This window comes from Nomascus leucogenys, chromosome 7b (genome assembly GCF_006542625.1).
Source record: "Nomascus leucogenys isolate Asia chromosome 7b, Asia_NLE_v1, whole genome shotgun sequence".
In the NCBI taxonomy this organism is placed as follows: Eukaryota; Metazoa; Chordata; class Mammalia; order Primates; family Hylobatidae; genus Nomascus; species Nomascus leucogenys.
Genome location: NC_044387.1, coordinates 52,782,198 through 53,358,913, shown reverse-complemented (window position 1 = coordinate 53,358,913; position 576,716 = coordinate 52,782,198). Strand labels below are relative to the sequence as shown.

Here is a 576,716-nt window from a genome sequence, read left to right as displayed (position 1 = left end):
ATTTACTTTTGTGGAGACAGGGTCTTACTATGTTCCTCAAGCTGATCTCAAACTCCTGAGCTCAAGCCATCTTCCTGCCTCGGCTTCCCAAAGCGCTGGGATTACAAGCTTGAGCCACTGCACCCAGTGAGGAAGTTCCTTTCTACACCTGGATTGATGACTTTTTTAAAAAAAATCAGGAATAAATGTTGAATTTTTTCAACATCTAATGAATACTTTCTCTGCATCTATTGAGATTATTTTGTTTCCCTTTTTAAAGAAAGTCTCTTATATGACAAATTCCATTTATTGATTTTCAAGTTGTAAACCAACTCTGCATTTCTGTACTTGATCATAAGATTTTTTTTTGTTTTTCGTATTTTTGGATTTGATTTGCTAAAACTTTGTTAAAGGTTTATTTGTCTATGTTTATGAGGAATATTGATCTAAAATTTTCTTGTAATGCCTTTGTCTGATTTTGGTATCAGGCTAGTGCTGGCTTCATAGAATAAATTGGGAAGTTCCCTCTTCTCCTATGCTTTGAAAATATTTGTGTTTGATTGTATTATGTCTTCCTTAAATGCTTTGTAGAATTTACCAGTGAACTCACCTGGATCTGAAATTTTCTTTTTTGGAATGTTTTTACCTACAAATTCAAGCTTTTAAAGATACTGGGCTATTTGGGCAACCTATTTCTTCTTGAGTGAGCTTTTGTAGTTTGCATTCTCCAAGGAATTTGTCCATTTTATCTAAGTTGTTGAATTTATTTGCATAATGTTACTAATAACATTCACTAATTAACCTTTTAATATCTATAGCATCAGTAGCGATGTTATCACTTTCCTTCCTGGTATTAGCAATTTATATCTTCTTCCTTTACTGATAATTATGGCTAGAGGTTTGTCATTTTTATTAATTTTTCACAAATAACTAGCTTTGCTTTCATTGATTCTATTACTTTTTTCTATTTTATTGATTTATGCTCTGATCTTTATTATTTCCCTTATTTTGCTTACTTTTGGGTTTGACATTCTTCTTTTTTTTTTTTTGGTTTGTTAAGATAGAAACTGAAGTGATTGATTTGAGACGTTTCTATTTTTCTAACATACCCATTTAATGCTATAATTTTCCTTTCAGTACTGTTTCAGTTGCATGCAACAAATTTTGATATGTTGTACTTTGAAATCTATTTCAAATAGGTTTTAATTTTTTTATTTCTTCTTTGCCCCATTGGTTATTTAGAAGTTTGCTTTTGGTTTCTAAATATTAGAAATTTTCAAGATATGTTATTGATTTATAATTTAACTCTATTGTGGTTAGAGAATATGCTTTGTATAATTTGAATCATTTTATATTTATTGAGGCATACTTTATGGTTCATAATATAATCTGTATTAGTAAAATATTCCATATTTTAAGGTAAGACCCATAATATGAGCTCATATTACGAGCACTTTAAGAATATGTATTCTGCTATTGTTAGGTAGAGTGTTCCATAAATGTCAATTAGGTCTAGTTGGTTGACCATGTTTTTCAGGTCTCTAAACCCTTATTAATTTTATGTCTACCATTCTATTAATTATTTAGATGGGATGCTGAAATCTCTGATTATAATTGTGTATTTGCTTACTTCTGCATCTAGTTCTGTCAGTTTGGGGTTCATATATTTTGAAGTTTTGTAATAGGTGAATACATATTTATCATTGTTACAGCCTGCTAATGAATTGACCCCTTTATCATTATTGAATGACCCTCCTTATCCTTAGGTAGTGTTCTTTATTCTGAAATAGACTTTGTTAAGATACCAGCCATTTCTCAAAACCACAGTGGTGAAGTTACTGAAGGGATTCATATTAGTAAAGACCTAGATTCATTATGGAGTGACAATAATGACAATGAAGAAGAAAATACCTGACATGTGTTAACTGTTTACTATCTTCCAGGAACTGTACCAAGTGATTTATGTGCTAATTTCACTTTCATAGTCTCACTACATGGTGGCTTTTGCTATTATTTTTCATTTTATGAAAAAGAATCATTTCAGCTCAAAATGTAAAAACTTTTAGTGGTCATCTCATCCAGCTCCCCTCTTTTGCCCAAGGGGGAAACTAAGGCCCAAAAGGAAAGGGCACAGAGTAGGAATGCAGAGAGTCAACCCTCAGGAGAGGTTGTTTTGCCTCTCATTATCCACCTTCCCCCAAATAGGCAACAAATGAAGTCTAAGGGTTCAAGTTCTCTCTATTAACATATACTTCTTACCATCTATGGCTTTGTACTATAGCCATTTATCAGTCTGTCCACCCATCAACCCACCTAGCCACCCATCCATCCATTCATTCTTTCATCCATCCACCTACTAACCATCCGTCCATCCATCCATCCGCTCACCCATCCCTCCATCCATCCACCTATGCATCCATCCATCCATTCATTCACCATCTATCCATCCATCCTCTCACCCATCCCTCCATCCATCCACCTATGCATCCATCCATCCATTCATTCACCATCTATCCATCCATCTAAACCATTATCTAGACATGTATATACCCAACATTATTATTCTGGGGAAAAAACAACCAGACAAAATCCCCACCTTCAAGGAGCTCACAGTCTGGCAGAGCAAACATCTGCACAGATGCAAGACAGCTTCATATATGCATTAAAATAGAGAGCTGTGCTTGAGAAACCTCAAGACAGTTCTACTCCCTCTGCGTAGGGAGTCACTTCAGGCTTCCAGGATGAGAAGATATTTGAGGAGGGTCTTGTAACAAGAGTAAGAGTTTAAAACAAATGTTAGACAAAGACTCCTGAGACAATTAAGACACAGCACCTGTCTTCAAAAACTCTGAATATAGACCAGTGGTTCTCAAAGTGTAGTCTGCAGACCAACAGCATGAACTTACCAGGGAACTAATTAGTAATGTAGATTCTTAGGCTCTACCTACTAATTTAGAAACTCTGGGTGTGGGACCCTGTAATCTGTAAATAATAGTCCCACTGTGTGATTGTGATGCATAGCAATACTCAAGAACCACTGCTCTAGAGGAGAAGGCTACAAAACAATAATTCAATGTGAAAAACCCTGAGGATGCAGAAGCGGGAGCTAATAACTCTTCACCTGTACCCGTCTTGCCTTTTTGGTTAGGCTTTGAGCTCCCTGAGGATAAGAACTGCGTCCTGCTGTTCATTCCATCTCTCCTGGGTCTTACCTATAATAGACATTCAGTAGGGGAAGATTGGTTTAGGCAGAGTCCAGCAGGAGGCTACAAGCTTCAGGGGCTCCAAAACGGAGAGTAGTCTTTTAGGTAACTAGAGAAGGTAGCCATAATGGGTAGTGAAGGACAGGGCAGTTTTCAGAAGGCTTGAACAAAAGTTGGGCTTCTCTTGGGCAGAAGATTTGAAGCTATAGTGACTACCATTCCTCATAGCTCACCCCTTAAAGACTGTGCAAAAGGGCATTCCCAACCTTAATCTCATTTGCTTTTTTTTTTTTTTAATCATGCCTAGGAGGAAAGCAGGTTTATGGCCCCCACATTACAGATGAAGAAACTCAAGCCCAGAGAGGGATAGTGACTCACCCAAAGCCACACAGCCAGTTTTCAGAAAAGAACAATCCAAAGTAAGTCTTTTGAGGTTCATCCATCGCCCTTTTCAGGAATTACACAAATTCTTGTCCACTTCTCTGAGCCTGGGTTGGTCATTTGGTATGGGCGTGGGGTCCATATAAGATTCTTTTCCCTACAGTTTCCTTTTCTCGCAGTTCTGGAGGTAGTAATTCAATGATCCACCCCCACATCTAAAATTCTAAGGATACCAAACAGTTATTTTGACCAGAGATGTGAAAAAATTCCATCTGTTAAAGACAGGAGTTGATAGCATCTCCATTGCTCCCTTCTGATAATCCCCTAGGTTTGTCTTTTGTCAGCTTGCCCACAGGAAAAGTAAGGGAGATTCTCCTCTAACAGCCAGAGAATAAAGACCTGTACCCAAGGGCTTAGAAAAGCCAAAACCTCATCATTTCTCTTTGCTCCCCCAGTATGGGGCAAGAATAGTGTCTTATTCCATGGGGGCTGCTGTAATGAAATATCATAGACTGGGTGGCTTCAACAATACACATTTGTTTCTTGCAGTTTTGGAGGCTGGAAAGTCCAAGATCAAGGTGTCAGCCAATTCGATTCCTGATGAGGCCCATTTTCTTGGCTTGCCGATGGTTATCTTCTTGCCGTGTCCTCACATGGCAGAGCAAAGGAGGGGGGAGGAGGGAGAGAGAGAGCACACGCACTTCGTGCCTCTTATTGTAAGGGTATTAATCTCATCATGAGGGCTTCACCCTCTTGGACTGATTACTCTCCTAATACCATCACATTGGGGGTTGGGGCTTCAAGGTATAAACTGGGAGGGCCACAAGCTTTTGGTTCATAACAGGGAAGGAGCAGAGCAACCACTCAGAATGACAACACCCATATCTGGCTCTGCCACACCGGACAGCTCAATCCAGGACCAGACAAGCCAAAGCATTGTCTTCCTCCTTTAGGCAATGGGATTTTAGACAAGAATCTTCTCTCAATACACCAAAGTGGTGAAAAATCAAAGTTGGGGATTTCTTGGAAACAAACCCATATAAATACATTACTTAGGTAATACTAAGTATCCTGAACACAGCCATATAAACCATAGAAAAAGTTTAGACCAACCTCTTTATTAACTTGTGAAGTCAAAGAAGTTTGGACTCTGAGCCTCTAACCTCCATCATGAAGGCTTTTAAATGTATCTAGTGCTTCTAGAATCTGTTCTTCTCCATTCTCTGAAAATTGTATAAAGACACGGAGTACCTCCTGTATGCCATTCATTTACTTAATATTCAAGCTTGGCTCCCTGGTATGTCTTGGAAGAACAATTAGCTACTGTTAAATAAATAAATCCTTACTGTAACTCACCCTGGAGGTGCCTCTAAGAGTTACCTGTGTGAGATGCAACCGGATCACAAATTAGCATCTGCAACTCAGTTTATGGCCTTTAATTTGGGGTTCCTATTTCAGGCCATTGTCCATTTCCTCCACTGCATCATCTTAGAACATACAATGTCCTTCCTGATTGCAGTGACTCATGATGCTCCCAGAAAACCCTTCATTTATACCACCTATATTTTAAGCCAGGCCATTCCACAAACCTTTCAAAAGTGGTGAAAAAACAAACAAAAAAATCCCCAACTGTATTAGCTATCTATTGCTGCATAACAAACTATCCCTCAAAGCTTAAGGGCTTAAAACAACAAGCATTTATTCTTTCTCATGAATCTATAAGTCAGTTTGATGGTTCTGTTGATTTGGGACAAGGTCAGATGACTTTGGACCTGCTGTTGCACCTGTGATCAGCTGGCAAGTCAGCTGAGGGCTGGCTATTCTAGGATGACCACATCCACATATACAGCAGCAGACTGGTTACAAGCTGGATCAGGTGGTTTTCATGCTTCAGTGAACTAGCTTACATTGCATTAGTTGTGGCAAACTTGGACTTGTTCTTAGTTGTGGCAAGATTCCAAGAAAAAAAAGAGTAAATATTCAAGGTCTCTTGAGGCTTAGACTCAGAACTGGCACACCATCACCTACGCAGGATTCTTTTTACTGTTTTTTTTCTTGAGATAGAGTCTCGCTCTGCTGCCCAGGCTGGAGTGCAATGGCGCGATCTCGGCTCACTGCAACCTCTGCCTCCCAGGTTCAAGTGATTCTCCCGCCTTAGCCTCCTGAGTAGCTGGGATTACAGGCACCCGCCATCATGCTTAGCTAATTTTTGTATTTTTGTAGAGACAGAGTTTTACCACGTTGGCCAGGCTTGTCTGGAACTCCTGACCTCAGGCTATCCACCCACCTCAGCCTCCCAAACTGCTAGGATTACAGGCGTGAGCCACCACGCCCAGCCTCCTCCACTGCATACTATTGGTCAAAGCAACTCATGTGCTGAGCCCTGACTCCCCATTTCTTGATGGTAGGACCTGCAAAGTCACATTGCCAAGGGTATGGTTAAGGGAAAGGGCAGGGAATTAGAGCCATTTTTAGCAACAATCTATCACACCTGTCTACCACTGTGGTCACAAACAGAAACTTAATTGTATTTTTGTAGATTGAAACCTCAAAACCCCCATAAGCAAATTATTTGGTTGAACTATAAAAATTGCCTGTATTTGACTTTTTTTTTTTTTTTTTTTTTTTGAGATGGAGTCTCGCTCTGTTGCCCAGCCTGGAGTGCAGTGGTGGGGTCTTGTCTCACTGCAAGCTCTGCCTCCCGGGATCACACCATTCTCCTGCCTCAGCCTCCCAAGTAGCTGGGACTACAGGCGCCCGCCACCACGCCCGGCTAATTTTTTGTATTTTTAGTAGAGACGGGGTTTCACTGTGTTAGCCAGGATGGTCTCAATCTCCTGACCTCGTGATCCGCCCGCCTCGGCCTCCCAAAGTGCTGGGATTACAGGCATGAGCCACTGCACCCGGCCTGTATTTGACTTTTTAAAACAGCTTTCTTGAAGTATAATTTACATATCATAAATTCATCCATTTTAAGTGTGCAATCCAATGATTTTTAGTACATTTAGAAACTTGGGCAAACATCACTATCATCCAGTTTTAGCACATTCTTATCACTCCCGGAAGATCTCTTTTGCCTGTTTGCAGTCAGTCCTCTCTTCCCACCCCCAGCTGTAGGCAACCACTGATATGCTTTCTGATTCTACAGATTTGCCTTTTCTAGAGATTTCATATAAATGGAATCCCACAATATATATGGTCTTTGTGTCTAACTTCTTTCACGTAGCATGTTTTTGAGGTTCATTCAAGCCGGTGCATGTATCAAATACTTCATTCCTTTTCATTGCTGAATAGTATTCCATTACATGGATGTATCATATTTTGTTTATCCATTCACCAGTCTATGGGCATTTGGATTAGTTCCATTTTTTTGGCAATTCTGAATACTGTTGCTGTACACATTTGTGTACAAGTCTTCATGTGTACATATCCCTTCACTTTTCTTGGATGGATTCCTTGGAGTAGAATTGTTGGGTCATATGACAAGTTTATGTTTAACTTTGAGAGAATCTGCCAAACTGTTTTCCAAAGTAGCTACACCATTTTGCACCCTCACCAGCAATGGATGAGAGTTCTAGCTTCTTTACATACTCACCAACACTTGCTATTGTCAGTGCCTTTGATTATCAACAGCTTTTGACCTACAAAAATGGCATTTCATGTAGTTCAACTGAATATTACCATCCGCATTTTATGGATAGGAGACTGAGACCCTCGGGTGGGAGAGAAAATTAGATTCAAATTTGCATTGATCTGTCATGTAAACCTAAGCCTTGTGAGCTGTGTGTGTCTGCCTCCCTTTGTCATTGGAACCTTGCCCCTGGCTTGCTGTTCCAGTCACCAGAGAGGCATGCTCCAATCTCAGATCCCCTTCCACCCATCTCTCAGTCCCTCTGGAGGCTGGCTGGGCCTGCAGGTTTGCAGCCTAGACTCAACTGCAAAAAAACAACTCGTTCACGCCTGCTGCTCCACACAACTGATGCCAAGGGAAATCAGTGCTTGCTTGGGTGTGTCTGAGCCCCATGTGCTCATTCCCAGATGAGTATTTATAAAAGGAGTTCTTTGGCTTCTACTTAACGCATCCTCTATGCTATGATTTGATTGTGTCCCCTGGAGTTCGTGTATTAGAAAGAATCCCCAATGCAACAGTGTTGAGACATGGGACATTTAAGAGGTCATTAGGTTGTGAAGCTCTCCTCTCATGAATGGATTAATGTCATTAACCCCAGAAGTGAGTTAGTTACCTTGGGAATGGGGTTCTTATCAAAATTGGCCCCCTTCCCTCTCTCTCTTGCTCATGTGATGCCTTCTGCCATGGGAAGAACTTCACCAGATATAGTCTGTCGATCTTGGACTTCCCAGACTCCAGAATCATGAGCCAAATACATTTCTGTTCATTACAAATTCCCTAGCCTCTGGTATTCTGTTTTACCGAACAAAATGGACTAAGACCCTCTGTAAATTGCAAGATAAGCTCATCAGAGTCTGTTACTACTTTATTGTTATAAAAAATCCTCTTTTAGGTTTGCTGAATTTGTGCTGTTACCTGGGGAAGAAAATATATATTTGTGTGTGTGTGTGTATATATATATATGTGTGTGTGTATATATATATATGTGTGTGTGTGTGTATGTGTATATATGTATATATATGTGTGTATGTATGTGTATATATGTATATATACATATATATTTATGAGTGTATGTATATATATATATATAATTTTTTTTCCTCCAGCTACTTATCAGCTGATACTTTTCTGGAAACACATTATTTTAGAAATGTGTTCTGGCACCCCAAACCTCTATGCACCCTCCTGCAGAGCCTTGGCAGGGGAGTAAGGCAGTGCTTTAAAAATGCTGGCCTGAAAACCTGGGATGACCTCTGATGAGGTTTCCACTGGTCTTTGTGGAAATGAAGAGAATAATGTTGAGAGAGTGTTCAGAAAGCTACACTTATTTAATTTAAAGGGCTTTCCTGTATCCTGTGCTTCTTGCCCCCCACCGTTACGTGTTAAAATGCACTTGACTTCTGAAATAATGGAAGTAAAAGATGGTAGTAATTTTTAAAAAATGTCTGCTTTGGTAAAATAGAAAATGGAATATGCTACATCTATCTATCTATCTATCATCTATCCATCTATCTATCATCTATCTATATCTATATATCTATCTATCTATCATCTATCTATATCTATATATCTATCTATCTCTCTATCTCTCTATCATCTATGTATCTATCTACCTGTCATTTGATTTTTTTCAACTGCTAAGTGATGTCCAAATATCTGGGAGCCACTGTCTTGGTAGCAAAAACATGGGGATAGGAGATAAATTATTAAATCTACTTTTTAAAAAGAGACAGGGTCTTGCTCTGTTGCCCAGGCTACAGTGTAGTGGCACAATCATAGCTCACTGCAGGCTTGAACTCTTGGGTTCAAGCAATCCTCCTGCCTGGGCCTCCCAAAGTGGCCAGGACTGTAGGCGTGAAGCATCTTAAACCTACTTTTGAATTCTACAATCCTGGTTTTAAACGTAACCCTGTCTCTTTGTTGCAGCTTGGTCTTGGGTAGTAATAATCATGGCAACAATAATGGCAGAAATAAATACCTGCAGTACTCTTTCTATGAACCAAGCACCATTCTAAGTACTTTATATTCACAAACTCATTTGGTCTTTATGACAGCTCAGTGAGGTGAGTGCTGTGATCATCCTCAGTTTACAGAGGAGGGCATAAGATCAGAGAGGGGAAGTCATTTGCCTCTGGGGCAGATGGATGCCGAGGTAAGGACTCTAAATTCAGAGACACAATAATGCCACACTGGATCTGCCGCTTCAAGCATCTGAACCTTAGTTTCTTCATCCGTAAAATACAATGAAAATGACCAGGGTTGTAGTAGATAAATTCATGTGAAACGGGCCAAATATCTTGATCAACCCATGGTATGTGCCTAATTACTATTAATGTTTCTTTCCATCCTTTCCTCAGGGAAAACTCTCCAGGTTTCTCACAGAAGGCAGGTTAGCTGGTTAACTGCTTGGGTTTGGGAAGCTCATAGACCTCGATTTAGGTCCTAGCTCCTCTGTTTCTTGGCTGTGAAACCCTGGGCACATTGCTCACCCTCTCTGTGCCTCGGTGTCCTCAACTATTGCAGGTTGAGAGCAGTTGGGGTCATTTTTCACTTTGTATGACATTTGTCCTCTGATGGGGGAAAAGACCAGACATGAAGGATGGGGATGCTGAGTCTTGATCTGCCTCTCTCTTTCTCTCCTCTGGCCTGGGTCCACTGCCAACGGCAGTGATGTGTAACTTAGATCTCCCATTCTCAGCCTGGCAGAGCCAGCTTCCCCGTAACCCCATGCACCCAGCCAAGCTCAGCTGCGAGGCCAGCTCTAACCCCAGAGGAGGCAGGTCTGGCCAGCCGCAGCCAGGCATTAACAAAAGCCTGAGTCAAACTTCATTTCCTCTTGCCGAGGGAGCCTCACCAGCCATGGGCCAGGTGCCAGGCCAGAGTGTTATTGGCAAAGAAACTGATGCTGTGTGAAAGCTCTGCTCACAGTGCCAGTGAAAGCAGGCACTCACACATCCATCCTCTCCCCTGCCATCATGGAGCCCATGGGGACACCTGTCCTTGGGCCCATTGTCCAAATGACAAACTGAGGCTTGGATAGACAGGGTCTCTTGCAAAGCATCCCAGAGCAAAAAGTAACAACTGGGGTTTGATTCCAGGTCTCTTCCAATGCCAATTGTCCCTTCTTTTATGCCATTTGTTTTCCTTGTTTGCTGTTAGGTACAAATAACTCATTAACAAAGCTCGAAATGTGACGTTCTCCTCTGAGAGCTGCATGCAAAGAAAGATGTCTTAACAGCAGCTGGTAAAGCGAAGGATTTTAGTGGCAAAGGAATTGTAGAGTCTAGAATGGTACCAAGTACCATTTCCTGGGCATCTAAGATGTGCCAGGGTTGGGCTTTTCATATCTAATTGAATCCTTACAATAACCCAACTAGGTCAGTACTAACAGTCTCCATTTTCCAGATGTGGAAACTGAGGCTCAGAGAAGAAAAGTAGCTGGACCAAGGTCACACAGGCAGAAAACGCAGGGGCCAGAATTTGAACTCAAGATGGGGGCTTCAGAGCAAATTCTCTGTTGCCTGTGAATGTCAGCCCACGTGGCGGTGACCCGTCCCTCTTGTGTGTAGCCCAGGTGGCATGCTACACCCACATTCACATGGGATGAATCTCTGGTGCCCTCTCTCCTGTACACACATGATGTGGTGCTAGCCACAAAAAAAGTTATAGGTGCTGCAACACAGAACTCTGTGGCTCCAGCAAAACATTCCCAGCTGGGGAGCAGAGACACTTGGTTTGTTCTTTTTTTAAGTTTTAAAAATTAAATTTTTTTTTTTTTTTTTTGGAAACAGAGTCTTGCTTTGTCACCCAGGCTGGAGTGCAATGGCACAATCATAGCTCACTGCAACCTCAAACTCCTGGGCTCAATCAATCCTCCTGCTTCAGTTTCCCAAGAAGCTGGGACTACAGCTGTGTTCCACCACACCTGGCTAAGTTTTAGTTTGTAGAGATAGCATCTCACTTTGTTGTCTAGGCTGGACTCAAACTCCTGGGCTCAAGTGGTCCTCCCACCTCAGCCTCTCAGAGTGCTGGGATTATAGGCATGAGCCAATAAGCCCAGCCCTGGTTCTGTTCTTGGCACTGCCATTCATTGTCTGGCCTTTTCCTCCTTAAGCTTAAATTCAGATTCCATCAAGGAGGGCAATTAATTCCAACTTACATACCAATTCTGATCAATTGGAAGTTGCTGTCTAGAGTGCTATATTGAAAAGAACTGTGAGGCTCAACGATCAATTAGTGATGTCTATCACTAATGGGTAGAGGTGGTTCAAGGCAGACATGTGATAGGCATTTGCAAATCCCAAATCAGTGGATTTCTAAGGCCCTATAAAGAACCTCAACACTGTCTCAGAGATCAGATGGCTTCTACTTAAGCACTGGGAGAGGGGGGCCAAGAGCTTAGGGTCATCAGATAAAGTATAAGCATCCTGTATTTTTATTTGCTAAATCTGTCTACTCCAAAAGAGCTACAAACCCAAGAGACTCTGAGAGTATCTCTAAGGCAGCTAGATTTATTCTCAACTTTGGCCACAGCTGATATACACAGTAGTCTTCCTTTATCCTTGCAGGGGTATGTTCCAAGACCTCCAGTGGATGCCTGAAGCCATGGATGGTACCAAACCCTGTACACTGTTTTTTTTCCTATACATACACACCTGTGATAAAGTTGAATTGATAAATTAGGTACAATAAAAGATTAACAATGATAACTAATGATAAAATAAAACAATTATAACAATATACTGCAATAAAATTTATGTGAATGTGCATTCTCTCTCTCTCTCTCTCTCTCTCTCTGTCTCAATACCTTAATATTTTTGGACGGCAGTTGACCACTGGTAACTGAAGCTGCAGAAAGAGAAACCACAGGTAATGGGGAGCTATGGGGGTCACAATGGCCACAGACTTCTGAAAACTTTATTCTTCTTTATAATAAACTCAGTTTATCCTCCATGAGCCTTTTTTTCTACCTGCAAATGGAGATATTCATCTTGTGGAATCAAAGCAACTGAGTCATCTTGGGCAATTACCTGGTTAATTCTGCATTCTCTTTCCTTGCCCTTTTTCCTTATTCTTAGGTGACATATGAGTTCAAGGAAGGCTTCAGGTTGAGCGTGGTTGCTCATCCTGTAATCCCAGCACTTTGGGAGGCCGAAGCCAGAGGATTGCTTGAGGTCAGAGTTTGAGACCAGCCTAGGTAACATAGTGAGACCCCATCACTACAAAAAATTTTAAAAGTTACCCCTGTGTAGTGGTGCATGCCTGTAGTTCCCAGCCACTCAGTAGGCTGAGGTGGGAGGATTGCTTGAGTCCAGGAGGTCGAGGCTGCAATGAGCTGTGGTCATGCCACTGCACTCCAGCCTGGGCAACAGAGAAAGACCCCAAATCTAAAAATAAAAATTTAAATTTTTTTAAAAAGGAAGGCTTCTGTCCTCGCTGGCTCTGCTAACCTCCTGCCAGGGCCCAGGACACAGCCGTCACCCTGCTAAGGTATAAAGCACACCCACATCTGCAGTTGGGCTCACAGGCCATTCTTCTTGTTCCAGCTGAAAGCCTCATCAGGGGATAGCTTTACTGCAGCCCAGGGAGCTCTGAGTGGCTTCATGAGGTGTGGACAACTCCTTTGGCCATGGGCTTCTAACCCAGGAGTTATGGTGAATGTCAGCCTTATCAATGAAGCCTGTGGTTTGGAAAGCCAGGGGCCTAGGATGTACCTCAACTTATGTTGGTTCCAAGGGCCACTGTCTCTTATTCAACCTGAAAGTCAGGGCCCTGGGATCCTTCTGAGGGACTCTTGCTAATTCTCTCTTTCAGCTCTGCAGCATGGAAAAATGGATATTATGCCTTCATACATTCTTCTAATTTCTGGTTTATGCTCTAGGTTCTTGATATCTGAAGCCAGCTTCTAGACTTTTAAAAAAAGGTGGGGAGATATTTTTTCTGTGCAAACATTCGATACTTCAACAACAAAGGCATTAGCATTAGCATTATCCTTGTTAGGATTCGAGTTGAAATACATGGGCTTCCATACCACAGCTTCTGTTGTAGATTCATAAAATCTATCCAAGGATGCAAAGCTGATACTTTGATTCTTGATTCTTTTTTTTGTTCTTTTGACTCCCTTTCCTGATGGCATTCTGATGGCATCCCTCACTGCCACTAGAAAGATAGGCAAAAAGAGGGAGTACCGGGACTTGAATATAAATACAGTTTTTAATATCAATATATTATGCTGCTATGGATAAATTTGGAATATGTTATAAAATCCACAAACCAAAATGATTCCATTCCTGATACAAAAAAGAACCATGTAAACACAAGCTGTGCATCTCGTCTGACTTATTTCCAGGAGTGCTTATATATCTTTGGCGATGATCCTACTTTCCCAAGGGTATTTCTGCCCATCCATCATCACACTTCCATCTCAACCACACTGAGAGAAGGCTGTACCAGACTTATTTCTAGAGTCCTGGTGCCAATTTTTCATTCCTCCTCTCTGTTATTGATTCATCTATTCACCCATAGTATTTCTTACCCCTGCACTCTGAGTTAGGGATCCAGTGATAAATCAACCAGAGACAGCCTCTGCCCTCATGAAGCTCACGGTCCAGTATATAGCAGTCTCAGGAAATGCCTGGTGAGTGAATGAGAAAATTTTGGTTGAATAGCCTTTGGTTAATGTATGACTATGCTTGGGCTGCCATGATGAAGTACCATGGACTAGGTGGCTTAAACAACAGAAATTTATTGTTCCAAGGTTCTGGAGGCTGGAAGTCTGAGATCAAGGAGTCAGCGGGATTGGTTTCCCTCTCGGGACTGTGAAGGAGAGTCCATTCCAGGCCTCTCTCCTAGCTTCTCATGGTTTGCTGGCAGTCTTTGGTGTCCTGTGGTTTGTAGAAGCATCTACTGATCTCTGCCTTCATCTTCAGATGGCATTCTCCCTGTGTATGTGTCTGTGCCCAAATAGCCCTTTTATAAGGACACTAGACATATTGGATAATGACTTCATGTTGGCTAAACTAATTACCCTTGTAATGACCCTATTTCCAAATAAGATCCCATTCCAAGATACTGGCAGTTAATACTTCAGCATGTAAATTTTGGAGGGACACAATTCTATCCATAACAGTTACATATGTGGCCACGTAGTTCTCATGTCCAACTGCAAACTCCTTGAGGACAGGCTGCACCTTACACTTGAGGATCCCCAGGAACTCGCAAAGGACATGGCCTGTAGGGGGAGCTCCATAAATGTTTCTCGACCTGGAAATTAGCCACCAATTTATGGAAGAAAAAATGGACACGGTGAGATTAATGACTGGCCCAAGGTCACAGGTGCAGCTAGCTAATGCACAGTGTGCAGCACAGAGTAGGAATTCAAGAAGAGTTTCTGGAATGAAGGAAGGAAGGCAGTACCAGAAACTAGACTGCCTGACCCTTTCTAATGCATTATTTGCCAGCCATGCAGCAGGTGAGGATGTCAGTAACAGGTAGTTAGTTATGTGTGTATGTGTGAATGTCTGTGTATGTGTGAATGTCTGTGTGTGTGTGTTTGAGTGGCAGGTGAGTGTGTGAATACATGTTTGAATGTTATTGTGAGAGTGTGCCTCTGCATGTGCACATATGAATATGTGTGGGAGTGAGTATGTGCAGGTGTGTATAAGTCTGAATGAATATGTGTGAATGTGCATTAGCGTGAATATGCTATGAGTTATGAGCGTGCAAATGTATGAGTTGATGAGTGTGAGAGTGTGTATGACAGTATATATTATTTGATTGTGATAGTAGGTGTGAGTCTGTGAGCAAATGTGGTGTTGTGTGTGAGAGTATATAATTATGCAAATGTGCATAAGTGTGAGAGTGGCTGTGAGTCTGTGAGCAAGTGTGAGTGTGTAAAGATATAGGTGCATGTGGGAAAGTGAGTGTGTGAAGGACAATAAATGTGAGCACGGAAATATATATGAATGTGGGAGTGAAAATGAGTATCTGTGTGTGTGTCTGAGTGTAATGTGAGAGAGTGTGCCTCTGTGTGTGCATGAGTGTGCACATCTGAGTCTGTGCCTGTTTGTGGTAGAGTGTGTGTTAATCTACACGGGTCTGTATGAGTGAGACTGCCAGTGTGTGCTAGTGTTTCTGTGTAAGTGTGAGGCCGTGAGTGAGTGAGTGTGCAAGTGTGAATGTATGAGACTATATGCATGTGTGAGAATGGATGTGCCTGTATGAGGTGTGTGTTGGAGTAAGTGAGAATCTATAAGTGAGTGTGAGATTGTGTTGTAAGGATTGAGGGTGTATGAGTGAGCTGATGAGTGTGCATGTGAATAAGTGTGAATGTGGTATGTGCAAATTTGTGGGTGCATGTGTGTATGACAGTCTGTGAGCAAGCGTGAGGGTGTGGGTGCATGTGAGTGGATGAATGTGAGCATGGAAGCCTATACAAGTGTGTGCATGAGAGGGTCTGTGAGCAAGCTTGAGGGTGTGGGGGTGTGGGTGCATGTGAGTGAATGAATGTGAGCATGGGAGTGTGCATGAGTGTGGGAGCCCACATAAGTGCATGTACGTGAGTGTGGAGAGGGGAGCAAGGACTTCCTCAGAGTCTTCTGGATGGGTGAATGCCTGAGCTAGCTCTGCGGCCAGTGATGGCAAGAATCAAGGATGTGCAGGGAGAAGGTGGGGGCAATCCCTAACCCCACGGCTTCTTCCTTTCCCTGGCGTAACATGCTGTTGTTTTATTTATTTTTTTCTTATTTTTTTATTATACTTTAGGTTTTAGGGTACATGTGCACAATGTGCAGGTTTGTTACATATGTATCCATGTGCCATGTTGATTTCCTGCACCCATTAACTCGTCATTTAGCATTAGGTATATCTCCTAATGCTGTCCCTCCCCCCTCCCCCCACCCCCACAACAGGCCCCGGTGTGTGATGTTCCCCTTCCTGTGTCCATGTGTTCTCATTGTTCAATTCCCACCTATGAGTGAGATCACATCTTAGCAAGAAGCGCATATCACCTGAGAACAAGGATAATGCTAATGCCTGTGTCGTTGAATTTTCGTTACCAGGACCATGACATGAGCATGAGAAAGATGGTACAGGGGAGAGATTCAGAACTACTAATTGACTTTGCTGAGGTGGAGGTGATTGACCTCAAAGGCACTTGGGCTAGTGGTACAGCAAAAACATGGTAAAGTTTCACAAGAACAGAAAACCAAACACCGCATGTTCTCACTCATAAGTCGGAGTTGAACAATGAGAACACATGGACACAGGGAGGGGAACATCACACACTGGGGCCTGTCAGGTGTGGGGGGCTAGGGGCGGGATAGCGTTACGAGAAATACCTAATGTAGATGACAGGTTGATGGGTGCAGCAAACCACCATGGCACATGTACACCTATGTAACAGACCTGCACGTTCTGCACATGTATCCCAGAACTTAAAGTATAATTTAAAAAAAAACATGGTTAAGTTTTCGAAAGTCTCTTAACTTCAGAACTTAGCATTAATAATTAATTATTTTACAGGCTTTTGATACCCAAATTAGGAAGTTAAAAAGATACTGAACACACACTTCTATGGTGAAGGCTCCACTTCTGGCTGGTAACTTGCACACACTGCTGTACCCTTAATATAATCAATTCATTGCTGAACATTTATTGAGCACCTATTCTTTGCCAGGCCCTGGAGCAGGTACTAAAGATACAGTAGTATTAACAAATATGAAAGAGACTCATTCATTCATCCATTCACTTACTCAGTCATCACCTTTCTGACTACTTCTCTGTGGTTCTATATTAGAAACCAAGGCTTCCATGAGGAATTACACAGGGATACATTCATTCATCCAACAAATGTTCATTCGGTACTTACCAGGTATCCAACAGTTATTCATTCATTCATCAAATCTCTGACTCTTACCCATGGTTCTATGGTAGACATCGAGGTTACCATAAATTACACAGGGATATGTCAATTCATTTGACAAATGCTCATTGAGAATCTACTATGTGTAAGACAGTCAGTCCATCCATCCATCCATCCATCCATCCATCCATTTATTATATATTTATTGGGAGCCTATTTCATGCCAAGCTAGTCCTAGATGCTAGGGATACTGTGGTGAACAAGACAGATATGGTCTCGGCCCTTGGAGCATCTGGCAGAGTCACCCCTTTGTTAGTGGCTTTAGGGAATCAAAAAGTCTAAAGGAGAGAGACCATTTCAGGTGATGGGACAAACAGGCTTGCTCCAGGCACCCACCTGAGGAGCTGGAGGTGAGGGTAAGGATGGGGCTGCAAACTCCAGATACCCAGAGCATGTCTTTCGCTGCATTCCTTACAGGCAGGCTCTGCTGCCACATGTGAGCATTCTCAGAAATCTCTGCTCACCAAGGACAGGACTGCATGATGCCATTCCCTGTGGTGTAGACTCTCTTGACCCAGGTGCAGCACTTTTCTCCCTCTGAGTGGTTCTGCCTTCAGCCTAATGCGTGGATATTTCCATTTCAAAAGCACTGTCATGATGCATATCCACCTCATCCCTCTACTCTCAGCATCACAGAGCTGATGTCTGGCTGGGGGGCACTGCACGTCTCCTAATAATGCTTGTTATTACAGTCAAGACTCACCCCAGCCTCCATTCTGAGCACACAAATTAAACATCACACTGGCTTCCCCTCCGACAGCTTCCCGGCCCTGCCTCCTCTGCAAGAACTCTGGCTTCAGGCAACTTCTCAGGGATTCCATGGCTTATTTTTGCCTGACCAAGCTGATTTTTTTTCCCCTCTCTTATTCTCTCAAGGTTTTGTTCTTGGCACAGTTGCTGGAGATGCTCCAGCTTTGCAGTGAACCGAAATGTTATTCGTTACAGGAAAAAAAAAAAAAAACCAGCAAACACTGCAGCTTCCCATAAAATAGTTTTTTAACCATTAGGGAAAAGCTGTGGTGAGGAGTGGAAGTAAAAATGTAACTCTCGTGGCAACATTCCTGCTACTAATATTTGCTTAAAGTAGACTACTTGGATTCTAATCATTAGGAGCCTTATTAGGAACAGAAGCCAAGAAAGGTATTGGACAGGGCGGCAGCCCAGCCAGAAGAGTCTCCAAACAACCATTATTTCATTCATTCACTGATTAATTCATTCAATAATGAATTTTTGAAAAATATTTATTGAGCACCTTTATGTGCCAGGCACTGTGCGAAGTGTTTGCAACACGTTTATGAGCAGAACAGACAGGATCCCCGCCCTCGTGAATCTTAAAGTCATGGGTAGAGAGATAGACTATAAAAAATCATCCAGTAACCTATGATATGGGAGAAAATATTTGAAAGTTGAATATTTGATAAGGAGTTAATATACGGAATATATAAAGAACTCCTACACTCGGCAACAACATAAAAAAAAATCAAGTTATTTGCTTTGTTGAAGCAAATAACTTCAACAGACATTTTGCACATGAAGGTATGCAAATGGCCAACGAGCACATGAACAGGTGCTCAACACCACTAGTCATTAGGGAAATGCCAATCAAAATCATAAGGAGATACCACCTCTCATCCATCAGGACAGTTACTATCCAAACCACAAAAAATAACAAGTGTTGGCGAGGATGTGGAGGGATTGGAACTCCTGTGTACTGTTGGTGGGGATGTAACAAAAGTGAAATAAGCCAGTCACAAAGGACATGCAGTGCCAGATTCTGCTCAGGTGACGTAGCTATGAGGTCAAATTTAGACACAGAAAGTAGAATGGTGGTTGCCAGGGCTAGCGGGAGTGGGGGAATGTGAAGTTATTTGTTTGTTTGTTTGTTTGTTTTGTTTTTTGAGACAGAATCTCGCTTTGTCGCCAGGCTGGAGTGCAGAGGTGTGATCTCGGCTCACTGCAACCTCCGCCTCCTGAATTCAAGCGATCCTCCTGCCTCAGCCTCCCGAGTAGCAGGGATTACAGGAGCATGCCACCACGCTCAACTAATTTATTGTATTTTTAGTAGCGACTGGGTTTCACCATGTTGGCCAGGATGGTCTCGATCTCTTGACCTCATAATCTGCCTGCCGCAGCCTCCCAAAGTGCTGGGATTGCAAGTGTAAGCCACCGCACCTGGCCGAAGTTATTGTTTAATGGCTGTAGAGTTTTAATTTTGCCAAGTGAAATGGGTTATGGTGACAGATGGCAGTTATGGTTGCACAACAATGTAAATGTACTTAACACCACAGAACTATCCATTCTAAAATGGCTAAGATGGTAATTTTTATGTTATGTGTATTTTACCACAATTTAAACAAATTCCCAAATGCATGCTTTTAAACTTTAACAAATGCTATCTGGGAAAAGCACAGAGTTGGGACCAAGGTGCAGTGAGGGAGATGATGCCCAGATCCTATTTGAGGAATGCCAAGAAAAGCTTCCCTGAGGGGGTGACACTTAAGCCAAGACCGGGAGGAGGAGTTGGAGGAGCCAAGAAGACAAAGAAGGAAGGAGGGAAGGACATTCCAAGCAGAGAGAATGGTGTGAGAAAGGACTAAGGTGGGAGGCAGGATGTCTATGGATAGGGCAGGCTGAAAAATAAAATGGCGATATTGTAGTGGGAGGTGAGTTTGAAGAGGCAGAGGAGACCAGAGTATCTGTCTGTATCTCAAGTTCAATGGGAAATCGTTGGAAGGTTATACCCAGATTCCTCCTGATCAGATTCATATTTTAAAGAGCTGATTCCAGCTTCATTGAAAAGATCACTCTCGGCCAGGCGCGGTGGCTCACGCTTGTAATACCAGCACTTTGGGAGGCCGAGGTGGGTGGATCATGAGGTCAGGAGATCGAGACGATCCCGGCTAACACAGTGGAACCCGGCCTCTACTAAAAATACAAAAAAAAAAAAATTAGCCAGGCGTGGTGGCAGGCACCTGTAGTTCCAGCTACTCAGGAGGCTGAGGCAGGAGAATGGCGTGAACCCAGGAGGCGGAGTTTGCAGTGAGCCAAGATAGCGCCACTGCACTACAGCCTGGGTGACAGAGCGAGACTCCGTCTCAAAAAAAAAAAAAAAGAAAAGAAGTCACTCTCTTGCAGAATAGACTGTAGAGAGCAAAAGCAAAAGGGAAAAGACTAAGAAGGAGGTTATTGCCTTAGTCCTGGTGAGACATCATGGTGGATTGGCACCGAGGGGTGGCAGTAGGGGCAGGAGTTAGTGCAGCAGCTGACAGTGAGTAAGGAGACCTCACTAGTGAGGAATCAGAAGCCAGGTCTTCAATGGGGCAACTGTGCCAGGTTTTGATCTGAGATGGGTAAGGTTGTAAACTGGGACGTAGTCATGAGGTCAAAATTGGAAGCAAGAAAAGAGACAAGGGTTGGGGCAAGGGGCTCAGGAATGAGCCCCCAGTGCTGGAGGTCAGCTAGCATGGACTTCACAATATGCACACAGACCTGATGCCCAGGAGGGCTGGAATGGCTCTGTATGTTACACAGGTGATTTTGCAAGCTAGTGCAACCTTCTAATGGGACCAACCGACAGGAGGCTCTTGTTGAAAAATTCTAAAGCCTGTTTCTGTTAAGGTGGGTGCCCTAAGTGTCCTATTCTTGTATCACAATGCTGAGCTCATGAGAATCAATGATCACTTTCAGTTTTCTGTGCTGCTATAGTAACCTTCCTTCATGATGAAAGTAAGACCCCCATAAGAATGGAACAGACTAAATTGTCAGTATCTCAAAGAAAGATGGATTGCATGATCTTGGGGAAGAAATGTCTATTCAGGTTTATTAAGAACTTGCACTGCTGTTCTGTCATGAACGTGCTTTATTTGTGTAAAAAAATAAAATAAGGGGGGAAATACACTGGTTTCATTCATTGCCAGAGGCCTCGTGTATGAATACAAACACTCACAGAAAGTGGTGAGGGCAGTGAGATACTAAGATTCGTAAATTGTTTATGACTTTTGTTGCAATAACAGTACTTTTGAGATCCTTTCTTCATGAAATAATCCTAAATGTGAAATAAAAACTTTATGGATAGAATCGTGTTAGCTGCTGTTACTTGTAACAGGTGAAAAATTGAAAACAACCTAACTGTGCAAAACTACAGCCAATAAATTCTGCACCATTCCACTCAACAGAATATTATATAACCATTAAAAAATGATGATTACGAAATACATATGTCAAACTGGGCAATGCTTATAATAAAGTTGAGTGAATGTGTATTTAATATCAACTACAGAAAGACAAATCCGCAACAGCAAATATCATTCAGAACAAAACTGGAAGGAAATGTATCAAAATATTAACCACTGTTGTGTTGCAGTCATGGAACTGTTAATAATTTTCTTCATTCAACTTTATGCAACAATATTTTTATAATGTGTATGCACTTGATAATTGAAGGAAGTTATTTTAATAAGATAAACCATCGCCAGTTAGCTTCATACTGGAGAAATGGTCTGAGCCCTGCGAGAAGCCAGGTTTTCAAATGTTGATACAGGGATCAAGGGAAGGAGGAGATGAAGGCAGTGTAGGGAGGCATGTTGCATGGTGCTTATGAACTTGGCCTTGGGCTTGGTATTAGACAGATTTCGAGTCTTGGTTAGGCAATTTACTGACTGTGACCTTGTATAAAGGACTCAACCTCTCCGTAAGTGGTTCCTCTTCCTCATCTGCAACATGGAGATAATAATAGTGTCCCTACACAGGGCTTGTGAGGGTTATTCAAAATGATGTGGGTAATCACTTAACAATGTACCTGGCGTGTAGCCTGTCCTCTCTAAACATTAGCTATTCTTAATATTATTGCCAAGAGATCGCCTTAAAGAGACATTTGTAGAAATTGATGACAGCCGAAAAATCCAGATTTCTTTAGTCCAAAGGAAGCAGGCTGCATGGGCTCTTTGCCCTGAAAGGAGGGTGATGTTATCATTGTCTACTGAGCTTTGTGAATGGAGTTAGTGGTGCATGGCTGAGACAGAAATTCAGGTTACTTGTGACTCACCTTCTCCCAGGAGCTGCCAAGAGCATCTGTGAAAGGTTTTGCATCAAATAGGCTCATGCAGTCACTGTCACACCAACTGAGGCCACTATAACTGTTCCCCAGCTGAAAAAGCAGCAGCTATCAAAGAGACATTGCCCCTCCACCCCCGAATTATCAAAGCACCAACTCAAGCTTTTTGGCATAACCTCCTCAAAGTATGGACTGGGTTATCTTAGTTGCTGGATCACAACCCTATTTAACTTTCCCCAATTACTGGGAGAAAGTAGGCTTCCAAAATTCAGTTCAGGGTCCAGCTGCATCTTTTCATCCAGTTGGGGTGTATGATTTTGCATTTCTACAGCTCTGCACGGTCTATTTCCTTCCATTTGAATGTTTCTTCTGCCACTCCCACCTACCTATGAACTCCTACTCAGCCTTCAAAACTTAGCTCAAATGTCACTTCCTCCAGGAAGTCTTTCCTCAACACCTCTTGCTCCAGAATTAAGGCCTCTCATAGAAATGTTTTCCTACCTTGTACACTGTTAAAGGTGCCTTCATTATAAACCATGCTTTTCTTCTCCTTTGCAGCTCCTGTCACCACCATATCAAAACCAATGAAAGCAGGGATTGTGTCTCTCTTGTCATGGCTGTCATTTTGAGCAGCTAGCGGGACTTGGCACACAGCAGTTCTTCAATCAATATTGAATAGATCAATGAATGAATGTTTTTTCACCTTCCCAGTTACTCCATGTTGCTCCACAGAACACCTGTTTTTTCAGACAGAGGAAAGCTCTTTCGGGGGGATGGGATGGTGCTTTTCGTGTTCATCATCCTCCCTCCTGTGATGGACATGGGGATGCACAGCCCAGATCCCTCTTCAAGCACTATTGGCAGATGGCCCTCTGCTGTCAGGGAAGGCTCAGCTGCAGAGAGCTGCCTCGCCCCAGGGCATGGCCTTCCTGGGTGATGTGGGGTAGAAAGCTTGATCTCGTCGGCCAAATTTAGGACAATGCTGAAGGGCCATCCTAGGCCCCGGCCTCCCATGGAGATGGCCGAGACTGGCCCTGATCTGTATCACGGTTCCTCATGTCTCTCTGCCCAGTTCTGCATTCTTCCCCGTTCTTTCCACAGGTCTTCCTCCTAAAGGTTCTCTGCATTGCTCCTTAACTGTCTCTGGGTCTGCTTCCCTGAGAACCTGACCTGCAACATCTTCAGTCCCTGCAGAGTTTAGGGGTACTGAGGAGCTACTCACTAAACATTTTACGAATGAATAAATGGTGGAGTGAATCCCTTTCTGAATGCATGGTAGCTCTGCCTGCCTCTCACTCTAGGCTGTGAACTCTCCACAGGGAGCTACTGTGTCTTTTTCACCTGTTACCTCAGTACCTAGCACCATTCCAGTTACACAACAGGTGATCAATAGGTGCAGGAGGAATGATGGGCAAGTGCATTCCATAGGAGGATAGATTTAGACAAGAGAATGTGGATGAATCAGCATACTCCCATTTCCACTCCCAGACCTTAAATTTAAACAATGCTTTCAGCAGCTGCTTTGCCAGGGGTGGGCCAGAGCACCTCCCTTTCCATTTTCATTTCCTTTTCATTTTTAGAATGATCAGGTGGAATGGGTGAGTTTTCTCCTCTGCGTCCCTTCTCAAAGACCTTTTCGATACTGCTTGTTTGAAGAGTAGGCATGGGCTTGGAACACAGCTGAAGATGATAACAATAAATGTCTCTTTACAAATGACTTCCATTACCTGCGGTCAATTTGAGGCTTGCAGGCCGTAGAAACAGGTCTCAGCAGGCTTGGTGTTGTGGGGGATTAGCGCAAATTGATTCTGGCAATTAACTCGGCAGTTCTCTAAGGCCCAGGCCCATGAGAGGCTGCTCCTCCTGCTGCAGCCTGAGTTCTGAATGCAGATGCACTCAGGGCTGCAGAAGGCATCCGGCCTTCACCGACAACCTAGGGGCCATTTTCTAGCTGAGTAATCTCAGGCACAGAGCCTCAGTGACCTCCCTTGTAAAATGGGGACACACCAGAACAGAGCCTCTACCAGAACAGAGACGAGCAGCAGCCATTGCAGGCTTATGATGAAGGAATGTAGACAATTTCCTTCCAGCGAGACTTTAGCTGCAGCCTAGACTCTCCACCCCATGGAAGCCAGCTTAAAGGCTTAGTCAAACCAGGATTCAAGCTAAATCTTGAATCAGCTGGATAGGGTTGCAACCATGCCCCCTTGCTAGCTGTGTGACCTCGAGCAAGATTATTACCCTCTCTGAACCTCAGCCATTTACCTGTAAAATGGGAGTAATAATGCCTATTCTTTGAGGTCAATGAGGGAATTAAAATAGTGCATGGAGCACATTTAGTGCACTGCTATGAACCAGGGTTTGCTACTTTAATAATTCAGACTATGAATGCAGTTCTATGTCCAAGGCAATTATTTCAAAACCTTTGTAGAGTTTACAAAGTGGCTAACAGAGACTGGACCATGTATCCATCATTGGCTGGCCCAGTTATTTTTTACCAACCTAAGTCAATTGTTTTAAATATTAAACTTTAATTTTTTATGATTACATAAGTAACACATGTTCATTGTAGTATATTTGGAAACCACAGAAAAGCACAAAGAAGCAAATAAATATCATCCAGAGAAAAACAGTGCTAATGCTTTGGCTTTCTTTCTTGTTGTCTATATTCTATGCTGTATTCACATATGCAAACGTGCATAAATATTGGTGCTTCTTCCCTTAATTTGGGGCACGTGCTATTATATGGTATAAATCAGACAGTAACCTGACCTTTTTACTTAATATATTGTGGGCATTTTTCTATGTAATAAAACACTCTTTCATAACATGATTTTAATTTTTTGTTTTATGGTATTCTCTTTTATAGATGTATTCTTTCTTATCCGTTTTCCCTATTGAGATTTCCTCTCCCCCCAAATTGCATTATTATAAACAACACAGTGATGAACATCTTTGTGCCTAAATATTTGTAGGCCTTTTAGATTATTTCCTTAGGACAAATTCTTCAAGGGGAATTTCTCCTAGGTGGGAAGATACACATATTTTTGAGGCAGGATTCATGCATCCAGAGGTCCTGTGGTATAATATGATCTATTTACACATTAAATATCAACATAATTTCTAAGTATTCTGTTGCCAAAATGCCTCTCTCCCCAGAAAGGCTTACTAATTTCCACACTTTCCAGTTAGTGTACAAGTGTGATATTTCCTCATACCACCCCAACATTTGTGTCTTGGTCCATTTTGTGTTGTCATAATAGTATACCTAAGATTGGGCAATTTATAAAGAAAAGAGGTTTATTTGGCTCATGATTCTGTAGACCAAGAAGTTCAATAGCATGGTCCCGGCTTCCGGTGAGGGCTTTCACGCGCATCACAACATGGCAAAGAAGGTAAAAAGGGAAGCAGACATGTGTGAAAGGGAAAAACAGAGGAACATCCCAGCTGACATGGTTTGGGTGTTTGTCCTCTCCAAATCTCATGTTGAAATGTAATCCCCAGTGTTGGAGGTGGGGCCTGATGGGAGGCGTTTGGATCACAGGGGCAGATTCCTCATGAATGGCTTATTGCCGTCTCCTTGGTGATGAGTGAGTTCTTTCTCTGAGTTCATGAGAGATCTGGTTGTTCAAAAGTGTGTAGCACCTCCCTGCTCCTGTCTCACTATGTGACTTGCTTACCCCTCTTTGACTTCTGCCATGATTGTAAGCTTCCTGAGGCCTCACCAGAAGCAGATACTGGCACCATGTTTCATGTACAGCCGGTGTAAATGTGAGCCAATTAAACCTCTTTTCTTTATAAATTACCCAGCCTCAGATACTTCTTTACAGTAATGCAAGAATGGACTAACACACTGGCTGTATAACAATCCACTCTCTTCCACTCTCTTGGGAACTAATCCATTCCCAAGAGAACTAATCTAATCTCACTGGAGCGAGAATTCACTCATTACTGCAAGAATGGCAGCAAGCAATTTATGAGGGATCTTCCTCCATGACCCAAACAGCTCCCAATAGGCTCCACCTCCCGACACCTCCCCACTGAGGATCCAATTTCAACATGAGTTTTGGTGAGGACACAAACCATATCTAAACCATGGCAACTGCCTACCAAAAAAAATTTTTTAAGCTTTGTCTAATGTGTATTTTTAAAATATAGAATGAATGTGAAACTATGTTCCTTCATTCATACTGGTTTCCACCACAAGCTTGCTGCATAACCTTGGGTAAGTCACTTCCCCACTCTGGACTTCAGAATTTTTATCTATCAAATAAGGGGGTCAACTCTAACAGGATTCTTTTGGTTGCAAGTGACAGATGCAAAACTCAACTGGCTTTTGGAAAGAATGAATAATTTATTGGTTCATGCAACTGTAAAATTCAGTGAGTAGAAATTCAGGCACAGTTGCATCCAGTACTCAAATAATATCAAGAATTGGTTTCTTCTGTCTTTCAAAGGTTTTGATTTGGTTTGCTTCTTGGGCAGTCTCTCTCTCTCTCTCTTTCTTTTTTTCTTTCTTTTTTTCGAGACAGAGTCTCGCTTTGTTGCCCAGGCTGGAGTGCAGTGGCCGATTTCGGCTCACTGCAACCTCTGCCTCCCAGGTTCAAGTGATTCTCCTGCCTCAGCCTCCCAAGTAGCTGGGACTACAGGTGCATGCCACCACTCCCATCTAATTTTTTGTATTTTTAGTAGAGACAGGGTTTCACTGTGTTAGCCAGGATGGTCTTGATCTCCTGACCTCATGATCCGCCCACCTCAGCCTCCCATAGTGCTGGCAGACTCTTTTAGTCAGCTCTGGCACCTCTAAGCTGACATTCTCCAGCTTAGCTGCACCTCTCTTGTGATGGAATCCCAAGATCCATTCCAAGTGCACCGCCATGAGGCGTGTGCCCATTATAAACCAATCACTGTGGAGAAGGAGGGAGGTCTATGCTGATTGACCACATCTATATCTTGGAATCTCCTGGCAGTTGGGGAGAGATGGCTCCAGACAAACCCTGAGGATCTTCTAACCCCGACATCCCAGTGGTCCAGGACACTCTGGTTTCCCCAGCATATTTCCTACAGAGGTTTTGCATATGTAGTTCCTCCATGGCCAAAGTCTCCCACCCATTAAATCTCATGGACACCTCATTTCAGTTATCTTTGCTTTCCGGGGGGTACTGGAATGGATGGGGAGGATAATTATCATATAAATTTATAGACCTCTGTTTGACAAACAGGGGACTTTCCTTGCAAAGGCACAAAGCCAGTTTCATAAATATTAATCAGAAGGAAACGGCAATCAACTCAAGTGGGAGAGGAAATGGCAAATTGCTTTTTCCTGCCTAGGACAGAAGAGCAACATTCATTTCTTGTATGACCGGAGGGTGTCTGGCAGGCTGCCTGTTTTTGCCAGTTTTCAATAATAATAATAATTAACAATAATATTCGTAGCTACTACTGATGATGTACCTACTGTGTACTACACATAAATGTGATACTTCACATGCACTCATTTTAACTCCTATTTTATAGATGAGGAAACCAAGGTTCTGGAAGATAATGTCACTTGCCCAGGAAGACACAGATAATATGAAGTTGAATCAGGATTCAAGCCCTGTCTACCTGCCCTCAATATCTGAGCCATATCTGCTTATCAGGCTGCCCAGGGTTTCTCCATGTGAGAGGTACTTAATTGTCCCTTGTCATTTGAGTTTTGGGGGTACAATAAATCACATTTCTATTTTATGTCTTTTGGGCAACAGGGAAGGTAGCCAGGGGGTCCCGGCTGCTTTTGTTAAAAGTGTCGACGTGCAGACCTCACAGGCTGAGGGCTTCGGAAAGATCTGCTCCAACCCTGGCTTTGGGCAGGAGCTAGGAGCTGGGTGCCAGGTTTATACACTTGTGCTCACCTTGTGTCCAGGATAACTTTGCCACTTAACTAGTCTCGGGCCCATTTTACAGAAAAGGACATTGAGGGCAGAGGGATGATTGAGATTAGATCACAACTTTCACTCATTTATTTAATGCATATTTAAGTAAACACTTCACTAAATCTTAGCCAATTTCCCCTTAACAAACTTGCCATGTTTACAGACTGTCAGCTAAAAATCATGAGGACTGATGCCCACTGATGGCTAGCAGACACCACTCTCATTTCCCCAGCACTTGGCATCTCTTAGCCAAGGTGCACACTCTAAGTCATTTGTGTTTGTTTCCCAACCTGTTTATGCTGGTTGTACATGTTATTATAATTACACCATTTAATTAAGTAAATCTATTAAAGAACTGCTATCAAATTAGGTGTGGGAGGTGACTGTTTAGGATCAGAGTTAGTGCATATCACATAGATATCACTTGGCAAGAAAAACTATATGAAACACCAATAGCAAAAAACATTCTCAGCAAAAAAAGCCTCACCTGTTGTCTTAAGATTAGTGAATGAATGTACACGTCTTTAAGTTTAATAAAATGTGTTAAGGAATTTATCATTTTCATTCTCAGTTTTAACCATTTTCCTTTTGATTTACTGACCAATTAATGATCCTATGTGTATTTGGTAAAAAAGGGCTCCTCTGTACATACAAGATAACCAGGTGCAGAAGGACTTGGGGTAGGCAGGGAGATAGAGGAATTTGACACACTGAAAATGAACTCACACTTTTTTCTCCTGTTGCAAACATTCTCCTTCCTCATGAAGAACAAACGGCACCAGCGTCTGCCATCATGACCAAGCCCAAACCAGGTGTCATCATGCATTCCTTCTTTCCCCCCAGCCAAAGTCCTGTTGAGCTGCTTCTTTGACATCTCCCACCCCATCCCAACTTCTCTCCTCTCCCCTTCTTCTCCCTCCCTCCTTTAATCATTCCCTTCCTCCCTTCTACACTTTTCTCCTCCCTCCCTCTCTTCATCCCTTCATCCTCTCTTCCCTTCTATCCTCCCTTCCTCTTCTCCTACCTGCAAGTGTTTATTCAGCCTCTTTTATGTGCCGGCTACTCAGCTGACTCTGGGGAAGCATTAGTGAGCCCGGTTGACAAGATCCGTGTCCTCAAGGAACTTAACAGTCTAGTAGAGAGGACAAAAATTAAGTCAGTAAACCAGAAAACACAGTAATTACAGATGGACATTGAGAGAACTTTAGAGGGGGCTTATCTGGAAGAAATCAAGGAGGGCCTCCATGAGGAGGTGATGTTTAGGCTGAAACCCAAATGACGAGAAGGAACAGCTGGGAGAAAAGCCAGGAGAAGATATTTTGTGGAGCGAGAACGTCACAGAAGAAGGCTGGAAATCAAGTTAGAAAGGAACTGAAAACAGCCCAGGGTGACTGGGGTCTGGAAAATGGGGCAGCATGGGACAGTCTGGGAGGTCAACAGGGCCTGAAAGTCAAGATGAGCATTTGTATTTTATTACAAAGGCAATAGGAAGCTTTGAAAGGTTTGGAGCAGGGAGCCAATACTCTCTTTTTTTAAAAATTGAACTTTTTATTTTGAGATAGTTGTAGACTCACATGCAATTGTAAGAAATAACACAGAGATCCAATGTACCTTTTACCTAATTGTCCCCAGTGGTAACATCTTGTGAAACTAGTCCAATTTCACAATGTAGATATTGACCTTGATACAGTCAAGACACAGAGCACTCCCATCACCGTGAGGATTCATTCTGTTGCCCTTTTACAGGCACAGCCACTTTCTTCTCACCCCACCCCTTCCTTAAGCCCTGACAACTACTCATCCCGTCTTCATTTCTGTGATTTTGTCATTTCACAAATGTTACATAGATGAAATCATATAGTCTGTGACTTTTGAAATTGTCTTTCCTTCACTAAGCTCAATTTCCTATAGATTCATCCAAGTTGTTGCAGATATGAAAATTTCATTTCTTTCTATTAGTGTGTAGTGTTTCATGGTATGGATGTACCACAATGTGTTCACCAAGTACAATCAGCATAAACAGATTTGGAAACAAACACAGCCAATTTGGAGTAAGTGTACGTTCACTCATTAAAAGATCCCTGGAATGTTTCCAGTTTTGAGCTATTACAAATAAAGCTACTATGAACATTCGTGTACAGATTTTTGTGTGAACATGAATATCTGTTTCTCTAGGACAAATGCCTAAGAGTGTAATTGCTGGGTCTTGTGGTATTTGCATATTTAGTTTCATAAGGAATTGCAAAACTGTTTTTCTGCATGGCTATTCCATTTTACATTCCCACCAGCAGTGTATGAGTAATTTAATTTCTCCACATCTTTGCCAGCATTTGGTGTTTTCATTATTGTTTATTTCAGTCATTCTGATAGGTGCATCGTGATATTGCATTGTGATGTCTCATTTGCATGTTTCTGATGGCTGATGATGTTGAGCATCTTTTCATGTGTTTATTTGCCATCCGTGTGTCCTCTTTGATGCACCAACAAATACTCTTACAAATTTATTACTCTGCCTTTATGGACAAGCCCCTTTCCCCAGTTAGACTGTGAATTCCTCAAGAACAAGATACGACCATGGATGGTGCTGGACAAATGCGACTCAAATGAACAAATTCAGAACTAGGAACATTGTCGAAGCTTGGACGTGGTTTGCCCTGGGTCAGTGTCTCCTTCTCATATCCCAGACTCTGCCACCAGCGGTACAAACCTCACCCCTGCTCACTGGGACACAACTGATGGTGTCAGTAAATTTCATCTAGAAAGAATTTGATACCCAGAGACTTGCCTTAGCTGTATAATTAGGTCTAGCAAAGCTTATGAATGTAGTCCCAGATCATAATCACTTTTTAATTATATTTACCTTTGTCGGCAAAGAGGTGAGGTATATTATTGGCTCTGGGAGGTAGCAATTCAAATCTTCATCCAAAGAGGCAAGTGCTCTGAGGAGGATGTACAGGCAGAAAAAAATTGCTTGTGAAAGAACCAAATAAATTGAAACAGATCCAAATATAGAGCTTTGGCCTCCTGACTCAGTCTTGGATTCTGAGGCCAGGAAGTTGAGGGTCCTATGGTTGCTATTCTCAGTGCACCATAAGGGCAATTTTTTTTTAACAGTAATATTTACTTATGGAATAATATCAGTGATGAAATAAATGAGCCACATTTCCATGAATAAATAAAGATAAAGTTAGCAAACAATGTTGAGTGAAAACCCCAATTTCAAAAGATAATATGCAGAGTAATATAATTTGTGTAAAATTTAAAACATATATATATATATATTTTAGATGGAGTCTCACTCTGTCGCCAGGCTGGAGTGCAGTGGTGTGATCTCGGCTTACTGCAACCTCCGCCTCCTGGGTTCAAGCGGTTCTCCTGCCTCAGTTTCCCAAGCAGCTGGGACTACAGGCGTGTGCCACCACACCCAGGTAATTTTTGTATTTTTAGTAGAGATGGGGTTTCACCATGTTGGCCAGGATGGTCTCGAATTCTTGACCTCATGATCTGCCCACCTCGACCTCCCATAGTGACAATTATATAACTTTTAATGGACATATTTTGTGTCAGACATTGCTATTCGCCTACTCAGTATTTATTTTCTCTTTCTTGATTACTAAAGTATTGCATTATGATCAGAGTGGTGGTGTGTTCACTTAAAAATGCTTACACCGGAGACTTCTTGCAGCTAGGGATGCCCATAGGGCCAACCCTTGTCAACAAGAAGTCAAAGCAGCCTATCAGGGGAGCTTCTGGTCTAGATGATTCTTATTTATATTTTTTATTTTTTCATAATTTCAACTTCGATTTTAGATTCAGGGGTACATATGCAGATATGTTACATGGCTATATTGTGTGATGCTGAGGTTTGAGATATAAATTATCTCATTACCCAGGTAGTGAGCATAGTACTCAACAGCTGGTTTTTAAAGCCTTGCCCCTCTCCCGTCTCCCACCTCTATTAGTTCCAAGTGTCTGTCATTATCATCTTTATGTCCATAAGTGCCCAATGTTTAGCTCTAGCTTATAAGTGAGAATATGTGGTATCTGGCTTTCTGTTTTTGTGTTAATCCATGTAGGATAATGGTCTCCAGCTGAGTCCATGTTGATGCAAAGGACATGATTTCATTCTTTTTATGGCTGCACAGTATTCCATAGTGTATATGTACCACATTTTCTTCATCCAATCCACCACTGGTGGGCACTTAGGTGGATTCCACGTCTTTGCTATTGTGAATCGTGCTATAATTAACATTGTTTAGTAAAACAATTTATTTTCTTTTGGACGCGTATCCAGTAATGGGATTGCTGGGTCGAATAGTAGTTCTGTTTTACGTTCTTTGAGAAAACTCCAAATCATTTTCCACAGTGGCTGCACTAATTTACATTCCCACCAACAGTGCATAAGTGTTCCCTTTCCTCCATAGCCTCACCAGCATCTGGCTGTTTTTTTTTTTATTTTTAATAATCGTCATTTTGGCTGGTGTGAGATGGTGTCTCATTGTGGTTTTGATTTGTACTTCTCTGATGATTAGTGATGTTGAGCACTTTTTCATGTTTGTTGGCTGCTGTTATGTCTTCTTTTGAGAAAGGTCTATTCATGTCTTTTGCCCATTTTAACAGTGTTGTTTGTTTCTTGCTTATTGAACTAAGTTCCTTATAGATTCTAGATATTAGACCTTTGTCAGATGTATGGTTTGCAAATATTTTCTCTCTTTTTTTAGGGTGTCTGTTTACTGAGTTGATCGTTTCCTTTTCTCTGCATAAGCTCTTTAGTTTAATGAGGTCTCACTTGTCAATTTTTGGATTTGTTGCAATTGCTTTTGAGGACATAGTCATAATTCTTTCCCAAGGCCGATGTCCAGAATGGTGTTTCCTAGGTTTTCTTCTAGGATTCTTACAGTTTGAGGTCTTACCTTTAAATCTTTAATCCATCTTGAATTAATTTTTGTGTGTAGTGAAAGGCAGGGGTCCAGTTTCTTTCTTCTGCATGTGGCTAGCCAGCTATCCAAGCACCATTTATTGAACAGATAGTCCTTTCCCTATTGCTTATTTTTGATGACCTTGTCAAAGATGAGATGGCTGTAGGTATTTGGCTTTATTTCTGGGTTATCTATTCTGTTCCATTGGTCTATGTGTCTGTTTTTGTATCAGTACCATGCTGTTTTGACTACCGTAGCCCTATAGTACAGTTTGAAATCACATAATGTGATGCCTCTGGCTTTGTTCTTTTTGCTTAGGATACCTTTGTCTATTTGGGCTCTTTTTTGTTCCATATGAATTTTAGAATAGTTTCTTGTAGTCCTGTGAAAAATGACATTGGTAGTTTGTTAGGAGTAGCACTGAATTTGTAGATTGCTTTGGGCACTATGGCCATTTTAATGTTATTGATTCTTCCAATTCATGAGCATGGAATGTTTTTCCATTTGCTTGGGTCATCTTTCAGGAATGTTCTATAATTCTGCTGGTAGAGATCTTTCATCTCCTTGGTTAGATGTATTCCTAGGTTTTTGTTTTGTTTTGTTTTGTTTTTTTGCGGGGGCAGGTGGCTATTGTAAATTGGATTGTGTTCTTGATTTGGCTCTCAGCTTGAATGTTATTGGTGTATAGAAATGCTAGTGATTTTTGTACACTGATTTTGTATCCTGAAACTTTACTTAAGTCATTTATAAGTTCCAGGAGCCTTTTGGCAGAGTCTTGAGGGTTTTCTAGGTGTGGAACGTTGTTGTCAGTGAAGAGACAATATTCTTCTTCTCTTTCTCTTTGTCTGCCTCTTACTCTTTTCTCTTGGCTGATTGTTCTGGTTAGCACTTCCAGTGCTGTGTTGAATAGGACTGGTGAGAGGAAGCATCTTTCTCTTGTTTCAGTTCTCAAGAGGAATGCTTCTGGCTTTTGCCCATTCAGTATGATGTTGGCTGTTGGTTTGTCATAGATGGCTCTTATTTTGAGGTTTGTTCCTTCAACGCCTATTTGGTTGAGAGTTTTTATCCTGAATGCGTGTTGAATCTTATTGAAGTCTAGTGAGATGATCATATGTTTTTTGTTTTTAACTGTTTATGTGGTGAATCACATTTATTGATTTGCATATGTTGAGCCAGCCTTCCATCCCAGGAGAGAGGCCTCCTTGATTATAGCAAATTAACTTTTTGGTTTGCTGCTGGATTCAGTTTGCTAGTATTTTGTTGAGAAATTTTACATTTATGTTCATTAGGGATATTGGCCTGTAGTTTTTTTCTTTTTATGTTGTGTCTTTGCCAGGTTTTGGTATCAGCAAGATGCTGGCTTTGTAGAATGAATTAGGGAGGAGTCCCTCCTCCTCAATTTTTTGGAATAGTTTCAGTAGAATTGGTACCAGCTCTTCTTTGTATGTCTAGTATAATTTTGCTGTGAGTCCATCTGGTCCACAGCTTTTTTTGGTTGGTAGGTTTTTTAGTACTGATTCAATTTCTCTACACATATTGGTCTGTTCAGGGTTTCGGTTTCTTCCTGATTCAATCTTTAAAGGTTGTGTATTTCCAGGAATTTATTCATTTCCTCTAGATTTTCCAATTTGTGTACATAGAGGTGTTCATAATAGTCTCTGAGGGTATTTTGTATTTCTACGGGATCGGTTGTAATGTCACCTCTGTCATTTCGATTGTGCTTATTTGGATCTTCCTTTTCTTTTTCTTTGTTAATGTAGCTAGTGGTCTATTAATCTTACTTAACCTTTTAAAATACCAACTTTTAGTTCGTTGATTCTTTGTATGAATTTTTGGGTCTCAATTTCATTCAGTCCTACTCTGATTTTAGGTATCTCATTTCTTCTGCTAGCTTTGTGGTTAATTTGTTTTTGTTTTCCTAGTCCCTGTAGATATGATATTAGGTCATTAATTTGAGATCTTTGCAACTTTTTGGGGTAGGTATTTAGTACTATAAACTTTTCTCTTAACACTGCTTTCACTAAATCCAAGAGAATTTGATACGTTGTTTCTTTTTTTATTCATCTCAATTTTTTTTTAAATTTCTGCCTTAGTTTCATCATTTACCCAAAAGTCATTCAGGAACAAGCTGTTTAATTTCCATATAATCGTGTGGTTTGGGGAGATTGTCTTTGCATTGACTTCTATCTTCATTCCACTGGTGGTCTGAGAGTATGGTTGGTATAACTGCATTTTTTTTGAATTTATTGAGACTTGCTTTACAGCTGAAAATGTGGCCAATCTTGCAGTATGTTCCATGTGCTGATGAGAATAATGTATATTTTGTGGTTGATGGATGGAGTATTCCGTAGATGTCTACTAGGTCCAATTGATCAAGTGTCAAATTTTAGTCTGGAATTTCTTTGTTAGTTTTCTGCCTTGATGATGTGTCTAATGCTGTCAGTGAGGTGTTGTAGTTTTTCACTTTTATGATGTGGCTGCCTAAGTCTTTTCTTAGGTCTAGAAGTCTAGAAGTAGTTATTTTATGAGTCCGTGTATGCCAATCTTGGAGATACACACACACACACACACACACACATATGTATATATATATATATGAGATAGTTAAGTCTTCTTGTTGAACTGAAGAGGGCAATTCTTAAGTGCTGAATATGTGCCTACTATTATGCTAAGCAATTTCTGAAATTATCTCATTTAATCTGCAACATAAACTTAGTAACATAGGTGTAAAGGAGTATTGGTTAACCAGAGAGGATACACAAATGGAAAAGAAGCAGATGAAAAGTTGCTCAACATCATTAGCCATCAGGGAAATGTAAATTAAAATCCCAATGACATATCACTACACAACTATCAGAAGAGTTGAAATAAAAAGTATCTGAAAAGTAGATACTATTATTATCACCATAATTTTACAGAGAATACTGAAGCACAGAGAGGGTAAGTAGCTTACGCAGGATCACACAGCCAGGAAGAGGCAGGGCCAGGATTCAAATTCAGCTATGCCAGGTATCAGAGTCTTTTAGGAAACCTCAATGCTATAGAAGACTAATACGGTTTGGATTTGTGTCCTCCCCAAAATCTCATGTTGAATTGTAGTCCCCAGTGTTGGAGGAGGGACCTGGTGGGAGGTGATTAGATCATGGAAATAGACTTTCCCCCTGCTGTTCTCAGGATAGTGAGTTCTCATGAGATCTGGTTGTTTAAAAGTGTGTAGCACCTCCCCCTTCTCTTTCTTCCTCCCGCTCCAGCCATGTAGGGTATGTCTGTTTCCCGTTAACCTTCTGTCACGATTGTAAGTATCCTGGGACCTCCCCAGCCATGCTTTTTGTACAGCCCGCAGAACCATGAGCCAATTAAACTTCTTTTCTTTATATGTTACCCAGTTTCTGATAGTTCTTTACAGCAATGTGAGAAGAGACTAATACGGAAAATTGGTACCAAAAAGAGGGGCATTCCTATAAAGATACCCGAAAATGTGTAAGCGACTTTGGAACTGGGTAATGGGGAGAGGTTGGAAAAGAAGGGAAGGGCTCAGAAGAAGACAGGAAGATGAGGGAAAGCTTGGAACTTCCTAGAGACTGGTTAAATTGTTGTGACCAAAATGCTGATAGTAATAAGGTCTTTGTAGTCTAGGTTAAGGAGGTCTCAGATGGAGATGAGGAACTTATTGGAAACTGAAGCAAAGTTCACTGTTGTTATGCATCAGCAAAGAGGTTGGAGGTATTGTGTCCCTGCTCTAGGGATCTATGGAACTTTGAACTTGAGAGAGATGATTTAGGGTATCCTTCCATTAGTTCTGTTTCTCCAGAGAACTCTGACTAATAAACTCTACAACCAGAACTATTTTGGAGAAATCATAAGTAGTTCTCATATTCATAGATTTTTCAGTTTACTTGAGAAAACAAAAAAACAACCAAAAATTACAATACATGTGTTAAGAGTTGTGCTACAAGACATACAGGGTCCTACATGAACCTAGAAAAGTTCACTTAGATATATTAATAGTAGACCCCCAAAATATTCACTGGATGAATTAATTGACCAATTAACTAATAATTTAATTTATCCCTTAGGCCAGATATAGGAGAGTCCAAAAAATGACACTTGAAATAAGTAGGAATTCTTTGATTGAAATCTACTGAGAAGGGCATTCCAGGCCAAAGGGAGCGGCATAGAAGCTTGCAATAGTATGCCATAGTCAGAAAAACTATGGTATTTTGGTGCATTTATTGTAGAGGATGTTTGTTGCAAGGAGAGATGAGAGAAAAATTTCTGGACAAGTTGGTAGTGGGATTGTGTTGCCCATGTCAAATATTTTAGATTTTATTTCAAGGTCAATGGGAGCAATTTAAGAGATTAAGGTAGGAGGGTGTCATGATAAGAATTACATTTCAGAAGATTACTTTCTGCTGTGTAGAGAATAAACTGCTAAGTATATCAGTTTTCTATCACTATTTAACACATTATTTTAAAACACAGCATATTAAAACAACACACATATATTACCTCACAGTTTCTGTGGGTTGAGAATTCAGGAGCAGCTTAACCAGGTGATTCAGGATCAGGGTCTCTCATGTGGTTGCAGTCAACTAGGGCTGCAATCATCTGAATGCTTGACTGGGGCTGAAAACTTCTCTTCTAAGATGGCATACTCATACAGTTGTTGGTAGAAGGCCTCAGTTTCTTGCTGGTTTTTGGCAGAATGTGTCTATCCCTTGTCATATGAACCTCACCAAAGGGCTGCCTGAATGTCTTCAGAATGTGTCAACTGGCTTTTCACAGTGCAAATAATTGAGGTTGGTGGGGGAAGGGAGAGAGAAAAAAAGAAGGAGAAGAAGGAGGAGGGAAAGGACAAGAGGAGGAGAGAAGAAAACAGAAGAGACAAAGAGGAGAGGAAGAAGCAGAGGACAAAGGAAGAGGGGATGAAGGAGGAGAGAAGAGGATAGAGGAAAGGAGAAGGGAGAAGAGGAGGAAAAATAATGCCTTTTTTTTTTTTTTTTTTTTTGAGACAGAGTCTTGCTCTGTCACCCAGGCTGGAGTGCTGCAAGCTCTGCCTCCCGGGTTCACGCCATTCTCCTGCCTCAGCCTCTCCGAGTAGTTGAGACTACAGGCGCCCGCCACCACGCCCGGCTAATTTTTTTTTTTTGTATTTTTAGTAGAGACGGGGTTTCACCGTGGTCTTGATCTCCTGACCTCGTGATCCGCCCGCCTCGGCCTCCCAAAGTGCTGGGATTACAAGCGTGAGCCACCGTGCCCGGCCAGTAATGCCTTTAATGACTCAATCCTAGAAGTCACTCACTATCACCCCCACTACATTCTACTTGTTAGAAATGAGTCTTGTCCACACTCAAGAGGAGAGAAATTAGTCTCCACCTTTTGCCAGGAGGGTTGCTAAATAATTTATGAACACATTTGAAAACCACCACAATGGGAGACAAAAAGGAGGCAATTGAGGGAAGCAGTTAAAAATCTTCAGGGAGAATATATTTATGAAAAAGAGGGAGCAGATACAGAATCTGAGTGTTAATTACCTATGCATGTCTGGGATAAGGAGTAAAGAGAGTCCAGAGTAACTGTCCAGTTTCTGATTTGGGCAGGGGATTGCATGATGGCACCAATTCCCAAATCAGAGATTGTAGAGGAGAAGCAAATTGGATGTGACACATGCGTATGGAGTCTATGTGTCTCCCACATGTACATGTACAGAAGGTGGTTAGATATTTGGATTTATAGCTCAGCTAAGAAGCCCCAGCTAGATCTATGGACTTGGGAACTCTCAGCCTATCACTGAAGGATGAAGCCACTGGCTTGGGTGGGATCCTCCAGGGAATATTTTGGGTAGTGGGAAGAGGAGAGGACTGAACTTAGAAAATCCCTGGGCCGGGCGTGGTGGCACACGCTTGTAATCCCAGCACTTTGGGAGGCCGAGGTAGGCGGATCACGAGGTCAGGAGATCAAGACCAGGGTGAAACCCCGTCTCTACTAAAAATACAAAAAAATTAGCCGGGCGTGGTGGCGGGCGCCTGTAGTCCCAGCTACTCAGAGAGGCTGAGGCAGGAGAATGGCGTGAACCCGGGAGGCGGAGCTTGCAGTGAGCCGAGATCGTACCACTGCACTCCAGCCTGGGCGACAGAGCGAGACTCCGTCTCAAAAAAAAAAACAAAAAAAGAAAATCCCTGGGGCACATTGATATTTTATGCTGAAACAGCAGAGAAGAGCCTGAGTAGAAAAAGAAACAGTAGGAAAAGACCGGAAAGGTAGGAATGAAACCAAGAAAACGAAGTGCTTCAGAGCCTAACAGAAGAGGAGTTTCATGGAAAGGTGTTATCAACAGTGTAAAGTGGTAAAAAGAGGTCAAATCAAAGCAGACATCTTGAAATCTCAATTCAGCTGCCCTGCCTTGGTCAGGTCCTTTCTCTTCTGTGTGCTTTGGTTTCACCATCCAGAAATGTAAAAATACTATCTCAGGGCTACCATGAAGATTCAGACAATATGGATGGTCTAGTAGTGTTTGAGGTACAGCGGGTGCTTAAATAAGTTATAGTTTTTCTTCCATCATGCCCCCATGATAGACACATCAATAAATGATTCCAACGAAAAGAGAACCAAAGCATCCTCTATTAAGTGTACATTTCATTTTTTACTCTCACATGTAAAAAGAGTATGTGCTGTGGGAGAGATAATTGGTGGGTTGGGTGATCCTTCTTCAAATGGTCTGTGCTGTCAAGGACTGACTCCTCCAGTTCAAACTGCATGACGACTGTCATTTGACACCACTAAAAGCCAGCTCAGAGTGAACTCCCATAGTAAAGAGATTACCACCCGTACCCTGGGCATGCACCCCATCTGCAGCTGACAAGAGAGCTGAAGCGTCAGAGCTGTCAACCCAGCCTCTTACTCAAGCAGTGAATTTCCAGCAAATGGGGTGTGTATATAATTATCAGAGATGTCGATCCTGACATTAAAACAAACAGTCTCAAACCCCCATCACCTCTAACGAATGGCAGTTTAGGAGGGAGCTGTGGGCAGAGCCAACGTGTCAGCAATGATTAGAAGAGGCATATAACTCAGCACGCTGGGGAACACGTACAGCAGAAAAATGGAGGAGGAATTTAATAGCGCGGATTATGTTTTTAATTACTTTAGCAAACGAACTGTTCTTGTGCTTGAGTGGAGTTGTTGGGGAAGCCACCCCCAGTGTTCCCAAGCTGCCTGAGTCACACGATGATGGGGGCTGGTTATGGGGAGCTAGAGAGCTTCCAGGATGGCACAACTGGGCTTGTAAGCTATGTTTTCTTTCCAGAGACTCCTTTGCCCCATCCATCTATGGGGAAGATTGTTATCAGCATATTCAAGAACACAGATGCTGCAGACAGCCTAACTGAATCTGAAGCCTGTCCCCGCCATTTATTAGCTGTGTGATCTTGAACAAGATAATTGCTATGGATTGAGTTGTGTGCTCCCCAAATTTGCATGTTGAAGTCCTAATCCCAAGTTTCTCAGAATGTGTTCTTATTTAGATATAGGATTGTTGCAGATGTAATTAGTTAAGATAAAGTCATACTTGAGTAAGGTGGGCCCCTAATCCAACATGAGTTGTGTCCTTATAAAAATAGAGAATCTGAACACAGACGCACACACAGAGGAAGAATGTCATGTGAAGATGAAGGCAAAGATTAGCGTGATGCTACTACAGAGCAAGGGACACCAAAGATTGCCAACAAACCACCAGAAACTAAGTGGGGCCTGGAACAGGCTCTCCCTTAGCACTTTCAGAGGAATCACAGTCTTGCTGACACCTTGATTTCAGACTTCTGGCCTCCAGAACTGGGAAAGAATACATTTCTGTTGTTCTAAGCCACCATTTGTGGTACTTTCTTATGAAAACCGTAGCATACTAATACAAGGGACAGATCTGGCTTCTGGACTCAGCACCATCACTTCCTGGCTGTCTCACCATGGACAAGTCACTCCTCCTTGCCTTGAACCCTAATTTTATCATCTGTGAAATGGGAACAATAACACCTACCTGGAAGGAGTACGGTGAAGACAACATTTAACAATGTCAGTGACTGATGAATATTCAATAAATCTTTATTAATTATTATCATTCTCACCAGGAGAGACTATCACATTACCTCTATTGTATGCCAGGAGCTTAACAAACCTGGATGTGGGTGGGTCTCTGCTTGATCATTTCATGGGCAGTCTCTCTGGACCTCAGTTTCATCACCTATAAAATGAGGTTATTAATCATCATGATTGTTTTAGGTGGTCACTTTTGATATTCCCACTTAGTTGATGAGTTATGACTTCAAGGCCGTTGCTTATACAGAGATAGGAGGTTAATGGCCCCTCTGATTAATTTCTATGCATTCACAATTTCTTTGAGTCTCTATTTTTGTATTCCAGTCTTGTTTCCGTTGCTTCAGCTGTATAACAGATTGCCCCAGCACTCAGTGGTATAAAACAACCATTTAGACGCTCACAGATTCTGAGGGCCAGGAATTCAGACAGGGCACAGCAGGAATGGTTTGTCTCAGCTCCACAATTCCTGGAATCTCTGCTGGAAGACTTGAAGGCTGGAGCTGGAATCATCTCGAGTCCCATTTATTCTTATGTCTAGAGGTTGATGTTGACTATCGGTTGCAAGCTCAGTTCTTCTCTGTGTGGCCCCTGTCTGTGTAGTCTTTCAGCATGGGCTAGTTTGGGCTTCCTCATAGCATGACGGATGTATTCCAGAAGTAATTGGAAAGAGACAAGGGGGTGAGAGAGAAGGAGAAGGAGAAGGAGAAGGAGAGAGAGATGCGGAGGGGAGCTGCAGGAGAAAACTTTCTCCTGTTTATGACCTCACCTTGGAAGTCCCATGGCATCACTTCTACCATTCTCATATATATATATATATATATATATACACACACACATTTTTGAAAACTACAACCTGCCAAGTTCTTTCATAGATCTTAGGTAAAAATATGTCATCAAAGGCTACTAGAAAAGGCAATGTTTGAATAACAATGAGTAGAAACCATGCATGTTTCCACAACAAAACACTGTCCACCTAAGACCAAACCTATCATGATTTGTGACCACAAAGGCCCAAAAGGAGTTTATAAGAGACAAATCCATTGTAGGACACCCTCCTGAGGCCCTGATATGGTTTGTTTCTGTCTCCACTCAAATCTCATCTTAAATTGTAGTTCCCATAATCCCCACGTGTCATGGAAGGAACTTCCTTGAAGGTGACTAGATTATGGCAGTGGTTCCCCCATGTGGTTCTCATGATAATGAGTGAGTTCTTATGAGATCTTATGGTTTCATAAGGGGCTTTTCACCCCTTTGCTCTGCACTCATTCTCTCTCCTGCCGCCCTGTGAAGAGGTTCCTTCCATCATAACTGTGAGTTTCCTGAGGTCTCCTCAGCCATGAGGAACTGTGAGTCAATTAAACCCCTTTTCTTTATAAATTATCCAGTCTCAGGTATTTCTTCATAGCAGAGTGACCATGGGAATGGACTAATACAGGCCCCTAGCAAATAGAATACTTTGGATCTCATTTCCCTAGTTCCTGTCAGCCCAGGGGAGTGCAGGACCCAGCAGCCCATATCTTGTTAGGAGGAAAATACTTCCCCACCTGCAAAGAGGGAAGGACAATAGCTAATGGTATCCACTGCACTCTTTGCTTAGTCCCTGCCTAAACCCATGGAGTTTTCACTCTGGACAAAGAAGAGCATTATTGGCTTCTCAGCCACATCCTCTGTCATTTTAGGGCTGGCTTACACGTCATGAGGCAGACAACTCTGAGCTGGACAGCAGCCTGGTGTGGTTGCCCCTGGGGCAGGAGGCAAATTGGGGAAGCAGCCTGGAAAATTATCTAGTATCACACAAATCATGTTTCACTTGGGGAGAATTGCATTCCTTTCATTATTCATTATGAAAAATTGATCGAGGAGCTACTATGTACCAGGTTCCAGAAATATTATGGTGAGCAAGTATAGTTTATGGAATCACTGTCAGACAGTTAGAACTCAGTTTATTGAGTGCTCTAACGCGGGAAGCTGAGGCAGCTTGAGAGTCCAGAGGAGACTGGATTCAGTCTGAGGATCAGAGAAGGCTTCCAGGCAGAGGGGATATCTAGAAGGAATCTTAAAACTAGAGAAGCTAGACAAGCAAAGATAAGGTAAAGTGGAAATGAGAGTTTTAGACAGAGGACACCCCATGTTCAAAACCCAGGGATCCAGGTGTGGGGAGAGCAGCAGGGCCATAGCCTCTAGCCCCCAGCAGTGGACAGAGTGAAGATTTTGGTCTCACCACCACCGAAAACATCGTGCCTATTGGACATGATGATGCTGGCAGCTGGCAGCTTCTCTCCACCTTGCTGGAGGCAGCAACATTTTCCCTCTATTTAGAAGATTGAGGGTCTCTAAAAGTCCCTGGTGCTGGGCTGGAGATGGCGGGGGACTTGGAAATAGGATGGGAAGAAAAATGCCAGAGAGGAATGTGGCAGTGGGTTTGGAAAGGGTGCAGATTTTTATAAGGCAATGGGCAAGAATTGTAACAAGGAAGGGAAAGAAGAGAGTATGGAGGAGATGCAGCTGTAAGGAAGATGGGAAGGGACTGGCTGAGCTGAGGCTGCTCAAGACAGAGAAGGGGCAAGCACCATGAGAGAAGTGGAAGGCTGTGTGTGCATGCAAATGCGTGTGTGGGCATGTGTACATGAATGCATGTGTGTGCATGCATGTGTGTGTGCATGTGAGTGTGTATGTGTGTGAGTGTATGAATCCCACTAGATGGGATTCAGGTGCTAATGCAGGCATATATACACACACACCCCTACACACAAGTTCCACTTTCGTCATTTCAAATGCCCAGGGGGCCCTTTGCCTTGGCAAACATTTTTTTTTTTCTTGGTAGCTAGGGAGACGACCCCAGTTCTTCACCCAAAGAAACCATAGGGGAGATACACCTCAAGCAGAAAATGAAAAACAGCAATGCACTGTTCTTGTGGCTAAAAACAGGTAACATTTATAAAGAACTTTGCCCCAGGCACTGTGTAAGTGATTTTCACAGATTATCCTACTGAGCCCTCTGCAGACTCCCAGGTGGGCCATGGGTTGGCTGGAAAACACCTTGCCTCATCCCAACCCCAAAACATGCTCCATGAGATTAGACCTATATCCTAAAGCTAAGGGGCCTGGCAGAACTGAGAGAAGCTCGTTTCTTGCAGCCCTATAACTCCATTTATTGGAGCTATCCTTTTAGATAGAACCTACATGATCTATGCCCTTTTTAGGCCATTCTGACAGACACCTGGGTCTCTCTTGATTTCCAGGCACTGGGAGAGCATCCTGGTGAAAGCATTCTGCAGCAGCATCCTTAATTCTAAGGCCACACCTGGGTTAGTGTCCAGTGAGCCTAGACAATCTGGCTATTCTCTTCTCCAGTAATCTAGACAGTTCGCCTTCCTGCATCATCAGAATAGCCTTGGGAGAGTAGATAACCTTGTTGTCAAATCCATTTTACAGATGGGGACACTAGGGCTCATAAAATCACCTGAGCATAGGCAATTAGTAACATACAATCAGTAAGTGGTAGAGGCTGGGTGTGGGCCAGGGATTCTGAATCCACGGCCCATGCTCTTCTCCAATGCCCTACACAACACAACATAATAAAGGTAAATTCAAGTGGGAATGGAGTACTCTGATAGTACCCTGAAGAAACAGAAAGTCATCCATTTTTTTTCCAGGTGGACTATGGGGCTAGGTCTTCAAGGCTATGTGGGAATTTGACTGGTGAGGAAGGTACGGCGGTGAGGGGAGGAAATGGCGCATGCAGAGATGAAGTATTGTGATAAGTTAAGGTGAATGAAGGATTTTGGTGTGGCTTGAGAGTGGGGTGCATGGTGATAGATGAGGCAGGAAGGAGACTCCAGGAGATAAGTCAGGAATCAGCTTTTGAAGGACTTGGGTGCCATATTGAATAATGCCATCACCATTATAGGATCACCCCCATCATCATCATTATCATCATTGTGACTTTTTCTTATGACCATTAAGGACCTGAGAGTCCACAGAGGGCAACACAGTGGATTAAGTCAGTTTGCTGATGGGAGGTAGGGTTGCTTTACGGTTAAAAACAAGCTAGAGAGTCAGACAGCTGCATTCAAGCCCCAGATCTCTGTCTCCTTGTTGTGTGTCCTTGGATAAATCATGTGACTTCTCTAAGTTTCATTTTCCTTATCTGTAAAATGGGGACGTGGTAATAAAAATATGTAACTCATAATTATGGAGAGGAGCAGATAATATAATCCACACCTACTATTGAGCAGTGTACCTGGCACTTGGTAAGTGCTTAATTAATATTAACTGCCATTAGTATTATTATTGAAGGAAACCTCTGGAGGAAGCATTCAGGGGCCACGGGGCAGTGGATAGACAGAGGTTAGCAGTTTGGAGGCTGTCACAAAAATCCAGAGCAGCAGTGACGAATCCTGGTTCAAGGCCAAAGCTGTTAGAACAAAAAGTGGAGGGTAGATTTGCTAGGGAACTGGTGAGCATCATTTAAATACAGGATTAAATAAGCTAGCATATATGGAGGCATTCTGTAAACTGTACACATTTGAGTATGATTACAATTAGGGCTATTTTCATCAGCTTTATTTCTTGGGGGCCTGTCAGCCTCAGTCCTCTAGAAAGAAAATGCCATTTAATTCTCCCAGATCAAATATTTAACAAACATAACACTGCACAAACCAAGCTTTGCCTATTTAGCATGCACTCTGTATTTTTAGTTGCTGACTGAAACTCCAGAGATTTACCACCTTGGCCGACAATTCTCTGCCTGAGACTGCTATCTGTAACAGGGACTATACACACGTTCCGACAGCCAAGAACACAGTACCTGGAACTCAACTGTCTGGGTTTGAATCCCAGCTCTGCTGCTTAGCGTGTACCCTTGGGCAAACTATGCAACTTTTGTGTGTCCCTGTTGGTAAAATGAATAGAATAGCAGATTTACTCCATGGAACTGTTTTAAAGATTCAGTGTAATGGTAGGACAGAATCTGGTATGTGAGCATGTCTATTTATCATTATCACCATTATACCATGACCGTCACCATCAACATCATCACTGTCATCATCAGCATCATAACCATCACCATCATCATCATCACTATCATCATCACCATCACCTCTATTATTATTAACACCACCACCATCATTGCCATGATTATCATTATGATCATCACCATCATCATCATCAAGTTATCACTGTCTTCATCACCAACATGGCCATCATCACCATCATCACTATCATTGCCATCATCATTAAATTATCACTATCACCATCATCATCACCACCACCATTATCATCATTATCATCACCAAATTACACAGACCCCTACATCAGTTATCCTGAATCTAGACTGATTAAGAAACAGATCCATGTTTTTAGCCACTATAGATGAGACTGAGGCTCAGAGAGGCAATGTCTCTTGTCTCTGGTTGGGACACAGACAACCAGAGACAAGGGACATTACCTCTCTGAGCCTCAGTCTCCTCATCTATAGTGGATGAAGCACTGAGAATAAATACCACAGTTTATCTACCTCCATATCTCCAGTTCTTAAAGTACCCGAAATGCACGCTGAATTACCATTTGCTGAGTAAATGACTGATTAGATGAATGAATAAATAATGTTGACCCTAAAATTCAGTGGTTCTCAAAGTGTGGTCCAAGGACTCCTGGGAGTGCCTAAGAATGTTTCAGAGGGTCCTGGATATCCTCCTTTCTCTAAATACATGTCTGTGTGAGAATTTCTTCATAGACTTCCACCCAAACCAACACATCACAACAGATTGCATGCAGAAGGAGCTAGAAGAATCTAGGCATTCTATTCAGTTAGACATTAAAGAGAACTGCAAAAAAGTGAAACAACGCCACTCTTCTCTGTATTTTTTTCTTTAGTTATGCAAAAATCTAGTTATTTCCCCATAGAATGAATATGTTACTTATGTTACTTTACTTATTGGGTTTATTATTGTTTCTTTTCCTTTTTCTTTTGAGACAGTCTTGCTCTGTGGCCTAGGATGGAGTGCAGTGGTGTAATCTCAGCTCACTGCAACCTTTTCCTCCCAGGTTTAAGCGATTCTTGTGCCTCAGCCTCCCAAGTAGCTGGGATTACAAGCACGCACCACCACACTTGGCTAATTTTTGTATTTTTAGTAGAGATGGGGTTTCACCATTTTGGCCAGTCTGGTCTCGAACTCCTGGTCTCAAGTGATCCACCTGCCTCAGCTCCCCAAACTGCTGGGATTACAGGCATGAGCCACCACACCAGCCTATTATTTTTATTTATAAATTAATAACTGCATGTTTTTAAAAACATTTCTATCTTAATTTCTAATACTAGAAATTTTGTTGATACAACCCACATGAACAAAAGTTTTTTGGGGTCTTTGATCATTTGAGAGTGTAAACAGACCAGCAAGTTTGAGAACAAGACAAACTGTTCAGTTATAACACAGCAGGTATGTAAGCACTCGGAATTCCTCACGGGTAGCTGGGATCAGTCCCAGAACTAAGACTCTAGTGGGGTTTCTGGACCCTATGCCATGGTGGGGACTGCTAATCCTGGCCAGACAGGGCTTCAGTGACCACAGGTGACTGGCCCATACGGGAGCAAAGGGAGGTCTGACATCTCTTCAATCTGCAACTCCAAAACCACTGCAGATTGACTGCCCTCCAGAAGCCACAGGCTGAACCTAACAGTTGTTGCACCACTTTACAGACCATTAATCTCCGCCATGTCAGGACGAAATGCTTGGCTCAGGTTCACACACTTGTCTGCTCTGGGAGTTGCTTTATTGTCTCTTTACTTTGGCCCCAAAGAGCATCATTCTACTAATTAAAGAGGCCTTTATTCCAGAGCCCTCTAGAGAGAAGGCACACAGAGACTTACTACGCCAGGCTCTGAGACTGAGCTCTTGTCCTAATGGTGTCCTTTTTGGGAGAACAGCAGGAAGAAAAATTTTCTAAGTATATACTAGATAGGGAAGATCATAGCATCTGGGCATTTTCATGTGTGGTTAAGAAGACAGGCTTCAAAAAATCAGCTCCTGCATGCTGCATACTAGCTGTGTGACCCTGGGTAAGTCTCTGAGCCTCTCTGATCCTCAGTGTCTGCACCTGTGCAACGTGTATAGTCATCACATCAGCCCTTGTAGGACTGTACTGAGGATGGATTGAGAATCCTGTTCAAGGGTGCTTAGGATCCACTGGCTGCTACAGTCAGCAGCACTAACAGTGCCTGATACTATCCCTGAGAACAGGCTATCACTACTATTTTAATAAACCCATGAGTAACAGAAGAGGAACCAAAAGCTCAGAGGATTAAAATTAGTATTCAAGGTTACACAGCCATTAAGTGGCAAAGCTGGGATATGAGCCCAGTTCTGATCGAGTCAGAAGCAGAAAGTCCCATGGATGGTCCTCACTGGGGTTGGGGGAACAGAACCCAGGAGCTGAAAGAACATGCTGCTTGGTGACTCCTGCTGTTTCTATCTGAGATCTCATTTTCCCTCTTTTCACCTTGAGGCGAGTTGCTAATATTTGATAGGGAGCCTGAAGAACAAAGATCTGAAACACAGGATTTGTGTAATCATTTTATCTCCACTCCTTACTTTATTTCTCTGTCCCTGAATGGCAAGAAGGTGATTTGTAGGCAGTCTTTTTGGCTAGAGCAGCAGTCCTGTAGCAAACGCAGCTTTAAAATGATCCAAAGATATTTTAAATCATTACTGTTTTCTCCTGAAATATATCAATTGTAAGGATATTATGCAAACCAGGTGTGGAATGAATGAAGAGGGGGAGGGGAGAGAAGTATGGCAAATGAGGCCTAGGGGGAGACCATGGAAAGAGCATTTCCAAAATTGAGCGGTTGAATTAAGGAATCAAGAAAATGCCCCAATTATAGTATCAAATGGAGGGAACAAAGAGACATGAAACTTACCTTTAAAATGAGCAAGATAGTGGAAAATTTAACACCTTGCAGATCAATGGCTTCTACCGATTTGGAGAGAAAGAGCTGCCTTTATGTTCTTGATATCACTTGTGGAAGAAGAGGAAAACTGTCAGATAAGAGACGGGTGTGTGTGTGTGTGTGTGTGTATGTGTAGGGCTGTGTGGAGAAAGAAGCAGAGACAGAAATACAGAGAAAGTGGAAGAGACACAGGTGATAGAAATAGAATCAGTGAACACCCCAGGTTCAATCCCAACAGAGATGCCAGTGGATTTCTGACCTCATCTGTCCCAAAGCCCTCTGTCCCTGTCCATCCAGGTCCTCCAGGTAAGAGAGCTCAGGTGCTTTCACCAGTATGAAGGTTCATAAGACCCATCTCCTGGAGTGTCCTGACTGGGACAATCCATCTGAGTGTCCAGTCTGTATCTATGGGCTGAAGTCCAGCCTGGGAAATAAACAGACTCCTTGCCACTTGTAGGAGATGATGGTGGGGACAAGGGTCAGAAGGTCTATCCAGATCCAGCTCTGCTGGAACTTGCTGTGTGCCCTTGGGCAAACCCACCCAAACACTCTGGGCCTCAATTTTTCCATCTGTAAAATGGGAAAGAGCGTGCCTGTCGTTCCTAACCTTCCAGGGCTGATATTAGGCTTACATGAGGTCATGGTTCTCAGGCAGGCTTTGAAAAGTTCAAAAAAGGCTGGGCACAATGCTGTAATTCCAGCACTTTGAGGGAGTGAAGTAGCAGGATTGCTTGAGGCCAGGAGTTCAAGACTAGCCTGGGAAACACAGTGAGATCCCATCTTTTAAAAAAAATCAAAAAATTATCCAGGCATGGTGATGTGCACCTGTAGTCCCAGCTAGAGGCTGAGGTGGGAGGATCGTTTGAACCTGGGAGGTTGAGGCTGCAGGGAGCTGTGATCCTGCTACTGCACTCTAGCCTGAAAGACAAAGCAAGACCCTGTATCAAGTAAATACATAAATAAATAGGAAAAGTTCAAAAAAGTGAAAACAAATGTGTATAGAAGTAACAAATTTCCAGTATGATTTGTGGATGTCAAGGCCCACTTTGTTGCATTTCCTGGATAACTCTCCAGTCCTCCTCTTAACCAGGAGGAGTCAGTCTGCTCAGTAAAAAGATCACTGTATTTTCAGGCTGAGGGAGGAAACTGTTCAGAGAATTTATGTCTTGTTCTATTCCAGAGAAAAACCCCTTACAACAGGCCATGAAACTCAGTGGGGAGAAGAATGGTAATGATAATATAATAATAATGATAATAAAAAAGGGAAAAACAAAGCCACTCAGATCAACTAGGATAATGTATGGCCAAGGGAGGTGCCTTGTGATTTTTTTTTTTTTTTTTTTTTTTTGAGTAAGAGTCTTGCTGTGTTACCCAGGCTGGAGTGCAGTGGTGAGATCACAGCTCGCTGCAGCCTCGACCTCCTGAGCTCAAGTAATCCTCCCACTTCAGCCTCTCAAGTAGCTGGGACCACAGGTGTATGCCACCACACCTGGCTTTTTTTGTGTGTGTATTTTTTCATAGAGATGGGGTCTATGTTGCCCAGGCTGGTCTCAAACTCCTAGGCTCAAGCCATCCGCCTACCTTGACCTCCCAAAGTCTTAGGATTATAGGTGTGAGCCACTGCAAACGTCCCCTGTGACTTTTTTCTTCCTCTCAGACTTACTGGCTTAATCTTCATCACCTTTTTATTTTTATTTTTTGAATGGGCCAATGGCTGCATGGTAATTCCTTTTGGGAACAGTTTGTGGAAGTGATCTTCAGTTTCCAACACACCCCGGGTCCCTTCTTCCTTAGAGGCCTCCTCTTTGTCTTGAGATGGATTCTGAAGGGAAATGGCTCATCAGGGCTCTCATCTTGCTTTCAGCATTCATCTTGCTCTGTTCAGAAACAAGCCCAGGGAATTTACCAACTGGAAGAAAACAACAACACCGACAGTAATTCCGGCCTAGAGCCTGGCATCCTCTTCTCAGGCCTGTGGGCAGCCTGAGGATAGCAGATTGATAACTGCTTACTAAATCAAGGGAGCTGGCAAGAAATAGATTCCTCTGGGCATCGCCTCCCTCACTGCCTAGAATTCACCAGAAACAGGAAATGGAATTCTTCATGGGCAAGAACATTCTAGATGAAATAACTAAGTTGGAACCAGCTGGGATCCAGGAGGGCCTGCAGCCCTGCAAGTGTGCCTAGTATTGTGCTCTCCTTTGGCAGCTGTAGGCAAGCAATCTTCACCTGCTCTGGGAGGTGACTTTCGTCAATATCATGGCAACATGGAAGGTGTGTGGGCTCTGAAGGTTAAAGAGATGAGGCTTGGAATCTTGCCATGGCTCATTGTGTGACTCTCTGCAATCTATTCATCCATTGAGCCTCAGTGTTCTCATCTATAAAGTGGTGAAAACAATTTCCACACTGTTTCATGGAGTAGAGACAGTGTATGTAGAAATATCCTACATTCAGGAAAATGCAAATCAAAGCCACAATGAGGTATCATCTCACCCCAGTCAGGATGGCTATTATCAAATAGACAAAAAATAACAAATGCTGGAGAGGATGTGCAGAAAAGGAAACCCTTATACACTGTTGGTAGGAATGTAAACTAGTACAGCTACTATGGAGAGCAGTATGGAGGTTCCTCAAAAACCCACAAATAGAGCTACCATATGATCCAGCAATTCCACTACTGGGAATTTATCCAAAGGAAAGGAAATCTGTACTTTGAAGAGACATCTGCACTTCTATGTTTATTGCAGTACTATTCACAATAGCCAAGATATGGAATCAGCCTAGACATCAAACCACAGACGAATGGTTAAAAATGGTTAAAGAAAACGTGGCATATATACACAATGGAATACCATTCAGCCATAAAAAATAATAAAATCCCATCATTCACAACAACATGGATAGAATTGAAGGACATTATGTTAAGTGAAATAGGCCAGGAACAGAAAGTCAAATACTGCATGTTCTCATTCATCTGTGGAAGCAAACAAAAGTTAATCTCATAGAGATAAAATGTAGAAGAGAGGATGCTAGAGACTGGTAAAGATAGAGGGAAGAGAGAGAGGGAAAGATTTATTAAAGGATATAAAATTACCCTGATCTGATCACTATACATTATATGTATTGAATTATCACTACGTACCCCATGAATATTGTACAACTATTACTTGTCAAAAAAGTTTAAGAAAAGATCTTGCATTATATAGGAAGTAACAAAAGGAAAAGAGAAAGAAATGACTACCATTAGCTCATTGGTTAAGGGCCTCTGAGAGGTCTAGTCACTTGCCCATGGAAATATTCCTTGTGGGTTTGGGGTTGGGTTTGAGCCTTTGTGCTGAGACTAGACCCCAGGATCCTTTCATTATGTACATATCTTGCATAAAGCAAAGACACTACAATGCAGGATAAATGGCACTCCGCCTATCTCCTTGGTACCTGGTGGTTTCCTACCACAGTCCTCCCTTCCACAGAAAACACTTTGTTTGTGAAGACAGATGTTATAATTTCCCTTTCATTGAGACTTACCTGACCAGAGTCCCACCCTTTTACGGTTCCACTTTCAGCTTTTTATCATTGCATCAGAATCCAGAACTGATGTTTACAATCCCGGATTAAAACCAGAGGTCATTCAGTTGTCATGAATGTGAGAAGCAGCCACATATGAGACATCAGGGTTTGCTGGGTTCTGGGACAAACCCAATCTAAAATTGTCTCAGTCAAAAAATTTGAAAAATATATCAAAGGTGAAATAGATCTCTGGGATGCAAGTGGCTCATGGACCACTTGTAACCTTTGATCTATTTTTCATCTTCTGTGTTCTGCAGAGGGAAAAGTGATTTGCTGACAGCCACAGCCTTAATAAACTCTCTCTACAGCCACAGTGGTTTAAAAGCCACATTTCTCTATTCCCAGCCCAGGGCTTTTTATGCTTTCAAGTCTAACTCATCATACTATTGTGTTAATGATTGACTAAGCACTTATGCTACTCTTAGGAGGGTAACAGTAATGGCAGGAATCTGGCCAGGCATGGTGGCTCAGGCCTGTAATCCCAGCACTTTGGGAGGCTGAGACGGGTGGAGCACTTGAGGCCAGGAGTTGGAGACCAGCCTGGCTAACAGCAAAACCCTGTCTCTACTAAAAATAGAAAAAAATAGCTGGGCATGATGGTGTGCACCTGTAGTCCCAGCTACTTGGGAGGCTGGGGCACGAGAATTACTTGAACCTGGGAGGCTGCAGTGAGCTGAGATTGCACCACTGCACTCCAGCTTGGGCAACAGAGTGAGATCCTGTCTCAAAAAATAAAAAAGAAATCGATGGACAGAGACAGTATGTTGGGAGACATTTGTGGGTAGAGGCCTCGCTTGCCCCTTGCCATGTAAATGTTCATCTCTGCTGCATATACTTATTTTCCAATCCTCTCCATTGTTCACAGGAAATGGTGATGCCCATTATTTCCTGCTTGTTTTCCAGTATGGGAGGCTTTCTGCACCCACACGGCTCCATTCTAGGGGAACAGCCCATTAGTTTCTGGATGCTCCCCTCCTCTCCAGGTCTTGGGCTTTCCCACAGCACAGAAACTGACCTGGCAATGAATTCAAAGTGAATGCCGTCTCGCTATATTCCTTTACACGCTTTCTGCAAGAGGGAAGGAAGCATCACGCTCTTTATTTGAATTCCATGACCTTTGCAAACACATGTCTGCTTCTTATTTTATTCTGTTGCAGAGGAAAATGCGAAAGCCCGTGTGATAGGAGAGGAAAATGTGAGACCCCAGAAGTTTCCCTTGGCTGTGTCTCAGTGATGTATGTGTTAGGAGACCACACAGTGTTTGCAGACAGAGTGCTTGACTGGCAGTGCTGGCTTGTGCAACACGCAGGTTTTGAGGATCTTCTATTTTTCCATTTCTAAAATGGGGAGAATGATGCAAGAATGTAAAGATTATATAAGAACTGATGTAAGAATAAAACCAGAAAATGCAGCCCAAGTGCCCAGCACAGTGACCAGCACCTATACATGCTCAGTAACGAAGGATATTCTTATGAGTCAGCCTCAGGAGAAGTGGCATGTAGTGCAGGGTGGCACACTGGTCCGTGGGCCAAATTAAGTAAAGTTTTACTGGAACATAATCATGCCCATGTATCTATGTATTATCTGTGGCTGCTTTTGTGTTGCAATGACAGCATTGAGAAGTTGCTACAGAGAGGGTATGGATCCTAAAGCTGAAAAAATTCATTATCTGGCTAAAGTGTAGTGACTTCTGACCTAGTGGAATCAGAGTTGAGTTCATGTCCTGATGGTTATGGGGCAGGTTGCTTTGCTTCTCTGAGCCTCAGTTTTCCCATCTCTAAATTGGGAATAATAACTGACCCTTCTTATAGCCTTCTTACAGAGATATTGAGAGGTGAAGCCAGCTGGACTTCCCGGGTCGAGTGGGGACTTGGAGAACTTTTCTGTCTAGCTAAAGGATTGTAAATGCACCAGTCAGCACGCTGTAAAAATGCACTAATCAGTGCTCTGTGTCTAGCTAAAGGATTGTAAACGCACCAATTAGCACTCTGTAAAATGGACCAATCAGCACTCTGTAAAATGGACCAATCAGCACTCTGTAAAATGGACCAATCAGCGCTCTATAAAATGGACCAATCAGCAGGATGTGGGCGGGGACAAATAAGGGAACAATAGCTGGCCACCCCAGCCAGCAGCCTCAACCTGCTGGAGTCCACTTCCACTCTGTGGAAGCTTTGTTCTTTTGCTCTTCACAATAAATCTTGCTGCTGCTCACTCTTTGGGTCTGTGCCGCCTTTAAGAGCTGTAACACTCACCGTGAAGGTCTGCAGCTTCATTCTTGAAATCAGAGAGACCAAGAACCCACCAGAAGGAAGCAACTCCGGACACAATATCATGAAGAGTAAACATTACAGTCTGATACATGGTAGAGACTTAAGTGTTAGTTCCCGTTCCCTCACTTGTTTGCAGCCACTTGGTCTCAGACTGAAGCCCTCTGAGAGCTTGGTCTCTCTCCAGAGACTGAGATCTGGTTTCTGGTAGCAGATGGGCCAAGAACATCTAGGTGACGGTACAAGAGCTGCCATTTGTGGAGACCAGAAGCCAGCCCCCTGCTAAATTCTTGACCTGCATGAGTACAGTTACCTCTTACTATCATTCCGTGCATAGGTATGTTAGCATTCATATTCTACAGATAAAGAAAATGAGCTTTGGAAAGTTTAAGTTAGATAGTGGCAGAGCTGGGATTTGAATCCAGGCCTCTCTGACTCCAGAGGCCAGGCTCTATGAAAGGCTGTTCTGCTATCCAGGCAGGACTAGGGAGGAGGCTGCTGAAGCCTCTGAAGCCAGAATGAGAAATTCAGTCTAGGATGTCAGAGTGGGAAGAGAACTTACAGATTACAAATGGGTCCAGTGCACCCACTGACAGATGTGTAGACTGAGGTCTTAAAGGGTAGAGACTTGTCCAAAAGGATTTAGAGGCAGAACAGGAATTGCCACTGGGTCCCTAGCTCCCACGTCAGTGCTCTGCCTGTAGGCTGTGGCCCCTGAGGCCTGCTCAACTCAAGACCTTGCCTCTCCCCAGCCCTCTGCTCCAGGCGGACTGGTTCCTCTTGGTTCTTTGCGAGTGCCCTGTCACCCCGCCATCTCCATGCCTTTGACAGGTGGATCCCTCTGTGCTGGCTTCCTCTCGCATCAACTGGCTGATTGCCCTTCACCCTCTAAAATCCCTCCTTAAATATATCACTACCTGGGGAAGCCTTCCTGAGCCTCCCAGCCTGGATCAGGTACCTCTTCCAGGCTGCTAAAGCCTCTGATTCTTCACTCATTTTGCTTTATGGTGATCAATCTCACCCATCAGGACAGGAACTCAACCAATATTTGTTGAATGAATAAATGATTGAGTGAGTGAGGCCAGGCACGGTGGCTCACGCGTGTAATCCCAGCACTTTGGAAGGCTGAGGCGGGCAGATTGCTTGAGGTCAGGAGTTCAAGGCCAGCCTGGCCAACATGGTGAAACCCCGTCTCTACTAAAAATACAAATATTACCTGGGCAGGGTGGCACATGACTGAATTCCAGCTACTCCGGAGGCTGAGGCAGGAGAATGGCTTGAATCTGGGAGTCAGAGGCCTCAGTGAGCCGAGATCACACCACTGCACTCCAGCCTGGGTGACAGAGCGAGACTCTGTTTCAAAAAAATAAATAAAAGTAAAAATAAATGATTGAGTGAATTAAAAAACAATGCTCGGAGAGATCTCACACGGAAAGGAAGGGGATATGGTGAGCAAACAAGAATTCATGAAATGAGGAACGGTTCCCTCATTGCCTTCCATTCCTTCTTCCACATGCCTCCTCCCTCCCTCCACGGAAGAAGCATTGGAGAGACAGTCAGGATGATTTCAGCTGTTAGCCCTGCCACTGACTCTTGAGAAACCTTGCATTGTGCCCTCCTTCTGTTGGGGTCAGGATTTCTTCACTGATGGACCAGAGTGAGGGTTGGCCTTGGAGCCGCTGAGGTCTCATTAGCAGCGGGATACAAGCACACTTTGTCCTCAAATGCCCCGAGGTATGTTTCCTGAAGGATGACCAAGGGGTTTTGAACCCCGCTCCCTTGTTCTCTAATCAGGGCCTGTCTCAGGAATTAGAGACATTTTTTGCAGAGGTATTTTCCTATTTTCACCAAGTTAATATGTGAGAGGTAGACAAACCACTTCATGGCTTAAGATCGGTACCAAGCTAACATGCTCAGTAAACGTGCTGACACTGAGGCCGGGTTAATGACAATTTAGCCAATTCATCAGCTCTAATTAAATCAAACTGAAGGCTGAGACCTATGGCCAGGACTGGGCAAATCAGGAAGAAGGTTACATAGGGTATCTTCACCAGTTAATAATTGTATGACCTTGGGCAATTTGTTTATCTTCTCTGCGACCCAGTTTCCTTCTCTGCTGAATAGAAATGATATTGAGAGTATTGTCATGAGGACTGAATGAGTTACTATTTGTAAAATTCTCAGAACACTCCCTAGAATACAGTAAGTTCCCTACAAGTATTTTTTTTTTTTTTGAGACGGAGTCTCGCTCTGTCTGGAGTGCAGTGGCGCAATCTCGGCTCACTGCAAGCTCCGCCTCCCGGGTTCACGCCATTCTCCTGCCTCAGCCTCTCCGAGTAGCTGGGACTACAGGCGCCCGCCACCACGCCCAGCTAATTTTTTGTATTTTTAGTAGAGACGGGGTTTCACCGTGGTCTCGATCTCCTGACCTCGTGATCCGCCCGCCTCGGCCTCCCAAAGTGCTGGGATTACAAGCGTGAGCCACCACGCCCGGCCTCCCTACAAGTATTTTTAAATGAATAAGCTTTCTAATGAGGGTGATAATAGTTTGCTTATATGTAAGACTTAGAATGTAAGGGCCAATAGAGTAAAAGTTTTGTCTGTTTTGTTCACTGCTGGTTACCCTCTGCTTAGGGTAGTTCTTAGTTCTTGCCCTTAGTAAGCCTGTGAATATGTGTTAGGTTGAATGAATGCACATAACCATGATGCTGATAAAGAACTATATATAAACTCTATTCTAAAATATAAAGAAGCTTTTCATGCAAACATGTTGAGCATGCAATGTAAGTGAGTCTTAAAAGAGGATGTATTAGAAAAATAATGACATTTATGAGTAATAAAAGTAGCAAGGACATCTATAGTCCTTACTAGGTTCTAAGCACTTTACACAAATTGACCCATTTAAGCCACACAACAATCTATGATTACCTCCATTTTACAGATGAGGCAACTGAATCACAGAGGTCACTTTACATGCCCAAGATCACGCAGCAGAAGAGTTAGTGGAACCAGGATTTAGACTCCTGCAATCTGACTTCAGAGGCCATGCTTTTAACTGCTATACTATACTGTCTCTTTCAAGGCAGAGCTGAGGAAATTGTGGCTACAAACAAACAAAACAAAGAACAAGCAAGTAAACAAACACCATCATACAGACACATACACAAAAATCTAAGGGAAAATGTTGAAAAAATACAAAATCCCTCTTGTCTCAGAGAAATGTAATCTCAGAAGACTGGGAGAGGCCCCTCCCCTGTCTGATTCTTAGTTTCTAGTTCTGGAATATGGCGAGGACATATCCACTGCTGTCCTTTCTGACTGAGGTCGTGGGTTTCTCTGCAGACACTCAGTTGCCAACTTCAGAACCAGGAGCCTGCAGCTACCATGAAATTCAGGTCCCATGGGCTGAAATATGCTGCTCATTTTCCAGCAAAATCTGCCTCCCCATAGGCTTTCAATGTGCAGAGCAAAACGGAAACCAGAAAGACTGAACACTTTTATCAAAGGAACAACTCTGGGAGAAGCTGGGAGGCTGCGAAGACTTGGGAAGGCAAATCAAAGGCAAACTTTGTGGAAACACTTTGTGAAGCAACAGAAAATTCCATCATGCTTGCAAGAGTGTGATCGCCTCGGAGGGTAATTTGCTTGGAACAGAGCAAGGCTGAGTCTGCTGGAGCACACTGAAGCAGCAGACCCAGAAGGGAAGTCGGACAAACATCCAGACAAGCTGTTTGTCAGATAATTGGCATAAAAATTTTGTTTTTCCCTCACCTCTTGAATTATTTGGGTGCTTCACGAAAGATCTTACATCTTCAAATTTTATGTGGAAACACAACCATGAAGAGAAATTTGTTCTTTATTATTTCCTTTCATTCTTATCTGAGGATATGTTAGATATATTAGGTTCTATCCATCTATCTTCCAGCTATATGAATATATAATATATATATTAGGTTCTATCCATTTATCTATCCTCTGAGTAAATATTAGATATATATTAGGTTCTATCCATCTATCTTCTATATATCTGAGTACATATTAGATATAAATTAGGTTCTATCCATCTATCTCTATCTATCTGAGTATATATTAGATATATATTAGGTTCTATCTATCTATCCTTTATCTATCTATCTGAGTACATATTAGATTCCATCCATCTATCTGTTCTCTATCAATCTACATGAGTACTTATTAGATATATATTATATTCTATCTATCTGAGTATATATTATATATTAGGTTCCACCCATGTATCTATCTTCTAAGTATATATTAGATATACATTAGGTTCTAACCATCTAGGTATATATACTATCTATCTGGACAATCTAATAGCTATATATTAAGTAATATAAATGAATCTAAAATGTGTCAGAGACACAGAGAAAATATCATATGTATCAGGCACTATACTCCTGAGAGTATACACATATATTAGATTAGCCTACGTGCTAGGTTATGAGGATTTAGTAATGTACAAGACAGACATAATAAGACAGGTGCAATCTGACCTCATGGTAATTATCACCTAGTGGACTACAATCCATCTGTTAAATGCTGGCCTGGAGGAAATACAGAGGAGTGGGGAGCTATGGGGTCAACAGGAGGCCCAAAGTCAGCCTAAAGGGTGAGAAGAATGATCGTCTATAGGGAAGAATCACTGGAAAAAGACATTATCAGCAGAGAATGGTAGTCATCAGGAAAGAATCACTGGAAAAAGACACTATCAACAAAGAGCCGTGGACTAAAATTCAGCATCAATGTCTATAGTGTTTGTTGCTCTCTCTTTATGTGATAATGAGCACGTCACTTCCCCTAGGGACCCACGTCCACATGCATTAAATCAGCTCAGCATTTCTCAAAGTATGGTCCACAAAACCTCTGTCCTTCACTCTGTGAAAAATGAGTTCCCCAGCTAACCAGGCATGAGAAACCCATAGTAAATCTTTCTCTGTTGAGAATGCATACTGCATTTTAAGGCATAATAAAGGCTCCAACAAATATTGCAGTAAAAATAATAATAATAATTGAGTTGAACTCTATTTCCAAAATGTCTTTGATAATCCATGCTTTTAAAGTAGAATCTCACTGTTCTGTGATTCCACACAATGCTTTCTGAAAACTGCGGAAATGTAATTATGACATTAAAAACACCTTGGCTGGGTACGGTGGGTCATGCCTGTAAAACCAGCACTTTGGGAGGCCAAGGGAGGTGGATCACTTGAGCCCAGGAGTTTGAGACTAGCCTGGGCAACGTGGCAAAACCCTGTCTCTACAAAAAATACAAAAAGTAGCTGGGCATGATGGTGGGTGCCTGTAGTCCCAGCTACTTAACAGGCTGAGGTGGGAGGATCACTTGAGCCAGGGAGCTTGAGGCTGCAGTGAGTCATGACTGTGCCGCTGCACTCCCACCTGGGCAACAGAGTGAGATCCTGTCTCAAAAAAATAAAAATAAAGAATAAAAACACCTTACATGTGAATATTACTTTAAAGTTTGCAAGCATGTTCATAATGGCCTATTCGATTCTCACAGAAAGTCTGAGAGGATGATACAACTCCTTCCTCCATCCCTCTTTTTCTTTCTTTCTTCCTTCCCTGAACAAATTTTTTCTGAATGCCTACCTCTACCAGAATTCAACATTTATAAAACATGAGGAAATTGGGGTCTAGAGAGAAGAAGCAATTCACCTAAGGATAAGAGCTGGAGTTAGAGCCCAGGCTGTGTAGCCCAGGGCAAAATCTGAGAAACAGCAAGTCGGGGCCCGTGGTTCCACAGCAGCGACGTGCTCTGTGGGAACCTCTCTGAAGCTATTCTTGGCTCTCGCCCACATAGAAGTAACCACTGACTCCTTTGTGTTTTCATCTTACGCTCTTATCAAAGGTTGTGAGCTAAAACCCTCCAGAGGCCAGGGAGGCAGCATAGATAAGCCCAGTAGACCCGGTGCAGCAATAGAGAGTGGTGGTGACTGAAGCCAAATGAAGAATTGAGCTCCTCTAGCGGGGAGTTGCCACTATTCAACTCCAGGTAATGGTGGCCCTGTGGGAATACAGTCCCGGGATTTCCAGATCTTCTGATTTTGTGTGTGTGTGTGGACCTCTAATATAGATTCTTATAGATGCTTCCTGATGATTCTTGGCCACAAGTTTGATATTTATGATGACTTCAAAATATGCTAAAGGGCTGAATTTGACACAGAGGGCACCAGTTAGAAATGCCCCCAATGAATATACTTCAATCACAGCATTTGACATCCTTTATTATACTTAATTTACATATCTATTCCCTCCCCCCACAACCAGATTGCAATGCCCTTGAGGGGAGGGATTGTGGTGCACTCATCTTGACCTGTCCCAGCGTCCACTAAAGGTGTGGCACATCAAAGGGGCATAACAAATGTTTATAGAACGAAGGCTTACATTCCCTCCCTCTAAAGCAGCTGAAAAATAAATATATGATAGCTTTTAATTAAAAAGTAACGGGATGAAATATGCATGAGAATCCTATTCTTTGACAGGAGGCAGCATGTTGAAGAGAAAGATTTTCAAATTATGTTTGCCAGCGATGCTCCCAAAAGACTAAAAAAGTTTTCTGGGCATGCGGTCTCGGCTGGCGAAATCCCCTTCTCTGTTCTGCATTGCAACTAACGCTCATTATGTTTGGATAGTTCTCAAAGAAGAACACTGCTTGTGAAAATAGGTTAGCGCCCTTGGCGGCTGTAGAGATCTACGGCTGAGGAATCCAAACACATCTCAGCTGACCTCACTGCCATTACTTAGACTGTTAATGTCTGGGAATGCCTCTTCTCCTGATAATGAAATAATACTAATTGTGTACTGCCTTCAGTAAGAGATGTGATTCAGCAGCCTGAAGGTTTAATTATGGGCTTCCAAATCAAGAGAGATCTGAATTGGACTCCCTGGTTTGGCACAACTACCAAGGTGACCTTAGCCAGGGATTGAACCGCTCTGAATCTCAGTTTCCTTTTCTGAAAAATTATGTGAATAATAATGTTTTACCTTGTTTTGTTACAGCAGGTTGTAAACAGCATATGTGAAAGGCTCGGCATATAATAGATGATGAATAAGTGACAACTACCATCATCTAAGGAGATGTTTTCCAAACTTTTTGTAGCAGCAGGATCCCTTTCCAAATTAAATCATACCTGGAATTCTGATAAAGAAAATAGAGCAAATGAGAGATGCCCAGGTTTGAGTGGAGAAGGGGATACAAATCTTCCTCCATCCCGGGGAAACTCTTCAGACTCCTGGAACTCTAATGAACAGAGTGTAGAAACCATGGGTCTATTCCAACTGTCTCTTTCCAAGATGTAAAGACTGAGTTGCATGTGGAGGTGCGACTTGCCTCAAGATACACAGTAGGTCTTCAAAGGAACGGGGGCTCAGACCCAGAAAACTGGGCTCTTAGGCTGGTACTGCTATGAGAGCAACAGAGTAGAGATTTAAACAATGGCTTTGGAATCTCTCCATCCTGGTTTATATCCAGGATCCATTTTTGCTGTCTGTGTGTCAATGCATGTGTCACCTACCCTCTGTGAAACTCACTTTCCCCTTTATAAAATGGAGACCATGATTAGTACCTAACTTGCAGAGCTATTATGAGAAACACATAAGTTAATATACATAAAAGCGCCAAACAGAATACTTGGCACATAGTTGACATTTTATCAGCAATTAATAATAGAAATAATTATAACCGAATTCACAATACCTTAAGCCCATATCAAAATTCACATGACACCAAGGGCTTTAATAGTTGTTCTGTTCTCACAACAACCAATGACATAGTGATTGTTCCCTCTATTGTACAGATGTAAAAAAAAAAAGAAAGAAAGAAAAGAAGAAGCTCCAAGGCATTTGGTTAAAGTCACTGTATAATACATGGGCGAAGTAGGATTTGGATTTGTCTTTTGGCAGGGGTCTACTGAAACTCTACCCTATTGCCTTAGAGCCACACTGCCATCTAGCTGGACTGATATGCTTTCCACAAAAACATCCTTGGTTCACAAATGGCAGATACACGGCATATGTACTGCCACTCTCCACTTCTATGCTCATGGCAGACATTGCTAATCAATTTCTACAGTAGATTTCTATGGGTTACAAATGGCTGTTACTTGGCATGTGTACCACTGCTCTCCCGCTCTGTTCTTATGGCAGACATTATTAAACAATCCATACAGGTTTTCCAACTGACCCTCAAAATCTCTCCTTGTGCAAGGGTCTGTTCAGCCATTTACAACAGATAGGAGTTGGGCTCCAGAGCAGCAACTCTCTCCCCACACCCAACCCTTCACCCCCACGCCCAGTCCCTTGCTTTGGGCAGTTGTGCTCTGCCTTGCTGAACACACAGAGTTTCGAGTCAGATGGGTCACTGGGACATCTTTCTTGTCCTCTGGCTCTCTGCCTGAGAAAAGGAACAGCTATTACAGAAAAAACTATTTGTGCTTAAAAATAATCCTTTATCTAAGAGCTGAATCACAAAATTAAGAGACTTTCCCAATAAGATTTAACACTCCCACTAGTATCAATGGCCATTGTCCATCTCCCAGTTGAATTTAGCTTCCTGCCCTCTGCCTGCAGTCCAGCAATTTTCGTGTACCTGAATTAAACACTGATGAGAATTGGCTTGTCCCAAATTGGCCCCACTGAGATTTACGCCGCTGAAGGGTAAGGGGAGGAACTCAAGGGCATTTGGATGAGAGGAAGAAAGAATCATTCATGATCCCTTGAGAACCTGGTACTTTGTTTTAAAGACATATGGAGCTGGGGGAATGAAGAGAAGCATCTCAGCCACACACTTCTAGTTTAGTAGTTGTTGCTCCTGACTTCCTCCTTCTCAGACAATCACAGTTTTTCTTTGTTTTTGTTCTTTGGCTTGATGGGAAAAAAATATGATACACTGATGCAGAACAAATGCAACAGTCACGTTCAGATCAAAATGTATGCAGCTCACTTCACAATTATGGAGCTGTCACATAGCTGATAGCTCTGTCATATTTCTAAAAGTTACAAATACCTCTCTCCGTGTCCCCTCTAGGGGTGTGTGTGTGTGTGTGTGTGTGTGTGTGTGTGTGTGTAGAGAGTGAGCTGTCGAGACAAAGAAAGGTGAGGAAAGGCAGGTAGATGTCCATTATCGTATTCACTTCTTTGCTTTCAATCTTAATATTCTTGTTCTTCTTCCTCCTTTACACTCACCTGGCAAAACTTCAACCCAGATTGAATCCAAGTGCTGATCTTTTCCACACCTGTGTCTCTACAGACACAAATGGCTGGAAGACAAAAAACACCCAGGTCAGCTGGTATCACTTTAGATGTATGCTCAGTACCTATTGCAAGTCCATGATCCCAGCTGCAAGACAACTTTCACGACCCTTCCTTTAACTCTCCAACTCTTCCTCCTCAGTCTTGGTTAATGTCCCTGCTTCCTTTCCCCTAAGAAAACAGGAAGGGGTTATTTGCCCTATGCCACACTTCTGCTGCACTCACCCTGCCAACCTTCCCCAGATGAGCTCGTGTACCTGTCCCCTTCCTGTCCCATGAATGCCTGTTGATGCTGACAGCTCCTCCATGGGAGTTCTGGGTTCCTCTGCCCACACCCAATCAAGCCACATCACTCCAGTGATCAATCCCTTTCTCTCCCAAATGATAAGTGTTTCTCTTTTTACTGGATTATTCCCATCGGCAAATAAACTTGCCATGACAGTTCCCTTCTTAAAGCAAAACAAGTAAAAACAACAAAGAACTTAGACCCACATCCCACTCCAGCCACCATCTGTTCCCTTCAGAAAAAAAGTTACTCAAAAGAGTCATCCAGATTTCTCCAATTCTTCCTTTTCCATTCTCCCTTGCGTTCACTGCAGTCAAGGTGCCCTGAGACCTGTGCTGTCAGGATCACTGATGATCTTCATTTTTCCACAACCAGTGGGCCATTCTTAGGCTCATCTTACCTAAATCAACAGTGTTTGTTACAACTGATTGTTTGCTTCATCTAGAAATGTTTTCTTCACTTGGCTTCAAGTGAAGCCACTTAGCATAAGCATGCTACTGGCTTCCCCCCTCCCTATGTGGCTGTTCCTTTCCCATCTCCTTCCCTGGCTCCCCCTCATTGGCTGAATTCTACACACTCTACACACAATCTCAGGACTCTGGACTCTTCCCTGTGTACACTCATTCATGCAGACTGGGTCTCACCCAGTCTCCTAGCACTAACTACAAGCTCTACCCCAAAAACTCCCATATAAAATATGTATATCTCCAGCCTCAGTCTCTCCCTCGAGCTCCAACCTATATAGTCCTGCTCATCATCTTCCGCCTGGAGATGTCTACTAGGCATCTAGCCTAAGGTGTCCAACCCCCTGAACACCTGCACCTCCCATGTCTCATAAATGACAACCCTATCCTTCCAGCTACTTGGAGTTCATTTCACTGCGTCCTTTTTCTCACTCTCTACATATACTCCATCAGGAAATCCAGACTTCTCAAATCAGCCAGACTCTGATGACTTGCTAAAACCTCCATTGTTATTATTCTGGTCTAAACTGCCATCATGTCAAATCTGGATTATTGTAGTGGCTTCCCCTTGGTTCTTCCTGCCTCCATCCCTGTCCCTAGCATTCGTTCTCCACAGAGCAGCCAAAAGGATCATTCGAAAATGAAACATTTTATGTCACTTCTCCACTCAAATTTCTCCAATGATTTCCCATCTGACTTGGAGACAGGGCTGTAATTCTTATCATGAGCTGCAAAGACCCTGCATGATCTATCCTCCACTATCTCTCTCTTCCTTGCTCGTTTCAACCAGCACCTGGTCTCTTTACAATTCTTTGAACATACCAGCCACAGTCCTGCCCCGGGGCCTTTGTGCTTGCACTTCCCACCTCCTAGAATGTGCTTCCCTTGAATATTTGCACAGCTTACTCTCACTTTCTGTTATCTCTTCTTAAATCTCACCTTATCAGAGAGATTTTTTCTGAACACATCATGTAAAATATATCCATGCCCCTACACACATATATACCCTGCCAGGAGAGGCAAGAGCTCGTGGAAATTATTCCACCTCCCATGCTCAGTTGGTGGGAAAATATAAAGTACGTTTTTTGAAGTCTCTGCAAGGGTCTCCAGCAGAATTGAATTTCAGCTGCCCACAGTAAAACCCACTCAATATCATGTCCTTTATTGGCTTTCTTCTCTTTCTTGTCTCAATTTCCCACTCCAGAATGATGCTTTCTTAGATAACCTCCTAAATAAATGACCTCCTTCCACTCAGGATCTTCTTTTAGGGGAAACTACGCTAAGTCCCACTTTTGTGTCAATTATACTTACATGACATGATGTATATTTATCAATCTATTATCTTTGTCATCTGTCTCTTCCCACTGGAATACAAGCCCCCAAAAATGCACCATGCTGTCGTCTTGGGATGGCTGGTGGGTACTTAGCACATATTTGCTCAATAGAAGGGTTAATTTATTCATCTGACAATTAGTTCTTCAATGCCTATCTTGTGCTGGGCTCTCTTCCAGTTACTAGGGATATAGTGGCAACCACAATGAGTAAGGTTTCTGTTCATAAGGAGCTCACATTCTGAGTGGATGGATGAATAAATGAATGGATGGATGGATGGATGGGTGGATGGATGGATGGGAAGATGGGCATGGAGGGCAATGGGACCCACTACAGCCTTACAGTACCCAGCATTTGGATGCTAAGGAATCATATCTACTCAAGGACATTTTGCAAATAGCCCCTCATGACCTTGCTTGCTTCTTCTACTCTATTACCTCTATCTCTTAGCCATGTCCCTGCCAAATGATTTTTTTTCCCAGAAATTCTTGTGTATTTTCTCACTTCTGGACAAGCATCCTGTGCCTGCTCACGGCCTTTGCAGACCCCACTTCACATCCTCTAATGTCTTCCCTGCCCACTCTGGTGCTGATGCCATTCTTCTTCTGGTCTGGGACTTTCAAGGCAATTCTGCCCAAACTCTACATGCAAGGTAGTGATCTTTCCTCATGCACCGTTTTCAGTTTAGCGTGATTTGAGTGTGTGTTCATAGGAAATTCTTCTTTCGTGCTAATGGAAAAGGCAAGGTAAGGAGTGTTCCAGCCTTTCAGATGGGACCCACATGTAGTTCTAGCACCTCCTAGCTGTGTCCCCTTAGCCAGTGACTTCATCTCATGGGGACTCAGTTTACTAACTTGTTAAATATGGATGGGAATAGTTCCCCTCCTCCAGAATGCTGGATGATTCAAATGAAATTATGAGTGTAAAGAAGAATTTTTATTCAAATCCTGGCTCTGTCTCCCACTCATTGTGTGACCTTGGGTAAATATCTTCACCTGTCTGTCCTTTTGTTTGTATAGCAATAAAATGGAGACAACTGTGAATGCTTTATAAGGCTGTTTGAGAATTACAGAAAACCATGCATAACAAATGCTTGGCCCAGAATCTGGTACATAGAAAATGCTTAATAAATTCTTACCATTATTATTTTTCTAAAGCCTTTGAGCTCAAAAGCCATAGTGAAATAACAGCCACTAAGCATGCTGGGCAAATCTCTAGAACATCAAGCTGCTCCAGTAAAATGCGATGTCATCGGTGATAAAATCTAGCCTAGAGATGCTGCAGTTCTGGAGTTCAGAATCTTCTGTTCTTCCCTGGGCATTTTGCTTCTCAACAAGCACTTGAGAAGCAAGCCAAGCTTCTTCAATTCTGGGGAAGGCAACTGCTGGAAAGCCTAGGGTAAAATATGAAAGCCTTCCTCTTCATGCTTATCCTGCTAGCAATCTTAAAGAGGGCAACACACCACCCTTTTATCTTCATCTGCAGATGAATGTAAAACACACTGCTTTGGGGATGATGAATGGGGGAGCCTGCTGAACAGATCAGTTCCCCTCCAGAAGGTTGAGGCTCTTTTTGTGAAGGCAAATACATCATCCAAAGGCATGCAGAAAAGGGGAGATTCTAACCAGGAGAGGGGAAAGAATGATGTTGGTCCTTTTCAATAATTAATTCCATTTAATCTTTAGAAAATTTTATTGGGAAATATATCATACCTAAAAAAGTAGTGAAAATCTATATATGCAGTTAAGGAATAATAGTAACATAAATATCTGTGCACCCACTATTTGGCTCATGATACAGAACATTATTAATAATTTAGAAGCTTCTAAAACATATCACTACCCTGAATTTTGTTTTAATCATTCCCTTGTTTTTTCATACAGTTTAACCATCTTGTATGTGTTCCTAAATCATGATAGTAATGACAACAGTAATAACAACAATAGTCAAAAATAATAATAAGGGCTGACATTTACATAGTGTTTGTTCTGCGCCATGTACTCTTTTAAGTATTTTACATATATTAATTCATTTAATCCTCATGACAACTCTTTGAGGTAGGAACCATTGCTATCTTCAACATTCCATAAATGAAGAAACTGAGGTACAGAGAGATTAGGCAACTTATTTGGGTCACTGAGCTAGAAAAAGGGAATACTCAGTCATGAACCCACTTTTGGCCCCAGAGTCCATAATGGCTATGCTATTCTGTCTCTCAATATAGCATTAGTTTTGATTGTTCTTGAACTTTATTTACATGGACTTATATATTTCGGATTTTTATGGGATTTATCTCTTTGGATGAATATTAAGTTTCTGAGATTCATCCCCATTAATGTGTGTAGCTGTAATTTATTCACTTTTTACAGCTGCATAATGTTCCATTATATCCATTCTCCTCTAATGTGTGTAGCTGTAGTTTATTCATTTTTTACAGCTGCATAATATTCCATTATACCCATTCTTCTATTATCAGAAACATGAGTTGATTCCAGTTTCCCATTTGCTCTCTGCAGAGACCCCACCAAGTAGAATATGACCGTCTTGGTTTTACAGACCAGGAAACTGAGGCTCAGAGATGGGAAGAGGCTTTCCCAGGTCACAGCTGGCATATGCAGAGAAAGACGTTCAACTTGAAACTACCAGCTTTCAAGCTCTAGATCTTTCTGTTGTTCTGTGCTGAGATATCAACTGCTAAGCATAGCCTTTTAAATCTGAAACTATGGTGCTATTTTTAGTCTTTTTCATAAACAAAAGTCTCTAAAGCCTCCCTTCTTTTCCTTCTGGGAAGGGCCACATTCATCCTTTCATGCAAACAAATGTACATATGTTTGTAAACATACATACATGTAAATGACAATCCCTGAGTTAAGTTTTCTGAATAGAGAGATAAATAAGGTATGCCTGGCCTTAGAATTTCTCTGAGTGTAGGGAACAAGGACAGACATTCCTAACACTAGATAAGAGTTAGGATCTAGAAGCACAAGGGAGGTAGTGAAAAATCAAAGAAGACTTCCTGAGGCTGAATAGGAGATATACTGTTAGGCAAGGGAGGGCATTCCTGATGAGGAAACAACATCAGGACTGTGCAGTAGGAAAGTCATGGCATGTTCAGAGAGTGGGGAGAAATTTGGGGTCTTGAGTGTCAACTGAGGGAGAGAAGGAAGCATCTAAAGAGAAAAGTCCTATGTTGAGTAGTCCTGGATGCCAGGCTAAGGTGTTTGAACATGGTCTTATGAGGATGATTGTCATTGAGGGTTTCAAGTTGTGAAGGTGACAGGATACAGCAACTGTTTCAGAACAATCTCATGTCTGACATGGAGATTAGTCTTGGGAAATAGTCATGGAGCTGGCTCCCCTTTGGAGAAAGTGAAAGTCTGGGCAGTGCTGAGGCTCCAGAAGGGAATTCAAAATCTATGTTTATGATCTTTTATTTTGTTCACGATAATAACTATACATAATGTGTTTGGGATGTACTCCATTAACTGGGTGAGTCCGGGAAAATGATTTAATCTCTCTGTGTTGTGGGTACCTTATCTATATAATGAGCATAATAATATCTCCTAATAATATAAAGAAATTTTATGACAACTAAGTGAATTCACACTTGTGAAGCCATTAGAACTTTGGCAGGCACACAACCCTCAATATTATTGAACGTTTTATGCTGTCATCATCGTCGTCATAATAATAATAATAATCATCATCATCATCACATTTTTAGGGCACAAAACCAGGCTTTGAAATATATTTAATGATATTGCATCTTTTGACTATCCCTGTGGAGTGGGTAGCACATTTTCCTTCATAGACAGAACAGAGTTCTGAGAGGTTGAGAGAGTTGCCCAATGTCACCGGAATCAATAATAGGCTTGCAATCTCAACTCATACCTTCTTCTGTGTTTTCAGCCATGAACCCTTATACCCACTCTCAGGCCAGGACATTGTTCTATGCCCTACCTGGAATGTGAAAGGCCTTGGAAATTGTCAACAATTTGAACTCTCCAATATCTCTGTCAGTACCTTGCACAGTGATGGGCATTCTTAAAGAGTTAAGCACTTAAGTCACAGAGCAACATTCCCCTAATGTTCATTCTAGCATAACCACGATCAGCCTTACCACAAATTAAATAGCATCTTCGGGGGGAGTTTGAATGCCTCTTTACTCACTTTATAATTCCGCAAGACATCCCCCTAGCCTACACTCTTCTTGTTTATCTTCAAGGCTAATTCTTTGCTCTGATCGCAGTGGGAAATATGTGCCCAGTTACTGAGCAGTTAATAAAGGTCAAAACTCATTTTCTCAAGAAATAGCAGTAAGATTAAAGCTGCAGAGTATAAGGTATCCTTCATTATTCAGGAAACAGGCATATGCTTGAGGGAGGATGGGGCTGGGCGGAAGATATGAAGGAAAGGGTGAAAATTACAAAACATGTTGGCAAACTCATGGGTTAGACCATTAAGATTACAAATCCAAAAATTCCATCTGTTGGATTTCAGGGCCAAAACATGAAGGCCAAGAAGAGTGAATCCCTTAAAATAAGCCCAAACAAGCCCTTGTTCTAAATCTCTTAGACTAAGATCAAAGGACCCCGACAAGGTCTTCCAATGACTTAACTCAACCTCTACTGAATCCAGAATTTTCTTCTTTGATGTCCTTCTCAGTGGAACTAAGGAGTCACAGATGAAAAATATAAATGGACCAGTCTCTCTCTGTAGCAGCTCTTATTAACGTTCAGCATTTGGACTGGTTCTGGCCACCAGGAGGCTATTTGGGTGTTCCTGGTGGTTTGGTGGAGAAAGAACCCAAGCTGGAAGCTGGAGACTTGGGCATGACACCAATTTTTTCTGTTACCTGAGCCAGTCCTCTACCTTTTCTGGGCTTCAGCATCTGTATCTGTCAAATGCAGATAATACCTACCTTGGTTTCTTTGGTGGAGTGTGTGTGTGTGTGTGTGTCCACATGTAATCATAGATTGAATGATATAAGCACTTTGAAAAAGTAAACCCAAAGGTGTATAGTTCCCTTGTCTAGCTCTGATGGCAGATAATTTAGTAATTATCTCTTTATATGTATTTCTTTCCCAAATGACAGTGTGCTTCTTGAAGATGGGGTCTGTATCTCATTCATCCTTGACTTTTTAGCACCCAAAACAGCATCTTGTACAGAGTGGTCCTTGCTAAATATTTATGGAACAAGGGGCAGGACAACCAAAGAGTGTAGAGCATAAGCTCTGCATTAGAAAAACAGGGTTATGTCTTGACTCTGTCATATCTCAGCAATGTGACCTTGGGCAAATCTTGAAACCTCTGCCATCCCCAGTTTCCCCATCTGTAAAAGGGTGATGGCATCTCAGTGGGCCATTGGGAGTAGTAAACGTGGACATGAATATAAAACATTTAGGAGAGCTCTTGGTATCTAGTCAGTCAGTGGTCAAGAAACCTTAGCTAACATATTTATCTTCTGTATTCTAATTTTTGTGTTCTGAGCCATGAAGGGTGTCATGAAGGAACTTAACCACTAAGTCAGTGCTCTGTCATTTCTTGTGTGATTATGCCAAATCTATTGCAATCTAACTGCTTTGTCTACCAGTGGATATACATAAATAGCCAGGAGAGTCTCCAGGTGCTGTGGAAAGGTGGGCAGACTACAGTTGGCTCTGCTGTTGTTCTGCTTAGCAATCCATACCAATTGCTTTCCATCTCCCAGCCGTGGTTTCCCTAGGTAAAGAAGTAGTAGCAATAACCGATTTCTAAGCTCATCCTGCTGTTTTTAAGCACCATGAATAATCTCTATGCTAAAAAAGAGGTCATCCTTTCAGAAACCCCTGCAGCCGCTCCCAGGGAGGAGTGGGACATAATGGAACAAGGGATGCTTGCTTTCAACAGAGCCAAGATGATCCCATGGGCATCGATGTTGGTGACCCAGTCCAAACCCAGGATGCCTGAAAGACACAGTTCAAAGCTGAAACCAGATACATGCACTCCGCATTTCATTTGAGGACATCTAAGTGGGAGGGCTCTCCTGAATCACACCCTCATCACCCCAGGGAGTCATTTTACCTGGGTAACACATTTCCCTGAACTGAGTACTCACTCTTTAAAGGAAGTAATCAGTGGCTGTGATTCAACAAGAAGACCATTGCTGCTATACTGAAAAGGAACTAGAATCCATTTTTTTTCAAGAAATGGGATGCCTGCTTAGGGAATCGAGAAAAAAAGCAAAGTAGGCTCTTCTTTACCTCTTTCACAAATTAGACAGAGCATGCAAATCTCGAGGCATCAGCAGTACTGGAAACTGGGGTCTCTTTGGATAGCCTCAGCAGGAACTGAGGATATACCAAACAACACTTGAGAGGTTTGGCTCAGTTGTGGCTTTGCCATGAACCAGCTATGTGACTTTGCGCACATCCTTTCCTTTTCCTGAGGCTGGGACTCAGTTGTCTGCTCTGACACCGGCTTTTTCTGTCCTAACGCAAAAGTAAGTAATAAGAATTGCCCAGGATGGGTCAAATGCCCCTACCGTGAGTCCAGTACTAGTCCGGCAATGTAGTTCCTACGTGCCTAGAGCTGATGAGTGAAGAAGCAGAGATATAGAAAAGTAAGTGAGAATAATATAGGCACCAGGGTTGGAGAAAGTACAGATGCCTTGGGGGAGATGTGGGGAGGGCCGTGTGTATGTGTGTGCATGTGTGAATGCATGTATGTGTAAGTGTATGTGTGTATGCATATGTGTTCATGTATGTGCTTGCATGCGCATGTATGTATATTTTAAGAGGAGTCAGAGAAGCTTTCCCAGAGGCTGGGTATCTAAACTAAACCATAAAGAAATAGAATTAAAATTATCATTTTTTGTGAGCACTTACTATATGATGGGTAAAGAATTATCTCACTTAACTCTTTAAAACATTTTTTGAGGCAGGTAGTATTATCATTATCCTCATCTTAGAGATGAGGAAACTGAGGCCCACACAGGTTAAGTCATTTGCCCGAGGCTGCACAGCTAAGAAGTGGTGAAGTTGGAGTTTGAACAGACTCTTAGGCTTCAGAGCCCATGGACTAATCAGCCACCACATTGCCTCTTAGTACGGAGGCTGATCAGACAAATAGAATGGGGAGAGGGAGCGCTAGATGGAGAGAACAGTTCATGCAAAGGTCTGCACATGATCTACAGGGTGGTGAGTGTGAGGAGCTGGATGCTGTGTATATTGCCTGGAAGGTAGTGTGTAGGGTGGGTGGAGAAGGTCAAGGAAGCAGTTGGTGGCACCAGATGAGGCCAAAGAGAACGGTAAAATTTATGCTCATGCCTGCAATCCTAGCACTTTGGGAAGCCAAAGTGGATGGACTGTTTGAACCCAGGAGTTTGAGACCAGTCTGGGCAATATGGTGCAATGCTGTCTCTACAAAGAATACAAAAAATTAGCTGGGCATGGTGGTGCATGCCTGTAGTTCCTGTTACTCAGGAAGCTGAGGTGGGAGGATCACTTGAACCTGGGGAGGTCGAGGCTGCAGCGAGCCGAGATTGTGCCACTGCGCTCCAGCCTGGGCAACAGAGTGAGACCCCATCTCAAAGAAAAATCAGAAGTAAAATTTATACTAGGAAATAATAAACCAGAACTTTGTCCTAGGGCAACAAGGAGTTGCTAAAGAGTTTTCAGCATTGGAGAGCTATCATCAGACTTCTTGTTTCAAACAATCATTCTGGCTGCCCTGTTGAGAGTGGAATTTCCCTGCCCAGTGCTGATGGCATGGGACTTTTTCAGGAGGCGAAGTGAATTGTAACCCCAGAGGACAGCAGTACTCAACTACCTTCATCCCTCCCACACTCAGTGTCATCTTCTCTCCATATATGACCCAACAAGCTTCTGTGTCATCATGGTGACAACATCTCACAATGGGTCACACCTGTCACACAGGGGCCCATGAGGGTTTAGTAGGAAAAGAGCCATTGGCTACTTCCTGTTCATTCCTAGTCAAGGTTTGGAGGAGGCACCCATTGAGAAAGAATTGATGATAGTTTGGAGAAAGAACCAAAGGCAATGAGTGGCTACTCAATGAAAGCAAGTTTGACATTTGGTTCTGTGTGCAAATTGTGCTCCCTGCCAGATTGATTGGTGATAACTACTATGGAGCTTTAGTTTTCTCATCTGTAAAATGAACTGGTTAAAGAAGGGCAGTACTTTCCAAAGCATATTCCAACTTACTGATTTACAAGATGCTCGGGGGGAAATAATTTTATGACAAAATACATTTAGGAAAGGCTGCTTACTATGGCCCCCTTTAGGTGCTTCGTATGATGCTTTGGCACATTAAAGGCTCTGACAAGTTCTGTAGAGAAGACATTCGCTTAATCTACAGGCTTTACACTTGACAATGGACTCTGATGTGACATCTCTGAGCATCACATCAAACCAGTGACCTACAGTATCCACACTGGGGAAATTTGAAATAGAAGATGCATAACTGCTTTCCTTGTTCTAGGAGTTTCTAGTTTGAGATAAAGAGCTTCTGGATGGCAGGAATAATACCTCACACAATGGTGCTGATAAAATATTGCATGAAAGGAAGAAGTTCATGATTGCTTCATGCCTGTGGATAATCTAAAAAGAATCCCTAATCTTTCTGTTTTACCAGGTGCTGTATGATGTACCTGGTAATTCCTATAACCATTTATCGATCACATACTATATGCCAGATTTTGAGGGTGCAGATATAAACAAAATAATTCTCTGTCCACCAGCAGTTCCCAGCCTCTAGGGGACCTGGCACTAAACAGCAAGTGCCATAATAGAGACCTATGCAGAGAATGGTGGATATTGGGCTTCTTTTGTTTGCCTTTTTACCCTTTTCCACCCTGCTCTGGCCTCCAGACCCTGATCCATATGGACCATGTCAGCAGACTTCCTTGTATTTTTGCTGCCTGTTGTTTTCAGCCAATGAAAGGCAGCAACAAGATACTGGAGAGTCAGAGAGAAGTGAGATTGAGATTTTATTCTCTTGGCTCCCTCCTTGAGAGGTCACTATGGTGTGGGTGTGTCCCTTTTTCAAGGCTCCTGCCAGGGAATCTTGTCTATACTTCTAGCCTCTGTGAATGTTATAATTGCTCTTCCTCCCTTTGCAGCTTCAGGACTAGAGGTAGTAACAGCTCTCCAGTGTTGCTGGTCCCAGGTGCTGTACTATGCTTTGTCAGTTTCCTTTAACCCTGCCCATTGTAATGCACACTCCATTGTAAACAGCCTCTTAAAGTCTCCTTATGGTGTCTAGTTTGAGTGTGGCATTTATTCTCAACTGGGACCCTGACTAATGCATGATATGAACATAGAGAGTGGTGTGGTTGATACACAGAGGTTGGGCAGGAAGCTAAACCTCAGGAGAGGAGGGTGATGATTAGTAAAAGCTTCACAGAGGAATAAACATGTGAGCTGCATTTTGAAGGCCAACTAGGAGGTTTCCCAGAAGATTTTATATTGATGAGAGATGCACCTGAACAAAGATATAGGGGTAATCAAAGGTAAAATCCATGCCAGGAAATAATAAGTCAGAACTTTGTCCTGGGGCAAGGAGGAGTTGCTAAAGAGGTAAGCTTTACAGGGGTAAACTTTAAGAATAGCTTAAAGTTAAACGATGCTGGCTCTTCCAGAAAATCATTCTCCCATGTCTCTGAAACTGGCCATCTTGGAGGATGTGAAGGTAACCTCTGGTCACAAATTCTTCAGGATTCAATGACAAAGATGCTGCAAGTAAGCCCTGGTAGCTCTGAGATTGCAAATAGCCTATAGGCAAGATTGGAAATGCAAAGAGTTATATTGGACCCACAAAGATCTTTTTTTTTGTTTTTTTTTGAGACGGAGTCTCACTCTGTCGCCCAGGCTGGAGTGCAGTGGCGCAATCTCGGCTCACTGCAAGCTCTGCCTCCCGGGTTCACGCCATTCTCCTGCCTCAGCCTCTCCGAGTAGCTGGGACTACAGGCGCCCGCCACCACGCCTGGCTAATTTTTTGTATTTTTAGTAGAGACGGGGTTTCACCGTGGTCTCGATCTCCTGACCTCGTGATCCGCCCGTCTCGGCCTCCCAAAGTGCTGGGATTACAAGCGTGAGCCACCGCGCCCGGCCCACAAAGATCTTTGAGAAGAAAACTCAAGGCAACACTTACAAATTGAGATAATGTACTTCAAAACTCTGGCTTCTTAAAAATGAAGAGAGAAAGAGATGGTCTGGCAACATCATGCTTGCATTCCCACTGGGCAGCAATCAGTTGGAGCTAGGATGCTCTCTCCAAGGCTAGCATAGGTCCTGTAGTTTTCCACAGTCCCCACCACTCCCTATTGACCTGGTCTTTGTACTGTTGTCCGCAAAGCTCTATAAAAATTATCCACTGAACTCTATAATGATTTAGATTGATAACCCTGGATATAGAAGATACAGCCCCATCTACAAATTCTCTACTGTTCCTTTTCCCTCTGCCCGTGCCTTAGTTAAACAAAGAACTTTTCAACACTCTGACATGTCTTTATCTGGATCAGTGTCTGGGAAAGGCTGGAGCATGTTTTTGCCTCACCACCTTTGTGCAACTTACACACAGCCTTTTTCTTAAGTGGGCAGAAGGTGGGTTTGATCTGCCTCTCATGATCAGAGCTGGCAGGATTTTAAAAGACTTCACCAGAAAAACGCTTATTCTTTGATATACGATGCCAGCCCCAGAATGACTCTGGGAGCGTCAAAATCATCCCCCTCATTTTACAGATGGGGAAACAGATGGAGGTAATGGTAGGACTCACACAGGCCCACACAGTGAATAAGGGGTGGAGTGGGAAAGAGAAGGGAACCAACATTTGGTGGCTCACTACTAGGTGCTTCATAGGGAAGGGTTGTGTCCTTTTCATAATCAATTAGATAGTTCTTAATTCCTTTTTACAAATGAAGTGATGAATGCTTGGAGAAAATGAGTAAGATATCAGAGGTCACGTGGCCAAAATATTGTAATGGTTTTGAACTTAGGGGTCCCAGAGTCAAATAATGGGCATAGGTGCCAACATCAGCTCTGCTACTGACAAAAAAGAAGTCACTGACTCATTCCACTGACTCTTTCTAAAAGAACACTCCAGATTTCTAAGCTCACAGAGTGGAGTTGTCTTGGACAGTAAAGGGTTATCATGACAGGGACAGTCTCTCCTCTCTATAATGGAAGCTACCACAGTGTGACATTGAAACGGGACAGCCTAGGTTCATAACCCATCCTTCCATTTACCAGCTTTGCATCCTTGACTAAACCACTTCATCTCTCTGAGCCTTAGTGTTCTAATCTCTAAAATGAGAACAGGATGTCTCTCAATGGAGTGGCGGGGGTGGTTAAGAAGACCAATGCAATAATATTGTAAAGTGCCTTGGAAATCGTAGACTGTGCTTTAAAGACTTGGTCCTGCTTAGGTTGTGGGGGTAGTGGTTCTCAAGACCATCCACTGATTTACTAGAAGCACTCACAGGACTTAGCATGCCGTTGTACTCATGGCTAAGGCAGCACCATAAGGATTCACAATCAACCCAGTAAAGGAAAAGACACAGATAAGGGTCTGGAAGCCATGTGCAGGCTTCCTATGTTCTCTCCCTCCCATGGAAGATCACACAGAACACTCCCTCCAGTAGCAAAAATGCAGCGATTCATTTGTAATATTTATAATGCCCAGTGTAGCCTGTTTGAGATTCAGAGTTTAGAGTGGTTTTCGGGGGCTGTTCATATCGATTTTTCCATCTAGTGACAACCAAAATTCCAGACTCTCAGAAAGAAAGCAGGTGTTCACCATAAATTACATTGTTTCTATAAACAGTCAAGGCACAAGGAATCAACCTTATCAGTTAGGGAATGGAGAAGACATTTTAAAAGCCAAGTTCCCAGATGCCAGCTAAGGAGCAACTTGCAAACAGGCCTTTATAAAGATTACATCCTCAGGCTTGCTGTTTTAATTCTTTTCTGCAAAGACTCCCTTTCAGAACACTTTTGCTCATTCTACAAATCTTTTTGAAGCTTCTATTCAGTTTCTGGGACCACAAGGTTATATGTAGAGAACAGAAAGTTCTGAACTCAAGGAATGGGCAATCTTTGGAACAACAAAGAAAAAAAACAAAAGCAGTGACAATATAAGCCTGTGCAGGACAGGAAACCTGTTGGTTTTTTCTACCTGTGCCCTTTCCCTGTTTCTGGGATAACAGTATCCCCTCCTCTTTGGAGAACTGCACCACCATCCACCCAAGAAATTCTCCGCTAAGACTGCCAATTGCAGATGGCCATGGACACTTTGCATATAAGCCAAGCCTGGCCAATGACATTCTGTTGGCCACCAAAGGACAGAAAGTAGTTGAGACTGTGTCATCCATGGCAATGTCATAGAGAGACCATTCGCCAACTCCTGCTTTTATGGTCCCTAAAGCTTGACTGGCCCATGCCCCTTCAGAAGCCTGGTGGTTCCTTCCAATAACTCCTTGTTCTGACTCAAATGAGCTAAGGTTGTTTTTTGACATTTAGACCCTAGCTGGAACCTGCAGGAGAAACGTCTTTGCTGGAGAAGAAGAGTAATGTGGGATATGTATCAGGGACAACTATATCCTAACAAAATGTAAAATGGGAAGGGATGGTACTAAAATTGCAATCACTAAGAAGGGCAGGGAGCATATTCTATGGGCAGAGAGTATCATACCCAAAGGCCCAGGAGTGTGAGGGTGCAGAGTGAGTTTGAGCAACTGAGAAATTCAGCATCTGAAGTGCTGCCTGGAAGCAGTTGGGGTAGACGGTTTTGGAGATGAGATGGGGTAAGCCAAACCACTGAAACTTGCATGCCACTTGAGGGAGTTTGGATTTTATTTTGCAAGCAAGCATGGAAAGATGCATATTTTGGATAGATTATGCTGACGACAGAGTGGAAGCCTCATGAATGGACATCTGGAGAAAGCCATTATCAAGATCACTTTCTTTAACAGAGAACTTTTATGCTCATATCTGCATTCCGTCTTCATCACATTCCAGAATGAGGGAGGGCAAAATCTATCTCCATTTTTACAGATGGGAAAGTAAAGAACCACCTAGAGGGGGACTAGAGCTACAACATGATGAAATGGGGTCTCCACACAATGACTCTTGATCTGGAGGGTTTGCCATTGCCGTGAGTAAACCAGGGTCTCTCCCTGTGTACCCCGAGGCAAGCCAATAGGTCTAAAACTCAAATGATTCATAGGCCTAGCAAGTAACAATAAATGAGCATTTATTTTTATGCATCTCCTTATTTACTGGCCATGTGGGCCAGTAGGGGTGGAGATGGGAATGAACCGCTAGCAAAAAGGGGGAAGTGTGACTAATTATCAAGGGAAGGTGGAAGTCTGAATTTTATGTGAAATGTTCTTATTTTTGAAGCGCTGTGCTGATCAAACTAAAACATTCCCACCTGCAGGCCACAGGTCTTCAGCCCCTACGTTAACTTTCCACCAAGCCCCAGGTAGGGTTGCCAGATTGAGCAAATAAAAATAAGATGTCCAGGTAAATTTGAATTTCAGACAAGCAATGAATAATATTTTAGTGTAAGTGTCTTAGTCTGTTTGTGTTGCCATAAAGCAATACCTAAGGCTGGGTAATTTATAAAGGAAAGAGGTTTATTTGGCTCCTGGCTCTGCAGGCTGTACAAAAAGCATGGCACTGGTATCTGCCTCTGGTAAGGGCCTCAAGCTGCTTCCACTCATGGCAGAAGATAAAGGGGATCCCGCTTGAACAGCAATCCCATGGCCAGAGAGGAGGAAAAAGAAAGAGAGGGGGGATGTGTTAGGCTCTTTTAAACAACCAGCTCTTGCAGGAGATAATGAGTGAAAGCTCATGCTTATATATCCCACTCCCCCAGAGGTTGTTAATCTGTTCATGAGAGATCAGCCCCTGTGACCTAAACACCTCCAACCTCGGGGATCAGATTTCAATATGAGGTTTGGAGGGGTCAAATATCCAAACCATAGCATTAAGTATGTCCCAAATATGGCATGGAGCATACTTGTGCTAAAAATTATTTTTTTGGCTTTTTAAATCTAAAATTCAAATTTAACTGGGGTTAGGATTAAGGTTAAGGTTAGCAACCCTATCCCCACAAACCTGCTTTTGCCTTACCCAACACAGAAGAAAGAAGCTGGCTTCATCTTCACCTCCAGGCTCATCTGGGGCCTGTGCTAATTCTGCACCTTCATCAATAACTCTTGCTGCTCAGCCCACAATTCCCCTCGAGATCTATCCTGTCACCTTCTCCTACTGCCGTTGATGGATGGGGATCACAGAGGCTTATTAGAGGTATCTGGAAGAGCCCCATGCAACTGGGGCTTGCAATATCCACAGCACAATGCCTATTCCATCCAAAATTGACAGCAATGCAATATTGGGCTGAATATTGAATATCTTCTGTCTTTTGATCTTATAAGAGGGGAGAAAATCCTCCCAACCCTCACAAAGCCAGGAGCTCTGGTTATCTGGTGCTGATTAGAGACTCTGGAACAGCTCGTTGGGATCCGGCTCCCTCAGTTCACAGATAAGACAATAATATGTTGTGCTTACCCGGATGCGTTACTTGGGAGTATCCAAACAGCCAAATGCAAAGTTTTCTTCCTCTGCCCACCAGGTATACAAGCCCCTGGTTGCAAAGAATCTTTGTAAATGGCTGGGTAATTGGAGGTGTCCTGATTCTCATTCTTTCTTCTAAATGTCCTTCCTGTTTGTCTTTGAATGTCCTGCAGATGAATGGCCCCACTGTCCGGCAGAGATGAGGTGATAGGGGTGGAGTAAGTCCTGTGACTCAGCTCATTTCCTCTGCCAGGCCCAGGGGCTCCAGTACCCACTTACCTGTCTTTCCCATGCCTCAAGGGAGAAACTCAAATGTTCCTGTGCCCCTAGGGCAAAAATGACCAAGACTTACCAAACTTCTCTGACATTGGGTATCTGTTTGCCTCCTCTCCCCAACCTGCTTCTCTGACCATTTGAGTCTTCTATGGTTCCACCCTTTGTTTCTCTCCAAAACTGATTCAACTACTAACGGGCCTCCCTGACACCACCCCCTTCTGCCTTCAATCCAGGCTCAGATGAGCCTGGAGTGGGGAGAATTTGGGGTCAGAACGAGCCAGTTTGGAATCTTGGCCATTCCCTTGGAATGCTGTGTGACTCTAGACAAGTTACTTCACTTTTCTGAGGCTTATTCTCTTCATTTGTGACCCAAGGATACTCATTCCAAGCTCACAATATTCTAGGAACAATTAAATTTTGTATGTGATATCGGTGGTGGGTAAGAGAGGAGGAAACAGTTAAGGTTGCAGAGAATGTTAGCTTTTTGAATACTCCCTATGTTCCAGACACTGTATCAATTTATAAGTTAATCATTTTGTATAGATTATGAGCTATTTAATCCACATACCCTTCCCCATGCAATATAAATTGTTTTGAGTCTCTATGTTACATAAGAGGAGACAGGCTCACCAGGTTTTTATTGAGCACTTCTTATCTGTTAGGCTCTATACCAGGATCTGACAATGCAATAAATAAAATGGGCACACTCCTCTTAAAGTTTATATTTGGCTGGAGGAGACAGATATTAATACAATACAGAGATGCATAAAAATAAAATTACAAATGCATGAGTGCTGTGAGCAAAATGTAGAGGGGGCATCACTCCGATTTAACTCAAACTCCTGATCGGGTCCAAGATGTTGACTGAGTGCTTCCCCCAGGAAATGACATGTGAGCTGAGAGTTGAAGGCTGCTGACTTAGTTTGAGTTCTCCAGAATCTGACCCTGAAACAAAGATTTGAATAAAAGTAGCTGATTCACGAGATGAACCAGGGAAGCACTTGTAGAGGAGTGAAGAGATGAGACAGGGATAGGAAAGAACCAATAAAGGGTGCATTATCCAGCCAGTAACCACTCTAGGGAACTAGAGTTCCTATCTGGAAACTCTGGGAGGCTCTGTAGAGCATACTCCAGCCTCCAACTCCTGTCACTTAAGGGATGAGAGGGTCAGGGTCGTTCTCTCCTAATTCTCATTGGTCACTGGTTGAGGGATGCTCCCACAGAGCATTAATCCTGGTGTGCTTTGTGCAAGAGCAGCCAGGGTTCAAGTGCCCAGGAGAAACACTCCAAGGGTGCTGGAAAGGGCTGCTGGCAGTTGATAGTTGGGTGGGCATGAACAGAAATGGCAAGTGCAAGGGGCTGTGGCAGGGCACCAGCAGTGTTCACTGTAGATGTGTAAGTATCAACTGCACACAGATTTGGAGAGATGGGGAAGTCTTCCAAGTAGAAGACACTGCTTTTGCATGGGCCCTAGGTGGGAAGAAGGAACTTGTCCCCCATCTCATTTATAATCAGCAACTTGTCCCCGATCCTGTTTATAATAAGCAGTAGACCCAGATTCAAACTGGGGCCCAACTGACTCCAGAGCCTTAATTTCTAAGACTTCCTGTCTCTATTCCAGCAGAGTCCAACAGGATCCAGAGACAGAAACTGTCAGATCACCCGCACGCTGGCTTCCCAAACCATGATTTAATTACAGCACCAGTGCCAGGGGCTTTGAAAGTCCCAGACTAGGTGTTTAAAACACAGGAAGTAAGAAGGATTTTGCTGTGACTCGCTTCCCCTTCAAGGACTGCTCCCGGGGACACATCAAATCCCCAGCCTCCTTTCATCCTCCTTTTGCTTTTCTAGCTGTTTAGCTGTGGACTGTTTTTTCTCTTCCAGATAATTATTTACACAGAAGGAGAATAATTAGCAGCCCAGGAAACGCCGCTTTGTTCTCAGCTCTCTGCCCCTGCCTGCCTCTCTTGTCTGAAGTGGCGCCTCTGCTAGGAAGAGAGACATCAAAGCCTGCGGAGGAGGCTTTACGCAGAGAGGGATTTTCTTTGTCTGGCTGAAAAGCAAAGAAAGACAATCTTGGCTTGTTTGTCTCTCTACCCGCTGACTGCTGCTGTGTCTCAGGTCTGAGGACCTGCCAGTGGCCCTGCAGAGGTTAGAATAACAGATTGCTTTCCTGGGTGGCTGTTTTCCCTCTTGGGCTCAATCTGTCTCCCTTGACCCTCTTGCCTTTTGGTCTCCTGTTCGTGAAGGGTGTGTTCTGCCATCTCAGAAAATATCAGAGGTGAAAGAACATGGCCTCGAAAACACAAACTCAAATGCTTTTGCAGTCAGCAGGTTGCGGGCTGAGTGAGGCAGGCAAGCATAAGATAAGGGGAAGAGGGAGGTGGGGTCTCGGGTGGCTCAGAGAGTACATGTCCCTTCTCAAACCTGTTTGTCATTGCCATGTGGTAATAGGGGCCCAATGTTGCTGACCTCCCAATTTTCCTAAAGAAGTTGAACATCTGAATTTTCTCATGACATTTTATGTATTGTAAAATACCGTGAGGGCTAAATGAAACACCAAAAGAAGGTCTGGATCCATTCCCTGACCACCAATTTGCAATGACTGATCTGTTCCAATTCTATCTTCTTACAGATAAGGGAAACAAGCTCAGACAGGATTAGTAACTTAGCCAAGATCACATGTAGGTGACGAGGTTGGACTGGAATCCGAGCCTTCTAATATGTTATGGCTGTTCTTATCACTTCACAATCAGCATTATGTTATGCGAGGCACACAAATAGTTATCGACTAAATAATTAATAACAATATTTACTTTATATTGTCACTACTACGTTTTAGCACAGTGCTAGGTGCTATGTAGCCTAGATATATTCATCAGTACTCTTTTGGTTGCAAAGGACAGAAACTCAACTCAAAACAGTTTAAGCAAACAAAAGATAGATTGGCTGCCACATGCAAAGGTGCATGAGCTTTGGGTCACACTCATCATCAGTTTGCTTTGCTATCCCACATTCTCTTTTTTTTTTTTTTTCTTTTTAGATGGAGTCTTGCTCTGTCGCCCAGGCTGGAGTGCAGTGGCATGATCTCGGCTCACTGCAACCTCCGCCTCCCGGGTTCAAGCGATTCTCCTGCCTCAGCCTCCTGAGTAGCTGGGATTACAGGCACGTGCCACCATGCCCGACTATTTTTTTGTATTTTTAGTAGAGATGGGGTTTCACCGTGTTAGCCAGGATGGTCTCAATCTCCTAACCTCGTGATCCGCCCGCCTTGGCCTCCCAAAGTGCTGGGATGACAGGCTTGAGCCACCGCGCTTGGCCAGGCAGTGGTTCTTAATTGGAGACAATTTTACCCCCAAAGGGATCTTGGCAATGTCTGGAGACATTTTTGGTTGTCCCAGCTTGGGGGTGCTATTAGTATCTAGTACATAGAGGCTAAGGGTGCTGCAAAATATCCAAGAATGTATGAGACAACTCACCACAAAGAATTGTCCAGCCCAAAATGTCAATAATGCTGTGGCTGAGAAACCCTGTTCTAAGAGTTTACAACTAAAGAAGCCTCATGGACATTTATTCAAAGCACGTAGATGGGCCACAGTCCTGCCTCCCTCCAGGACCTTGTCCATTTGCTTACAATAAGGTGGGGCAGACAGAAGGATCACAGCTAATCCCACCTCTTGGAAAAGGCATTCCACACGCTGGTGGCCAAAGTGGGTTCAAGCTGGTAGGAAAAAGCTGGCCATTCACGGAGTCAGCTCAAGTTCCAGCAAGCATGATCTGTAAGATTCCAAAGTGTCCCACAGGCAAGGCACTGAAGAGATCAGAGAAGGGGGCACCAGGGGAGTCCGTTTCAGTATCCAGCCTCTGCGCTGGGGTCCAGGGCCCAAGAGGACCTGGAAAGACTGAGGCAGGGCTTAAACATCTCAGAGACAGAGATCCAGGCCAAAGTGTCTGAGAAAAACCAGAGCACAGGTGAGGGCTGAGGGAACAGAGGGCAAAGCAGAGGCCCAAGTGGAAGATCAGATTATGGGCCAGTGCAGACAAATACCCAAAGTCAGCCCCAAGGCATGAGTGCAGCAGAGGCTTAAATATGGCCCATCTGTAGGCAAGCTCAGTCCTTCATGCTGAGGAGAAAGTGGGGTGAAGATCAAGTCCTTATAGGTGTAGAAGGAAACAGGCATGCACAGGTTAAACCCAGGCATATCTTGACTAGTAGAAAATCAAGCCAAGACTATAAAAATGTATTGTATGTGTATATGTCTGTGGATATGTGTGTGTGCATGTTTACATTTGTGTATGTATGTTTATATGTTTCAGTGTCTGTGCATTTACCAAAAAGCATATGAAGTGGCTCTCAATCTAAGACACCCCTGACCCATAGTGGGTGATCAATAACTGCTTTGCTGAATGACAGTAAAGTACACTGAATACAACGCTATTATTGTCTATAAAGCTCAGAAGCTAATGTTTCTCTAGGATCAGCAAACAAAAAAGACGTTTATGCTGACTTGACTATCTCATTTCGATGGTTTGTTAATTCATTCAATCATTGTATTATTTTCTAGTCTAAGCATCTACTTCATGCTCCGTGCTCTGCTCCTACTGAGCATATAGAATAATGAACAAGACAGGCACATTTTTTCCTGGAGTTTATGGATGATTTCAGGAGAAAAACACTAAAGATATGTTAATTGTTTAACTGCTGGCCGCTGTCCTTATTAGGGACTGTTAGTTCACCTTGATAGAGTTGGTTGGGTTTGCAAAGAGAGAGAAAATTTACTTATGTCCACCATATTTAAAGGATTGTCTTTGGTATAATGTATCCTCCTCTCCCTCCCCACCCCCACAAAAACTACTCTTTGATGTCTTAAGATGCCATAATAGGTTTTAAACTACCAAATCAAGAAATAAATTATTAGGAAAAAGAAGAGCTTTAATCGCTATCACACTATTTTTAGTTCTTAACCCTTTACGGTTTGAGCTGGAATCTACAGTCACAGTTTCCCCAGGTGACAACTGCGAAGGCTAATGGTTGAAGGAAAACATAGACATTCCAGCAAAGTAGTATTTAGTGTTGAGGGGCAAACTTTGGATTTTGGGGTGGAGTCGTTGGGATGGCTGAAAAATGGGAAATAGAGTCAGTCCCATGTTGATCAGAGATGGAAACCAGCTAACCATCCCTGTCTGATGTGCAAAGAGACCTGGACCTGCATCAGGCATCTCACATTCAAGCCCTGACTGCCCCCTCTGGCTACCTGATATTGGGCACTTTGGGTCATTTTGTATTCTTGGCCACTCAATGATCTCCTCTGAAAAATGGGGCTAATCATCTTCGCCTGCTCAGAGGGTGGTCTGAGCATCAACAAGATTGTTCGTGGAAGCTCTTTTCCAATGTTGAGAGGTGTTCAGCATACGAGGTAATATTTTCATTGCTCTCTTCACGCATCGGGTTCTTCTCATTTCTGCCACTTGTTTACACCTGTATTCTTGGCACTTCTGCCATTCCACATGAGTAATTTCCGAATTAAAACTGCTTCTCAGCTGGAAGGCCTTGGAGTCTCTCATTTATTAATCTGAATATCATTCAAGTCAACATATGTTGTTTTCTAGTTGCACCAAGTAAATCACTCCAGGGCTGGAATCAATGATCTTTGGTGTTGGAATGGTGTAACAGCAGAGAAGATGGAAATTTAGGGCACAAGTAGAATCATGGCATAATTTAAGAAGAGGCACAGGGCTGGGTGACCATTCCCTGAAGGCCCCATCTCATGGGTTCACACAAAACCAAGATCCAGGATGTCAAGACTGTGACCTGGCTTTGGAAAGATGAATTATGGATGGAGGCTACCCTGTGTTCCTGTCCTGCTCCATCTGTCTTCTCCCGTTCAAGCCCTGATTTCTATATGGCCTTCTCTCTTCAGGGGACCTCAAGTGGTTGGGACAGAATACCAAGCCTTGGGGATTGCATTCTAAGGATTCAAAGCCAGCAGGGGGATTCTGACCCAAGGCAGCATGGCATCTACTTTGAGCCAGAAGAGGCTGTGTTTTCTCCATCTATTAGCCAGGCATGTTTTATTTGTGAGAGACAAGAAGGTGAACTCAAACTATCTTAAGCAAAAATAAAATTATTAATAATAGTAAAATAAAAATGGAGTAGTAGGATTTATTAGCTCAGGTAACTAGGGAGTCAAAGGAATGGAACCAGTTTCAGACTTGACTGGGTCCAGGGGCTCAGGAAATATTGTCAGGGTTCTGCTTTCTCTCTAGCTGTCAATTCTGTTATGGCTCCAATAGCTTCTCCATACCTGATAGCCATTAGAACCCTGGCCCATTAATATTCTAGCAACTCAATACCCCCAGTGAAAGAAAGAACAAGTTCTCCCTGAAATCCTTGTTAGAAAAGTCTCCCTAAGGACTCTGGTTGTCCCAATTTAGGTACCTTCCCATCCTCAATCACTGTGGACACAACTGGATGACATCACAACTCTGTTGTTGAAGATGATGGCAGGAAGGTCAGTCCCACCCATACCAGAGGGAAAGGGTCTCTGACACAAGAGAGTTAACCTGTCACCAGAAGAAGGGGGTAAGAGAAAGATGGAATCTGGACAGACAAAAACAACAAATATTCATCATATCAAATAATGTTTCATGGATCCTAAGCCCCATGAGATGATCTCCACACAGAGAAGAAAAGTTCCGTGCTCAAATTAGTTTTGAAAACACTGCCATCTCAATTGCCTCTTATTTTAAAGGCTCTGAGAAGTCCTGTATTGAAGAGATCTCTTTTAATTTGTTTAATCCACTATTTTCTTAAATGTTCTGACCACTGATTTTTTTTGTTTGTTTTTCAGGATCAATTTTTAAATCATGGAAAAATGATGGGCTAGAAAGGGCCAAGATTCAAATGTTGAGAGCATCAAAGCCAATCTGTGGTAGGAGTGAGGTTGGAGTTATTATTCTAGGCTGGAGTTGGGCAGAGGTGTGTTGGGAGTGTGAGCACTGTGGAAACAAGCAAAGAGCACCAGAAGAATGACCTTTCTCGGTGGTAGATGACCTTTCCCGGTGGTAGATGACCTTTCTCGGCGGTAGGAGCACAGGAACTGAGAGCTGTGATAGTGCCACCTCCCTGGGGTTCCATCTCACTGTGAGCAGGAGAGAGATATTGGATGATGGAGATGGATATTCATCTGCTTAGGGTAGAGAAGCCCGTGATTCTAGCAAGAACTCCTTAGCTAATGAAGCTGTCTGCTCCAACAATTTGGAAAAACACAACCACCCAGTATTCAAAGCAAAACTCCAACAGCCCCATCAAGGTGGAAAACAGAAGGCAGACCCTAACAGGACTTTGGTGCTCTGGCCAGGATTCAGGGTCAGGACCTGGTCCTGTCAGGATCCAACCAACAAAACAGAAACAAATCTATGGGTTTAAAATCAGGAATTTGATAAAAGAAACTGGTTATACAGGGGATGGAAGGGCTGAGGAGTTTACTAACAACCATGGGATATCACAGAGAACAGTACAGCAGGAAGCTCCTATCACCTCCTGGCTGGAGGGTCAAAGGACAGTGTTACTGGAGTCCGGGGTCTGGGGCTCCTCAGCAGAAGCTGGCACTACAGAGGGCCAGGCCAACAGTAGCTGGGGCTTCAGAAGGTTCACAGTTGCCACTGGAGATGCTGACTGAAGTGTGTGTGTGTGTGTGTGCGCACATACATGTGTGCATATGTGGTATGTATGTGTGTATATGTGTTCGTGTGTGTGCATGTATGTGTATATGTGTGAATGTATGTGTGTATATGTATGTGTATATGTGTATATCTAAAATGGTGTGTATGTGTGTTTGTGTATATATATATGTGTATATTGTGTATATGTATATATGTATGCATGTGTGTATGTTTATGTGCGTATATGTGCATGTGTATATGTATAAATGTATGCACGTTTGTGTGTATATGTATATATGTATGCATGTGTGTATATGTATGTGTGCATGTGTGTATGTACATATATGTATGTGTGTATAGTGTGCATGTGTGCATATGTATAAATGTGTAGATGTGTGTGTATATGTATATTTGTGTATATGTGTATGTGTGTATACGTATCTGTGTATGTGTGTATACGTATCTGTGTATGTGTGTATATGTGTGTGTGTGTGTGTTTAATCTTTCCCCTCTTTAGTCTACTGTCAGTATCTACCATTGCTGAATCCAGACAGAAGCCAGTTGACCCAGGAGCCTCAAACACACCTGTGGGAGACAGCTCCTTTGCAATTTCCTACATTGCAGGACAGAGCAGGGAAAAGGTCAGGAGGTCATGGACCAGCAGAACCCAGCTTCAAAACACAAAGTTAGGTCGTTTCCCTGATATTTCCCCAAATCAGGGGTTGGTGAACTTTTTCCTATAAAGAGCCCGGTAGTAAATACTTCAGGCTCTGTGAGCCATTCAGGCTATTTGGTCTCTGCCGCAGATACTCACATCTTCTGTTGTAGTTCAAAGCAGCCATAGACCATATGTAAACAAATTATATGTTCTGATGAAACTGTATAAAAACAAGGCGTGAGTAGAATGTGGCCCACAGGCCATAGTTCCCTGATCTCTGCCCTAGAGAGCTCACCAAAGGATGCCGGGGATGTACGAATGCTTTACTTCTTTCAACAGGAACAGAATCCTGTACTGCACCGATCACAAGGCTAATAAAATAATCATTTAAAAAAAAACATTTTTATGCTTAAAGTTGTTTCCCCCAGAATTCTGATTAGCAAAGTCTGTCCTCAGCTGTCACAACAATCTACCACATTATTCTCACTTGTGTCTTTAGGATGTGCCAACATGTTGCAGCCTAGCCCCATACACCTTCTCCAGCCTTTCCCAGGACAGCATGCAATTTCTTCTTCCAAGAGCTCCAGGCACAAGGGAAATTTGAACAACAGGGGGTTGATTTTGAATTGTACGTAATTAACCACAAGTCAAGGGCTGATCTCTCATTGCAGAGGCTAATTCTGTCTGCGGAATTGTGAGGCTGATTCTATACAATGCATTCTTGGGGTTAGAAGATGGAGTTTGGAAGGCAGTGGCAACATGTTCAAGTGGAAATTGATCCAAAGTGGTGCAGACAGCTGCTTAGCCCAGGAAGACACGGTCCTCTTTCCCAAACCCAGGGCACCGTCAATGTGCGCCTGAGCTCCCCTTGCCGATGAAAGGGGCTTGGTTCTAAATTTTGACACATTCCTGACACAGAACTTCTCCCGCGATGAAAAACTTCTCTAGAAAACTCTCGTTTGTTAGAATTCCAAAGTGGAAATGCTTATCCTGGCATTTGCATCGTTCCTCTTTTCCCACCCTGGAGTTGGGCTGTTCTATACTTAATAACTCACACAATCTCCATCTCATTCACTCCACATTTGGGTCCTCTTCCCTTAGTTCTTTTGACTCCATTTGCTAATGCTTCCAAGATCCATCATCCCAGTAGCCATTGCCTTTAAAGAGGTAAAGTAACAAGCAAGAAGACATAGACTTGTTTGGCTGAAGAGTCTTGACAGAATTTGCTGACCATATGGCATTCACCACTTTTGGGAGTCAGAAAATGTCCTTGTCCCAGTCTACTTCAGAGTGGGAAACAGTCCCAAAGGTTTTGGGAGGGCCTATATTATATTGTCTTTTTCTCCCAATTCTATAACTTTTTCTTTTACCATGGTCACTTATTTTAAAAAGGTGAAGAGGCAAAGAGAAGAGCTATCTTAATCAGAAGTGTTGATATGCAACAATTAATACTTTTTACCTGCTCCTTCCACCCTTAAATCTTAGCTTTGTCCATGTCTTAGTCCGCTTAGTATTCCTATAAAGGAATTCCTGAGGCTGTGTAATTATAAAGAAAAGAGGATTTTTTGGCTCATGGTTCTGCAGGCTGTACAAGAAACAGTATCTGCATCTGGTGAGGGCCTCAAGCTGCTTCCACTCATGGTGGAAGACAAAGGTGAGTGTGTGTGCAGGGATCCCATAGTGAGAGAGGAAGAAAGAGAGAGAGGCAGGGGAGATGCTAGGCTCTTTTTAACAACCAGCGCTTGCAGGAAGTAATGAGTGAGAACTCACTCATTACCATGAGGACAGCGCAAAGCCATTCATGGGGAATCTGTCTCTTTGACCCTGGCACCTCCCATTGGGCCCCACCTCCAGTTTTGGGGATCAAACTCAACATGAAATTTGAGGAGACAAACATTCAAACTATTGCAGTCCCTGAAGCACAGTGGATACCACATTCTCTCTCAGCTATCAATCTTAGTGTCCCTCCTTGTCAAATTACACTTCCACCTCCACCCTCAGCTTCATGCACTCACACATTTCTCCTGAGTTAATGCCTTCTCCTATTGACTGGCCCTCCAGCAACCACCTTCTCCCACTCACATTCTCACATCCTGTCCCCTCAAGGTGGTCCCTATCCCTACTGTCATCCTGATTGATCTTGACTTTGTGAGCAGGTTGTCAATATCAATTCATGATATTGCCTATCTGTCTCCAAAAATCACTGGTATTAGAAGTTGGTCTGCCCTAGTACTTTGAAATAAATTACTTTGGACTGAAATAATTTTTTGAAAGTGATAGCATTTTTGAAAGCAGACATTCATTTTGTGCTTGTTTTACATCATCTTGAGGACCTTGAACAGTGTTGCATATGGTGTCGATAGTGAATAAGATCTATCTCATTTGCCAATTCTAATTGATTGGGAGTGCCTGCATGGAGCCACATCCAGGTTCAGCAGGAAAGAGTTCCATGATCGATTAGTAATGTCTGCCATGGCTATTTGGTTATGAGAGTGATGACATGCTTGCTACTTATCTACTCTCCCTCTGATAGGTGTTCAACTACTACTTGCTGAAGCTGAGTGTGACATAAAGAGCTCAGAACCCAGAATTTTAAAAACTAGCATTTAAAATTAGTGTTGCTGCTAATTAGCTAGGTCGATACTGAGCAAGTTTCTAGCCCTCTGTGGGTCTCCATTATCTTAACTATTAAGGGAAGAGTTGAGACCAAAACAACAATACTTAACCTAAAGCCTCCAACCTTGCAAAAGCTTGTGAAGAAATTGATGGGCATTCCCCCAAATGAGTGTCAATATTTCAAAAAGACTAATAGAAAAACTGTAGCATGGTTAAGAATAACTTTGTAAGGCAATGTCCTTTTGAAGCTAAATCCAAAAAAGAAAAAAAGAAAAGTGACTTTGCAGTCAGATAAATCTGAGTTTTGAACCTAGTTTGGTTAGTTACAGAACTCCTCTGTGCCTCTGTTTCCTGAACTGTGAAATAAAGACAACTTTATGACAGTCTCATAAGGATTAAGTAAGATAAGCATTGTAAATCCCTCATCTGGGCTTTAGTAAGCACCCAATAAAATCATATTGTTATTGATATTATGATTATTTTAGATGAGACAGGCCACTTATCTTTTAGAGGCATCGTATTAACTGAGTGATCATTCGTTATATAGATCTGTGGTTATTCTATGGGAAACATATCCTTTTTTTTAGATGATCAGAGCAGTTTAGTTTGCTGGCTGCATCCTTTAGAACAAGGGGCCCTAGGGAAAGAGGGGAACATATCAAAGAGTCTTCTGATGTGGAAAAGGCTGGGAACCCGGGGGATGGTTGTCCTCTGAAGCCCTTTCTTATTTTGAACGTCTGCACTCCTCCAAATGCCAGAAATGTGTCTCTATAGGGCTTGGTACACAGGCGGCTTTCCTGATGGGAGGTGAAGCCATTCTGAGATTTTCTGTACTATTCTGTGACTCAGTGTACAGTTCACGTCCCCTGTTGGGCCAATTACTGACTTAAAATGTTGTTAGGAAAAGGCAGGCACGTTCCTTATGTAGCAGTGAGTGCTCAGACCCACTGGTTTCCTATTTATGCTGTTTGAAAAAGCCATTCTTTCCTAGTCCTTTGAATGCGCATGTCACCAAACGCTCCCAAATAACAGATTATTCCCCGGTAGCTGTCCATCTCCCCTTTCTCTGCCCATCCATCACCTTCTTCCACTCTGCAGGGGTCAGGCAAGACAGGAATTGCAGGGAACGAAGAGCTGAGTAGGAGTGGATGCTGTTGTTGGCAGAAATGTTACTTCCTGTGAGAAGGAAGAGAACAGAATAAAATGAGGCAGGAATTAATTGATCAAGTTAGATTCTTGTGGCTCAAATTAATGGGAGATCACAGGATGCCATACCTTGGTTAATTTCAATGAAGAACTTGAAACCATCAAATAAACCAACAGGTCTCCTTTGTGGAAGGTAGACAGGACCAGGAGTGAGGATACCTGGGTTCCAGTTAGGGCCCGTTTGACCTTGAGCGGGCCATCAAACCCCTCTAGCTTCCAACCTTTTCTTCTGCAAATTGAAATTGATGGATAAGATTTTCATTATGTTTCCATCCAGCACCTATAATTCATGGATATTTTACTTTATGAACTGAAAGTGGTTGAGAAGCTGAGTTCTTTGGAGGGTTCCTATTTTGGCTTTATATAGACCCAGTCTCAGTACTTACAAGAGCTCAACCGGCTACAGCTGAGGGTTTCAAAAATTTGAATACACCTTGGATAAATCTATATTTGTTGGAGGACAGAACTTAAAACTTCAGCAACCTGGAATACTATTTATTCATCTGGTCAATCAATCTTTCTTTAAAATTCTGTAATAAATATTTTATTGCAAGAAATACATACATAGGCACTTTTTGTATTAATCCAAGTCTGCTATCAATCAGGAAACAGATTAATGCTTTTGCTTTGCTTTTCCTAAGCAAGCAGAATGAGCTCATCTCAGGCGTAGGATTAGTTCCTCCAGCAGTGTGCAGTCTTTTCTGCATCTTCAAGCCAGTTTGACATCTAAAGTCCTTGCCTCATTAGGTGCCTGCTGTTTAGTAAACCAGTCTTTTACTCTCTCCTACACTGGCTCTCCTAATTTTCTTTATTTTTCCTCTCTCTCTTTTAAAAAAATCACTTGCTCTGAAGTATAGGGCACAAAGTTTCCCGAAGGAAGCTTAGGAAGCCTAGATTTCTTGATATGGTAAAATACAACTCCTGTCCCTCCTGCCTCTCCTCTTGCCTCATGATAAACCAGAAAGATAAAGAGTTTCAAAGTGGTTTGTTCTCTTTTCAAACACCACTTTCCATGATGGCTTTTCCCCTCCAATCCAAAGGGAATTGTTTTCCTTTCTCAAAAGAGAAAGCACCCCCTTTTCAGGGAAGCCATCAGCATCCCAGTATTTACTGATTTAATATGACAATGGTCTCCTTAGCAACCTCATTCTCACCGGATTAGAGTAGACAGGCTCTCTTCAATGCTCCAGGTCTTGCAAATCCCAGCCAAGACCAGAACGTGGCTCTTTCCAACCTTGGTAAATGGAATATAATGAGGTTATATTTAAAAGCCTGAGATAGATGATAGTTTCTCCCCAAGTAACAAGGGAAGGTTGTCATGCTACAGAGTGGTCCTCTTTAACCAAGGGCTTGGTGGATAGAGGATCATATCAGTCCCATCCTTAAATGAGCTTAGTGTTTGGAAGAGAAAAGACACCGGGCTCTATACAATGCTTACCTCTCAGCTTTTGGTTGAAGCTGCAGATAATAATAAACAAAAGCTCCCAGTGTGGTGTCTGGCACACAGGAGGCAGTCACTAATGAAGCCTGAGGGGTGTGAAGATCTACTAGGCTGTGCTGTCTAAGAAGACAGGGGGCCAGTCTGCTTTATTCAGCATCGATGTTTAGCATGCTGCCTGATGCTTGAAAGTTTATGTTGCTTAAATGCACTTCATATCTGGGCTCCTCAAGATCCCAGATGAATTAAAAATCACATCATCACCCTATGTTTTGCAGATGAGAAGTGAGATTCAGAGGCACAGTCTCTGGACTAAGGTTCCACAGTCAGTGGCAGAGTCAGGCTGTGTCCCCAAGTCCCATCGACATTGGTGCCAAAGCTCTAGACCACTCTACTAAACTGTCTCTATAAACAGTAGCTCTTTCTCTGGGCTCTGTGAGGAAAAAAATCAATGCTCAGTTCCTCTCCAGTGCTCTCAGCTGTTTATCAACCAACTTGGAAGAAGCAATTGCAATGAGGAGATTCCTCTCAAGGAACATACAGTGTCCTTGTTGCTTTGAAATTTTGTAACTCCACTTCATCCCATGCTCCCTGGAAGTTGCCTACAAATTTGAAGCTTGAATGATCCCAGGTTCAACACAGCTTGTTCTCGTTCACGGAGGAGAGCTCACTTTCTCTTGCTTCTCTAACATATGTTTATCCAAATTAATCATAGTAACAGGGGATTGTACATCTCTGGCATGGGGCTCTGCTGCCTGGGCAGATTTTCTTGGCAGGGAAACTGAGCGGGCACACAGGACTTGCAAAAGGGGTGGGCTCAGAGCTAATTTAATTGAGCTCTGGTAAGAAACTGTCAGCCCCTTTCCACAAGGCAAGGATTATGGAATAAGAAGGAGGTAAAAATGTAGAAAGCAAGTGATACAACAGAACTCTGTCCTGGGGCTGCAGGATTTATTCATGGTCCTGGGACTCCTTGCTCTGGGCTGATGCTAAGCAGTGGCCTGGGAAAATAGCAGTCACCCAGACTAGAAACCCCAGAGGCATCCAGGCATCCTCTCTTTTTCTCAGCCTCCACATCCAATTAGTTTCTAGGTCCTTTCATAGCCCTTCCTGTTGGCCTGAGTTCACCCATTATCATCTCTTACCTAGACTTTTTCATCAGTGTTTCCATTGTCCCCCAACCCCTCTCAGTTCCCCTTTCTGTTGCATCATCTCTTTTGCAGCTGGTGTGATTTTTTTAGAAGGGAAATCTACTCAAAACCCATCAAAGATTTCTCACTTCTTTATCATAAAACCAAATCTGGAAGCCTGGCATTCAGATTCCTTCATCGCTAATCCAGGTCTGATTCTGTGGTCTCATGTCTTGGCACCCGGACTCACTCTTCTTGAGCCTCAGTAGACTTCCTCAACTCCATGTCACTGGGTCTTGTTTCCTTTACCTACAAATGCACTCCAGCCCTGATCACCCTTATGCAATTCCTAGGAGTTAATGCTTCATTGTTTCCCAAGGGACACAATCTAGCTCTCTAAGAAAATTTTTAGGCAACCATGAATTTGGGGTTCACTACCAAAGGGCTCAAACATATATTTGAGGACAAATTAAGGACACCCTTGCATTAATATAGATTACAGTAATAAGACAGTGACCAGGATGATAGGGGATTCAAGCACGGGCTTTTGAAATAGACACGGGCATAAGTTCCAGCCCTGGCACCAGCCATGAGGCCGGGGCAAATTGCTGAACCACTTTCCTCTGTTTTTTCCTCTGTAAAATAGGTATAGTAATATTACCTACCTTCCTTTTTAATTAGGTAAAACATCTAATGCTCTATCTTTCACAGAAATGTGTTTAACAAATAGTAACAGTGATGATGAGGATGGTTGATGATGATGATAGTGATATTAGCATAACCCAAGCACATTTTGGAGTGCTACATGGTCCAGTTTTGGAGGAACGTGACATTCAAAGAATCAATCTAGCAGCCAAAAGGCACTAAAAGGCATTTCCAATATTAATCTTAAAAAGAAACCCAATTTGGCTGGGCGCAGTGGCTCACGCCTGTAATCCCAGCACTTTGGGAGGCCAAGGTGGGTGGATCACGAGGTCAGGAGATCGAGACCACCCTGGCTAACATGGTGAAACCCCATCTCTACTGAAAATACAAAAAAAAAAATTAGCTGGGCGTGGTGGCAGGCGCCTGCAGTCCCAGCTACTTGGGAGGCTGAGGCAGGAGAATGGCGTGAACCCGGGAGGCGGAGCTTGCAGTGAGCCGAGATCGCGCCACTGCACTCCAGCCTAGGTGACAGAGCAAAACTCTGTCTCAAAAAAAAAAAAAAAAAAAAAAAAGACACCCAATTCATAACTCACAACATACGTTTAAAGCCCCCTTTTCCAGTAGCTCTTATCCTTCCATACAGTAGCGGCTTCAAAGTGATTCCCTTCCTAACCTCTCCACAATTCTCAACTCTTAATCAAAAACTCAGCAAGCTGCCAACTTTTCCTCTTCTTTCTTTCTTGTTCTTTTTATCTGTGGACTAAATCTCTCCACTCCCACCCCTTGGTTCTCACCCCTCATGAGTTTTCCTTTTTGCATAATAAACGTCTGGTGGGGATCATGGGAATGCGGAGTGAACAATGAAAACATTTTCCTTAGTAGGGGAAGGGAGGGAAGGAGTGAGAATATACATTCATTAATCCCAGTGTTTCTGTTAAAACAGCAACAGGCCAACCTATAAAATGACACAAACACTAAATTGCTGAATTGCCACCATTATCTTTGGTAACCAGCCCAATAAATTGGGATGACCTTCCTTAGTCGACAAGAAGATAATGTATGAAATTATCAATACCATCTCAAAACAACCTGCAGCCAAGTTGGAGGGGATCCCATCCTCCAACCTGTGCCTTTAACGCCTAAAAAGCCAACCCACAAAACAGCCAACAACAGACACTGGGGAGGTTTAGAATAGTGAAAAACCACATCCAATTTCCATTCTAGTAAAATCTACTAAAACAACAAAAAGAAAAATACACCTTTCAACATAGCACTTGCCTTTAAAAATTCCTTCCACAAATGACCTCAAACATATATCCAAAGATGCATATGCAAGGATATTCATTACAACATGATAGAAGCAAAAGGCTAAAAACAATCCAAGTGTTCATCAAGGGGGACTGGTTAAAAAATGATGGTACATTCATGCAATGGCATATTATGGTGGCATTTTTGTGCTAATACAGAAAAATCCTCAAAATACGTTTTTAAGTGCAAAAAGTAATATGTAGAAACATTTATTTAATATGCTCAAATTTGTGTTTATAAAATTCACACAAATGCATACATCTGTAAGACACATACCTTTAAAAAATTGTGCATTTTATATTTCTGCTTGTCTGTGCATTAACAATACGTCCATGTTATCAAGAAAGATAACAAGAAATCACTGGGAATGATTACCCATGGGGAATAGGGCCAGGGATAGAAGTAGGAAGGAAACATTTTTCACTGCATGTCTTTTTATACTTCTTTTTTCACAGGCAAGTCTTACTTTATAATGAAACTTTTTCTTTTTAGGAAGAAAATTGCACTCACTTGGAGACAGACTTGGATTTAAATCCCATCTCTTTCCTTATTAGCCATGTGACTTGGCAAAGCATTTCACTGCTCAGACCTCTGGTTTCTCACTATAAAATGGGACCAATTATCCATATCTTGTCTGGCTGTGAGACTATGTACCTAAAATACCTAGCATGCATCTACAAGATAATAGGTACTCAATAAATTGTAGTTTTCTGCTTTGACACTGTCTCGAAGTCTTACTGGTCATGTAAGTATTAAATATGTAACACGCGCTTTGTTCCTGCAGGTGACCTGTCTCCCGACCTTGCATCTTTATCTCCCTCTCTCTCAGAACCATACCTGTCCCTGAACTTAATAGCTTGTCAAGTTTACCCTCAATACTTGCTTCTTAACATCACTTGTAACTCTTACCAGCAATTTTTCTCCCCAACCTCATCCAACATTTTATCTTACAAATAGGACCTTTTCGCTGGTGGACCTTCTCAGGGTCCTTCATCACTACTCATAAGCAACAATAACAATATCTAATATTTATTGGGCACTTTCTATGCACCTGCCACTGTTCTAACATGTAATTCATCTAAATACCTGGGGAAGTAAGGACTCTTAGTATCCTCACTGTACAGATAAGAAAACTAAAGATGAAGGGTAGTGGGGTTAAGAAAGTTACCAAGAACGGGGAAGTAGCAGAGCTGTGTTGTCCTTCTGCCTTTTATATTCCTATGTGCCCTGTTGAGAAAATTCAGATACAATAAGACCAGGAGATCTTCAGCCTATCAGTGCCATTTAATAATGATACATCCCCAGATCCTCGTCTGTTCAAATAGTTTTGTTATTCTCTTCCCTAACAACCCTCCACCCAACACCAGCAGAAGTGACTGCAGAAGGCAATCTTGAAACACTCCCCTAGCGCAGTACAGAGGCATGGCTGAACTCTGAGAACACTTCTGGTCTACAGTCTGTATATCGAAATTCCCAAGGAAGCTACCTTGTCCCCATGATGACAGGGCTTCGATTGAACACTGAACCATGCACGACATACTTCCGGTGTGTAATTATGACACTGTCAGTGCATCTATAAGTCTGTATCTGGCCACAGATAAATGGCTTTTCCCCACACTGCCAACTCATATTTAGGTAGTGATTCTGCGGGAGAAATTAATGACGGCTCATCAGTTTCCATGCACCCATTGCCACGGGCTGATGGGTGATGTTCACCCTAGTTTACTTGTTTTATAATTTAATTTCCCACCAGAGATAAATAGTGCTGTTTTTCTGAGGGCATTGCTTGTAAAAATTGAAATCAACTGAAGCGTTGACTCTGAATTATTTTGTAAGGACAGCTGTATTTTAAATTTTAGAAGCTCCGGTGTATTGAGTCTGCATTTTGACTTTGCAATGCAAAAGAAAGTATGCTATTATTTTGTACCTGTTGTATACCAGCCACTGTGCCCAGCACTTAGCATACATTTTTCCATTAATTCTCAGGGCAGGTACTATGATTACAGACGAGGAAACAGTGGCTCAGAGAGGTAACATGATTTGCCCAAGCCCACTCAGAGGTGTGGTCAGCACACAGACTCAGGCCTCTGGAGTCCCGGCCCAGTGATTATTCATTTCTTCATTCAGTCACTCATTTATCCAACAATAGTTATTAGTATCTCCCAGTGCTGGGCACTGAGGATTCAGTGGTGAACAACTTGGTCTCACTTCTGTACTTCTGAAACCTTTAGGACTATTTTATCAAGAGCACATTATGCTTGCAAAATAACCATCACCTCTTATCTCCCAGGCACTATAAAGTTTACAAAATGCATTCACATCCATTATCTCATTTTGAATAAACTTACCATACTCCCTAATGCTTAAATAAATGGCAAATAAGACCTGTGACTCTGGAGCAGGCTGTTACAAAAAGTATATCCTCTTCCACTCAATCTTTCCAAAACCAGACGCTTGTGTTTACTGTACTTGAAGCAATTGCATTGAAATTAAATTACCTTTCTTCTTTCATTCACTTCACCTCTGCTTTCTGTTGTTCTTAAAATGCTCCTTGGGTCTCTAGATAGGTGATTTCTGTTTTCCATTGCCATTGCATCTCAGATGAACAGGTGCTGGTTGCCACTTTGGAGACCTTTAGGGTACTGTTTGACAGCTGGGGACAGCCCCTGAACAGTCAATCCCTGTCCTGGTAGTCTGCTATTCCCATCCTACATTCTTTTTTTTTTTTTTCAGATTTTAGAGGTTTTTAACCTTTATTTTAGGTTCAGGGGTACACGTGCAGGTTTGTTATGTAGGTAAACTCATGTCATGGGAGTTTGTTGTACAGATTATTTCGTGACCCAGGTACTAAGCCCAGTACCCAATAGTGTTGGCGAGGTTGTGGAGAAAAGAAAACACTTATACCACTGTTGGTGGGAGTGTAAATTGGTTCAACCATTGTGAAAAGCAGTGTGGCGATTCCTGAAAGAGCTGAAAGCAGAGGTACCACTCAACCCAGCAATCTCATCACTGGGTGTATACCCAAAGGAATATAAATCATCTGTCATAAAGATGCATGCATGCACATGTTCATTGCAGCACTATTCACAATAGTCAACACATTTTATATATATATATAATGAGAGGAGACAACAAGCAAATACTTCTTGAGCATCAATTATGTGCTTATAGTCCTGTAGGTCAGGATAAAGAGTTGAGAGGTTTTGGCCCCAGGATAAAAGGAAGCCGTAGAATGGTGGGTTCCAGCTGTGAGAAGGTCTGGCATGTTCTGTGCCACTTTCATTTCTGCTGATGGAGAAAGACCCCACAGGCAGGTCACAGGAGTCATGCTCTGCACCCCACCCCTGTTCCTCAGAATTCCCCAGAGGTCTTTAACCCCCAGCCACTAAAAACAATAATGGTAATAACAACGATGGCACTATTTGTAAATCTAAGGCTTGATCTTGGGATAAGGGACTCCCCCACACATTTATCACGTTGGTCTAGAGTCTGAGAACTCTTCAGTATATCCGCCAAGACTTTTCAGGGCATTCTTTTAAAATTATATTTTGAGTTTCTGTTTCATGCCAGGAAAGAGTTCTTGTCCTCGTGGATTTTACTGGGTATTAGCTGAAACAGACAAAAACAAAACAAAACAAAAAAACATGCAGACCAATAACTACAGTACAACGTGTGATGCAGACCACAAAGAAAATACACAGGGAGTGGGGACTAAAGTAACCGGAGGAAGTCTACTCTCGACTCTGACAGCAAAGCACATTGAAGCTGAGATGTGAAGGATGAGAAGGAGCCGGCCATGAGAATTCCAATGGGAAGAGCATTCCACACACAAGGAACAGCACAAGAGAAGGATCAGAGGTAGAAAAGAAACAGGCAGCCAGTGTGGCAGGAACTGAAGAATGAAAGGAACATGGTGTTAGATGTCAGAGGGGGTAAACAGGGACTGGAGTAGATCTATGCAACTAAAATAGAATGCAAGCCAGAATATGTTTAACACTTCTAGATATTCAAACGAATAGAAATAACCAAGAGAAATTAATTTAAAATATTTAACCTAATATAATGAAATATTTTCAAGTTATTTTATATATATGCAATTATTAATATGATTTATTTTACATTTTTTATATCATGTCTTTGTAATCTGATACGTATTTTATGCTTACAACATATCTCAGTTTGGACTGGTCACTTGAAACTTTCAGTAGCTGAATATGGCTAGTGGCTATCTTATTGGACAGCACAAGGATAGATCATGGTGGTAACCGGTTATATTGGCGACACCTCCTCCAGACCTCCCAGTGAACTACATCTCTCAATAGTCATGCCTTTTTGTAGCATCCCCCCTAAACACACATACAATAAAAATGGGCCAACTGGCAGGGCACGGTGGCTCACACCTGTAATCCCAGCACTTTGGGAGGCCAAGGTGGGTGGATCACGAGGTCAGGAGATTGAGACCATCCTGGCTAACATGGTGAAACCCCGTCTCTACTAAAAATACAAAAACTTAGCCGGGCATGGTGGCAGGTGCCTGTAGTCCCAGCTACTCAGGAGGCTAAGGCAAGAGAATGGCATGAACCTGGGAGGCGGAGCTTGCAGTGAGCCGAGATCACGCCACTACACTCCAGCCTAGGTGACAGAGCGAGACTCTGTCTTAAAAAAAAAAAAAAAAAAAAAAGGGGGGCCAACTAATAGAAGGCAGTAGAAGTGATATTGCATAGTTTCCAAGACTTAGCCTTTGGAGTTCTGCAACCTCCCCTTTCACCTCTTGTAACTCTTGCACTTGGGCTCAACCACCATGGTTGGAGGAAGCCTAAGCAGCCATGTGGAGGCAAACCCATGGAGGAGAACTGAGGCACCCACCTGATGGCCCCACTGGATCTCTGACAGCAACCAGCTCTAACTACCAGCCATGTGCGTAAGGTGATATTGGACTTTCCAGCTACCCCAGTGGGAAATAATATTATTTTAAGCCCCTAGGTGTTGGGGTGGTTTGTTTCCTGATAATGGATAAGAAAAACTCATGGTAATAATTTTGTTTTTATCTGGAGTGACATAGGGAGCTACGGAAGAATTTTGAGGGAAGGAATGTCTTGATTGGACTTCATTTTTAACAAAATCACTTTGGCTATTGGGCTACGAACAGACAGTTAGAGGCAAGAGTGAAAATGTAGAGCTAAGTAGGAGATGATCACAGCATCCAGGCAAGAAACGCTGGTGCTGTAACAAGAGTGGCAGTGGTGGGAGTAGAGGGCAATGGACCTATTTGGATATTTTTCTGGTAGAGTCAAAAGTCCCACTGATAGATTAGACAAAGGAAGCAAAATGGAGAAGTTGAAGAAATGTAGGGGAAATACTTGGGAGGTGCCCTTGAGGACATTTCTGAGGCTTTCACATCTGTCATGGTGTCCCACTTCAGAATAATTCTGAGTTAGTGCAAGTTAGAAGGTGAAATTGCCTTCTCTCCCTAGAGGCCATTATTTATGGTATTTCCCCAGATTCAATGAGCACAGACAACAGTGCTCACCCTCTGCCCCCAAATCACAAGTGTGTAAGTGGATGAGCATGAATAAGTAACAAGTATCCTAAGGTTTTTTGACAGTTGCTGTATTTTAGTGGCTGCATAAAATCTCCCCCAGCCCCTAACCCTCAACAGCTGCTGGGACGCCACAATTGTGCTACTCAATACAAACGGATACTTACTGAAGTCATAAGCACAGATACTATTAAATGGAAATGGGTTGCCTAGCAGAGTCAGGCACATATGCAATGAATAACCACTATTTATTTATTCAGCAGTAGCAGGGCCTCCATTTTTCCCCAATGAGAGGTGAAATGCCTGTCAGTTGAGGGCAGAACTAACTCATTGTATCAGTTACCTGTTGTCACAATAACACTGTTAACAAACACTCACAGAAGCCCAGTGGTATACACTGGTAACTGTTTATTGCTCATGTGCTTGGAGTTGTTGGCTAGGAGGTCCTGCTCTGCTCTGCTGGTCTTGGCTGGGACCTTTCACCTATTTGCGGGTGGCAGTCTTGAAGGCACATTGCTTGCATCTCACATCAAAAAGATCTTTATGTTCAGCTGCAAGAGCCGCAGTTACTTGACAGCTTCAAGTTGCTACTATCTTCAGAATCTCCCTTGGCTTTTAAGCCAAGGCCCCACAGCTGGGGTGCAGCCCTCGGATAATGACTTAATAGAGCAGAGGGCCAGAGCCTGGCTGTTCTGCCCAGTGCTTGATTCCTATACAGGAAAGTTTTTGCTCCAGCACTCCCTTTTGCGTTGGTTGAGACTTTGTCCAATATGATTATGATCTTAGGCTCTCTGACCGATCCTGTTTCGCTTCCCTCCTTTCATATAATAGGTATCAGATGGACATTGAGGTCTAAAGCCTTTCCCTGCCTAATTCTGCTTCTGTCACCTTTTGTCTTTCACCGTCTTGTACTCCTAACTCCATCTACATGTCTGTTTCTCGGATGACCCAAATGACACACTGGAGGCTGGCTTGCTGGCTATTGGCAGGTCTTGAATGGCCTTGGCTAGGATGTCTAAAGTGACCCAGCCATGCTCCATGTGACTCTCATGAACCAGCAGGTCAGCCCAGGCGTGTTTGCATGGAGATGACAGAGACACAAGGGAGCAAGCAGAAACGTGCAAGCCCTCTTGAGACGTAGGCTTAAAACTGGTATACTGTGTATTCTGCCTCATTCTGTTGGCTAAAAAAAAAACAGAAACAGTCACATAGGAAGGAAATATTCTGCCTTGATGATAGGAACTCCAAGGTCACATGACAACCCAAGGGTACAGGGAGAGATGAATTACTGGGGCCATGATTACAATTTGCCACACTCATTGCCATTGGACAAACCATCTCAACAATAGGCATTCCAGCCTCTGCACCTTCACCCATGCATTTCCTCTCCCTAGAGGCCTCTTCTCCTTATACTCGAATATTTGCATTGTACCCAGCCTTCGACAGCTATCCCAACCCTCTTCCTCTGTGAAGTCCTTCCTGGCTACAGTTGCTGTTTTCTCCACGTCAGAACTGAGAGTCTTCAATGTGACGGTCAAATGCAAATTCAGATGCAGTTCTTCCTGGCTCCAAAATGAACGGTAGGCACGTATTTATGGAACAAAGAAGTAGATACATGAGTGAAACTCAATAAGAGACCTAAATGAAAGTCGTCCTATGTGAAAATGGAGATAATGTTTGTCAGGGAGAATTAAATAAGACACTCCACGTTAAGCACTTAATATGTCCCGAGTATATTATAAGTGATCATAGACCTAAGTATAAATTATAAACTAAAACAGAAAGATGCTGGAAGAAAAAGATGAGAGAACATCTCAGTGACCTTTTGAGAAGGCAAAGATTTCTTAGAAAGGGTTTAGAAAGCATGACTCATAAAGGAAAAAAAATAATAAACCGGCTTTACCAAAAATAAAAACATCTGCTCATCAAAATACATCCTTAAGAATACAAATAGGCAAACCACAGACTGGAAGAAAATATTGCAAAACATATCTCTGACAAAGAACTTGCATCTAAAACATATAAAGAATTCTTACAACTGGATAATAAAAAACAAGCAACTCAATGAAAAAAACCTGAACAGACACATCATGTGAGAATATATGCAAATGGCCAAGGAGTTCTTGAAAATGTGTTCAACCTCATTAGTTATTAGAAAAATGCCAATTATAAGCACAATAAGATACTGCTATACATCCACCATAATGGCTAAAACTAAAAGACCAACATCATCAAATGAGGCTAAGGATGTGGAGGAGCTGGGATTCCTTTACACCGCTGGCAGGAACAGAAAAGGGCACAGTAAAGCCAGGTGGAGTGGCTTGTGCATGTAGCCCTCAGGAGGCTGAGGAGCTCAGGAGTTCAACGCCAGCCTGAGCAACATAGTAAGACCCTCAACTCTAAGAAAAAAAGAAGGCCGGGTGCAGTGGCTCATGCTTGTAATTCCCGCACTTTGGGAGGCGGACGAGGCAGGCAGATCACAAGGTCAGGAGTTCGAGACCAGTCTGGCCAACATGGTGAAACCCCATCTTCACTAAAAATACAAAAAAAAATTAGCTGGACATGGTGGCACACGCCTGTAATCCCAGCTACTCGGGAGGCTGAGGCAGGAGAATTGCATGAACCCGGGAGGCAGAGGTTGCAGTGAGCCGAAATCACACCATTGCACTCCAGCCTGGGCGACAGAGCAAGACTCCATCTCAAAAAAAAAAAAAAAAAAAAAAAAAGAAGAAGAAGAAGAAGAAAAGAAAACAAAACAGGAAGAAGAAAACAGCAAATTCTCAGGAAATTGCACATATATCTACCCTAAGACCCAGCAATCTGGACAAATACAACTAGGTATTTATCCAACAGTAACAAAAACGAATGTCCATAAAAAGCCTTGAACACAAATGTTCATAGCAGCTCTCTTCATGACAATTCCAAAGTGGAAACAGTCTAAATATTCATCTACAGGAAAATAAATAAGATGACTGTGGTATATTTGGACAATGAAATATTACTCAGCAATAAAAAAAACAAACTACTGACTCATCTAATAATATGATGAATCTCAAAAATGTTTTGCTGAGCGAAAGAAGTCTGCACCAAAAAAAGTATATTTTGCATGATCCCATTTGTATGAAATTCTAGAATAGGTAAAAATAACCCATGACGATACAAATCAGGGCAGTGGTTGCTTGGGGGAGGAGGGAACACTTGACTGGGAAGAGACACGAGGGAAATTTCTAGGGTGATTAAAAATGTCCTGTCCTGATATACATTCATCCAAACAGACTGAGCAATGTACTTTAGGTCTCAGCAATTTCACTGCACACAAAGTAGATCTCAATAAAAAAATTAGAAACATGAGCTATGGTCATTATGATTAGTCATTGCTTTGTTGTGCACCAGGCACCAAGGTCCGGTGCCATGAAGGCAGGACCCTGTTTTCTCCTGCTCAGTTCTGTGGTGCCTAGCACATAATAGGTACTCAATAAATGCTTGTTGAGTGAATTCATAAATGAATGAATGAATGAGTGTTTGAAGAGGGAAAGAAAAAGAGTGAAATGAATTTCTGTCTTTCTAAAACTGGAGCTGGGAGAGAGACTGTCCTGATATTTACAGCCTTTAGCATCTCTGTTCTGGTTTGCTGAACAAACGGGGGCTCCTGTAATACTCATAGCTATGTATTTACAAGACAGCCCTGAGGCTACTTGGGAACTAATTCCGCCTCTCTATGAAATCGTTTGCCTTTAGAAAAGAAGATGTAAATATTCCCCACTCGGCTGAACAGAATGGCTCCACTGGGCTCCCCCAAACAGTCTTTAAGAACATCTTTTAACTTAGAAAAGATTTGCAAGGGCAGGCCGGGGGATGGGTCTAGGGGAAGAAGGAAAGCTGATGTTACTGAGGGCCTACTAGGCGTCATGTTCCGTGCAGTGCTGAGCACTTTCACAGGCACTTTCATAGTCTCCTTTACTTTTTAGGATGCAGCTGGCAGGGATCATTGTCTCCATTTCACAAATGAGAACACTGAGTCTTAGAAGTGTCCCAGGTGAGTTACACTCTGCAAAGGTTGGCATTGAACCCCAGGCCTGCCTGACATCTGGTAGGGGAGTGAACTCAGGGTGCAGTTCCAGCTCTGACACACGCTTGATGGGTGCCCAGGGGCCTATCACTCTCTGAGCTTCAATTTCCTCATCTGTAGAAAGAGGGCACATGCCTCTCCTTCTCTGGCTCCTTGGGGTGGAGCCGTGATGACAGCATCCTGGGGACACTCAGAAGGTGCAGATAGTCGCTATTTCTTGGCTTCTCCCACCAGTGAGACTGAGGTAGGTCGCTTGAGATTGAAGTGAACAATAGGGATGAATACCTCCTAGGGCTGAGTGCTATGTTAGGACCAGATTGGAGCATCGCCTGCCTGTGCTAGCGCAGGGGACTCTTTGGAACACTTTCAAATGTTCCCTGCACTGGCTGGACAACCAGGCCTGGGACTCGAAGGAGGTCAGAGTGACTGTCTTAGGAAGAGCACTGAATGAGGAGTCAGGAGCTCTAAACTCTAATCCCAGCTTCTCCACTGCTAACTCAGGCCAGTCACTTGGCCTTGCTGAGCCTCAGCTGCCCCATCTGTAAAATGGGCATAATAATCTTTGTCCTGGTGCTTCTGCTGGCCAGACAGGCTCTAAAGATAGGGTCTCCTCTCCCACCCCTTATTACTCGAGAAGAAACCAAAAATTAGAGGGATTTAACAAACCACTTGAGGTTACACAGCTTAAAAGATGGCAAAGCCAGAAGTAAACCCAAGCCTAGTCCTAGACACTGGTCCTCGTTGCCTCCCAGATGGAGCAGGCAGGCCCAGATTTGTTTAGCCAGGAGATGGCACAGGTGAAGTGATGTGATCTATACACCCGTTCAGCCAGCTGACCTTATAGGAAAGCACTATCTACACTGCAAGCTTAGCCCATGGTGTTAGTACTAAGAATGCCTATATTTGGAGATAGAGCCCTGAGTTCAAATCCCAGCTCCACTTGTCTGTGTTTCTGTCCTCTCTGAGCCTCGACGGCTGGTATGGGGAAAAGTCATTAACTTGACCCCTTGTTATGTTCTCTCTCCCCACTCGCTGAACAATGAAAATTGCTCCTTAATTGGTCACCGTCAGCCACAGACACTGACTTACTTTACCAAGGGTGAGGCCACTGTGCTTTAAGGGACTGAATCCTCCAATGTCCTTCCACCTTTTGCTGCAGACCCGCTTTATGCATAAGCTGAGGATCAAGGGAAGACCAAGCGCTTTTGGTAAATGCAGCCATGTATTTCCCTACCCTTTGCAGCAAGCCTAAGCAGGAAGACCATAAACTTTAGATTCTAGGAGATGGGAGATGGAAAGCGGGTTAAATAAGCCATTCCAGTGAATCCTACAAGCTGTAGGCATGCACTATGAGCATGATTTTCCCACTGAGCCTAGAATAAGACTACTGGGCCTTCATGCAGCTATTTACAAAGGAGCATTTTGAGTCATTTTATATTTCTCCTTGCACATATAGAACACATGGATAGGACAGTGGATCCCAACTACTGTCTCTTAGAAGTGATGTTTGAATATCACCAAGCACAATGCCTATCTCCTCACAGACACACAGGAATGGGAGCTATGATGATTCTTAACAAAGGGTGACAGGGTCACTGTGTCACCTTGTCACCAGAGCTGCTGCTTAACATCTGTCACTATGCTCTGAAGGGAGCTGCCTATATTGACAGCTAAATGAGCAACCAGGTCCAGGGAGTGGGAGTCCAGTGTGAACTGTCCATCACCTTCTGGAGACAGCAGTGGGAGCTTGGCCAGGCCATTAATCATAACCAGAGCCTTCTATGGCTGCATCCAACATCCTTTGACACCTGCCTCTTCTTGCTGCAACAACAGTCTCCCCTCTCTTGTGCTTCCTATGTACAATCTTTGGGAGTGGGAAAGAATGCAGAGCCTTAACTCCCCCTCCTTGAACTCTGCAGAGAGCCAGGGGCCTTGAAACACGGCTGGGTCTGTGTTGGCCTGGAGAGGGCCTCTGAAATTTGAGAAACGTACATTTGGCTTATCTGAGTTCCTTTCTCAGGAAATTGACCTTTGGGCCTCCTGGATGGTATTAGAAAGCTGAGGCTTTCCAGATTGCTGCACCCAGACAATGAGACACACCTGCTGCCTGTTGACCAACTCCTCTTTCTTGCCGCTCCTGTTCTCCTTCCCTGCTTTATAAGCCCCTAATTTTAGTTGGTTGAGGAGGGAGCGGTTTGACAGTTAGGCTGACATCACCTCTAATACAGCTTTTCTTCTGGAGCAACGTTTGTTGTCTCAATGATTGGCTCTTTCTGTGTGGTGAGCAGCCAGACCTAGGTAAAACCCCTGGAGTTTGCCAACAAAATTCTGGTTCTCCGATCAGGAATTCATTGCTTATGGCTCAGTGGCCATGGATCAGGAGCATTTCAGAAGCCCTCCTAGCAGCTTCCCAGGCATATTTGGCCAGAGATGGGTTTCAGTCTCCTTCTCTTCTGCATCACCACTGCCAGCCCAAATTGCATTCCTGATTGCCTAGGAAGAACAGGCTTTGAAATTTGACATCTGCATCCAGACAGGTGAGTGCCCTCTATGGGCCCCTGACAGCAGGAGTCTCTTCTCTCAATTTGGGGGAATTCCAAAGAAATTTCCATTTGTTGCAGTTTGGACAAGCCCAGTTGACTGGCTTGAGAGTAGAAGGCACCCTGACTGTTTTGGTTTGGACACTCTTGGGCTTGTTATTTGCTACTGCAGTTAGTATTTTGATAATTGTTTGTTTCCATAGTAAAGATTTTCTTCCCTGGCAATACTCGTGGTCTGTAATATGAGCAACTGGACCTAGGCCAAACCCCTGGTGTTTGGCAAAATATCATGCGGACACAGAAGGATGACCTGTAGCTGCTGGACTACTGGTGGGACATCAGGTGGTAGGGGCATGGCCAATGTATGTATTTCCAAGTATATTACCTGTCCCCCCCAGTAAACCATAAGCTTCATGAAGACAGGGCCTTTGCCTATTCCATTCTTAGCTTATCTACAGTGCCTGAAACCATGCTCAGGACATGAGGTGCTATTTGTTGAATGAATAAATGTTGAGTTCTAAACTCGGCTTTGCTATTGAGTGGCTTTGGAAAACTCACTTTCTTCTCTGAGACCCATTTTCTCCACCTGTAAAACTACCTTGAGGCTTTCATCTAGTCCTTATGGTCTAGGGTTCTTTCAAGACATGGGCGCCCCGTTAAAAATGGCCTCAGGGTATAAAAGCAAGAGGAAACATTTGCAGGAGAGCATTTAATCCACATGGATTCATGACCATCAACATCCTCACCTTTGAAATAATTTTGGTTACATCAGCAGGGACGCCATAGCAGGGCACAGCCATATGGTCGGAGCCACAGACTTGGGCATCAGGGAGCAGTTCTTCTGAGACCAAAGAACAATGATTCCACCATTTACTGCAGGCTGACTATCTGCCAATCAATGGGCTAAGTGATTCATGAGCTCTCGATTCCTTACAAGGATGCTGGGAAGCTGGTACTAGTTTAGACCTATTTTCCAGATGAGTAAAGGAGAGGTCAGAAAGCAGTGACATCTGTGAGGTCACACAGAGAGAGACTCTCTGACCTGGCGTGTGAGTGGCAAAGCCCAGGCCAGGGGCCAGGCCATGTTGATATCCCAAATTCAGGTAGCAGAAGTGGTAGTATCACAGACTCGGATGCTTACTACCCCGGGTGCTGGGAGTGAGCACATTGCCTATGTGACATCAGGGCCCACTGTGGAATTTCTGGAGTCATCTTGCAGGAAAGAAGCTCAAAGCCTGGCCAACATGGTGAAACCTCGTCTCTACTAAAAACACAAAAAGTAGCCAAGCATGGTTGCCGGTGCCTGTAATCCCAGCTACTAGGAAGGCTAAGGCAGGAGAACTGCTTGAACCCAGGAGGCAGAGGTTGCAGTGAGCCAAGATCACACATTTCACTCCAGCCTGGGCGACAAGAGCAAAATCCCATCCAAAAAAAGAGAAAGAGAAGGAAGGAAGGAAGGAAGGAAGGAAGGAAGGAAGGAAGGAAGGAAGGAAGGAAGGAAGGAAGGAAGGAAGGGAGGGAGGGAGGGAGGGAGGGAGGGAAAAAGGAGGGAAGGAGGGAAGGGAGGGAGGGAGGGAGGGAGGGAGGGAAAAAGAAAGGAAGGAAGTAAAGAAAGAAAGAGAGAAAAAGAGAAAGAGAGAAAAAGAGGGAGAGAGAGACAGAGAGAAAGAAAGAAAGAGGATGAAGTTGAGTAAGTACCTCCTGCTCCAGGCTGTGTTGGGTTGGGGTATTTGAGAGGCATGGGGATGGTTGTCAACTTGTAGCATGTTAAATTGACTTTTAATGAGTATCTTCAGGATTTGTTTACTGCTGCATAATGAGGAAGACTTTGCTGTTATTACTTGAAATTAACCTTTTTGGATGCACCACTTACACATCATTGAAGAATAATGACTGATTTCTTCTTTTATAAAAATGTGCTTCATAAAATAAACGTATTATAAATTTTTAACACGGAACTCACAAGATAATTTCATCTTTATTTTTCTTCATAGTACGGCTTCCTCCTGACAGTATATTCATTTTCTTGCTTATTGTCTGTCTCCCCAGCTAAGATATTCCCTGAAGAAAGGCAGGGTGACTCTGCCTGCTCACTAGAGCTCGGGCGTGGGGAACGGTGCCAGGCACTTAGAAGGCATTCAGCAAATACGGACTGAATAAATAATATTACTGGCACATGAAGAGAAGCGCATGGAAACTCAAAGGTCCCAGGCTCTGAAATGCCCAGGAAACATCAATGCCAGGAAGGCAATGTGAATCTGTTCCCCCCGGCATTGATAATCTCTTCCTGACTTCCAGAATTACCTCTGTTTGTGGACCAAGCTGGGAGCTTGGGACATATGTATCCTGTATGAATAGTAAATTATTCTGTATAATAATATTCATTCTGTATGAAAATTATCCTGTATGAATAAATTAATAGATTAAGTGATAATTAATAATTAAATCACCACTTCCTTTTGCATTGTGTTACAGGCTGAATTGTGAACCCCTAAAACTCATGTATTGAAGTTCTAAGCCCCCATACCTTAGAATGTGACAGTGTTTGGAGATGAGACCTTTAAAAGGGTGATTAAAATCCCAGCACTTTGGGAGGCCAAGGCAGGTGGATCACCTGAGGTCGGGAGTTCAAGACCAGCCTGACCAACAGGGAGAAACCCCGTCTCTACTAAAAAAATGCAAAATTAGCTGGGCCTGGTGGTGCATGTCTGTAATCCCAGCTACTCAGGAGGCTGAGGCAAGAGAATCGCTTGAACCCGGGAGGCGGAGGTTGCAGTGAGCTGAGATCACACCACTGCACTCCAGCCTGGGCCACAAGAGTGAAACTCTCATCTCAAAAAAACAAAAACTAAAACAAAAAAACAAAAAAACAAGGTGATTAAAATCAGGCCATCAGGGTAGGCCCTGTTTCAATATAACTGCTGTTCTTCTAAGAGAAAATTTGGACACAGAGACAGACACCGGAGGTGCAGCCACATAGAAGAAAGACCATGTGAAGACATGGCAAGAAAGCGGCTATCTACAAGCCAAGGACAGAGGCCTTAGGAAAAACCACCCCTGCTGACACCCTGATTTCAGACTTCCTGCCTCCAGAAACAGGAGGAAATAAATTTCTGTTGTTTAGGCCACCCAGGCTGTGGAATTTTGTTACAGCATCTCTAGCAAACTAATACAGTATGCTATACTTTCCTTTTCCCGGTTTTATTAGAGTTTAGTCGTTCCCATTACTGAGATGAGAAATGTTATTATTATGAGATGTTATTAGAGTTTAGTTGTTCCCATTGCTGAGATGAGAAAACTGAGACCCAGCGAGGGAAGTGACTTGGCTCAGACTCTGTGACTTGAAGGATTTCACTGCAGAAACCTTTGAGAGAGCCTCGTGCAAGAGCCTGGGTCTTCTCCCATTCCCACCCCACACCTAAATGTTGGTGAGCCTTTGGGTGGTGCCTCCTCTTTGCCAAGGCTTCTGACTCCACAGAGGTCCTGGCTCCTTTCCCCGTGTGTCCCAGCACTCTCCAGTGACCCAGAGCCCTCCTGTGAATGGCAAGAGGTGGATGGTGGATTCACCGAGTGGGAGACTGTGTCTGCATCAGAGACGACAGGGTCCGCTGTTCCACCAACATGCTCCATCAGAGAGGCAGGAAGGTCTCCAGAGACGGTGAGGTCTCCAGTGAATTTCCCTCCTGCCCCATCCTCCTCCCTTGCCTCACTTCTACCCAGAGTCTCTAGTGAGGATGATCAGAGATGAGAGCTCCTCTTTTTGGAGTGACCTTACCAGTTATTATGGGTTGAACTGTGTGCCCACTTCCCCAGCCCCACTCAAAAAATGTTGAAGTTCTAACTCACAGTACTTCATAAAATGACTTAATTTAAAGGTAGGGTCTTTACAGGGTAACCAAGTTAAAATAAGATCATTAGGGTGGACCCTATCCAATATAAAATGGGGAAATCTGGATACAGACATGAACAGAAGATGAAATGAGGAGACACGGAGAAGACAGCCATCTACCAGCTAAGGAGAGAGGCCCTCACAGCTCTCAGAAGGAATTTACCCAGCTGACCTTGAATCTGGACTTCAACCCTCCAGCTATGGTGCTTTGTCATAGCAGCCCTAGCAAACACTAACACAGCAGTGATCCAAATGGGAATTCCCTCCCACGGGTGGGAGCTATGATTGGCTACACCAGAGGGGTCCTGGGGATGGAGACAAATTTGGGGTAGGATATGGAGTCTACGCTAGTGGAAATTTAAATAAAGGCAGCATTTGCTACCTAAATGTGGGCACACATATGCTAGCTTCGCCTTGGTAAAAAGGGAATAAATTCAAGGTTCTTGAATGTTGATGTGGGTGCACATTTGTAGGATGCATATATATCAGTGTGTCACATGCATTCGGGGTGTGTGGGCTCATTTATTTGTTCTTTGGCTCATTCATTCATTCATCATTCGTCAGTTTCTTGAATGCTTGTACACACTTATACATACACAGGATAGAGAAATGAATTGGCAAAGGAATATAACAGACAAGCATGGGGATTAAGGGAGCATGGAGGAGGAGCATTTGTTTCAGTTTGATGTATCAGGGAAGACTTCCTGGAGGAAGTGAGCTGAAACTGGCCAGGTGAAGAGGAGGAAGGTCATGGCATGTAGACATGTAGGAAGAGAAATAGCAGTATACACCCCAAACTACACACAGTTTGGGTTGGTTCTATTCCTTCTAACAGTCCTACCCCTATCTGCACCCCATCAACACTCTGGAATCCCAGGTAGCAAGGCCATAGAGAAGGCACAGATGCCCAGGAGTCAACACTTTATTTTGTTCAGGCCAACCACACTGGGAGCCCAGCATCCCCGCAGGATATGCCTCTGTGGGCTCATCTCGCCTCTTGAGGGTGGCCATGCTGGCTGGCTCTGGCCACCAGGGAGGCCTGGCCAGTCTCTCTGTCTCCAAGTTATTGTAGAGTCGGGAAGTCTTCAAGGGCAGCTTCAAGGAGGCTGGAAGCAAACATAGGTCAGAGTTGATGAATGGGACAAAGGATGGGTAAGGTTTTTTTTCTTTTTCTGGAGGCAGGTTCTCACTTTGTCACCCAGGCTAGCGTGCAGTGGTGCAATCGTAGCTCACTGCAGCCTTCAGCTCCCGGGCCCAAGTGATCTTCCTACTTCAGACTCCCGAGTAGCTAGGATTACAGGTGCATGTCACTACACCCAGCTAATCTTTTATTTCTTGTAGAGGTGGGGTCTCACTATGTTGCCCAGGCTGGTCTCAAACTCCTGGCCTCAAGTGATCCTCCTGCCTCAGCCTCCCAAAGAACTGGGATTACGGGCATGAGCCACTGTGCCTGGCCAGGAAGATGGGTACATTTTGATAGAGACAATGGGGTGGAGAGCCTGGAATTCTGTATACCCAGGTGGCGTTACTGTAGCAACTCCACAGAAAGGGATGGCAGAGTGTAGGCAGCAGAAGGAGAACAAGTGGGGGAAAAAGTTGGGATAGATTTCCCAAAGGTCCAAAAGTTCCAAAGTAACCTGGCATTTACTGCATCTATGGGGTGCCATGCTCTATTCCAGGAATCTCTCATATTCTCATGAAATCCACAGCGTTACTTTAGGTAGTTGGTATTCTTACCCCTGTTTTCCAACTGAGGACACAGGGGCTTGGTGAGACTGCATCACTTGCCCAGGGTCCAACGGCTAGTTACAGGGCAGAAGTGATCTTTGGGGGGTCTTGATTGGTTCCAAAGCCCACCACGCATTTGCATTGTTGGAGGCGCTGCATTGTATAGCTGAAAAACTAGCATCCTTGGAGAAGAATCTTGCTTAGGGTAGGGAAGGGGACTTGAGTTTAAAACGCAATGGCAGAGACAAGATGTTCTGTGACGACTTCTGCTAAGGACTGTTCCCCTCGTGGATGTGTGCCCTTTACTTGGCCTTTGAAACTGCTTTCTGTGTCCCCGAGAGCATAATAATGTAAATGAATATCAGATCTTTACTCGGTAATTGAGAGCAGAGAGAAGGCCATGGTAAGTCAAATTAGTTTGCTCTGATATAGTCCAAACGTGTCTCCACGGAAGGGGCAATGGCTTTTTGATGGGCTGAGGCTGTCTCTCGAAGAAATAGAGGATGTGTGGCTCATTTGGGTCAAGGAGGCCTGGGGGTTGCAGCAGGTGCACCCTGAGAGCCATGTGCAATCGCTCGACCATCTGAGCCTTGAGCTGCAGCGAGTTCTGAGATTCAGTGACTGGGAGATTGACGAAGGCTCATAGGCTATCAGGCAGCTATAATTTCACTCACGAAGATGCCTGGAATGTGTCCCTAGGGAAAACTTTTAAAGATAAATGTAGGGATTCTAGAGCTGGAAACCCAATTATGCCCTGGTGATTCTGTACAAGTGACTTTAATCTTTCTGATCCTCAGTCTGTCAACCTGGTAAATGGGAATAAATAACATTCACCACCGCTTGGGGATATCAGGGGTACTAAATGACTGCCTGATGTGTCCACTCAATAAATGTAAGCCTTGGTTAGCAACGAATTCTTTTTTTTTTTTTTTTTTTTTTTGAGATGGAATCTCGCTCTGTCGCCCAGGCTGGGGTGCAGTGGCGAGATCTCAGCTCACTGCAAGCTCCACCTCCCGGGTTCATGCCATTTTCCTGCCTCAGCCTCTCCAGTAGCTGGGACTACAGACACCCGCTATCACGCTCTATTTTTTTGTATTTTTAGTGGAGACGGGGTTTCACTGTGTTAGCCAGGATGGTCTCAATCTCCTGACCTCCTGATCCGCCCGCCTCGGCCTCCCAAAGTGCTGAGATTACAGGCGTGAGCCACCGCGCCCGGCCTGAATTCCTCTTCTTACCTTGACTCCAGATGAGTGGCAGGATGAGTGCTAGGAGGGGGAGGAAGGGCAGCAAGTAGTTACTTCTCCTGCATTGTTGCTCTGTGATTTTTGTACTTGTTCCCTCCCCCCTCAACCTAGGGCCTCAGTTTCTCTCCATACGTAATGCAAGTGGACTCCACTATTCTGAAGGTCTCTTCCAACTTGGCCCTTTACATGTGTGTGATCCCACCACGGATCTTCCATCATTATGTGGACAGAATGCCATCACAGCTCCTTCAACCCCAAGTGGAATGACATTAAGAAAAGAAAAATGACAGTAGGGCGAGGAAACTTTAAACATCTGGCACCTTTTTTTTTTTTTTTCTGAGACAGAGTTTCGCTCTTGTTGCCCAGGCTGGAGTGCAGTGGTAGCGCCCTCAGCTCACTGCAACCTCCGCCTCCCCGGTTCAAGCGATTGTCCTGCCTCAGCCTCCTGAGTAGCTGGGATTACAGGCGCCCGTCAAGACACCCGGCTAATTTTTTGTATTTTTAGTAGAAACGAGGTTTCACTCTGTTGGCCAGTCTGGTCTCGAACTCCTGACCTTAGGTGATCCACCCGCCTTGGCCTCCCAAAGTGCTGGGATTACAGGCGTGAGCCACTGTGCTCAGCCACATCTGGCACCTTATTTAGCGTCATCCCACAGGAACCTCTTACTTTCTGATGTGTCTGCATTTCGAAGTACAAGGAAATAGAGGTACCCAGCAGAGGGCTTCTGAAAAGCTTTGCATCCAGCAACACATGACTTCAGCTAAAACCTCTAAAAATCTTGGTCTCTAGAGAAATCAGTTGTGGCATTAAGGACAGTAGTGGCACCTGCTCTCCCCAAGGCTGCAAGGTGAACTCTCATTCCCCAAGAATAGCCCCAGCCTGTTGCTTTTACCTGAACTGGTTCCTACTTCTGGAGATATTTTTTCATTATGCTCGCAACATCGTCATCTTTCCTCCCCGTCCCTGGCTCTCTGTGCTCGGGGGACGTTCGCTCACCACCGTCACCTGCAAGTCGTGGGATTCCTGGTCGACTTTTGATGCTGTCGGCACTTTTGAAGGACACGATGGAGCTGGAGGATGAGGATGAGTCAGACAGGTGAGCAGGATCCTCCTTGGGCTCCGGGCTCTTCTTCAAAATGGTCTTGATCCCCGAGAGAAAGGAACGGTCAGCCTCTTCTGTCTCAAAGTGGATGCTTGAATGCTGTGAACCGTCTTGCCCACCTTTGGCTGCTCCAGCCAAGGATGTAGGCGTCTGGGGCTTCCGGATAGCTGGGAGGAAGTCATCGAAGTCCACTTTGGTCTTGCGTTCGTAGTCAAGGCTTGGGAGTTTCCAGCTGAACGGGTCACTGCCTAGAGGTTCCTCCATCAGGTGGGCGAACTGGCGGTTCTGGAAAACAAGCGGCTCCTTTCCAAGGTCTGGACAGCCCGCATCGTCCACAGAGGACTCCAGACACCGCCTCCGAGGACGCAGTGTGGGCGACAACAGCGTGTCCCTGGGTGTGGTCGGAGAGCTCAGTTTTCTCCCCATGCTCAGTCTGGATTCTAAGAGGGACTCGCAGGAACTGAATCGGGTCTTCGCCTTTTCGGGGAGTAGGGTTGTGCCCCCAACACCGTCTGAAGAGATGCATTTGAGGCTGGTGGACCTCAAGAGACCACCAGTGGCCCCTTCGATTTCCAGGGGTGACTTTGCCCCAACCCTCAGCGAGAGGTTTCCCTCGTCACTGCCAGCCCTGCCCCTCCTTAGTGTGGAAGCCCCAGTCGTCTGGTAAATGGGGAGAGTGGGCCAGTCCTCCAGGCCCAGCGTGGACCCCTGGCCTCTCTGTGCTCTCTTCCTCCGGAGCCCTTCCACGAACTCCGAGAGGGCCGCTGAAGGACTAGGCAGCTTTTCCCTCGACAGCGGGGATGTATTTGTACTCCGAGAAGCCAGGGGAGAGGAAGCAGCTTCTAATCTCTCTGTGGACTTTCTCTGGACGGCAAGCCCTTCGCCGTCCCCAAAATGACAGTACTTTTGCCGGCAGACAAAGTGGGGAGAAACAGGCTTGTCTCCCAAGGTCTTGCTGCGGACATCGGTGGACCGGGCTCTGCTCAGTGCCAATGCCGACTGGGTCCTCTCAGTGTCCCCAGCCTCCTGGTTTATCCTGTGCCAAGAAGAAAAATGCAGTCTGCAGAAATTGTGCAATTCATACAATTTGTGCAATCGGTGCAAGAGCCCCTAAGCACAGGCACTAATATTATTTTTCTTTGAAAATACCATCCCTACCGCACTCTCAAATGAACCATATGATTTAATGTGCAAATTCAAGCCACGTAAATGATTTCTTGTTGCTTTCTGAATGCAATTTCTGTCTATAATTAAACCCAGCTAAGTACATTTGAGTAGATTAAAACTGCAGCTAGGACAGATGAATTAGATTTATGAGGCATCATATCTGACATGATAGGACCTATCGTCCCAGAGCTTACTGTGAAGTAAGTAGTTTGCTTCTTCAAGACCAGAAGGGGACATGCAGTGGGCTGTTTGTTTATTTGGGGCCAAGCCCAGAGGACAGTCCCACCAAGTGGGGCTTCTGAGAGTCAAGACCCAAATATGTGTCTCCATGGGATGCCCCATGACATCCCTGATTGTTTCATGGGGTGACGGTCTAGGTAAAATCTTTTTCCCCCAAAAGGGAAAGATTCACATGAAATCAACTTAAAACCAAGACTATACACAAGAGGACAGACGGTTTCTATTCTGGGACTACACCAGACGTGGCTTTTATGCAGAGGGAGTTTGTGGCAGCAGCGCCAAAAACACTTTGCCTATGAAAAGTAGGAGCCTCACAGTGGGACCAAATTATAGACTAAAATAAATGGCATCATTCAAAGGAGAGAGACTGGAGTCCATCAACCTTTCCTTTAATAAATAAAATCTATTTGTCCTCTCTCTAAGAGAAACGACCCCATTCCCTCCCCCCAGCAAAGTTATAATTTATTTTTTAAAAAAGTAAAAAAGTTGCCAAATGTCAGAGTGTTGGCATTGCAGATAAAACCACTGTGGGCTCAGGCCTGAAGAGATGCTGAGGGCAATGCACACGCGGGTTTCCAATCATGGGGTCCCTGCCTCTGCATGCTTTGTTGCTGGAACTGTAACAATCAGGACGATTGTAGGATTCAGAACTCTATGTATAAAGGGTGACTGAGATTCTGCTACAAGACTTTGAGGAAGACGTCTTGCTTACCCAGTTGGGTAACACCAGCTCCACTCCTGATCACACAGGACAATTTAGGAGAAATAGAACTGACCACCATGACCCAATGGGCTTTTGAATCTGGGAAGGAAGCCAAGCCAAAGCTCCCTTGAGGTGATGCCATGGAAGGCACAGGAGGGAATGGCTGGGGTAGGAGAGCAGTGCCTTTCCCAGGGAAATAGGTGGGGGCTGAAATAGACTCAATGTTTGTCTCCCCCGAAAATTAATATGTTGACACCTAATCCTCAATGTGATATTAGGAGGTGGGGCTTTTGGGAGGTGATTAGGTCACCAGGGTGGAGCCCTTGCAAATGAGATTAGTGCCCTTATAAGAGAGGCCCCAGAGGGCTCCCTCACCCCTTCCACTGTGTGATGACACAGTGAGATGGCCATCTATGAATCAGACAACGAATGTAACTGCCAGCCCCTTGATCTTAGATTTCCCAGCCTCTAGAACTATGAGAAATACATTTCTGTTGTTTATAAGCCACCTTGTCTATGGTGTTTTTATTATAGCAGCCAGAAGAGACTGTGACAGGCACCTAGACCCTGCCTCCCTGAGCGCCCCTGAGGACAGAGCTTCAGTGATCCCACAAACCTATTTCCTCCAGGTCTGGCAGGAGCTCCCCAGGCTGGGGGCCTGTGTGAGGTCGCCATGGCAATGATGGGACCAGCTATAGGGCTTCATGAGGACAAGGCATAGAGCTGGCTGTGATCATCTGCCTCTCCTTACTCCCCATGTCAGATGGGTGGAGGAGGGTTGCAGTAGCGGTCTGGTGACGGTTAAGACCTGGGTGTCAAGGTGGCAATGTGGAGGAGCTACCTCCTTTCTCTCTCTGACCATCACCCTCAGTCCTTCTCCTGTGTGATCAGGCTTGCTATTCCTGCCCTCTTGCTCACCCTGCTCCAGGACGCTGGTCTCCTGGGACAGGCCAAGCCCTCCCTGCTTCTGGGTCTTGCATGAGTGGTTCTACCTGGAGTACTCCTTCCACTCCCCGACCCCTAGTCATGGTACCTTCCTCCTGGGGCAGCTGGGACAGTGAAAGAAATGCCCTTGATACTGTCTCTGGCACCTAATTACCCAAATAATGGTTAGTGGTTATGATGAATAATTTATAACCAATAATAAATGGTTATTAATCATTAATAATTAAAGGCAATCGTTATTACTACTATTTAATTTCTGAATCTCCAGAACCCAACCCCACACTGGACTCAATGAAAGCCTCAATTGAAGTTCAAAGAGGGATGCACGGAAGAATGAATGGGCAAGTGATCTTCTGTCTCACCGTAAGAAGAAGAAAGGTTGGTTCCTATGTGCCAAAACAAAAGCCACACGTTTGCTCAGAGCGGCTCCCTCCTTTCCTACTTCTTGTCTGTTCCCATCATAGCTGGACATGGGCTGGAAGAGGAGATGGAGGGCTCCTTTTTGATTCCCTGAAGGCATATTTGTCAACTTCATTGCTTTGGAATCCCTCCCCGAATACACAGCAAGATGGCATTCACACGCCTGTATTTTTTTTTCTTCCTTACTTTTTATTAATAAACAGCTTGGAGCTGCCAGGGGCAGTGGGCTGCCGCAGAACTGACAAAAGTCATTTCCATCCTGTCCTGGCCCTGAAAGGAGGCGGGTGTGATGAATGAGTGTCTTGGATGCTCTGTCTCATCCATCGCCTGCCACATGAGGAGGGCAACATTGAGGGCTCCTGTCACTGAATCTCCCGGGACTCTGCCATCCTGCTCACCCTAGCTCCCACTGCCACTGCTGACTGCAGATGCCAGGGCAGGGCATGAAAACGGAGGGTGAAGAAGTCCCAGGAGGAGGAGCGGGGGGAGGAGGAGGAGGAGGAGGAGGAGGAGCCAAAATGGGGGGAAAAAAAGGCATAAAAGTAGGAGGAAGGAGAATCACAGACCACAAGTCTGAACTGACAGTGTCTTGCTGACTCTCATTTCTGCACCTCCGGAATTGGCACTGAGCCCAGCATGTAGTAGATGCTCAGCAAATGCTGTCAAATTCAATCAAGGTAGATGAGAAAGAAGAGGTAGTCAGGATGAGAAAAGTGGAGGGAAGGCAAAGAAATGTGAGAAGAAGAGAAGGAGGGCTAGAGCATGAAAGAAGAGGAGGCAGTTTAAACAGGAAAGAAGTTAAAATGAGATGGAGAGAAAGAGGAAGGAGACCCAGAAGGGTGGTGGTGATGGAGAAGGAAGGAGACTTAGGCAAAAGCAAGAAGGAGAGAGGGGAACATCGCAGAGGCCTTTCAGGCTGGCAACTAAGGATCTGCCATCTTCGGCTTTAACAAAAAGGTGAGATAGGCTGGGGTCCATGGCGAAGTAGCCAGCTGCCCAGAAATGGGGATCTGGAGGTCACAGTCTGTGAGTGCTGGCGTTCAGGTACAGAGGCCATAGGTTTGCTGGGACCAAGCCAGGAAGGTTCCCAGCTATGCTGGCACAGGGGAAGATCCACTTGCCTTCCCTGGGGCCCTTGAGGAGCAATGCCTTCTACAAGGCATGGAAGCCAAGATGTCCCAGCACAGCCACTCAGGCCCAGCCTGGCTGTCATGAGGTCTGATGTCTTGAGATTGGAGTGAGCTGAGTCCTACCTTTCTGAAATGGTCTGATGCCTTTGAAACCTCAGCTGGTGAGCTTAAAACAGGAATACAAGCCATGTAGTGTAGACTCCTGGGGGGCTGGAGAGGAGAAGTGGGGGTCGAGTGAGGAGAGAGAAGGAAGAGAGGGCAAGAAGGAAGGAAAGAAAGAAGCTGCCCATGGCCAAGTGCTTCTTCCTGGCTCTCCCATGCAGAAACCCACCTACGTCTCTGCAAGTGCTTTTTCTGTTTCCTCTCTGCACCACCTCTCAAGGTATAAAGTTCCTTGCATCCACTCCTTTCTGTATAGAGACTGAAGAATGTAACCTGAAATCAGATGCCATTTTGTAGGCTTTGGGATAAGGATCCCAAGTTCTGCTGAGTGAGGCTGGATGATCATCCCCATTCCTGTCCCAGCACTGGACACTTCAAACACGTCCTATCTGACTTCATCCGGGGACCAGTAAGAGTTTTTTTTTTTTTCTAGCTGTCCTCATAGGACCACGTCGGGGTGGCTCAGATGGAACTCTCCATCATCATCATGATGGAGGGATGTCAGATAATCAACATGTTACCGCGCCTGCTTCCCAGAGCCTGAGCCAGGGAGAGGGATGATGTATAGAAGGCTCTCAGAGTCACTATGAGACAGGATAGGCAGAGGCACTGTTACTCTTCAAGGAGAGGCTCCAGAAAAGCCTTGGAGACTTCTGCTGCCTGCCCTGTCGTCTGTCCAAAAAGGAATATCCTTCTGGTATACCTGCTATGGGAAAGAGCCAGAGGATAGTCCTTGAGCATCCAGCCACAAAGATGCCGGGGCTGGTTCTATAACTTAGTGGATGAAATAGTCACTGGTCACAACAGCTACCCCTGACTAGATGCCTACTGTGCGCCAGGTGCTGTGCTGGATACCAGGAATATAGGAGAGAGCAAACGGATGGCTCCTGCCCTCATAGCCACCCTGAGAGATAGGGATTATGACCTCCAGGCACAGAGAGACTGAGTAACCTCTGCAAGCACACACAGCTGGCAACCAAGTCTGGTTTCACCACTCACTAGCCATGTGACCTGGGGACCACTGCCTAACTTCTCTAACCCTCAGCCTCCTTAGCTGAAAAATGGGGGAAACCAGACTGGCCTTGCAATGCTGTGGAGATGAGAACTGCATGAGGGCAGGATTTTTATCCATTGTATTCACTGCTACCAGTGTCTATAGAACAATGTCTTAGGACACAGTAGGTGCTCAATGAATTTGTGCTGAGTGAGTGAGGGAAGCACCAGGGCCCTAACACATTGTAGGTGCTCCATAAACATGTGTTGGATGCATGAGTGAATTGCCGGTCCTCAGGCACATAGTAGGTGCTCAATAAAATGTATGTTCAAGTTATGAATCATGCTCCAGTGCTTGTCACATAGTAGGTTCCAATAAATACTGGACGGATTAAATGAATTGATGAATAAGGGTATTTATATGAAAATGCTGTAAGTATGGGTTGCTTCAAGTTATAGAATTTTGTTAGGTAAACTAGGACATGAAAACTCAGGAATACTGAAATTTCCATTCTTTCTAACCTGCAAGGCTAAAAGCAAAAAAAGAGCTTCAGATGCAGAGAGACCTGAGTTCAAATCCCAGCTCTGTCTATTCCAAGCCAGGTATTTTTTCTTTTCTTTTCTTTTTTTTTTTTTTTTTTTTTTTTGAGACAGTCTTGCTCTATCACCCAGGCTGGAGAGCAGTGGCACGATCATGGCTCACTGCAAACTCTGCCTCCAGGGTTCAAGTGATTCTCTTGCCTCAGCCTCCCGAGTAGCTGGGATTACAGGTGCACACCACCACGCCAGGCTAATTTTTGTATTTTTAGTAGAGAGAGGGTTTCACCATGTTGGTCAGGATGGTCTCAAACTCCTGATCTCAAGTGATCCACCCACCTTGGCCTCCCAAAGTGTTGGGATTACAGGCGTGAGCCATGGCGCCCGGGCCCCCAGGTATCTTTTGAAGCCTGAACTTGCACAGGTGTAAGAGTGAGAATGACACTGCCCTAGGTCCCAGGGTCTTGTTAGAAATGAGAGATGATGCATGCCATATGCATATTCAGTATTTAAGAGTGGAAGCCACTTCTACCTCCATTACCCCCAGTACTACCAGTGAGGCAAAAGACACTACAGTTAAACTTTCATACATTACTTATTTATCTCAAAGTTAATCCTTTGACATAACAGTATAACATAAATTTTAAAATCTTAACACTTGTCTGATTGCTTTTAATGACCTCTTTCATCAGTGCTAGAGAAGTCCCCAGATTGAGGACAGATGTTCAAGAGTAAACAATTCCTATGTATGAGCCTACTGTGAACAGCACAGAGAAGGGAAGTGGAGACTGAAGTGGCTGGTTCAGCCTCAGAACGAGCTAGTGTCTGAGACAGTGTCTCCTGCTTGGACCATACCCCTTCCCCTTTCAGATTATCTTATGAATGGGGCCCCATCGTTTTATCTCTAGTGTCAGCCACAGAAGCAGATGCTCCATGAAAATTGGTGAAGAACAAAGGAGGAGGCATCTATATCTGCATGTATCGTATGCAGCATCTCATCAAGCTAAGAAGCATCACCCCATCAAAATCAAAGGCATCATCCCATCTTGCAAATTAGGAAACTGAGGCTCAGTGGTGAGAAACCATCTGCTCAAGGCCATACTGCTAAGTGGCAGGGCCTGCATTTGAACCCTGGTGGGCCAGATCTGAATCCCATTCTTCTTCTTCCACTACATCACACACCTACTGGGCAGAAGGCTGACGGGGAACTCACCCAGTTGAACTTACATCTACAGGTACATATTTTTCAAAATCCACTGCGATGTAATGAACCAAGGAAGTCCAAGTCAAGGAGATGCTGGATTTACTGTTATTAGACTTAATCACACAGCAAAACAAACAAAACAGAATTCCGAGGTCTAAGTGTGGTCAGAGCCTGGGCCAATTGTAGCTACAGGAAACTCAATGCAGATTTAATGACACCGTGAATCATCCCCCAAAGTGTGCTGTCACCCCCCATTCTTCATCCACTCCCTGAAATTAAAGAGGAAATTAAAAACATATTGATGTTCTTTAATACTGGTGAGGTGTGAGATGGGAAACCAGATGCTCTTTGAAGATGACCTGAATATTTGGTAACTGATTCTAAAATAACAACGGAGAGTCTGTAACGAAAGTTGACATGGCACCCAGGATTATGCATTATGCAGGGAACGGGAGGCACTTATTAAGCCACTGTGGTGTGCAGGTAAATACCACATCATTAGAGTTATCATGTATTATGCCTTTAGGCTTTGCAGACTTTACTCAAGTTTACGCTCACAACAGTCCTCTAAAGCAGATATTGCAATCTTCCCAAGTCAGAACAGAGGCTCAGAAAGAATCAGTAATTTGTCATGTAATAAGTGAGAGAACATGGATTTAAACCAAGGAATCCTACCCCAGGCCCACAGCTCCCAACTGCTCTACTCTACTGCCCTTTATCATCCCATTTTATAAATGAGGAAGCTGAGGCTAAGACAGGCAAATGGGCTTGCTGAGAAGGAGCAGAGCTGAGACTCCCACCCTGGTCTGTCTGTCTACCTATAATGTTCTGAGCACACAGCGGCAGAAGTTGGGCTGCCCTGCCCTCCTGGGGAGAGCACTGTAGTTGTTGAGTCTGGAAAAAACCATGGAGAAGGGTCAGCAATGCAAGAAATTCCAGAGAAACTGTGAAGCACAGACTATAAATGCAGCAGGAGATTGGCAAGGGAGACAGCAGTCAGTACTGGTGCCTGGGTGCACAGCCTTCCTTTCTTTTTTTTTGAGATGGAATTTCATTCTTGTCACCCAGGCTGGAGTGCAATGGTGCAATCTCGGCTCACTGCAACCTCTACCTCCCAGGTTCAAGCAATTCTCCTGCGTCAGCCTCCCAAGCAGCTGGGATTACAGGTGCCCACTACCACCACATCCAGCTAATTTTTGTATTTTTAGTAGAGATGGGGTTTCACCATGTTGACCAGGCTGGTCTCCAACTCCTGACCCCAAGCGATCCGCCCATCTCAGCCTCCCAAAGTGCTGGGATTATGGGTGTGAGCAACCATGCCCGGCCATGCACAGCCTTTCTTGACGCGGTGGGTTGAGTCAGGCTTTGGAAAAAGGGTAGGATTTCAATGGTGGCGATGACTCAAGAAAGACACTCCAGGCAAGAGCAGAAGATTCCTCCTATTGATTCTTAGCTTATTCAATCTGCAAAACCCTTGACAAGCAAGGGCTGATATCTAAACTGCACAGGAAAGAAAACTGAAGCTTAGGAAGCTCCCCCACCCTAGCTGAGAGGGAAGTTCAAAGCAAGGAGGATGCTGGGGTTTGGGGGAAGGATAGCCAAGGAAGCAGGGAAGTGAGGAGGAGGTGACATTAGCATCAATCTATCCCCATGCCTGGCCACTCCTGACATGGGGAATAGAGTCAGGAAACAGACACGGTGAATATCCTACATTCCTTACAATATGGCAGTTTTTATGAGACAAGGTCTCTCTCAAGGCTTGCTTGTTCTCTCTGATGCTTAAGGTCGGGGCCGAGTCTTTGACAATTTTACAAACCAATCCATCGAGCTGCCCTGAGTGGACACCTGCCTCCATGCCTTCTGTGGCTCAGCAGAATTTGCCTTGACTTCACCTACACATTCTTACTGGCTACCAGGGACTAAGGTCAGTGATTTTTGCACAGAGTTGCCCATTCAAGTCACCCCTGGAACTCTACACACCCACCCCAAAAAAAAAACAGTTAAATTGGAGCTGGATGGTGATAAGGGAATCATTCTCATTTAAAAGAGACGGAAGAGTAATGCAAGATGTTAATAATAAGAAAAACAGAACAGGGAAAAAGGATATATGGGAGCTCTCTATGCTTTCTGCTCTTTTTGTGAAAACCTGAAACTGCTCAAAAGTAAAAAGTCTATTATTTTTCTTAAAAGAGACTAAAGAAGCATAATCAAATATAATGAGTATCCTTAATAGAATCATTCTTTGAATCTTAGCACCACGCAATATATCTTTGTAGCACACCTGCACATGTACCCCCTGCTTTTAAAAATTAAATTTGAAAAATAAATAAATAAGGGATAATATAAAAATACAGTGATACAGGACAGTTTTAGGATAATTGGGTAATATAAAAGTTGAGATCTTAGATAATGTTATGGATTTGTTAATTTTCCTAAGTGCGATAGTGATACGTTAGAAAATGTCCTTCTTAGAAGAAAGATGCGAAACTATTTAAGGAGAGCTGTTGTGATGTTGTCAACTTGTTTTCATAAGCGGAAGGAAAGGAAAGGAGAAGGGAGAAGGGAGAAGAGGAAGAAGGAGAGAGGAGGGGAGGGAGGGAGAGAGGAGGGGAGGGAGGGAGAGAGGAGGGGAGGGAGGGAGGGAGGGAGGGAGGAAGGAAGGAAGGAAGGACGGACGGATGGAAGAAAATGTGTTTAAACATAGATGTAGAGGAGGAGCTAAAGATATAAAGTCAACGTGGAAAATTCTAACAACTATGAAATTAAGGTAGAAGCTAATAGTTGATAGTTTCCTCTGTTGTTAACAAATTTAAAAAAAGAGGGAAGAAAGAAAAGGAAGGAAGGAACAAGGGAAGGAAAGAAGGAGGGAGGAAGGGAGGGGAAGGAAGGAAGGAAGGAAGGAAGGAAGGAAGGAAGGAAGGAAGGAAGGAAGGAAGGAAGGAGGGAGGGAGGGAGGGAGGGAGGGAGGGAAAGGAGGGAGGGAGAGAGGAAGGAAGGAAGGAAGGGAGGAAAGAAGGGAGGAAGGGAAGGAAGGAAGGAAATTAGCTTAATAAGAAAGAATTAGGAGGGAGTCAGGAAGGAACTGACACTCTGCAGGTGATTCTGATAAACCATTATTCTATATTTAAAGAAAAACCAGACAAACAAACATTTTCACTCACCCTTTAATGTTCAGCCCAACTGTAGGCTTCTCCCAGGAAGCCTTTCCGCCCTCTGGCCTGGGTTGGGGCCTCTCCTGGCTCCCACAGCCTCCTGTGTCCCTCTCTGTACTGTTGTTACCTATTTACTTATTTGTATCTCCCAGCAAGACTGGGAGATACTAGAGTTTCTGGAGTAGACCATGTCTTTCTTCTATGAATCCCCAGCATCAGGACTGCCTCAAAGAAAGCTTGTAGAATGGAAGGAATGAAGGAATGGAGGAATTGAAAGATGGGGGATTGTGGAACTGCAGAAAGAATGTGCAAAGGGCTGCCTCACCTGGGCTGAATAATTCAGAACCCCGTATCCCCACTCACCGGTCAGTCACATCCACTTCTCCTGGCTGAGAAACAAGATTCAAAACCCACTTCCAGTACACAATCTAAAGTGAGTTCTCCAGATTTCTAACACCAAGCCAAGAGCCTTGTTTCATTTCTACAGGATGTGATCAATTTCTAGGAAATCAAATTGAGAGGGAGCTGCAGCCGCATCTGGTTTGAACCCCTCATTCTACACCTAGAAAAACAGAGAAGGGAATAGAACTTCCCAAGTCACACTCTGATGAGATGCTGCAAGTACTGGCTCTACAACTCGAGTCTTTTACCTTCTGCTACAATTTTCACAATGTTTTGAAGAACATAATTCTAGATTTGTAGAGTAATTAAAATCTACTTGGCTTGTAGATTCAATTTGGATTCAACATATTTAAGTGAATTTAATGCATCCCTTCACTTTCCATGCAGAGACATTGTCTCACCAGAGTATGGTGAAATGGCAATAGTGACAGAAAATCTCAGACTAATTCATAAAAACGCCCAGTTCCCCATGAAGATGTAGCTTTAAGTGAATGGAAATTATGCATCCATTAATATTTCCTTGTGTCCATCCTGAATCATTTATTGAGTGTCATGAAGACAGATGCCTGTCAGTACAGAGATGAATAGTGCTTGTCTTCAAGTAACTTATATTCTAGAGGGGGTGGTAGATGCGCTAAGTTAGGACTGGAAGAAAATATAAGTGAAAGTTCATGTTTCCCTAGGTGTAGAAAGTAAGAAAAAAAACTTTCAAGTTCAGGGGTACATGTGCAGGTTTGTTATATAGGTAAACTCATGTCACTGGGGCTTGTTGTACAGATTATTTCATCACCCAGGAATTAAGTCTAGTAGCCACTAGTTATTTTTTCTGATCCTCTCCCTCCTCCCACCCTCCACCCTCTGATAGGCCCCAGTGTGTGTTGTTCCCCTCTATGTGTCCATGTGCTTTCATAATTTAGCTCCCACTTATAAGTAAGATGATGTGGTATTTGGTTTTCTGTTCCTGTATTAGTTTGCCAAGGATAATGGCCTCCAGCTCCATTCATGTCCCTGCACAGGACATGATTTCATTCTTGTTTATGGCTGCATAGTGTTCCATAGCATATATGTACCACATTTTCTTTATCCAGTCTACCATTGATGGGCATTTAAGTTGATTCCATGTCTTTGCTATTGTGATGGTGCTGTGATGAACCATACATATGCATGTGTCTTTATGGTAAAACAATTTATATTCCTTTGGGTATATACCCAGTAATGGGATTGCTGGGTCAAATGGTTTTTCTGCTTTTGGTCTCTAAGGAATCACCATGCTGTTTTCTACAATGGTCAAGATGGATTAAATACTTAAACGTAAAAGCCAAAACTATAAAAACTCTGGAAGACAACCTAGGCAATACCATTCTGGACATAGGAACGGGCAAAGATTTCATGATGAAGATGCCGAAAGCAATTGCAACCAAAGCAAAAATTGACAAATGGGATCAAATTAAACTAAAGAACTGCTGTACAGCAAAAGAGACTATCAACAGGGTGAACAGACCACTAACAGAATGGGAGAAAATATTTGCAAACTACGCATGTGACAAAGGTCTAATATCCAGCATCCATAAGGAACTTAAACAAATGTACAAGAAAAAAAAAAACCCCATTAAAAAGTGAGCAAAGGACATGAACAGACACTTTTAAAAAGAAGGCATACATGTGACCAACAAGCATATATAAAGAAGCTCAACATCACTGATCATTAGAAATGCAAAGCAAAACCACAACGAGATACCAACTCACACCAGTTAGAATGGCTATTATTAAAAAGTCAAAAAATGACAGGTGCTGGCGAGGTTGCAGAGAAAAAGGAATGCTTATACACTGTTGGTGGAAGTGTACATTAGAAAAAAAATGTTTATTTATGTAAGAGAATAAAAGCCTAGCTCAGCACTCAGCTTCCAGATGTAATAGCTTGCACCAGAGCTACTTGGAAAGCCAGAAAAGTAGAATTCAAATTTAAGGACAGTGGAAAGCCATCAAAGCAGGCACGACTCAAAAGGCCAAATCCTGGAAAGAGGGAAATACACTGAAGGTGAATACAGTATGACGTGGCACTTTCCCTGAGAGTCATTTGCTGACCTGAAAGAAGAATTAATATGGAGAGCTTATACTTCCAGATGCTATATTGGTTCAAGGATGGACACATAGAAAAGTGAAATAGAATAGACAGACGTATATACATAAGATCACTTGATTTATGACAAATTCATACTGTTGTGTAATGTGGACAATATCATTTCTCTAAAATATATGTGCTAGACCAACTCGATATCTATATGGAAAAGAGTGAGCCCTACCTCACACCACAAATAAGTATCAATTCATGATGCATTGTATATCTAGATATAAAAGGTAAATCAATACAATGTCTACAAAAAAATAAGAAAATACTGCATGACTTCAAAGTAGGCAAATAATTTTTCAACTGTATATAAAGAGTACCAACCATAAAGGAAAACATTATAAACTGGGTTACATTAAAATTAAGAACTTTTCTTATAAAAATAAACCATTAAGAGAGTGAAAAAGGTAAGTGACTGAGTGGAAGAAAACCCACATACCTTATAAAGGGCATGCATTTAGAATACATAAAGAACTACAGATCAATACAAAAGAGATGGATAACCAAAGAAGAATAACAATAATGGCCAAAAGATTTTCTCAGACACTTCATTAAAGAGGATATTCAAATGAAGATATAAGCATATAAAAACGTTTATTTACCAGGGAAATGTGAGTGAAGACCAAAATTTGAAACTACTAACACCTATTAGAATAGCTAATTTTTTAAGTAACAAAACCAAGCGTTGGCAAGGATTTAGAGCAACCAGAACATTCATTCACTGCTGATAGTTACATAAATTGGAATGACTATTTTGACAGTATTTACCAAAGCTGAAAACACACATAGCAATTCTACTGCTGAGTATACACCCAACAGAAATCTGTATATTCATGCAACAAAAGATGTGTACAAGATTGTTCACGGTAATACTATTCATAATCATGGGAAACCATAAACAACCTAATTGTCTATTAATAATAGAATAAATTAATTATTACTCTATGTTCACACAACAGCATATTATTGACTATGGTTTCTCAGTGGTGGAATAATTGCCATTTTGGACCTGATAATTCTATGTGGCCTGTCCTGTGCATTGTAAGATATTTGGCAACATCGCTGAACTCTACCCATTGGATGCCAGTAGCATGACAGCCAAAAATGTCTCCAGACATTGCCAGCTCTCCCCCGTTGAGGTGGGTAGTGGTGCAGAAGTGCCTCCAGTTGAGAACCACTGATATAGACTATAGAGCAATGAAAATAAATGAATTACTGCTACATGCAGTAATGAAAACATAATATCGAAAGAAAGAGGCCAGACACAAAAGAGGACATATTGGATGCTTCCATTTACACAGTTCAAAAAGGGGCATATCTAATACACAGTGTTAGAAGTCAGGATGGTGGGTATCTTTGAGGAAGGAGGAGGTGGTGGCTTGAATGGGCACAAGGAAGTTGTAGGGGCACTGTAATGGTCCAGTCTTGATTTTGTTAGTAATTACAAATTAATTAGGTATGATCCATTTTTTGAAAATTTCCTCAAGATCCACTTTCCTGTATATATATTTCAATGGTAAATTTGTGTAACAAAACCTTAGCTTAATCAGAGAACCACAGATTTTAAAAGAATGTTCTGAACCATCAATGATGTATCCAAATAGTTTTCTACAAACTTGCAGCTTAGGTGAGCCTCAAATTTTCTAAAAGGTCCACAGACCTACCATCCAAGACCTCGAGTTCTAGACAGGAAACAGCCTTCCTTCCTATAAATACTTGTCTGAGAGGGATTTGGGTCCTAAGGATAAATCCTGTGTCTACATTCAGACTTCACCTGGTTTCACTTGCTCAGGCCTTTGGTCCATGGTTAATGTGTTTGCATTTAATATTTCTGTGCATTCAGTTTCAAAATCTTTTCCACTCATCTTCCTAATACTGATAAAACTAAAAAGACTCCTTATGTTCTAGGAAGACATAAAACCATATTCATGAGAGGCCCATTCATTAAGTATTTCCAGGATGAATTAAAATTATCCTGAGCTCCAGTTCTAAGAATGCCGAGACCAGTAAATAAATGTACTACTGAAATAAGATTAGCATCAGATGCTTAACCCACTTTGAGAACGAGCTGTTTTTAAAGCTAAGTGCCATTTATTCACATATCCATAATTAATGAACTAATTACAAACGAGCCTTATCTCATCATTTAAGCAGCCCTCACATGACCCATCTTTGGCTTCCTGTCTGTGGTAGAGTAATTGCCCTTCTTTGAAAGTAACACAACTTTATTTTTTAAGACAATACTGTGTAATTTAGACCTTTTTACTTATTCAAGCCAGCCTTATCCCAAATAAAAACAAACAGGGCTGGTGGTAGGGTCTGGATGTTTCCTTTTAAACCAAGAACTGCAAGCCAAGAGTTTGGGGCTGCAAATGTTTACAGAAAGCAAATTTTCCCCTGCAAAAAGGAAAAGTTGTAATGCCATCTTTTAGCCAAACGAAAAGCAGTTGTGTTAAATCGGCACCAAAGCAAATGATACATACAACAGTAATTAGCAAAGATTACACAGTAATTAAAATCACGATGATTATGTGAGTGAGAATAATTTATACAATAATCTCCATGCTCACATTGCAATATGGTACAAGTCCAATAGCAACAGTAGAAAGCCAGGGTTGGTAATAAATTCAAAGCACAGCATCACTAATTATGTGGTGATAGATTGGCCATTGAAATTTAGGGATAAATAAAGTCTCTGATCAGGAGACACCATTTTAGTTGGATTTCCCAAGGTTACTGAATGGGGACCCCAAACACTCTAATACGTTTCCTTCCTCCCCACCATTCTTTCTCTTCATAGTCTTGCCCATTCCTGTAGTTCATTCAGCCTCCCCCTTGGTGGAAAACATTTCCTATGCTTATAGTTTTCATCTACCAAGTTTCATTCTCCTGCTTCAGGTAAGGCCCTTCATTGTCCTTTGGGGAACCCCTCTTCCCTTCATGTTCTCGTGGTTTGGTGGGAATTTCCAAGAGCCAGGTGAGAAGACTGACTTAGGCCAAAGGTAAGAGGTTCCTTCAGCCCCCTTGTCCATTCTGACTGGTTCAGGCTCACTCAGGCTTGCATTTTTTGTGAAACTGTGAAGAAGAGAGAAATTCCCTTTACTACTGGACTCAGAATGGTGCAGGCATGAGTGTGGAGCTGTTGGCCACCATCTTGTTGCCCCAGAAAGAAACCAACATAGAAGACAGCAGAGCAGAGAGGTTGGTGGGGAACCAAATCCCCATGATCATTTTTGAATTCCTGGATCTAGTAATGCCTGAAGCTAGATTTTCCTTTTTGGTTTCCCAGCTAAAGGAAACAATAAATCCTCCTTCTTACTCTGGCCAGGTTGATGGGTTTTATGTCACCTACACTCCTAAGAATCCTAACATTACACAGAGGTTTCTTGGTATCTTCTTAGGGCTCCAGGTCAGAGTTTAAAAACCTTCTAGACAATTCTCTTTGGATGTCCCCAAACATACGAAGTTTAACGTATTTCAAACTGAGTTCACCAAAACTCCACTTTCACTACCAAGAGGTTTTCCGTTGTGCTCATGGTTTATCTGCTGTGAGTTTAGCCCACTTCTGCAATCTCTGGTATGTGGAGCACCCAGTCCTAGTTTTCCCTAGTCCTGCCTGTCAGCATCCATGCCTTTGGCACAGCAGCATCACCTGGCCTGCTCTGGGATGAAGGACAGAGGATGGAAGGGAGTTTCTGCTTATTAAACACCAACTTGGTGGCAGGCCTTCCAATGAGCACTCTAGAGTGCTAATTTGCTACAGATGTTAATTCTTCAGCTCTGCAAAGGGAATATTATTAAAGTCTATTTAATGGTGGAGGGGCTGAGACTCGGAGACTGTAACTTGCTCATAGTCAGGAACTAGTAAAGGAGAGGTTGTATTAGAAAACAGATCTACCCTTTACTTTCTTGAAGTGTGTTTTCCAGGCCCGCTGGTCAGGCCCTGTTGAGCTCTCTGAGCCCACCACATGCTTCTGCTCTCAACCTGCACTCTGGGGGGCCTAAACCCCAGACCTTCTGTTCTCCTCATTATAGTTCATCAGTTCTGCTTCATGCTTCCAATAACTTGTTCTGTGATAGGAGACAGTTAGTGTGTTTGGCAAATCTATGCTGGGTTCTTGATATTGTCTGTTTCATTGCCCTGATGAGAAGCCATCTGACTTCAGTCCACTGGGCACTTATCTGTTCAGTGAGTATTCATTGAGTACCTACTATGCGCCAGGCACTGTACTAGGTGCTGAGGTTCAAGAAGGACAGAGACAAGGGTTATGTCCTTAAGAAGCTCACGGCCTAATGAAGGGGACAGACACCTTGCCAAGATTATATCTACATAATATGGACTATGCCATGGGAGAGGGAGATTTGGGTTCTGTGAGATAACAGTAGAGGGGCACCTGACCCACCAGGAGATCGGGGAGGCTCTTGTGGCAGGCAATGCATGAGCTGAGTCTTGAAGGATGATTAAGAAGAGACAGGAAACATGGGAAGGGTGTTCCAGTCGGAAGGAATATCACAGACAAAGGACTAGAGTTGCGAGCTAGCATAGTGTATGCAGAAGAGCTATAAACCATTTGGTGTACAAATTGTGAAGAAAAGGAGGGAAATAAGACCAGCAATGTAGGCAAGACCTATATCATGAAAGGCCATGTAAGCCAGCTAAGGCATTTGACTTCTACCTTGTAAGGCAGAGGTCAGCAAAGATCTTCTGTAAAGGGCCAGATGGGAAATATTTTTGGCTTCGTGGATTATATGGTCTCTGTTGCAACTAATCAGTTCTGCCACTGCAGTGAAAACACAGTCATGGTCAATATGCTTTTTCAAAAAAACCATGAGCGTTGCTGGGATCCAATAAAACTTTATTTACCAAAACAGGGCAAGGGCCAGATTTGGCCTGTGGGCAAAAGTCTGCTGACCCCTGCTGTAAGCAATGAGGAGCCACTGAAACCAGATTTTCCTTTTAGAGGAATCAAACTGGCTAAAGTATAGAGGATGGACTAAAGGAGGGTGTTGTTGAAAGGTCTTTGCCAGAGTCTAGGAGCACAATTATGGTAGCTTGACTTAAAGGTGTTGGCAGTGGGGGATGGAGAGAAGCAGAAAGAGTATTTGTTTGGGTTGGGGGGTAGAATACAAGACTTACAGATTCGTTGAATATGGGGATGAGAGAGGGGAATGATAACCTAAGATAACAAGGGCTCCAACATAGTGCTTTATGAATGACAGAACCACTCAATGATCCTGATAACACAGGGCTGGTGGGGCGGGATGAATTTCCTCTTGGACATGCTGAGTTAAAACATCAGGGAGATACCTGGTTGGTGATCAGTGTAGACAATAAGATAACATACGTAAATTTAAAACTTGGGAGAATATAAAGGGTGTTCATCTGTATTTGGGGGTCACTGCTGAAAGCTGCAGAGCCAAACTCACAAAAGGAGAATTGCCTGCTATCAGGTGGAGAGAGAATCAGCCAGGTGAGGACAGTAACCTGTGAACCATGGCATTTGGAGATAAGGTCGTGAGGCAAAGACGAGGGAAGAGAAGTTTGAGGAGAACCAAGGAAGAGAAATCTTGTCAAGGCCAAGCAGATAGAGTTCCATGAAATGTTCAAGAGTGGGGAAAAGTCCAGGAAAACATAAAGACTAGAGAGTGTCCCCTGATTTGTGTCTCTGGAAGCTGCTGACACAGTGAGCAAGGTTTCAATGGAGTGGCAGGGCAGTCTCTGGACTGTAGTAAATTGAGGCATAAATGTGGAGTAAGTGAAGATGGTATCTATTAACAACACATCTGAGAAGCTCGAATCGAAAGAAGGAAAAACAATAACTCAATAGGACAGCAGGGTGATGGACGAGGACACGGTTAGGATGGGGAGGACCTCAGCTGTTTATAACCTCTGGGGGAAGAACTGAAACAAGGAAAGTTGAGGACACAGGAGACAGAGGTGACACTAGATGAATCAGAGTGTTTTAGGGGGAAAGAAGACCCGGATCCCAATTAGCTTCAGACAGGGCAGGACTGGACCTCATCTTCTGAGACCAGAGGGAATATGGGGGCGGATAGAGATGAATGCATATACATCACAGCAGAAGTTAAAGCCATTATTATTTTACTTTGAATGAAACAGAAGTGGAGGTACCTCCTGAGAGTGATGGAGAGAGATCAGAGGGAAGTCAGGATGGTTTGGAATAATTGCCCAGGAAATGAGAACAGCGACTGCCCGATGACAACACCTTGGCAGTCTCTACAGCTAGGTCGTCATGCCTGTCAGTATGTGGACCTTGCAGAACAGGGTGAGTGACCATGGCGAGGGTTTTATTGGGCTTGGGGTGAGGATCTAGAAAGAAATGAGGCTTAGACCCTGCTCAGGAAGCCCAATGTGTTGTAAGGGTAAGAAGAAGTTGGGAGAGCCTCACTGCCCTCGCACTCTCATCCACAGAGCAGTGGAAGGAGGGCGAGAAGGAGAGGCCAGGCATGCAGCAGGGACTGACGTAAGCATGCCAGACCCTGGACAGCCCAGGCACCACTTACGGCCAGATGTTAAGAGAAACTCCTGAACAAAGTGCGACTGCCACCACCCAGCCCATAAACTCCCTCTCTGTGGCCACAAAGGTAATTTAGTGTCTTCATCTCCAGAAGCGCTTGCATTTATCAGCGGCAGCAGCACGATTCCTGGGCTGTAAATCGTAACGCTTTAGGTGTATTTCTCTTGAGTTGACGTCCCCTTATAAATAATGTAGGGAAAGCTTTTATTTTGTTGGCAGAAGACTGCTTTCTCCCTCTCTTCTGTTTTTAGAGTGACCTTCTTTCTCAGTCAAATGGGATAGATCCAAGAGGCTCATTTATTGGGTCTTCCCACGCACCAGGTAATATGGGAGCAGGTATAAATAGGAGTCCTGTTCTCTACTATGATACACTCTCCTAGCAGAAAGGACACTCATATCTATTAGAGTTTAAAATGCAAATGCCCTTTGATCCACAGAATCATTTACCCATGTTTATAAGGATGTGTGTTTTTCAAAGCTTGACAAGTTAATGTCAAATATCTGGAAAGCACCTAAAAGTGAAATAAAGACACTATAGTTAAATAAAGCATGGCAGCTTGTGCAGGAGTTACAAAGAATGAGATGAACTTATGCATACTGGTAAGGAAAGATCTCCAAGGTGTATTGCTGAGGGAAAGAAGTATATTGTGAAAATTCATGAAAAGCATTACACATAATTATATAATTCATGTTTTTTAAAATCCCACAAATATGCTATATATTTGCTACAAGTACATGTATATGTTTATGATATATACATATAGAAAAAGATATAGAAGGATATACACCAAACTGAAGATGATGGATCCTTCTGAGAAGGAAGCTTAAGACTGCAGCGGTGGCCAAGGGGATTTTACCCTTCTGATATATTTTAAGTTCTTTGAGAGGAAGTATTCATAGATTGCTTGTGCAATTAAAAAGAGCTAGAAGTCAAGACACCTGTACTCTGTGTCAGTTCATACTATAAATTTGGATAAGATATTTCCCTCTGCAGACCTCAGGTTTTCCCATCTATATACTGAGCGAGTTGGGCTGGATAATCCCAGTGGTCCTTTGCAACTCAGAATGCCTTGAGTCCTCAAGCTGTAAACATATTCAAAGGAAGGGGTTCATAACTTTTAGGGCTCAATGTCATAGGATCTGGCGCTCAGTAGCACTTTGTCTTGGCTGAACATTGAAGGTTGAATAATACTCCTTAGGCAGTTTTAGTACTAATAAATAGAGGTCAGATTTTTCCAGTAAACTTTACCAGGTGAGTGATCTACCTCCTGGATGAATGTCAGAGAGCTGTGGTGGCGTGGCAAATCAAATAGAGGCTTTGGTGGGATTCCGACCTAGGTTCAAATTCTGGCTCTTCCACTTACCTACTTTGTGCTATTAGTGAACTACCAACCCTCTCTGCGCCACAATCAGTGCTGAGCTGTGACCAAACACAGTTAATATTTCTGCCCCAGCTTTGATGCTCTCGTCAGTTATTCATTCAACAAACATTTATTGAGCACCAACTGTGAGCCAGCCCTGGGGATGTGGCCATGAGGAAGACAGCAAGAAATCCCTTCTTACAGATGTGTAAGTATCTCCCTTGCCTCCTGCCCCCTCCCTGTTCTTGGTGCAAGCACTTTCACTCCAAACAGCAGCTGAACATGCCCAAGAACTTGGAAGGGAAAAGGGAAGAGAAAAGGGAAAGAGACTCTGGATAGGGCTCTCTGGGAGATGCTGAAGACCCACCTTGCCTGAGGGGCCACTGCAGGAGCTGTAAGACCATCTATGCATGGATCAGTTGCTCCCCCTTCTCTGAGTCTCAGATTTCTCTTCCGTAACATGAAGATAGACAGTGAAGTCTATCTCCTGGGATTCCTCCGGGCATCAAATAGTTACTAATGCTGATAAAAATGGCTTATTTTTTGTAGCTCTTTCTAGGTGCCAGGCTCTGAGTAAAGAGTGGCTTGTGCATCACCACATTACCCCTGACAACAATCGTGATTTACTCAGGAGGAAACATGAACAGAGAAGTTAAGCAGCTTGCCCAAAATCTCACAGCTGCAGATATGCAAATAAAGAATTGGAATATTATTTTTAATCTATGTCCGGGTCCATACATAGTAAGCATTTGATAAATGCTTATTGAAAGTTATATGTACTGGTTTGTCTTGTTGTCCTAAAAGAGTTTACTTTAAAAACTATACGTTGTATACGTTTTCCTATAGATTATGCTTTCTAATCCAGTGCTTGAGAATTCAGTGAATTTGGAAGCAGCTAGAACACCGATTAAAGATGAATCTCTGTATAGAATAACAATTCTAAAACTTTTCAACAGGCCATTACAATGTAAAAAGTGCCCACTTTTTGTTATTGGACAATTGCCAATTATATCTTAAACAGGTATAGCAAATGAAAAAAAAAAAAAAAGAATTGGAATCCAGCTCTGACGTCAGATCCTGCACCGAAACCATAATACCCTATCATCTCCCACTCAAACAGGTGCCAAACAACTTAGGTTAGGCTGCGATTCATCGGTTAGGATCCTTATTATCCACTCTAATTATAATTATGAAACTTGGTTATTATGTTAATGAGCATTCACATTCTTCTCTGGCTGCCTCCAATTCTCCTGCTGCCACTGGCAGACAGGCTAAAGCAAAGGTATTCAGTTTTCAGAAGAGATAAAGTCCTCATAGTTTGGAGTTCACAGAGGACACAATTCCCTTCTTCATACAGGCCTTTGTTTTTAATTAAGAGCAGTAATCAGATAATCTTGCTTTAATTAGCTCCCCAGAAGCAACCCATTCTTGAAGGCTGTCTTTGATATTTTCTACATCAAGTCTTTCAGCCTAAGATTATCTGCAGACATGCACCAGACATTTGCCGTTTGCCAAATATGCCCAAAACTTTAGCATAAACTCCCACTCCCTTCTTTTTGTAAAGACAACCCCTGCATCAAAGCAAACACATTTTGAGTCAGGAAGGGGTTGTCTGGGTTTGCTCCGTGATTTTTCCAGTCTTATCATATTGGTCCTTCTGTTCACAAAAACTGTGTGCATCTCATCTTAATTATGCATCTCTTAATCCATAATTTCTGACTTATGGCCATTAACTCCTAATTACAAGAGGGCCGCCTTTGAAAAGGGAAACCAACTGAGCTCAGAGAAATGGAGCTGAAAAGCAAGAAGGAAGATGGATGATAGAAGCTGTGCAACTAAGGGTGAATCCAAAGGCCCATTTATTGGAGGCGGTTATTGTTGGCAATTCTGTAGATTTGTGAGGCTGCCGTATCAGGCCACACCTGAATTCATCCCTTTCTGTGGTAAGGAAATTATACAATTAAAAATAAAGCTAAAATTCAAATAAAGCTAAAATCTCCAGGTGATAAATCCTCTGGCCCAATTTCTTTATAATGATTTTCCATTAAAAAAACTTAAGTGAATATGTTTATTAAAAATTTTTTGAACCTGTAAAACCTGTAATTACCCCATAAATTTTTTTTTTTTTTTTTGAGACGGAGTCTCGCTGTCGCCCAGGCTGGAGTGCAGTGGCGCAATTTCGGCTCACTGCAGGCTCCGCCCCCCAGGGTTCACGCCATTCTCCTGCCTCAGCCTCCCAAGTAGCTGGGACTACAGGCGCCCGCCACCTCACCTGGCTAATTTTTTGTATTTTTAGTAGAGACAGGGTTTCACTGTGTTAGCCAGGATGGTCTCGATCTCCTGACCTCGTGATCCGCCTCCCTTGGCCTCCCAAAGTGCTGGCATTATAGGCGTGAGCCACCGCGCCCGGCCAATTACCCATAAATTGAAAAAAGAGCATGATGTGCCTTAAGTAGAAGGCAACTATAACAACTATTACTATTTTTTAAAATGTTCACCCTGTGCTACTTAAAAATCTGGAAAACCATGCTCTGGAGAGGACTGCATTAGGTCCTCATTGCTTCAACCATTTGGATCAGTAAATAAAATTATATTCCATGTATTGCAGATGAGGAAGTAGAGGCTCAGAGAGGGTAAAGGATCTGCCTAAAGTCACACAGCTAGGAAGTGGCAGAGTTATACCTCAGACTTTCAGGACCATGCTTGTTCTTGCCTATGCCAGAGACAGTGAAAGACTTGAACAACAACTTTCAAAGTCTGAGATTCTTCAAGCTATTAGCCATCCAGAGGCAGCAGGGAGATACTCTTACCTGGGGCTGAGGATGTGGCTGCTGGTGGCTGACTGTCGAGAAGGAGTCCTCATAGTATCTGTGGCCAGAGACAGAGTACAGCTCAACCAGGACTGCAGGCTGCCCTCTGGCTGGGAGCTGAGGATGGAGATGTTATCCCTAGAATAAGATTGCAGGACACCATCAGCACAATGACAACCACAGTAACAGCAATAATTAGATATTCACCCATAGCATAAGCCAGGCATTGTGCTAAGTGATATACCTGCATAACCTCACTTACCATCCCAGAGAGGTAGGAGCCAGTGCTGTCACAGTTACACAGCTGGAATTACTGAGATTTGGAGAGGCCAATTTAGGTCTTGGCCAAGGTCACCCACCTAGTCAATGATGAAATTGGGATGCAAATCCCGTTCCTTTTTATTTCAATGCCCATGCTATTAATCATGACACTCTTCCTTAGGGAGATACACACTCAAATACAAATGTTGAGGTCTCTCCAATTTAGGAGTAAAGTTTGGCGTTGAATTTGATATGTTCAAGGAATATATCAAGTGTGAAGGTCTTAACTCCTTCCTTATCTTATCTGGATCATCTTTAAAACAGGGACTCTACTTTTATGTCCCCTGATTCTGAAAGTGGCACAGAAAGGGAGGGGGTCCTCACAGGTCCTCAATGAGACCACATAAGTTGATATACTCACTCAACATTATGTATATGTGTGTGTATATGTATGTGTGTATACTTGTATATTAATATTATTTATATGTGTGTATGTGTATATACATTATAATATATAGTTTTTTAATAGGATGCTCTATTTATGCCAAGCACCAGTTCTTGCCCACGTGAACTTAACATTTCTACAAATAACAGTAAAAATTTTAAAAATTATTAATGTTTTATAGAGGTACAGAGGGGAGGTTTTATTAGAACCTGCTCTCTGTCCCTCTATAAAGCATTAGTAACGGTAGGTTCCAATAAAACCTACCCTCTGTGCCTCTATAAAGTATTAATAATTTTTTCTTTCAAAGAGGAAGCCTTGATTTGCTTCTTGGAGGCCTAAGGAAAGACATCAGGTAGTGAAAGTTGAGCTACATCTTCTTTGAAGGCTAGGGTTTGGCTACGCAGGGACTGAAGAATGGAATTTTGGGTGGAAGGAATCATGTACACATAGATACGGAGGTCATAAAGGTCGGGGCATAAACAATATGGAAACCAGAAATCACATCTGGAGGGGAAAGCAAGGGTCTGAATGTGCAGAATACAAATGTCAGTGTAAAAAGTCTATTCTGGGGCAATAGGGAGCCATTGAAGGTGTCTGAGGACAGTAGCATGAGAAGGCATAGGCTTCTTTCTGTCTAAAAGAACTAAGGCAGTTCAATATGATGTTCCTAGTGCTATATGTTATGACCATGAAGGCATTAGTCTCATGGGCATCACTGATAATTCTCCAAGTGGACATGGATGTTCCCTCTGCAAATTGGACAGAGAGAGCCAGGGGCTCACCCTTGTGAGCTGCTCGGTTCTACTTGGGGTTAACTTACATCTCTTTTCTGCCACTGCTGCCACAATCCACTGCCGTCTGGACACTAGTAAGAGGCACAAGAAAGAGTGTGTTATCCTCATGCTGCCAGGGGCTTGGAAACATGGTTATTGACGTTAGACAGACATGAGTATGAATCCCACTTCCAACCTTTGCCCCTGTGTGATCTCAGGGAAGTCACTTGCCTTCCGTGAGCTTCCTTTCTTCCTTCCTAAAATGTGGCAAATAATGGGGCTCTGTTGTGGAGCAGAGTAAGTGAGATAACCCTTGTAAAGATCTCAGCATGGTTCCTGGCAAATAGATAGTGCTAATTAAGTGGTAGCAACCATTACTGCTACTCTTGTTTTAGTACAACTAGTACTGCTATTATTAATAGCATTGTTATTGCTAACAAGCAAGGCATTAGCTGTATGTTCTTCGTGAGTGCTAGCAAATCAGACATGGAGCAGGGCAGCTTCCCAGGGCATTGTGGGAAACTCCAATACTAATTATGATGGTAGCTGTTCTTTAGAGAGCATCCCTCCATTCAACAAATAAGCTACCCACACAATCTCATCTACCTACCCCATGTGTCTCCATTTTAGAGATTAGGAACCTGACACACTTGTCTAAGTCACACAGCTTTTGATCCCGGGCCTGTTAAGCTCATGCTCCTAACCAGCATGCAATTGTTCAGTGGGTGGGTGCAGACAGCCAAATCGCAAACCTCAGACACCTAGGACATCATTTTAATCTGGATCGTCAGGCTGGGGCTTCTCAGTATTCTCTGCTGTAATCTGGACAATTCCTCTTTTAGAAGATCAAGCTGTTTCCTCTAAGAGCTGCACCTGCTGCTCCTTGGCTCCCACCCTCAAAAGCCTGTCACCCTGGGGGCTTCTATTTACATGCATTTGTCCAGGCAGTGACCAACACCCCTTCTGGACCAAGAACAAGACTTATTCATCCTTCTGCCCCAAAGCTCAGCCATACCAGAAGTTCTCAGACAATGCTTGGTGAATCCAACAGAAGAAAAGTCAGTAAACAACAGCCATGGGCCAATTCTAGCCTACCATTTATTTTTATAAATAAAGATTTTTGTCTGTGATTGTTTTTGCAACATCACAGTAGTGCAACAAAGACAATATGGCATGAAAAGCCTAAATATTTACTATCTAGCCCTTTTAAAGAAAAATTCTCTGCAACGGAACAAAAGCAGCTTTTGTGAATGGCCTTCTAGGAGGCAGAATAATGGTCCCCAAAGATGTTCACATTCTATTCCCCGAAACAAGGGAATATGTTTCTGTACAGGGAAAAAGTTTTATTGGAACACAGTCACCCTTCACTTACATTTTGAGTACTTCCTCACCTACTTTGACTAAACACCAATCTTTACTTGAATCTAGCACTCAGGAAAGTCTTTATAGCCCAATAGCTAATCAAAGCGCACACTGGCGTTAGTTCTTGTTCACTGTTTACCCTGGCTGGCTCCATGAGTACTAGCCCCATGGGTGGACTCGGCATTCAGATTCACCTTCTTCCAAAGGGCTCTTCCCCAGCACTAGAGACCCATTCACTTCATGATGTCTAATCATGCTGGGCATCTTCTCATCTCCTTACTCTTCCGCATGTTCCTGCTCTCTGACCCACTCTGTCCATACACAGGGCTGATCTGTATGGACAATATCAATGGGTTCCCTATCCCATGGCTTTATCTTGGACTCAGCCAATAGGGAATGCAGCTGATAGTTGACAAGAAGGAGGGAAGAGAGGGAAGCTGAAGTACTTATTGTCCTGGATTTCTGGATTTCTCTCTACTGCCTTTCCTTGTGTTGGTTCCAGCTCTCAACCAAAGGCCAGAGCTCCTCCTATCAAGCCTCTCTCTCACACTCTTTCTTTCTGGATTCCAGCAATTGCACCCTTTTCTCCCTTCAGACCTTGCAGGAGTTACTGCTCTCAGTTGCTGCTATTCCCTAGGTGCTGCACCATCTATACCTTGGGGCTTCCTTACACCTTTGTAAATAGTCCTTTTATTAAGCTCTCTTCATTTAGAGTGCCTTTCAGTTTCTGCCAGACTCTATTACAATAGCTAATCTCAATGCTTTTTCTACCTTAACAGGAAGATCTGCATTTACTAGGCCAATAGTTTATATGAGGAAGAAGCAGACAGCAGGCATGACCCAACACTGCACTGCTAACTACTGTTACACCCTTAATCACAGTGTCACAATGTGGGGGAAAAAAAAAAACAGTGAAGAATCTAAAGAGGCAATCTTATAAGAGCCTAAGATTATCAGCAATCCTTACTAGCTCCTCCTAAGCTTCTGATCTGGAAAAGAACTAGCCACAAGGACAAATAAAAAAGATGAAAGTATAGCTGCTTATTAATCCTACATTTTTATAGTATCTCCACACTGGTTGCTTTTGCCCATGAACCTGTTTCACTAAATTTGCACAGAATATCTAAGGCTGAAGTCAAGACCCACCAGGTGGTCTGTTTGTTCATTCATGATGAAATACTGTCCATACCAAGAGTGATATCTGACCTGGACCCCATGCTTCTTACCATTTGAGATGGTCTCCAAAAAAATGAGAGTATGTTTAAAACAAGGAGGCTGAATTAAGAGCTTCTGGGAAGTATAGCTCACGTTTATTGTATAACAAATGCTGAAGGCACCTAACACCTTTATCATGAGATGATCTGCAATGAAGTCTTCGGGACAGGAGATTTAAAAAAAAAGGCTTTCAGGCAGAATCAGTGGGGAGCTTTGTACTGTCTGCTCCTGAGAAGTATTAAACCACATGGGCAGAACTCACTACCATATTGACTGCACGTCAGTCACAGGTTATTGGTCCTGGGAAGTACGTGAGTTTGTATACCGTGGTACATGGAGCCCTCGAGGTCTGGGAGACCCCATGAAAAGTGTGGGTACCAAGGGGTCAAGAAGAGAGACCTAGGAGGAAGGATTAGCCCAAAACCTTCCTCTCTCACTCCAATCAGAGGATGGCTGCACTCCATCCTAAGCTAGAATTTTGTACATGAGTTTGCTTTGGTATAAAAAAGGAATTCTACAATAAGGAGGACGTTTGAAACACATTGGCCCTTTTACCACGTGAAGAAAGTGTCTCTGGGCTACAAGCTCCACGAGGCAAGTCCATGTTTGCTTGTTCCCTACTGTACCCCCTGTCCCAATTCATTGTTTTCTGCTGAGTGGGCAGAGGCCCAAAGGGCAGATGACCTGTCCACGGTCCTGATTCATTTGGTGATACAGCTGTCTGGGACCCTCATCTCCTGACATGCGGTCAGTGGTTTTCTCTCCCCTTGGTGCAAGTGGCTTTTTAAAAAAAGAACTTGGCCAGGCGTGGTGGCTCATGCCTGTAATCCCAGCACTTTGGGAGGCCGAGACAGGTGGATCACGAAGTCAGGAGTTCGAGACAGCCTGGCCAATATGGTGAAACCCTGTCTCTACTAAAAATACAAAAATTAGTCGGGTGTGGTGGCATGTGCCTGTAGTCCCAGCTACTGGGGAGGCTGAGGCAGAAGAATCACTTGAACCTGGGAGGCAGAGGTTGCAGTGAGCCAAGATCAAGCCATTGCACTCCAGCCTGGGCGACAGAGTGAGAGGAAAAGAAGAAGAAGATGGAGGAGGAGGAGGAGAAGGAGGAGAAAGGAGGAAGAGGAGGAGGAGGATGAGGAGAGAAGGAGAAGGAGGAGAAAGGAGGAAGAGGAGGAGGAGGGGGAAGAGGGGGAGGGGGAGGAGGGGGAAGAGGGGGAGGGGGAGGGGGGGGGAAGAGGGGGAAGAGGGGGAGGGGGAGGGGGGAGGGGAGGAGGGGGAGGGGAAGGGAGAAGAAGAACTTGAACTTGTGCCAGGAATTTGTAAACAGGGTGTTGATGATGAGCAAGATAATTAATTCAATGTCTTCAGCTGTACTTCTTTAGGGCCAGTCTTTGCCAGACAATTCCAGTCTAAATGCAAATGTTGCCTGGGAAGTAACATGTAAATTCATTGGCCCCATCTCACAGTGACAGACACAAGTTCTCTTTAATGACAGGGCAGCTACTGGGCAGAGAACAGAGACCTTGACAAGGGAAAGGAGGAAGTAGGTTACATTTGACATGACAGCAGAGCTTGGCCATTAGCAGTTTAGGTTATGGGGTCAGCCTGGAAATCAGACCATGGCTTCATCACTTACTGCATGGATTGGGGCAAGTTTCTTGACTTCTCAGTTTCTTCATCTGCAAACTGGGAATAATAATGGTAGGAGCCTCAGAGAGTTGTTTTGAGGATAATATATGCCAAACAGGTAGCATAGTACCTGCACAAAGTAATTTCTCAAGAAAAGGTACCTATTGTTACAATTATCATTATTTCCTGTAATGCTGGAATAGATAAAGCAGTTTGGAGCCCTGACTTTCTGTGAATCCTACTAGCTGGATATATGGGCTAGAAGGAAAGCCAGGTGGTCTATGTAGCATCATTTAAACAGGAGTTATATGGTACTAAGGCCTTGCATTGCAACTTGAACTGCAGCATCAACCTTCTTAGATTAATAGGAATGCTTTAAGCTGTTCTCCCTGGCCTGGAGCACATTCATTACTCACAGGGGACAAACTAGAAAGTAAAAAAGTTGCAGGAAAAGAGCTGCTGGCAGTTCCAATGACTGTCCTACTAGGTAGCAAGAAACTTTACAGTTTGGACAGAGCCTGGGTCCACGCATGAATAAATTAACTCAGAAGCATGCCCTCAGTAGCAACCAGAATCTTTGGTTAGACCCAGATCTTTCCACTTGTCCTACTGCAGCCTAATTTTAGCCAGGTTATAAAAGGATGTACATTGGAAAATGTCCAACTTATACTCAACAAAGCAATTGAGGATTCTTTTTTCAGAGCATTCATCTCAGACTGGGCCAGCTGGTACTTATGCACTTTCAGCTGACCCAAGAGTAAGAGGTCATTCGCTGACCTCTCTACATCTCGCCCAAACCCCTTTATCCCCTAGCCAAGGTGACAGACAGAGCAGCCGCAGCCCCTGGGCCATGAATAGACAGGGCTGTGTCAGCCAGCACATTCCTCCCTCCAAGAATAATGAGCATATGCCAGGCCTGGGTGACTGGCTTAAAGCATTTCTCCATTAATCTAAGGAGGTTGATGCCACAGTGCAAGTTACAACGCAGGGCCCTGGTGCAGGAGAGCACATGTTTAAATGCTGCCGCATAGGCTACCTGGCTTTCTGAGCACGTAGCCACGTTTCCAGCCTGGAAGGCCTGTTACACTCAGATCTAATTCCCAACATGGGGAAATGTGACTTTTTGTAATTTGAACAAGTCTCTCAAAGAACCTCACCTGCAGCTGAAGCATCTCTCTATCTCTCTCTCTCTCTCTCTCTCTCTCTCTCTCTCTCTCGTGTGTGTGTGTGTGTGTGTGTGTGTGTGTGTGTGTGTGTTTCTCTCCTGGGTCGGCCTTGAATTCTATTATAATTGAGAACTCTGTTTGGAGAAGTACCTTGAACCAGTCCCTCAGGCTCTAATCCAAACCTCTTACCCCAGGGTGATGAGGCAATTAGGAGTGAAGTGTAGCATGGAGCTGCTAGCAAGTGGGAGACTATAGACTGGGGCCTGGGCAGGAGCTGTGGGTTCTGCTATAAACGGTGGATTTACAACCTAGCAACACAAATACTTCTTTTCATTGTTTATAACCAATTTAATTGCACTGTGATCAGAGAATATGCTCTATACAATATTAATTCTTTGAAATGTGTTGAGACTTCATGGGCAATTTTTTCCCCCAGTTTCCCCATTTCTGTGATATTACTGAAATCTACAGTGTTTCCACTTCAAATCCAAGTTCTAAGTCAACATATTAGGATCAAGGCCTGCTGCGAATTAGGAAATGCTCCCTAAGAACCACCCTGGGGTCAGGGCTGGCTGCAGGGGCTTGCGACCCATGCCCAGAAGGGCCTGCATTTTGGTTTAATGCTCTTCTGTCACTGTCTTGAAATTTTTAATAATTTTTTTAACAAGGAGCCCCATACTTTCTTTTTTCCTTCCTTCCTTCTTTTTTTTTTTTTTTTTTGCGACAGAGTTTCACTCTGTTGCCCAGGCTATAGTACACTGGCGCCATCTCAGCTCACTGCAACCTCTAGCCTCCCTCGTTCAAGCCATCCTCCTACCTCAGCCTCCCAAGTGCACCACCACTCCTGGCTAATTTTTGTATTTTGGGTAGAGACAGGGTTTCACCATGTTGGCCAGGCTGGTCAAACTCCTGACCTCAAGTGATCCACCCGCCTTGGCCTCCCAAAGTGCTGGGATTGCAGACATGAGCCACTGTGCCCGGCAAGCCTCACACTTTCACTTCACACTGAACCCTACAATTCATGTGGCCAATCCTGCCTGGGGCAATGGGGCATTTTAAGAAACTGAGGATGTCAGTGGGTTTCTATGGGTCATCTTCAGAGGAGAAGAAAGGTAGGAGAAGGGAAAGAGGAAGGCGGGATGGAGAAAGAGAAAAGGGGTACCAGAGGGCTGCTGCTCCCTCATCTACCTTCCCGGGGGACACTGGTCTTCTTTCACTTCCTAGAAGGTGCCTTGATCTGCCATTACTCATTTTCTCCAGGCCTTCCCATGGCTGGCCCCTTCTTCTCATTCCGATCTTAATTCCAATGCCTTCCTCTCTGGGAGGCTACATCTGCCTATCCTGCTCTTCATCATAGCACCGTGTTCTCTGCCCTCGTAACTCCAATTGTATCCTTGTGTTTTATTTATCAGTCTGTGCACTTTATTTTTGGACACACACACACATTCCACCATCAGAATGCAGGTTTGATAAAAGCAGGACCGCCCCTAGGCTCTTCTCCCTCTCTATTCCTCCGCAATTCAACCAACCTGGACTTTAGACACAGTTCCAAACGTTCGTTTCTGCCTGACTTTAGGCAAGTTATTCAACCTCTCTTCATCTGTAAGAGGGAGAATAACGATAACAAGAAGCAAGTGGAATAAAACAAGCACTTAACACAGCATCTCGCATGCAACAGGTGCTCAGTAAGAATTTATCAAATGAATGAATGAATGCAATTTATGATTCTCGTTGAGCCTCTACTATGAGCAAGGTAATGTGCTAGGAAGCCATACTTTTTCACTTGCTTCTTATTATTAACCCATCTTAGACTCAAAGAGACGGAGGCTCAGAGAGGTTCAATAACTTGTCCAAGGTCACGCAGAAATTAACCATTAGATCTCTAATTGGCAATCAGACTTGTTGACGTGCAAAGCCTATTCCCTCTCAAATTCTTCCTTGACTTCCAATTGTAAGAATCCTGCACATTGCATGGGGCTTTTCCAGGTACAGGCACAAGATGCATTTCTTTACACCTGGCGTTCTGTAGTCATTTCACACCTCACAGCAACTCTGAAATGCAGGTGATGTCCCTTCCAGCTATGAGGCAGGTGTTATGTGGAAACCAGAGATCCAGTCAAGGAAAAAACATCAGAAGCCCAGCAGGGAGGAAGATTTAAGTCCCTAGAGACAGAAGATCATGAAAAGTGAGACAGAAAGAATTCCGATTGGATTCCAGGGCATGGAGCTCAGAAAGGGTAGATCAGAACAGAGGAGACAGATAAAAGTGTCTCTTGTTAGGATGAGGGTGACAGCAGGGTCCCTTTAAAGCCAGAGGGGATTTCCCCCCTACGCCAAGACTGGAGTGATGTCTGCAACCTTCTGTGACCTCACCACCAGGATCTCATTCCCCCAGTGAGATATCTGTCCCTTGCTTCTTGTTTTCCTTTTCATTTGATAATGTTTTTATTTTTAATTTTGGTGGGTACATAGTAGGTATATATATTTATGGGGTACATGAGATGTTTTGATACAGGCATGCAATGCGTAACAACCATATCATGGAAAATGGGGTATCCATCCCCTCAAGCAATTATCCTTTGTGTTATAAACAATCCAACTATATACTCCTTTAGTTATTTTTTAATGTACAATGAAATTATCATTGACACAGTCATCCTGTGGTGCTATTAAATACCAGGCCTTATTCATTCATTCTAACTACATTTTTGTACCCATTAGCCATCCCACCTCCTACTGTCTATTCCCGTGGGTTAAACTGTTTTGATTTTTATATCCCACAAGTAAGTGAGAACATGCAATGTTTCTCTTTCTGTGTCTGGCTTATTTCACTTAACATAAAGACTTCCAGTTCCATTCACATTGCTACAAATGACTGACTCATTCTTTTTTATGGCTGAATAGTACTCCATCGTGTATACACATGACATTTTCTTTATTCATTCATCTTTTGATGGACACTGTCCCTTGCTTCTTGTTGCACATTCTTCCAGCCTGTCACCCACCCTTCAGGCATGGACCCTCTGCCTCCTTCCAATTTGGTTATGTTTACTTAACTTTTATTGTTTACTAGAAAAGCAATCTCTTGCTATGCAAGTGAAAATAATTTAAACATTTTGCATATTGGCCAAAGATGGTTGTAACTACAGCCATTCATTCCTGGTGTAATTCATGCAAAAGCTCTATTATTTCTGTGAATGGAGAAGCCAGCCCAAGCATCAAACAAGTAATATTGACAAAAGGAGTTTGTAATTACACTAAGTTCTGCCATGCCACTAATAAAACAGGAGGAGGGGGCAGTGGAGGTGGGACCCTAAATGCAATCATGAGCTGGAGAGCAGCTGCAACATCAGGATTTGCCCTTTCACCGGCAGTTTGGCAGCTGTGCCAATTAGCAGGGAATGGTGGGAATATTTGGAACGTGCATGGAAGCCACTTTTGCACAAATTAAATAATTTTTTTAAGACAAAGTCTTTTATTTAGAGGCAAAACATGAACTTTTATTTTCTTATTTATTTTCTGAGACAGGGTCTTGCTCTGTCGCCCAGGCTAGAGTGCAGTGGCACAATCACAGATCACAGCTCACCGCAGCCTCGAACTCCTGGGTTGAAATGATCCTCCTACCTCAGCCTCCTGAGTAGCTGGAACTACAGGTGCCACCATGTCTGGCTAATTTTTGAAAAGGCATTTTTGTAGAGATGGAGACTCCTTATGTTTCCCAGGCTGGTCTTGAATTCCTGGTCTCAAGTGATCCTCCTGCCTCAGCTTCCCAAAGTGCTGGGATTACATGTGTGGGCCACCATGCCTGGCCAAGAACGTGGAGTTTTAGAGTCCAGTGGCTCTCCGTCTTACTCCTGCTGAGCGCAGACACCTTTACTGGAGAGTCTGAGGTTACAAATCCCTCAGCAGCTATGACCAGCCCAGGACTGCATTAAGGGAGGAGATTATGTGCATTCTAAAATTAGGTGTATGGAGTACATAACTTATATGAGCAAAATCTCCTAAAGAGAGTACTAGTAGAGCTAGAGATGTGTGTGCATGTTCATTGCACAGATTTCAGAAAATATAAATAAACTTGAAGAAAAAAAAATTGTCACCCGTAACGCCTTTCCTCGGTGTTAGAATGTTGGTGTATTTCTTCCAGTTTTTTTCCTTGACTATTCATAGTCAGCTCTAATATAGACAATATAGACGTCTGGTTCTTCCTTCTGGCTAAACCACAGCTGATTTGTAACCCTCTCTGCTTCCTTTGCCTGTCTCGCACCCACATGTCCCAAAGGTCAGCAGCTGCCCCTGCCTCCAGCCCTTAAGAGAGGTATGAATGGCAAAGGTCTGGGTAGGAAGTTCAGCAGACCTGAGTTCTAGCTCAAGTGTATGAAGCTAATTTGCTATATGACCTTGAACTTCTCTGCAGTCAGGGTCCTCATATGGAAACAGAGAGGGATGCACTCCAAGGACTGACTGTTTGACTGTTCTGGCTGCAGAAAAAAACAGCCTTCACAGAGAGGAAGACCAAGAAAAACAGGCTTTTAATGTGGCCTGCTCAGGTGTGTACAGGGGCAGCTTGCAGGCAGCAGGAGGGAACCACCTGTGGGCGGCAAGCCACCCAGGCGCCGAGGCAAGAGACCGAGGACATGAGCTGTTCCAGTATAATAAAATATAAAACAAGAATAGTTATACCAGATACAGATCTTAGATATGATTATATATGAATATCATTAATCATTAGTTGGTAGTAATTACTCTTTATTCCAATATTATAATAATCCTCACTCTATAATCATAATCTAGGAAAAACCAGGCCATACAGAGATAGCAGCTGAGGGGACATAGTGAGGTGTGACCAGAAGACAAGAGTGCGAGCTTTCTGTTATGCCCAGACAGGGCCACCAGAAGGGCTCCTTGGTCTAGCGGTAATGCCAGCGTCTGGGAAGGCGCCCGTTGCCAGGCAGACCATGGTCTAATGGTAGCGTAAGTGTCAAGGGAAAACACCTGCTACTTAACAGATTGGGAAAGGGAGTCTCCTTTTCCCTGGGGGAGTTTAGAGAAGACTCTGCTCCTCCACCTCTTGTGGAGGGCCTGACATTAGTCAGGCTCGCCCGCAGTTATCCGCAGGCCTAACCATCTCCCTGTGATGCTGTGCTTCAGTGGTCACGCTCCTAGTCCGTCTTCATGTTCCATCCTGTACACCTGGCTCTGCCTTCTAGATAGCAGTAGTAAATTAGTGAAAGTACTAAAAGTCTCTGATATGCAGAAATAATGGCATAAGCTGTCTTTCTGTCGGTCTCCTCTCCCTCTCTGCCTTGGCTGCCAGGCAGGGAAGGTCCCCCTGTCGAGTAAACACGTGACCCACGTGACCTTACCTATCATTGGAGATGACTCACACTCTTTACCTTGCCCCTTTCGCTTTGTATCCAATAAATAACGGCGCAGCCAGATATTCGGGGCCACTTCCGGTCTCCGCACATCGGTGGTGGTGGTCCCCAGGGCCCAGCTTTCTTTTGTCTCTGTCTTGTGTCTTTATTGCTACACTCTCTCATCGCCGCACACGGGGAGAAACTCACCAACCCTGTGGGGCTGGCCCCTGCAACCACCTCTGTAGATTCTTTATTGAAAAGCTATGTAAGGAAAGTGTCTTCTCTGCTACCTAGGCTTTGCCACAGAGGCTAGAACGGGGGAAGGGATGTGTGGCAAGACAGGCAGCTGTGGTTCCTAGAGAAGCAGTAAGCCAAGGGTACAAAGGTAGCTCCTGGGAACAGAATGCTACAGGAGTTGGACAGCCTGGACCCATGTGCCCAGCTGGGATACCTCAAACTCTTTCCAGCTGAGCGGCCCACCTGTGGCCTGCAGTAGCTTGAGACTCAAGCAGAGACGGTGAAAAGTAGCCTATCTTCTGAGAAAGGCAAGAAGCCCTGCCATTGAACTTGGGTGGTCTCACTAATCACCAGCCCAACTTTGCATCCTTGAATCAGCCATTGCCCTTGTAAAATAATGTCCATTATTCTGTACAAACAGAGCTTCCACTTATATAGCACTAACATACCTGTCATGTTCATCTGTGAACTCAATTAACTCTCAACAAAAGCCCTATGAAATAGGCAGTAGATTGAATATATGAAACTTCTAGTCTGTAGGTCAAAAACAGTCCAATCTTGGCAACTGCATGTGGTTCCTCCTAATATTATTATGCCCATTTCACAGATGAGAGAATTAGGCCAAGATTGAACATGGAACTTGCAGAAGACCATATGCTAGCCCTCGTTCCAGTCACATTGCCTCACCAAAGGCTTGGTGAGCAGGACTGAGATGTTTTAGCAACAGCAAGGAGAGGTTAGTACCAGCAGGACAACAGCCAGGCTCTCCTCACCCAAGTAAACCGGGGGTGCCTCCAGCCCCCGAACATCTTTGGGTTTCCCAGTGAATGTGGCCCCAGCCCGGCTAAAGGGCATAGAGCTCCCCAGGATGCTGCCCACCTGCTGTGCCCAGCCCCGCCCAGCCCCTGGCAAGTTACCTCTCAGTATCACTGTCACTGGATGCCACTTCTTCTAAGGCAGCCTGCAGGTCGGCAATCCGCCGAATGGATGTCTCCAGGTCTGTCTGGAGGGTTTGCCTCACTGCCGCAAGTTCCTCCACGTACTTCTCCTGGGGACAGAAGATGCAAACACACGTTGGCCTTGGGCAAGAAATGCACCACCCATGCATGCACTGGGGAAGAGCCAGGCCCCAGGCTGAGCCTAGTGTTCACTGAGTACCTATGAAGTGGTAGGTTCTCCATGAGAGGCTCTCTCTGCGGACAGATTGATGGGATCCTCAACCAGGTGCTCCATGTTTCATAGAGGAGGGAATAGATACTCCAGGGCATAACACACAGAGCTTGCTCACCTGTGCTGGGGGTGCTGCTCCCAGTGCCTCTGACCCCAGGGCCATGCACTGAATCTGCACCACCACGCACAGTGGATACTCAGCCCATCTTGGATGGGTGAGTAAACGTAAAAACCAAGAAGGGTCATGGAGTCTGGTTTAGGACACTGAGCCTCAAGGATAAATCTGGTGCAGGAGGTCATGCGGAGAGCATAACAAAGACAGTTTCCTTTCAAGTCTGTCCCCTAGACACCCCCACCTTGCTGTCCTCACAGCAGCAAAAGCAAAGATGAAAAACCCAGCTGGGCTCCCTCTAGAACAGGCAAGCATGATGGGCATTTACGGAGCTCCTTCTGTGGCCAGAGCTGTGTTGAGTGTTTTGCAGCCAGGATCTCACTCATGCCTCACAGGCCCAGCAGGTGAGTCTTTATTCTTGCTCCCATTTCACAGATGAGGAACTGAGGCCTTAAGAAGCAAAGACTTCATGGTGGAGCTGGAACTCAAGCTCAGTGCCTCTGACTCCCCTCTCAGTGCTCATCTTAGTGATCAATACTTTCTGGTACTTTTCTAATTGGATTTCATCTGGGCTCTTGGTAAAATCTCTGACTTTAATTTCCAACCTACACATTGCTACCTTTTAACATATAATGATTGTTACCTAAGGGTGATTTTGCCCCCCAGGGGACATTTGGTCATGTCTGGAGACATTTTTGGCAGTCACAACTTGGGGAAATGCTGCTGGCATCTGGTGGGTAGAGGCCAGAGATGCTTTTCAACATCCTACGAGGCACAGGACAATCCCACAAAGAATTATCTGGCCTGAATGTCCACAGTGCTGAGTCTGAAACCCTGGGTGAGAGCCAGCATCTAACCTCCTGGTAATTCATCTTATGGGGGATAAATCAAGACGCAGAACGTAGCTCTATGCCCGAGGATGTTTGCAGCGGTGCTACTGACGACAAGGAGAGGCTGGGATCTGCCTCATCACCCAGCAATTGGGAATGGTTAGGGAAATCACAGTGTGTCACTTTGATGCTCTTAGGCAGACATTAACATTAGAAATAAGAATTGTGGCAGCGTCGAGTGCTTCTTTGAAATAACATGAAGCAAACGGAATAGATCCGAGCAGTATCATACCTGAATCTTTGCAAATAACACTCACGGAGAATTGAGAATATTTATGGATGGGCAAAGCGGGGTTATAGATGGGATTTTTCTTGTAAGCAGCTCTAATTATGTAAAGTTTATTTCTGGACTGCTGTATAAAGGAACACACATACCAACTGAGGACAGTGGGAGGGGAGAAATTTGAGGATGTGGGGTCAAAGCGCAATTCCCAGCTCCTCATGGAACTGAGTAGCTGAGTGAAAATAAATGGCTCACAGCCCCTCCCTTAGCCTGGAGTCATTTTTCTTTTTTTTTTTTTTGGGGGGGGGGGGCGCGGCGGACAGAGTCTTGCTCTGTTGCATAGGCTGGAGTGCAGTGGCGTGATCTCGACTCACTGCAACCTCCACCTCCCGGGTTCAAGCAATTCTCCTGCCTCAGCCTCCCAAGTAGATGGGATTACAGGCACCCACGACCACGCTTGGCTAATTTATGTATTTTTTAGCAGAGATGAGTTTTCACCATGTTGGCCAGGCTGGTCTCGAACTCCTGACCTCAAGTGATCCACCCACCTTGGCCTCCCAAAGTGCTGGAATTACAGGCGTGAGCCATTGCACCCGGCCTCATTTTTCTTTATTTTGCAGATGAGCAAACTAAAGCCAGCAAGGTCAGCCAGCAAGGTCAGTCAGCGAGGTCACTCAGGAAAGGTGCAGAGCTGGGATCTGAACCCTGGGCTTGGCAGCTCCCAGTCCAGTGCTCTTTCTGGGGCTATGACTGCATTCCCCAAAAGAAGTCAGCGAGGACCATTACAGGACCACACTCAGCTCTCTGCAAATCGGCTTGCCCATTCACATTATTGTAAGTCTGTGCCTTTCCAGTGTTTTCTGATTTTAAAGAGAGAGAGAGAGGCAGCAGGCAAAGCCTGAGTAAGCCTAAGGGCCAGGCCGAGCTAATGAGAGGGAGAAGGGGTGGCGGGAAGGACGCCACGGTGGTGGCATGAGAAGGGGCTGCCAGTCCATCCCAGGTGCTTGAAGCTGCCAACTGTGAAATCCCCATCTCAGCCTTGACAAGGTGAGAGACAACCCGAGGTTGGGGCCCCCAGACTATCAGAGGAAATAAAGGACACCGAGGGACTGTGAAGGAGGGGGTGCTCACCCCAGGACATCAGCATGTCAGCTCATAAATGCACCTAGAAAATGGCTAGGTGCAAAATCCCGGCAGCTTCTGGGAGCATCTGCCCGGGCTCCACTTTTTTTTTTTTTTTTTTTTTTTTGAGACGGAGTCTCGCTATCTTGGCTCACTGCAAGCTCCGCCTCCCAGGTTCATGCCGCTCTCCTGCCTCAGCCTCCTAAGTAGCTGGGACTACAGGAGCCCGCCACGCCCGGCTTATTTTATTTTTTTTGTATTTTTAGTAGAGACGGGGTTTCACCGTGTTAGCCAGGATGGTCTCGATCTCCTGACCTCGTGATCCACCCACCTCGGCCTCCCAAAGTGCTGGGATTATAGGCATGAGCCACTGCACCCGGCCAGCTCCACTCTGTTCTAATGGGCCAGGACAATGGTGTCACTAGGCATTAGCCACTTTCTCCCAGATGTGGCACCTGTGTCTTTGTAAGACACAGAGGCAGAAAAATCCGTATTTCTGTCTTAGATTCTATCCCAAGTCCACACATCTGAGCCATTGTGGGTTATGTGTTAAGTACAGTGAATCCTATAAGCATTGGTTCAATGAATGTCTAACCAAATGACCTGTCTGAGGTCACGCTGCTGGGAGACCACAAAACTGAGATGTGCATCCAGGTCTTGGGTTCTTAAGTGGAAACCCTTTAGGTCACGTGTGCTGAGACATGAGAAAAGGGTACAGACGTCCCCTCCTCGTTTTGCTTAGGTGAACCTTGCCCGTGTCAGTGCCATGCAGGAGCAACAATGTGTACAGTCCACATCCTCAGGGAGCTTCCTGGAGGGTAGAGGAGAGACAGAAGGAGGCACTGTGTTTCAGGGATGGGTGGGCCTGGGCTGGGACGAAGCAAGTGGGCAGAAGAAATAGGAGTCTGAAATGAGTCAAATCCACAATATCATAAAAGTGAAAGATGCCTCTGGAGCCGAGCTGCCGGGGTTCAAATCCCAACTCTGCTGCTCAGTGGCTGTGTGACCTCCAGCAAGTTACTTAACCTCTCTGACCCTCAGTTGTCTCACTGGGGAAATGGGGCCAGTAGCAGACCCTCCTTCACAGGGCTCTTGCAGAGTTTTTTTTTTTTTTTTTTTTTTTTTTTTTTTTTTTTTTTTTTTTTTTTTTTTTTTTTTTTTTTTTTTTTTTTTTTTTTTTTTTTTTTTTTTTTTAGGGTCTTGCAGGAGTTAAATGACTTGCAGAGTGAAACTTGACCAACAGTGGCATAGCTATCCTTTAATTCTCATAGGAGAAGGAGCTCAGGAAGAACAGTGTCATCCCCAGGTCACTGAGGAGATTTGCCAAGGTCACAAAGCAAATAAAAACATTGGAATGCAGGACTCTGGCTCTGAAGATTTTTCACTATCCTGCAGAGAAAAGACATGAAAAAAACAAGGGATGCATAGAAGGTGAATTGGCTTAGACACAGCAAGAAGAGGTGAGAACGAGAAAGCCATCGTTCGTTAGGCCAGAGAATGAGGACCAAGGACAGGGTTCGGGGATCTGCCACTACCTTCCACCCTTCACCGTTGCCCCCTTGCCGCCCTCTGCATCCCATCCTCAATCTGCTAGGGAAGAATCAGACTCAGTAGGTGCACCCCGAGGAGAAAGCTTGGAGAAATTTAGTGTTGGTGTAATCAGCAATCAACAAATCTTTCCTGCTTCAACTCGAAAACCAAATGGAGTCTGCTGATTGCAGAGACCATTTCATTAGGCTAAACAAATGCAGTGCCCCAAACAGTCTCCCTGGGGCAGATGAAACAAGACCCTAGCCAGAGACCCCTCCGGAGACACGGAAGGGATGCACAAGCAGAAGGGGAAGTGAGCCAGTGCCCCTCTCACAAAACAGGAAGTGGGCGGAAGGCAACGACCGCATCTGACAATCACGCTCGCTCGGGCTTGGCCCAGGGCTGCTCCATGAAAATGGGGTTGTATGCTGAGGTCGGTTGTGAGCTTGGTCCTCTCTGTTATTAGCTCTCTTTAGAGATTTGAAGCATGGAGAGAAATTGAGAGGTGGGGGATAATTAGGATACAAAATGATTTAGATAGTTAGATGCATAGATAGCAGAAATCCACTAAGATATATACCACATTCCTGGGGTTATCTAAAACTACAGTATAATGGTGTACACGCTGTAGACACACAACATCCACATATCCTGGTATATATTATATATTTATATATTATTCATTCATACATACACACATACATTTAATAAACATTTGCTGAGCACCTACAAGGTGCAGCACTGATCTAGGCGCCAGCAATGCAAATAGGGTCCTCACTTCCACAGAGCTTATGTTCTTGCAGGGAACTAATCTCTATCTGTATTACCGGTGTCTGGAACACAGGAGGCACTCAATACATGTTTGGGGATGAAATGAATGGTGCTATTGTATGACTATTAGTGGCGAATGACGAAAGGATAAAGGTATTATACATTCTAACTAATGCATACATAATATACATGATACATACATAATATATGGAGGATATCTATATCGTGTACACACAGATCAGTACAATAATATGTAGTATGTAGATAATATGCATACTTGCCGACCTCCCCAGCATCACTTGAGAGAACTATGATTTCTTGTTAAACCTCCGGGCTACTCCCTCTGGAGCATATCACAGAGTTACCCATGTGAGAAGCAGTTCATATGATAATTAATGACTACAATTAAAATCATCTCCTCTTGTGATGTTCAGTTAGAGGCTAATATTTAAAACTGTTGTTTGTTTTCTCTGCCCAGAGCATCTCTTCAGAGGACCCTCTCCTCTCTGCAAATGGACAAGACTCTCATTTGTTAATTTCTGCAGCTCTCAAACCTTCTGAGGTGTCTCCCAAGGCCTCCCAAAGTTAATTTCACCTGTGCCACACAATTTACACTATAGATCAGACTATCTCAAAACACTTTTGAAACTTGATGAAAATTCATCTTGTTGCTTTCTTCTGATTTAGCAAAGACAAGCAGAAAATGTTACAGAGCCTGGTGCTGAAAAAAATTACACATACATATGCTATTATAAATATATATATAAACATGTATTTATGCAAACGTGTGTGCACAATATATGCATGTGTAGATACACACCCAAATATTTTCAGCATCTGGCACATAGCATACCTAACAAATATTAAGGACGTATTTATTAGAATCTGGTTGCTGATTAGAATTAGCAGGCAGCAATCCCTTCTGGCTTCAACTTGAAAATCAAATGGAGTTGAATTTTGCCTGTAACACGTACTTTATCCTATAGATCAGGGTATATCCTGAAACTTGATGAAAATAATCAAGTATTTTCATATCCTTAAATGTTTAACAAACCTTGAACATAATAAATACGTGTTAAACTAATAAGTGAATATATTTATGTATATTTCTTGCATACACAGGCACTCTGCTAAATGTTCAAAATATCTTATCTCATTTAATCTTTATTGAAACCCTCAGAGTCAAGTACTATAGAAACACAAAAAGTGAGCTGAGATTATTGCAACAAAGTGGTAGCAACGGCTATTATCTCTGTGTGGTAAGATATCAGGCAATTCTGACATTCCTTTTAGCACTCCTCAAGATTTTCTGTAAAGAATAATAATTATCTTTATCATAGGCAAGTTAAAAAAATATACTTTAGTCCTCTCTGATGCTGTAATGAACAATCTCCTCATCCACCTACTCTATGCTGAGAGGTAATCTTCATCACTTTGTCGCGTCCATTTTACAGATGAGCAGGCTGAGGCTCAGAGAGGTTAACTCATTTGCCTAAGGACACACAACCAAGAAAAGATCTAGAGCTAAGCTCAGGTCTCCGGACTGCAGTCCATGGCTCTGTCCAGCTTTGCTTCTAATTGCTCCTGTTTCATCCAATGATGCCTACGTCTTGGCAGGTGAGGGAATCTTTCCCAGAAAGAAAGGCAATGAGGAACTGCCATTGCTTCCTTCAAATTGTCCGAGGGTCACTTGCCTGGGAGAAATGAAGCTGACGCTGGAGGGTGTGAAGTGGGGGAATAAAAGCCCTGCGGGCTGGGCGGGGTGGCTCATGCCTCTAATCCCAGCACTTTGGGAGGCTGAGGTAGGTGGATCATTTGAGGTCAGGAGTTTGAGACCAGCCTGACCAACGTGGTGAAACCCCGGCTGTATTAAAAATACAAAAAATTTAGCCGAGTGTGGTGGCATGCACCTGTAGTCCCAGCCTCTCAGGAGGCTGAGGCAGGAGAATTGCTTGAACCTGGGAGGCGGAGGTTGCACTGAGCCGAGATTGCGCCACTGCACTCCAGCCTAGGTGACAGAGCGAGACTCCATCTCAAAAATAATAATAATAATAAATGCCTTGTGAATTGTGTTCCAGCAAGAGCTCAAAGGCCACATTGGTAATGGAGTGAGCATCAGCAGGTGGTGTTAAGCTCCACTTTGGAAAAGGAAAGAGTTGGAGTGGCCCTAAGAAAACCCAAATGTATGCCCAGTCTCCAGCAGGAATAATGACTGGGGAGAAGTTGGTCATCATTCTACAGGGTCCTTTCCTCATAATTATCCTGAAGATTCATTGCATTATTCTATTCCTTTTTCTTTTTGTGTTTTTTTGTTTTGTTTTGTTTTGTTTTGTTTTGTTGAGAGTGAATCTTGCTCTGTCACCTAGGCTGAAGTGCGGTGGCGTGATCTCAGCTCACTGCAACCGCCGCCTCCCAGGTTCAAGCACTTCTCCTGCCTCAGCCCCCCAAGTAGCTGGGATTACAGGCACCTGCCATTATACCTGGCTAATTTTTGTATTTTTAGTAGAGATGAGATTTCACCATGTTGGCCAGGCTTGTCTCTAACTCCTGACCTCAAGTGATCCACCCGCCCCAGTATTATTCTGTTTTTATGGTGTGATAATAGACACAGACAGACTCATCAAAGGTCCCAAATTCATACAGCTAGAAAGCGACAGATTAAAAGTTGGGGCCTTCACAATTTCTAAAGGGTCAGCAAATACCCAACAATACCTCCTGTCCTTTTCTTCACACATGGCAGGCACGTCTAATCAATCACAGCAGACACCCAAGCAATCAGGGGCTAGAATCCATTCTCTCAACTCACCAAGCCAAGTGTTTCATTCCAGTGCTGTCCTGTGCTTCATCCGCCAGCATCGATCAGAACTCTCAACTCTGCTACACTACACATTTTTTTTTTTTTTTTTTTTTTAGAGATGGGGGTCTCACTCTCTTGCCCAGACTGGAGAGTGCAGTGGTACAATCATAGCTCACTGTAACCTTGAACTCCTGGGCTCAAGTGATCCTCCCACCTCAGTGTCCTCAGTAGCTGGGACTACAGGCGTGCACCACCATGCCCAGATATTTATTATTATTATTATTATTATTTGCAGAAACAGAGTCCTGCTATGTTCCCCAGGTTAGTCTCAAACTCCTGGTGTCAAGTGGTCCTCCCTCCTTGGCCTCCCAAAGCATTGGGATTACAGGCATGAGCCAACGCACCCAGCCTCTGCCACGTTTTTAAATGATCCCAATCCTCCTAGAAATGGTATTCAAATCCTCAAAGAAGATATTTATATTAGTTAGTCGGTTCGCAGGTTTATTTCTCCTTAAAGATTGGTGAGTATTCTGTGGATCTGAGTGAAGCTGAAGCTAATCACACTTCCAGAGAGGCCCTGGTGAGTGGGGAGAGGGAGGGATGCAAACTGCTAACATCACCACAAACAGCAGGAACAGAACTGGCTTTGGAACAAGATGAACCTGAAGCAGCTACGCAAATCCCATAAGAGTTACTAATCCTTTCTTACCTTCAGTTTCTCATCTGTTAAAATGACAGTACTATATTATTCCTTGACAAAAGGTGTTACAAGGAACAAATGAAATAATGTAAAATTGTGTACACCTCGCCTACCTAAATTGGTAGCACATACTTGGTCCACAGTTTCCTATTTCCTTCTTTCTAAGTAAAGACACGGGAAATATGAGGGCTGCTGGTGTTTAGTGAGGACAACTTTATTTTTCAGAAAATGATGTCTAAGAATCTATTACTTGTTTTGCTGAAGCTGGAAGGATTTTACAGAATGCTTTGGGAAAGCCAGGAGAGATTAGCAACGGCAGGAAGGCACTGCCAACCTAGGGCTGGACAAAAAAGTCAAGGAGTTGGGCCATCCAATGGGAAGGGAGACCTCAGTAGCGCTGCCCAGAGGAAACGGGCTTCATGGAGGAGGAGAGTCCCTGATAAGATCTGGATTAAAAGGAGGTACTGCTGCTTCCATGGATGCCTCAAGGCAGTGCCAAAGAAAGATATCCTGTCTTCTACCTTTCTTTTGACCTTCAGTTGTCCATCACTGCCTTTCATTGGCAGAACCTACCAGAAGCCAAGGAAACCAGGAAATGTCCTTTTCTGTCATTCTACAGCAGAACAGAGAAGGGGTAGGAGTGGATCTGAAAGTGAACGGGCAATGACTGGCCCAGAGCTCTAAAGGATCCTTTAATCCAGATTCTGTACAGCCTCAGAACTATGAGCCAACTAAACCTCTTTTCTTTATAAATTACCCAGTCTCAGGTAGTTCATTATAGCAATGCAAGAATGGACTAATACACCCGCTGAGCTGCTTCAGTGTCCTCATGACACAGTGGATGGTTTTCCCATAGCAAGTGATCCAAGAGACAACACAGCAGAAGCCAAATGACTTTTTATTATGTATTTTTATTATCATTCTTTAGACACAGGGTCTCACTTTGTAGCCCAGGCTGGAGTGCTGTGGCACCATGCTGGCTCACTGCAGCCACAAATTCCTGATCCCACGTGATCCTCCTGCCTCAGCCTCCTGAATACCTGGGACTACAGGCATGCACCATCACACCAGGCTAATTTTTTTATTATTTTTTTTGTAGATATAGGGTCTCACTGTGTTGTCCAAGCTGGTCTTGACTTCCTGGCCTCAAGTGATCCTCCTGCCACCAAATGTCTTTTATAGCCTAACCTCAGAAAGGATGACCTATTACCAATGACATAATGAATATGTCACACAGAACAACTCTGATGCAGTATGGGAGGTGACAACACTGGGGTGTGAATGCCAGAGACACAGATCAATGAGAACCATCTGGGAGGCTGGCTGTCATAGTAACATCAAAAGATCTTCACATTTGTCCCATCTCAATTGACTCCCATACCTACAAATGAAGAACTTCTCATCCCGAGAAACACATCTGTTTATGGGTTGAATCATATCCCCAGAAAAGACAGATTGAAGTCTTAATCCCCAGGACTTCAGAATGTAACTGTATTTAGAGATAAGGTCTCTAAAGAGGTAATCAAGTCAAAATGAAGTCATCAAGATGGGTCCTAATCCAATATGACCAGTGTCCTTCTAAGGAGGGGAAACTTGGACACAGAGATACACTTAGAGGGAAGAGAATGTGAGGACACAAGGAGAATGTCACATAAAGATTGAGGATTAGAGCGATGTATCTAGAAGCTAACGAACATCAAAATTTTCCAGTGAACCACCAGAAGCTAAGAGACAGGTATGGAATAGTTTCTTTCCTAGAGCCTTTGGAGAGAGCATGGCCATGCTGACACCTTGGTTTTTTGGACTTCCAGCCTCCAGAACTGTAGGACAATACCTTTCTGTTGTCTTAAGCCATGCAGTTGGTGGCACTTTGTTATAACTGCCCTAAAAAACTAATATAACCCCACGTGCTCTTTTCTTTCTCTTTTAAACACCGTTGCTTTGCTTTTCTGTTTCTTATAGCATTCACTATAGAGAATGTAGAACATTTAAAAAGTGGCAAAAGGAAACTTTGAAAATCATCCTTAAGTCTATTACTTGGGGACAACTGCTTTTCATGAATATGTTGGTGTATTTCCATCCTGTGTTCATTTCTGCATATGTGTATAGATACATCTATTTGACTCACGCTCAGGTAAAACACTGGTATATTAAAGGCAGAATGGAGTTGGCTCTGCAGCCAAGCAGGGGACTCTATGGAACTGTACACCACCCAGCTTTCCCTGCCAGGATTCTCCCTTACCTTGAGGCAGAAGGGCTCACTGCTCCAGGCACCTGCTTCTGGTCTTTCCTTTCTCTTCTTATTTTTCAACCCGATGGTTTTAAAATGCCCTCAGCTGTTGCCTGAGGGTCTTTATAGCTTTCTGGAAAGTTAACATTTAGGCAACTTGAGCTGTTTAAAATGTAGATGATAAAGAGCTTGCCTGTAGAATGTCTAAGTCGGCTGCACTGCTGTATGCATTCACACATCCCATGAGCATCTGTGGACACACATGCCAGATACCAGGGGCCAAAACGGGGGCTTAGAGCAGGAAGCCACCTGGTAAAGATTGCTCAGTCATGGGGTGGCAGAGAAAAAACTAGAACCTGGGTGTTTCCTACCCCGTCCTCTCTCTCTTAACAAGTGCGCCCCTCTCTCCATTTCATCCACTTTAGATGGGTCATTTCTGCCTGGACATCATTCCAGCTACTTCAGTAATCATAGCTCCAGGGACTAGAGCTTCAGTGGTGAGGAAGGGGCTTTGTACTTGATTCTTGGAGTCCCTGATGGATGGGGAGGAGTGGACGGCACAGACTCCTCAAGACCCTATCACACAGGGATGGAGAATGTGGCTAAGGCTCTCTTGGGACATTGGGATGGAGAAGGGGAAGGGAAAGGGAGGAGGGATCAGGCTTTAAGGTACGCAACTCTACCTTGGGTTTTTCAGTCGCAAGGTTTGCAAATAAAAATTTTAAAAAGAAATCTCTCTAAAGTTCCTTAAAGCTCTTGCTATTCAGAGCTCCTAGCTTTCCCATCCCTAAAAATCCTCTCCAGCCTATGACTTATGGTGCAGCATCCTCAGAAAGGGGCAAAGAAGAGCCATCATGGGACCCCAACAACATTCTCAAAGTTGACACCAACAGAGCAGGGGATTCACAAAACCCCCAGATGAAAACAGACATCCTGACCTGCGGTAAACTCCAAACACCCCAATCCCAACTTCCCAGAGTCAACCACCCAATTGCTTTCTGAATAAAAAGGCATTTCATTTTTCTGCTCAAACACAAATATGACATATCTGTGCCACCCAATTTTTCTGACAGGGGAATAATTATATCAACATAATTAAGTCTCGACTGCAAAAATTATCTGCACCGCATATACTGACACTACACTTCCCACATCATACTGCATTGTTCCAGCTGGTAATTACTAAGCCACCTTTGACATGTCTTATTTCAATTTAAATGGAAATGCAGCTCATATTTCTTCTCAGCCCACTAGCCCATGTGATTGCAGAAACAGGGAAAATGGACTTTGAAACTTCTCAAGTGGCCACTGGATTTTGTCTCCAAAGAAGTTTAGCGTGGGAACAATTTATAACTTACCCTGGATCCCTTCTCTAGGCCTCAAGTATCTCATCAATACAATCTCTTGCATCTTTCCTCTGCTCTCCGTTCTCTTTTTTATAAATTTGGTCTTCATCATCACCTCCTAAGGATTCACATAGTTTTTTTTTTTTTTTTTTGAGACAGAGTCTTGCTCTGTTGCTCAAGCTGGAGTGCAGTGATGCGATCTCAGGTCAATGCAACCTCTGCCTCCTGGATTCAAGCGATCCTCAGCCTCCCAAGTAGATGGGACTATAGGCGCCCACCACCACACCCTGCTAATTTTTGTATTTTCAGTAGAGACAAGGTTTTGCCATGTTGGCAGGGCTGGTCTCGAACTCCTGACCTCAGGTAATCCACCTGCCTCAGCCTCCCAAAGTGCTGGGATTACAGGCATGAGCAACCATGCCTGGCCAGGATTCACATAGTTTTAAACTGGTGTTCCTCTCATCAATCTAGCCCACTCTCCAACTGTACTCCACAAAGCCTCCAAGGAGGAATCTCTTTAACCTGATCATGTCATTCCTCTGCTGAAAAGTCTTCAGTGTCTCCTCAGTTCCCACAGTCCCAACATTGTTGTTTAGCATATCAAGTCCTTCACAGTCTCTGTCCCAACTCGCCCTTTCTTTTTGCTGCCCACACCTTGTACCCCACTTCAGTAATTCTCAGAGTATTCCCAAGCTCCCAAACATGCCATGTTCTTTGATGCCTCTGTGCCTTTGAACCTACAATTGCTCCACCTGGAATGCTCTACTCTGCCTTATCCCTTCTCTGACAAGTGAACTTCTACTCATCCATCAAGACCCCATTCCATAATCACCTCCTGTATGATGTGCTCTCTGGCTCCCTCTCATAGAATTAGTTTCTTTCCCTTCTATGCTCCCAGCATTTGTACAAGCCACTAGGAGAGACAGATATCCCATCAGATAGTAATTATTTGCCAATGTCTAATTCCCTACTATATTGATCTCCTTATGAATAAGGTTGTACTCAGCCTTATATCCCAAATACCTCGTGCAGTACTCAGAACTTAGAAGTCACCACATAAATACTTCAACTTTAAACTCTTCCTGCCCTAAATTCATGACTTGGGTAGCACGCAGCAGGTCTTACCAACATGGGCCTTCAATTCACACAGACATGAGCTTGCAAGCCAGCTCCACCATTTGCAGTGTGACTCCAAGCAAGTCTTGTCACCCACTTGACCCTCAGTTTTCTCATCTGCAAAGTGGGAATAATAACAGCACTGTTGTGCTATAGGACTAGTTGAAGAGTCACTGATGAGAGGAAGTGTTTGAGACATTGCATAGACTATAACAAGTGCTTAATAAACATCAGCTCCCTTTCCTATTCTTAGAACTATTGAGTGACAGCTTGTGCAATATGCCAACCTGGGGGATCTCCTCTGTTTTGATGCTTTCTCACCCTCATCCCATCTTCCCTGTGCCCCTCATTCTCTCCACTCAGGCACGTGCTCTGTACTCTACTAGCCAAACTACTGTAATGCCCCAGCATGGGCCTCAAAGTCCTTCCTTTCTCCTCTCCACAAAAACATGCTCGTCCTATGTCCCACTTCCTCACTGTCAGGTCACAATTCACCATGCCCAAGAATGAGATACGACCACTACTGCCAATGTGACAACTCCCTGGGGGACATTAGGCCTTAACCTGGTGTAGCATCCATGTATGTTCACAGCAGTCCCAGGAGAGACTCTACTTGGGTTGCAGACACAGCAACCCAAATACAAATACAAATACAAAAATACAAATACAGGAGTTGGAAAATCGGATCACCCCTTGAATAAAGCCATCCAGGCCACTGGTGATTAAAATGACTGTAACCCAACAGCTATGCAGATAGGCATAGCCAGGGAGAAACAGCATGGATATGAGAATGAGAACCACATCCAGTGCAAGACGTAGAAATGGATCCCACATCTGTTCGGATTCCCCAGGCACCAATGAGTAATCCTAGAGTCGGCCCCTCAACTCTACAATAGATGTCAATTCCTTCCCTATCTTCAATACAGAGCATCCTGCAGCCCAAGTTACATTCTGGTGCTTTGTAAACTGTAAAGAGCTGAATGCATAGGAGGTAATTATCTTTCACACTGTTTCTTCATTCTTCAGAAACACAATTCTCTTTTCAGGCATATCCCGTCACCTCGTAACAAATGAAACCTCAATCAGCATTTTCCACAAGCCAAAGAAACATCTTAAATGAGCTCGAGTAAGAAGGGGGAAACAACCCCTCTCAGGCAAATCAAGCCTCATCAATAGTCTTGCATTATTAGATATGTTCTTCCAAGAATTGATCAAGGAGGACATGGAATGGAGATATTGGTGCTGGTGATCAATGCCAGATCCTAGCCTTCCCCAGGCTTGGATCAGAGTCAATGCTATCTCCCTCAGAAATAGGGTGAAGGCAAAAGCTACCATCAGAGAAAACAGAGCATGCAACATAAACAGCAAAAGACACCAATAAACAGCGTGCGGCCAGGCATGTTAATGACTAAAATTAAGACAATGATTTCTGGACTTGATTGGTTTCCATCTGCTGAAGCACAAGGATATTACAGAGTTGTAAACATCAAGCCCTCATCTCAAAGTAGTGGAAAGTTCCACCTATTGATTGCACAATGGACTTTTTTGGTAGCTACAGCTTTTATTCATGGCCATTTTTTAGTGGAATTGGTTGAAATGTCCACTAACTCTAAATTGAGTGCACTAAGTGGCCTCAAGAGAGAGGTTCTGGGTGGATTTTTATTTCTGACCAAAAGACACTGAGCAGTGTCTTGAGAGTGCAGGGTTTCTCAACCTCAGCATTAGGGGTATCTGGGAGCAGATACCCCCTTTGTGAGTGCTTAGAAGGGGCTATGCTGTACATTTCAGAATGCTTAGCACCATCTTTGGCCTCTACCCACTAGATACCAGCAGCACCTCCCACCCAAGTTGTGCCAGCCAAAAATGTCTCCAGATGTTTCCTAATGCTCCCTGGGGGGACAAAATCACCCCCAGCTGAGGGTCAAGCTACAAGCATAAGGGTAAGCAGTAGACTCTATTTTTGAAAGAAATGGACTCTGGAGTCAGACATGTGAATCTGAATCTAGGACAAACCACTGTTTGCTGCGTGACCTCATCTTAAAAGTGTAAACCTCACCCTTTCATAACTTTGGGGGACCTGGCATAAAGAGAAACTATGATATAGTACCAGCTGCTCCAAGTGGGGTCTCTGGGCCAGGAGCATCAGTATCACCTGGTTGCTGGTTGGAAATGCAGAATCTCAGGCCCTGCCCCCGATCTGCTGAGTCAGAATCTGTGCCTTAACAATATCCCCGGGTGATCTGTATACAGGTGATATTGGAGAAATGCAGACATTGTGGTTAAGAGCATATGTTTTAGAGTGATCACACATGTTGGTGTCAATCTTTCCTAGCTATCTGGCCTTGGGCAAATCACTTCAACTCTTGTAAGCCTCTTTTGTTAAATGTGTAAAATAGAGATAAAAATATTTCCTTGCTCATAAGGTTGAAAGTGCAGATTTAATTAGATGGTGCATCGAAAGCACTTTGCACAGTGCCTGTCGCATAGTAGACATGTAGTAAATGTTAATCCCCAGGCTGCCCTCTGCCCCCCTTTCAGATGCCTCTCAGACTATGATATCAGGATGCCGGGGCTCACAGCAGCGGAACATAAAGACGTTGAAGCTACCCCCATACACTTTTGCGATCTTCCTTTTGATGGAGTCTGAAATTATATCAGCCACTTGGCCACTCATGGTCCATTTATTCATTTATTGACTCAGCAGGAAAGAAAAACAACCACTAAGCGGTGTGCTCTCTTTCTTTTACCTCCACATCTCAAGGTTATGGCCTGGTTGTGCACACCTCTTGGATGAACAGCCTCATCAAATTCACTTCGCAGCTGGGGCCCATTGACTCTTGCCAGGTCCATCAATTCTGCCCTCCCAGGCACTCAGGATCATCTTTTGCTTCTGATCGAGGGGCTTGACTCACAAGGTCTTCCAGCACTTTGGAAGCCAGGCATTGATTCCAACAGTCTCCCCGATTTTTCTCCAACTCTGGGATATGGCTCTTTGACTCTCTCCCAGTGCCAGGGATCGCTTTGCTCACAGCCTCCAAAGTCTCCTTCTTCCCCCGTATTCCCTCTCTGGAGGCCAGACACTGCCCTGGGACAGAGAGTGGACTGAACCAATCAAAACTGTGCTTAAAATGGCTCCACATTTTAATGGGACCCTTTGGAATCATGGGAGAGGTCTATGAGTTTCCTGTGCAAATCCAAGTGCTTGGTGGGACCCTTTCAGTTTTATGTTCCAAAACAGGCACGGCAATTTACAACCCTCAGGTCAAATCTGGCCTCCTACCTGTTTTTGTAAATCAAGTTTTATTGGAGCACAACTATGCATTTATGCATTATCTGTGGCTTCTTTCATGCTATAATGACAGACTTCAGAGGTTGAGATAGAAACTCCATGGTTTGCAAAACTGAAAATATTTATTACCTGGTCCTTTGCAGAAGAAGTTGACTGGCCCGTGTTCTAAAATCCTAAAGTTCTAAAATTGTGTAGCATTAGGAGCTAACAATTCTAAGAATGTATAGATTTCAATATTCCATATTTCTATTAGGTTGGGCCAGTTACAATCAGCTATATTGAACCACTTTGACCTATACAAATGGCAAATTCATATGGTTCAATTTAAAAAGATTTTAATATTATGTGTGTCGAATGATTCAAGATTCTATTAATCCTGGGATTTTCTGGCTTGAAGGCTCTAAGGTCTTATACATCACAGTTCTAGGATGCTATCATTCCAAATGCTGAGATTCGGCGGCTCTAATTGTGGAGTAGCCATACTGATAATTAAGAGATGCTGTTGTATTAAAGGAAGAAAAGGTATGAACATTAATTAGCAGACATAAAAGAGTTTAGTGAGTAAATTAATTTCTCAAAAAATGCAAGTTGATGGTACCTTGTGGAAAAAATGGATGAAATACAGATGTGAGATGGTAACGTTTGCCTCCTCACTGTCCTAAGACTAGGATGACCTAAGACACAATTGAGATTTGACCCAAAACAGCTGTGGGACCAAATGAGGCTCAGATGAGTATGTATTACTATTTGTTGCCCCAGAAACAGGTCCCCCTCCTTGTGACAATGATGTGATGATGAGAAAAGTCACATGTGCGTTCAAAAGGGATTGGAAAGGAAGTGGCATGTGGTCCAGCTACCTCCACCCTGGGGAGAAGTCTGGGAGGCAATTACAAATAAGATGGGAACACAGAGAAAGCATTTGGATTATGCACAAAAGGATTATGCCTGTTTGAGATCATGCCTGCTGTCCAATATGGTAGCCACTAGCCACACATAGCTATTGATCACCTGATGTGTGGCTGGTGTGACTGAGGATCTGAATTTTAAATTTTATTCCACTTCAATTAAATTTAAATATCCCTATGAGGCTGGTGGCTACCATGTTTGACAACACCATCCTAGGGTATTCATATATGTTATAGAGAGATAGAAAATAAGATATCAGAGAAACTATGGCACTTCACTTGTTCTGTCTGCTGAAATCACCCCACGGGAGAAAACTGGAGGAACTCCAGGCCAAGAGCCACTGGGGTCTGTCCTACATTCTATGTTCTGTATTTCTATGGTCTGAAGGTTCTAAGAGGTGCTATTGTTCTATGTTCTAAAAATGCAAAGCCCTGAAGGGCAAATGTGCTCAGGAAACCCTTTTGATTGATATTCACAGCCACCACCACCACCCCATTTTTAAGAGCAAGCTCTCACTTTTGCATGTGTGAATGTTTCATGGGGTCACTCAGCAATTAGTAAATATTGGAACACCTACTAAGTGTGTGGTTAGCTTCTGGACCCCGCACTGGAAGCACCAAGAAGAAAGTGATGCTTAACAATAGGAAGTAGACAGTGTCCTTCAGAAACAAGATCTAGAAGCAAAAAAACAAATCAGTAATACAGAGGCAGGAACCATAGCTAAATTGTGTAGTGGACTGTGTGGGTGAGATCCACGCGGGAGGAGATCCTATCTCTTTTTTTTTTTCCTTTGAGACAGAGTCACTTTGTCACCCAGGCTGGAGTGCAGTGGCACTATCTTGGCTCACTGCAACCTCCACCTCCCAGGTTCAAGCAATTCTCATGCCTCAGCCTCCGGAGTAGCAGGGATTACAGGCATGCACCACCACACCCAGGTAATTTTTGTATTTTTAGTAGAGGCGGGGTTTTGCCATGTTGGCCAGGCTGGTCTCCAACTCCTGCCCTCAGGTGATCCACCTGCCTCAGCCTCCTAGAGTGCTGGGATTACAGGCGTGAGCCACCTTGCCCAGCCGAGATCTTGTCTCTAACCTCTCTCAGCCTTCGTCTCCTCACCTGCAATTCAGTGCTGATGAAATACCTACATCAGGGCTTCTGCCATGCTGCTGTGCCTAGGAGTCACCTGGGACCTTGTTAAAAAGCCAATTCTGACTCAAAGGTGTGGGGCTGAGCCTGAGACTCTACATTTCTATAGCCAAGGCTGCTAATTTGCGAATATATTTTGAAAAGTAAAGCCATAAGTCACACGAAATTGAAGAGAATTAAATGACATGAGGTATAAAACATGCTCAGGCCTGGCATAAATGATAGGCTGTTATATAAGTAATAATAAGTAAATACAAGCTATACATAATGCAACTTAAAATATACCTACAGCTGACATCCTTAACAGACACAAACCAAACAAGCAATCAACCACAGAATCACAAATCGGGGTTCTGGTCACATTTTTCCTATGAATTTATACATATATATACATATGTATAAATTCATAGGAAAAAATATAATGACCTGTGAGTCATATATAAACATTATATATATATATATATATATATATATATTTTTTTTTTTTTTTTTTTTTTTTTTTGAGACAGAGTCTCACTCTGTCGCCCAGGCTGGAATGCAGTGGCATGAATCCCAGCGATCCCAGCGCTTTGGGAGATCGAGGCAGGTGGATCACCTGAGGTCATGAGTTCGAGACCAGCCTGGCCAACATGGCGAAACCCCATCTCTACTAAAAAAAAATTTTTTTTTTGCCCCTTCGGGTTAAGTGAATCTTAACTATGAGTATCAGCACACGTAAGTCTGAATCGTCCCTAGGACCCTGTCTGAAAATCATACCAGTTAAAATGCAAACATGATTGTTAGATTTGACATGCAGCCATGATTTGGCTTACAGACAACAAGTCTTTAATGTCGACCCAACATTAAACTACAACAAAAACTACTCTCTCTAAACAACAAAAGTGCATAAACACAATCTTAATTTGCATCCTTGGGATTTCCCAACTGAGGCTGCGCCTTTGTGATGGAAACGAAATAGTCTGAACACAGGAAGGCATCTTGGTGTGGGAAGGCACTGGTAGGAATAGACAACAGAAGGATCATCCTGGGAAACTCAGAGCTGCCAGACTCTCAAATGAGCTACAAAAAGATCTGCATCACTGAACTGTAACCATAGCTGGGGCCAACAGGAAAGCAGACAGCCTTATTTGGTTTTACTCTCTCATGTTTTTTGGCTGGGGTCAGCGAGTGAGTACTACAAAGAATATCAATTTATTGACCACTTAACATGTGCAAAATATTCTAATCTCCCAACTACCTGATAACCCATTCTACAGATGAAGAAACAAAGACTCAAAGAGGACAGGTGCCTGAAAGAGATTGAGACAAGATTTAAACCCAGCTCTGCTGTCTGCCTCCAACTCCACTTCTTCTTCCAACAGAGCATAGAGCAAGAGTTGGCCAACTACAGCCCGTGGGCCAAATCCAGTCCACCATCTGTTTTTCTAAATAAAGTTTTATTGGAACATAACCACGCTCATCTATTCATTCATTTGCATACTGTCTAGGGCTGCTTTTGTGCTACAACAGCAGAGTTGAGTAGTTGTGACAGAGACAGTATGGACTACAAAGTCTAAAATATTTACTACCTGGCCCTCTACAGAAAATACTTGCCAGTCCCTGGATCAGAGCATCCAGTTGCTACCTGCGTGCAAACTCAGCAGGCTCTCAGAAAGAAGGGAAAACTGAAAATCATCTTATTTCTTGAGTTCCTTTCCTTTTGTTTGCTGAAAAGTGACATCAGTCTTTTCTCTTCTCCCCACCCACCAAGCAATTAGCTCACAAAGGCAGGAGCCTGAAGGATTCCCCCTGAGTGTTTGTTTATAAGTCTCTCTCCAGCAGGATGCTTTGTCTCCAAACCGCTGCCAAACTTTAATAACAGCATCAACCACATCATCTTCCACCAAAAGGAAACAGGAAAGCTAGTTCTGCCGCCCAGCTGGGTGGATGTCAGCTGCAGACAGCTGCAAATTGCCTGAACAAGGACAGATGTAGCTTGTTTTTGCCTTTCTTTTTCCATTTGAAAACTTTGCGAGGGGGAGATGAGAATACTGTTAGGGAAATGAATGTGTTGATTCTAATTATCCAAGCGGGCGGGCGGCAGAGGTGACATGCAGCAAGATGGGCTCCGAGTCATTTACCTGGAATGCAGCCAAGACAAGGCTGGAGAAAGGGCAGAATTCCAATGAAGCTGACACTCAGGACACTGAGCACAAAGAAGGAGACATCTATGAACTCACAGGTCACAAGATGGGGTATATAGCATTTGGGGACGTCATTCCCGGAATTTTCAAATAGGAAATAATTCAACCACTGGCCTAGACTTATATGCCTGCTCTGAATCACAGGGTTTGCTTACTCTTGAAGGGGTTCTGCAGTGCTCTGATTCTAGTCTCACTCTGATAATGAAGTGATAATGATGGTGGTGGTCATAGTGATGAGAGAGTGATAATAATAATTTTCATGATGGTGGTGGTGGTAATGATGGTGATGATAATGATGGTGGTGATCAAGATGACAACTGATGGTGATGGTGATGATGATGCAAATGGTGGTGATGATGACAGTGATGAAGATAATGATGGTAATGGTTGTGGTAACAATGGAGGTGATGCTGATGGTGGGAATGGTGGAAAAGATGATGTGTTGGTGGTGATGGTGGTAGTGATGAAGAAGATGATATGGCAATGATGATGATGATGATGATGATGATGGTGATTATGGTGATTATGATGACGATGATAGCGGGCTTACTTTGTGCCAGGCACTGTAATAAGTACTTAAACATTATTTTATTAAGTAATCCCCACAATGCTATGAAGCAGTTGTAATAATTATCTCCATTTTATGAGTTAACAGGGAAACAGAGAAAGTGAGTGCCTTGACTAAAGTCACACAGTAAGGACATGATGGAACTGAGATTTGCATCTAAGTCTCCTTACTCCCAGTTCTTTGTCCTGTCAAGCTCTTTCTTCTCTCAGCATGTATTTTTTTATGCCTACTCTGTGCTAAGCAATGTTCTAGGGCAAAGGTAAGTGATTTTTTTTTTTCTGTAAAGGACCAGGCAGTTTGTATCTTGGACTTTGCAGGCCAAATCGTCTTATCACAAATACTCCTCTCTGCTGTTGTAGCCCCAAAGCAGCCATAGAAAATATGTAAATGTCTGTGACTATGTCTTAATAAAACTTTATTTATAAAAATCAGGAGAGCAGCCAGATCTGACCATAGGTTATCAAGCTGTATTTTATGGTGCTGCCTCAGGGGCCAGGGTGGAAGAGTAGGTGAACCCTAATGGGGAGCTCTGCTTTTATTTACCACAAATCTGTATCAGCTATGGATTTAAAATAAAATTTGGCTACTTAAAAGAAGAAAAAAACGTGGTAATCTCTGGATAGCTCCTTGCTAACTCCCAGGTGAGATAAGCAAAGGATATCTCTCTGTCCTTTGAAACCCTCTCTCCAACAGATAAGGTGACACATCTGGAATCCAGCTGTGGGGTAGGTATAGAATCAATCTAGAATGGGATGGAGAAGGGGAGTTCTATGGGAATGTTGTTGCCCACGGAGGTAGTAATTTCCACAACCCCACAGTTGCATAACAGAGATGGAATTTCTACCAGTCTGAGGTTGGAGAAGACACCAGTTGGAATGAAGAGGCCTGGGCACCTTCAGGTTTGAGATTGTGTGACTGCGCATTGCTCTTGGGGTGTAGGAATGTGCTTGTTTCAGAGGAGGCTGCCACCATGACTATCAGCCCTTTGAGACACACTCAAAGCTTGCAGCTCTATGACCAACCAGCTCTGGGCTTGCCCAGGGGTCTCAGCAGAAAGAGCTTTAAAAGTCGTCTGGTCCATTTTACAGAGAGAGAAAGTGAGTCCAGCAAGGGAAGAGATGTGCCCAAGGCCACAGAGTCAGTTAGAGGCAGAAGTGTGGCTTGGACCCAGACTTCCTGGCTTCAAGGCAAGCTCCTCCTACTGTGTGAGCCACTCCCCCTTTGAGAAGATAGAAAGGGAATTTAGGCTGTCCACTTCCAGCCTCCATTTCCTTTCTTTGATCCACCCTACTTACGGGATGTCCCAGCCCCAGGAGTAACAGAAAATATATAAAAAGGAGGAGGAAAAAGTCAAGCGGGAGGCAGGAACACAAGCAGAGAAGATAAAACCTAGAAGGGGCCTGTGGCAAGGCAGAGAGATCTCTGCAAGAGTCAAGGCCCACAGATGTGGCCTCCACCGTGGGCATCCAAAGGCTTTGCCTTTTTGGAAACCATTTCTCCTCCTTCTGGCTCTAACATTTCAATTTTCCTTGGGGGAATCTATTCTTCCTCTACTCTCCATCCATATGGCTAGGGTGGAGCTGACCCTACTCCTGGATTCAGGACTGGGCATGTACCCCAGAACTGTTCAATCCAGCCTGTACCCTTCAAGTACCAGTGCTTGGTTTAGGTGTGGGCATATAACCCAAACCAGGCCAATCAGAGTCAGTGAGATTCTACTTCTTGGCCTTTGTTTGAGCCGCTGGGTGGAAAGGGCCCTCTTCTTGTTGAGGTTGATATAGCCTTATTGTTTGTCAGCCTAACTCTGTTGCCACTAGGAAGGGAAAGCCTGTCTGAGAATGGCCGTCAACTCCACGGAGATGGGGAGGAAGGGATTCAGTCGGTGGTGTGCTGGGAAATGTTCAAAACCGACTGTGGGGATGAGTGGAAATCCTTGTAACATTTGCCAATTTCCATAGTGTAAATAATCCCACAATGGCCAATGTCAAGCTACCAATGTGATGTCACGGAGCATGGAATTGGGAAGAGATGGACACAAACAGCTCTGGCAAACAGATACGGGTTGACCCCAGCACACCGAATTCAGCCTGTTGGCATCATTTGAGTCCCTGAATTTCACTGAGTCTGAAGCCAGAGGTCATGAAACTTTTTCATTACATGAGCCAATAAATTTCCTTTCGCTTAAGCCAGTTTAATTTTGTTTCTGTCACTTACAACTGAAAGAGCCATAACCTAGACAAGTTATATTCGTCTTTCCCCACTAAATACACTTTGAATTCCAAACCAGCCAATTCTCCCAAAAAAACCATTTCGCTTCCCAACCGCTTGGTCGATCCTCATATTCTGAGATCCCCTCTCCCTTTCTTATTGTTTAAGCTCTGTCAAAAAAGAACAGTAAAAAGAGAATTGATCTTCAAACCGAATTATACTTTGGAAATGAATCAAAAACATGAAGTGTCTGACTTGGGGTCCCCTGGATTTCCTTGGGACCACTATCTTTTAAAGATGTCAAATCATAACAATGATCAGGCTTTCTACCATAAAGACTAACCTTCCTAAACCTCCCTGGCATACAATTAAGTGAAGCATAATCTCATCTAAACAATATAAATTGGATTTATTTGAATGATTTAATATACTCCTGCCATATTCAATCAATATCTCTCTCCTTTCTTTTTTAAGTAATTAACTTTCCAGAGTTAAGTTACTCTAATTTCCAGCAAGTCTGAAGTGACGAAAGTTCAATTGATGACATCTCAAGGGACAAGATTAGTATCTGCTCCTCTGTTTGCCATCTTGAGCCTCAGCGCATTATTTGTAATTGCTATTAGCAACTTTAAATTCTGATTAATTGCTGGAGAGCCTGTTTTCAATGCAGAAACAAAGCCACAAGTCGGGGAGTAATAGACCCAATTATTCCTAGGTAGGCTTTTGGTAATAGATTTTATTATCAGGATAACTCATCTCAGAGCCAGACACAAAGAAACTCATTTCGTTAGATGGTAACACCTCTTGAATTGAGACAAGCACATTCACCATGTGAGATAAAGACAGCTTGGGAGAACTCACTTTCAGAAACATGTCTGAGGCTAGCAGCACCTAAATGCCTATTAGGACCAAGTTTCTTTTGTACAGAAACCTTTGTAGGGAGACAAACAGGAGACCACAGTGCCTAGAAGGAGGGGAGTGACAGAAATACCCGCGGGTTCCTCTGTCAGCTCTCTGAGCATGCAGGAGGCCATTAGGAGTAGGGATTAAAAGGAAATCTGTGAACGCGGGGTTTATAAGCGTGTTGGGTCATTTTGGATCCCACTGAGATAACGGGGCAGTAATTAGGAGGGCTAGCTCCCTGTCAGGAGAGCCATAAAATGTGTTATTTACACCCGGCTCAAGGCCCCAAATGCCCTCCGTATGGAATGCCTTTTTAAATACTTCAGTTCCCAGCCAGAATAATTCATCTTTACGCTTTCAAGTTCATAGCCATTTGCAGGGGGAAAACACCAAGGGCTTTTTGAAATGTACCCCTTCACTGTGGGTTTGGTGAATGCCATGGAGTAAGTAGATGGAAGGGGACTTTTGAAAACACGGGGTTTGGTAGTGGAAAAAAATTAAAGCAAATGAAAAAACAAAAACAAAAACAAACAAAAAACAGAACCTGACTTTGGGCTTCCTAAGGCCCCTACCTGCTGTGGTCAGATTCTCAGAAGGCAGGAGAAAATGAACAGGGAGAGAGAAGCAGGTGTGCTTTTGGGGATAGTTACGTGACAGGCAGATCTAGAAGCATGGCATGAATTACTTGTTTTAGTCTTTTCCAGGAGATGTGATTGCATCTATTTTATACATCAGTTAAAAGAGCATGCTCAGAAGGATGGATTTCTAATGGTGAAGTAATCTTGCTTAAAGAGACAGTCAGTGAGCGATGAGACTTGGTTAAGAGCCTTTCACCCCTTCCACTCTGCCAACCGCCTTCTAACAGGGTATGGGGACACCACCCCAAGGAGACTCCAGGTCACAGGAGTGTGGGAAGTGGCTCATATTGGCTGGCAAGAGCTGATAGCTAAATTTTAGGGAATTTTGCAAGCCAGTTGTCAAACACAGCTATTATTAAAGAGTAAATGATACAAGCTTACAACTAAATAAATTATATGAAAAACAAAGGTAATACATACTCAAAACACATGGCTTTCTAATTATTTTGCTAACGTTTTGCTCTAACTATGCTTTTGAAGGTATTTGTGCTTATTGTACCTGTATGGTGGAAATAATATATAATGATGCGCTACTGTGCATTGCTTCCCAACTCTGCCTTCGGTGACATCATGTATTAGGTTGAAATCAGCCCTGGAGAGAGAATTTACACCACAGAAATTGGCAAACACTGCAAGCCAGGAATCCACCTGCCCTGGAAAGGCAGTTGTTAAACATTTACCAGCACACCACCACCCCAATCTTTTTTCCTGGTGGTCTGGTAAAGTCCTCTCAGATCCAAATTCACCTCCTAATCACCTCCTAATCATCAATGGGCTTTTTCCTTCGAGGGAAACTGACCAATACGGAGGGGAACAAGGCCTTCACAAATTGACCAGTACAGAGGGAAACAAGCTATCCTCGAATCTGCTCTACGCCTCACATTCTTTACACTTTTCCCCTGAAGGTGGAAGATACACCCCAAAGTAACACCAAATAAATAATGCATGAACCATATATAATTGATGCTAGATTTAACAGAAGTAGAGCCGTAAGTGGTTGTCTATTAACTATTTATGACTTTGCCCAAGCAGCTGACAAGCCAGGCTCAGTGAGGAGATCACACCCATGGTTCCATGTTTTATTTAAACATGATTAAAAGTACACAGTCTGCAGCAGGGCCTTCAATTCCACTCAGAATTAGATTCTGCTGTGAAGTAGCCTCTGGGTCTCAGGAAGGTTGGGATTGGATTTTGCTGGAACTGCTACCAGTTTTTTTCCTACAAGGGTAGAGAGTCTAATTTCTGCCTCTTTCCATTCTTGACTTTCTCCTTCCCTGATGTTCCCCCTTCTCCAGCTGCCCTGTGACCTTGGGCACAGCACCTCCCTGAGCCTCAGTTTAACCATCTGTAAAATGGGGAGTTATCACAGGTGTTAACTGTGATATGGGTTGTGATAAAGGGTTATGGTTATGTGATAAAGGGTTATGGTGAGGATTAGCTCAGACAGGTTGTTCTTAACAGGTGGTGATTTTGCCCCTTAGGGGACATTTGGTAATGTCTGGAGACATTTTTGATTATGATAAATGGGGTAGAAATGCTATTTGCCTCTAGTAGCTAGAGGACAGGGATGCTGCTAAATATCTTACCATACACAGGACAGTCTTCACAACATAGAATTATCTGATCCTAGATGCCAATAATGCCAAAGTCGAGAACCTCTAGATTACAGAATCAAAAGCAGTATTAACATATATTATTAATTTTTTAAAATTATACTTGAACACGTAAACACTATGTACCTAAAATTCATTGAGTCGGTCAGACCCGCATTCAAATTCTGACTCTGCCATTTACTGGGAATGTGACTTTGGAGAAATTGCTTCATCTGTCTGGATTTTAGTTTCTTTAATGATAAAATAAGGACAATCACCTCCAACGGTGAGGCTCAAAATACAGGATTCGGATGTGAGGGCGATCTAGCTGTAACATCTGTCACCCTATTGATTGCCAGGGTTGATCTGGCTGATCTAGCTGGCTAGGCGGGTGTCCCCTTCCCCCCTCACCACTCCATGTTCATCCCTCCCAAAGCTGCATGCTTCAAGAGCATGACTGTCTCTGATAAAGGAGGACCAGTCTTCGGTCAAGGGTATACCTCCAAACCTCCAAACAAGTTCTCAAAACAGAGGATTCATGTAAAGTACTTAACCCAGTACCCACCACACAGTATATGATAAACAAACGTTAGATCTTATTAACATCACTGCCATCCACTCACGGGCATTGCATGGATGTGGAGCTGGTAGAGTATGATAAAGCTTGAGTGGAAGGAGAAAATCAGAAACTCAAAGGAAGAGTAAGAAAAGGAAGAAAGAAAATAAAGTACCATCTATTAGGTGCTTATTATGGGCTGTCATTTGACACTTTTGTATACATGATCTCATTTAATCCCCATAGCTACCCAATAAAATAGGCCATATTATGCCTGTTTTACAGATGAGGAAACTGAGTTGCTTCAATGTTAACTTAGCTGTCTGATGTATCAGACTCCAAGCCCAATGCTCCTTTCAACCACCATATAGTGGGTTAAATAGTGTCCCCCAAAAATCCATATCCATCTAAAAACTCAGAAGGGGACCTTATTGGGAAATAGGGTCTTTGCAGAAGTAATGAGTTAAGCTGAGGTCATAGTAGATTAGGGTGGGCCCTGAATTCAATGACTGGTGTCCTTATAAGAAGAGGAGAGATACACATGGAGACAGAAAGAGAAGAGGGGAAGGCCATATAAAGATAGAGGCAGAGACAAGCATGATGCAGCCCACAGGCCAAGGAATGCCTGGAGCCACCAGGGGAAGGAAGGATTCTCCCCTAGAGCCTTCAGAGGAGTATGTCCCTGCCAGCATCTTCATTTCAGACATCCAGCCTCCAGAACTGTGAGACAATACATTCCTGTTGTTTTAAGATATCCAGATTTTGAAAATTTGTTATGGTAGCCTAGAAATTTAACACACACCCTCCTCCCAACATGAGTCAAAACAATTGTGTGTGTGTGTGTGTGTGTGTGTGTGAGAGAGAGAGAGAGAGAGAGAGAAACAGCATGCCTAGGCCTAGACAAGTGAGAGCTAAGGAAGAACAAGCAAAGCAAAAGAAAACAGGTTGAAGAGGGAGGAGGAAGAGATTTTGCAATTGGCATGCAGTAGGGGAGCTGCAATGAGAAAGAAGGAAGAGAAGAAAGGAAAGGGGTGAAGAGTCTGTGCTTATATCCCTGTAACTGGTTTCTCTCTGACTCTCTGGCAACCTGGACATTGCCTGACACGCAGCAGGCATTCACTAGACATTTGCTGAATGCAAGTGAGAGATGTCATGATAAACATGACTGGATCGCTGCTCCCCAAAAGCTGCCAGCCAGTATTTGCTTTATCATTCAAGAAACTCCACACAAGTTTCAGATGAATGATGCATCCTCCATACAATCTCCCCCAGGGCTCCTATTTGTGTGAAACCATTTCTTCCTTTGTCCACACATCCCATCTTGTATCAGAGTTGTTGAGGGACATGCGCATCTCCTCCTCTAGATCTTGAGAAATTCAAGGGCACAGTCCCTAGTCCATCCATGTCTGCATCTCCCACATCAGGCACAGGGCTAGGTACATAGTAAGATACAAACAAAAGTTGGTTGATCTAAAATTTTCCATTTCTAAGATGTACTTTTTTGACCCATTCTGTTAAGAGGTAAAACTTCAAAATGCTGAGAAAATTATTCAGCAAGCAATTACTGAGCATCTACCCTATACCTGACTCTGATATGGAGGTTGCAGCCCGAGTCAAGTAAAGTCTTCTCTCAGGGTCTCTCTCTCTAGGAAGACAGGAACATCAGCATTTACAATAACTGGGTGACACATGCATTGATGGGGTGGGCACAGGGGGTATGGGAACACAAAGGAGGTACTTAACCTGATATTTGAGTTTTGAAGTTTGCATAGGCAGGCAGCAGGATGCATGAGGATAAAGGTGGTGAATCGAGGAGTAACATGGCATTGGGGTCTTGTCTTATTTCAATTGTGTTGCTATAAAGGAATACCTGAGGCTGAGTAATTTATAAAGAAAAGAGGTTTACTTGGCTCACGGTTCTGCAGGCTGCACAAGAAGTGTGACACCAGCATCTGCTTCTAGTGAGGGCCTTAGCTGCTTCCACTCATGACAGAAAGGGAAGGGGAGCTGGTGTGTGCAGAGATCACATGGCAAGAGCAGAAGCAAGACAGAGAGGAGGAAGTGCCAGGCTGTTTTCAACAGCCATTTCTCAGGGGAACTCCGGTGAGAACTAACACAGTGAGAACTCACTCGTTACCATGAGGAGGCACCAAGCCATTCATGAGGGATCTGCTCAAACACCTCCTACGAGGCCCCAACAGGTAAAACCCAACAGCTGCAGCCTCCAAAATAGGTGCACCTGGTAGGCCGAAGTCAGGCCTTCCCATCAGCATCAGGACTTCCAGCTTCCTCAGGCACCCCTTGATTACCTAGTCCTGGGGCCAGGGTGGTTCCCCTGGGCCCTGTAACTACTGAGAAACAACAGGATATACATCCACAGACGAGTTGCTTCATCGCTCTAATGACAAAGGGACTGGAATGATTTAGAGCCAGAATATTATTTTCTCCATAATGGCTCCTGGAGTCTCCAGCAATAGTACATTTACTAAAATTAATGGGAAAACCTCATTTTTCTTTTTTCTGGGAAGCAAAGTTCCACTGGAGGGGTAATTGATCCTGATCTGGATGTGCTGGAGAGTCAGCTGGGGGTATAAATCATTCACATGCAACAACTCACAGTCCTTTAAACCAACACCAACAGTGACAAATAGTACAGGCTGGGGACAGGTGGAAAGGAATGTGGACAGGAGATCCATCAACATCCTTCCCGCTGCTCACCAGGGCCCAGAGCACTGGATCCTTTTTTTGGTCTCCACAGCAGAGCCATTTCTCAGCAAGGTTGGGTTGAAAGGGCAGCAGGGTGACCTGGTGATAGCTTTAGCATTGGACACGTAGGGCACCAATCCTAGCTCTGCCCTTCCTGACCCTGCAGCCCTGGACAACCTCACACCCTGGCCCCTCCATGTTCTCCATTTGCTGAGGTTGACATTAAGTGCTAAAGAAGACAACTTCTGCGAAGGGCTTGAACATAGAACAACTCAATAAACGTTTGTTGATGGAATGAATAAATGAATGCTTGGACTGTGGAGTTAGGAAATGTATTCTATCCCTCCCAGGGAGGATTTGAATTCTAAAAATGAAGACAGGCCAGGAGCGGTGACATGCTTATAATCCCAGCACTTTGGGAGGCTGGGGCTGCAGGATGGCTTGAGGCCAGCAGTTCAAGACCGGCCTGGTCAAAGTAGTGAGACCCCACTTCTATTTTTAAAAATTGAAAAATTAACCAGGCACAATGGTATGCACTTGTAGTCTCAGCTACTCTGGAGGCCGAGGCAGGAGGATCGCTTATGCCCAGGAGTTGGAGGCTGCAATGAGCTATGACTGTGCCACTGCACTCCAGCCTGGGTGACTAAGACCCTGTCTCAATTTAAAAAAAACAAAACAAAAAACGGAAGATGGAGAAGGCAATATTTTGTCCAAAGAAATGGACTTGTGGTGGTGACAATGGGCACGGGAGAGAGATTTGGTGCCAAATGGCCTTCTAAAATCCCTCAAATCACAGTGCGTGCCCCCTTGCTTTGCCTGTGAAGGCTCTGAGCTCTCATTATGGAGGAAACTCCATATGTGCACGAAGTACACTAGGAATGGCCTTAGTTGTATTTTCTCATGCAGTTATGTATTTCCATGTATGAGCTCCTGGGGAGCAAAGGTGTGTGCTGTTTCTCACTGGGTATCCAGCATCCAGCACAGGGCTTGACCCACAGTGAAAACCATGGATACATATTGCATGAAGCAAAGAAGCAAAGCTCTGGCTGCCTTGCAGGATTTTAGTGTAGTTTAGAGAGAACGTATGGCACAAAGAAGCTGCCCCTTATCTTATAGAAATGGGATGACGGAAGGCAAGTTGGTGGCACAGACATGAACAGATGGGATGATCTGTCTTCAGAAGCCAGGGAGAGTTCCAGGATGCCACACCTATAGGAGGGGCCTTAGCAGCAAGACTAGACTTTCAATGACAGTGAGGACTTAACTCTCCCACTGCGCCCTGTTTCGGGCACACTGTGTAACTTCCACACAGCAAGGACCTTATGATTCCTTGCCCTTCCTCACCAGTGCCTATAACTGTGCCATGCTCATAGCTGCTGTTGAACAGGTATTTGTCGAATGAATAAATGAGTGATACAAGAAAGTATGACTTCCTCCCTTCTCCCAGTGGAAATTTCCCAGAGCTCAAAAGCAAAGGAAATATTTGAGAGCAAACAGGTTGGTGAGTTTTGGGACACCCAGTATTTGGAAGAGGCTGGTGGCCTGACCTTATTCGTGGAGCTTTGTTCTTCCAGAGAATCATTAAGGAAATGACGGGATGTACTGGGTAACTTCAGAATACCAACCAAGCAGAAATGTGCCTTCCTCTTCTGTAGTGGGTTGGAGGGTGGCCTCCCAAAAGACAAGTCCACCTGGAACTTGTGAATGTGATCTCATTTAGAAAAAGGGTTTGTAGGCCAAGCACAGTGGCTCATGCCTGTAATTCCAACACTTTGGGAGGCCGAGGCGGGTGGGTCACCTGAGGTCAGGAGTTCGAGACTAGCTTGGCCAACATGGTGAAACCCCGCCTCTACTAAAAATACAAAAATAAGCTGGGCATGGTGGCATGCATCTGTAGTCTCAGCTACTTGGGATGCTGAGGCAGGAGAAGTGATTGAACCCGGGAGGCAGAGGTTGCAGTGAGCTGAGATTGTGCCACTGCACTCCAGCCTGGGAGACAGAGCGAGACTCTGTTTCAAAAAGAAAAAAAAAGCAAAAGGGTTTGTAGATATGATTAAGGTAAGGATGTTAAGGTGAGATCAACGTGGATTTAGAGTGAGCCCTGAATCCAGTTACAGTTGTCCTTATAAGAAAAAGGCAGAGGGATATTTGGGACACATATACACAGAGAAGAAAGCCATGTGAAGAAAGCCATCACTGAGGCAGCCACAAACCAAGGAGCACCTGGAGCCACCAGAAGCTGGAAGAGGTAAGGAAGGATGCTCTTCCAGAGCCTTCAGAGGGAGTGTAGCCCTGCTCACACCTTGATTTCAGACTTCAGGCCCCCAGAACTATGAGAGAATGAATTTCTGTTGTTTTAAGCTCTGCAGCTTGTGATAATTTGCTGTGGCAATCCTAGGAAATGAACACTCCTTTCTAACCACACCCACCAAACTAAAGAGAAAAGTTCAGCTTTGATAAACTTATCCAGAACCTTGCCATCAGAAACTGGAGACAGAGGCAGGTCTAATTTCAGCATGCATGCAAGCTCTTTAAGGTTTTGTGTTGTGTCCATTTTGATTCATATGTGGGAACTATGCTATCATCTTTTCAGTATTTCAGGGCCTTTCAAGATCTGAATATGGCCCCAGGAATGGGGACAGGGAGAGGAAAGAGAGAAAAGAGGGAAGGAGAGAAGAGATGGAGAAAAAGAGATCAATGGATAGAGAGGAAGAAAATCACTATTTGATCTGGCCAGAATGCCTGAGTGCCTGGCTAGTTAAAGAAGACATCAGAGGAGAAAGGCTGGGGATGTTCTCTCCTCCCAGCCAGAGCCTGCAGGAGGGGTGCTCAGCTGCATGAGAAACGGGGCTGGTTAATGAGGAAGTTATCCTGTCAATTGGAGGAAAGAGCTTTTCTCTCTCCCAGGGCCATGGGCGTGGAGGAACTGCCAGTCAGGAGGCCTGGACTTTGTCTGGGAACCTCTGTCTCTGTGAGGTGCCTTACTGCCCCCTCACAGAAGAGCCAGGCAGCCAGCTTGTCAAGTGCAAAGCTGATGGGGATGACACCGGCTGTGAGAGACAGTGGCCCAAGACATATTAATATATTTGCTGCAGGAAGAACAAGTTGGTAAGACCTCTCACAACACCAGAGTGGATAATGCAGGAAGGAGAAAACAAATGTAATTTAGAGACCTCTGGGCCAAGCCTTGGCATATTGTGGGCTGTCTCTAGAAGGCTGAGTGATGGTAGGCAATGGGGGTGCCAGATACACCCCAGGTCACAGAATCAGGAATCTGGAACCTTAGTGATATCTGGCCCCGTAGAGAAAAAGTGTAACAGACACTCTTAGATGCTCTGTGACCTGTGCAGAAACTTCTTAGAACAACACACCGAATGATGGAGAAACCTTCCCATTAGGCAGGAAACAAATTTTAAAATGTTCCTTGGGGCCTGGCGCAGTGGCTCACACTTGTAATCCTAGCACTTTGGGAGGCCGAGGTGGGCAGACTGCCTGAGCTCAAGAGTTTGAGACCAGCCTGGGCCACATAGTGAAACCTGTCTCTACTAAAACACAAAAAATTAGGCGGACATGGTGGCTCATGCCTGTAGTCCCAGCTACTCAGGAAGCTGAGCCATGAGAACCGCTTGAACCTGGGAGATGGAGATTGCAGTGAGTTGAGATCGCGCCACTGCACCCCAGCCTGGGGAACAGTGCAAGACTCTGTCTCCAGAAAAAAAAAAAAGATTCCTTGGTCCATCCTGGAGGCAAAGTATGAGTTAGTGACCAAAAGCAGAGACTACGTTGTCAGGCAGCCCTGGGTTCAAATTCTTACTCCTGTGTGACCCTGGGCAAGCAAATGTACCATTCAGGACTTCAATTTGGCAAGTTGATTCTCCATGCATCAGTTTCCCCACCTTTTTAATGGACATCAAGATAGCACCTACCTCACAGTTTTGAAATGAGGATTTAGATGAGAAATGCTTCCTTCAGAACCTGGTAGGGAGCAAATACTTCATACGTGGTGGCTTGAATCATCATTTATATCTTTATTTTTGTTGTGCTATTAACAGCCCAGAAATAGCTCTATGTTTACTAGATGTGGCCTTAGACTAGTCACCTCCCCTTTTGGAAGGCTCGGTTTGTCCTCATCTGTGAAATGGGGATAATAATTCTGACTTCACAGGGCTGACATGAGGATTACAGAATATTATGGATGTCGAGACCTGGTAAAAGATAGGCTGTTAATAAATACTGGTTCTTTCCTCTTTTGTATGAGGCCTTCCTGCCATTGGAATGGAATGAATGGCACAGGAAAAGAAAGTCTGGGATCTGATATGTAAATGAACTTGGCGGCCATCCGGCAGCAGTGAATGCCATTGGTCCACTTTGGGCCCACCCCCAGGGTTTGCAGCCAATGACAGCGTTGTCTCAACCCACTCTCCTTCTTGTTTCTCCTGGCTTCCAGCACACCTCAGAGGCCCAGGACCCAAACCCATGAGTCTCCCATTCAGAAGTCTTAAGAAAAGGGGGGTCTACCCCATTGCAAACCCTCAGTCACTAAGAGCCCATGATGGGGACAGGACTCACCAGCTCCATGCACCGCCGGCTGGCCTCTGCCTCCCGCTGCACCAGCTCTTCCATGTCGGCCTTCAGCTCTTCCAGGCGCCGCTGGTAGTACTGGCTGCTCTCCCGCTGCTGGGACTCGGAGGTGGCCGCCTGTGAAAGCTCCTCCCCCATCTTGATCAGGCTGTCCCGAAGCCGGATCACCAGGACCTGGGAGGGGCAGAGACACATGCCCACCTTGGAGTTGGAGGCCAGGGGTATGAAACAAGGGAGCCTCAGGAAGATAAATCCTTTGCCGAGTTTCCTGTGTTTTCATAATCAGGATAAGAATACTGATGTCTGCTACAAAAATGAAGAATTAACAACATGCAAAAAATGATGGTCAGGCGCAGTGCTCAAGCCTGTAATCCCAGCACTTTGGGAGGCCGAGGCGGGTGGATTACCTGAGGTCAGGAATTAGAGACCAGCCTGGCCAACATGGCGAAATCCCTTCTCTATAAAAAATACAAAAATTAGCCGGGTGTGGTGGCGCATGCGTGTAATCCCTGCTACTTGGGAGCCTGAGGCATGACAATTGCTTGAATGATGGAGGTGGAGGTTGCAGTGAGCCAAGATCATGCCACTGCACTCCAGCCTGGGTGACAGAGAGAGACCCTATCTCGAAAAAATAAATGAATAAATAACATAACTGCTATTCTGAGAGGCAGTGTAGCATATTTATGAGAACCCTCGCCCCCAAGACCCTCTGGGTTCAAATCCCACCTCTACCTCTCCCTGGCTGTGTGACTTTGGCCAGGTTATTGAGCCCCTCTGAGAGACAGGGATGATGATAGTACCTGTGCCCCAAGGACACTGTCAGAATCTAATCTGGTATGCAGAAGGCTTGGGTGCCTGGCACATAGGATGTGCCAGATAAGGGTTGGGGATTATTAATCTTTTTTTTTTTAGCAGCTCCTATTTATCTCGAGGGGCTGGTGCAATGAAGAGATAACTCTGCTGAGGTCAAAAATCTTTCCCCCACATGTGTTTTTGCTTCCAGATTTATAAAATGAGGGTGTTCAGACAATCTCTCACGAGCCTCAGCCCTACTATTTTATGACATTTTTCCTTTCCTGGTGGCAGGGGGGATGGGGAATCCTTGAGGACACAATGAAACAATAGAGAGAAAAGTGCTTTGGCCATCACGAGTCCCACACAAAACAAACCCAAAGACTGTTCTGCAGAATTCATTAGTTGGCCAACAAGCCTGGAACCAATCGATCCTGATGGGCAAATACTCTAGTGTTGACATAAGACGGGACCCACATGAATATTTCAAGCCCCTGCTAAGGACTCTGAGCCCTTTTTCTGCAGTCACAGGCAGTGGGGATAACAGCCTGCAGATCAGACGCCGAATAATAACCTAAAAGAAACGCTTTCCTATTTAGTTCACCTCTCAAATGAAGTTCAGCAATTCTAAGAACAGTAGGAAGAGTGAAAGGAGTTCTCAAACTGTGTCTTTGAGGTACCCCATCTCTACACCTCAAAGACCCAGGATTCTACTAAATTCAAATTATGGTGGCAGAGGGCAAAATTGAATTTGGAGATAGAATCTTTCCATTTGAAGTTTTCCCACACTCATTTTCTTTTCTCCTCTGCTATCATTTCACTACGCTAGAACCGAGTTTTAAAATGGCATGTGATATAGCCCAACTTTACATATTTAATCATTTAAAATATAGTAGATCAAAGTTTCATGGTGATCTGCAGAGACAGTCAGACCTTGAGGGATCCCTTGAGCAATTTCTGGGAACCACTGAGGGTCAAAGCAAAGAAGAATTTCTCTCTGTTCTTCATCCATAGCAGCCTTATTGGAGACTAGATGCCCCTAGGGAGATCAGGGGGAAATGTTTCAGAATGAGGAATGCAGCCTCCCAACTGTCTAGACACACTGTCTTACTGTGGTGAAGCCAGCTGACTGCAGAGAAATTGGAACATGTAACCAGGAGGAAGTGAAGGTCAGGTGTCAATCTACCTTATCCCACACACTGCCTGGCTTTATCTTCAGCAAGTCACTTGACCTCTCTGGGGTCATCTTCTCATCAGATAAGGCTTATCCTACCTGCCTCACAGGACTGTATCAAACCTCAAGTGGAGTGGCTGATGTGAAGGATTTTGACAATGGTGATGTCTTCTGTAAAAGTCCCATGTCACTGGCCTACAGAGCTGAAGAAGTGAACACCTGTGTTCCCAGCTCAAGGGCAACATGAATGTAATCACTGAACCTCACCCCAGCCCATCCAAGTCTTACCTGTCCTTCAAGGTTCAGCATTAATGCCACCTCCTCCCAGAAGCCTTCCTGATTCCTGAGTCTTGAAAAGATCTCTATCCTCTAAACATCACAGCCCTCTCTCCGTATTACAGATATTTATGTACGTATCTTACCCACATCGCTTACAAAGACGTATGCTTCTGAAAGCAGATCTGTGTCACACATCTGTCTTCTGTGCACCTAAAACAGGGCCTAGCACACACTGGGTGCAAAATAAATTTCTGTTCAAAACGAGTGTTGGGCATGTAAGTGGTTGAGTAGGTGGATGGAGGTAGGAAGAACTGGATCAATGCATAAAAGAATGGGCAGACAGAGGGGTTGAGGGCTAAAGAAAAAATAATAGAGGAAGACAGGAAAAAGTAAAGGTGAAAGGAAGAACAAATGGAAGGGAGGATGGATGAATGGACCCATGATGGTGGAAGGAGATGGAGAGACATACGTGAGGATGGATGGGTAAACGGGTAGGTGGCTTGAGGGGTGATGGTATGATGGAAGGAGGGAGAGAGTTTGGGTGAGAAGTGGATGAGTAATGTATGTCTAGGTAAAGGCATGTGAGTAGATAGATTAGTAGAAGGATGGATGAAGCTTACACAAAAGCTCCCCTACTCTTGGCCCAAGCACTATTTATGAATCACTATGTACCTCAAATCTCTTAATCTGCACCTTCTGGAACTCTGTCTTGTTCTCCAAGTCACAGATGACTGCCTCCTGCCTGCTGACGATGGCTCGATCCACAGTGGACTGCTCCAAGTACTCGATGCGCATCTGAGCCACCTGCAGCTGTAAGTACGAGAGAGAAGTCTATTGGACACCTGTTGTTCCTGATACCAGGACAGAGACACGTGCAGGACGCAGCCTGGGAGGGTGGGAGGAGCTATTCACACCACCTCCTTCTCTGCTCAGGTGTGCTGCATGTTAAATGTCTGCACAAGCAAGAATTGCCGGGTGTCAATCTTGGGACCCTCATCGGACCCTCACACCAGACCCGGATCCTGGGTCTCAGGTGCTGGGAGGTGATGCTTCTTATGTCTTCAGAATTGAAAACAAGACTTTCAATCAGTGCTTCCTTTCTCTCCTTCCCTGCTCTGATCAAGGAGCAAAGCTCGTCTGTGAGCAACAAGCTACGGCATCAAGAGATACAAGCAAGTGTGGGTTTGGGAGCCAGGTTTCTGCCTGGTGTGTGAGTCTGGGAAAGTCAGTTCCTTTCCTTGAGCCTCAGTTTCTTCATTTTTCTTGTGATGATTAGAGGAGATTAGTGACTGGCACATAATAAGCAGCCAGCAAATGGACACTGCTGCTGTTCCATTTTTTTGTGCGTGTTGTTACTCAGCACCCATAGGAAATTGCTTGAGACCTGGTCACTCCAACAGTCACTTTAAGCAGGCACATACAAGGGTTCCAGAAGAGCTTTGAAAATTTCATGGATAACAGCAACCCTTTAGGTAATGACGGGAAGCCAGAGATGTTTGGAGGGACCATGACTTCAAAAGAAGATTTCGCAGAGGATGGTGATCCTGTCTTGCACACACTATCTCTTTGTTCTTGGAGCCATTTCTCAGAGGGAGAAAATTCTGCACTGAATCGCTGAGTCTCAGTGCATGGGGCATGCTTGGATTCCGCACAAGCACAGGCAAGAGTAAATGAGTGAGTGTGTGTGCATGTGTCTGTCTCTCTAAGGACTGGTCTCAATTCACCTGGCACACAACTGGAATTGAGTGAGTATTTGAATGAATTGATGAATAAAAGAATGAAGGAAACAGTTTCCAGGAGCCAAAGTATAAATAAGTGCCCAGGGAGAATCCCTCTCTTCCTTCCTGTGATGGTTAATACTGAGTGTCAACTTGATTCCGTTGAAGGATACAAAGTATTGAACCTGGGTGTATCTGTGAGGTTGTTGCCAAAAGAGATTAACATGTGAGTCAGTGGGCTGGGGAAGGCAGATCCACCCTTAATCTGGTGGGCACCATCTAATCAGCTTCCAGCGAATATAAAGCAGGCAGAAAAATGTGAAAAGGAGAGAGATGGGCCTTAGCCTCCCAGCCTACATCTTTCTCCCGTGCTGGATGCTTCCTGCCCTCGAACATTGAATTCCAAGTTCTTCAGTTTTGGGACTCGGACTGGCTCTCCTTGCTCCTTAGCTTGCAGAAGGCCCATTGTGGGACTTTGTGGTCATGTAAGTTAATACTTAATACATTCCCCAGCTGGGCCTGGTGGCTCACACCTATAATCCCAGCACTTTGGGAGACTGAGGAGGGTGGATCACCTGAGGTCAGGAGTTAGTGACCAGCCTGACCAACATGGCAGAACCCTGTCTCTACTAAAAATACAAAAATTAGCCGGGCATGGTGGCGGGTGCCTGTAATCCCAGCTACTCGGGAGGCTGAGGTGGGAAAATTGCTTGAACCTGGCAGGCAGAGGTTGCAGTGAGCTGAGATCGCACCACTTCACTCCAGACTGGGCGAAAGAGTGAGACTCTGTCTCAAAAATAAATAAACAAACAAACAAACAATAAATTCATATATACACACACACACACACACACATATCCTATTAGTTCTGTCCCTCTAAGAAAACCCTGACTAATACAACTATAGGATGGCTCTGAGCACATACTTGTTCTTGAAGCTTGTGCTTCTCCTTCTTGGCTTCCTCCAGCTGCAGCTGCAGTTCTTGGATCTGCCCAATGTCAGCAGCAGACTGGTGAGACAAAAAAAAAAAAAATGTATATATATCACCCTGAGACCACAAGCCTTGCTGGGAAACCACCCCTGAAAATCCCTACTTTCCCCACCCACAGATGTCTACATCTCTCAGAGCTTCTATGATAATAGCTGTTTCCCAAAAATTACCTCTCACATCCTCCTCACCATCTTTCATTTCAATGTTCGCTGAGTCACTCCAATTATATAAGCCCCTGGATTTGGTCAACTGTCCAGCATTTTATTATACACCCTTGAGAACCCAGACAGAAGTGGGCTGGCCATGGCACTAGGACCAGATTCCGAAGGATGAGAGCTACTCGGAGGGTCATTTAACTGAGGTTCTAGACCTGGACCCTGGCCTTAGCAAGCTACGGAGCCTCTCTGCACCTCAATCTCTGCATTCATAAAATGGACTGACAGTCTCAGCTCAGCCTTTCCGTATTGGGTTTGTTCAGAGATTAAATTAAGTAGTGGAGAGTAAAGGTTTTTTTTAAAAATAGAACCAACTGTTGAGCTTCATTACCTCTGAAGAGAGGAATTCTAGAGGGTAGAAGCACCTCTTTACTTTCGATTTCTTGTGTCTTTATTATTTAAATTATTTATTATGGGCATATGCATATAGTGCCCTTGTAACTGAACAGAGAAATCTCTCTTTGGGGAAAAAATAAGTGTGATTCGCAAGTGCAGACAGTGGCATAGGCTATTTTTGTGGTGACTGTTACCACGTGGATGATATCATCAATTATTTTGTTATTATTATTCTTTGTCCAGCAGAAATCCCTTCAGATCCAACCTCTGTCAGATGCATTTAGAGCGTGGCAGGTATTTTACCCTGGCTCTCCTCTGGATGGTGTATTGCAAGGAGGGAGCCGTTCTCCCCATTATGCAGTCACTATGTGGAGATCTGCTGGGGATTCCACATCACACCCCCCAGCTTCACCCCAAAGCTTCTGTTTCACCCATGCTGCCCTCATGGCCCCTGATCATCTCCCAGGCCCATCCATCCACTCCTCCTCATCTTCACTCCATCTACCAGGCTGGAGTTGTCTTTCCCCTGGACAAAGTCAGCTTTCATTTATTCAACAGTGATTTACTGAGCACCTCCAGGGAAGACACTCTTCTTGGCTCTGAATACAGCACTGGACAAGGCAGAGGAGAGTCCTGCCTTTATGGAGATGATAGTCTGGGGCGGCATGCTGGCTGGTCCTCTCCAACTGCTCTTGCCCCTGAAAAGCTTGCCAATTGATTCCCTTCAACCATAAAATAAAACCCAATCTCATAACAGCCTCTAAGACCCTGATCTGATCCTCTTCTTTTGCTGAGCTTGTCTTGTGCCACACTGTCCTCACTGGCCTCCTTTCAGTCTCTCCAACGCACCATCACAGGCCCTTTGTATGTGCTATTTCCTCTGCTTGGAAGGCACCCCCAATCCCCAATGTCTCACTCCAATCTAAGTGACTCTTGCTCTTTGCTCAGATCTCCATCCAAATGACACCTACTCTGGGAAGCCTTTCCTGACTCCCAGCCTAGGTCAGGATTTGCAGAATTGTGTTCACTTCCTTCCTGGACTCTGGGCTCAGTTTGCAAGTCTCCCCTCTGCTCTGGGTGACCACATGATAAGGTCTTCCCAGCCCACTAAACTGTGAGGTACACGAAGGTGGGAATGGGATGTGCTTTTGATCACCACAATATACTTAGCATTTTTCACAGTGCCTAACACATGGCAAGGATTCAGTAAATACTGAATAAATAGCTATAGATAGAAAGATAGGAATAAAGAAAGAAAGAGAGGGAAAGAGAAAAAGAAAAAGAGAAAGAGAAAGGAAGAAAGAAAGAAAAAGAGAAAGAGAGAGAGAGAAAGAAAGAAAGAGAAAGAAAGAAGGAAAAAGAAAGAGAAAGAAAGAAGGAAAAAGAAATAAGAAAAAGAAAGAAAGAAAGAAAAAGAAAGGAAGGAAGGAAGGGAAGGAAAGAAAAGAAAGAAAGAGAAAGAAAGAGAGAGAGAAAGAAAGAAAGAGAGAGAGAAAGACAGGGAAAAGAAAAGAAAATGATGGTTGGATAGGTGGATAGGTGAATAAATGGGTAAGCGGTGGTAGGATGGATGAATGGATAAATGAATGGATGGCTGCATGGATGGATAAATGAATGGAAAGATGGATGGATGAGTGGATAGATGGATAAATGGTTGGAGGGACAGATGGATGGGTGGTTGGGTGGATGGGTGGATGGATGGATGGATGGATGGATGGATGGACGGACGGATGATGGATAGATGGATAGTTAAGTGAGTGAATGAGTAGATGGGTGGAAAAGTGAGTGAGTGAATTGATAAGCAGATGAATGGTCGATGAGTGGGTGGATGGGCAGATAGATGCATGAATAAATCCAAATCTTTCGTGGTGGACATGTCCTCCAGAGATGCACACACCATCTGAAGGTGACACTGTCCTCCATTAGGACCACAGGAAATGTACAATTCCTAACTATTTCTGTGCACTTATCCCTCCAAGATGTTAAGACCAGGGAGTAGTCCAACCACATCACCTTCTCAACATTCCCCATTCACCCCACCCCAAGTCCCTGAGCTTCTTCCATCAAGGTCCCATTCACTACCTGAGCAATGAGGTCCTTGTGCTTCTGCATCAGCTCATTCAGGTCATCCTGGTCCTCATCGATGCGCTTCAGGAGGTCCGCCTTCTCAAACTGCAGCCTGTACAGCTGCTCATCCACCTAGGGGAGGCAGGTCAGTGGTCAAGGCAAGGTAGGAGGGTGAGGGATGGGCAGCAGGGTCCAGAGCAAGCACAAAGAGGGGCTTGCCTATAGGTGTATGAGGTGAGTGACCATCAATGTTTAAGAGTGGCTGTGGTTACCAATGCATGTGGTAGGTATAACAGCTTGGTGGTGTGTGTGTGTGTGTATTAGGCATTGCATGTGACTATGAATTTAGGGTGTATGTGTGTATGAATTTATGTCTGTGCGATCCCACTTGGGAATCTATGTGTGCACATTTTAAATGTGCATAGTACATATATGAAAATGCAAACCCCGGCACTCTCCCTGAGAACAGGGACTTTGTTCTGTCCACAGATACAACCTCAGCAGTAAGCACCAGGCCTGCCCTATAACAGGTGCTCAATAAATATGTATTGGGTGGATGAATAAACTTGGAGGCACAGGTTACCTATATGGAGGGCATTTATTTTGTATGTGTGCCTGGTGATCGCATGTGAATATGTACATTCATTCCTGTGTATACGCATGTGCATATGTATGTGTATGTGTGTGCGTGAATGCTTGTAGGCAAGTTCCAACAACATAAGGGACAAAAAGGCCCACAGAGATCTTGAGATAAGCATTTGCCTATAAAACTCTAACTATACCTAAACTTTAGGGTTTTATACATTGAGTATAAATCTAAGCCAACCCTGTACACCCAGACAGGGGACTTGGAAACCTACATCCAATTTTCACCAAAATAATACATCCACAATATATGTCCATGTGTCCCCATTCAGGGGTGAGCACAGGGTAGTTCCATAATAAATGGCTCAAATCTTCTCCTGGTGATGAGCCTAAGTGGGCCAAGAGACGCCCTTGTCTCCACTTACTAGAGGGGACATGCAGTAGCCCCACAATAAGGAACAAGTTCCATCTCACGATGGTGAGCACACAGTAGGACCACAGCAGATGTCCGAGAACCACTTAGAGTGGCGAGCAGGATGGGCACACAACATACAGTTGTGTTCCCACACTGGGTACTGAGCAAATAACAAGCTCACATCAGATGCACATTCACAGCACTGAGCACCCATTATGTCCACAACAGACTTCCTTGCTTATCATTGCAGATGGGAACACACAATTGAGCCTCACTGATGCCCTTATATCTTTATAATGCTCAGCTGACAGTAGGATGCCTGCACGTTCAGAACGCTGAGTACCTAGTAGGTCTACACTAAGTCCCCTTGTCCCTCTTACAGAGCTGAGCACACAAGAGGCCTACAGTGGATGTCTGTACCTCCAAGGTGCTACCCAGTAGGTTTACAATAAATGTCCTTGTACTTCCTATAGTGCTGAGCGCACACGAGGCCCACACTAGCTCCCAGAGGCCTATGCTGGCCCAGGTCCCTGTAGCTGTAGGAAGGGACAGGTACCAGGCTCTTGTTCCGCGTCATGTTCTCCAGCTCGCTGTGCATGCTCTCCAGGTCTGCTGTGAGCACTTTCTGAGTCTTCAAGGCCTCCTCACACTTGGCTTCACTCTGCTCCAGCTGGACCAGGCAAGAGGTGGAGAAGAGAAGAAAAGAAAATAAGAGAAGAGAAGAGGGGAAGGGAGGTGGGGAGGGGAGGGGAGGTGGGGGGGGGGAGGGAGGGAGGGGGAAGAGAGCAGAGGGGAAGGGAGAGAGGAGGGAGGGGAGGGGAGGGGAGGGAGAGGGAGGGGAGGGGAGGGGAGAGGTCTCCTCGCCAGGCTGCCTCCTTGAATGTCCTTCCCCTCTAGCTCAGCCCAGCCCCTCCCAGGCACGGGATTAATTTACAGGCGACCCTCATGTCTTCACAACTATTCATCAACCCACACCTGGGAGAAAGCAAATAAATTTGCATTTGAAGCCGCCAGGTTCTGAGCCCACTCAAAATGTCACCCCTGGTGCATCGCCAGGAGCTATTCCTCAGTCCCATTCAGCAAATCCTTGCTGATGCCCACTCAGTGCCAGGCACTGGACATGGCAGGGACAATCAAACTGGCCCCTGCCCTCTCAGTGGGAGACAGGCAAGAACAGCTAATGACAACCTCTTTGTGCAGTAGAGGAAAGAGGGGGACACTGGCACAGTGGAAACGCAGGATGGGAATCGAGGGAGGCTTCCTGGAGGAGGTGTGGTTTGACGGCCCATGGGAACCAGCCAAGTGGAAGTTTCTTAACCAGGGTTTAGGGTTAAAAGTGGGTCCACAGACCCCCTTTAAAATGGTATGCAAAATATTCTGCATGTGAGCATTTAGCATTTTGCTGGGTTCACAGCTTTCACTAGATCCTCAAAGGCTAAAAGCCACCGACTTAAATAAACCTCTGTCTCACACTTTTCTCTCTTTTCCTCCCACCTGCACACAGTAGGCCTCCTATCCTAGCAAAGTGAAGTCATCAAGATTCGTCCAATTACTTATGTACATGGCCCCAGGTGACAGACATGCCCCACTGAAGAAACCCATATTCGTGCACATACCCTAAATCCATTCTGCAATTGGCAGCTGCCTCTGAATTCGAACTCAGCATTTTGTTTTTGTTTTTTTTTTTTTTTTTGAGATGGAGTCTTGCTCTGTCGCCCAGGCTGGAACGCAGTGGCACGACCTCAGCTCACTGCAACCTCCACCTCCCATGTTCCAGCGATTCTCCTGCCTCAGCCTCTGGAGTAGCTGGGACTACAGGCGCCTGCCACCATGCACGGCTAATTTTTGTGTTTTTTAGTAGAGACGGGTTTCATCATATTGGCCAGGCTGGTCTTGAACTCCTGACCTTGTGATCTGCCCGCCTCGGCCTCCCACAGTGCTGGGATTACAGGTGTGAGCCACCATGCCCAGCCTAACTCAGCTCATTTATAATGTTCAGCTCACAGCAGGATGCCTGCACATTCAGAGTGCTGAACTTTTAGCAGGTCTACAATAAGTCCTGTTGGCCCTCTTATCCCCCTTTTCTGTATCTCGGAACAGAAAACACTCCTAGAAATCACCTAAGGTAAACATTCGGGGCTCAGAGAGGGATGGGCCACAACTCACAAAGCCCCCTTTTCCAGCCCCTGAGAACAATGTATTCCTGCAGTTGGGCCCAGCAAAAGAGGGCTGGAGGCCCATTTCACTCGGCAAATGGGAGGGATTGAGACACACTGAGAAAACTGATGTAGAGCAAAGGAAGGTAATTGGCCTTGTTAGAGCAAAATGGACAGAGGAAGTGAGATGTCAGGCCTGGTCTTATTTTCCAGCAGGTAATTCAAGTGCCTCTGCCATGGCTAGGAGGTGGGTGATAGGGCTCCCCTGAAGACAGGCAGGGCAAAGCCAGCCCCTTTTTTGAGCAGAAGTCAGAGGACTCACGAAGGAGAAGCACTTAGGCTAAGACCTAAAAGACGCAAAGGAAGGGCCGGTCGCGGTGGCTCACACCTGTAATCCCAGGACTGTGGGAGGTCGAGACGGGCAGATCACCTGAGGTCAGGAGTTCAAGACCAGCCTGACCAACATGGTGAAACCCCATCTCTATTAAAAATACAAAAAAACTAGCTGGGTATGGTGGTACATACCTGTAATCCCAGCTACTTAGGAGGCTGAGGCAGGAGAATTGCTTGAACCCGGGAGGCGGAGGTTGCAGTGAGCCAAGATCGCACCATTGCACTCCAGCCTGGGTAACAAGACCGAAACTCCATCTCAGAAAAAAAGAAAGAAACAAGATGTGAAGTAGATGGCCATGTGCAGAGTGCACTGGGCAGCAGCAACAGCAAGTGCAAAGGCCCTGAGGCAGAGACAGGAACTAACGGTGGTGCTGAGGAACAGAAACCTCACTAGTGTGGCCGGGCAGCTGTACAGAGGAGGAAAGGAGGAGGAGATGCTGAAGATGTGGACGGGGGTCACATCATCTGAGGCTTCTGAGCTGGGCTGCAAAGCTTAGATTTTATTTCAGTCTGCCAGGAAGCCATGGATGGTTTCTAAGGAGGTAGGTGGCCTAATCTCCCTTTGGCTGCTGTGGGGAGGGTGGGACCAGATTGGAAATAGGGCAGCCAGTGAGGGGGTCACCATGGTCCTGCAGAAAGGAGGCGGTGGAGGTGCTCCAGCCGGGGTGGAAGGGGTGGAAGTGGAGAGAAATGGAAGAATCGGCACAGCGGGGTGTGCAAACAACAAAAGGTCTGGGCGGCAGGAGCAGATGGGCCATCAAGGGAGATGATGTCAGATAACTAATGGTGGAAGAGGAGGACTCACGCAGGGCCCCTCTGCCAGGCCAAGGAGCTGGGCTGGGAGCCAGGAGGCAAGAGAGAGTCATTGTAAATAAAGCAACAGGGCAAAGCAGAACACGATGACACAGTTCCCATCTGCCCAGCCCCTACTTCAGCAGAGGGTTTCAGCAGCATGATTCCGCCAGTCCTCGGAGCCCCCAGAGAAAGGAGGCTCTATTTTTAACCCCATTTTATAGATGGCATAATGGTGCATGATCCAGAAATGCTCTTTCCTTTCCCTTCTTCCCTTGGAGCAAGCAGAGAGAGGGACGACTTATCCCCAGACAGAGATGAACACAGACAGCAGTCAATGGAGACAGCTGCTGGCCTTCTTAGCTCATACTGGGCTGGAGATAGGATTATCTTGGCCCTGATGGTTTTGGCATTAGCAGTCCCACCTGCTACTGTTGCTTGGGGACCATGTTCAAGGCACTGTGCTTTCTCTGCCTTGCTTCACGAAAGCCCCACAGCACCTCTAGGATAAAGGTGCCACCATTAGGACCTTTTGATAAAGGCGGACTCTGAGACACACAGAGGGGAAGTGACTTGTTCACCATCACAGAGCTGGTCTGTGGAGAGCCTGCGTGCTCCAACGCCAGAGCCCAAGCTCTTAACCACTGAGCTTCACTGCCCCTCATAGAAAGCCACTCACTGGAAGGTCTGACCACACAGACAGAACGGATCAAAATAAAGAGAGAGCTCTGTTGCAGAGAAAACAGCTCAGTGGTTTCGTGCTATAACGGAAACCTCTTAGGCAGTATCAGGAGAGCCTGGACTAAGTTGGGAGTCTGTAAAATGACAGAACTCGGAGTTTGAGCAAACGTGGTGGAAATATGCATCATTCCTGGAACCTGCCAGGGATGAACACATTCATTCCGAAGGACAGAGGAAGGAAACCAACGGTACCAACACTAAGTGCCAGATTTCACTGTGTGTGTGGTTCAGAGCTTGGGCACTGGAGCCAGACCTGAGGCAGTCTGCTTCTCCCAGCAGCACCATCTCGCTATGCCTCAGTTTCCTCCTCTGTAAAATAGGGATGGTTCCATCATAGGATGTCTGCAGGATACATGGATGAAAACATGCAAAGTGCTTACACAGTGTCTGGCAGTGAGAAAACATTACAAAATGGTAACAATTGTCGTTGTGAGCTCCTTTCATCCCTGGGAAGTGGGAATTTTTAACTCCATTTTAGAGAGAAAGAAAATGAAGCAGAAGCCAAAAGAATGGGCCAAGTTTACACAGTCAGGATAAGCAGGGCCTCAGCACCGACCATCTTAAGGAGGAATTTTAGCCTTCCTATTCCACTGGGATGGGTAGAGGGAGGTAAGTGACCCAGAGGCACACAAGTCAGGCAGGTCTAGATTTTAAGAGGATCTGGATGGACCAGACGAGGAATTTCCCAGCCCAAGACCTCCACGGGGCAGGCCCTGGGCCGCTGCTGACAAGCTGTCTTCATGCTGAGCTTTAAAAGTTTCAATTTATTACACTTTAGGCAGCAGAAAGAAATATGGGGCCACCTCTGGCTGATTTTTTATTATGGATGACTCAGCATAAGAAGAATTCACTGCACATTATTCCCATACGGAGGCTGTTTGACTGATGCTTTTATGAAGTCAGTGGCAAGTCATGTTAAGGACGGAGATCAGATCCTTCAGTGGCGCAACACTGGCCAGACTCGCCTTTGAAAATGCCTTCCCCTGAGGAGCTCCGGGAAGAGCCATCAGAGAGCAGTGGGTAGTAAAGGTGGCTGGGTTGACAGGCGACAGGGAAGAATTATTGACGTTCACTCTCCAACCCTTGTGGCCAGTGTGACAATGAGGACCTGAGGTGACAGCTGACACTTCCCATCTTTCGACTCTGAGTAATCATCACGTCCCCATGGACAAGGCCTCTCAGGGGTGGAGAGGTTTAGGGTGAGATGAAGGCCCCGCAATTTCCATCTTTCTCGCGACCTAGTGTGGGCTGGACCCCAGTAGACCCTCAACAACACAACTGATTTGATTTTAGTTTAAGTTCATTAGATTTTTGTTTCTCTTCCAATTTTTACCTTTTGTAAAATCAATAGAACAATGGCACAAGTATGTGGGTACAAAGCACCAAAACACTTTCAATAGCTAGAAAAAGCACCTTCCTCCGGCACGTACTAAGTCATTCTATTGTTCTCTAATTAAATCAGCCCGGCTTCCCCAGATCTGCTCGAATTCTGCAAGGCAGGCATCTACGGAGGGCTTCATTGCCTACTATTCCCTTGGGATAGGACCCTTCTTCTACTAAATAGTAAAATGTTCATTCCAAGTCCTCCCCATACTGTAGTTACAGAGGGAAACATGCTTCAGATCTTATGCATAAATTAAGCGCTGCTAAGCTTTGGTCTGGGGATAGTTGGTGGGGCCCTGACTCTTCTGTGATTGTGGGTCCTGGAAGCCTAGAGTTCACAGGGGTAAGATGAGATGAGCTCAATCTAGGGTCAAAGAACAGGAGGGAAGGAGAGGTTGCATTCTCTCTATGTTCTCTACCACCGGGGGGATGTTTAACATCATACAGTATCATGTGGTGGTTAGGAGCAGACCCAAAGGTTAAGCAGAATTGGATTTCAGTCCCAGTACCTCTATCTATGAGCCTGTGACCTTGGGCAGGTTACTGAACTTTGATTTTTCCCATGCGTATTAGTCTGTTCTCACACTACTAATAAAGACATACCTGAGACTGGACAATTTATAAAGGAAAGAGGTGTACTGGACTCACAGTTCCACATGGCTGGGGAGGCCTCAAAATCATGGCAGAAGGCAAAGGAGAAGCAAAGGCATGTCTTACATGGCTGCAATCAAGAGGGCATGTGCAGGGAAACTCCCCTTTATAAAACCATCAGATCTCATGAGACTTATTCACTATCACAAGACCAGCACAGGAAAGACCTGCTCCCCATGATTCAAACACCTCCCGGCAGTTCCCTGTTATGACACATGGGAATTATGGCAGCTACTTTTGATTCAAGATGAGATTTGTTTGGGAACATAGCCAAACCATATCATCATCCAAAAAATGGGGGACAAAATGATTTGTGTTCATTGAGTAGGACTGCTGAGTACAGCTGTATCAGTTGTGCACTGTACAAACCTAGGAGATGCCATGCATGAAGGTTATGAGGATGAGCTGTTACTCTGTGCCAGGCACTGCTCCGAATGCTTTTCATGTATTAATTCATCTAACTTTCAGAATAGCACTCTGAGGTAGGGTCAACAACCATTTCTGTTGTTATAGTTGAGGAAACTGAGGAATAGAGAGGTTGAGTGACTTACTGATGGTCATTCAAGTACTAAATGGCAGAGCTGGGATACGAACCCAGGTAGTCTGGTCATCAAGGTCCCACTCTGAGCCATTACCTTGCACTCCCTTGGAAACAACAGTGCCCACTACAGACGCTCTGTACAAAAAATGTGGTATGGTACATGCCCAGCATCCACTCCCCATTCTTTTGAGAGAAGGACCCCATCTTCCCTGTGATAAATGTCCATCTCCAAACATCCATGTGCTTTGATGGTGCAGATCCTGCTCCCCAAGCTCAGAGAGGGGCACATGACCCAGCCTACCCAATCAGAGCATCGCCTCCTGTTGGCCACAGTGGTTGGTTCTGTAATAACGACATGGTTGACACCAAGATTTTTGCTGAGACCATGAAAATAAAGTTCACTCTTTCTGAAGCAGGATAAAAGCTTGGAAAGTCTGGGCAAGATGGAAGAGTCTGCCTAAGAATACAAGATGGAACATGCTTAAGATATAAGCTGCTGTTGTATCTTAAAGCTGACCTAAAAGGTGGCAGAGACATAATCTTCATGACATGATTGGGGTACCTAGATCTAGCCAAACCTGAAGGCAGTCCTAGCCTCAGAACTTTTCAGATATTTTGGCCAATAACTTCCCTTTCTCTAGGCAAGCCAATTTGAACTGGGTTACCACCCAAAGCCCAGATACAAATGAGTGAGTGAATTAAAGGAGGTAATGCATACATGATGTTAGCTATGGCATAAACACTCAAAAAACATTGCTATCTGTCAGGCATGGTGGCTTATGCCTGTAATCTTAGCACGTTGTGAGGCCGAGGTGGGAGTATCACTTGGGGCCAGGAGTTCCAGACCAGCCTAGGCACCATAGCTAGACCTCATCTCTATAGAGAGTAAAAAATTAGCTGGGCATGGTGGAGCACCTGTAGTCCCTGCTATCCAGGAAGGTGAGACAGGAAGATTCCTTGAGCCCAGGAATGCAAGGCTGCTGTGAGCTATGATCACACCACTGCACTCCAGCTTGGGCAACCCCATCTCTTAAAAAAGCAAAACCAAACACTTCCATAGTGTTAATTGATGCTAATCTACCAAAAAAGTTGGATCAAAGTGGTTCCACCCAAAACCCTGTGATACAGTAATAATTATTTACTGTTTACCTGTTCTGTGTATGGATCCTTACCCATAGGAGGTTCAATATTTCCCTCTCCTGATTACTCAACAAGGGGGAAAGAGGGAAGGAGATTTCTTCAACACTCACTACATTAGGCACTGCGAGGCCACTTGAAATTCATTGTTACCATAGCCCACAACAGGCCTGCAAGGAAGCAGTCAGCCTTCATTATTTCACAAATGAGAAAACTGCAGCCCAGGGAGAAGTGATTTGCCCAAGGTCAGACTTGTGTGCTAGTGATTGAGACTCCAAACCCCTGCCCTTCCTGGGCCACCCCAAAGACTCCTCTACACACTAGTCTCTGTTCCTGAGCTAAATCTAGGCATTCTCTCCCCTCACCCACCTCTGTTTCATTCAGTGTGAGGCCAATTGAGATTCCTATCACATATACATCAACTACAAACTGATGAATAGCATTACTTCCCTATGTGAAGCCATCTGCCTGCTTTAAATACCTGGGTAAAATGTTTGCTAGGATTTGTTAAGCTACTAGATGAGTTGACTAGACATATGGAATGAGGTGTAGAGAGGAAAAATTCCAGTCTTTTGGCAGAATGGTTAGAACCTGGATTTCTGGGTCTGGTTGAACAACTGAGGGGATTTAAAAATACTGCATCACAAACACCACAGGGAAAGCATTCTGGTTAAGAAACGGTGTCTTTGGAAGGCTAATCTCAACACATCCCAGGCTTTGACATCCCATCAGGGTACTTGAAAAAACCAACCCTCAACATTAAGGCTTTCCCTGAAGGGAATCACCCACAGCTCAAACTAGAGACAGCCCAAACATTAAACAAAATTGTTAAATGCAAACATATTAAGAATGTCGGCCAGGAGCGGTGGCTCACACCTGTAATCCCAGCACTTTGGAAGGCCAAGGCATGCAGATCACCTGAGGTCAGGAGTTCAAGACCAGCCTGACCAACATGGAGAAACCCCATCTCTACTAAAAATACAAAATCAGCCAGGCGCGGTGATGCATGCCTGTAATCCCAGCTACTTGGGAGGCTGAGGCAGAAGAATCGCTTGAACCTGGGAGGCAGAGGTTGTGGTGAGCTGATGACGCCATTGCACTCCAGTCTGGGCAACAAGAGTGAAACTCCATCTCAAAAAAAAAAAAAAAAAAAGGTCAGACCAGGTCCACCAATGCTCTGTGCAGCCCAGAAGTCTGATGACAGTGGCCACAGGGGAGAATATCTTAAGACAGTATGGTGGCTACTCTCAGTGCCTTTTAACTATTTGGGTATATATTGAATATTCCATAATTTTCATGACATTCTGCTCCAGACCATCACTTATCAATGTATCAAAACTCTTCCTGGCTGGGCATGGTGGCTTACAGCTGTAATCCCAGAACTTTGGGAGGCCGAGGCAAACGAATCGATTGAGGCCAGGAGTTTGAGATCAGCCTGGGCAACATGGTGAGACCCCACCTCTACAAAAAATACAGAAGTTAGCCGGGCGTGGTGGTGCGCACGCATTAATGCCGGCTATTTGGGAGGCTGAGGTGGGAGAACTGCTTGAATCCGGGAAGCAGAGGTTGCAGTGAGCCAAGATCACGCCACTCACTGCACTCCTGCCTGGGTGACAGAGCAAGATTCTGTCTCAAAAAAAAAAAAAAATCTTCCTGAATATTTATTTTTCTATTTTCTTCAAAGTAATAATAAATATTATTAGTAGTAGTAGGATAATCACAACTGCTTTCTATCAAGTGTTTACTTTGTTGCCAGAGACAGAATTCTGTCCCTAGAAATGTGCATGTTGAAGCCACCCCCTAATGTGATGTATTAGGAGATGAGGCTTTGTTGAGGTAATAAGGTTTAGATCAGGTCATGAGGGTGGGGCCCCCATGATGAGATTCATGCCCTTGGAAGAAGAAACACCAGAAAGTTCCTTCCTCTCTCTCTACCATGTGAGGACACAGAGAGAAGGCATTTGTCTGTCTGTAGGCCAGGAAGACAGCCCACAACAGAACCCAGGCATGCTGGTACCCCGATCTCAGACTTCCAGCCTCCAGACTATAAGAAATAAATGTCTGTTACAGAAGCTACCTAGTTTAATTTACGGCATTTTGTTATGGCAGCCTGAGCTGATTAAGACATGTTAATTTATAACATATATCATTTCTAGGAAGTAGCTGCTTTCAGTTTCAGATGAGGAAACTGAGGCACAGACAGGTTAGTTAACTCGTCAATGTCACACAGCTAATAGTGAAGGAGGCAGAATCTGAACCGAGGTCTCTTTTAAGTCCACAGCTTTTTCCTGTAAGCCCTGTGGAATACGCTCACCACCTGCTGAGTAAAGCAGGTCTCCTTTCACTTGTCTTAAGTCTATTTCTTTGAGGGTTCAAGAGTCCTCCTAATTTTTTGTATTTTAGGATCTAAGGACTGCTTGAATCCTCCACCACTGAACAGACTTCAAAAGCTTCCATCGTGAATTCCTCTCTGGTGATGATGAATCTGGATCACATTGATGCTCCAAAGAGAGAAAGAAAAATAGAAGAACAGGATAAAACATCCAAAAAAGGTCCTCCCTGACCCCCGTCTCATTCACATCCCTCTTTTATTATATTCCAGCACCCCTTTGCTCCCCTAAACAGCACCAGGTCTTGTGCCTCCATGTCTGTCTCCCCACTGGACACTGGGCTCCTGGAGGGCCACCTGGCTCTTGTTCAACTCTGGGTCCTGACATAGTATGAACTCGACACACGTGGTGTACTGAGAGACTGAGGCAGACACGTGAGCTCAGCAGCATCAGTCAACCCGCAGGGTGAGCCAGGGCTGCCTGACTCTGTAGCCTGTCTGCACTGCATGCACCCCTGGGAAGAAGCCCGCCACCAGGAGTTCTCCCCCATCCTCTGTGCATGGGTCTCTAACCCAGATACCCACAGTGTCCACAGGAAAGACAAGGGGTGGGACATGTAGGCAGGATCCCCCTCTGTAGGAGGAAATGACCTGGACAGGGAGGGTGACCACAGCCTTATTCACCAGACCCCACATACCCAAGCTGGTCCCTTTCTTCAGAGCCAGAAGGAGGGTACTCTGCGAGAAACAAGGGAAGCCCAATTATAACCAAGTACCCCCATTTTTCTAAGACACTGGGTTTTTTTTTTTTCTCTTCTTTTCTCCTTTCCCCTTTCCCTCTACTTCCTAACTTGGCCCTTTTTGAAATGCAAAATAACCTCTCACCTCCCCCTCACCCAATGTTCCCTATAGAGCAAGTTCATCTGTGTGCTCCAAGATGAATTTATCCTCCAGAGCAGACAGTTGATTTGGAGATCAAAGCATGTCCCCAGGAAAGTATCCCCTCCAGGAGGTTGCCTCAGGAGGGCATGCCTAAGGCACGACCACTCGGCCACTTTTACAACTTACTCTTGCCCAGAAAGGTGCCAACTCAACTGCCTGCCTGGTAGCAGGGAGACCCCCTTCCCTTGCTCACTCTCCCCCTTACCTTATGGAAGTGTCTGCTTTTTGCTCCAAAGGTAAAGCAGCACATTTAAAGTAGGATGTTTTGTGCCCTTCTCCCAAGCTAGCTTCAGAAATAAACTCACTTTTCTTGTACCGGGCCTGGTTCTTGTTAATTGGACTCTACATGCGGCGGCCAGCAACTAACCCAATTTTCAGTTACACTATTAATGGTCAGGGCAGAGGGCATTTTAATGAGATTTCTCTTTAACAAGTGGATTAATTTGCTAAAAAGAAAACACACACCGTGTGTGTGTGTGCACACACCTACACGAGCTTGGAAACCACCCGCGTAATTCAAATCCTAGCAGAAACTGATTGGGCACTGAGGGATGGAACCACGAGCGGTGAAGGGAAAATATCTTCAACCCCCGAATCACTAAGCTAAAGGGAAAATTCAAGCTGGGAAGTGCTCAGGGCAAATCTGCCCTCACTCTGTTCAAAGTCATCCCTCTGCTCACTGAGACAGATGCATATTCTGACTGCCTCCTTTGGAAAGGCTTATCAGAAACTCAAAAGAATGCACCCATTTGTTTCTCACCTATCTGTGACCTGGAAGCCCCCTCCCAGCTTCGAGTTGTCCCTGCCTTTCTGGACAAAACCATTGTACTTCTTACACATATTGACTGATGTCTCATGTCTCCCTAAAATGTATAAAACCAAGCTGTTCCCCTACCGCCTTGGGCACTTCGTCAGGACTTCCTGAGGCTGTGTCACAGGCGCACGTCCTCAACCTTGGCAAAATAAACTTTCTAAATTAACTGAGATCTGTCTCAAATTCTGGGGGTTCACAGAGTCTTGGCCCATCATCCTGCACCACTCCCACCTCACCAGAATATCCAGGTAACCAGAACACCCTCTGCCTGACCAACTGATTTAAAATTTGGATTCTAAGATATTTAACACTGACCCATTAGATTACATCAAAATCAAGAATTTCTCATCATAAAAAGACACCACTGAGAAAATGTCATGGTCAACCCTAAAGCGACAGAAAGTAATGGCAACAGACATATGTAGCAAAGAGCTTCTATCAAAGTATCCCACAAATCACTAAGAAAAATACAAACAACCCAACAGAAAAATAAGCGTATGCCTTGGGCAGGTAAAAATAAATACCTAAATGGATGATATACTTCGAAAAGGTGAACATCAGAGAAGTGCAAAATAGAATAAAAAATATTCTTCCCTCGGAATGGCTAAAATGCCAACGACTGATAATAATACCAACTGCTGGCCATGACAGGAAGCCAGTAGGACTTTCATATTCTGTTGATGGGAATGTAAATGTCTACAGGTACCTTGGAAATTTATTTTGTAGTATCTGCTAAAGCCAAAAACCAGAGATACCACACTTCTAGTTATGCACCCTACAGAAATGCATACATTTGCTCCCCTCCCATAAAATAATGTGCAAAAAAATGTTCACGGTGGCTCTATTCATAACCAAAACCTAGACAAAACCCGCATATCCATAAACAGCAACATGGATAAGGTAAGTTGTGGTAGTCACACACAACAGCAAGAACAATAAACCAATCATTAGGTTGGAGCAAAAGTAACTGCAGTTTTTGCCATTAATTTAATGCCATTACTTTTTGCCATTACTTTAATTGCCTAAAACACACGCAGTAATATCAATATAGCTCACATGCATAAATATAGGAAAAAAAGGCAAGATACAAGGCCAGCACATATGGATGGTGAGAATTTCTCTAACGAGAAACATGGGAAGACAGAAGACAAAAGGCCTGTGTGGAAGGAGACAGGTTCTCACACTGGCATTTGGTTCATCACCCTTTCTGCTAAATCTACCAGGTGCCTTTTGAAAACTGGCCTTACTGCAAAGGCCAGGTGGAGGGTAAGGAGATTTTATCTTCCTCAGGATTACTCAGTGCTTGAGACACTGGTGCTAGGATGACAAGCTCATCCCTTTTGGTCTGGGACTTTCTGGTTTTAAAATGTAAAGTCCTGTGTCCTGGGAATCTCAGACCTGCACAAATAAAAATGGCTCTGAAACTGGAAAAAAATAGGGGTTCACATTCCAGTTCACCCAAAATTGAGGAACATTCTACAATGCAACTGGCCTGAACTCTCCAAAAATGTCAGTATCATAAAAAAAGACAGACTGAGGAACTATGACACCATGAAAATAATGGAAGCAGTTTTACTTTCCAAGTTGGATCCTAAATTGGGAGATAAATTGCTATAACAGACATTGGGGGGTAATTGGCAAAATTTAAAAAGCAGATAAAATCAGGGGTCAGATAATAATTATTTTAGGCTTGGCAGGTCAAGAGGCAAAATCAAGTATATATGTGGGTATTTACATAACCACCTTAAATGTAACCATTTAAAAACAAACAAACAAAAAAAACTCTTTGCTCACCAGCTATAATAAAATAAACAAACAAAAACCACAAAGAAATATGCAGTTGGCTGGACTTGGCTTTTGGGCCCTAGTCTGCCAACTCCTGGATTAGAAAATATTGTTAGGCGGAGCACAGTGGCTCACACTGTGAGCCCAATCCCAGCACTTTGGGAGGCCGAGGTGGGCAGATCACCTGAGGTCGGGAGTTTGAGACCAGCCTGACTAACGTGGAGAAATCCCATCTCTACTAAAAATACAAAAAATTAGCCGGGCGTGGTGGTGCATGCCTGTAATCCTAGCTACTTGGGAAGCTGAGACAGGGGAATCGCTTGAACCTAGGAGACAAGAGATTGTGGTGAGCTGAGATCGCGCCACTGCACTCCAGCCTGGGCAACAAGAGCAAAACTGTGTCTCAAAAAAAAAAAAAAAAAAAGAAAAAAAGAAAAGAAAGAAAAAGGAAGGAAGGATTTTTATCAATATTAAATTTTGTGATTTTGATTAGGATATAGGGGCACCTTGTCTTTAACTTGCGTTTAGATAATTCAGAAAATTTACAGAGAGAACCAGATCGCAAATGTGGAAAAATATTAAAAGTTGATGAATCTGGGTGAAAAACTTACATAAGTCCTTTGAACTATTCTTGCAACTTCTCTGTAAGTTTTAAATTCTTTCAAAATATATTTTTTTAAATCTCAGTTCCATCCATCTCTGTGACTTTGAGCAATTTTCCTCTACGCAGAGCCTCCTCCTGTATAAAATGGGCATAGGCTGGGCGTGTTGGCTCAAGCCCGTAATCCCAGCACTTTGGGAGGTTGAGGCTGGAGGACCGCTTGAGCCCAGGAGTTTCAGACCAGCCTGGGCAACATGGTGAAACCTCACCTCTACAAAAAAACAAACAAACAACAACAACAACAAAAATTAGCTGGACATGATGGTGAAACTTCATCTCTACCAAAAAAAAAAAAAAAATTAGTGGGGCATGGTGGCACATGCCAGCTACTTGGGAGGCTGAGGCGGGAGGATTGCTTGAGGCTGAAAGGTTGAGGCTGCAGTGAGCCATGACTGAGCCACTGCACTCTAGCCTTGGTGACAGAGCAAGACCCTGTCTCAAAAAAAAAAAAAAAAAAAAAAAAAGAAAGAAAAGAAAGGGCATACTACTAGCTGTCTCCTCTGGAGTTTGGCCACCACCTATCCGGTCTCTCCCCACTCATTCACTGAGCACTTGCTGTATACAGTCACACTCCCACACACTGGTTCAAAACAGAAAAGGCTCCTGCGGTTGCAGAATTCACTGCACTCAAGTGGGTTTGGGGGATACAATCAGGTCATGACGTTGATGTATTTGGCACCATGACTGGCAGAATGTAAAGAACCAATGTTCCCCGTCAATATCGTTGTTGTAGAATAGTTATCACAACCTTGACAGGCCCTCCATGACTAAATGGTAACAGGTCCTTTTGGGGAGATATCCCCGCCTTCTTGCCTATAATGAAACCAGCCTCTTCCCACTTCATTCATCATAGCACTGAATGTGTCAATATTTGTGGGGTGAACAGGCCTGTGATAACCATGTTTTTAACCAATTACAATTCTGTCTTTATCTTCTCTGACAGGAGGTTATGTTAATATTGAATCAATTCACTCCAACATAATCTTTTAAAAAAAGGCTCTTCAAATAAAACATCGCAGGAAGCTACCTGTTCCATAGTTCCTGGCTGGGGAAAAATGTTCCCCAGGTGCCCACACACAAAAGACTCCCATCAGGGTCATCTTCCCAGTGCTTATTAACTATTTCCAATGTCTCATGGAAGTATGGATGACACACAGTGATAAATGTCCCAATTAAGAGCACTGAGCATGAATCCAGGGTTATTAGTCTTCTAGGCACTAACAGAGAGCCTCGGGCTACTAACAAACCACTGCTGGGAGCTCACGGTGTATGAGTCGCACAAGGCTTTGTGGCTCCATCTAAGTAAACACCGGAGCTGAGCCAGAATTCCCAAGTGGAAGGACCTACAGGAGCACTCAGGGTGTCCAGGGAAGATGTGGCCTATAGTCCCCGCACTTTGGGAGGCCAAGGCGGGTGGATCACTTGAGCCCAGGAGTTCGAGACCAGCCTGGGCCAACATAGAGAAATTTTGTCTCTAGCAAAAATACAGAACAATTAGCCAGGTGTGGTGGTGCATGCCTGTATTCTGCTTGAGGTTGAGGCTGTAGTAAACTGCGATTGCACCACTGCACTCCAGCCTGGATGACAGAGCAAGACCTTGCTTCAAAATAAAAATTAAAAAAAAATTAAAAAAGGATGTAATAGCCCCGAGACAGCAGAGGACCAACAGGAGGCATTGGTGGCCTGGGGGGAAGTGAGTAGTTAAATTCCCAGGTACCTGATTCGGATTCCTTCAGTTCAAACCCAGGCTGAGATTTTTATTAATTACCTTTGTGACTTTGGCTAAGTCTTTTACTTTGTTTACTCACCCCAGTCCCTGCCCGTAAGAGGTTAGAAAGAAAATGATGGAAACAAAGGAATAATTACAGGGAGTGACAAGTACTAACTTAGGGGCGGGCCCAACAGATTGTGGGGAAGGAGAGGCAGCACCCTCACCCAGCCCATGGAGATCCGAGAGGGCTCCAAGAGAAGACACCCAAAGGCAACTTCACAGAATGCTTAGATGCTCATCAGGCAAAGAGGGATCAGGGGAAGAAGCAAGAACCCAGCCAAGGGCATTGCTTGGGCAAAGGTGAAGAGGTGAGGGCAGGTGCAGAGGACTCTAAGCTTCGGGTGAGGGGTGACAGGAGGGTAGGTGCCAAAATATGCATCCCTGTAGGTCAAGGGAAGAAACCTGGACTTTAGGCTGAAGGCAATGTGAAACTACCAATGGATCTTGAACACACAAAGGACCAACTTTGCGTTTAAATTTTAAAATTCTCTCTCCAAAGATCAGACAGTACAAAGATTGCTCAGACAAGACCGGAGGCCAGCCAACTTGAGAGAAATCCAAGTACTAGATATTCAGGAGGACTGTAATACAAGCAGAGAGAGATGGGGGACGCATTTCAGAGCTATTTAGAGGGCACAATGACTTTGTGGCAGCTTCGTTCTCAGAAGGAAGAGGTGAATACAGCCCCCAGCATGAATTAAGTAAATGACTAAAGAGTTCAGTGCAAATCCTTCTCTATTTAACAGAAAGCAAATAATGTATTTCCTCTGTGGAAGAGACAAAGGTCAGAAGCATGAATCATATAGGGGGAGAGAAAAAGCAACTGCTGCCCTGGAGCAGACATCACCTCCGACTTTCTCCTTGGAGCCAGGTGTTAGCATCTGCTGCTCACAGATGTTATTTGTGCACAGCGATTATCTCAATTATATATCTTGGTTGTTGGAATTGTTTCTGTCTCCAGATTAGTTTGTTTCCAGTGGAAACATTCCATGGGAATTAATTAGAAATTGGCTCTGAAAAAAAACAGGTGTCATTAGATCAACCCCACACCTTGTCTGCCTACCTGTTCCACGAGGTCTTATAGAATCATGTGCTCAGAAACTAAAATCTTCCAATAGCTGACACTGGTGAATGAAAGGAGAGAGCCAGTAGGGATGTTATGTTATATTTTGAGATCATTGTCTTTTTTTTGAGACAGTTTCGCTCTTGTTGCCCATGGTATGATCTTGGCTCACCGCAACCTCCGCCTCCCAGGTTCAAGAGATTCTCCTGCCTCAGCCTCCTGAGTAGCTGGGATTACAGACATGCGCCATCATGCCCAGCTAATTTTTGTATTTTTAGTAGAGACGGGGTTCCTCCATGTTGGTCAGGCTGGTCTTGAACTCCTGACCTCAGGTGACCAGCCCTGGCCCCCCAAAGTGCTGGGATTACAGGCATGAGCCACCATGCCTGGCCAGGAGATCATTGTCTTAGAGTTTTCAATTTAATGACTCCTTTCAAATCCATGGTCCAGTGTTCTTTATATCAGCCCCATCAGCTGAGATTATCATACCCCCCTTATTAGGCAAGAAAAACTCTATGCAAGGCAGCTGACTTGTCTAAGATCTGCAGCAAGCTAAGTGTCATTGGCAGGATTTGAATCCTATATATGGCTTTCAGGAGTCTTCTGTATTGTATCAGGAGGGTTTTAAGCCTCAGGTGTTCACTGAGATGTATCCAAAGCTCCCAATGGAGGGAAACTGGGAGAAAAGAAGCAAATGATTATCTTAGGGTTCTAGATGCAGGGGCAATGGACGGAGGGGGTGCCTGCCCATCTGGAGAGAAGATGCTGTAGCCTGTAGCTAAGGGAAACTGTTGCTGCTGGTAGAGCCTGATATTCCGCACATCGGGGCTCCTGTGATTTAGCTGGGGACTTGCTTTTTTTTGAGACTGGGTCTTACTATGTTGCCCAGGCTGGTCTCAAACTCCTGGGCTCAGAGAAAAAGACCTCCCTCTGTCTCCCAAAGTGCTAGGATTACAGATGTGAGCCATTGCACCTAGAATCCTGCCAATTTTTACAAGCCGTTCTGGCCACACCTTCCTCAGCTCAATAGCTTTCTATGGCTCCCTGTGGCTTCAGGATAAAACCAAAGCTCCTCAGCCAAGCTCACTAAACCATTCATGAACTGGCACCAGCCTCCATTACCGGCACTATCCTCTCTGCCCTCTTAACCCCTGGATAACTTATACTGCAGCAATACCATGCCAAACTGAATATGCTTTCTGTCTCTGTGTGCCTCTGCCCTTTTATGCACTGGTGTTTCCTCCTACAATGTCTATATACATGTACCTTATCTAACCAGCAATTCATTTCCATCTTTAAAGAGATAGCCAAAGCTACCAGCTCCTCTCTCAAAGCAAAATTAAGGGCCTCCTCTTTAGCTAATCCAAATATTCCTCCAATAAAGAGTTTATCACTCTGCTTGTTATAGCCTGCTTCTAGGACTAGGAGTCCCTTAAGGGCAGAGACCTTGACATTTCCTCTTTATCCCTGTAGCTTGGCCTCAAATTCATCCCACAGTGGAGATCATATCCATCTTTGTAGAGTGAACACAGTTCTCTCTAACAGGTGCATTCGAACACATTCCCTCCTACATGTCCTTTATACAACGAAACTTTCGGCCGGGTGTGGTGACTCACACCTGTAATCCCAGCACTTTGGGAGGCTGAGGTGGGTGGATCACTTGAGGCCAGGAGTTAGAGACCAACTCAGTGAAACCTGGCCAAGACGGTGAAACCCCATCTCTACTAAAAATACAAAAATTAGCAGGGCATGGTGGCGGATGCCTGTGATCCCAGCTACTCGGGAGGCTGAGACAGGAGAATTGCTTGAACCTGGGAGGCAGAGTTTGCAGTGAGCCAGAGATAAGGCCACTACACTCCAGCCTGGGTGACACAGCGAGACAGTCTTAAAAAAAAAAAAAAAAAAAAAAAACCTTTCTTTAGGTGTTCCATCATCACAGTGAGCGAATGTGAAGGTCGCAGAACATGTTTTAATTTCTTTTTTCTTTTTTTTTTTTTGAGACGCAGTCTTGCTCTGTCGTCCAGGCTGGAGTGCAGTGGCACAATCTCGGCTCACTGCAAGCTCTGCCTCCTGGGTTCATGCCATTCTCCTGCCTCAGCATTCCGAGTAGCTGGAACTACAGGCGCCTGTCACCGCGTCCGGCTAATTTTTTATATTTTTAGTAGAGACGGGGTTTCACCATGTTAGCCAGGATGGTCTCGATCTCCTGACCTTGTAATCCACCTGCCTCGGCCTCCCAAAGTGCTGGGATTACAGGTGTGAGCCACTGCACCTGGTGTTTTTTTTTTTTTGAGACAGAGTCTCACTCTGTTGCCCATGCTGGAGTGCAATGGCGCGATCTCAGTTCACCACAACCTCTGCCTCCCGGGTTCCAGTGATTCTCCTGCCTCAGCCTCCCGAGTAGCTGGAATTACAGTCATGCACCACCACACCGGGCTAATTTTTGTATTTTTAGTAGAGACAGGGTTTCACCATGTTAACCAGGCTGGTCTCGAACTCCTGACCTCAGGTGATCCACCCGCCTCAGCCTCCCAAAGTGCTGGGATTACAGGTGTGAGCCACTATGCCTGGCCACCTGTTCAAGTTTTTGAAGCCTTCATTGGCTTTCCCTCTTCAGCCCCCGGGCCATCATGTGATGAAGATACTTCGCTTTAGAAAATGGGCTCAGAGAGGTCAGGACATTTGTCAAAGGTCATGAATTAGCAAGTGCTGGATCCAGTTTTCTCTACTCAAAAATTAACTAATTTTAAAATAGGTGGAAATAAGATCTGTCACGCTAATATAACCTCAGTGGCAGTTTCCTCATCTGCAAAATATACATGCTACCACTGAACTCAAAAGGATGTTCTGAGGGATAAAGTCTATGGTTCCCCCCAGAACCCCCCAATGTGGTTGTTTAAAAATGCAGATCCTGAATTCCAACCAAAACTTGATTTTTTTAAATGGGGTTGGGGAGGGGGCAGAATCCAGAAGTCTGTGATTTTAAAATGGTGTTTAACTTCTCTGATGTGCAGCCAAATTTGAGAAACCCCAAGACACTAAGGAAAAGTCTGGTACATAGTAAGTGCCTGACAATAGAAGTTAATAGGACCCATATTGGGCAAACCAAGTTGTAAGGGTATAGGACATGTATTGCTGTGTGCCCTTAGGTAAATTACTCAACCTCTCAGAAACTGCCTCTTCATTACTAAAATGGGTTAAAAATAAGAATATCCACCTCCTACGGTTACGGCAAGGATTTCCTGAAATAACACACTTAAATGTTGCTAACCAAACCTCATCTGCACATCCCATCGATTCCAAATCAGCTCCAAGTTTGTCCCTTCTCGCCATCTCTATCAATACTCCCCCAACCCAGGTGACCATTTCCTCTGGCCTGAAAGGGTGCATTAGCCTTCTAAGGATATCCCCTCATACCCTCCACAATCCAATCTCCATGCAGAAGTGCAATCCTCTAAACCGTGAATCAGATTCTGTCACGCTTCGCTCACAACCTCCCAGTGGCTTCTCACCACCCCCGGGAAAAAATCCAAATCTTCCAGGCCCCGTGTGTTCTGGTCCCTGCCTGTTTCTCCTTCTCCCAGGGTATTTTAGCTGACCACCCAAGCTAAACAGGACGCCCCTGCAATTCTCTATCTTAGCACCCTATTTATTGCCTTTCTCATTCAAATTAAGGTGTGGGACGATTCTATTTATTCGTATCATTGTTTGTCTTCTTTTCCATCAGATGTAAATTCTATGACGGTGGGTACCACCGCTGTCTCACTATCCATGGTGCTTATATCCAGCACGTTGCCTGACACACAGTAGGTGCTGCATAAATACTGAATGAATGAAGTTGTTCAGCACCATGCTCAGCACTTAAGTAGCAACCAGCAGCAAAGTTAGCTCCCTCTTCCTTCCTCCTCTTGTCTGCTTTCCCTACCTATGTCCCTGGAGCCTTTAGGCAAAGGACAAATACTGTACATTGGAGAGGAGATGCAGCAATGCCCAATGTCATCACTGCTTTATTTGATTAGCTCTGACTCTGGCATCCGGGACACGTGCACTGGGAGCCAAAGCAACTGTACCCTGACCTCTGGTCCATGCGATCCCATCCTTATAACGATTTCCATGACAACAGCAACGAAAAGCCAAGGCTGTGGATTTCCTTTGATAGGAGCCGGATGCAGAGACCGGGAAGAAGGACTTTCAGAAGAATGAGGCTCTTTGATTCAGCTCAAAGCGCCTTCATTAAGTACCACTTTTTCCCAAGAACATGCATTTTAACCCTGCAGAGGGATAATTCTCATGAATACTTAATAAAACAAAAAAAGAAAAAGTGACAAAATCTCTGTGGTTTCTTTTCAAAAACATCCACCTGTTGGGGGAAGGGAAGCTTGGGTGCTGTGGCACTAGGGACATGTTGATGGAAAATGGGCAGGTATGTGGCCTTCTGCCAAGGAAGTTGCTTCAACTCAAAATGCCTGGCCCCTGGCTGGGCAATCACACAGCAACTCTGCCTACCTGGAGGCAAGCCAGGTGGCTCAAGGTTCCATACCCACCTGGTCAGCCAAGCAGACAGGAAGATGCAATGTGAGTCAAAAGCATCTCTCAATTCTGCACTTAGAATCACAAGCTTGGTATTCAAACCCCCGACTCTGCCACTTACCTGCTGTGTTACTTTGGACACACCACTTGCCACCTCTGGACAACATTTTCTCATCTGTAAAATGGGCACAATGCCACCTCCCCTCCCCTAGGGGTATCATGAGGATTAAGCGGGGCGATGCGTTCAAGCACAGGTGATACTGGCTTCCTGACATGGCCATGAAGAGGACAGAATGACCAGCCATCCTGGCTTGCCCAGGACCCAGGACTGGCAGCGCTAAAACTAAGTAAGTCTCAGACAAGTCAGGATGGTGGGTCGCCCTAGAGGAGAACGATTTGATAAAGGAGATGGCTAAGAGTCGTAGAATTTTCACGATGGAAGGGCCCTCCCAGTGTCTTCTGGTTTAACAAGTTTACTTCTGCCATATTCTTTCCAATAGCACACAAACTCGGTCTATTCACGAGAAAAACCATCAAACCCAGATTAGAAGACATGCCACAGGATACCTGTCCAGTGCTCCTCAAAACTGTCAGGGTCATAAAAAGCAAGGTCAGCCTGAGAAACTGTCCCAGACCAGAGGAGACTGGGCAGGTATGACAACAAAATGCAGAGTGTGGTCCTGGGTTGGATCCCGGGAGAGGAAATGGGAGAGACTGGTGAAATCCAAATCAAGTCTGACTTTAGGTTTTTGTTTTGTTTTGTTTTGGTTGAGGTCTTCTAGTTAAGCGAATAAGCTCTAACTGAAATGTTTTGTTTTACAGATAGAAACTGACACCAGAGACTGGAAGCAGCAGAAGCTCTGGGATTTCTGTTTCCAACACTTGGCGCTATAGTCTGCTGCCTTTTGCTGTCTTCCTGGGGACCTGCTGGTCATCATGGGCTGTGTCTCCAGAAGGAAGAGAGAAGGGCGCTGGGTTTGGAGTCAGGAAACATGGGTCCCAGGCCCAGCTCAGCCTCTGATTGGAGGAAGGGACAGTAACCCTCCAAGAAGGCAGGTGGCGAAGGCATCTGGCCTTAGCAAGAATGACTTATCCAAGGGAAGGTAACATCAATTGCATGGACACAACACTCCCATCAGAGCTCTGAGCCTCCCCAGGTGTCTTCAGCTCCCCATGGGGACTGGTAGCAAATCCTGAGTTCCTGCTACATCATTCAGCTTTGGGACATCTCTCCCCAAGGCTTGCACCACCCTGTGGGATCCATTCACATTTCTCAACACTGGCTGCCCTGGGCCACAGTCTGCCGCCGGAACAGCCCACACTCATCACATCTCCTCAGGTCCCCAGGCTCTGCTCTGGCCTCACCTCCCTACCACCCTCAGACCTGCCGCTCCTCCTGTCCTCCTTTGAGACAGCCCAAGGATGGTAGAGTCTGAAGACCTGGGTTCAAATCCTGGCTCTGCCGCTTTCAAGCTGTGTGACTTTGGGTGGGTCATCGCACCTTTCTGCCACCCGATCACCTGCACTTTTGAAATGAAGTTGATGATCCTCACCTCACTCAGCAATCCTGAGAACACCATGCAGCACCTTGTACAGAGATACAGAGGACCCAGTACCTAGTGAGGGCTCCAGCTGGTAGCAGCCAGTGGTCAACATCATGTCTTGATCAATATCATTAGCATACTAATAGGCAGTCAAACTGCCAACGTTTGTATAACTGTTGCTGTTGTTAAGCATTGGTTTTGCATGACTGGCACTATTACTATTTGGCTCATACCTAGTCCTGGCAGTCACCACACACACACACACACACACACACACACACACATACCAGGCACACTGCACTCAGCCATTCTGGCCAGTGCTGATCTGCCCAAGCCCTCCAGACAGAAGAATTCTGCCTCATCTCTGAAAAAGGGAATAGGACTCCTTCTTAGAGCCCTCCTCCTCGCCTACACTCCATGTGACCCTCACAGCCCTGAAATGCCCCCCATCTCCCTGCAGGTCTGTGAAAGTTGGAGGTTGGCACCATGGTTCCACTCATACCTGGGACGGACAGCCATTCTCTGCAGGTCGTAGCATCCTCCCCAGCCTGATTCTCAAGGGGATCCCGTGACACCCACCTGGCTGTGCACTTTCTCCAGCTCCTCCTTGCTGACTGATGTCTTGCCATCCTCCATGGTGCCCAGAAGGAGCTGCACGTCTGACAACAGTGCATGTGTCCTCCTGAGGTCTCTCCGAAGTCGCTTCTCCACATCAAAGTCCCGATGGCCAATCTGAAAGCCAAAGGAAGACCCGTGAGCTGTGTGGCAAAGCAGTGGCTAGGGTCTAAGTTTTCCAGAACCAGGTTCCCTGGTTTAAATCCTGCCTCTGCCACTCACACTGTGTGACCTTGGACAAGACCATTCTCCTGAGCCTCAGTTTCCTCAACTGAGAAATGGGATTGGCACCAACCACACTGGGCTGCTGTGAAAATTAAATACATGCCTAGCCTAATGCTTGACACAGAATAAATGTACAAGAAATATGAGTTGCTATCATTGCTACTATCATAGCCCGTATTGATCCAAAGCCACTCTGTCATCCCATCTTTTGCACGCAAGTCATCAGTATGACCTCACCTCATCTTGTAAGAGCCTCATGTGCCAGGTGAATCCCTCTGCTGCTGGCCAGGTTCTGCTGACAGAAGTTAGGACAGTCCTGGGTGGGCAGGGACTGGACAGAGCCTCTGGGCTTCTGGTGAGTTATTAATGTTATTGATCTGGGTGTTATTTTATGAGTTTATGAAAATTCATTGAGCTGTACACGTGGGATACAGAGTACTCTGTATGTGTGTTACACCTCAGTAAATTGTAAATGTGCTCCTTTTGAAGTCAATCTTTTCTGTCCTTTGGTCCTGTTTTCCAGTTTGAGGACAAGCAAATGAGATCATTTTCTGCAGAGGAACCTTACCCAGAAGTGAGTACATTCCTTCCCCCAGAATCTTGAATTTGCCAGGGACAGCTGTCAAGGGAGTCCCAAAGAAGCCACATCCTGGACTGGGCACCAGGAGTGTGACCTTAGACTCCTTGACAGCTTTCAGTGGCCAAAAAGTACAGGTTAAGCCAAAGCAGAAGAGGTGCAGAATTACACCAGGGCCCTACATGAAATTTCGACAGCCGGTCACCTCTCTAGAAACAGTGCTGACTTAAAAGACAACGTGTTAACATCCCTGAAAGAAACTAACAACTCCTTTCTTGGACTCTTCAGGAGACTAGAAGATACAATAAGGGCCTGTCCATCAGACAGAGAGTTTCAAGGAAAACAGGGTGCAGATGCCTCAACACTGGGATGTGGTTTTTACACACCTGGAAATCCGTGTCTCCACATCAAATGCTAACCATTTCCTGAGATGCTCAGAATGTCCTGGAATATTCTAGAAAAAACATGGGGTTGAGAATGAGCAGATCTAGGCTTTAAACCCTGGCTCACCATTTGCTGCCGATGGAACAGTGGCTGAGTCACGCCACATCTCTGAACCTGAGTTTTCTCATCCACAAAAAGAGAGGTTAAAAAAAACACCCTGTCCTTCGTGTTGAGATAAGACAAGGATCAGATGTGATAATGGATTCCAAAACACTTCGTACGCTGTTGAGTGCTTTGCAAATATAAAGGATTATGTGTATTGTCTGATGACCTAGAATGTGTTCCTCTAGATTTTGTATTTCTATTTCTCTACTGCTGGTTTTGAATTCTTTGAAAAATGAGTTGGTTCTCAGAATATGGTCTTTATATCTGAAATGTATCGTTTTGGTAGGTTCAAAATGCTGTTCTATTATACACACACACACACACAATCTCACCTGCTGAACTGAGTTGAGGGCTGGGCATTGTGCCAGGCTCTTTGTCACATGTTATTGCATTTAACTCCTGTGACAATCTCCTTAAATAGACCTTATTATTATTGCCTTTACAAATGTAGTAATAGCTTACGTTTATAGACAGTTTTAAGTGTCATATACTATTCTAAACACTTTATAGCTATTGATGCATTTAGTCATCATGATGAATCGATGAGGTGTATAGTATTATGATTCCCATTTTACAGATAATGAAACTGAAGTTTGCAAAGATGAAGTAATTTGCCTCAGATCACACAGCTAGTAAGTGGCAGAGTTGGAATATGAATCCAGCTTTTCTGGCTGGAAAGTGGTAATTTTAGTAAAATATACCATTAGCTAAGTGTGTTTTAGTCTTTAATTCTAAAAAAATATATATATTATGGGGGCACAGAACAGCATTATCCAGCTCAGGCTGGGATGGAATTGGGAAGTAGGAGATAGCTCCTCCTAGCTAGGGGAGGTGGAGGAAGGGCATTTTAGGTAGAAAGCACTTAATGAGCAAAGGCGGAGAGGCAAGAAATAATCTGGGCTATGCATTTCTGGGTGGTTGCCATGAGGGTATAAAACCCCAGAGTTGAGAGGCAGGTTACAAAGTGAAAGAGGTTATCCAGGGCTCTTACATGGAGGAAAAACTGATATGAAAGAGCGAATGATCTGCCCAACGTCATACTGCAACTAAGTGGCTATGCAGAGATCTGAATCCAGACAGCTGAGCATTAGGGTGTAAGTCTCTAACTATTGCACCACAGTGCCTAGCGGAGCTGCTTCATGAACCCAGATTTACTTACTCTAGAACCCAGACTCATGAGTACACTTAGGCAGTGGGCTTTGCACATTTCTTATATTTGTGTCTCTTTTTGTTTCGCATATATACTAAAGTGCCTTTAATTCTCCTGTGGGGCAAGTTAGCATCAGGGACATTCCCTGAGGTTGACACTGACCATGCAGTAGAGATGGCTCAGATTCTACGATCTTCACTGCCTGAAAGGCCCTGAAAATGCTGGCACTAACTCCTCTCCAGAGGAAGCACTGCAAACAGAATTCACAAGAAAATCTCAGACCAGTCATCCTCCTATTTATAATAAATTGCTACAAGAGAGGAGGGCAAAAAATATCACTCATTAGGTTAATGGGAAATAAATGTCATTCTGCGAGCTTCCATTTTGTAGCACAAAGATTCAAACTTTGATAAGGATGGTGAATAATTAACTAATAAATCCACATGATGTTTAGTGTTGTTGTAACTATATTCCAACCTTAGTTGGTTCACCACTTATCATAAAGGCAAATTGTTTGGGGAGCTTGTTAAATGTCCATTGTCAAAGGAATCTCCAAGCACTATTAAAATATGATCTAGAAGTGCTGTTAGGGATAATCAAACCACTTTACAGATGGGGAAATTGAGGCTTGGAGACAGAATGTGTGTTGCTGATGGCTTCACAAATTAATGGCAGAACTGGCTGCCTGAGAACACTATGAAAAAAAGATGGTCCACAAAAATATGGTTCTAGCTAAGTAGACCTTATTGCTTTTAAGCAGAATCATAATAGGTTTTTTAAAATGACAGACATTCAAATAATATAGACCTTATTTAGAATCCGCCTAGGGTACTAACTTGCTATGCAATCCTGAGCAAGTTGCTTTACTTTTCCGAGCCTCACTTCTTTTACTTATATGAAGGAAATAATAATATCTATTCCACAGCATTACTGTGAAAATTAATGTTAGTAAAAAATTATGGTTAAGCATATATCTGGAAACGTATGAGTAACCACCAAAAGAACAGAAATATAGTTTGTAGTTTCTGAACCAATAGTTCAAAAGAGAACATAGAAAACATCAATCTATCCAAAAGTAGGAAAGCAATAGAGGGAGAGCAATGTAAAAGGACAAGAAACTAACAAAACACAAAATAAGATAATACAAAATAGTTTCAAATACATCAGTCATTAGAACAAATGCAAATAAATTAAATTTTTATATGAAAAGCTAGAGACTAAAATATTGCATTAAAATTATCCAGCTGTTTAAAGAAAACACATGAACATGCACACACACACACACATGCACACACACACATGCGCACACACACACATGCCACACACACACACACATGCACACACACACATGCACACACCCCTACAAAGCTTTAAAATGAGATAGAAAAAGGTCTTGCAGGTAAACTGACTAAAATATAAATAAATCAAGTGAAATAAAATAAGGCAAAACTTATTCATGGAGAAAGAAAGACACCAAGTAAGAATCGAAGCAATGATCTTCAAGAAAATAAAGCAATACAAAACTTAGATGCACCTAAATATAGAACCATAAAATACATAAAGAGAAACTATGACAGAATTGTTAACAAAACTTGGTATAACCATTCTCATGGTAAGGATATAACAGGACTCTCTTAGAAACAGATCAAGAACTCAAAACCAAAGTTAACAGGAGGTAGTTTTAAAAAATACACAATCATGTATTTTAAAACTTTTCCTTTATGGTTTATGCTTTTATATTTGTATGTAATGTTGAAATAAAAATTTAACAAGCTTGATTCATTTGCCATGTATTGAACCCTATGCCTCATAAACAGTTACATTATTTTCTACTCAATAGTTTATTTTTGTTTCTTTGTTTGTTTTGTTTTTTTGTTTTTGAGACAAGGTCTCGCTCTGTCACCCAGGCTGGAGTGCAGTGGTGCAATCTTGGCTCACTACAACCTCTGCCTCCTGGGTTCTAGTGATTCTCATGCCTCAGCCTCCTGAGCAGCTGGGATTACAGGTGCCCACCACAACACCTGGCCAATTTTTATATTTTTAGTAGAGACAGGGTTTCACCATGTTCGTCAGGCTGGTCTCAAACTCCTGACCTCAAATGATCTGCCCACCTTGGCCTCCCAAAATGTTGGGATTACAGGCGTGAGCCACTGTGCCCAGCCACACACAATCATTTATTAAACTCTACCAATAACTAGAGCAACAAAGAGATCTCAACAATTTCAAAGAAAAGATGTTATGCATTCTACCATGTTATCTGTCCTAAATGCCATTAAATTAAAAATTAACAATAGAAAGTTACTCCAAATCATCCTAAATGTTAATAAACTTGAAACTCAAGTTCTAGATAACTTACAGGTTAAAAGAAAAAAAGAACAAAAGATACAAGACACTTAGTAGACGGCATGAAAACAGCAATTCCAGGTAAATGTATTATCTTAAATGTATTATCTTAAAGAAAACAGTTTAAGTGGGATAAAAAATATTGAAGGTGAGTTAAGCATTTTAATACTGAAACTGAAGATCAAGAACAAAAATCTAAACCAATGGAAAAAAGAAGGAAAAAGAAACAAACATAAGGTCAGACACTATTAAATACACAACAAAGAAACAGTAAAACAAAAGCAGGTTATTTGAAGGGATTACAGACAAAACTCTAACAAGACTCATCATCATCAACCACAAAAAAGCTCAAAAGTAAACATTATTGTGATTAAAAAGAAAATAATCTGATACAGTAGAATTTTTTAAATAATGAAAAAATACCATGAACATTTTTTATGTCAACCTATTTGAAAAATTAGATGAAATAATAAATGTCTAGAAACATTAGTTACCAAAGTTCACTCAATAAGGAAAAGAATAATACCTGAATTTGTGTTCAATTATGATTACAGCATTTTGACACAGTAATCAAATAGGGTTACAAGCAAATTGTATCAAATCTGCAAGAACTGCATGATCCAAATTTTACAAAAAATAGTCTCAGAAATAGTTGTGAATTCATTTTATGAGATTAGTACAACACTTAACAAAGACAGTCTAAGGGAAAAAAATTATAAACCAATCTTACTTATGTGCCTGGTTTCAAAAATCCTAAATAAACTGTTAGCAATCCAAAAGATTGACTAAGAAAGGTTTATCTGGGAAATACATCAGGATACATTAAATATCTAAAATATACTACATTAATAGATTGAGATAAGTCATCAGATTATCAACAATTGCAGAAAAAGCATAAAATATTCTATAATAAAACATCTTTTTAAGATATTAGAAAATTACAAATACAAGACTGATTTAACCTTATTAAAGTTAGTCACGTGCCACATTACATTTCCATCAATGATGGATTGTATACACAACGGTGGTCCCATAAGCTTATAATACCATACTTTTGCTGTACCTTTTATATGTTGAGATATGTTTAGGTACACAAATACTTATCACTGTGTCACAGTTGCCTCCCAAATTCAGTACAGTAACATGCTGTACGGGTTTGTAGCCCAGGAGCAATGGACTATATCAGATAGCCTAGGTGTGTAGAAGGCTATCCCTTTTAGGTTTGTGTGAGTGCACTCTAGAATGTTCCCACAGTGATGAAATTGTCTAATGATGCATCTCTCAGAAAGTATCCCTGTCACTAAGCAATGCATCACTGTAATTATCAAATACACTGCAAATATGTATATTACAAAGCTTTACAAGCACTCCTATTAAGGTCAGGAACAAGAAAAGGATGTCAAATACCTTTCTCTACCATTCAATCTTATACTGGAGGCAAATGAAATAAGGTGAGAAAAAGAAACAAGAAGTAGAAAGTATAACATATTTTTTTTAGTTGGTTGAGATCTTTGTTGCCCCAATCCATGGTCAAGAGTCAAAACTGGCCGGGCGGGGTGTTTCATGCCTGTAATCCCAGCACTTTGGGAGGCCGCAGTGGGTGGATCACAAGGTCAGGAGATTGAAACCATCCTGGCTAACATAGTGAAACCCCGTCTCTACGAAAAATACAAAAAAATTAGCCAGGCGTGGTGGCAGGCGCCTGTAGTCCCAGCTACTCGGGAGGCTGAGGCAGGAGAATAGCGTGAACCCAGGAGGTGGAGCTTGCAGTGAGCTGAGATCGCATCACTGCACTTCAGCCTGGGCGACAGAGCGAGACTCCATCTCAAAAAAAAAAAAAAAGAGTCAAAACTATTCTTATTTTCAAATGATAATACTGTCAAGGCAGAAAATCCAAAAAAGCCTAGAGATGAAGTATGAAAGATAATAAGCACTCAGGAAGTTTGCCAGATACAAGATTAATGCATGATAATCAATGGTATTCCCATATGCCACAATAACTAGTTAAAATATAGATAGAATACAGAAAAATATTCTATTCATAATAGCCATAGAAACTACAAGTTTCCTGAAAATAAATCTAACAAAAAATTCCAAGATCTGTATAGATAAATATAATAAAATATTATTGAAAGCCACAAATAAATGGAGAGGGCATATGCAATAATATAATAGTTCAATATAAAAAAAAGTCAATTGTTCCCAACTAACTTGTAAATCAATGCATTTCCAATGAAAATTACATCAGGTTTTGTTGTAGAATCTAAATAAGAAGATTAAAGGGTCAATAAAACAGGCAATTTTAAAAACAGTCAAGGTAAGCTGTCCTACGAGTTACCAACCCAGCCATGAAGACCATATGGTGGAGAAATAGACAACAACAAACAAAAACCAATAAGCCACAATGAGGAGGCATAAACACACCCAGGCATACATGGTAATTGCAGGAAAAAAATTATGAACTAAAACCTAGTTTATCCATATTGAGGAAGATAGATTCCTACCTCAGACTATGCACCCCAATAAAATCTAGATGGATTAGAGACCTAAAATGTCAAAAGCAATTACTTTAGAACTTTTAAGACACATGATGACATTTTTGTGAACTGAAAGAACTGTATCTTAAGATATAAAAGCACAAACCATAAAACATGCTTGATTAACATGACTGTATTAAAAATATTTTTTATTAAGCTAAGGACATTATAAACAAAGTGAAACAATTATCCATAGTGTAGGAGATATTTGCAAAATACATAACCAAAAATGGATTCGCATCTTGTATAAAGATCATGAATGATCAATACAGAAAAAGGAGACAAACTTCTATGAATAGGCAATTCACATAAGAAAAAGCCACAATTGGCCGGGCACAGTGGTTCACGCCTGTAATCCCAGCACTTTGAGAGGCCAAGGCGGGTGGATCACCAGGTCAGGAGATCGAGACCATCCTGGCTAACATGATGAAACCCTGTCTCTACTAAAAATACAAAAAAAAATTAGCCGGGTTTGGTGGCGGGCGCCTGTAATCCCAGCTACTCAGGAGGCTGAGGCAGGAAAATGGCATGAACCCGGGAGGCGGAGCTTGCAGTGAGCCGAGATCGTGCCACTGTACTCCAGCCTAGGAGACACAGCAAGACTCCGTCTCAAAAAAAAGAAAAGAGAAGAAAAGAAAAAGCCACAATCAACACGTGAAAAATGCACAGCATCCCTAGTAATGAGGGCCACGCAATACCATTTAGCACCCAATGCCTGGAAAAAATGTTTAAAAATGTCTGACAGTGCCCCGCATGTTGGTGGGGACATGAAGAAGTAAAATCTCAGACATGGCTAGTGACGGTGGAAACTGCTGCAATCACTTTGGGGAACGATCTGAGCGATATTTAATAATTCCCAAATTGTACATTCCCAGGAGCCAGCAATTCCTCTTCCAGCTACATACCCTGGAGAGACTCTCGCCCATGTGCACAGTGAGGCAGATACGAGACTATGCATTGCAGTTTGGGGTTTTAGGGTGGAAGTAACTAACTACCCACCAATAGAAGAAAGAGTTTTTTAAAAATGAATGCTGTGTAGAAATGAAATGAATTAATTGGAGCTGCATGTATCATTATGGACTAATCTCAAAAACATAATACAGAGCGGGACAAAGTAAAGTGCAGAATCATATTGCTGCATGTGGCTGAAGTTGAAATATACATTCAGGGGAATTATACACTTTAAACCCCGGAGAATGGTTTCATCTGGGGAGGGAGGAAAGAAAGAAAAGCAGAGCCAGAATTGAGATTAGGACGGGACACAAAGAGGCCACCAACCGTTCTGAAAACGTTTTGTTTCCTTAAAAACATCTGAATAAGAAATGGCAAAATGTTAATTTATGTGAACCCTGAGTGCTTGGTTCATAAACACCAATTACATTATTTGTTCTGCTTTTCCATGGGTTTGGCAAAGGTCATAACAAAAACATTTAAAATCATCAAAAGTGCTGATTTATTAAAAGGATCCAGCTTGGTGACTAACACAAAGCTGGCTTTTTATTCATTTAAACCTACCCTCTCTTTACACACACACACACAAATTTATTTTTGCAATATGTATAAAAACCTTGCTTTACTAGATTATCTATTCTGTTTTCTCAAACTGTGCTGAATAGAATGCAACCTTCTCCCAGTGATTCCCCACTGTCATTCTAGAATCTGGTACTGGGCTGTGCTCTCTTGCCCTGATGCTGAAGGAAAGCCACCTCAATGGCTCTGAATTCAATGGTCCCAATTGCTTGGCTGGAAAATTAGAAAACCCAGAGAAGAAGGAAGATTATATTGACTCCCTCAGCTTCCAACTCTTAATCTTGCTGCGTGTGTCCCTGCTGTAGAATTCACTCATTAAATCAATTTGTTTTTTAATACATAATAAGCATTTATTTTGTCCAAGGCATGGCTGCCCAAGATGATCACCTGAAGTGGACCCACATTGTTTTGTGAATAAAGTTAATGAATTTAGGGAAGGATATTGATAACAAGACCATTACTAATTAATAGACATCGAGCCCATGTTAAGCAAATCCATTAAAATACACTCCTTTGATACTTTAGAATAAATCATATAAGCCACAGGCATTTCTCTCCCGTGTTGGGATTTCATGCAGCAGCAGCACAGGAAGGGAATAGAGTATCTGGGAGGTGGAAGAGCCATTCCTTGCAACTCTGAAATCGGAAGCTGGCTCTGAGCTCTGCTGGCTACATTAGTACAGCAACAGTTCTCAGTAGTGAGGGAAGTTGGTTTTTTTTTCCCCAAAGGACATTGGGCAATGTCTGTAGACATTTTTGGTCATCACAACTGAGGTGTGTGCTACTGCAATGTGGTGGGTAGAGGTCAGGGATGCTGCGTGATATCCCGCAATGTACAGGACAGCGTGATAATCCCGCAATGTATACGACAGCCCTGTACCACAAGGAATGATCCAGCTCCAAATGTTCACAGTGGTGTACTGAGGAGCCTGGTGTACACTGATGGGCGGTTGAGAACCCTGCTGTACAGTGATAGCCACAACCCCATAAGGCTCCACTCTCCAGAAGCTCAGAGCTGTTAACTAGCTCACTCAAAGCCGTGTAGACAGAAGTGGTCCCTCTGGGGCTTAAAGCTACATTTGCCTGGCTCCAAGGCTGACTGCTTCTAGCAAAAGTCATGTTCTCAGGAGGGCAGTCATGTGTGCAATGGCCATTCACATACATCCCCTTAAAGGAAGGAGTGTCTGCACTCTGATCCCAACAGCTGCTGAAGGCAAAGACAGCCTCATCCATTGCTCCTGGCTGGCCCCACTCTCTTTATTCCCCATGGGTTCTTACAAAAACCCTGCTGTTTGCAGGCACCTGAAAGTCTCCTTTGAAGAGCCAGTGAATATGGTGGGAACAGAGCTGATGGAGGAGAGGGCATCCCTCAGGCTGTTCTCCCCATGAGCCCATCTCTCAAATAGGTCCCTGAGATACTCCTCTGAATGTCTGCCAATGTCTCCCCCTTACCTGGTCACAGAGGGTTCCGATCAGGCCTTCCAAATCTTGCTTCTCATGGAGGACCATCTGCTTCTCTTCATATTCTTGCTCCAGCTGCATTTCCAGCTGACGAAGCTGTGGATACACAGGGTGAAAACATCACAGGGTAAATGAACTCCATCCAGACAAATCCCATAAGGCAAGGACCCTTAGGAGGCAGAGGAATATAGAGCTTGTGGCTTTGTTCCATGAGGCTGCCCTAGTGATTGGGTGGTGGTGTCTCTGTGGGAGAATTCAAGAGCCTAAAAGCTTGGGAGCTGGACAACAGGAGGGAGGGCTGGTCAATGATGGGGAACCCCTTGCCATTGACTGTGAACCCCCACCCCCCAGGTCCCCAGTGGAAGAGATGCCTCCCTCCTGTAGCCATGGCCACTGCTGAATATTTGCAGGTCTTTGCACTCTGATTTTTAAAGGCTCTGTACAATATTATAACCAACATACCAAAAATGCATCTCCTCCATTATTAAATACACAATGATGCAGTAAAAAAGTTACATTTGAGATTTTTTGGTGTTATAAACTATATGTGTCCCTCCAAAATTCATATGGTGAAACCCTAACCCTCAGTGCAGTGGTATCTGGAGGTGGGGCCCTAGGGAAGTAATTAGGTTTAGATGAGGCCATGAAGGTGGAGCTTTCATGGTGGGGTGAGTGCCTGAAGAGACACCAGAGAGCTGTCTTCCGCTCTCTCGTTCTCCACCATATGAGTGTACAAACGGGAGGTGGTGGTCTGCAACCAGCAAGAGAGCCCTCGCCAGACCCTGAATCTGCCAGCACCTTGATCTCAGATTTCCCAGCCTCCAGAACTGTGATAAATAACTGTTACCGTTTAAGCCACCTAGACAATAGTATTCTGCTACAGCAGCCTGAACTAAGACATCTGACTATGAGCAACTTATTTAATTTGCAACTGGCTCTGATTTCTCAGCAATTACCCAGCAAACACAGACATTCCCCACTAGAGCGAATACCCTACTGTGGCTGTGCTTTGCAGACCACCCCCACCAGCCTCTCTTGTATACATTATCTCATCCCCTCCATCCTCCATTTCCACCTCATGCCATCAGAGATCCTATTTCACGGGTGGGCAAACTAAGTCCCAGGGAAAATCCGAAGTGCATTCTCTGAAATTAGTTGCTGTTTAGAGGAGTTAGTGTCCTGTCTCCTGACCCCATCTCTTTCTGCCACCCCAGACAGCCCCAGCATTCCCACCCAGGTCACTAACTATTGATTTCTTGCCAACGTGAGAGATAGACTGAACAGAGCAGTCACCAGAATGAGAAGTCAATATCAGTACTTGTCATAAGGAGAAAAACACCTTTCTCTGACTTCACTCTCTCCTTTTATAAATCTATCCAGAGAAAAGCCTCAGGAGAGTCTGGGTCACATCTCCAACTCATTGGAGCCCTGGCTCAGGGCACACACCATACTTTGAGGCATTCTTAGAATAAACCAGAAATGTGTGCAACCTTCACCTGAAGGAATATGGGCAGGGACTGAGAGATTCCATCTCGTGACCCATGGAGGGGGAAAAAAGTACTGACTGATGGTCACTTCTATAGAAAGCAAGTTCGTTTCAAAAATTTCATTTAAGGTAGAGGGAAATAGAAGGCACTCTCTTTAGATCTGTTTTTAGAATAAAGACTGGAAAAGCTAAAATCCATCTTGAAAAATACACAAAATAACAAAAACCATATATCAAGCAAGGCAAAGTTGAGTGTATTCTGTACACAGGTATGATTCAGGGGATGAGAAGGGAGGGAAGGTCATTATAGAGTACATGTGAGAACCTGTTAAATGAGGCTTAACCCGAAGCTTTCCAGCAATTCCACTTTGAAGATCCTACATTCACATCCATCAATACAGCTCTAAGAATGTTTATCACGGCACTGGTTATAAGGGAGAAAACTGGAAACAACCTAATGTCCAGTGATAGGGGATTTACTGTATAAGTTAGAGGATATGCTTTGGGTGAAAAACTGTTAAGCCATTAAACATTTAAGTTAGATCTGTATTTACAGACATGAAAAGAGGCCATGACAAACTGTGGAGACAAGAAGCTTCACAACCACGTGGCCTCATTTAGTGAAAATGGTATCTCCGCAAATCTGCATGTGTGTACAGAGAGTGAAAGAGAGCTATAAAAGAACCCTTAAAATAGTAATAATGACGGCTTCTAGGTGATAACATGTCAAGGGGTTATTGCTTTCTTACATGCTATTTGGAATGGCTACAAAGACTTTGGATAAAATGTTAAGAAATGATTTGACTTGTAAGGAAAATAGTAAGAAAGAGTTGATTCTATTATTGAAATTTACAAGTCCTTGGCATCAGTCACATGGCATTACGGGGACTTAGTAGAAATCTCTGAGCCATTATGCTGGACAGTTCCAGAGGGTTCTGGAAGCTCCAAGATCATATTTAAGATGGGAATTTCCACTCCTACACCTTTGAAGGCACCTCGAAGCTAAGGTCTCAGATGGTTGTGGAAAGAGCTTGTCCCCAGATCCCAGACCCTGTCCTCCTCCTCACTCTAAGGAAGAGGGAATCCATACCAGACCTGCCAGGATCCAAGGGCACAGCTGTGTTCACTGCTCACATACCCGCTTCTGGCAGGACTGACGGACATCTTCCAGTTCCTCCTCCTGGTCCTCACGGTCCTTCTGGTGCATCTGCTTCATCCGCTCGATCTCCAGCTCAAACCGCTGGCGGAGCTGCAGGGGCAGCAACAACAGCATGTGAGGGTGACCCACTCTAACTCTTCAAACCTTCCATGTCATCCTTGGCATTTCAATTGCATTTTTCATTTTTGGAATACATAAATGAGAGTCAAGTTATTTCCCTAGGCATCCTGGAAGATCACAAACGGTGGGTAAATAGATTAAATATTGCCTCTATCCATTCTTGTGCTTATAACAGACATCACTCATCAATCACACTTTCCCGCTGAGTTTAGATGCAGCCTCAGAATCCTTCTCAACACTCTTTTTTTTTTTTTTTTTTTTTTGAGATGGAGTTTCCCTCTTGTTGCCTTAGGCTGGAGTGCCATGGTGCAATCTCGGCTCACTGCAACCTCCACCTCCTGGCTTCAAGCGATTATCCTGCCTCAGCCTCCCAAGTAGCTGGGATTACAGGCATGTGCCACCACACCTGGTTACTTTTTGTATTTTAGTAGAAATGGGGTTTCTCCATGTTAATCAAGATGATCTCAAACTCCTGACCTCAGGTGATCCACCTGCCTCAGCCTCCCAAAGTGCTGGGATTACAGGTGTGAGCCACCGTGCCCAGCCCCCTTCTCAACACTCTTAAGATGAAACATATTTCTCATTCCTGGAGCAGGCATCGGTGATGGTTTTCTGGGTGGGTGGATAGGTAGATGAATGGTAGGACAAAAGTGTATGAAGACATGAAAGCCTGGAAAAGAAGATGACTTGCCCAAAATGTTATCTTAGACAATTCACTTTACCTCTAGGTCAGTCCCCTTTCTCTGTAGAAAACAACCGTCTTAGAATGCTACTATGAGAATTAAATGAGATGATATAAAGCACTTAGCACAGTATCTGATACATAAATATTACTTTCTCTTTCCCCATTATTTCAAAAACAGAAAAGACTATCCCCTCCCTCCCTGGCAACCTGACATAATTAAGAGCTGTGATCCCATGAATGAGCTGGGTCTTTTAAACAAGAACCTCCAAAATACATGCAACAGGCATAGAGCCATGCATAATGCTGGAACTGTGTGAAGTCGTATAAAGGGTTCTAGAGTGGAAGGCAAAAAAGTCATGAGTTCTAGGTCTAGTTCGATACTTCACTTTCCTGATCTGCATGATTTACAGATTGGCCCAAGCCCTGGCTTCTCAAATTTTGTGGCACATTAGAATTACAAACGCATTTTTAAACACACAAATTGCAGGGCTTCACCCTAGACCTACTGGATTAGAATCCCCAGGGTACAGGGCCCAAGAAAGCTTTGAAGCTTTCCTTTATCTATCTATACTCTTTAATGTTACTGGATCATGAAAAAGCATTTGGAACTCAATAGCGTAGATGGGTGATATGGTTAGGCTCTGTGTCCCCACCCAAATCTCATTTTGAATTTTAATTCCCATAATCCCCACATGTCAAGGGAAGGACCTGGTGGGAGGTGACTGGATCACAGGGGCTGGTTTCCCTTGTGCTTTTCTCATGATAGTGAATGAGTTTTCTTAAGATATGATGGTTTTATAAGTGTTTGACTGTTCCTGCTTCACTCACTCTCTCTTGCCAGCCACCATGTAAGACTTGCCTGCTTCCCCTTCCACCATGAATGTAAGTTTCCTGAGGCCTCCCCAGCCATGTGGAACTGTGAGTCAATTAAACCTCTTTTTTGCATAAATTACCCAGTCTCAGGCAGTTCTTTACAGCAGTGTGAAAACAGACTAATACAATGGGTTACAGTGTAGAAATGATAACTTTCTGATCATTTACTCTACTGTCCCGGCACCTCTCATCGAGCTTTTGGAACTTCGCAAGTGCTGTCCCCAACATGGAAATTAAGTTCAGAAAAAACAATCTGGGTCTTTTAAAACATCAATAATATTCCCTGCTATGCCGTGGTGAGGAGCAAAAAAGGATAGCGTACGTCAGAGGCCCTGTTACAGTTCCTGGCATAAAGTAGGCTCACTTTAAATGTCAACTTCTTGCCTTTTTTTCCTTTAAAATGACAGGGGTTATGGGAAGATAATCCAAAACCAAGGAGCCTGAGCGAGTAACTATAATATTTCTTTTTCATTTTTTCTAGCCTCTTGGACATTCTTGACATCTGTATTACCATTTATGTCAAACTTATACGAGTTAACATAAAATTCCCTGGAAAAAGTGTTGTATTATAATCAATAAATATCTACTGGATGTCTACAAGGGCACAGTGCAGCCTGAGCTTATGGGTGAAGCTGAAGACGGATAAAAGTGTTGAGTCAGCCTCACCTCCTGGGTGAACTGAGCATGGAAATTCAGGCAGCTGCATTAAGTTTTGGGTCCCTGAGGCCATGGTAATACATTTTTGCTTCCAAGCACTAAGTGGTACCCCAGTGGCATCTTAAACAGTTAACACAGTTTTCAAGAGGGCTTGTTTTATTCTTGGCTCGGTGAAGATCCTGCTCATTTAAGGAACACTGGGTTGCTACATGGCACTGCACCATCATCCATGCCCTTTAAAGACCTACACAGATATTCCACCTTCTTCACAAACCTTCACTGATTCATAGCTGTGGTTGGCAGGAAGCTAGGGGAGAGATAAGGCTCCATATTTGATTGTACAGATAAGGAGACTGATGTCTGGAGAAAACAGGGGCTTGCCTAAGGTCATACAGGCAACGAGCTGCCTCAAAGACCCCGTATTACAGCTCCTTGAATATCTACGATTATCCTGTCTTCAGGCTTTTGCACAGGCTGGTCCCCTGCCTAGAACTCTCTCATTCAGCCAATTCTGATTAATCCTCCAGCCTCCCTCTTCAGTAAACATCACTTCCTCCAGGAAGTTTTCCCCAATCTCTCCCCCAACCCTGCTGTCATGACCAGATCTTCAAGTTCAATATTCCCCTAACACTAAGCATGACTATAAACTTTGGGAGGGCAGAGATTGTGTCTGTCTTATTTGCAATTGCACCCTTAGCATCCACAGAGTGCATGATGCAGAGGAAGTACTTAATAAATACAGGCTGACTGAGTAAAAGACTTATCTTTCGTATCGCTCCTTAGTGAGCATCCAAGACTTTCTGGATCTTGTTCCCCCACACCCACCACCCACATGTCTTGATATTCACCAGGCTCCATCTTGATGGAGTAGTGGTTAGCAAGAAGCAAGAGCTGACCCCTGCTTCCCCCAACCCCTGTCCCACCCATCCCCACTTCAGTTCAACAGAGCTGCTCAGAGTTCATCTGCTTTATATATTCATGAAACCTGGTCACATTTTCTCGCATAAGGGTGGCCCCAGCATTTTTTTAAAAAACACTTTAAAATAATTGCCTTTTACAAAATCCCACAAGAGAAATTCGTTTAGAGCCAAGCATCAGAAGAAGCCTTACTTCCCCTAGAAAGTGGTTTTTTTTTTTTAATCGCAGGCATGTAATTCACATTTCCTTTTTCTCTCTGGCCACCAGGAATTTTAGAGCGAAAATTATTATATGTGTAAGACCATATGTTTTGCTTTATCTGCATATTAATTCACTGCCCCCACCCCCCTCCTTAGTGTCTATTTTATTTTGTACTTTTCTGGTTTGGATTGTTTTATTTATAATTTTTGTATTCTATTATACATGTATCTTGTAAGCTGCCTCAAATTATTTATAGAACGAGGTAAATAAGTAAGTACATAAATAAGCAAGCAGACAAATAAAACATTCATCTGGTACTTTGCAGATGGTGCTGGTATAAGAGTATTCGATATTTTTGTCTTATTCTCTTTGTTATTTTATTTTTCCCAAAGAGTAGCACTTCAATCTGCCTCAAAGCTGTGCACAATGCCATAGCAGGCATTCAAGGCAGTGCGGGGTCCGATGACATAGGTTCCAAATCCCACCCCTGATACTTTCTCCATGTCTCTGAGTCTCAACTTCCACACCTGTAGAGTGGGGATAATACTAAGATCTCCCTACATAAGGTTCTTCTGGAGATTCATGAGACGTGTGGGGAGAGCTTAGGGCTGAGGTTAGTACACAGACAGTACTCAATGAATGTTAGATATTTCGTCAACAGCTATTTATTGAGCGTCAGCTATGTACCTGGCCTCATTCTAGGCTCTCGGATTGCACTAAGAAGCAAGACAAACAGAAAAACAATCGGACTTCATGAAGCTTATATGTTAATGAGAGAGAAAGGCATAAAGCAAACTTTTAAACAATACTATCTAATATGATGGCAGGTACCACAAAGAAAAGCAACCCAGCTAAGGAGATGGGAAATGAATGCAACATAGTGGGAGCTATTTGCAAGGTGATTAAGGCAGGCTTCTCTGAGAAGGCGACACTGAACCTTGCAGGAGAGAGCTGGATCAGGAAGGATCTGAATGTCAGACCTAGGAGCCTGAAGTTTCCCTGGGATAACAGGGAGCCATTGAAGGATGAGGAGCAGCCAAGTGAGGCACCCACGTTGTATTTTAATAACATCACTCTGCATTGGAGACATGGGACAGGGTGTTGCCCTGAGACAGGGCTTTCCTACCTGCTCTAGCTGCTTGATGGTGTTTTCCTGCTGGCTCTGGATTTTCTGTTGCTCAAGGGCACTGGATTCCAACTTCCAGAGCCTCTCCTTCAAGCCAGCAACGCAATTTTCCCCCAGAGAGGGTGACCCCAGCAGCTCCCGTTTATGGTCCTGTAGCATCTCCACCTGCTGCTTCAGCTGTGAGGCTTCCTGCTCCTTTTGCTACAGAGACAAAGAGGACAGAGATCCGGAGTCACATGAGTATGCCTCCCTCCTCCCCCAAGGATACCTCTACAATCAACTGGGGCTGGAGTGGCGCTTTCCACTTTCCAATGCCTGCCATTTCCACCTGGACCCCACCGTCCCTCACAGCGCCCCCTGTGGGACACCAGCAAGGGCTGCTCTCGGTACAGCTCATACAGGCATGGAGTTGGGGGTGGGAGGTGGGATTGGACTAAATTGTCCCTAGAGTTCGATCTCAGAGCACCTACAGAAAGGGTTCACCCCATTTGTAAGGGAAGTGGAGGCACATAGCTAAAGCTTCCCTGTGTGCCGTCTGAGGCTGGGATTCAGATGTTGGAGCAGGGAGGCAAAGTGCTCAGAAATAACTCTTCCATGTTACAAAGTCAGCTCCAGGATCACATAACTTTGGGCTAGATCATGAAGGAGTTGAATGCCAGGCTAAAGCACTCAGAGGTTCTCCTGTGAGTAGCAGAGAACCACAAAACGATGAGGAGCAGCTGAGCGAGGCACCCGCGTTGTATTTTAGTAAAATCTCTCTGCATTGGAGCCTGCAAGGACCAGGGCATTGCTCCTGGACAAGGTTATAGCTAACTCATTCTCTGCTGAGCCTGTCATACCTCCCAGGTAAGCACCTCGGAACCTGTGCAGGTAACTGAAGCAAGATCAAGACATCAATCTTGCTCAAACAAAGTCTGATCATCAATTTGCCAGCCACTGTTTGCTATTTTATTAAGACACACTGGGACCCAGCTGCTTGACAGACAAGGATACCCTTGTGAAGTTTTCTCTCTGTCACCATTTGCAGCAGGTGCACAGTGGAGTTTCCTGAGATTTAGCCACCAAGAGCCAAGATAGCTCTGTGCCCCCCATCCCTTACCTTCAACTGCTGCTGAAGCTGGCCTAGCTCCCACCGGACACTGGTGTTCTCCTGGGTCACTTTCTCACGGAGACCCTTCTCAAACACAGACTCACCTAGGGCCTGGGCCAGCTGCAGGTCAAACCTGTGCAAAGCAGAGCGCATGTCAGGGCCCCGTAGGCGGGTGGGCAGGGGAGTGACTGAGGCAGGGGCAGGGAGGGGCTGCAGGGCCCCATAGGCAGGTGGGCAGGGGAGTGACTGAGGCAGGGGCAGGGAGGGGCTGCAGAGAGGCCACTAGTTTCCCAAGAACCATGAGAAAGACAGCAAAAGGAAGAAGAGAGAGAGAGAAAGAATGAGAAGTTGGAAGTTTTTCTCAATGCTTTTACATAAGGCTGTGGATGTAGGGTGGGAATCTGAAAAACGACAGAGCAATTTTTAGGGTTTAGATAGACTTGCCACAAAAATATTCGACACTTATTATTCTAGATTTCTCCCTCACCATAGTCATTCTGCCTGAATTTCCACTGTTAGACTGAGACTTCTGCTGCCCCCATCAGCTCCCTACTAAAATGCTAATCTAAATGCTAACCCTAGAATCTAATAAAAATATATGGACAAAAATAAAAATAGAATAAAACTATATACAGATATAGAATAAAGGATATATTTTAAAGGTGGCCAGGCATGGTGGCTCATGCCTGTAATCCCAACACTTTGAGAGGCCAAAGAAGGAGGATCACTTGGGGCCAGGAGTTAAAGACCAGCCTGGTCAACAAAGTGAGACCCCATCTCTATTTTTAAAATTTTTAAATTTAAAAAATTTAAAATTTAAAATTACCTGGGCGTCGTGGCATGCACTTGTAATCCCAGCTACTCTGGAGGCTGAAGTGGGAGGATCACTTGAGCCCAGGAGGTCAAGGCTGCAGTGAGCCATGATTGTGCCACTGCACTCCAGCCTGGGTGACAGAGCAAGACCTTGTCTCAAAAAAAAAAACAACCCAAAAACCTGATCTATCTGGTGTCTGGTCTGCCAGCATATGTCAAGGCCCCTTAAATCTACCAGGCCCCATTTGACATCCAATATTTCCTGACCAATGAACAAACAAACGGATGTAAGTAGATTGAGGATATTCTACATTTCATATTTTAACATATTGTCTGGCTGATACTCTCATATGCCATACTAAAGCATGCTGATTATTGATAAAATGATGGACATTTATACATTCTTGTCCTCATTTGTTTCTCAAGCAGAAAACACAAAGACTAGTCCTACTGAAAGTCATCCAGGGAATTAATGCCTTGTTAGGGGCCCCCCTGCCCTTCTGTGATGACCACTGGGTGAGAAGCCCTTCCTGGATGTTATGCCACTCTGTTCAGTTGTCTCAGCCTCCTCGCAGTATCACAGGTGAGGAAACCGATACAGAAGCCTTTGCCAAGCCTCAGTAAGGTGTGACTTTGAGTCACTTGCCCTTGGCCCAAACAGGAAGTCCTGTTGTTCCAGAGATCTTGATATGGCAGAAGTGGGCATGGGGTTTGGCCTTTGGTGACAAGAAAGTCTCCCTTGTTATAAGATTATCCAATGTTCCTTAATACTAGACTATCATTCAAAGTCTCAGACTCCTGAGAGACCCAATCATAAGGGAGCCCTCCTGTTGGAACAGCTCAGGAGCTTTCTGATTGGCTGTTGGTAACATCATTCAAGGGGCACTATTTGCTGCCTCTGAATGGAAGCATTGTGATGAGGGTGATGATCCAGCAGTCCCAATGTGCCAAGTCCTGGGCTGGGATCCATGTCGTCCTTACAACAATTCAGCAAGAAATGTGTTATTCGATCCATTCACTGAGGAGGAAACTGAAATCACTCAGAGAGGAGGAGTGATTCAGCCCCAAATTCCAAAGTGGTGGAAGTGGACTTGGGCTCAGCTTTCCTAGTGTCTTAGCTAGTCCCCCATCTACCTGTCCATTCCTGGGACAGGTAAGGTAAGACAGTGGGGGCCAGACAGTAACCGATGGTGCAGAGAAGTCCTTGACTTAACAGGCTACTTGATGCCAAACAATAGCTACTACAAACACCAACTCCTAGCAAACAGCCCACACTGACCAGCCAATCGCCTGAGGCCAGACAGATTTTGCACACAACCTTCAATCTGCTAAGAAAGAGCCTTGGGTCCAGCCTCCCTTGAGTGTGGGAATCAGTGAGTCTAGCACAGACTTACCTGGAATTTCATCAGCCCTAAGAACCAAGATTTGTGAGCCATAGGGTAATCATGCCACACACAATCCAACCAAAATGAAACCATCCCAGGCCACTCTGAACTTAGAAGCCAAAGTGGGAAACAGAGAACTCTACCAATGTGGAGGCATCACTCTGTCCTGGGCCCAGCAAACTCAGGAGGCAGATGCATCTACATTTCGATTAAGCATTGAGAGATACAAGGAAGTATTAATGACTTGTAAATTTTCCCTTCACCATAGTCATTCTGCCTGAACTTCCACAGTTAGATTGAGACATAAAATGCTAATCTACCTGGAAAGGTAATGCCTGCTATCTGCAATTGGCATCAAAACATAAATTAGCTTCTGCCAAGAGATGGTAACAGAGCGGAGGGCATCACAAGAAAGCTAAGTTTTGAGAGGAGGGCATGCAAATATGAAGAAATAGGAACTTTCCTTGGGGGGTATCCTGGGGAGATTCATAAGTCCCTGGAATGAGGGATTCTGTCCAAAGGGAAAAGGAAAGACCAGACAGATGGAATTTTCTGGCTGCACAAACTCCAGAGGCTGGCCCCTTACTCATCAGAGTTGAAACCCTCAGTTAGTCCTCTCAGAACAGAAGTAGAACCCATTGTTGGGGGCCAAGAGGGTCACCATTGGGAGAAACCTGGGGAATGATGGAGTCCAAACCTCTTGTTTCACAGACAGGGGTGTATGTCAGAGCCATTCTTCAAGATCAGATGACCTGTTAAGTCCAAGGACTCATCTGAAACATCAGTCACTCTCTGGCTCAGAGAGGTGGTGTTATTTGCCAAGGACATACAGCAGGTGGCCAAGATGGAGCCAAGCCATTTTCCCCACTGCAGGGGTAAGGTTCAGCCAGAGCACCCATTGGGAGGTGGAAAGGGGAACAGAGTGAGATATCAATAAACAAAAAATAAACCTTTCTTATTTTGGGGATGGAGAGCATGCTAACAATCCCCCAAAGACCTTTTTCAGATGAAGAAGCCAGCTCAGGAAAGCTGAAGGATAAATAAGAGAAATAATATTTAATGCAGATCAAGTTCAAAATCTATGCCACCTCCATGGATATATAATTCTGCTTCCTACTTCTCCTACTTCTTGGAAAGGAAGCAGTTCCCACAAATTCACATCTTGGCTCACACAGGAACATTTTTCTGTATTTTATCATGGGCCTTCTAAAAGAGGCTGCTTCCCACCTATTTGCCTAGTATGACATCTCCATTAGGACTTGGCTGGCTCAAAACAGGACCCCTGTATACTTTTCCCCTCACCGAATGAGCTGGAGAACTTTAAACACAGCCAAGGTGTCCAAGCATCACAGGTTCTGAGGTTTTGCATGAAGAAGCCTACGAGAGTGCGAATCTGGGTAGAAATCCAGGCTCCACCATCGCCTCACTGTAACAGCAACCCAAAGGGAATGCAAATATGGGAACCACACTGTGCAGATTCAAGATTAGCATCTTGCTGGTACACAAGGCCCAGTCTCTGCCAGAATGGTTCACATGATCTGAGAGTCCAAGTCCTAAATGAGAAGGCCATATTTTGGCCTCCTCCTTATCCTCTAGCCCAATTTTCACCAGTGGGAAGAGGAACCAGGATCAGTCCACTTAGATGTACTGACTGCATCATTTATTCCCCAGCACAAAGGGGCGATCTTATCCCCAACCTACGGATAAGGAATCTGGCTGGGAAGGGCTGAATGACCTGCTCAAGGTCACACATCTAGAAAGAGGCACCTTCAGGACTTGAATGAGATGACTTTAATATCAATGCCTGGGCTCCTAATCACCATGCTGTCTTGACCGTCTGCAATCAACCCTTCACTCGACAAATGGGCATGTTAAGGCCCAGAAAGGCAAACAAAGTTCCCCAAGGTCACAAGGTCAATTGGCCACATAGTTGAGGCTGGCTAAGAGAAAAGAATAATTTGTTGCTGGATTCTTGGGAGAACCACACAAGAATATGGTGTGAGGGGACAGGGAGGAAGATTAGAGCAAAACAAGGGAGTTGAAGTGAAGGGGTTAGAAGGAGAACCTGGATACCCCAGAAAACCCCAGCTCCAATGTAGCCCACCCTGGCAGCCCAGGTGATGGTGAGAGATGCAACTCACTTCTTCTGCTTCTTCTCCAGCTCATGGTTTCGACTTTGTTGGTTCTCTAGCAGGACGCGGGTGTCCTCAAGGTCACAGGTAAGATGGTGGCACTTCCTCTTCAGTTGGTGAGCCATCTTCTTGGCCCCGTCATAAGCACTTTGCAGCTCCCCGAGCTGTAAGAGTAATAGAATGAATTACCCGGCTCTGTGGGCATGGAACAAGCTTTTTACTTTGTATTTCAAGGAGTTGCTATTTCCAAGGTGTATAATGAGAAAACAGCAGATGCTAGAATGGGGAGACCCTGTCTTGACTACCTTCCTCCTGGGTCACCTCCAGGAAGCTACTTTTCCGAGCCTCAGTTTGCTCAGAGGTAAAGTGGGGATAATTCCATCAATCTCTTAAGGTTGGTTTTACTTTTGCTCAATAAACCTCCAGCCAATGCACCCACAGACTTTACCTACCCTGCCTCAACTTGATGACCCCCTGAGCCACCAGATAACTCATATCCCCACCAGCCGACATATCAGAAAGGATATGTGAGGATTAGCCATAGAGCAGCGAAAATGACACACCTAGAAAATCTGACCCGGAATCCCAAGTGACAAGCCTTAAAGGTTAAAGCAGCAAATGGCACTTTGCATGGACTGAATTAATACCGGAATGCACACGGCCTTAAACAAACAAAAGTCAAGACTCTTGCATCTTCCTCCAGGAAACACTCTCCTAAATGTCCTAGTTTAGATCTGGGAAAGAGCACGCAACTCAGCACACTGGCTCTGAAGAAATGGCCTCATTAAAGAATTGCTTTAAATAAGCAAAACTCTGAGTTAATGAAGCCTGTAATTCTAAATTCAGTATTGGAAGGCAAATGGGATGTTTTCTTATATTCTGCTGCTCAGAAAAGGTTGCAGTTTTATTACTTTTTAATGTAGCATAAATATCCCCCTTCCTTAGGGAAACTGACTCAACTTCATAATTTGTTATTAAAGAACTGGGCTGCTTTCCTGCAGTTGTCCATCTGTGTTTACCTATGGTTCAAGATGTCTCTTGAGGACCACGATGCAATGTTCACCTTGAAAGCGACCACTAAAACCATCACCACCAGCATAGAGGATATCAAGAGTCACTTCCATTGTTTATCAAATCCCATGTGATCTCACCCAGGCCCACCTCTGCAAGGCAATCACATGATACTTTTCGCTCACGTTGAGAATAGAATAGAGACACAAATATAACCTCCACCCTATGGCTCTTATATCAAATGGGAGAGATTATGAAGTGAGTAGGTAATTACAATACAGCATGATGAGGCCTATGTTTTGGGAGACAACTCAGGGACTCCCAACCCAATCTGCGTCAGCAAAGACTTTCTGGAGAGAGTGACATTTAAGCTAAGATCTTAAGAACAGTTGGAGATATCTAGGCAGGAGAGAAAAAGAAAGACTGCTCGGGGAAGAAGAAATAGCATATGCAAAGTCCCAGAGGTGAGAAAGAATCAGGCATTTTTGGAAGGAGAAAAAAAAACTGAGTGTGGCTGGAATCAGTGGTGTGCTGGAGTCGGCTGGTACTGACTTGAAAGGGATGCACAGAATTAGCTCTGTGCATCCCTTTCAAATTCCATGTTAGTGACATCATAATGGTAGTTTGAAATTGGCCATGGTGGGAGTATTTACACCAGGGAAATTGGCAAGTGCTACAAATCAGGGCTTTTTCTTTTTTTCCGGAGAGCCATTTACTAGCACACCATTTGTTAGAGTGTGAACTGGTTAGAATGTAGACCAGGGATAGTTGGAGGCCACAGAAGACAAGCAGAGAGACCAAACTATCTGTACATTCATCTAGAAAGGCTAGATAAGATTATATTATATATAGATAAGACTGCATTAGATTTGTAATGTCACCTTCAAGAAAGAAGGAAATTTCAGGGTATCAGAAATGCAGAGGACACAAAGCCCTAACAATAATGGTGCATACTAATATTATGGTGGCCAGGATGAGGGGGAAGAGGAGTTGATAGATCCAGAAGTGCCCTTTAGGATTAAGGTTTGTGTTTCAATGCCCAGACAGAGACAGGAGACAAGGCTCTGGGCTCATGGAAGGTGAAGAATTGGAATGAAGACCGTTGCATTGACAAACCCCTCAAAGAACTCCATGCACCTCAGTAAGAAGAGAAAATAAAAGCTCCACCCGCTGGCCTGGAAGGTGGTAAGAAAGCTTGCTTTCACCCTGGATCTAGGTGAGGGAAGAAGTACTCTCAAAAGAATTTTAAACCCCAGGTCTAAGCTTCATGTGGGTTTAGAGATCCAATTGACAATTTTTACATGCTGCGAAAAATCTGAGACCAAGAATTTAGCATTACCCCAGGGACTGCTGCCAAAGAAAGTGAAAAAGGGTTTCTTCTAGCAGAACACACCCACGACCCTGTTATCAAAGGGCTCCCATCAAAATCAATAGAATGTTAAAAAAAATTAAATCTCCTGCTGAAGATCAACTCACAATAAAAAATAGCTAAATACACACACAAAAATTCACTGGGAGAGAAAAAAAAATCCACAATGCAGAACACCTGGGACTACTGGGGGAGGAGCAGAGAAACCTGTTGAAGATGAGCTCAAAAACAAAATTTACAAAACACGCAAGGAAAAAAATCCACCATGAGAGTCAGCATACTTTATGATCATAGAACAATCTGAAAGAGACTCTGAAACATTCCTTGGCTGAGGTGTGGCAGGTGGTTGAGAGGAGAGGCCAGAGGCAAGGAGGACAGCTAGGAGGCTGTTGCTTTGGTCTGGATGAGAGATGGAGGTAGCAAATTAGAATAGAGGCAATGGGGAAATGTGACAGTTTTGAGACCACTGATAATTACGTAATACATAAGAAACATGAGTTAAAGTGACTTCCACAGGGTTCACATAGAAATGGAACTGGAACTCAGATATCCTGAGTTAATGTCCATGTTCTTTACACCACAGAGCAGTCTCTGGATAGAAGATCTACATGTACAGACAATATTTTTCATGTCTCGCAGTGACCAGCATTTGTAATAACAGTGGAGATGGAAAAACCTGAAGGGGCTTGTGTCCTCTTCCTCCCTCCCCAGGCTCCGCCAATACCTCGATCACCCACAGTGGAGGTGAGAGCCTGCCCACTCTCTAACACTTCTGTGGCCCATACTATCTCCACATCTTACCTTTTGCTCCAGCTCTTTCCTGGCTGTCAGCTCTGAGTCCAGCCTCTCCTCACATTGCTGCAGACGCTTTCTGAGGAACTCATTCTCCATCTGAGCACAGTCGAAGCGCATTTGCCACTCGTCTGCTGTTTAACAGAGTCAGGGAGACCAGGATAAGAGGCCAAATGAGTGTAAGGCAAGAGTGAGAGTGGCTCTCCTCCACTTTCTTGGCTCTTGGCATGCAATTTCACAATATTCACGGAGCCCCTGAACTTCAACCTTGGACCAAGAAACTATGCTTTAAGTCTGAGTTTTAAATAACGCTTCCTCCAGGCAGCCTGTCCTGACCACCTCCAACTGTCTAAAGTTCTTGACTGCTCACTCTTCTAAGATTGGTTGCCTATCCTGTTTAGTTGTCTCTGTAAGTGTATTCGTATCTTCCCTTTTCCAAGGAAATTTCATAATCATTAAGGGCAAGGGAGCTGTTTCAGTCATCTGTGAGTCCTTCACACCCTCTGGAAGAGTTCCCTACAAGCAGATTCCCATACGTGTTGATACAAGCTCATGGATTGCTTAATGAACCTAATACAATAATCAAGTAAAAAGAGTCATCCTACTGGCCAACTTTATTGGGTTGTACAGAGTATATAATCATTGGCTGTCGGTGGAATTAACAAATAAGTAAATTAGCAATAATTCAAGACTCTACTAAACTGGTCAGAAGATGTCTCCCCAAGATAAGATGGATACCAAATCCCTTGATTCGATAAACATCTCAAAAAAATTATTGGCTGGTTTGATTAAAACTGTTTGACTGATTAGAATGGATTATTTTAGGCTAAGATGCCTTATCTTTTGACTATCTGAATAACAGAATAATGCCCATTAAGTTAATGAAGCTGTGGAAAACATTCTGCGGAGTGGACGACCAAAGACAGAGACCACCCACTTATTCATCTATCATCCATCCATCCATCCTTCCATCCATCCATTCACACACTCATTGAGCACACTACTTTGTACAAGATGCAAGGGATAATGAAATGAATAAGAAGCCATATCCACCCACCTTCCAGAATAATCAAGCAAGGGAAACAAGTAAAAAGACAGCTGAAACCTTGTATGATCAGGGCTTTCATAAAGAAGCTTACAGAAATCCAGAAGATAACTCAAATTAATAAGACAACAAACTCGTTTTGTTCACCACTGTGTTCCCGGAATATACTATAATGCCTAGCATACAGTAAATACTCGATAACTTCCACTGGAAAGGTGGATAGTTGAATGGATAGGATGTTTGACTAGATGATAGAGTGGAGGATTAATGGATAAACAGTTGGGCAAGTGGAAAAATGGATGGATGGATGGATGTTAGTGTAGACAGAGAAGTAGGTGCATGGATGGATGAATGCATGGATTGATAGATAAATAAATGGTAGGGTATATGGACAGGTGGGTGAGTAGATGGGCAGAGGGATAAATGGATGGATGGGTAGATGGGTGGATGGGTGGGTGGATGGGTGGATGGGTGGATGGGTGGATGGGTGGATGGATGGATGGATGGATGGATGGATGGATGGATGGATGGATGGATAGAGAGGTGGATGGTAGATTAAGTTCTTGAAAGAGGTGACCTCAATAGAGATTTCCACATCACTAACCAAATGAAGGATGATATAATAATAAAGAGTTAAAGCTGGTTCAAGCTTCCACCAAGGTAAAAACATCATGATGGGAAAAGCACACTATCTCTCCACCAGGAAAAGCCTCACAATTACAAGCAGCATAGCCTGCAAAAGTAAGAAGGAGCAGGAGAAAGCCTTTCTGCAGCTTCCCATGTACTCTGTGCTATGTTGTGCTGTAGAGCAAGTGGCATGAGTGGGCAACACGAACAAGAAGGGAAACTGTTCTCCTTCAAGGCTCATCTCTACCTCCAACCTCCCTTCCCATGAGTGCCACCATTAATCAACATGTTTTCCTGAGTTTACCTGATCTCCCCATTTATATTGTGAATATCTTGAGAGCAGGGCCCAATTAAAATTCCTCTGTAACCCCCACAGTGTCCAGCTCAGTGCTGAGTGCTTATCACAAAAGGTTCTCTTTAAATATTTAGCCATGCATAAAGGAAAACATATTTTTTAAATAATTCATACTCCATCTTGAACCATAGAAGTGGTTGCGGTACCACTGCGATGATATGATTAAAATGTTTTACTGCTTCTTTCAAATTTCCTATATTTTAGACATTTTCTATAATGAGTATGTATTACTTTCATAATGAAAAACAAAATATTTGTGGGTTGGCTTCTTGGAATGAGCATCCATAGCTGAGAGCCTATATAGCATTGTGACTAATGTGCTCATGAGCTAAGCACATGGCCCCCTCTCATTAACACCCCAATCTTAACAGAGGAAAACAAACTGGGAAGCATTATTTAGACATGAATCTCACGCAGATGGAACTGACACTGGCGCCCCTCTGGGGATTTTATAGAAATTACCTCCAAGGCCAGAGACTGTCCTACACTACTGATTCTATACCAACATGTTCCCCTCTCCCTGTGTGTACCCTACCTTGTTGGGTCTCGCTTATAAGAGAGCCTCAAACTCATCTGTATTAACCTCCCTGGTAAATGCCTGCCACGGGGGTAGCCAGGATAAAAAGAACAAGAATGAAACAGAAAATAAATACGCATTGTCTCTTCTCCACAGACCCCTGATCTCCATTCCCCTGACTGTCCCTGACATTTCAAGGGCACACATTCTCTGGACACACAGAGGGAATAATGCTGACATTTTATAGAAGCTGACCCACTGGATATCCTTATCACCCAACTCCATTAGGCTGGGGCGAGTAAAAGGCACGGTGACAAGTTGGCAAAGTTGTCACCATGCCATCCAATCACGAAGTCTCCAGGAAACTGTGTAAGAAGGACATCTCCAGAAACTCCTGGCACTACTAACAAATGTATAATAACCCCAGATAAAACCAAGAGTCCTCTCGCCTTCTCGCCATTCAATAACTGTCGAGTGCCTGACACAGCTTTACCCTCTGTGAAATGGGGAGAGCAGTAGTTTCTGTTCCACAGGTTGCTGTAAGGATGAACTGTGATCTCATTATTCCTCATAATAATAATGGTAAAGCAGCTATTAGCTATTCATCACTCTATGCTACACATGTGGCTAAACATTTTCTATCAATTATCCAAGACAATCTCCATTTGAAAGAGGAAGAAACTGAGGCACAGCAATTTCTTTGCCCCAAAATCCAAATCCAGAAATACAACTTCATAGGTTCCAACTTTTAACCACTAGACTACCTTCCTCAAAATTTATGTTTTCTTTTTGCTTTTATTTTTTTGCGACAGGGTCTTGCTCTGTAGCCCAGGGTGAAATGCAGCCTAGGTCTCCCAGGCTTAAGTGATCCTCCTACCTCATTCTCCCAAGTAGCTGGGACTTCAGCTGCATGCCACCACATCTGGCTAATTTTTAAAATTTTTTGTAGAAATGGGGTCTCACTATGTTGCCCAGGCTGGTCTTGAACTCCTGAGCTCATGCATTCCTCCCACTTCAGCTTCCCAAAGTGCTAGGATCACAGGTGTGAGCCACCACGCCAGGCCTCTCAAAATTTATTTTTAAAATATTCACATAAACATAAAAGTACATTGCCCACAAAGCCACTATTTAAAAATCATTCTTTGCATTAAAACTAAACAGCACATATCACACAGATAATTTGTTACCTGGGGTATTGTTGGATTATCTGATTAATATCTGCTTATTCCATTAGACTGTAAGCTCCAAGAGAATAACGCTGTGCCTGTTTGCTCTGCCAAAGTCGCAGCCCCTCATGCAATATCTAGCACCTAAAAAGTGCTTTATCTATGAGTGATTGAATAAATGGAAAAGACAACTTTGTCCATCAGCTTCCAGCCCCAAGGGTCCCAGATTGCTCACCTCCTCCAGTGGGATTCCTTTCCAAGTCATTCAACTGAATTTTCTGCTGGGCCTCTTCCAACTGTTTATTCACGTCTCCCAATTTTTTCTGGACTTGTTCATGCTTGCTCTAGAAGAAAGGTCTCAAGGTCCAAACTAGAGCTGGACAGAAGACCTGGGCTGGTCATCTTACCCATGGTGCTTCCAAGGCTTGGACTGGCCACCCTCTGCATAGCCCTGAGCCATGCAGAATCCAGGACCATGGGCTAGCCACCTGCAGCGTATTTCTCACCCAAATCACCTCCAAAGCCAGACTGTCCACCTTCTGCACAATCCTCCATTTGCCTCTCTAGCCAGGGACTATCCACCCGTAACACCCCCAAGGCCAAGCCTTAGGAGACCTAAGTGTCCCCCAGGACCTTCAGCCCAGCAGTCAGTCAACTGTGCATCTTGCTTAAGCTTACTGATCCCCAACAAGAGGGTCGGGGGGTGGACCCAACCATTTTTGGCCACCATGTTCTGCCACCCCCGGCCACCCCTGACCACTCACCTTGAGCTCCTGGACCTCCCGGAAGGCCTGTAGCCGCTCTGCCCGCTCACTCTCCAGCACCTGGCAGGCCACATCACCTTTGAAGCGCTCATCGGCAAGCTCAGTGGTCAAGTCAGCAATCTGGGATGGGGCATGGGGTGATCAAGGAAGGGTCACTCAACAGAGCCACCAACCCTTCTCTCCCCACGCACAGGACCGCCTTTGGACAAATCGCTAGCTATCATGGGAAAGCAACGCTTGAGCATAATCAACTCGTTAAGAGGATGGACTTCAGAATTTCATTGGTCTTGCTGTGGTAGAACTCTTGGCTCAACACTCACTAGCTGTGTGATTTTACACCAAACAGGATGCCTTGCTGGTTCTCAGTTTTCTCAGCTTTAAAGGGGGGAAAAACAACACATATCGTTATTTTGAGGATTCAGAGAGATAATCCATTGAAAGCTTAGCACGGTGCCTGGCACATAGTAAGTGCTCAGTTTTAAAAATGGCCATTTTAGTGAAATCTCTTCGTAACCAGCTTTTAGCAAATCATCTCCCTGGATGTACCAACACTGTCCCTCAGTAAGACACACTGATGGATGCCCACTGCACCAGAATGCTCTCTACCAGACCACCTCTCTACAATTCCCCATGGCCCATCTGCCTCTAGCAGGTGACAGGCACACACATCCAGTATCAGTGTGTGTGCTCCCAAACTGTTTTTGTCTATTGCATTTTTATCGTAGCTATCTATTCAGTTAGCTACTACATAAACTTATAAAATATGGCTGGACAGAGTTTCCATGAAAACTAGGTTGAATGCCTTGGAAGGAATTAATAAAGGTAAGCTGCTTTTTAAAACGCTGCCAAATAGGTGTTGTTGCAACAACTAAAAAGAAACTCGAAGTAAAAAATTAGGTTTTTGTATTCAAATTACTTTGCCATTTGCTCTGTTTTAAAGAAGCCAAAATTGGAAATCATAAGGTTGTATATTACGAGTGTGGCTTAAGAAAGAAAGAAATGGATGGGTCCTGCCTCAGAAATGCAGTGATTTAAATTACACATGTAATTAATTTTAAAATAGGAATTTTTAAATGAATTCCCACCTGCACTGAATTTTTTTTTTTTTCTGATTAACTGACCAGCCACCGATGCCAAATGAGCAGGGCTTCTGTGGCATTATCATTCCAAAATGAAGCATTCAGGGCTTGAGGACATGGCAGAGTACGTAAGGGGAGAAATATATTAGCGGAGTGTTTGTGGCTAAGAGGCAGAGAAACAACCCTATGTAGGAGAAGGGCAGCTTATAAAACTGAGGCTACCTCTTATGGGAGGCAGCAGAATTGTAAAAAAAGAAAAAGGTAGGGTGCAAGGTTCCAGTCCAGACTCAACAACTAACACCTTGGACAATCCCTCCTGCTCTGGAGCCTTGGTCACCTGAGCTGTAAAATGCACTGAATTGGGTACAGTTACATGTCCTCCTGCTGTAAATTTTGCATGTGAAGATGTTAGAATGCTTCACTCTTTCATCGGACCCTCTGCATCATGACTGTTATTTAGGGGCAACTCTGCATTATTTTTACTGAGAAGGTAAATGGTTCTTACAATGAGCAATGTAGCTGCCCTTCCCAAGCTAGCCTCTCTCGGTACTGTCATCTTAGGCAGGCTCAAAATTTATTCAGCTGTCCCATGAAGAAAGAAGACACAGATCTATGTTCTGACATAAAAAAATATATATCCCCAAGATATATTGCCAAAAGGAAATAAAAGGCAAATTTCCAGAATAGAATGTTTGGTGTAATCCCATTTTTGTTTGCACAGAACAAAGCACTCCCAAACTGTTGAGATTTTTTTTTTTTTTTTCCTGGAAGGATGGGCTCACAGGGAACTCCAATTTTCTTGTGATGCATTTCTGTACTGTTGATTTTTTTAACTGATTTTGTAATCAGAAAACAAAACAAAGTATCTTTCAAAAAGAGTGAAAAAAATACAAAATCTGACGCTGCTCTGTGCATTCCATGCTCCCCATCTGTTTCACTTCTCCAGCCCATCTGCTTCCTACCCTGTTGACCACATCACCAACTGCTGAGACCACATTTCGATAGACACAGAGGAGAAAGAAGGCTTGGGGAAAGCATTGCAAAGTCACATCACATGTAAAAGGCAGAACTGAGATTTGAACTCAGACCAGTCAGGCCCAAGTCAGGACCTCCAGTTAATTAATGAGGGACTCTCCTAGGGTGCTCTCGGTTGCCTCCAGCATGGAGCTTTCTCTTGCTGTTCCTTACACCGTGCACTGGGGAAGTACTTACGTGGCAATGACCTCAGATGGTTGTTAAAATGCAAATTCTAGGGCAGAGCATGATAGCTCATGTTTGTAATCCCAGTGCTTTGAGAGGCTGAGGTAGGAGGATCACTTGAGGCCAGGAGTTCAAGACCAGCGTGGGCAACATAACAAGACCCTGGCTTTAAAAAGTTTTTAAAAATAAACCAGCCGAGATGGTGCGTGCCTATAGTCCCAGCTGCTGTGGAAGCTGAGGCAGGAGGATCACTTGATCCCAGGGGTTCTAGACTGCACTAGCTATGATCACACCACTGCACTCTAGCCTGGGTGACGGAGTGAGACCCTGACTCATAAAAAAGTAAAAGAAAATGCAAATTATAGGACTCTCAGACCCCCCAAACCAGGATCTCTAAGCATAATTCAGGAATCTACATTTCAACCTGCCCCAGGGTGATTTTTATGCAGAACAAAATTTAAGAATTACTGCCACAGAAACTGCCAGGGTCTCCTCCTAATTTTGGCCTCACACTTGGATTTGAAGAGGTTAGATTTGCTTAAGGCTGTGCAAAATCATTCTTGCTGCAAGAGTGCTGATTTGCACTGGCCACACGATACGGGGAGGTGCAAGCCAGGAATGCCCCAGGTCACACCTCTAACCACCATCCTTGAAATTAGCATTAATTCCAAGCACCAGGATTGTGTTCTCTCCACCTTAGCCAATTAGTGTGAGATTTAATTTATGCTAATCGGCCTGAGCAAGGGGAGCACACAATTAATTTGATGCATTAATTTTGAGTTTCACAGAACCCGAAGTCTGGAGCCCAAAGGACAATTAGTCTTTTCAAATTGGGGAAAATGACACGTTTTTCTCAGAGACAAGTGGCCCCTGACCTACCCCTGTCCCCACAAATCCCTATCCCTTCCCACACCATGGGGCACAGGGGCTTTGGATGGAGCATGGAGCAGGCACCATGCGCAGAGCTGTCAGGCAATTGCAAATTGAAAACCAATTGAATGAAGGGGGAAGTCTGGTTTGCAAACCCAGAAAAGTCCTTGCAGATTACTCAAAAACCAATTAACTAGAAATTATCTTTAAAGCCGGGCGCGGTGGCTCACGCTTGTAATCCCAGCACTTTGGGAGGCCAAGGCGGGCAGATCACGAGGTCAGGAGATCGAGACCACGGTGAAACCCCGTCTCTACTAAAAATACAAAAAAATCAGCCGGGCGTGGTGGCGGGCACCTATAGTCCCAGCTACTCCGGAGGCTGAGGCAGGAGAATGGCGTGAACCCAGGAGGCGGAGCTTTCAGTGAGCCGAGATTGTACCACTGCACTCCAGCCTGGGCGACAGAGCGAGACTCCGTCTCAAAAAAAAAAAAAAAAGAAAAAGAAAACCTCTCCGGATCTACCACTTGGCCGAATCAACAGAAATATTCTTTCTATTGAGGGACAACTACTCCAAGGGCCTGCCAGAGAGAAGGGGACAGGAATTAATAAATTTGTTGTATATTTTGTATGGAGTGGAACAGAAAAAAAATATCCTGTACACTGGCCCCATTTGCAGCTTGGGCAAGCAGTGAGTAACTGGGATTTCATGGATGTTAAATGCTGGACACACCTGGGGTCCTTGGGACCGTCACTGTTGCTTGTTCTTCATGGATCCAACAAGCACTATGTGAGCACTTACTGTGTGCCAGGTCCTGTTCTGAAGGACCCCACTGGCCAGTCGGAGAGACAAACAAACCACAGGGGCACACACGGGTCTTGGCTTGATCCTGTCCTCAGCTCTTATATTCACAGACTCTCAAGCCCCAAAACCATCTGACCTGCAGACAGCAGGAAACAGCAACTTTTCACTCTCCTCCTGTACTTTGCAATTTGCACAGAAAGATCTGTTCATTGTAACCCCTTGTGTGAGAAACAGCTCACACTCTTGAAATGCTGAGGATAGGTATGCCCTAAGCACCTGGCATATGTCATCTGCCTTAAGCCCTTCAAATACCTTATGAGAAGGGCATTTTTATTATCCCCTTTTTACAGAACAGGAAACTGAGGAGTTGAGAGAGGCAGTGATTTGCTTAGGATCATAGCTGGTTAAGTAGCAGAGGTAACCCGGCTTGGGCTGCCTGATTCCCAGCACCTGGCTCACAACAATCCCACTATTTGCTGTCCCACATCTACCATCTGACCCTTTCTTTGACCTCCCTCACCCCTCTGGCATCTGGAGGTTAGTAAAGCAATTATCCACTAGAACAAACCAGGCAGCCATAGCCCAGAGAGCTGAGATTAAGTAGCCAGTGGGTACAGATCAAAGACCAAGTAAGATCTGGACCTCAACCACCCTTGCTGGACACTTTGGCCAAAGAAAGCCTAGCTGGATGCCCAGTGAAGGGAAGCCCCCACTCCCATCCCCTTCAACCTGAGTGAAGAAAAGACAAAATGAGGCAGTAGATGCAGGGCCAGCCCAACTGCAGCACCAGCTGGCTCATGGGATGTTCGTCAAGGAGATTAAGCCATGGCTTCAGTCTCATGGTACTGCCCCCAGAGTTGCCTCAGTCATCAGGGGAAATTCAGAACAAATCTGCAGCTTAGTGGTAGGCTCCCGGGTTCCCCAGAGATGCCTGTTGGGCACCAGTTCCAGCCCTCTGCTGTGCATCCCAGCTGGGTTCACCACTCGCTACTAAGTAATAGTAGCATATAATATAACCATAATAATAACCATTACCACCACAGATAGTGCTTACCACATGCACAGGTTCACCCACAGAATGTTCACAATGCTGAGAAGAGGGTACTGATGTTGTCTCCAGGTGGCAGATGGGGAAACTGAGGCACCAAGGTGCAAACACTCACCGAAGGACACCAGCCAGGCGGTGGCTGCTTAACCACTCTGCCAAACTGACTCTTGAGGACTCAATGAATATGGGTTGACTGAACTACTAAGTGCGTGACAGCAATTCATACATGGGAAGGCTCTTTAGGCTCTGGATGTCAGTGGGAATGGGTCAACCTTGTAAGAATGCCAGGAGAAAGGTTACGCCTCTGAGCTGGGCATATGAGGGTGACACACCACCCATTGGCCTTGGGGGTCCCTCTAGAAAGAAGGGACAGTTATGGCCTTTCGGGGGCTTTAGAAGGGGGCTTCAAGGGCCACTAGGGCCCCCCAAGTGTTTCAGCACAAAGAGGAAATAATCCTAAGATCATGACACCCACATACCCCTTTTTGAAAATGTCCTTTGGTCCTGCCCTCCCCTTCAGGATGAAGTCCAAACCTCGAACGTGATTTTCCTGACCCTCTGCGATCCAGTCCGGCTTCATGCCTCATCTCTAACCCCCCACCCCCCGCAAACACACACACACACACACACACACACACACACACACACACCCATACAAGACACTCCAACCACCAGAATTGCACCTGCCAGACCAGGTTCTGCTCTCTGCCTCTGCTCTTGCTGTGCCCTGTACCTGGAATGTCCCCTCACCTTGTCACCTGGCCAGCTCCTGCTTATCCTTCAGGAGTTCTCTCCTGTGAAGCCCTCCCTAACCCCATTTCCCACCTGAGTAGATGCTTCTCCTCTATCACAGTCTGTTCAGAGTTGACCAGCCCTGGGTTCAAATCATGGTTCTGCCATTCACCAGCTGTGTGATGTAGAACAAATCACTTCAGCTCTCTGGGCTTCCCTTGCCTCATCTATAAGATGGGGATACTAACTAACCTTCCTCACAGTTTGAGTTACAGGTAAAATTAGATAATGCAGGTAAATGCTCACAATGCTGAGAGGACTTATCATAGCAGCTGGCACAGAACATCACTCATTAAATGTAATTTTTCTAATTAAATTCAGTATGACTCCATTCATTCACTGAATTTGCATTGAATGCTTTGTACTAGACACAGAAGGGTATAAAACTGTCTAAGATGTGTCATTATCTTTGAGGAATTCACTCTACTGGGGGGAGGGTGAACATTTTTAAAAATATATTTATTGGTAATAGTGGTGATGTGGCTTGCTCGATAGCAGGCAGTGTTATAACTGTTTTATATGCACCCTCTCCCCACAGGCTTATCGAGATGAAGTAATGATTACCATTGCCATTTTACTGATGATGAAACAAAGGCTAGGAGACTTGAAGAATTTGCCCACAATCTTGTAGCAATAATGGTACAAAGTCAGCCATCTGGAACTCAAGCTAGCTCGACTCTCTGCCCCTCCAAACTGGACATACAAGGTTGGGTCACTGTACTCATTCCTTACCTTGTACAGTGCCCAGATTATTCATCTGTGTTACAAGGCAGTTAGAGGAGAGGTTATGGACTTGGTTTTGTATGGGCAAACTGAGGCACACAGTCAGAAAGAATACACCAGCTGTTCTTTAGCTGAGAGGTCTTAGTTACTTCCACCAGGACCATCTATGAATATGACCACCATGTCTCTTCCACTGTCCACCAGGAGACACTCCCTAGCATGTCCCAGCAGTGAAGGCTCAACAGATCCTAATAGCCTAAGACAGGTAAGAAACCAGGCTGTCTAATTCCCCCCCCCGGGAATTAGGGAGCTACCAGTCCAGTTCCTCGCAGAAGCATGATGCTGTGGCAGGACTATGGAGCGAGGAGTCAGGAGACCTCAGATGTGGTCTGGGCTCAGTCACCAGTGACCACATGACCCCATCAAGTCACTTTCCTACTGCCTGCTAGAGACAAGCTGGAAGCCACACTCATGACCCATGATCAAACTCCCTCAGCACTTTGCAAATAGACTTTCTGACCTACATACAGCTCCAGTCCCCATCGGTGGACTGTCTCCACAATTTCTTACCAAAAGCGAAACCTCTCAGGCTATTGAGGCCAGAAATCAGGAGTGCATGGGCCTGTCTTTTGCCATAAATAAGGTCTTGGCGGGAAAATCCAGAAACTATTCCAGAGGGGGGGGGAACACCCCACCTCATTATATATCCCATGTGCTCCCAAAACCTTACAGGTGCTTCCAACAAGAAGGCCAGCACTGCCTTCTTATGAAAATAAAAAAACTCCAGTTTGCATCAAGGCAGATTTTGCATGCTTGAAGAGTATTTATAGCCAGCTTCTTAGAGGCTCCTCATCTCCTCTTCTGCTCCTTCACAAATGAAGCACTTAAATCATTTTGCAATAGCGTTGTCTTTTTAATAAGCCTAGTCAAATGGAGTTTTCACTGACGAGATACAACATGTTTTAGCAATGTTTATATTATACTGTTTCTCCCCCTCCAGAGACAAAGGGGTGGCATGCAGAGGCCATGAACCGCAGCAGGGGTGTCTTCATGATGCATGGTCCTGGAAGGATGTCTGATCCCTGTCTGTTAACAGAAATTCCCTTCCAAGAAAGGAGATGCACATAGAAGAAGATATCTTCTAGCTGTCCTCTGGCCTAATGTGTCTCAAAGTGTGGTCCCAGGACAGGCACCTTTGGCATTCTAGCATGTTAGAAATACAGCCTCCCCAAGGTCACGCCAAGCCTACTGATTCAGAATCTCTAAGGCTGGAGTCTAGCAATCTGTATTCTGAGAAGTCTTACAGGGCATTCTGACACATTTGCAAGTGTGAGAACCACTGCTCTAAAGCAACCTCACCCCCCTCCCCGAATCAGAATCACCTAGGGGCTGGTGGGCTCCCCCGCCCCCCGCATACCAAGAACCTCCTCTTGGGTCAGACCCTCAGGAGGTGGACTGGGGAAGACACAGGGCTAACCGCTCCCCAGGTGACTGGAATGCTCAGTGGCTCACACCAGCACTCTGGGAGGCCAAGGCAGGAGGATCGCTTGAGCCCAGGAGTTGGAGACAAACCTGGGCAACAAAGTGAGACCCCCCATCTCTACCAAAATTGAAAAAAACAGCCAGGCACGGTGATGCATGCCTGTGGACCTGGCTACACATGGGAGGCTGAAGTAGGAGGTTCGCTTTAGCCCAGGAGGTTGAGGCTGCAGTGAGCTGTGTTCACTCTACTGCATTCCAGCCTGGGCAAAAGAGTGAGATTCTGTCTCAAAAAATAAAAATTAAAATTAATTAACTAATTAAAAGAGAGTAATGACCTCATGAATATAAGGCACAATATTTGGGTGGTAGTTGCACTAAAAGCCCAGACTTCATCACTATGCAATACATCCATGTGAAAAAAACTGCCATTGTACCCTCTAAAACTATTTTAAAAAATTTTTAACGTAAAAGTGACCAACATAAACCAGTAGTAGCACTGGAAGTTGGGGAAGATGAAGTGGGAAGGGAGAGAAAGATCTGAGGAAGATAAAGTCATCATAATACTCAGTCATCAAATATGCTTCCTGGATAAAGCACCGCTTTGATTTCAGTTGATTCATTTTTGATAGAACTGACATCACGCTCTTGGATTGCAGTTCAGGATGAAGCTACCAAAGGTGCTCCTACTCAATCCCTTCTCAAATACTGAGGGAATATTGCTGAAGTCATACTTTGCTAAATCCCTTAGTGCCCCTTTTATGAGAATCCATGGAATAAATTTCCCTAACACCTCAATACTCAGAAAAGTTACTCTTATCTCATGCAACAGGTGTTTCTCTTTTTTTTCAATCTACATGCAATATGCTAGGAAGCTCAGTGTTGGATTTTTCAGCCCAACTTTAATGGTTCTATTTGACTATTCTTTATCTATCCTGTGCCCGGAACTGGGACTATTTGATGAACAGGGATGAAAACAGGGATTATTGATCCCTGTTTTAGGGGCTTCAGTCTAGCTGGGACACAGATACAGGAGGTCACTAGGAAAGAGTCAATTAATCCTGTGAGGGGAAACAACAAGGCTAGTGGTAGCACAGAGTAGGGCCCTAACCCACCCTTAGAATGTTGAAGAGGGCTTCTTAGAGGAAGTGCCACCTAAAATGAGTGACAAGGGATGAAGAAGTATTAACCAGGTGAAGAGGATGAAGGGAGTGTTTCAGGCAGAGTGAACAGCACATGTGAAGGCTATGAAGTGAGAGGGCATCCAAGGCCAAAGGTGGATTTCCATTTTCTACCTCTTCTTCCGGCTTCATACACTCATCAACTCTTATTTCCCTTTGCTCTGGCTTTCTTCACTTTTAAATTTTATCTTAATTTTTCAAGGCCCCATACATCTTGTTGTAACCATGATACAAGCAAAGAGTTAAAGAGGCTGAGCAGAATATTCTGTAGGTGTTGGCATTTGTTTGCTTGGTTCGGGTTGCAGAAGCCTGAGCCCCCACCCCTCCTTCTCCGAGTGTCCTGTAAACTGCAGCTCTGGATGCTGAAGACGTTCATCTCATCCCCCCACATCTCCCCCAACAGCCGATGCATGGCAAATCCAACCTGACAGTTCGTGATTAATGACTGCCTCAAATGTCAGCTCAGTGGGAAGGAATTTCTACAGGGAAGTCCCTGATATTCCCAACCAGCCCACAGCTCTCCAATTTTTCACTTCTGCTGTTCTACTCATTGTTGCTGCCAGCAAGAGAGGTCAGACAGCTTGCTCTCACAAGACATGAATGAGACATCAGGCACGTGTGTGTCATTTCTTCTCCCCCTTACAGTCTTTTGCATAGGAGGAGCATAGGCTCAAGGTACATCTCAGCCCAGCCTTTCCTAACTCTCTGTGTGGATGTGGTCCTTCCTGCAAGGAGCAAGGCTTCTGTCTTCTCCCTGGCCAACTCCACGGTTGACACTTTAATGCGGGGAGAATGGACACAATCTTACAGGGAAGATGAAAAGAAGCAAAAAAGAGATAGCCTCCCCCCAAACTTCATTCCACATCCCCACGTGAGCCATCTCAGGCTCAACTTGGGTTATCAACATGGAAAGAAGGGTAGGTTCTGTTGGCTTAATCATAAATCCATTTACAGTTACCATTGTCCATCAAACAAGCCAAACAATATTATAAGCAAGTAATAACACCAAGTGCTCTCGGGTGTAGAAAGCTTTAAATTTTGTCCTGGACTGACAAATATTATCTCACATTGTCCCAGGACCTTGGCACCTGCCATATCTACTCTTTCTACCAGATCTGCATATAGATTACAGCAAATCATTCAGATCTAGAGTCCAACATCCCCTTCCATGGAATTCTTCCGTGACCACTTAGGCAAACAGAGCCCATGCTCAACCTCCATCACTGTCACCTCCTTCTGCTTCATATCCGTAGCACTTCATGATGTGACAAGCTTGCTTGTGGTCTGTTTCCCCCTATCGGCCTGGAGACCTTGTGTAAGGACAGGGACTTTCCCTCCTTCCTAGCTCTATCAAGGTGTCCAGTCAAATGTCTAACAACACATGGGAGATGTTCATATATATTTGTTGAGTGGGTGAAAAAATGGGTTTCATTTGGTCTTTAACAGAATCCTTGGAGGTACCCAGAGCTTCATGGACAAACAGAGCTGAGACTAGAATGAAGCATGTAAAACACTTACCTAGGGTGCAACATTTAAGGAGGTGTCAAAAAAAAAAAACTCTCAGAAATCAAGATAAATATGATTTTAATGCAATATTTTAAAAACCTCAATTAGTCAAAAAATCCACAATGAAGAAAATATCAACATTTTATATAAAGATTGGTTCACACTGTTTAAAATGTTTACTTGCCTCACCCTAATCTTGGCCTACAAATTTTGCATTTACTTAAAATTTTGATATTTTCTTCATCAGGGATTTTTTTTGCATTACTTTACAATTTTAAAATATTATTTATTTTGCTGAGTTTTTTGGTGACCCCTTACATTTTATTCCCTAGACAAGTGCCTCCCTTTCCCCAGTCCTGAAAGTCTACATAGAACAGCAGGTTTTCCTCGAAAAGCTCCTCTTTGATCTAGCCGTGGCTTGCTGACCACACGCAACATAATAGCACATGATATGATTTGGTCCTGTGTCCCTGCCCAAACCTCATATCAAATTGTAATCCCTAGTGTTGGAGGAGGGGCCTGGTGGGAGGTGACCAGATCATGGGGACAGATTTCCCCCTTGCTGCTCTAGTGATAGTGAGTGCGTTCTCACAAGACCTGGTTGTTTAAAAGTGTATACAACCTGCCCCTTCTCACTCTTCCTCCTGCTCCAGCCATGTAGGACGTGCCTGCTTCCCCTTAACAATCCACCATGATATAAGTTTCCTGAGGGCTCCCCAGCCATGCTTCCTGTAAGCCTGTGGAACCCTGAGCAAATCAAACCTCTTTTCTTTATAAATTACCCAGTTCAGGTGTTTCTTTAGAGCAGTGCAAGAATGGACTAACACAGCATATGACTTTGTCTAGAAGTCTATCTGTAATTTGCAGTCACCTTCTTGGAGCGGGAACTGTCTGGTTCATGTAGTCACCCCCAGCCCATGAAATCAACACCCAATTAAGGAGAGAAAGCATAGGGAATGCAGTCACACATTCAACCAACATAACCTTCTCCAGTCACATGACCGTACCCCAGGTAACCCCTACTCTGAATTTGATGTTATAATTCCCATAAATATAATGACGCCGTAAGTATACAAGGATATGCCCCTAATCAATCAAGGACTCTTCTGTGACTGAATTATTTTCCTTTGGCATGTTTGCGAGAGCAATACATTTTGATACATTTTCTAGTTTAAGGATCAGGAAACTTTTTGTGTAAAGATCCAGAGAGTAAATGTTTTAGCTTTCACAGGCCACATGGCAGGGCTGAGTAGTTTCAGGCTGCAACTACTCAGCCCTGCCATTGTAACATGAAAGCAGTCATAGAGTACACATAAAGGAATGAGCGTGGCTGTGTTCCAATAAAACTTTATTTACAAAAAGCAGGTGGTGCACTGAATTTGGCCAGTGAGCCACAGTTTTGCCTGTCTCTTCATTCATTTTCACTCTTGGGAGCTCCAGTTTTTAATATCACAAAACGTATTCACCTATTCTCCTATTAATAAGCTCCTATTTGAGTGTTTACTTTCCTGTGTTTACATTCCTTCAACAGGACAAAGGCTGTTGCTATGAATTTCCTGTATTTTCATATATTCATGGATAAGATTCTCTAGCATAAATACCTAGAGGTGGAATTGCCAGCCACAGGGCATGGACAGGTTCAATTTTCATAGATAATGACAAATTGTTCAAGAGTGATGAGATCAATTTATGATCCCACCAGCAGTAAATAAGAATTCCCACTGCCACACAGCCTTGCCAACATTTGGCTACATCACACTCTTCGATTTTTCCAATCTGATGTGTGAAACAGTACTTATTAAGGTGTTAATTTGCACTTCCTAATTGCTAATTAGGTTGAGTGTCTTTTCATCAGTTTATTGGCCATTTGAATTCTTGAACACTCGAACTCTTGAAACAAGAGTCCCTTCCTTGGGAACTACCCATTCGTATTATTGGCTCATATTTGTTTTTCCGTTCTTATTGGAGTGTTTGTCTTCTTCCAGTTGATTTGAGAAAGTTCTTTACGTATTATGGATACCCTTTTCCAGTTTGCAAATTTCTACTCCAAGTAAGTAATATACCTTCATTTTATGCCCTGATAAACAAAAGTTCATTATTTTAATATAGTCAAATTTATCATTTTTCCCTATGATTTGTGCTTTTGTGACTTGTTTAAGAAATTCTCCCCTTTTGAACCAGGTGACATGGGTTTGAATCTCAGTTACACTTGCTGGTTGTACAGCCTCGAGGAAGATACTTAATATCCCAGGGCCTCAATTTCCTCTACTGTAAAATGGGTTCAATAACAGCACGTGCCTTACAAGTAATTCTGGGGTGCTTGTAAAGCAATTAGTACACTTTCAGGCATATCATTGTTCTCCCCCTTAAACAGATCTCACATACATAAAGATCCCCCACAAGGACCCAAAAGGAGGGATGGGGATACCTTGCTTTCTAGCAGATCTGTGTTCTGCCGGAGTTCATTCCGCAACTTCTCTGATTTTTCTAGCTTCCGTCTTAGCGTTGTAAGCTCTTCCTACAAAAACAAACACATGAACAGAAACCATTCCAGACCAGAGATTTAAGTTCCACCTATGTTAGGAGTGAGCAAAGCACACCAAGTTTCAGTTAGAAGGAATAAACCTTAGCAATCTATTGCACAGAATGGTGACTATAACAAATAATGGTGCACTGTATATTTCAAAATTGCTTGTAAAAAGTAGGTTTTGGCTGGGTGCGGTGGCTCACACCTGTAATCCCAGCACTTTGGGAGGCCGAGGCGGGCGGATCACCTGAGGTCGGGAGTTCGAGACTAGCCTGACCAACATGGAGAAACCCCATCTCTACTAAAAATACAAAATTAGCCAGGCTTGGTGGTGCACGTCTGAGATCCCAGCTACTCAGGAGGCTGAGGCAGGAGATTCGCTTGAACCCGGGAGGTGGAGGTTGCAGTGAGCCGAGATAGCACCATTGCACTCCAGCCTGGGCAACAAGAGCAAGACTCCGTCTCAAAAACAAAAAGTAGATTTTAAGTGCTTTCGCCACAGAAAAAAATGATAAATGAAGTGATGGATTTGTTAATTAGCTTTGCTTAATCATTTCATATTGTAAACATATATCAAAACATCACATTATACCCCATAAATATGTACGATTACTCTTTGTAAATTAAAGATGAATTTTTTTTTAAAGAATGGTTGGGGAACACAGTGAGTAATTCAGCCAGCATCCATGAAGATACCCAGGTGCTAGGTTCCAACAAGAGACTTTTTTTTTTTTTTGAGATGGAGTCTTGCTCTGTCGCCCAGGCTGGAGTACAGTGGCGCAATCTCGGCTCACTGCAAGCTCCACCTCCTGGGTTCAGGCCATTCTCCTGCCTCAGCCTCCCGAGTAACTGGGACTACAGGCGCCCACCACCATGCCCGGCTCATTTTTTGTACTTTTAGTAGAAACGGGTTTTCACCGTGTTAGCCAGGATGGTCTCGATCTCCTGACCTCGTGATCCGCCCACCTCGTGATCCGCCCGCCTCGGCCTCCCAAAGTGCTGGGATTACAGGCGTGAGACACCGCGCCCGGCATTCAACAAGAGACTTTTTGTTTCACCACTTCGGAATGTCAATGTCTCTGTTCATACAAGTCCGGTCCAGCCCTGCCCAGTCTAGGGGCTGAACACAAATCATCAGAATGAGTCCCTTGCTTTGCCTGAGACTGGGTATGCCCAAGTGTGGACACCGTGCTCAGCACTTCATTCTCCAGGGACTGCCTTTCTGCCAGTGGCTCAACACTGTGCCTATGACAGCACCATTCAGAAGATGCTTCACTGCCCACCCACAGCAGGCAGGTGGAATGAACTATGGAGCAGACACACAAAGGAGGGCTATGCAGCCATAAAGAGTGCACAAGGAGGAGCTCCACAAGAATGGAAACGGCAAGATTTTCCGAATACATTTTAAGTAAAAAATACAAGTCGAAGAAGAGTATATATAGTATTCTACTTTTTATGTAAGAAATGTAAGAACTAAATGTGTGTGTATATTTACTAATTTTTGCAAAATAATAACAACAAAAAGCATGAGCCAGAAACCAATTGAAATAGTTATAAAAGATAGGTGGTGACAGGGAAGAATGACAGAAAAAGAGTGTTGTCTGAGAGGTAAAAAAAATAATAATAATAATAAAGGACTCAAAGACTCTGCCCATTGAGCTTCTCTGGGTTAAGTAGTGAGTGTTCATGAACCCCCAGGGTGGTAACAGCATCTCTCACCACCCACAGCCTAGACAGGAGCCGGGCATGGGACAGTGGATTATCTGCATTGATGGAGGCAGAGGAACATCTGGAAGGGGCATCAAGGCTGTTGGGCTGGGCATTCCTAGATTAAGAATGTTCAGGAATAGGGGCACAGGGTCCTGGATGCAAGCAGGAGGAGCGAGGTGTGGGGAGTAGCCACCCAGCACCCTGCCTGCCACATAGACTGACCTCCTTGGCTCGGAGCTGCTCATTTCCAATGGTGGCACTAAGTAGGGGCTGCAGGGAACCAAGGAGCTGCCACCATGGCCAGTCCTTGACTGCGAGGAACACAGCCACATTCTTCTGGATGCACTGTGCGGCCAGTCGGCGAATCTGCAGGGAAGGAGAACACAGACTGGAGTGTCCTTTCCAACCCAGGTGAGGATAAAGGAAGGAGAGGAGGCAGAGGGTAGCAAAGGGGCTGGAGGAAGTGGAGTTATTTCCCGGTGGAAGGGACTGGATACCTTAAAACACACACACACACACACACACACACACACAGGCTTCCTTTCTTGTAGTCTTTTTGATATGTCAGGCTCTCTGCATCAAACATTATGTCATAATTTAGTCTTGCACGGCCAAATAATAATAGGAGAAAGAGCAAAAGAAACTATACAATAGGTTACATCTTACATGAGAATTTGGTTTAAAGGTCATCATGCGAGGCAAAAACTGCCACTGAAAAATCTCTAAAATTGCCCACAAATAACAATGTCCAAGATTATGTTATTAGCTTATATTGAAGGGAGATCATTTTCACAGTGTATTTAAACAGTAATTTCATGCTTCTCAAACTTGAATATGCATCAGAATCCCCCGGAGAGCTTGTAAAACCCCAGATGGCTAGACGCCACCCCCAAAGGTGCTGATTCAGCCACTCTGGGATGGAGCCTGGAAATGTGCATTTCTAACAAATTCCTAGGTGATGCTGATGCTGCTGGTCTGGGACCGCAGTTTGAGAAGCACTGACCTGCTTCATTCTTATCACTGAGGGGAACCAGAACAGCATTGACTGGCAGACAGGCCAAGAGATGCTTTTCCCTCATCACCATCACAGCAGCTGATTCTTGTGCAGCAGACACTGAGCTTCCTAAGTGCTAGGCACTGCCCTGAGCACCTCACACACCTCAATCTGGTCCTCAGTATAGTCCTAGGAAGATCATGTTATTTTACGTATTTATAAATGGGGAAAGTGAAGTTCAGAGAGATAAAGTCACATGCCCAGTGTCACCCAGCTTCTCAGTGCCAGAGCAGGCTTGAACCCTTGCAGTCTGGCTGCAGAGTCCAGGCTCTGAAACTCTATTCCACATCATTCCAAGGTATGAGCTACTTGAGACAGAAGGCCAGTGGGGTTGCCCACAATATGTTCATTATTCGTGGTCTCATCTTTTTTCTCTTTCTGCCAAGTACATATACTTGAGTTTACAATTTCACATAAACTGGAGGCACATACAACAAGACTCCATTCTAGTAGTAGCAGTAATTAAGAATAACAATGCTAAGGTAATAGCAGCTAGAGTTTATTGAGCAATTACTATGTGCCATGTACTGTATTAAGTACACATCATTTCATCTCACCTTCACCCAGCTACTAAGATGTAGAGGTGGAATTCGAACATATATATTACTTGTTCCCAGAGCCGTGTGGTTTATCTCTCTATTGTGCAGCTACAGAGAGGAAATTCAGTCTCCAGAGATCTCTGAAGATGGTGACCCTAAATGGGTCAGTGCTTCAAGCTCGACTTGGCCTTTAGTCCCCAAAACCTCAGTGGCTGGGCCCTGGTCATGCCCTGTCTGCTGACGTGTGAAAGTGAATTCCTCCAGAAACAAGACAGGTTGAAATCATGAATTGGCCCATGAGGGCTTGAACAACCTCATGGCTACCTAGTGCAAGGCCGACCTCATGGATAATTTGATGTCAATGTCCCAGAAATAGTCATAACATCTTGCAAAGCCTCACTTAAAGTCTCACTGCTCAGGTTGGATCCTTGGACCAGGTGCACCGGTATCATCCTGAGAGACAGGCAGACCCTATGCCCGCTCCAGACCCATTGGATCAGACTCCTCATGCAAACAGCATGCAGTACCTTCAGCTTCTTGAATTCCTGGCGAGACAGAAAGCCCTTGCAAGCCGCCTGGAAGAGAACGATGCTCTGAGATACCAGCTTCTCTCGCTGCTTCTCAAGCCTGGAGATCACACCTGCCTTGAGAAAAACCTGGGGAGAGGCAAGGTTTTTTCAGGTGAGTCCTCTGCTGAAGAAGGTTGTCTACAATGGGGGGTGCTTGCAAATCAGACCCCACTTCTCTTACCCATCTGCAATATTTGTTGGCAGTTGCCCTTTAAGTGGGAGGTGGGGGAGTCTAAATTATCAAAGCATTTTGTCTGCTGATGGCTCCTCTCTCCCTTCCCCTAGGCCCTGGATACTCAGTGTGGCCCACGCACCAGCAGCATTGGCACCACCTGGGTGCTTGTTGGAAATGCAAAATCTCGCACTCCATTCCAGACCTGCTAAATCAGAACCTGCACTTTAACACAATCCCCTGGGGATTCCTGTGCACATTCCTTTGAGAAGCACAGCTAGGATGGACTTGCCTAAACTGTTCTGTGCACAGTCACCACCTGGAAAGTGCAGTACATGCAGATTCCCAGGCCCCAGGAAAGGCTGGGTTGCGGGTTTAGGGCCAGGCCTGGGAATGTGAATATTTTGGTTAAGCATCCACAGCAATCTGAGTGAAGCAGTGGCTTAGAAACAACTCACTCCAGCCAGGTGTGGTGGCTCATGCCTGTAATCCCAGCACTTTGGGAGGCTGAGGTGGGCGGATCACCTGAAGTCGGGAGTTCAAGACCAGCCTGACCAACATGGAGAAACTCCGTCTCTACTAAAAATACAAAATTAGCCAAGTGTGGTGGCGCATGCCTGTAATCCCAGCTACTCGAGAAGCTGAGGCAGGAGAATTGCTTGAACCCGGGAGGCAGAGGTTGTAGTGAGCCGAGATAGTGCCATTGCACTCCAGCCCGGGCAACAAGAACAAAACTCCGCCTCAAGAGAAAAAAAAAAAAAAAGAAAGAAAAAAGAAACATCTCAGTCCAGCCTCGTAAGGAGGGGCAGAGACAGTGGGGGAAGGGATGGCAGTCTTCTTGGTCTGGAGAGCATGGGGCTGGGCTGGTGCCACCCACGGAGGTGCTGAGGGATCTAGCAGAAAACAGCTCTCGGTACACGATTTCCAGGCCGTAGCTCATCAATAATGGATGATGGCCTCTGCAGCACTCTGATCAATGCCTCCTCGGCACCCCACAGAGCCACCTTCTAGTAGACTGCAGGGAACAGGAATGAGGGAAGCTAGGACCCCAGGACTGACTGTCAGCAAAAGATTAAGGCAGAGAGTCCTGGAGGTTTGAGTGAAATGCTTTTCTGTGAGAACCTGAAGCTTCTGGGCCAGGCCTGCTCCTGCCAATGCGCAAGGGTAGCTCTGGTTTGCTGTGGTCGTTTTCTCATCTTCCCAGAGGCAGAGGGAAAATGCTCTTATGGTGGGATTTGAGTCAGTGACAGGGGAAGGAGTCATTTTTCTGATGCACTTTCGCTGCTTATTTCTAAAAAGAGTCCCGTGTGTTTCTTTGTCACATGTGGTTTATAATCCCAGAGGGGGTTATCTGGAGACACTGGATAACTGTATTCATTGATGACATTATCAATTAATGGATAACATTTAGGGGGCACTTACTGTGTTTCGGAACTGGACTAAACAACCACTTGACATGCAGGTAAAATGCTTTACATGCCTAATCCTATATGGTAGTTATTATGATTCTCACATTTTATGGAGGAAAAAACTAAGGCTCAAAAGAAAAAAGGCATTTGCCCACGATCCTTTACAAGCAAGTGGCAACCCCAGGATTTATTTTCCTCTATCTGACTTCAGACAAGACTACAATTATCGCTGAATAGCATGAACATTTGCACGGCACCTACATTTTCCAAAGTGCTTTCTCCTAGGTCTCTTTTTAATACCCAAACAGCTTTATGAGGAATCTACTGGCTCAGGCAGGTTATGAAATGGACTCAAGTTTGCATAATCAGTTGCCAACAAAGCTGAGACCTGAGCCCAGAACTTCAGGTTTATTTCCTGCACCCATTCTCAATGTCTGTCAACATGAAGCTGCCTTTTCTCATTCATTATGACACAAGCACTTGAAGTGCGAGGTTCAATTGTAATTTGATTCCAGGTGGAACAAAGGGTCTCGATCGATTCTCCATTACCCTAAACCTATTTTTCGTAATGGAGACCACTCATCTCTGACCATCTTGCCCTACGCCTTTTCTCAATGGGAAAATAAAAATTAGCACACCCAATTGGTACTAACTCTGTTTCCTAACCCTCCATGGCTTTACAGAACACTTCCTATCAGACAGGGCCACCAAGACCATTAGTCTCGTTGAAATAAAGACACAATTGGCTCATTACCTATCAGATTGCTTCAATAATGACTATATTAATTTCACAAGCTAGTGAGTCCCAAAAGCTCCTATAAAAAAAAAAAATCAATGATCAAAGTTATGACAGCACCAGTTCTTATATTACAATAGATGGCGGGTGCTGCCAAAACCACTATTGATTATGAAGCTTTCATTAAAAAGATAATTGGAAACAACCATACACAGAATGGGAATAAGCCTTTGCAGAATCTTATCTCAATTTCTGGTTTTGTTTTTTGTTTTTTGTTTTTTTTTTTTTTGCCTTTTAAGAGCATATTGCCGACCAGAAGGCTGACTGCACGTGGAATCAACACCTTTCCCACAAATGCCATGGCCCTCGGCACAAACCTTGATAAGGCGCCAGAGGCTGAAAAATCACGAAGAAAAATCTAAATTATTTGCTTTTCATGGGTCCAGCAGCTTATCGGATGCAAACAGAGTGTAACATCCCCAAAGCCCCAACTTTAAGGAATCCACGGGGGACAATACCATGCAAACTGTTTTTCCTCTAACAATGCTGAAAGCCCAGGTTTTAAAAAAATCTGATATGGCAACAGCTTCCATCCCTATCTGGTACTGCCGAGGAATTAGCTCCTCTCCTCTTAGTCACTTTACAGATTAGAGGAGTTTAATTCTTTAAACATTAAAATGTTATCCTGTTTGATAAGCCTCTTGCCTCACTGACAAATGTATTCAGCAAGTAGTGACAGCCACCCCCTGTTAAATGACACTTTATGGATCCCCACAGCCATCTTGGGAGGTAGAAAGTAACGGCCCCATTTTACAGGTAACTGAGGCTCAGGGAAGTTAAACCAGTCACTCAAGATTCACACAGTTAGGAAGTGGTGGAGCCTGGGTGTGGACTGGGCCAGCCGATTCTCTTGACCCCTGCGCTTCATAGCCTCCTCCATTATTGCGTGCCAATCCTGCAATGCATAAGATGCTGCATCTGCCCTTAAAGGTCTCAGTATCCCCCAGCCTGGCCTCCAAAAGGACACATTGACCTTGATTTGCTCTTGACAGTTTCTCAGTCAATACCAAGTATTATTCAATAATAGTCATGTTTTATTATCTGAATGTTTAGGTGTACAGACTTCTTACTCCTGCCACTATAAACTGTGTGTAACGACTGTTTTCTTTCTTCTTCTGCAAGAGCTGCCATGATCACAGGCACTGATTTTCATATTTATGACATAACTGAGTCATTATCTAGACCAGTGGTTCTCAGACTTGAGAGTGCATTGGAATCACCTAGAGGGCTTGTTATACAGACTGCCAGCCCTGCCCCCCTCCAGAGTTTCTGATTTGCTAGGTCTAGGGTGTTTCTAGCAAGCTGTTGGGTGATGCTGATGCTGCTGGTCCAGGGCCCATACTTTGAGAACTGCTGGTCTAGAAGAATGAAGTTCCTGGAGCTGAAGAACAGTTCCCCAGATTCAGGATCATAAAGATCTATCTGTAAAGGATATGTTATGTACAGTCATGCACTGCGTAACGACATTTCAGTCAACAACAGACGCATATACAACAGTGAACCCATAACATTATAATACCATATTTTTACTCTACTTTTTCTATGTTTAAATACTCAGATCCTTACCCTACTTTTTCTATGTTTAAATACTCAGATCCTTACCATTGTATTACAGCTGCCTACAGTATTCAGTGCAGTCACATGCTGTACAGGTTTGTAGCTTAGGAGCAACAGGCTGTGCCATCTAACCCAGGTGTGTGGTAGGCTATCCCATCGTGTTTGTGTGAGTACACTCTGTGATGTTCCCACAATGAAGAAATTGCCTAACCACTCATTTCTCAGAATGTATCCCCATTGTTAAGCCACACGACTGTATTTGCATTCACAAACAATTGGACCCAGAGTGTATGGAAAAGACCCTGGCATTTGGACCAATGCAGGTTTGCGTGGAGTCTGAACCCTTGGCTATAGATAGGACCTTGAAAAGAGGCTTATTTCCCGGGTCACAGCTTCCTCAGTTGTAAAGCAGGAACACACTTGATATCTCACAGAAGACTGTGATTGAGGAGCAAAGAAGAACGTGAAGTTGCCTCACATAGTACCTGGCTTGCGTGGGAGTCCAGTAACTGACAGGTTTATTCTCTCTATTGAAAAAGCCTTCAAAGACTTGGGATGCTGCAACTCCTATCAGGAGAAATTATCTTGAGATCACAGCAGAATAATAGCTTCCACCATATGCCTTAGCAGGACCAAGAGGCCAGTGGGGAGACACTAGCGTGTTTAGGGTGGGCTGAGGGGTGGTAGCCAGTGTAGATGGCTGTGAGCCCCCTGAGGAAAGGACCGCTCTCAGGGATGCATATGACAGGGAGGGCTCCATGAAGTACAAATAGCCAATAATGCCACCCTGGTGGGCTCCTGGAGAGCAGAACCCTCCCAGCACCTCACATAGCTCCTGGAGGTGGAAGGCAATTGACAAAGTTTTCTTTTTTTTTTTTTTTTTTTTTTTTTTTGAGACGGAGTCTCACTCTGTCGCCCAGGCTGGAGTGCAGTGGCGCAATCTCGGCTCACTGCAAGCTCCGCCTCCCGGGTTTCCGCCATTCTCCCGCCTCAGCCTCTCCGAGTAGCTGGGACTACAGGCGCCCGCCACCACGCCCGGCTATTTTTTTTTTGTATTTTTAGTAGAGGCGGGGTTTCACTGTGGTCTCGATCTCCTGACCTCATGATCCGCCCGCCTCAGCCTCCCAAAGTGCTGGGATTACAAGCGTGAGCCACCGCACCTGGCCGACAAAGTTTTCTTAAATGGCATTAATCAACCAGTAAGTAACTAGGTGGGGAAATGTGTGGAGTAGTCTTTCTTTTGGTCTGTTCCTCTCCAATTTTCCTTCCCTCCCTCCCTCCTTCCTTCCTTTTTTTTTTTTCTGAGACAGAGTATCATTCTATTGCCCAGGCTGGAGTGCAATGGCACTATCTCAGCTCACTGCAACCTTCACCTCCCAGGTTCAAGCGATTCTCCTGCCTCAGCCTCCCAAGTAGCTGGAATTACAGGCACACACCACCACACCCAGATAATTTTTATATTTTTTGTAGATATGGGGGTTTCACCATGTTGGCCAGGCTGGTCTCGAACTCCTGACCTCAGGTGATCTGCCCACCTTGGCCTCCCAAAGTGCTAGAATTACAGGCATGAGCCAACACTCCTGGCCTCTAGTTTGTGTTTCTAAACTGTGTCCCTTTCCCCTGCCCCCACTCCTTGGTCCTTGAGTTTACAATCTCCGTGCCCCACTTCCCAAACTATAATCCATGGAACACTAGCTCCAGAAGATGGTACTGGGTATTCCACACAAACAAAAGGCTGAGGGTTCCACAGTCAAATAGTTTGAGAATCCCTAAATACCATGTTTCCCACCTTGAAAACTTCAGCATATACAAGCATATCGGGGAAGTGTGAAATTCTGTTCTAAACATCTGAGCATATTTGGAAGAGCTTTTGGCTCAATGCCAGTTTGGGAAAAGCTATTTCTGTCAACTTGAATAATCACAGGCTTTCTTCTCAAGCCCCTTCTTTCTTTTCCCTTACTGCTGCTCATCAGCTATGACTATAGCTGTGTTAGAGCTGGTTGCAAAGTAGAAGTTAAAAGGCTGTGAGTGAAGATGAGCAGTTCTTCTCAGGTTTTATGACAGCTCTTTCTGAGGCTCAGAAGGTCATCTTGAGGACCAGAATGCTAATTCTTCCAAACCACTTTGGGTCCCCAGGAGTGAAGCCTCCAAGAAATGGTATTTCCAAGTGTGATTTCAACCCCTATTATGACATTGTCTCTTCAGGACCTTGTAAGATAGGCAGGGCAGAAAATCATTAGCTCTGCTTTCAGTTTGGGAAAAAGGAGAGACGTACAGAGATAATGGACAACTGAGGTAGGATAAGAATCAGGTCATCTCTGGGTCCTGATCTGATGGGCAGAATGTTGTAAGAAAGCAGCTCTACTCACTTGGCTGTGCCCCACAGCCACCGCGTTCTTTTCCAGATCCAGGGTCTCCAGGAGCTCCTCCACGGCCTGGGGAGAAAAGAAGAGAGAAGTCAGAGAGCATAGAAGGTAGGAGGATCCTAAAGTGTAAAGTCAAGCTGGCTCGATCGCTGATGCGCCAGGACGGAGGATGACCCCACGTCTGTGAGCTTTGGCTAACAGAGTCCCACCTCACACAGGAAGGTGCAGATGCTGAGCACCTACTGTGTGCCATCCACTCTGCCTTCACACATACACCAATTTGTTTCATCCTCCTATTTTACAGAGCAGAAAACCAAAGATACAAAATGAAATAAAGGATGCAGCTGTTAGGGAAATCAGTACAGAGGTTCCTCAAATAATTAAACATAGAATTACCAGATGATCTGGCCATCCCACTTGTGTGTATATACGTAAATAAACTGAAATCAGGGTCTTGGCCGGGCGCGGTGGCTCGCGCCTGTAATCTCAGCACTTTGGGAGGCCGAGGGAGGCGGATCACGAGGTCAGGAGATCGAGACCATCCTGGCTAACACGGTGAAACCCCATCTCTACAAAATACAAAAAAATTAGCCGGGCATGGTGGCAGGCGCCTGTAGTCCCAGCTACTCGGGAGGCTGAGGCAGGAAAATGGCATGAACCTGGGAGGCAGAGCTTGCTGTGAGCCAAGATTGCTCCACTGCACTCCAGCCTGGGTGACAGAGCAAGACTCCATCTCAAAAAAAAAAAAAAAAAAAAAAAAGAAATCAGGGTCTCGAAGAGATATTTATACATTTGTGTTCATAGCAGCATTATACTCAATACCCAAAAGGTGGAAACAATCCAAATGTCCCTTGATGGATGAATGGATAAACATTATGTGGTCTATCCATACAATGGAATATTATTCAGCCTTAAAAAGGAAGGAAATTCTGACACATGCTACAACATGGATGAACCTCAAGGACATTATTCCAAGCCAAATAAGTCAGTCACAAAAGGACAAGCACTGCATGATTTCACTTATAAATGAGGTACTTAGAGTAACCAAATTCATGGAGACAGAATAAAGAATTACGGTAGCTAGGGGTTAGAGACGGGAAAATGAAGGCTCATTGTTTAATAGGTATAACGTTTCAGTTTTGCAAGAGGAAGAGCGTTGTGCAGATGGATGTTGTGATAGTTGCACCACATTGAGAATATACTTACTGTCACTGAACTGTATGCTTAAAATGGTTAAGATTAACTTTTATGTTATATATATTTTAATACATACACACAACAAAAACTAAATGAAGGGGCTTTTTTTCAAGATTACAAGTTTGCACACAGGGCAGAGACAGATTCCCATGAAGTTCTTTCTGGCCACAGCTATGTCTTGAACAGTACTGCATGCCTAGTAATTCACTAAGTCCTCCTGTGACAGCCTCCCCACTCTGTGCTTCTCTCATTGCTCTTGCTGGTGACTGCCTCACTCCCACAAATATTTGCTAAATAAATGACATGGTCAATAACCTCACCTGCCTGACCTACATTATGGCAGAGCAGCCTGTGTTTTCTGTACGCACTATAGTACTATTATTATTATTATAATTTTTTTTTTTGAGATGGAGTCTTGCTCTGTCGCCAGGCTGGGATTCTCCTGCCCCAGCCTCCCAAGTAGCTGGGACTACAGGCGTGTGCCACCATGCCCGGCTAATTTTTGTATTTTTCGTAGAGACGGGGTTTCACCATGTTAGCCAGGATGGTCTCCATCTCTCGACCTCATGATCCGCCTGCCTCAGCCTCCCAAAGTGCTGGGATTACAGGTGTGAGCCACTGTGCCCAGCCTATAGTACTGTTCTATACACATAGTAGGAGCCCAATAGATATGAGGACTGAATGAATAAACACCCAAACCAGAGAGATTTCATAGGGAGGAAAAGCAGCCCCATGTAGGAGAAACAATTTTACTCAAAGAGATTTCTGGATGCAGCATGGACCAATCGCCATTTAATGGAATCTTCCCCTTGTCAAATAGTGGTGCAGGCTTTGAAACAATCAGCCAGAGATTTGGACTCTCAGATAAACCCAGGTTGTGCCTGGTTGCTTAGTGACTGCCAATTCCCCTCCCACCCACCCTCATACCACCCCTCATTGGTCTTTCATTCACTGAAAATCAGAAAGTCTATTTTAAGAATAAACTGTCAGAAAAGTAATTGCAATGCTCAGGAAGCAAAAGGTATTATGAGGCTGGAGTAATTTAGTAAATGTGTTTCAATTCCATGGGTCAAAGACACGACAGAAAACTTCCTAAGATATAAAAGAAAAAAAAATCCTTATTAAAAGTCTAGTCCCAGACTGCAATCAGGAAGGAAGCTCTATCTTCCGACCTCCTGGAAGAACATTCCATGACACTCTTCCAAAATTTCAGTGGTTTCACTTATCACATTTTAGCCAAACATGTTCCAAGGGAGCTGTAGGTGGTAGAAATGAATAAAACCAATATATCCAAAATATAATGCCTTTTTTCTCTACACTAGAAGAAAAAAACAATAAAAAAAATTGACTGAAGATAAGATGGATGGATTTTTACAAGGAAATATATGACCAATGAAATTTTTCTAAGTGTACCTTGGAGGTAAAGTCTATGGCAGATGTTTTGGGGGGAAAAAAATCATGATCCAGAGTTAGATCCATCTGGGTTCAGATCTTGGTTTTATCACTCCATAAACTGTGTGGCCTTGGGGAAGTGCTTTACTCTGAGCCTCAGACTCCATTCAGAAAGATGGGGACAATAACGGCATCTGTTTCAGAAAATTCTGAGGCTGTGCTTGTGCAGGGCTACATAGCACCTGGCAATATAGTAAGCACTCAATAAATGTTAGGAGTTATTTCATCCTCGTAGTCACCTCTGTTTTGGTCAAAACCTTGGAACAGTGCTGCAAAACATGAATGAAGGCCCCCATTTCCAGATACGCTTCAAACCCTGCCAAAGCACGTGCTCAACCCACCATAACTGAGGCTCCTTCTCCTGCTCTTGGCTTTCTGAGAACTCTTTAGATGTCTATGTAGCTAAGAACGTTAGCCCTGACACAGATATTCTGTTCTGTTGATCTCACTTTGCATATAACAAAGCTTAGATTCAAACAGTGGCATGAGTGGGTAAGTGCGGGTATTAAAATATACAACTGACCCTCTTCTCCACCTTCAAAGTGGTGAGAATATTCCCTGACTGAACCATACAGCAATTCAGAGAATTAATTGAAACTATATGAAAAGGACTTTATAAATTACTTTGCACTTAAATGCTGTTATTTTTATCCCCATTTAACATTACAATTAGATTGAACCATACGAAACTGCCATTGGTTTAGGTCAAATATCAATCACTTCATTTAGTTCAACATAATGTAATCATTATCCAACAACCAGTTGGTGGAAAAAGACACAGGAAGGATCCAAGTGACTGTTAAGAAATTCCTCCTTGTCCTGGGTCTTTATGGAATCACCTCTTCCATGTACTGGAATTGCCCACGTAATTGAAACTTATCCTTTGCAGCATAAAATGCTGCTTTTTCCTGAGTCAAATGTGGCCATTTTGCTCCAAGAAAACACAGTTTTCAGTCTGTTTTTGGGTCTGAGCCCTGCTCCAACTGCTTTACACATAACTTGTTTTGTTTCCAACTTTCTGCAGCAGTTACTAATTCATGTCCATTTTACAGAGAAAAAAAGCGAGGCCCAGTGCAATTAAATGACTTGGCAAAGCTCACGTGTTTAGGAAGTGATGGCAGGGGGTTTGAACCCAAGAAATCAGCTCCTGATCTTTTCTCCACCCTCCAACGCTGGGATCAGTTCCACCACTCACTAGCTGTGTGACCCTGAGCAAGCCTCTCCTCCTCTCTGGTCTTCAGTTTGCTTTCTCCAACATGGGGTAATCACGCCTGTCCCACAAGGATGCAGCGGAGATTTAATAACGTCATATAAGTAGCATGTAAGGGAGATATTTCCAGAATAGTGGAGGAAGAAGCTTAATAAATCCTCTCCCCTCCCCCCAAAACATGATAAATATGGATAAAATTTCCAACAACCACGAGTTCAATACTCTGGAAATTGGACAATGGGATACAACAAAATGAGAAGCATTTATTCAAGAAAACCTATTGGATCTCAGGTAGAAACAGTGAGAGTTTGTGGCAATATTGATTATAGGTTCTCCCACTCACCACCCACCCCAGCTCTGTCTCTCTCTGCAGTAGTTCTTCCAGGGTGAGGCAGCTGTGAAAAACAGCAGCTTTGCTTCCAGAAGGGGCTCACCTGTATGGAGCAAAGCACGGAAAAAATCCACACCTGGGAGCATTGTCAGAAACAGTAGCAATTTTGGCAGGAAACAAATGAGGAAGGCCGACGGCACAGCTAAGCCTAAGGTTGTTGTCCTGATTGAGGCAAGCACTGGACCTTAAACAAGCCAGAAAATTTAACAGGAGATACAGGAAATAGGACAGCCACAGTGGGCTTGATAAGTTCCCACATATTCCTGGATCCAGGCTAAACACAAGAACAAGAGAGACTGGAAAAGGCCCTGACTATCTACATATCCCTATTTATTTGAACATGAAGCCATGTGTACAGGCAGAAACTATGTGAAAGGGCCAAACAGAATGTATGATGCACAACTGGGAACTGCCTGAATGCTGAATACATTTCCCAACCCCCACATGGATCCAACAGGAAAATGGAAAAGCCTCAAATATTCAAGATGTTTGATAACAACCTCTGCTGACTCCAAGCTATGCAGACACAGGAGCAACTCCTGGGAAGTCAGATTTAAAATAAAGACACAAGTTTTTAAAAATTGGGCAGAGATATCAGTGGTCCCACACCATGAGGAGACAGATTCCGTAATTTTAGTCAAGACAAGTTATAATACTAAATGATTAAGAAAAGATCAGAATGAAGAGTTGCTATAATGTATCATCTAAGATGTCTAGTCTTCAGCAAAAATTACAGGATGTGCAATAAACGTAAAATTATGATCCAAACTAAGGGTGAAGGGAAACAGTAGAAAGTATCTTTGTGGGTTCAGAATTTGGACTTAACAGCCAAAGACTTCGAAACTGCTATTGTAAATATGTTCAAAGAACTAAAAGAAACAATGCTTAATGAATTAAAGGACAGTGTAATAATAATGACTCCTTAAATAAAAAATATCAATAACAAGATAGAAATTATTTTTAAAAGATCCAAATGGAACTTCTTCATTTGAAAAGTAAATTAACCGAAATGATAAATTCACCAAAGGGACTCAACAATAGATCTGAGATGTCAGATGAACGGGTCAGCAAACTTGAAAACAGATCAATAGAAACTATCCAACTGGAAGAACAGAGAGAAATAGGAAGGAGGACAAATAAATAGAGCCTCAGAGACATGTATGGCAAATCAAGCATGCCAATAGATGCATAATAGGAGTCTCAGAAGAAGAGGAGAAAGACAAAGATTTTAAAAGTATGAAAAATGATGGCTAGAAACTTCCCAAATTTGACACCCCCCCCCAAAAAAAAGTCTATGCATCCTAGCAGGTCATTGAATTCCAAATAGAATAAACACAAAGAAGCCACCCCAAGATTTATTATAAACTATTGAAAATCTTGAAAGCAGAAAGAGAGGAATAACTTATTGTGTAAAGGGAAGCATCAAAACAATTAGTGGCTGACTTATCTTCAGAGACAATGAAGTCCAGAATGCAGTGAGATTACATGTTAGAAGTGCTGAAAGGAAAAAACATACATGTCAATCAGGAATTCCGTATCTGGCAAAATTATTCTTCAAAAATGAAGGTGAAGTAAGGACCTTCTCAGGTAAACAAAGGCTGAGAGAACTTATTGCTATGAGACCTGCCTTACTGTTTCACTTATATTAAAGGAAGTCCTTCAGGATGAAAGGTATCATATCACACGTAATTCAAATACTTAAGGACTAAAGAGCATGGGAAAACAAAAACACATAGGAAAATGTAAAAATCTTCATTTTTTTTCTTTGCTTCCCTTAACTTACCTAAAAGACATAAGATTAAATAAAAGAAAATCATAAAGCTTTATTGTTGATTTTTTAACATACATAGTGATCTGCAGTTATCCCTCGGTATCCATGGAGAATTGGTTCCAGGACCCCCAAAGGGTACCAAAATCTGCAGATGCATGAGTCCTTTATATAAAATGGCACAGTATTTACAAATAACCTACTCATATCCTTCTGTATACTTTATCTCGAGATTACTTATAATACCTAATAGAATGTAAAATGCCATACAGATAGTTATTATATTGTATTGTTTAGGGAACCGTGACAAGAAAATAAGTCTGTATATGTTCAGTACAGACACAACCATCCTTTTTTTTTCCAAATATTTTCAGTCAGTTGTTGGTTCAATTCATGGATGTAGAACCCACAGATACATATGGAGGGTAGACTGTGTATTACAATAGTATCACTAAGGTAGGAGGAAGACGTGAGCTATGTTGGAGCAAAGGTTCTATATTTTCCCAGAATTAATTTTTATAAGCACACCTTGAACACTCTCCTAGATATATAATATTAGGCCATAAAACAAGTCTCAACAAAACAAACAAACAAAAATAAATTTAAAAGTACTGAAATCATATAACATATGTTCTCAAACTAAAATGGAATTAAATTAGAAACCAACAAGAAAAAAGGTGAGAAAGTTCCAAATATGTAGAAATTAATACACTTCTTAATAAACAATGGGCCAAAGAAGAAATCACACTAGGAATTAGAAAATATCTTGAACTAAATGAAAATTTTTATGTCATGCAGCCAAAGTAGTACTTTGAGGAAAATGTATGCTTTAACTATGTATATTGGAAAAAGAGAAGGATTTTGAATCAATAATTTGAGCAAGATTTCATGTTAATAAACCAGGAAAGGTAGAGAAAACTAAAATCAAGTGAAAGGAAGGAAGTAATATAGAGTGGAAATCAATAGAAGACAATAGAACCAAAGAAAACAGAAAAACAACAGAGAAAAAATCAGTGAACTCAAAAGTTTGTCCTTTGAAAAGACAAAATTAATGAAGTTTATTTACACTGACCAAGGAATAAAGAGGCAGAAAGAAAGAGATGCTACTAATTAGCACAGTCAGACCAATAGAATCAATTTAGATTACGAAAATAAACTCTTTATTTATGGACAATAAATGTTTGACAAAGGTTCCAACACAATTCACTGGGAGAAATGATAATAGTCTTTCCAACAAATGGTACTGGGAAAATTGAATATCCATATGCAAAAAGATGAATATAGGCATGTATGTTACACCGTACACAAAATTAACTCACAATAGATCAAATGTCTACACAGAGGAGCTAAAACCACAAATCTTGTAGTGGAAAATGGGAGAATATCTCTGTAACCGAGGGGTAGGTAAAGAGTTCTCAGATATGAAAAAAGCACCAGTCACTTAAAAAATTAGTAAACTGAACTTCATAAAAATCTCTGTGCATCATTATGAAAATGAAAAGACAAGCCACAGGCTGGAAGAAAAGATTTTCAAAGATACATCTAATAAATAATTATGTCTAGAACAAATAAAGTACTACAACTCTATAAGATAAACAGCCTAATTAAAATGGGCAAAAAAAAAATAGAGATTTCACAAAAAAAAGGAGATAAAATGGCTACTAGGCACAGGAAAAAAAAAAAAAGTCAACATCATTAGGGAAAATGCAAATTAAAACCACAATGAGATGCCGCTTTGCACACAACAGAATGGCTTGAATCAAAAAGGCAAACAATTCCAAGTATTGATAAGGATAGAAAATGAAACCCTCATACATTGCCAGTGAGGATGATCAATGGTAGAGCCACTTTGAAAAATAACGTGACAGCTTCTTTAAAAGTTATATTTAAAAGTTAAACATAAATTTACCATAGAACCTAGCAATTCTCCTCCAAGAATGCACCCAAAAGAAGTAGAAACATGTTTCTATGCAAAGACTGATATGCAAATGTTCACAACATCCTTTTTCATAATAGTCAGAAAATCAAAAACTATCCAAATGTAGTTTAGAGATGATCAGTTGATTAAATATCTATGACTATTAATCAAAAAATATTTTATCTTAATTATTTGAGGTTTTTAAGGTAAATATTAAAGCCTTCATTGTATAGAAGGGCCATTAAAATCCATAGAAATAGTAAAATTACTATTTTTACAACAAAATCATAATTGATTACATTTATTATTTACTCTGTGTATATGAAAGTCACCATGTCAATATCTTAAATTGCTCAATCCTCCTATCAAGAGTATGAGAAACTATTAGCATGCCATTTTAAGATAATAAAACTAAGTCAAAGAAGGGCTGAGTAACTTGTCAAATGTCACACAGCCAGTGAGCAGATTAGACACAGTATGTGCTCAGAAAGCCTGACTCCAGAGTCTGTATCCTTAACCTGTTAAGCTATCCCACTTCGAATTCACAACTAGTAAGATTCATTCAATGGAGCACCCCAGGAATTGAGTATAGATGGGTCATCATCTTCACTGTAAGTCAACATTACACCTCAGCAAACATGGCTCTTGGCAAACCTGAGAGCTCTCCACCTTAAGTAGGAAAATTCCGATAGCCTGTGTCAAATTGAGCCCATATTTTGGGGTCTAACTGATTTCAGTCACATCCAACCCACAGCCCCCAGTTAGAGTTCCATTGTTTCCTAGAATTTTGCAAAGAGCTTTCTCTCCAATGTTCAAGAAGAGTGTACCCAAAAAGCATATGGGCTGACATCTCACATTTGGCTGTATATGCCAGACAGGCAGACAGACTCCAGAAATAATGAAGAGCCATAGCTGCAAAGTGCTTCCCCGACTCACTCCTCAATGAACAGTTTGATATGAAGAATCTGTGTCTATGGAATAGGATGCTCATCCTGTGAACCATTTGGCTGCCGTTCATATAGCACCTGCCCCCATGAAGCCCACACCATGGTCCAATGGCTTCCATATGTTGAGCTCCTACAATGTACCAGACACTTTGCTATGCCATACTATATGTTGCCTATGGTCATACAGCTATCAAGTATCAAGGGTGTGGATTCATAGAGAGAGATATGGAAGAAAACACAATTTGAACTCAAGTCTGACTAAATCACATACTTTAACCATTGAACCTCTCACACAAGTGGCCAAATCATTCCATAAGGGTGCTAACTGTGTCTGTTTTTTCACTATTTATGCTCAAGCCTATAAATGAAATGCCTGGAAAAAGGCAGAAACTATCCAAAAACCAAATGCATATGCACATGCCAATGTAACTGGGTTGATTAGAATTGAGTGGAAAACATGTAAAATAATTAAACGATAGGCCCAGCTCGCAGTGCATGGTGGTTCACACCTGTAATCCCATCACTTTGGTAGACCAAGGTGGTTGGATCATCTGAAGTCAGGAGTTCAAGACCAGCCTGGCCAACATGGTGAAACCAGGTCTCTACAAAAATACTAAAATTAGCCTGGCGTGGTGGCACATGCCTGTAGTCCCAGCTACTCAAGAGGCTAAGGCAGGAGAATCGCTTGAACCCAGGAGGCAGAGGTTGCAGTGAGCCAAGACAGCACCACTGCACTCCAGCCTGGGAAACAGAGCGAGACTCCGTCTCAAAAAAACAAACAAAAAAATAGACCCAAACTGGAGGGAGACAGCAAGGTGAACAAGAAAGGGATGATGAATAAATTTCAGGAGCGAAGATGGTGGGAGCCCCTGAATAATTATTCAGCACCTAGAGAGCAGACAGCTTCCTCCCTGGCCATGGGCTCATAAGGGTTTCTTCCCAGCAGATGAAGACTCTTGAGATGAATTCACAGGAAACTGGGAGTGTCCACCAGGGTGCGAGACAGAATAACAGTGGCTGCCTTTGAAAAGATGGATTGACAGCCCTTAATTATGTTCTTCAGATCAAGTCCTCAGAGACAGATTTTGCCAGCTAAAATCAATCAACACTGTAGACATTTTGCGGGGAGGAGGGCACGCCCAAGGGTTTCCTCACATCGATCAGACAGACTTGGCAACTCCCGCTTCAGCAGCAGAAAAATGGAAGGGAACAGAATCTGGGACGTAGCCAAGGGGAGCTGAAAGAGCGCCCTCACTGACCTGCCTGAGATTCCACCCTTGTATTCACTCTATGTAGGCTTTGGTGTAGGTTAAAGCATCATCTAACCAGAGGGGGTAGCCTGGGAGACAGGAATGGAACTGAAGATGATTACAGGGAGAAGACAGGGTCATTTGGGAGGCTTCAGTATGTGCCTAGGTGTCTAGAGGAGACAGGGGACTCTGGAATAGCCAGAGGTCAGCTTGAGGACACTGCTTCCTAGAGAGGACCATGGAATGGGCAGCATGGACTTCGCTTCCTTCATAATTTTGCTGAAGCCAGTCCAAGTCACAAAGATCAGGTCTGCTATGCCACGCCCCTGCTGAAACCCTTCAGAGGAGCATCACTGAACACCTGATGAAGCCCAGACTCTCTAGCTTGGCTAACAAGAACCCAGAATTTGCTTCTGTCAAACTCCTCAGCCCCTTTACTTGGCACTTGGCATCTTTTATGCTCCAGCACCGTGAAACTATCTATGCACCTCCGTGACTCCAGATCTTTGCAATCCTGTACCCAACATGAGAATGTCCTGTAACCTTTCTCCTACTCAGTTCCTCCAGAGTGTTTCACAAACCTCATCTCAAGTACCACCTACTTCTGAGATGTCTTCCCTGAGTGCCCCACTCTCACCTCCCTTGGAAACATCAAATGTTTTAGTGGCATCTCCTGGGGTGTCCCGAAGCCAGCTCTGTATGGAAGTTGCTGGTGCCTAGCACAGGATCTGGTTAAAAGCAGGCACTTGGTTAAAGTTGGATGAAATTAATGATAATTATTTAAAGCTAATATCCATGAATGGCATGTCCTGTAATGAACTGCACTAAATACTTTGCCTGCCCTCAGAGGGCTTCTATTCAAGTCCTGTGTGAACATGAAAAGATGCTCAACACCCCTAATCATGAGGGAAATGCAAATCAAAACCACATTGAGACACCATCTCACACCCATTAGCATGGCAACTATCAAAAAAAAAACAAAACAAAAACAAAAAATAACACATTGGCAAGAATGTGGAGAAATTGCCATCCATGTGCAGTATTGGTGGGAATGCAAAATGGTACAGCTGCTATGAAAAACTGTATGGCAGCTCATCAAAAAATGTAAAATAGAATTACCATATGATCCAGCTATTCCACTTCTGGGTATATACCCCAAGAAACTGAAAGCAGGGTCTCACCAGGGCCTACTGGAGGGTAAAGAGTGGGAGGAGGGTGAGGACCGAAAAACTACCTATTGTGTACCATGCTTATTACCTGGCTGGTGAACTTATCTGTACACGAAACCCTTGTAACATGAAATTTACCTAGATAATAAACCTGCATGTGTACCTCCCCTGAACCTAAAACAAGAGTTCAAAAAAAAAAAAGAAAGTAGGGTCTTGAAGAGATATTTGTACATTCAACCCAGCAACCCCATTACTGAGCATATAGCTAAAGGAATAGAAATCCTTCTATTATAAAGACACATGCACATGTATGCTCATTGCAGCACAATTTGCAACAGTGAAGACATAGAATCACCCTAAATGCCGATCAGTGATAAACCAGATAAAGAAAATGTGGTACACAGACACTATGGAATACTATGCAGTCACAAAAAAAGAATGAGGGCCAGGCGTGGTGGCTCAGGCCTGTAATCCCAGCACTTTGGGAGGCCGAGGCGGGTGGATCATGAGGTCAGGAGATCAAGACCATCCTGGCTAACATGGTGAATCTCCGTCTCTACTAAAAATACAAAAAATTAGCCAGGCATGGTGGCGGGAGCCTATAGTCCCAGCTACTCGGGAGGCTGAGGCAGGAGAATGGCGTGAACCCAGGAGGCAGAGCTTGCAGTGAGCCGAGATCGTGCCACCGCACTCCAGCCTGGGCAACAGAGCAAGACTCCATCTCAAAAAAAAAAAAAAAAAAAAAAGATGAGATGACGTCCTTTGCAGAAACATGAATGGAGCTGCAGGCCATTATCCTTAGCAAACTAATGCAGGAACAGAAAACCAAATACCACTCATAAATGGGAGCTAAATGATAACAGCAAACGGACACATAGAGGGGAACACCACACGCTGGTGCCTGTTGGAGGGGAAGGATGGGAGGAGGGAGAGAATCAGGAAAAATAGCTAATGGGCTAATGGGTACTAGGCTTAACACCTGGGTGATGAAATAATCTGTACAACAAACCCCCATGACACAAGTTTGTTACAACAAACCTGCATGTGAACCCCAGAACTTAAAAGTTAAAAAGGAAACATGGAATCAACCCAAACATCCACTGACAGTCGAATGGACAGGTAAAATAAGGTATATACATCCACAATGGAATATTTTTCAGACTCAGGAAGGAAATTCTGACACACGCCACAACATGAATGAACCTTGAGGACATTATGCAAAGTGAAATTAACCAGTCACGAAAGGACATATGCGGCATGATTCTACTTCTGTGATGGACTTAGAATAGTCAGATTTATAGAGACAGAAAGTAGAATGATGATGGCCAGAGCCTGAGGGGAGGACGAATCGGGAATTATTGTTTAATGGGTACCAACTTTCAATTTTGCAAAATGAAAAAGTTATGGAGATGAATAGTGCTTATTGTTGCTCAAAAATATGAATGTACTTAATACCACTGATCAATACACTTAAAAATGGTTATGGTGGTAACGTTTATGCTATGTGTATTTTACCATAATTTTTTTTAAGCCCTATGTCAGGAATCTGAGAGCCTGAGTTCAAATCCCTGCTCTACTACTACCTGGCTGGGTGGTCATGGCCTCAGCTGCCTACGCTGTGAAATGAGGATGATTCCCAGAGTGGGAAGGCTTTATATTTTGAATACTGTCTTAGCTCATGGTTCTGTAACCTTTTCATAGTATATCTGATATTTTGTAATGAGAGTTTATGCATCTGTGATAAAAGACATATGCTATTTTTGTTTCAGGAACACAATATATCCATCGGGTACCCACCAAATGAGAGTACTTCATTGGGTAACAGTCTTGGCATGAAACACCAACATTCAGACCCCACATGTTAGACCCACAGGGGACTTCACCAAGACCCATTTTACACCCTGACAATGAATCCCCTCTGCTGCCGTCTAGTGTCTAATGACAATATTGACCTTTTCTAGCTGTCAACCTTGTCTTATTAAATCCTGAGGTCTTAACTGCTTTGCACACAGAAACTGATAGTTTGCCCACCCGAGCACGTGTTCATGTATAATTCATGGCATATCATGTGGCCTGGCAAATGAATATTTATCAGTTTTTTCATAAGAGGCAGGATGGTGTTTCTTTTCGTTGCTACCAAAATTCTATGCTGCAGCAAATAAAATTTGTGAGCAAATAAAAAAAGAATAAGAAGCAGCAAAAATTCCCAACCAAGTCCATTCTCCTTGTAATTTTCCATTTTCTGAGGCCTCTAGCGTGTATGGAGGTGGTTTTGGTTTGGCTACAACAGAGAACTGCTGACTCATTCAGAATAGAAACACTTCCATATGCTACACCCTTTGCCTCCACAAAAAACTCCCCCACACCTGACTCCTGCTCCATTTTCAACCACAGAGGAGCCCAAGACCCTCTCAGTGGCTCCATTCAGCCCCTCTGAATGAAGTCAAATTTTGAGAGACCAAGAATAAGGAACCCCTGAATGAAGACTGGTACAGAGTGATTGATGGCACTACGTCAGGCAGAATTTCATGGCTTCCAAAATGGGCCACTACCCAGAGAAGGGATAGCCCTCTGCCACAGACATCTGGGGGTGATGTCCCCTCTATAGTGAGTTAGGAGGACCCTGCAGAAGGCATTGCCTTGTCTACTGAAAGTGGCCTGTGCCCTGGTGCCCACTGCAAAACAAGAAGACACCTAAGAATTGTGACTGTTTACATCTAGTCTTCTGACTCATTCATTGAGGACTGCAGTGCTGATGATCTCAGGCACACACAGGCACATGCAGTTGCAACAGGATTGTGAACACATGGTCTGTGCAGCTTGTGTGTCATCACCCTGGATTTGAAAGAGGATGATGATATTGATGGTGCTGCTGCTGATGTTGATGATGGTGGTTAATGTATATTGAGCCCTTACTATGTCCCAGGCCCTGTGTAAGCTACATGAACTACACTATTACATGCTATCCTCAGAACACTCCATTGAGTTTCATGGAGTACTCTTTCATCTTGCTATTCAGATCCCAGCTCAGCTATCATCCTCCATCACATCCGCTTGTTTAATTAGTTTTTGTAGCACTTATCCTGAAATTATGTGGATCCCCTATATATTTTCTGCATTGTGGTCCTTCCCACTTTACAGATGAGGAAACTGAGGCAGAAAGATGACATAACCAGTTTACATTCACACAGCCCCAGCTGGGAATCAAATTCAAGTCGGTTTGAACTACCTCCCTTTATGAACTATGCTCTTTAAACTATCCTCCCCTGGAATTGAGAAACTTGAGTCCAAGGAGCAAACCCACAAATGCCTGGCTATGTGGCCTCGGGAGTGCCACTTCATCTTAAGAAACGTGGTGTTCTCTTTTGTAAATGGGGTGTAATAGCTCTTCTTTTTGCAGGGCTGTTAGGAAGATGAAATAGGGCTTTGCAAATTCTAACAAGCTCTCTAATCATTGATAAGCCTGTGGCCATTCTCAAGAGAAACATTTGCTGAAAGTTTGGCACTGGAAGTAGACATGAGATTCCATGAGTTTATGGCGTAGTTGGAGAAAGAAGACACACAGGGACAAAAATACGAAGTTAGGTTTGGGTATTCATTCATTCATTAACTCAACAAAAAAATTATTGAGCTCTTGCCGGAAGCCAGAAAACATACAGGAGATTTACATTATTCCAGATAAGTGCTACATAAACATCAAAACAAGAGGATGTGATGGAGAATGGTATCTGAGCTGGGATCTGAATAGCAAGATGACACCAGCCATGCAAAGATTCAGGGAATGAGTGCTCCAGGCAGAGAAAACAGCTCGTGCAAAGGCCCTAAGGAGTGATGTTCATTAGAATTTTCAAACATGGGGCCTGATGTAAATATTTCCTAAACATTTTGGACCCTGAAGCCCTCTTTTCATAGACCACCCCAGGGTGCTGGTGCTGAATGGAACACACTTTGCAAATGATGACTTTTCACCTTGCTAGGGTCCCTTTTAGCTGGGATGCTCTCTTATCATGACTCTATTCTTATTCTTTTCCTAAAGTTCCTTATATAGGGGTCAGAAGGGGCATTCTGGGCTGAGTCGGGTCCCAAATGACATTGTTGTGGGGGTTTGGTCTAGAGCAAGGATTTGAGTGAAACCTCATGCTGCCCTCAGCACTGCACCCAAGGTCCTGCTTTCAGATTCCAGCTGGTCCAGATGCCCCCTGGGGCAATCCCTTATGGAACACAAGCCCACTGGACCTCAGTCAAACTCATGTTGCCCAGGCTGGTCTTGAACTTCTGGACTCAAGCGATCCACCCACCTGGGTATCCCAAAGCACTGAGATTACAGGCATGAGCCACTCACCATGCCCAGCCTTGGAACATATCCAATAACCAACATATCCGTATCTGGGGCCTTCACCCCTCTCGCATGTGCTCCACCTACCTTCCTTTCATCTATTCCCTCGGAGGTCGACATGAGCTTCTTCAGGAGTGGAGGGTCCAGCACCTGGAATTGCCGGCGGAAGTGAGTGAGCCCCATGTGGTCAGCATAGCCTAGGGAGGTAGGGGCAGGCAGGAGAAGAGCACAGAGTCCAGATGAGAAGACCCAGCCCAGTTCCCTAAACCCCTAGACAAGAGTTCAGGGTCCTGCTTCCCAGCCTGGCTACTAACTTGCTGCATGGACTCATCTCTTGGGACCTCAGTTTCTCCATTTGTTAATTTAACAGACTATATTTGATTGGCACTTCCCAGAGGTGTTCCTGAGAACACAAACCCTATAAAATGCTCCACGGAAAGTTTGAAAAAGCTGCACACTCATCTGCCTCTTGCAAGGTCCACGAGCCATGTCAGCATCCAAGTCAAAGGCTCTGAGAACTCATGCAGGGGAGATGCCTGATAAGCCATGAGTTTCCCAACGTTAGGCCAGAGTTTCCCAAACCTGTTTGACAAAGGAAAGTGTTTTGTCTAACACGTATTACCACCCCATACGCTGTAGGTAAAGCATGCTGCATTGGGCAGTATCTAAGGGCATTTGTAAGTCTACCATGCAGGGTGGACACAACTGCATCATTCTATGTGGGGAAATGGGAAGAGAAGGGGCGGGCACCTGAAAAGCTATTGGGAGAAAATGGCATTAGATTCAGTTTTTGAAGAAGCCATAGGGTTTTCCAAAAGAACTTGGTATGGAAGAGCCCCCTCTAGGCAGAGAGGGCTGTACAGACAAGACCTAGAACAGGGAAGTATAAGATACATTCCAAGGCTGGGCACGGTGTCTACAAAAAATACAAAAATTTGCCAGTCATGGTGGTGCGTGCCTATAGTTGCAGCTACTCTGGAGGTGGGAGAATTACTTGAGCCCAGGGGGCAGAGGTTGCAGCAAGCCATGATCGTGCCACTGCACTCCAGCCTGGGTGATAGAGCGAGACACTGTCCCAAAAAAGAAAAAAATTATTTTGTAGTCCACAGTAACAGCCAGCACTTACTGAGAGCTTATGTGTGCAAATCTCTAGGGTAACAACTTCCTCGTGTTATAGACACTCATGGGCCTATATTATTATCCTCATTTTACAAAAGGGGAAATTGAGACCCAGAGACATGAATTCACCTAGTTACACAACACAAAATAGTAACTGTCTCAGCTGGGACTCAAACCCAGGCAGCGGAGAGTAGCCAAAGACGAGCAGAGACCAGGTCCCAAAGGAAATTGAATGCAAATTCCAGGTCTTGAGGTTTAGACTCTTCCCTGGGTAAAAGAAGAGCCTCGATTGCTTCAGAAAGACCCCTCAAGTGACTGGATCAGAAAAGGTATGGTAAAATCTCACTCCACTTTTGAGACTTCACAATAAGCCAGATGCACCAACTAGGAAGAACAGCAATTGTGTGTGTGTCTAATCCTGGAAGGCTTCCTGGGGAAGAGGAGGGTCTCACACCGGCTTTGAAGGATGCAGACAGCACAGAGATGGGGGACCTGGGAGGTTACCAGCCTCCTTTAGGGCAGACCTATCTGCGTTCATGTCCCGTCTCTGTGCTTATGAGCCCCATGACTGGGACAAATGATTCACCTTTTTGAAAAGATTCAATTTCTTCACTTGTCAGATGAGAATAACAAGATCTATCTTCACATGGTCACTATGAGGATTAAATGCGATGACAATGATAGTAAAAGCCGCTAATGAGTATTATGTGTTTTTCCACAACCTGCCACTTTTCTAAGCTTTATTGTCTTATTAAGGCACACAGCCCTATAGCAGCCTTCGGCGATATGAGCTATTATAGGAGAGGACAGGGAGATAAGCTGTAGGGAATTTCCTGGGGTCACACGGCTGGTGAGAGGTGGCGGCCAGAATCAAGGCCAAACCATCTCCCTCCAGAGTTGGAGCTGTGCCTACCAGGCTGCACAATAGATAATGTTTAATGAATATTCACTACATACCTTTAGCACAGTGAACATGATCTCATTTAGTATATGTGACAACACGGTGTCTAGTAATGTAGTAGGTACTCAATAGTATGCATGAGTATGTATCACACATGCATGTGTATATATGCATATATATATTATATATGCACAGATTCCAAATAATAAATATTTGATGTATCTGTGTATGCATACAAATATATCTCATGTGAGTGTAAAAGAGACAAACATGACTTACAATAGAAACAAAAAAAGGAAATGAACCAGGTCTAGGAGACAGAAATTGGACATTTCTACCATGAGATATCAACCCTTCGCTTAGTTGGAAAGCTCATCATGGCTGAGTTAGGCTGTGCTGAGAACAGAGAGGGCAGATGGTGTCGTGAGGTCACGTGGACACAGGAAAGGGACGCCCTGACCCTGCATGCACACAGGTATTCTAACAGTCTGACCCAGGCCCAGGGCGCCTGCAAAGGCCCAGCACTTCCTGCCAAGCAGCCAAATTGAATCGATTAAGTGTGGGGGACCAGCCACTGTGGCTGTGACCATCCCCTTCTTCTCTTGTGACATTATCTGTCTCCCTCCTCTGCGGCTGTGTGGACGGGAGGGAAAATCATTGATATGGTCAGCGGAGTGAGGGTCTCATCTTTGCTTCTAGCTGCTCCCAGTCAAATACTCTGTGCCCAGGGGTCCATTATTAACCCAGTAGGGGAGATGGGGAAAGCGACCATACACTAGGGCACTAGTGACCACGGAGACTTTAACCAAATGAGGTGCCCACCTGAGACTTCTGCCTGTCCCAGCCACCCTGTCCTCTGCAGAGAGCATGGCCAGGTCTGAGCCATTTCTAACTGTCAGAGAGGGGAGTCAGCGTGGTGGCCTTTGGGGACTGAGAGGCAGAAAAGAATAGCAAGGACTGAGATCAAACCCAACTCTTAAGATTGGCTAATGTGGGGACATCAGGTGCACATTTTCTTACTAAAATACAGACCCAAAAACTTCAATCCCTTGACTAGAACCCCCCCATCCCCCTGCCAGCCCATCGTCTCCCCAGATGGACGTGGAGATAACCCAACAGAGGCCTCTATTTGCAGCCAGCGCTGGTGGATGCCTCAGCCTCTTCTCCCACAACTCCTCACTCATTCTGAATCCACTTCTCTGAAAACCTGCCCGTTTTATGCCTCCATCCTTCATACTTGCTGATCCTTCTGCCTAATGTTCCCTCCCCTTGCCAGAGGTGAGCAGTTTCTTATGCTTCAAGGCCTGACTATGGTATTACATCGCTGTGAGCTTTCCCCAAACTCCCAGTGAGAGTAGGAAGCTGCCTCCTCTAGGCCTCAGGGCCTCCTGTATCCCTGGGTGATATGAGCCCTCATCAAATCATATCATCGTCTCCTGGGATCACAGCAACCTCCCAAACCAAACTGAGCATCGTGAACACCAAATTATCACTCATCACAGAAATTCCACCCTCTATTGCAAGACAATGCTCCTTAGAAATTCATGGCTAAAAGGAAAACACAGCCCTAGTTTTCTCAGAGTGTACAGGCAATTCTAGAAATAATATGGGCTTTTTCAACAGGTGCAGCTAACCACCATAGCACACATATACCTATGTAACAAACCTGCATGTGCTGTACATGTATCCTGTTTTTTTTTTTTTAGAAGAAATAAAGAAAAAAAAAACAGTGGGCTTCAGACTCAAAGAGACCTGGGTCCTGATCTAGGCTCTGCCACACCCAGGCAATGTGACCATGAGCAAGTACTTCCACCTCTCTGAGCATCAGTGGCTTCATCTCAGAAGACTGCTGGGAAGAGTAACCAGGATGCTGGGTGTGAAGCTCCTAGCACATGGCAGGGGCTCCCGTCCCTTGGCTGCCACTGGTGGGTGGACATGTCCCAGGAGTCAGAGACAAGGTGCTCTGTCCTGGCTGTCTCTTACCTGTCCTATGCAGACGCAGAGCCTCCAGAATGTGGAACCCAGCAAGCTGGACCCTCAGTGCTGGGATATCCAGGGCCAGAGGTCCACCTGCCCCGGGCTTGTCTCTACCAGGCTGCGGTGGTGTTGGAGATTCCTGCCCACTCCTGCTTTCCAGCACAGGGTTCGGTACCAGGCAGTGGATAAAGTGCAGCCGGGACCTTTTGATCATGCTGGTCAGTGCATCCTAGGACCAAATAGAGGGAGGTCAGGGCCAGTTGTCTCAGAGAGACACAGAAAGGGGACTGGACCCTCCCCAAATATTCATTAAGCCCAACCTGGGCATATTTGGGGCCCCTATGTCCCACACCAAGGAGCTCCCACCTACAGCCTGATTTGTACTCATGAGAAATAATTGTTCTGGTTTAAACAGATGGAGAAACTGTGGCATGAAGAGAGCAAGTGAGTGGCCTCAGGTCACACAGACCAGTGGCAGAAGAGCTAGGACTAGAACTCGGACTAAGGGCATTTCCACTATAATGCACTAGGAGGTTCATTTTTTTATTATTATTATTTATTTTTTATTTATTTTTTTTTTTGAGATAGAGTCTCACTCTGTTGCCAGGCTGGAGTGCAGTGGCGCGATCTCAGCTCACTGCAACCTCCTCCTCCCACGTTCAAGCGATTCTCCTGCCTCAGCCTCCCGAGTAGGGGGACTACAGACATGCGCCACCATGCCCAGCTAATTTTTTGTACTTTTAGTAGAGACAGGGTTTTACCACGTTGGCCAGGGTGGTCTCGAACTTGTGACCTCGTGATCTGCCCACCTTGGCCTCCCAAAGTGCTGGGATTACAGGTGTGAGCCACTGCGCCCGGCCACTATAAGGTTTATTTAAAGGTGTCCTTCCCTTGTCTCAGACCATTCTCATTTCTGCTCAGCCTGGCCACTGACCAATCTCATGTCCTCATTTATTCAGATTCACATTCCAGGTCTAGGTAGCACATTTACATCCAGCTGGGTCCTGCCGCCTTGCCCCAGGGGAACCTAGTGGTAAGCAAGGCAGACAGGGCTAGTCTGGCTCTCATATGTGTCACTGGAGTCAAGAGGGCATTCATAGCTTGTGGGAACTCCCCAGGCCTCTCAACTCAACACCAAGCAGCACAGGCTTAGGCCTCAGACTTGGATCAGTCACTTCCTGGGGGCGTGACCAGGGCCAAGTTTCAATGCTGCTGGGAGCCCCCATTTCCTCCTCTGTGGAGCGTGGGGTGACGCTCACCCCTCTGGCCTTGCTGGGGAGGTTACAGATGATGTAGGCACATGACTCAGCCCAGAGGAGATGAGGATGGAGGCAGTGAAGGTCAGGACACCATGAGACGGTGCCCACTCACCATCTGCAGCTTGATCTGGGAGCACGGGGCTTTCCTCCTCACCGCGGCAAGGCTGCTGGCAAAGGTCCTCCTCACCATGCGGCTCCTCTGCAGGGCCTGCTGGGAGGTGCCCTCCAGGCCTGCCACAGCCCGGCACACAGGAGGCAGCTTGGCCCGGGCCTGGAATAGACTCCGCAGCTCCTCTCTGGTGGGGAGGAGGGAAAAGAGAGAGGAGCTTTAGGAGGTTCTTGGGAAAGCCTTGGCCTGGGTGGTGGCAAAGGGAACAAGCCTTCTTGCTTCCTGCTCCTCTGCTTCCTAAAGCCTCCTCTATAGTCATGTGTCCTAGCTGCTCCCCTTCATTCACAGCCCCTCCTGCCAGGTGAGGCTTTGCTTCATGGCAAATGCCAGCTCCTTCCCGATGCCTGTCTTCTACCTTCAAATGCTCCCTCCCTCCCTAGGCTTACAGCATCTGTCCTATGGATATTCTTGTCACTTACATACCTACAGCAATGCTACGACGCCGGTACTCTCTTAGAGGGCAAAGTCCTCTCTGCTATTTCTAGACCAGGCCTAGCACACAGTAGGCACACACCATGTGTTTCATGCAAGACGGAATGACTCAGGCTGGGCACACAGTTTCTGGAGCTGCAAGATAATGTCAAATAAATACCCAGCCTGATACCTGAGCAGATAGTACCTTCTCTTAACATCCCTGTCACGGACAGATTCTGAGGTTAGTGGCCAGGATGCTAGCTTTTCGTTTTTGTTGTTGTTGTTGCTGTTGTTGGTGGTGGTTTTTTTTGAGACGGAGTCTTGCTCTGTTGCCAGGCTGGAGTGCAGTGGTGCAATCTCGGCTCACTGCAACCTCCGCCTCCCAGGTTCAAGTGATTCTCCTGCTTCAGCCTCCCGAGTAGCTGGGACTATAGGCACACACCACCAGGCCCGGCTAATTTTTGTGTTTTTAGTAAAGACAGGGTTTCACCATGTTGGCCAGGATGATCTCAATCTCTTGACCTCGTGATCTGCCCACCTTGGCTTCCCAAAGTGCCAGGATTACAGGAGTGAGTCACGCCCCACCAAGGGTGCCAGCTTTTTAAGTGTCTGTTCCAATAAAGCAGAGCTGGCCTACCCTCTTCCATGAGCCAACTATGAACCAGGCTCTTTAATAGGTCATCTGCTATTTTACGTCACCAAAGCCTTCTTAGATCAGACCTGGGAGCTTTCAAACCTCATTCCCCTTTCTCAGATTATGAAACCGAGGTCCAGGTCATGTAGCTTAAAAGATGAAAAAACAGAATCTGAACATTTTCCTGTCTCCGAAGCTGAGCTATAGCCGCTGAGTCTTGTAGCCTCATCCAACTCTTATTTATGGTGCAGGAAGTAGAAACAACCAAGAGGAGGGAGAGCGACTGCCCGCGGTCACTCAGGTGACAAAGGGCAGGGCTGAGACTCAACCCGTGCCACCTGAGTCATCATTCAGTCCTCTGTGTGCTTGCAACTCCTGTTGCCCCATCCCTGGCCTGAATCTCTCTCCAGGAGCTGGATGTTCACGAGCTCCACTCCTGGATGTGGGTTTCCAATCAGCTCTGACATCATATCCTGGGAATTCTCCAAGCATCTCTTAGACTCAAGTTGGGTCCTGGCTGTGCCACTGTTTTGCTGTGTGAGCAAAGACAAGCCACTTCACTGCTCGGGGCCTCGATTTTCCTCATGTGTAAAATGGGACTAAGGATTTTGTGTTGTGATAAGGATTAAGAAGATACTCATAAAGCGTTTATGCTGATCCAAGGCACATAGGGAGTAGTGAATAAGTGGTTCTTTCTCATCCTGGTGCCCATCTGAGACACCAGCACCTCCCTGGTGGTCTCAGTTTCTCTTCTTGTCTCTAAGCTCTACCCCTGAGGAATTCCAGCATTGAACCTGGGAGGGTGCGTGTGCACACGCACATGCACACACACACACACACACACACACACACACACACACACACACAGCATTTTCCAATAACCCTCTGAACTAAAAGCAGAGAATGCTGCCGGCCTCATGCCAGCACTCTGGGCTGAGCAGCCAGGAAACACGGTGAGCTTTTTTTAATGCTACAAAACGTATCATTTCAGTTTTACGACCCCCTAGTTCTTGAATGTCCATAAAAGTTCCAGTCACATCATCTCTCAGATACTTAATGAAAGGCAAAGTGCCAAAATAAGAAGTCACAGCTTTTTAGCTTTTGTTCCACCTGCCGAAAAGGCCAGCTTTTCTCCTTGGCTGGATTCGCTCTGGCCCCAGGGAGACATTGCACTGCTCCAATTCAAGTTATGGTTCTTTGCTCCATTATGGAGGGATGGGATTCCTGGGCTGGCCCTCCCACACTGTGTTGGCGTAACTGCGTAGTTTCGGTGGGAAGGAAAACACAGCGCCTCCAATGCGCCATCCCCGTCCCCAGCCCTGACCCAACTCACCTTTTTGACTGTTGCAGGACCTGGGGTGCATCCAGGGCTGAGAGGTTGGGCTTGGCTCTGTGGAGCCAGCCCGTGAGGTCGTACCGCACAGGGTCCCATCCCAACTGGTGGAAAATCTCACACTGGAGGGGCTGCTCACAGGTCCGCAGGGCAGAGGACCCTGGAAACAGACATGGTGGCATGAATGCTGGAGCCTGGTGGGGACACTCTGCAATCAGTTGGCATCCCTTAAATGCACAGTATCCATCTTAATGTGTTTACAGATAGCTAATGCTAATGGTCGAAGGCACCCATGTTTCTCCTGCTGTAGTGAATTTGTGTACATTATTTCCAAAGTGGATTTTATTCTTTCTTGCTTTCTTAAATCTAGGATACCTGTTTTTCCCAAACATCATCCGTACACTCAATCTCCTCAAGTTTTTCTATATATATAACCACATATCACCTGGGCTGTGATTTACTTAATGTTTTCTTTAAATCGACTTACATTTTCATAAGTACAGTACAGTCATTTTAAAAGAAGCATCATATTGCAGATTTGATGTGCAAGATATGTTTATTTTCTGATAGGCATGGAAATTATGATGAAATATTTTAAAAATATTTAGTTGTATGCCACGTAAAATCACTTTGAATACCATCAACCACATAAATACAGGGAGTACTTTTGGGAGATACGGGCACATTGGTTCCAAGAGACAGGGTGGGAGAAACAAATGGGCCTGATCTTGGGGGCTAGAGAAATCCTAGGTTCTTTACTATTTATTACTGTGTGAAAGGTGCCGAGCCCGGAAAGTCTCTGAGCATCAGTTTCCTCCTCTGTAAAATGTGGAGTAAATAACGCATACCTCCCAGAGTGGCTTATGGCTTAAAAAAGGAGATAATGTATGTAAAATATTTTAGTATGGTATCCAGCACATAATGGTCACTCCGTCAGCAGTAATGGTTGTCACTGCCCTTGACTGCACTTAAACCTTTGCTGATGTTCCCGAATCACAAAGTGTTGTTTATGTTCACATCCCCAGTGCCCAGCGTCATGCTTGGCACATGGAGAGTCCAGAAGTTCTTGCAGAATGAATGCATGGATTAATTAATTAATGGATTGTTGTTCATTTATTATATCACTCTAACTATTGTGACGCTCACAGGTTGCAGTCACAGGTTTGGGATAGCTGTCTCCACACTAAATGGCCCCAGATGAATTTTTTTTTTTTTTTTTTTTTGAGACAGAGTTTCGCTCTTGTTGCCCAGGCTGGAGTGCAATGGAGCGATCTCAGCGCACTGCAACCACCACCTCCCGGGTTCAAGCGATTCTCCTGCCTCAGCCTCCCGAGTAGCTGGGATTACAGGCGTAAGCCAACATGCCCAGCTAATTTTGTATTTTTAGTAGAGATGGGGTTTTATCATGTTGGCCAGGCTGGTCTCCAACTCCTGACCTCAAGTGATCTGCCTGCCTCAGCCTCCCAAAATGCTGGGATTACAGGCATGAGCCGCCGCACCCGGCCCCAAGATGGATTCCTATTAAGAGTGGTCAGATTATCATGACTCTTGGATCTATTCGAACAATCTTACTTTGCTTTCCCATCCTGCTATTGCCAACGTACTCGCATGCACTAGGGTCCTGAGTCTTCCCCTCAAATCCTAATTTGCTGCCTCTAAACTCCAGTAAGCTAGGAAACAAAGGACCTGCATTTCTTGGAACTCCCTGCAAAATAAAGCAGCGTGAGAGTCTGCAGCTTTCATGAGCCTGTGTAGGAGTAAAGGGCACGGCAGCTGCCACCTGTGGCTGCTTAGAGGTACTGTGTGCTCACTTCCCAGATTGCCCCTGTCCAGGATAACGGAAGTTACCAGCACAGAACCCTTCCAGCAAAGTTTCCCTGTTTCAAGAGTGTCCTGTGAGGCTTTCAGAGCTGTGCAGTCCCTGCCCTCAAGAAAGTCCCCTGCCAGTGGGAGAGTAAAGCACCCACGGGGAGTAAGGTGACAAAGCACACACCAGGCTTTGGCGCAAATGTCCACGCTGCATTTGCAGTGCTGCAGGCATCTGTTTACCTGGCTGCCTCCTTCCACTGTACTGGAAGCAACTGGAGAGCAGGAACTGGCTGACTCATTGTTAGGCTCAGCAGCCAGTACAGGGCTGGGCTCTGAATAAGGACCATGACCGAGTAGGGGACAGGGAAGAAAGAAGAAAGGATGTTGATGTCTGCTAAGCCCTGGCTCCTAGCACTCTCTGCTGGACATGCTAGCATGAGTGATTTCACTCTGTTTGGTAATGTGAGTATCTCTGGGCTAGTTTCTAGAAGATGACACTGAAGTTCAGAGACATGAGGCAACTTGGCTAATGGGGCACAGCAGGATGAGGCCACAGGTCTGCTGGTCCAAAAGCCTGCCTCTGTCCAGGGTGATGTCCAGGCACATGGAAATGCCACATTTTCCCAGGCAATGTCCTGGAAAACAGTACCCAGCTTCCAGGCCTGCTTGTTCCCCTCATTCACTCCTTTATCCTGAAGTTGACTTTTATTCCACAATTTTGTCCATGAAAGCATTTCCCATGAAGTCTTTGGCTTTCAGGAGCCCCATGGACACTTCTGGAAGATGGAGCCTTATCCAGCATATCTCTCACAGCTTCAGGCTCCGTCACCTCCCCCAGCAGCCTGAACCCCCAGACAGGGCCCCCTCAGACTCTGCAGGTCACACTCGGAGGTTGATGAGGGCCTGTCACCTGACTGTCCACTGCACCTGGGCTCCATGAGAGCCGATCCCAGTCCCTGCTGGCCCTTGTGGGAACACTCAGCAAATGTACCCAAGGTAAGGAAACGAGGTCATAAACAGCGAGCCCTGGGTTAGCCAGAATGCCCCAAGTGTTCTGGATGATTGAATGTTCTCATTAACTCAGAGCCAACCAGAAAGCAATAGAGGAAGAGAACTATTTTTTCTTTTTAACCAAAATCTCGTAATTAATGTGTTTTCTCTGGGGGTTTAAGGCAAAGGATGTGGACAGAGTCTCTCCCTTGGGTACTGAGGGCTTTATAGCACGCTGCTTGGGATAGCTGGGACTGACACCACAGACCTCATGGATAAAGGGGAGGGGCCACAAATCCAGCCAAATCCCCTTCTGCCCACTCCAGCCTCACCCTACCACATGCCTTCTGCTTCCAACCCTACTTTCCATCTCTTTTGCCTACAAGGCAGGATCCAGAAAACATTCCCTTTGATAATACATTTCATTGATTCTGCATCACTGAGTTTTCACATATTCATCAGTTTTGTAAAAAGTATTCATCGTGCACCTCATCCAGCCAGATGTGCGAGGTGTCATCCCCACAGAGGTGACCAGCCTGGCCCCTGTCACCATGCAGCTGGCCTTCCCCAAGGGGAAATGACTGATGAGCAAGTGTGGGACATGCCCTGGTGACCAGTGCAGTGGGGAAGAGAAAAAACAGGGAGGGAGCCAGGATCGCAGGCAGGGAGGGGTCACTGCTTTTTACAAGGAGGTCAGGGAAAGTCCATGAGCAGCACTGGGCTGGAATGTGGCAGAAGGGCCCTCCAGGCAGAAGGAGCTGCTGACACCAGGGCCCAGAGGTGGGAATATGCATGCTATGTTTGAAGAGCAGCAAAGAGAGCAGTGTGATGGGGACAGGAGAGGGGAGGGGAACGTGCAGATATGGCCTTGTTATGATCAGGGCCCTGGGGAGACAGGGAATAGGAGCAACTGCCCTCAGGGAGCGCCCAGGGTCGTGGGAAGAATGAACAAGCAGGCAAGCAAGCAGAGAAACAACCACAACTTCACAGAGCTGGCAAGGGCCCTGAAGGAAGAAACGGGGAGTTGTGATGGGGTAGCGAGGCTGCCAGGGGGACAGCTTCAGACAGGGCAGGGAAGGTATCTAAAGGGTGACCTCTGAGCAGAGAGCTGAAGGAGGGGGAGGTGGAGATGCTCCGTGCACACAGCGCCTCCATCCTCACCACAGCCCCCGGGTTTCACCAGGACTGCCATCCTACGGAACCGGGAGGGGACTTTCCAGGAGTCACCAACAGTGCAGTTGAGCGGTGAGCAGAAGCCAGCTCAGGGCTCTAGGGCCCAAAGCCTGGGCTTCCCCAGCTCTTTCTCCTGGCTTCTTTTGGATCTGAGTGAGATGCCTCCCCCACTCCCCAAAATCTCCAATCCTGAGCCCATATCATACACAGAGACAGGGGTCCCTTTGACAGCCTGGAGAGTCACAAGTCCGCCTGCCCTTTGGAGCGAGGCCACCCAGGTTCAGTGCTAGCCCTGTGCTCAGCGCCTACAGGGCCCTGGGAAGCCACTGGACCTCAGCGAGGACTCAGTCACCTCCTTGTAGCTGGGGTGCAGTGAAGCCCACAGGCCTGGCTCCAACCAAGGGCTCCACAACTAGCAGTTTCTGCCACTCGTTCATTCTCCTTCCCCAGCTAGCAAAGAGGCAGACGCATCTCACACCCCAGCCCGCGTGGAGGGGAATCCATCATTGCCAGGTTTAAGTAAATGCCAGGAGTCCTGCAGGGTGAGCACGGCCAGGGCCGTGGCACAACTTCATGGGCCCTAGGCACTTTTGCTTTCATGGACACCTTCCTCCATGAAAATATATATACACACACATATACAAACACACTCATACACATATATACACACATATACACACATGCACACACATATACAAACACACTCATACATATATACACACACACACGTGCACACACATATATACAAACACACTCATACGCATATACAAACACACTCATACATATATAGACGCATATGCACACATGCACACACGTATACACACTAATACATATATACACACATATACACACATGCACACACGTATACACTCATACATATATACACAGGCGCACACACACATACATATATACACACAAGCACACGCACTACATACATACCCTCACATATACAAACAACTAGACATACACACAGGCACACACGGATACACACATACACATACAGACACACATATACACATATATACACACATGTTCACACACATACACATATATTTACACACAGGCATACACATATACACACACATACAGACACACATACAGTTATGCAATGGAGATATGTTCTAAGAACTGCATTATCAGGTGATTCGGTCCTTGTGGGAACACCATAGGGCATGCTTACCCCAACCTAGATGGTACAGCCTACCACACACATAGGCTGTATGGTACAGCCCATGGCCCCTAACTACAAACCTGTACAGCATGTGACCGCACTGAATACTGTAAGCCACCGTAACACAATGGTAAGTACTTGTGTACCTAAACATATCTAAACATAGAAAAGGTGCAGCAATAATCTGGTATTATCATCTTATGGAATCACCATTTGTATACACAATCTGTTGCCTGAAACACTGCTATGTGGTGCATGACTGTGTGTGTGGAATCCCAGCACTTTGGGAGGCCAAGGCGGGTGGATCACTTGAGGTCAGTAGTTCCAGACCAGCCCGGCCAACACGGTGACACCCCGTCTCTACTAAAAATACAAAAAATTAGCCAGGCATGGTGGCAGGTGCCTGTAATCCCAGCTACTCGGGAAGCTGAGGCAGGAGAATTGCTTGAACCCACGAGGCAGAGGTTGCAGTGAGCTGAGATCACACCACTGCACTCCAGCCTGGGCGACAAGAGTGAAACTCCGTCTCTCTCTCTCTCTCTCTAAATATATATATATATAATATATATATATATATATATATTTGTGTGTGTGTATAATTTAATATATAGGCATATATTAAAGAATTGCACTTGGCCTAAAAGTAATTTTTCTTTCCAGAAATTAAAACGTTTTCTGGGAGAGAACAACACACACTGGGCACATGGTAGGATGAGGAGGGAGAGCATCTTGAAGAATAGCTAATGGATGCTGGGCTTAATACCTGAGTGATGGGACAATCTGTGCAGTAAATCACCATGGCACACATTTACCTATATAACAAACCTCCACATCCTGCACATGTACCCCTGACCTTAAAATTTAAAAAAATTAAGAACAACATTTTCATGGGCCCCCAGAACACCAGGCACTGTGCCTCCATGATGGGCAGAGAAGTCAGCTCTGCGCCAGTCACTGGCAGAGCCGAGCTCTCTGGGAATAATTTAGGAATTTGCACTGTGAGCTTGCTCCAGAGAGAGCTGCAGGAGGCATCAGATGCTGTTGCTGCTTCACTGGTTAGACAATCCTGTCCTGATGTGGGCACAGGAATCCGCCATGAATGTCTCGGACAGAAGCCTCTGCTGGTCACCAAAGGGTGGAAGCTTCTGCCAGCACTCACTCACTGGATGGTGGCTCTTCTCCCAACTTCTTATAAACTGATCCAGTTGGACAATCACCCGAAACATTCCATCAAGATGCATCTGTCTACATCTCCAATGACTTCAACGAGGCCAAATCCAATGGTCATTCCCCAGCCCACACCTCACTTGACCTTTCCAGCCGCATTTGATAAGGTCGATCCCTCCTGTGGCTTCCAGGGAGTCACATTCTCCTGGCTTTCCCTCCTGCCTCCCTGGCCACACCTCGGTCTCCTGTGCTGGTTTTTTGCCTTGTCCCTGACACCTTGACATAGGAATGTCCCAGAACCTCATCCTTGGACATCTTCTCTGCCAAGCCTCATTCTCTCAGTGACCTCAACCAGAGTCACAGTCCTTAGTCTTCTTTCAGACGCACCTGCCTTACTGTCTCTTCTCTGCTGGAAGATGCATCTCCTGGGCTAGGACAGTGGCTGCCACATATTAGGTGCTCCATCCATATTTTCTGGCCTCAAAGAGGGTTGGGACTGATAAGACCACTAAGTGCATTTGCCTTATTATTATTTTTTTTTTTGAGACAGAATTTCACTCTTGTTGTCCAGGCTGGAGTGCCGTGGTGTGATCTTGGCTCATTGCAACCTCCACCTCCTGGATTCAAGAGATTCTCCTGCCTCAGCCTCCCGAGTAGCTGGGACTACAGGCGTGCGCCATCACACCCAGCTAATTTTTTGTATTTTTAGTAGAGATGGGGTTTCACCATGTTGGCCATGCTGGTCTCAAACTCCTGACCTCAAGTGATCCACCCACCTCGGCCTCCCAAAGTGCTGTGATTACAGGCGTGAGCCACTGCGCCCGGCTAGTACATTTGCCTTCTTAAGTGCCTAGTGGTGTAGGGATCTGAGTCTCAGATCCAGAGAAACCATGTTTTGAATCTGCCTTTTGACCCTTCTCCTCTGGGTGACCTTGCACAAAGATTTCTGGAACTCAGTTTTTGAATAAGAATATGTATCTCCAAGTGTGGGACAGAATCCTACCAGAAGATATCCATAAAGCTGAGTATGCTGTTCTGAGTGGAGTACATGCAACACTCCCCAACCTCGGAATCATGTTCTCCATCACCATCAGCAACCTCATCCTCATCAATAAACCTGCAACACCTTGACCCTGGTGACAAAGCTCTGCATGCACATAATACTACCCAATCACCGTAGTGAAATTCTAGAGAAAAAGGGGCCAGGGGTGACTTCTTTCCCCATTTTAAAAGCCCATCAACTAAGACTACAAGAGGTTTGCCCCACATCACGCAGGGGAAAGTAGAAATAATTGGACTTCAACTTGGAGCCTATAGATACCAAATCTCATGATCACTTTGTTCTGGTTTCACGTCTTCATCTCCCCTCTTGCTCCCCCTTCCACCAATCCAACTCCCACCGAGCACTATGGACTTTACCTGCTAAACACCTCCAGAGGCTTCTACCTCCTGTCATATAGGTAAATATGTGCCATGGTGATTTACTGCACAGATTGTCCCATCATTGAGGTATTAAGCCCAGCATCCATTAGCTGCCCTCCTGGGGCAGGCCAGCTCCTCTCTCACCCTGGCCACCTGCCTTCCTATCGTATCTTCACACTACAACCTCGGGGAACTTTCCAGAACATGAAGCTCATCATGCCTGCCTAGAATCCTTCATGGCTTCTCGTTGCTCTAGGGTTAAGACCTTTGCATGACCAGCAACAGCCTCTGCAGTCTGAACCCAGAAGCCATCTCCAAACTTGTCCTGCATCATGTTCCTGGCTCTCTGTCAGATTCATCTGCACACATCTCCCGCTGGCTACCAGAAAAATGAAAAACACCCTGATGCTCCCTATCAGAGTGCAATTGCAGGTTCATTGTGCACGCATGTGCTTGGCTGTGAGCTTGTCCCTTCCCCATGAGGAATGGCCCACGCCAGGCTGGTTAACTAACACATGGAACAGTACCCAGCACATGGTGGCTGCTCAATGTGTTCATTGAATACTTGAATGAATGAAAGCATACACAGGCTCATGCACATTCACCTCTGCCCGTTGGGGCCTCTGTGCAGGCCTTGTCAGGGCTTTTCCTGCAGCTGAGAAGGACAGATTCCAACACCCAGGCTGGACTCAGGCCCCATCCCCAGCCCCTTGCTTCCTTACCTTCAGTCCCAGCTCCTTTCTTCTCAAAGGCAGCACACAGACGCTCGAGCACCACACTGTCACTGGAGCCCTCTACACGGACTTCCTCATCCAAGACCCAGAAAAGGCCTCTGGCATCCTGGACACCTCCTCCAGCTGGTAAGCGGACCTGGAGGGAGACCCAGGATTCACTGAAGGGCCCTGATCCCCATCAGAAGCCTGTCTTGGGCTTCTCTTCCCACCGATGGGGAATGGGAGCATCCAAGTCCCAAGTGTCAGGACTCAGAACGTGCCTACCCAAAACCATGCTCCCAATCACCCCAGACTCTCAGTGTTAAAGCTACAGCAACCTCTCATTTGCAAGCTGTCTGAATCCTGCCTCTGTGCTCACCTCCTGTGTGGCCTTGGGCAACTTACTACACTTCTCTGAGCCTTGTTTCCTCCTATGTAATGGAGACTGAAAATACCTTCCTTGGAGGGCCATGGTGGGGATTTAACAAGGGGAACCATCTGGAAATTACACATTTCTAGATAGATACAGGCAGCTGGTCTATTTGCGCACAAACGAGAAAGGATTAATTCTGTCTGTATCATTTCCTCTAAGAAGTCCTTGTATTTTTTAAACTAAAATCTTGGGGAGGAAAGAAGAACAACAAGCACTCAAACAACATTTCAGAGAAGAAGGTGAACGTAAGTCAATAGCACTGACGTAGAATTTTAAATCTAGCCACAAGCTTCAGAGACCATCTAGTCAACCCTGTAATTTTGCATATGGGAAACTGAGAGAGGCCTGGGGAGTTTAAAGGGCCTCTCTGAGGGCCCAAAAGGAGTTGGCACAACCAAAAAAAGACCACCAAGTAGTTATAGAGGAAATGCAATATGCACAGTGACCAACTGTCCTACTGTGCCTGGGACATGAAACTTTCAGTGCTAAAGCTGGGAAAGTCCTATGCAAACCAGGACAGTCGGTCACCCTAACTGAGGAATCCACACCCCTCAGAGGCCCAGGGTCTCCTGGATGGAGAGTCAAAGATGCAGAGCTGGAACTGGATCCCAGGCATCCTTCACCTTGGCCTTCTTTATTGGGGCTGAAACTGATAGCCAGCCCATGCTCAGAAGGTCCTCAGAAAATAGTTGTTAAGGGTGGGCATGGTGGTGCATGCCTGTAATCCCAGCTACTCAGGAGGCTGAGGCAAGAGAATCGCTTGAATCTGGGAGGCAGAAGTTGCAATGAGCCAAGATCGTGCCACTGCACTCCAGCCTGGGTGACAGAGTGAGACTCTGCCTCAAAAAAAAAAAAAAAAAAGAAGGTAGCTGTTTGCAGCCACAGGCCCTGGAGACTACCCCGCCCTTCCCAGCCAACACTGCTAAATCAGCCCTTCAGGCCCACCCTTTTTCCCAGGAGAGGCACAGGTGAGGAAGCACAGTGTGGAAGGAAATGAACTAGACAGATGCCAACCAGAAGAACACACTGAGAACAGCCAGCCGGGCTTACACAGGAGAGGGCTTTGCAATGATGGGTGCAGCCCACTGTGTGCCAAGAGAAAGCTTGCAAGCCATCTCTGGTCAGCAGGAGACAAGGAAGGAAGGAAGAAAAGGGCAGGGGCAGCCTGCAGTGTCAGATGGCAGGATCGATGCCACCGGCAGGGCACCTCCTGTGTGCCAAGCATCATGCCAGGTGCCTTATGTGCAGTATCTCACTGATATTCACAGCAACCCAGAGAAAGTAGCATCCCCATTCTGGAAATGAGGAAACTGAGGCTCAGAGAGGTGAAGCAACACGCCCAAGGTTACCAAGATTGGACCCAAGCATGGCAGGTTCCATGGCCCAAGTACTTTTGTACTAAAATGTGAAGAGGAGACAAAAAAAGTCAAGTGAAATTGTCACGGGCAGTTCTGAGTTGAGCAGAGACGCAGATCTGGGGTAGCAAAGTGAGTTCTAGGGATGGAGAGAGTGAGGTAAAGACTCAGCTTCCCTCAAACTAATGCCTGTCTGCCCCCGAATGAGTTCAGGGCCCTGAACCCAACATGGTCCCCTGTTCTCCAGTCCCCAAGGTCCCCAGTCTCTGCTAGGCACAGCACCTTCATTCAAACATCTGACCTTTCCAGGCCAGAGTGGCTGGTGGCCTCTGGCCGTGAGCCCTGAACTTGCTTTGGCTCAGGCCTCAGGCTCCCAGGCATGAGTCTATTCTAAGACATAGACTCAGACATAAAGGAGAGCAGCGGTTCTCAACCTGATGACACTTAAATTTCCACTGTTCATGGCCGGGCGCGGTCGCTCACGCTTGTAATCCCAGCACTTTGGGAGGCTGAGGCGGGCGGATCACGAGGTCAGGAGATCGAGACCACAGTGAAACCCCGTCTCTACTAAAAATACAAAAAAATTAGCCGGGCGTGGTGGCGGGCGCCTGTAGTCCCAGCTACTCGGAGAGGCTGAGGCAGGAGAATGGCGTGAACCCAGGAGGCGGAGCTTGCAGTGAGCCGAGATTGCGCCACTGCACTCCAGCCCAAGCGACAGAGCGAGACTCCGTCTCAAAAAAAAAAAAAAAAAAAAATTTCCACTGTTCAGGCCACACTCCCAGACCAATTTACACAGAATCCGGGGGTGGGTCCCAGGCATCCACATTGCCAATGATGCCGGGGTGACTCTAGGTGCAGACGGCATTGACAACTAGTAGACTGAAGACTCAAATCCACGAGCGTTTCAATATGGCCAACTGGCATCTGAGAGCCTGGGTTGGCTGGGCCCTGTGTTACCTGAGAGGGATTCTGATCCACAACAGCCACGGTAGCCCCTGGGGAGGGGTCCGGGAGGTCAAACTGCACAGGAACACCTTCCTGGAAAATAACAGGATTTAAAAGTTAGCGCTTTTAGTGAGCTGAAGGGGGACGAAAACTTCTGAAGAAGGAAAAAGCAGAGAGGACTTCCATCACCTCTTGGCCCTTTAAAAAAATCGTTTTTAAAATTTTGGCAAAAGATACATAGCAGAAAATTTACCATTTTAGTCATTTTAAGTACACAGTTCAGTGGTATAAGGTACATTCATGTTGTTGTGCACCCATCACCACCAACCATCTCCAGAACTTTCTTCGTCTTTCAAAACGGAATCTCTGTACCCATGAGACTTGACTCCCTGTTTCCTTCTCCCCCAGCATTCTACTTTCTGTGCCTCTGATCTTGACTTTTCTAAGTAGCTTATGTAAGTGAAATCATACAGTATTTGTCCTTTTGTGTCTGACTTACATAACTTAACATAATGTCCTCAGGGTTCATCCAGCCTGTACCATTTTGTCAGAATGTGCTTCCTTTTGAAGGCTGAATAATACTTCCCAGTAAGTGCGTATCTTGTAATGTGCATATCTCATTTTGCTTGTCCATTGCCTGTCAATTGCAATCCACACAAGTTGCTTCTGCCTTTCAGCTATTGTGAATTATGCTGCAATCTAGTGCACAAATACCCGTTTGAGTCTCTGATTTCAATTCTTTTGAGTATATACCCAGACATGGAATTGCTGAATCACATGGGAATTCTATTTTTTTAGGTTTTGAGGTCCACCATTCTGTTTTCCACAGCGGCTGCACTATTTTACATTCCCACCAATACTGCACAAGGGTTCAAATTTCTCCATATCACCCCAACACTTGTTCTTTTCTGATTTTTTTTTAGTAGCCATTATAGTGTGTGGGAGGTGGTGTCTCAATGTGGTTTGGATTTGCGTTTCTCTTACGATTTGTGATGGTGAGCTTCTTTTTGTGTGCATTTGTAAACCTTTGGAGAAATGTCTGTTTAATTAATTTTTCCAGTTGCTAATGGGGTTGTTTGTTTATTCATCACCTTTCAGCCTTTGTGTGGGAAGAAAGACTGTAAATCAACGAACGTTCCAATGACATTCTGCTTATCATGCAGGGTGTCAGCCATCACGCTGAGAGCTTTATCAGAAACTGATAACTCAGTCCAGACTTTTAAAATATTTACTGAGAACCTAATGACTGCTAGGCTGAGTGTTCAGTGCTGGAAGTAACAAGTGTAAACTATCGGGAATAATAGTTGCCACAAAAATGTCACCAGAAGCTAGGTGCTGTGGCTCATGCCTGTAATCCAAGCACTTTGGGAGGCCGAGGCAGGTGGATCACCTGAGGTCAGGAATTCGAGACTAGCCTGGCCAACATGGTGAAACCCCATCTCTACTAAAAATACAAAAATTAGTTGGGCATGGTGGCGGGCGCCTGTAATCCCAGCAACTTGGGAGGCTGAGGCAAGAGAATCGCTTGAACCCGGGAGGCAGAGGTTGCAGTGAGCCAAGATCGCTCCATTGCACTCCAGCCTGGGCGACAAGAGCGAACCTCCAACTAAAAAACAAAAAATTTTAAAAAGTCACCAGAAATGTCTAGGAAATTCTGTGGGCAAAGATGTTCATCGCAGTATTGTTTACAAAGCCTCGAACTTAGAAACTACCCTGATGTCGACAGGAGAGGGAATACAATCAGATCTAACCACTGCAAGCAGGTTTACTAAGATTTGTAAGTGGAGGGAGGTTATGTGAATAATGTAATACTGTGAGGAAAATGACAGACGACAAACTTATGTATACAGGAGGATCCAAAATCCAGAGACAACATAATAAAGGGAAAATGGTAAAAAACAAAAAACGAACAAACAAAAAAACAGAATAGTAACAGTGATTGCCTCTGGATAGAAGGGCTAAAGGAGACGGTATCTTTAGTTTCTTTGTACTTATATGAACTTTCCAGTGTTTTAATGAAAAATGTATTACACTGATAATCAGAAATAAGTGAAATATTATGGGAAAAATAAAATAGCTGTTACACTCTTTATTCTTGTTCATTAAATGTTCAAAACGGCCCCTTTGGGGAGTCTGATAACAATGATCATAAAACAACCCCGGTTCGGGACGGAGCCTGCAGTGAGCCGAGATCACGCCACTGCACTCCAGCCTGGATGAAAGAGCGAGACTCCTTCTCAAAAAAAAAACAAAAAACAAAAAACAACCCCGGTTCTCTGCACTTCCCTATATCCATACTGTCTGCAGAGTGACACTGCAGTGCCTCCATCATTAAGTGGAGCCTGTTTTCCTACCCCTTGAATCCATGCTCAGCCTCAGACCTGTTATGACTCACAGACCACAGTGGAAGTGATTCTGTGCAAGCCTCAAGTCTAGGCCTCAAGGTCCCCTGCACGCTTCTGCTTGCTCTCTTGGAACCCTGCCCAGCACTATGAGGACAGCCCAGGCTAGCCTGCTGGAGGATGGGACATTTGCGGAACAGGGACAAGGTTACCCCAGACAAGGCCTGCCTAGATCCGCTCACGGCCAGCTGATCCCACACATGAGCGAGCCCCACCAAGATCATCAGAGCCGTCTACCCCAACCTACACCTGAATCCGAACACAAGCTCAAGAACTATCCTGGACCAAGAGAGCTGCCCAGGCCATCCAGACACTTGCAAGCAACAACCAAAGATTTTTTCTAAGCCACTACATTTGGGGGTAGTTTATTATGCAGCATTATTATGGCAAATCATAACTGATACAAAAGTATTATTACCTCTGTTTTCCATGTAAAAAAATTGAGGGTCAGAGAGGGTGAGTGTCTTTCCTAAGGCCACACAGCCAATAAGCGACAGAGTAGGATCAGACCTCAGGTTTCATCAGCGTCATCTGCTTCAGATTCATTTATGTTGGTGCTTTATTTTTATTGCCAACCAAAGAAATGACTGTAACTTCAATACCTATTATTCTAAATTATTCAACTTATGAACAAATATGGCCATTTTTAATATTCTGCCAGTGGTACTTGTTGGAATAAAAGTGGTCACACCTTCAGGGAAGAAGGTGGGAGTCATACGGGGAACTGAAAATGCTCTCATTTTCACGCAGGTGATAGAGACACATGTATGTTCATTTGGGTAAATTCACTGAGCTATGTGCTTCTGGTTTATGTACTTTTCTTTGTAAATTTTATTTTATTATTATATTATTTTTTTATTATTATTATTTTTTTTTGAGATGGAGTCTCTCTTTGTCACCCAGGCTGGAGTGCAGTGGCGCAATCTTGGCTCACCACTACCTCCGCCTCCCAGGTTCAAGCGATTCTCCTGCCTCAGCCTCTCAAGTAGCTGGGATTACGGGTGTGCGCCACTGAGTCTGGCTAATTTTTGTACTTTTAGTAGAGATGGGGTTTTGCCATGTTGGTCAGGCTGGTCTTGAACTCCTGACCTCAGGTGATCCGCCTGCCTCGGCCTCCCAAAGTGCTGGGATTACATGCATGAGCCACCATGCCTGGCCTTATATTTCAACTTAATCTTTTTTTTTTTTATGGGAAAAGAAGGGCTGGCAGGATCATGCCTGTACATGCTTCCTGGTTCACACATAGTTTCTCTCAGGTGCCTCCTAGAAGAGGAATTGCTGGGTTTTGTGGTGCATGCAGCTTCAACTTTGTGAGACTCACCGTGCTGCACTGCAGAGGGGTGTGGAGCCCACAGCTTCCACCCACCCACAGGACTCGAACGGCATTCCCCTCTTGGGCAGATGCAGACTGACCCTTGGAGGAGCCTTCTGCTTAAGTGAAGTGGGAGAGGATGAAGCAGTCACCCCAAAGAAAGGACAGCCGTGGAAGCAAGGACTGGGGAAGCCCAAGTTCCTTGGTGCTTCTGGGCTGCAGGGTTCAGAAGGGCGGCAGGGGGAGGCTGGGCTGTGGAGGGAGCAACAGAGGTCTGGGGAACCAGGTCCGGGGAAAGGGCTTTGTTCTCTGGTGAACCGAACAGGGTGAAGCTGCAGGCTACTGGGGAATGAGAATCCCATCCCTTCCCAGCTGACCTCACACCGCCCACAGCGCTCTGGTGAAGGCCCTGCTCCAGCCCAGGCCTACCTCTTGATATCGCTGTAGCGTGGAGACAAAGGTCCGCTGGTAGAACAGCAGCTGCAGGCGCTCATGGGTGTAGTTGTGGCACAGCTCCTCAAAGGTGGTCGCCCGGTCCTTGCCCTGGTGCCGGGGGTTCTGGAAGCCTGGAGAGTCCACCACCATGATGGAAGCCATGGAGAGATGGTGGGAGGAGAAGGATCTAGGGACGGAAGAGAGAGGTGGAATGTCTGAGATGGTGTGGAATCTAGGAGAACACTGATCCAAGCCTCCAGCAGACCTGGTTTCAAAACCAAGCTCACCGCTTACATGCTGTGTGACCTCAGGCAAGCTACTTAACCTCTCTGAGCAGGGGTTTCCCCAACTGTTAAATAAGGATGGGGGTGAGTAGGCTTATCCCAGGGATAGCTATAAGGACTAAAGGAATTAAACTGCCTCCCACTGGCCCAAAGTAAAAAAAAAAAAAAAAAATGACTAGTTTAAGGTCACCCAGAAGTTGGCTACCATGTGAAGCCTAGGCCCTCCTTTTCTTTCTTCAGAGGCCTATTAAAATCAAAAAACTATTTTATTTAATACGTCAGTTTACAAAATTCTTACAAGCTATCACCTCCTTGAATTCTCCTGATGAATCTGTAGGGGTGGACAGAACAGGGATTATTCACATCAAAATTCAGGACTTAAGAGACTTTGGAGCCAGTCACATGTGGGCTTCAATCCTTGCTCTGTGACAGAGGGGATGTGCGTCTTGGGAGAGTTGCCCAACCTCTCTGAGCCTCGACCGTCTCAGTTAATGATGGTGACTAGCTCAGAGGGCTGTTGTGAGGGTTGGGTGTGATAAGCTTCCATGGCTGTGAAAGCAAAGTTTGCCATGTGGTTAGTGCTCAGTAAATGCCACCTGCTCTCATCACCATGAGTATGATCAGCTAGGAGCTTTGGAGGGCCCTTAGTTGAATCTTGGTTCTTCTGTTGTTTGCCAAGGTTTTCCAACTATAAAATGGGGATAGTAAGAGCAGCCACCATATAGACATGCAAGAAGATGAAGTCAGTTCATTCTTGGCAAGACAGAAACCTACTAGGTGCTTTTAAACGCTGTAGTAGGTACTTTGATCATCAATAAAGCATTTCACAGATGTGGCCTCTGAGAACCCAAACCTCGAAGCAGCTGCCCTTCACTGGTGAAGGCAGTTTCCTCCGCCAGCAGTTCATTTCCCACCCCCAGTACTCCCTCTCTAAGCACAAATGATCCCCTTGGTTTCTAGATAATATGTCTGTGGGCTCAGATGGTAATTACTTCAGCAGCGTCAGAGGGAGCTGATTCTGTGTCCACGACAACTTGGAGAAACCCGGCTGCTCTGTTGCTACGCACCAGCCTCATCCCTTTAATAGGATTTCAGAAGCCTAATTATGCTTTCTGCTTTCACAGAGGAGGAAGGCAAGCCTTTGCCTAGGCTCTGGATTAGCTCTGCTGAAAAACCTGCTTAAAGGGTTTCCAAGCATGGGCTCAGTGCGTTGTGCATAACGATGGAAAACAGAGGCTCCTGGTGCCTGCAGCCCCGCAGACACACATCAGAGGCACATCCCAGCCCACTCCAAATTTCTACCATGTTGCTCCCATCCCCAGCAAGACAATTTTGAAAAATAAATGGATGAGAGCAATGTGCTGGGCTATTCAGGGGAACTGAAGGTATGAGATGAGAATGTGGCATTGTGTTTGCATCTCGGTTCTACCCCTTCAACCTTTAGCCTCCTCCTCTGTACAATGGGCCCGTGTGAGTATTCAATGATGCAAAGCAGGTTACACAATTAGTGCAATCCCTGGCCCTCAGTAGACACTCAAAAGTACTTACGTTTTATTATTGGTATTTTTACAATCACTTTTAGGAAGAATTTGTTTTGTTTTGTTTTGTTTTGTTTTGTTTTGAGACAGTCTCGCTCTGTCGCCCAGGCTGGAGTGTGGTGGTGCGATCTTGGCTCACTGAAACCTCTGCTTCCCAGGTTCAAGCAATTCTCCCTGCCTCAGCCTCCTGAGTAGCTGGGATTATAGGTGCCCACCACCACGCCCAGCTAATTTTTGTAATTTTTAGTAGAGACAGGTTTTCGCCATGTTGGCCAGGCTGGTCTTCAATTCCTGATCTCAGGTGATCCTCCTACTTCAGCCTCCCAAAGTACTGGGATTACAGGCATAAGTCACCACGCTTGGCCAGGAAGAGTTATTCAAATTCATTATTTCTTTTAATCCTCACAACAGTCCTTGGGGAGAGAGCTATTGTACAGATGAGGAAAGGGAGACCAAAGAAGTGAACTGATTTACCAACCACACAGCCAGTGAGTGGCCAAGGTGGAAGTTAAACCCAGCACTGTCCACCTTAGAAACCCTCTCGCCAACTCAAAAACTGCCACTTTGCTCAACTGCCCGGTATGTGAATTCATCTGTGCACCTGCAAGAGGCCAACTGTGTGCCTAGGAAGAGGCCTCGTTACCTGTTGATGAGTGAGACCACGGCCACAAAGAGCTCCTGGTACAAGCCTGAGGCCATCCCCTCCACACACTCCACTCCCGTCATCTTGAGCCCTGGGAAAGAGAACAGAATCAGCATTCGTGGTTAGGGATCTTGCCTGGGGCCAAGGACATCACTGCAGAGCAGTAGGGACCACTCAATTTAGAAAATCCTTCTTTTCTTGCCAAATCCCCCCACTGCTGAAATTATTTCCCCAGGTTCTTAGGACAAAGTCTAAGTGTCCTATCAGGACCTACAGCGTCCTATGTAACCTGCCCTACCTTCACTCCAGAGTGAGCTCCTGCTCATCACTCAGGGTTCAGCCCAAACGTCACCTCCTCAGGAAAGCCTTCCTTGACCACCACCATCACCACCACTAGGCCAATTCCCAGCTCTGTGTTGCTTCTAATAGCACTTCCCATAGCATAATCTTTCTAGTATAGTTATTTTATTAACCCGTGTCTCCTTCATGAGGCTCGGCGCGCCCTGAAGATAGGCGCTGTCCCTGGGTTTGTTGACCTTTAAATTGCCAGTGTCTGGCACACAGTAGACACTCAGTAAATGTTTACGATTCCCTTTTTCTGGAGAGAAATTTGACAATTTTGTATTAGAAGCCATAAAGTGTTCGTATACTGGGACCTAATAATTTCACTCCTAGGCTTTTATTCTAATGAAATATTCAGAGAAATAAAGCTTTCTGGGGACACAGATTCTTCCAATTGTTGATTAAATTGGCAAAAATCACTTTTTGAAATGATTTGAGTGCCCAACAATAGAAAATGGGTTAGGTAATTTGTAGTCTACCCATACAAAGGAATGCTTAAAGTCAGGTATGAAGAATACTGAATGAGATTGGAAAAGTGCCTACCTAGAACGTTAGGAGGAATATAAAGGCTCGAAAACTATAATTACAGTTGTGGACTTGATTTTGCTCGAACACACACACACACATACGTATGTGCATCCCATTAAAATCACCAGCCTTGATTAGGGTGCACTGAACAAAGCAGAGTGAGGAGTGTAGGGGGTCAGATCACAAATTCCGTCCCTTAAGTTTTAGTTCCATCTAAAAATTGAAAACACAGTTTCCAAATCGGTGCGCACTAGTGCCTGGAGGAGTAATTCTGCTTGTACATTCCAGGCAGCCCACTGCAGCCCCGAAAGCATTTCCCACCCCTCCTCGGAATCCACCCCCAACCTGGGCTGTTGCTAGGCAACCCACAGCCTCCCAGCATCTCTCCTAAGCCCGAAGGTCCCCTGCCTGCTTAATGTCTACTCTTGAGACCTCAGCCTGAGAGGTTAACTCAGACTCAAAGTGGTGACTGCATCTGTCTGTGCCTGTGTGTGATGCACCCATCCTTAAGTATGTGTGTGGTGTCTGTGCCTGTGCATATGTGTGCACAGGTGTGCTTGTGTCTATGCATATGTGTGTAGTTGTATGGTATGTGTATGTGTTATATATATATATCTGTGCACGTTTACACACACACGTGCCATGCATATCTGTGTGTGTGTGGTGTGCATGCTTGTAGTATATGTATGCCAGTGTCTGTGCATGTGTGTTCATGTGTGTGATTCTGTGGTATCTGTGCACACTTGTGCATACACAAGTTGTGCTGTGCATATGTGTGGTGTGTGCATGTGTGTATGCACACATGGTGTGTGCAAGCATGTGTGTGCATGCTTCTGTGAATGTGTGTGCATGTCAAAGAGGAGAGGTAAATCTTCAAGAAAACCACAGTTCACACCAGAGCACAGACCTGAAAGGAGACAGAGGGCCAATGGTGTCCAAGTGACATCAGTCCTCACGCCGAACTCCCTGGAAGGTGGAAGCAGCTCCAAAGGTGCAAAGGAGCTCCAAGAGATGGGCCCCAAAATCACAGCTCACAACACTTCTACTCATTAACCCCAAACTCTGCTGTCTCAAGGACAGCTGCTCTTAGAGAGCTCCCAAAGATGCACAGAGGCTGCACACTTGGGACCCGGCAGATCACATCCTTGCAGGTACAGTACAAAGTCCTCCTGCTTTTCCCCCACGGCAGTTCAAAGCGTCCTCATTCTTCCAGCTGCTGAGGCCAAAATCCTAGCGGCCACTGCTGGTCTCTGTCTTTCTCTTAGGGCCCATGCTATCACCTCAGCTTGTAAACTAGCCCCGAATCTGTCCACCTCGCCCCGTCTCCACCAGCACTTCCCACCACCACCTATCACCTGGTGATTTTTATAGGTTCCCAGTGGGTCTCCCTTCTCCCACTCACTCCCCAACCTTCATCCAGGCTGAACTTTTTAAAAGCCAAATCATGCCATCCCCCTGCCTAAGCCACTCCAGGGCTTCCCAAGAGTCTGAGAATAAAAGCCCTCGTTTATAAACCCTTAGTGAGCTGACCACACCTTGCTCTCCACCCTCATCTTCTCCCATCCCTCCACCTCGCACCAGCCATTCGGGCTTTATTTCCATCCCTCAAACAGAAAGACTAGTCTTTCCCCTACCTAGTAGGTGCTCAACAAACATGAAATCCAATGGAAATGCATTGGTCCATTGGCCCTGTCCACGGCGTCCCCTCCCCACAGTGCGGGGCTCCCTGCCAGGTTTCAGCAGCCTTCATGGCCACTGAACGGAGGTAATTATTTGAGCATTAGCATTGACCAGGTAGAAACAATGTCCCTTTCCACCCACAATGGCTTCCCCTGCATCTAACACAGGCCTTCACAGCGTAGGCCCTTAACAAATCTTTGATAAAAAGTTAAAGCTGGTGTATCCCCAGAAGCTGGCCCAGAAGGGGGCCCAGCTCACCCAAAGAGGCAGCAGCCATGTACCTGAGCTGGTTTCCTCATCCTCGAGGCCCCTTCGGCTTGGCCCAAACGTCATTTGCTGGATGATCTGTCGAAGGTGGTGCTTGAAGGTGGCCGTGTTCAGCTCCTCATACTCGCAGCCCAGGGCCTCAGCTGCGTAGTTTGCCCATTCAAACCTCATGAACTGCTTCCGACCCACTGCAAAGGGGACAAAACAGAGGCATGGCAGTGAGGCCCTGGGCATGGGGTGAATGAATGCCCGAGAGGACCTCGGAGAATCTCAGCACCCTCCCAATCTCCAGGCCAGCCCCCTCAGCCGGGAGCTTGGACAACTGCCCAGGCCTGGGCCCCTAGGCAATGGCCCTGGAGGAGTCAGGTTTCCCAAGAGACTTGCTATCCAACTTCCTTGCCATTTGCATTGCTTACTTTTTCAAAGCGATTAAAAATATCATGGGGAAGCACTCTGTGAAATTGGGGAATGGTTGGTAAAATTATGATTGATTCACCCACCCACGTATCCATTTACCTATCCATCCAGGCATGCACTATCCCCTGCAAGCCGCCTACCTATCCTTTCAACTCCTCATCCAATTAAGGAAGGAGACCACTACTACTCCTGCTGCCCTCCTCCCCCCAACCTTGCCTAGTTCACAAGACAGGAGGAAAGAGAAAGCAAAAAGTTAGAAAGAAACAGAAGTAAGATAAATAGCCAGACAACCTTGGCACCACCACCTGGCCCTAGGAGTTTAAAAGTAATAATAATAACATCAACCCCTGACCTAAACTACTTGTGTTATCTGTAAATTCCAGACATTGTATGAGAAAGCATTGCAAAACTTTCTATTCTGTTAGCTGATGCATGTAGCCCCCAGTCATGTTTCCCGGCTTGCTCGATTTACCATGACCCTTTCATGTGAACCCCTTAAAGTTATAAACCTTTAAAAAGGCCAAGAATTTCTTTTTCGGGGAGCTCGGCTCTTAAGACGCAAGTCTGTCAACACTCCCGGCAGAATAAACCTCTTCCTTCTTTAATCCAGTGTCTGAGGAGTTTTGTCTGCGGCTCGTCCTGCTACATATCACACATCCAACCATCTAACCAGCCATCTGCTTACTCTGTACGTGTTGACTGAGCTCCCACCACGTGACAGGCACTGTGTCTGTCACCGAAATCAATGAGCAAGACAGACAAGGTGCCTGTCCTCGTGGAGCTTATAGTCCATTCAGGGAGTGTGACAATAGACAAGTAAACAAATAGGTAAGGTCATTTTCAGCCATAAAATTATAAAGTTCCCTCTGCCCTCTGCCAAACAGAAACTAAAGCAGGGTGCTGAGATCAAGAGACTGAAGGAGTTGTTTGGTGTCTATGGTGGTCAAAGTGGGCTCTGTCTGAAGACGTGATATATTAACTGAGCTATGAAGCATGAGAAGGAGCTACTATATAAAGAACCAGGGAAGTGCTTCAGGGGTTGAAGGAGGAGGCAGGGCAAAGGTCCTGGAGCAGAAATGAGCATGGTGTGTTAAAGGAATGCCAAGCAGGCCGGGCACGGTGGCTCAAGCCTGTAATCCCAGCACTTTGGGAGGCCGAGGCGGGTGGATCACGAAGTCAGGAGATCGAGACCATCCTGGCTAACACGGTGAAACCCCATCTCTACTAAAAATACAAAAAATTAGCCAGGCGTGTTGGCAGGCACCTGTAGTCCCAGCTACTCAGGAGGCTGAGGCAGGAGAATGGCGTGAACCCAGGAGGTGGAGGTTGCGGTGAGCCGAGATCGTGCCACTGCACTCCAGCCTGGAGGACAGAGAAAGACTCCTTCTCAAAAAAAAAAAAAAAAAAAAAAAAAAAAAAAAGGAATGCCAAGCAAACCAGTGTGGCTGGAATGTAATGGGATGGGAAGAGGAACCAGAAGGGATTAAAGAATCAATGGAGAGCCACTCTCTGGACTATTATAAGGCCATTTAAAATAAGCAACGAAGACCCTGCATACCATGGACAATGCTTACATTTGAATGCTAAGTGAAAAGCAGATTAGAAAATGATATCATTGTGTGATATCAACTGTGTGAACCATTCTAAACTGCTGTAAAAATAAAAGGGAAATATGGCTAAATATTAACCATCACAGCTAGGTAAGAGGATTTTATATTTTCCAAATTTTCTACCATGGTTGAGCACTACTTTTTTAATCCATATAAAAATAAATGACTTTTTTGTTGTTGTTGTTGTTGTTGTTGTTGTTTGAGATGGAGTCTTGCTCTGTCGCCCAGGCTGGAGTGCAGTGGTGCAATCTCTGCTCACTGCAAGCTCCGCCTCCCAGGTTCACACCATTCTCCTGCCTCAGCCTCCCACGTAGCTGGGACTACAGGCACCCACCACCACGCCCAGCTAATTTTGTTTTTGTATTTTTAGTAGAGACGGGGTCTCACTGTGTTAGCCAGGATGGTCTCCATCTGATCTCGTGATCTGCCCACCTCGGCCTCCTAAAGTGCTGGGATTACAGGCGTGAGCCCCCACTCCCGGCCAATAAATGACTTCTTAAAACAAATAATAGTGCCATCCTTAAAACATTTTCACTAACAAACACATGAAAAAATGTTCAACATCACTAATCATCAGGGAAATGCAAATCAAAACCACAATGAAGTATCATCTCACTCCAGTAGGATGGGGTGACAAAAAACAAAAGTGCTGGCAAGGATGCAAAAAAAAAAAAAAGGAACTCTTAGACACTGTTGGTGGGAATGTAAACTAGTGCAGCGACTATGGAGAGCAGTATGAACTTTCCTCAAAAAACTACAGATAGAACTACCGTATGATCCAGCAATCCCACTACTGGGCATTTATCCCAAGGAAATCAGTGCATCAAAGAGACATCTGTACCCCATGTTTACTGTAGCATTATTCACCATAGCCAGGAGAGGGAATCAACCTACATGTCCAAAACAGACAAATGGGTAAAGAAAATGTGGTATATATACACAGTGGAATACTATTCAGACATAAAAAAGCATGAAGTCTTGTCATTCGTGGCAACACGGATGGAACTGGAGGACGTTAAGTGAAACAAGCCAGGCACAGAAAGACAAATATCACATGTTCTTGTTCATATGTGGAAGCTAAAAAAAAAGATTTCATAAAAGTAGAAAGTAGAATAGAGCATACTAGAGGCTGGGAAGGGTTTGTGGGGAGGTAAGCGGGTAGATAGGGAGAGAGTTGTTAAAGGACACAAAATCACAGCTAGATAGGAGAAATATATTCTAGTGTTCTATAGTATTGTAGGATGACTGTAGGTAACTGTAATATATTATACAGATTCAAATAGCTAAAAGGAGGATATTGAATGCTCCTAACACAAAGAAATGATAATTGTTCAAGATGATGGATACACTACCCTGATCTGGTAACTATATATGTCTAGAAACACCACTATGTACCCCACAAATATGTACACTTACTATATGTCAACTTAAAAAATAAAACTAAAAAAAATGTTCTTTCATCTCTTATTTTCCTATAAATGTGTTTCCTTCTTTGAAATAAGAATCACAGCCGCCAACAGGGATTTTTCAATCAATCAGAAAGAGATTGTGAGGGCCCAATTCTTCAAGCAGACAGCTTGAAGAACCAGTCTGGCTTATGGCAAAATTAGAAATTTGGAAAAGGACTTTATCTAGGACTTTGACCCTACCCAAGGGGGAGGTCTGGCCCCGGTCACTAAGGGCATTACAAATAGATAATTGCTTGCTGACATCCTCCTATGTGCCAATTACTCTGCACTGGTCACAAGAGCATCACTGTATTATCCTCATTTTATAGACTATGCTCATTTTACAGATGATGAAACTGAGACTCAGGTAACATGGCTAATTTTAAAAAATCCTGTCACTTTCAAAAATGATGGAGATGATGATGATGATGGTGATGATGATGATGATGATGGTGGTGATGGTGGTGGTGATGGTGATGACAGTGATGATGATGGCTATAGTGGTGATGATGGTGATGGTGGTGATGGTGATGATGGTGATGATGGTGACGATGGTGATGGTGGTGATGATGATGGTGATGGTGATGATGATGGTGATGATGGTGATGGTGATGGTGGTGATGATGATGGTGTGATGATGATAGTAATGGTGATGATGATGATGATAGTGATGATGATGATGGTGGTGGTATGATGGTAATGATGGTGATGGTGGTGGTGATGATGATGATAATGATGGTGATGGTGATGATGGTGGTGATGATGATGGTGATAGCGGTGGCAATATGACGGTGCTGATGGTGATGATGATGATCTGGTGGTGATGATGATGGTGATGGTGATGATAACAGTTCTAATTCACTTACCTGATTTTATTCAACATTGTGTCTTTGTTCAGCTCATGACTTTTACAGTTGAAAAGCCTGTGTTATTGTTCCAGGAGTGACACATGGAAAAAGCTCAGTACTTATTAGTTGTAGTTATTTATTATTATTATTATTATTATTAAATCTTCATAAGAGTCCTAAAAAGCTCTATTATTAATCCCATTTTATAGATTAAAAATCTGAGAGAAGTCACCAGAAAACAGGCTGATACTAAGTGGAAGAACTACATTTTCACCAAAATCAGTCCTTCAAATATCATCTTTTTTGCCATATCTTTGTGACTCTACTTTTAAATGGACCCACTTTTCATCTTCACTTAAATAAATTGTAAACAGAAATATTAGCACACTATGTTAAATGAGAATTCATTATCACCTGCCACAAATAGAAAGTAGAAACAAATATTACATAAGCACAATAATCTCATTAGATTCTAATTAAACTATTACCTGTGAGCCTGAAGTCTGCTCTCTCTTTGTTAAGAAGAGAGATTAGCAAATATTAGAGAGAGGCATTAAAGGCTATTAGCACTGAATGAGACTTTCTTCTTCCTGTGCTGTGGATTGAGAGTGAACTAAGTAGGAGATGTCTTTCTAGGTGGGTGAGGTCCTGTCCCCTCTTGCTCTACTCCATGCCTACTCTCTGAACACTTGCACTTGTAGTGACCTTTCTGGCCTTGATGAGCTGGGAGAAGTCATAAAGGAAACTGGCAATTGATATTTCTTAAAAGAAGAGTGGTTAATGGATGCTGGCTGGACTCTCTAAATCCTGCCTGACCTAGGGGGGATATTTGCAGGTGCAGCTGAGATGCGTGCTGCTGGGGCAATCCAGGTAGGCACACAGGGAGCTTTGCCAGGAAAAGCATCTTCTACTATCAGCTCCCCAAAGGCTGGCCGGTGCACAAAATCCAATCCCATGGATTCTTCTATCTTTGCTTAGACCTGGGTGGTGACCAAAGTCTCTTCCCAGGGGAGGTCAAGAACCCTGAGTTGGCACCTGAGGCAGGGAGAAAAGGAACTGGGCAATAACATGGGTGTCGGCCCAAACTGGATCTGGGTCCAATTCCTGTTTCTGCTATACCCAGTTTGTTGCACAAAGCCAGGTACACAGCCTTTTTGAGACTCAGTTTCTTTCTCTGTGAAACGGAATCTTAAAACCCCAACACCTCTTCATAGGGTTGCAAGAAGGAGATGAGATGGTTATATGTGAGATACCCAGCAGAGTGCCTGGCCCAGAAAAGATGCTCAACAAATTTCAATTCCCTTCTCCACCTGCAAAACCAAGGAGGGTAGCCTTCAGCCCAGAAGAGATTATCCTGTCCTGCTGGCTGCAGAGACTTCCCCTGCAGGTTCTTGTCTATTCACTGCTTTTTAAAGAGGCCATGTGAAATGGATAATGGATTGGTGCACTTGGGATATGGGTCACACCCCAGAGCTTCTGAGTCAGCTGAGGTCACTTCTTCTCAAGCCATCAAGTGTTGAGCATGGCCTACGTGCCAGGCACCAAGCTAAAGGCTTTACATGCCTCATCTCACCAAAACCCTCCGAGACGGTGCACAAATGCAGAACAGACCCAGTAAGGTCAAGATTCTTGTACGAAGAAGTACAAGATGTGATTTCTGCCCTGCTGTGGCTAATCTCGGGCTCCTTGCTCAAGGAACCATCCACGCAGACCATCAGCTCTTTGCAAAGCTACAGCAAGGGGAGATGGAATACAAGATATAACCAAAGTGAGAGAGGCAGAGAGACACAAAGAGGGAGAGGCAAAGAGAGAGAGAAACAGAGAGAAAGGACAGAAATTATTCCTCAAAGGGAACTCCCCACTAGGGGAACTGGATTTTCCCCTGCCCCCAGCCCACTCCAGAGGGGATCACACACTCTATCCAGGTACTTTTCTCTCCACCCACCAGGAGGCAAGGAGATTAGGAGACAAGGAAATCCCAAAGCTAAGTGCAGAGATCATTTCTGGTGTGTGCTTTTGGTTGTCAGCCATTTTTCAGGTTGCTAGGGAGAAACAGGTCCCCATGGCAGATGGGCCCACAGTTCCTGCCTTCCTACCCCATTTCCCTTCCTCACTGCCCTCCGGGAGAATGGCTGTGATGCAGGGCAGAGCGGGTGGCCACACAGGTGGGGATCAGAGTTCCCCAAAGGTGCACCTCGTAGCAGTTGTTCTATGGAATGGTCATCAGTATCACTGGGAAAAAATGAATAATGTACCATATCAATTTGGTCAATGCTTGGTTAAATAAGTTTCTTAACTGCAGGACTTCTCAGAGCCTTTAAAGTATATCTTATGAATCTGTAAGAAGGGGAAATTCTGTTCAGACTTAGTTGGCCTCAGAATGCTTTTACAGAATCTCTTGCAGATCTAATGATCCATGAGACAGTGGTTTTGGAAAGAGTGATTTAGCTGAAAGAGTGGTTACCTAACCAGGTGACCCCAGGCAAAATGCCTCACCTGAGCCATTTGTCAGGTCACTCCTTCGATAAGAGGCCGGCTGGGACTTGAATTGAGAGAACAAACAAAAGAGAAATGAGAGAGAGAGAGAGAGGGAAAGAAGAAAGAGGAAGGGAGGGAGGGAGGGAGGGAGGGAAAGGAAGGAAGGAAGGAGAGAGAGAGAGGGAAGGAAGGAAGGAAGGAAGGAAAGAAGGAAGGAGACAGACGGAGAGAGAGAGAAGGAAGGAAGGAAGGAAAGAAGGAAGGAAAGGAAGGAAGGAAGGAGAGAGAGAGAATGAAGGAAGGAAGGGGAGAGAGACAAAGAAAGAAAGAAAGAAAGAAAGAAAGAAAGAAAGAAAGAAAGAAAGGAAAGAAAGAGAAAGAAAGAAAGAAAAGAAAGAAAGAGGAAAGGGAGGGAAAGAGAGAGTAAGAAAGAGAAAGAAAGAGACAAAAAGAGAAAGAAAAAGAAAGAGGGAAAAAGAGAGAGAGAAAGAAAAAGAAAGAAAAAGAAAGAAAGAAAGAAAGAAAGAAAGAAAGAAAGAAAGAAAGGAAGAGAAAGAAAGAGGGAGGAAGGAAGGAAGGGAAAGAAAGAAAGAGGGAGGAAGGGAGGAAAAGGAACAAGTGAAAGTAATGAAACTGCAGTTTCTGAGTTGCTGAAATCCACCTGCAAAGGCAGGTTTTTCCCTTTATGTCAATACAAAACAAGAGAGAGAGAGAGAAATAACATAGCTGTTTTTCCCCACCCACCATGAGTTCAATTGCTATCAATTACTGTGGCCTCCTGCATTTACTAATAACCAAGTTATTTCTCCTTCCAACAATAGCTGTGCTGTTGCTGAATTACTCAACATTATGTGACATTTATAATCTTGCTGCATCTGGTTCACTTTTCCTCACACAGAGGTTTACAATTCGGAGGCCTGTGAGGAAGGAGGCCGCCTGTAGAGAAGAGATAAGTCTAAAAGGCTGTAGCTGCTACAGGAAAAGGCAATGTTCTGGAGACAGACTGCCTGAGTTCAAATCCCACCTCCACTGCTTACAGCCGCATGATGTTGGCGAAGTCGTGTCAACACTTTGAGCCTCAGTCTCCTCCTCTGTAAAGTGGGAATGATGAACAGAATTTACTCCATGGAGTGCTTGTGAAGAACGAATGAGGTTATATCATTCTAAGCAAACTATCACAAGGACAGAAAACCAAACACCACGTTCTCACTCATAGGTGGGAGATGAACAATGAGAACACATGGACACAGGGCGGGGAACATCACACAATGGGGCCTGTCGGGGGGTGGGGGGCTGGGGGAGGGACAGCAGTAGGAGAAATACCTAATGTAAATGACAAGGTGATGTGTGCAGCAAACCAACATGGAACATGTATACTTATGTAACAAACCTGCACATCGTGCACACGTACCCTAGAACTTAAAGTATAATAATAAATAAAAGAAGAATGAATGAGGTTATACGGGCAGGATGCATAACATACAACCTGCTCAGTAAATGTCAACTCTATTATGATCCCACTAGGAGATTTCCACCCTTAAAAATGACAAATGGGTCAGAAAGAGAAACCCCGGGAGAAGATCCAATTCAGGTAGCTGTGGCTTTCTGCCCAGGGACATCCAGAAAAGTTCTGTTTTTGAGAACACGGAAAATGTAACCTTCTCATTCTTAGAGGCTAGAACTTCAAATCCATTCCTGTTTCCTAGAGCTCCTTCCAGGTCCTGCTGCCCTCAGGTGCCATGCAGCCCCACAAACCTGGACATATTGTTCCACCCGACTGGATTTGGAGAAAGTTGTCGAAAGGCCTGGCCAACATGCCACCTATAAATTGATGCTGAGTTATGCATAATCCAACATGAATCATTGCCCATACCTTAACAACTGAGAACACAGCACACAGACCATTCCCAATGTTCTGGGGACTATGAGCAGGTGTTTGGAGGAAAAGAAGGCTTTATGGGCAAATCAGTTGGAGCAACATCAAACTAAACTCAGCAAAACAGGTTTCCTTCTTGCAGGACTTGTCAGAACCTTGAATATGCCAACGTGTATGGGGAATTCACAAGACTAAGGGAGCCTTTGGGTGGTGGGGGGGGTCTCTCAAACTAATTTGATCAAGAAGCTGAAGGAGAAAGATGCATGAGGCATCTTTGAGGTGGTGGGAATTGTGGAAAGAACTGGAAGCTGGTTGTCCAAAGATAATTTCAACCTGGCTGCAAGATCTCAAGTAGGAGACATCAGCTCTCTGAGCCTCAGTTGCTTTATCTGTAAAATGGGGTAGCTCCTCTCCCATCTGGTTGTTTTAAGAATGAAATAAGACATTGAATGTGTCAAGCCACCTAGGAGTGTGTCCCAGAGCAGGTGATCCAAGCTGAGGAGCAGAGTTGTCAGGGAGACCTTGGCTGGAAGATGTTACATGGGGCACCTGCAGGGGCAAAGGCTCAAAGAATGGACCAGCTGCAAGTCTATGCACGACTTGCCTGAGGTCACTCAGCTAGCAAGGTAGAGCCCAGGACCAAGCCCAGACCTAGATGGTCCCCTGTAATGCTCTTTCCACATTCACATGCCCCTCGCTAAGGCAAGCTAAGCGGGGGCCATTCAACCTATCAAACTGTCCCCTTTAAAGCTATTTCCTGGGTCCAAGGGAAGCCCAAGAGTAGCTGGCCTTTTCTAAGTACTCACCACGCGTCTGAGCCTGTGCTAAGCATGCAATCTCATCAATGTAACAACCATACAAAAAGGCATGATTACAAATTCCATTTATTGGTATGGCCATGAACCCTGCAATTCAGTGATGTAAAGAATAAGGGTGTGGGATTTCAAGACAGAGAACCTCTTGATCCCAAATTGGGCTCTTCCCCTCCCTATGTCCATGGCCTTAGGTAACTTACTTTACTTCTCTGAGCCTTCACTTACTCATCCATAAAATGGGTATAATCTATCACATAGAGTTATGAGGATTAAATGGAATAATCCATGCAAAGCACTTAAATCATGTCTGGCAGAAGATGAATTCTTAGTAAATATTAACAATTCACTCCATCATCATCGCCATTGTCATTGTTATTGCTAGTATTGTTATGCTTTGTCTCTGAATGATGAGTCCAGAACTCATACATATTGGAGTTCTCACTGAGCCATCACTATCTCCCTTCCAAAAAGGGGTGAATAGGGTATCTGATAATCAAGGAAAAAAGGGACCCTGGAGAGCACCTAGTCCACCCCATTCGGCAAGTTCTTTCTCCCCTCTGAGCCTCAGTTTCTTCATTTGTAAAATAAGATAATAGCATCTACTCCATGAGATTGTTGAAGTAGCCAAAGCTCTTAGAATAGTGTCTGGATCCAAGCTACTTAGGAGGCTGAGACAGGAGAATCACTTGTACCTGGGAGGCAGAGGTTGCAGAGGGCCGAGATCATGCCATTGCACTTCAGCCTGGGTAACAAGAGTGAAACTTTGTCTCAAAAAAAAAAAAAACAAAAGAACAGTGCCTGGGCACATGGTAAGCACTGATTAAATGTGAGCTGCTGTTATTATTTAGGAGAGACAGAGGCCCAAAAGAAGGGTAGAAACTTTCACAGAGCCACCCAACAAGTGAGTGGCTCAACCAGTCTGAAACTGGGGTCCCGTAGGTGTCCTAACCTCCTCACCCCACCTTCCCAAGGTGTGGGACTACCAGTGAGCTCCGTCTTCCAGCATCGCCACTTCTGAGCATGTAGTTATTTTTTTTTTTTTTGCGAATCATGTTTTAATGGAAAGGAAGGCATAACTACGCAGAACAGTGTTTTAAAAGATAATAAAACAATGCCATTAACACCAAAAACCGACGTTTTTGAAAACTTTGGAGAAATGGACAAATTGCTAGAAAAATGTAACTTACAAAGAAGATAAAAAGAAATTTTAAAATCTTGAATCATCCTATAACTATCTTTTTTTTTTAGATGAAATTCATTTTTTTTCTTTTTTATTATTATTATTATTATACTTTAAGTTTTAGGGTACATGTGCACAATGTGCAGGTTTGTTACATATGTACACATGTGCCATGTTGGTGTGCTGCACCCATTAACTCATCATTTAGCATTAGGTATATCTCCTAATGTTGTCCCTCCCCCCTCCCCGTATTTTTTAAAAATATTTGTTTACATCCCAAGCAGCCATTCCAGCTTTATGAATAAATTCTACATTCTCAGAAAATGCAGAATAAATCCTTGCCTGCAGCCCAGAATTGACTTGGTTGCAGTAGCTGTCAGGTTGACAGCTAAGTCACCAGCTGGGGCAGGGTGGAGGATGCAGGGCCTGCAGCCATGGGAAGGCATTTGGGTGGGATGGGGCAGAGGAGGTGAGAGGTGACAGGCCTCGAGGGTGCTGGGTCCAAGAATAGATCGATGAAATCTCCAGGATGCTAGGCCACGTGGCAATCCTGTCTCCATTAGAGCCCTTAGGTTCACAGCACCAGTGCAGGGGCCCTTAGGTTGATGCTTTATGAATAGGAAGACAGAGGCCCTAGGCCTTGCATTGAGAAGGAGGACCCTGAACCTGCTCCATGCTGAATCAAGCCACTGTGTCTTTGTCATTCAGGTTCCTCTGCCTAAAGCACCCTCCTTAATTTATTCTGGTTTCAAGATTCGGTTCAAGGGTCTCTGCCTCTAGAAACCCTTGAGTGGAGCTGACCACTCTCAACTTTGGTTGTCTCCTGCCCAGAATTCTTGCCTCCAGCATCATCCACCATCCAAGATAGCCTGGGTTTATCTTTCTTAATTCCACTGAAATTTCATCTTGGAAGTTGAGGGCTTATCATCCAATAGGCACACAGAAGAAGAAAAGAAGGGAGAGGGATGGGGCATGGTGGCTCATGCCTATAATCCCAGCTACTCGGGAGGCTGAGGCAGGAGAATCGCTTGAACCTGGGAGGTGGAGGTTGCAGTGAGCTGAGACTGCACCATTGCACTCCAGCCTGGGCAACAAGAGCAAAACTCCGTCTCAAAAAAGGAAGAAGGAAGAAGGAAGAAGAAGGAAGAAGGAAGAAGAAGAGGAGGAGGAGGAAGAGGAGGAAGAGGAAGAAGAAGAAGAGGAGGAGAAGGAGGAAGAGGAAGAAGAGGAGGAGGAGGAGGAAGAGGAAGAAGAAGGAGGAGGAGGAAGAGGGAAGGGAGAAGTGGAGGGAAGGGAGAAGTGGAGGAAAGAGGAGAATAGAAGAGGGAAGAGGGGAGGGGAGAGAAAAGAGAGAGAAGGGAAGGGAAAAGAGATGAGAAAGAAGGAAAGGAGGAGGGAAGAGAAGGATGAAGAGAGGTGGGAGGAAAGGAGAGAAGGAAGAGAAAGAGAGGAGAAAGGAGGGAAGGAGGGAGAGAGTCAAACAAGATCAACAGAGCACTGGCTCAGGAGTCAGGAGACAATGATTCTAGTCCCCTGTAGCCTCGTTGGGTGACCCTGAGAAAGTCTCTTCCCTTCTCTGAGCCTTGGTCCCTGCCATGTTCAAAGAAGGGCTTAGGCTGGCTGCAGTCCAAGTCCCTTTCCAGCCCTTGGACTCTCCACCCATCAGGGATGCTCTTAGGGCCAAGTGGGCAAGTGACTCCTTGGCTTCTTCAACCATGCAGAGAGATCTCTATGGGAACTGGTAGAGCCCTGGCAAGTTGAGGCCATGGGAGGCTGAGCTTGCTTGTCCAAGGCCCTCTGCACAGAGAAGCCACCCAGGCCCAGCCCTGCAGCTCTCCCACTTCTCCTGACTCCACCACTCTTCACACCCTTTAATTCAGAGCTTGAAGAATTGAACAAAGCTGTCCCAGCCAGCTGGGTCCCAGACACCAACTCTAATCAGCACCCTCAGGAAAAATGTAGGGGAAGTAAATGTACTCTGGGGTTGGAGCACCTTGTTTCAGGGTGAAGCTCACCTCATGAAGGGGTGGAGGCAGCTGGGATGGAGGTGGAGAAGGAAGGGAGAAGCCTCTCAGAATTGGAGGAGAGCCAAGCAGAGTTATGAGCTGCAGTGAGAAGCCACCAGATGGGGACCTGGTTGGGCTCCTCTGAGCCCTGCACGCTTCACCGAAGAAATTAGATGTGAGCCCAGAGATGCAAAGACAGGCCAGGCCTGTCTTGGAGAAGAGGACAGAGGTAGCATCCTTAAAGTGGAAACAGCAAGTCCCTCTAAAAATGCCAAGCCTCCCTCGGACCCCCAATGACGTAGTGCATGGCACACAGAGTCCAGCTTTGTGCCACTTGGGACTGTGTGACCCTGAATTAGTGGCTGCACCTCTCTGAGCCTCAGCTTCTCCACCTACAAATGGAAATCATAACATCATAGTACTTACCCCATAGACTTGTGAGGGCTAAATGAGCCAACCAGCCCGTGTTAATACCCAGGGAGGTGAATTGGGTGGGTTCATTGAAATGTTGAACATTGGACACACCCTTGACCTAATAGTTCCACTGCCAGGAAACCATGCCTCCAAAATGCACACAACTGTCTGTACACAAGGATGTTCAGTGTGCCATTATTCATAACACCAAAAAGGCAAGAAACAACCTGAATGCTCATGAACAGAACTGTCATATACACAGAGGCCCATTCATTCTGGACAGTCCCCTGCAGTTGACAAAGAGAATCAGGAATATCACTATGAAGCAATGTGGAAAGAGGCCCAAGGCGAGATATGACATGTGAAAAAAGCAAAGGGCATAGAACAAAGGTGGTGTGAACCCACTGGCATAAAAAGCAATAGCCAACCACTTAATCCACATATATGTGTTAAATGCATAGATGTAGTTAAATGCTCAGTTTTGAGGCCTGAAGATACGGCTGCTTGGATTACAGTAATGCACCACCGTCAGTGTCCTGGTTTCGATATGTACTACAGCTATGCATGATGCCCTCATTGGGGGCTGCTGGGAGAGGTTTCATGGACTGTTGTGTGTGATTTTTACAATTTCCTGGGAGTGCATAATTATTTCAAATCAAAAGTTTAAGAAAAAGGCCAGGCGCAGTGGCTCATGCCTGTAATCCCAGCATTTTGGGAGACCGAAGTGGGAGGATTACCTGAGGTCAGGAGTTTGAGACCAACCTGACCAACATGGTGAAACCACGTCTCTACTAAAACTACAAAAAAAATAGCTGGGCGTGGTGGCAGGCACCTGTAATCCCAGCTACTCGGGAGGCTGAGGCAGGAGAATCCCTTGAACCCGGGAGGCAGAGGTTGCAGTGAGCCAAGATCACACCACTGCACTCCAGCCTGGGCAACACAGCGAGACTCAGTCTCACAAAAGAAAAAAAAGAAGTTTAAGAAAAAAACAAAACTAGCCAGGTTAGGGTAGTGAAATTATCCTGTATGATACTGTAACAATGGATATATGACATTATATAATTGTCAAAATCCGTGAAAGGATACAACAGAAGGAGTATAGGTGGACCTTCGCTGCTAATAGAGTATCAGTATTGGTTCATCACAAGATATCAGTAATAGGGAGAACTGTGGGGACAGGGAGAAGGGGTAGGTAGGAATTTTGTACTTTCTGTTCAATTGTTCTGTAAATCTAAAATGCTTTAAGAATTAAAGTCAGCCAAGCACGGTGGGTCACACCTGTAATCCCAGCACTTTGGGAGACTGAGGCGGGAGGATTGCTTGAGGCCAGGAATTTGAGACCAACCTGAGCAACATAGTAAAACGCTGTTTCTACAAACAAATAAATAAAAATTAGCCGGCATGGTGGCACACACCTGTAATCCCAGCTACTCAGGAGGCTGAGGTAGGAGAATCGCTTGAAACTGGGAGGCGGAGGTCGCAGTGAGCCGAGATCACGTCACTGCACTCCACCCTGGGTGACACAGAGAGACACTATCTCAAAAAAAATAAATAAATAAATATATAGCCTATTAAAAAAAAAAAAAAGCCTGAAGGAGGACAGGAACAGTGGCTCACGCCTGTAATCCCAGCACTTTGGGAGGCTGAGGCAGGTGGATCACGAGGTCAGGAGCTTGAGACCATCCTGGTTAACACAGTGAAATCCCATCTCTACTAAAAATACAAAAAAATCATCTGAGCATGGTGGTGGGCGCCTGTAGTCCCAGCTACTCGGGAGGCTGAGGCAGGAGAATGGCGTGAACCTGGGAGGCAGAGCTTGCAGTGAGCCAAGATGGCGCCAGTGCATTCCAGCCTGGGCAACAGAGCAAGACTCCATCTCAAAAAAAAAAAAAAAAAAAAAAAAAAAAAGGCCTGAAGGAAGGGTACACCCCAAACTGTTCACAGTGGTCACCTTTGATAGCAATGGGATTTGGCATTGGGGTGTGAGGAAAGACCTTTTGTTTTTTTTTAAACTTTCTATTCTTCTGGACTATTTCCATTTTTTATAGACAGACAACATTGACATATTCCTCATACGATTGCTTTGAAACAGTAAGACTGGTAAAACACTTCCCAAAGCTCTTAAATCATTGTGTTGGTCATTGTGTTATGTTAACAGTCCCTCTGTTACTATCACTGACCATCTACACTCAAGTCTTACCACAGCTTGGAGAGCATCCAGCCACCTCCTCCTACCCCTGGATGGACCATCCTTGCTACTGGTGCCGGGGTATCCCAGCTCTGTGTGGGACTGGGCCCTTGTCATTATTGATATTGTCTCTCCTCCCCGTGAGCACCTCCTGGCTCCCCGAGTTACAGCCCCATCCATTCTGGGACTGATATCTTTACGATGGTAGCAGGCGGGGAGTGAGGTGCCGGCTAGATAGCAGCCTCCCTTCATAACCCCATTATGGGGCCCCTCGCTGGGTTATATATGGTTCTGACTGCGTCATATATTAAGCAATGGGTCAGCAGCAAATAGACTGGTAGACTTAGTGAGAGACAAATTAAATAACCCATCGGCCTTCAGAGAAAAAGGAAACCAAGCAAAGGCAAAGCCCCCATCAAGATAAGCATTGCTCATCCTTGTTGCTATTTCGAATTCCAAACATTACTGTCATTTCTGTCAAGTGGTGAGGGACAGGAGGCAGGCTGACCAATAGCCTGACTCTCCAGGGAGATGCACATCAACTCTTACAGCTACAGGACCACAGGGATCGGAGGTTAAAGACTAGCCCAGGTTGGGCGCAGTGGCTCATGCCTGTAATCCCAGCACTTTGGGAGGCTGAGGTGGGCGGATCATGAGGTCGGGAGTTCAAGGCCAGACTGGCCAAGATGGTGAAACCACATCTCTACTAAAAATACAAAAATTAGCTGGGTATGGTGGCGGGCGCCTGTAATCCCAGCTACTCGGGAGGCTGACGCAGAGAATTTCTTGAACCCGGGAGGCGGAGGTTGCAGTAAGCCAAGATCATGCCACTGCACTCCAGCCTGGGTGACAGAACAAGACTCTGTCTGAAAAAAAAAAAGAAAAACACGGCCCAGGTCAGCCTCTCCTAAACGTTGCTGGGGAAAACTCCCCTAGGCCCTGGACCGATTTTTCATTAATAATAATGCCAATGATAGCAATGACAGAGCTTTAAATACTCAAGTTCAATAATGTCAGCCTCACAAGAACCCCAGGAGGCAGGCATTCTGATTATCCCCACTTTACAGATAAGGACATTGAGTCTCAGAGGTCAAAGGAGTCGCCTGGGCCATGCAAGAGAAACAGGGTTGAACACTGGTCAGCCTGGTTCCAGAGCCCATGCCTTTAGCCCCGAGTCTGAGCTCTCCTTGATTCTGCTTAGAGGGACAACCTTCCAAATTGAGGACTGGATGGAGATTAGATGGAGCTGAGGAGGCGCTCTCAGGAGAGAGGGTGGAGATCCTAGCACCCAGAATGTACCCACCAGCTCGGCCAGCTGGGTGGCCTTGTAGTGGAGAAGAGCAAGAACTTTGCAGGCAGACAGGTACTGAGTTCTGACCTTGGCCCCATCACATGCTGCTGTTTGACTTTGACAAAGATTGCAAGATACTGAGACTCAGCATCTTGGACCACAAAAATGGTGATTCCTTCCCTGCCTGTCAGGCTTGCTGTGAGAATTAAAAGTGAGAATTTATGCAAAGTGATCCCCAGCCTGGGGCTGAGGTGGAGGACGGGGAAAACTTGGAGAGGATTTTAACAGAGGTCATTCCTGGGAAGAGGAGTGTGTCTGATTTTAATCTCATACAAAAAAAAGAGGCCCCAAGACAGAGAAATCGTATCTTGCTGCAAAGAAGACATAGAGTTCATCCTTGATTTACTCTTCTGTAGGAAGAAGGTCTTTTGGGGGTCTCAGAGGATGGTTGGGGACACTGGTAATAAAACAGAGAGCAAAAGTCTCAGGAGCCATTCCATCTCTACCTCAGTAGGGAGCCGGGATGCAATGGCTATGGAAACTTTGCAACATTATGATTTTTAAAACCTAACTCTCTTACTTATATGCCTGGCACTGTACCCCAAAGCCCTTGGCAAACAGCATCTCAGTTCATCTGCAAAACAGACCTGTGAGGCTCAGAAAACTGAGCCTCAGTTTTCTGAGCCTCAGAAAGCTTAAGTTACTTGCTCAAGGCCACTATGGCAAGATATGGCCACACCAATAGCTCCCATCCTATACGCCCTAGAATCTCGCTGCTCCTTCATCTAGGGGTGGAATTTGGTTTCACTCATCCTTGAAATTATGACATGATTTTTACCAACAGAACATGGCAGAAGTGTTGCAGCTCAGAAAAGGTGATGCACCTTCCATCTTGCTTCCTGGAAACTTGCACTTGGAGTCCTGAAGCCACCATGCCATAAGGAAGCCCAACTAGCCCACAGGGAGAGACCTGAGACCACATGAAGCCTGGGAAATGGGCTACTTCAGCCTTCCTATGCTTCATCAGCCACCAGTTGACTGCAGCCACATGAGACCCCAAGCCAAAACCTCCCAGTTGAGCCCTTCCAAAGTGCAGATACACAGAAGCCTTGGGAAATAATAAAGTGATTGTTTAAGCCATGGGTTTGGGGGCTGATTCCTTCAGCAGCACTGTAACAGAACAGCCACAAAGCCAGCCAGTGCTGGAATTCTTACTTCAATCTGAGCCCAGATCTGTGTCACTCTAGACTGTGCTCTAACCACTGTCCTACACTACCCTTGGCCTCTCGGGCCTTCTGCTAAGCTGTGTAAAGAGCACTGAGCTGAGAGTCTAGAACTGGATTCTGGTTCTGAACTTGCTGTTCTCTAGCACAGAAGTTTCATTTCATGCCCTTAGGTGAGGAGCCACATCTCTGAGAGGTGCAAGTTCTTCACTCACCAAATGGGTTTAGCAACCCTCACCAAGCCCATCTCAGAGGCAGGCTTTAATGCCAAAAGAAAGAAATGACAACCAAAATGCTTTGCAAAGAAAAGAGAGTTACTGCTTACTGAATACCTCGTATGCGCCAAGTATTAAACATTTATTATCTGACTGTACAATGATTGTAGAAGGTAGGTGGTGTTATTATCAGACAAGAAAACTGAGGTCCAACGAGATGAAAAGTCACTGACACAGGGTGAATCACACTGCCAGGAGATCAGGGAGCCTGGACTCAAATGCTTCTCTGTCCAATTCTGGGACGCCAGCTCTCCCCTCCTCCCTACTCTCTCTTTACCAAGTTTAGCTCCAGAGAGCATCCATTGGCTGCCATTCGAAATACACAAGCACCAGCTAATGGTTCCACAGGCCACTTTTCGCCAAAGGAGAGAAGCATGAGCTTGGATGAATTGTTGTCTAATGGACCTGGAGTGATGGCTTGAGCCATGAGCCTTGGTGAACAGCAAATCAACCATGATGTCAAATCACCTGGTGTTTTCTGCCTGCCATGTGGTGCCGGCCCTCAGAGCCCCCTCCCGCTGTCTTCCCCAGGAACCCATCAGTGATGGCAAGCCAGAGAGACAGAAAGGAAGTGCGGATACTATGTAGGCAGAGGGAGGGATGCAGTCTCATTGCCACCACAAGAGCAGGCTTCTAAGATCCAAAGGCCAGCTGTGCCCAGCCTCTCCAGACAAATCTGTAATAAACTGACTAAGCCCAAGAGCCACCTGTCCTATGATGGGAGGTGTCCTAGAGTCAGGGCAAGAGGGGATGCCCACAGGAGCAGAGTGATTGTCGTTCAGTGCCCTTGTCTGTCTGTCCTCCTGCCTGGCCCCTCTCCTTCACCTGCCAATGTGGTTAAGTGCACAACCCCTTCACATCCCTCACCTCCATTCCAGGGCAACCTCTCCCTCCTTTGAGACTTGCCAAGAAGACACATGGCTCAGTAAATACTTATTGAGCACATACTACGTGCGGGGCCCTGTGCTAGGCCCTGGGGATGCAACGATGAGCAGAATCAGATAAGACCTCTCTACTCACAGAGCTACAGCCCAGCATGGGAGACAGACATTAATCCAATAATCAATCGTCCCACGTGAAAAATAAATAAAGGTGGCCAGGGAATGCCTGGAGCATACAGAGCAGGAAAACCAGACCTTGCTCCGGGCCAGGGAAGGCTTGGGTGGGGGGAGGGCAGTGACTTTCGAATCAAGAGCTGAGGGGTTGACAAAGGGAAGTAGGGAGAGCAGGAGAGGACAAGACTGCCATACCACAGCTCTTGCAGGGAATAGCAAGAGAGTAAAACTGGAAACATCCTCGGCAGCTGAGCCACAGCACCATGGGTGCAAACTGAGGCTGGAGAGGTGGGCAGGGACCAGACCAGCTGGAATTGCCCTCATACAGGGTCATCGGTAGCTCTATTGAAGTAACCCAACCAAACGTGTGAACTTGGGAGTTACTGCTGGCTGCGGCATGAGAACAGATCAGGGTAGAAAGGATGGGGAAGAAGGGAAGCCAGGAAACTAGCTGGGAAGCCATTCCAGGCTTCCAGGACAGAGATTATGTCCAATTGGGTGACATGAGCATAAGACAAGGAGCCCTGGAGAGAGCTCTAGGGCTCCCAGCTGAGGCTCCAAGAATAAATCCACAGTGATCTTGCCCTGGTCCAACCTGAGTGTCCCTAAACAGGGACCATTTGTCCTTTGACCATCGTTTTTGCACGCTGCAGTAGAAGGAAGAGGCCTTGGAGCCAGACAGACCTGAGTTCCAGTCCAAGCTCGGGCGAAGCCTCATATTGTGTGCCCTGGGCAAGTGGTTTCTCCTGGAGGAGCTTCAGTTTCCTCATCTGCAGAATGCAGCTGAGTTTATCTAGAGGAGCGAATGGGATGCCATGTGCTAAATCACAACGTGGGGCTGGCATGGGAAGGGTGCCTTAACATGGGGCTGCCCAGTTCCATCCCCACTGAGCCGGGCACAGGGAGGGCACACTCAGAACCTGTACATGAGGAGTGAGGGAAAGGGGAGGCCATACTTGACCTCCAGACACCAGAGGAGCTGAGAGATGAAGCATCTCCTTGCCCATCACAGCCATGGGCCCTTCACTGAGCCCTCCTCAGCAGGCAAGCCCACCACACCTTCTGCACAGCATGGACATCCTAGGTGAACCAGACAATTAGGGGTCTATGGGTGATGCCCATGATCTTCCACCATATCCGATCTCACAGTCCTGACAATGCCCCATCTGCCAAGGCTGTCAGGCAACATCTAATGCAAGTTCAGGAGCCTTCTCGCTGCCTGGACCTTGCCAGACAGAGCAGGGCCACCCCGACATTCAGGCTGAGCAAAGTACAGCTGCCCTGAACAACCAAGAAGTTTATATGGAGGGTGTCCACCTGAGCCCACCTGGCTTGTGCCAAAAGCTATACCTTCCACACACAGGAGAATTGCATAGACTTCAAGAGTACTCTCACACACACACACACAACCCTCAACTATATTGACGCAACTAAGAAGGGTCCTGGTCCCTGTGCAAAGCCTGAGAGCCTTAGGTTCAGGCAGCTTTGAGCTCCATCACTTCCCGGCTGTGTGCCCTTGGGCACGTCCCACCACCTCTCTGAGCCACAACTGCACCACAAAGACTCACCTTAAGGCATTATCTTGAATATTTCCTCAGGTCCGGTGATCTAGCAAGTAACTCAGCACAGAGAGTGCTTGGGAATCACTGCTCCCCTATTCCCTGGAAGCTTGGAGATCTTTGTGGCAGCCTTAGCTTGCCTCTGAGCAATCTGGGCAGGCATGGGGACAGAGGAATGGTGTGGGCTGGGTTTTGTGTGAAAAGGGCCACTCTGGTGGCCGGATGGAGAGACTGTGTAAGGTTAAAAATCAAAATAAAGGTGAAACAAAACCCAAAATGGGATTTGTAGCTGCAGAGAAAGTGGATTTACCAGGGTGAGTTTCTGGGCATGGTTGTACCTACATGCCAGTGTTGGCATGTTTTTTTTTTTTTTTTTTTTTTTTTTTTCAAACTCACGAATACAGAAGATTCCCTCTGTGGTTTAGTCTCTATAAAATATGTGTATGTGTGTGTGTGTGTGTGTTCACTGGGTCAAGAGGTAAAATGTTTCCTACTGTAAGTTGAGGCCAAAATAGTGTAAACCCCAAATTGTTCAGAGTAATTGGCTAGAAGTTTAAGAGAGGACTGGGGACACAGACCCAGAGGACTGGTTTATGTCTACCATGGGATCTGCAGGACAAACAAAACAGACACATTTCCAGAACCACAAAGCCCTGAACTAATGGCTTCCTATGAACATCGTTGTGTTTCATCACTCCTCACCCTATAGAGAAGGTATCATAGCTGTCCCCATTTTATAGATGAGAAAACTGAGGCTTAGATACAGGAAGGGACCTGTTCAAGATTACACATCCATCAAAGGGCAGAGCTGAAACTTGGCTGGAGGTGGCTGACTGCAAAGTCTAGTCTTCTTGGTATACACATACATACTTGTCCCATCACAGAACCGCTCTGCCTCTGGGCTCTCCTTTGCAAAATGGGCCTAATTTTTACCTGTTGTGCAAGCCAGTTTGGGGCATACATTCAACTAGAATTTTCTGAGCAGTTACTATGACCCAGCTCTCAGGAAGAATAAAAGAAAAAAAAAAAAACCGGTCCATGGGTAAACAAAATGTGGTATATCCATATGATGGAATATAATTCAGCCATAAAAAGGACTAAAGTACTGATCCATGCTACAAAATGGATGAATCTTGCAAACATTACACCACGTGAAAGCAGCTAGTCATGGCCAGGCACGGCAGCTCACGCCTGTAATCCCAGCACTTTGGGAGGCCGAGGCGGACGGATCACGAGGTCAGGAGATCAAGACCATCCTGGCTAATACAGTGAAACCCTGTCTCTACTAAAAATACAAAAAAATTAGCCGGGCATGGTGGCAGGTGCCTGTAGTCCCAGCTACTCGGGAGGCTGAGGCAGGAGGATGGGGTGAGCCTGGGAGGCAGAGCTTGCAGTGAGCAGAGATGGCGCCACGGCACTCCAGCCTGGGCGACAGAGTGAGATTCTGTCTCAAAAATAAAAAAAAAAAAAAAAAAAAAAAGAAAAAAAAAAAAAAGAAAGAAAGAAAGAAAGCAGCCAGTCACAAAAGACAACAAACATAGCACATATTGCATGATTACATTCATGTCAAACATCCAGAACAAGGAAATCTACAGAGACAGAAAGTAGATTCATGGTTGTTTAGGGCTGGGGGAAAGCATTGCTTAGGGATGGGGGTTTAGAGGGCAATAGCTAAAGGCTATAGGGTTTCTTTCTTTTTTTTGAGAGATAGTCTCACTCTGTCGCCCAGTCTGGAGTGCAGTGGTACGATCTCGGCTCACTGCAAGCTCCGCCTCCCGGGTTCACGTCATTCTCCTGCCTCAGCCTCCTGAGTAGCTGGGACTACAGGTGTCTGCCACCATGCCCGGCTAACTTTTTGTATTTTTTTTTTTAGTAGAGATGAGGTTTCACTGTGTTAGCCAGGATGGTCTCGATCTCCTGACCTTGTGATCCACCTGCCTCAGCCTCCCAAAGTGCTGGGATTACAGGCATGAGCCACCACGCCCAGCCCGGCTATAGGATTTCTTTTTAAGATGTGACAGAAGAGCTGGAGATCGAGTTAATTGCCAATAATTTGATCAATCATGCCTGCATAGAGAAACCTCCATGGAAACCCCTAAAGGATGGGGTTCAGAGAGCTTCCAACACATCAAAGTGCTGGGAGGCTGTCATGCCTAGAGAGGACAGGAGTCTCTGCCCTCTCCCCATCCCTTGCCCTGTTCCTGAATTGTATCCTTTGTAATAGAGCAGCAGTTGTAAGTAAAGTGTTTTCTTGAATCCTGTGAGTTATTCTAGTGAATTATTAGACAAGAAAAGGGGGTCATGAGAACTCACTACATAAAAGCCACTTGGCTAGAAGTATGGGAGGTCGGGTGCTTGCAGCTGGCATCTGAAGTGGAGACAGTCTTGTGGGACTGAACCCTTAACCTGCAGGGTCTGTGTTAACTCTGCTAACTCAGAATAGTCTCAGAATTGAGGTGAATTGTAGGCCTGCCATAGGCAGGAACACAGGGTACTTGAGAGGTAGGAGGTGTGGTCCCAGAGGCTGGTCTCAGGGCTCAGAGCTCAGGCAGACCTAAGTCCGAATCCCATCTCTAGCTTTAGCTGTATGTCCTGAGGGATATACATGAAACTCTCTGCTGCGCATCAGTTTCTTCCCTATAAAATGGGCATCGTAACAGTCCTCACCCCTCCCAGGCTGTTCTAAGGAGGTGGTGACATCATCGGGTCTATAAGCACTCAGCACAATGGCCCCAGGAAAATGAGAATGGCCCAAACCCCACTCTGGAAGGTACTGGCTGTGTGATACCAGATCAGTGGCATACCTTCTCGGAGCCTCTGTTTGCTTGTCTATAAAATGGAGATGGATGAAAACGAACCCTTATGAAACACCCCTCCAGGAGCCAAGTCCTGTGCACCACAGTTTTTGCCATTGACTCCTTCAGTTCTCACAAGAAGCCTACAAAGTGGGTACCGTCATTAGCCCCATTTTACAGAGGAAGAGACTGAGGCTCAGAGAGGCTGAGCCAGGATTCATATCCAGCAGGCTGACTCCTGACTCTTGCCCATGGCATTAAGTTAGCACATACATCTAATCCATTCAAAGGGCATAATAGAGGTATAAGTGCTTTTGAAACTGTCAAACACCAAGCCAATATTAGTGGTGATTGTCATTGCTATAACAGTTCAAAATCCCTGTGTCCAGTTATAAGGCCCAAATTCTCCCCAAAGGGAACTATTATTGGTTTTTAAAAACAGGATTGGGGCTCTCAGAATTAGTTAGGAAGCCAGGCGTGCTGAGAAGGGAGTATCATTTTAATGAAAAAAAAAAAAAACCTGATTACTGAAAATGATTCTTAATATACTTCAAAATGATCTGTTATGACACAAAGCAAAGACATTTATATACGACTCTGAAATTCTTAATAGCTGATTTTAGAGCAACCTATTATGAAATCTTTCAAAGCAGAATCTATAAGTAAGTAAATCATCGGGCAGGCCTCCCAGGCAGACTGACGGCAGCTCTTCTTAAAATAATTTATAACATGGGGTGGGGGGAGGACTGGCAGAAATTATTGCCATCATCAAGTATTAGTAAAATATTTATAAAAGTGACTTTCTCTTATCATCGGATGCACTGATGTGATAGGTCAGGTCCTTGAGCCCACATCAGAGGAGGGGGGCCCCCACTTTGCCCCAGGAGGAGAAACTCAGGAATAAAATTGAGCTCCTTCACTTCCCTGGTGACAGGCTAACAAGCCAGGGGGCTCCCTTAGTCTCTGGATAAATATTTCAACTTCCTTGTCTCTTGGATAGGACAACCAGGAGGCATATTCCTCAGAGTCTCCCAGGGGTCCCCAGCAGGACTGAGCCTCAGTTTCCCAGGGGTAAGCCACTCCTTCATGCACCTTATACTGCCTGCCTTCCCTCTCCTGTGTCATTTTCCCATTCCCCTGCCACAGCCTTCTGGGGTCCTTCCCCAAATATGCAACAAGTTCCCACATCTCTGTCTCAGGGTCTGCTCCTGACTCAGGTTGGCCTCAGTGACCAGGACGTTGAGTGAGAGACATCACAGTTCCCTGAGCAAAGTAGTGGTGATGCCCAAACAGCCAAGCGCTGAGCATGGCCCACAGCTGATTTTTTTTTCCAATCATTTTGGGGGTACAGGTGGTTTTTGGTTAAGTTCTTTAGCGGTGATTGATCAGATTTTAGTACACCCAACCCCCCTAGCAGTGTACACTGTACCCAATATGTAGTGTTTTATCCCTCACCCCCTCTTAACATCCCCCACCTGAGTCCCCAAAGTCTATTATATCATTCTTATGCCTTTGCATCCTCATAGCTTAGCTCCCACTTGTAAGTGAGAATGTATGATATTTGGTTTTCCATTCTCAGGAAATGGTTTTCCATTCTCTAAGAGGCCATCTTAGAATAATGGCCTCCAGCTCCATCCAAGTTGCTGCAGAAGACATTATTTCATCGCATCTTTATGGCTGAGTAGTATTCCATGGTGTGTGTATATATATATATCTTATACTTTCTTTAACCACGCATTGGTTGATGGGTACTTAGGTTGGTTCCATATCTTTGCCATTGTGAATGTCCGTGGATGACTTTTGGAAAGACAAGTGGCATTTGTATTTTCATATTTGCCCCAGCCCAGCATGTCTGTCCTTGGCTTGGATCAACTGTGGAATCCCCATCTTACTTACTCCTGACTCAGTATGACTTCTAGAAATTTCCAAAATCCAAACAGTGGGTTAATGTATGTGGCTGAAATGGATGAGAATCAATCAAAGGAATAGGCCACAGGGCCCGGGAATGTGGGGATGACAGAAAGGATGCACCAGCACCTTCTCAAAGATTTTACTGCCCTCCACCAAGGTAACAGCCCAGAATGTCAGCCAGAATCCATGCACAGTCCCAGGACAGACCTCAACTCACACACATGTTTATTCAATAAGCAACTTCCAGTTCTATGTTCTGGGCCCAGAGGAAGCCACCAGCCACTGATAAGAGCCAGACAAAGTCACAATCATAATACAAGGCACCAAAGGCCCCATGAAGGCAGAAACTCTTGCTCTTCATCCTCACTCTCTCCCCAGAACCTTCTATATTGCCAAAAAAGGGAGCAGCTTTTGAGGTGAGGAGGTGAGGAGCTTTGAATGCCAAGCCAAGGAATTTTATTTGACTTAGAGGCAAGGGAGAGCCTCCAGAGGATTCTAAGCAGAAGAATGACAGTATGGGTCTATGTTGTAGAAAGGAACCTGATGGTCATGATGAGAATGGGTAGGAGGAGGAATGCAGGTATCAGCAAGGAGGCTACTGCACCCATCCAAGTACACACACACACACACAAACATAAACACTGCATGTAAGGTGATAACAGTAAGGATAGAGAAACTAGGACAGAAATGATGTCACAGAGACCATCTCTAGAACATAGTGAATGATTGGATATGGAGAAGGTAAGGACTAGGGGGATGGCAGGAACCACTTGGAAGACCAGGTCAAAATAGGGAAAATCGCAAGCAGACACTTAAGGATGGGGACAAGGATACAAGATCAGTTTCAGGGCATGTGGCAGGGAACATCTCCAGGATGTCTAGCTAGAAACACAGCACCTTGGCTGGGCGCAGTGGCTCATGCCTGTAATCCCACTACTTTGGGAGGTCAAGGCAGGAAGATTGCTTGAGCCTAGGAGTTTGAGACCAGCCTGGGCAAAAAGTGAGACCCCTGTCTACAAAAAAATAAAAAATATATATATTAACCAGGCATGGGGGTGCACACCTGTAGTCCCAGCTACTCAGGAGGCTGAGGCGGGAGGATTGCTTGAGCCCAGGAGGTGGAGGCTGCAGTAAGCTATGATCACGCCACTACTGCTCAGTCTGAACAACAATGCAAGATGCTGTCTCAAACAATAAAAATTTAAAAAATAAAAAGAAACAAGGCACCTTTACTGCACAGACCCAACCTTCCCTTGCATATTCTAGAACTGCTCTACTGTACTTCCAGTACAGTAGCCACTGGCTACCTGTGACTACTTAAATTTAAATTAAGTAGAATTAAATAAATTAAAAATTCAATTCCTCAGTCGCACTACTATATTTCAAGTGTTCAGTAGCGGCCTGTGGCTAGTGGTTACTGCACTGAACAGCAGTCATCTCCATCATTGCAGAAAGTTCTTGTGGACAGAGCTGGTCTAGAAGGTTTGCTTGAAACGCCAGCCCTGTGTCCTCCTCACGATGCCTAGTTTGAGCAGCCTCCCCAAGAGCAGTCCCAGAGACACAGAAGGTGACAGATTGACCCTGTTCCCACCTCTCTGAGAGAAGGGCCTTGTCAGGCGCCTGCCAAAGGAGACAGCTGGCCTCCCAGGTGAGCCCGGCAGGAAGGACGTACCTTTGCAGGCCCCTGCCACGCCCAGGTGGTAGATGGCTGCCAGGACCCGCCAAACGGCCCGCTGCTCGCTCTCTGAGATGCCCAGCATCTCCATGGCACCCTGGAGCTGGGCAAAGGCAGCTGCCGCCTTCTGTTTATCTTCAGGCTGGGGGCAAAGGGAGAGAGGAAGAAAACAAGGCCATCACGATGGAGAAAACACCAACTCACAACTTGAAGCTCAACACCAACTCACAACTTGAAGCTGAGCTCTGTCTCGGAGGAATGCGAGGGTCATTTTATTGCCACAGTAAATTACCCACAATTAAGCTGAGGAGTATTGACAGACACACTCAGGCGACTGGGAAAGTTATCCAAACCATTTTTCTCTGGCTTTGAAATGCAGTGTGGCTTTTATTCCTGCATGTGTGCATGCATTACAGATTTATGGAAGCTCTGCTCTATGCGGGGCTCTGGTCTGGGGATGCAAAGATGAGCAAAGCCCAGACCTTGACTTTGAGGCCCTCTCAAGGTAGAACTGTAAAGAGACATAAAAGCAACTAAGTGTGAAAAGGGCTAAGTGGTAGGTAGGCTATGGGTACAGGTTGATATGTAGGCTATATAGGGTCTATAGGTAGGGTCTAGAGGGAGGCTCTGTAGGGTAAGCTGTGCTATAGGTCTATGCAGAGAACCATGGGACGTCAGAGGGAGAAGGGGTAATTAATCCCACCCAAGACAGCCAAAGAGAATAGCATAGAGCAGATCAAATTGTTTGAAAGATACAAGTTTGAAAGATAAATAGGCAGAGCCGGCCAATTTAATAAAAGTCCCAACATGCAAAGGGAACCACATGAGCAAAAGGGATTTTGGGAGGCAATAGGTGGTTGATGGAAGCAGTTATTTTTGTTTTGTTTATTTTTGAGACAGAGTCTCGCTCTGTTGCCCAGGCTGGAGTACAATGGCACGATCTCAGCTCACTGCAACCTCCGCCCCCACCCCCGGGCTCAAGCAATTCTCTCACCTCAGCCTCCTGAGTAGCTGGGATTACAGGCACCTGCCACCACACCCAGCTAATTTTCATATTTTTAGTAAAGAAGGGTTTCACCATGTTGGCCAGGCTGGTCTTGAACTCCTGACCTCAAGTGATCTGCCCACCTCGGCCTCCCAAAGTGCTGGGATTACAGGCGTGAGCCACTGTGCCCGCTCTGGAAGCAGTTATTTTTGGAGGTAGGTCAGATAGAGATGGGGAGAAGATAAAGCTGGAGAAGCCGGCATGGACCACCCTTGAAGGCCTCAACCATGATACTAAAGGGTGTGGGCTTTAAACTCCAGTCATGATTGGTAAATACTGATACGTGCCCCTACTATATTCCTGAGCTCATAACAGACATCATTAATCAATCAAGATCCTATAGCAAGCCAGTGAGTCCAGATTCCTTGCAGGACATTGCTTCTTGCAGCCACCACCAACTGAGCTTTCCCACTAAAGGAAATGGCACTTGTTTTCTGTCTCCTGTGCAGCAATAGAAAACTGCTTTTTTTTTTTTTTTTTTTTTTTTAGACAGGGTCTCACTCTATGGCCCAGGCTGGAGTGTAGTGATGTGATTATAGCCCACTGCAGTCTCAAACTCCTGGGCTCAAACGATCCTTCCACCTCAGCTTCCCAAGTGGCTGGGACTACAGGTGCACCCTACCATGCCCAGATGATTTTATTTTATTATTTTTTTTTTAGAGATGGGGTCTCGCTATGTTGCCCAGGCTAGTCTTGAACTCCTGGACTAAAGCGATCCTCCCACCATGGCCTCTGAAAGTGCTGGGATTATAGGCGTGAGCCACTGCACCCAGCCTGCCAAAGATTTTAACAGAAGGAAACAGAAAATGACATGATCAGATGTTTATGGATTGTAGGATTTTTTTAAGATTTATAATCCCAATTATGTTTGATTGAATATTAAAATTAGTCTGAAACTACTATGCACACACCATCTGGCCAAGGAGACTCAGCCCAGAAGCCTGCTGGGTGGAAAGGAAGTGAGCTGGGAATGGGAATTCTTTTGTCAATAATCCACCAGCCGATAATGAGAAACTGATTTGCACTTGGCCTACTTAGAGAACTTGGGTGATGAACCGTAGGCTGTTAAAGCCAGCAAGTCTTTGAATTTTGCGCATCCAGTGCCCAGAGAGGCGGTGACACTTGCCCAAGGTCACACAGCAAATTAATATCAGATACAAGACTAGAAGCAGGCTTTTCTGATTCTTGAACTGATTCCCAGTCCAAGATACTTGTCCCCTCCACTCAAGCCACTTCCTCTAACTGGGAAACTTGCAAGAATCATCAACCAATTGGGACGACGTCAAAGCATACAGTGACATTAAGAGATTTGCTTGGGAAACATTTCAGTTAATAGCAAAAGCATGTTCCACTGATCCATCATATTTCTGGGCCGCCACAGGATCACAAAATCCCTAGCAACCAGGAGCTCAACCTAGCAACTGCAGCTGGAGCAAACAGAGGGACGGAAGGCATCTTACCAACATACTCTCAGTTATTTATGAGATCTCAAAGTAGCAGAAAAAGGACGCCAAAAGGACAGTGCCCACACATTTATTATGGCTCCCACTGTCACCTATGAGCATTTGACTTTAAATTACAGAAGGACTCCATCATCTACCAGGTAGCTCGTGTGAAGAGAAGAATGAGAAAACTTCCACTAAAGCTCATTTGCTCCTTTCTCTTCCTCATCCCCTCCCAATGTCTTTTTCTGAACAGAAGACATGGATCAATAAATATATATGTTTCTGATTCAAAACGATTAGGATCATGAAAACATTCATAGTTTCTTAAATTTCCAGAGAGCCGAATGTTCTTCAAATACCTCTGCAGAGTGCCTCGACAAAAGAAATTCTTTGGATCAACATCATGAAAATAGAAATAAGTCAAGTGAGTGGAATAAGTCAACTGACAACCCAAATGTCTATCAGCAGGAGAAGGGAGCCACAAAGAGTGGTATACCCAGAGCACAGCGATGGAGCACTACACAGCACTGAAAAAGAACAAGCTACTGAGACACACAGCCACATACAGGCATCTCACAGACCCAGTGTGGAGTCAAAGAAGCCAGGCAGAAAGCCTGCATCCTGTGTGCTTCTGTTTATGCAAAGTTCAAGAATGGGTGAAACTAACGGATGGTAAGAGAAGTCGAGACAATGAGTCTGGAGTGAGATGGGTACCTCCGATGGAGATTGCCTGGGAGGGGGCTCAAAGGAGCCTTTGATGGAATGAGGAATGTTCTGTATCTTAATCTGGAGAATAGTTGCTGGTGTGTGTTTAATAATATTAACATTGGCCGGGTGCAGTGGCTCACACCTGTAATCCCAGCACTTTGGGAGGCCAAGGCGGGCGGATCGCAAGGTCAGGAGATTGTGACCATCCTGGCTAACATGGTGAAATCCCGTCTCTACTAAAAAAAAAAAAATACAAAAAATTAGCTGGGCATGGTGGCAGGTGCCTGTAGTCCCAGCTACTCGGGAGGCTGAGGCAGGAGAATGGCATGAACCTGGGAGGCAGAGCTTGCAGTGAGCCAAGATGGCACCACCTCACTCCAGCCTGGGTGACAGAGTGAGACTCCATCTCAAAAAAATAAATAAATAATAAACAATAACAATAATAATAGTAACATGGCCAGCTGTGGTGGCTCATGCCTGTAATCCCAGCACTTTGGGAGGCTGACGTAGGAGGAGTTGACTAGCCTCAGCAAGAATGAGACCCTGTCTCTACAATAAAATTAAAAATCTGCCAGGCATGGTGGCATGAGCCTGTAGTCCCAGCTACTTAGGAAGCTGAGGCGGGACAATTGCTTGAGCCTAGGAAATCAAGGTTGCAGTGAACCATGATCACACCACTGCACTCCAGCCTGGGTGAAAGAGAGAGAAAGAGAGGCCGGGTGCGGTGGCTCACGCCTGTAATCCCAGCATTTTGGGAGGCTGAGGTGGCTGGATCATGAGGTCAGGAGATCGAGACCATCCTGGTTAACACAGTGAAACCCCGTCTCTACCAAAAATACAAAAAATTAGCCTGGCATGGTGGTGGGCGCCCATAGTCCCAGCTACTCAGGAGGCTGAGGCAGGAGAATGGCATGAACCCAGGAGGTGGAGTTTGCAGTGAGCCGAGATTGCGCCACTGCACTCCAGCCTGGGCGATAGAGCGAGACTCCGTCTCAAGAAAAAAAAAAAAAAAAAAAAGAGAGAGAATATAAGAGAGAGAGAGAGAATATAAACATCATTGAGTTGTACACTTAAAATTAGTATACTTTATACACTTCATGTTTTATCTCAATTTTTAAACATCAATGGATAAAAAAATTCAAATCATAACATGCCCAGGGTTTGTCTGAGGTAAAGTCTCAAGGTCAAAGTCTTCAGGTAATTTAGTAAAAGAAAATAAAATCCAAAATGTTCTCTCTCCATTAAACCAGGCTGGGTTTAGAGCGCCCAGGGGATTCCTACAATGCAGAGAGAGGCCAGGTTTGGATTTGGAGTCAGACAGAGCTGGACGCCCTCTAGACTCTGCACTCCCAACCATGAGACTCTGCAAAAGTCCCTTGCCCTGTGCATGGAGGCTCAGCTTCTGCTTCTTCAAACAGGAAATAAGGCCAGGTGTGGTGGCTCATGCCTGTCATCCTAGTGCTTTGAGAGGCCAGGGTGGAAGGATGGCTTATTTCTAGGAGATCGAGACCAGCCTGGGCAACGTAGCAAGACCCTTTATCTATAAAAAATATATAAAAATTATCCAGGCATGGTGACATGTGCTTGTAGCCCCAGCTACTTGGGAGGCTTAGCCAGGAGAGTTACTTGAGCCAAGGAGTTCACTCACGGCTGCAGTGAGCTATGATCCCACTGCTGCACTCCATCCTGGATGACAGAACAAGATCCTGTCTCAAATAAAATACATAAATAAAATGGAAATCCTATCTTAGCATCCTCCCAGGGCTGCTATGAGGACTAACTGAGTTTATGTGTGTAAAGCACCCAGCACAGAAGCCAGCACACAGTGGTACTCAATAAACAGTGGTTTCCACTTACTACTGCCTCTCCCCCTCCATGCCTTCACCTAGGCTGTTCTACCTTCCAGGGACACCGTACCCCATTGCTGCCCAAGCTGATGCCCCGTACTCTATAACAAGTTAATCGGGTATGACCTTGCCCTCAAAGGGCTCCCAGTCCACTGAAGGGGACAGGTATGCAAAGAGATGACACACAGAGCACACACCATGGGCTGGGAGACATTGGGCAGGGGTAAAGGAATTGACTGGAAGGATGTTTCTACAACCAACCTGCCCAAGGATTCCCACCCCTCTGCCTCCTGGAATGGGAGCTAACTCGGGGAGGAAAATGCTGGACCCTGATTCAATGCATCTCACGCCTGTAGTCCCAGCACTTTGGGAGGCCGAGGCAGGCAGATCACGAGGTCGAGAGATTGAAACCATCCTGGCCAAAATGGTGAAACCCCGTCTCTACTAAAAATAAAAAAAATTAGCTGGGCATGGTGACACGCGCCTATAGTCCCAGCTTCTAGGGAGGTTAAGGTAGGAGAATGGCTTGAACCCGGGAGGTGGAGATTGCAGTGAGCCGAGATCGCGCCATTGCACTCCAGCCTGGGCACAGAGCCAGACTCCATTTCAAAAAAAAAGAAACATCACATGGGTGCCCGCACAGGCTGGTGAACCTCATGGAGACTGCAGAGAAGGTAGGACAGGTGTCAGTCCACAGCCAGGAGCTGCCCTACGCGTCGCTCAGCATCTCACCAATCCACTTCTTATCTCAGCATCGAGAGTCCATTTAAGTGGAGAGGAGAGAAAGTGTCCACTGAGCACGTACTCTGTTGTACTGGGTGCTTTTTCCCCATGAGGCAGGCATGGGTCTCTCCAACTGACAGAGGAGGAAATGGAGGCTCAGAGAGGTGAAGTTACTTGCCCAAGGCCACCCATTTGGGGAAGGGCACGGTCAGTAAGTGTCAGACACCTACTGAGCCCCCAATCCTTGGTGTCATCCAAGGGTGTTGCTCTACCCATCCCACAGGTGAAAAACTGAGGCTGGGAGAAGTTAAGTGACCCAAGAGTGCACGTGGACCAGACCTCAGAGCACACTGTCTTCAGCCACAATCTGTATCGTGATCTGAGATGACAGTGGGAAGAACGAAAGTACCAAATTGAAAGTCAGGCCAACCTGGATCCCAGTCCTGACTCCACCACTTAAAAGCTGTGTGCCTTTGGGCAAGTAGCTTCACCTCTCTGAGCCTGGCTACTTCTCCTGAAAAACATATATGATCATAATTCCTTATTTAAAGAACCATTGGGAGAATTAAGTAAAAGAAAGCTCCTGGCAGAACCCCTGGCACGAGCGAGTGATCCCTCATCCTTCCATTTGGGCACCATTCCCCGACAGTTGACAACTGGGTCATAAAAAATAAATGTGCCTCGGGCCAAGGCCTGGAATGTGACAGCCAGAAGCTGGGTGGCAAGGATTATTATTATTATTACCACTGCTGCAGGGCACATTTTACAAAAAAATTTAGGCTAGATTGCAAAAAAGAAATTATAGAGAAGAAGGAAATAATATGAAAGCTTTGTGCTTTCAAATGTATCCTGGTGCTTGGCAGATCTCAAGTAAGTTCCATTTACAAGCTGCAGTGTGGCAGGCAGCGATGGCACAGTGTGAGGACTAAGAGGAGAAACTGGCAGTCACCGGGTACACACAGCCTCTGAGGACCTGGCCAGCGCCATGCTGGGGGTCTCCGCACTTTTACCCTGGGGTCCTTGCTTTGGCCGGCCACTCATGTTTACCTTTGCATCAGGTGCTCAGTGTAGCCAGAACACTGGCCTCCCTGTACCTGTCTAATTCACTCTCAGTCCAGCTCCAGCTCATGGTTGCCTCCACCAGGCAGCCCTCCCTGATATGCCTCTCCTCCTCCCAGCTTGGCCTCAGCCTACATACACCTCCACTCAGGCACATCTCTCTCCAGCTTGGAATGATCTGTTGATGTAGACATGGCAGCCCACCACCACCTCCCAAAAGTGAGTCACTTGATAGGTAAGACCCAGCTGAGTTATTTCTGTGTGCCAATACCTGGCATCTAATGAGATCAATAAATATCCATTGACAATGAGCTTCTAGCAACCATTCCCAAATAAGAGACATTGATGGTGGGGTTGAGTGTGTTCACCCACTGAGCTGGGTCCACGGTACTACTCAGCCCAGATTTGAGGACCCCAGGCTGCCCACATTGACTGAGGGATGGGATCCCCAGGCTTTCTAATCCCCTTCTCTGGGTCCTCTGAGATTCCCAGCAACTGCCCCAGCTCCCAGGACCCAAGGAGTGGGTCCAAAGGCAGACGTGAGATCCCCAAAGACCTAGTGAAATGATACTTGGGAGAAAATAAACTTTAATTAACCGATCTCTGCTGACACAGTAGCAAACAATTTGAAAATTGAAAAGATGTGATTTTAGTTAAGTGGTGGTGAGTTGGGCACGCTCGTTCATTTATTCACTCAACACACATGTATTGAGCACTTGCTGTATGCCTGGCTGAGTGCTAGGCCCTGTCTATTCAGAAGTGATCAAGACAAGACTCCCACCCTCGTGGAACTTAGGGCCGAGGGGAGACAAAACATTAACAAACAGTGTGATCAGAGATGGGAGATTGTTACCAAGGAGACAACAGGAAAGACGGTAACTGGAGACATATCCTTAGACGGAGGTTTGGGAGTCTGAGACGGTAATACAAGCCGGACGCCCACCTTATCACTAAGAACCACAAAAAGGTTTAAAACCATGTAAGTGTATGTAACTAACCTGCACGTTGCGCACATGTACCCTAAAACTTAAAGTATAATAAAATAAAAAATAAAATAAAATAAAACCATGTAAATGGACAACATTAGGGAAACAGCAGTTCAGTGAACCATGTCTCCTCCGTGAATGCCTGGTCATTAAAAATAATGTTTGCAAAAGTTTGTTTTTTGGTTTTTTTTTGTTTTTTTGAGAGGGAGTCTCACACTGTCGCCCAGGCTGGAGTGCAGTGGTGCAATCTCGGCTCACTGCAACCTCCGCCTCCTGGATTCAGGCGATTCTCCTGCCTCAGCCTCCTGAGTAGCTGAGATTACAGGCACCTGCCACCACGCCCAGCTAATTTTTATATCTTTAGTAGAGACGGGGTTTCACCATAATCGTCCAGCTAGTCTCAAACTCTTGACCTCAGGTGATCCACCCGCCTCGGCCTCCCAAAGTGCTGGGATTACAGGCACGAGCCACCATGCCCGGCCAGAAAGTTTTAATGATATACAGTTTGTTATGAATTATGTAAAATATTTGCAGGAAAAATACTGGAAGAACACCTGCAGGTATAGGACCAGTGGGTTTCTCAGGGTGGTGAGGTGAATGGCGCTTGTTTTCTGGTTTGAGTGTGTGCGTGTATTCTGGTTTTTGGTTTTGCCCTTGTGTTTTTTCTGATTTCTCCATAGGAAGTAGGTAGTAATTTCGTTTTTTAGTATTTTTTTTTTCTTGAGACAGAGTCTTGCTGTGTCAGTCAGGCTGGAGTGCAGTGGCGTGATCTCAGCTCACTGCAGCCTCTGCCTCCCAGGTCCCAGTGATTCTCCTGCCTCAGCCTCCCAAGTAGCTGGGATTACAGGCATGTGCCACCACACCTGGCTAATTTTTGTATTTTTAGTAGAGATGGGGTTTCACCATGTTGGCCAGGCTGGTCTCGAACTCCTGACCTCAGGTGATCCGACCGCCTCGGCCTCCTGAAGTGCTGGGATTACAGGCGTGAGCCACTGCGCCCAGCCATAATTTAGTTGTTGTTTTTTTTTAACAGATGCTTCATTAAAAATATGAATTAGAAGAGAACAGAGATAAATTCAGTAAGAGGGAAAACAAGATGTGCTGCCAAGGAACATGGAATGGGAACTGAGTGCCTAGGTAGCGTGTCTTGCTGTTGGGGAGCAGGCCAAGCCCTCCCCAACTTGCCCAATGCTGCCATCCTTGATGATGGAGGAGGAGGAAGAGGAAGGAGGAGGAAGGAGCAAGAAGGAGAAGGAGAAGAAGAAAAAGAAAGAAGGAAAAAGAAGAAAGAAGAAGAAGGGCTGACATTGGAAGTGTCAGGCACTGCTGAAGTGCTTTATTGGCTTTATCTCATTTCATCTGAGGTCAAGGTGGACTCTTACTCTCCTAGTTTTCAAAAAGGAAAAAAATCAAGGCCCAAGGAGATGAAGTCACTTGCTTAAGGCCACCCAGCTTAACCGCTGGTACTGGGATTCGAACATCACTATGTCAGACTCCACCGTCGCCAGTGAGTTTTCAGTGAAGATGGAACCAGCTGTTACAGATGAAATAGAAGCGGAATTAATCATAGTAGGGGGGCTGGCTAGGAGGAGAAGGAAAGAGGAGGGCTCAGCCAGGGATGAAGTTGGGTTGAAGTTGGGTTGTAGAGTTACCAAAGAAAATGCGAGCCATCCAGTCAAATTTGAATTTCAGGTAAACAATGGATAATTTTTTCATAAATATGTCCCCCACAATATTTGGTACAGCAAGAATGCTGGCCTCACTGCATCTGACTACTTTCACTCTCACTCCAGGACCAGCTTGTGGTCCGCTCCTCCAGGCAGCCTGCCCTGATAGGCTCGCAACCCTTCAGGCTTCCCTGTGCAATATTTGGGACATGCTTATACTAAAACATTATTCAATGTTTATCTGAAATTCAAATTGAACTGGGCATCCTGTATGATTTGCTAAGTCTGACAGCCTTGGGGACTTAGCAACTCCCATTATTGGGGGGCATATCCTGATCACCAGATTCCCTTAATGAAGCTGTACCTGGCCTACCCGACCCCAGTAACTAGCCCAGGCTTGTATCAAAGACCAATGAATTTTCAGACTTTATTTTTCTTCTGAAAGAACAGAGAAAACATTCTCTTGATACCTGCCAGGTAGCAGAGAGAGAACAAAGAAACACTCTACCAGTTCCTGCGAATCAACTGGTCTAAAAAATGCCCCACAGAAATAAAGAGAAAAAAAGCAAACCACTTCAAATGCTTCTTTGACACAAATTCACGCTGTGACCAATGGCTTTATGCAGACTGTTAACAAACAGGTCAGGTTGGGGAAAGCTCAGAGGCCCCCAGCTTGGGTCCTTTTCCTTTTCAAAAACAATAGGAAAATAAACAACACTCTTTTGCTGATTGAAATGGATATATTTGGCCAAAGCTCATTAAACGAATGAGAAAAATCAGTGCTGAGGTGACTTCTCATCTCTTGCCTTCCAGGTGGAGGTCTGGGCTCCTAATGACCCCAAATCACGGGGGAAAGGGTATGAAAAAAGAACACGCTGCTCAGTCCCCCAAGTGAAGAAGCTGTCCCCCTAGTATTTGTTTTAGCAAGAATGCCAGCCTCGTTGCATCTGTTCATTTCATTCTCATTCCAGCTTGTTTCATGTATGAGTTTTGAGAATGAAAGAAATTTCATTCTCATTCTCATGGCCAGCTCTTGGTCACCTCTTCCAGGCAGCCTCTCTGATATGCCCCCAACCCTCCAGGCTCGCCCATACAATATTTGGGACATACTTATAAGGTGACAAGTAGATTAGCCCCCGGAGTTCAAAGACGGGGCAGACACATCACCTCACCCAGTGCAGAAACAGACTCTACAACAGTGGTTCTCAAAGCGGGGTCCCTGGACCAGCAGCATCAGCATTGCTGGGAACTTGTGAGAAATGCACATTCTCAGGCCTCACCCAGAGCTACTGAATTAGAAACTCTGTGGATAATACTCAGCAATATGTAAGAGAGAGAGAGAGAGTGTGTGTGTGTGCGCGCACACGCTCGCGCACACATGCACAGGCTTAGCAATTTTTTTTTTTTGAGACAGAGTCTCGCTCTGTCTCCCAGGCTGGAGTGCAGTGGCACGATCTCTGCTCACTGCAACCTCTACCTCCTGGGTTCAAGCAATTCTCCTGCCTCAGCCTCCCGAGTAACTGGAACTACAGGCATGTGCCATCACGCTCAGCTAATTTTTAGTATCTTTAGTAGAGATGGGGTTTTAACTGTGTTGGTCAGGCTGGTCTCAAACTCCTGATCTCAGGTGATCCGCCCACCTCGACCTCCCAAAGCGCTGGGATTACAGGCGTGAGCCACCGCACCAGCTGAATTTCTTTAATGACCAATGATGTTGAGCATATTTTCATGTGCTTAGTTGCCATCCATTTACATTTTTTTGTATGTTCCATCTTTACCCATCTTTTTTGTTGGGTTGTTTCATATATGAGTTTTGAGAATTACTTTTATATTCTAGATAAAAATACTTTATCAGATAAGTGATTTGCAAATATTTTCTCCCAGTCTGTGGCTTGCTTCTTCATACTAATAGTGTCTTTCAGAGAGCAGATGCTGTTCCTTTTGATAAAGTTAATTTGTTCTCTTATGGACTGGGATTTTGATGTCTCATTTAAGAAATGTTTGCCCAGCTCAGGGTTACAGAGATTTTTCTCATTTGTCTTCTAGAAATTTTGTGGTTTGAAGTTTTACAATTAGATCTGTGATTCATTTTTTGTTAATTTTAGTGTATCATGTGAAATACGGATTTTTTTTTGCACCAGGATATCCAATTATTCCAGCACTATTTGTTTCCCAGACATGTATATTTGAAAAGAGGCTTTAGAGTGGAAATTATCTACTTCCCTCCATCTGGTGAACTTCTATTCATCCTTCAAAACCCAGGCCAAATGTTCCCTTGGCTAAGAAGCCTTCCCTGGCAAAGGCCAAGTAGCTCTATCAGCTATCTTGTGGTGCCCGCAGCATTTCATGCAACCTCTGACATATTCTTATCTCACATAATTGCATTAATTTCCAAGTCTGTGTCTCCTGCTAAAGTGAAAATTCATGGATGAGGATCATACTCCTAGCACTCAGCAGGAACATACACCTAACACAACACTGGCCCAGCATAGGTGGTGGTGAAGGTATTTGGGAGAGAAGGGAGAAAACAATGGTTAAAATAATTGAATAATAAAATATCAAACCAGTGAAACATTTGCTTTTTTAAGCAATGAAATACACTCTCGCCCCACTCATAGACTATATTCGTCAGGAAACTATCGCTGAGTGCCCCTACCCAAGTTAACCACCAATAGTACTGACAAAGAGCACCCTCGATTCATTTAGGCCAAGCCCTGTTCTAAGCACGTTATACACATCATTTCATTTCACCCTCACAACAACCCTATGAGGCAGATACTGCTACTATCATTATTGTACTGAAGAAGAGACAGACCTCCCGGGAGGTTAAGGTCCATGCCTGAGGTTCACCTACTTAACAAGTGTCAGAGCTAGAGCTTGAACTAGACTGATTCCAGGGCCCTAATCCTACCTCTACATATACTATGTCTGGTTTCCTTTATTTGTCTGAGTCTTCTTTACCCAATAAGCCAAGACCCTACAAAGGCAGTCCCGACTCTTCCACATGACCCACCCTTGCCAACTATGAACCCCAGTACCAAAGGAGACAAGTTGCACGGCGACTCCTCATCACCCTCCCATCTGGCCCCAGACACAAACTCACATCCCACCCCTGAGGGACCTCCTCCTTACCTTGGACCACACGCCCATGCCAAAGGAGCTGCTCTCTGCCATCTGGTGCAGGTTCAGCTCTGCCCTGGAAGCAAAGAAGGAACCAGGAGTCAGGGGGGCTGTTCACACCAGCCCTGGCAGGGCAGGTGGTCATCACAGCGTGAGGCTCCACGCAACTGGCCGGACACCCCAGGGGCTGTCCCTGGCCTTGGCCCCACTAACACTGCCCTGGGATATCTTCGATCTCCCAAATATTCCTCACACACAGCCCTCACTTGGCCCTTCCTAAAAGCCAGGAAATCCCAGGAGAAAGGGTTGTAGAGGAAAATCAGGAGAGTAGGGACTAACCCCAGATCTTCTAATCAGCTGGGTGACCTCACTCAAGGATAATATTAAAACGGTCAACATGAATGAGCCCTTGCTGCACGCTAAGTCCTAAGATGACTCATGACAGCCCCCACTCCATGGGTGCGAATATTATTTCCATTTTACAGTTGACAAAACAGAGGCACTGAGAGTGGGTACCTGCCCCAAGACTTCACAGCTAGCAAGCACGCAGCCAGAAGCTGAGCTGAGGTCTGTTGGCCCCTCCAGCCCAGACTCCGCGCTATCCTGCCATGTGCGGCCTCAGTCTGCACTTTATGAAGCAATACGACGTTTAAAGCTCCTTCCCGTGTTCAACCTGCAGGTTCCTCGGGAGTGAGACCTGCAGATGGGCCACCCACTTTTGCAGGCTTGAGGAATGCAAGCCAAAGGCGGGGTGGGTACAGCTATGCCCCCTGCCCCTTCGAATCACACTCTCTACTCACAAAAGCATTGCAGAGCCCAGCCTAAGATCCCCAATCCCATGTGGGTTCAAATTGGTTCCTGGAAAGTGGGGATTACTCATCAGTCTACAGCCAGCTTGTCTGGTTCTGAGGCCGTCAGCGTCCTCTCCCTGGATTCTCTACAGACCCCACACCCTTCTCTGCCTCGTGACTCTGAAGGACTCTTACCAGCTAGGCTTCAAGTCCAACCCCAGTGCTGCTATGTGGCACACAAGGTAATTCTCTTCTCTGCAACTCACTTTTTCTTATCTGTAAAATGGGCCCCCTACTCTACTTGCCTCCCAGGATTAAATGGGATATTGTACATAAACTCACACTGCCAGGCTGGCACGGAGTAAGTGCTCTGTTTTCCTCACACTTTCTCCCATTCACTGGAAAATTCAATTTGACAAATAATTAAGAAGCATCTACCTGGTGCCAAGCCCTGTGCTAGGTACTAGGAAAGCAGAAAGAAGGATGACACGGCCCCTGATTCAAAGATCTCCCAGTCCATCTGGTGAGGAAGGGAGACCTGCACTGGCAGGTTTTTGAACCAGAAGCAAATACCAGGCACCAAAACGGTATAAAAGAGAAACTGAGGAGCAAGAATCAGGCAGTGCTCCTCTAAAAAAGGGATTTGGAGTAGGGTTTTCAAGGATGAATAGGAGTTTCCCACATGAGTGCATGGGAGAAAGGACATTTGTGCAAGTGAGAACCTGTTTTTGACCTTTGGAAGCTTCCATGTGGGTGACGGACCAAGTTGGCAGCAGCAGAGGTAGAGAAAGGGAAGTAACTGGGGGATCACCAAGGAGGCTTCAGAATGCCAATGACTCCCTGAGGGGGCTGAGTTGCTCCAAGCACTTTACTCTCTTAGGGTCCCTGAAACTCATCTGGGCCACCTCTTCCTCTCAGAGGCAGCTTTGGCCCAGCTCCTAAGGATGCCAAACTCAATAAGGATGCCACCAGCATGGAGGGCCCCTGGCCTGGGCCTGGCTTGGAATGAAGGTCTGGCATCCTCTGCTAGCCGCAGTTGAGCCTCATCCTTCCTGGGCCCACCCCAGGGTAAGCCTCCAAATCCCCCTCTCTGGGAGGCAATGCTTCTATCCCCAGAGCCAAGCCCCACCGATGGGGTACAGAAGAGAGAGCCCCAGTGTGGAGCTCCAGGGCTGGAACAGGGGTGATGTGTGTGTCTGAGAGGTGTTCTGAGAGGTGAGAAAATGGAGGTCCCAAGAGGTGAGGCCATGCGGCTGAAAGTGGGATTCCTATGTTCAGGGCCCACCCACCTACTCCTTCCCGCATTACACCGTTACTACGTACCGCACATGGCCCCTGCTGCCTTGACATGTGATCTCATTTAAATGCCCACGGGGCTGGCACTAGTAGGAACCCATTTTACAGAAGGAGAAACCAAGGCTCGGAGAAACCAAGGCTCAGAGAAGCCCATGTGAGGCAAAGCCCGGATCAAACCCATGTCTCTCTGAATCCAAAGTCATTTCCTTGGATGACCCAGTCAGGGCCTGGTCAGGGCCTGTCGGGGGTATCAAGGCAGATCAAATCCTTCAAAAACAAGAACACACACACACAAAGCATTCGCTATGTCCGGGCACTATTTTCAGAAGTATTGTCTACCTGTCGTATTTTAATCCTCACCACAACACTGTGATACAGTCACATCTATTTTTGTAGATAAGGAAAGTCAGGCTCAGAGAGGTGAAGTCATTAGCTCAAGTTCACACAGCCAACAAGTGGAGAAGCCAACATACAAATCCACATAGCCTTATCCTTGAGTCTGTGGTCCCTGTCACTCTGCTATACCACCCCACTCCAAGTTCTTCTACAGATTCTCAAGACCTTCTAGAAGTTTCCCTGCTGCTCAGTTACAATCACTCTGAAAACTGGGAGTTCCCTCTCTACTCTGCCTTCTCTCTGCAGGTTACAGCTGTCCCTCCAGCCTTAGGCAGGACACTCCGGACAGGTTGAGGCTGTCCTTCAGATGGGGAGGGAAGGCTGGGGAACAAACAATGGTGAGGTTAAAGCACAGTAACCACAAATTATCACCCCTCATGTGGGAAAACCCACTTTTTCCTCTCCCTGACACTTCACTAGGACCATGCCCATCCATCCGACAGAGGAGGAAACCAAGGCTCTGGGAGAGGAAGCCACATGAGCCACATGCCTAAGGATGCCCTGTAGATTTGGGGAAGGGCAGAGATGGCTTTTTAGGCCACCTCCTCCAGGAAGCCCTCCAAGATGAGGCTTGCCTGACTACCCAGCTCACTGCTCCACTCAGCTCCAGGTCCATCCTGAGGAACCTCACGTAGGCATACCCTACCATACACTCAAAGCTCCCACAAAAGTTTAGAAACTTCTGGAAGACATGGGGGTCTGCTGTCCCTCTCCCTCTTCCCACACCGCTGCCAGGGCCAGTACTGACATGCCACTATCACAGCAGACAGCCTTGACTCCCAGCATTTATAAAGAGCTGAATGTAAATTATCTCTCTTAATCCTATAAGGTCTATGCAAGGTGTTGTTTCCACGTTACAAAGGAAGAAACCGAGGCTCAGGGTGGATGACATGTGACCAAAGTCACCCAGCCCATGAGCTGCGTGTACCCAGGCAGCTGGAATCAGAGGCCATGCTCCTAATCCCTGGGTCCCACGGCCTCTCAGTGCTGAGCAGAAGCTAAGGCTGGGCCCCCAAAGAACACGTGCCCTTTGTTGCACTGCCCTCAGCTGTCTCTTCCTGCCCCAAGTGCTCACCTGAGATCCAAGTCCAATCCAGCCAGCATCTGGGAGAAAACTTGGAAGTTACTTTCCCCTTCCGGCTGCCGTGCCACGCGGCTTTTCTCCAAAAGCATTGTCTGCAGGGAGAGAAGAGGGGCACCCAGTCAGCGCTTTGGGTACATCTGCACACGCCTGATGCCCAGCTACCCAGAAGCCCCATCGGGGTGCCCCACTCTGATCCACTCTTTTTTTTTTTTTTTTTGAGACGGAGTCTCGCTCTGTTGCTCAGGCTGGAGTGCGGTGGCGCGATCTCAGCTCACTGCAAGCTCCGCCTCCCAGGTTCACCCTATTCTCCTGCCTCAGCCTCCCGAGTAGCTGGGACCACAGGCGCCCATCACCACGCCCGGCTAACTTTTTTGTATTTTTAGTAGAGACGGGGTTTCACCGTGTTAGCCAGGATAGTCTCAATCTCCTGACCTCATGATCTGCCCGTCTCGGCCTCCCAAAGTGCTGGGATTACAGGCGTGAGCCACCACGCCCAGCCTCTGATCCACTCTTTTGAGGCAACATCTCAGGTCCAAATTTTGCTGGCAACCTCCACATCAGAACTTCTCAATCCTTTATCCCACTAATTCAGAGTCCACCTAGGAAACTAACGCAATAGATTCATTCCAATTAAGGTATCAAAGGTAATAACAATCAAATGAGGCCACCTTCCAACATATTCCCTTTTTAATAGAAGCCTTTAATACCTTAACCCAAATAGTGATTAAGGGTAGGATTTCAGGGCCAGGACAGAAAAGGGACTTATTTGGCATGGAGGGGTTTTCCTTGAGTCTGGATATTATACCAGCTCTATGTTACAAACAACCCTTCTAATAACCTAATCCTATTTTCTGTTCAAACAGGATGTTTGAGGGAGACGGGGAGGAGTACGGGTGATTTTGGAGATAGGAACAAACAGGCCATGTGTTCATCACACGCGGACTGCTGCAGAAGGCTGGCAAGCGTCTGTTTAATTTCAACTTGCGCTTTTAAGACCCGGCTAATGACAGCCTGAATTCTGTATTTGCTCATGAATATTTCATGCCCCTGAGAGTCCGAAGCACAGACGGGCTGGCTTGCTCCAGAAGGGGACATTCCAGGGCACCTAGCGAGGTGGGGAGCAACTGGCCCCAGCTAGGGGATCCATGACCGTTTCATTATTTTATTATTATTATTATTACTATTTTCTTTTTTTTTTTTTTTTTTTGAGATGGAGTTTGGCTCTTGCTGCCCAGGCTGGAGTACAGTGGCACAATCTCGGCTCACTGCAACCTCCGCCTCCTGGGTTCAAGCGATTCTCCTGCCTCAGCCTCCCGAGTAGCTGAGATTCCAGGCACCTGCCACCACACTCGGCTAATTTTTGCATTTTAGTAGAGACAGGGTTTTACCATGTTGGTCAGGCTGGTCTCAAACCCCTGACCTCAGGTGATCCACCCACCTCGGCCTCCCAAAGTGCTGGGATTACAGGCGTGAGCCACTGCCATGACCATTTCAGACACATCCTAGAGTCCCAGCTGGAGGCGTGGGCTCTGCTGAGTGGGGTTAGAGACACAGCAGCCCCAAGGGCCCCCTTGCACGTCCCCCCAGAGGCCTCACCTGGAGCTGAGCAGCCGTGATGCGGCCTGTAGCGTTGAAGTCCAGCGACATCACCATGGAGAATCGGGTGGCGCTGCGGCTGTGGGCCATGGACACAGAGCCGAAGGCCCGGAGGACAGTGAAGGTGGCTCGGATCTTCTCCACTGTTGGGGGCAGCATGGGGCCACGTGTCACTGATGGCCCAGGTGCTGTCACTCCCACGTCACACAGGTCCACCTTTTCCATGGCCCCTGCTTGGGCCAGTCCCCATCCTGGCCTCAGCCCCCTGTGGGCTTCCTGCCACCTACTCCCTGCCCAACCCAACTATAAACCACGTACATTTCACTGAGCACCGATAGCTGGGCTGACCCTGTACTACCAGCTCTGGTGTAGGGGAAACAAGACTCTATCTAGAAGGGCCAGGGATAGGCACAATCTGGGTGACAGAGGCTGCCCTAGGGTTCCCCAGACCTAATGGAGCCTAGGAAGAGGTGAGGATAACATTCTAGGGCCTGCACTCACAGCTTAGAGGCAGGCTTGCAAAGTCCTATAATCTCCCCACTACTATTCATTGCATACCTACAATGCAACAAGCACTGTGCTAAGCACCTGGATACAGCCTGAACTGACTTCCACCCTCAGACACATGCAATTCACAGCACAACTACATTCTGAGACTGTGCCTCTTCCCACTGTATCTCCAGCTTCTAGCATGAGCCAGATGTAGAGTAGGTGTTCAGCAAAGCATTGGAATAATCCTAGTGGAAAAGCAGTACAGCCCAGCCGTTAAAAGAGATTGAGGATCTGCCCTTTGCTGGTTACCTGATTTGGGGCAAATTAATTAACTAGTTAATTCATTAATAATTAACTAATTAAATCTAGTCCTCATGTGGCTGTCATGAGGGCCAAAAGATTTAATAATGTCACATGCTTAGAAAATATTCCAAAGGTGGAACTGTTATTACAGTTATTATTATTAGAAACACAATATTCCCTGCATCATGTATTCTCAGTAGGGAGGATACTGCCCCTGAGATGAGCAAAAACTGATTCTTAGAAGTGGTGGTAAAAAAAATTTTACTCTTTTTATGTATAAAGCACAAATATACATAAAGGAATATATGGCTTATCTGTGGTATTAACATTTCATCATAGGGGAAATGATTAAGGGGAATAAATGTCTTAAAAGGCTTTTCGAAGTGTGCAATAATGAAAAAAAGCTGAGAACACTGCCACAACGGTTAGAGTTCTAGAGCCAGTAGGCCTGGGTTTGAATCTCAGCTCTAGGAGTATTTGCTGTGTGACATCAGGCAAGCTAGTTAACGTCTCTGAATCTCAATGCCTTCAATCTATAAAATATAAATAATAATACCTACCTTATAGAGCTGTTTTAGATTAAAAAAAAAAAAGTTTAGGCTGGGTACAGTGACTCACACCTGTAATCCCAGCACTTTCGAAGGCCGAGGTGGGTGGATCGCTTGAGCCCAGGAGTTCTAAACCAGCCTGGACAACATGGTGAAGCCCCATCTCTACAAAAAAAATACAAAAAAAAATAAAATAAAATAGCCAAGGGTGGTGGCGAGTACCCATAGTCCCAGCTACTCAGGAGGCTGAGGTGGGAGGATCGCTTGAGCCTAGGAGGTCAAGGCTGCAGTGAGCTGGGATCACACCACTGCACTCCAGCCTGGGTGACAGAGTGAGACCCTGTCTCAATAATAATAATAATAAGAAGAAGAAGAATAAAGTTAGTATCCTTGGAATAGGGCCTGGTACATTAGGCTTCAGCAAGCATTTACTCTGATCGTTATTAATATTGTAGTTGTTATTATTAATTGGTACTCTTTTTTTAAGGCTCAGGTCAAATATCACATGCTGAAAAAAGCCCTCCTGCAGCCCTCCTCTGCGCTCCCTGAGTTTCTTCCCTAGCCTGCTCTGCCAGCATTTTTTGAAGAACATTCAAGTTTTGAACGTAGGTACAGATCAATTTCCTGACTATTAGCTTCTCATGAGTGTAGACTCTGCCCTTGAATCTTCACTTTTTGAGTCCTCTGTTCAGTTCAGCAGGTTGTGCACTGCCCAAAGACACCACATCCCAGGGGTGCATCATTCACATCACACTCTCCTAGATTTGTGTACGTCTATTAGGATGATTTCCCAGCAGATGGCAGTCAAGTATCCGGTTCTAACAATGTCCATGTATGATGATTGTTCTGCAAACGGCCGTCAATGTCTTGAGGAAGGAGTACCTTACTCTGATTTCAACAAATGCATCCCAATGACCTAGGGATAGCCCTGCCCAGTAGCAAACATGGGGTCTGCACACATCTGGTGCTCAGTGAATGCTAGCTGAATGAATATAAAAAAGCAGCTCAGCATCCCCTTCCAACTCTCCCCGTGCTGACCCCAACTCTACATGTCACCTAGAGACCACCATACCTGAGACCCTGCCATCCACACTGCCTGCCATCCCCACGAGGTGTTCCAGGACCTGCTCACAGCAGGTGGTCTTCCCAGCGCCACTCCGGCCCAGGGCCACAATGCTCTGGTCTCTCCGCTGGTTCAGCAGCGCCCAGTATGCCCGCTGTGCCATGGAGCCAATGTGGGCAGGCAGGCCATCCCGGCAGCCCTTGGGTACCTGCAGGAAGATCACAGGTATCAGCCATCCCATCCAGCCACTGCCTAGGGAGCATTCTAAGACAGTGCCCCGCCCCAGGCCTAGGGTCCAGATCTGTGTCCCTGCCTCCAGATCTGCATCCCTGACTCCCTTCCTACTCGACTGGGAGGAGCCGAGCCTGTGTGTCTAGTCCTGCCCCTGGCTCCCTGTGAGTCCTTGGACAACCCATGCCTGTTTTCGGAACCTAGGTCTCCTTTTTAGTTAGTTAGAGGCTTGAATGAGAGCTGCATTCGTCCATGAGATTCATCTCACTGGTTACTCAAAGCATCGAATAGTATCTGCCTGAAGCGAGGCAGCTGAATCAATGGCATAATTATCCATCACGATTAGTGATGTCTGCCATGGACACAGGGAATGGCACATGGGGGAGTTAGTGGTATGTGTGCTACATACTTGCCATAACAGATTTAGGTGATAACTGAAACCGTATCTGCTTCATCCATTACATTCACACTTCATTCAGTAAAATAATCCATTGAGTGTCTACTATGCAGCAGACACTCGAGCACAGCATGACGCAAAATGGATAAAGGAAATTCCGGCCAATCGCAAAGAGATACCATTAAATACCTATTACAATGGCTGAAAAAACATTTAACAGTCACTACGAAGTTTTGGTGAAGATGAGGAGCAACTGGAATTCTCATACAAGGCTGGTGGGAATGCTGAATGATACAGCCTCTATGGAAAACAGCCTGGCAATTTCTTCTACAGTGAGATGTACACTCATTACCCCTCTCCACAACCCCACAACCCCTCTCTAGGTGTTTATCCTAAAGAAATCAAAATGTATGTTCACAAAAAACCCCTCTATGTCATTGGTTATATTGACTATATATTCAAAATCACCAAAAACTAAAAACAACACAAATATCCTTCAACTAGTGAACTACGATAATCACCCATCCTGGTTGTTTTTTGTTTTGTTTTGTTTTTTTGTTTTGAGACAGAGTTTTGCTTTTGTTTTGTTTTGTTTTTTTGTTTTGAGACAGAGTTTTGCTCTTGTTGCCCAGGCTGGAGTGCAATGGCACGATCTCGGCTCACTGCAACCTCTATCTCCCAGGTTCAAGCGAATCTCCTGCCTCAGCCTCCTGAGTAGCTGGGAGTAAGGCATGCACCACCATGCCTGGCTAATTTTTGTATTTTTAGTAGAAATGGGGTTTCACCATGTTAGCCAGGCTTGTCTCAAACTCCTGACCTCAAGTGATCCGCCAGCCTCGGCCTCCCAAATTGCTATCCTGGTTTTAGCATTGAAAGTCTCATGTCCCAGAAAACGTTTTAGTTCCAGGAAAACCAGGACAAGAGGTCACCCTATGAACAAATAAGCACACCAGTGCATCAATGGAATAAAATAAAGGAACAAACTGTGGATAAATAAAACCGCATGGGTGAATCTCCAATGCATTGTGCTACCTGGAAGAAGCCAATTCAAAAGGTTACATACCGTACAATGCCATTTATGTGGGTTTTTTTAAGGCAAAACTATAGGGACAAAAAAAACAGATCAGTGGCTACCAGGGGTAGAACTTGGGGCTGAGTTGACCAAAGAGGGGCCCAGAGAACTTTTAGGGGTGACGGGAACTGTTGTGTAATTGATTGTCGAAGCAGTTACACAACTATACACCTTTGTGAAAAACGCACAGAACTGTACACGAAAAAGGTGAATTGGACTATAATGTAAACTATACCTCAATAAGCCTGTTTTTTTTTTAAGTTCCTGCTTGGTGGAGCTTGCCTTCTGGCGGGAAGACAGAGATGATCGATGAAAGAAATTAATTCAATTATAGTGAACGGGAGGCATCTGAAAGCCACAAGCCTGGATGAGATCACCGAGGAAGAGTGTGGGGACAGAGAACCCTGACAGGGACAGGTCAGGGAGACCACAAGGAAGACTGACTGGGCGGCCAGTGGGTTGGAATGAAAACCAGGAAAGCGGAGTCTTAGAGCCGAGGAAGGGTGTGTTTCCAGGAAGAGGGAGGCAAATGCTGCTGAGTTCAGTAAGAGGAGACCAGAGACTTGACATTGGATTTGGCAGCGAGGGAAGAGGGCAGGTGGTTACTGTGAGGTCAGCAGGAGGGCACCAAAAGGAACAGAGGAATGGGCCCTGCTGCAGGAGGATGTCCGAAGCCCAAGATGCTGAGGGTGCCCACTGGGTCCGGCAAGGCCCCATCTGCCCTCCCTAGCGCAGTCCTTTGGCCAAACTAGGGGCACAAACCCTGGTGTGATGGCCCTCGCCTGGATGACTAGCTTGGAGCTGGGGCTGTCTCCAATCCACTGTTGGCTTTTCCTGCTCCAAGCCCTTGAGGAACAGTCATGGGTCCCTATCCCGATGCCAGATGTAGGGCTCAGCAGGAACCTAATGCAGGCAAAGGGGGGATATGCCCCCACACTGGCCGGACACAGCCTTAGGGTTTAAGGCAGTCAGAGGGTCCTGGGGTCTCAGTCCTAGAGCCATCCCCCAGTCTGGAAAAACTAAAGTTCAAGGAACGGGCAGTCCCGTCCATCAGCCCACTCAGGCCTACTGCCTAGAGGGAGAAGGAAGAATTCTGCACATCCAGGTTCTTGAAGTCACTCATATATGCATGCATGCACACATGCCTTTGCATCTGTGTACATGTGCCCTTGCATGCATGCACACAAGTGTGCTTGTAGGCACATGCACGCAACAGTTGCTGCAAGCTCTGCACGCAGAGATGGGATCCACCTCTACCCATGCAGTCACACCCATGCTCAAACTCACGCTCTTATTCACCTAGACCTGCATGTCCCCAGGCACACACCCAGACCCCAGCTGCCTGGTGGGGCTAGCCCTGCAGTGAGAGAGGCCCCAGGTGTGGCCCAGACCCCACCCAGCCCATCCTCGAGGTGGTCTCAGCCTCACTGCAGGCCTGTGCTCCCACCTGGTGGCCATTTGGGGAATCAGAGGTTGATCCCGCCTAAGGACAGGAGGTGGCTGTGGGTTTGAGTGTGGGAGGCTGGAAGACTTGAGGGAAGGGTGGGGACCAGTGCCGCACCCCACCCCAGGGTTAGGAAGGGAAGTGGGGGATCTACCTTCAGAGTGTGTACCAATGCCTGCACCTTTTGGCGCTTTTGCCTAAGTTCTGATGCCTCAGTCCAGGATGGCCAATGAGGACCTGCTTGCTATCTGGGCCTATAAAAATGTCCCTTCCAGGGATTTCCAGGGAGCCAGAGGAGTCACTCGGCAATCTGGACAGCTCAGAGGCCTTGGGCTGCAGTAACAGAAGCCTAAGCACTCACCACAAGGACGGCAGAGGGCACATGCCAAGCTCTCCCAAAGCTTCTGAGTTCCTCCCAGGCCCTTGACCATGGACAGCTGTGGTGGGAGAGCCCCTGGGAGTGACTGAAGGGGTGGTGTGGGTCACTCTGGAGGAGAAAATCTTGGAGAGAGGGGTACAGGCCCACTATATCCCCTTTAATGGACTTAGCATTGCTGAGGGACTAGCGATGGGTTTGGCCCACAGGGCCCCAAAGGGCAAGATATGGCTTTTCACCCCCAATTAGCAGAGGATAACATGGAAACCAGAAGAGGTATCAAGATCTTTCCTAGACACCAGGTGTCCTAGGGGCTTCTGACTTCCCAGTGAGTCCCCAGAACAGCACACAGGTAAGATGTCTCACCTCCGACAGGCCTCCCTGCCTCCATTGAGCCTCTTCCCATCTGTCCTCCACCCGGCAGCCAAAGGCATCCTTTTACAACCTAAGTCACAGCATGTCATTGCTCTGCTAAAAACCCCAGTAGGGACTCTCTCTAAGCCTACTCTGGCTCGGGAAGCGGCCCAGTTCATAAAAAATAAATAAAAATCAGCTGGGCGCAGTGGCTCACACCTGTAATCCCAGCACTTTGGGAGGCCAAGGCTGGTGGATCACGAGGTCAGGAGATCGAGACCATCCTGGCTAACACGGTGAAACCCCGTCTCTACTAAAAACACAAAAAAATTAGCCGGGCGTGGTGGCAGGCGCCTGTAGTCCCAGCTACTCGGGAGGCTGAGGCTGGAGAATGGCGTGAACCCAGGAGGCAGAGTTTGCAGTGAGCCGAGATGGTGCCACTGCACTCCAGCCTGGGCAACAGAGCGAGACTCCGTCTCAAAAGTAAATAAATAAATAAATAAATATCCACGGTAGCTGCCATCCCAGAGTAAAAGCCAGAATCATCATCCTGAGAACTAACTGACACAGTTCTGTCCCGGCTTTTCCCAACCTCTCCCACCTCTTCCTCCACTCATCTGCTCGGGCCACTCTTATCTTTATTGTTGATGGTCTGTCTTTTCTTCCTAGAACAGCAATTCCACAAGGGCAGTCTTGCTCGCCCAGCATCTTTCCTGCCGTTCTTTGTTCCTGGCCGGGTAGGAGACCCTCAATCAATAGCTCAATCACTATGGATTGAATGAAAGAAGGGGCCGCGCTTCAATGACTCAGCTGAGGTACCTCGTGAGTCCACAAGGTGGCGCTTAGAGATTTCCTTTGCTCTTGTCCATCTCAACGAAAATTGGCCGTTCCTACACTTGCGAGAAAAAAACTAAAGCACAGCTGAAGCTTCTGTTTCCCCATTGACGTGGGTGCTCAGGACTCCTGAGAGTTCAGCATGGGATGAAGAGCACACAGGAGCCGGGTACCCTGGGTTTTCTCCCAGCTCCTCTGCTTGCTAGACCTGAGAGTTTAGCCTGCGCCTGGCCCAGTCAGCTCTTCTCATCTGTAAAATGGGCTAATCACAGTACCTGTGTTTTCAGGTGGATATGTTAGAATGAACTGAGTTAATACATGAAGGTGCATGAAGCAGCGTCTGGTAGAGTTCATACTCATTCAGTATTTTCTTTCGTTATTCTTGTGATATTTAATGCTGCTGTTTCTGTCCTAATGGTGACTGATCTTTCCCCCCAGGGAATGGGGGAATCTCATGATCCACGCCACAGGATGCCCACAATGCCGCGAGACGGATGCTGCTTGCAGACAGGTCGACTGGGGGCTCTGATGGTTCTACTGTCACCTCAGATGCAGAGGGATTCCCCCCAGACCCTCCTGCCCTCAGCTCCCCAGCCCTGCCCACCATGGTCCCACCTCACCTTCCCTGCAGAAGGCACTGAGGGCCCCCGGGGCTGGAGGACGATCAGATCAGGCCCCGAGCAGGTGTGCGGCAGCTGAGCCCTGTAGCGCTGCAGAAGCGTGTTCAGGACACTGGATTCGTTGACACTGATGAGAGAGGCCAGGTCCTCGACCTGGTCCAGCTCAGGGGGGTTGGCCTGTGAAACCATCACATACGGTCTCCTCTGGCCTCCTGGCCCCCTGGCCCCCTGTCCCCCCCACTCCCCGCAACCAAACACACACTAAGCCCTCCTCTTGAGAGCTATGTGTCAAAGACCAGAACAGAGCACAGGGACTCTGGATGGAAAGTGATGAAGCCCTACAAATAAAATAGGGCCATCCCTTCTCCTTGCCCTCTGTGCAACCTATGAGGCACCCCCTCTTCGCTGTTTTCCTGCACTCTGTGCACCATGAGGGGAGACGCTCCCAAGTCCGACTTGACAAAATTCAAAGCACTTTCTGGATCTCAAACACCACAAAAAGACAGGTGATGCTCCAGTGTGTGCAAGCATCCATGCCATTTCCTCCTCTTCTGAGTCTTACGGGGAAGCTTTCAATGTGCTCCGTGATACCCAGGAGTGGAGGCCAATGGCCAGACCACCTCACCGGTCTCATAGCCCAACATGCATTGATTCCTAGGAAACCACCCAAACCCTTAGAAGCAAGGGGTATGTGAAGCTGCTTCTTAAAACATCTATTCCAAGAGGCATCCTATCATCCTCTCCAGCTTCAGGGAGTTTTCTGAACCTAGTAGTCTCAGGTTTGGGCCAAGCTTGGGCCCTCTCATGGATCAGCCTTTCTTGCAAGGCCACTGAGCCTCTGCAAATGCCCAACGTGGGAGAGGAAGCCTGAGGTGGGCAGAGGAGGGGCAGAAAGGAATGCAGAGGAGCAAGGAAAACTCCTAAGATAGCAGGCTGTGAGGGGCGGGGGGAAAGGGCATCACAGAACATTTTTTTTCTATCATTATACTGTGACTTGTCCTCAAAAGGATTTATGGTGCACAACAAAAATGTATTCAAAACAATTTAAAGAGCAAAGCTGAAAGAAAGTTTGATGCCAAAATATAGGCCATTGGAACCTATACTATAGTTAATGGCAAGCAGCAAATTTGGCTCTGAGTTCCCTGGCGTCCAGACTGAAAACAGAAACATGCTCTGTAGTATGATTTGCAATATCCAATATCTACAAAATTAAAAGCAGTCATTTTCTTGGGTCCATCAGAAGAACTCCCAGGGCCAAGACCTGACAAACATGTCCTCTGATGTGTCCTCATTAAGGGAAACCACAGGAAAGGGTGAATGACCCCCTAACAGTATCCCTCCAGTAGAGCAATGAGTTCAGTGGGGTTCTTCACTATAACTCCCTCCAGGGCATCAAGCCAAAATGGTATTGGTAGTCAGGAACAAGGAAACCTCTTGCAGGGCTGGGGAAGGAGGGTATGGAGCTGGGGTGAAGTGGGACAGGGGACTCATAATGGGGGGCAGCAGAACAGGGGACTCACCCGATGGACATGCTCCTCATCCACCTCAGTGATGGTTTTGTCAGCATCAATGCAAAGTCTCACCCTTCCTGTCGGCAGGTCTGCTGTTCCCTCATCTGGCTTTAGCACCGTAGCTGGTTGGACATCCCAGAGAGAGAAGGGGAAAGGGGAGGAGACGGGAGGGGAAGAGGGGAAAGAGGCAAGGGCAGGAGATAAGAGAGGCTCTAAGCCGGGCCAGCAAGCTTGGGAGAAGGCTTGGGGCAGGTCAGAAAGACGCTACACCTTCTCCATTTGGGGTCTATTCGCTTGGAGCTTTCTGAGTTGTGACCCCAAATCCTTTAAGGTCAGGCTAAGTCTGACTCACCTTAGGCTTTTACCAGCTGTCACAGTGCCAGGCACAGAGAGGGCACCCAGACAGCTGGGCACACTGACCTATCTCACACATAGACCTGGAATGGCAGATGATGGCATACAAGCTGCCATTTCCCCCTCCAGTGTCCATGGCAGACATCACTAATCAACCACTCTTGCCAGCCATGTTCAAACTGAGACTCAGAATCACTTCTCAGTAGAGTGCAGTGATCAGCCACAACCAATCGACAAAAGTAGGCTCATGAGATCAAATCTATTGGCCCACTTGTACCAGACTCTGGCTTCCTCGAAGAACGCAATAGGAAGAAAGCATGCTTGTTGCATTAGTGAGTTACAATAGGTAAATAACTCATTATCAGACACAAATGCCTTCGAAAGACAGTCTCCACTGCTCCTCTCCCCTCCTGACCACTAAAGTGTAATCAGGACCTGGAACATATGGTTGGCAGCAGTAGGGGGCATAGGAGAAGACTCAGACCCTCCAAAGGTGCTAACACCCCTACTTACCAAGAGTAAATCCGTCCTTCTGAGCCAGCCAGACTTTCTCTGCCTCATACCATCTGTCCTCAGGAGCCTGAGAACCAACATCACGTAAATTAAACCAGCAAATGGCACCACTGCCCATCTTCTACCTTACACAGGGGTTTCTCACAGTGTGCTCTGGAGCCATCTAAATCAGAATCTCCTGGGGGAGAACAGGAGAGGGAGTGTGCTTATTTAAATGCAGATTCCCGTTGTGGAGACCTGAGAGGCAGAGCCGAGATCACACCACTGCACCATCTAGCCTGGGTGACAGAGCAAGACTCCGTTTCAAAAAGAAAAAAAAAATTAAATAAATGCAGATTCCTGGGCCCCACTCCTGGCTTTTGTAATGAAAGACTCCATGGCTGGCCCCAGAAATCTGCATTTTTAACAATCTACTGGTTATGCCATCCCGTTTGAAAGCTGTCATGTGACATCATAAGCAAGCTCTACCATGTCAGCCATGAGGAGACACCTCACATTTTGGGGACCTTCCCTCACTCTGTGGGGAATTCCCACCCCAGGGCAGGTGCAATGGAAATTTCAAGACTTCTGCTCATGGAGGAAGTGCTCATCCCCTCCTCTGGGTGCCTTGCAGTTCCAGCCACCCCTCTCCAATTCCCTGCCCAGCCCCTGTCCACCCCTTGTCCATCCCTGGGGCAGATCTTTCCAATCTCTGCATCTCTGGAGGGCCCTGTCTGCCCCTCCCCGCTCCCAGGGCTGCAGCCCCCTCACCTGGTCTGAGTCTCTGCTCTGGCCTCCTTTGCCGTCCTCCTGGGGGGCCAGCCCATCTTGGTTCTCCTTCTGTATTCGAGGCCTTTCTGCATCCTTCTCCAGAGCAGGCTGGCTGGGTCCTTCCCGCTCTGTCTCCAGGGCACCAGCCCCATCACCTGCTCTTGAGCAGGGCTCCTCTGCTTCCTGCCCATGGCTTCCTGGCCAGCCTCCCTTCCCAGGAGCCATTGGCGACTCCACCATTGTGCTCACCTCCTTTGGGGCTTCACAGCCCTTCTCTGTCTGACTCTGAGCTTCATCTGCGTTCCCAGACTTACCCTGGGGTTGCCCCATCTGTTCCTTCTTATCCCAGGACTCACCTGCCTTCCCAGTCGTGCTCTGAAGCTCACTTGCTTTCTCCCCCATTCTCAGATCATCCCCCAACTTGCCCTGCACTTGGCTTGTCTTCTCCATCCGGGTCTGAGGCTCACCTGTCTTCTCTGCCTTACTTAAGAGCACCCCTTCTTTGTCCTTCTTATTCTGGGGACCGTCCCACTTACTCCTTCTTCCCAGGAAACCTCCCCACTTTCTCCCAGGGATTTGGGGCCCTACGTGCTTCCCTTCACTCCCTACGTCCTTAGAGACATTCCCCTTTTCCACCGTGTTTGTGGGCTCTGCTCCCTCCTTCTCTGCTTTCCCCGGTCGCACCCCCTCGCCGGGCCCTTGGGCTTGGGGCCTGGTCCCCTGCCTGTCTTTGCCCTGGGGCTCAGCCTCTTTCAGCTCTGTGGTCTTGGGGGTCCCACTCCCCTTCCCCACTATGCTTTGACCCTTCTCGCCTTTTTTCAGTGCCACACTTCCTTGGCCTGTGTCCCCAAGACCCCCAGTCCGGGTCTTCTCAGCTTTTGGAGCCAAGATCTCGGTGCTGGCCTGGGGGCCACAAGGAGTCCTAGAGGTCTCCCCTTTCTTTTCCTTTCCAGTATCTGTGGCTGGGGGAGGGGTCTTGCAAGGGGGGGTGTCATGGGGATGAGTCCTCTCTGGCTTGGCTGAGTCCGGGTCCAGCTTGGCCACCATCAACAACACATCACCCCTCCTCACGCCCCTCTTGAAGGGGAGAGTCTTTTTGGCTGGTGTCACACTGGAGCCCAGCTCCTGGGCCTTCTCACCATTGATGCTGGTCATCCGCTCAGGGTCGGGGCTGCCGGACCCCTCGCTCTCCTTGCCCAGAATGTCTGAGCTCCCAGGAGAGCTTGACTGGTTGTCCTGAGAGATCTGCTGGCTTCCAGATCTGATGCCACTGCTGGACTTGCTGTTGGGTTGGCTGATGGAAATTTCTGGGGTCTAGGAGAGAGAACACAACCATGCCTACATAGCTGCTTGCTGACCTGACAGCTTTGTCATTCACTCACGCGTTCATTCATTCATTTCGTTGTTCACTTCTCCATTCATCCTTCCACAGATGCTCGAGCACCTCCAAATCCAACAAGCATGGCCAAGCCTAGCACCCTTGACCTTGGCCCAGCCCCTCAAAGTTAAGTGATGGAGGGGAAGGAGTGGACTTTGGAGCCCAACAGAACCAAGTTCAACTCCTGACTCTGACACTCTACAGCTGTGTGACCTTAGCTAAATGACTTCTCCTCTCTGAGTCTGTTTTTTAATCAATAAAATGAGGATGATAAAAGCCTACCTTGCAGGGTAGGTGTGAGAATGTGTGATAATATGCAGAAACTGAGCCCAGCGCATAGTGTGTCCTCAACAACAGAAGCTGCTGCTACTACTGTTGTTATTTCTGCCTGGATTCTTCCTAGGCCAGTAGGGGATCCGGGAAAGGACTCAGGGCCTGTCACTAGATGACCTGTTCTCATCTTGGCTCTAACACTCTCCAGCTAGGCTTCCTTCTATGTCTATCTGGGCTACCATCTCTTCTCTCTGGGCTTCGGGTTTCTCCAGTACAGGCAGATACCACCTGACCATCCACATCTTTTGTAGGATGAGATGTAGAAATGCACTTTGGAGATCATAGAGAGAGGAACAAACTGAGCTGCTGCTACTTCCACTGCCCTGGTCCCCATATCACACTTCCCATACCAGCTGAGGGTCCTGGTTTCTGCCCCTGGGGTCCCCCACTCTTACCTGACCTAGACATTTGTGACTGCATAACACCCAAGCAGTTTTCACTGCCTGCTCCCCTCCAAGTCCTTTTTACTGTCTTGTGATTTTAGCCTTGCACAGGGCTTCATCCTCAAACCAGCCTGGCTGTGGCCTGAAGAGCTCACAGGTCCAGCTGTGCCTCCATCTCTGCAGAAAAAGACCTCAACCTCATAAGCAAGTTCCACCCTGATGTCTCGCTTCACCACCAGCCCTAGCCAGGGTTCTTCCATCTAGGACAATGCTAGCACAGCCTCAGAGACACCCATGCCTGGGAATCTGGGATTCTCCCCCTCCTCTTGCATTGAAACCAGTCCCAGGGGCATGTTGATTCCACCCTGCCAAGCTTCACATCTGTGTCTCTTTTTCCAAACCTATGTCCGCTATCCCTCACTTGGGCCATTGCCACAGACTGTGAACTGCTGTCCCTTCGATTTGCTGTCAGCCATTTTATACCAGATCAAAAGATTTGGGTAGCTGCCCACAGCCTAAAGGAAAATCATTTGGCACCACCATTGGTCTTTCAAATTCCTCAACAAAGAACCCCAGCCTCCAATCTGACCATATTGTCCCTACTTGTTCCTATGCATGAACTGTACTGGTCACCTTCTCCCACCTGACCCTTCCCTGCTTCCAGGCTGTTGCCCATGCTGAGCTTGCTGCCCGGCGTGCCCTTTCCCCTCTTCACTTGTTCATGGTCTACTCACCTTCTATACCCAGCTCAAATATCTCTTCTATCTCCTCTCTACAAATCTTTGCCTGAAGAACTCAATCAGAAATTGTTCCAAGCTTGCACAAAGTTCCAGAGCACTATGCTAGTACACCAATCACAGCGTGGCCACCTTCTGTGTTCCATTCTGGCTTTTGTGTCTCTCTCCTGTTTTAGGTGACCAATGCCACAGCAAAGTCTCTGTTTTCATCTTTGTAATAATCACAATAATAATAATATCTATCATTTATATCTTCCTTGCAATGAGCTCTATATCACCATCATGCAATCTCCTATTTAATCCTCCTAAGGAACAACTGGAGTAGATTCTGAACTTCTCTCCCCATTCTACAAGAAAAGAAGTAGATGTAAAGATGTAAGGTGACCCAGCTACAAAGGTGAAATGTAAAGCCAGTTCTCTCTGACTCCAAAGCCAGTGCCTTGAACTGCTGCATATTAGATGCCCTTCCTTTTCTCTCTAGAGCTTTCTGGAATCTCCTGGGGCACTTTTAAAAACCTTAACTCCTTGGCCTTATTCCCAGAGACTCTGATTGAGTCTGTCTGGGTTGTGACTGCCCAGGTGATTACGAGGTGCAGCTGGTGCTCAGCATCACGGCTCTGGGGCCTATGGCTGAGTAGCTCCTCCTGACCTTCTGGGGGAAGGCAGGACATAGCCTTGGAAGGGGGATTGACTGCACTTGGCCAATCTCACCACTGTCTACACCATATTCAAAAGTGAGTCAGTGCCTTATTTTTAACCAACCACCACAGATGAGACAGTAACATGGGGTGGGCCAAACAAGATAGCCAGTGCCAGCCTCCTCCCACCCCACCCTCATATGCCCATGGATTCTCTTCCTTTGGATCTTCAAAGTCATCAAAGTCTTTGGTCCCCCCACCCTGCCACCCTTCTTAGCGTATGGAGGAAACAGCACCTCTAGAATCACTGGGGCTAATAGGAAACTAATAGCACATTTTTACAGATGAGTAAACTGAGGCCAAGAAAGGGGAAGGGGTTTAGCCAGGACCACAAAAAGTGGCAGGGCCAGAGCTAGAATCTAGGTCTCCTTGACATTCAATACGGGTTACTTTCCACTCCAGTGTTATTCCAGCCTCTCCCTGTTCCTCAAGGGCTGGGTAGCCCTAGGAGAACCAGGTCACTTCCCCAAGCCTTGTTTTCTATTCCTGCAAAATGGGATGGTTTCTAATGGCTTCTTGCAAGGATCAGATGAGGATCAAATGAAACAGTTGTGCCGGGACAAGAGAGTACGGAGTTATTTATTGACTGGGACAAGAAAATTCAATTGGCAGGAACCAGCCAGAGCTTGCTGCCTTGTGGAAACATGTCCTGAGGCTCCCTTGCTCCAGCCCCAGGAATATCTTGGCCCATGATCCAGCCACCTGCTGTGGGCTGAGGCTCAGAGCCATACTGCATCTTGGCTCTGAGTCTCCATCCAGGCACAGCAGTGACAGTTGGTCCCCATCCATGGCTTAGCTCTGCCTCTTTACTTGCTCACAGTGACACCAGCACTGCTGGTGTCAATCTCATGGAACTCTTTCCCCCCAGGTCTCTGTGGCACCACCCCAGCCACCTCACTCACCAGACTGGTCCTTTTCTAGGCATCTTGTGAGAGCAGAGAAAACACAGGCTCTCCCCCTTGCTCTGCCTCTATCTGGTCTTATGACCTTGGGAAAATCACTTGACCTCTTTTGGCCTCAGTCTCCACCTGTGATAAATGGGTAGAATCCCATCCACCTGCATTGCTGCACGGGTACTAAATAAGCCCATGAGCAGCAAAGAAGCATTGTCTGGTGATAAACAGCACACAGTAACATTTCATCATAACCTAACAACAGCCTGCTGGGGTCAACTTTGGCCCCCACTTATGCCTTAGGTCAGGCAAGAGTGGGAACAGAGCCTGTCTTCCCTGTCAACCACCCCAACAAAGACTTGGCCGAGGTATTTCAGCAGCTGCGGCTGTTCAGTTGCTGGAGGACCTCTCTAATGCATCAAAGTCGTTCATTGCACAAGTGCAGGCACATGTGGGACTAGCTGGGCAAACCAAAGCTGAAGGGGAAGGGAGGGAAGAGCCAGGATAGGTCACTGGGCTCAAGCCACCAGACCTCTCAGCCCAAGCATTGCAGCATTCACCTTGTCTGAAGGGGGCGCTGGAGACACAAAGAGATGCCCTTTCTACCTAACACAGGGATACTCCCAAGATGCATTGCACTCTAAGCCTGCCTCCCTCATGGTCCACCTTGTCATCCTGCCCAGGTTCCATGGCTAAAGAGGACGAGAGAAATAGCAGTGGCCACCACCAGCGACAAGTTTACAAATCCTTAAAGTGTAAGGGCCTCATTGTATTCAACTATCGCTTCAATCCAGCAGCGCTATTCAGAATAGCTAAGGATTTTTAGTGGACGTCGACCAATCAGGAGGGACACCAGCTGGAGGAAGGTACGGAGGTTCCTACCTGTGCCAAGCATTAACCCTGTAATTATTGGACTGTAGCCATTCCAAGGGACTCAGGAGAGGGACCTGGGTAAACATGGCAACTGGAGGGCACTTGGGGGGCCACGGGTTACAACCATTTACCACCTGGTATGAAGGATTCAATATTTTAACAATCAATGCAGCTACGCCAGTTAGTACCAACTCAATAGCTTTCTGCTTAAAGTTAACCAACTATACATCTTAGCCAGTATCTAGGTTTCCTTTTCTATAAAAATGGTGGTCAAGTAATCCCCTCCAACCATGCATCAATGAATATCATTTATTCATTCACTAAACAAACTGTTAAGCACTCACTACCGGCCAAGTACTATGAGGGCTGCTCAAGATATAGAATTGAATGAGAGAAATCATTGTTGCTCTTAAGGAATTCCTAGTCAAATAAGTCATATAATCAAATAAGTACTATGCCAACCAACCAGTTAAGACAGGCATAGAAGGTGCAGCAGGATTCAGAGGAAGGCAGGCAATGGAAGAATTTTCCAGAGATGTGCTATTTGAGCTGGGTTTTGAAGGGTACATAAGAGCTCAATAGACCAAGTTGAATAAAGGACATTCCTCAAAGCCAGGATAGCAGGAGCAAAGGTAGGATGACAAATGGACAAATGACTCAGAGAAAGCTCACAAGACAGAACGATGGGTATGGAGACGCATCTGGTCCTCCTTCCTAGGAACCACTTACCTCTCGTTCCGGAGAGGCGAGAGCTGACTGTTTCCTCTGTCTCGCTTCCTTGGCCTCTTTTTCAGTCTCCCGGACCAGTTGCTTAATGAAGCCCCCTGGGATGACAGAGAAAAGGGGAGGGGGCGAGGACGGTGGAGGGATCTTGTCCTCTTCCCGAATCTGTTTTGCAGAAGCAAGGAAGGAGAGAGCTCAGTGAGTCAACCAGCAGGAGCAAGGTGCCCTTCAAAAAGTTTGTGATGGAGCCTGGGAGGGGGCAGAGGAGGACATACACGACCAAGCCCATGTATGAGAAGCCACAGCCAAGCAGGTGAGGCCCAGCAGGACTCAGGGGGGGTCCCTGAAACAGCACATGAAAATGGAACACAGGGGCAGCCAGGAATTATGCGGGTCAATGTGATTTCTGCCTGGATCCAGTCTCCTTGTGATATGAACAGTCACTTGCATGGTCAATGCTGCTGGTTCCCTTCCTTGCCACGGGACATGCCCATTTCCAGGAACTGCTCTGAAAGGAGGTTTCCCCGTTTCCAGAAAGGGATGGATCACAGGGAATCATCCACACTCTCCTGGTTCCCCTCAGCTTATAGTTAATATAATAGATGAACCAATTAATCACTTACTGTGCACCAGGAACATGGTAAGATAGGGAAAGGCTTATAGCCATGATTTATATAAGGACCTGACCTTGTGGCTCCAACCCACTCGGCTGACAGTGCTGTGGCTTCCTGATGGTCCTTAAACCAGGACTTGGCCAGCCAGGGGCTCTCTAACACTGGGTCCTAGAACAGGCAGGTTGGACCCTGATATTTTACCCCCCAGAAATATGGCCTAGGCCAGCACTGGCTGGACTTGTGGTGCAGCTGAGACCCCTCTGTTGCCACAGTGACTTGGAGGCTGAGGCATGAGACCGGCTGTGGCCGACTGAAGTGTGTCTTTAGCCTGCATCAGTGACAGCCCATGAGAAGAAAAAAAAGTCACCAGTGCTTTATATGGAAGAGCTCCATACTGGTTTAAAATAGCCTCCTTATCAAGAACCTCTGTGCATGTGTGGCCAAGACTTGCTGTGTGTAGCCCAACTGATAAGGGAGGAATTCAAAGGAGATAGCAAAGGCCGGGAGACAAGGCCATGGGATAAAGCTGGTGGATGCAGACCCCTGCCCAGGCACAGAGAAGCAGGGGCAGCACTGCGGAGCCCATATCAACATCATTTCCCTTCTTTCCTTCCTGATGTGGGACTGAAAGACACTTCATAAGTGAGAGACAGTCTTTTTTTTTTTTTTCTTTGAGACGGAGTCTCACACTGTCGCCCGGGCTGGAGTGCAATGGCGCGATCTTGGCTCACTGCAACCTCTGTCTCCTGCCTCAGCCTCCTGAGTAGCTGGGATGACAGGCACACACCACTACACCCGGTTAATTTTTTGTATTTTTTGTAGAGACGTGGTTTCACTATGTTGGCCAGACTGGTCTCGAACTCCTGACCTCATGATCCACCTGCATCGGCCTCCCAAAGTGCTGGGATTACAGTTATGAGCCACCGCGCCTGGCCGAGAGACAGTCTTAAGGCACCCTCTGCAGCTTCCAATGCCATTTTAGCTGCTACCCCCAGATCAGGCTGGAAGCCGCAGGAGCAGGCAGGAGGCAGCCAGAAAGCAGCTTCTCACCCTCCCACCTCCAACTCATCAAATCACATGCACAAGGTGGAGTGAGGGTGCAGGAGGTAACAGGCATCTTAGAAAGAGGCAGCCCTTCATAGCATATCATGAAAAATACTAAAGGGGAGAAAGGACTATCTGAAGGGAGCCCGTTGCCAGTACTCTATGGTGCCCGAAGGCAGGGACCACAGAAACCCACCCCTGTGGCACAAACCTGGCAGCTGACAGCCCTGCCTCTGTCCCCCATGTGCCCCTCCTCCCACCCAAACTCCAGTGCTCATCAGAGCTGCCATGAGGATCCAGCTGGGACAGCTGGTCTACCACCCCCCCCCACCACCTGTGGAACAGGAAACGACCAGGCAGCCCTGGGGGGAGTCAAGGGTGTGGCCATCAGTGTCCAGCTGGGTTGGAAAGGCCAAGGCTAACCGAGCTGGCTGGGAGAAGGTTGAAGGTGGGATTGCACATGCTACTAGGAGGGCTGGATGTCAGACTCCCCACTCAAGGTGGGAAAGGTTGGACTTGTCTCCCGAGGGTCGAGTCAGTCCTTGCAGATGGCTGCAGCCCCAGACATGAGCGTCACTTTCCTTCTGTTCCCACAGGGCGAGGCGTGATGAGATGGCCATGCTGAGGCAGTGCCAGGGCCGTGAGATGATGAGATGAGATGGAGCTTCCTGCCAGACAGCACGGAATGAGGCTTTACAGACACACGCAGCACATGAGATGGATAGACACAGAACTGACACACAGGGACACAGTGGGGAGAGAAGAGAGAGACAGGTTAGCTCATGGGCACAGCCCTACTCCCACCCCCACCAACGCCATAAACCAAGACCACATAGGGGAATGGGCACAGTCAGGTACAGACACTGTCAGCTACCTCTGCAAGAAGGATGGTCAGGCAGGACCCTGCAGGCCACACAGCGAACAGTGCCCTGAAATATTCTTCCTCTTGGCCCCACACATTTATTGAGACATAATATACAACCAGAAAAATATATCATAAGGTATAGCTCAGTGGCTCTTACAGAAATAACACACCAATATAACTAGCACCCTGATCAAGATTTAAAAGTTATAATTTTATTTTTAAGAAGCTCAAGAACAGGCAAATCTAATCTATGGTAAAGGAGGTCAGAGGAGCCATTCACTTTTGGTTGGGAAGAAGCATGAGGGAACCTTCTGGGGCTCAGGAAATGCCTCGTATCTTGATCTGAAGGATGATTGCACAAGTGTATCATATGCAAAACTTCACCCAGCTGTACAATTAAGATTGGACATTTTACTGTATGTAAATAACATCTCAATTCAAAAAGTAAACAGAGACCTAGAATTTCCCTCATGCTCCCTTCTGGTCAATATTTCCTCAAGGGAAACCACTATTATTGTTTTTTTGATTTTGTGTGATTTTTTTTTTTTTTTTTGAGATAGCGTCTTGCTCTGTTGCCCAGGCTGGAATGCAGTGGTGTAATCTCAGCTCACTGCAACCTCCGCCTCCCCGGTTCCAGCAATTCTGCCTCAGCCACCCAAGTAGCTGGGATTACAGGTGTATGCCACCACATCCGGCTAATTTTTTATATTTTTGGTAGAGAAGGGTTTTCATCATGTTGGCCAGGCTGGACTCAAACTCCTGACCTCATGATCTGCCTACCTCAGCCTCCCAAAGTGCTGGGATTACAGGCGTGAGCCACCACGCCCAGCCAGGAAACCACTATTCTGACTTCTAACCACCATGAATCATGGGTTTTCTTTGTGGAGGGAATATTTGGTTCCATAGTTGGAAGATGAGGTAAGGGCAGGAGACTGTAGCTCTCAATGTGTCCCACGCTTGGAGAAATAATTCGTCATCATATTGAGAGCCTTAGAAAATTTGGTAACTTTTGACCTAGAAAGCCCTTTTCTGGGAAACAAGTTTGAGGAAGTAATCCTAAACCAGAAAATTTCATCACCATGCTGACTGTAGCACTGAAAGAGCAGACACGATGTCCGATAACTAGAGAACGTCAAATAGAGACCTCCAATTCGCAGTAACAGTATGAATCCATCAAAAAGTGTTTAGCAAGCATTGTTTTTACTTGCCATATCTCCACACAATTACTATATTTCCTTGTTTATTTACACCTGTTACTTCCCAGCCAAAGTTGTAACTTTTATTTTTATTATACTTTAAGTTCTGGGATATATGTGTAGAACACGCAGGTTTGTTACATAGGTATACACGTGCCATGGTGGTTTGCTGCACCCATCAACCCATCATCTACATTAGGTATTTCTCCTAATGCTCTCCCTGCCCTAGTCCCCCACCCCTCGACAGGCCCCTGTGTGTGATGTTCCCCTCCCTGTGTCCATGTGTTCTCACTGTTCAACTCCTATTTGAGTGAGAACGTGCAGTGTTTGGTTTTCTGTTTCTGTGTTAGTTTACTGAGAATGACGGTTTCCAGCTTCATCCATGTCCCTGCAAAGGACATGAACTCATTCTCTTTTATGGCTGCGTAGTATTACATGTGCCACATTTTCTTTATCTAGTCTATCATTGATGGACATTTGGGTTCGTTCCAAGTCTTTGCTATTGTGAACAGTGCCACAATAAACATATATGTGTATATGTCTTTATAGTAGTATGATTTATAATCCTTTGGGTATTTGTTTTTAAACAGCTATATTGGGGTATTGTTTGTATGTCATAACATTAATCCTTTCTAACTTTCAACTTGATTTTTAATAAATTTACAGAGCTGTGCAATTGTCACCACAATCTAACTTTAGAAATTCTCATCACCCCAGCCAGGCGCAGTGGCTCACGCCTGTAATCCCAGTACTTTGGGAGGCCAAGGCAGGCGGGCGGATCACGAAGTCAGGAGATCGAGACCATCCTGGCTAACAAGGTGAAACCCTGTCTCTACTAAAAATACAAAAAATTAGCCGGGCGTGGCGGCGGGTGCCTATAGTCCCAGCTACTCGGGAGGCTGAGGCAGAATGGCGTGAACCCGGGAGGAGCCGCCTGCAGTGAGCCGAGATCATGCCACTGCACTCCAGCCTGGGCAACAGAGTAAGACTCTCTCTCAAAAAAAAAAAAAAAAATTCTCATCACCCCCAAAAAAACTCTTCTCTTCATGCCCATTTACTGTCACTAGTTGTTCCCTCTCTCAGCCCCAGGCAATCACAAATCTAATCTCTATAAATGTGCCCTTTTTGGACATTCGCTATAACGGAATCATAAAGTATTTGGTCATTTAACCCTGGCCCCTTTCACTTTGCATGTTTTTAACATTCATCCATGTTCCTGTGTATGTCAGCCCCTCATTACTTTGTTGCTCAATTGCATTCCTGTTGCATGGATAGACAGGCTTTTGCTTTTTTTTTTCTTCTTAATCCATGCAACAGGTGATGGGCAGTTAGACTGTTTCCACTGTATGGGCACTATGAATAATGTCGCTGCAAAGTCACATAGGTTCCTCTGAGTGAAATTGCTGAGTAGTATGATAATTTTACATTTAATTTAAAAAAAAAAAAAAACTTTCCTGCCAGGCGTGGTGGCTCACGTCTGTAATCCCAACCCTTTGGGAGGCCGAGGTGGGTGGATCCCCTGAGGTCAGGAGTCCGAGACCAGGCTGGCCAACATGGGAAAACGCTGTCTCTACTAAAAATACAAATATTAGCCGGGCGTGGTGGCAGGCACCTGTAATCCCAGCTATTCGGGATGCTGAGGTGGGAGAATTGCTCGAATCCGGGAGGCGGAGGTTACAGTAAGCCAAGATGGTGCCACTGCACTCCAGCCTAGGCAATGGAGTGAGACTTGGTCTCAAAAACAAACTAACGAACAAACAAAACAACAAAGAAACTTTCCAACTGTTTTCCAAAGTGACTATATCCTTTTCCACATCCCCACCCCTGCAGTGTGTGAGAGTTGTTTGGGAAACATTTGCAGAATCATTGGAAGGTGCTTGTCTCAGCTTGTACAGTGAGTAAGATTGAGTACAATGTTGCACACGCCAGAGCTGTCCAAAATGAACAACAAAAGGCTTCCTGTAAAAAATCAAGTGGAAGGAAATATACCAAGGTCTTAGTAGAAGCAGTCTTGAGTGGAGGAAGGTGTCTCTTCTGCCTTTGGCTTTTCTCACTTCTAGCTCTGGTTGGCCAGGCCCTCTGAGCAATGTGCTTCACTGACCCCTCCTGAGAGACACCCACCCTCCATCCCAGCTGCCAGAGCAACCACTGACCAGCAGTTTTGTTTTTCGTTTTGGTTTTTTTTTTTTTTTTTTTGAGATGAGTCTTGCTCTGTTGCCCAGGCTGGAGTACAATGGCACACTCTCTCGGCTCACTGCAACCTCCACCTCCTGAGTTCAAGCAATTCTCCTGCCTTAGCCTCCTGAGTAGCTGGGACTACAAGCACGTGCCACTACACCTGGCTAATTTTTTGTAGAGATGGCGTTTCGTCACGTTGGCCAGGCTAGTCTCTAACTCCTGACCTTGTGATCCGACCCTCGGCCTCCCAAAGTGCTGGGATTACAGGCGTGAGCCGCTGCACCTGGCCTGACCAGGACTTCTTTAAGGCCTTGTAAGCCTGGAAGTAGCTCCCCTTCAGTGACTTGACTAGAAGGTGGCTATTATAACTAAAACTGCTATGATTTTCATGCAGAAGTGTTGAATGGACATGCATTTTCATTCCCTGCCTGATACCTAGAGAATAGTATGCCATATAAGAGGTGTATGTTAAGCTTTTGTAAGTTCTAGTGTTCTATAGCACTGTATGATGGCTGTAGTTAACAATAATATTTTCTTTTTTTTTTTTTTTTTTTTTTGAGACAGAGTCCTGCTCTGTTGCCTAGGTCGGAGAGCAGTGGCACAATCTTGGCTCACTGCAACCTCCGCCTCTTGAACTCCTGGGTTCAAGTGATTCTCCTCTCTAAGCCTCCCGAGTAGCTGGGATTACAGGCACATGCCACCAGGCCTGGCTAATTTTTGTATTTTCAGTAGAGACGGGGTTTTGCCGTGTTGACCAGGCTGGTCTCGAACTCCTGGCCTAAAGTGATCCACCTGCCTCAGCCTCCCAAAGTGCTGGGATTACAGGCATGAGCCACTGCACCCAGCCAACAATATATAGTTTCAAATAGAAGGACATGGAATGTTCCCAATACAGAGAAATGGTACATTTTTGAGACGAAAAGGTGAAGGCTGCTTAGGCAGTTTCACATCCTAGAAGCTGGTGAGCCCAAGAGCTGGCTGGGCCCTGCTGCTGTGCTGAAGCCCCCACTCATCATCTTCTGAGAATCCATTGTGAACATCTCTTTCCAACTCTGCATTCAGCAAAGCCCAATTCATAACTTAACGGCAACCATGGGACTGTTTACACCACAGAAATTGGCAAATGCTACAAATCAGGGCTTTTATTCTGGGAGCTGGCCATTCCACGCCTATCAGCACGTCACTAGCTGAGACCTCAGCATGCCTACGAAGCCCTGCAAGGGGGAAATCTCAGGATCCAAAAATCCAAGGAGCATTTCAGCTCTAATGAGGTCATGTGCCCAATGGGAGGCCACAAAAACATGCCCAAGTGCCAACAGCCAAGTCTTTACCTTAAGAAAAAGTTTCCCACAGTGTGGGCTTTCGAATTAGCCTGTTTTGTGTTGCTATAAAGGAATATCTAGGGCTGGGTAAGTCACAAAGAAAAAAGTTTGGCCAGGCGCAGTGGCTCATGCCTGTAATCCCAGCACTTTGGGAGGCTGAGGCAGGTGGATCACGAGGTCAGGAGATCAAGACCATCCTGGCTAACACGGTGAAACCCCATCTCTACTAAAAATACAAAAAATTAGCTAAGCATGGTGGCGGGCGCCTGTAGTCCCAGCTACTCGGGAGGCTGAGGCAAGAGAATGGCGTGAACCCGGGAGGCAGAGCTTGCAGCGAGCTGAGATTGCACCACTGCACTCCAGCCTGGGCGATGGGGCATGGGGGGAAAGAAAAAAAAAAAGAAAAAAGTTTAATTGGCTCACAGTTCTGCAGGCTGTACAAGAAGCACTGCACCTGCACCTGCACCTGCATCTGCATCTGCATCTGCATCTGCTGAGGCCTCAGGGAGCTTCCAATAACTGCAGAAGGGGAAGGGGAGCTGGCATCACATGATGAGAGAGGGAGCGAGACAGAGAGACAGGAGGGAAGTGCCAGATTCGTTTTAAACAAGCAGCTTTCCGGTGAACACATAGAGCAAGAACTCACTGATTAACCCAGGGTGGGCACCAAGCCATTCAGGAGGGATCTGCCCCCATGACCCAAACACCTCCCACTAGGTCCCACCTCCAACACTGGGGATGACACTTCAACATGAGATCTGGAGGGGACAGACATTCAAATTGCATCAGATCTCCAGCTTGCAAAGGCACAGGAAGGTGGTTGGGCGTGGTGGCTCACGCCTGTAACCCTAACACTTTGGGAGGCCGAGGCAGGCAAATCACCTGAGGTCAGGAGTTCAAGACCAGACTGACCAACATGGAGAAACCTCGTCTCTACTAAAAATACAAAATTAGATGGGCGTGCCAGCGCATGCCTGTAATCTCAGCTACTGGAGAGGCTGAGGCAGGAGAATCGCTTGAACCTGGGAGGCGGAGGTTGCGGTCAGCCGAGATCGAGCCATTGCACTCCAGCCTGGGTAACAAGAGTGAAACTGTCTCAAAAAAAAATTAAATTTAAAAAGGCACAAGAAGCTTGGAGGGTGGGCAAAAGGGGAGAGGGGATGGGGGAAAGAAGGGAAGGAAAGAAACCCTCCCCTCCCACCCCCTTGGGAGACACTGGCGAGGCCCCTGAGTGACTCACAGGCTCCATGCCTAAGGAGCAAAGCCCGAATTATAAATAGGCCTGACGTGAGGTGGCTGTCTTGGCCGCCACCACCCGCCTTCCTCTCCAGCCCAGGCCTGGCCACGTCAGTAGCCGCTTCCCAAGAATCACCCTCAGCTTCAGGCTCCAGGGGGAATCCTGGCTGTCCTAGGGGCTGTCCTTAGCCCCGGGGCTGCCAGCCTTCCCAGAGGGCCTTAGCAGAAAGGCACAATGCGAGGGAACTCCATGTGGGGCCTCACCCCCCATGTCCTGCCCCCTCAGAGGCCCTGGGCCAGCTCCACTGACCCAGGGCCAGGAGCCAATCCCGCCGGGGAGGCTTTGTCAAGACTTAATTTAAGCAAGTGTTCTTATCGCCATACTTCGGTCCGGGCCCAAACATACACCTGCCTTGTCAGCTGCTGTTTTAAGCCCATGAGGTGGCCATAGACACTTAGGATTCACCGTATGAAATCTCGAGTCTCCCCTTAAAGGGGAGAGAGGCTGGGGAGAGAAAACGCAACCCCAAAGCCAGGAGATGACTTAAAACTGTTTTCCGCGTACACATACTGGAGCTGAGTAGTGGTCCCATGGGACCCTCAAAGGCTTCCCCCACTACCCCACAACGTCCAGTTGTAACCTAGCAAACATAGCACCTGTCTCACAGAATACATTCCGAAGTCTTTGTAGCGCCCCCCCATGACCACCTGTCCTAGCAACCCTCCCCTTCTACCCTCCCTGTCAATCACACTGACCTCCAGGATACACCCTTCCAAGCACATTCCCACCTCAAGAACGTTGCACATGCTGTTCCCTCGGCCTCAAATGCTTTTCCTTCTGCATGGCTCACATCGTCACCTAAAGTCTTCTCGATGTGTCTGTGTTCACTCCCTATTTAAATTGCAGCTTAACTCCCAATCCCACCCCCACTCCTCCTCCAGAACACAGCCCCTATAAAGGCCAGAATTTTCACGTGCTCTCTTCACTTACTATAGTCCTTAGTGCCTAGCACATACTTAGCTTTCAATCAACATGTGTTAGTCCAGGCACAGCAGATCACACCTGAAACACCAGCACTTCCGGAAGCCAAGGCAGGAGGATCACTTAAAAGCAAATAGTTCCAAAAGAGCCTGGGCAACATGAAGACTCTGTGTCCGGAACTGGCGGGTTCTTGGTCTCGCCGACTTCAAGAATAAAGCCGTGGACCCTCGCGGTGAGTGTTACGGTTCTTAAAGATGGTATATCCAGAGTTTGTTCCTTCGGATGTTCGGACGGGTCTGGAGTTTCTTCCTTCTGGTGGGTTCGCGGTCTCACTGACTTCAGGAGTGAAGCTGCAGGCCTTCGCCGTGAATGTTACAGCTCTTAAAGGCAGCGCGTCTGGAGTTGTTCGTTCCTCCCAGTGGGTTCGTGGTCTCGCTGGCTGCAGGAGTGAAGCTGCAAACCTTCGCGGTGAGTGTTACAGCTCACAAACGCAGCGTAGACCCAACAATTGGCCAGCAGCAAGATTTATTGCAAAGAGCAAAACAAAAACACAAACAATCCACAACGTGTGAGGAAACCCAAGCGTGTTGCCACTGCTGGTTCGGGTAGCCTGCTTTTATTTCCTTATCTGACCCCACCCACATCCTGCCGATTGGTCCATTTTACAGAGACCTGATTGGTCCCTTTTACAGAGAGCTGACTGGTCCATTTTGACAGGGTGCTGATTGGTGTGTTTACAAACCTTTAGCTAGACACAGAGTGCTGATTGGTGCATCTACAACCCTTTAGCTAGACATAGAAGTTCTCCAATCCAGCTCCCCCACCCCCACCCCCGCACACCTGCAGCCGACTCAGGAGCCCAGCTGGGTTCGCTTAGTGGATCTTGCGCTGGGGCCACGGGCTGAGCTTCCCGCACTAATCAGCGCTTGGGCAGTCCATGGGACGGGGTGCCGTGGAGGCTCTGGCGGCGCGCGATCCCACCAGTGGGGGAGTAGGGTGCTCGGGCATGGCGGGCTGCAGGTCCCGAGCCCTGCCCCGCGGGGAGGCGGCTGAGGCGCGGTGAGAATTGGAGCGCGGCGCGGGCGGGCCAGCAGTGCTGGGGGACCCAGCGCACCCTCCGCAGCTGCTGGCCTGGGTGCTAAGCGCCTCAGTGCCCAGGGCCAGCGGCGCCGGCCGGCCGCTCCGAGTGCGGAGCCTCCGACCACCCGGAACTCGCACTGGCCCCGGTTCCCGCCCACTTCTCTCCCTCCACACCTCCCCGCAAGCCGAGGAAGCCGGCTTCGGTCTCAGCCAGCGCAGAGAGGGGCTCCCAAGTGCAAGGGTGGACTGAAGGGCTTCTCAAGCGCGGCCAGAGTGGACTCCCAGGCAGAGGAAGCACCGAGAGCGAGCAAGGGCTGCTAGCATGTTGTCACCTCTCAACCCCATGTCTAAAAAAAAATTTTTAATTAGCCAGGTATAGTGGCAGATACTTGTGGTTTGCAGCTATGCGGGAGGCTGAGGCAGAAGTATCACTTGAGCCCAGGAGTTCAAGGCTACAGTGAGCTGTGATCACGCCACTGCTCTCCAGTCCAAGTGGCAGTAATAGACTCTGTCTCTTAAAAAATTAATTAATTAAAATAAAATAAAAGTTAAATATTTGTCAAATGAATAGGTGAATGAATGAATGAACAGTTAGAAATGAGCCTGAGAAGGGATAGAGCAGCAAGTCTGTGGGCAGAGATTTCTGATGTCCCCCTGTGCTGTCTGCATCCACACATAATGGGAAAGCATGTTTATCATGGCCTGAGTTCACATCCTTTGAGACCCCAGGGAGCTCTCTGAGCCTCAGTTTTCCTAGCCGTGCAATGAGAGGACACCCACATATCAAGCATGTGCTGGATCCCTGGTAACCTCTCTCAGTCAGATTTTCACTTTCCCTTGACTCCACGGTTAAAACCGGACTGAAGACCCCAGCCCAGCACCCAGCACAAGACAATTCACCGAACATTTAGGGAGAACCATCTGTGTGCCAAGCACTGATATAGATCCTTACTCCTAAACTCCCCCATGACCCTTAAATTCCCACTGGACCTGGAATTTCATTATATTAAAATCCATGATCACATTTCATTCCCACAATAGGACTACATGGTTGGCATCACTCCCATAGAACAGGCAGATTCTGAGAGGTTGAGACACTTGTCTGAGGTCCCCCAGCAAGAAAGCCAAGGTGAGACTTACCCCAGGGTGTTCCTGACTCCTCCCACACACGCTCAGCTTCCCATCAAAGCTCCACATCAGTGATGATAAGAGAGGACCAATCTGTGGGTGCCAGGCCAAGCCTCAGAGGTGCCCTATGTCCTGGTGGCAAGCTGTGGAACCCTAGGAAGCTGGCTCAAGTAGGTACATTCAGGGGTAGGGCAGGGTGTGCAGGGGGCACTGGCATTTACTTAGCATCTGTTTGGTGTTAGTCACAGCACAAGGCGTGTGGTAGTTGGGATCAGAAAGGTGAACAAATTGGATCAAGGTCACACAGGAGGAGGTGAAGATAACCTAAGTGCCTAAATCCCTGTATTTTTTCTGTTCCATTCTGAGATTTCTGCCATTCTTCCATTGCAGCAGGGGACATGACAAAATCAGGGCTATGGATAATGGTACCACTAGGATTTCTGCATTGCTCAATACTGAGGACTTAAGTAGATCACATCATTTACTCTTTCCATCCGAAGAGGTGGATTATCTGAGTAACTCTATCTCAGGACACTCAGGCAGAGGGAGGGGATGTGTCTTGTGCCCAGCCAGAAGGTGGTGGGGCTGATTCCTGGACCCAGACGGTCTGACTTTAGAGGCTGAGCTCAGAGCCACTTTAGCACACTGGCCTCCCAGCATGGACCGCCACGTGTGCCTGGCACACGGCAGCTTCTCAATAAAAGCTGTTTCTTTCCCCTTCCTGCCTCTGACTCTGCCATCCTTCATGTGCCTGGGGGGACACCTTCCTCCATGACACCATGCCTGAGGGTGCCAGCCGATGTCACCTTGCAGGATTCTATGACAGCCTCCTGCAGCCTCCACCCAAACATCCGCTGTCACCTGCCCTCCCCTCCACTGGCCACAAGGCTTAGGTCACTATTTGGTTCTTTATTAATTTGATCTTCATTTAGAATTCTGTCTTGCCCATAGTCTGGTTGGTGAGTGTAAGCATGTAATTCCTCAGCTGTTCCACAAGGTTCCTGGAGGCAGGCAGGGGGGTTGGCCACCGAGAACACCAGCACGGAGCTTAGATGCTCAGCAGGAATGATCTGACTGCCTGACACCTGGTTTCTCTGATGGTCATATCGGAGGCCAGACACAGAGGGAAAAAAAGGAGGCTGGGAGAACTGAAGACACCACCTTCAGATTCCCCCTCCATCTCTTCTACCTTGCTCTATGTCTGGCTGCTGACCCTGTGGACTCTTCCAATGGACTCCTTCACTTTCCATCTTCCAGGTGGGTTCAGCTAATGGGAATCATCCACTAGTAGGAGATCAGAGGGCATCTGTGTCTTCACTCTCCCTCCTGGATGACCATGGTTGCCTGCCTCCCTCTTCCAAAGGCGCCTTCAGGCTGCTCTCTCTACTCTCTCCCCTCTCCTGTTGCGGCAGCAGCTCCCTCCTCTTACACTTCAGGCCCAGAAAAGTAACAGCTCCACTGTTGCCATCCTCAAAGTGCTGCAGCATCCCTTAAGGGAGGTGGCAGCAAATATTTTTTGTAAAGCGCCAGATAGGAAATCTTCTGAGCATTGAGGCCTGTAGGTTCTCTGTTACAATGACTCAGCTCCACCCTTGCAGCTCAAAAGCAGCAATACTTAGTGTGTAAATGAATGGGCATGGCTGTTTCAATTTGACTTTATTTTTAAAACCAGGCAGAGTTGGATCTGGCCGTGGGCTGTCATTTGCTGACTGTTACCTTAATGCTACCATTGCATCCTGCCCCTACTTTGGTAAGCAGTTTTTTTCCTAAACTCCTCAAATGGCCCCACTGGAGTGAGCCCTCTGCACCCTGCTATAGCCCTGACTTTACAGCTGCCTCACCCCAAGAAGGAAAAGAACTTCCCAGGAGAGGATTGAGTAATGGGAAGAAGACTACCGCTCTGACGTCCATGTGGCTTGCCCTCTCCAAGGGCTGCCTTCAGGCCACGCTGCTGTGTGCCCCAAGAGCTGACCACTAGGCATTGTGCTCCCCACCCCCAGGCTCTCTTGCTCTCTGGCTTCCCCTCGTTTGGCCAATGGAAGGCTCTGGGAGGACCTGCATATGAGAGGAACTAGCGGTCAGGGTATTTTGTTCCGACTCTACCCACCTCTCTCTGTATCAGGCCCTAATTTCAGAAATGCTGTGTTTCTCCGTCTCCAACCACAACACCCTTCAAGTGGTCCCTGTCCACCAACTCCAGCTATCTCTGTGTTCCTAAATCACCCTTCCTCTCCCTTGTCCCATACAGCCCCAAGGCTAGTAAGGTATTCCCACCACTGCTTATCTCTGAGGGCTTCAACATGCTTTGTTGGTTCCCCTAACCCTGCACACATTTCTTGGGAGAGTTCTTTCATTAAAAAGCTCTCCAGGATACCAGTTGAGGGTGCTGTTTTCTAGTGGCACCTTGACTGATACAGTCAGTGGGGAAGTAGTTTTAATTCACATATCAATCCTGATAGATGGATAGTGGCTGCCTCGTGGGTTACATGGGAAGGACTCTGAGCCTTTATCTGGGCTGAGTGGAAGAAGGGTGCTCTGATTGATTATTAATGTCTGCCCTGGGCGTGGAAGGAGGGAATGGGGCATAAGTGCTATTTATTGCCATCCACAGGCTAAATGGACAAAAGAAACTCATGATTCATACAAAGTCCAGCCTACTTCACCCAAGCCTGGAGTTTGGTGACCAAAGAGCCAGGCAATAATGAAAAGGGACTTTGCCCAGCACGCAGATCCTCTCCCTAATCAGGGCAAGGGTGGCTCACAGCCAGCTATAGCCAGAGATTCAGGCCATGCTCACAACAATACACATGAAGGTGAGAAAGGGGAGAGGGATGAGTGAGAAACAAAGGCAGGAAGGTTGATGGAGGGAAAATGAAATGTTGAAGAGGGAGGGAGGAAGGAAGAGAAAAGCAGGTGGGGTGGTGAGATGAAGAAGAATGGCGGGCAGGGAGCAGCAGGTGTGAAGGCTGCCAGAAATGCCCCTCAGCATCAGAACCTGGGGCCTTTACACATGGAGAAACCCCAGAGACCCAGCTCAATTCACAAGGAATTTCCAGGATAGACAGTCAATGAGTTCCCTCTTGGTCATGTCCATTGACAGGGAGGTCACTAATACATAGGACATTTGGAGTCTGCGCTAATTGTGTTTCTTCCTTGGAACCAGAGCTCCAAAAGGCCCTCAGAAGCCATAAAACCTACTTCCCCTATATCCTGGCATCCATAGACCAGGGAAGGGAAGTGACTTTCTTGAGGTCCTACAGCGGCAATAGCAGAACCAAGGTCCTCATGTTCCAGTGAGTAAAGTCTGACGCTTTTTCTTCCTTCTCAGAGAGCTACCTCCCCAGGACACTCACACAGTGGCCTCAGTTCTGCTCTCTGGAACAACAGACAACGAGGTTAACCCCTTTTCCAACTGAAATGATGGAATCTGCCCCCAGTTTTCTCATCTGTCGCCTTCAGCCTTTTCTCAGGGGACATGGCTCCCAGTTTCATCAGAACAATGCTCACTGTCTCTTGGGACTTTTCTAACCTGCCTTCTGCCGCAGAAGTGGACATTTCACTCTGCAAAGGGTTGACAAGGGTACACACGCCAGGCTTCCCGCACTTCCATGGGTCCACAACAGCCCTGGAAGTCTTACATCTAAGTGTCGGCCTCCCTATGCCTGTTGTCAAACCTCTCAGGTCACCAACTCCTCCATCTGTCAAATGGGGATGCAGTTTTTCTTGCCCCCTTCACAGAGCGGTTTGAGTACTAGATGCTCCGTAGGCCTGTGAGCCATTTCTGACGTTATTACCATGTCCTTGGCAGCAGCTATGTCCCCGGTTGACTCAGATTCAGTCCCAGGCAGATTAAAATCTTCAAATGCTTTGAATATCAGTGGCTTACCAGCCAGTAGCCCCACCCCCACCCTGCCAGCCTCCATTGCTAAATCATGCAGTGGGTGTTTCTTTGAGAAATTAGAAAAAAAATCTCAGCTCCTCCAGCCCATTGGCTCTCCCCTCTCCGTATCATGGTTGCTCCACTGACCTAGGCTGGCCACACACTCCTGGCCACCCGGTGAGTCATCAGGCTACTCTTACAGGCTGATGAGATGCTGGACCTCACAGATGGGCCTCGTGGCTGAGTGCCAGGATGGCCAATAATGTTTCTTTCACCTGCCAGCACCAACTGATGTGTAGTTGGGGGCTGCCCAGAGTGTTGTATTGAGAAACATTCTGAGCTATGCTTAGGCGGAACAAGACAGCGTGCTGTGATTGACTAGCAATGTCTGCCACGGGTGTAGGAATGGCTAGGGATGGAAACTGTGCCAAGTATTTGCCATTTCCAGCCTAGTGTTTCCCGGCCACCATGAAGCAAGAAGCTGGTTAGACTTTTGGTAACAGATTCCCCTGACTGATTTTAGGATTGAGTGCTCCATCAAAGGGCTAATTTTTTTTTTCTCTTTTATTTTTTCTCTTTTTTTTTTTTTTTTTTTTTTTTTTTTTTTTTTTTTTGAGGCAGAGTCTCACTCTGTTGTCCAGGCTGGAGTACAGTGGTGCAATCTCGGCTCACTGCAAGCTCCACCTCCCGGGTTCACGCCATTCTCCTGCCTCAGCCTCCCGAGTAGCTGGGACTACAGGTGCCCGTCACCACACCCGGCTAATTTTTTTGCATTTTTAGTAGAGACGGGGTTTCACTGTGTTAGCCAGAATGGTCTCGATCTCCTGACCTTGTGATCCACCCGCCTTGGCCTCCCAAAGTGCTGGGATTACCGGCATGAGCCACCGCGCCCGGCCTCAAAGGGCTAATTTTCTATCCACTACTGTGTTGCCACTTAGAGCTGTAGTTATACAGTAGCCACTAGCCACAGGTGGCTTATTAAATTTAGATGAATTCTAACTAAATTAAATCAAAAATTTAGCGTCTCAGTTGTATGAGCCACGTGGCTCATGGCTACCATGTTGGACAGCACAGATACAGAGGATTCCTATCATCGCAGAAGGTTCTGTGGGACAGAACTCACCAAGTGGTGATTGTGCCTGCCAATGGACATTTTTGGAAACATCCTAAAGACATTTTGGGTTGTCACAACTGGAGAGGAGGTGCTACTGGCATCTACTGGGTCAAGGACAGGGATGCTGCTACACATTTTTCCAAGCACATGACAGGTCCACAACAAAGAGATATGCAACCCAAATGTCAATAGTGTCTACACTGACATTGGTCTAGAACCCTGGTCTGGAAGAATCATGACAAATGGGAAGGAGCATCAAGAGAAAAGGAGGGCAACATCATCTTTGCTTTGAATAATAACTAGATGTAACAGAGAAAGAACTGAAAAAATGAGTCATCCACTGTTGGCAGAAAAACAAGCAGAAAAGCAAGTCACTAAACCTCTCTGATGCTGAGTTTCCTCCTCTATAAAACTGGGACTGTATCACTACCCTGCCTTGATCATCAGTGGATTAAATGAGGTAATGAATGTGAAAAAGCTTTCTTATCTGTCTCTGTGAAATAATTTATTATCTCAACGGATGTTGTTTATTACATTATGCTGAACAGTCCAGTCTCTGGCAGGAAGGTATTGAGTCCTGCTTTTACTTCACCCTGCATAACCTGGGGTCACTCCAGGCTCCAAATCTTACTTCCTGGCCTGTAAAATGGGGCTAATAACTCATGCCCAAGCTCACTGGAATATTAAGCATGAATGAGACATTTAATCCCATCAAGCAAACATCTCTCCCTTAACGCAACAGTTAATCCAGCTGCCCTCCATGAAATTGAAACTCAAACCCCAGCTGGTACCCAAGAAACAGCTGAAAATGCATTCCATCTTTTATGGGCAGAGAAAAATTAACTTGAAACCCTGAACCTTGAAATTCTTGCTACCCTACGCATGAGCACTGGCCAAATGGTAAACTCACTCTGCTGATTCTTGAGGATCTTTCCTCTGTTGCCAGAAACTACAATTCTTAAAAGTAAATCAGCATCAGGGAGAAACACAGTGAAAAAGAAGCAGATAGGGACAATTGTGAAACTGGATGAGTCAGGCTGTGGGAGAGGAGAGATTCATATGAAGCTAATGGTGTCTCTGGATCCTTAAGACTGAGGGGTGTGTGTGTGTGTGTGTGTGTGTGTGTGTGTGTGTGTCAGAGAGAAAGAAATCTACCTTGATGTCCAAGGCCCTTGTTTGTATAATAAAGTTCATTTTCTGCCAGGCACAGTGGTTCCACGCCTGTAATCCCAACACTTTGGGAGGCTGAGGTGGGTGGATCACTTGAGCTCACAAGTTCGAGACCAGACTGGGCAACATGGTGAAACCCCATCTCTACAAAAAGTATAAAAATTAGCCGGGTGTGGTGGTACACTCCTGTAGTCCCAGCTACTCAGGAGGCTGAGATGGAAGGATGGCTTAAACCTCAGAGGCAGAGGTTGCAGTGAGCCGAGATTGTGCCACTGCACTCCAGCCTGGGTGATAGAGCCAGCCCTTGTTTCAAAATAAAAATAAAATAAGATGCAATTTATTTTTGCTGCCCCCATTCAAATGAGAACTGAGGTTTATCCTTTCCTTAAGATCTTGGTGGGGGGAGGATAATATGGTGGATTTGACTATTATTTCTAACATAAGGGGCTTCTGGTTGCTCCCTGAACACCAGCCGTGACAGCAGGGGCTGATCTTGGCCCAACGCTCTTGCTGCAGGGCTGTGTGTCCTTGAACAAGTGGCTTTCCCTCTCTGTGCCTCAGCTGCACCATCTGTCAACTGGAGGGGTTGGATTTGGCAGCACTCTGGAGGGGAGGGGGATCCTCCCTGGTCTCAAACCCTTCTCCTCCATTTTTCAGATAATTTAATTTCACTTTGTTTATTTTTATTTTTATTTTTATTTTTGAGACGGAGTCTCTCTCTGTCCCCAGGCTGGAGTGCAGTGGCATGATCTCGGCTCACTGTAACCCCCTCCACCTGGGTTCACGCCATTCTCCTGCCTCAGCCTCCCGAGTAGCTGGGACTACAGGTGCCCGCCATCACGCCCGGCTAATTTTTTTGTATTTTTAGTAGAGACGGAGTTTCACCGTGTTAGCCAGGATGGTCTCGATCTCCTGACCTCGTGATCCACCTGCCTCGGCCTCCCAAAGTGCTGGGATTAAAGGTGTGAGCCACCGCACCCGGCCACTTTGTTTAAATATTAAAGATATGCCACACACCACAGCAGCTAACCATGTGCTTCAAGTGGGCCATTCAGACAGTTGTTTGTATCTACCAGGACCCAGTGAAGGGCCGTCTCACCATAGCCTTGTAGGCTCACAGCCCCAGGTCCCTATCTTTTGGCAGCTGGAAGTGGTTCTGCTCAGTTTTGACGCCCTCCATTCCCACCTCAAAATGCCACAGAAAGTCTTGATCTTACCCCTGGAGGAACATCTGCCCAATAAAATCTTTGCGATAGTCAGACCCTAATAAAGGGCTGTGCACATTTTCCGTGTTTGTGAACATGGAAATTCCATGAGTTTTGACAGGGCAGGTGCTGAGCAACAGCCTTCTGTGGTTTTGTTAGCTCGAGTGAAAGGAAAAGCTCTTCAATTTGGGTAGGCACCAGAACCACCTGTGAGGTTTAAAATCTGTGGATTTCTGGGCCCCTTCCCCCAAGACTGTTCAAAAGGTCTAGGATGAACCCAGGAATCTGCATTTTTAAAACAGCCCCCCCCCCCCCCCCCCCGCCTCCTGCCCCACATGAGTCTGATAGGTAGGTCGTCAACGCCCGTCACTTCAAGAAACACCTTCCTGGATGCTGAATCCTAGGAAAGATCTCAGAGGTGGTCTAGCCCAACCCCCTCAGGTTTTAGAAGGAGAAACTAAGTTCCGACTGGGGAGAGGACTCGTCCAAGGTTACAGAGCCCACACCAGGATATTCAAGGTGACCAGGCCTGGAGGCAGGTGACATCAAATATTTGTTGATCGGTAACATGCAGCCCTTCAAAAGCCAGGAGACCAGGAGACTCCCTCTCCTCCTCCTCTTCCTCCTTCTCCTCCCTCCTCCACCCACTTGGCCTTTTCCTTTGCTATTCTTCTTCTCCTCCTTCTTCTCTTTCTCCTCCTGCTTTTTGTCCTCCTCCTCCTTCTCTTCTTCTCCTTCTCCTCCTCCTCTTTCTTCTTTTCTCTCTCTCCTCTCCACTATTATTTTCTAGAACTCATCTATAGCCTAAGAGTATATAGACCCCTCTCTTTTCTGCTCCCAAGGTACACACTGGACATGGTACCCAGGCACAGGAGAATACAACTTAGGTCAGCAATGGATACCGCACCCAAGGCAACCATTATCCTTGTTGGAGTCTAGAAGCCCCAGTGGGACACTCAGCCTCCATGAGCTGGTGCACTGAATGAGGCAGCATCTTTTTGGACAGCCACAAAGTGAAAGAAACAGCCTCGTTTTCCAGGCCCTACAGGATAGAAGCCCAGGCCCCCACACCTGTGGGTTGAGGCCAGACTGGACAGCTTGGAGCCGACTGGGAGCCGACTGGGTTCCCCACTCCAGGCCTCCCCACTCCTGGCCTCCCCACTCCTGGCCTCCTCCATGGAAAAGCTGCAGGAAGGCAGCAGCCCAGAGGCCTGTAGCTGGTCAGGTCTTCTCCTCTCCTGGGAGAGAGCTCCAGGTCAAAGCATAGCCCACTTCTGCCCCACTACGGGGCCACTGAGACCTGTGAATCTTCTTCATTCAAAGAAATGCCTGCTATCCGGGGTGCCACATAAGACGCCTTCCCTCAGACAGAGCTCAAGGAAGGTGGCATGAAATTGAAACCTTCGGCCATGAACTTCCATTGCCCTTCCCCCAACACTCATACATGCTTAATTTGCAGTTTAAAAAAGAACATTAAAATTAACATTTCGACTCGACAGGGTTGGAAACACGAAAGGGGAAGCCTGGCTCTTCCCCGACCGTAACTGAACACCAGTTAAGCAGAAATTACTGGTAGTTGAGGAAAAATATAAACCCTGACGTCTGCGGGCCAAGATTCACAGTGGAGATTAACTCATAACCCTAAACACATTTTTAAAAATTATTAGCGAACAGCTGGGGCCTGAGGAGAGTGACTCTTAAAAATGTCCATTTGCCCCAGCGTTTTGTTCTCAAATCCTTCCACCGAAACACTCTTGTTTTCAAAGTGAGCAGCACGGGCAACGGGCAAAGGAATCAGGCCTCGGAAGCTCTCAACACCACAAAGGCCTAAAATAGACCAAAAGACCGGAGGCCTGCCACCGCAGCCCCCGACAGCGCATTCCGGAAAATTAAAACTTGCCGATCAGCTCGCAAGGTGCCCGTCTAAAACCCAGCCCAATAGTACCTTCTGCAAAGAGGACGCAGGTCACAGGAACCACGACTGCCTAAGACGTCTCCCCGGGTGGCCGCGAAGGGACCCCACCAAGCCGGGAAAGCAGGAGCAAAGGAGCACCCTCTCCACACACACCGACACACATCCCTCCCCGTTACTGCCCCTCCCCGACCCGTCCTCCCCCCGCCCTCCTTCTGGGCCAATGTGATAGCAGCAGCTGAGATGACCAGAGTCATTTCTAAAATTAGCTTGTGAGCTCCAGGTCTGGCCAGGAGACGGCAGCCCGGGGTGGCCGTTGACCAGGCGGCCGAGACCATGGACATATTTGGTGGCCCCTGAGCAGGGAAGGGGACAGCTCCGGACACAAGCACATGCTCTCTCGTCATCCCTGTCCCAGGGCAGGCCACACACCCACACTCCCGCCTCTGCCCACACAGATAACTGGAGGCTGCAGGAACTGTTTGAGGAGGAGAGCTGGCCGGTTCTACATTCCGGGCGGACTCTGGAAGGAAATAACTGGAATGAATGCTGGTGCGTCGTGGTAAACAACCAGTGCATGTAAACATACCTTATGTCTAGGTAGTGGTTATCGCATGCCAGGCACCGAGGGCTTTCATGAACTCACTTAATATTCCCTATGAGGTAGGGTTTTTCCCCAGCCCCACTTTACGAGTGGGGAAACTGAGGCACAAAAAGTTAACCAACTTGCCCAAGGCCATGGAGAGCCAGAATTCAAACCCAGGCTGTGCTGGCCCTAGAGGAAAGAATCTTAGACACAACAGCAAACTAGGGGCTATAAAAAAGTGCTTTGGGCCTGGCACGGTGGCTCACGTCTGTAATCCCGGCACTTTGGGAGGCCGAGGTGGGCAGATCACGAGGTCAGGAGATCGAGACCATCCTGGCTAACACGGTGAAACCCCGTTTCTACTAAAAATACAAAAACAAAATTAGCCGGGCGAGGTGGCGGGCCCCTGTAGTCCCAGCTACAGGCAGAGCTTGCAGTGAGCCGAGATCGCGCCACTGCACTCCAGCCTGGGTGACGAGAGAGACTCCGTCTCAAAAAAAAAAAAAAAAAAAAAAAATCAGCTGGGTGTGGTAGTGGGTGCCTGTGATCCCAGCTACTTGGGAGGCTGAGGCAGGAGAATTGCTTGAACCCAGGAGGCGGAGGTTGCAATGAACTGAGATCGCACCACTGCACTCTAGCCTAGGCGATAAGAGACTCTATCTCAAAAAAACAACAACAAAAAAAGTGCTTTGTCCACTGCCTAAAAGGAGAAAAGTACAGACTTCAATAAATTAGATAAACCATGCAGGTCCATGCAGCTAGCAAAAGGTAGAGTCGTGACTCAAATCCAAGTCTTTCCGGTTCCAGAGACCACAATCACCCCAGCATGATACTGCTCCTGTGAGAATTGTCTCAATAATTGCTAAGTGGTGCTGCTCCTCTCTCCCCAGAGCTCATCGAGCAATATTTTCCCAAAGTACTCACTTCTGCCGAGGTCTTGAAAATTAGCATTCAGTCAGAAGTTCACTGAAACACTAATGGAAGGCTGCTTAGAAAATGGCAGTCTAGGCCGGGCATGGTGGCTCACACCTGTAATCCCAGCACTTTGGGAGCCTGAGGCGGGTGGATCATTTGAGATCAGGGGTTTGAGACCAGCCTGGCCAACATGGTGAAACCCCGCCTCTACTAAAAATACCAAAATTAGCTGGGCCTGGTGGTGGGCGCCTGTAATCCCAGCTACTCAGGAGGCTGAGGCAGGAGAATAGCTTGAACCCAGGAGGCAGAGGTTGCAGTGAGCAGAGATCACGCCATTGCACTACGGCCTGGGCAACAAGAGCAAAACTACATTTTGAAAAAAAAGAAAAGAAAAAAGAAAAGAAAGAAAAAGAAAATACAATACACATGAGGTTGAGGAGGTGTCCCTGGGGCCGCCAGTGGAGAGTGGCATGGGACATTTAGGCCGCACCAGGGAAAGAGTTTGGAGACAGGTCCCGGTGAGCTGTTTTCTCCAGGTTGTGCTAGATCATTTGACATTGAAACAAGAACCTCCCTTCCCCCGCCCCTTGCTTCACAGGTCCTGAACCATCGGCTCCTGGGCTTTTCTGTCCTTGCTGTTTCTCCAATGCTGTTGGTCTGAAGTGGTGGAGTTGACATGCAGAAATGATTCTCTGGGCCCAGGGCTGGAGCTCTCTGTAGGCCATGACCTGCAGTGATGGTTTGCTGACTTGAAGGGAACCGTCTGTCCCCAGGGAGTCAACATGGCATGTGTTTGCTCCATTCACCTGGTTGGTACCTGTGGTGGGTGGATTTTTGCTACACAAGACGACCAAGTATTACCTTGAGCACACTGTGATTTAGGGCAGCCCTTATAAGCAAGATTTTGTCACCCAGCTGAGCATTTATTGTCCAGTCTCCACGCTTCATTCCCTAGGCTGGGGGAAAAGACGAGAAAGTGGAGGCTTTCTTATCAAGGCATCCAGAGAACTGGCTGCTTTGGGCTCATCTGATCCAGTTGGCGTGGTGTCATGGAAAGAGTGGATCGTGGTGCTATTCTGTTGGGTGTCAGAACGGTTCAAGTGGCTGTGGGTTTGTCTGGGCAAAGACCAAGGGAATCATCACTTTACACACCTGCCATGGGGTTGCTGTTCTTCCTTTCCCCTGGAGATTTGGACTCTCCTTAGGCTAAGGAGTTCCAGATCCACAAAACAGCGAAGGGATTGTGACATTTTATATGGACAATTGACTTCTGTCTCTTGATCATCCCTAATTTTTTTTTTTTTTTTTTTTTTTTTTTGAGACGAAGTCTTGCTCTTGTCTCCCAGGCTGGAGTGCAATGGAGCGATCTCTGCTCACTGCAACCTCCGACTCCCGGGTTCAAGCGATTCTCCTGCCTCAGCCTCCTCAGTAGCTGGGATTACAGGCGCCTGCCACCATGCCTGACTAATTTTTGTATTTTTAGTAGAGACGGGGTTTCACTACATTAGCCAGGCTGGTCTCAAACTCCTGAGCTCAGGTGATCCGCCCGCCTCGGCCTCCCAAAGTGCTGGGATTACAGGCATGAGCCACCACACCCGACCCCTAATTTTTTTCTTTAAATGTTCTTAGAGTCTGGGTCTCACTCTGTCACCCAGGCTGGAATACAGTGGCCTGATCACGGTTCACTGAAGCGTCAAACTCCTTACCTCAAGTGATCCTTCCACCTCGGCCTCTCAAGTAGCTGGGACTGCAGACATACACCACACCACCTGGCTAATTTTTCTAAATTTTTGGTAGAGATGGGGTCTGGCTATGTTGCTCAGGCTGGTCTTGAACTCCTGGCTTCAAGTGATCCTCCCACCTCAGCTTCCCAAAGAGTTGGGATTACAGGCATGAGCCACCACGCCCAGCCCATCCTTAGTGTTTTTAATGGGGTCCTGTCATCTCCATTGCTATCAGGGAGCCGTGTGGGTATACAAGTCCCCCTTCGTTCATGGTTTCACTTTACAAGGTTCCAGTTACCTGCAGTCAACCACCATCTAAAAACCGGTGAGTATAGTACATTAAGATGTTAGAGGGAGAGAGCACATTCGTTGTGTAACTTTTATTACAGTACAGGTATATTGTTATAATTGTTGACTTTATTATTGTTGTTATTAATCTCTTACTGTGCCTAATTTATAAATAAAACTTTATCATAGGTTTGTATATATAGGATAAAACAGTATATAGGGAGGCTCAGTACTGTCTACGGTTTCAGACATCCACTGGGGGGCTTGGAAGATATTCCCTTCATATAAGGGGGAACTACTGTGTGTGTGTGTGTGTGTGTGTGTGTGTGAAAGAGAGAGAGACAGAGACAGGCATAGACAGACAGACAGAGAGAGAGTAGCTGTCCTGTGTGCCCATGGGTGGGATGTGACTGTACAGTGAGCATGGAAGCTTGTGAGTATATGTGCATGGATGTGTGTGTTGATAAACTGGAGAACAGGCCTATGTGTGTTTGTGTGTACAACAATCATGAAAATCCATCCTTGTGGCCACTGCAGGGCCTCACTTGTGTGCCACCATCCCTGTAGCAATGAAGAGAAACTGTCTCTGTGTCTCTTGAGGCTGGTTCACAGTAAACACGTGGAAACTGGACTGGAGCGAGTGCCTGAAGACCTAGTCCTGCATCGTGCTTTCCCTAGATGTCCATCTGTCTGTCTACCTGTCTATCCTCCAGCAGTCGCTAGCCTCCTGGTTCATTCCTGGCATTGAGTGGGTGTTCATGGACTCTCTGGTGAACAAAGTGATTAGTGAACAAAGGACTGCAACCGGGAGTGTCGAGGAGGAAGAGATGCAGAGACAGCCCCACTGGAGCGCACTCTCTGCCCTAAGCAGGAGGTGGGACGTCTGCACAGAGCTCTGGATGTGGGCTAAAGGGTGTGGGCTTTGGAACCAGTCCCCATCCCAGCCATCACCATGTGCCTTGGGAAAGTGGCTTCACCTCACTGGGCCTCAGGTTCCCCTCTGTAAAATGAGATTCTTATCCTTCTGACTGTTCCAGTCCACATGGCCCATAGTACATGCTCAGTGGATGTTTGTTGAATGACTGAATGACTACATTTAGGTCTGTAAAAGGCTTTCCTACCACTGGTGCTGTCTGCAGGGGAGAGCCACCACTAAAATTCTCAGCAGTGTGGGTGCCCTCTCTCCCAGTGGCCTTCGTGTGTCCTGGGCCCCCAGTGGGTGGTCTGGCCTTATTTAATATATCCCCCCAAGTATGCTGATGTCTCTGAGCTCTTTGATCTCTTCCTTCACCATCTACTGCAGGAATCCTGCATCTCAAGCCCCCTTAGCACAGGCTGAGCTGAATGGGAAGCTCACCAGCACGGAGTTTCATGTCCCTGACCCAACTGTGCCTTGTGGATCTGCAGCTCTGCTGTCTAGAAAACTATGTCAGATACATGGACATCAAGAAGGTGGTGATGCAGGCCGGGCACGGTGGCTCACGCCTGTAATCCCGGCACTTTGGGAGGCCGAGGCGGGCGGATCACGAGGTCAGGAGATCGAGACCATCCTGGCTGACACGGTGAAACCCCGTCTCTACTAAAAATACAAAAAAAATTAGCCGGGCGAGGTGGCGGGCCCCTATAGTCCCAGCTACGCGGGAGGCTGAGGCAGGAGAATGGCGTGAACCCAGGAGGCGGAGCTTGCAGTGAGCCGAGATCGCGCCACTGCACTCTAGCCTGGGTGACAGAGCGAGACTCCACCTCAAAAAAAAAAAAAAAAAAAGAAGAAAAAAAAGAAAAAAAGAAAGCAGTGATGCAGGTGTCAGAAGAAGCAACAGGAAGGACCAAGTCCCCTCCCGCAATTTTAACTGAAACACCCACTCGTTCACTTTTGATGCTGGGGCTGGCATGACTTCAACAGTCAATGTGGTAAGCTCATTTCCTGGAATGGCAATGAATTTGGGCACAGCAACTACAGGGTAGATTCACGGTTTACGTGCTCTCTGAGGAGTTAGAGCCCTGGTCGCTGCACCTGGCATCAGCCTTCAACCTCAATCCTCTCTGCCACACACCAAGAATCTCCTATCATCTAAACCAGTGGTTCTCAAATGGGGCGGTGCGGCGGTTGGTTGAGGGGAGAGTAATTTTTGCCCTGAAGGTAGCTTTCTTTGGCAATGTCTGAAGATATTTGGGGTTGTCAAGATTTGGAGTGGGGAATACTACTGGCGTCTAGCAGATAGAGGCTGGGGTGCTGCTACTTATTCCATGATGCAAAGGAAAACCACCTTCTCTCCAACAAAGAACCTGGCCTCAACTATCAATGGTGTTGTGGTCAAACCCTCTTGACACAGTTATAACCCCAGGCCCCTGAGGAGGGAGAGGGCATCTTGTCATAGCCCACCAGTACTATCAAAAAGTCTATATCATACACACTGAGGGCAGGATGTGGGAGGAAGTATGTGTGTATTCGTCTGTGAGTCACAGCAGAAAAGACATCCTCAAATTGGTTAATCTGGGCAGAGTTTAATAAAGACAGTATTTGCGGCCGGGCGCGGTGGCTCACACCTGTAATCCCAGCACTTTGGGAGGCCGAGGCGGGTGGATCACGAGGTCAGGAGATTGAGACCACGGTGAAACCCCGTCTCTACTAAAAATACAAAAAATTAGCTGGACGTGGTGGCGGGCGCCTGTAGTCCCAGCTACTCGGGAGGCTGAGGCAGGAGAATGGCGTGAACTCCACAGGGGGAGCTTGCAGTGAGCAGAGATGGTGCCACTGTACTCCAGCCTGGGCAACAGAGCAAGACTCTGTCTCAAAAAAAAAAAAATACAAAAATTAGCAGGACTTGGTGGCAAGTTGTGTGCTTGGTGGCACACAACTGTAATCCCAGCTACTAGGGAGGCTGAGACACAACAATTGCTTGAATGTGGGAGGTGGAGGTTGCAATGAGTTGAGATAGCACCACTACACTCCAGCCTGAGCGACAGAGCAAGACTCTGTCTCAAAAGATAAAATAAGAAATAAAATAAAATGCCTTTTATTGAAAAGACAGGCAATAATGAATGCTAGCGAGGATGCAGAGAAAAAGGAATCTTCATATACTGTTGGTAGGAATGTATATTAGTATAACCAGTATGGAGAACAGTTTGGAGAACAATATAGAAGTGCCTAAAAAACTAAAAATAGAACTGCCGTATGATCCAGCAATCCCACTGTGAGGTATATATCCCAAAGAAAGGATATCAGTATACTGAAGACATTCCATGTTTATCGCGGCACTATTCACAATAGCCAAGGTTTGGAATTAATCTAAGCTTCCACCAACAGATGAATAGATAAAAAAAAAAATGTGGTACATACACACAGTGGAGTACTATTCAGCCATAAAAAAGAATGAGACCTTCTCGGCTGGGCCCAGTGGCTCACACCTGTAATCCCAGCACTTTGGGAGGCTGAGGTGGGCGGATCACAAGGTCAGGAGATCGAGACCATCCTGGCTAACATGGTGAAACCCCATCTCTACTAAAAATACAAAAAATTAGCTGGGCATGGTGGCGGGCGCCTGTAGTCCTAGCTACTCAGGAGGCTGAGGCAGGAGAATGGCATGAACCCGGGAGGCAGAGCTTGCAGTGAGCCAAGATTGCACCACTGCACTCCAGCCTGGGTGACAGAGCAAGACTCTGTCTCAAAAAACAAACAAAAAAAAAAAACAAACAAAAAAAACAGAATGAGACCCTGTCATTGGCAACAACACGGAAGGAAATGTAAGACATTAGGCCAGGCGCGGTGGCTCAGGCTTGTAATCCCAGCACTCTGGGAGGCCGAGGCGGGCGGATCACGAGGTCAGGAGATCAAGACCACGGTGAAACCCCGTCTCTACTAAAAATACAAAAAAAAAATTAGCCGGGCCCGGGCGTGGTGGCAGGCGCCTGTAGTCCCAGCTACTCGGAGAGGCTGAGGCAGGAGAATGGCGTGAACCCGGGAGGCGGAGCTTGCAGTGAGCTGAGATCGAGCCACTGCCCTCCAGCCTGGGCGACAGAGCGAGACTCCGTCTCAAAAAAAAAAAAAAAAAAAAAAAAAGTAAGACATTATGTTAAGTGAAATAAGCCAGGCACAGACAGACAACCTTTGCTTGTTCCCACTCAGTTGTGAGAGCTAAAAATTAAAATAATTGATCTCATGGAGATAGAGTTGAATGATGGTTACCAGAGGCTAGGAAGGGTAGTATGGGGATGGAGGGCAGGAAGTGGGGATGGTTAGTGGGTGCGAAAACATAGTTTAATAAATAAGATCTAGTATTATTTGATAGCACCATAAAGTGACTATAAACAATAATTTATTGTACATGTTAAAATAACTAAGAGTATAATGGGGATGTTTGTAACACAAAGAAAGGATAAACGTTTGAGGTGATGGATACCCCACTTTCCCTGATGGGATGTTACATATTGCATGCCTGTATCAAACTGTCTCGTGTACCCCGAATATATACACCTACTATGTACCCACAAAAATTACACATTAAAAACAACAAAAAAATGAGCCATTAAATTTCCCCTCATGGATTTCATTAATTATACGCATGTCCAAAACTGTGTATGTGAGCACAAAGTAAAGGCTGAAGGTTTTATTTGGTGAATCTGATCCCTGGAAATAGCCTGAGTAATTTGGGCTGAGAAACTTTCTTTTTTTTTTTTAAGACAGGGTCCCACTCGGTTGCCCAGGCTGAAGTGCAATGGCCCAATCACAGCTCACTGCAGCCTCCACCTCCAGGGCTCAAGCAATCCTCTCGCTTCAGCCTCTTGAGTAGCTGGGACCATAGGCATGTACCACCATGCTTGGCTAGTTTTTTATATTTTTGTAGAGATAGGGTCTTGCTATGTTGCTCAGGCTGGGCTCAAGTGATCTTCCTGCCTCAACCTCCCAAAGCACTGGGATTACAGGCATAAGCCACTGCGCCTGGCCTGAAAAACTCTTTTTTAGAACTCCAATATCCAAACTGGTGAAAGCGCCTAGGGCAAGAAAGCTTTGCAGTTGTTAGATGGCTCTCCTCAAATTCAGTACATAGTTGAGGGGCTCCTGCATCCAGGAACTCCCAGTTTAAAGGGGGGACATTAACATGATTACTCATAATGCAAGGTAGGAGGAACCTAGGACTTGGAAGTCATTTCCTTTTTGCAGCCTCAACACGTCCCTTACCTCTAGTCAGAGACGGAGGATGTTTTTGGCTTGGATGACCTTTCAGGATCCTCAAATTCAATCCCTGTAACATAGGAGTGAGAAAACTGAGGGCCAAAGAGGTTGTCCAAAGTGATGATGCTGGGAATTGAGATCCTGATGCTATTTCCCCTCCTTCTGGCTCCTGAAGGGGTGACTTGATTTCTGCAGCTCTTGAGAAGGGTTGGGGTGCTTGTTTGAACCCCCATATCCAGTTTCCCTCGGTTACGTAACACATTAGACCAAGGGTTCCATGATGGTTGTCGCCTCCTGCCCATGGACCTGGCTACGCACTCCATAGCTCGGTCCCCTGTCAACTATTTTGCAAAATGGTTTTCAAATTGGCAAGCACAAATACACCCCAGGGTTACTCAGTGGCTACAGGGACCAATAGTGACTTCCTTCTTTCCTGAACTAGCAAAAGAGAGGGTATTCCCCACCCCTGCCAGCTTAAAGGCAGGAGATACCCAGCCTGCCCTTGACCCGAGGACCTACAGGAAGACAGTCATGCCCAGGCAGCTGTGGCTTGGGGACTGTCATCTTGCATTTCTGGTTTACAGTGACAGGCACCATGCCGGGGGGCGGGGGGGTGTGGGAGACAGGGAGCATCTCAGCACATTTCTGTGGGAGCAGGGATGGGGGCAAGAGGTCTTGTCTTCTGGGAGGGAATCCAAAGGCCCCCAGTGGTGGGCTGGGGAGCATGGAATAGCTTCTAGATGAGCCAGACCTACCGGATTTCCTCACCACCTAGGCTCTCCAGGCTCTTCGTTTGCAATGTGTTATTCTGGGGCACAAGCGCTGGTGTCTGAAACCCTGAAACTGTGAACTTGGCTATGCTCCAGCAACCCACCAAATCAGCAGAAATGCTTTCGGCAGTCCCCTTCTTCCTCTATATAAAATCAGCCTCTGCGTGAATTCCCCCCAGAGTCGGGATTCTTTCCAATCAGTCACTTTCTGATATCTTAACAGCTTGGTAAAGAAATGCAGCTTTTAATTGAGGGGAAAAACAGCACACGGAAGTCGATATCTTTGTACAGATCCTTTTTATTAAGATTTATATAGGCAATGTACCAACACAGAAAACCAGTCTAGCAGCTCCAAAGTAACTGTAAAAATGGTGGTGCTGATGGTGGTGTGCCCCGCACAGGGCAGGTGACCTCAGACGTGGAGCAGCATGTCCCGTGGGATACTATTTCAGACGTGCATTAGTAAGTGTATACTGAGAAGGGATTATAAACCTTCCCTGGCACAATAGATACAAAAAGAGATAGAACCAATGATATTTTGTCTAGGTACAATATCTAGATTTACAGTATCTAGTTTACTGGCTTCACTTGGTAAGCAATGCACAATAGAAAATGGATTTCTTTCTTCCAGGGTATTCTACTTTGCCAAGAACATAGTAAATACGTTACTATATTGATGGCTATGAAAACAGACAGAGACAAATGAGTGAGGAGGCACGTTCTCTCATAGAGACAGGACTTCATTCTATTTCACATAAATCTTTAAGGGTCCATTCAAATATAAGACCTCTTACAAAGCTTCAGTCACGTATGAGGGCGCTTACCTTTAAGACCCCATTTCGAAACCATTTTGAAATAGTGAAGGGGGGAAAAAGTCACACTCAAATGTGCTACTCTTAAAAGCAGTGTTTCTAAACACAGCTTGCCTTTTTCAAAGAGTGAAGGTGGCCTTTCTGTTTAGTGGTTTGGTAATCGGGTGCAATAATCAAATCTTAAGGCAATGGCAAGGCTGATGGTGGGGATTTGGCACAATAAGGGGAAGGAATGATGCTGTCCAGTTGTACCTTAAATCCTAAAGGTACTAACGACATGGGAGGGATAGCTACCTGCCCCACGCACAGGGGCTCCTGGACAATACCGTGGCTTTAGAAACAAACCTAGGTTCTGAGGGAATGACACTGCAAAGTCTTACAGAAATCCTTTTATGAGATAGCCAGTCCAGAATAAAGCCTTTGGGGTACTTGCCAACAAGCAAGAAGCCTTCTGAAGAGGTAGATGAAAGCAGTATTTCATAGCAGGTTTGCTGCCCGATGTGACAAAAGACGTGCATGCGCCTCTCAGCACAGACCAGAAGATCAACTGTTGTTGAAGACAGTCCATGGTAGTGAGAAGAGATGTTGGCCACATTGCTATGTGCATTATTCCAATTTTATTTTATTAAGAACAGGAAGGACTGCCATTTCTTTAAATAACAAACTATACAAATAAAAAGGAGCAGAAATAATATGGAATGTTTTTGACGAAAACAAACTTACGGATTCAATAAATAATATAAAATGCTTTTGTGCTAAAATAGAACTCTTGTTTCTTATATATATATAGTTCAGTGATCTTTATGCTATCCAGAAAAAGCCAAATCTATTATAATTAAACATAGAAAAATACCATTTAACAATAAAACTAAAAAAATGGCCAGTGTTGAGCTTATAAACCACATATAATATATACATCATTTAATATAATTAACTAAGAAAGTAAATTTCAAGTTCTTTGTAATACAAATACACAATTGAAAATATTTCTCCATTCCCTACCCTTACATCAAAGACATCTGATATTTAGGACAAAATTAAAAATGGAAGCATAGTTACCAGTTTTCAGAGATGATTTTGAGATTGTTAGATACTGGAGAGCTAATTCTACTACACAAAGCTGAGTTATTTAACTCTAAAATGAAGGATTTTTTTCCCTATATGTGTTTGATGAAATGCATATACTCTTAACCCATTTTCTGTAGTTTCTTTGTGTTTTTAATAAAGGCAATTTAAAATTTGGGAGCCTGCATTTCTCAGTCAATGCTAACACAGCTAGGTCAGAAAGACAGCCCCATTGGGACAGCTGTGGGGGCCTGCAGGAGTGGTAATCTCTGATATTCTGCTAAAATAAAACAACTATCTTAGTCCTTAAGGACAAAGAAAATATACAGTTCATTGTGACTTGAGGAAGCCAAGGAGTACCATTTTAGAGTTCCAATTTCATTTGTTCCATAATAAACTTTGTTAAAATGTGACCTGGATTTTTAAAAAAATCATATTAGCATGAATTTAAGTAATTAATTCAAGTCTCTCCAGTAAACTTTACATAGGAGGGAAAAATCATGTTAAATCTTTAGGAAAAAATTTAAACTGTTAATTACTTAAAAAAAATTTTTTTTTTAGAGATGGGGTCTTGCTGTGTTGCCCAGGCTGGTAACTCACTGTGGAAGTGAGCAGGGCAGAACAGAAGAGGCCTGTTACTCTGACAGTTTTACCAGGACTTCGATGGATTTGTAACAGTGTCCCCAATTGACCAATGGGGCAACGCATTCACAGTGAACCAGACACTGCCTCTCCACCTCGGGGGCTGCAAAGAGCGCACACACACACACACACGGGGTGTTTTGGAGATGGCCTGGTAATGCTTTAGCTCTGGGTCTCCTGTGCCTTCATGGGAGGGTGCCAGAGGGTAGGCAGAGGCAAAGAACTTCTTCAGAAAGTCCTGATAGGCAGCAAATGGCTTCTGATTGAGTTCAGCAGCTCCACATTCAAAAACAAAGTGACCAAGTCTTAGAATAATTATCATAAGGAAAAATCTCCTGTTATGGGGTGGGGGAAAGAAACTTCATCTGTTTTAACTCAGTTATTTCCTTGGTGCTTTATGGTGTAATGATTTTTACCAGCAACTTCTTTCTTCCTTCGCCCGATTTCTACCACTATTCTCTTTGTGGCACCCAGCCCAGCCCCCACCTGTCACAGATCCCAATGCCCAAATCATCTCCCAACAAGTCAACCTCTCACTCAGGGTGGGAGGTGTTAATTCATCAAGTATCTCTGAATGACACAGAAACATTTTCCTGAACGTAACTGAGACAACACTGCATATGATTAAATCATACAAGAGAACTCTTATCTTACACCAGCACATTTCAAAGCATTTCTATAGGTTTACATCATGCAAAAGAGGCCAGACTTTGAGAACCTTGTTTTCTTCTTGATATGTTAAAATTCTGAAACATTAGAAAAATCAATTCCACTGAAAAGTAAAATGTGTTGAATTGGCCCAGCTACAAATTCCAAGTGAAATTTTAAAAAGCACAGAAAAACCACACTTTGATCTTTTTAATCTAGTTAAATCCCTGTCATCAATTGGTAAACATTACTTTGTAGATGACCAATGTGGCCTTCAAACAATTGTTTCTAATATCCGTATATGGCGTATGTCAGACCAGAAATCAAGCTACATCTTGTTTGCAACAAACAGACCATTGTTTGTTGCTGCTGCTGTCTTGAGCAAAATGCTTCCTTTCCTCAGTGCATCTCACTGGATATTTAGCTCCCCACCAACGTTTTTTTTGTTGTTTTTTTTTGAGATGGAGTCTCGCTCTGTCGCCCAGGCTGGAGTGCAGTGGCGCGATCTTGGCTCACTGCAAGCTCCGCCTCCCAGGTTCACGCCATTCTCCTGCCTCAGCCTCCCGAGAAGCTGGGACTACAGGCGCCCGCCACCACGTCCAGCTAATTTTTTTTGTATTTTTAGTAGAGACGGGGTTTCACTGTGTTAACCAGGATGGTCTCAATCTCCTGACCTCGTGAACCGCGCCTCTCGGCCTCCCAAAGTGATGGGATTACAGGCGTGAGCCATCGCACCCGGCTGGCCCCTTCTTTTTAAACATAGGACCTGAAATTGTCACGTCAGTGAATGGACCAATCAGAGGCATGAGCACTTTGCATGAATGTTGACATAATAAGCTGACTTCTAGAAGTTTTGTTGAAAAATCATACTTAAATATGACAAAAAAGGAAAACCAATGAGCCCCCATGACATGAGGGGATGAATGAACCAAAGAGAATGTTTTAGGTTAAAAATAATGAACCTGGATTCACGAAAGTTTCTAATTTATTCCATATATATCTTACATAGCAGCTTAATCTATTATTTTTAGGCCTTATTGATTCTTTTGAATCATGAAATCAAGCCTTATTATAGCATGATTTTGTAAAAATATCAACCTCAATTATTTTTCTCATCAATGTTAAAATATCCCAACCATAGAAATCTAAAATAATGAAAAAACATAGGCTGAATTTTGACCTTTTTAATAGTTGGAGTGTAATAAGGGTGAACATCTAGGAATTATGTAACACTTGGAAAACCTTCTAAAATATCCAAGTACTACTTGGATGGGCATGGTGGCTCACATCTCTAATTCCAGCATTTTGGGAGGCCAAGGAAGGAGGATCACTTGAGCCTAAGAGTTCAACACCCCTATCTCTACCCAAAAAATAAATTAGCCAGGAAAGGTGGCATGCACCTGTAGTCCTAGCTACTCAGGAGGCTGATGCGGGAGGATTGCGTGAACCTAGGAATTCAAGGCTGCAGTGAGCCATGATCATCCCACTGTTCTCCAGCCTGGGTGACAGAGCGAGGCCCTATCCCAAAAAAATTAAAAAATTTGAAAAAACAACAGCCAAGTATACCATGATGTTTAATACGACTGACTTTTCCTCTGGCCATGCAGGCAACCGGGTGCAGACACAGTGGTATCCTGTGTCTGGTCGCAGAAACACCTCCATCACAACATTTTGGCAGAAGACATTCAAACCAGACCCCAACACAACTGGTGACCACCCTCAGAAGCAGCTCAATCTAGTCTAACAAAGTACTTTTAATAAATGACATCTAGATGTACTTCCCAACCATATCATTAGAAATCAAATGTGAGTTGGGGAAGTGTAAAAATTTACACTTTTGTTTGAAGCAAAAGGACTTTCAGGGCATTTTCCAATTCATATATCTTTTCTAAAAGGGAGAGGAGCCTTATGTTCCATTCTTAGAGCAGAAATTCTAGTTTTTGAAAGAGATGCGGATCAGCTCAATTTTAGAGCAAGTATGGGAAAGTTGAATAATCTTTCTGAACACGTTTGTGCAGCTCACGCCCTAGGTACGAGATATTAGACGCTAAGCCAAGACCCTGGTGGAGTCAACAGCAGGCCCTTTATCCTGGAGATCTAGAACAGGCATGAGGCCCAGCGCATCCTCAACTGCACATGCTGAGAACCTATGAGCTTGAGAGGCAGACAGGAATGGCATCAGTCACAGCTAGAATTAACCAGGGCTGGGAAGACGGTCACTCTTTAGGAACAATGGCTTTTCTGCTTCTGGGGTGTGTGTGTGTGTGTGTGTGTGTGTGTGTGTGTGTGTGTGTGTGTTTAAACAGAATTTGAATACTATTCTTCCTTTTTAAATAAGGAGAATGCATATAAGTAGTACATCCCTCCTCCCACACTGGAAATAACAGAGAGTAGAAAATGTATGTTAATTTAAACCCCAACTAGTGGTTGAGATAGACAAAAAAACCCCACATTTTTTTTTTGCAAAGTAACTCTTATGAAATAATGGACCCTTTTGGTAATTTATCTTCCAAACTCTCAAAATAACTGCATTAAAAAGTACTTACTTTGCCCATGAACACAGCAAACAAAGATTTGGAACTGCTAAAAATATCAAGGACAGGATGCAGACAATTATGATGTCAAGTTATTTATATTGTTAGTAGTTAATTTAAAGACATACACTAAAACTACTCCAAGAATGGGACAAATACGTGGATTTGTAAAATTATTTTTTTTTAAGACTGATGACGTGGGGGACTTCGCTGGTTCTCATAACCCAGCATCTATTTGGGGGTATCAGTGGGGCCTGGAGGCAGTGGGAGAAAACAAACTTCACAGGGCAGATGCTCCTGGGACCAGGAAAAAGGCTTCATGCCCTAAGGACCTCACTGTCGTACAGCCCAGTGCAAAGTATCATTCATTCATGACAGATGGATGATGACATGAAAGTCAATATACACAGTTAACCCATTTTGACACATTCATTCCTCAGCATTTTTTCAATACAATTCATCTTAAATTATACTAAGATGTAAAACAGACCTGGTTTTGTACATCCATTACTGATATGTCTCCCAGGGTCAGGCAGAAGGAACCAGAATGACTGTCACACAACTGCTAATTGTCGAGACCCGAGACGGACTCACCCACGAGTGCTCCTGCACACCAGGTACTGCTTGTCGACTCGCGCACACCGGACTCAAAGACTTTTGAAAACTGCTCTTGCCCCTGAAACCTAAAACTCCACGGCCTGTCCTTCAGAATCACTGTAAATCTTTCCAATGATGGACGGATGAATGCCTTCAATGATCTGTTAATCCCATACACTTGGAGAGTACGTGTCCATCATTCCCACCTGGCTGAGGGGGCCGGCCCCGGAACAGACTGGTCAGAGGCAGGGAAGTCATGTGAGTGCGGCTCCCAGAGGAGGACCCAAGTGCAGAAATATCTTCAACTTTAAATATTGTCAAAAAATATCTTCAACTTTTAACCCCAGGACAAGAAGTCAGTTGTGAAGTGCACAAAAGAAACACACTGTGGCTCTCCCATCCCCCAGCAGTATGGAGCAAAGACATAGAAAATCAGCAGTGACTAGACAGAAAATGTGGCAATGCTTAGGGCAATCTGTTACCCAACACTGAACATCTTTAAATTCCATCCTGGAAAGTCTAAGATGTTTGATATCAGACATAAAAATTTACGTGATAAGTAGGAGTCACTTCAAGTTCTAGGTTCATAGGTATCAAAGTGTGTAGCAAAAAAAAAGAACTTTTATTTCTTCAGTAGTTTTGAATGTGGACAAGTGTGACAAGGCAGGGAGCTGAGCTGACCCCGAGCCGAAGGGTCCCGACTCCTCTCGGGAGCCTGGAGGAGTCCCGGTAGCGAATAGATCAGATGCCTCATCCTCGTTCACCCCAAAAGGCTGAGACCCTGGTGTGTCCTCCGCGAGGACCCTCCCTGTTCCTGGGTGCTAGAGGCCGTTGCTGTTTCTGTGACAGAGGGATGGCTTCGGGAGCTCCACAGTGCCCGACCGAGGTTTGTTGAGGAACTTCGGGGCGCGACGCAACAGCCGCTGGGCCTCCTTAAAGGTTTCGTTCAACTCTTTCTTCCACTGCACAAACTCTGGATCACTCTGAGGGGGAATACAAAGGCAGACGTTGTGACGGGCTCACCCATTTGGCCAACAACGGTGGGTGCCCCTATTGATTACTGGCGTACCTGGAACCCCTGAAGGAAGCACACCCTACGTGTCCACCCCCAGTGGCATCGCTAGCTGATGGGTCACGCTGACACCTTCTCCAGAATCTCTTGAGAAGAGCAGGGAAAGGCCACATTAAAACCCTTTAGATGATTCCAGTACAATCCCACTTGGAGAATCACTGCCTTTAATTTGTTTAGATATTACTTTTGATTTCTAAAACAACTGAAATCTGTAATAATGTAGGGGAATGAGTTTTGACAAATTAATTTTTTAAATATATATTCATGTATGCAATGTAGTACTGATGTTAGTAAAAATGATTTTTTTGCATCTAATACGTCTTTATTTCTCTAAATATGCCCTCTTAAAACACATACATACTAGTACACCAGTCGCGAAGTGTCCGGGAATGAAACTTGTGTTACAATGTAACTTCGAGGAAAAGATGGCATTTTCCTTTAGAGAAGATGGCATTTCAGTTTGCCATCTTATATTTATCAAAATATATAAACCTTAACATCAAACATGCCGAAAAATCTTCAAAGTTATAGAACAAATAAAATTCTAGGCCCTATTAAATACTGAGCAGATTTTCCAGGTAGAGTAATGACATTATTCCACGTACATCCTCCTGCCATTTTCTAATAATATTTGCCTTTTTAAAAATAATGATGAATTTGCTAAAAACCTTGTACTTTGGGGCTTTCTTACTAAGTTTGTAAGTGATAAAACATGGCATAAGAAAATGTTTTATAGCCAGGCAGCCAACTTTGCTGAATATTTAATTATTCTAACATTCCCCTAAGAAAAAATAAAAACTCACCTCACATTGCAAGACAAATTGCTTCCCTCCTTTTATTCTGAACAAAATGCATTTTTTGTCTTTAATTTGAGTTTCTTCCACAGAGAGAATCTGTTCCATTGTCAGTAAATTTTGCTAACCGTAAAAACAGAAATTCAAAATTCAAATTATTTTGTGATTTCTTAAGTAGTAATACCAAAAACTACCAAGTTAGAACAAGTAAAAGAAGAAAACGCATTCGGTTTTCTTTCTTTGATGATATTCTAGAAGGGGAAAATGGCTATAAAGGAACACACACAAAAGTTCAAATCATAATGCTTCAAGGAAAACTGCAGAGAAAGCAACGTTTTGCTAAGGAAAAATGGCAAAGCTGTTCCCTCAACACAGAACTGATTTTGAATGATGATGAATCGCAAGTATACTTGCTGTGTGGCACACTCATATACATTCTGTCAATAACGTTGTGAGGAAGCAACAGAGACACATGCGATTTATGTGAGCCAAAGGTGTGTGGTTCAGTTTTAAGGCAGCAACTCAGTAAATGTTTAGTGATGTCAGCTTGTAAGCTAACAATATTTTGATAATATCCCAATGATGTCATAAATAGAGGTGGTTTCATTAAAAGATTAAAAGGTCTATAGGCCAGGCGCGGTGGCTCACGCCTGTAATCCCAGCACTTTGGGAGGCCAAGGTGGGTGGATCACGAGGTCAGGAGTTCAAGACCAGCCTGGCCAAGATGGTGAAACCCCATCTCTACTAAAAATACAAAAATTAGCCCGGTGTGGTGGCGGGCACCTGCAGTCCCAGCTACTCGGGAGGCTGAGGCAGGAGAATCACTTGAACACAGGAGGTGGAGGTTGCAGTGAGCCGAGATCGCGCCACTGCACTCCAGCCTGGGCGACAGAGCGAGACTCTGTCTCAAAAAAAAAAAAAAAAGTCTACAGTATTATTGCTTAAGGTGAATGCTATAGTGTCATGAGTTCCTTACCGTCTTACAGTTTTGTTTTGTTTTTTAATAAATACTTCAGGAATCCTGAATGAGAAACGGCACCCTGATAAACACTCAGGTTTCTTTCTTCCTTACTTAGACTTACAACTCTGCTCATGCACATTATATAGCTTCTCAAATAGAACACTAAATGTTGAATCTTTTAAAACCAAGCTCATTTATTGCATCCAATGTGAAACAAAGGTAAGTTTTGTTTTTTAAGTTTTCAAACATCCTGAAAAGTGGGGTGATTTACTTTTAATATGCCAGTGGGTAGCATAATAAATGTATAATCTGCCCAGGTCCGCTCATTACCTGGAAATACAGTGAGCTTTCGGGAGCTACTTTGATGCTTCCCACCCCTGAGTTACACTTCAGGGTCCCCAGAAGAATCTTATTAATTGGAACTTAGATCCTAGACTCTAATTTTTCAAAAATAACTTCAATGGCAGGAGTGATGGTTGGGAAGATCTTGTTTCTTTTCAAAGAAATGGAGTGATATGCAATTGTAATCATTCTAATTGAATGAAAACTTTGCCAACAGTAAACTAAAAATACAGTCCAAAGTCAAATACATGAGATTTAGGTGCCCTGTTTTCCACACTTCTGATCCCTGGAGAACAGATGTGTGATATTCCAACACATCCAACACATAAACAATGTTTTGAGTGTTTGGGGCCATTGTCCTGCTTACGATGACTCATCAGGCTCCCCACCCCCCCACCCCACAAGAAAAGAAAAGATGCCTTCCACCAGGGTTGGCTCCTTCCTTGTTGACAAGCCCTGGGCTCCTCACACAGTAGGCACTTAATAAATGCTGCCTGATTTGCTGAAAGGTACAGTGTGGATCAGAAATTTCTTTTTATCTTGTTCACAAACATTAGCTCTCGAAAGGATCTTAGAGGGCAGCTACATCTTGCTGTCTGTTGTATGATCCACCTACAAATTCTCAACAAGGTGGAGACACAAGGAAGTATCTTTTGGTGACCTCACCTCTGTGCCAGGTGTCATGGCCTAGGACATTTTATTTGACCCAACTAGGAGAGGCTGTACAATGGAGAGACTGAGGGCACAGGACGACCTGGTCTGAGTCACCCCTCCACCTCCTAACTGTCCAGTTGTGTTTTTGGGTGGCAGACTTTCCTCTTCTGAGCCTGCTTTCCTCTTTATAAAATGAGAGTTGGACCCTCAAAGGTTCCTAAACACATGGAGTTTTTTTTTTTTTTTTTTTTTTTTTTTTTTTTTTTTTAACAGCACTTGACCTCAGATAAACATGCAAAAATTACAGTACAGTCATCCCTTGGTATCCACAGGGGACTGGTTCCAGAAACCCCCGAGTAGCATAATAAATGTATAATCCGCCCAGGTCCGAATTATACAAAATCCACAGATGCTCAAGTTGCTGATATAAAATGGTATCGTATTTGCATATAACCTTCACACATCCTCCTGTATACTCTAAATCACCTCCAACGTAAATGCTATGTAAATAGTCGTTAGACTGTGTTGTTTTTTTCTGTATTACTTTTCATTGTTTTGTTATTTTTAATTGTTTTTTCCCGAGTATTTTCTCTCCTTGGTTGTTTGAATCCCAGGATGGGGATCTGTGGATATAGAGGGCTGACTGCAGTTGTTATGATTTCTGTTTCCCTCATTTCACAGATGAGAAAACGGAGGCTGAGAGAGTCAATGTGATGTGTTCAAAGTCCCAGAGACACTCAGCAGTGGAGCTGAACACCTCTGTCTGACTTCAAAGTCCAGCCTGTCTTTTCTTTTTAGATCTGTCTAACTGCTCTCCAGCCTTCTTCAAATCCATCTGATGATGTGGTGCTCCTGACCTCACTAAAAAGCATGTTCTATTTTCAGGTATTACCAAGTTGTTCCTTGACTTGGAAGTTTAAAAACAAGTTAAAGTTTGCACATTACAATCTCATGTATACCAGTAAAATAGAATCACAGAGTTTCGGAGGATACTGTATAAAACATGTCAGCAACATGAAATAACCATATACCATTGTACGTAATGGGAAACATGCTTGGTGAGACTGCCTTAGACTTACCCGGGACTCTCCCTCTCCTCTCCATTCAAGTCTATTTGGAAAGAGGTAAAAATAGCGACGCTGCCACTGAGTCAGAAATGGGTTTCCCAGTTTCAGCATGTACCCGTGCATAATACAGTCCTTCCCCAGAGCATAATCTGAGGAATACAAAATCACTAGGAGTTAAATAGGCTCTGAAACAAAATGTCTTAGCAGCATTATTCTCTGAAAAAAGAACAGACATACTTTTTGGAAAAAGCAGGTTTCTATAAATAGAACACAGTACAGAAGTCACGATTTTAGTTTTAATGCATGTGTACTGGGGATCTAAAGATCAGAGGGTTCTGCAGCTCTCTCTGCTCACACAGTAAATGATTGCTTCTCAATATGCTGATAAATCCATGATGTTCATTTATCGCTCTGGGAGGGCAAAAGTTAGTTTCCAAACTCTTTTCATTATGTATAATGAGAACTGGAGAATAGAGGGTATTTAAAGCCAAGCTATCCCCAAAGTGCCTTCGCCTTTATGTGGGGTTGAGATTCCCCCTTTAATTTCCCTTTTATCTTAAAAATAATAATAGTGGGAATTTTCTTGTCTAAGTAATTTAAGGTAACATAAGGATCAAAAATGGTTCATTCCTCAGCTTAATGTTAGGTTTATTCCTCAAATACATAGTTACATATAGAGATAATTCACAGACATTGTTGAGTCCTGATTACATTTTTATAGTGAAGGACTGCGTCTTTAAAAAAAAAAAAAAGGTTAATTTTAAAGTCTGTATTAAAGGCTTTGGTGATTCTGCTAAAATCATTCACTCAAACACTCATTTCTTCAACAAGTATCACATGAATGCCCAGGTGCTGGGCACGTTCCAGATATTCTGGGTTCAGCAGAGAATAAAAGAGACAAAAACGCCTGCAGAGCTTACAATCTAGTGAGTGTTTCAGACCATAAGTAAACAAGTAAAACCCATGTCGTGTCATCTGGAGACAAGTAGGTAAAGAACAAAAGAGAGGGAGGGCCAGGGAGGGTCAGTGGTGATGGGGAAGGATAGAGTTGTCGTTTGCACTGAGAAGTGCTTGCATTTCCAAAATCTATTTAAAATATGAGCACAGTCATCCCTTGGTATCCACAAGGGATAAGTTCCAGGACCCTAGAAGATACCAAAATCAGTAGATGCTCAAGTTGTCAATATAAAATGGCATGGTGTTTGCATAGAACCTACATATATCCTCCTATAAACTTTAAATCACCTCTAGTTTACCTATAATACCTAACACAGTGTAAATGCCACATAAATAGTTGTTATACTGTGTAGCAGTGGTCCCGAACCTTTTTGGCACTGGGGACCAGTTTCGTGGAAGACAATTTTTCCACAGACGGGGATGGAGGAATGGTTTTGGGTTCAAACTGTTCTACTTCAGATCAAGCATTTGATTCTCATAAGGAGCACGTAACCTAGATCCCTCACGTGCGCAGTTCACAACAGGGTTTGCAATCCCATGAGAATCTCAGGCCACTGCTGAGCTGACAGGAGGCGGAGCTCAGGTGGTGATGCTCCTTTGCCCAGCACTCATCTCCTGCTGTGCAGCCCAGTTCCTAACTGGCCTCCCCCCAGGGGTTGGGAACCCCTGCTGTATGGCTTTTATTTGCATTATTTTTAATTGTTGTATTGTTATTCTTATTGTTTTTCTCCAGCTATTTTTGATCATGGTTGGTCGAACCCACAGATGCAGAACCTGAGATGTGGAGGACCGACTTTATTATAATTTTTTTTTTCAGGAATCTAAGCCTAGACTATATTTTTCTATAAAGGTGACCTCTGAGATTGTCAGCCAAGACCTACTTATGCACGAATTACTTACTAACACAGGAAGATAAATTCATTGATTTGCTAAACTTTCTAATTACAGCTCTAACTAGAAGGATACACTTGAACATGCTTAGGAAGATCTATATATATTTCCGGATCCAATTAATCAGGATTCTACTGACATCATGACCCCCCCTTGAGCAAGTCCACATTGATTCAATTTCCTGTGTAAAATCTGCTGTGGCAAACACACCCCAGTGTGATCACGATGGACCTGTTCTCTAAAGAAGAGCTTACGGCCAGGCGCAGTGGCTCATGCCTGTAATCCCAGCACTTTGGGAGGCCGAGGCCGGCGGATCATGAGGTCAGGAGTTCAAGACCAGCCTGGCCAACATAGTGAAATCCCATCTCTACTAAAAATACAAAAAATTAGCCAGGCGTGGTGGTGGGCGCCTGTAATCCCAGCTACTTGGGAGGCTGAGGCAGGAGAATCACTTGAACCTGGGAGGCGGAGGTTGCAGTGAGCCGAGATCGCGCCACTGCACTCCAACCTAGGTGACAGTGTGAGACTCCATCTTGAAAAAAAAAGAAGAGCTTACAAATAAAGGCTGTGTATCCCTGCAGAATTGAGGTAAGCAGAGTTAAAAGAATGCAGGATTCCCTTGGTGTATTCTGGCAACGTTTATATAAAGAGTAAGTCATCCAGAATTGAAGACACTTTAAATGCCACAGGGAAATTGTCAGATAAGACCAAGGAATCCTATACCAAGATGCTGCCACCAAAGTAACCTATTAATAGAGTGAAAGAGTTTCTGGTCGTTCTTGTTACATTAGGTTAACCTTGCAAGGGTCTTTGCTCAGAGGGAAAATGAAATTACATCTTAACATAATCATCAACTACAATAAATTTAATTATCCAAAATTCATGAAATCTTAGAAAAATCAAGAGTAACCATATTCAGTGAATCGAGAATGACTGATTTATTTAAAACTTATGTTTCCTACTTGATGTTATGTTTAGTAGGGCATTGAATTATTTACATAAAAATACAGTTTGGCAATTTTTTTTTTGAGACAGCTTCTCGCTGTGTCAACCAGGCTAGGGTGCAGTGGCACAATCTCAGCTCACTGCAGACAACCTCCTGGGCTCAAGTGATCCTCCTGTCTCGGCCCCCCAGTCCCTGGGACTACAGGTGCATGCCACCATGCCTGGCTAATTCTTATTTTTTGTAGAGATGGGGTTTCACCATGTTGCCCAGGCTGGTCTTGGACTTCTGGACTCAAGTGGTCCTCCTGCCTCGGCCTCCCGAAGCGCTGGGATTACAGACATGAGCCACTGCGCCTGGCCCAATTTTTAAAATGCTGTTTGTAATATAAATGTCTTTATATATTTAACTCTCTTATCTACGGCCATACCACCCTAACACACCCGATGTCGTCTGATCTTGGAAGCTAAGCAGGGTTGGGCCTGGTTAGTACTTGAATGGGGGACATTTACCTCTCTTGACAAGTGACGTGTCGTACTAAGTTCCTCGCCAGGACCAGCTACATACTTCTCGGGCCCCAGTGCAAAATGAAAATGCAGGCCCCTTGTTCAAAAATGACTAAGAGTCTCAAGGTGATGACAACAGAGGACTAAACTGAGTCAGGTGCCCAGATGACCGCACTGGGCACACACCAATGACACCAGCCCCACTCCTGACACCGTCATACTCAATCTGCAAGGAAAAAACCTCCAAACCAGTCCCCAAGCACTCCAGGATAAAAGGGCATACTAAAGAAACCCGGCCACCTGTCTCCATAGACTTATTTGTGTGCTGACTGAAGACTTTGAAATATTAGACTGAGCTCTTCCAAGCCAGAGCAAACTAAAGCGATTTATGGCATTGCTTTCTTCTCGACTGGAAAATACCTTACGACCCAAATACTTTTTCAGCTTTACAAGAAATCTTGAAAATTTACTGCATTAGAAATGTATTGAGACACGTGAGCTATTTTACCTTCTTCGTGGCCAAGTTGCTTATTTTTAGCTCTCTTCCTGGCCTCAATTTTATCCGTGTCTGCATTTACTGCTTCATAAACTGTTTCCGTTACTTCTTGCTGCCAGCGTTCAGAGATGACCAAAGGGAAGTTCTTGTAGAGTTCTTGGTCGCAATCAAGTAGCTGATTATTTTAAGAAATCAAGATATTTATGATTTAACATACTTACAAAGGTAAGAGTCCGCGGCGCCACATCCATGGTGACTCTATCATAACTCTATATAGGAAGATGACTAGATGGCAGCAGTAATCATTTCGAGGCAGGTTATTAGTTATCATAAATCTCTGCTAATGACAACTCAAGCAATTAGCATCCACAGACAGAACTGATGAGCACTTCACTTTCAGTCCTAGATCAGCTACATTCAACCCAATCTTGTATACTATCTTCATGACATGTTTTGCCAACAAAAACTCACATATATAGGATTTTACTTGAACTACTAAGAGATTCTGACAACAAAGTAAAATTTCAATTATGGTAAGGATATTTTGTTTATATAGGTAGGAAAACTGTTTCTATAGTTTCAGAAACAGTTATAAGGGAGAAGCCAAGAGGGCTTTTGAACCTACCCTCAATTAATCTGAAAAGTTAGAAAAACAAAAGGTAAATGAAGCTGAGCTTCCTATTAATTCCATGAACCTTCCAACTATTTACAGTTTGACATCATGATCATATGTATAAGAAATCTCAAGATATACGGGGAGTTTAGGCAATGGAGCCTTTAAGAGCCGCTGTAACAAAAATTACACTTAATGGTAGCGTTTTTCTTCCAAACGACTATTCAAAATTCTTCTTTCTGCCCTCTAGGTAAGGCTGCACTTTGAATATGAGCAAAGAAAATGGTTTTCTGCATGTGAACTATATTTTCATGGCGGAAATACTAGCAAGCCTGCTGATAAATACATGCTTGTCTTAGAAGCACAGACCTCCTTAGAAACTTGATTTGCTTACTCCTTGAAAGATAAGCAGGGGTAGGTATCATAACAGGCGAAATACTAAGAAGGCAAGAAAGACCAGGGAGGCTAAGGCACTTGCACACACTCCCTTAGCAAATCAACAGAACACCAGAAGAAGCTGCATCCCACATCCCAAATGGGGCCTACTCCATCCAGTCTCATTGATCTATTCTAATAATCTGTTGGTTCTGAGGTTGCTTTGACCTGTAGAGTTTTTCCTCTTTCTGTTTTCTTCAGAGATTCTATCTAAGCCCATAACTGAGCCCCTCAGTTGCTCTGAATGGGACTGGAGGTGCGTGTGTGAGTGTGTGTGAGTGATGGGGTGTTGAAAACCTCAAGGTCCGATGAGCACCTGAGATCAGGCACACAGGGACAGGCTCTGAACAGTCTGGCAAAGAGTCAAAGCATGCTCCTTGCCCAGGCAGTTATTCTGAAATGGCCAACTCTGTTTAATAGACACTGTTCTACCGCCTATAATTTCAGAAAGACTTGATCTTTATGACTGAGCCCACCTTGCTGAAAATGAATTTTTTTAAAAAAGAACTTACGCTTACATGAGGTGAGTTTTCCCCCACCCTTTTAAAGAAAATGTATTATTTGGGCTGTTTTTAAAAGATAGTTTCTTAAAATGCAGTCCCCTGCCCTCCCTGCTGGACTCAGCTCTCACGGGGGCAGGACCTGGGCTTCTTGTCTACAGCTGAATCCCTACCAGACAGGACTTCTTGTTCTAAGTGTGCTCTTTCTCAGCTCTTGCTCAGGAAGAACCAAAACATAATAGTAGACGCTACTAGTTTGTCAAGCATTGACTATATGCCTGTAGCCTTCAGCAGGCCACCTCATTTATCCTCAGAGAAAGCTTGGCAATGAAACCACCACTTTACAGGTGAGAAAGCCAAGACTCGAGAGGTTGCAGAATGGCCCTCATTCACTCAGCTCAGTGGCAGATCCCAGCCCAGTCTGTCTGACTCCAAAGCCTAGATCTTGGTTTACAACATTTTTAAGTATGATCATCTCTTTTTAACATCAAAAAATGTTCGTGGGCGCCCACGTAATAGTGTTTTATTTTTAGTACTCTGATGAATAGATAGTGGTATATAGCAGGTGAAAAAATTCTATTGTGACAGCAGTAAATTTTTTAAATATCTTTGTAAATGGATTGTTCCACAAAGCACTGCTGAATACTCATATACCTGACAGGTATCAATGGTTCCGGCTACAGACAATGCCTGGTGGTATACAGGTCTAGGCATCGGTCTCAATGCTGACCCCAGCCACTGCTCCAGACCACAGAAGGGTGTCCCTCAGTTGGTCAGCAATCCTCACAGCCCTGTGACCTGGGTCCTCTGCACTTTGCCCTCACCTAACCTCCAACACCAGAAAAGCTGGTCCCATGAACACCCCAATCACCATCATGGCCCAGCCCCTCATCTCCTGGGGCCCCTAGCTCTGACCAGCTGCCACTGGGTTCCCCAGGTGCACCTGGCCTGTACATGTTGCTCCCGATAGCTGCTCTCCTTCCCCACAATCCTCCCATCTTCTTCCAGCCATTTACTGCCTTTTCTGTCCCACAGCCTAGTTGGTCCCAGTCCTACGTGTCTCCAGTTATAGCTCCTGCTAGTCCCTTGCATGTTACTTGCCACTCTTTTATTTACACCTCACAGGTGTGTGTTTTAATAGTGCTGCAGCCTTCTGGAGAAGGAAGCTACTTGGTGGGGAAGGCAAGGCGGGTTTGCGTCAGAAGGGTGTAAATGGGGACAGCTGAGAAGAAACAGGGACGACCCAGGGGCAGGGGGGAGAGCCTGGGGCAAGCTGCCAGCATGGGGGTAGGTGAGAGCTTGATGTAGTGATACACTTTGACCCAGCATCTTAAACAGAATGATCTTCTCTCATGACTCACCATCTCTAATTATGTCTTGTCTCTACTTGGGGGAATAACGATATGAACAAAAGTTTGAAAAATGCAGAGGATTATATTAAAAAAAACAGTGATTATTTCACCTTTGATTGAGAAATGCAAAATGATTCATGCTGTTTGCTCTTTCATCCTAACACGAGGAGATCTAAAAACTTAGAAGAATTGAGACAGCTGGCTCTTTTGCACTAGGGAAGTAGGTTTGATATCACACAGCTGTTTTCCCTGCTTCAGGTATAATTCAAGTTTTATTTCAATCACAAATATTCCAAATCAATAATATTTTACCATGCAGTTCCTCAAAAATAAAATTATTAGTCTGAAGAAAGCTTTCAAAGCCTTTAATTTAGATCCTTAACTTACACATTCTTCAAATATGTTGATACTTATTTGTAAGTTAAATACTACAAACAGCCCAATATTAAAACAACCACTAAGTTTGATTTCCAACAGAAATCACCCCATCCAAAAATAAAAATAAATAAATGATCGCATGTGTACCTTAATCCCTTTGGTATCCTCTTCATCAAATGAGCCAATATCAAAGGCATCAGCAGCATTGACTTCTCCCCGGGGAGGAATCAAGGGTGGTGGGTACTGGAAGATCCAAACAAGCATGGTACAGTTTTCAGATGAACTTATGGCCCCGTCCCAACCTAACGTTCTACAAAGACAGCACAATGCGAGATATCCGCAAGCTACACTGTGCAGCATGTCATTCAAACTTGCAACAAATCACATTTCATATTTTGTAGAAAAGCCTCTGCAGTGAATAGCCCCAAAGGAAGGCCCTAGATTTTAGACAAATTAAAGAAAAATAGGATTCATGTCCAAAGCTTTAAATAATTTTCAAATATAACAAAATCTCAGGACTGCATATCCGTCCAGCTCAGCTTAAGGAAGCACATTGTCTCAGAGGACGCAACACCACCTTCAGGTTGCTAGAGCCACAACAGACAATGGGGCCTGGAGGGAGCAGGGCACATCTGCAAACACCCCGAGGTATACGTTAACTGACCCAGAGGTCGAACTCTAATTCGGTAGGACTAACAGATTAGTCTTTCTTTACTACAGAAAATCACCATTTCTCTGCAGCTTAAGTTCATGCAAAGCAAGTTGAAAGCTGATAATCAACATTTTTCTAAAAATTCAATTTGGGGTGTTTCCTGTATCAACGCAAATATAATGAAGCTTAAAATAAGGAAAGAAAATTATGCTGATATAAAATCATGCTAATTCTTAAATTATGTAGTATTGGGCTAGAAAATATACATACGTTTATGGCAGAAGTTTCACGTACATTTTATAGAGATCTATGTAAAAATATAGTCACATTGAGATAAGAATTCAAGAAGAAGAGCAAAAACTAAAAAAGGCTCAATTATATGTGCATTTGAATTAACTAGATAATAGTTCCATTTAACCTTTTATTAGTTGATATAGGAGATATTTTCAAAATGTTTCTATTAGGGAAATGAAGAGTCAGAGGATGCCCCAAAGGGAATTGGCTACGTGGTAACTCTTGGGTAAGTGGGCAGTGTGGACACAGGATGCTGGGGGAGGTGGGTGGTGGGGATGCTGGGGAGACACAGCCAGGAAGCCAGCAGTGCATAGAGAGACAGAGACAGAAACTGAGACAGAGATGAGCGTGTAAGGGCGGCAGCACCATAAGTAGAGTCAAGAGGGAGTGAGTACCTTTTGTAAGTAGACATGCTGCCAGTCAACACCTTTGAAAAAGCTGTGCTCTTTTACTTCCTGTGAGCTGGAGGAGAAAGAGTCAAAACAGTGCTGAGTATGCATTTGGAAACGTAAGAAATATTGTGCAAAACTGTTTCCTGTTAACGATACAGGGGAACAAGTATTTCCAGTTTTTCCTTTAAGAAAGCAAATAAATATGCTTCCTTCAAAACAACAGGAGGAATGCTACGATGTTTAGAATACTGCATGCAGCGCCTGGTAATATTAATCCATATGATCATTTATTTGGGATAGTTATTACAGTTCAAGATAACCTAGAAATTTTCACAGATATATATACACACACGCACACACACACACAATAATTCTATAGTCAGGAGAACATAACTGAAAATAAGAATTAAATTGGATATCTACACATTAAAGAAATTTACAGCAAATATTTACACATCGCAATAGATAATGTATTACGAAAATGACAGGAATGTGAAGCACAACATTTACTCAGAAGAAAACAACAGATCTCATAATATAACGTATACCAAAACCCTTTATAAACTGGAGAAACCCATCCTGGTTAACATGGGGAAACCCCGTCTCTACTAAAAATACAAAAACATTAGCCGGGCGCGGTGGCTCATGCTGTAATCCCAGCACTTTGGGAGGCTGAGGCAGGCAGATCACGAGGTCAGGAGATCGAGACTATCCTGGCTAACACGGGGAAACCCCATCTCTACTGAAAATACAAAAAATTAGCTGGGCGTGGTGGCAGGCGCCTGTAGTGCCAGCTACTCAGGAGGCTGAAGCAGGAGAATGGCGTGAACCCAGGAAGCAGAGCTTGCAGTGAGCCGAGATCGGGCCACTGCACTCTCGCCTGGGCGACAGAGCGAGACTCCATCTCAAAAAAAAATAAATAAAAAAAAATAAAAAATAAATTGAAGAAACAAGTTTTCTTGAAGGTCATGATTAAAACTCGGAGTACCCAGAGCAAAAGTTGGTCAGGCATGGTGGCTCATGCCTGTAATCTTAGCACTTTGGGAGGCCAAGGTGGGTGGATTGTCTGAGCTCAGGAGATCGAGACCAGTCTGGGCAACACAATGAAACCCTGTCTCGACTAAAATACAAAAAATTAGCTGGGCGTGTTGGCAGGCGCCTGTAGTCTCAGCTACTCAGGAGGCTGAGGCAGGAGAATTGCTTGAACCCGGGAGGCGGAGGTTGCAGTGAGCCGAGATTGTGCCACTGAACTCCAGCCTGGGTGACAGAGTGAGAATCTGTTGCCAGGGGAAAAAAAAAAAAAAAAAAAAAAAAAGGTTGCACACTCCAAAGAAAAGCCCGCATGGGGGAGGAGCACTCCCAGCACATGCCACTGACTTTCTCTCTCCACATCCTGTCACAGAGCTCAGGGCTGCTTCTTGGGGCCCTTCTGTAGTCAGTCCCTGGGGCATCTCGCCCAGCCCAGAGCTTGAGTGCCCTTATAGGACTCCTAAATCTGTATCCCAAGCACTAACCTGTGCCCTGTGTTCCAGGACACTCCTACTCCCCAACCCACTCAGAGGACGCAGGCAGGGCTAACAGAGCCCTCTCCACACTGCTCCTGCACAGGCCCAGCCAGGATGGTCCTGGATGCTTGTCTTCCCTCAGGCTTCACAGCCACCCCTTGGCCAGACCCAGACCTGACTACTTCCTACCACCTCCCATCCTCACAAGACTCTCGCTTAGGCGTGGTGTTTCCCTCTTTTTTTTTTTTGTCATCCAGGCTGGAGTGCAGTGGCGCGATCTCGGCTCACTGCAACCTCCGCCTCCTGGGTTCAAGCGATTCTCCTGCCTCAGCCTCTGAGTAGCTGGGATTACAGGTGCGTGCCGCCACGCCCAGCTAATTATTATTATTATTATTGCATTTTTAGTAGAGATGGGGTTTCACCATGTTGGTCAGGCTGGTCTCAAACTCCTGACCTTGTGATCCACCCACCTCGGCCTCCCAAAGTACTGGGATTACAGGCGTCAGCCACTGCACCTGGCCAGGGGTGGTGATTCCTGCTCAGGGTGCTACTGGCATTTGTGGGCAGGGAAGGGATGATAGATGTACTGCCAGAAACACTGAGGCACCAGGGCCCTGGCACCTCTTGCCTGAACTGCTCTAATGTCTCCTCCTCTGACCTCTAGTCCTGCCCACCTGTAGCCCCATCCCACTTCATATAGCGCCCAAATCATCTTCTTCAATGAACTCACCACTCCTCTGCTCAAAACTCTCCAAAGTCTTGCTTTGCATTTATAACCAAACCCAGTGCCTAGGAGACCTGGCTTTGCTGGATCACGGGAGCACTGATTCTACCTGGAAGTCCTCCCTCGCTGACCCCTCCAGCTGGAGTGTTCCTCCCCAGGCCTCTTCATAAGGTGGCGCTTCGTCCCCCACACAGATACTTCTCACTATCTGGACCTGTCTTATTTGATGTTTCTACACCATGGCTTTCCCATAGCATGAGCTTCAGGAAGGCAGGGGCCATGCCTACCATGTGCACTGCCTCAGCCACTTCACAGGGTAGCATCAGTGTGTGCCCAGTAAATAGACATTGAATGAAGGAATGGGATCCAAGTCAGAGCGTATCCTTGTGCATTTTTACTGGAAACACTTCAGTGATTTTCTTATTGGGTTCCATTTTGTATCCATCATTGTCAACACATTAAATGTGGTAAGCTAAATAAGAAGTTTACATGCATATATCCAAGCAATTAGAAATGCCCCAGAAAGAAGGTTTCTGGTTCAAGCCAGTGATTGCGTGAAAGCATGCAACTTCACACAGTCTCAATAACCACTGAAATGGCAGGAAAGGAACATGGAGATATAAACCCACCACAGGAGACAGGCATGGTGACTCATGCCTGTAATCCTAGCTCTTTGGGGGCTAAGAGGAGAAAATCACTTGAGGCCAGGAGTTCAAGACTGTCTGGGCAGCATAGCAAGACCCCTTCTCTATTAAAAAAAAATGTTAGCCAGGCATGGTAATGTGGGCCTGTGGTCTCAGTTACTTGGGAGGCTGAGGCCAGAGAATTACTTGAGCCCGGGAGTTTGGGGCTGGAGTACACTATGATCATGCCATTGCACTCCAGCCTGGGTGACAGAGTGAGACGCTATCACTTTTAAAAAACAAAAATAGGCGGGATGTGGTGGCTCATGCCTGTAATCCCAGCACTTTGGGAGGCCAAGGCGGTCTTTGGGAGGTCAGGAGTTCGAGACCAGCCTGGCCAACACGGGAAAACCCCATCTCTAATAAACATTAGCCGAGCGTGGTGGTGCACACCTGTAGTCCCAGCTACTCGGGAAGCTGAGGTAGGAGAATCACTTGAACCTGGGAGGCAGAGGTTGCAGTGAGCCAAGACTGTGCCACTGCACTCCAACCTGGGTAACAGAGCGAGACTCAATCTCAAAAAAATAAAAAATAAAAAGTAAAAATAAATATTAAAAAAATAAATCCACCATGAGAGAGAGAGAAAGAGAGAGAGAGAGAGAGAGCCATCAGCAGACAAGAGGGGGTGCTGACACAGGGGCAGTGACTGACAGCAAAGCAGGGCAGAGCTACTGCCCGGGGAACGGAGCCAGCATGCTGAGCTCCAGCTCACCACAGTGTGTGTGGCTGGGGGATGCGACACAGGACTGCAGCTCTGGGCATTGAGTTGCACACCTGCACACACATGCACACCCATACCCGCCATACTTCCTTCCCCCACACCCAACTCCAGAACACCTGCAGCAAGGTGTTTACTCTAACATGGGGTAAAACCCTGAAAGATTCTACTTTTAAGAAATTAAACCTGCTAAAGATTTTTAGAAAGAAATCAATAAAAGGGTTGAAAATTTATGCTATCGGCAAGTAAAACGAAGAGTTAAAGCAAAGATGCAGATAATATACAAGAGCAGGAGCACAGAGGCCCAAATCTAGAAAGGAATCCCAGCATCCAGCTACTAAGAGTTCTGCGAGAAACAGAGGAGGATACACGTCAAATAAGTAAAGTAAGGGTGGTCTCCAAGCTGAAGAACACGAGTCTCCGAGCACAAGGGATGCTACGTGCCTGCCATCGCGAGTGGTAACCTAGCTCCATGACCTGCATTGACTGCTCGCTTGTACACAATAAAGCAAGAGCTTCAAAGTTTTGGGGGAAAATTATTATTTACTTAGAATTCTATATCTCGCCTAAATATAGCAGGAGGCAGGGAATCAAGTGAATGGCAGATTCAGACCAGAAGACTGGAAAGGGAAGTGTTGGGTGAGATGATGCCAATCAGCAGAAATAGAGCACCTCTTTCTCATTGCAGCTGCAGGCTGAGTCCTTCCCGAAAGAAATATCAGGGAAAAACAAAGTCCACAACTATCATATTCTTTTTTGAGAGAAAGAGAGAGAGATATCATACTATATATGTATATATATAACTAATTTAAGGTTTATTACCAGGCTAAGTAGAAACCATGTAATGAACAATATTTTTGATTCCTTAATAGTGTAAATACCCCTTCTTCATTCGCAACTTTTGAAATCAACCTATATGCAAAGCACAAAGATTGATTATGATTGATTATGATCACAGAATAGAAAGCAGTATCATCTTGATAATGTAAAAATAAAAATTAACATGAAAGAACATGAGACAGAAGTCAATGAAAGACAGGAATGTCAAAATCCTCAACTCAGATACTGTTTATAGTTGGAAAAAGGCACAACCGGGTTAAGCATAGAATTTAAAGCTACAGAGGCAAGCAAAAGAGAAGCTCAAAATAGCATTTCAACTTTTGAGAGGTGGAGGAAGGGAAGGCTACAGAGACAGTAATGAGTGAGCTAAATCTTCATCTATTATAGCAGGAATAGGTAATTTTGCAAATTGATAGAGAAGGACATACTCATATATATGTACATTATTTAGCTATCTACATAAAATGCCTATATGTATAATATGCACACTAAAAATACATACACATATGTATGATATACATATAGGTAATATACAGTTAAAAGTTATTTCTTATGCCAAGCAAGCCTGGGGGTGACAAGATACAGGAGAAAGGTCTGTCTTAAGTCCCTCTCTATAAGCTTTCCAGATATTACTGTTCAGAGTGTTTTGGGGCAGGAGAATAGTGAGCATGTGTTAGATCGCGGTTACTCAGTTATGCATGAGAGAAATATGTGAGAAACTGATCAGAATGTTAAACTGCCGCAATCACAAATATAACCATCACTAAAAAACAAATGGACTACAAAATATCAGAATTCATTTCTGTCATCTACAAGGTCAACCTTTAAAAGTTAAAAAGTGGGCTGGCCGCAGTGGCTCACACCTATAATCCCAGCACTTTGAGATGCCAAGGCAGGTGGATCATTTGAGGTCAGGAGTTTGAGACCAGCCTGACCAACATGGGAAAACACCGTCTCTACTAAAAATACAAAAATTAGCTAGGCGTGGTAGCACACACCAGTGGTCCTAGCTACTCAGGAGGCTGAGGCAGGAGAATTGCTTGAACCCTAGGAGGTGGAGGTTGCAGTGAGCTGAGATCGCGCCACTGCACTCCAGCCTGGGTGACAGGGCAAGACTCCATCTCAAAAATAAATAAAGTAAAAAAGTGAGTGACTTCTTCAACTTCTTAATTATAAAACACATAGGACAATACATGTATATTTCCCATGTGATTTATTTTTTCCCCTTTCAAGTCAAAATGGAAGATTTTAATGACTAGGGATGACTTTTGATAGGCAGTATTTAAAATCACTCTTTTGCTCTTCTGGTAAAGATACCGAAAGGCAGGAACAATGGCCTACCCGCCTCCATGACAGCCCAGCCGCTTGCTAACGTCTCGCTGAAGCAAGCCCTCCAAAAGGGACTTCAGTTCAGGAGAGAAGGTGTCTGGAAGTTCCACATTCTGGGGAAAAGACGAGTAAGATTTCAAAAATCCGTTCATGGAAACAGCATCCTAACACTCAACCAGACTTAAAGACTATTACTAGGATAAGAATAGTATTAAAAATTGCAGCCTCATTACGAATTAATATTTACTCTATAGAAACATGAAAAGATAACTAATCAGTTGCAAAATCAATGAGGCTGGGGGCAGATCAGAAGAACCGGAAGGCATTCTCATTCGTTGGCATCTCAGTAATTTCTCCTTTTCTTTGATTTCTTTACTTCTGTTCTCAATTGTCTTTAGCTTCCTCATACTGTTTGTTAGTAAATCCTGATTTTTGCCTTGGCATCTATTTCCATTAATTTTTCTCCTAGAAATTCTTTTAGAAATTGTATCTGCATTTATTTGTTTCAAGAAGGCAAATTTTTATTATGTCTATACATAATTTTATATTTCCTATAATATTTTATGTAATAGCATTTTTTATTATCGACGGAATGAAGCATGACAATTACCGTGCAGACAAGAATACAGTTTTGAATCCCCTTACCACGGTGAGTGTCATTCGGTCAATTTCATGCTTGTCTTTGGTTTTATGCTGTCTGAAAGGGCTGTGACTGTAGAAATAAAGAATTGTTCTATTAAAATATGGCATCGGGTGATACAGCACATATCACTGACTAATATTTGGGTAAAGTATGATGTCCTATCACTATTCATTCAAAACTGGAGAAATGCAAAGGCCGTAAACATTTATCATTTCCATGGAAGAACTGGTGAACAAATGCTAGGTCCTGAAATAGCAAGACTTGTATCTTACTTGAACTGCCTGAATCTCACTTCAGTGAACTTGTGGCCCTAAAATACGCTGTTCCAATGGAAACATCATTAGAAAAGAATATATAACTAGCCAACAGGTACTCATGAGAATACAAGTCATTTATATAACATTTGTCATATGAGAGTTCGAGCTAAACAATAACTTTCATGTACATTTTTCAGGAAAATGGATATTGGTCCCTCAAACAGCCTAAGGAACAGCAGTTGAACCAAAACATGAAGGAGATGAAACGATTCACCCCTAGAAACCAGTCATTTTAAGTAATACATCCCTTTGATGAGAACAGAAACTAACCATGTACCAGCAAATTCTCCATAGCTCTAAGCACTTCCTGTTTTCCCCGTGCAGAGCCCCAGACTCCAGAGTCAGAAAAGCTGGGTTCAAGTTGTGACTTGTTTGTTTAGTGACTGTCAGCCAGATAGAAACCTTCAGTATCAATTCTTCATCTGTAAAGCGGGGATCAAGCCGCATACTTCACAGAAGTGGTGAAGGGAAAAACTAAAGTGACATCTATGCAAGTAGCCAAGACAATGGCAGTACATGGTAGGTACCTAATACAGTAACCACTGGTGAAATTAATAAAGATAACTCTTACTTTATGAAATGAATGTCTACTTGGTGAACTATGTAAAACAGATTATTCTCACTCTTTCTCATGTTTTAAAAACTTTGGAGAAGCTGGCTTTCAAAGGAAATCTTATCATTAAAAGATACTATTAAATATGCAAACTAGAATACCATGGTTTATTTTTCATTTTCAAAATTAAAAGGACACATATGATTGAGTTTTCTTATAGCAAGAAGTGCCTGGAAAGTAGTAATCTTATAAATTTATTTGTAAGGCATATATGACATAATCTGAGGCAGGCAGGATATTATGCAAAATATTTTAGTATTAACTCCATAAAATGGATTAGAATGTTGAATACATAAATCAGAGATTCTAAAAAAGAATTAAAATGCCACTTATCTTGCACTGCTACTTACTGCTACTGAGCTGGTCATCCTACTGAATTAGGTTATACATTGAACTATCTTTTGAGATTATTACATTTCAGACCATTTATTGTCTGCAACACTTTAATTTTCTTTTTGTACAAGAGAGGGCACCCTAGTCCTTTATTTCCTTCCATATCATGCAGTGAAATACAAACGAACTGCCATCTCTTAAAAGCATCAATTTGGGGGGGAAAAAAAGATCAAAACAAGATAAATTGGCACCCAGCAAGCATTTGTTAACTTTTAAAACAGATTTTGATTGGAAATATTCTTTTTGCCTTATTTCTAAGGAAAAAATGTACAATTACCACATTTAAAAAGCAGATATAAAAGCAAACAATATCTGTTATTTATAATTTTTAAAAACATACTTGTATCATTCTTCTATACAAAATCCACGAAAATATTAACATGTTTGCAGTTGCAGAGAAAAGGAATGAAAGTTTATCAAATCTTACGAAAACCTTAGTCTCCCTGCTTGACACTTAGCTGTTTCCACCCGACAATGTTCCTTAACATATAAAAAGGGATTAAGTGACGATCTCCTGGTGTTTTGACAAATCCCTCGGACCTGGCTCCTGCACGCAAAGCCAGAGGACCCCACTCTGCATCTGGTCCCCGTGTCCTTGCAGCCTGCTGTGTTCTGACACAAGCGCTCTGTGCTAAATTTAAAAAGTCTTTCATGAGACCACAGGGAGGCTTGTGAGGGGACTTGGAGTTAAAGTCAGTGATGCCAAAACCATTTCCAGCACATGGGCCCCATTGCTACAAATTCCATTTATAAATATAGCGATTCCATGTCCAGCTCAATGAGAAATTATCAGAAAATGCTCTTCAGCTATTCAAGTCTATGCTGCCATGTTCAGACAGTTTGGTCTTTCAAGTTGAAATCTTGATGCACATCTGTTTTCAATGTATTCTTGATTATTCTTTGTGAACAAAGCCAAAGACTTGGTTTCTATTTTGAAAAATGTTAAAGAAAACCTATGATAGTAATAATCTCCATTCTGAGTGAGGCACGTGGTGTGCACAGATCCTGTGTGATCGCAGCTGCTCCCTGATGCAGCCGCTTTAAATAGGGGACAGTAACAGGCCTGTCAATAGCTTACAAGGCACGGCCAAGCTCTTCCCATGCAACATGCTGGCTGCATCAGGGAGCTTTGTGGGAAAAGAATTCACATGTCCTGTGGTCAAGTGCAGCTTTCTGAACTACAGATAGAATGGAACAGCTGCACGTTTCCCCTAAATGAGCTGGAAAATTGTTCAGGACATTATAAATGATGGGGAAACACACACCCCGCCCAAGTTAGCTCTACATCGTTTTCATGGGCAAACAATGGGTTCAAAAAATTATGTGATTAAAAACTCTCACATCAAAAGTTGATTTTAAAGTAACCAAAAGAGGCCAGGCGTGGTGGCTCACGCCTGGAATCCCAGCACTTTGGGAGGCCGAGGCAGGCAGATCACTAAGTCAGGAGATCGAGACCATCCCAGCTAACAAGGTGAAACCCCGTCTCTACTAAAAATACAAAAATTAGCCGGGCGTGGTGGCGGCGCCTGTAGTCCCAGCTACTCAGGAGGCTGAGGCAGGTGAATGGCGTGAACCCATGAGACGGAGGTTGCAGGGAGCTGAGATCATGCCACTGCACTCCAGCCTGGGCAACAGAGTGAGACTTCGTCAAAGAAAGGAAAGGAAAGGGAAGGGAAGGGACAGGGAGGGGAGGGAGAAGGGGAGGGAAGGAGAGGGAAGGGGAGGGGAGGGAGAAGGGGAGGGAGAAGGGAAGGGAGAGGGAGAAGGGAAGGGAGAAGGGAAGAGAAAGATAGAAAGACCCTTCCTTGGTGGCCATTGATTCAACCTCACTGCACAGCTGTGGGAGGAGGGAGGGGCACTGGCTCTGGGGCAGTGGTCCTCAACCTCGGCATTGTTGACATTTAGGGCTAAATGATTCTTTGTTGGGGTGTTGCAGGGGGCTGTCTTGTGCCTCATAGGATGTTGAGCAGCATCCTTGGCCTCTACTTAGGGGATGCCAGTAGCAGCCCCTCCCCAAGTTATGATGATCAAGAATGACTTCAGCCATTGCCCAGCGTCGCCAGGGTTGAGGACGGGCGCCCCAGGAGAGTGTCAGGATGCAGAGGGGACTGTGCCCAAGCCTGCGTCCCAGAGACCCTGCCTAGTCCATCTCCTCCTCCACTCAGTTGATTTCTTAGGCCCTGTGTGCCTGAGAAAAGACAGCTGCCAGGGGCTCCCTTCTATACAGCATAGGAAAAATGCACAGGAGGCTGACAGGCATATTTTTGAGGTTCTCCCACATGCAACTTTGTGAGGAAGTAGAACAGGTGGCATTATCCCCTTGTTCACAGCTGAGGCAGTAAGGGCTCCTGCACACAGTCCCACCTCCTGCCCGCCTCGCCACAGGGCTTTGCTCCTGAAAGGCCCTCCGTACACTTCAGTTTCATGTGAACCACTGAAATTTTACAGACACTGATTTTAGTAATGACGTCATTATTCTCCCAATCATCTTGAATCTAAATTGCACCATGTTTAACTCCTATCCTTCCATATCCAACCATCTATAAAAAAAACAAAAACAAAACACACCCCATGAAAACACTGAAGCATTACGGAAGCTAATTCTGCAATGCCGCCATGTCATTTGCTCCTGTCAGGTTCCAGGGCTGCTGTGCAAGCTCACTGCCTTTTGCTCACATTCTTCTGCCTGCCTCCTGTCTCAGTTCCTCCCTTGCTCCAGGCTGCTTCCAGAATCATCTTACTGAAAAGCCACCCAACCCTACCACTGCTCCGCTGAAAAGCTTTCAGCCTCGGGGCCTGGATGATAAAGGTCAAACTTCCCAGCACTGCATCGAGGTCCTCCCAGTGCTGACCCAACCGTCTGAGCCTTCTCCCTCAGCACTCCCTCCCTCTTGAGAAACATAGAAAGCTGATATTTCCCCTGCTCCCAGGCTTTGTATTGTCGTCCTACCTATCTTCAAAGCCTACTCAACAGACCATCTCCCACATGATGTCAACCCTACACTTCCAGGTTAGAATTGGTTCTGCCACATCTGTGCTCCCAGCACATCGCTACTGTCAAAGTCAGCACAGCTCGGCCAGCTCCTGATCCAGTGTGTATATCAATAGCTACTCTCCCGGACTGCCTATCCCTCAAGGATTTTGTGTGGCTCCCTTCCTGGCTGGCTGGCTTCCTTCCTTCCTTCTTTCCCTCCCTTCCTTCCTTCCCTTTTCTCCCTTTCTTCCCTCTTCTTCCTTCCTCCTTCCTTCCCTCCCTTCCTCCTTCCCTTTCTTTCTCCCTCCCCCTCTTCCTCTCTCCCTTCTTCCTCCCTTCCTCCCTCTCCTTCCTCCCTTCTTCCTTCCCTCCTCCCTCCCTCTCCTTCCTCCCTTCCTCCCTCCCTTTCCTTTTTTCCTTCCTTACCCCTTTCCTTCCCCCACAGCATCAAGCAGTCTCTTGTACATTACAGGTACTCAGTAAATGCTTATCGCATTTAATTTAAATCACTTAAGTCAAAAATGTTTCCTGCTCTTTGGCTCCAGTGCTATATCCTATCTGTGAGTGACTTCTGAACAAACAATAGAAGGAATGGCATGAGATAATAAATCCTAGTGGGAGAGATTCATCTAATCCTATCTATCATGCACTGGAAAGATTCCTTCCATTTCAGGCTCAATCGATGGTCACCAGACAGTGACAAGGAGCCTGCTATCCATGAAGCAGAACACTCCTTCATTGGGTAGCTCAAATGACTGGACATTCTTGTATCAAACTGCAATCTTTTTTCTCCTCACAATGCGTCCCTCTGGAGTTACACAGCATGCATATGATCCCTTCAACAAGACGGCCCTCCAGCAGCTGCAGCCAACCATGCGCTCCCCTAAGTTCTGCACTCAGCTCTTTCAGTCTTTCCACGGAAGCCATCATTTCTAGCTATTTTATCACTCTCCACTTATCTCATCCATCCCTCCCATCCTCACGGCCATCCTCAGGATGTCTTCCTGTCTGTCAAGACTCTTTTCAGCAGGAGCCCCACTGAACATAATGCTTCCATCAAGGCCGATCAAGGACTTCACAAAGGAATTAATATCTTCCAGTTCAGTATGCCAAAGCTGAATTACAGCCAAATAAGACTGAATTCATTTTATTAGCCACAAACCACACTGTTGGAGCAGACAGAGTTATTGAACAAAACCCTCCAGTCTTTTAAAAAATGAAGCAGTGTTACAGCAAATCCTCCCCAGCCTATATGCATGGACATTTTAACAGCTAGAGTAACAAAACAAAGAAGTACACAAAGCCCTAAATACAAGGCTTCTGGGATTGTCAGATTTTACCGCTGATTTTTGCATTCAACAGTTCAGCTGTTGCACAGAGTTTTCTTTTTATCATCTCCAAATTCTGTAGGTAGGGACTGTCTGTCTCCAACCACATCTCCAGCAGAGATCCAAAATAAAGACCTCCTGGGTGTCTTCATGCACTCCATATGCATAGAAGCGACTCCACTGGGGAGAACAGCATCTCATAGGGGAAATGGCTTTCTCTGGTTTGCTTAGATAAACTCTCTAATTAGGTCAGCTAGTCTGATGACATGAATTAAAGCCATCCAGGCTCCACAAATACAATAATTCAATTAAGGAATAACAGAACCCGACTTTCTAAGCAATAATACAATTTTAGATCACAAGTGAATGCAAAGTAGAGAACAACTGGATTATCAGAGTCCTGACAAACTGAGGGTGCTCAGAACCTAGTTTTGGGGGAATGTGGAATTCAGCCTCTCTCCAGAATGTGCTAAATGTAGTAAGATGCAGTGGTGCTCAGTTAGGCTCTCCGATGGAAAGGTGCAACATTTAGCAAACTATCGGGACTGTGTTCATATGAAAATATTAAAAGGAAAATCTTAACTAGGAAATTTTAATGTAAAATGATTTATGAGTCTGAATAATAAAAAAATTTAACTGAAGTTTTCCATTAAAATTGGCTAAAAGTCTTAGAATTAATGGAAACATTAACATAATTGTTAAGTGTTTAATACAAGAACATATTTTGAGAGTACTTTCCTCTCATAATCTTTTCTACTTTATTTCATCATCTTTGGTAGTTCAGAACAAGGGCCAAGTATACTACAAGCTTTAAAAGACAAATTAATTTCAGCATTTTCCCCGATAAATGCAAGCTTTTTAAAATGGGTTTACCGGCTAGCTGTGGTGGCTTAGGCCTTTAATCCCAGCACTTTGGGAGGCTGAGGTGGGAGGATGGCTTGAGGCCAGGAGTTCGAGACCAGCCTGGGCAACATGGCAAGACCTCATCTCTAAAAACATTTAAAAATTAGCCAGGTGTAGGCCAGGCATGGTGGCTCACGCCTGCAATCCCAGCACTTTGGGAGGCCGAGGCAGGCAGATCACCAAGTCAGGAGATCAAGACCATCCTGGCTAACATCGTGAAACCCCGTCTCTACTAAAAAAATACAAAAAATTAGCCTGGCGTGGTGGCAGGTGACTGTAGTCCCAGCTACGCGGGAGGCTGAGGCAGGAGAATGGCGTGAACCCAGGAGGCGGAGCTTGCAGTGAGCGGAGATGCGCCACTGCACTCCAGCCTGGGAGATAGAGCAAGACTCCGTCTCAAAAAAAAAAAAAAAAAAAAAATTACTGGGTGTAATGGTGTGTGCCTGTAGTCCCAGCTACGTGGGAGGCTGAGGTTGAGGTGGAAGGATTGCTTGAGCCCAGGAGGTCGAGGTTACAGTGAGCCATGTCTGTGTGACTGCACTGCAGCCAGGCAACAGAGAGAGACCTTGTGTAAAAACAAAACAAAATAAAATAAAATAGGTTTACTTTGGGTTTTCATCCTTTTTTTGTAACTCTCAAAATTCTGTAAACCCTCAAGATGATGAATAATTAATTTCTAGGGAAAAAATCACTCTACCTTTTTAAATTACCTACATTTCAAAACAATACTTATTCCTACAATGTGGCTTATCAAAGAGAAAAATTCGAAGCAGTCTAATTTTAGGTTTAAAAGAATTCTGATTCTTACATGGTATAGAATAAAAATACGAAGCCATAAGCTTTTATCTAGCAGCTTATCGGGAAGCAGCTTTCACTCTTCTAAGAGTCTTCCAGATTAGCACGTGGCTTAAAGATCACTGTGTGATTTAAAATAACATTAGCGTCTAGTCATTTCTACATATTCTCAGTTTTCACCCAAGCTCCTGCTGCCATGAGGACAGCACTAGAAGGATGCATTTCAACTCACCCTCTCAGAAGTTTGAAAAGCATGCAGCCCAGGGAGAACCAGTCGGCACTGCTGTCATAGGCCGTCCCCTTCTGCAGCACCTCGGGAGCCATGTACCCATGGGTGCCACTAGGGAGAAGAAAGTATATACAGTTATCAGAGCATGCCCACTTTAGGAAACACTAACAGCGCCCCAAGGTCCAGATGTCATTCATTAGACGGCAGCGACTGTAAACAAAGGAGAGGGGACAGTTGTGTTTCACCGCAAACGTGACGCACTGAACATCCAGTGGGAAAATGATCTTTTCTGCCTTCACTCATATACGAATTAACATAAATAAGCATAAGAAATAAATATGTAAAATGCAAGTTCGGGATCTCATTAGTCCTTCTCTACTCCAGCTATGAAGAGCAAAGGTTCTCCTGCTGTTTCAGGAGCTCTCATGTGGAGGTGCATGGGGTCAGGGGAGGCAGGGAAAGGGAGGAGGGAACGGATGATGAACAGGCGACCACGCTGCAGCACGGTGGACCTTGAAGGCATGGAGACATCCACCCCTGTGTGGTGCCGCCAATTGTGCTGAGGACCTGAGCTCACAGGGGCATCGGCTTGGTCATGGTTAGCAACAGACCCCAGGGAGATGGGGAAGAAGGAGGAACATGAGCCCAGTTGTACATACGATGGAGAAATCACGTGTCAGGTTTCAAAAGCTGCAGAAGGTCAAAGGACTCAGCACTAAGCAAATGCGAAGATGATTTTCAGGAAGTGGAGAAAAATCACTTAGGAGGACAACCATTTTATATATAATCTGCACCATCTGCAATTAGAAAGCCCTTCCCGCTCTAGCACTCTCCACCCCTCCTTGAAGGGCTGAGCTTGCCCGGCTGCAGCAGGAAGCACGCGAGGCAGCCGGTGAGGAACTTTCCAAGATGCAGCCTGACAGGGCTCTGGCAAAAGGTTGTATGCCCTACCACCTTTTCATCCACGATTAATTTTCTTCATCAGTAAAATGGGTAATCAGATGACATCTCTACCTCTCAGGGTTGCTGTGAGCACTGCACAAACGTCATGGGGCCACATACAGCAGCCACTGGATTCGTGTTGGGGATCTGCATCTCTGTGCTTATCTTAATATAAGAATTTTTAGGCCGTGTGCGCTGACTCATGCCTGTAATCCCAGCAGTTTGGGAGGCCAAGGCAGGCGGATCACCTGAGGTCAGGAGTTTGAGACCAGCCTGACCAACATGGAGAAACCCCGTCTCTACTCAAAATACAAAATTAGCCAGGCGTGGTGGCACATGCCTGTAATCCCAGTTACTCGGGAGGCTGAGGCAGGAGAATCACTTGAACTTGGGAGGCAGAGGTTGTGGTGAGCCAAGATCGTGCCATTGCACTCCAGCCTGGGCGACAAGAGTGAAAACTCCATCTCAAAATAAATAAATAAATAAATAAATAAATAAATAAATAAAATTTTTAACTTGCTTATGCTCAGCAACAGTGAGAATCTACTCAGAATAAATGATCCTGGATCACTAATGAGCCTGGGTCATCACGGGGTCCGGTACTCTCTGTCTAAGAGGTATATTTGAGAGTTTTATCCAACAGTGAAAATGGGCGTTGGTCCATCAGGGCAAATCTAGCATTCTGGAAAGCTCAATCAGCCCGAACCTAAAGTCTGACAGTATAAGGTCATCAGGCCACGCCGTGAGAGGATTGGAGATTTCTATGAGGGGCATCCAAGCCATTTTCCGGGAAGGTTTAATTTCAGGGTTGCCTGGAAAGTCCTTTTCGGTGACTTTGTAACCTGTACTTATCAGGATCAAGTCACAGTTCTGGAATGCAAAGATATCTACAATAGATATCTACAGGATAAATAAGATAAATGAACCAGACCAGTCCCCCATGCTTATACCAGATACCAGCAAAATTCAACCTTGGACTGCCCGCTGCTGAGGTTTTCTGATTCTGCCTAAGGCAGCTGCTAATGCTTCCTGACGCATTCCGCTAAAGATCTGTACTACTATTAATACTGAACGAACACTTGGACGTTTTAAGACACTGTGACATGAGACACAGCTTTGTGTTCTTAGATAAAATAAGCTAGTACTCAAATTAGTCACTGACAATCTGCTCAGCTCCAGAAGTTTTCCTGTAAATTTTCGTGGCTACTTCACAGTTAACTTCTAGTTGACAATAATTTGCGATTCTTTCGTTAAATGGACTAAGTCTAAGCTCAAATCAAAAACCTCAACTACAATACTACTTTGGAGATGGGCCAGCCGCTAGATGAAATCTAAGAATCACATCTACAGCTTTGAAAAGATCTGAGAAACCAAGTTCAGGGTGAAATTGTGGCTAAAAATCTCCAGTCTTGTACTAAACAGATCATGCCAAGGCCTCAGGGAGTTCATCCACACAGCGTAAAGAGTACAGGCTTTGCACTCAGACAGAACTGGATTATAATTCTAGCCCCACGGCATACCAGCCATGTGACCTGGTTCAAGTTACTTTCTCTGAACCTCAATTTCCATACCACAAAAATTGGATAGTGACACCTATAATACATGGGGTTTCCGTGAAGATGACATATGCATGCCTGGGACAGCTGGATATTCAGTGAGTGACACAGTGAATGCTGCTGGTACCGCCACTACTCCATATGCTGGTCACTTAGGGGACACAGTTCTCAGGGCTGCTCGTTCGAGGTCTGAGGTCAGCTCCGTCTTACCATGGCATCGCCAGCAGCTGGCACACAGCAAATGTTAAATAAAGACTTGCTGAATTATTTAGTCAACCCTCACAACCATCACAGGAGATAAATATCATCGTCCTCTCTTCCTCACAGAAGGGAAAAATGAGGCTGACACAACTAGGAAGAAGAACCCAAACCCAGATCTGTTGGCTCCAGAGCCTTTATTCCTAGCCACAAAATGCCTCCTTTATTTAAAAATACAGGATTTTGACAGGACACAGTGGCTCACACCTGTAATCCCAGCACTTTGGGAGGCCAAAGTGGGAGGGTTGCTTGAGTCCAGGAGTTAGAGACCAGATTGGGTAACACAGGGAGACCCCGTCTTTAAAAAATATTTCTTTTTACATTAGCTGAATGTAGGGGCACATGACTGTGGTCCCAGCTACCTGGGAGGCTGAGGTGGGAGGATCACTTGGGCCCGGGAGGGGGAGGCTGCAGTGAGCCATGATCATGCCACTGTACTCCAGCCTTAGAGACAGAGCAAGACCCTGTCTCAAAAAAATAAAAAATATAAAATTTTGTTGTATGTTTACCTTTTTAAAGTAGTAGCCTCCTGATCATTATTTAAACATGGAAACCAACCTTCTCAGTCCTACTTCTTTACAGATGCTGTTCAAATATTGTGCTATCCAGAGCAGGCAAAAGAACAGCCCACCGTTCAGAGCTGACATGTGAATTATAGCAAAAAGTGGACTAGGTCCTGCTAGGAAATAAATAACCCCATATCTGAAAGTTAATTCCTCTGGAAGATTATTTCTTATGAACTCTTGGATTCATATTTAGTTATGACTATACTAAATAGAAAAAATTAGCATACCAAATAGCTGTGGCATTAAAAATTCAAATGACTCTCTTAAAAGAATCTGATGAACTCCCTGAGAGAAGCTTATATGACCACAGGTTCTGGCCTAATAATTGTAAAGTGCTGGCAAAATGCTAATGCTTTTATCACCATATCCCAGATTCTGTAGAAAAAGAGAAATATGTTTACAGAAACGATGCTATTCACTATTAACATTTGATCAGAGCTTTAAAAGGCAATTTTGTTTTAATGCAGTCCTTCATAAAGTATTGCAGTTCAGAACCACTTTACTTCTAGTTACACAAAGAGAAGGATCTGTGGTTTATTTTCTGCACAGATGCATGAAATGAGACCACTGGGAGTTTTTTTTCAAGACCAGTCAACACAGAGATGAATGTTAGCTTAAGATGTCAATAAAATGTAATTTTAAAAGATTCAGTGCTAAGGAGGAGACATTTAAAAAGATAAAATAAAGCAAAAGTTGTCTGCTTTTCCACAAACTGTACATGTGTTCATACTTTCCACCCAGATCATCGCCTACCAAAGAAACAGAAATGAAAACCAGTGCACGTTCCATGGCGTTTCTGCAGAGCCCTGGGGGAACTGTCCTAGTCCTGCTGTCTTTTTAACAACCTCGAGCACAGAGAGAAGTCCTTGGGTCAGGGCCAACTTGCACTGATCAAGCAGGGCCACACCCAGAAGCAGTCTGGTGTCCCCGAGGTGTCAGGTGCTGGCTGAGAGCTGTGGCCTCAAGAGTTCCCTCTGGGTGATCACGTAGAGGACCTGGTGCAAGACCCAAGTCTAACAATATGGCCTGCAGTGAAAGCCTAAACTGCAAGTGGATGATTTGTTTCATTAATTAAAAAAGAGAGAAAGAAATATTCCTAATTTATCTTCAGGGAAAAAAAAAGAAGAAAAGCCTTTTTGAAAAAAGAAGGAAAAGTAGATGAAGACAGAAACTTGGCCCCGAGGACCTCCCTTGACCACATCCATGCAGCTGCCCCGGTGCCTTTCTAGGTACAGTCTCTTTCACTTATCCTTAGGACGACTTTGAGGGGTTTATTACTACCATTACTAACAGACTAAGTAACTGACTGACTTTTAGGGTCACACAGGTAGCATGGATTCTGGTTTCTTGCTGAGGTCCTGACTGTTTCTGAGAGGCCACCCTGGTCCCTGAGCAGGTTCGACTCCACTGTGGGTTAATTCCTGCTCTCCGCAGACAGTGAGGAAGGCATCCTGTTCTTATCTCCTTTCCCACAACCTGTGATGTTGGATCTTCCTGACATATTGAAAATCACCACTGGCAAGAGAAATGGGGTGACAAATGGCCACGCCTTTGAAGGGGCGGGAGAGAAGTGATGGCGAACTGAAGTTGATGCACGACTTACACGCTTGCATGAGGCTTCTTTTTGGAAAAATCGCAGGCAAGACCAAGATCTGATATCCTTGCGTGTCCATGTTCATCCAAGAGAATATTTGCTGGCTAAACAGAAGGAGAATAATCTTTAATAAGAGTGCCCCAAATGCCATGCAGGCTTTGAGAACGTTGAGTGCAGACACTTGATATCTTACTATTTTATCATAGTTTCTTCCTAAACACAAATTATAGCTTTATCCTATCACATCAAAGTAGGGCATGATACTGAGAATAATATTTTTCATGTTAACTTCAGCAGCAAAGTGGTAATGATAGAGGCAAAGGATTCTACTCATTAGAAAATGAAACATGGGGCAGGTAACACAGGAATGTTGGGAACACAGTTCATCAGCATTAAAAGCATTTCCTTTTCACTGTACCAAGGACTGCTGCGCAGCCAGAACAGCGCGCCTCTCAAGGGCAGGAGGTGAGTCCACCAGCTTCTGGGCTTCTGAGAACCACTAGGATTTCTAAGATTAAAGCCATGAAGCACAGGACAGACAGGAAGCTTCCAAGAATGTATCAACACTGATCTAAGCAATCAAAATATTCCACAGTGCCACACTAATCCCAATAAGTGTCATTTCTGCTTATTAGTACATCATTAACATAGGGTCCTACCAAATGACCAAATATAATTTTGACCACAACTCTGATGAAATGTATCCATGAAGATTAGATTTAGTCATCATAATCATGAAAAACAAATCTAGTCTCTCAGATATACATTGAATTATAGTCATCTTAATATTTTTCTGCTGGCGATCAACTATTGTTTTGCTTGAAATAAAAATAAATGGCATGCTATTATAAAACTGAAGCATGAATAATCATGAGTGACTAGAATTAAGTTTGAATAGAAATTAAATAATGCCACTGCCTTCCAAATAGCTTAGAAAATAAAAATAAAGCATAAAGATGATTAGAAACCAGTTACTGATTTAAATTAGAATGTATTACAATGTGCTTCATGGGCCTTCAGCATGTGTTTTGTTCTTCTGCAAAGCACGCATAAGGAAATAAAATGTCAAGAGCCAACTATTGTCTAGTTATTTCTAATTCAATAAAACTACATTTTTCTTCTTTATGCTTATAGGAAAACTAAGAGAATAATAATAATTCTGTAACCTTACAGAAAGGTTTAAAATTCACAAAGTATTTTGTAAAAAAAAAAATAACATTCTTGGAAATAAAATACAATTTTTATAATATCTTAGAAAGTAATCTTCAAAAGCCAATCACGGCATCTCAGCTCCCTAGAGGAAGGAACATAATCTGTACATTTCAGTTGGCCACTGTGGGTTCATTCAAGAAGGCATCTGAAATGAGAGGCAAACACATTCTCCTGGAATCTTGTCGCCTATTGGCAAATTGTTAGTCCCATCATTTTTCTTATTACAATTTACGCATTTCTATGTTTGCGCAATCATTAATTCGTCAAGGTCCCTTTCTCTCCATGCCTGCCTGCAGGCTGTTGGCCATACAACTAGGTGAGTGTCACCATGGACACCCTGAGCCAGCTTCTGTCTCCTTCCCACATGTAAAACCCAGGACCAAGCACCACGTTCTGGAATGGAAAAACTCAGAATACTCCTATATCATTGCTTTCAAGGCGAGTGAGCTCTCACAGAGGACAAGAACAGAAACTCGGGCACAGCAGTTGGAGGTTACACAGTGCAAGGATCTAAAACTCTATCAATGATTTTTAAGGCAATCTCAAAACAATGTAAAGATCTGAGGATGGCCTTTGGGAGAAATTCCGCAGGCTGGTCGGCATCCGCTATTCACTGATAGACCTTGCCTCGGAGGAGTTATGACTCGGCCATTCTATGTCTTAGCTCACCAGCTTCTAAGCCCCATAAAATATATGTTCTTTGCTTATTCATCATTGTACATTTCCAGCCCTTTATAGAGCCATGACCAAATAAATCAGTTGCTTAGTGAACATTAGCTGAATTATAATTAATTATGAAATGGGTGACACCAAAAGGGCTCCTAAACTGCTTTTGTTTTTTTGTTTTTTTTGTTTTTTTTTTTGAGACAGAATCTTGCTCTGTTGTCCAGGATGGAGTGCAGTGGTACAATCTCGGCTCACTGCAAGCTCTGCCTCCCAGGTTCACGCCATTCTCCTGCCTCAGCCTCCTGAGTAGCTGGGACTACAGGCGCCCACCACCACGCCCGGCTAATTTTTTGTATTTTTAGTGGAGATGGAGTTTCACCGTGTTAGCGAGGATAGCCTTGATCTCCTGACCTTGTGATCCGCCCTCCTTGGCCTCCCAAAGTGCTGGGATTACAGGCATGAGCCACCGCGCCTGGCCTAAATTGCTTTTTATTAACTAATCAACTAAAGTATTTGGCTTAGTATATGTGCTGCAGCAGGCACTGTAGTAGGCACCAGGGTTATAATAATGACAGGGACAGACATGCGCTCCATCCCCGCTGAGTCTGGTCTAGAGGAGATAAAATGTCATATAGCTAATGACTTCATCAGGGCTGAGATGAGGGCTATGAGAAAAATGACAGGACTCTATGAAATAGAAGGAGACTTCCAGAGGACCATTCACACAATACCTACTATGCAGAATGAGTCTGTCAACTGTCCTCACCTTCAAATCTCTGTAGACAACAAACCGATTGTGCATGTGTTCCAGACCCAGAATGATTTCAGTGGCATAAAACCGCATCTCCTTCTCAGAGAACACGCCATGTTGTGAAAGGTGGTAGTGCAAATCGCCCCCTGGAATCAGATTCAGAATTTAATTCAAAGCATGTTAATTTAAAGGAAACAAAAATCATTGTCATCCTAAATAGTCAGGACTCAGTAGAAAAAGGGAAACTTATGCTTCTGCTTGGTCTATATACCTATGTTTCATTCCTGTAGTTTAGCAATAACTTAAATGTTATAGAGAAAACTTAAACATTGAGAAGATTTAAATGCAATGACAGGAAGGACAAGACAGCAAAACCAAGCCACCATTCTCAGGCTGGCAGCTCAGCTTCTAGTTCTGCTATCACAAGGTGGGACTAGCTAACCTGCTTTGATTACCTAAATCCTAGTAAATGAATCAACCCATGGAGTGATCCAACAGACAGCTTAGCAACTGGCTCTACGGATAGACAAAAAAAACAAAAAACAAACAAACAAAAAACTAGGCTGGGCGCAGTGGCTCATGCCTGTAATCCCAGCACTTTGGGAGGCTGAGGATCACTTGAGGTCAGGAGTTCGAGACCATCCTGGTCAACATGGTGAAACCCTGTCTCTACTAAAAATACAAAAATTAGCCAGGCATGGTGGCGCATGCCTATAATCCCAGCTACTCGGGAGGCTGAGGCAGGAGAATCTCCTGAACCTGAAAGGCAGAGATTGCAGTGAGCCGAGATCGCGCCGCTGCACTCCAGCCTGGGCGACAGAGACCCCTTCTCACAACAACAACAACAACAACAACAACAAACTGATCATATAGACAGATATTTAACAAAGCACATGCAGTACAATTTTAACTGATAAAAAATCCAGGTGGTGGGTATCCCCAGGAAAATTCTTTCAATGTTGCTATCTGCTTGAAATTTTTCATAATAAAACGCTGGAGAAAGGAAATTATCAGATGGCCTCAAATTACAGAGACAGAGAATGCAGTCAACAGGGTAAGGGAATGATTTCATAAAACACAAGGGAAAAGCCTCTATTGATTTATAAAAATGAGTGTGTGTCCAACTTTATTACCCTTGCTTTCGCAAGCATGTTTCTCTCTCCATACACATATTCCTGTAAAACCACTACCACATCAAGATGGAAAAGATGCCCAGCATCCCAAAAGCTTGCCTACCACTATGCCCTTTCAGTCAAGACCTTACCCCCCAGCCCCACTCACACAAAGGCCACTCTTCAGCCCCCTCTCCCCATCCATTAGTTTTGTCTGTTTTGGCAGTCACATAAGCAGGGTCACCTAGGGTAGATGCTGCTGTGTTTGGCTTCTTTTGCTCGTTATTATGCTGTGAAATTCCTTCCGGTTTTGGGGTAGATCTGGTTTTTTTTTTTTTTTTTTTTTTTTGAGATGGAGTCTCATTCTGTCACCCAGGCTGGAGTGCAGTGGCGTGACCTCGGCTCACTACAAGCTCCGTCTCCTGGGTTCACACCATTCTCCTGCCTCAGCCTCCCGAGTAGCTGGGACTATAAGCGCCCACTACCACGCCCGGCTAATTTTTTTTGTATTTTTAGTAGAGATGGGGGTTTCACAGTATTAGCCAGGATGGTCTCGATCTCCTGACCTCGTTGATGCGCCTGCCTCGGCCTCCCAAAGTGCTGGGATTACAGGCGTGAGCCACCGTGCCCAGCGAGATCTGTGTTTTTTTTTGTTTGTTTTTCTTTTTTGAGACAGAGTCTTGCTCTGTTGGCCAGGCTGGAGTGCAGTGGCACGATCTCGGCTCACTGCAATCTCCGCCTCCTGGGCTCAAGCAATTCTCCTGCCTCAGCCTCCCAAGTAGCTGGGATTATAGGTGCCCGCCACCTTGCCCGGCTAATTTTTGTATTTTTAGTAGAAACGGGGTTTCACCATGTTGGCCAGGCTGGTCTTGAACTCCTGACCTCAGGTAATCCGCCCACCTCGGCCTCCCAAAGTGCTAGGATTACAGGCATGAGCCACTGCACGCGGCCAAGATCTGGTTTTAAATCAAACACTCGGAACATAATAAAACTTCAAGTGAACTTAAAAAAAAAAAAAAAAAAAAAAAAAAAAAACTAGGCATGTGAGTTGTGAATTATATGCTTTATTTCAGTTCTTGTTACTAAAAATATATATATTTAGATATATATATTAGATATATATACTTTAGATATATACCATGACACTTTCTAGTATCAGAAAGCTCCTTTTCTAGCTGAACGTTTTCCAGCATTTTCAGAATCATCATCCACAGTTTAAAAGATCAATGTACAGTAGTGCAGATTTAGAAGGTGCAGAAGATTGGGCTAAAATCTGTACTTGGCCCAAAGTCAGTCCTTCAAAGTTGGTTTTTAAATACATTTCTATCTTTGGCCTATATTCTTATGAAGTATTTCATTCCTAAAAGTTGAGGGCCAGGAAATAAGCTAATTAAAGATCTAGGCCAGCTGCATTCCAGAAAATCAAGTTTCACTGTAAGTATTTCATGAGAATCTTTTCTAGAATATCCAACTTCTTGGGAAGAGACTGGGAGGCCCAGAAGGACGTTGCAGTCAACATCTAAAAATGAATTTTCAGTGAAGATTAAAGGGTAAAAGGTTTCCTGAAACTTCAGGGGGAACCTAATTACCTGAAAGGCCCACATTGCCAGTCTGCCTAGATTAATGCATGCTAAGATTTAACATCATGGCAAAGTCTTTCAAGGCATTCAGACTTTCCAAGTTTTGCTTACCGTTCATCAGATCCAGGATGAAGCAGAGTTTATCTGGGGTATGGAAGGCATAGGTCATACATACAATGAAAGGACAGTCCTAGAGTGAAAAAGTAAAAGTTTATAAGAAGAGCAAAAGCTGCCTAGAAAGCACACCTACCACCAAACACCATGCTACATATTTTAAAAATTACTTTATTTTTTAATTGACACATTGCAATTGTACATATTTATGGTGTACAGTTTGATGTTTTGACACATATCTATGTTGTATAATGATCTAATCAGGGTAGTTAGTGTATCCATCACTTCACACATTATCACTTCTTTGTGGTGAGAACCTTCAAAAGCCTCTCTTCTCGCTATTTTGTAATATACAATACATGCTGTGGGTTTTTATCCAAGCTGCCACCCCATGCATTGAGCACCAACACCTCCATGGTAATTTTTAAAGTCACAGTAAAATGGAGCTGGTTACATAATAAAATGCATAGAGATACAACATTAATAATTAGAGGTCCTTTCTTGCTTGGATTCAATGACGTCTCTATCCTAATTATATCCTCTTCAAAAGGCTAGATACAGAAACATATCCCTATCTTGCCAGGCTTTTTGCTGGTCAACATTTTGTTTCTGGCTATTCAAATACCCATTTCAATCTCTGCTTCTGAAGTTAATGGAATCATAGCACGGGTCAGGGAGGGAGGAATGTTATTTGTGGTGGTGTTTTGAAACACTGAGAATAAAAATGGAATTAAATTAGCTTTTGAAAGTGGAAAACTATTATCATGACCAAGGATCGAATAACTCAGTTGTAAAGATTTCAGTGTTCCCCTAATTAAGCTATAGATGCCATGCAATCTTAATTGAAATGAAAATTGACAAGCTGGATTCTAAAATATATGTAAATGTAAACAGTCAAGAAAAGTTCCAATATTCTTGAATACAAACAAAGCTGGAAAACTTACAGGACCAGATATCAAGACTTATTAGAAAGCAACAGGAATTCAGACAGTGTGGTATTATCCCAAGGACAGACAAGTAGACCAATGAAATGGAAAAGGGAATCCAAAATAGACCCATACATAAATGGTCACTTGATTTGTTATTAAGGTGACACAACAGGATCTGGGGAAAGGATGGTCTATTCAATCAGTGGTGCTGGAGCAACTGAGTATCTGTACAATAAAATATGAACCTTGACCCCTGCCTCACACCACACGCTACAGCCATTTCCAGCTGATGTAGATCTAAGTGTAAAAGATAAAACAATAAAGCTTCCAGAAGAAAACAAAAGAGAATATCTTCATGATCTTAGGGTAAGTAAAGATTTCTTAGGCCACAAAAGGCAGTAACAATAAAAATGTTAATTAGACTAAAATAAAATTAAGAACTTCTATTCATCAGAGGATACCATTAAGAGAGTAAAAAGACAAGCCACGGGATGGGAGAAGATATATGCAACCCATAAATACACAAAGGACTCATATCTAGAATACACAAAGAACTTTAAAAAATCAACTTAAAAAGTCAACCAACCCCCAGAAAAATGGCACAAAAAAAAATAGGCACTTCACATGAGGATACCACATAGCCCCCAAACTAATGAACAGATGCTCAACCTTGATGTCTCCAAGGTAATGCAAATTACAACTACAATATGCTATCACTAAACCCACGAGAACAGCTAAAAAGAAAAACACTGACGATACTGAGTGCTGGGAAGATATAGAGTGAATGGAACTTTCATATATGGCCACTGGAAGTGTACAATGAATGGTGCAGCCACTTTAGCAACCCATTTAGTGGTATCTAGCAAGGCTGATATCTTGCTATTTGCAAACTTTCTGACTTAGTGCTTTCACTCCCAGGTAGACATCTAATAGCAATCTGTACCCATGTGCACCAAGATACCTGCACAAGAACAGCATCATTCAAAATAGCACAAGCCAGGAAATAACCCCAATGTCTACCAACAGTAGAATGGATAGAATGGTATATTTATACGCTAGAATACTATACAGAGCATGGATCAGCAAATGTTTTCTGCAAAGGGGCTAAAAAGTAAATATTTTCGGCCTTGCAGGCCACATACAATCTCTGTCATCTATTATTCTTTGCTTATTTTCTTTACAATCCTTTAAAAATGTAAAAAACCATTCTTGGGTCACGGGCTCTACAAAATAAGGCCAACAAGCTAGACTTGGCCTGAGCCACACCTGGCTTTCTGACCTCTGCTACACAGCTACAGGAGGGAGTTACTGCCGTGGGCAACACCACGGATGAATCTCATAAGCAACATGGAGTGAGAGAAGCCAAACACAGAAGAGCACATTTATAAAGTTCAAACACAATTTGCAAAGCTAAATTATGCTGTTAGAAATCTGGATAGTAGTTAAGTTGGGCACAGGGTTAGTGACTGGGAGAGACATAAAGAGATTTCTAGAATACTGATAACTCTCCATCTCTTGATCTGGGTGTCGGAGATGCGTGTATTCCCTTATGAAAATTCATCAGTGCTATGCTAGATCTATTAGCTCTATTTAGATCTATTTTATCTATGAAATCCACTTAGATTCTTTATATAAAGTGTATACTTGTCACTAAACTGATTCAGTTTTTAAAATGGCCTAGATTGTCTATATCCTCTTTCTTAACGAACACAAAAAATTATTAAATTCCAAAGAAAATGTTCAAATTTCAACAGAATATGTAAACAGAATTTGCACTGTTAAAGCTAACAGCTCAAGACCACAACCCTAGGAGGCTCAGCCCCCTTAAAATGCCTGCCTCAGAGAAATCAAGGCTTCCCAAAGAATTTTTATTTGTTCCAGCCAACACTCAAAGATAGAGCCCCTGTCTTCCAGCCTCCATGGGAGGGTAGGAGTCTAACTTGGATAAGTCCCAGTTAGCAAACCCAGATGGGTCCCATATGGACCACGCCCCTTCCTGCATTGTAAAATTCTTCACTTCCTTGACTCTGCTCCAGCCTCCATTGCACTCCATGGGCCACTGTCCCTTTAAAACATCCGGTCACCTCTGCACAAGTCAGAATGGAGCTCCACTATTTCTCTTACTGTCTAGTCATTACCAAATAAATGCTCTTTTAATTACCAAATAAATGCTTTAACTAATGTCCAACTATATTTATCTTTGACTCAATGTAAAATAAACACGCAGGTGAAGGAATCAGATGTGGTTATCTCTACAGAAATCAGTTACTGCAACCCTCACCTCTCGGGGTGCTGAACAGACACTATAATGGGTTTCATGTGGAGTCCAGGACACAACCAAATACTGACCAATATGAAAAAATAAGTGGCAATTTAATGAACGGTGGGATATAGTTCCAAGGATAATTATGGATAAGAGGCCCTGCCTTGATTACAAGTCGGAATAAAAGTGGATTTTTAGAAGTAGACCATTAAGTAAAACTCTTGAGCAAGGAACTGTCTTCTTTGATTTCCTACTAAAAGTGAACAAAACAGCTTACATTTTGCAGGAACTCGCCATAAAAAAACTGTGATAAAATAGGACCATGAAGTCGTTGTTTAAGAAAATCCTCCACACTGCAGTCGGAGCAATCTCTGTGAACTGCAAGGCTGATTATGGCCTCTCTCTAGTTAAAACACTTGGTTTCTAACTGCAGTCAGATCATTTAGGCTCCTCAAGATCGGCCTGCAATGCCCTTCATGGTCTGCCTGGCCTTCATGTCTCTCTCCAGCTTTGTCTTGCACAACTCCCCCCACCACCGCAGACCCTGGCCCCTCATCTGATTCCCCCAACCTCAGGTGCCTGGGCTCAGACGTGCACTGGCTCCTCCCCAGGTAACCCCCAACTTCAGAAGGGCATTTGTTGACCCCATCTCCACCCTGCAAAAGGCCTTCCGAGCACCGTGTGCCTGTCTTCCATAGCTCTTGCATGCCGATACAGGCTGATCAAAAGCTTCACCTAGTGAGGGTATTTTCAACTAAGTTTTACTAAAAACTATAGGAAGTATCCCTTGATTAGCAAAAACAGTTCCAAATAACTTTACTATAATTATTTTGGTTAAATTATGCATTTATAAATTTTAAAAATACCATACAGTTTTGATATCTAAATAAAATACAAATAATTCTTTTAAATTAGTTCAAAGTGATAGCCCAAAATAGCCCTAATTTTTTAATTTACTCTCTTAGGGTTACACCAGTGAGAAACTACACAACCATTTAACCACATCTCCTCTCACCTGAGTCAAGTCCATATAAAAATACTACATGAAAACTATACTTATGTTTTTCCAACATTAAAACATTTATTTTCTATAAGCTTTCTTGAGAATAAATATCCAAGGCTTTGAGATAACTCACTGAAAATTAATATTTTAATAACCACTTAAAATCTTCATCCAGTACTCACATCCACGTTTGAAATTTAGGATACAGACATTTCCAATAGAAATTAAAAGCCAATGCCATTCACCTGATTCCAACAGAGTATGCAGGATGCTTGGTTTCCACTCTCATCAGTCAAAAACTTGGACATACACACAAAGCAACTCTTATTTGAAATGCTTAATGCCCATACAGTGGGAGGTCAAGGCACATAATTAGAAATTATTTATGGCTATGGGGTTTCCATTTGTTGTAACTTAGCTACATTATGCTATTCTTTTGCTTCAATAGCAAATACCTTGTCTAGAAACACTTTAATGATAGAATAATATAAACCATAATATAATAAATACAGGTGACAAACGAGAAAACATACAGCCTATAAAGTGATGATAAAAGGAGCACTGGCCAAAAAGTCTAGAGATTTGAGGAAGGAAATTAACCTCTCTGGGTCTCAGGTTACTTGCTCAGCAGTTGAAAGGGATTCTTTCATTAGTCACTAAAATTTGGTTTTTTCAGATCCTTTTGGTGAAGACTTTATTTAAAATCCAGCCATGGGATCTAGAAGTCTCTCACATTTCTCACTGAATATAAATCTTCCTGGCTGGAGTATCTACGGTTTCATTCACACATGGGGTACACAGTTAGTTAGTGTCTGGCCCCTCCACGCTCACCCCATGCCTCTCCCTCTCTGTCCTGACTCCCTAACCCACTCTGAACACCAGGTCACAGCCATACCAGTGCACACACGCTGGAACAGGGTACTGGGAGGACGGGTTTTTTGGATGTGTCTTCACATACACTGGCATCTGTACAGATACATAAAAGCTGAGGTTTTGATCTTGGGTAATACCATTAACAGAAAAAGAAATGGGAATGGGCAGCTATTTAGTAAGTAAAGAAGATGGAGGGTAAAAGTGGGGTCACACATGTTGAGCTAAAAATGATAGCTTAATATACAAAGAAAGTGTCCAATAAGTGGAAACACAGTGCTAGAAATGGAAAGGCTGATAAACAGAGTAGCAGGTAGTGAGAGGCAGGTAAGATCACCTTCCAGTGAAACACTGACTAGGGACAATCTCAAATGGACAATTCAGATGTGACTAATCCAAGTCGCTTCTCTCGATTCGCTTCTGAAGAACAGAAGCCACTTTTCTCTTACTTTTCCCCTCTAGGTTAGTCCTTCTTGCCAGTCGTTTAGTCAAGTCTTGACTATATTCCAGGGAGTTTTCTGGCTATCATTATTTTCTGCCACCTCCACTACCATATTCTGCAAAGAAGGAAGTCAAGGACAAATAAATAGGCAGTAAAGGGAGAAGCTGTGGGTGTGCATAAGGGAGGTGGCTGGTGTTCTTCTAACTTGCAAAATCAAAGAGATACTATCAGATTCTAACCCACCCAAGAACTCGCTGGCCTTGCAATCAGCAATCATCCTGCTATGAAACAAACAAAACATTTTTAAAAGAAATGCTGGAAATTTAATACTTACTCCTGTGCTGACAAGAGACAACATGATTCTTTCATTTAAGGCTAATGTTTCTCCTTGTTTCATTTTGATCCTCTTCTTATCTAAGCATTTCATTGCATACCTAGAAACATAAATTTATTGAAAAATCTGCGCCGTAAATATATGTAGACTAATTTAAACAATATACATCACACTGGGGCAAGTTTCTGAGCATTTAGGCCACGTTTAAAAGAAGCAGAGTAGTACCCAAGCGCCATGCAAGAAGTATTTTTATTTTGCATGTATTGTGAAAACAAAATCAAACAATACTTAAGATATTTGTATCATTAAATGGATAGAAGTCCCAGTTAAATAAAGGACAAAGTAGATGGACACAAATAATTTTATTATGACTAATAAGGGCATATGTATATATTTAGCAGCTAGGAATTGTGAATTCAGCAATGGTCAATTTTTTTTTTTTTTTTTGAGACAGAGTCTCGCTCTGTTGCCCAGGCTGGAGTGCAGTGACACGACCCAGCTCACTTCAAGCTTTGCCTTCTGGGTTCACACCATTCTCCTGCCTCAGCCTCCCGAGTAGCTGGGACTACAGGTGCCCACCACCATGCCCGGCTAATTTTTTTGTATTTTTAGTAGAGACGGGGTTTCACCACGTTAGCCAGGATGGTCTCAATCTCCCGACCTCATGATCCACTCGCCTCAGCCTCCCAAAGTGCTGGGATTACAGGCATGAGCCACTGTGCCTAGCCAGCAGTGGTCAATTTTTATAAGAGTTTATAGAGGTTAAGAATCTAAAACAGTGATGATCAACAAAATGGAAAGGGAAGGCATGAATTCAAAACAGCATGTCCTAAAATGCTATTTTATTGATTTATTTTTAATTTTGATATTTAAGTTATGACGTTTTAAATAATACAAAGAATCAATAAGATTTCTCTACTATCATTGAGGCAAGTCAATTGAGAAGAACCAATTGGCAACTTAAGATTTTCGAAAACCTGGAACAAACTCATATTAAGAAAATGCAGACAAGTTATATGGCATATTCTACAGAAAACAGGAAGCTTTTTCGGTAGGACAACAGAAGGCTAAAAGGGAATTCTTGCAAGTGTTTTCACACGTTTCACAGGCTGAAAGTTCTTGTGTATAACTCTAAATTCCCAGATGATGGACTACTTCCTTCGGCCGGGATCTGCAGCATGGGCACTGTCTCAGTGTAGTAGGACACAGAAAATCTACCTTTTTCTTGTTGATCATAACTTACCATGTTTAAGTTATATAAAAACAAGATAAATGTTCAAATTTGGTGTTTTTATCCACTTTTCTAGGAGTTCTTATAACAAATCAATTGACAAGACATTAATTTGCTTACATGTGGGATCAAATATTAGAAACATATGAAGTGATATGTTCTTTAAATATCTTACTTTTATTTAAAAGAATTTTCAAAATGTTTTACACTACCTCTATCACCACTCTCTTCCACGGTGGAGGTGATTTCTTTTCGGTTTTTTTCCTTTTTTTTTTTTTTAAGAGATGGGGTCTCGTTCTGTTGCCCAGGCTGGGGTCCAGTGGGATGATTGTACCTCATTACAGCCTCAAACTCCTGGGCTCAAGCAATCCTCCCACCTCAGCCTACAGAGTAGCTGGAGCATAGTTGGGACTACAGGCACCTGTCACCACGCCCATCTAATTTAAAAAATATTATTTCTAGAGATGAGAGTCTCATTATGTTGTCTAAGCTGGTCTCGAACTCCTGTCCTCAAGCAATCCTCCTATTTCAGCCTCCTGAGTAGATGAGATTACAGGCATGAGCCACTGCACCTGGTGGTTTTTAATAAAACCTTTAGATTGCAGACCAAAGGAGATAGCACACAGGGCTCGGGCCTCTGGGGAGCAAGTGCATTCTTGGGCCTCTGTTTAGAAGTTATCAAAGAGCTATCTAAACAGGCTCCTAGGGGTGCACCTGGTGGTTCACTGATGGGCTCGCAGAGCCAGTGTGCATGCAACTGGCAGCCTGGTGACAGGAACAGACATGAGCGAGGGTTCATGGACCTTAAGACTTGACCCCTTTCTAGCTATATGGCTCCTGAGAAGTATCTACACTTGATCTATAGAATAGAAGAATATTTACTACCCACTGGCTATTTTTGAGAGTTATGTGAAATAGTAAATGTGTACAAAGAGGTAAGTTGATATTATTTACTTTTTTTTCTTTTTTTTTTTGAGACTGAGTCTTGCTCTGTTACCCGGGCTGAAGTGCAATGGGGCAATCTTGGCTCACTGCAACTTCCACCTCCCGGGTTCAAGCAATTCTCCTGCCTCAGCCTCCTGAGTAGCTGGGACTATAGGCACCCACCACCACTCCCAGCTAATTTTTTGTATTTTTAGTAGAGACAGGGTTTCACTGTGTTAGCCAGGATGGTCTCGATCTCCTGACCTCGTGATCTGCCCACCTCGGCCTCCCAACGTGCTGGGATTACAAGTGTGAGCCACCGCGCCCGGCCAATATTATTTACTTCCATAACATCAAGTGTCTGACTAGATATTCTAAATACAATGATGAAGCAAAACTAGCAGAAATTAATGAACGGTGCCAAGCAATAAGTAGAGTATATAATTTAGGATCAAAAAGTCTACTGTGCAAGTACAGAATAAGAAAGAACTTTTCCATGAAAAAGTGACCAGAGTTGCAGAGGACTGTGTTTCAGTGAAAGTGACCAGGGTTGCAGAGGACTGTGTTTCAGTATACTCTTATTTCCTTGTACTTAACACACAATAAGCAGCCTTCTGAAAGCCTGACAATGTCTAATCTCATTTAATTCTCACAACAAGGCACTTTTATTACTCCTAGTTTATAGGCCAGGAGATGGAGGCATTGAGAGGTCCCAAACTTTGTCCAAGACAGAAAGTGTGGAGGGTGAACCTGACGTAGCAGGTGTGTGATACCAGGACACTTACTCCGGATCCCTAGGCTACATTGCTTGGGCACCAACCCAGACTTCAAAATCGTGAGTGCCAGGCATCAGGTTAGCCCTGCCCAGGACCCCAAAGTAGAAAGACAACCAATGGGTACAAATTAACAAAGGTAAATTTCAGTCCCCAAAAAACATTTCATCCATTGGACCTGTCTGAGAACGTAAAGGACTTCCTGGCAAAGCCATCAGCTCCCAATCCCAGGAAGTGCCTGAGCAGAGGATGACCGGGGGCAGGCACTGAATTACGGGGCCACAAACACCCCTTCTCCCATGGACTCACATACTTTATAACCAAGCCTCACACACTACACTACTCCACCAAGCCCACTGCTCTAACATGCCTGGCACTTAACCAAACTTGTAGTTCTGGGTCTATCGAATCATATTTTTCCACTCTCTTTTGCTTTCAGAAATATGTCTTAAACCACTTCTGTTAAAAAAAAAAAATTTTCCCCCACACTTAAGAATTCCACCATTCACTTTCCAGAAGACCCTTCTACTCAGCTCAGATGCAGTTAGTTTCCGAATGCTGACCTCCCAGGAAAAACGTTAACCAAGGTGAGTGATGGAGCCCACAATCGGTGATCATTGTCCACAGGGCTTCCTCCTCTCCAGCACCCCAGCTACTGATCTAGGGAATCAGCATCTGAAATGCCACAACTGCTTATGCTTCATCGTTGGTGAGTCTTTATTTAAAAGAGAATGTCTCTCTTTTGCAAAGCGAACAATTCTTTGTCATGTGATCTGATGAGGAGGCTGAACGTAACATGCCACAGTTGTCAAGGATCCCTTCTAGTTCACCTCTGGCTCCCTGGCTCCCACCCACAGCCCGCACCATCTTGGGCACAGGATACAAGGTTATTGTTGAACTTCCCATTTGGCCCTAAGAGGTGGTGGTTCCAGCTTATTGCTCTCATTCCCCATGCTTAACAAAATACAGCTTTTTTTTTTTTTTTCGAGACACAGTTTTGCTCTGTTGCCCAGGCTGGAGTGCAGTGGCGAACTCCGCTCACTGCAAGCTCTGCCTCCTGGGTTCACGCCATTCTCCTGCCTCAGCCTCCTGAGTAGCTGGGACTACAGGCGCCCGCCACCGCACCCGGCTAATTTTTTGTATTTTTAGTAGAAATGGGGTTTCACCGTGTGAGCCAGGATGGTCTCGATCTCCTGACCTCGTGATCCACCTGCCTCCGCCTCCAAAAGTGCTGGGATTATAGGCATGAGCCACCACGACCGGCCTACAGCTTATTTCTTTTGGAGGTAAAGTACTTCAAAAGAAATGTCACCGGCTTCCACATTTCTCTATAGGAATTTTCTTTTCATGCAAATATTAAAATCTTAATAATGCCAGTAAAACATAAGAGCATTGAAAGCTTACATTTTTCCAGTATCTGCTTTCCTGCAACCATAAACTTCCCCGAATCCTCCTCGTCCAATAATCCTATGCACACTGAACTCATTCATGGTCAACTGGGAAATCCAAACACAAAATGAAAACATAAGATTACACAAAGCTATGGTGTTTTAAAGATTTTTTCATGCAAAACATAGACAGTAATTCAAATAGCAATCTGACTTAGGGATCTATCCTTTTCATGACTGAGTCTTTAAGCTGAAGGATGAGATGCCCCAGGGGTGGCAAGACTTTCAACAGCCTCCCTCAGCTCCACCTCCAGGATAAACGAGGCACCAAATGGAGGCACAAGGGAAGATGATGGAGTGGAACCAAGCCGAACTGTTTCTCCACTCTCACAAATCCCAGATTACAATATGTATACCTTGAAGACAAGTGAATGTGAAATGTCTAATCAAAATGAAAAGCAGCCTTAGCTACTCCGAAGCCTAATGTTTGGGAACAATCCAATGCTTCTGAGAACTGTCAAGAGTTGAAAAATGAGAGTCCATGTCAGGGGCATCTATGTGTTCATGATACGAGGCCATATGATCAGGAAACCCAACAGATGCAGGCCACGTGAATTTGTTATTGATAACATCAGTGAATAGAGAGGACTCATGCTGACCATGTGAGCGTGAAACAAGGCTAAATGTGAGTAAAGTATATACAGAGGCTGTATTCATAAGCACTTTCCTTCAGTCAATAATATCTCAGTAATGCCCCACTTCATCATTAGATTTAATAATGTTAAATGGCACAAAGACAGATAGTGAATCTGACATTTCATGTAAGAGGCCATAAGACAATAGCAAGTACCTACTACTTTACATATCCTGGCAAATTAAGGGTGGGATTCTTTAAGGGTTCCCCCAAACAACCTTAAAACATCATATAGAAACCTGCGTTTGGGCCACAGACTTTACGTTTGATTCTCAGAGTCCAGAAGGACACAGGGTCTCCCGAGGCTGAAGCGTGTGAAAGACCCAGAGCAGATATAAGGGGTTTTTAGAGTATGTGTTATTGCCTCTTGCTTCTAAATCCTTCCAGGAAATATGATGGGAAAAGGAGGTTAGAAATTAAAAAAAAAAAAAAAAAAAAAAGATCATTTCTTGGCCTTTTAGTGAAGATCAAGTATTTTTAAAAAAACAAAACTCCTGCCGGGCATGGTGGCTCATGCCTGTAATCCCAGCACTTTGGGAGGCCGAGGCGGGCGGATCATGAGGTCAGGAGATCGAGACCATCCTGGCAAACACGGTGAAACCCCGTCTCTACTAAAAAATACAAAAAATTAGCCGGGCGTGGTGGCAGGCGCCTGTAGTCCCAGCTACTTAAGAGGCTGAGGCAGGAGAATGGTGTGACCCGGGAGGCGGAGGTTGCAGTGAGTGGAGATCGCGCCACTGCACTCCAGCCTGGGCGACAGAGGGAGACTCGTCTCAAAAAAAAAAAAAAAAAAAAAAAAAAAACTCCTCTTCCAACAATATCATTCAAGTAAAAATCTCAAAAAAAAAAAAAAAAAAAAAAAAAAATCCAGTTGATTGTTTTGCCCAACTGCAAGCCTATGAGAAGGGAGACTGTAAAACAGAAGGTAAGAAAGACTGTGCGAGGAAATGTGTGCATTTTCAAATTGCAATAAGGATGATGCAAGAAGAATTACTGAAATTGAAAACTTAAAGTAGATGAAACACTAAGGAGATGACGTGTTAGAACGTGGCCTGTATTGGAAGATTGCTTTTAACACTCTCAAAATGATAAAAAAGAAGATGAAGCCTTGGTCTGATAAAAGATGTCATCATTTTCATTATGATACTCAATTTGTATTATTACATCTAATAGTAAGAAAAAGAAAAGGAACTACTAGAATGGCAGAAGGCAAGGACATGAAGGAGTTATATTAAGTAAAAGTTTTGTATTTTTACTACTATTTTTGTTAAAGAGTCAATTACCTCTTAAAATATCCTTTCTTACATAAACAAGCACATTCTCATATGAATATGAAAAAGAATTAAAGCTTCTATTGTTTATAAGAAAGCATGGGAGGGTGAATGCTTAGTACTTAAAGCTGTAAGACAGACATCTGTTTGGGCAGTGGACCCTCTGGGAGTACGTTCCAGAATCAAGTATTTTCTCATGAGGTTAAGCCAGAGGAAGTTTTTATTTAAAAAACGAAAAAAGAAAAAGATGATACTCACATGGATATTTAATTCAACGTTTTTCCACTGACAAAATCTAGTGAACTTGTCACTAAAAGAGAATAAAATAATTACTAGAAAGTTAAATATCAAATTAACTAGATTTACAAAACAACACCATAAGACAGACTAGAACGGCATTACTTGGGTTGCTTATCAAAAAAGTAAGTTTTCTGAAACCCTTTTTCACAGAGCATTCACCAGTATTCATGGCTTTATTTCATGATTCAAATGAAAGATTTCATGTTTTTTGTTTAATTGTCATAAGCTATGGTAACACTTTTATCTGAATCAGCAGAGTCCAATACGGAGATGATATGAACGACATATATAATGTAATTTTAATAATATACTTTATGTAACCCAATATATTAAAAATTCTTTCAACATGAAATCAATATAAATTAATGAGATAGTCTACATTCTTGTTACTATATTAAATCTTTGAAATCTGATGTGTATTCTGCACTTAAAAGCACATTTTAATTTAGACTCGTCACATTTGAAGTGTTCAATAGCTGTATGTGGCTACTGGCTACCACATTGGACAGCCACGGCTTTTAAAGCACAGCTCTAAGACAAAAAATCAATGTTTACAAATAATTCTAAGAGTAGCCATGTGCCAGGCCTGCTCATGTATTCCTCCTACAGACTCTACAGCCAGGTACTATTATGATCCCCATTATATAGCTGAGGAGACCAAGGCATCAAAATGTTCAGATGCTTGGCCAAGGTCACACAGTGACAGAGTGGGAGAGTGGAATTTGAACCCAGACCAATAGAATCTAGTGTATCATCTTAATCAAGATTCAGTACTGCCTCTCAAAGACACAGGTAGTACAGAAGAGAAACCCTCAGACTAGAATCCTAAGAGGCAATAGGTTCACCACACTGACATGCTCCCACAATTCACTCAACTGCTTGATGAGTGTTTTCTTTATCCATGAGGAAAAAGATATATCCTGTATCTATTTAACAAAGACATTTTGATTATGTTTTTTATTAGTGAGCAATATATCTGTAAGGTGGGTTTTTTGTTTTTGTTTTTGTTTCTTTGAGACAGAGTCTCGCTCTGTCGCCCAGGCTGGAGTGCAGTGGCGCCATCTCGGCTCACTGCAAGCTCCGCCTCCCGGGTTCATGCCATTCTCCTGCTTCAGCCTCCCGAGTAGCTGGGACGACAGGGGCCCGCCACCACGTCGACTAATTTTTTGTATTTTTAGTAGAGAGGGGGTTTCACCGTGGTCTCGATCTCCTGCCCTTGTGATCCGCCCGCCTCAGCCTCCCAAAGTGCTGGGATTACAAGCGTGAGCCACCACGCCCGGCCTGTTTTTTGTTTCTGTTTTTGTTTTTGTTTTGAAATGGAGTCTTGCTATGTCCCCAGACTGTAGTGCAGTGGCGCGATCTCAGCTCACTGCAAACTCTGCCTCCCGGATTCATGCCATTCTCCTGCCTCAGCCTCCCCAGTAGCTGGGACTACAGGCGCCCGCCACCACGCCCGGCTAATTTTTTTTTTTTTTTTTTTTGTATTTTTAGTAGAGACGGAGTTTCACCATGTTAGCCAGGATGGTCTCTATCCGCCCACCTCGGCCTCCCAAAGTGCTGGGATTACAGGCGTGAGCTACCCTCCCGGCCAGCTGTTTGTTTTTTAAACTATTTTCAAAGGAAATGCATTCTAGATTGAATACTTCTTAAAAGTAGAGAACATTCTGGTGATGGTTCGATCTTATTTTGCCCCTGGCATGATTCCTTACACAGATACAGGATTCAGGGAGAGAGGGAGGAAGGGAGGAAGGGAGTTACAGGTAATATTAGCATCATACTGGAATGCCTTAAAGACATCCAAATATCACAGTTCCCTAGGGGCTTCATTTAATGAGCTTTACAATTTTTTTTTTTCTTTTGGAGACAGGGTCTCACTCTGTGTCCCAGGCTGGAGTGCAGTGGTGCAATCCTAGGTTGCTACAACCCTCAATTCCTAGGCTCAAGTGATCCTCCCACCTCAGCCCCCCAAGTGACTAGGACTACAGGCACACACCACCACACTGAGCTATTAGTTTGTAATTTTTATTTTTGAAGATAGTGGGTGTTGCTATGTTGTACAGGCTGGTGTCGAAGTCCTAGCCTGAAGCGATCCTGCTGCCTCAGCCTCCCAAAGTGCTGGGATTACAGGGGTGAGCCACCACACCCAACCAATAGACCTTTTAAAAAATAAGGATCTTTAACATATTCCTGAGGCTAATAATCAAATTAAAAATCAAAAGCAGAGGAATAGTTGCAATTACAATAGCATCTTTTTTTCAATGAATCTAAAATAACTCACAAAGAGTGTTTCACTGATCCTCCTAACATGTCTAATGAAGTTGGTAAATTAAAATTGTGTTTTGAGAGTTTCTAAGAGTTATTTCAACCTATTTTTTAGAAGTATGGTGCATGCAAAAGGCAAAACCACATTTGGGTGCACTCCCATTTATAAATCTATGACTGGTCTTTGAAATGCACTTGGTTTGTGAGGCTAGCTCGTACTCTCTTTTCTCACAGATTCTGGAGTCCAGAGCTGGTGACAGGGGATGGAAATCTGACACATTTTACAACTAGCTGAGGAGGGTTAACAAACAAGAAAGAGAGAAGTGCCTGCATATTTTGCCCACTAAGAATGGATTTGCTGTAACAAGTTCCTCTTTAGGAAGTACAGACGGCCCTGAGTATCTAGGCTCAGTCCTGTCTCCACAGGGGTTATTTGAGTGCTATTCCCAATCAATGCCTGGGTATTGAGTGGGACACTTTTGACAGGAGGGGAACTGTGACAAAGGAAAGAGCCCATACAATGATAAGGCTTCAGGTAGCTAGAGCCCTTGCAAATGACTTAAAAGGATCTTGGAGAGAAGATCAGAGGTTAAAGACATCGAAACGCCTGGGATGCAGTAAGGGTGGAGTAGAAGAAGTGTTTTTAACTCTGATTCCTGACTCAGTCATTGTCCTGCTGAGCAACTGAAGTTCACTGCCTGAATGAGGTGCATAGCTCTCAACGAGAAGAGGGAAAGCCTGCACTGCCCTCTCCAATTCTGCCTCACCTGGAACTCAGCCCCACAGCCCTGCTTGGACCTCAGGGAAGGTCGGAAGACATTGCACATATCCCTGCATTGCTGATGGCTCCCTCTTTACCATCAGACTCAGGGTGGTCATGGAAAAATCACCTTTTCCATGGGGCCCTTCGTGTGCCCAGTCCCAATGAGGTCAAAGGCTACATGACCATATTGATGGAGTCCCTGTGCTTTTCAAAATCAAAGCTCCAAACTTATCACCTGACATGATTTTTTTTTCTAATTTGATGGAAATTAACAAATCAACTTTAAAAATAATTTATTTACAGAAAATTGTAATGGCTGCAGAAAATCCCGTGTGCCTGCTTGCCTAAAATGCAAACAGCATCGTTTGCATTTACTGAGAGGATATGAAATGACTGGCACAATGAGCGAAAATCACTGTATCTGTGAGCCTGGTTTCAAGTGAAAGGATGCATGGCAAAGTTATAAAATATCCATGGGAGAACGTCTTCCCCACTTTTAATTAATTACCTTCCCCTCTCTCCCTTCTCTCCTAAGGATCACACAAAGTTAGGTTTACCCAAGAGTTGGGAAAGGTCAGATTTTAGGACCAGCAGCCATGGAGATGGCCCAGGACTTGGCTGCAACTCAGCCCTGAGCCAGCAGCCCACCCTCTCCGTTTGATGCTGGCACTTTTTGGCAGAGTTCCTGCTACTACTCAGAAAAGTACAATCGTCTGTAAGAATATTAGTTTCCCAACATATTGACTCTACTCCAGGATAAAATTACCTCTTGAACTCCAATAGAATTGCAACACAACTTTCTTTTTAATTGCTTTAGTTCTGTGAATATGTGGTGAGGAAAACTACAGTAAAGTAGCATTTGTTCTTAAAGTGCAATTACTGAGCAGCTGCAGAAAGCTCTAGCATGAGATACCATCATCACGTATATTGTCTAGAAATTAGCCAAGCTGATAAAGTCAGTGCCAATGCAGATTCTGTTTTAGAAGGTCCAATTTCAGTGGTGCATTGTCACAGAAACATACTCAAAAAAGTGAAGAATTGACCAGTAGATCTATAGTTTGAGTAACCAAGGGACATATTAGGTATTTAATGACATACACAATCATAAACAGACATTGACCTATGTGCTTAAATTCTACTCCTACATAAAGAATCAAGTACAGGCTTGTCCTACTTTGGGAGACATGTTTCCAAAATCCAAGCAAATGAATCAGATAAATTATAGTCAAGTTTGTATTATTAGCAAAGGTCTCCCAATAAGATACTTTTTAAAATTGAGGTTCCTCAGTGTGTATTTTAGACTCTATTGAAGCTAAGAAATTGAAGGTCAAAGAGATGTTACGACAGACAAACCCTAAAATTATAATGTAAAGTACTGAGGAAACAGTTTAACACAAAGCCTGGCACATCGTACATGGTCAATGAATACTTGCTGAATGATTAACACACATTTTAAAGTCAGCATTTACGGCATAAGATGAGGTACACATACACTATAAAAAATTGTGTATATATATGCATAAAGTTTCATACCTTTCCATAAATTTTTGAAAAATGTCACCTCGAAGGCTTTCACAAATTTCTTCTATGTATGGCTGGAAGAGATGGAAAAGAAATTCCACACTGAATGAATCAGAATGTATCAAAAAAACACAAACCAATGAGACTCAGGTTAAGCGAAGTTCCCAATTATGCACTCCCCATAGCATCATGTCTGGTACCCGCCTTTCTCCGTGCCTGTCTAATATTCACTAATGGATTCATCAATATTTATCTACACCACTTGATTCTATGAAGACACAGACAGGTCTGCCCTGTTTGCCACTATATTCCCAGTACCTAATATGACTCCTGGCAAGTCACAGACACTTCTTACATGAGCAGGGCTCGCTTCATGGAGGTGTGACTCAGAAAAGCCTGGTGCTGGGTTTAAAGCTCTGTTGTTGCCATTTCGAAATTCTTAATCATTTTTGTATGAGGAGCGCTGCGTTTTCACGTTGCACTGGGCCCCACAAGTTATGTGGCACAACTTGTAAGCTAATAAAAGCATCTGTAATCTGTACTGAGTTTTAAAAACTCAAAGCTAATAGGTCCATGAAGTGAAAATTTTTTTTAATTCGCTATTTTATTTATTGATTTTCTATCTCTTAGATACATAGAGAAAACCACAGGGGAGAGTTGATCCAATCCCACTCCTCATCTTACAGGTAAGGCTACCAGACTGCAGGCAGGTACACTCCCAAGGTCTCTGAGAAGGTCCATGGCTAAACTGGGGTTAAGGCAAGGGCTGCTGGTTCACATGCACAGCGCTCTTCCTCTCATGGAGAACAACTACCATCTACTTCAACTTCATGCCACTTTACCCATTACTGAATAAACAGCATCAGCTTTCCTTTTCCATGTGATGAACTTTTGAAATCAAGAACTATAAAAGTATAAAGTGACAATATTTCACAGTTCAGCCCAGAGTCAATTAGATAGTTTTGGGAAACATTTTGGCACCCTCAGCTCATTGAATGATCCAAATTTAACCTTTTTTTAATGTCTTCATAGATCATCCTGAAAGTTTACAAAAAAAAATAAAAGAAAAACTACATCATGGAACAGTACAAACCAAGTGACGAGAATAGGAAGTCTGCAGAAGCCACAGGAACCAAACATGGGCTGGGAGGCAGCTGCAGTCCTTCTGGGAGCCTTGCTTCCTGCAAGCAGAAAGGACGCTAGCCTGGTGGGCAACGCGGGGTAGGGGACACTGGTGGGGGGTGAGCCAGTCTACACCAACTTGCAGAACTATCCCTGTCCTGGGGAAGGCACTGGAGCTAGTTGCGAAAACCATATGGACTTTGTCCCCTTTGTGGTGAAAGAGGAAGCTAAATTATCTCTCTCTGAAGTTCCTTCCAGCTCTGAAATCCTATGATTCCAGGAAACACACAACATCTATCTTAGCCAAGTCCTCGACAAGTCTCAAGAGGTTCAAAAGAGTCAAGAGATGAAATAGATTCAAATGTCCAAAGATCTAAGAAAAGGCTACATTTATAGATCACAGATTTTTCTATTTATAAAAGCTATTATGTCAATTAATATTTTTCTTTCATATTTTATCAAACATCCCTACTTTCTGCTAATAAAGTAAAAGATGAGTGTCACTGGGAATTCCTAAGACTACACAGAATCTACCATGCTGCCACTTTTCAACAGAAGGAACTGCAACAGGCTTGCTAAGGAGTATGAAAGCCAGAGTTCAACAGTGAGATGAGGAGCAGACTACTTTCCCTCTCTGACCCTCAGTTCCCTTAATCTGTAAAAGAGAACAGTCGTATCTAAGTTGCAAGGCTGTCGTGAGAATTCGGTAAGATTCAGAATACTGAGAGCCAAGCTCAGGGCCCAGTGCAGTTTAGAAGCACTCAAGCACAAGCTAGGGCCCTTCCCAAGCCCGCCACCAACGGACCTATGCACTTACCTCTAAAGGCAATCTTACAACAAAAAGAATTTAATAAAAAGCACTTGTATTTACTTTAAAAACAGTTTTGTTTTACTATGAACTTCAACTGACTTTACTGGTTAATGTACCTCTGTAAACAGGACATTCAGACATGTACCTTTTACTTATAGTCATTATGCTCTGATGGTACATAATACATAGAATTGCATTAATATACTCCTTATTTTAATAAACTTTATAATATTTTCTTCACTTCTGAAATAAGAATAATACCCATTCTATATGTTTAGCCAGAAAATTATTTTGACTATTTTTTTAATGAACAAATCAATAAAGTGTTTTTTAAAAGATATATGAAAGAAATTGCTTCTAAATGAATGTTTTTTGAAGGTATGAAAGAATCCTAGTGGTCTTTGTATCTCAACTGGAACAATTTTTTTCAATGTTATTTATGTTATAGTAGAAGCTAAAATCAGATTTGTAAAACCCATGTATTATGAGGTATAGTTTAGCAATGTTAAATGTAATTGACCATAAGGCTGTCTACGTACCATGGCAAAGTCAGATGAAAACTGAAATTCTGACACTCAAATATCATGGAGACAACAAAAAGCAGATATTGACACTGTACTTGCTGACTGTAAAAAGTGTGATAATAGCTAACATTTGTGGAGCACAGTGATAGGCGGGCCTCGTACAAAGCAACCCGTGTGCACCCTTCTCACTGAATCCTCAAGACCTCCATTTGAGGGAGAGCACAGTGTCATTTCCACTTTACAGATGAGAAAACTGAAGTTAGGAAGGTGGAGAAGCTTACCCAAGGTCCTCCAGCTACGGCCCTGGGACTCAAAGCCAGGTCAGGTCAATGAATTTCATAACCCAAGCTTATAATCCACTACTATCCAGACAGGTATTACATTTTATGAAAGTCCATCTAATTATTGTCACAGAAAGGTAACACCCAATTTGTTACTATCTAAATATGCTCTAAGAGCCAAATCAATATTTGCTCTGCTGAATAATCAAATACATTTTGCATAAACACCATCATAAGATGCCAAAGTGGGTCGGGCATGGTGGCTCATGCCTGTAATCCCAGCACTTCAGGAGGCCAAGGCGGGCGGATCACGAGATCAGGAGATCGAGACCATCCTGGCTAACACGATGAAACCCCATCTCTACTAAAAATACAAAAATTAGCCGGGTGTGGTGGAGGGCGCCTGTAGTCCCAGCTACTTGGGAGGCTGAGGCAGGAGAATGGCGTGAACCCGGGAGGCAGAGCTGGCAGTGAGCCGAGATCGTGCCACTGCACTCCAGCCTGGGTGACAGAGAGAGACTCTGTCTTAAAAAAAAAAAAAAAAAAAAGATGCCAAAGTCAACTTACCTCCCTTTATAAATGACCAACTTATCCAGGAAAAAGATGAGTTGATTATTTTCACTTATTAAAACCATTATATTAATGACATTCTTTTCTATTTCTTGTAATTCATAGAAACATGAAAAGCACTTTATTCACTGGAGAATCTGACTGTCCTTGTAAACCACTGCCACCTCTATAAAAAACACAGGATGGAAAAGGCTTTTGGGAGGCAGTGAAACCATCTCATCTAAAGAATGCCAAATATATAGGCCTATTAGTTGGGAATTTGATTTTCCAAGTCTTGTCATTTAAACCTATATGATGGTATTGTGTTCAAGATATGAACAGCCAAGGTAAAATACAATTTCCCATGACTCAAAGATCACTCAAACATCTGCTCCTGAATCTTGAAAATATATTGTATTTCCCCTAGAGGATAATCACAGCAAGTATCAACAGCCTGGCACTACAAAATAAATCTTGTAGAGTCTTTGCTCATCACAGGTGCTGGAATGTCAAATGGGCAAAAACTTTCTTCTCTGATGTCTTATCTTGACTGATTTCTAGAACATAATGTTACTACAAAGCTCTAATGGCCTTTTTCAGAAAAGGCTTTAGGAAGCACGTTGGTAGAAGGACACTTTGCAATGGGAAGATAAGCGATAATAAACTCAAATAGTCCCAGACTAAGCTCCAGAATAGAACACAGTCTTTACAAAGCAAGTCCTCTAGTGTAATTGCACATGCAAAAAGAATGTCACCAAGGCCAAGTGTTAAGCAAATATTATCTATTTATTTTGGAATAATTTTATCTTACCTGAAAAAGAGTTGATGTCACTTGTTTCTTGGATAAATGACTTTGTACGTGTTCTACAGCTTGCTTTGAGAAAGGCTATCAAAAGTCAAAAATAATATTTTTAAGTAATAAAATGTAACAAATCTGTGTATGTTATATAATATCACAACAGATAAATTTAACACAGCAATTACTAAACAGTAACCTACGGTAATTATATTAACAAACATTCTTTAAAAATCTGTTGAGTATTTATAGGCAATCCCAGCAAATGCTTGCTCCTCTGGGCATCCAGTTCTTAGATACATGCCCAGAAGAATGACCATGCAGGGGCTGACATTATGCAATTCCAGAAGGGTTCAAGATCACTCTGATAAGAAAGTGTAAAGAATCCTATTATCAGGTCAAGTGCACTGGCTCATGCCTGTAATCCCAGCACCTTGGGAGGTCGAGGCAGGAGGATCGCTTGAGCCCAGAAGTTCACGATCAGCCTGGGCAACATAGTGGAACCTCATTTCCATAAAGATAAAAATAAAAATAAAAATGAGCCAGGCATGGTGGTGTGCACCTGTAGTCCTAACTACTCTGAAGGCTGAGATGGGAGGATTGTTTGGGCCCTAAATGCATACATTCATCAACGAACTGATAATGGGGTTGTAAAAATGTAAAATTTCCATCAAATAGGAGAAAATACACAAAAATACCCCTAAGAATTAATGTCAGGATTACAAAGTCAAGCCATAGTGGTAAAAGGCTCTAAGTTAAGGAAAGTCTTACTGTAACCACAGCGAGGGGAACTAGGGCAAAAACAATGGAGCTCCCTCTGATAAAAATTAAAATGGTATCCTCCCCTCTCCAAACTTCAAATTGTGTCTTCTTTAATAATGCACAAGAAGAAGAAAGGCTTAAAAGTACCATCATACAAATAAACACGCTCTAAACTGCTGAACTACATAAAAACTAAGTTTACGGAGGCTTTCCCATTGAACATCTGAGATTCTTCAAGGGTTCAGTCCTTCCCTACTGAGGCAGCAAGGCATGGAGTAGCAACAATTAGTCCTAGGCCCAGAAATTCCTTCATCAAGCCAGGTGGGTCCAAGGAACAGAGCAGTGCATGCCACAAGAAAGAGACGTCCTCTTTAGCCACAGTTATGCAAATGTCAGCAAGAACTGTAAATAAACAATGAATACAGAAGCACCAAAATACACCATTATAACAACCAGTGCTGTCCAATAGGACTTGCTGCGACAATGGGAGAATTGTGTATCTGTGCCATCCAATACAAAAGCCACTAGCCCCATATAACCACTGAGTACTGGAAATGTGGCTCATGAGGAACTGAGGTATTAAATTTTTACTCCCATTTGACTTTAGTTAATTTAAAGTTAAATGTAAATTGCCACATGCAGCTAGTGGCTGCTGCGTTGATATAGCAGGCCAGGACTGTCAGGCCACCCTTTGGAAAACATTCCTAATGTAGAGATATTACATGGTAAATGTTCTTCCAGTTACTCTTGGTAGAATAATTTCCTAATAACCTAGTTTATCCTAATGACCAGGTTAGATTGTTTATCTTATTTACAAGGAAAAAAAAATTACAACTGCTATTGAACTATTAATGGACAAAATTAACATAATGATTATAAGCCACCTTATTCAAAGAGACCATTTAAAATTTATATTTATCAATAGTTGATTAGCTTAATTATTAAAGTATAGCTCATTTTAAAATAATAAAGCTTAATTTCCTTTAGAATGTCTTGAATTGAGACTTTTTCTTCAGTTGATCTAAATTAGCGATTTTATTTCATTGATTTTTGCAGTGAAAGTATCAGCTTTTGGAAATAAACTAAGCTTACACGAAGCAACACACGTCGTGGCAATATTACCAGGAAACAAACAACAAAGCAGAAGAAATAAGTTCCACCCTGGGCCTGCATTTTTCAACTTTAAACACCTTTCTACTGTTTTACTTTCATTCTGGAAACACTGAACAGGGTCCCTTATTCATCAGTATTAAAGTAACAGAGTAAGAAGAAATACTTACATGTGAACAGGAAAGAAGTTCCTTCATGATGTAGGCATCATAAATTTGTCGACTTCTGCAAAGGCGGTCTTCCTCATTATCAAGTTTTTCATATTCTTTTATCTAGGTTTTTTAAAGTTATCACTGTTAGGTTATATCTTCCTGGAAACTTGCCTTATTAAAATATATTACTGGCCCAGGCAGAAACCACTTGCACATGAGATAAAGCAAATTACTGAACCGGCTATTCCACAGGAAACAGCTACTTTTAATGTTGTAATAATGAACTTGGAATAATTTAAATTCAACTAGAAACATACAAGTGGATTTTTTCCCTATGATGACTCTCATCACTTAAATGTAGAAACATAATATTAGGAAACACACACTGCCATGGTTACAATTATCTTACAATACACGAGCCATAGACCATGCATCCTTGCCAATTCTCCTCTTCAAAGCACAAATCATTTCAATTTGGCTGTAATTCAGTTCTAGGAGTTATGATAGGGAATGTTCTCACTCAACTACAGTGTTCCAAAACTACAAGGAGGAAAAAAATATATTGCCAGAATTCCTGCAAAGAGATTTTTCAAAAATCAACTAAAGCAATTAAGTATTATAGAAAGGAATTAACCCACAGATAAAAGCATTGGCTTTTCAGGTTGGAACCTCAGCTGCACTATACAAGTATTAACAGACAGGTGACTTCAAATCGTGTATTTTGCTGTATTCAGCAAAGGTAACCTGGTTGGTGTTAAAAATGACTAAATGATGAAACTGTGCTTTAGAAATATTTGCCTTATGTGGAAATGGCTCCCAATGCTCTAACCTGATAACAGAAGGTCCTAGACCTCAGAATTGTTCCCAATTTATTTACAGAAATACTTTTAATCCAAAAGACAAGAAGAGAATGAAAACATACATGAAATATGAAGCTCGGAGGGAGACTGTCACAAAGATCTTCACTATAATGACTGATTAGTACATATGACTTCCTCTCACAAACTAAATAGAAATAAAGGTTACCTTTTACCTTATAGTATGGCTTTCACAGTTTTGAAACCAAAACCAGCAAATCCTATTTATTAGATTCCTAATAAAGATAAGGGCACAGTCATGCAGGTGAGGGAAAAAAGGTACGTGAAACACTGAGGTCTCATATGAGTCATATGAGGGCTAGCCGGTTCACACGCTGAGAAATCACCAGGAACATCTTAATTGTCCTGAAAGATCATCAGTGTTACACTGTGATGGCTGAAATTCACATGGAGTCTTCTTGAAGCAGACAATAAAACCTGACATAAAGGCAGGCCGACTGGGGAAGGCTGATACTCTATCCAACAGGAAAAGACCATCTTTATGAAGAATCAGTCCAGTAATGTCAACATAGCCAAAAGACCAGGGCTTAACCATTCTAAGTCAATTCAGGAGAACAAGTCTAACATGTCCAAGCGCCATACCAGATGTGAATATGGTAGCTGCAAAGTAACAGAAGCCAGATACCAAAATCCGAAGGAGAGTCGGAAAATAAATCAAAGATTTGTGGCTTGGTTGATTCCTTTTGTTGTATTTTGCTTTAGGCAAATCCAAAGGTTAATGCCAGAATGCTAGGATAAAGTGGTAGACTATCACTAAACCAAAGGCAAAAGTTTCTGCCTCTACATAAGAACAGCCTCAAGGGATAATAAGACTTCATGGAATGATGATCCTTGAAAACAAGTGTAATGAAATTTAAGTCTATGTTCCAAGAAACCTACAAAGCAAATTGACACCTGGTTAAACAAATGCTCATTCTATGGAAGTTCCTTCCCATGAACAGCCAAATCCCATCATTTCTGGGTAAATGATGCTCTGAACCACAACACTGTCTTGACTAAGAGCCTTGTGCCTTCTAAGCTCCAACTTGACAACAGAAAAGGTAACTCTTGGTATGCAAAATAAGAGCCTAAAGCATCTGTGGCTATAATTTGGTATTCGCTTTCTATAATCAGTAAGAACACTGATTAAAGACCATGCAGTCGACTACCAATAGCTCTAAACAGACGTCCTATTGCGACATATACATTGCAAATGCCATCTCTGATCCCAGAAGTTTGGTTGTCCAGGTAACCTGGGCAGGAAAAGGTCTAAGTTCAAGGTGAAAAGTCTTCCCTACTGCAGGATAGAAACACTATCATCAATAATAAATATTCACAGACCTGTAGTCCCTTTCTGCTTTGGTGGTTACACAGCTCCCAGGTGAACTGGAAGCCTAAATAACCTGAGCCCTAAGAGCAAGCACTTTTGGTCCATAGGTGTCATAGTCTCTGCTTCTGCGCCCACCCTTTGTTCCACCACCATTGCAGTGAGATGGTCTAGTGAAGTCATCTCTGCCTGGCCCAATCCAAGGCTCTCTCTTTTGTCCTTCACCTTATTGACTTCTCAGCAGCATTCAACTCAGTTGTCCACTGATGCCTTCTTTGAAACTTTCTTCTCTGACTTCTGTGACCTATCCTCTCCAGGCTTCTCTTTCATGGTCTCCTTTGGCAGTCCCTCTCCTCTGCTTGACTTCCAAATCCTGAACTGCCTCAGAGCATGGTGCTGGGGGCACCCCTTCTTCACCAGCTAAGTTCTCCCTAGGTAAAGCTATGTAGTCCCACAGTTTCAAATATCAATTACATTCTGATGACTAAGTCTGGATCTCTAGGACTCCTGAGCTCCAGATTCTAAATATCTAACTATCTATTTGACATTTCCAGTTGAATATCTAGAAAGCATCTCAAATTTAACACGTCTAAATGAAACCCTTAACTTCCACATCCTCTGTACTCCAGCCAAATGGGCTCCTCTCCCAGTCTTCTTTATCAAAAAAATGAGTAAAATCATCCTCCCAGTTGCTTAAGCCAAAAAATGAATAATCATAAGGATTCCACTCTTTCGCCACGCCCCTGCCACCACCACCCCCTACATTCAATTCATCAGCAAATCACGTTTACTTTATATTCAAAATATAACACAAATTCAGGCTCTGCTTCTGGTAAGAATCAATTAATTCCTAACAGAACAATCCTCCTGAGATAACAACTAAAATTCTGGACACATATAGACAATAAGCACTGAAGAGTGACCAAAGGAACACAGAGAATGGAAAAGGGCATCCAACAGAAACTGTAAGAATATAAAGAGCCACAGAAGGAACGCTCCAAAATTCTATGTATAAATCCAGTCGAAATCCCTGGTGGGCCCCATAATGACACATGAGCATGAGACCCTAAGCAGCCTAGCTAAGCCTTAAAGAACTGAACAAGATTCATCTTCCACCACTGCAGAGAGGACAGGGCTCAGAGTTTGAGTAAGCCAAGTTAACTGTATTCTTCAACGAACAGATGAAAAAATCCATATGCCTTGGAGGAACATAACAGAGTTTAGAGTATGCACAATATATCAATCACATGTTCAAGATACAAGCTAAAATTATTCTACAGATGAAGAAACAGAAAATGTGACCCATATGCAAGAGGACAAACCATCAATGAAAACCAATCCAAGATAGCCCAGATGTTAGAATTATCAGACAAGGATTTTAAAGCAGCTATTACAACTGGACGTAACAGAAAGGATGTTAACAGAAAATATTCATGTAACGAATAAAAAGATAGGAAATAGCAGCAGAAAATAACTATGAAAAGAACCAGATAAAAATGTCAGAAGTAAAAAATAGAGTATCTGAAAAAAACATTCAATGGAATGGCAGATTAGAGATGCCAAAAGAAAATGCCAATAAATTTGAAGACAAATCCACAGGAAGTATCCAATCTAAAGAAAAGAAAGAAAAAATATTGGGCGAAAACTCAGACAGGGCATCCAGGATATATAGGATAGATAATATCCAAATATTATATATATATATATATATATAATCAGTCTTAAAAGGAGAGGAAAGATTGAGGTAGAAAAATAATCCTTTAAGAAGTAATGGCCCCTAATTTTCCCAGATTTGGTAAAAAATATATATATAAATTTACAGATTCAAGAAACTCAACAAACTCCACAAAGGATAAATACGATATCTAAAATTACTTCACTAAAAAGCAGAAGCTGTCAGAATGAGGGAAAAAAATAATCAAGACACTTTTATATCTGTCTAAAAGAAACACACTTTATATATAAAAACAAATTGATAGTAGAACGATGGGAAAAGATATATCATGAAAATAGTAAGCATAAGAAGACTGAAGTGTCTACATCTGTATTAATATCCAGTGAAGTCAATTTCAAGACAAAGAATATTACCAGAGATAGACACATTTCATATGGAAAGACACAACAATCAAATGTTTCTGTACTCAATAGCAGAGCTTCAAAAAATATGGAGAAAACGGACAAAATAAAAGAAGAAACAGACATTCTACAATCAGAGTTGAAGATTTTAACACCCTTTTCTCAGCAATTGATAGAACAACTAGATATAAAATCAAAAGAGATGTAGAAGCTATCATATCAACTACCTTGACCTAACAGATACTTATAAAACATGATACCTAATACTCCTCTGTTTTAATTTTTCCACGGGCATTAGAATAAAATGTAAATGTGTTACTCTGGCCCCAAACACTCTGCCTCTCTCTTCAAGCTGATCTTATTTCACACTGCCTGCCCCTCTCTTCATGCAGTACAACCAGACCACACTAGTCCTGTTTCAGTTCCCCAAACATGCCCAGTTCTTTCCTACCATGTTAGGGGCTCTGTCTTGGCCACAACTTTAGCCTAAAATGCTCTCCCCCTCACCAAGCTTCCATCTTCAAAAGACCAGCCTCTTTAACATTCAAACCTGGGTTTAGATGTCATCTCCTCAGACAGTCTTTGACCCATCAATCTAAAGTGGTCACCAAGTCACAATACAACATGCTGAGTTTTGAGTAGGTTTTGAGTCATTACATAGCAGTCTTTACTTCCGGGTACATTTCCTGTTTATTATTTGTTTATTGTCTGTTTCTCTCAACCAGAATACAAGCTCAAAGAGATAAGTTCTTTGTATCTGTTCATCTGAACAATGTCTGGCATAATGTTGGTGTTTAATAAATATTGGTTATGCCAGGTGTAGTAGCTCATGCCTATAATCCCAGCACTTTGGGAGGCTATGGTGGGAGGATCACTTAAGGCCAGAAATTCAAGACCAGCCTGGGCAACACAGTGAGACCTCATCTCTACAAAAATTTTTAAAATTAAAAAAAAAGTATCTGGGTGTGGTGGTACACACCTGTTATCTAAGCTACTCAGGAGGCTGAGGCAGGAGGATCACTTGAGCCCAGGAGTTCAAGACTAGAGGGAGCCATGATTGCACCACTGCACTCCAGCCTGGGTGACAGAGTGAGACCCTGTCTCAAAATTTAAAAAATAATAAATAAATATTGGTTGAACCAGTGAAAAAATCTATATAGTAACTTTATCTTGGAATAATATTTATTTTCTCTTTTCCATTATTTATTTTTAAATCTAGGTATGATGTACATATTTCTATAGGCTGCCTCAAAATCTAACTGGAATAAGAAGTATATAAATAAACATACAGAGCAGTAGCTGTGGGGCATCACTGTTCTGTGTGTTGCATATACACACAACCACCCTACAAGACAGGTACTATAATCATTCCAGTTCTTAGCTAAGGAAACCCAGGTAGAGAAAAGCTTTCCCAAGTTTACACAACTAGTAAGTAGCAGAGTTCAAATCCAGGCAGTCAGAGTTCAGCACTAGAACTTTCAACCACTATGCTGCACGTAATAGAACAGCATATTATAGATACTATGATTTAGAAAGCAATTGTTCATCTGGTGTCCTATTTGAAACTCACAGTTAGCCTGTGAAGTAAGCAGGAGACGATCACTAGCCTCACTTTATAGATGAGGTAACTGAAGCTCAGATATGAAGCCCTCATACTATTACAGCCTCAAGTACAGGGACAGTGTCTGCATTTGTAAGCTCAGTGTCTGACGTAAGGTAGATACTTCAGGGTTGGCTGAATGACTTGCCCCATATCCCACAGCAAGTAAGAGGCACCGTTGTACCTAGATCCTAGCTAGGTCTTCTGCTGATGAGTCAAATAATGGTCCAGATGAAAATGCTGACCACACACACACAAGCAGCAGGCACATGGTAGGCATGACATGAGCATTAGACAACAAACAGTGTAAGAATCAGAGGAGTCAGCCATCACGGAAGACGGAAATAGCTGCACAAACAGACTTGCTAGAAAATGTAGAAATTTTCCATATTGAGCTGGACCTTACAGAAAGCTAGGCTTTCAACAAGCGAAGCAGCAGCATTCTAGGCTGGGGAAAGGACACAGTAAAGTAACAAAAAGAATGGGCTTGGATTTGGGGAATGCTGGTTAGTCAGGTTTGGCCAATGTAGATATTCTATGTAAGAAGGTAGTGAAAACTAACAGGGAGAGGTAGGTAATACGTAATGTAAAGATACTTTGAATGCCAGGATACGCAGTTAGAACTTTAACATGGGAAATGGGTAACTGTTTGGGGACACAGGAAAGTGGAAATACAATGTACAAAATGTACATTTCAAGATACCTGACAAGAGTTTTCTAGAGATTGGGGTCGCAAATCAACAAGCAGAAATTAAAGAAAAATTACTAAACTGACAAAAATGAGGGGTCAGAGAAGAATTACTGATAACTTCAATGTGTAAAGGCTGCATTGATTTAGAGAAATGCACTTGAGCCCCAAGAGTGGAGGATATCTTCAGCGAAAGAATACAGAACAGGTTGCTGAGGAGTTTTGCAGCATCCTCCAAGGGGATCATCTGATGAGCCAGACCCACCATGTGCCAAGCCAGAAGAGAGGTGAGAAGAGCTGGGGAGGACGCCAGCTAAGAGAAACACCAATGCTTCAAGTTCAAATGGAAATGCATGAGCAGCAATCACCACCATATCTGCAATAAGTACTTAGGAAATAACCACAAGTAGATTGCCCATCTGTTTCAACCCAGCAAAAATTATCTGCTAAAGGAGATTTCTCTGTGTTTGACAAGGTGACCTAGTAAATGCTGAAACTGGAGAGTTGAAGTTTTTAGAAACACAAGAAAGAAATTTTTTATGACAGATCAAGCTGTGATACGTATCCAGATAAAATGCCTGATTATGATTCAGACTGAAATAATAAGGTCACTGAGTAAAATCCTTTTGGATTTAGCTTACTTTTTTACATTATGGTAAATGTACATCATAATTTGACCCTTCTTCCTAAAAATACATTAACATAATTTTCTAAGTTTTCATGTGTATGTATATTTTTATGTATATCTTCATATATAAATGAGAAAGAAAAGAATATTCCTCCAATTTTCAAATTTTTACAAGGATGACTAATATCAGGCAGGCCCAGTCATGCTATGCTTTCTTTTGACCATTTAAAATGTTTTAGGATAAAGATACATCACACTAATAATAATGGTATATATCATTTCTTAAATATATTTTCATTAAAAATAGTTTCTAATTTCTATTTTACTTTCCTCTTTGACTTATAAATTGTTTAGAAGTATATTCATTTTCAGGCAGTTAAGGATTCTTTAGTTTAACTCTGTTATTAAATTTGAGCTTAATTCTACTGTTGTCAGAGAACATGCTCTAAGCAATTTCAATAATGAAATTTGTAGAAGCTTTCTTTAGGACTCAGCACAGGATCTATTTTGATGCTCCATGTGTACTTTAAAGAATGTGGGCCGGGCGCCGTGGCTCACGCCTGTAATCCCAGCACTTTGGGAGGCTGAGGCAAGCGGAATATGAGGTCAGGAGTTCGAGACCAGCCTGGCCAACACGGTGAAACCCCGTCTCTACTAAAAATACAAAAATTAGCTGAGCGTGGTGGCGGGTGCCTGTAATCCCAGCTACTTGGGAGGCTGGGGCAGGAGAATTGCTTGAACCCGGGAGACAGGTTGCAGTGAGCCGAGATCATGTCACTGCATTCCAGCCTGGGCAAGAAAGCAAGATTCCATCTCAAAAAAAAAAAAAAAAAAAAAAAAGAATGTGAATTCTATTTTTGCTAGGTGCAGCATTTTACATATGTCAATTAGGTCAAATTTACTCATCATTTTATTAGGATCTTCTATATCCTTACTAATTTTTTGTCTGTCTGTTCTATAAGCTCTAGAAGGCTATGTGTTAATATCTCCCAATAGGATTATAGATTTGTCATTTTATATCTGCTAATTTTTGCTTTATATTCTTTGAAGTTATTTGTAACATACAGATTTCAGTTTGTGATATCTTTTTGTTGGATTGGCCCTGTTATCATTAAGAAATATATCTTTATTTCAAAGCAGCATTATTGCATAGTTTGCCTGATACTAGTGTAGTTATGCTGGCTTTGCTTTGGTTAGTGTTCGTATTATATCACCTCTTCCATCCATGTGTTTAAACTATATCTCTTGTAAGCAGTATATTGGGGGAGGGTTGGTTCTTTATCCAGTCTGAAAAACCTAATCTTTTACTTGGAGTATTTAATCCTTTACGTGAAATGTAATTACTTAAATAGATTTGTAGCTACTTACTCTATGTTTGCAATTTGACCCACCTATTTTATGTCCTACTTATATTCCTTTTTTTGCCGTTCTGTTGATTAGCAAATGTTGTTTTATTTAATTTTTCCCTCTTTTAACTTAGATATACAGTCATGTGGAGCTTAATGACAGGGATACGTTCTAAGAAATGTGGCAATAGGCAATTTCATAATTGTGTGAACATCATAGAGCATGCTTACAAGAGCCTACATGGTATACCTACTACACCCCTATGCCGTATGATGTAGCCTATTGCTCCTAGGATTCAAACCTGTGCAGCATGTGACTATACTGAATACTGCAGGCAACTGTAACACAATGGTAGGTATATCCAAACATAGAAAAGGTACAGTAAAAATACAGTATTATAATCTTCTGGGATCACTGTCATATACACAGTCTTTTGTTGGCCTAATATCATTATGCAGTGCATGACTATATACACTATTCTTTTATAAATTACCTTAGAAATTAAAATAAACATCCCTGACTGATTACAATCCAATGGAAATTATTACTTATACTAAAATTATTACTTACACTGACCCCCAATAATCCTAGAAACTTAAAATATGTTAACTTCATTAACCTCCCCTGGGTTTTGTGCTACTGTCGTGCAATTTAGTTCTAGATTATTTTAAGCTCGAGAAACACGACATCATTGTTTTACACAGTCAACATTCATTTATATTTTACACACATATTCACCCTTCATGCTCTCCATTTCTTCCTGCATCTCCATCTGGATCATTTTCCTTCTTTTTTTTTTTTTGAGATGGAGTCTTGCCCTGTTGCCCAGGCTGGAGTGCAGTGGCGCGATCTTGGCTCACTGCAAGCTCCGCCTCCCAGGTTCACGCCATTCTCCTGCCTCAGCCTCCCGAGTAGCTGGGACTACAGGCGCCCGCCACCACACCCAGCTATTTTGTATTTTTAGTAGAGACGGGGTTTCACTGTGTTAGCCAGGATGGTCTTGGTCTCCTGACTTCGTGATCCACCTGCCTCGGCCTCCCAAAGTGCTGAGATTACAGGCATGAGCCACCGTGCCCGGCCAGATCATTTTCCTTCTTACTAAAGTACCTCCCTTTAGTATTTCTTGTCATGCAGGTCCACTATGGACAAATCCCTCAGTTTTTGTTCGTCTAACTATATCTTTATATCACTTCATTTTTTAATGAGAATTTTTTATTTCAATTATCCACAAAACAATATTATAATACTTTATAAAAATATTAAGTTTAGGCTGCCATTATTCATTTTAAAAAGTGTGCTAGAAGGCTGTTTTTGCTAACTTCCTTTTTTGGTAAAGGTTAACTTCCACATTAAGACATTGAAGACGAAAAGCTGTTGGAAAAACTCTTCAAATGTACAAAGTTGTTTATTTTTCTTGGCAATTTAAAAATACAGAACAATTTAAAATGAATACACATTAAGTTAGTGTTTTATCCCTACTATACAATTGTTATTATATAAGGAACTGCTCCATTCAGTTAAAACCTAATGAATACCATCAACTTTTCCTGGCTTACTTTCCTGATCAGATTTAGTACATAACATAATTTTGTTACCCTTTTGAATATACTTAGAAAAATTACAATATCATAGTTCACATAAAGCCCTTTAAAAATCTCACATCACAAGCTGTTGACAGGAGGAAATAATGATGTTACTCTTCTTAGGAAGACCCTCTTGGTAGAGAGTCAATACTAAGTAGGTTACATAAACAGAAAAAACAACCTCAATTTTTAGTACCAGAACCATTGCCAACTTGCATGAAGTCCATCTGTCACATTTTAAAATGGTTTGAATTTGAACGTATATGCCATGGCACAGAATTTCAAATCTAATGATTAAATCAGGTAAATAATGATAGTTAAGAATTATATCCTGAAAATAGAGGAACCTAGTATAAGGCTTAATTTAAGGTGTGACTGTATGAGAATATTTTATAACATACACACCAGACCTTCATTTTATTTATTAGATTTAATTTTTCCTTTGCTAGAGACACTCATACCACTAATGCTGCTATTCGAATTTGTATTTTGAAATTTTTTAGTTACTCTTAAAAATAGTTTTATTTTGTATGTTTCACTTTTGCACTTCAGGGTAAAAACTGTTAAGTTTAGGCTGCCATTATTCATTTTAAAAAGTGTGCTAGAAGGCTGTTTTTGCCAACTTCCTCTTTTGGTAAAGGTTAACTTCCACATTCCTTTTCACCACTGTTAATATTCAGAATAAGTTTTCCTCCCCAAATCAACTATTTAATATATTCTAAAGGGGAAAAAATGACCACCATTAAGTAGACTTTAAAAGTGAATGTAGATTCAAACATGATTTGAAAACTGGAGTTCTAAAAATGTTTTGCATAAAAGCCGTATCCCACTGGAATGAATGTGAAGCCGTAACTTCACTATTTTGAACAAATAATGCCCAGTGTGTAAGAAAAATTAGTTTTATAGTTAGTTATACCTTATAACTCTTAAAAGTCTCAGAAGATAGCTAAGTGAGGAGCTTTAAATGCCAGCAATGCCATTTTGTCACTCCATGACATCAACATTAAACATTACATTCCATCCCTCTTCTTGTAAAACTTTTCACATTTTCTTTTCTCGTATTTCTTTTAAATACATTTTCCTCTCTCTGTTCATCTATTTCAACATGAGCAAAAATGCATTCAAGTCCCTGATCTGGTCCTCCTTTCTATTTGTGGCACCCATCACCATAAGGACATATTAGCAATATCTCACAGTACCAAGTCTACTTTTTTTAAAGGGCTCTTTAAATGCTGGGTCTTACTCTGCATGCTATCTAAAGATTAAAAGATTTCCCCTTGGATTGGACAGTTTCAATTATATATTGCCTTAAAAAATCGCCGGGCATGATGGCTCATGCCTTTGGGAGGCCAAGGCGGGCGGATCACGAGGTCAGGAGTTCAATACCAGCCTGGACAACATGGTGAAACCCTGTCTCTACTAAAGATATAAAAAATTAGCCAGGTGTAGTGGCGGGTGCTACTCAGGGCACTGGGATTACAGGGTGGCGCTGGGATTACAGGGTGCTACCTATAATCCCAGCTACTCAGGAGTGCTACCTGTAATCCCAGCTACTCAGGAGGCTGAGGCAGGAGAATCACTTGAACCAGGGAGGCAGAGGTTGCAGTGAACCAGGATGGTGCCAATGCACTCCAGCCTGGGCAACAGGGCGAGACTCTGTCTCAAAGAAACAAACAAACAAACAAACAAAAAAATCAATGCAACCTCATACAAGATTAAGTCACTTTCCAGTTACCTTCATTATTCTAAGCCAAACTCTTCAGAAAAGGACTGAAGTGAAAAATTTCTTATTCTACTTTTCAGTTCTATTAATATGAATGTTAACGTACTGCATTATACTTTCAAATTCCACGTCTGTGGTCTAACATTTAATCAAGTTTGAGATCCTGTTTATATTCCTTTTGAAAAACCTGGCCCATGTCCATGCAAAAGGAGGGATATATTAAGATTGCCTATTGACTATTTAACTTAGCAAAAACTTTTGAGAATAATAAATATTAAGAAAGTTTAAAAAACTGGAATGGAATTACTTGGTCCCATGATATTCTTTAATTTTAGATTTTATTATGGTATAGCTTTTTATCACTCAAGTTTTATCTATAACAATAAATAATTTTCTTTGAGCAATTCTGACTTTGGGGAAGAAAAGAAGGAAAATGATTTATAAGCAGTAGCCTCACTGTCCTTCATTACCATGCTATCACTCACACTGTCATCGGTATCTTAGCTCTATTTTCTTTGGACCCTGAAATCGGTTGGAAAATTCATCATCATACTTTAGAGTTTAATACTTGGGGAAAAAAAGTGGTTTTGTGGAACCATATCTGGGATTCCAGTTTACCATCAAAAATGTGGAGAGTAAAGAAGATTTTCTTCTTTTGATCCCGGTAGAAACTCTACACAGGTTCTTCACATTTTGGCAGATTTGTGCATATAAAATAGGCTACTTGAATTAGAAGTTTTCTCCTGGCTGGTACTATGGCTCTGTAGCAGTGAAGTAGTCTCCCAAGAAGGATTGAATATATTCAAATGTTGGTCTTTCATCAGGGTCCTTCTTCCAACACAGATTCATCAATTCATGGAGGGATTCTGGACAGCCCTGAGGGCAGGGCATCCTGTATCCTCGCTCCACCTGTTCCAGTACTTCACGGTTCACCATACCTGGATATGGCACTCTGCCCTTTGTTACCAGTTCTGTTTGTAGAATTCCAATGAGCAGACATCAGACTTTATTGTAAACCCACCATACAGTGCAGCTTCAGGAGCTGTCCATTTGACTGGAAATTCTGCACCTTGTCTTGATGTGTATTCATTGTCTTCAATTAACCTTGCTAAACCAAAATCTGCTATTTTGCACACAAGATTTTCTCCTACAAGAATATTAGCAGCCCAGAGATCTCAGACAATATAGTTCATTCTTTCAATATACGCCATACCATCAGCAATCTGAGCAGCCATATCAACCATTTGTGGAAGCTTCAAATATTTTCCATCTCCTTCCTTAAGGAAATCGAATAAGCTTCCTTTTGACATCAATTCAGTGACAATGTAAATTGGCTCTTCAGAAACAACAGCATATAGTGGAACAAGTTTACCATGTCTTATTTTTTTCATTATCTGAGCTTCTTGAAGAAAACTTCTGGCATCATTGTACCTGGTTTTAGTGTTTTGATTGCTACTTTTGTGGTTCCATTCCACATTCCCGTCCACACTTTGCCAAAACATCCTTGTCCTAGTTTAACCTCTAGTTGCAGATTATCAAGGGATTTCCCAAGCATCTTTTGCTAGACCTTGAGTCTGAGGTTTCACAGTTGTTAACTTGTGGCATAAACCATCAGCATGTTCTGTGTAGTGTTTTGCCAATTTCTGCAGAGTATCAAATTGTTCTCTGGTTGTGATATAGTATCCACCATTGTGAAGTTTCCTAATTTTGTAGTGTTTCACGTTGTCACCCCTTACCTCATCCCAATCACGAATAGAGAGGGAATAAGCACCTTTAGTAGTTTCACTCTCTTGTTTTTGTTTTGTTTTGTTTGTTTTTTAGACGGAGTTTTTGCTCTTGTCACCGAGGCTGGAGTGCAGTGGTGCAATCTCAGCTCACTGCAACCTCTGCCTCCCAGGTTCAAGTGATTCTGCTGCCTCAGCCTCCCGAGTAGCTGGGATTACAGGCACTCACCACCACGTCCAGCTAATTTTGTACTTTTTTTTTTTTTGTAGAGATGGGGTTTCACCATGTTGGCCAGGCTAGTCTCGAACTCCTGACCTCAGGTGATCTGCCCATCTCGGCCTCCCAAAGTGCTGGGATTACAGGCATGAGCTACCACGCCCAGCCATTTCACTGTCTCTTCCTAAGAAAATACCTCATTGATTTCCAGGATTCAGAAGTAATATTTCAGCATCTTTTCTCCCCATTTTGCCAAAATACCATTCTTCTGCCTGAATGGAATCTGCAGGCGCTACATAACTGCTCAGGATATAACCATTCCTTCCTGTAGCGACTGATCTTGCTTCCCACTAGTCTCCTTCTGTATTGTTAATTATTTGAAATCTTTCACTCTTCTTAAATGAAAGGTCTTCTGTAGTTCTAGCTTCATAACCATGTAAGGCCACAAATATAGTAACACCACGTGTTAAGCCAGCAGGATATGAACTTGGCACCACTGAGAATGAGGAAGATGCCCACCTCCAAAAGGTGTTACCCCTGAGGATCGTCCAAATGGTGTCATGGAAAGACGGCTGAAATTAACTGCTGTTCCCTTTGCTGAAGATGATGGACATGGTGACACTGCGGTGGGTTCTGCTCCTATGGCTCACCCTTGTACTGACAGGCTCTGGAGTATTTTCAGGTATTTAATGGCTGAACTTTTGTTTTCTTTGCTTCTAACGCAGCCCATTATCAAATCTGTCCTCCGGCTGCGCTCTCAGGAGTCGCTGCTGCTGCAGCTCCGGGTGGTGGGAGGGGGCGGTGGGTGGGGATGAGGCCCGGGGCCCTCTCCTTCTTCCACCTCCTCGTCCTCCATTTTTGAAGGAAATTTTTGCTAGGAATAGAATTCTAGGCTGGCAATTATCTTTCTCTCCTTTAATGCTGGCCATTTAATTTTTTTTTTTTTTTTTGAGACAGTCTCCCTCGGTCACCCAGGCTGGAGTGCAATGGCAAGATCTCAGCTCACTGCAACTTCTGACTCCCAGGTTCAAGTGATTCTCCTGCCTCAGCCTCTTGAGTAGCTGGAATTACAGGCATGCAGCACTACACCTGGCTAACTTTTGTATTTTTAGTAGAGATGGGGTTTCACCATGTTGGTCAGGCTGGTCTTGAACTCCTGACCTCGTGATCCACCCGCCTTGGCCTCTCAAAGTGCTGGGGTTACAGGCGTGAGCCACTGTGCCCAGCCTCACTGTCTTTTTTAAAAATCATTTTTCTTAAGATGTCAGTCAGTCAAATTGTTGCTCTTTAAAAGTATTGTGTCTTCCCCACTGCTCACCATGGCCATTTTAAATATTTTTTTCATAGTTTAAAAACTTCGTCATAGTTTCCATAGTCTTATATTGACATCCAAAGGTGTGTTTCATATGTATTCATTCTGCTTAGGGTTTCCTAAGCTTTCAACTCTGTTAGCTGCTGTCTTTCACCATTTTGTAAAATTCTTAGTATTATCTTTTCAAATATTGCTTTTGCCCTATGCTCTCCCTTCTCTTTCTGAAACTCCAAACCTACATGTGTTAGACCTTTTAAGAATGTCTCATGTGTCTTTAATGTTCCTGTTTCTTTTTTTGGTTCCTTTTCTCTGTGCTTCAGTTTGAGATTATCCACTGACTTGCCTTCCTATTTATTAATTTTGTCTTGAACTCTAACCAATCTGCTATTGAACTGAACCATTAGTTCTAATTTCAAATATAGTACTTTCTGTTCTAAAGTGGTTAAGTCTTCACAATAAATTCAAATATTCCTGAAATTATGCATCCCTTCATCTATTTTGTCCATCATTTTCTCTTTTTTCTTGAACATATGATTCATAGTTATTTTAAAGTTATTGTCTTCTAACTCCAATATCTGGCTCACCTGCTGGCCTGCTTTTATTGCCTTGTTTATGATTCACATGATCTTGCTTCTTAGCATGTCTCATAATTCTTTACTGTATGCTAAACACTATAGAGTCCTTATGTAATGTTATTGCCTAGCTATAAAAAAGACAGAAAAGGACTCCCTTTGTACGCTGGTAAGTAGGTAAGGAGGGAGCTCATCATCCAATGAGGGATGGTGCTAGGTTGGGTTGTCATTTTTGTAGGACCTCGTCTGCTTCTGCCTTAACCCTCTTTTTTTTTTTTTTTTTTTTTGAGATGGAGTCTCGCTCTGTCACCCAGGCTGGAGTGCAGTGGCGCCATCTCGGCTCACTATAAGCTCCACCTCCCAGGTTCACGCCATTCTCCTGCCTCAGCCTCCCGAGTAGCTGAGACTACAGGCGCCCGCCACCACACCTGGCTAATTTTTTGTATTTTAGTAGAGATGGGGTTTTACTGTGTTAGCCAGGATGGTCTCAATCTCCTGACCTCGTGATCCACTCACCTCGGCCTCCCAAAGTGCTGGGATTACAGGCGTCAGTCACCGTGCCTGGCCTGCCTTGACCCTGTTTCTAAGGCACGCCCTCCATGGAGTTCAAGGAGAGACTTTTATTTCCTTAGCACTGGATTCAGTTCTGCCCATTACAAGTTTTCAGCTTAGCTCTTTGGCCTCCCACCCCCACTCAGTTTGAAAACTTGGCGTGTGTTTTGAGACGGTGACTAATCACATACGTGGGGCTCCTCTAGTGTTATTTTTAAACTCTAGCTCCAGAAACCTTTTCTGCATTTTTTGTCTCCCAGAAGCAGCCAAACCTGGATGCTCATCTGCCTGCTACACCTGAAATCAACAGAAACCCTAGGTGAAAAGTAGCTGTAGATACTCAATGTCACCAGACCACATCTTCTAGAGTTTTCACCTCTCGCCCAATCTGTTTTCAGACTCCAGACTCCAGCAGGTCTTTGTTTCCTAGGTGCTGTAAGGCTGTAGGAGATTTCAATGCGCCTTCCGGAAGTTTCTGGCCTCTCTCTTCAGCTCCCCTCCAACCTCAGATTTCACCAAATGTCTTATGGGGAAAATCAGTCATGCGTTTGAGCACCCCACCACACCCCCCACCAAATCTCCAATTTGTCAGTCCATTATGACCAGAAAACCTTGGCTAGTATCTCTTTCAGAGCTAGTAGCGGTCCTCTGCCTCTGCTCACATCTCCAGAACTAGCACGCTTCCACAAAAAATAAAATAACTGGCACTCCTCGGTGCAGCTCTGCATGAGCCTTCCACTTCTGGAACTTTAGTCCAACTGTCCCTCATTGCTTCCATAGCACTCTGAAGCCTTTAAGAATGTGATTTTATGGCATACTCAGCTTTTTATACCTGTTAGCATCTCAAACTTGATACTATAGTTTGCACTACTAATTACTTTCAATGAATTTCTAAATATTTATCAGATATTAAGTAGTCTTAATACGTTCCAAAGTACAGTTTAAATATGCTTTTGAAAGAAAAGCATCAGTAAAACAGTTACTTCTTACCTCTTCATAAAACTTCACCTGAGGTACAGCTTCATTAATTTCATTCAAACAAAAATCTTTAAATAGCAAGAAACCTAAAGGAAAAAAATAAAAAATTTCAGGGTGGGCAATTAATTGAAATTTTATCCCACAAGGGTGTTTTCAAAGCAATGTGTTTATACCTCAACTTCTTCCTCCTCTACTTTTTTTTAAAAAAAAGATTTCAAGAAGCTAGTGAATTAATTAATTTCTAGAAGGAAATACTGTAGGCAGAAAAATACCACATACTTGGCTCCTTGCTTCAGGATTCCTTCTCTATTCATGTTCACCCCCGCCCCCCACTTTCTACAAAAGTATGATACAACAGGGCTGGCATTCACCACCACCACTTGGAGCCGCTGACCATTGTAGTGACCAAAATAACAACCAAAGGAAGGAATAAGAGATACAGACGGTATGAAAGTGTTGGTGAGAATCACCAAGACACTAATAAACACTATGCCCACTAAAATAGGACTAAACTCCCTAAAAAACAAACAAACAAACAAACAAAAAACCAGAACCTTTCTAGTCCTTTCTTCCCAAATCTTTCTAGTCCTTTCTCTTGCCACTCACTCACTATTTCCAAGTCCCTACCAAATACCTAGTGCCAGAGCAGATTACCCATTCCCAGGTCATGCTTTACTCCTTCACAACTACAAGCCTCACCTTTAAACAACTTTGCCTAGAATACCACGCCCCTCTCTGTACCTTGAAAACTCCTGAAATAACCAGAATTGGACTCAAAAGCAACCTGTGCTCTGAAGTCTTCTCTGATGAAACAGACCCTATTGCACAATCCCTGGTACACAGTAGGTGACCAATAAATGTTCACTGAATGAATGTTTACTTAGCCTTTCCAACATTCTGTCAAAATATTTACCACACACTAATTACCTGATTTATAAGGCTCCCATTCCATTTGAAAACCTAGTGCCTAGCTTAATGCCTAATGGTGACGCGTAGATAAACAAAATTAAACAGAACAAGCTGATACCAGACTGAAGGTAGACATACTTGAAGATTATAAAATTCCAAAAAGTCAAAACAACTAAACGGAGAGTTTGCAGAAACAGAAGCTGCAGAAAGGAACTGAAGAAAGACTCACAAGGTCTACCACGTAGAGATGAAGTGGACCAGAATTCCCCAGGTGGGACTGAAAAAGGAAGTGGCTGTGATGAGATTTTAATTAACATTAGCATAAGGATCTTGTAACTTGCACTGGTCTGTGACTGATCCATAAATTCCCCTCATAGTTCCTGGAACGTGGCCTTTGAAAATGGTAAGTGCTCGTTCACTCAAACTAGAGTAGAATGACTAAGAATACTAGTTAAATAGGCATAGCCAGACTTTACCAGGGTCAGGCGCACACCTGCAGCGGGAGCACAGCCACACTCCTCCCATGGAGAAACTGCAATGACCCCAACATAGGCAGGAAGTAGGAAATTCAAGAAGCAGGAATATGGGAAGGATACACATCTCTATCTGTTTGTATGTCAGTATTCTGATTTTAAGAGTAATGGTTGTCTCTTCATTTTCATTCATTTCAAAGGATTTTCTAATTTCCCTTGTCATTTCTTTGATCCGTGAGTCCTTCAGAAGGGTGTAGTTTAATTTCAAAATATTTGGGGATTTTTCGGACACTGATTTTCTGTTTAGCTTTCTTGTGGTCACAGAACATACTTGGTACAATTTCAATGCTTTTAAATGCATTAAAACTTTTGGTCTATCTAGCGGAATGCTGTATGGCACTTGAAAAAAGTGTGCATTCTGTTCTTATAGGGTGGAGTGTTTCATTTAAAAGAATACAAAGGCAATTAAACCAAGTGGGCTTGATAGAGTTGTTCAAGATGGTCCTCTGCAGCAACACAGATGGAACTGAAGGCCATTATCCTAAGTGAAGTAAGTCAGAAACAGAGAGTCAAATACTGCACATTCTCATTTACAAGTGGGAGCTAAACAATGGGTACACATGGACATAGGGAGTAAAATAATAGACACTGGAAACTCCAAAAGGCAGGAGGATGGGAGAGGAGTAAGCCATGAAAAATCACACATTGGGTAAAATGTACACTAAAAGTCCAGAGTTCACCACTACGCAATATGTCTAGGTAACAAAATTGCACTTGTACCCCCTAAATCCATAAAAATAAAAAGATCATCCTCTGAATCTTTACGGAGTGTCTATTTATTTATTTATTTATTTTTGAGACGGAGTCTTGCTCTGTCGCCCAGGCTGGAGTGCAATGGCGTGATCGGCTCACTGCAACCTCCGCCTCCCAGGTTCAAGTGATTCTCCTGACTCAGCCTCCCGAGTAGCTGGGATTACAGGCACCCGCCATCATGGCAGGCTAATTTTTGCATTTTTGGTAGATACGGGGTTTCACCATGTTGGCCAGACTGGTCTCGAACTCCTAACCTCAGGTGATCCACCCGCCTTGCCCTCCCAAAGTGCTGGGATTACAGGCGTAAGCCACGGCGCGGCCATCTGTCTATTTATTCTATCCATCATCAACAGTGAAGTGTTGAACTCTCCATTTCTAATTGTAGATTTGTTCATCTTTTTTCAATGTTGTCAGTTTTTGCCACATGTATTTCTTTTTCTATTTCTGGAAGACAAAACTAACATGAGAATTTGAACTTAAGTATTTTGATCAAATTAGAGATGTTTTCAAAATGTCTAAATGACAAAATGAAATAATACCACACATGGACCACTGTCTTTTGACTACACTTGGAATCAAACTGAAACTCTTCACCATAGCCTACCCACGCCCTCTGGAGTCACCATTTCCTTCTCTGGCCTCATCTCACAGTGCTCCCTCCAAGCTCACTTCACTTAGGCCAAGCTTCTATACTGTAGTTTCTCTAACACCAAGCTCGTTCCCTTCTCAGGGTTTCTTACCAGCTATTCCCACTGCCTCACACACTTTTCCTGGATCTTCTAGACGAACAGCTCACTAGCTCACTTCAAATACCCCTTTCCTTGAGGAGGCCTTTCATGATTCTCATTCATTCCCACTGTCCTGCTGTCTCTATCTCGTGTCCATTCACACACACACACCACAAAACACTTTGTAGCACTTATGATGAGCAAAAATTGTCACATGTTTATATTTGCTTCTTTACTGTCTACCTCTCTCACTACAATGTAAGCAGCAATGCATAGGGTACAGGTGTTTTATTCTCTGCTACATTTGCACAAGAGCATTGACTGTAACAAAGACAGAGCTCAGGAGAGAGAACAAAGGAAAAAAGGTAGAAGAGAGAGCATAGGTACAAGGAGAGGGAGGGAAGTTGGGGGAAAGGAGGAAGGAAGAGGACAGAAAGAGGAGGGATGAGGGAAAGAGGGAGTTGAATGAATGAACACCCAACTTTGAATGTGTTTACCTATTTATTTAAGGAAATTTCCATTGTTGGTTGGTAGAATAAGCCAAGGACTTAGTTTAACACACAATAGAAAACACAAAATATTATTTTCCTCCTGTGTGCACATAAACTGAAGCTTTACTTGCTACCAGCTGTTTAAATGGAGCTGCTAAAATGGAACAGCAGGAAGAAAGATATTTGCCTTTTGGCTAAATCCTAGATCACTGTGTCCTAGGCTGAACGCAACTTACCTTCATCAGCCTTAAATTATATAAAAAGCAAATGAAGCATGGCCTAGATTAGGGCAAAATATGAGAGGTAAAAATAAGGAAATATTTTGACTAACAAGTTCACTTCATCGTTGCAATTTCTCCAGATCTTAAAGAGTAAAAAATAGTGACCTAACACCTGCTTTGTAGATATTTGTGAAATGTGTTTACTTTGTTTCTATATTTGAACCACTGCAAAATGCTGAATATTGATTAACTTTTTAGTGTACGTAACACCCACCATCACGATAATTTTTCAAAAATAAGTAGAAAGAATTGTATTGCTTTTTATAAAATGTAAGTTAAGAGTTTTTGAAAGTATTAAATATAAGTGGTTTCTATGAGAAAATTTGAAATTAAATCTCCTAAAAATTAAAAAGGTGAAAAGAGAAATATGAAAATTTTCTTGCAAGAAAAAATACTTGTCCTCAGTTTTGCCAAGGAGATTAAGACAGTAAGGAGAATAGACTGCATAACTGCTAAAACTTCCTCCCAATATTGACTAATTCTACAAAACATTTACTGAGTATCTACTAAGAGCCAGTGTGTTATTGACTGAGGATGTGATTGTGAAAACAGTGTTTTTCCAATAAAGGGCTTATGGATTAGTGTAAGAGACAGACAACAAGGAAATAAACACATATAATTTATGACAAGGAATATAAAGTAATTAAATATGATGCTGAGATAACGATAAAAAGAGGAAGATGTATTTCAGATAGAACGGTCAGTAAGGCCTTTCTGAGCTGTGAGACAAACAAAATACAATGCATGTCAGATAAGAAAATGCTGCAATATGTAATCTCACTCCTCTTCAACACTGGACTGGCGGTCCTAGCCAATGCAATAAAGTAAGAAAATGAAATAAAGGTTATTCAAATTGAAAAGGAAGAATTAAAACTGATTCTATTCAATCTGGTTACCTACCTGGCAAATCCTATCTATAAGTAACTACTAGAATATGTAAGTAAATTTAGCAAGGCCACAGGACATAAGGTCATTAGATAAAAACCAATGAAATTTCTATAAACTCATAGCACATAATTTTAAAATGGAATTTTAAAAACAAGTCAATTTGTAATAACAAAGAACTATCAATACATAGGAATAAACACATAAATGACATGCAAGACCAGTATGCTAAAAACTATAAAATGTTACTGAGAGAAATTAAAGAAGATCTAAATAAATGGAAATACATACTCAGTTCATGGACTGGAAGATTTAGTATTGCTTAGATGTTAATTCTCCCCAGATTAATTTGTAGATTCAGTGCAATTACAATCATAACTCCAACAGGCCTTTTTAAAGAAACCGACAAGCTGATTCTAAAATATATATGGAAACACAAAAAACCTAGAATACCCAAAACATCTTAAGAAAGAAGAACAAAGTTCAAAGCCTTAATGCTATCCAATTTCAAGACTCATTACATAGCCATACTAATCTTAATCAATATATTAGATTGATTAATATGGCTATATAATGTAGTGGCATTAGAGTAAATCACTGGAACAGAAATATAAGGTCCCAGAATATGCCCATATTTATATAGTCAATTTAAGTCTTTTCAACAAATGATGCTGGGAAAGCTGATATCCATATGGGGAAAAAGATGAAAGGAATTGTTACCTCACACCTTATAAAGAATTAAATTAAAGATTATCATAGAACTAAATGTGAAGGCTAAAATTATAATGCTTCTAGAATATATATAGAATATCTTCACAGAAAATCTTTATGCAAAAGATTTCTTAGGCAGGGTAAAGAAAGAAATGATAAATTATACTTTATCAAAATGTAGAACTTCTGTTCTTCAAAAGACACTGTTAAAAAAATAGACCAGCCATGGACTGGGGTAAAATATTATAAAACCTAAGTTAGAAAAAATGCCTTGTAAATTTGGATTCAAAGAAACAAACAAACACAATTCTTACAAATCCATGTTAAAAGAAGAACAACTCAATAAAAGAACTCAAGGAAGATTTGAACACATCACAACACATGAACAGTTCACAAGAAAGGGATATAAACAGCCAGTAAGCCCATGAAAGGGACTCAGCATCATTGGTCATCATGTAAATGTAAATTAAGCCACTCTAAGATATCCCTTCTCAACTACTAGAATGGCTAAGTTAAACATTGACAACCCCAACTGCCAGCAGGGATACAAGGCAGCCAGAACTCCAATGAGTTGCTGAGGAGGACAGACAATGCCTTGAGTCCCCCATGCCTCTGAATCAACAGGCAGAGAAGGGAGATCTTGTGTTGACTGGAGTAACTGATCCTGACTGCCAAGGGGATCCACACTAGAGAGATAAGGAAAAGCATGTCTGGAATACAGGAGATTTCCTAGGGTATCCCCCCACTATTACTATGGCCTGTGATTAGAGTCAAGGGAAACCTATAACCCAATTCAGGCAGGGCTATGAATGGCCCAGACCTTTCAGGAGTAATGATTTGGGTCATCCCACCAGGTACAGAACCATGACCGACTGAGGTGCTTGCTGATAGTAAAGGGAACACGTAATCCATGGGAGTAAGGAATACCAGCTACAACCATGTGACCAGTTACAGGAATGAGGACTGCAACTGTCATGAGTGTTTCCCCCTTATTGTGTGTATGTTAAGCAAATATCTTTGCTTTCTTCTCCACTTCTTGTCCCTTTATCATGTAACAGAAGACATACTGACTTCCTAGTGTAGCATTTAAATATTGTTAACTTTACATGATAGTATTTAAGTTGCAGGACATCGAAGAAAAGAGCAAACATCATCCAAGGACTTTGCATCCTTTTCTGGGAAAAGAGTCAATGCATCTTCCATTGTACGCAGACTAGTTGTATCATGTTAGGTGGAAGCATGACCTTGTTATCGTCTTTACTGGAGATTAATCATGGTGTAAGGAGATGTGTATGAGCACCAGGATGACAAGGGGTGGATGTGTGATGGTTAATTTCATCTTGGAGAGTGTCCTGGAATTAGATTAAAATTTAGATCAGTAAACTGCGAGTAAGCAGATTGCTCCCCATAACGTGGGTGGGCTGCATCCAATCGGTTGAAAGCCTGAATAGAACAAAAAGATCAGATGCCCCAGGGAAGGGAGAATTTCCCAGCAGACTGCCTCCAGACTTCATCTGCACCATCAGCTATCCTGGATCTCGAGCCTGCCAGCTCACACTGCAGATTTGGACTTGCCAGTCTCCATAATCACATAAGCCCGTTCCTTACAATAAGTCTCTTTCTGTCTATATACACACATCCTATTACTTCTGTATCACTGGAGAATGCTGCGTTACATAGATTTGGAGCATGGTAAAGAATATACAGTCCCTTAGGAAAATAGCTTGAAAGTTTCTTATAAAGTTACACCCACACTTATACAATGCAGTGATTCCTCTATTAGATACTTATCCAATGAAAACTTGTATCTCCAAAAAGACTTGTATAGGGAATCTTCATGGCAGCTTTATTCATAACTTATCTGAAATGATTCAAAGACTATCAACAGGAAGATAAGCAGATTGTGATATTTTCACACAATGGAATACTATTCAGCAATAAAACAAAACAAACTACTGATACATCCAGCATTGTACCTGTATTAGTCAGGGTTCTCCAGAGAAACATATAAGCAAGTAAGAGGAGACTTACAGGAATTGGCTCACATGATTACCGAGGCCGAGAAGTCCCATGCTATGCTGTCTGCAAGCTGGAGAAACAGATGGTGTAACTCAGTACAAGCTTAAAGACCTGACAACCAGGAGAACCAATGGGGTAACTCCCAAGCCAAGGCCAAAGGTCTGAGAACCAGGAAAAGGCTGCTAGTATCAATCCTGGAGTCCCAAGGTCTGAGAAACTGGAGCTCCAATGTCCAAGGGCAGGAGAAGATAGATGCCCAAGCTCAAAAAAGAGAGAAAGGATGAGCTCTTTCTCCACCTTTTTGTTCTATTCCTGCAGGCCCTCAATGGATTGGGCAATAGCCACCCATATCCCTGATGGCGGATCTTTTTACACTGATTCAAATGCTAGTCTCTTCCAGAAACATCCTCACAGACACACCCAGCAATAATGTTTTACCAGCTATCTGGGTATCACATTTAACGTAGTCAAGTTGACTACTAAACTTTACCATCACCATCAGTAAATGTCAGACATTACGTTGGTCAAAAGTTGCCAGATACAAAGAAGTATATGCTGCATAATTCTATATATATAAATTCTAGAACAGGCAAAACTGATCTATGGTTTTTTTTAAAAAAATCAGAAAAATGCTTGCCTCTATGAACATGAAATTGGGAAGAGGCATGAAGGAACTTTCTAAGAATGGAAATATTCTGTCTTTTGATAGAGGTAGGGGTTATGTGGGTCAATACATTTATCAGAATTAAAGTGTGTACAGTACTGTAAGTAAATTTACCTTAAAAAAGAACTGGAAACAAATATTAACTCTAGCTAGTAGGTTTGCTTTCACAGCGTAAGAGTTAGCAGTTCGGAAACTATTTACAGTGTATTCTAGGCTTACACAAATGAGTAAATATATTGAGGATAATAAGAGCCTTTTTGGATAAGAGAGTTGAAATATGGAAAGAGAACAGAATGTACATTGTAGCACTGAATTGGAATGGGAGTATCTATTTGAACTCATTGTTTCTGGTAGGTAGATATGTGAACACATACACATATACACAAACATTTCCTTGCTCTGTTTGTAAAGGTCTAGAAGCAATGACACACCGGCAGCAATGAGCACTTCTAGTGTCCAAATTTAGGCTGCTAAACACTGTTCTCCATTAAAAGCAACTAGAGCTCCTTAGAGAAAAGGCTGATTGATTCTAGGGCAAGGACAGTGAATAAATAACAACATGAGCTTTAAACATCTGCTAGAAAGTAAGCAAGCACTTGTAGGATGATGGAGCTGTATGAACAGGAACTAGCTTGAAAGCGCTCCTGGTAGCCAAAACTGGGAAAATTTGAACATCAAAATAAATAAGAAGAGTAATAGATCATAACCCATTAGATAAATTAAGGATCTATGAATGCATACTGATATAAATAAGCAAATAAATAGGGAGAAGGAAAAGCGCTTTCTTATAGTCAAATGCCAATCAAAAACTATGGAATGAATGATGAAGTCAGAAAACTGATGGGTGCCAAAACTAGTGGATAAGTTTGAGTAGGAGCAGAATATTTACGTAGTGCAAAAGTAACTCCCACGAGTTACTTACTTACAAAGGGAAAACTCATAACTAACAGTGGAGGATGCTAGCAAACACCCCCTTTAAGCAAATGGTCAAAATTAACAATCACCAGACTTGGGACAGTGCAACATTGTGATGCCTTGAGAACAACACGACATCTGACCTATGGTCTCCCAACAAAAGTGCCTAATATGAATCTTAATTATTATGAACCACTAAACAAAACAAAAGAAAGGGATATTCTACAAAATAGTTGTTCTGTACTCTTTACAAATGTTAAGGTCAAGAAAGTAAAAGAAAGCTGAGGGATTTGTCCAGATTAAAGGAGACTAAAGGTATGACAAGGAAATGCAGGCATGATCCCACACTCAATCCTGGACCAGGAAAAATTATAGCAAAAAAGAACATTTTGGGGAACAATTGTTGAAATGTGAATATGGACTTTGGATTAGACAGTAGTATTATATCTGTGCTCAATGTCCTGATTTTGAACATCGTACTGTGGTTCTCTAAAAGAATAACCTTGTTCTTAAGAAATACAGGCTGAAACATATAACGGTCAAGAAGTGTGATGTCTCTACATTACACCCTCCAAAAATCATAAAAAGAACGAATAATGAAACAAATGAGGCAAAGTGTATACAAACAATGAAACTGTTTAAAGCAGGGGTGTCCAGTCTTTCAGCTTCTCTGAGACACATTGGAAGAAGAATTGTCTTGGGCCACACGTTAACAAAAAAACAAATCACAAATACATCTCAATGTTTTAAGGAAGTTTATGAATTTGTGTGGGGCCACATTCAAAGCCATCGTGGGCTGCATGCAGCCCACAGGCCGCAAGTTGGACAAGCTTGGTTTAAAGGGTATACAGAATTCCTCATACCATTCTTATGACTTTTCTGAGTTTGAAGTTATTTCAAAATATAATTTTAAAATGCATATCAAAATACAGTTATAAGAAAAGCGGCAAAATCACAAAACTCATTTATGACTAAGATTATATATAATTATTGGCAAAAAGGCTAGAGAAAAATAACTGAAATTTGGCTTTTAACTATTAGAAATTTTATGTGACTAATAATAGAAATGATTGCTGTCAAATTAGCTTTTCAAATATTTATTCCTTTTATAATTAGTAATTTCCAACCCATTTAAAAACTATGTATAGACATTTGCACTAGAAGAAAACTTACAGCACTTTAAATCCTTGAACAAACACAATATAATGGAAATGCTAATATAATTTAACTAGAACAATGTTAATAAGCTCCCTTATAATTAAACATAATTCTGGGAGGAAACATAAAGGTGCTTTAATGCAGCAAATCAGTTACATGTTCCAAGAGTTTTCTAAAATATTTTATCATAACAATTTGAAGATTATCATTTTCACATATTATATTTCTCTATAGCCTTTTGAGTAAAACACCCTAAGCAAGCACACTAGCTCCCGTATAATTGGAAATTCCCTCCAACCCCTGCAAGCACCACGAAACAATTACCTTACATCTTATCATCCAGCATCACAACACATATCATGAGACAGCCCCATTGACCATACTAGAATTATCTCTAAACCAGGATCTCTAAACCAGCATTACATGTTAGACCTTGCGTCTTAACTTTTCCATGTGAACAAATTAACAAAACAGGTGTTAGGTTTCCCTAATATTAGTACATTTTTTCACGTTTAAAAGAAAAACCCCTTGGATTAATCTCCAGAATTTTTTCAACTCTAAGATTCTATATCTCTAAATAAAATAAAATTAATCAAATTAGTCATTAATTGAATGGTGAAAAATACAAACGTAACTAATAATCATGAAATCAAAGAGAAGAAGAAAATGGAACGGACAAAAGCAAGCTGGTTATTGAAAGACCTTAAAAGCTAGGGACAAACACCTAGACAGTAACATGAAGGTCTAGAAATAAAAATTAAATTATCCAAAGAGCAGATAGTGAACACTCACCATAACTATGTTGTATGGAATAATAAAAAGCCCTAATAATCAAATTATCAAATTATTTTAATGCATTTTCTTTTAAAGTTTCAAAAGTTTGACCAACCAAAGCATTAAAATAAAACATGAAAAACCCACTATTTAAAATATTATCATGAAATGCACAATCAACCATTTTGCCAAGAGATAATGGAATCAAAATTGCCCTAAATTATAATTTGCTTGAGAAATAAATTAATTAAATAGAGGTATTCATATATTTGGTGCACATTCTCTATTGATATCTTTATTTATTAGTACTGAACAATGGGAAATTTAAACTTAAGCAACAGAACAATTAATAATAACACACCAAAAAACTCAACACTTACGAATAAATCTAACCAGATATGTGCATGATTGTATGCTAAAAACTACAAAATACTAATGAACAAAAACAGAAGTGATCCAAATAAGTAAGAATAAAACCATGTTCACGGAATGGATCGGAAGACTTGATATTGGTAAGATGGCCATTCTTCCCAAATCAATTTATAGACTTAACATGATCCTAGACAAAAATCCAGCAGAAACTTTTGTTAAAAAATCAATAAACTGATTCTAAAATTTATATTAAAAATCAAAAGAACTAGAATAATAAACTTTTTGAAAATAACAAAAAGGATTTACACTATCTGGTTTCAAGATATATTATAGGCCAGGCACAGTGGCTCACGCCTGTAATCCTAGCACTTTGGGAGGCCAAGGCGGGTGGATCACTTCAGGTCAGGAGTTCGAAGCCAGCCTAGCCAACATGGTGAAACCCTGTCTGTACTAAAAATACAAAAAAAAAAAAAAAAAATTAGCCAGGCTTGGTGGCAGGTGCCTGTAATCCCAACTACTTGGGGGGCTGAGGCAGGAGAATCACTTGAACCTGGAAGGCAGAGGTTGCAGTGAGCCAAGATCATGCCACTGCACTCCAGCCTGGGAGACAGAGCAAGACTCTGTCTCAAAAAACAAAAAAACAAACAACAAAAAAAAGATATATTATAAAGATACAGTAATCCAGGCAGTATGCTGTTGGAGAAAAGCATAAACACATAGATCAATGAAAAAGAATACAGTCCAGAAATAGATCTACATATACATAATCAATTGATTTTTCACCAAGGTGCAAGGATGGTTCAATGAGGAGAAGAAAGCCTTTTCAACAAATGGTGCTGGAACAATTGAACATCTCTGTGCAAAAATATGTGATTCCTACAAAAATTAACTAAAAATGGATAACAGAATTAAATATAAATCTTCAAACTATAAAATTGTAGGAAAAAATTCAAGAAAATCTTTGCAACCTTGGGTTAAAGCAAAGGTCACCAAGATCCAACATGATCTATAAGAGTGAAAACTGGCAAATTCAATTTCATTATACTTTAAAACTTCTGTTCTACATGCTTAAGAAAATGCAAAGACATGCCACATATTTGGAGAAAATATTTGCAAAATATATATCTGCTAAAGGACTTGTAACCAAAACATATGAAAGACTCTCAAAATGCAATAATGAGAACACAAACCAATATTTTTGAGCAAAAGACTTGAACACACTTTCACCAAAGAAGATATATAAATGTCAACTGAGCACATGAAAAATTAACATCATTAGTCATTAGGAAAATACCAATTAAAATCACAATAAGATAATCCTATATACTTACTAGAATAACAAAAGCAAAAAAGAAAAGACAAGACAACAGCAATGCTGGTAAGGATGTGGGGCAGTTGGAACTCTTAGACTACTAGTAGGAATGCAATTTGTATAGCCTCTTTGAAAGCAGTTTCTTTAAACAAACATTTGTCGTTTGACCCAATAATTCCACTCCTAAGTATTTACCAAGAGAAATAAAAATGTATGCTCTTATAGTCACACAGAAATCTGCAAACAGTTATTTAAAGTAGCTAGCTTTACTCGAAACAACCCAAATGTTCAGTTGGTGGATGGATAAACCAACTGTGATGCATCCATACAATGGAAGCTTCCCAATACACGGGAATGAACTACTGATACGTGCAACATGCCAGTCTCAAACACATCATGCTAAATAAAAGAAACAAAAGGCTACATGCTAAATGATTCCACTTATAAGACATTCTGGAAAAGGAGAAATCATAGGAACAGAAAACAGATCCATAGTTGCCAGGAGCTGGAGCATAAGCTGTGGGTTGACTACGAAGGGTCACCAGGAATTTGGAGAGGTAACTAACTGCTCTCTATCTTGATTTTGGTAGTAGCTGCACACTTTATGCATTGGTCAAAACTCACAGAATTGTAGATCTAATTGCTAAATTTTACTTTATTTAAATTATACCTCAATAAACCTGCACCTCCACCCTCCACCTAAATAAAAATAACACCATGGAAGAAGAAAGAAAAATAAAATTGGGTACATACAGTTGAGCCAGGAATAAAGCTCAGAGATGTTCCCTCACAGTGGCTGTAAGTAGGCCACAAATTGGAATCTAAAATTTCTAGAAGCCAGCCTGATCACTTGCATAGTTCTCAATGTCTACAGCATGTTTTCATAAACACAAGTTTGTATGGAGGATAAAATTATTCACACATGTAAGTGTGGACTAAAATAAGTTGTTAGAAAGGTTCTTGGTAATACAGAGGTCATAAGCAAGTACTCTTGACACGTCCAGGATACATTCTTCACAAGTGAAAATAAGGGAAATTGTAGATGACAAATAAAAAAGCAAATTCATAAATAAAGAAAAAAGCATATAGATATAAAACCTGAAAACTCCCATAAGATGTCATGTCCCTGCTGGCTAGGGATTACTAACCTACATTCCCAATTAACAATTGTCTGCTTTTTTTCTTCCAAGTTCCAATAGGAGCAAATAAACATAAATCAAAGTGAGTATTCAGTTAACTATAATTATCTATTTCATAGTTAACTATAATCATCTATTTCATATAAGCCTTAAATACATTTATTTTTATTTAACTCTACTTTTCAAATTGGAACTTTTACTTCTTGACTTAAAACTTTACAGGAGGAGAAAATTATAAATGAAATATAATTTGGGAATATTGTAAATAGTTGGATCATCTTCTAAAACCCAAGTTCTCCATCCTGCCCACAATTTAAATTCAACACATATGTATTCTTCCAGCATACCAATAAATTATTCCTAGATTAATTAATGGGATCATTCATTTAGATAATGGAGAGATTTTGAGCCATGAATATTAAGAGTCCAATAGACAAAAGCACAAATGGAAATGAATGTGGCCAAAGAAAAATTCATGGAATGTTCCAAGCAATTGGCTCTTGACTCAAAAAGGAACAACGCGAACTGGGACTGGGAGGGAAATGTAAGAATGCAGGGGTGAGAAAATTCTATCAAACCCTTCCAATGGTTGGATTGCTTTCAGCCTTTTAAAACCATTATGTAATGACAGAAAAGTAAAAATTTCTGACTATGCCACCATGCTAATACTCCTCTCCAGATTGCACTCAATTTTTTCATTTATCACAGTTCTCTGCACATCAGACAGTAAACAAACTGACAGTTAAAATAAGAGAGATTTAAAATAATTTAAAATGAAATAGAAATATTATTCAAATAAGCCATATGACTTACATTTCCCAGAGACTTCTCTAAGAACAAATATTAAAGCTGGCATTATGGAAATCAGGGTCTGAGTGTACAACACAAATCATCTATCCACTTCTCTGGACAAAGTGGGAGTGGGGAGGTTGTGAGCATGCTGAGTCTAACCATAATTTTAACAAGGAAGAAACAGAATAAGAGCCAACCAATCGATACACATGAGTTTGCTTTGTGATAATTCATGTGGCTATGAACTCATGATTTCAGTACTTTTCTATATGTATGTTTTATTAAATCAATAAAAGTTTATTGAAAATAAGAGAATCAGCCAGGAAGTATTTATGGCATGATATTATAATGTAAAATGAAAGGGTCCTCAATGCAATTGTACTCTGATTGGAGATCCTGATAGCTACACACAAAATGATAACACTTACTTGTCTTGTATTAAGCGCCAAATTCACTTGGTAGAGGAGAAATGCTAAAACGTCAGTGTTACTTCCTTAGATGACAGCAACAGCACCCTCACTAAGCTCCCAGCCACCTGTCATCCTCCTTTCCAATTCATCCTTCATGCTACTCACATCAGATCTGGAGCTGATCATGACACTTCCTTGCTTTGAAACTTTCCATGGGTGTTGCAGAGGATGTTGGATAAGACATTCATGTTACTGCAACGCACACCACGCTCTGTCCCATACCTCTACCATGCAAATGCACTGGCATAGACCTGACCTGCCCAGACCTGACCTGCCCACCCGCCAGCCAGGTGTCCCTTATGACTTACAGTCCCTTGCATAGAGTTGGGAGAAAAGACATCAAAGTCATCACAGTGATTTCTTAATGGCCTTGGCCCAGAAGTGACACACCCCACTTTTCTGAAAAGATGGGAGAAACTAGTAACAGTAGTTGCCTTTGGGGCGATAGTGGTTCCAGCAGGTTCCAGCACCCACAGCTCCATATGCTGTATTAACCTATTTACCGTAAATCCTGCCTCTGTATCTTCACATGGACTCCTTCCATCTTGGCAGCCACCCTCTCTTCACCAATCCCCTGGAAATTCTCTGCCATCCACTTGTCTAGCCCCTTTCTCACAAGCCTCTTTTCCTGCAGGCTTGACCTGGTTAACACCCGCTACACCTTTAGGGCTTCAAGCGAGCACCACAGAAAGCAGTACACTTGGAAGTCCACTCCCCGAGGTAAGGCAGAGCTGCCCCTTCTATGCTCCCACAGCACTGGGTTCTTACCATTTTCAGAGCATGATCTGGCTTTATTACAATGATTTGTTTTTATTTTATAAATGAATAATATAGTTCAAAATTGCTAAAATATATTTTAAAAGTTTTCCTCTCTTTGCTGCCCTTCATCTTCCTGCCCAGTCATGTACCATCACCATCACCCCCAAGGCACCTGCTGTTATTAGTTTCTTCCATCTTTTCAGGAAAGTGGGGTATGTCACCCTTGGGCCACGGCTATTAAGAAATCGATGTGACAGCTCTCTGCAAGGGACTCCCAAGTCCTAAGGACCCCAGTGCCACAAGATGGAAGTGCACGGAGAAAAGCCTCATGCTGATCTGTAACAACCTGTTACAAATGTTACAGGCTTGTGACAACCTGTGACAAGCACTGTTACCAAATGAGAAAGAACATGCCTTGTGTACAGTCCCTGACATTCTGGGGTTTCCTTGTTACAAGTGCTTGTATTACCTTCGAATACCATATAAAAGCAAGTGCAAATATGAACTCTAATTTTCCACTGTACTCTATACACACTGTCAACATCAGCCTTTTTTCCAAAACACTATGCCTTGGAGATCTTTCTATACCAGTCAGGAGGAGCTACTTGATTCTCTTTATAACCGCATGGCATTCCATCTCATAATTTACATAACTTGCTCTCCAATGAATATTTGGGTTGTGCCAAATATTTTGCTTTTACAAAACTGCTGCAATAAATAACCCTCTACATCCACTGTTTATCATGTATTCAGGTACACTTGCAGGACACCTTCCTCAGAGAAAAACTTGTAAGTTAAAGGTCATACGGACATTTTGTTATTTCAATAGACATGGCCACATTAGCCTCTGCTGGAGTAGTATCTATTTTTACTCCCACCAGCAATGGATAGGAGTGCCCATTTTGAAACCCACTGCCATACCAAAAGTGTGTTCTTTAACTTTGGGCTTTTTATCAATTTGAAAGATAACAAAATAACATTTCAGAGCACCTTTGTTTCTCTTATTTTTGAATAACATTGAAAATCTTTTCTTAGGTTTAAGTTCCATCTGTTTCCCCGTTTTAACGACCTGTCTGTCTCTCAATAGGACCTTTGCCCAGTTTTACCCTGGATGATGGGGCTTTTGCTTAGAAGTTTCTAGGGCTTTTCTGTATTGGGATTTGCAAGTCAATACTGTTGCTTAAGGAATCCTCTGGATGTCCGCCTCTCAGGTACTTGGTCAGATCCATGTGAGTGATCTGTGTGTCTGTTCCTGGCTCCTTGTCATTCCTGGCGTTGACAGAAATACCTCTGGCACTCTCCTCTTAAACATGACACTGGCCTTTGAAATAGACAGCCTGCATCATGTTAAGGATGGACACATCTCTTCCTAGTTCAATAAGTGGCAGCTGGTTCCTCATTTGTCTCCCTGACTAGGCAGGCTGTGGGCTACAAGAGGGAAGTGGTCTGTTTTTGTTTATTTTTCTCTCTAATCTCTAGCACAATGGCTAGTACTTAATCGGCTCAATGAACGTTGGATAAATTTACTTAAGGGAAGATCAGCATGGTTGTGGTACAGTCACAGATGGTTTCAGGAAGACATTAAGTGCAAGCTAGACTTGGAAAGATTAATGGGCTACAGAGTCAGGAGAAAGAATGAACCAGCGCTCAAAGGCAGGAAATTTAGCTTGAGATAAGGAAAGAGTGTGACTTCAATTTAGGCAGAGCAAGTTCCTACAGGGAAAAGGTGGAAGGTATGCTTTATTACGCCAAGGAGGCTCAGGGAGGGTTGGCCTTCAGCCACCAGGCTAAGGGATCCAGCCTCAGAAATTCCAATACTTAATATTTATCAGTTATATAATACTCTGCTTGCTGAAAGCTTCAAATGCCAAAAAGCCTGCTGGGGAATAGTTTTTAGTATACGTGGCCAATTGTTTCATAAAAAATAAAAACTCAGCTCTTCAGCCCAGTTCTGAGGATTTTAGAGCAGAAACTCTCCCCAAAACGGGAGTCCCTGAGCAAGGCTGAAGGTCAGTATTATGAATCTGTACTCCTTCTCCTTCCCCAACGTACTCTGCAATATGACATCTGCCATGACACCTGTCCCCAGATGGCCCTTGCATCCTCTTCCCTGTCCCTAACCTTACCTAAAATAGGTACTTGGTGTCAACACCTATACACTAATAGTGCCTGCCTACCTCCACCCCACTGAATATTTCTATTAGAATGTGAAGATGTTATCAAAAGCCTTCAACACTCAAAAGACTAAACCTATAACAGTGGAACACCAGGTGGTATGGGTGCCATTGCCAACCCACTGGGGGCAGACGTTAGCCCTGACTGTGCACCGATCTTCACACCTGCAGCCTGGTGCTATGCCGCCCCGACTAGCTTGTGGTTAGAGCTGCTTTTCATATTTACTGTGAAATCTAATGCATATAAAATGACTACTTGCTAGAGCAATCACATGGTTTCTGTGATTATTTTGCCCCAATTCATTTTAACTTATAACCAACTGAATATAGTAATTTGTCAATTAAATAACAGAGGTTTTTTTTTAAAGTCATCTGGTAAGTTGTGAATACCTCTAGTGAGAGTTCACTCTGAATGTTTTAAAGGGAGTAACACCTAGTGCCTTAATAGCATCCCGGAAGTGGGGATATCTCCTGTGGAAATGAAGTTGGCTTCATCAGTGAACACTCCCTCCTGCTCCCTGTACAAGGGAAGGGCAGTGGACACAGCTGCTATTCCCTGATCCCTACTCAAAACAGCTGCCCAAAGGATCCCTCTATTTCCACAGATATTCATCCTATCACTCATCCCAACAGTGCACAAACATCTGCAAGTCCTACGGCAAGACGACTTGGAGATGGGTGCATGGGCTAGGACTTCACACTAAGAGAATCATCATTGGCCAGGCGCGGTGGCTTATGCCTATAATCCCAGCACTTTGGGAGGCTGAGGTGGGCGGATCACAAAGTCAGGAGATCAAGACCATCCTGGCTAACACGGTGAAATCCCGTCTCTACTAAAAATACAAAAAATTAGCCGGGCATGGTGGCGGGGGCCTGTAGTCCCAGCTACTTGGGAGGCTGAGGCAGGAGAATGGTGTGAACCCCGGGGGGCGGAGCCTGCAGTGAGCCGAGATCCCACCACTGCACTCCAGCCTGGGCGACAGAGCGAGACTCCATCTCAAAAAAAAAAAAAAAAAAAAAAAAAAAAAAAAAAAAAAAGAGATTCATCATCTAGTATACACTCTTTATATTAAATGCTGCAAAAAACGGTTTGATACTAATGGCAGTTAAAATCATTGTGTGCGGAAACAGAAAGTCAACCAAAAAAGAAGAGTCAATTCCTCAGATGTGTAAAATACTGAACTAGAAGCTTTAGAATTACAAAGAGAAAATAGCATCAGAGATGAGCTTTGATCTCAAGGATCAGTTGGGAAACATTAAAGAGGCACCTCACAGTACTATACTTTCCACAGTAAGCGCCAAATGAATGCTACAGACAATGAGTAGAGCAGGAACATCAAAAGAGATTATTCATAGACAGAAATCAGGGTTTTGCTTTGTTTTGTTTTGTTTATGATGGAGTCTCGCTCAGTCACCCAGGCTGGAATGCAGTGGCATGATCTAGGCTCACTGCAAGCTCCGCCTCCCGGGTTCACGTCATTCTCCTGACTCAGCCTCCCAGGTAGCTGGGACTACAGGTGCCTGCCACCACGTCCAGCTAATTTTTTGTATTTTTAGTAGAGACGGGGTTTCACCGTGTTAGCCAGGATGGTCTCGATCTCCTGACCTCATGATCCGCCTGCCTCGGCCTCCCAAAGTGCTGGGATTACAGGCGTGAGCCACCACGCCTGGCCAGAAATCAGGGTTTTAAGCTAATCCTTGGATGGTGAATTGTTGTGAAGAGCATAGGAAAGGAGGTGGCCTTCCACAGAGGGAGACAGACTGTGAAAGCAGATGCGGGGTGCCAGGAGCATGATGCATGTTCACAATCAACACTGAAATTAAAAGATGGAGGCAAGTTCAGGGTACCTGAGTGACAGGAACAAGCTGACCGCACCCTGCAGTGGGGGCTTAGGAAAGTTTCAGAATGCAATCACACTGTGATGAGACTATGTTTTCAGACTGCCGGATAACAGAAAAAGAGCTGGAGATTGGAAGTGCCTGATCCTGACTCCTGGCCAGAGGCTATGTTTCCCAGCAAAAATTAAAAGTTTAACAAAAGGGCTGGAGAAAGAAAAAAATCAAAATAGGATAGCCAGTTAGGAAGGTCCTGAACTGTCTGGGTCAGGGTAATAATGGCATAACTAAGGTGGCTGTGGTGAAAATGGAGGATGATGGGGCAGGAGAGACAAGGACGAGAAGGCATCAGCGAGGCTTCAGACCTTTGGATCCTGGACAGCTTGGAGAATAGTGGTGTCATTAATGTCAACAGAAACAGAAGAAAGGAAACTAGGTGTGCATGCGCATATGTGTGTGCACGAATACAGGCGCATAGGTTTCTTGGTCTGTGTTTTTCTGGTCAGGGAGGGGATTGGTGAGGTATTGGATCTGTTGTGGTAGAGGCAAGGGCAACGCATTACACTAGAAATGCTCATTCATTATGAAATGAACCACAGAACTGAAATGAGCTGGCTCACTAAGGCTGCACCAAAGCTGTGCCATCAAGTAAGTGCAGAGGTTACTTGTGGGAAGGGACAGGTGCAAACACGGACGCAGGAGACAGAGAGGAGCACAAGCCAAAGGCAGGGCCTTACAAGGCGGGAGTCAGGAAAGCCTGATGCCATCATAGCCGCATCACTCTGTCTCGCCATTTCATCTTTCTGAGCAATAGCTAGCTCCTCTCCTTCTATAGTTTAGAATAACTTAAGAAAGTATGGCCGGGCATGGTGGCTCACACCCATAATCCAGCCCTTTGGGAGGCTGAGGCAGGCAGATTGCTTTGAGCTCGGGAGTATGAGACCAGCCTGGACAACATGGAGAAACCCCGTCTCTACAAAAAAATACAAAAATTAGCCACATGTGGTGGCGCACACCTGTGTTTCCAGCTACTCAGGAGGCTGAGGCTGGAGAATCACTTGACCCCAGGAGGCAAAGGTTGCAGTGAGCCAAGATCGCGCCACCGCCCTCCAGCCTGGGTTGACAGAGTGAGACCCTATCTCAAAAAACAAAAAGAAAAGAAAATATGCTTTATAGAATGTATTTATTCCCCTAAATTATAGAAACTATGTATACGCTTACCCCCAAACTATGGCATTGAACTTCTCCTTGAGTCTTCTCTTCCCTATTCAGTTCTGGCTCCAGAATATATCCCAGGCCACCCATTCTTACATCTCTGCTGCTCTTACTCTGACAAAAGCCACCTTTGGCGACCTCCTAAATGGGACAGGGGTCTCCAGATTCTTCTTCCTGTTTCCATGCTCCTACTCTGATCCCAGCAATTCATTCTTCATAAAGAGGCTAGAATGATCTTAAAACATACATCGGACCTGGTCAAGACCCACCAGAGCTTCCCATCACACTCAAAACCCTGGCTCCTACGCAGTTCCCTGCCTCCCCTCTTCTCTCTCATCGGGTGCTGCCTGCATGGGCCTTCTGGCGGTTTCTGAAACACACTGCACTCTCTCCTGCCCTGGCTGATGACAACGCTGATCCGCATGATCCCCTGATAACGTCCCCAAAGAAATGTCCCCTAAACAACTAACCTAAGTAAGCGCTACTCGGTCTCCTTCAGGTCCTGGCTCTTCATGATCCCACTGCACAGCAAACGCTAGGATCTGGCTGATACCCTCAGACACTGAGGGAGCTGATCCCCACATCCCGCCCAAGGTTAGTGTTCCCTGCATTCCAGTGCCTGCTGCACACCGACAAGCTGCATGGTTCTACCAAGTCACTTCCTGCCAGTGTTCTCTAGTTTCCTCATCAATCAAATGAAAGGGCTGGAATGCACAGACTCTGAGGTTTCACTTAGGCCTAACATTCTGTGGTTTCATGAATTCAAGTGGGGTCAGTTTTGATTTCATTCTCTTCTGCTGGTGATCTTACTGCTATTTTGACAAAGAGAGGAGGGGTTTAAAAAAAAAGGCAAAGGATGTCAACAGGACACAGTTGGAAAAACTGGTTATTTTACCAAGGCTTTAACTGAAACAGTGTGTTTCCCTTTAAGGAATCAAGCTTAACATGTAGAGCCAATAAAAGCCCCTTGGGGAGAACTGGCCTCATACCTTGTCTACAGTCTCTGCACAGGGTTCCTAACCTGTGGTCAGTAAAGAATGTCACTTTCTAACAGGTCTGGGAGCTCCCAGTTTATCTTGGGACCTCAAGGGGAGAGGATTACCCAACTCACAGGTATCTGAGGATACAAACCCATGGCTGGGCTCAACTTTAAGGGTCTTATCTAAGATTCCTTATGGAATAGAGTTTCATCAAAGCTAATCCAAAAGGCCCATGTAAAAACCATTCTTGCTACCCTTTATGCAAATAATCAGGCCACGTATAAGACTAAAGTTTATTCATAATTAGTTTTTACCAAAAATGAGGACGGCAGAGAAAAATTTTGCTCCAAAGGTTATCATACATTTGTCATTAAATCCTAGTCTCATTAATTGTTTTTAAGCTTTTTGCCTACATTTTAGACTAACTCTGCCTATTCCTGTGAATCAAGTGGTGATCTTCTGCAGCTTGAAAAAACGAAAAAATAGGGATGGGTAACGTAAAAATATGAATCAATATACTAGTTCTGGGCAATTATCTTGCAAATTCTGCCAGGTAATGAAAGTGAGTAAGGTGCCCATAACCCAGAGGTCTTTGTTTGGGAAAATAAAACCAAGGAACTTCACAGACCCCCAAAGGGGAATTCTATGTGTTGGCGAGTAAAATTTTAGATGGAAATTACCTACCACACCACACTTGTGGGAATTGCTGTCCTCACTCTACTATTTGCAATAGGGTTATACACAGTAGCACCTTCTAGCTGAAATACTGGACAGAATGTTTCCATCGCTGTCATATTTTGCTTAATTATTATCCCTATAGCAGGGATAACAGTTACTAACAAAAAGGAAGCATGAAAGTTTTACTATCACTAAGTCTGCTAGGACTTTTTACTGGGTCTAGTGACACACTTTTAAATGAAACATGCTGCTTTTGGATGAACACCTCTAGTATATAAAGGAAAATCTACAGGTACTTAAAGATCAAATCAAAATTATTGACAGGCTCAGGGAAAATGCTGGCTTCAGTCCCGAGTGGCTACAATCCCTCTTTAATAAATTCCAGTCTTCTTGATGGAATTTGTTAACCCCTTTATTAAGCCCCCTCTTACTTATATGTCTTGTATTGATATTTGGACTCTGTTTACTCAATACTACAACTCAAATTGTTTCTTCTTGCCTAGAAGCAATCAAACTCCAAACGGTGCTGTCAACTGAACCACACAAGGACACGCCATTCTTCTGAGGACCCTTAGATGGACTCCAGGAGGAGCCCTAGCTGCTGTTCCCCATTCAACACCCCTTTTCTGCAGGAAGTAGCCAGAAAGAGTTGTCGCCCAAAACCCCCTAACAGCAGTTAGGGGGGCGTCTCCACTGGGGGGAATGTTGTAGGAGTTATTAAGAAATTATTTTAGGCAGACAGGGAGGAAAAGTTTTGGGAAGTTTTCATTTTTTAAAGCCTCTCGGGAAAAGTTTCTTGTAAAGCCCCTGCTCTTAGAGCCAGGCTGGCAACTTTTGATATGCAAATGCAGGCAATTAGAAACTAGGTCCACCCAACATGACAATCCCCGCAGCCTTCTTGCCCTTGCCCCACATGTTCCTGGCAACCTGACGGCCCCCACATATCCCCATGTGTGTAGAACATCATGGTGTCCTGTATTTGCATATTAAAAGACTAGGGTGGGAGGGCCAACTTTTTCCACGGGCTACGTGAAAGACAGGCCTGGTCAAACCAATCCCCTGAGCCATATGCAAAACAGACACCGCCTCCTCCAGCCTCTCTATATATACACCTGGCTGGTTTCTGCCCCATTTGCGGTTCCCTCTCTTGGCTTTGGAGCCCCCCTCCCTCTGTCTCCGTCCAAGGGAGCTTCTTCCTTCTCTCTTCCTTCTTGCCTATTATACTCTCCACTCCTTAAAACCATACACACACACACACACACACACACACACACACACACACACAAAGACAAAAGAAAGGAAGAGTAAAGGAAGGAATATGGGGAGCAGGAGAGAGTAAAGGAAGAGAGAAGGGGGAGAGGGAACCACTTTTTGTGGGAAATGAATCATAATGCTTTCTCCTGGCAACAAGTAGCTACCTCAGTAAGAAACCAACCACTTCCTGGATGTTCCAGCATGATTTAACCTGCTGCTGCCCCTTAAGACATTTCAAAAACTTAGTTTGGTCTGGCTCAGTGGCTCATAATCCCAGCATTTTGAGAGGCTAGGGTAGGAGGATCACTTGAAGCCAGGAGTTCGAAACCAGCCTGGGCAACAGCCAGATCCTATCTCCACAAAAAAAAAAAAAAAAAAAAAAAATTGCCAGGTACGATCGTGTGCACCTGTAGTCCTAGCTACCCTGGAGGCTGAGATGGGAAGATTGCATGAGTAAAGGAGTTCGAGGCAGCAGTGAGCTATGATCACACCACTAAGCTCCAACTTGGGCAAGAGAGCAAGACCCTTTCTCAAAAACAAACAAACAAAAAAAACCTCCTTACTCAGCTTAGTATAGTGGCCAAAAGCTTTAGCTTGGAATGTGGCAGACTCCAGCTCAGTCCGTCACTATGTGCAAGACACCAGGCAAATCCCTTCACCTCTGAGGCTCGGCTCCTTGCCTGTAAAAGGGGGCCAAGAATGACCCACACAGGGTCATTCTGAAGACTAAATGAGATCACATATGTAGAGCACTGAGCACCAAGGGACTCAATAACTGTTATCGTCACCCCAAACTGTACGGACACAGCCTTTTCTAAAGCTTCTTAGACTTACCTGTCTGTTATGGGTAACTTGGAAGCCAACCATCATGTTTGTGTGGCACCATTAAGTTATAACAAAGACACTGTATGTCTAAGATTTTACAGGGAGTCTCAGTTTCAAATATTTATCAAATTTTCCCACCAAGAGCCAAACATTTTATTTCAAAAATGAAATTATACTTCAAGGGCATAACACAATAATGACCAGACTTAACCTCTCACCATGAACAACCAGGAAGCTGGACAGAAAAGTTCTATGAAATAACTGTTTTCAGACATGGAAAGGGCTGCGGTCTTTCAGAGAAGGAAAATAAACCAGGAGGATCCCAGGATGGACTGGCTCTTCGCCTGGAGGTACCTTAGTATAGTAGTCAACAGCACTGAATGGCAGCACTAGGAGGGGGACCCAAGCAGACCTTGGTGGTCTTGCTGAGGTGAGGACATCAAGAGTTCAGGGATGCTGAGGTTCCTGGAACACCAAAAACAAATACTGAAATGAAGAGGTACAGCTAATAAGCCAGTGTGGCAATAACCTAACATACCAAAGTATATTCAATTCGAAAGACAACAGGAAAAGGAGAAAAAAGAACAAACAGAAAACAGTTAGAAGGATGGGAGACTTCAGTCCAACTGTTTTGATAACTAATTGTAAATGATCTAAACATTCTAATGAAATAACAGGGATTTGATCTGGGTTTAAAAAGCAGTCTCAAGCAGATTCTGCCTGTAACAAACACACTTTAAATAGAAACACTTTGAAATCGAAGAATGGAGAAGAGATGTACCATGCAAACACTAACATCAGAACGCTGGAGTGACTAAATCAATATTAGACAAAGTAGACACCAGAGCAATATATTGCCAGGATAAAAGACATTTCACTGTGATATAAATAAGTCAATTCCTCAAAAAGACATCGCAAATATAATGTGTGTGCACCTATCAGACAGGATCCAGCAATTCCTCTTCCAGGTATTTACCAAAGAGAAATGATAGTGTATGTTCACAAGGCTTGTGCAGAAATGCCTGTGGCGGCTTTATTCATACTTGCCCCACACTGGAAACAATTCCAGTGTCCATAGACAAGTGAACTGTGTTAAATGCATATAAAATAATAATATTCAGCAAAAAAAAGAAACGAAATCCCGACTGGAAATATTGGCTCATGCCTGTAATCCCAGCACTTTGGGAGGCCGAGGCAGGTGCATCACCTGAGGTCGGGAGTTCAAGACCAGCCTGGCCAACATGGCGAAACCTCGTCTCTACTAAAAATACAAAAATTAGCTAGGCGTGGTGGCAAGTGCCCGTAGTCCCAGCTACTCGGGAGGCTGAGGTACAAGAATCGCTTGAACCCAGGAGGTGGAGGTTGCATGGAGCCGAGATCAAGCCATTGCACTCCGGCCTGGGCAACAAAGCGAGACTCCATCTCAAAAAAAAAAAACGAAAAACAATCCTGATAACAGGAGCCACAATATGGAAGAATCTCAAGAATATTACGCTGAGCCACATAAACCAGACACAAAAGAGCATGTACTGTTTGAATCCATTTATATGAAGTTCTAGAAAAGGTGAATGTAATCTATTGTGACTAAAAGCAGATCAGTGGCTGCCCAGGGCTGGGGTGAGTTGAACCCAAAGGGCAAGACTATACTTTCTGAAGTTATGGAAATGCATATTATGGAAATGCATATTTACATCAATTAAATTGTTTTAAAAAGTAAGAATACAAGTACAGAGCACATTTATTAGTAAACAAGAAGAAAATTACATTAGATTCTTGTATTTGGTACCTCATGAATAGGAAATCGGGTATATTCTGAAAATAAACTAAAAGGCAACAATGAAAGAAAGGGCCAAAATCACTATTCCCAGCGAGCTATTCCATTTCAAGTTCTTTCCTGTCACCAATTTGGAACTCAACTGCCGGCTGAAAAGCAGAAGCCAAAAACAACTAATTTCAATCTTCTTAAATAGCCATAAATTTTAAGATAAGGAAATGAATTCCTAAAGAGCAAATTCCAAAGGCTGACAATGATTTAAACTAAAAAAATATATATTTCTTTGGAGAGTAAGTGCATCGTATAAGGTAAGAATATGTGCTTCTTTAAAAAGTTGTCCTAGTTTCTCTTTTTGTGTTCCAATGTTATAAACACACTATCTGGGGGCCTAGAAGGACTCTCTCTGTCCCAGCTGGGATTTCACTCCCGACTCACAGACGTAAGAATCTTCTCTGTTCGTCTAGCAAAAAGCTATCAGCATCAGGACAAAGCTCTTAGCTTAATGCTGACCTCAAAGCAGCAGCTAGAATGCAAAGGAGGTGTGACAATACTCCAGCAAATGGCCCACTGTGCAAATCAAGTTACTTTAATTCCAAGAGGCATAAACACCATCATTGCCCTACAGTCTCAACCTCTTATCAGAGCCTCTCCTTTATCTTTAGACCTGAGGACACAGTGTCCCCAGCAAACCACTTCTCCCCACAACCCTTTTCTGTACTGCAACATAATTTCTTACAAATTCTATTGGCTCTATCTTCAAAATTGGGAATTCCATGGCTTCTGTCTACTTCCACGGCAACCCCAATGGTCCAAAGGCCAGCATCGTCTCTCACAGCCTCTAGCTTTCTAAGAGGTCTCTGAAATGTTTTGGATGTGTGTCCGTGCCCAAATCTCATGTTGAATTATAATCCCCAGTGTTGAAGAAGGGGCCTGGTGGAAGGTGACTGGGTCATGGGGGCGGATTTCCTCCTTGCTGTTCTAGTAAGAGTGAGTTCCCACAAGATCTGATGGTTTAAAAGTGTAGGACCTGCCTTTCGCGTGCTCTCTCTCTCCTGCCGCCACGTGAAGAAGGTGCTTGCGTCCCCTTTGCCTTCTGCCATACTGTAAGTTTCCTGAGGCCTCCCAGTCATGCTTCCTGTTAGGCCTGTGGAAGTGTGAGCCAATTAAACCTCTTTTCTTCATAAGTTACTCAGTCTCAAGCAGTTCTTTACAGCAGTGTGAGACAGGACTAACACAGCCTCCCTGGCCCATGCCCAACAGCCAGACTGATCCAGGAGCACTTGAGTCAGATTATGCCATCCCAACTCTCAAACTTCCCTATGTCCCACCTCACTCTGGGTAAGAGCAGAAACCCTCACAAGGGCCTCACGGGCCTGGCCACTCTCCACCCCCACCCCCACTGTACTCCCTGCCCTGCAGCCCCCTGGCCTCCTTGCTGTGTCTCAACCGTGAGGCTCCAGCCTTAGGGGCTTTGCCCTGCTGAACACTTCACCTGGGTACTCTTGCCCCAGATAAATCCACAGGGGCTCAGTACCTCCTCTCCCAGAGGACTTTGCTCAATTGTCCTTTATGAAGGGCACCTTCTAAAAACACCCCATTTAAAGCCACCATGTGCACCAGCACTCCCTGCCTCTCTTCGCAGCTCTTCTACCCTCCCTGAGATTTACCCCCTTGTGGACAGTATGTATTTGTGGATCTTTCTCCCCCAAGAAGGAGGAGTGGATTCCTAAGGGTGTGGATTTCTGCTTTTGTTCACTAAGGGATTCCCCAGTGCTTAGGAGAAATGTATGGCACATAGTTAAATTTATTAAACGAACAACCGAATGTTTAGCAACAAGTTTCAAACAAAGCTTAACCATCACCTCCATAGCACATCTCTGTATTTCCTGGTTTTAACTTTGACTAGAAGTAGAAATACTAAAATAAATCAAAGACAAGGTGTAAAACCATCAGAAAAGCTATCTCCAAAAAATGCTAAAACCAGAAGATATTATGACAATGCAGCACCACCTTGAATTTCAAAACCAATTGAGGGCTCTTAAAATCCTAAAACAGCCCCATCGTCCCCCACTGTCAATTCAAAAAGTTTACAGAGAACTTTTCCAGTAGAGGTGCTGTTTCATAGGTCCTTGGCATTCTCTAGCAACATAGATTAAGATCCCACATTTGCTAATATTGCTAGAGCACACAACTTTTTTTTCCTAAACTATGTTGACCCTGGCAGAGAGAGAGCTACAAAGCGGAGTTTAGCTGCAGAGGCTGGCTGATCAGCAATGCCTACCTCTTGGCTAAGAGAGTAGCTTCTCCACATTTGCCCTAGGATTTAAATGTGTGCCTCAGGAAAATGACTAGTAGGCTCTTCTGGGAATCTCAGGGGCTCCCTGGCGATAGTAAACACACTTAACAACTGTTCAGTACTGGAATGTCAGAGGTCTGTGCGCTTCCACACATACTTTGCTACCCATCTTTTTCAGGGTGAGCTGGTTAGGGATGGGAGCCTTCTGTCTTAGTCTTCTCCATGTGCCTTTTTGTTTAATGAGATATTCCCAGTCAAGGACTCAAACATATTTGATTGAATGTCCCCTTCAGCAAAGCACATAAAGTAGACCAGCTACAGAGAGATCTTTGTGCACAGCTGCCAGATCCTGGATTTTAGTATCACTATATAGGAAATAAAAATTATACAGTTGATATGTCATTTTTTTAAAGAACTTCATATGCATGCTAATTTCCACACTAAGTTTTGCTGGTTATAGGCAGAAAAAGCACATGACTTCCAACTCTGGCTCTGCCACTTGGGAGTTATGCAAACTTGATCATATTATTTTACCAGCAAATAAAATACTCACTGAAGTGTCTAGTACACAGGTAGCATCACTGTTTTAAACTAATAGTAAATCCAATTATGGACTAATAGTATTCCAATCACACAATCAGAAGAACTCTGAGAAAGTTAAGCAGTAAAAATTTAACAGATAATAGATGGCCAAGCACAGTGGCTCACACCTATAATCCCAGTACTTTGGGAGGCTGAGGTGGGTGGATCTCTTGAGCCCAGGAGTCCAAGATCAGCCTGGGCAACATGGCAAATCCTTATCTCTACAAAAAATACAAAAATTAGCCAGGCATGTTGGCACATGCCTGTGCCTGTAGTCCTAGCTACTCGGGAGGCTGAGGCAGGAGGACTGCTTGAGCCCAGGAGGTTGAGGCTGCAGTGAGCTGAGAGTGTACCACTGCATTCCACCCTGGGCCACAGAACGAGACCCATCTCAAAAAATAAATAAATAACATTAAAAAAAAGATAATACATTTGCTAGCCAGCAAATCAGCGCTCCTATAGTTTCTAGTGATTGGTAGATGTTAAAGGATTGTGCTTTTCCAGTAAAATGTAGCTTTTCTGAATTTTTTTTTTGGGTGGGGCAATGATAATTATGGCTGGTCTTTGAACTTGAATGATAATTTTAAGAAGGAAAACCAGCCCTACTACGCTGGGTTTAAAAAAAAAAAGACAACCAAATTTTCCCATAGAACTGGTTTAGCCTTTTTCTCCTCTTTTTATCCTTTTTAACCCAAAACGCTCAGATGTCCCAAATGTTCAGAGCTGCAGAGGCTGCACTGCGGGGGCATGTGGCGGCTCCCAGCCCGGGCAGACTGCAGCACCAGGAGCTGATGCCCAGACTTGTTTAGTCCAACACAGATAATGAAGTCAGCTGAAAAGACTGACTTGCCAGTAGGTTTGTAAGTAACAGCTTTTCCTCTACCCTAGTGTCTTTCCTCTCTGGGCAACATTTTTATTAGGAAACCCAAGTTGAAACTGTGCAGAGGTTGTGACCCTAAGTCACCCAGGCTCCCCTTACTGCTTGCACCCTGTCACTGCACTGGCTCTTCAACAGAAAATCCAATTAGCTGTGCTTAGTCCACTGTTGGTCTCTGCTGTTTGAAAGTTTACATGCCTCTTTAACTCTTTCCCTCACGAAAAGTCTCCTCAAAGGCATGGATAATGGATGCAGAATTGAATACGGCCCCAGGTTTTTCTTCTCTGAGGCTGTGGTTGCTCTGGTTAGAGAACTCTTACAGATAAGGCAGGGTGGGAACTGACTGTGTCACTGTCAATCAGGGGATCTGTCAGGGGAGGCCCTTCACTGTGACAGAAACAAACACTTCCAAACAAAGGTAGGAACACAGAGGAAAACAAAGTTGAAGTTGGTTCCCAGGATAACAGTTCCCTCTCTACAACCTTATGGAAGACGGCTCTATGTGCTATAATTTAACCTCAACTTTTGAATCCAAAGCTGCTGACTTATACATGTTTTCAGCTTTTAACCATCTATGTGTTATATTGTAGATATTAAACATGTCAAGCAATAATTTTACAAACGATGAAATCAATTGGCAAGTTTATTCTTTGAAACTGACAAAAAAGTGATCCTAAAATGTTTTAGTTTATGTTTTTTAGTATTTTGGGGTTTTTTTTATAATTACCAAATTTTTAAAATAAGCATCTATGGTATATCTACATCCATCTTTATTATGATACAGACTGCTCAGAATTTTCTTTTTAAAAAAAAGGAATTTTAGAGGTAGTAGTTTCTGTTTTTATCAATGTATTCTTTTTATAATGAAACATACACCTTTGCTTTCAAAGCCCACAGCAAGTACATTTCTTATGCCTTGGCCCTAAATGTCAAATATAATTTATGTATTCTTTCTAGGTAAATGTTCTTTGAAATCATGCTAAATATGTTTGAGACCAACTTAAAAAACATTTAAGAAATTAAAGTGAAAAGTAAAAACTGAAAGGAAATAAAAGACACCAGACTGGAAACAAAGAAGTAAAACTCTTTTTATTTAGTTAGGATTCTATACATAAAAAATCCTAAGGAATACACACACACACACACACACACACACACAGACACACCTTACTAGAACTGATAAACTAATTCAGGAAGATCACTGGATACAAGATCACTACAAACAAACTCATTCTATTTCCATGTACTGGCAATGAATAACCAAAATTAAAATACATAAAACAATTCCATTCACAATAGCATCAAAAAGATTAAAATACTTGGGAATAAATTTAATGAGAAACACAAAATCGGATATCCACATGCAAAAAAGATACATTTAGACCTTGCCATACACCATAGACAAAAATTTACTCAAAATCGACCACAGACCAAAATACAAGAGCTAAAACAATAAAACTACTAGAAGAAAAAGAGAAGAAAACCTTTGCAAATTTGTTAGGCAAAAACCTCTTAAATATGACACTAAAGGGCGGGCTCGGTGGCTCACGCCTGTAATCCTAGCACTTTGGGAGGCCGACGCGGTTGGATTGCCTGAGCTCAAGAGTTCGTGACCAGCCTGGGCCATGTGGTGAAACCTCGTCTCCACTAAAATATAAAAAATTAGCTGGGTGTGGTGGCGTGTGCCTGTAATCGCAGCTACTCTGGAGGCTGAGACAGGAGAATCACTTGAACCTGGGAGGCGGAGGTTTCAGTGAGCCCAGATTGCGCCACTGCACTCCAGCCTGAGTGACAGAGTGAGACTCCATCTCAAAAAGAAAAAAAAAAAAAAGACACTAAAGTTGAGTCATAAAAGAAAAAAATGTATAAATTGGACTTCAAAACTAAAACCTGTGCTTCAAAAGTCACCATTAGGAAAATGAAAGAGACTGGATTCCAGCCACCAACCAGAAGAAAACATTTGTAAATCATACATAAACAACAAATAACATAAAGACAATCCAAATTTCAGGATGGGCAAAAGATTTAAATAGACATTTTACTAAAGAAGATATATAAATAACTAATTAGCAAAACCATGTTTAATATCATTAACTATTGGAGAAACACAAATCAAGACCACAACAAGATACCACTTCCTATCCATTCAGATGGATACAAAAAAGACAGATAACAACAAGTATTGATGAGGATATAGTAAACCTGGAATGCTCATAAATTGATGGTGGGAATGTAAAACAGTACAGCCACTTTGAAAAGCAATTTGGTAATTTCTTAAGAAGTTAAACACAAATTTGCCATACAACCCAGCAATTCCACTCCTAGGTAAAGACCCAACAGAAATGAAAACATATGCCCATAAAATACTTGTACACAAATGTTTATGGTAGCATTGCTCCATAAACAAGCAAAAAGTGGCAATAACTGCTCTAGAAACAGGCAAAAAGTGGAAATAATCCAAATGCCCATCAACTGCTGAATGAAGAGAGGGCACTCTGTAGGCTGGGCACTGTGGTTCACACCTGTAATCCCAGCACTTTGGGAGGCCGAGGTGAGTAGATCGCTAGAGGTCAGGAGTTCGAGACCAGCCTGGGCAACATAGTGAGACCTCGTCTCTACTAAAAATACAAAAATTAGCTGGGTGTGGTGGCATGCACCTGTAATCCCAGCTACTCAGGAGGCTGAGGTATGAGAATCATTTGAACCCAGGAGGCGGAGTTTGCAGTGAGCAGAGATGGAGCTACTGCACTCCAGCTTGGGTAGCAGAGCAAGGCTCTATCTCAAAAAAAAAAAAAAAAAAAAAAAGGGTGCTCTGTCCATAATATGAAATGCTATTTAGCAACAAAAAGGAATGAAGTACAGATACACACAACGACATGGATTAACTTCAGAAACCTTATGCTAAGTTAAAGAAGCCAGATGCAAGAGACTACAGACTTTATACCGTATAATTCCATTTTTATGAAATGTCTTGAAAAGGCAGATAGAGACAGACAGATGAGTGTTTGTCTGGGGCTGAGGATGGGAGCAGAGTAATGACAAACGGGCAGGAGGGATCTTTTGGAGGCATGGAAATGTTTTTAAATTGTACTGTGGTGACAGGTGCACAGCTGTAGAAATTTACCAAAATCATCACATAATACATTTACAATGGGTGAATGGCATATAGTAGTTTTGCATTTTGAGAGTTGTTTTTTGAGATGCTGCCCAAGATGGAGAGCAGTGGTGCGATTACAACTCACTAAGGCCTCGAAATCCAAGGCTTAAGAAACCCTCGACCTCAGGCTCTTGAGTGGCTGGGACTACAGGTATGCAGCACCACATCCAGCTAATTTTATTTTTAAATTTCTATAGAGATAGGGTCTCACTGTGTTGCCCAGGCTGGTCTCAAATGTCTGGCCTCAAGTGATCCTCCTGCCTCAGACTTCCAAAGTGTTGGGATTACAGGTGTGAGCCACCACACCCAGACAAGTCATTTTTTAAAAAGTAAAAATTGCAGGGCTGGGCGAGGTGGCTCACGCCTGTAATCCCAGCACTTTGGGAGGCCAAGGTGGGTGGATTCACAAGGTCAAGAGTTTGAGACTAGCCTGGCCAACATGGTGAAACCCTGTGTCTCCTTAAAAAAAATACAAAAATTAGCCAGGCATGGTGGCGTGTGCCTGTAATCCCAGCTACTCAGGAGGCTGAGGCAGGAGAGCTGATTGAGCTTGGAAGGCGGAGATTGCAGTGAGCCAAAATCGCGCCACTGCACTCCAGCCTGGGTGACAGAGCAAGACTCTGTCTCAAAAAAAAAAAAAAAAAAAAGTAAAAATTGCGAAGTTTTTGTGTCTATATCTCAGACACCAAATTATTTCACGGAAATTGAAAAAGATTACTATTCAAACTGGGGATGGAGCTCTGAAGTCAGTATTATAAAATGAAATGCCTTTAATGGCAGTATGTGATATAATATTATATTAATCACCATGTTCTTTATACATGAGAATGACATTTACATACTTCATGTATTAAGTATTGATTTGGGGGCTGGGCACATTGGCTCAAGCCTGTAATCACAGCACTGTGGGAGGTCCAGGTGGGCAGATCACAAGGTCAGGAGCTCAAGACCAGCCTGGCCAACATGGCAAAACCCCATCTCTACTAAAAATCCAAAAATTGGCTGGGCATGGTGGCACATGACTGTAATCCCAGCTACTTGGGAGGCTGAGGCAAGAGCACCACTTGAACCTGGGAGGCGGAGGTTGCAGTGAGCCAAGAGCGTACCACTGCACTCCAGCCTGGGCAACAGAGCAAGACTGTCTTTAAAAAAAAAAAAAAAAAAAGGATCTATTTTGGAGTCTCCTTATAATTTCAAACATGCTCCTCTAACAGGAGTGAACATGCAGACAGAGAAGCTAAGTAGCTTGTCCACAGACAGATGGACTTCATCAAATGCCATGTGCCTCACTTCATATGATGAAATTACAATTTCAATGTATCTTAAAGAAGAAAAATAGTCACAAAATAATCTTAACTATAACTGATACAATGATTTTCCTGTCTATTCAATAACCAGTAGCCCCTTAAAACCAAACATACTGTGTCAATATCTAAATATGTAAGTTTTACTGACAGCAAGTTAGGGATCAACTTAATATTTCTTAAGATAAAATTTCTATATAAGGATAAGGATAAAAGTAACTGGCACGTAACCCCTTTATTCTGAATAGTGGCAATTAAAAACAACGAATGGCAATTTCGCCTGCTGTATTAGTTTTCTCATGTGCCACAAGTCACCAGAAACTTAGTGACTTGAAAACAACACCCACGTATCATCTCACAGTTCTGTACGTCAGAAGTGTGGGTGGGTTCCACTGGGCTCTCTGCTTAGGGTCTCACCAGGACAAATTCAAGGTGTCGGTCAGCCCGGGTTCTTATTTACAGGCTCCAAGTAGCAATCTGCCTCCAAACCCATTCCAGTTATGGATGGAATTCTGTGCTTTGTGGTTGTAGGATGGAGGTGGCTGTTTCCTCGCTGCTGCCAGCCAGGGCCACTCTCAGCTCCTAGTGAGCACCCACACGCCCTCCATCTGCAGAGCCAGCAACAGTGTGTGGAATATTTCTTGAGCTTCATTTCTGACTTCCTCCTTGCTGCCAGTCTGAGGAAACTCTCTGCTTTTAAAGAGCACATGTGAGTAGATTAAGCCCACTCGGACACTCATCTTCATTCCACCTGCAGAATCTCTTTTAGCCATGTTACACATGGGGGCAACACCACGAGGCGAGGGTCATGGGGCTGCACCATGACCACCTGCCTTTCTAATTAAACTATAGTTAAAGGCAACTAAATATCCTCCCACTGAGGAATAAAAGTAATCAATGCAGAAGGAATCGTGTATTTAGAAAACTCACCATTTTGTAACTCCCTAATAAACTCCATTCTTTGTTTTTAATTGCCACTATTCAGAAGAAAGGGGTTAAGTGCAGCTACTTTTATCCTCATCCTTATATAGAAATTATATGTCTTAATGAACATTAGTTAAGTTGATCCCGAATAAAATAACTGAGTTAGACAATGATTGTCAATGAGAAACTGACGCCGACCACATCTGAGCCCACTTTAGAGACCTGACTACAGAGACCCTAAATGGCATGTGCCTCCTGCTACGACGTACACAGCACCACCTGTAAAGCGCTCCTACCAAAAAACAGCTGAAGCTAAACCTCATTAAGCTGTTAGAGCAAACTCTCGGTTTACAGGAAATGTAGGAAACAGAAGTACAATTTAAATGATACCATTAAAGGCCGGACATGGTGGCTCACGCTTGTAATCCTAGCACTTTGGGAGGCCGAGGCGGGCAGATCACTTGAGGCCAGGAGTTCAGGACCAGCCTGGCCAACATAGTGAAACCCTGTCTCTACTGAAGAAAAAAAAAATTAGCTGGGTGTGGTGGTGCACACCTGTAATCCCAACCACTCAGGAGGCTGAGGCACAAGAACTGCTTGAACCTGGGAGACGGAAGTTGCAGTGAGCAGAGATTGTGCCACTGCACTCCAGCCTGAGTGACAGAGCAAGACTCTGTCCCAAAAAAATAACTAAAAATTTTAAAAAATTTTTAAATGATACCATTAAGAAGCAGACAGAAGAGCCCAGAACATGGAACATTCTACAACACATGGGACCCAGTTTCTTCGGTAAGTTAATTACCTGTGCATGTGCTGGCGGGGGCAATGCGGGGGAACTGGTCTAGATTACAAGAAATATTATCACCAATTACAAGAACAGTATTTGAATCCTGATTCAAATCAAGAGTTTAAAAAAAAAACAAAAAACATTTTTAAGTTAATCAGAGAAATTTGACAATAAATTCGGTATTAGAGTACACTAAGAAACATGATAAATTTCATGTTTGGGATAAAGGTACTGCGTTTGTATAAGAAAGCATGCATACACTTTAGAGATGCATATAGGACAAAATGCTGTGACTGCTTTGTTAATTACTTCAGCAACCACAAGAAAAGGCAGGATGGGAAAACAAAGTATAGCAAAATGGTGAAATATATCAAATCTAGGTGATGTAACTATATATATACACACACACACACACACACACACACATATACATACATACGGGGTTAATTATTCTAGTCTACTTTTCTGTATGTTGAAAATTTTTAACATAAACAATTTGCTTCTATTCACTGAGCATCTGCTGAGAGCCAATTGTCGTGTTAAGGGATTCAGGTACACCACCAGCTAAACCCTCTCGACAGCCTCATGGACCAGAACTATTATTATCCCTACTTTTATAGATAAAAAGTAACGAAATAACAACCACTTCAGGGTGTAGCCAAACAATCTGCCAGTTCAGCAATGCCTCAGAGGCCAAGTAAATTAAAGACTTCTATGGTTTCCATTTTGAAAACCATTTTTACCAATTGCCCACAGCATACATTGGAGGGCAGTTCCCAAGCCCTATGGTGATCCTGTGTGTCGGGGACCTTGGGAGCTAAGGAAAGAGGGAAAAGGAGCAGATGGGTAGGCAGATAGAGGGTGAAACAGAACAAGAGGACCAGGAAAACAATGAGGGGAGAGGGAAGGAAAGATGGAGAAGGGAAAGAGTAAGGCAGGAACGCATGGAGTCAGTGACGGAAGGCGCAAACGGAACCTGGAAAAGGAAGATCTGGAGTGTCAGACACATTTACTCCCACCATGGCCCACCTTCCACTCTCCCCCAATCCCTGAGACCAGGCAGAAAGTGGGACTACTACAGAGAAAAACGGGGAGCAGGCCAACAACACTGGACAGCTCTGTCAAAACATTAATTACAGATGGTGGTGTGTGCTCTCCCTAAGCCTCCGATCAGCCGCTGTTCTTTCCTGTGACCATGACCTTCCCAAGCTCAAACTCAGCTTCTCCTGACCAGATCCAAGGTCACAAATTGAAGGGAAGAGAAGAAGAAATTATTTATTTAAACAGTGTTTAACAGCTTCAGAGAAAATGCACAGCCCATCAGCGCCCAGTGAGGCTGCTCTCAGGGAACGATCCGTGCAGCTGAAATACTCGGCCACACTAACCACTGCAAGCTCAGGTCAGAGTCTCCTGGTGCCAGGGTCAGGTAAGGTTTTAATCCAAGCAATGGGAAATATATGTGTGGGGGACTGTATGTATGTTTGGGGGGACTGCAGACAGGAAAGGAGCTACAGAAGGGAGAGAGAAGAACAGAAAACACAAAAGAAGAATCCTGGATGCATTTCAGACGCTGGAATGAGAGCTGAAGGGAAAGCAGACTGAAGTTCTGATCCATGCTACCACCAGAACGAACCCTGAAGGCCTTATGCTGAAGAAGGCCAGTGCAAAAGGCCACACAGTGTGTGATTCCCTTCATGTGGCGTGTCCAACACAAGCAAATCCATAGAGGCAGAAACTCGATTCGTGGTTGCCAGGAGCTGAGGGAGGGTAGAAGGCAGAAGGACTGCTAATGGGTACAAGTTCTTTTGGGGGTGATAAAAACATTCTAAAATTAGGCAGTGCAGATGGCTGCATGACGGTGAATACACAAGAAGTCACTCAACTGTTTACTTTCAACGTGTGGATTGTATGCTATGTGAAACATACCTCAATAAATCCACAAAAAATAAACAAATTTTTAACTAGCAAATAAAAAGATAATTCCTTTTTCCCTCCACTCCCAGATACAGAGTTTCTCTCTCGTTATCATATATTATTTTGTTTTTTAGTACAAAATCAGAAGCAAAGGAGAACATTTCTGTAGCTTACAGTAACCACACACCATGAAAATAACGAGAAGCTGTGAGAACTAACAAAATGAAAGCCAAACTCTTTTAACTTATCTGTTCCCCAACCAACTCCTGAGGAGCAGGATGAAATATCTCTATATGGCAAAGACCAATCGCTTTCCACACACAGTGCTCAGGCACAGACAGAGCACACGTCATCTGCTTCTCCAAACCACTCCGTCCACCTTTTCCTCACTGTACTTCATGCGTGATCAAAGAAGCTGTATCTACCAAAGACCCTCTTCACAGACAGGCTAATTTTTGTAAATCACATAAAGTGGTTTACAAAAATCCAAAGATTTCTGCACCAGCTTCTACTGGTAATTATTTTATTATTTACCGGTTAATATTTTATTATCAGAGTAAAGAAGAAGGAGAACTGGGAATCAGAACAAGTCACTCCACCTCCCTGTGTCTACATCTCCTCATCAGCAAACAAAAGGGCAAGCCCAGAATTATCTCGAAGAATACGCAGTCTTAAAGGGATCCATCAGTCTGTGTCTATTAATCATGGAAACAGAGCACAAATTAAGTTCTAGGGAACTTTAATTTCTTGGAATTTTCATAAAGTAATTTCCTCCAGCCATAAAATAATTTTAAAACTATTACACACAGCTCCCCAGCAAACCACCTCAGTAACAACATGAGGCAGGCAAGGCGCAAAGAAAAGAAAGGAATATCCTATTTTCTTACATTCAGCAACGCTGATTTCATGTAAAAATCCTAGAATTACCCCTTTCCCAAGAGCTTAATCATAGAATATGTTACTAGGAATATAAGTCATCTTTAAATACCTTATTACATGAAATTTCCTTTATTCCCAGCTGCAGCTATAGAGGCTATAAAGCACTGGGGGGTGCATTCATATATTACTATAGTATCGCCCAATTTCATCACTAAAATTACCATATGCCAAATGAACAAGCAGGACTTACCAATTTTCTGATTGAATATCTTGTCAAAGGTTATTTCATTTCTCTCTGCAAGATACTTCTGCATCACACTCCGGATACTGGAAGGGAAGAGTGACACATTTTTAACAATACAGCCTACATTGTGAGTAACCATCCCCAGGATGAAAGAGACACGGATGTCTTGACTCAAAGATACCAGCTTTACGAGAGACCCTTCTTACCACGACTGCATGAAATGCAGACCAGCCTAAAAGCTGGAAACTTCACGGCCTTAGCCACCATCCCCTCCTGCAACACAGGGCCAACCTTACATGTAGAAACTCAACTGCAGAAAATAACTTCAGGGCTTCAAAAACCCACCCTCAATATATCTGCTCTCCAAAATATTCACAAATGTGTGTGCACACACAAACACATGCACACAGCACACACCCTACATGCACACACACACATGCCTGTGCCCCCCTACCACAAATTCTGCTAATCAATAAATGAGCTTCTTTCTAAAACAAAAGCAAAAGTTCCCTAGATATAAATATTTTTAAAATCATATTTCTATACTCCAACAATAAAGCACAAAACGTAATTAAAAGATTTAGCTTGCAATAAAATAAAAAACATCAAATACTTTGAAATTATTCTTTCAAAATATGTGCAAGAACTTTATGGGAAAAATTACAAATTGTATTGGGAGACATTAAGGAGGATCTAAATAAATAAGAAGATATACCACAGTGATAAACAGAGAAATTTAATACTGTAAAAGTTCAAAGTCTACCCAAATTTATCTATGACATCAATATAATCCCGATTAACATTCCAGTAGGGTTTTTCATAGAACATAGAAATAAATAAGCTCTTTCTAAAATGTATACAAAAAATACAGGATCAATAATAGCCAAAACACTTCTGAAGAAAGAATAAAGATACTGGGGCTTATTATAAAGTTAAAATAATAAAGACAGGATAAACAAACTAATCAAGGAAATGGAAGAGAGTGCAGAAACTGAGCCATACATGCATTCAGCGTTGACATATAATAGAAGTAGCAAGTCAGAAAAATGGGGAAAGGATGCATTATTCAGTAACTGAACCCCAAAAGTGATTATCCAAATGGAAAAAGTAGAACATAGAATCTCTATTATCCACTGATGGTGGGAGCGAACAATAATTTAGCATTACTTGTTTTTTTACTTTTTAAAACAAATTGAGGCATAATTTAAACATAATTAAATGCACACTTAAAGTATATTGTTAGGCAGGCGAGGTGCTTCATGCCTATAATCCCAGCACTTTGGGAGGCCGAGGCGAGCGAATCATCTGAGGTCAGGAGTTCGAGACCATTCTGGCCAACATGGTAAAACCCTGCCTCTACTAAAAATACAAAAATTAGCTGGGTGTGGTTGCACGTGTCTCTAGTCCCAGCTACTAGAGAGGCTGAAGCAGGAGAACCACTTGAACCCAGGAGGCAGATGTTGCAGTGAGCCGAGATCGTGCCACTGCACTCCAGCTTAGGGGACAGAAAAAGACTGTCTCCAAAAACAAACTATATTGTTAAATGTGCTTTTGACAAACATATGCACTTATGTAACTACTATCTTAAGATACAGGATATTTCCATTGCCCCAAAAAGCACCCTTTACAATCAATCTCCCCATATTCTAGAATCTAGGCAACTATTGACCTGCTTTCTATTAACACAGATTACACGCCCCAGTTCTAGAATTTTATATAAAATAAAATTACACACTATGTTGTCTGTTGTGTCTGGCTTTTGTTTGACATGAGACAGCTTCATCCATATTGCTATGTGCGTTAAGTATTTCGTTCCTTTCTAATGCAAACAGCATGCCATTGTATGAATATTCCACAATTTGTTTACCCAGCCATCTGTTGACAGGCATTTGGGTTGTTTCTATAAATAAAAGTGCTTTAAATATCTATGTATAAGTCTTTTTATGGGCATGCGTTTTCATTTTTCACAGGTAAACACCAGGAAGTGAAATGTTGGTCATATGGAAAATCATATTTAACATTATGAAAAACTGATGAACTACATTACAAACTGGTTGTGCCATTTTACAATCCCACCAACAATGTATGATAGTTCCAGTTGTTCCACATCCTTGTCAACACTTAGGTTGTAAGTCTTTTTAAATTTTGGCCACTCTGTTGGGTGTGTAATAGTATTTTATTGTACTTTGTATTTTAATTTGCATTTCTCTAATGAATAATGATGTTGAGCATGTTTGTACATGATTATTGGAATTCTCCTCTCTTCCTTTTAGAGGTGTGTAGACAAATCTTTTGTCTACCTTTTAATTGAGTTGTCTTACTATTCAGTTGTACAACTTCTTTACTTAGTCCAGAAATAAGTCCTATGTCAGATTTATGTGATGCTAAGATTTTCTCCCAGTTAGCACCTCAGCCCTTCATTTTCTTCAAAGAATCCTTCTCAGAGCACAGGTGCTTAGTTGATGAGTTCCAATTAATTGACATTTCTTTGATGGACAGTCTGTGTTTGAACGACAGTCTGTCGTTCATGCCTCAAGGTCATGAAGACTGTAAGCTATATTTTCCTTTAAAAGTTTTAAAGTTTTTGGTTTTGTATAAACACAAATATGGTCTAATATCCATTTCAGGTTAATTTTTGTGTAGAGTACAAGGTAGAAATCAAAGTTCTTTTTTTTCTGTATACTATTTCATTGTTCTGGTATTACTTGTTGAAAAGACTTCCTTCTTTCTTTTTCTCCATTAAATTATCTTGGCACCTTTGTTGGTTCAACACTAAGTATGTGCAGGTCTATCTCTGGGCCATCCTGTTGCATTGATCTGTACATCTATCCTTATATACACATTGTATTGTCTTCACTGCTTCTTTTCTAACTTAAGAAGTTGGATCAATGAATTTAAATTATTTCTAATATAACCATTTAAAATTATAAAATTCCCTCTAGGCATCAATTTAACTGCATCTCACAGATATTGATATATTCTACTTTCATTTTCATTCTATTCTAATTATCTTCTAATTTCCCTTGAGATTTCTTCCTTGACCTATGAGTAATTTAGAAATGTGTTGCTTCATTTCCAAATACTTGGAGATTTCCAGTTATCTTTCTGTTATTAAATTTTACTTTAATTCTTTCATGGTCAGAAAACACACTTTGAATAACTCAGTTCTTATAGGATTTATTGATATGTGTTTTGTTGCCTAGAATATGATCTACTGTTTTGAGTAGTTCATGTACACTTAAAGGGAATGTGTATGCTGCTGTTGGATAGACTGATTCATAAACATCAACTGAGTCAAGTTGGGTGATAGTGTTGCTTAGATTTTTCTATATCCTTACGGATTTTCTGTCTACTTTTTCTATAAATTACTGAGAGAGGAGTGTTGAAACTGTCAACTAAAATTGTGAATCTATTTCTCTTTTCAATTCTGTTTTTGTTATATATTTTACTGCTCTGTTGTTAAGTACATGAACATTTAAGAACAATGTTGTGCTTCCGTGATGAAATAATCCCATGATCATTATGAAATATACCTTTTTAATGCCTGTTTATAATCTTTGTTAAGTCTATTTCATCGGATGCTAATCAAGTCATTCCAGCTTTCTTTTGGTTAGTGCTTATACAGTATTATATTTGTCTATCTTTTTGCCTTTAAGGATTTATATCTTCACATTTAAAATAAGTTTCCAGTTTACAACAGATAGTCATCCCTTGGTATACAAGCCATGAGTTCTATCTAGGACCCGCCTCGGATCCCAAAATCCTAGGATGCTCAAGTCTCTTATATAAAATGCTGTAGTATCTACAGAGCACTTACGCACAACCTCTTGAATAGTTTAAATCATCTCTAGGTTACTTATAAGACCTAATGCAATGTAAATACCATGTAAATAGTTGTTATACTGTATTGGTTTTTATTTGTATTTTTATTGTTGTATTGTTATTTCTCATTGTTTCTTTCTTTCCAAATATTTTGATCCGTAGTTGGTTGAAAACCCAGATGCAACCTGCAGATATGGCCAGGCACAGCGGCTCACACCTGTAATCCCAGCACTTTGGGAGGCCGAGGCAGGTGGATCACCTGAGGTCAGACGTTCGAGACCAGCATGGACAACATGGTGAAACCCTGTCTCTACTACAAATACAAAAATTAGCGGTGGTGGTTGCCTGTAATCCCAGCTACTCAGGAGGCTGAGGCAGGAGAATCATTTGAACCTGGGAGGCGGATGTTGCAGTGAGCCGAGATCGTGCCACTGCACTGCAGCCTGGGTGACAACAGCAAGACTCCATCTCAAAACAAAACAAAACAAAACCCTGCAGATATGGACAGCTGACTGTAACCCACATATATGGGCAGCTGACTGTACAGCTGGATCTTGCTCTTTCACCCTACCTGATGATCTCTTTTAATTGAAGTATTTAAACAATCTGCATACTTCTGTTAGGTAGATACAGTTAAGTGAATTAGCTAGATCATATGGTAAACATGTTTTAGTACGACTTTTTTAAAAACTGCCAAACCACCTTCTATTGTGGCTATACCTTTCAGATTCCCATCAGCAACATAGAATTCCTGTTTCTCCTTGAACATACTTATTTTCTGAGTTTTTTATTTTAGCCATTTTAGTGGGTGTGAAGTAGCATCGCACTGTGGTTTTAATTTGCATTTCCCTAATGAGTAATAATAAGCATTTTTTCATGTGCTTATTAGCTATTCATGTATCTTCTGTAGTGAACTGGCTATTCAACTATTTTGCCTGATTTGAGGAGGACTGGTATCTTAATATTCATAGAATTCTTTATATATTCTGGATACAAGTTATTTATCATATATGTGATTTTCTTTTTTTTTTTTTTTTTTTTTTTTTTTTGAGACAGAGTCTCGCTCTGTCACCCAGGCTGGAGTGCAGTGGCACGATCTCGGCTCACTGCAAGCTCTGCCTCCCGGGTTCACATCATTCTCCTGCCTCAGCCTCCCGAGTAGCTGAGACTATAGGTACCCACCACCACGCCCGGCTAATTTTTTGTATTTTTAGTAGAGACGGGGTTTCACCATGTTAGCCAGGATGGTCTTGATCTCCTGACCTCGTGATCCGCCCGCCTCAGCCTCCCAAAGTGCTGGGATTACAGGCATGAGCCACCGCACCCAGCATATATGTGATTTTCAAATATTTTATCAGAGTCTGTAATTAGTCTTTGCACTTGCTTAGTGGTGTCTTTAAAGTTTTAAATTTTTGATTAAACCCAATTTATCAATATTTTTCTTTAATGGTGTCATAGCTAAGAATTCTTTGCCTAACCCAAGGTCACAAAGATTTTTTCTATGCTTTCTTCTAGAAGTGTTATAGTTTTAGCTCATAAATGCAGATTTATGATCAATTTTGAGTTATTCTGGGAGTATGGTGGGAGGTAAATATCTAAGGGATTTTGGTTTGTTTTTGTCTTTGTTTTTGCATATCGACATTCAATTTTTCTAGCATCATTTTGTTGAAATTCCTATCATTTCCCCCACTAAATTGTCTTGGCATTTTTTCAAAAATCAATTACTATAAATGTGAGGATCTCTCCCCTCCATATTCTGCTCCATTATCTATGTTCTTTATGCCAGTGTAGCACCATGTTGATGACGACAGCTCTACAGAAAGTGGTCAAACCAGTCTAAGTTCTCTTTGTTCTGTTTTCAAAATTGTGTTGCTTATTCTGCTTGGATTTCAAAAGGGACTGCAGTAAATCTATAGATCAATACGGATCAATATGGGAAAAATTGCCACCTTTTTGTTTTTCACACAGGGTCTCTCTGTTGCCCAGGCTGGAGTATAGTGATGAGATCATGGCTCACTGCAGCCTTGGCCTACTGGGTTCAAGCAATTCTCTCACCTCAGACTCCCAAGTAGCTGGGAACACAGGTGCATGCCACTGTGCCCAGTTAATTTTTAAATTTTTTTTGTAGAGACAGGGTCTCACCATGTTGCCCAGGCTGGTCTTGAACTCCTGGGCTCAAGTGATCCTCCCGGCTCAGACTCCCAAAGTGCTGGGATACAGGCATGAGCCACCAAGCCAGGACCAGAACTGCCATCTTAATAACACTGAACCTGCTTTCATCTGTATTTTGTTCTTGTTTTCCTTTTTTCTTGCCTTCTTCTTGTGATTCAATTTTTATCTCCCCTACTAGATTATTTTAACGCTTTTCTTTCTTCTTTTCCTTAGGGGTTGCTCTAGGGTTTACCATACACATTTTTACTTACCATAGTCTACCTCTAAATAACATTTTACATTTCCATGTCCTGTCTATGATTTGTGCTGTTATTGTCATATGCTTTATTCCCACATGTTCTAAACCTCATAATATATTTGTATTGTTTTGGCTTTAGACATGCAATGTCTTTACATTCAAGGGCTTTTATATTATTGCAGGTGCTCTATATTTCTTTGTGGAGATCCAAATGTCAGCTGGTACCATACACCTTCTGCCCAACACACTTCCTCCATCTCTTGTAGTGCAGGTTAACTAGCAATGAATTTTCCCAGCTCTTGTTTGTCTAAAAAGTCATCATTTTGCCTTTAGTTTTGAAAGATATTTTTATCGGGTATAGGATCCTAGGTTGGCAGGTTTGTTTTGTTTTCTCTCAGCACTTGATGTCACTCCACTGTCTTCTGCGTGCATAGGTTATATAAGAATTGTGCTATAATTTTTATCTTTATTCCTCTGTACATACGTTTTGTTTTAATCTGGCTGCCTTTCTTTATCTAGCTTCTTTAAGAATTTCTCTTTATTGTTGGTCAGTAGTTTAACTATAATGCATCTACAGGTATGCTTTCTCTCCCTACCTTTACCCTGCTTGGGGTTCTCTGAACATTCTTTTAACTTTGTTAACTGACACATAATAATTGTACATATTCATGGGGTGCACTGTGATATTTTGATACATAGGATGCAGTGATCGGATCAGGGTAATTAGCATATCCATTATCTCAAACATTTATCATTTCTTTGTGATGGGAACATTCAATGTCCTCCTTCCAGCTATTTGAAATTATGTTTTATTGTTAACTATAGTCATCCTACAGTGCTATAGAACACTAGAATGTATTTCTCTTATCTAGCTGTAATTTTATATCCTTTAACAAATTTCTTCCTTCCCCACCCTTTCTCCTACCCTTTCCAACTTTCTATCTTTCACTGATTTTGGAAAGTTCTCAGCCATTTTCTCTTTGCATATTTTTTTAGTCGGCTCTTTCTCTTCCCTTTCTGATATTTCACTTACTCGTATGTTAGGACATTTGATATTGTCCCACAACTTTCAGACATGGAGCATGAGACCCTAATTATAAATCCAAAACTAAAAATATAATCTATAAAATACATGTATGTAATAAAACCATACATTTCTTAAAGGCAGGGAAGTGTGTAATGTGTAATTCATAATGAGTGGCTGCCTACAGGGAGAAGGAGGAAAGGAAACACAAAGGACCAGGAGACGGAATGGGGAAGGAACTCACAGTAGTAGGAAATTATTCTCAGTATCCTTGTTCTCATGCTGGTACTATAAGTGCTTATAATATTATTTAAAATGAATTAATGAATGAAACAATGACTATAAAATAAAGAAGGCCATGCATAAATTAATAATGAGAGAGTATCATGAATCAAGTGCCATGATTAGTTAAATTCTGTGAATGTAAGTCTGGCAGTTGAGCCATGGTAAGTATCAAGTAAATTTTGAGTCTCAATAAAGATATGAATGAAGAGGGAGGGTTTATTTTTCAAACAAGTTACAAGACATGCTAAGACTCTGCCAGGGATGGCCTATCACTAATTGTAACAGTACACAGAATAGCCAGTTGCTTGCCCCTGCATTTAATTATACCTAGCTATGAGAAGTCACTCATAGTACTCTCCTGTCTCAAAATTCTGAGGGAATAAATTAAATGATAGTTTTAAATTTTTTTGAAATTGCTAATTTATTAACATTTTCAAATAGATGTTTAAAATGCAAGTAATATAAAAGTAAAAACTAGATATTAAAATGTTCTTCATCTCTCACTTTTCATATTGTCAAATATTTCCTTGATTGAAGCAGAATAGTTCAATTGAGTCTAAACTCTATTCATAGATCACATTACTTCTTTTTGAAGAACAGCAATCTTTTTCTTTGGTAAATTAGAAGACCTCATTTGATTCATCCAACATTTCACGTATGACAACTGGTTTTTCACCTACCCATGACTCTCATTTTTCCCCATGAATACTCTTGAAGAAGTGTTCCAAAAGCATTCTAAAACAATCAACAAATTTAGCAATGTACTACCTATTCCATTCTGACTTTCCAATTTTTCCATACAATTCCTACCATGATATGATTTTTACTCTTCCCTTCTTGTAGAGGGTGGTTGGTGGTAGTGGTTCTTATATACCTTCATGTAATCATCTTCCTTGAAGTAGAATATTTTATACATATACACATATACAGGTGTATTACATATACATATGTACATACAAAGCAGGTCTTGCTCTGTCATCCAGGCTGGAGTGCAGTGGTGTGATCATAGCTCACTGCGGCCTCAAACTCCTGAGCTCAAGCCATCCTCCCACCTCAGCCTCCTGAGTAGCAGAAACTGTAAGTGCACACCACCACACCCAGTAATTTTTTTTTTTGGAGACAGTCTCACTATGTTGCCCAGACTGGTCTTAAATTCTTGGCCTCAAGAGATCCTCCCACCTCAGCCTCCCAAGTGGCTGGAATTATTGGTGCAAGCCACCATGCCCAGCCATTTGTTTATTTAAAAAGTCTAATTTCCTAACCATGAGAAGTCTAGTATGTGCTTATATTTTTATTTTTTCCTACAATTCTTCACTATTCCCTTATGTTCTACCTGTAATTTTCTTCACTGTACTATTCAGTCCCTATTTGTATTTTTAATATCTTGCATGTTTTTATTTTTAGCTCAAAGAATGTGGCTGGTTGTCTAATACTACATACAAAAAGTAATTTGATGTATTCCTAAGCATTTTGTGTGTGTGCAGCTACTGTAAATGGGGCTGCATTTTAATTTGGCTCTCAGCTTGAACGTTATTGGTGTATAGAAATGCTACTGATTTCTGTACATTGATTTTGTATCCTGAAACTTTACTGAAGTTGTTTATCAATTCCAGGAGTCTTTGGCAGAGTCTTTAGGGTTTTCTCGGTATAGAATCATATCATCGGCAAAGAAAGACAGTTTGACTCCTTCTTTTCCTATTTGGATGCCTTCTATTTTTTCTCTTGCCTGATTGCTCCAGTACTATGTTGAGTAAGAGTGGCAAGAATGAGAATCCTTGTCTGTTCCAGTTCTCGAGGGGAATGCTTCCAGCTTTTGCTCATTCAATATGATATTGTATTTAGGTTTGTCATAGATAGCTGTTATTATTTTGAGGTATGTCCCTTCAATACCTAGTTTGTTTGTTCAGGATTTTTAACGTGAAGGGTACTGGATTTTATTGAAAGCTTTTTCCACATCTATTGAGATGATCATATGGTTTTGTTTTTATTTATTTTATTTATTTATTTATTTTTGAGATGGAGTTTCGCTCTGTCGCCCAGGCTGGAGTGCAGTGGCGCGATCTTGGCTCACTTGCAAGCTCTGCCTCCTGGGTTCACGCCATTCTCCTGCCTCAGCCTCCCGAGTAGCTGGGACTACAGGTGCCCACCACCACTCCCGGTTAATTTTTTGTATTTTCAGTAGAGATGGGGTTTCACCGTGTTAGCTAGGATGGTCTCAATCTCCTGATCTCGTGATCCACCCATCTCAGCCTCCCAAAGTGCTTGGATTACAAGCATGAGCCACCGCACCGGGCCAGTTTTTAATTTTTTATGTGTATAACACATTTATTGGTTTGCATATGTTAAACCAATCTCGCCTCCCAGGAATGAAGCCTACCTGATCATGATGAATTAACCTTTTTGATGTGCTGCTGGATTTGGTTTGCTAGTATTTTGTTGAGGATTTTTCCTCTGTGTTCATCAGGGATGTTGGCCTGTAGTTTTCTTTTTTCACTGTGTCTTTGCCAGGTTTTGGCATCAGGGTAATACTGGCTTTGCAGAATGAGTTAGGGAGGAGTCCCTCCTCCTTGACTTTTTTCTATCAGTAGAATTACAAAACACCAATGAAAGAAATCATAGATGATACATACACACAAATGGAAGAACGTTCCATGCTCATAGATTGGAAGAACCAATATTGTAAAAATGGCCATGCTGCCCAAAACAATCTACAGATTCAATGCTATTCCTATCAAACTACCAATGTCATTTTTCACAGGATGGGTAAAAACTATTCTAAAATTAATATGGAACAAAAAAAGAGCCCAAATAGCCAAAGTAATCTTAAGCAAAAAGAACAAAGCTAGAGGATCATATTACCCAACTTCAAACTATACCATAAGGCTACAGTAACCAAAACAGCATAGTGCTGATACAGAAACAGACACACAGACCAGTGGAATAGAGGAGAGAACCCAAAAATAAAGCCACATGCAGCTTCAGCTATCTGATCTTTGACAAAGTCAACAAAAATAAGAGAGAAAGGACTCCCTATTCAATAAATGGTGCTGGGATAGCTGGCTAGCCATATGCAGAAGATTGAAACTGGATCCCTACCTTTTACCACATACAAAAAAGTCCTCAAAAAATGCAAAAAAGTCCTCAAAAGCAACTGCAAAGAAAACAAAAATTGACAAGTGGGACCCAATTAAACTAAAGTGCTTTTGCACAGCAAAAGAAACTATCAACAGAGTAAACAGACACCCTACAGAATGAGAGAAAATATTCACAAACTATGCATCTGGCAAAGGTCTAATATCCACATTCTATAAGGAACTTAACAACAAAAAACAAATAATTCCATTAAAAAATGGGCAAAAGACATGAACAGACACTTCTCAAAAGAAGACATACAAGCACCTAACAAACATATGAAAAAATGCTCAACATCAGTAATCAGCAGAGAAACATAAATCAAAACCACCATGAGATACCATCTCACTCCAGGCAAATGGCTATTATTTAAAAAAAAACAAAAGAAAGAAAGAAAGAAAAGAAAAGAAAGAAACAGATGCTGGCAAGGCTTCAGAGAAATGGAAACGCCTATACACTGCTGGTGGGAATGTAAATTAATTCAGCCACTGTGAAAAGCTGTTTGGAGATTTCCCAAAGAACTTAACAAAGAACTACCATTCAACCCAGCAATCCTATTACTGAATATATTTATTTTCTTTCCAAAAGAAAATAAATCGTTCTACCAAAAGAAAAAAAAACCCACATGCACTCATACGTTCATCACAGCACTATTCATTAATAACAAAGACAAGGAATCAACCTACGTGCCTATCAGTGGTGGACTGGATAAAGAAAATGTGGTACATATACACCATGGAATACTATATTGCCGTAAAAAAGAATGAAATCATGTCCTTTGCAGCAACATGAATGCAGCAGTAGGTGATTATCCTAAGCAAATTAACACAGGAACAGAAAACCAAATACCACATGTTCTTACTTATAAGTGGGAGCTAAACACTGGGTACTCACGGACATAACCTTTTTGATGTGCTGCTGGATTTGGACACGAGGGATGAATGGGGGGTAGGGAGGGAAGGGAGCAAGGGTTGAAACACTACTGGATACTGTGCTCACTAACTAGGCAACGGGATCAGTCATACCCCAAACCTCATCATCACGCAATACACCCACATAACAAACCTGCACATGTACCCCTTAAATCTAAAATTAAAGCTGCAATTATTGTTTCTAAAAAGTAATTCAAGATTGACCATAGATCTAAATATAAAGCCTTAAACTATAAAAGTTCTCAAAGAAAATATAAAAAAAACTTTGTGACTAGTTCAAGCAAAGACTTTAGACATGAGAGCAAAAACATGAATAATAAGAGAAAAACTGATAAATTAATTTCGTCAAAATTAAAAACCGCTGCTCCTGAAAAGACACATAGGAGGATGAAAAGACAAGCCGCATGCCGAGAGAAAACACTGGCAAACCATCTATCCAATTGAAGATCTGTACCCAACATAAATAAAGACCCTTTAAAGCTCAAGAATAAGAAAATAACCTAATAAAAAATGGGCAAATGATTTGAATGGACACTTCAAAGAAGACATGTGGGTGGCAAATAAGCATATGAAAAGTTGCTCAACATCATTAGTCATTAGGAAAAGGCAAATTAAAATGACAAGAAGATTCCACTACATACCTATTAGAGTGGCTACAATTACAAAAGACCATACTAAATGTTCAGAGGGATGTGGAGTAACTGGAATTCTCACACACTGCTAGTGGAAATGTCAAATGAAGCACACACTTTGGAAAACATTTTGGCAGCTTCTTAGAAAGTAAAGTTAAACTACACCTACTATATGATAAATCCATTCCATTTTTAGGTATTTTACCTGAGAGAAATGAACGCATATATCCATACAAAGATTTATACATGGATATTCTCAGCAGCTTTATCTGTGATGGTCAAAAGCTGGAAGCAAAACAATAGCCAACATGGGTAAGTAAACATGCGTATCACTATAATGAAACAGTACTCAGCAATAAAAGGAATGAACTATGAATACATTTAAAAACCCAGATGGATCTCAGAATAACTGTGCTGATTTAAAGAAGACAGACCCCCCAAAAAAGTACACAACGTTTGATTACAAAGAGGCAGGAGCGAACTTTTAAGGATGGTGCATGTGGTATAATAAAAAATATATTTAGTTTTTGTCTCTGGTTCCTGACACAGAGCTCCAAAAACGCTTGAAATTTCCTGAGAGGAGTGTCTTTTATTCCTAAGGAGCCCTTTTCAACCATACCTGAGTTTATGCTAATGAGCTGACTCTTGGTGGGCTTCTAGATAGCTCAATATGGGGGCTTGTTGCCAGAGGAAGCAAAAGTATGACTAGAGGGTTAAGACTTTCACCCTTATCCCCTAACCTCAGGGAGGCTGGGGATTGAGTTCTGTCACCAACACCCAACGCTTTCTGCAATCAAGCCTACTTTGCTTAAAAACTCTTGAAGAGTTTGGAGAGCTTTCAGGTGAACACATCATGAGATGGGAAGGTGGTGCACTCAGAGAGGGCACAGAAGCCCTGCTCTCTACCCCTCCCTGCAAGACCCTGCACCATGTACCTCTTCCATTTTGCTATTTCTGAGTTGCATCTTTCATAATAAAATTAATCATAAGGATAGCATTTTCCTGAGTTCTGTGAGTCGTTCTAGTGACACAGCACACCGGAGAGGATGGTCATGGGAACCCGTGAATTTGTGGTCAGCCAGGCAGAAGTATGGGAGACTGGGAACCCCATTCCTAGCTGGCATCTGAATTGGGGCAGTCTTGTGGGAATGAGCCCTTAACCTAGCAGTGGAGAGGGATCTCTGCTAACTTAAGGTGGTGTCAAAATCAAATTGAATTGTAGAACGCCCAGCTGGTAAGACAATTGAGACGTTCATTATCTGAATTTTGGTAATGGTTTTGCCAATGTAGACAAACTCACCAAACTGTGCACTTGTAATATGTTGTTTATCTTAGGTTAATTACACCTCAATAAGCTGTTTGTTTTTGTTTTTTGTTTTTTGTTTTTTTGTTTTCAGACGCAGTATCGCTCTGTCGCCAGGCTGGAGTGCAGTGGCGCAATCTCAGCTCACGGCAACCTCCACCTCCCGACTTCAAGTGATTCTCCTCCCTCAGCCTCTCGAGTAGCTGGGACTACAGGTGCCTACCACCACGCCCGGCTGATTTTTTTGTATTTTTAGTAAAGAGAAGGTTTCAACATGTTGACCAGGATAGTCTCAATCTCTTGACCTTATGATCCATCCGACTCGGCCTTCCAAAGTGCTGGGATTACAGGCATGAGCCACCGCGCCCGGCCTGTTTGTTTGTTTTAATTGCACCATTAGGATGCAGTAAGTAAAACCCTGAGTGTGGGGAAACTACACAACAAAATGACCTGGTATCTTTAACAAAAAGTCTCAAGAGAAAATAATGATAGCAGAGGAATGTATAGGTCAAAAAAGAATCAAAAGAAATAACAATCCGGCATAATGTATAGACCTTATTAAAAACTCAATTCAAGTAAAACAGTATTCTTTAAAAAAAAATAGAGAAATGAGACTACGCATTGACTATTTGATAATATTAAGGGAGCATTTTTTTCGTAGTGGCATTGTATTCCACTTTCACTTTTGTATTCTGAAAGAGTTTTTATCTTTCAGGAATGCATATAGAAATATTTAAAGATGAAATCATATATATATAATTTAGACATGCTTCAAAATAATCTAAGGGAAATAGGAGGTATAGATAAAACAAAATTAGCTATGTATTTGATCTGCTTTGGCTGTGTTCCCATCCAAATCTCATCTTGAATTGTAGCTCCCATAATTCCCACGTGTTGAGGGAGGGACCCAGTGGGAGGTCGTTGAATCATGGAGTCGGATCTTTCCCATGCTGTTTTCATGATAGTGAATTAGTCTCACGAGATCTGATGGTTTTACAAAAGGGGAGTTCCCCTGCACACACTCTTGCCTGCTGCCATGTAAGACATGCGTTTGCTCCTCCTTCACCTTCCACCATGGTTGTGAGGCCTCCCCAGCCATGTGAAACTGTGAGTCCATCAAACCTCTTTCCTTTATAAATTATCCAGTCTCAGGTATGTCTTTATTAGCAGTGTGAGAACAGACTAATACAGTATTAATAACTGAGAAAGCCGAGTGATGGCTGTATCAATTTCATACTCCTATTCTCTCCTTCTGTGCATGTTTAAAATTTTCATTATACAAAGTTTTAAAGCATCAAATTCTGGCCTCCAGAGTCCAGGATTATTACTTTTATACTCCTCACCAAAATAAGAGTTACGTATATCATACACTGTATACTGCTTGGAGGCATAATGACTTGTGTTAATTTAATACCAACTGGCTGGAAATATACCAGCCCTACCTGTCATGGCCTACTGGGGTCCTGATACATAAATCCATGGTAAGTATAATAAATATTGTATTATAATTTTAATTTTTTTCTACTACGAAAGTGGTTGAAAGACCAGCCACCAGATATCTGCACCCTATGGGCCAAGAACAGGTGGGCTAGGTTGTACGTCAACACCTTACTAGTAGAGAAACTACAATGTTTAGGACACTGCTAGATAACCTCACATTATTAAAATCCTACATATTCTGAGGTTTAATTATGTTTTATTCTAATGTCCAAAATAAAATGCATTTAAGCAAATATTTTAATTAACAGGTAACATATTGCCCAGAAAAACTAGTAGCACATAATAAGGTAGTCGTAAAGGTTGAACAAGTTTGTAAGAGAGTGCTTTCTAAACTATAAGCAGTGAGTGGGCTTGCTGGCTCTATAATCTCAGCTCTTCAGGAGGCTAAGGCAGAAGCATCACTTCAGGCCAGGAGTCCAAGAACTGCCTGGGCAACATAGCAAGAACCGCTCTCTACAAAAAAAATTAAACAGCTAGCCAAGATGGTGGCATGAACCTGTAGTCTCAGTTACTCAGGAGGCTGAGGTAGGAGAATTACTTGAGCCCAGGGGTTTGAGGCTGCAGTGAGCTATGATCTCACCACTGCACTCCAGCCTGGGCGACAGACCTTGTCTCAAAAAAAAAAAAAAATTAATAAACTATAAGCAGCACACAAATGAGAATTGTTACCATTACTGACCATCAAGAAAACCGAAAGATTCTTTTTAATGACCACACAATCATATCAAGATTCTGTTCCCCTATATATATAAACTACTTTCTTTATATGTAGTCACTAAGTATTTTCCACAAACCACTCATCAAGCACACAGAATAGAGCTCTGTTATCCAAAGTCACAATAAAAACTTGACCACTAGATTTAAAACCACCAAACTCCGCCAGGATTCTGATGTAGTCTGTAGAAGAATCTTAAATAGATTAATGTCAACTCTTTGAGTTTCCTCAGTTTCTTATGTCTTTTACAGGAAAGTCTCATATAATTTGCATAGCATTAAACAATTCAGCACAGGACAATCTATGCTCAGATAACAATCCAATCAGGCTAACTACAAATTTATTTTGTGCTTTTCCTACAATATTTTGATAATCCACATTCTGTTTTAATGCTTTTTTCTTTGCAATATAACTAGATATTAAGGTGACATTAAATATACTTGAATTTCACTGGCCCACAAACAGTCATCAGATACAAAAATCATCCCCAAACAGACACCAGCTGAATGATAAATAAATTTATGGGGTCCTCGGTTTACCTAATTAAAGAGACTGAACCTTTATACTCGAAACAATCCCTTTAAATTAGTTACAACAGGCAGAGCGTGGTGGCTCACACCTGTGATCCCAGCACTTTGAGAGGCCGAGGCAGGTGGATCGCTTGAGCTCAGGAGTTTGAGACCAGCCTGGGCAACATGGTGAAACTCCACTGTATTAGTCCGTTTTCACACTGCTGGTAAAGACATACCTGAGACTGGGTAATGTATCCAGGAAACAGGGTTTAACTGGACTTACAGTTCCATGTGGCTGGGGAGGCCTCACAATCATGGTGGAAGGCAAAAGGTACGTCTTACATAGCAGCAGACAAAAGAGAATGAGAACCAAGTGAAACGGGTTTCCCCTTATCAAACCATCAGATCTCGTGAGACTTACTCATTGCCACGAGAACAGTGTGGGAGAAACTGCCCCGTGATTCAATTATTTCCCACCAGGTCCCTCCCACCACAAGTGGGAATTATGGGAGTGCAATTCAAGATGAGATCTGGGTGGGGACACAGCCCAATCATATCACCCATCTCTACCAAAACTATAAAAAAATTACCCAGGCATGGTGGTACATGTCTGTGGTCCCAGCTACTTGGTAAGCTGAGGTAGGAGGATTGCTTAAGCCTGGGAGGCAGAGGCTGCAGTGAGCCAAGATCGCACCACTGCACTCCAACCTGGGTGACAGAGCAAGACTCTGCCTCAAAAAATAAAAAATAAAAATAAAATAAATTAGTTAAAAGAATCATTTCAGAATCCATTTGCCTTTTCATCAAAATCCTTTAAATCAGGAATAATACAGAGGAGACTATGTTCTATGGCTGTGGCGTTATTAGAGGACTGAGACTGGGGTCAGGGAGCCTCATGCAGGGAGGGTTGCAGCCTCCTTGTTTCCAAGAGTAATTTTTCTAAAATATAAATCGGACCATGTAATCATCTCAGTTAAAAGACTGCAAGGGCTGCTGGGCACAGTGGCTGACGCCTGTAATCCTAGCACTTTGGGAGGCCGAGGCAGGGGGATCACCTGAGGTCAGAAATTCCAGACCAGCCTGGCTGACATGGTGAAACCCCGTCTCTACTAAAAATACAAAAATTAGCTGGGCATGGTGGTGGGCACCTGTAATCCCAGCTACTCAGGAGGTTGAGGCAGGAGAATTGCTTGAACATGGGAGGTGGTGGTTGCGGTGAGCTGAGATTATGCCATGCACTCCAGCCTGAATCAGACTCCATCTCAAAAAAAAAAAAAAAAAAAAAAAAAAAAAAAAGATTGCAAGGGCCTCTCGCTTTGCCCAGCGTCCAAACCCCTTAGGGTACTGCAGGGAGCATTTTCAAGGAGGCTGCCTCAACCAGGTCTTGCTGTTGTCCTTCTCACACTGCAGTCACACTTGACTTTTTCATTTTTCATGAAAGACACAGGCTCTTCCACAGCTCCATAACTCTGTAAATACCATTCCCTCTAATGCCCTTTCCTTTTCACATGAAAATCTCCTACTCATCCTCTATGACCCAGTTTAGGGGTCACCAACACTATGCAGCCCTCCCCAACTCTGCAGAGGTGAGCCCTCCCACCTCTGTTACTACTGCTTGCTGTACATCACTGCTGTATCATTTCCCACGGTGGACAGTCATGATTTTCTTTTTAATTTATCTTTTAACATTTGTGGGTACACAGTAGGTAGATATATTTATGGGGACATGAAATATTTTGGTATAGACATGCAATGTGAAATAAGCACATCATGAAGAATGGAGTATCCAACCCCTCCAGCATTTCTCCTCTGAGTTACAAATTATCCAATTATACTCTTTAAGTTATTTTAAAATGTACAATTAAGTTATTATGGACTATAGTCACTCTGTTGTGTTATTGCACAGCAGGTCTTATTCACTCTTTCTAACTGTTAATGATAGAAGTCCCTGTGTTGCCCACCACCCTTAAAGAGACATCAGCAATCATTCTAGTACTCAATCCCCCACCTTCAACACTGTTGCATACCAAAGGACTCAACATGTCATTGCGAAATGTCCACAAAGAAGTGAAAGAGCATCATCTTTCTAAATAAACTACACAATGATACAAGCATATTCACGTCAGTTAATATTTGCTAAGGATCTGTTATGGGTCTGGAAGTATTCTGGCCACAAGAATATAGCAAGATGAGTAAGACTAATTCATTTATACTAAATCTGTACCCACCAACACCATGGAGCCTTCCCCAACCCTTCAAGAATGGTTTCTACAATTAAGAGTGTATACAGCAAGATAATAAAAAGGGGGCTCTAGAAAATGTGGTGCCCTACCAAAAATGATATTCCTATTTAACCTTAACTTTTTTCAGATTCTACACCCTTGAAGTTGCTATAACCTTTATGTGATGACCCAGGATTGCAACTGACATCACCGGAATACGTTTTGGCTAAAATCGCTTTTCTGCCTCTTTAAACAGCTTGCACCAAGGGAGCCCAAACAAATGAAAAAGTCACCCACAGCAGGTTTTCACTCCTAAACAACTCATAAATGATAGTGGAACAAAGAGCAACAACTTTATGATTAATATAAACTAAAAGCTTGGTAAATGTAAACTTTAAAACTTTGTAATTAATGTAAACTAAAGCCTCTCCCAAGTCTTTGCATCTAGTTCATAGCTTGCCTGTGTGTGTATGTGTATAATTATCTCACATGACATAATTATATATATGAGGTCAGTTGAACTCTGTTCAGCTTTAGAGTTGATAATTGGTAATTGATAATAAATAGTTTTAATTAATGGATAGCATGGTAACCATTACACTCTTCTACCTATCAGTAACAGAAATCTTCCCACTTCAAAAATGAGCAGGGCAGATGGCCAACCAGATTCACGTCACATTTCTCAACCTCTATTGCGGTTACATAGTCACATGTCCTAGCACCCGCCAATGGAATGTGAGTGAAACATGCTACTTCCAGTTCACTTCCTTAAAAGGAACTTGTGCACTCCACTTCCTCCTGAGTGGGAAACAACCATAACACGAGGCCTGGCCGAGAGGTGAAGGCCCTATAAGGAGGCAGGCGGAGCTGTTCTACGAGCCCAGGATGAGGGATAGCTGTGGGCTGCAAAACTCAGTCCCCTCCCTAATCAGTTCTGAATAACTCCAGGCCAGTGGTTCTCAACTTTACCTAGACTTTAGGATTACCTGGGAAGAATTCTAAAAATCTTGGTGCCTGGTCCTCTCCAGGGAAAGTCTGATGTAATTGGTCTGTGGTGTGGCCTGGGCTTGGGGGCCATCACATTTTGGGGTCTCTTGGTTACAACAGCTTAAGCCATGTTTTCATTAATAAAGACGGCCTTTCCATTCACGTGACCGGGCACAGGGTTTCCCTGTATCTAAGTTTCTCAAATCATCTTGACTAAAAAAGAAAATACAAGGCCAGTGGATACCTGAAACTGCAGATAGTATAGAATCCTATATTTACTGTTTTTTCTTATACATACACATCTATGATAAAGATAAATTTATCAGTTAGGCACAGTAAGGGATCAACAATAACTGCTAATAGAACAATTATAGCAATATAATTTCACAATTCACAATTTCATGGACAGAACATTCTTACTTCTTAGAAACCTCCACATATGATTTATTCTGTTCTCTTACATTGAGAATGTTCACCTTTTCACTGAGGCAGTACTTTGCAGCTTCCCTTTGGCATATCTGAACTGCCAGCATTGCTACTCATGAGCTTTGGGGCTATCATTAAATAAAATAAAGGTTACAAAGGATCTGATACCTAAGCCAGGTATTAAGGGACTCACAGGGCAGTAGCATCTACACTGAGGATTCCTGGAACAAAGAATCATATTCCAGACAGAATGGTGCAAGATTTCATCTTTCTAGTCAAAATGGCATGCAAGTTAAAACTTAGCAATTATCTATTTCTGGAATTTTCCATTTAATATTTTCAGGCCTCGATTGACTTTGGACAACTGAAACTGCTAAAAGCAAAACCACAGATAATGGGGGAACTACCACATGGCTATAAGCAGAGCTTTCAAAGCCACTTTTCAAAACAAATCATAGTCTTCCAGAAAAAGTACTCCCAAAGATTTTAGGCATTTACTCCCACCTCCCTACTTCTGCCCCCAGTTGATTCTAGTTTCATATTTGCATATTTCCTTACTCATTAATAAATCATTAGCTTTTCTCTAGTATTTTTCTCACATAAGCTGCCATAGCATTGTTTAGAGAAAACTATCTTTCATAGTTTATAAAAGCTATAATGCCAAATCTGTCCAAATTTGGAGTTGAAATATGATATTATAACCTATACAATATTTTTGTACATTCGAATGAATTCAAGAATTTCTGATCTTGCACCATTTGAAGAATCAAATCTTTGCCACAGCTCTCTCTAAAGAGTCAAATACTTGGTATATTAGCTATGTCTAATATAGGCTATTAAATACACAGACTCACTGGGAGGAAAAGGAAAAGACAACTCATCTGTTCATTCACCCATTCGCTCATTCAAAAGATAGGTGCTGCATCCTTACCCTGAGCCAGGCACTGAGTCTGACCCTCAGAATACACCATGAACCTCACTCATCCCCTGCCTTCAAGGAGCCCATGTCCTGAGGGGATGACAGGAGAGGACACAGACAGTCCCAACACAGTGTGACCGGTCGGCCTCCACAGGGGCAACTGCAGGGTGCCCCAGAACCCAATTCACTACAGCTCAGCGACAGAATCTAAGGGACCGCAGGCAAGGCTGAAGTGAGAGAAACCAAGGGGACCTCTCAGGAAGAATTGTGTAAGTCCTGTTAGCCTGCCCCAAATAACCTTATCGAACAGACAATGGATGACAGTATCTAAGAAAAAAAAAGTACACAGAAAAATGCCAGGCCACAAATAGCCTCCACTTTCGGACTGACTTATTTTTGTAGCCATGCGAGAAGAATTCCTAAATTACCACCCATGAAATCAATGTCCATCTTTCTGTGGCATTTTTAAAGCAAACTCTTCCTTCCCAATGACTGAGAGATGAAATTACCACTAGCAAAGAGGCGACTCATTTGATACAAATTGCCTTACTTCCTGGACACCCATAGTCCAGGCCTCCTACCCCCTCTCTTCCCTAGGACAAGAGCCAGTCAGGAATTTTAGTAAGCATGCACTGTCTAAGCAGATAAGACTTACAAACTAAAACATGCTCCACAGAAGGTCATGCAATGTAATTTTTCCGCCTGTCTTTTAATTTGGATTCTGAGATCTCTGTCACATGCCAACTTTTCATTCATGTCCTTGTATCCATTCATCTCCTCCTTTGTGGTTTCCAGGTTTGGGGTTTGCTTAGGAAAGCCCAGAGTATCTGTACTCCACAATAAGAATATATTCCCTTTTTGTATTTTTAGCTTTTTTATTATCTCATTAAATACCCTGGAATTTATTTTTGTGTATAACGTGGAGGAATTATGGCTTTATTTGATAGATAGCTACCACACATCACTCTTCCTCCTCCACTCGAAATGCCACCTGTATTTAACATAAACCAAACTGATGTGTACACATCTATGCATGAATATTTACACTGTTTTAGTTGCTAGAGGAATGTTTTATATTAGAGCAGATCTCCATTGTTTTACTTTTCCAAAATTGTATTGGTTATTTTTGCCCATTTTTTCTTCAGATGAATGAGCACTGGCTTGTGAGTTTCTTTAAAATTCTCATTTGGAATGATTCTCTTTTGAATTTTGGTCTTGAATTTACAGATTAATTTGTAGAGACCTGACATCTTCACAATGTCGAGTTTTCCTGTCTAGAAATATGTTACAGCTCTCAATTCACTCAGTTTTTTTTAATTTTTCTCTTAATAAACTTTATTCTTCACACTGGTCCTGTTGGTAATTACTTAGTGAGGCCCAGTTTAGAGCAACACACTCTTTTTTTGAGACAGGATATTGCTCTGTCACCGGACTGGAGTGCAGTGGCGCAATCTCGGCTCACTGCAACCTCCGCCACCTGGGTTCAAGTGATTCTCTTGCCTCAGCCTCCTGAGTAGCTGGGATTACAGGTACCCACCACCACGCCTGGCTAATTTTTGTATTTTTAGTAGAGACGGGGATTCACCATGTCGGCCAGGCTGGTCTCGAACTCCTGACCTCAGGTGATCCATCCGCCTCAGCCTCCCAAAGTGCTGGGATTACAGGCATGATAAGCCACTGCACCCAGCCATGAAACACTTATTTATTTTAAAATGATTATTCTGAAGTGTTTTCACAAATTAATATTCAAGTAATTTAAAAATAGAAAGCTGTTAACATAATTTTAATGAGAGACTTACATTGCAAGGTTTCATTAGGCATGGATAGTATGCTTAGAGGGTAGATTATCTTAAAGAGCATGGGTTATTTTTTTTTTCTGCTAAATTTAAACATCAGAGCCGTTATTTAATAGATACCCATCATCTGAATGAAGTCAGTGAAGTCTTTCGCACTCAGGAAGTAAACAGATCATCGTTTTCTAAAGTATGATCTCTTACTGTGCTTTCTCCTTTCAATAGCCTTCTTGCATTTTTTTTTTCATCCTTCTATAGCAAGCCTTCAGGTCAAGAAGTTGTAAATCTGTCCACTCTGGTTGGATTAGTCGGGACTCTTAGGTTGCAAATGAGCCTCTTAAAACTCTACCCGCATCTTTGGAATCAGTGTCACAGAGCCTCTTTTTGAGTCATTTAATGCAGTTTCCAAAAAACACATCATCCTCCCGTCAATCTAAGTTGTTTGAGATGCAGTACATTTTGCATCTGTGTATGATGCTGTCATAGAAATTATATAGTACATCTTAAGTCACCAGTGCTATTAAACATGACATTGGGAAAACTGAGGCTTCCATTAGCCCTGCAGGGACACAGCTGTGATCTTCACACCTAGCCATCTTCTCTACTGTTTTGAAAAATTATTGCAAAAGTTTGCAAACATGCAAAAGGATATAATATGGTGAACACCTAGACCCATCACTCAGCACCTCATTGGAAGTTACAAAGATTGTAATCTGCTACTTTTCCCTACCCCACCCTCCATTTTTTTTCTTTTACTTTTCTCTTTTTTTGGGACAGAGTCGCGCTCTGTTGCTCAAATTAGAGTGCAGGAGTGCAATCTCAGCTCACTTCAGCCTCACTCTCCTGGGCTCAAGTGATCCTCCCCCCTCAGCCTCCCAAGTAGCTAGGACTACAGGTGTGTGCCACCATGCCCAACTAATTTTTGTAGAGATGAGGTTTTGGTGTGTTGCCCAAGCTGGTCTTGAACTCCTGGTTCAACTGGTCCGCCTGCCTTGGCCACCCAAAGTGCTGGAATTACAGGCATGGGCCACTCCACCCGACTTATCCCACCTTTATTTTTTAAAGCATTTTAAAACAAATCTCAGCCAGGCACAGTGGCTCATCTGAGGATCACCTGAGGTCAGGAGTTCAAGACCACCCAGGCCAACATGGTGAAACCACGCCTCTACTAAATACAAAAAATTAGCTGGGCATGGTGGCAGTTGCCTGTAATCCCAGCTAGTTGGGAGGCTGAGGCAGGAGAATTGCTTGAACTTGGGAGGCGGAGGTTGCAGTGAGCCAAGATTGTGCCATTGCACTCCAGCCTGGGCAACAAGAGCAAAATTCCATCTCAATCAATCAATCAATCAATCAATAACAAGTCTCAGAACACATGTCGTTTTAGCCTATTTCAGTTTGCATTTCTAAAAATTATGGATAATTTTCTCATATAAACACAGTCTATTATCACTCCAACTTCCCCTTCGAATTAATAATTCCCGAAGATCCAATGCCCAGTCTCTAACCACATTTCCATGACTCAAGTGTCTTTTGTATAGCTGGTGGGTTTCAATCCGGATCTAACCAAGATCCACACATGCATCTGATAGCGCCATCTCTTAAATCTCTTCTCATCGAGAGCACCTGACTGTCCCCACCCCTGACCTTTATCTGCAGTGACCCCCTGAGGAAGCCGAGGAAGCCATCACGGGGGATGCCCTTTCTGTCTGTTGCTTCTTTATAAGGTCTTTCATTGTTCCTCTCTCTCCATATTTCCTATAAACTGAAAGTTACCTCAAAAGGCTTGATCATATTCAAGTCCATCATTTGGGGGCAGGAATACTTTTGAGATGGTTTTGGTACTTATATTGCCTCACATTAGGGGACACAGTTATTTCATCCTAGTGATGCAAAATTTACTCAGAAAATTCAATTGGTGATAGTCTGATCTCTCCATCTGAAATTCCCCATCAATCTTTCATTTAGTGATATCATACATTGATGATCTTTGCCTAAATCAATATTTTCATTAAGAATTGCAAAATGGGGATTTTTTTTTTTTTATTTCACCATTCCTTCCACATTAATTTGCTGCCATTCTTCTGTAAAGAAGTCCCCTCGGCCAGGCTCGGTGGCTCACTCCTGTAATACCAACACTTTGGGAGGCTGAGGCGGGCGGATCACGAGGTCAGGAGATCGAGACCATCCTGGCTAACACAGTGAAACCCCGTCTCTACTAAAAATACAAAAAATTAGCTGGGCGGGGTTGTGGGTGCCTGTAGTCCCAGCTACTCGGGAGGCTGAGGCAGGAGAATGGCATGAACCCAGGACATGGAGCTTGCAGTGAGCTGAGATTCCGCCACTGCACTCCAGCCTGGGGGACAGAGTGAGACTCCATCTCAAAAAAATAATAATAAAAATAAAAAAAGAAGTCCCCTCATTCATTGGTCGGGCACAGTGGCACAAGCCTGCAATCCCAACTTTTTGAGAGGCCGCGGTGAACAGATCATTGAGCCCAGGAATCCTTGACCAGTCTTGGCAACGTGGCGAAACCCCATACCTACCAAAAAAAAAAAAAAATTAGCCAGGCATGGTAGCGTGTGCCCATAGTCCCAGCTACGTGGGAGGATCAGTTAAGCCCAGCAGGTTGAGCCTGAAGTGAGCTGTGATCACACCACTACTGTACTCCAGCCTGGGTGACAGAGTGAGAGCCTGTCACAAAGAAAAAGAAAACAAAATTCCTGTCCCACCACCCCAACCGTCAACTAGCGTTCTGAATACCCTAAGAAGCAGTTTTTACAGCAAAGGCAGGATAAATGCTTAATTCTTTACCTTTTCAATTGCCACTATTCAGAGACAGAGTAGGTGCCTTGGTTCTACTGCTGGTGGTGATCAATGAGGTGTTCTCTTCTGTCTTGTTTGGGGATCTCTTGGGGATAGCATGAGTATCTTAGTTTGTTATTGCAGCCATAATAAATTACCACAAACTTGGTGGCTTAAATCAAGCAGAAATTGACTCTCTTACAGATCTGCAGGTCAGAGGTCTGAAATGGGCCTCCCTGGGCTAAGGTGGGTCAGAGTGTCAGTAGGGCTGTGGTCTCACATGGAGGCTGTAAGGGACAGGCCATTTCCTTGCCTTTGCCAGATTCTACAGGCTGCCCACATTCCTCGGTCCACGGCCCCTTCCTCCTTCCTCAAAAGGCCAGCAGTGGCTGGTTGACTCATTCTCATGTTGCATCGCTCTGACACCAGCTCTCCACCTCCCTCGCAGTAACACTAGGGCCCACCTAGATCATCCAGGATAATCTCTATCTTAAACTCAGCACCTTAGCTGCTGTGATGCCACCTACACCCCTAATGCCCCCTTGTCATATAACATAACATGTTCATAGGTTCTGGGGATTAAGATGTGGATATTTCAGGGGGGCATCATTCTGCCCATGCCCACCACAGGGGGTTTGTATCAGTCGTATTCTTTTGATGTTCAGGGTGTCTCACTTTTAGCCAGTGGACACCCCTTTTTCTGGCCTCAGAGTTAGTTAGGGATGGTGCCCACCACATTTCTTGGATGGCTCCTTTGTTTCCTGACACAACTGATAACAGAGGGTCCAGGCTCATCTCGCCCACACCTGGAGTCAGGCGCAGGTGTATGGGGTGCCTACGTGATGGAAATGCAACTGTTTCTTTGATTTTTTTAAAGACTGGGGATGATAAGTACACATATTTGAAAAAAAAAATCATGAATTTCAAATAACTTTCCAATTCAAAACTGATCTTACAGAATTTTTATTTAACTCTTGTACTCATGTGGCTCTTCATTTACACTTAAATTCTTGGTTCTAACCAAAAACAACATTATTCTTTTTTGTTTTAGCCAACTATATATATGAAATAATTGTTTATATGAAATAATTTCAAACTAAAAATAATATTACTCTTAACAGTAAAGCTTCTGAATAAAATTAGAATTTCTTTGCAGCTCTACGTAGAGGAGACTATGCCCATACCTTACTTATTTCTAGGCGTCCATCTTAGAGAAAGGCTCACACATAGACCCAAAGGCACCTGTGTAAGAACATTCACTGCAATTGCTCTTGGGCTTATGCCACAGGGTTAAGTAGATCAGAGTTCTGACATCTCATGCAGCGATTCCAAACACTGAACAGATCTATATACTGCTGACGAGGAAAAGCTCCACGCGCATTACTAGGTGAAGAAAGCAAAAGCCGTAAGTGGATTTACTAATGTGTTCCTGACAAATACAACTCTGTCCCAAGCTGAGCTCAACAACCTTTCTGGGTAGGGGTTAGATATGCAACCTGCTCCATTAATTTTCCATCACAATTTAGAATGAACTGCTAATGAGTGCCAAGTTTAACATTAAAAATCCTTTACAGTCCAGGCACGGTGGCTCACACCTCTAATCCCAACACTTTGGGAGGCTGAGGCAGTTGAATCACTTGAGGCCAGGAGTTCGAGACCAGCCTGGGCAATGTGGCAAAACCCTGTCTCTACAAAAAGTACAAAAATATTAGCCAGGCATGGTGGAGCACATCTGTAGTCCCAGCTACTCAGGAGGCTGAGGCAGGAGAATCAGTTGAACCTGGGAGGCGGAGGTTACAGTGAGCCGAGATCACACCACTGCACTCCAGCCTGGGCAAGAGAGCGAGACTGTCTCAAAAAAAAAAAAAAAATCCTTTATTTCTAGAGTAACTGACAAATGTGTTCAAGTCAGGGATACTCATTTACCAACTGGCAGGCATGGAGATGAATTTTAATTAAGAATGCACCTAAAATCACAAAAAGATGTTTGGGGTAAGAAAACATTAAGAACTCATGACATGTAGCTTTTCTCCAGTTATAACTTTGCCATCATTATTAATAACAATCTTATTACTTAACATGGAATCTATGACATCTTTTCTTCTAGGTAATTATTAATGTATTTATTATTACGTTAATGTGGCCAGTGAAATTATGCTACTGGAGCACTTCCTCAGACCCCTGCAGTGGATAATCTTTACTGAATGAATACAATGCATTTTCAAACTGTGTTACTAATGTCTGAAATTGACAGTGCTCCTCTACTCAAATCCATGAGCCCCCTCCTCATAAAATAAGATTCACCAGGAAAAAGACAGTCTGAAGGCTTTTCTGAAAATATGCTGAATTTGGAATCAGAAAACCTGGGTTTGAAGCTCAGCTGCACCATTTGTTATCAACGCGACCTTGAGCAATTAGCTTCTCCCTGAACCTGAATTTCCTTCTTCTAAAATAAGATGATGAGTATTTCGGAGCCATTTCCAAGAATCTCTAAATAAAGAAAAAAGCTTGCTCTCTGAGAATAAAAACTTTAAATCAATACATAACACAAACGGCCAAGAAATGCCAAAGGTTTCTGGTCTAGGCAGCTTTGGCAGTGGTTTCATGAACTATAGTCTCAAATCCAGTGGGGATGTGCCCACCAGTTACGATGGGAAACATGAAAATACGGAAAGATGACTTGTCCCAAAGCCAGTGTAGTCAGGGATTTCAAGTACTGGACATCCAGCGTAAGCCACCCCTAGGAGGGGTGACTTGGTCCCAAGTAACCATCTGACTCATCCGACCATGGGTCTGGGCTCGCTACACCACTTTCTGATGGTCATTTTGCTTCCCACAAGGGCGACCCACAAGAGAGCTCCAGCCACACAGATGCTGGGCACGTAGGCTCCTGTGGGAGCCAGTGTTTAATGCAATGTAGCAAACTGGACATTCTAGCTATAGTGTAGCTTTTCAGATAAATCTGTGTAAGTTAGTTAGTGCACTTTTGGGAAGGGGAGGCTCTCACTTAGTAGGATTCTCAAAAGGGTCTTTAATCTTAAAATAAGAACCAGAGGCCTATAGGAAGAGAATAATTTAGTCAGGCAGACTTGGCTGATTATGTGAGTTTCACAATAAGAGGCGGATGCTTAATACAGTGATACAATAAATTCTAGTTTCTGAGTCTGGAAGGCTGAAAGCCACTCCCTGCACCACAGTCAAGATACTAGTATCTAAGGAGAAAACCAGCTGTCCTCAAATAGATAAAATATACCTCTCAATGTCTCCACATGGATGTATCTGGAGTAATTTTTTTCTTTTTAAAATTTCTACCTACTACCAAGCATAATTGTAAAAACTAAAAAGAGTTAATATATATAAAACTATAAAACACTATCTACAAATCTTGGTGGGGTTTTCTTAAACTCTAAATAAATGACTATCTACTGTGGGGTTTTCTTAAACTCTAAATAAATGACCATCTACTGTAATAAACACGAAATAAATGACCATCTACTGTCACTGGGTTTAATGAGCTAACCTGTATAACTACAGATCTACATGAGAAGTCCAGCAAGTTGGCCTCTCGCTAAGATCATTTCAATACTGACCCAATTCAAACCCTAGTTCTAGAGCATACATTTCCTGAAAGTAAGGGAAAGAGGGTTGCGAAAGGATAGCACCACTGAGCACTTCAAACTTGCCCTGCTTTTTCTATCTGCTCCACCACCATCTATGCTACCCCAGCTAGTCATAACCATAGGCCATAACACTTCACTTAGAACTCTCATCTCACAGGAAGGCGTTTCCACCCAAATAAGCTTTTCTTATAGAGTAGCCTGAATTTTTTAAAATAATTTGAAACATCAATCCAGCATCAAACAGGTCACCTTACTTAAAGGACAGAAATGTGGAGTCAAGCTAGTTTTCTATGTGGAATTTAATGAGCCAGTCAACTAAATGATGAAACTCTAATAAATCCCTGTCCACAAAAACTCTCTGTTTTATTTATTGGAGGGATGAAGAGGAACAACGAAGTCACCAACATACATGTCCTCTCATTCATTGCTTAGAAACTGCTATTGTGCAATTTTTCTCTTCTATACTATTGGGATGTTTTGCATAAAAAACAAGCTTTTCTCCACTGCCACTGGAAACAAAACAGAAAGAAGCAGGTCCAAAATGGAACAAAAAAGATAGCACAGAAATTTTGCATGCTATTCTAGACTTACTGGTGATGACGATATTTATTGCATGATTCTCTTCCCAGTTACTGTATCATAATATAAAAAAAGACAAAGAAAATTCACTTAAAAAGGTAGGACCATGTTAAAGATGTGTATTAAAGTCCCTTGACCTTACTTAGCCATTAGGATTCATTCCTTTTTAAATAGAGAATAGACCCCACCACCACCACCAAATACCTCATATTTTTTTAGAAAGATGTTTCCAAAATACCATCATGGCCTTAGACATTCACAAAGAAAAATGAAAGTCTGCAATATTTAACAGCTGTGTAAATGCCATTCCATGCAACTTTTAGTTTTTGGTTTTATTTGTTTTTTTGTATTTTGAGACGAGACCTCACTCTGTCCGGCTGCAGTGCAGTGACATGATTTCAGCTGACTGCAACATCTGCTTCCTGGGCTCAGAAACCCTCCCACCTCAGCTTCCTGAGTCGCTGGAGCTGGGACCATAGGTGCGCACCACTACGTCTGGCTAATTTTCTGTATTTTTGGTAGAGACAGGGTTTCACCATGTTGCCCAGGCTGGTCTTGAACTCCTGAGCTCAAGCGATCCTCCTGCCTTGTCCTCCCAAAGTGCTGGGATTACAGGCATGAGCCACCACACCTGGCCTCATTTTTAATTTAAACTTTTATCAAAGGCAATAAAGATACAAAAAATTTACAAGAAATACACCTGAAAATATAATCAGACATATCAGTATCTAAACAAGATAATAAAGATCAATGGACTGGCTTAATGACACAATGCACAAATACTAACAGCATATTATTCAAGAAAGTTTTACTGCTGACATTGAAGAAACTTGCTGTCTTCCCCAGCCAATGGGATTTTATGGGTTTGTTGTTGTTGTTGTTGTTGTTGTTGTTGTTGTTTCATTGGTTGGTTCGTTTTTTTGTTTCTTTGTTTGAGATGGAGTTTCACTCTTGCCACCCAGGCTGGAGTGCAATAGCACGATCTCAGCTCACTGCAACCTCCGCCTCCTGGGTTCAAACAATTCTCCTGCCTCAGCCTCCCGAGTAGCTGGGATTGTGGGCGCCTGCCATCATGCCCAGCTAATTTTTGTATTTTTAATAGAGACGGGGTTTCATCATGTTTGTCAGGCTGATCTTGAACTCCTGACCTCAGGTGATCCACCTGCCTCAGCCTCCCAAAGTACTGGGATTACAGCGATTTTATGTTTTTGACGATATGAAACATACCCCCTAATATCCTATGACCTTTTTCTGCATATTTAAAGCTCACTTTCTTCCTGAAATATTTTAGTCCATAATTATCTAAGAATTATACAGTGCCTAGTACCTACTTAGCAGTCAGCAATGGCAGCTGTTGTCATAATACACATGTAACCCATACCTGGCTTCCAAACTCTGATTAATGAAAATATTCATCCCCTAAGCAAACTGGTATAATGAATTTTAAATCATTCAAAGAACCAAATCCTAAAATGGAACTTCAGAGGGACTCAGCCACATACTTGAAATAGAATTTATTACTAGCTTTGCCATTACTAAATTAATTATGATAATTTTACAGATCTCTTTTTGGTCTTCATAAATTTTGATATCCTTACTCAGCTCAGTAATGTTCAGACTAATGAGCATAGATTACACACAGCAGTGTGCATTATGAGGAGTAAGTAAAGGAACTAGGGACAGCTTCTTATAAAAGGCATCTTGAGCTAGAGGAGCTGCCTTCAAATATTTGATGATCTGTCACATTTGAGAGGAACTAAACTTGTTTCTCACAACTGCAAAGGGATAAGAGATCAGTGCACAGAAGGTAATATAAGAGAGCTTTCTGATACAACAGTTTCAAAAGATGCTTATCAAAGATGCCTGTGGCTAGATATTAGAGAGGGAAGTCACTCATCAAAAAGCATAACTAGAATGGATGTCCCCCAAGACCTTTTCAAACATGAGATACTATAATCCTATGTTATTCATATGCAATCTGTTAATGTCTAAGAAAGACTGGAATGAATCACCTTATGCACAATACAATGAAGCCAGCTGCTTTTAGATCATGATTTTTAGTTCATTTTTCTGAAACAAAGACCTCTAGAGAATGAGTCAACTCTGCTAATTGCCTGGTTACACCTATTTAAGTAGCACGCTTGCAACTCTTAGGCACTGATACCACCACCCCAGAGCCTATGGGCTGGAGAGATGGACAGATGAAAGACAGAAAGGAAAGAAGAAAGGGAGGAAGGCAAGCAAGCAAGAAAGTGTGAGTGCGATGAGATACCATCTCACGCCAGTTAGAAAGGCGATCATTAAAAAAGTCAGGAAACAACAGGTGCTGGAAAGGATGTGGAGAAATAAGAACACTTTTACACTGTTGGTGGGACTGTAAACTAGTTCAACCATTGTGGAAGACAGTGTGGCGATTCCTCAAAGATCTAGAACTAGAAATACCATTTGACCCAGCGATTCCATTACTGGGTATGTATCCAAAGCATTATAAATTATGCTGCTATAAAGACACATGCACACGTATGTTTATTGTGGCACTATTTACAATAGCAAAGACTTGGAACCAACCCAAATGTCCATCAATGATAGACTGGATTAAGAAAATCTGGCACATATACACCATGGAATACTATGCAGCCATAAAAAAGGATGAGTTCATGTCCTTTATAGGGACATGGATGAAGCTGGAAACCACCATTCTAAGCAAACTAACACAGGAACAGAAAACCAAACACCACATGTTCTCACTCACAGGTGAGAATGGAACAATGAGAACGCTTGGACACAGGGTGAGGAACATCACACACCAGGGCCTATCCTGGGGCGGGGGGAGTGGGGAGGGATAGCATTAGGAGAAATACCTAATGTAAATGACAAGTTAATGGGTGCAGCACACCAACATGGCACATGTATACATATGTAACAAACCTGCTTGTTGTGCACATGTACCCTAGAACTTAAAGTATAATAAAAAAAAAAAGTGTGAGTGAGGTATCATGTGTAGAAGGTTCTGGACACACAGTACCACAATAAGCAGCTAGAGGAGGAAAACTGAGAAATCTGCGAAATCAACCTACTTATGAGTCTAAGGCTCAACAATTGCTCTTCTCCATTCCAGCCAATCATCCAGCTTTTCAGAAGTCCTGCCTCCCAAACCCACTCCGTCCTCCCTCAGAGCACATGGTACCAGGGTCTCTTTGCAAGACTGCCTTAATATTCACTATTATGTTGTACTTCTTTAAAGGTGTACTTGGATCTTATACTATGCATAATCTCAATAACAATAACCCTATAGTATCAGTGTTTTTAATCATTTCTTTTAATATTCCTTCTCATCTTCTTTTCTGAGTTACCCATGTCTGAAATTCAATATGGGTAATTTTTAATGTTTCCTATTATTTACAAATGTATTGCATAGACAGAAAATGCTCACAAGGCAGATTTTTATTGGGACATTATACAATCAGAAAGAAATAGATATTGTATTTTACTGATGGAGAAACTAAATACAGCAAATTTAAGTGACTTGCAGAGGTGCCATAGCAAGCTGCCAGTGGAATCAGATCCTTACGTCTGGCTTCTGATTTAGAACCTTGTCTTCTATGACAGTTTGGTAGGTAGTAGGGATGACACAGGAAAACCAGGGGCCCAGCAATGACAGTGGCCTTCTGGTGCACTAAGGATGGAGGTCTGGGCTGGCTATTTTCACATCGGCATCTTTTTCTGCTCCTGAAACTGCAGGAGAAGGAAATGGTGGCAAACAACAGTATAGGTCCAAGGCTGGATCAAGCTGACCTTTACCAACTACCAATCACAAAATATTTTACAAAATATGTTGCAAAAATATTTTCACTGCATTTGCCACAGGCTTTCTATATAGTGTCCTACATAGAAAGTATTCAAATATGTGTATGTTCTAGTGGAAGCAGAGAGGACCCAAAAGAAGGCTTCCAAAATTAGAAGAAACATTTACAGGATATGAAGAGCCATATTATTACTTATTCTGCATTTTAGGCCCATAGAGCAATCAAAAAGGGCCCAGGGGTTGTAACTTCTAATCAATGATAAAAATAGCAAGGGAAGAATAAAAAAGTAAGACATAGGAGAAGCAGAGGGGGGCCGGGATATCCAGTCCCATTTGCATGCAAATTACTTACCATACAAATGATTTTGCAATAATAGAGTAACAGTTGCCAAATTAATCATTTCCATTTCCCCATTGCCAATGTCCAGAGAATAAATAAGAAGAGACAATGATAGCCATGCAGACAGCCTACATTTTCACCTACAGTGGTCCGCAGATATGTGACTGTATTAACAAAGGAAGATTATGTGAATGAGAAAGTGATTTTTATTGCAAATAAAGCCAAAAATATTGTTCTTCCCTTTTACTCTTTTTCCAGAAATGAAAATTTCAGGGGAGGGGACAGCTCAGGCTGCCCCTTTTTTAAATAAAAAGGAGACAGGGCAGCTCAGGTGGCCTCTTTTCTAAATAAAAAGACAGTAGAAATCCTGTTTTGAAGCTGAGGGGGTGAGACGGTGTATTACACAATTTCTCATTAACACCAGCAAGATTGCATGGCTTGTGTTAAACAGAATAGGCATTTAACCTTCAAGCTCATGGGAAACAAGGAACAAGCTGCTTATTCACTTAATCATAATTACCGTTTTTGCAGGTCCCAGAGGAATTCTCTATCAGTCTCTGAGGACTAGTAGCTGATCGGGAGAGTACGAAAAAGGATTTTTCCCCCAAATAAAAATGTATCACAGTTTCATCCATTCCTTGCAAAATAAGATGTGAGGGAGTTTGGTATTCGTTTTTGGTGGGGCGGCCCAGCAAGACCCTGCCTGGGCAGGGAAAGACCCCGAGCTGGGCAAAACCTGGGCGTCACTCCTGCCTCTCCCACTGTCAGGTGTCACCTGGGCTGAGCTCCTTACTTCCCTGAGTGTCTGCTCCTTCTGTTAAATGCAGCTAATGCAACTCACCTGGTAAAAGTATTGTGGTGACAAATGAACTAATTATGCCAACTGCCTGACGGAGGATGAGCTCTCAATTAAAGGTAGTTATTACATTATTACATCATGGGCGTTAAACTTCTCTTTCCCTTGCCAGGGCTCCAGGGACCCTAGGGAGGCCAGGGGTCCTGCTAGCTATTTAATACTACTTTGCATTTCACTGCTCTGCTGGCCAGCCACTGAAAAAGACCTGCGCTTCCCTTCCTCAAGCCTTGACACCTTCCTCTGATAGCTTCTATCCTTGTCCAAACACATGTTTGGCAAAGTCCAACTCAGCGTACTGGGGGAAACACTGTAAGAGGCTGTCTCTAAGAACACATTGCATGTAAAAGCTGGGACTGCTTGTACCCCAGAGAGATCTATGAGGCTCTCGATTCGAAGCATTTCACGATGCTCAGCTTTGACAGATTCTAGGTCCAAAACTGATTTCACCAGAACATCCATTTCTTTTCTTTTCTTTTTTTTTTTTTTTTTTGAGACAGAGTCTCGCTCTGTCACCCAGGCTGGAGTGCAGTGGTGCAATCTCGGCTCACTGCAAGCTCCGCCTCCCGGGTTCACGCCATTCTCCTGCCTCAGCCTCCCGAGTAGCTGGGACTACAGGCGCCCGCTACCACGCCCGGCTAATTTTTTTGTATTTTTAGTAGAAACGGGGTTTCACCGTGTTAGCCAGGATGGTCTCCATTTCCTGACCTCATGATCCGCCCACCTCAGCCTCCCAAAGTGCTGGGATTACAGGCGTGAGCCACCGCGCCCGGCCTCGGAACATCCATTTCTAAGAATTGACATCTACGTGCACTCCTTGCATCTTCAAGTCACTGGCAAAGCTAACTCGGACCAAGAATGAAATAATAACTGTAAGGTCAGAACAAATTACGTTTTGAATTTGTACCTTAATGAAAAAGAAGCAAGAACACTACCGTTTCTTACACATAGAAATACTCCTATCAATAATAAGGAATACTTTCTTTCTAAAGGCTATTTGTGCTTTCAACACGGACTTTTCAGTTCAAAATTAGGCTATGAGCACAGGAGAGTGAAGACACAGAAAACTCTGCAGCCTAAACGGAGAGGAATATTTCAAGTTATCCACCAATCACTTACTGATTGGAGTTAAACAATTACCGAATAAACTCCATGTCCACTAAAGAAGAAAACTGGGCCACTTTTAAAGATCAATTACATGTGGTGGCTACACATACAGAAAGATGCAAACTACCATATCACTATGGAGACTATGTTTAGATAGTTCTTCAAAGGTACTCACTAACAAATTATTGTAAAACACCAGACATCATGTGTTCTATGCATTATCCTATATTCTATATTCATTCTTTGTTATTATTCTATATTCTATGCATATAGAGTAATAAAAGTCATCCGAACGCTATTTGTTTGTGGTTAAATAAAATCTTCAAACAATTACACTTTAAAGCAAACATCCTTCTTGGCTCAAATCTTTGTATTTCACACTAGTCTATAAGCTCCATGAAGGAAGGGGCTGTGGCTGGGTTTGTCATAGTATCCCTGTGCCTGGCTCATGGAAATGGCTCTACAACTATGTACTGAATTAATGTCATAAACGGTATCATAAATGTCCTTTAAGGACTGTCAGTGCTCCTAGAAAATTATAAAGAATCTTTAAAATGTTGTTTCAGACCTTCCTATCATATCGTATGAATACTTTGAAAGGACAAGCTTTGCAATAGGTGATCCAACATTCGCAATGTCCAGTAAATAGAAATGAGACTCCAGGGGAAAGATTAAGTTCACATTACTCAACCGCCTTCAATTATATGTGATTTCAAGCCATCTGAATTTCATTCTGTTTTTTTTTTTTAAAAAAAAAGAGTAACAGAGTAATACAGCCTACAGTAAAAGTCGTCTGAATCACTCCAGGGCTTAAGATGTTGACCCTTTGTGGGCCTTTGCTTATGAATTAGACCTTACTTAAATAAAGGTATTTATTTTCCAACATGATGTAAAACAACTGGCCTGCACATCTAAATGCTCCTGTTTTAACTAGGCCTGCAAGGGAGTCTGTGGGTCACAGTTTACCACTCCCAGTAGGCCCCATTATCAGCTACATTAGCTCAACAACATTTCAGTAAACTAAAGCAGCTATACCATTTGGACAGTCAGCTTTTCCAGGATTTGCACTCGTTGGTTGGTTAACTGAATAAAGTGTCAGCATAACAAAATGTTTGCCTCTTGCCATCTCAGGGAAGCAAAATCTCCCCTAGACAGAATGCTCCATTTTCTGAGACTCTCCTGTAATAGGCAGGAAGCTGCAAACCCATTGTTTCATTTAAATTAGCTAGATATTTCGTTCTGATGCTCTTCTGTTTAAAACTGCGGAAAAGGCAAAGTAACTAAAACAAGGAAGCACAAAGAATAGTGACTGCAAATAATTTGCTGGAAATAAAAAAATCACTAGTGATAGACCAAAGGCAAATTAAAATGTATGCTTCTCATTCAGATACTAAAAATACAAATCTGAACATCTCTTTCAAGAATACCAAAAACTGGCGATCACATGGCTCGCTCTATAATGAAGCTGAAATAGAAACTTATCAGAAAACATTTGACCCGTATCCCTTTTACCAATAGTGTGAAGTCATACCAGCTATTGAAGTCATTAGGCTGAGGCATTTTAACACGCAATTAACTTTCTTACAGGATCTAGAAATTCCCCAACCCCCAACCTCCAAATCAAATAGGTAGGCTACTAACTGCCATCCTGTGGTAAAGAGAATTTTGCAAGATGTTTTACCTGATAATCTTAATGTAACAGAATCCTAGCACAGCACAAGGAGTGACTGTTACTATGTAAATAGCTACATTATAAAACTAAAGCCTAAGATAAGTAGAAAACAAATTAGAGTCTCAGGAGGAGGTTCCAATGGCCCAACTCGAGAGTCTATTTTAAAAAGAGCAACAGAATAACAATTACTGAAGAGCTGTTTCCTAAAATTACTCTCTAGTTGGTATTTCTCAATTTTCAAATGTCATGAGAAATATGCTGCCTGTCACTTACTCTGCCTTAAAAGAAAGCATTACCAAAGAATACCACTGAAAAACAAAGGCATTCATACAAGGAAGTGAACACCCTAAGTGCATAAGTACGTTCTTAAGAGGGACACTAAAAAAGCAGAAGTCAGATTAAGTTCCAAACACCAAGAAAAAAAAAAACTGAACAGAAGTTCCTAACTTTAGTAACATTATATGCTACCCCCCCAAAAAAAAAACTGCCCATGAGTTGAGATTTATCAATTTTATATATAGAAACCCTACATATTTAGGACTCCCTGCCTTTGGGTGGTGGAGAGACACTAGGAAAGGCAAGAGAAAAAAGGAATTAAGTCTTTTTCTACTACATGAGAAATGTACAGTTTTTTCGGTGAAATTTAGGTTTGATATAGGAGTTCTTGTTCTCTAAGTAAGTTTCCCATTTGCCGGAAATTTTAAGCAGCATTGATTTTTTCAGTTAGCTTCAGATATGCTACACTCTGGAATAGGGGTGTTAAACTCAGGACATTGCAGAAAGGTTTGCACTTTTCCCTCATTTTCACTACTTGGCATTGTCTATCAAAGAGTAGCACATCCTGCAAAACCAACAAGAGGCATGGGCTAAGGAGGAGAAGCAAGCCAAAATATCTAGCAAGCATGTCTTCATTTGCACAATTTAGCTTTTCACAACAAATAACAAGGGGACTGGTATTTTCTGTATCATAGGGCTCATAGATGACTTGTAAAAAAAATCAGATGATGATCACTTAGCATTAGGTAACATTTAAGCAATCTTGGGCGCCTAACGCTTGAAGGACTTATGATTTCAAATGGACAATAACTTTGGTTTAGATTCCAATATTTTACAGAATTGCATGGTTTCAAATTCACCATAAACAAGATGCCTCTTTTGAGCATCAATTCCAAGAGCTATTTGGCATCAAGGAACCGCATTAGCTGTACAACTCATGATGGTGTTAATTAGGAAAGGAGCTAGAGAAAAAAAAATCCATCGCTGACGCTTTGATACACTATTTAAAACTCACTATTAACCTGACAAACTTTTTTCTGGGGAAGTGCTAATGATATGAACTAGCAAAAAATTTTACTAGTTCCTTAATAATAAATCATTTGAGAGAAAATTCCAACTTGGTATGGACCTCACCGAGACCCTCGCCAATTCAATCGGGCCCTCCTTTGATAATTTAACAACAAATTCCTGTCTGGAATCACCCATTCAAGTGCCTTTTTAAGTGACTCCCGTTTCAATTTTTTAATAAAGTGCCACCAGTAGATCTGCAAGTTGAGGAAAGCAGCTCAGGTGACATACTTGGCACCAAAAAGAATACTGAGTGGGTCAAAATCCTGCCTGGGCACAAAATATAAGAGAAGCCAAAGAAGGTGACTAGACTTAATGGACTTCAAGAAGAGCAAGCACTGAAAACAGCAGTTTAACTACCTGGGACAATAAGCAACAAGCCTGCAGTCCCCAGGTAAGCGGCCCAGAGGCAGCTGAGAGGATGGAGTTGGAAAGGGGGACCGCTAAGCCCGGGAAGGAGCGACCAGGATGGAGCGCAAAGGAGTGACAGGCAAGGAGCCAACGGGGACCACACCAATGCAACAGGAAGAACCACAGGGATGGGACAGGGCGGGACAGGACAGGGCTGGGAGGGAGGGGGCGACAGGGATGGAGCTGGTCCAGCCAAGTCATAACCAGCCCCTGGCTGGGGCGCTCGCTGCGCGCAGGGCGCCGCGCCTGGCACTTTGGAGCGCTCTCTCCCGGGGTGCCCCCCACCGGCCATCCGATGCCCCATTTCAGAGACTGGAACGACGAGGCCGGCCCCGCATCGCCGGCTCCGCTGTGTCACCCGCCCCGGGGCAGCGGAGGCTTAGCGCCCGACCCTCCAGGAAGCAGGGGGTAGCTGGTGGCCGCAGGGGGCGGCGGCTTGCGGCCGGCGCCGGCCAGGGCAGCTGGTACCTGGGCTCCGGCAGGACGATCCTCTTGCTGGCGCGGGCGGCCGGGGTCGCCTTGCTCTTCTCCATGGCCATCAGGTAACTGACATCGGCCAGCACGGCCTCCAGGTCCGCCATGTTGGCGAGCTTTGGCGGCGGCGGCGGCGGTTACTCCGGACCTGGACGGGACGCGCGCCCGCCGCCGCCGTCCGCCGCGCCCCGACCTGGGGGGGCCGCCCCGGGGCAGCCCCCCCTCCGCGCGCCCCCGCCCCGCGCGCGCGCCGCGCGCCCCACTAGCGCCCTGCCCGCGCCGCAGGCTGTAGCCCGCCGGGGTCGCAGCGCGCCTCCCCGCTCCGCCCCCTCGCGCGCCTCCCGCGGCCCCGCGCACGCGCGCCGCCCCCTGCTCAGTCAGCGAGGGTCTGCGAGGAGCGCGCGTCCGACGGTCAGCGCCCCTCAGTGCACAGTCCCAGCGGCCCGGCTCGGCCGGCGCCTCCCGACCAAGTCTCTACGGTCGCCCTCCCCTCGGGGTGGCCACGAGGTACTCTCCTCCTCTTCCTCCTCCCCTCCCTCCCCCTCGGCCTCCGCCTCCTCCTTCGCTGCCCCGACCTCCCGCCCCCAGTTCCATGCGCTCTGATGCCCGCCCCGCTCATCCAGAGCAGCCCTGGGCCAGATGTCCACAACCCAAGGGGTCATGGGGAGGCCTCTGCTCCCGGGACACAGTAGTTCTCAAACTGGACAGTGTCAATCAGCATCCCCCGGTAGGTCTGGGATGGCCCCGGAAATAGATGTGTCCCACCTGTCCGGGGGCAGGTGATGATGAAACTCCTGCTCTGGTCCGAGCTACCGGTGAACAGCGCCCAGCGGGCCGGGCCCCCAACCTCGCTCCTGACCCTGAACATCCCCCCAACCCCGCCGTGAGAATTCAGCGAAGAGTAAAAGCTGGAAAAAGTTGCGTGTCTCAGGCTAACCAGAACACAGTGGGGTGATGGCTCCCCCGCTAGGTACAGAGATGCCCTTAGGGAGCCCCCTGATGGAAGAGCTCTGGGCTTAAGAAGGTCACCACTCCCTTACACTCAGGTGAGAGGTTTTAGTTTGGGTGTTGAAATGGTGTTGAGAAATAGAGGGAGAGAGAGTATTCCTGTCGTTAGGGTTTTACCGTCGATACAAGAGACAATTAGGGAGCATTTACTGCGAGCACACTCGCACCACGAGGGTGATTTAGGGAAGTGGAAAAGCGAGATAGAGCCCAAACACCGAAGCTGGGGGGAATTTCCAGCTTCCTGATCTTGGGTCACGGTGTCTTTCCTCATCACTCCACCCCGCTGCTTGGGTTTTCAGTTGCTTCTTATTTTTCTACAGTGTGCACACAAGTCCACATTCAGGATCTATATGACACTCAGGCTGGAGTGGTGCTAAGGGACACGCAGGCAGTCTTAGGAAGACCTAAGCTG

The 576,716-nt window shown here is 43.9% G+C and overlaps 2 protein-coding genes and 1 pseudogene across 4 annotated transcripts; all 3 read right to left on the bottom strand.

Moving 5' to 3' along the window:
- Window positions 1–114,715: 114,715 nt before the first annotated feature.
- Window positions 114,716–384,005, bottom strand: MYO18B (myosin XVIIIB). Its single transcript, XM_030816000.1, has 43 exons — window positions 383,952–384,005; window positions 381,734–381,892; window positions 375,710–377,023; window positions 374,960–375,026; window positions 374,102–374,214; window positions 372,582–372,758; window positions 367,263–367,461; window positions 364,848–364,990; window positions 363,243–363,343; window positions 359,697–359,760; window positions 347,082–347,226; window positions 320,035–320,208; window positions 317,204–317,294; window positions 314,733–314,925; window positions 310,602–310,682; window positions 307,866–308,013; window positions 299,412–299,571; window positions 296,974–297,157; window positions 295,609–295,831; window positions 291,693–291,802; window positions 275,971–276,036; window positions 269,626–269,754; window positions 267,728–267,871; window positions 265,697–265,786; window positions 252,588–252,707; window positions 252,059–252,167; window positions 248,123–248,247; window positions 244,951–245,105; window positions 240,621–240,744; window positions 239,522–239,722; window positions 234,921–235,031; window positions 232,288–232,392; window positions 221,889–222,041; window positions 198,633–198,746; window positions 197,092–197,208; window positions 194,393–194,476; window positions 192,422–192,559; window positions 189,493–189,678; window positions 155,142–155,272; window positions 143,303–143,347; window positions 141,777–141,914; window positions 117,674–118,919; window positions 114,716–114,914 (listed from the first exon to the last, which is right to left on the bottom strand). Exons 1-42 carry the CDS (start codon window positions 384,003–384,005, stop codon window positions 117,686–117,688), a joined length of 7,719 nt encoding a protein of 2,572 aa, XP_030671860.1. The 3' UTR covers window positions 114,716–114,914; window positions 117,674–117,685.
- A 28,384-nt stretch (window positions 384,006–412,389) lies between these two features.
- On the bottom strand, window positions 412,390–575,594 carry GRK3 (G protein-coupled receptor kinase 3). 3 transcript variants are annotated; one of them, XR_004030982.1, is made up of 22 exons: window positions 575,291–575,594; window positions 535,682–535,758; window positions 496,323–496,396; window positions 479,145–479,246; window positions 477,118–477,192; window positions 473,032–473,093; window positions 468,432–468,483; window positions 466,225–466,316; window positions 461,893–461,992; window positions 456,049–456,127; window positions 453,261–453,391; window positions 450,626–450,720; window positions 445,704–445,811; window positions 438,151–438,217; window positions 437,518–437,618; window positions 431,710–431,776; window positions 430,516–430,611; window positions 427,103–427,265; window positions 423,310–423,446; window positions 420,283–420,396; window positions 418,301–419,390; window positions 412,390–413,585 (listed from the first exon to the last, which is right to left on the bottom strand). XR_004030982.1 is itself a non-coding variant. In XM_030815999.1 (21 exons), the coding sequence occupies exons 1-21, from the start codon at window positions 575,401–575,403 to the stop codon at window positions 419,229–419,231; spliced, it is 2,067 nt and encodes a 688-aa protein (XP_030671859.1). In that variant the 5' UTR covers window positions 575,404–575,594; the 3' UTR covers window positions 417,013–419,228. The 3 variants fall into 3 exon arrangements, 1 of the variants encoding a protein (XP_030671859.1); XR_004030983.1 differs by lacking the exon at window positions 496,323–496,396 and having other exon boundaries at window positions 575,291–575,416; XM_030815999.1 differs by lacking the exon at window positions 412,390–413,585 and having other exon boundaries at window positions 417,013–419,390.
- Window positions 490,874–493,840, bottom strand: LOC105740044 (annotated as a pseudogene).
- Window positions 575,595–576,716: the final 1,122 nt, after the last annotated feature.

Bases quoted from the DNA above. Each gene is read 5' to 3' on its own strand.
- MYO18B (XM_030816000.1), bottom strand. From the start codon at position 384,005: ATGGCCATCTCATCACGCCTCGCCCTGTGGGAACAGAAGGAAAGTGAC. The intron at 265,787-267,727 runs GTCAGTCTATGT...TTGTTTTTGTAG, and splicing joins AGCAGCTCCGAGCCAAGGAG to GAAGAGCTTACAACGCTAAG. The intron at 222,042-232,287 runs GTAAGGGGGAGA...TTTGGCTTTCAG, and splicing joins TCGGAACCCTCTGTGACCAG to ATTGGCCATCGGGACTTTGA.
- GRK3 (XM_030815999.1), bottom strand. From the start codon at position 575,403: ATGGCGGACCTGGAGGCCGTGCTGGCCGATGTCAGTTACCTGATGGCC. The intron at 468,484-473,031 runs GTATGAAACTTT...ATTCTCTTTTAG, and splicing joins TTTCAAAAATTTATGGAAAG to TGACAAGTTCACTAGATTTT. The intron at 437,619-438,150 runs GTAAGGGGATTC...TCTTTTCCCCAG, and splicing joins ACCGAATGACACTCACCGTG to AATGTGGAACTTCCAGACAC.